The 576,716-nt window shown below is 36.5% G+C and overlaps 4 protein-coding genes and 2 pseudogenes across 6 annotated transcripts; 3 read left to right on the top strand and 3 right to left on the bottom strand.

Moving 5' to 3' along the window:
- Positions 1-5,905: 5,905 nt before the first annotated feature.
- PABPC5 (poly(A) binding protein cytoplasmic 5) lies at positions 5,906-7,054 on the top strand (the record flags this gene model as incomplete). The annotated part of the gene is made up of 1 exon (XM_084258310.1): positions 5,906-7,054. The coding sequence occupies one exon, from the start codon at positions 5,906-5,908 to the stop codon at positions 7,052-7,054; it is 1,149 nt and encodes a 382-aa protein (XP_084114436.1).
- A 96,724-nt stretch (positions 7,055-103,778) lies between these two features.
- On the top strand, positions 103,779-343,664 carry PCDH11X (protocadherin 11 X-linked; the record flags this gene model as incomplete). The annotated part of the gene is made up of 6 exons (XM_084258947.1): positions 103,779-104,318; positions 162,706-165,222; positions 208,109-208,189; positions 261,033-261,231; positions 343,057-343,309; positions 343,592-343,664. The coding sequence occupies 6 exons, from the start codon at positions 103,779-103,781 to the stop codon at positions 343,662-343,664; spliced, it is 3,663 nt and encodes a 1,220-aa protein (XP_084115073.1).
- On the bottom strand, positions 262,356-263,472 carry LOC311186949 (heterogeneous nuclear ribonucleoprotein A1-like 2; annotated as a pseudogene). Its single transcript has 2 exons — positions 263,334-263,472; positions 262,356-263,039 (listed from the first exon to the last, which is right to left on the bottom strand). The product of its transcript is annotated as a heterogeneous nuclear ribonucleoprotein A1-like 2 (transcript).
- A 21,754-nt stretch (positions 343,665-365,418) lies between the features above and the next one.
- NAP1L3 (nucleosome assembly protein 1 like 3) lies at positions 365,419-366,945 on the bottom strand (the record flags this gene model as incomplete). Its single annotated transcript, XM_084258775.1, has 1 exon — positions 365,419-366,945. The coding sequence occupies exon 1, from the start codon at positions 366,820-366,822 to the stop codon at positions 365,419-365,421; it is 1,404 nt and encodes a 467-aa protein (XP_084114901.1). The 5' UTR covers positions 366,823-366,945.
- Positions 366,946-403,929: 36,984 nt separating this feature from the next.
- Positions 403,930-404,746, top strand: FAM133A (family with sequence similarity 133 member A). Its single transcript, XM_084259086.1, has one exon. The coding sequence runs from the start codon at positions 403,945-403,947 to the stop codon at positions 404,689-404,691; it is 747 nt and encodes a 248-aa protein (XP_084115212.1). The 5' UTR covers positions 403,930-403,944; the 3' UTR covers positions 404,692-404,746.
- Positions 404,747-455,607: 50,861 nt separating this feature from the next.
- Positions 455,608-465,542, bottom strand: LOC311187592 (putative elongation factor 1-alpha-like 3; annotated as a pseudogene). Its single transcript has 3 exons — positions 465,505-465,542; positions 456,274-457,136; positions 455,608-455,962 (listed from the first exon to the last, which is right to left on the bottom strand). The product of its transcript is annotated as a putative elongation factor 1-alpha-like 3 (transcript).
- Between the last annotated feature and the right edge of the window lie 111,174 nt (positions 465,543-576,716).

The following is a 576,716-nucleotide window of genomic DNA, read 5'->3' on the forward strand; positions in this document are numbered from 1 at the left end:
TCTCTTCTGCCCATTTTGATAGTGTTATTTGTTTACTTTTTGTTGAGTTTATGAATTCTTTGATATTTGATACCAGAACCTTGTCAGATGTATGGTGTGCAAATATATTCCTCCATTCAGTAAGATGACTTTTCACTTTTCTTACAGCTCCATTTGCTGTGCATAAACTTTTAAGTTTTGTATAGTCCCAGTTTGTTTATATTCTCTTTTGTTGTCCTTATTTCTAGAGACAAATCCACACAGACATCACTGAAGCTTATGTTGTGAAGTGTTTTGCAAGTTTTCCTTTATGTGTTTTATGTTTCAGGTCTTACATCCAAGTCTTTTATTTTCCATTCAGGGGTGATATTTGTATATGATGTGAGATAGTGGTTTAAATTCATTCTTTTGCAGGTAGCTTTCCAGTATTCTAAAAGCACTTATTGAAGATGCTTTCCTTTTGCCAGTACTTATTTCTGGCTCCTTTGTCATATGTTCACTGTATATGTTGGTGTGGTTTTATTGCTGTTCTCTCAATTTATGTTTCTATTTCTGTTCCAGTACCATGGTGTTTAGTTATTATGGTTTTTTAGTATAGTTTCAGGTCTGAAAGTATATCACCACTGATATCACACTTGTTTGTCAAGATTTCTTTGCCTATTTGGGGTCTTTTGTGGATCCATATGGATATCAGTAATGTTTATTCTATTGATGTGAAGACTGTCATCGAAATTTTGGTGGGGATTGCATTGAGTCTGTATTTTGCTTTGTATGGGATGGTTAAATTGACAATTTGATTCTTCCCATTCCTGAGAAGGAAATAACTTTCCATTTCTTTGTGTTTCTTTAGAAACACTTTCATAATTTCTTCTTCTATTAGTTCATTATTTTCAATGACATGCAGGTGAATGTAAATTGATTTTGTAAGTTGTCACTTTGCTGAACTGATTTATTGTTTTAATTGGTTTTTCAGTGACATTTTTAGGGTTCTGTATGTATATTATCATGTTGTCTGAAAATAATGATAGCTTTACTTCTTTGAAAATTTGTATTTCTTTGTATCTTTCACTTGTCTCATTCTAGCTACTATTTCCAATTCTATATTAAATAGCAGTGGTGAGAGTGGGCATCCTTGTCCTCTACCATTTCTTAGTGCAAAATCTTTCAGTTTTTAACATGGAAAATGCTAGCTGTGGGCGTTTATTATGTTAAGATATACTCCACTTATCCCCAGTTTCTTGAGTTTTTTTTTTGTTGTTGTTTGTTTGTTTTTTTTGTTTTTTTTTTTTTTTTGTGGGACCTTTGCCGGCGGCCGGGGAATGAACCGGCACTACAGAGGCAGCGGGCAGCCTCGCAGCCCAGCGCTCAACCGCTGCACCATCAGGGGAGGCCCAGTTTTTTGAGGTTTTTATCATAAATTGATGTTGAATATTATCTAATGCTTTCTCAGTAGCTATTGATAAAAACATACAGATTGGTCAACACACAAAAGAAATACTCATTATCACTTATTATCAGTGAAATTAAAATAAAAATTACAATAGATCTGCAAAAAATTCATACTACTCAACAGAACTTACACAAAAGGATCCCAATTAAAAAATGGGCAGAAGAGATAGATACCTTTCCAACGAAGACATACAGATAGCCAACAGGCACATGAAAAAATGTTCACCATCACTTATCAGGGTAATGCAAGTCAAAGTTACAATGAGATACCTCCTAACTCCAGTGAGAATAGCCCGTATTAATAGTACCAGAAACAACAAATGCTGCACAGGTTTGGAGAAAAAAGAAACTTGGTATACTGTTGATGAAAATGTAGACTGGTCCAGTTCCTATGGAAAACAGTATGGAAGATCCTCGATATATTAAAAATATATCTACTGTATGATCCAATAATTCTACTTCTATGTATCTACCCAAAGAATACAAAATTAATAATTGTGATGTATATATGCACCCCTGTGTTCATTGCAATAGTACTTATCACAGCCAAGTCATGGAAGCAACCTAAAATCTCATTGACAGAGGAATGAATTAAAAAGATGTGGTATATATGTACATAGTAGAATATTACTCAACTATAAAAAAAAAGTGAACTCTTGCCATTTCTGACAACAGGGATGGAACTGGAGGGGATTATTCCAAACAACATGAGTTAGAAGAAAAATGACAAATACCTGGTGATTTCATGTATATGGAATATAGAGAAAACTATCCAAAAAGAACACACAAACCTAAACCAATACAAACCCTGGCAATATGACTGTGGAATTGAGGCTATTAGAGGTTGGGGTGGCAACAAATGATGGAAGAAATCTAATGGCCTAGATTTAATGCCTGTGGGTTTGTGGGTGGAGAGGATGGTGTGGTAACACACATCTGAGGCAGTATGAGCTTAGTCCCCTTAATAACATACAGTGTTTTAAACCCATGTTCCTTCAGTCAAGAAAAAAAAAAAAACATGAATATTCTCATTGTCCCTTAAAAACTGTTAAGGTGATAAATTTTGTTAGTGTATCTTACACAACTTAAAAATGAATTGTGAAATTTATAGTTATAAAAATTATTTTTTAATTGTCTAGGTCAAGATAAATAGATATTTAATCAGTGATTGTGGGGTTTGTGTATTTTCCCTGTATGAGACATACGTTCGGTAAACAGAAAGAAGAAAGACTTGTCTGAGACAATCTGCCAAGTACATTATACGTCTACCCTATTTCAAGGCACCATAACAGAAAATATGTTGCTTGCACGTTATATATGTTACATAGAACCCTAAATAGACTGGATTGTAAATATGTAAAACATGCATACATTCACATTTTATTGATTTATTATAAATTAATAAGATCCACATCAAAGGACACCCACCCTAAAGAGATATATCAACCAAAATACATATAAGGTTGTTATATTTGTTTTATTACTCTCATTTCTTCACAGTTGAATGTATGATTTTTTTACTTCAACAGTGATTTAGTTCATGAGACAAATAATGTTAAGATTTTTTAATAAAATTATTTTTCTTATTTTCTAACAAATCTCATAAAATATAGCCACAATCTTATTTAAATATATACATTACAACTTTATAGTTTAAAATACTAATTTTTTATTTAAGTATTGAAGAATAAGATAATGTGGTTTATTAACAATTTAGCAAATACCCATTCCAATTTATAAGCTGATTAAGCTTTTCCCACTCTGGTCACTTTCTCAGTTTAGGAAGTATAATCTAATCAACACAATTTAACCTTTCCTTGATAATTAATTTTATCAAAATACCTTCAGGATTATTATTCAGAACATAAGTAATCATGACTCGGGATACAAGATTTGGAAAGTGAGAAAAAGAATTGTTGCTGAACATGGATGGAGCTGGAAGGGATCATGCTCAGCGAAACAAGCCAGAAAGAAAAAGAAAAATACCGGATGGTCTCACTCATAGCCGAATCTAGAAAACTTAAATAAGGGACCAGGAAAAAGAATAACTATAAGAAAGAAAATATCAAAATCAACAAACAACTATGAACCAGAGACACTCTATGGGGGGTGGGGGGCGGGGAGGGGAGGGATTGGGGTCAAAATAAGGGGGTTGTAATTGTATGGGGAATATAAAAATAAAATTTAAATAAAAAATAAAATGTTATAATGAAAAAAACAAAGAAGGGACTAAAAAAAATGAATTGTTGCTGAATGAAAAAAATTACTGTAGAAATGCCATTTATACTGCACTCTTAAAGTCAAACTGTTTTCTTGACATTTTTTTCTTTGTCTAGGTAATAAAGTCTACAGTATTTTGATCAGTCATCCCAAATACCATTCAAGAGAGCAGCAAATTTACTTTTACAGTGAAGTACAAACAAATGTACAGCTGAGACTTAATTGGGAAGACTGAAACATGTGTCTGTGACAAGGCTGCAAATATAAATTCTCAATTCTCTTCTTCCACTCATGCCGACCGGTTACTATGAACTGTAACTAACAACGTGTGATAGAATGCACTTGGAATGCCAGTTGTCCTTGAATCTTTCTTCATGCAAAATGTTTCTCTGATTTAGAAATACTCAGATACGCTTCAACCAACTGCCTTAGGAATCTGACTGGAAATGTCTAATGGATTTTAATGTATGAATCAGAATCATGGACTATAAATGTACCATTAATATATATAATAAAATAACAGAGAAATATTTATTCTAAATATTTGGTGAATTTTAAATGTTGTTGGTTAAAATGTTCTCTTTTCCGCCATAAACTCTTACTTAGTAGAGGGAGCTCTACTAAAATTTATTTCAAAGCTGTTCAAAATTTCTGATTCTTGATGTGATAAAAAGGTCACTATGGTTTGGAATGATTATATTGCAATGGCCCCAATTTGGTTGTATGTATATAGAGTAAGAGTTCTTTAGAAAATAATTATTTTAACACTTCTACCCATAATCTTAAAGAAAATGAGTACACATTAATTGGAATAGGGACACTTAATATGTTTACATAAACCAATGAAATGTTGGTTTGATTCACTGTTAGTCAGATTCAGTCTTTCCTGGCCTCCCAGTCCAGTGCTAAATGATCACCAGGTGAAATAAAACACAGGATTCTGTTGTATTTGGTCCTTACTTCATTAAACTCCAACATAAAGATCAGATTCAGATATTATGGGATTTATTCTCTTTGATTTATGAATGTTATTTTAATGCAGTATTTCTAAATGAGAAAAATAAAGACAGTCCAGAGTTCTAGTCCACTAATTAAGCATAGACGAAAACAACTATAGATGTGTGTAAAACTTAAGTATTTTGGATCTCTGTCTCTCCCACACTCTCTCCTTCCCTCCCTCTCTCTCCCTCCCTCCCTCTCTCCCTCCCTCACCCCCTCTGCAACCAAGTCTCTCTCTCCCCCCCCACCTCCAACCAAGTCTCCCCCCCCCCCTCTCTTTCTCTCTCTCTCTCATCTTGGCGCTGAGCAAGTTCCGGGTTTCCTCTTCCTCGCGCCCCGCCCGCCCGCACGCCCTACCGCAGCTACATCCTTTTCCTCCCTGGGTCTGTCTGTCCTGCACAGAGTAAGCCCTGTCCATCTGTCCGCTCTCTGCCCGTCAGCGGCGCATCTGCCCTTCTCTTCTGGCTCCGCCCCGCATCTGTCCGGAACCACCTCGCGTCAGAGCTGGCCCAGTGCGCGTCTGCCACTCAGTCCCTCCGGACCTGCGGCGAATCTCAGGCTGCCGAAATCACCGCGCGTCATTCGGTCCGTACCCAGTGGGCATCTTGGGTATCTGGGCGGTCTCGGGGCCCCGCGCATGTGTCTGTATGTCTGTCTTTCTGTCCGATCTGCCGCCTCAGCCTGCCTGCCGGCCCTCATACACCAAGTCCCGCCTGCCCTTTAGCTGACGCTGAGTTTGTGTAACGGCCTTAGTTCGCTGCAAGCCCTCCTGAGACCGGCCGGGCAGCCGGCGGAGGAATACACGTTCGGGCCGACTGTCCGTGCTATAATTTTAGGTCAGCAGGAGCTGGAGGCCTATATTTGTACAGAAAACGGATCTCAAGGCCTCCGTCGGCAATGCTAGACCTGGGAAGCCAGTCAGCTGCTTCATGATTTCTTACAATTGAACGGGAAAAGGGAACTGTCTTTCCTACAACTGGCTTTGAAACTGATTTTAAATCTGAATGGGTGGAAATTTAAATCCCCTTAGGGTGAAAAGATTCGCTGTTGGGGTGCCTTTTTTCCTAATGCGTTTATTCTGTGCCTGCTGACCAGCTGTTTCTAAACTTCATTTTTTCAGCCTCAACGGTGATTCTGAGTCTGCTTTTAGCTTCTCTGGCCTTGGCTTTTTCTGTTCCTGAACAGCTGCTTGGCCCGTATCTTAGAGAAAGCAGTCTTTTTTCTCTCTCAAGAGAGGTTCTTTTCAGTGTTCAGAGAGATGGGGAGTGGGGAGCCTAATCCTGCTGGCAAGAAAAAGAAGTATCTCAAGGCTGCCCTTTACGTGGGTGACTTAGACCCAGATGTCACTGAGGACATGCTATATAAGAAGTTCAGGCCTGCTGGCCCTCTGCGCTTCACCCGAATCTGCCGTGACCCGGTGACCCGCAACCCCCTGGGTTATGGCTACGTTAACTTCCGCTTTCCTGCAGATGCTGAGTGGGCCTTGAATACTATGAACTTTGATTTGATTAATGGGAAACCGTTCCGCCTTATGTGGTCTCAGCCAGATGACCGTTTAAGAAAGTCTGGAGTTGGAAACATATTCATCAAAAACCTAGATAAGTCCATAGACAATAGAGCCCTTTTTTATTTATTTTCTGCTTTTGGTAACATTCTTTCCTGCAAAGTCGTATGCGATGACAATGGCTCAAAAGGTTATGCCTACGTGCACTTTGACAGCCTGGCCGCTGCCAATAGGGCCATCTGGCACATGAATGGAGTGCGACTCAACAACCGCCAAGTGTATGTTGGCCGATTCAAATTTCCAGAAGAGAGGGCAGCTGAAGTCAGAACCAGGGACAGAGCAACTTTCACTAATGTTTTCGTTAAAAACTTTGGAGAAGACATGGATGATGAAAAACTGAAGGAAATTTTCAATGAATATGGGCCAACTGAGAGTGTTAAGGTAGTAAGAGATGCCAGCGGAAAATCTAAAGGGTTTGGATTTGTGAGATATGAGACACATGAGGCCGCCCAAAAGGCTGTGCTAAACCTCCATGGAAAGTCCATGAATGGTAAAGTCCTGTATGTAGGGCGAGCACAAAAGAAAATTGAACGTTTGGCCGAGTTAAGGAAAAGATTTGAACGACTGAGATTGAAAGAAAAAAGTCGGCCTCCTGGGGTGCCTATCTATATTAAGAACCTGGATGAGACCATTGATGATGAAAAGCTGAAGGACGAATTTTCTTCCTTTGGATCAATTAGCAGGGCCAAAGTGATGGTGGAAGTGGGGCAAGGCAAAGGGTTTGGTGTCGTCTGCTTCTCCTCCTTTGAAGAGGCAACCAAAGCAGTAGATGAGATGAATGGTCGTATAGTGGGCTCCAAGCCCCTGCATGTCACCCTGGGCCAGGCCAGGCGCAGGTGGTGAAAATGAGAATACACAGTTTATTTCAGCCTTAAGCTGGTGCCTACTTAGTTTGGGCTACTTTGTGATAAGAGATTATTTTATGCCCATTCACAGGTTTTTTGTTGTTGTTGTTGTTGTTTTTGAAGGGAATACTTTCTTTTGAAGAAAGTGCAACTAGAAAACCTTGTTCATTTTGGTGAATAACATAATTTTTAATTGTGAAATTGTCATTTTTGTACTATTTTTTGATATGATATTCTTGGGGAAATGTGGAATAAATTTTATTCCTTCACATATTTTTTTCCTTAGACCAGTCAAGGTGAGGTAATAGATTGAGTATATTTACTTCTTTACTTCAGTAATAGTACTAAATTTAATTACTTCTATGAAAATAGTCTTATAATGCTTCTTACTTCTGAATCTATCACAGTGAAAACTTCTAACTTGATATTTGAAGAATCAATAGAATGGGGAGAAATATATGTGACACATTAACACGTGCATAATTTCACTTTAAATTATTATTTTAAATGAATATTCTTTTAAAAAAATGTGATCTTTCCTACTTCCCTTTATTTATTAATGTATTTTTCTCTATTAATATACTGTGTGTATATCACAGACTGGGTAATGGCTTTGACTAAGTGTTGGGAATTTTCTTTATAACTTCATATCCAGAGAAGTGAGCACATTGGTATTTTCTCAATCAGTACTTTAGAAAATTAACACTTTAGGCACTTTTCATTTAAATCATGTCACATCTTAAAAACCTTTCCTGAAAGATTTGATATTTGAGGAAAGTCTAAGGACACTATTGCCACTAATTTTTCTTAGATTCATGATACATCTATGTGGACCATATTAAGTTAACTAGATGTATACCTGCACTGAAATGCCTTCTCAAATAATTTGAAGATTTTACCTTCGGCCTTTTCTGACAAAATAAAAGGAAATCAAAATAACAGTGTTGAAAGACTGCTTTGAAGACCATCTTCTATTGAACTTGCCATTATATTTATTTTTTAAATAAGTCTGTGTGATAACATTCACAAATATTTCAGTTAAGAGAAAATTTGTCTCTCTTAATTAACTGACATCCCTCCATCTATTATATTAGAGCTATTAATCCAGTATGATTCTCTTTATGTCTGGCTGTTTGGAAGTTCTGACAAAATGTTATGTTCTATATTACAGTTATATTATTTAGCCTATAATTCCTAGATTACAGATTTTCTGTATTTCATTTACAGTTCCCTCTCCTCCCCAACCATCTACCTTCTATCCATATTATAATTATCTTTGTTTCCTTTGCAGTGCCTTTCTGTTAATAAATGCCAGTTCCAATCAATTTTGGAAGTAGAGAAATAAATAACTAATTGTTATAAGATTTAAATAATTACCTTTTAAAAATAGTATTCACTTATACCACAGATACAACCAGAACTGAATGTGTTATCTCTATTCTCAGCTGTTTTTTTTTTACCTTTTATAGAAACATTTGATTTAATTCATAACTCAATATAAAGATATAATTTTGTTAACACTTTTGTTAGCTATTTGCCCATAAAATAATGAGAATAACTCGTTTATAGGTAATTATTTACTACAGATTCCACGTATATTCATTATCAAATATTTTAAATGGAAATTGTTGTTCTATTGAAATAGACATAATTCATGTTCATTGTAAAGAGATGTACACGATGCAATATTTATAAAAAAGTAAAATTTCCACAGGTCAGAGATAACCACTATTAATATTTTCAGTGTATGTATAGCCTTCCATGCCTTTTGCCCCTGTAAGCACATTGTTTTACAAACAAAAAAGAAAACATACTATATATGTGTTATGAGTCATATTTGAATTTTAAAACAGAACAATCATCTTTCCATGTTAAAAAAAATATAAATCTATATCATCATTTAACATAGTACAGCATATTATGTGGATGTACTAAACTTATATAAGCAGTTCATTATTGAATAATATTTATGTTTTCCATTTGTAAACAATACTATGATGAACATCCTTGCTTCAAACAGTGTGTTATAACGAGCTTGAGAAAAAACATGAATAGCATGTAAAAGCTAAAATCTAGAAAAATTAAAATGCACATTAAACTGATATATCCATCAAAATTTTGGAAAATGTTCAAGAAAAATTCATTTAAAATGATAAAAAAAATGAAAGTTGAAACTAAGGTGAGATGACTTCGTATTTTGGAAGTTACTTGTTTTATATCATTGTGATCATGAAAATGATGCAACTTCACATAAAACTTAAAATAGTTTTGGCAATTATTTATAACATATACTCTCTTTTTCCATTTTACTTATTACCAGTTTAAATTTAAATTTATATGCCTGAATTGTTAGTTTTAACCTAAAACCTCTACACAGTTTTTGATTTAATTTAAATCTCTATTTCTAGATGATAAAAACTTCAAGCATAAGATTTTAATATATCTAGGGAAACTAAATATTAAAGTATTACCATATTACATTTTCAAAAGCTTAGACAATACAAAAAAAGAATACTTAAAATATAACTAGGTACAGGTAAAATATACGTGTTAGAACACCGCAAAACAGTCAAAGTTGGTAGAACTGGGAAAAATTAAAGGAAAGATAATTTATATTTAAAAACATATAGCTGTGTCATTTCTTATATTTTTACCTTTCATTTTTAGCTTAATTTAATTGAATTTTTTGACTGATATTTTTGTGATAATTTTTTTCATTAAGGTAACATTGATTTACAACACTATATATGATCCCACCTCTTCATATGTGTGTTACCACCACACCACACCCACCACAAAGGCACCCATTGTCATCCACAGTGAACATCTTGTTCATTGTGCTCCCTCCCACCTTTGCACTCCACCCTTCCTTCCCACACTTATAGCCTATTTTTTACAATCATATTTCTCAGGTTTTTGATTTTGTTTTGTCTTAGTGTTTTTTTTTCTTTATATTCCATTTATGAGCAGCACCATCCAGTATTTGTCCTTCTCCTCTTGCCTTATTTCCTTAGCATAATACCCTAAAGTTCTATACATATTGTCACAAATGGAAAGAGTTCAGTTTGATTGTGTGTATGTGTGTGTTTATGTGTATATATTTATGTGCGCATGTGTGTGTGTGTCCTTGGCCACTTAGGTGACTTCAATAACTTGGCTATTGTAAATAGAGCTGCAATGAACCCAGGAGTGCAAACATTCCTTCAAATTAGTGGTTTTGCTTTTTTCAGGTAGATACCCAGGAGCAGAAATAATGGATCATATGGTAGATCTATTTTAATATTTTGAGACACCTCCATGCTGTTTTCTATAAGGGCTGGACCAGTTATATATTCCCACCAACAATGTACAGGACTCCACATAATCCCAAACATGTTGTTAGTGTACTTCTTGATATAGGCCTTTTTCCATAGGGTTGAAATACTATCTCATTGTGGATTTGATTTGAATTTCCTGGATTATAAGTGATGATAAGCATTTTATCATGTGTCTGTTGGCCATGTGTATGTCTTCTTTGGTGAAGTATCTGTTTAGACTTCTGTCAATATTTTTGATTGGGTTATTAGTTTTCATTTTGGTGAGTTATGTGATTTATTGTTAGATCTTGGGTATTAGCCCTTTTCAGATGTAGAATGTGCAAATGTTTTCCCATTCAGGAGAGTGTCTTTTTTTTTAAGATTTATTTATTTATGCATACAAGAACTAGGGTACAGGTCAGAGGTGTGGGGTGTGAGATGATTCACCAGAGACAGAGTGGGAAACAGAACAGGCAGATTGACTGAAATACACTGCTGAGGGGAGCAGGAGGCAAACCAGGGGAGGTCTGCTGCACCATATGGGTAGATCCCTGGCAGGCCGGGGATTGAACTTGTGCTGCAGAGGCTGTGCATAGCTTCAAAGTTGTGTCTTAACCCCTTGTACCACCAGGGAGGCCCCTCTTTTTGTTTTAATGATAGTTCATTTCACTGTGCAGAAACTTTTTTAGTTTGATATAGTCCCATTTGTTTATTTTTGCTTATCTTTACCTTGCCATAGGCACCAAGTCCCAAAATACATCACTAAGTCCAAGGTTTGGAGTGTTTTGCTTTGCTGTTTTTTTCTATGTATTTTATGGTTTTAGGTCTTACATCTAAATCTTTATTTTGTATTAATTTTGTATAAAGTGTGAGGTAGTGATCTAGATTTATTCTTTTCCTTCTGACTGCCTAGTTTCCCCAACACCATTGGTTGAAGAGAATTTCCATTCTCCAATGTATAGATTAACTATCCATATAAGTATGGGTTTGTTCCTGGGATTTCAATTATAATCCATTGGACCATGTGTCTTTTTGTTCTAATAACATACTGTTTTGATTACTATAGCTTTGTAGGATAGTTTAATGTATGGGCATGTGATAGCTCCATTCTTAATCTTTTGTGACAATTTCTTTGACTACTGGGGTCTTTTGTGATTCCATACAAATTTCAGTAATATTTATTCTATGTCTTTGAAGACTACCATTGAAACTTTGATAGGGATTGCATTGAATTTTTATATTGCTCTGGGTAAGATTGCAATTTTGACAATATTATTTCTTCCAATTCGTGAAAACAAGATGTCTTTGCATTTGTTTTTGTCTTATTGTATTTCTTTTACAGTGTCGCAATTTTCATTGCAAAAGTCCTTCACTTCCTTTATTAAGTTTACTTCTAGGTATTTCATACTTTATTATGTGATAGTAACGAGGATTATTTTCTTGGTTTCTTTCTCTTCTAGTTCATATATTTTGCATATGAGAACTCAACTGATTATTATATATTGACTTTGTAACCTGCCACTTTAATGAACTGATTTATTCTTAATAGTTTTTTTTTTTGAGTCCTTAGGGTTTTCTATGTATATTAGCATGTTGTGTGCAACTAGTGATAGCTCTACTTCTTCTCTTCCATTCTAGAGTCCCTTTATATCTTTCTATTTCCTTATTGCTCTAGCTAAGACGTCCAATATTATGTTGCAATATTTCACCAATATTATGTGGTTAAAGCGACTTCCTGTAGTATACATGATATTGGAGGAAAAGCTTTCAGTTGAAATTAAGAATGTGGTTTTGTCAAATATAGCTTTTGTTATGTTTAGATATGTTCCTTCTAAGCCTGTTTATTGATGGTTTTTATCATAAATGAATGTTGAATCTTATCAATGCTATCTCTACGTTTGTTTGTTTTTATTCTTCAGGACTATGTTTTTCATTTAATTTTATTGAGACAACATTGATTTGCAATGCTGTATATGATTTAGAAGTAGAGGTCACACCCTTCAGGTATGTTTCCACACCTACCACCAAGGCACCCATAGTCCTCTACCATTGTTCATTGTGCCCCCTTCCCTTTCTGCTGTTCCCCAATCTGGTAATCTCAATTGTATAGTCAGATTTCTAGTGTTTATTTACTTTTGTTGTAATGAATTACATTAGCTAATTTTCAGATGTTAATCCATCCTTTCTTTACATCCTGGGAATAAATCTCACTTATGATCCTTTGAATGCATTTAAAATATTTTTTGTTTACTGTTACTATATTGAGGATTTTTGCATCTTTGTTCATCAGGGATGTTGGTATGCAGATTTCTTTTTTGTGATGTCCTTGGCTGATTTGGTATTAGGGTAATGAGGCCTCATAAAATGTATTGGAAATCATTCCTTCTTCTTGGTTTCTGAAATAATTTGAGAAGGATAATTTTAGTTTAGTTTTGATGGTTTGGGTGAACTCACTTACAAAACTATGTGGTACTGGCCTTTTATTTGGGGAAGACTTTTGATTACTACTGCAATTTCTTGCTTGTATTGGTCTGTTCAGGTTTTTTGTTTCCTCCTTATTCAGTCTTGAAAGGTTGCATACCTCTAAGAAATGATTATTTGTTTCAGGTTATTCAATATATTATCATATAATCTTCATAGTAATATATTATGATGCTCTTTATTTCTGAGATAGCTCTTGTAAGTACCCCTGCTCCATCTCTGATTCTATTTATTACAATTTTCTCCCTCTTTTTCTTTGTGAGCACAAGTTCAGGTTTGTCTTTTGTTTATTTTTTTTTCAAAGAGTCAATTTTGGCCATTGATATTTTGGATTGTCTTTTTGATTTCTATTTCATTTATTTCTTCTTTATATTTTGTTCTATTTTTTCTTTCCTCTGTTGACTTTTTGTTTTGTTTGTCCTTCTTTTTCTGTTTCCTTAAGGTGTAAGATTATATTGTTTAATTTTTTTCTTGTTTTTTGATGTGAACCTGTATCAGTTTGCATCCAAGGGCAAAACAACTGAGCACCTTAAACTATGGGGGGAAAAGGATTTTAAAAAGTCAGTGTTTATTTCCTAGCAGAATTTATTTAGTAAAAATTTGCAAAATTCTCATATTGATGGTCAATTTAAGAACCAACCTTTAATACAAGTTTTTTTTTCTGTATTTTATTTAAGCTTTTCAAAGCAGTTACATGTATGAACTTCAAAAATGTGCAGCGAGGAGAAAAATAAGAACATTGTTTTGGGATTATAAACCACAACATTTAAAGTTTGTTTTGGGAAGGTTTTCCCATACAAGAAGTGTTACCCATATTAGTGCCTCTCTCATATCTGTGGCTAAGGAGAAAGTGATTATTTTAACCTAGTAGAAACAAGAATTTAAAAAAAAAATTATTGAAGTATAAATGTCACATAACGTTACATTAGTTTCTGGTGTACAATATGGTGATACAATATTTGTCTATATTATGAAATGATCACCACAGTAAGTCCAGAATATACATTACATACGCAATTACAAGACCTGAAACCACAAAGTACATAGAAGAAAACATAGGCGAACACTCCACAACCCTGGGACTCAGTTAAGAACATGGGGACATCACCTACAACAAATGAACCAAAAACAAAAGTAAACAAAAAGAGTACATTAAACAAAAATAGTTCTTCAAAGCAATAGAAACTATCCTTAAAATGAAAATACACCCAACTGAATGGGAAAAAATATTTGCACATCACACATCTGAAAAGAGACTAATATCCTAGAACTAAACAGGACTGATAGACATGAACAACAACAACAACCACCCAAACTAAAAATGGGCAGAAAACCTAAATAGACACTTCTCCAAAGAAGATATACAGGTGGCCAATAGGCTCATGAAAAAGAAGCTCATCATCACTTATCATTAGAGAAATGCAAATCAAAACAAGAATAAGATACCATCTCACACCTGTGAGAATGACCCATATCAAAAATTACAGAAGTGGGGCCTCCCTGGTGATGCAAGGGGTTAAGTATAAGACTGTGAAGCAATCTGCAGCCTCTGCAGCACCAGTTCGATCCCAGGCTGGCCAGAGAGCAACTCACATGACGCAGCAGACCTCTCTTGTCTCTCCCACTGCTCCCCTCAGCAGTGTATTTCAGTCAATCTGCCTGTTCTGCTCCCTGCTCTGTCTCGGGTAAATCCTCTCACCACCACTCCTCTGGCCTGTACCTCAGCTCTTGTATGTATAAATAAATAAATCTTTAAAAAAGTTACTTAAAAAAAAAAAAACAAAAACAGAAGCGACAAGTATTGGTGAGCCTGTAGAGATAAATGAATCCACAAGCACTGTCAGTGAGACTCCATAGTGGCCCAGCTCTATGGAAAACAGTATGAACTGCCAAAATACCAAAAATCTCAAAATGTCAAAAATAAATTAACCTTATGATCCAGCAATTCCACTGTATCAACACAAAATGGGAAAAAAAACCCCACTAATTTGAAGATATATATGCATTTGTATGTTCATTACAGCACTATTTACAATAGCCAACTTATTGAAACAACCTAAGTCCTCAAGGACAGATAAGTGGATTAAGGTGTGGTCTGTATAGACAATGGACTACTACTCAGTATGGAAAGAGATTCACCTTTGCCCTTTGGACAATATGGATGTAACTGGATGGGATTATGCTAAGTGAAATAAGTTGGAATGAGAAAGACAAATACTGGATGGTTTTGCTCATATGTGGATAATAGAGAAACAAAAAAAGATCAGACAGCAGGAAACTAAAAACAGCCCCTAGAAATGTTACTGTCAAACTGAGGTTATGAGAGGTAGAGGGAGTGATTGAAGGTGAAAGGGAGGGAGTGGGCACACTGGACCATGTTGGAAGACTATCGGTGCCTTGGTGATGGTTGTGGCATGCTACCATACATCACAAGAGGTGGGACCCCATGTTTCTGAATCACATATAGTGTTGTAAACAAGCATCACCTTAAAAATATATAAAAAATAATATAACATAGAATTTTCTCCAAAAAGTCACAATATGCATTCAAGTATAAAATACACATAAAAGTGTGGAAATTTTAAGATAGGAAATTAGAAATTATAATTATCTTCTAAAATGGCAATTTTTGCATGCATCCATGTGTGAATGTGTGTGTGAACAGAGGAGTACAGAATAAACACAAAATAATTCATGCATTCAACATGATTTGCGTAGTTTAAACAAAATATCTATTGAATAAAGAATAAATACACGAATGAATAAATAAATGAGGTAAATTATTTACTAGCTATTCTTGTAAAAGATTAAAACATGCAAGACAAACCTAACAATTCTGATAAATAAATCAAATAATCTTAAAAACTCAGTATTTGAAATATTTTATTCAAAACTGACACTTCTCTACATGACAATATGGATTGAAAAAATTGAGAAAAATTAACTTGATGTAGTTACTTTGTTACTGGTAGAATTTGATTAAGTAAAGATTAAGAAAGATTACAGCTTTTCAAGTTCGAGTAAACAAACACCTTCACCTACCTGAGTGACTAATTTCAAGAGATCCACCAGATTCTCCAGTTTTTCCTTCTTTCTTCCCATTTCTTAACTTCAATTTGAAGGATATTTGCCTTAGCATGCACAAAGTGCTTGGCATGGCACTCAGCAAGAAGTAGTTACATTTACAGATCACAGAGGCATGCTCATTGTCCAGGAGCCTGATTATACCATTAAAGAACTTGTTGTCCAGCTATCAGTTCATGTGAAAATGGTTACTATAATATGTGTGTTCATTTGGGACTTTTGAGTCATGTTATTTTGAAATATAAAGCAGTTGGCTTCCAATTGGTTGCCGAAGGATTCTCTATATGGGAAAATTTCTAATTTACTTGAAAAATTAAATACTGATATTCAAAATTCTATGTAGAAAATTACACAATAACATAAAATAGGAAAAAAATCAGAAATTGTTAATCACTAACTCAGATTTAGAAAAGACCCCGAGTAATATAGGGACACATGTATAGAATCTTAAGAGGAAAAAAGTGTAAGGATAGTAAAAATTGATACAGCATTTATTACAATTCACAGTACACTTACAGTATTGTTGGGGAGTCAAGTAAAAAAAACAAGTAATGGTGCTAAATCACATGTATCTATATGACAAACTGTTCAGTGTGGGTTATATGTATTCTGTAAGACCAAAACAGTGAGTGCTTAATGTTGATGTCAAACTTTTAAAATCAAGGAAGGTTCATATTAAAATCAGGTTGCATTTGATTTTTCTCTTGTTTATCTACAATTCCAAATGATACCAAAGAAGAAACCTTGTTACTTCGTACTTTTCAACAAACAAAAACAAAAATGACAACCTTTTTATAGTGCATTCCTAACGGAACCATGCTCAAAAAATAGAACACAATGCATATCATTATTACTAAATGGCCAATAATTTTGATGATAAGAAAAATAAAGTCCAAATCTCTTAAAGTTCCTGTATATCTGTCCTCTCTCTCACATTAAAAAAAAAAAAAATTGAGGGCCTCCCTGGTGGCGCAGGTGGTTGAGCGCTGCATTGTGAAGCTGTCCGCAGCCTCTGCAGTGCGGGTTTGATCCAGGCCGGCAGGCTGGCGAGAATCCCACCTGGTGAAGCAGACCCCTCCTGTCTCGCCTGTTGCTTCCCTCAGCAGTGTGTTTCGTCAGTCTGCCTGTTCTGTTCCCCACTCTGTCTCTGGTGAATCCTCTCACCCTCCCGCACATTTGACCTGTACCCTGGTTCTTGTATAAATAAATAAAATCTTTAACAAAAAATTGAATTTCTTATTTGCTATTTGTTTCAGTTTGTGGTGTTACTGCACAGATGCTATTACTTTACAATAAAGAAAACTAGTGATACTGACATAAAGGTTAAGTCAAAAACTATACTGAGCTACTAAAATGGGGTTGTCAACTGTCCTCTGGCATTGACTCATAGAAGACAAAATGGCACCACAGCAGTCAGATCCTGAGGGGGAAAGTGTGAAACCATTCAGAAACTATTTTTTTTAACTTCTGACTTATTTCGCTTACCATAATCACCTCAAGTTCTATCCATATTGTTGCAAAAGACATAATTTCATCTCTTTATAGCTGATTAGCATTCCATTGAGTATGTGTCCCACAACTTCTTTATGCAATCATCCATTGATGGACATGGGTTGATTCCATGTCTTGGCCATTGTAAATAATGCTGTGAGTGCTGTGAATAGGGGTGCATAAATATCTTTATACTAATGCTTTCATATTCTTCAAATACCTAGAACTGGATCATATCGTATTTCCATATTTAGTCGTTTGAAGGATAGTAAGATTTCTCAGAGATCTATCACTATAATTAATGATCTGCAGAGTAGCCTGGGATGTAATAGCTCCTCTCAAAACAAGTAATCCCTTCTCTTTTGTATCAATATAAATTAGCAATTATTTAAATATTCAAGTCCTAAAAGATCACAACTGACCTTACTTAAAGTTTTGTATTTAATATATTTCAAAAACACATAAAATCTAGAGAATAACTTTTTCAAAACCTTCTTATCCACCACTCAGCTTTATTAAATCTGTATATTTTCTTCATATGTATTTTTAATAAATATATAACAAATATATTGATGCAGGCTGTGAAGTCTTTACTGGTCTACTTCCTCTCTTTCACCGACGGTAACTACTATACATCATTTTAGGCTTATCATTTACATACATGTTTTTCACATGAATAATTTTTTTTAAAGATTTGTTTATTTATTTATTTATACAAGCATTGGGTACAGTCAGAAGCGCGGGAGGGTGAGAGAATTCACCAGAGCCAGAGCGGGGAGCAGAGCAGGCAGAAGGACCAAAGTACACTGCTGAGGGGAGCAGCAGGCGGCAGGAGAGGTCTGTGCGCCATGTGGGACCCTCCTCTGGTAGCCGGGGAGCAGCCAGGGATCGAACTGGTGCTGCAGAGGCTGCGGGCAGCTTTGCAACCCAGCGCTCAACCGCTGCGCCACCGGGGAGGCCCTACATGAATAATTTTTATGTGGAAATTAAAATAATGTAATTTGTTACCTTCTTTTAAGCCTTTTATAAGACTGGCATCAGCAAAATAGTGGTATAGAAATTTCTACCTCCCATCTCTACCCAGAAACCTCAATTTGAAGTAACATCCATGTGCAAAATTACCTTCACAAGAACTAAAGGTTCCAGGTGAGGGGGTTATAGCACCTGGGTGAAGCACAAAAATAAGGAAAGAAGCATTGATAAGAACAAAGGTAGATTCACATTATTCTCATCATCTCTCCTTCAAGACCAGGCAGCCAAGCATGGAGACACTCTCCCCTTTGGGACTAGGAGAGTGACATGAGCACCTAACTTTACTACAGACCCCAGCACTGGCCTATCTCAGCACTAGGCCAATTTCCACTCCCTAGGTGGCTCCTGGCAAGCTCCCATGAACCTAGTCCCCCAACCCACCCCAGTGCCTGCCAGTTTTCATGACCCTAGTAAGTTCCCATAGCTCCTGTGTCCTGACAGGCACCATTAACACAGGCCCCTGACTTAGTCAGATGTCTGCCAGCCCCAGCAAGCTCAGGAAGCTCCCTGGCACCAGGTTTCTGGCATGATCTTGTGAATCTAAGCTCCTGGCTTCCCTCGGTGCCTGCTGGTTTTAGCAGATCCATGTGGCCCCTGCATGCCCAGGTGACTCCCATAGAGAAAGCAGCTCCCACCACCCCAAGCAGTTTTTAAGGCAACAGGTTCCTGATGGGATCCCCTGCAATTAGACCTCCAGTCCATTCCAGCTCCAACCAATTCCCATGGCCTCAAATAGCTCCTGTGCCACTATGTGCCATGTGATCTCCAGCAAACCCAGGCTCCAGGCCCATCCCAGTGTCTGCCCACTGGCATGACCCTGGGTGGCCCTAGTGGCCCCAGATTCCCAATAGTGTCTAATGAACTGAGCACCCCCAGCCCCTCATCCCAGGCACTCATAGACCAAGGCAGTTTCTGTATCAGGAGCCCTGTGGGGTCCTAAAACCTCAGGCCTGCAGTCAAACCCAACACCAGTCAGTTCCTGGGACCTCTGGTGGCTCCTGTGACACTTGGCTCCAGGTGAACACCAACAAATTTAGGCCCTCAGTGTACCACAACCTCTGCAGGTTCTGTAACCCTGTGTGGTTCCTGTGAACTGGACTCAAAACACACAGACTCTGAATGGCTCCTGTGAAATTTGGTGACTTGTGGGCTCCCATGAGCCCAGGCTCCCAGCACATCCCAGGCTCCAGTACAACCCTCTGGTCCCAGGTTCCCAACTAGACCCCACAAATCTCACAAAAGTTCCAGTGTCAATACATTATCACCTTACTCCCCCTTCCCATCATTCCTGTCCTCCCCACTCTGGTAAACACTAGATTTTCACAAAGTCTAGAGCTACTTTTGATGTGTTTTCCTAGTTTATTTATTTTGTTTATTTGTATTCCACAAATGAGTATAGCTATTCTGTAATTTCTGTAATGGTATTTCTCTTTCTTTCCTTCTTTTTCAATTGAAGTAACATCAATTTCCTCACTGTATATGACTTAGGGGAATCGGTACACACCTCTTCAGATATATATTACCACAACACATTCACCATCAAGGCACTCATAGTCATCAGTCATAAACCACTGGGCCCCATCACCACTTTTTTCACCAACCCCACCAACTCCCTCTAATCACCTCAATTCTGCAATCATATATCTGATTTTTCATTCCTCTATACTCCACATATGAAAGAAACCATCCCATATATGTATTCCTCATTCTGACTAATTTCTCTTACAATAACTCCTTCCAGTTACATCCATGTTCTTGCAAAAGGCAAAATTTTGTCTCTTTTTACAGCTGAGTAGTATTCCATTAAGTATATATACCACATCTTCTTTATCCACTATCTGTCCTTGGAAACTCAGGTTTTTTCTATAACTTGGTTATTTTAAATAGTGCTGCAATGAACACAAGAGTGCATATATCACTAAAAATGAGTGTTTTTTCCTTATTTAGATACATACCAAAGAGTGGAATTGTTGGATCATATGACATATCTATTTTAAATATTTTTGAGGAACCTCAATATGGTTTTCTACCGGGGCTGGTCCAGTCTACATTCCCACCAACATTGTGTGAGAATTCCATTATCTCCATGACTCCACAAATGTATTTTGTTTCTAGTCTTTTTGATATGGGCTATTCTCAAAGGAGTGAGATGGTATCACAATGTTTATTTTGATTTTCATTTCCCTTCTGATTAGTGATGAACTTCTTTTTTTTTTTCATGTTCCTGTTGGCTATTTGTATGTTACAGATAAAAAGGAACACTATTACACTGTTGGAGGGAAAGTAAACTGTGGTACAATCATTATGGAAAGCAATCTAGATTTACCTTTAAGAAATGGAAAGCCCAGCAATCCCATTCTTGGATATTTACCCAAAGAATGCGGAATGATCAAGGCAAAGAAATATATATAGTCTAAATGTTCATAGCAACATTATTTACAATAGCTAGAACATCAAAGGAGCCTAAATGTACAATGATGGATGATTGGATAAAGAAGATGTGGCATATCCACACCATGAAGCATTATATAGACATAAGAAAGGATGAAATGAACCATTTTCAACAAAATAGGGGGAACCTGAGAGAATTATGGACAGAAAAGTGAGTCTGAATGATAAAAACAAATATTGGACATTTACATAGTAGACAATCCAATAATATGGAACACTTTAAGAAACCTGTAGACATCAATAAGCATCCTGAGAGATTTGAGGTCAAGAAGGAAGGGTTGGGAAAGAGAAAAGGTGATACAAGAAATGATTGTGGGGAAATGAAAATACAGGTATATGGTGCTAAAAGAGTTATTGAATCGGAAAAAAAATTGTTGAGGATTTTTGCATCTCTGTTCTTCAGGGACATTGTTCTTTAGTTTTTTTTTTTTTTAATGTGGTGTTATTGTCTGCTTTTGCAATCAGAATAATGTTGGCCTTGTAAAACATGTTTAGGAACAGTCCATCTTCCTCAATTTGGGGGGAGAGTTTGAAAAGGATAGGTAGAACTCACTAGTGAAACTGTTAGAGCACTTTAAGTGCTGTAATGGAATGCTCTGGACTTTGTTTGATAGAATTAACTGGTGAAACTATTTCTTTTTTTGGGGAGGGAGACATGACTACATATTTTCAATTTTCTGGGTTGTAATTGGTCTGTTTAACTTTCCTATTCCTTCCCGATTCAGTCTTGGAAAGTTGTGTGCTCTACAAATTTATCATTTCTTCCAGATTTTCCAATTTGTTGGCATAGATGCATTCATTGTAGTCTTTTACGATGCTTTGCATTTCCTATGTGTCTGTAGTACCTTCCTTCTTTCATTCTGATTCTGTTGATTAGTTTTCTCCCATATTTTCTTTGTGAATCTAGCTAGAAGTTTGTCCATTGTGTTAATTTTTTAAAGAAACAGCTTTTTGTTTCATTGAACTTTTGGCCTGTTTTTTATTTCTATTTCATTTATTACTGCTCTAATTGTTATTATTTCCTTCCTTTTACTGGTTTTGTTTGTTCTCCTTTTCTAGCTCCTGAAATTGTAAGTTAGATTATTTAATTGAATTTGTTCTTGTTTCTTCGTGTAGACTATATTGTTCTACTGACATCTTAATACTGTTTTGACTGGTCACTTAGGTTCTGGTAAATACTATTTTTGTTTGTCTCCAGGCATTTTTAAATTTCTTCCTCTATTTCCTAATTAACACAATAATCGTTTAACACTGTGTTGTACAGTCTGCACATATTAAAGGGTTTTTTTCCTGTTTTTTTTATTTTTTTAAAAGAGGCATGTTTTATTTATTTGTTTGTTTGTTTGTTTTGTTTATACATACCTGGGTACAGTCAGAAGTGCGGGAGGGTGAGAGAATTCACCAGAGCCAGAGCAGGGAGCAGAGCAGGCAGAAAGACCGAAATACACACTGCTGAGGGGAGCAGCGGGCGGCAGGAGAGGTCTGCGCGCCATGTGGGACCCTCCTCTGGTGGCCGGGGAGCAGCCGGGGATCGAACCGGCACCGCAGAGGCCGCGGGCAGCTTCGCAACCCAGCGCTAAACCACTGCGCCACCGGGGAGGCCCCTCCTGTTTTGTTTTTGCGGGTTTTTTTTCCCCTAGTTGATACCATTGTGGTCAGAGAAGATACTTGACAACGTTTTAATCTTCATGATTTTTTTCTTTGTCTTGAACTCTTGCTAGTTTCACTTCTATTTTACACACTTCTTGGTGTAAATCTTGTTGCATTTAAGTAGCCAGGTAATCTTTTAGCTTCATGGACTTTTTTTTTTTTAATTTTCTAGAGGCATGTCTTATTTATTTATCTATTTGTTTGTTTGGTTTATACATGCACTGGGTACAGTCAGAAGCCGGGAGGGTGAGAGAATTCACCAGAGCCAGAGCAGGGAGCAGAGCAGGCAGAAGGACCGAAGTACACTGCTGAGGGGAGCAGCGGGCGGCAGGAGAGGTCTGCGCGCCATGTGGGACCCTCCTTCGGTGGCCGGGGAGCAGCCGGGGATCGAACCGGCGCCGCAGAGGCCGCGGGCAGCTTCGCAACCCAACGCTCAACCGCTGCGCCACCTGGAAGGCCCAGCTTCATGGACTTTTATATTTAATTCCTTCCACGGGTGTGGGAAGTTTTCCTCTATTTCATTGAGTAGGCTGTCTGTCCCCTTTCTCTCTATTTCTCTTATGTTGGCCCTCTAATAATGTGTGAAATATTTCATCAATTTTTTTTCTTTTTCTCCTTCTCCTTTCCTTTTGCATCTTATTTAGCTGTTTTTTCCAACTGGGGCCTTATTGCATTGCTATCATTGAGATTTCTGATTCAAACTTCCATTTAGTCTATTTTTCTTTTAGAGTTTTCTTTGGAGATCTTGGTCTCATTTTTCATTGAGTTCCTGATCTCCTGAATTTCTGTTATTTATTCTTATTTAAACCTTAATTTTCTAAATAATGTTGATTCACTTTTCTGAGTGCATTTATTTGTTTATATGAATTTGGTTTTTTCTCTTTGATTAACTTTTCTTAACTCCACTGTTTCTTTGATTTGTCTTTCATAGTTTTCTTCTGTTTTTGAGTTTCTTTATTATAGCCATTCTGAACTCTCTGATAGTGAGATATGAGCCTCTTTATTTTTGTATTTGGATTCTGAAAGTTATCAACTTGTAATACTATACTCTGTTGTGTATTAATCTTTCCATTCATTTGCCCATTTTGTTCCTTGAAGACTACTTTTTACTGTATTTTTTAAATCTGTAGCAGTATCATAGAGTTTAAGTATCTTACGTATCCCACAAGTGGTACTGTGTTTTTGTGTGATTTGATCTTTTTTTTGTTTGCCTTTGTCTTATTTCTTTATGTACTCAGATCTGTTTTTCAGTTTCTGAGTCAGCAGGTTTTAGGAAAGACCTGGAGACATACAGATGTTGGTGTGATGGGTTGGCCTATGGCTGGCTTGTGTTTGTGGTACTGCTAATATCTTTCTTTTCTGGTGTTCAGAAAGAATGATTTGGTATCCCATGAGTTCAGTGCACCATACAAGGTTAGCGCCACCCTCAGGAGGTGAGGAAGGGGAAGTGCAGGTCAAAATGTCTGCTCTGTTATTATTTTTTAATAGAGACCCACTCTGTGTAGAACACCCCAGTTCCTACACAAAGTTCCCTTCCTTCAAGGTCATGTGCCTCTTCAAAACTTCCACTCTGCCTTCCCCATGGCCACTGACTGAGTTTTCTGCCCTTCTACCAGTGCCTCCTGCTGCAGATCTCAAGTTCCAGGCTCCTTTCTCCACCCACCTCCTTTTTGATAAAGTGTGAGTCTCTTCAGTGTCAACTCTAAGTATGCACTGTTATTTGCTATCCAAAGGGTGGTCAAGTTCTAATTCTATCCATGGTTGGGTCTGTTTACTCATGCAATATTCTTGTGTCTCACTGCTCCAAGTGCCATAATATGTGGGAACAAGGACACTGTGTTGTCCCCTACCATCCCCCGCTCCTCCAGATGCTGAGGACCACTACATCTATGCTGCTTTTCAGATCCTGTTCTGCTGCTTGCTGTGATCTGCCAGGGCCTACCATGCCTGTGTTGCCACCTGAATCTTCTGCCACTTCTTGATACAACCTCCTGGAATCCATTGACTAACTTGCTTGCCTGGTTCCATTCATCTGCTTGCTAGTGTCTGTCAGTACCCACGACATCTGGGCTATTTGTGTCCCCTCTTGCTTACTATGGTCACTATATTTGAAATGTTTTTCCTGGAATGTACTGTACTTGTTTGTTTTTCCTTCAGGATTATTGGGTTTTTTTTTCTGTCACAGGCTGTGACATGTACTCCAAGTTGTGAGTATATGGAGGAGATGAGCCCAGCATCTTCACTCTGACACCATCTTCATGCTTCTTTATCACTGAATGTTTGAAACCCATTACTTAGAAAAGACCATAAGTCTTTCCATTATTAAATTGCCTAATATCAAGATTCTGAACATTATGTCACATAAATTAAATGGCAAAATTACATGCCAGAATATGATAGGCCAGATCAAACTAAATGAAAAATAATAGAAAAATACCCAAGTAGAAGAAGAGAGAAATATGATTTAGGAAAATTAAGAAACTCTATGAGACATATCAGACTACATTGGAAAAGGAAACATAAGGATAATGTTTATTCCAGAAAGTGAAAAAAGAAAGAAGGAACAGAGACCATATTAAATAAATAATAGCTGAAAACTTCCCAAACCCAAGGAAAGAAATAAATATAAATGTTCATGTAACTAAAGGAACACATGGCTTGCTAAATGAAAATTACCTACACCAAGATACATCATTGTTAAATTATCAAAAGTCAATAATAAGGGAAAAGTATATGAAAGACTGGTAGGAAAGTAAATAATATAAAATACAAATACACTTTGATCACATTTTAATCCAATTTCTCATAAGATACTCTCAAGTATTTCACAAGAATTCCAATACACCCTTCAGTTATTCAACTAGAAGAGTTGAATGCTATATATACAATTCTAAAACAAAAAAAAAAATGAGAGTCAATACCATCCAATCCTACAAAATTTTCATTTAAATATGACAGAGAAATTGTTTCCCAGAAAAACAAAAGCTAATGGACTTTACCACACTACCAAAAATTACTTAGAAGAAGTGTTGAAAGGAATTCTTCTAGCATGAAAAAAGGACACAAAATCTTGAGCAAAGTTATAAGTAGTAATATGAAATAAGAAGTATAAACAAGAAAAAAGTGAAGAAGAAAATGACAAATTTATAGAGTCAAATAACAACAGGCTGAAAACAGCACAAATGACTATTTTTAGATAGACAAAATTTGATGCAACCCTTAAAATGACTGAGACATTTAGAAGAAAAATGAACAATCTGCAAGGACTACCAGGAAAGCCAAGCAAATAAAAACACAGAAACATATACAAAAAGAAACAACAGAAAGACAAAAAAAATCAAAATACAGAATGGCAGTAAATAAGGTTCACATATCAATAATTACCCTAAACTTGAATGGCCTGAATTCATAAATTTAAAGACACATACTATGCAAACAACAGTCTCACATCAGATCTAAAGATGGTCATAAGACTTAAAGTGAAAAGTTAGAGTAAGGTATTTAAAGTCAATAACAAAGATAAAAAAGCACTAACAGTAGTTATTCTCATATCTGATAAATTAGACTTACAGTCAGAAAGGTAATTAGGGGCAAAAATGGCTAGACAAAAGGAACAAAGTGAACAATTCAAGAAGATATAACTGTCATTAATATGGGTGTACTCAGCACAGGTGCACCCAAATATATAAAAAAAATTAATAGACACAGAATAACATATTGTCAACAATGCAATAATAGTGGAATCTCAACATACCGTTTACATAAATGGATTGATCAACCAGACAGAATGTAACCAAGGAAATAATGGCCTTAAGGGAAAAAATCAGTTAGATGGACTTGATAGACATTTATACAGCCTTCCATCACCCAAATAAGTGAAAACATATTCTTCTCAAGTGCACATGCAGCATTTTCAAGGATAATCTTATACTAGGATACACACTATGTCTAAAAAAATATTGGGAAACTAAAATTATATCAAACATCTTTTCTGATCACAATGTTATAAAGCTAGAAATCATTATAAAAACAAGCCTGGAAAACACTAAAAAATACGGATATTAAATAAAGTGCTTTTGATTAATTCCTAGATCAAGGAATAATCAAAGGACAAGTGAAAAATTATTTGAGACTAACAAAAGTCAAGAGGCAAGTTTCCAGATCGTTAAGTGATGCACTGAAAGCGGAATGAAGAGGGCAGTACTTAGCAATACAGACTCACATCAATAAACAAGAAAAATCTCAAATGAATAATCTACCCTTACATATGAAAGAATGAGAAACTGAATAAATGAGACAAAAATTCCACAGAAGAAAGGGAAAAATAAAAAAAAAAATACAGCAGAAATAAATGTTCTAGAAACCAGAATTAAAAAAAAAGTGCAAAAGATCAAAGAAACCAAGGGATTGTTGTTTGAAAAGAAAAAACAAAGTTGATATAACCCTAGCTAAGCTTACTAAGAAAAAAAGGGAGAAAACCCTAATAAAAAGAATTAGAATTGAAGGAAGTAAAATTATAACATACACAGCAAAAATATGAAGGATCATAAAGACAACTACGAACAAACTGGGGCAAAGTAGAAAAAGTGAACAAATTTTAAGAATCATACAATCTTCAAAGACTGAATCAGAATGAAATAGAAAACTTGGACAGACCAATGACAAGCACAGAAGTTGAAAGAGTAATCAAAAGTCTCCTGAAGAACCAAAGGTCCAGAGCATCTTTTGATATTCATTGGTGAATCCCAGTAAAACTTCAAAAAAAAACTTAATAGCTACCTTTCTCAAATTTGTCGAGAGAAATGAAGAGGAAGGGAAAGTTCCCAAATACATATTGTCAGCAAAAATTACCTCACAGCCAAGACCAAACAAGTGCATTAATAAACAAAACTAGACTGATATCAATGATGACACTAGATGCAAATATACTCAACAAAATCTTCACAAAGTGAATCCAACAATATAGTAAGAAAATCATCCATGATGATCAAGTGAGATTAATTTCAGGGATTGAAAATTGTTTAAACACATGCAAATTAAGCAATGCCACTCACAACATCAGAAAATAGAAAAATTAAACTACGTGATCATGTCAATGGATGCTGACATTTGTCAAGATTCAACAGCAACTTGTGATAAAAATAATCACTAAAATGTATAAATGGAATATATCACAACATAATAAAGGCCATATATGACATACCCACAGCTAATATCATACTCATTGTTGCAAAACTGGAAACATTCCCCCTAATTATCAGGAAGAAGATATGGATGTGCACTTTTACCACTACTGTACAACAGTTTTGGAAGTGTTAGCCAAACCTATTTGGTATGAAAAAGACATAAAAGTTTCCCAATTGGAAAAGAAGCAATGAAACTATTACAATATGCAGATGACATGATAATATACATATAATATCCAAAAGACTACAAAACACTATTAGAAATAAGTGAATACAGGGCCTCCCCTGGTGGCACAGCAGTGGCGCAGCGCTTGAGCGCTGGGCTGCAGGGCTGCCCACAGCCTCTTCAGCGCCAGTTCGATCCCCAGCCGCTGGCAAGGGTCCCACATGGCACGCAGACCTCTCCTGCCGTTGCCCGCTGCTCCCCTCAGCAGTGTATTTCATCGGTCTGCCTGTTCTGCTCCTGCTCTGGCTCTGGTGAATTTTCTCACCCTCCCGTGCTTCTGAATGTACCCAGTGCTTGTATAAATAAATAAATAAATCTTAAAAAAAAAGTGAATACAGTAAAGTGGCAGGATACAATATCAGTCCAAAAATATCTGTTGAGTCCCTATAAGCAAACAATGTATTGGAATAAATAGAAATCAAGAAAACAATCTCATTTACAAAACATCTCATAAAAAGGGTGAAGTACCTGGGAGTAATAACGGTGGTGAAGTATCTGTATGCTGGAAAGTATAAGACACTGTCAGGTGAAATTAAAGTAGACAAAAAGAAATAGAAAGATAGCACGTTTATAAGAAGAATAAACATTATTAAAATGGCAATATTACTTAAAGCACTTTATAGATTCAAGACAACACCTCTCAAAATCCCAATGACATTTTCAATAAAATAGATGAAACTATTCCACATTTTGTATGAATTCACAAAAGACCCTGAATAATCAAAGCAATCCTGAAAGAAAAGAAGAAAAATGGAGGAATCACAGTCCCTGAATTCAAACTGTACTGCACAGCCTGTCACCAAAACAATATATCGCTGTAACAAATAGAGAAGTGCAGACATATGGAATACAATTGGGAGCCCAGAAATAAAGCATTGTGTTTGATACTGGCTGTAGGTTTGTCACATACAACTTTTACAATATTTATATAGGTTCCATTTATTCCTAATTTTTGGAGGGTTTTTTAACACAATTGGATGCTAGGTCTTGTCAAATACTTTTGCAGCATCTATTAAGCTGATCATGTAATTTTTGTTTTCCTTTTTGTTGATCTGAGAGATGATATTGATTGATATACATATGTTGAGCCAAACTTGCATCCCTGGGATAAAACCTACTTGATTGTGGTAGATGTTTCTCTTTATGTGTTGCTATATTTGGTTTGCTAGGCTTTTATTGAGAATTTTTGCATCTACATTCATCAGAGATATTCATTTATTATTATTTTTTTTTCACCATCCTTGTGTGGTTTGGGAATCAGGGAAATATTGGCTTCATAGACCATATTGGGGAGATTTTCTCCCTCTTCAATTTATTTGAAGTGTGTGTAAGATAGGTATTAGATCTTCTTTATAGGATTGGTAGATTTCACTGGTGAAGACATTTGGTCCTGGACTTTGTTCCTGGGGAGGCTTTTTGTTACTCTTAATTTCAGTACTTGTGCTTGGCCTGAATAACCTATCCATTTCATCCTGATTCAATCTTGACAGGTTATATGACTAAGGATTTGTCCATTTTATTCCCTAGGTTGTCCGATTTGTTTAAATAGAGATTTTTATAATAGGATTTTATGATCCTGTGTATTTCTGCAGGATCTGTTGTTATTTACACCTCTTTTATTTCTGATTATATTAATTTGGGTTTTCTCTCTTCTTTTCATTCGTGTAGCTATGGCTTGTCAATTTCGTTTTTTTTTTTTTTTCCAAAGAACCAACTCTTGGTTTCACTGATCTTTTTTACTGTCTTTTTAATTTTATATTTCATTTATTTCTGCTCTAATTTTTATTATTTCTTGCCTTTAACTGGATTTGGATGCTTTTCCCCCTAGTTTCATCAACTGAAGTGTTACACTGTTAAACTGAGATCTTTCTTGCTTTTTTTTTTTTTTTAAATGTCGCCTTTGGTTACTATATACTTCCATATAGTATTGCTTTTAAAGAATTCCATAGGATCTAATAGGTTGTCTCTTAATTTTCATTATTTTCTAGATATATTTTGATATCTACTTTGAATTCTTCATTGACCCAAGACTTCGGAAACATTTTGCTTAGTCTCCACATGTTTTGGTTTTTACAGTATTCCTGTCAAGGTTAATTTCCAGCTTTATAGCATCGTAGTCTGGGAAGATACTTGATATAATTTTTTATTTTTGTATATTGACTGAGACGTGTTTTATGTCCTAGTTTATGATTCATTCTTGAGAAGTTTCCACGTGCATTAGAAAAGAAAGTGTATTCATTGCCGTTAGGCTGGAAAGCACTATAAATGTCCAGTAAATCCATCTGTTCCAAAACTTCATATAAAGCCATAATTTCTTTGTTAATTTTCTGTCTGTATAATCTATCCTGTTAGGTCAATACCGTATTGAAGTCCCAGATAATGGTTGTAATGTTGCTGATGTGCTGATTTAGAACTGGTAATGATTGCTTTATAAAACTAGGTGTCCCTATATTTAGAGCATACATATTAATAAATTATGTCTTCTTGGTGTATTATTACCTTGATTAATACATAGTGTCCATCCTTGTCCCTGAATACCTTTTTTAGTGGGAAATCTACCTTATTGGATATGAGAACAGCAGTTCCTGATTTATTTTTTGAGTCATTAGCATGTATAAACACACTCCACCCTATTATTTTTGGTTTGTTTTTATCTTTTGGTTTTCAATGGGCCCCTTGTAAACAAAGTATTGATGACTGGAAATTTTTCAACCATATTGTTACCTAATTCTTTTTATTGGGAATTCAGACCATTCACATTTAATGTTATTATTGATATGAGCTGTTAATTATCAGTCACATTTTTAAAATTTATTTATTTTTCTCTTCTTTCTTTTTCTGTTTGTTTTTCTGTACTCTCGATTTTTTTTTTTTAGTATTCTATCAATTTCTTTGCTGTTGCTTCTGTGTTTCGTTTTTTTTTTTTTTTTTTGATAAGGGGATACCATGGGTATTTTACTTAAATTTCTGTTTTAGGTACCTTATGATAGATATGATGTCTGTTCTCAGATATAACTATACAGGTTCTGCCCATTTTTTTCTCCCCCTTAGATTTTGTTGTTGATTCATTGTATTCGTTCTCATGCTTCTAATGTATTGCTATTGACATTTTGCTCAGGAGTTTGTTTTTCAGCTTTTCTTTTCTTGTAGAACTAGTTTCAATATTACTTGCAGAGCAGGTCTGGTGGTGGCAAATACCATTGGCTTTGGTTTGTCTGAGAAAACCTTTATTGTACCTTCATATATAAATGATAATTTTGCAGGACAGAGAATTCTTGGATGGCTGTTCTTGTCTTTTAGGATTGGGAATATTTCCTTCCACTCTCTTCTTGCCTAGAGATTGTCTGCATTGAAATCTGGGGAAATCTGGGAGTCCTTGGAATTTGTCATTTTTTTCCTTCCTTTCTGCAATTTTTTTCTTTATCTTTGATTTCTGATAGTTAGCCAATGATGTGTCCTGTTTCCCAGACATCCATATTTATTTCATTTTGTATGTTTGGGATCCTCTCAAATATTATTTTTTTAAGTTTTCTGCTCCTATTTATTTTTCTTCCTATTCTGGGGTCCCTGTCATGTCTCTTCTAATTAAGTCTGATATTTCTTGTGGAGTTTCCTCACTTCCCCTTTGTCTTAATTCTCTCTTTTCTGAATGTGTAATTTTTTTTCTCTTGAGACTTCAACAATGGAAATTCTTCTTTTGCCAGTTCAATTCTTTTTAAAGCACTTTATAATTTGTCTGCATTTCATTAAGTATCTGTTTTTGTTATCTTTTTATATTTTCAATCTCTTTGTGAAGAATTCTGTTTGTTCCTGTATATCTTTTTTATTTATTTAAATATTTTATTTTATATAATTCTTACATCTTCTGTCATCTTTGCACAATGTATGCATTTTCATTTTGGTTATATTCCCCATACAATTGCACCTCCCCCCTTATTTTGACACTAGTCCTTTCTTTCCCGGCCCCTCACTCCTCTCCCTGCAGAAGTGTGTCTCTGGTTTATAGTTGCTTGTTGATTTTGATTTTTACTTTGCATTGATTAGTCTTTTTCCTGGTCTCTTATTTAGGTTTTCTAAATTCCTGCTATGAGTGAGATCATCCGGTATTTTTCTTTTTCTTTCTGACTTATTTCACTGGGTATGATCCCTTCTAGCTCCATCCATGTTGCTGCAAACTGCATGTGTTTTTTACTTTTGATTGCTGAGTAATATTCCACTGTGTATATGTACCAAATATTCTTGATCCAGTCATCTATTTTTGGGCATTTGGGTTGCTTCCATAGCTTAGCTATTGTAAATAGTGCTGCTATAAACATAGGGGTGCAGGTGTCCTTTGGAATTACTGTTTCTATGTCATTTGGGTAAATACCTAGGAGTAGAATTGCTGGATCATATGCAAGCTCTATGTTTAGTAGGTCAAGAAATCTCCACATAGCTCTCCATAATGGTTGGACCAGTTTTCACTCCCAACAACAGTGCAGGAGAGTTCCTTTTTCTCCACAACCTCGCCAACATTTGTTGTTGCTAGTTTTTTTCTTTTTTTTTAATATATGCCATTCTCACTGGTGTAAGATGGTATCTCAATGTAGTTTTGATTTGCATTTCCCTGATTACAAGTGATGTTGAACATTTTTTCATATGCCTGCTGGCCATTTGCATTTCTTTTTCAGAGAAGTTTCTTTTTAGCTCTTCTGCCCTCTTTTTGACTGGATTATTTTCTTTGTTTTCATTGAGTCTCATCAGCTCTTTGTAGATTTTTGTGATCAGTCCTTTATCACTAGTGTTGTGGGCAAAAATATTCTCCCAGTCGGTGGGGTTTCTCTTTGTTTTGGTTATTGTCTCTTTTGCTGTGCAGAAGCTCTTTAATTTGATGTAGTCCCAGATGTTTATCTTTGCCTTCACTATCACTGCTTTGGGTGATATGTCTGTAAAGATGTCCTTGATGTGCATGTCATGTCGTGTTTCACCTATATTTCCTTCTATGTATTTTATGGCTTCAAGTCTTATGTCTAGTTCTTTTTTTTTTTTAATAATAAATTTTATTTTTATATTCCCCATACAATTGCAGCCCCCCCCCCATTCTGACCCCAATCCCTCCCCTCCCGCCCCCGCCCCCCTAAAAGTGTCTCTGGTTCATAGTTTTTTGTTGATTTTGATTTTCACTTTCTTATAGTTATTCATTTTCCTGGTCCCTTATTTAAGTTTTCTAGATTCCTGCTATGAGTGAGACCATCCGGTATTTTTCTTTTTCTTTCTGGCTTATTTCGCTGAGCATGATCCCTTCCAGCGCCATCCATGTTGCTGCAAATTGCATGTGTTTATCTTTTTTGAATGCTGAGTAATATTCCATGGTGTATATGTACCACATCTTCTTGATCCAGTCATCTATTTTTGGGCATTTGGGTTGTTTCCAAAGCTTAGCTATTGTAAACAGTGCTGCTATAAACATAGGGGTGCAGGTGTTCTTTGGAATGGATGTTTCTGTGTCCTTTGGGTAAATACCTAGGAGTGGAATTGCTGGATCCTGTGGAAGCTCTATGTTTAGTAGGTCCAGAAATCTCCACACAGCTCTCCACAGTGGTTGGACCAGTTTGCACTCCCACCAACAGTGCAGAAGAGTTCCTTTTTCTCCACACCCTCGCCAACATTTGTTGTTGCTAGTTTTTTGATTATGTGCCATTCTCACTGGTGTAAGATGGTATCTCATGGTAGTTTTGATTTGCATTTCCCTGATGACAAGTGATGTTGAACATTTTTTCATATGCCTGTTGGCCATTTGCATTTCCTCTTCAGAGAAGTTTCTTTTTAGCTCTTCTGCCCATTTTTTGACTGGATAATTTTCTTTGTTGTTGTTGAGTCTCATCAGCTCTTTGCAGATTTTTGTGATCAGTCCTTTATCATTAGTGTTGGGTGCAAAAATGTTCTCCCAGTTGGTGGGGTTTCTCTTTGTTTTTGTTATTGTCTCTTTTGCTGTGCAGAAGCTCTTTAATTTGATGTAGTCCCAGCTGTTTATCTTTGCCTTCACTATCACTGCTTTCTTATGTCTAGTTCTTTAATCCATTTTGAGTTGGTTATTGTGCATGGTTTGAGATAGTGGTCAATCTTCATTCTTTTGCATGTAGCAACGAGTTTTCCCAGCACCATTTATTTAACAAACTTTCTTTGCTCCAGTGCTTATTCTTTGCTCCTTTGTCAAATATTAGTTGACGATAAATCTGTAGGTTTATTTCTGGATTTTCTATATGATTCCATTGGTCTGTGTGTCTGTTCTTGTTCCAATACCATGCAGTTTTGATGATTATGGCTTTGTAGTATAGTTTGAAGTTTGGGAGTGTGATGCCTACATTCCCTTCTTTTTTTTTTTTTTTTCAGAAGAGCTTTGGCTATTTAGAGTTTTTGGTGATTCCGTATGAATTTCATCAAAAATTGTTCTATTTCTTTGAAGAATGTAATTGAAATTTTTATTGGAATAGCATTGAATCTGTATATTGCTTTTGTATACCATGCAGTTTTGATGATTATGGCTTTGTAGTATAGTTTGAAGTCTGGGCGTGTGAAGCCTCCATTCCCTTCTTTTTTTTTTTTCAGAAGAGCTTTGGCTATTTAGAGTTTTTGGTGATTCTGTATGAATTTCATCAATAATTGTTCTATTTCTTTGAAGAATGTCATTGAAATTTTTATTGGAATAGCATTGAATCTGTATATTGCTTTTGGTAGGATGGCCATTTTGATAATGTTAATTCTTCCAATCCATGAGCAGAGGATGTCTTTCCATTTCTTTGTCTTCTTCTATTTCTTTTAACAGTGTTTTATAGTTTTCTTTGTATAGGTCATTTACCTCTTTTGTTAGATTTATTACCAAGTATTTGATTTTTTTTTGTTTCCATAATAAAAGGGATGGTTTTTTTGATTTCTTCTTCTTCAGATTTATTGTTTGTGTATAGGAAGGCTACTGATTTTTGCCACTTTACTGAATTGATTGAGTAGTTGAATTAGTTTTTCTGAGGAGTTTTTGGGTTTCTCTATGTATATTATCATGTCATCTGCAAATAGTGATAGTTTAACTTCTTCTTTTCCTATTTGGATTCCTTGTATGTCTTTCTCTTGTCTTATTGCTCTGGTTAGGACTTCCAGTATTGTATTGAAAAGCAGTGGTGAGAGTGGACATCCTTCTCTTGTTCCAGATCTTAATGGAAATGCTTTCAGCTTTTCACCATTGAGAATGATACTGGCTGTTGGCTTGTCATATATGGCCTTTATGATGTTGTGGTATGTTCCTTGTATCCCAAGAATTTCAAGGTTTTTTATCATGAATGGGTGTTGCACTTTGTCAAAAGCTTTCTCAGCATCTATGGATATTATCATATAGTGTTTATATTTCTTTTTTTTTAGATGTGTTGGATGACGTTGATTGATTTTTGGATGTTGAACCATCCTTATGTCCCTGGAATGAACCTTACTTGGTCGTGGTGAATTATCTTATGGATACATTGTTGGATTCTGATAGCTAAAATTTTATTGAGGATTTTTGCATCAGTGTTCATTAGAGAGATTGGCCTGTAGTTTTCTTTCTTTGTGTTGTCCTTGTTCGGTTTTGGTATTAGTGTAATGTTAGCTTCATAGAACGTGTTTGGTATTATCCCTTCCTTCTCAATTTTTTGGAAGAGTTTGTGAAGGATAGGCATTAATTCGTCTCTGAATGTTTGGTAGAATTCATTTGTAAATCCATCAGGTCCTGGGCTTTTGTTTTTGGGGAGGTTTTTGATTACCATTTCAATTTTGCTGCATGTAATTGATTTGTTTAGGTTTTCTATTTCTTCTTTATCTAGCTTTGGGTGATTGTAGAGTTGTAGGAATTTGTCCATCTCTTCTAGATTGTTGAACTTGTTTCCATATAACTGTTGATAGTAGTTTCTGATTATTCTTTTGATTTCTGCTGTGTCCGTTGTGATTTCTCATCTTTCATTTGTGATCCTGTTTATTTGTGCTTTCTCCCATTTTTCCTTTGTGAGCCTGGGTAGGGGTTTGTCTATTTTATTGATTTTTTTGAAGAACCAGCTTTTGGTTTCATTGATCTTTTGGATTTTTTTTTTAGTTTCAATTTCATTTATTTCTGCTTTGGTTTTAATTATTTCTTTTCTTCTACTGGTTTTAGGGTTTTTTTGTTGTTCTTTTTGTAGTTATTTGAGCTTTGAGATTAGGTTGTTTCTTTGAGTTCTTTCTTGTTTCTTGATGTGAGCCTCTATTGCTAGATATTTTCCTCTTATTACTCTTTTGCTGCATCCCATACATTTAGGAAATCGGTGTCCTCCTTGTCATTCAACTCAAAGAATTTTTTTAATTTCTTTTTTGCTCTCCTCATTAGTCCACTGGTCTTCGAGTAGTGTGGGTTTCAATCTCCATGAGGTAGGAGAGCTCCTTGCCTTCTTTTTATGGATTGTTTCTCGCTTGATACCTTCATGTTCAGAGAAGATGGTTGGTATGATTTCAGTCTTGGTGTATCTGTTGATGTTTGTCTTGTGTCCCAGTATGTGATCGATCCTGGAGAATGATCCATGTGTGCTTGAGAAAAATGTGAACTCAGATTTTTTTGGGCTTAGTGTTCTGTAGATGTCTGTTAAGCCCAAGCGCTCTAGATCCTTATTTAGAGCTTTATTGTCTTTACTTATTTTTTTGTCTCGTTGATCTATCCATTGTTGATAGTGGTGTGTTGAAGTCTCCTACTACATATGTGTTTTCTCTAATGGCTGTTTTCAAAAATGATAATAGTTGTCTGATATATTTTGGTGCTCCTTCATTTGGTGAGTATATGTTAATGAGTATTATTTCTTCTTGAATTATTATCCACTTGATCATAATGTAGTGACCATTGGGGTCTCTTTTTACATTTTTGAGTTTGAAATCTGTTTTATCTGATATAAGTATTGCTGTTCCTGCTTTCTTTTTTGGTCCATGTGCTTGTAGGATTGTTTTTCCATCCTTTAACTTTGAGTCTATTTTTATCTTTTGTAGCTAAATGTGTTTCCTGGAGACAGCAAAAGGTTGGGTCTTGTTTCTTAATCCAGCTTGTGACTCTGTATCTTTTTATTGAAGAGTTTAGTCCATTTACATTTAGAGTTAATATTGATATGTTAGCATCTGTATTTGCCATTGTATTTGTCTTTCCTCTTGTTTTATTTATTTATTCTTTTAATAACTTTTTTTTTTTTTGCCTTCTTTCGTTGTTATTCATCCCTCTGTTGGTTCTGGCTTCAGGACTCCTTTTAGTATTTTTTGGAGTGGGGGTTTAGTTGTAATGAAATTCCAGAGTTTCTGCTTGTCTGGGAAGGTCCTTATTCTTTCTTCATAGAGGAAAGAAAGCTTTGCGGGATAGAGTATTCTTGGTTGGCATTTGTTGTCTTGGAGTCTGTTGACTATGTCCCTCCACTCTCTCCTTGCCCGTAGTGTTTCTTCGGAAAAGCCTGATGTCAGTCTGATTGGTTTTCCTTTGAATGTTATCTGTTTCTTCCCTCTTGTCAGCTTCATTATTTTTTCCTTGTCTTGGATTCTTGGGAGCTTTACTATTATGTGTCTTGCTGTATTTTTCCTTTTGTCGTGGAAGTTTGGTGCTCTTCTTGCTTCTTGTATGTCTATTTTCAGCTCCTTCATGTTTGGGAAGTTCTCTTCAATTATTTCCCTGAATATTTTCTCTGTTCCTACCTCTCTCTCCTCTCCTTCTGGGATTCCTATAACTCTTATATTTCCTTTCCTCATGGAGTCAGATAGTTCCCAAAGTCTTTCTTCGGTCTTTTCCCTTTGTACTTCTCTTTCCTTTTCTGTTTTGGTTCTTTTTTATTTTTGTGTCTTCAAGTGTACTTATTCATTCTTCCATTTCATCTCTTTTGCTTTCATTGCTGTTCCCAGAGTTCTTTAGCGCCTCCATTAATTCTTTGATCTCCTGCATTTCTTTTACTTCCTTCTTTAGGGACTCAATTTCATTCTTCTGATCGTTGATTATTTTTCCCTTATCATTGTTTTCCTTTATGACTTCTGTCAGTTTTTTAATCATAGAAATTTTAAATTCTCTTTCTGGGAGGCTCAGAAGTTCTTCCAAGTCACTGCCGTTGCCATCTGGTGGGTGGTTTTCTTTTTGTGGTGTGTCTTTCTCCTGAGGAGTTGTTAGGTTGCATGTAGTTTTTCTTCTCCCTGCTGCCTGTTTTCTAATTTGCTGAATGCGTTGGGACACTGTGCTGCTGGTTATTGCTGGCATCTTTTTGGTGTGTTCTTTGTGGGGTTTCAGAAACTGGCGGTCCAAACGAGTCAAATACTGTTATGCTAGAAATCTAGTGAGGCATTGGTACTTTGAGTATGTTAATATTTTGTCACAGAATATTTCCTCCTTCTGTGTTTAATTACAAAGGTGTGTCTTGAAGGTGGAGGTGGGGCAGCTGGATTGCACTCTGGGTTCCAAAAAAAACTGGATCCCCCTCTGGGCTCCAACTTCCTGCCAGGCAGTGTGTCCAGGCTTGTGGGGCCCTTCAGCTCACCTCTGACTGCGCAGGGAACCTTCTCCCTCTTGCTCCCGGGGAGACTTCTGCCAGTTTCAAGCAGTCTTTGTGGAAACACACTCCCCTGCATGCCCAGTCTGCCCTGGCCATGGGTGCCCGCTCCCCCTCTGGACTCGGACTGCTGGCCAGAAGGGGCCTGGCATGGGTGAACTTCCCAGCTCATCTCTGGCTCTGCTGGGAGCCTTCTGCTGCTTTCAAGCAGTCTTTATTGAAGAAAGGTCCCTGTTCTAAAATGGTGATGAGGGGCCGCACTCCCCTGTGCACCGGGTCTACCCTGGCCTGCACATGAAATGGGTAAGAGGCTTCCAGGATCAGAAGAGCATGAGCGAAGTTGTAGTCTGGAGAGTTGAACTTGGGTTCCATGTACCTAAGGGACTTTCAGGCAAAGAATTCTTGCTTGAAGTCCAATTTTTTGAAGTCATCTCCATCAACATATGATCCAGCAATACCACTCCTTGCTCACCCCAGCTCTGGACTCCCGTTCCCACTGACCTGGAATACCAATGACCTGCCTGTTCCTATATATATTTTCTAAGACATTTTACCTATCTGACTTTGATTGACCTTCTAAAATCCCATTCAACAGTTTTAATATTGTTTTGAAATTGTAGTCAGATAGTTTCTCAATTTCTGTCTCCTTTATATTTATCCCAGTAATTCTATCCTCATTTTGCTTTTTCATCTGGTGTTGAAAGGTTCCTTGCTTCCTAGGAATGTATACTGGTTATTTATAGCTATTTATGTATATGTGTGTGGTTGGGGCACTGGGGATTTAGCTTTGTTTGCTTCTATTCTTAGTTTACCTTGGGGTGAAGTGGAGGTAGGAGAGGGATCTGGGGCTTTAATACTCAATCTCTGTTTAAAGAGTGATGTTAGTCACCTTTACCACTTATTTTATTTCAAATTGAGCTGTATTCTCTGCTTAGGTTGTCTTCACTTCCCACCCCACCCCGCTGCTGTTCTTTTCTGCTGAGTGATATGATTTGTGAAGCTTTGGTCTCTCAGCAGGAAGAGCAAGAACTAGATCACCAGGCTTATGCTCTGGGGTAAATTTGCAATTGGCCCAAAGGCAGCGATGTGTGCATGGTGGGCAGGCAAGTGGTGACTTAACACTATGGCCACCCACAATGACCATCACTGCCCATTCCCTACCTCAATTGCTGCTTCTGCTGGAGATTTGGTTACTCTCCCAATGGATCTGCGAGTTAACTCTAAAGTTCTTATTTCTGCTGTTGGGCTTTTGATGGAGTCTGGCCTGGCTTAGCCTAGCTTCTCTTTGATTTCTTCTGGGAAGGGAGAGTGGAAGGATATGCAGTGCCCATGCTGCCCCAAACACTGAGTTCTCTATTTCCAGGGTCTGAATCTGCAGAGTTCCCACTGCCCTGTGTTGGGTGTGAGCCCACTTGCATTTCAGCAGTCCCTCCAAGGAATTTCACAGTGTCCTGAGTTGTTGCCGTCATTGCTTGGGAACTCAATCCCCAGCCCAGTCATGCTTTCCTTCACTTTCTCTTGTTCTTTTCCCTCGGTGGTCATCAATCTTAGCTCTTAAAATCCTTGGGAAGGTTCTGGGGCTCTGTAGCCAGGATGAAGTATCTGATATTTCCTATGAGCAAATATTATTTTTTGTAGTTGTTTTAAAGGGAGAAGGTAATTTCAAACTCTATTCAGCCATGTTGCTGATAGAATCTGAATCCTTGCCTTTTTTTAAGTGAAAATGGCCTTAGAGATCTTTCTATCACTTCTGGAAATATTTGAAATGAAAAATTTTGTTTCTCTTTAGAATCTGCCCTCTAATGTATTCCTGCTATCCAGTTAGATAAGCCAGTGCAATTAAGGAAAACATGGATAAGCAAGATCAACAATAACAAGAAAATCATTTGGGAGAAGAAAATTCCTGTCAGGTAATTCAGACTTTGCTTTTTTTCTTTTAAAGATTTATTTATTTATGCATACAAGAGCAGGGGCACAGGCCAGAGGTGTGGGGGGTGAGAGGATTCACTAGAGACAGAGTGGGGAACAGAACAGGCAGAATGACAGAAATACACTGCTGAAGGGAGCAGCGGGGTGAGTCGGGAGAGGTCTACTGTGCCATGTGGATTTTGCTCTCTGGCTGGCGGGGGATCCAACTCATGCTGCAGAGGCTGCGGACAGCCTCACAGGCTGTGTCTTAAGCCCTTGCGCCACCAGGGAGACCCTGTTTCAGACATTGTATTGTGAAATAGTGATAAAGCTGCTGGTGAAATAGCCTGCAGGTATTTGGCCAAAGCAGTAAGATGGCATAGATATTTTTACATAAGCAGACAGACCATGTTGTTGTTTAAAGATTTCTGTAGCCATTAGCAGTAGCTCTGTACTCCTGAACAGTAATATGATGCTAATTATTTTTAAAAATTGATAAGTCCTGTAACAAAAGGAAGGAGAAATTTCTCTAATATAAATGTGTGATATTCATGGTGAGAAACATTAAGCTAGATATACCACAAATTAGGCATGGCTACTGTAGGGTAAATGGTTGGGTAAATGGTTTTTCAGGCTTTTCTGCCCTCCCACCATTAGGATTGCCCTGCCTCATGGGGCACCTGTAGTTGTTACATTGTTGCAAACTATCTTATTTACTTCTGTGGGCCATGGGAGGAGTATTGAGAGTGAGTCACCAAGAAAAGCAGAAGCAAGAAAAGCAGGAGAGAGAAGGGGGGAAAGAAGGCTAGAAAAGCACAGATTGAAGACTTGCTGGGGGCTTGGAGGCCTGCTGGCCTCCTGGCCCCCCAGCACCCCTGCCTGCATGTACCTGGTTGCTGCTCTATGTAACAGCTCAATAAAAGCCTGAGAAACCCACTGAGGGCTCCAGGACTCCTCCTTTACCCCATCTGCTGGATCAGAAAACCTGCACTGTGCCCAACCTGCCCCTACAGCTGACAATGTATTTTAGGCCCTTTAGGAAAGGCCTTTAATTCCTGTCCCTGCCTTTCGTTCTTTTCTGAGATTCTACCTGTACATGAATCACCTGCTTCCTCACTAAAAATTGTAATGAGTAGCAAAATTCATTTGAGTATTACTAGCATCTTAGCTAAATTAAGACAAAACTGTACCTATTCAGGATTCATAAGTATCAAAAGGAAAAAGTCTTTTTTTGGGAACTGAGAATCAGCTCCAATTGAGGGATGACAAAATGCTTCAAAGTGGCAAATGAGAACTGACAGGTAAAAGACTTTGCATAAGACTAATTTAGTGTAACTTGAGTGTGCACAGTCAATTTCCTGTTATCCATAGCAGTGAATGGAGGCAATCACAGAAAATTCACAGTAGTGGTTACTGAAAAAGCACATCAATGTTTGGTTTCATGTGCCTGGAGATAGACGGAATAGGAGTATATAGTTTTACATATACTTGTGATCTAGTGAAGAATCTGACTACTTACTCTTCTGGTAATCAAGGCTGGAATCCAAATTCTGCTTTCATCTTATTCAAACCATATGGGAATTTATTACTCAAATTAGTACAAAGTAGTCTTGGAAAATCAGTTATTCAAACTTGCTCTTTTTACAAACTTCTTTAGAAGCAAATGTTTTATCCAAAACGAAATTTATTGTAGGTTTCTATGCCTAGTGAGGGGAATTTTTTTATTTAAGTCATCATATTACTTAAAAAGAAACAGAAGGAAATAAGTAAGAAAGATTTTGAAAAGAATACTTTCTTACCCCAAACCACTTGGAAACAAAAATGACATACAAGTTCTAATTTCAAAATCAGGCAGACTAAGTTATGGTTAAACATATTATACAGCATTTCCATTTCTAGTTATCTACCCAAATAATTAAAAAAAACACTAATTTGAAAGGGATAAATGTAGTTCTTTGTTCATTGCAGCAATATTTACAATAGCCAAGTTAAGGAAACAACATAAATGTGCAAGGACAGATGATCAAGAAGATGTGGTACATAAACACAATAGAATACTAATGGGCCATAAAAAAAAACATAAGCTCATGCCATTTGTGAAAACATGGATAAAACTGGAAGGTTCATGCTAAGTGATATAAATCAGAAGGAGAAAGACAAATATCATATATTTTCACTTACATGTGGAATATAGAGGGAAAAACAAAGGGTCGGTCAAAACCAAACTAATTGAAAAAAAACCTACAAAACTTTCAATAAAATTAAGGCTACCAGAGGGAATGGGGGAGGGTAGAAAGCAATGTGTGGAGGGGGGGTCCAATGGACTGTGGTGAAGGGCAATGGGTGTCTTAGTGGTATGTGTGGTGTGGTTACATATCTGAAAAGGTGTGATCCTAGACCTCTGAATTACACACAGTTCTGTAAAGCAATATCACCTGAATAAAATGAAATTTAAGATTATTATGGTCAAAAGAGAACATACATTTATACAACCTGTTTATGTGTTTTATAATGGATAAAGTAATTGAAGATTAGTGAGCGTAAGTCCTTACTGTTCCAAGGGTGATCTGTGGATCAACAGCACCAACAATACCTAAGATATTTTTAGAAATGCAGTAATTTAGGCTTTCCCTCAGACTCTCAGAATCAAAATCTGCAAATGATTTTCATACACATTGAAATCTGAGAGTTCTTATTAAAAATAGTTCTCTAAATTGGGAACCCAATGGGAACAGTCCTAAAAATCTTACAAAAGACTTCCTCTCTGTCTCTTTTTTCTCTTCTTCTCTCCTCCACTCCCCCCCTCTCTTTTTCTCTCTTTCTCAGACATGATTCAAGAGTGATTCCTTCTTTCACAGTGAATAAACTATTCTCATAAATTAAATTATCTCTGAACTCTACAGGCTGCTTGAAATAAAGTTATTAAATTACCATTTTAGAGCAAATTGGCATTGTGGGGGAAGAGGGGGATTTGGCATAGGAAGAATTTGGTTTATTCCATGATAAATTCTAGAAATTTGTATTCCCATTCACACTCAGAAGCCATTACAGCTTCCTAGATACTTCTAATTAGTTTTTCCTCTACTCTAAATCCAGGAAGCAGAGTATATATTTATTCAATCAATTATTGGAAGACAAGCAAATAATCTAGTTTTTCTAATTGTTAATGCCTTCAGGTTGCAATTTATTTAGTTTACCATGAAAATATTCTGGGAACAGGATTTGTCTCCTGTTTTGTCTTTTTAATTTTTTATTGAGGTAACAGTTTACATCATTACTTGTGTTTTATTTTCATTTTTGACTACTTATTTTTAATTAAATAATTTATATGTATTTTACAACTTTTTTCATTTTTTTACTTGTATTTTAGAAGTATAGGATCCTGCCCTTCAGGATCTGTTATCATGGTGTACTCATAAACAAGCACACATAGTCCATCACCATAGTCCTTTGTGCTCCCCCTACTTAATTCTTACCATTTCCTCTCTGGACACCTCAGTTCTATAGTTTATAAAGGTTATGTTTTGAATTTGACTTTATTGGGATATTTGTTTGGTTTCTCTATATTCCACATACAAGTAGCAACATAAGTTATTTGTCTTTCTCCTTCTGACTTAGTATAATATTTTCTAGGTCCATCTATGCTGCCTCACATGGCATAAGTTTATTTTTTTCAATTGATAAGCAGTATTTCGTTGTGTATTTATACTATATGTTCTTGATCAACTCATCTGATTTTTGGCACTTAAGTTTTTCTCTATATATTATCAAGTCATCTGTAAATAATGATGACTTGACTTCTTTCCCAATTTGGATTCCTTTTATATCCTTCTCTTGCATAATATCTCTAGCTAAGATTGCTTTTTGGGGGCTATGGTGCTGCTGCTGTTACCACACAGGCTTCTGTTGGTGGTGGCTCTGTCCCCCACTCTTGTCTCAGGGGCTTACTGGTGGTTAACAGGGCTTCCACAGGTGCTCAGTTCCATCTCCTGTTTATTTTATTTTATTTTTTAAAGATTTATTTATTTATAAAAGAACTGGGGTACAGAGCAGATGTGCCGGAGGGTGAGAGGATTCACCAGAGACAGAGCAGGGAGCAGAACAGGCAACAGACTGAAAACACTGCTAAGGGGAGCAGCAGGTGAGACAGGAGAGGTCTGACATGCCATGTGGGTATCTCCCTGGCTGGCCAGGAATTGAACTGGCGCTGCAAAGGCTGTGGACAGCTTCACAGCACTGCATTCAACCCACTGTGCCACTGGGGAGTCCTCTCCTGTTTATTTTATATAATAGATGTGAAAGGACTCTGAAGGATAAAAATTGTCAAGCAAATACAATTATACTGGTCACTTAATAATATGTCAAATATAGAATCTTAAAATTTGAGAATTTTAAATATCTTAACTGTGATTGGACTGTATAGCTATTTCATCCTGGTTCAATCATAGTAGCAAAGTTATAGTTACAAGGGAATATTCTGCTCACCAATTAGAAACATAAATTTAAAACTAATTGAAAACCTATATGTATATCTGCGTCAGGTTAATTTTAGAAAAGAATATGTCTGATGGGTTTAAACAAGAATATAAATAGAAATGACAAAGTTGGTACTATTAATTCCTTCATTATTTTTTTAAAAAAGAGTCTGGTGAACAAAATGAAATTACAAATGCTTTTGATCTATTAAGTATATTATTTCCCACAGAGAGTTTATTAAAAGTACTAAAAATAAGTGTTTTATTTTCAATGTCTCCAATAGTGAACACTATTTTTAATCTGAAGCAAAAGAAAAAGTGATTTAAAGATGTGGCTTCAGTGTTCAATGTTTGATTCTAAACAACCAAAGTTATGTGTCACACCATAATTGTTTAGCCTGTCAATAATCTTTAAAGTGAAATTGGGGGGTCTCCACCCACACTATGGAGGAATAAAGAGGCTGATCACCCTTTCCCTTGAAATCAACTAGAAAAAAAACTGATACATGCTCCCAGAATAATCCAGACACTTTGAATCAGTTATATAACTCCAGGACATCTCCAGAGAGTTCAAGAACTAAAGTTGGTAGATGCTGAGGGCAAAGAATAGGAGGAGGCAAGGAGGAGAGTGTCAAAGCTGGGGGTAGATTTCCCAAGCCAAGCTTAGGGAAACCCAGGATGTTACGAGATCCTGTGGAGGCGTTTTATTGATATGAGAGTGGGCCTGGGCTCAACCGGGGGCATTGGGAGCCTGGCAGACTCAGGAAATTAGAAACAGTTGGGGTGGCATGTGCACTGAAAGCTCCCTCACCCATGCTTCCTGGAAGAGATCAAAGAAAAGCCAAGTGGAGCCAGGCTAGATTCCATATAAAGCTCTACCAGGAAGAAGGACTCTAGACTGAACTCACAAATCTTCTGGGAAGGCAAACCAAGGGTGCATATAATTCTTAGTCCTGAAGAAGTGAAAGCTGAGGCAAGGGCTGAGCAGAGATGGCCATTGTGTGCTGCCATAGTCATTAAGTGGGCACATGTGCACCCACTACAGACACAGTAACACCTTTGAGCCAAGTGCAAATTATTCCCAACATATGGATCTAGAGATCTGGATATTGCTTTTTGAACTGGGAGGTCCAGAATTCACAGATCCCAATCTCCAGAACAAAAGAACCAGCAGGTTAGGAGAAACTGTGGGGAAAAACAAAATGTAGAGGTGACTAATGTCACTTCTAAAACCAAGTTCGAGTATTGAAACCCTAGACCCCCCTCCTTCCTACATCTCGCACTGGGGTAAACTAAGAATAGTACAGAGATAAATCCCCAGTACCCCAACCATGTACACATAAGTCACTAGCAATGAATAAGGCAATGTATATGCCCAGGAAGCAAGGAACATCTCAAAATAAGATGGAATAGAAAATGGAAACAGAAGTCCTGGGACAAGTATAAAGAAATAGAGAAACTATCTGACAACAACTTCAAAGCAGCAATATAAAAAATGTTAAATGAGGGTATCCCTAGTGACACAAGGGTTTAAGAGGCAACCTACGAAGCTGTCCACAGACTTTGCAGCATGAGTTCGATCCCCGGGCAGGGGGCTACCCACATGGTGCAGCAGACCTCTCCTGACTCGCCCGCTGCTCCCCTCAGCAGTGTATTTCAGTCAGTCTGCCTATTCTGTTCCCCACTCTGTCTCTGGTGTATCCTCTTACCCCCCACACCTCTGGCTTATACCCCAGTTCTTGTATGCATAAATAAATCAATTTTTTAAAAAATGTTAAATGAGATACTCTAAGGCAAGTCAAAGGCAGTCAGCCAGACAGACATAAGACCTCAAAAAGGTGATCCAGGAACAAAGAGATTTTTTTCACTAAAGAGATTGAATATATAAAGATATCATAAAAAGAGATTTTAAATGAAATGCAGACAAACTTTGACAGTGCTTTAAATAGAATAAAAACAGCATAAGGAAGAATTTCAGCTATAGAAGACTCAAATGAACTACACAGTTAGAAAGAGTGAGCATCAGGAGAAAGGGAAAACAAGGAAACTCTATGAGAAATGTCAGATTCAACTAGATGAGGAAACCTATGTATGTTAAGACTCCCAGAAGGGGAAGACAAAGGAATAGAACTAGAAAACCTATACAAAAAAAAAAAAATAATAAATGAGAAATTCCCAAACCCACAAAATTAATTAAATATGGAAGTTCACCAAGCAGACAGGACACTTAAAAACTTATATGCAAAAAGATCTACATGCAGACACATTATTATCTAACTATCAAAAATGAAAGATTAAGAAATTTTTTTCAGCAAGAAAGGAAAAAATAATAACTTATGAGGGTCCACACATTAGCATTTCCAAGGATTTCACTCCACAATGCTAAAAGAAAAGAACTGTGAGCCAATAATTCTCTATTCTGTAAAATTATCAGTTAAGTTAGAAGGGGTAATAAAGGTTTTCTCAAACAAACTGAAGCTAATGGAGTTAGCCACCACCAGGCCTACTCTTCAAGTAATACTAAAAGAAGTTATTCCATAAGAAAAGTAAAACTGAAGTACAAGTGCCTTAACAAAATGGCCAGAACATTATAGCACCAATACCACAAGCAAGGAAACTATTAGTCTACAATTCTAAATATTAAGGGGGATGAATAAAAGGGTTGAAACAGTATAAATATGGCCTCCCCGGTGGCGCAGCGGTTGAGCTCAGGATTGCGAAGCTGCCCGCGGCCTCTGCAGCGCCAGTTCGATCCCCAGCTGCTCCCTGGCCACCAGAGGAGAGTCCCACATGGTGCGCAAACCTCTCCTGCTGCCATCTGCTCCCCTCAGCAGTGTACTTCGTTCCTTCTGCCTGCTCTGCTCCCTGCTCTGGCTCTGGTGAATTCTCTCACCCTCCCGCGCTTCTGACTGTACCTAGTGCTTGTATAAATAAATAAATCTTAAAAAAATAATTAAAAAAAGAAACAGTATAAATAAATGTCAGAGAGTGGACTCCAGCTCATAAAGGATACAAAACACAGGAATTCAAGTAAAATGCCCATTAGAACCACTAACCAAAAATCCAGAATAGACACCTGCAGTGAAGAAACAAAGAAATTGATAGAAATACTAAGAAAAACCATCCCAAAATAGTAGAAATGAATGGAAAAAAGAAACAATAGAAAAATAAAATAATCAAAATCAAAAACAAAATGACTGAAAATAAACAGGTCATATCAACATTCACCATATGTGTGAATGGTCTGAACTCATGAAAAAAATCGACATGGGTAAACAATGTGAGTGAAAAAAATCCAGTCATCAATACTTTGTTTACAAGAGACACACTGAAAATTAAAAGATAAAAATGAATTAAAATCAAAAGATTAAATTGAACTAAAAATAAAAGACTGGAATTAGGTCATGCATGCTAATAACCCAGAGAGTAAATCAGGAACTCCTATTCTTATATCCAGTAGGCAAAATTTTCAACAAAAAAAGTAATCAGTGAGAAAAATGGACACTTATATGAAGATTAAAATAACTATACACAAAGAAGATATCTTATTAATATTTATTCTCCAAATATCAGAACACTTAGTATTATACAGCAACTATTAACAGATATGAAACAACACATCAGCAAATTTAGAATCACTGTCAGAGACAGCAGTACACTACTGACATAATGGGATAGTTCATCCACACAGAAAATTAACAAAAAAATAAAGGTCTTAAAAGTATTAGATGAGAGGGATTTACTGGATATTTACAGTTTTCCATTCTAAAAGCATTAAATAGATTTTCTTCTGCAGTGTACATGCAACATTTTCAAGAATAGATCACATATTAGGGCATAAGTCTCAGAAAACATATAAAAACAGATATTATATTACAAACATCTTCACAGAAAACAATGTTGTAAAGCTATAAATGACCCATAAAAGGAATCCTGGAACAAACCAAAATATGTGGATAGTAAACAAACTGTTTTTGAACAACCTTTAGGTCCATACAATAATCAAAGAAGAGATTAAAAAAAAAATCTAGAGAATAATGAAAATGGAGAGACAAGCTATCTGACCCTATGGGATTCTTTAAAAGCAATACTATATGAGAAGTGTATAGTAATTAAGGGCCACATTAAAAAATATAAGAAAAAAAAACAAACAAGATCTCAATTGAACAATCTAACACTTCAGTTGAGGAAACTAGGAAAAAAAAACAATAAAAGTAGAAAGCAAGAAATAATAAAAATTAGAGCAGAAATAAATGAAACAGAAAACAAAAAAAAAAGGCAGTAAAAAAGATCAGTGAAACCATGAGTTGGTTCTTTGAAAAAATAAACAAAATTGATAAGCCATTAACTATGCTTAAAAAGAAAATAAGAGAACAAACCCAAATTAAAATAATCAGAAAAGAAAGAGGTGAAATTACAACAGATACTTCAGAAATACATGGGATCATAATAACCCACTACAAAAATCTCTACGCAAACAAATTGGACAAACAAAAAGAAATGGACAGATTTTTAGATACATCCAACTGCCCAAGATTGAAACAGGTTGAAAGAGGAGCTTAAACATTGCAATCACAAGTTCTGAAATTGAAAGAGTAATAAAAAGTCTCCCCAAGAATAAAAGCTCAGGATCAGATGGCTTCATCAGAGAATTCTACCAAACTATATAATACACACTCTTAAAAATAAATTGAAGATGGAGGAAATCTCCCCAATACATTCTATGAGGTCAATAATACCCTGATCCCAAAGCCAACAAAGACAGTTACAAAGAAGGAAAATTATAGACCAATATATTCAATGAACATAGATTCAAAAATTTTCAACAAAATCCTAGCAAACTGAAAAAAGCGTCATATCAAGAGACTCATCAACCACAATCAAGCAGTTTTCATGCCAGGGATGCAAGATTGGTTCAACATACATTAATTGATCAACAAAGGAAAAAGAAAATCACATGATAATTTCTATAGACGTTGCAAAAGTATTTGACAAGACCCTGCAACCAATTACGATAAAACCCTCCAAAAACTGGGAATAAATGGAACCTATCTAAATATTATAAAAGCTGTATATGACCAACCTACAGCCAATATCATACTTAGTGGTAAAAATGTGAAAGCATGTCCACTAAGATCAGGAACAAGCCAGAGATGTCCACTGCTGCCACCATTATTCAACATAGTCCTGGAAGTCCCAGCTGAAGCACCAGGCAAGAAAAAAAGGATAAAAGACCTCCAAACTGCAAAAGAAGTGAAACCATTGGTATTTGCAGATTACATTCTAATGTGCTTAGAGAAACCAAAGACCACAAAAAACTTCCAGAAATAATAAACGAATACAGTAAGGTGTCCGGATACAAAATGAAAACCAGTGGCATTTCTATAGGCAAGCAATGTGTCAGAAAAGAGGGAAATAAGGAATACAGTTCCATTCACGATCATGCCAAAAAGAATGAAATACCTGGGACCAAACCTAACAGAGTTGAATGATTTCTATTAAGAAAACTATAAAACTCTATTAAAGAAGGGCCTCCCCTGGTGGCGCAGCTGTTGAGCGCTGGGCTGCGAGGCTGCCCGCAGCCTCTGCAGCGCCGGTTCCTTCCCCTGCCGCTGGCAAGGGTGCCACCAAAAAAAAAAAGAAAAAAGAAAAAAACAAAAACAAAAAACCACAAAACGCAAAAAAACCTCTATTAAAGAAAATAAGACATAAAAATGGAAAGATATCCTAGCTCATTTAACATCATTAAAATGGCCATATTACCAAAAGCAATTCACAGATTTAATACAATACTTATCAAAATACCAACGACTTTTAAAAAGGAAATAGAACAAAAAATTATCAAATTTATATGGAACCACAAAAGGCCCTGAATAGCTAAAACAATATTGAGAGAAAAGAAGAAAAATGAGGCCTCATACTTCCTGACTTCAAACAATATTACACAGCAATAGTAATTTTGGTACTGGAACATAAACAGAAACATAGACTAATAGAACAGAATTGAAAGCAAAGAAATAAATTCATATAAATATGGACAATTAATTTTAAACAAAGGAATTAAGAAAGCACAGTGAAGAAAATACAGCCCTTTTAATAAATAGTGCTGGGAAAACATGAATAGCCACACACAAAAAAAAAAAAAAAAAAACAAGACCCTTATTTAACACCACATGTGAAAATTCACTCAAAATGGATAAAGATTTGGACATAAGAAGAACCATAACCATAAAGTATGTGAAATAAAATATAGGGGACACACTATAGGAAATCTACCACAAACATGTATTTGGGAATACAGCCCTAACAGCAAGGAAAACAAAAACAAACATAATTGAGGCTCCCCTGGTGGCGCTGGTGTTTGAGTGCAGTGCTGTGAAGCTGTCCGCAGCCTCTGTGGTGCAAGTTCGATTCCCGGCTGGCAAGGGAGATACCCACATGGCATGGCAGACCTCTCCTAGCTCACCAGTTGCTCCCCTCAGCAGTCTATTTTAGTCAGTCTGCCTGTTCTGTTCCCTGCTCTGTCTCTGGTGAATCCTTTCATCCTCCCGCGCATCTGGTCTCCACCCCTGTTCTTGTATGCATGCATGAAATAAATCTCTTTTTTTTTTTAAGATTTATTTATACAAGAACAGGGGTACAGGCCAGATTCGCAGGAGGGTAAGAGGATTCACCAGAGACAGAGCGGGGAACAGAACAGGCAGAGTGACGAAATACACTGCTGAGGGGAGCAGCGGGCGTGATAGAAGAAGTCTGTCGCGCCATGTGGGACCCTCACCAGCAGGCAGGGATTGAACCGGCACTGCAGAGGCTGAGGACAGCCTCACAGTGTTGCGCTAAACCACCTGCGCCACCAGGGGAGTCCCGATGAAATAAATCTTAAAAAAAAAAAAAGAAAAAATTAAAAAAAATCAGTTAAAAAAAAAGCAAACATAATCAAGTGGGACCATATCAAATTTAAAAGCTTTTTTATCTCAAAAGAAACAATCACAAAAACAAAAAGGCAACCTACAGAATGGGAGAAATATTTGCATACCATTTATCTGACAAGGAGTTTATCTCCAAAATTACAAAGTACTTACATAATCCAACAACAAATAAACAAATGACCCCATTGAAAAATGGGCAAGAGAACCCAACAGACACTCTAAAGAAAATATTCATATGGCCACTAGACATGTAAAAATTCAATGTCACTCTAAGAGAAATGCAAATTAAAACTACACTGACATAGCACCTCACCCCTGTGAGAATGGCCCATATAAAAAAAGAACACAGAATTAAAGTTGGTGACATTGTTGTGAAGAAGGAACTCTCATCCGCAGTTGGTGGGAATGCAAGCTGGAACAGCCCCTGTGGAAAACTATATGGATATGTCTCTAGAATGTAAAAAATTGAAATCCCATTTGACTCAGCAATACAATTATTAGGTGTTTATCCAAATAACATGAAAAATGTAACACGAAAACATTTATCTACACCTATGAACATAGAAGCACTGTTTATAATCCTCTAATCATGGAACCAATCCAAGTACCCTTCGACAGATGAATGGATTGAAAATCTGTGAGCATATATTTAATGGAATATTATACAGTTGTGAAGAAAGATGAAGTGGTGGCATTTAACACAAAATAGATGAACCTTGATGTGATTATGTTGAGCAAAATCATCCAAGAAGTGAAAGCAGATATTCGATGGTTTTACTCATTTGTGCATATAAATACCACAAAAAATTACATGTAAATGATAGAAGAAACAATGATTTGAGCTCAGCAAAAAAGAAGATAATGGTTACCAGAGGGAATAGGGGAAAGGGAAGAGTAGCTGCATGGAGGCAGTTAGGGTATAGACACAAGTAGTTTGGTGGAGGCAAGATTAAAGTGAAACTGCTCTATCAGAAATTATTGAGTTGATCTGCTAAATTACGCAATAGTTCTCCTTCATGTCTGTGAAAATAAAAGTAATGTCTTAATGAAACAAAGACAAAAGAAGGGCCTCCCCGGTGGCGCAGCGGTTGAGCGCTGGGTTGCGAAGCTGCCCGCGGCCTCTGCGACGCCGGTTCGATCCCCGGCTGCTCCCCGGCCACCAGAGGAGGGTCCCACATGGCGCGCAGACCTCTCCTGCCGCCTGCTGCTCCCCTTAGCAGTGTACTTCGGTCCTTCTGCCTGCTCTGCTCCTCGCTCTGGCTCTGGTGAATTCTCTCACCCTCCCGCACTTCTGACTGTACCCAGGGCATGTATAAACAAAACAAACAAACAAATAAAAAAAAATGCCTCTATAAAAAAATAAAATAAAATAAATTTTTAAAAAAGTGTAAAAAAAAAAAGCAAAGACAAAAGAAAATAAGAAAATTAAGGCCAAGTAAATGAGTTTCACTTATGCTGTGACTGTCATCTGAAGTCACTTTTCAATACAATGTGTCAGTCATCTCAGGAATGAAACTTAGCAACAAAATAGCAGAAGACAACATAACAGAAGTTTAAGGCAAGAAATAAAGAAAATGGCATGCAATGGATGCTGTTAGGAAAATTTTAATGGTAAGAATGTAATTTAATAGAAATTCAACTTTTATCGATTAAATATTCTGCTTCTTTTATATTCATGAAAGTTTTTTACTTATCAAAGACACTTTAGCAGAAGTGCCTAGAACTTACAGAATTGCAACTTAAATCTATTAATTTTATTTGAACCATTTAAATATTATATTGTGTAATTTCATACATTAAAACTTAAAAATGCAAAATTTAGGGACAAAAAGAATGTCAAACATAATTGGACCTCAGTTTCTTTCATTATATTTCTTCAATATACAAGTAATGTTCATCTGTTCTTTTATATATATTCCCAGTATGAATATAAATACCTTATAAATCACCATTTCTCAAAGTGGATTCAACAATATCAATAGTGGCCACTGAAAAAAGGAAAAGAATAAAGAATTCATAGGCAATTAACTTTGGCAAGCTTTGAGTTAGAAAGTGTTAAGTAAATTTCTTTGCTACAATACATTTCAGAGCCTTTAAAACTAATACAAATCCAAACACCATGATTTAAAAAACACCATTCTAAGTAACTATATCACTTAACAAATAAGTATTTGACAAGGACTATATGGTTGTTTCAATGAATCCTTAAGGCAGCTTAGTAAGCAAAGTGAATAAATTGCTTCCATCCTCTTGTACTGAATATTAGAGTCACTGAAGTGATCAGCAATGCCAACAAAATAATTACAAATTAATTGCCCAATTTAGATTGGGTGATCCCCCAATTCTAGATTTAGTGGTGCATGACCTTTGATTCGCACCAAATGTTTCCAAAGAGAAAATTTACTTGATTCCTCAGTTTTCCATTTTTTTTTTTTTTGGTGGGGGGATATGCATTCAGAGTATGTTAGGAATATCTAGCATTTCTGATTTCTATCTTACTTTTTTCAGTTTCACCTATCAACTTTTACATTTATTAGTATTGTCAGCATTTGACCAGTAAACTTTCTGAATGCAAATTTATGACATTCTCTGAATGCATGAGCAAGCACCAGGAGGAAAAGAAAAAAAGACAAATTTTCCTCCCTATTGTCATTGTGATTTCAGGAAATGTTAACTTATTTTTGGCGCCCTTGTTTAATAGTCTGCATCCATTATAACAAAGCAAGTTAAAGAATAACCTTATACTTTCAAACTTAGAATTTGTCATTATTTTGAGATTCATTAGTTTAATTAGTTAGAACACATAATGTGTTCAAGGCCATGGCTTTGAGTCACATATAGGCCAGTTAATTTTGTACAGAAAATAATTTTTGCTTCCACCAATACTAGAACCTTTGCCATTAATTAACTTTCTAAGGAATATCTTTTTTAATCAAAAAGAAAAACCATCACCATTACCATAAAAATGAAAAGGAAAAGAGATGATCATAAGCATTTGTGGTCACCACCCTTGTTCTCATTATTTTTTTTTTAAAGATTTATTTACCTACTTATACAAGCACTGGGTACAGTCAGAAGCGCAGGAGGGTGAGAGAATTCACCAGAGCCAGAGCGGGGAACAGAACAGGCAGACCAACGAAATACACTGCTGAGGGGAGTAGCGGGCATGGCAGGAGACGTCTGAATGCCATGTGGGACCCTCGCCAGCGGCCGGGGATCGAACTGGCGCTGCAGAGGCCGTGGGCAGCTTTGCAGCCCAGCACCCTACCACTGCACCACTGGGGAGGTCCCCTTGTTCTCATTATTAATAAGGTCTGTGGGGCCACAATTTAATAAGGTTAAAAACTAAGACCCTACTCCTTTCCCAACAGGCAGGTTTGGGAGGTTTGAATAGATAAGGGACTTGATAAGGTTATCTTGGGGACAAGGCCATGAGGCCTACCACCATGACCAGAAAACCAGCCCAGATCCAGGAATGCAGAAGTTGGCCAGGACACATTCTGTGTCAAAGGCCAGTGCCCTAGACCAAACAACCCAGCAGAAAACTGGTAGAAACTGGCACCCCAAGTTAGAAAGACTGCAAAAACAGTATACAAAGCAGCACCTCAAATTCTTATTTGTGCTATAAATCAGCCTTTTCTGCTCCCCACTCTGTCTCTGGTGAATTCTTTCACCCCAGGCTTTGGCCTCACCCCACTATTTTTCCCCACTACAAGATCTTCAGCTATATCTTTAAACAGAAACTTTACTTAAAGGGACTTAAAATTTAACTAGCAAATGCTCCATTTTAACTCATAAATTTCAATATGCTTTTTTTCTTTTATACAAGTATCAATATATTAATATATAACTGAAAAATACTATGCAGTGTTACAACAAACATAAAAACAGCTGTGAGAGGCATGGGCTAGTATTATCTGCTAAAATCTAATTAATCTGTATTCCCATGCAAGAATTTACTTCCCATTAAATTTTTCCCATTAATTTATGATTTTAATTTTTCTTCTCAGAGCAACTGGTCTGAATAAAAGTTTTAAAGTTTGACTAATGCACATTTTTGGGTAAAATGTATTCAGTAGTTCAAAGTGGAAAAAAGAATCCAAGGGATTGTCATCACAGAACTGAAAAGAAAGATTGAATTGAGTTTCCTATTTTAGGTTCAACACAAAATTCCATATAATTTCACTTCACAGGAATTTACTTTAAACATGACAGATGATTATCTGAGAAGAAATATGTCTTATTACCAAAAGTCAAAAGCCTGAACAAATTCTGTATTTCCAAGATGATGAGCCACTTTTAGTTTAAAGATCACCATATTATAACATTGTGTGGTTTTTGTCCTTTAGTTAAAAGATTAAAATCTCTTCCATAAGAGTATGAAAGTTTTGTTTTCTGTTTTCCCTTAATGGTTGATGTGGATAAGAATAATATTTCAGAAGGCTACAGAATAGATTGAAATATTTTCAAAATGAAAGCATTAAAGTTTTTGTAAGCCTAAATTAATGCACCCAGTAAAAAAAAAAAAGAAAAGCAGATGACTGAAATTCTATTTTTAAAGAATAAAAGGAATGTATTTTGACCTGGCTAAATAGGGGGTGAATTCTGATATTGTGGAGTCTGACGTTTATACTCAGGGGTTCTCTTTAACAAAGGCTACAAAATTACTAACACATAATTTGGAGTAAACAGAACATTAGTTTACTCAGAACAAAATCAGGACAAATGACCTATTTATAAAGCAGACTCACAGACATTGAATAATCCAAAGAACACTATACATTTTAAAAACTGCTTGACAGGGGCCTACCTGGTGGCATAGGCAATTGAGCACAGTGCTGTGAAGCTGTCCGAAGCCTCTGCAGTGCCGGTTTAATCCCCGCCGGCCTCAGAGCAACCCACATGGCGAACAGACCTCTTCGGTCTTGCCCACTGCTCCCCTCAGTAGTGTATTTCATCAGTCTGCCTGTTCTGTTCCCCACTCTGCCTCTGGTGAATCCTCTTACCCTCCAGCACATCTGGCCTGTACCCCAGCTCTTGTATAAATAAAATAAATCTTAAAAGAAAAAGAAAATAAATGAAAAAAAAATCAACCCTGCTTCACATATCCCTATAATACTTTTTTCAGTATTTTGGCTATTTATCATTTGATTGTCTTCATATGGCAATGATTAATCTAGTATCAGGCTTCTGATGTTTATGCAAGTGAGGGCCTTAAGCTTAAATTCCATTAGTTTTATCACTAATATGACTGTATCATGTGATCAATGTGTGACTGCTCGAAAAATCTAAACTAGGACAATCTGCTCTTTCAAAATAACTACAATATATCTAATCTGTATCTAGCCATACACATATATTTATACATACAAAGCACATACACAAAGCATTAGTTTTAATTATGTAATGTATTTCAGGGCAAATTGCTCCTCAAAGTAGGTGTAAATTGTGGGAATTAGGGTGAAAGGAGATATTTATTTTCTACAAATAATCCAAAGTTACCAAACCCTTCTCCCTGCCTGCCTCAATTAATGGGGTTTTATTCATCATCATATAATTTACCATCTAGATGAGGTAGAAAGTCTTTTTAAGGAACTGACATATCTAAAAATATGCTTTAAACATATTGTTATTCATTAAATATTTGGTTATGAATGAATAAATAAGCTAACAAATGAGTGGATTAATAGTATAGCTCTCTCCACCTCCCATTTTATTTTACCTCAATGACTGCTTTAGGTGTCTAATGAAGTCTAACTCTATTGGAGAGTTCGAATAATTAAACTGTGTCAGATACTCCATTAGCTGTGTTTATGTTCATTTTCTCATTTATTCCTCATAACAATTCTCAAGGTAATTATATTTCTCAATACAAGGTTGCTGAATTTGGAATTACCGAGTTTAAGTAACTTCTTAAATGTTCTATAGCAGATGCCATAGATTCACAGATTGAATCCAGATTTTCTAGGCTCCTAGAAAGCTTCTTCTGTTACCTTCACGTCATGCTGTAAAATCATAGCCAAAGGGGTTGGGTGAGGGGACCATAAGAAATTAAAATTGGGTTCTAGACAAATTCTAGACAAAATGTAATATAATAAAAATAGTTACAATGGAATCTCTGGCTGTTGCACTAAAATGTACAGATTCCATCAATTTATTTCCTTTCATTTCCATATTCATAAATTGCTCTTCCTGGAAGAAGATTTGAAACAGAATCTGGTGTGCTTTGGGCAGCAACACATCAAGGGCAGCATGGATATATTAATGAATAGAATGACATAGCTAATGTGTAATAATTAACCTCATTAAGATGGGGCAGCCAGGTTTGTAGAATCCAGAGGTCCTTTTAGAACTGCCCAGAATTATTTTTCATACTAGTTAACAGTTTCCCTGATTGATCAAACTCTCTGTATGCCCAGAACTGTAGAGTAGCAACATATGTTAGCATATTAGTGACACAGGAGGTCTTAAACTAAATAAACGTGTTTCCTCTTCTCTACACATTACCTCTGCCTCCCCCAAAGACAGCACGTTCCTCTGCTGCCCGCAGAGAGTGACAACCACAGCACCCACACAATAACTGTCCTCTCCCTGCCTAGTTCCTTTTGCTACTGCACACTGCACTGCCAGAACTAAGACCTGGAGAGCTCAAAATAAAGAAGTTAGGAGTCTGGGGACAGATACTGAGCATCGATTTGTATCTATACACCATTGCTGGTAACTTCTTTCCCTTCTTTTCATAGTCTGTAGTATGGAAGCCATTGTGAAGAGAATGGAGATTTTAATTCCTTCTTGCAGATCACTTTTACTTGTCCCCACACCAGTCACCATAGGAACATTTTAACCTGCTAGGGTTCTTGTTGAAAAGTTGAAAAAGAATTAGCATAGACTAAGTTGAAAAAGTGATGGTAGTTAAATTTGAAGAAGAAAACAAAGAAAGTTAAGTTGAAAAGGAAACCGGACATCTACTGCTTTCCCATCCGTAGGACTCTGAGATTACATATTCTTCACATCCCTCCTCCTATCCCTACATCTCCTGCCCTTCTCCTTCTGCCCTCCTTCTATTCCTTTTCTTCCCCTCCTTCTGGAGGCCAAATTCAGATTACTAGTTCCCCATACACGCCTTGGAGACAAAAATTGTATATAATCTGGTTTTTAATATTTTTACCTATTAGTTGAATAGAAATCTAAGCCAAGATAATTTTGTTAAGAGTCTATTGCACCATAATATATAGCTTCTTGGTAAAGAAACTATAATATAACAATAAAAATAATGTTTATCCAATAATTCTTTTGGTATAGGTACTACGTCATGTACCTAAAAAACAGGCAACACACATAGATGAATAACCTCATCTGGTACAATTTGAAACAATTTATCTATAGAAAAATAAGAGTATGTTAGGAAAAAACACATTCTTTAGTAGAAAACAGCAACCCGGAGGGCACTACCACATGTATATACTTATCTAACCGCATTAACCAGAGTTCAATGTTTCAGCAAAGTTCAGCTAAACCCATAAAGCTGTAGTCCTCAGGCTTCCATGAAAGAAATTCAGCTGCAATTTCTGTCTACTTCAAGTGTGAAGCTATTCAAGCCTAGCAAGAGGAAAAAATTATGTGGCATAATTAATAACTTAATTACGGAGGTTGTTAGAGTAGTCAGAAATTTCTGTGCAAATCTTCCCTTAATGAAACATCCCTTTTGGGTATTTTTTTTTTACCTTGTTCTCCCTTCCTTGAGCTTTGGCAAAATTTTCCTGAAAGCAGAGAAACATTTCAAATGTTGTCAATTATTTTTCCAAGCACTATATCAAACTTCTAATATTTTATTATTTTGAAAGTGTAAGGGAGTCCCAGCACTAAAAAACACTCTGCAAATAATGTCCAGGAGGGAAAAGAGGAGTATTCGTTTCCATTCACAGGTATGCTACTCTCAAATCCTTTTTTTCACATTTATAATACCATATATGCTTTAGGATAATAGGTTCACATCTCATCAGAGGTATGTTCTCACTACATCCCACCATCCAAGCACCAGCAGTCCTTTATCATAGCCCATCGTGCCCCATTCCAACTTTGTCCCCACCCATACCCTTCCTTCTCTTTGTGTACCATCAATACTGCAGTCATATAGCTAGGGTTTATTTTAGTTCAGTTTTGTCATTTCCTTTGTGTTTTTGTTGTTGTTATTTGTTTGCTCATTTTATCCATATTCCACACATGAGTGAGATCATCCAGTATTTGTCTTTCTCCTTCTGATTTATTTCACATAGTATTATCCAATCCAGTTTCATCCATGTTGTTGCAAATGATGAGAGTTCATCTTTCTTTATAACATAGTACTCCATTGTGTATACCTCACAATATCACTACACTGCTCTGTTGACAGGCATGTATGTTGTTTCCATAACATTGTAATAGTGCTGTAATGAATACAGGAGTGCATATATGCATTTGAGTTAGTGCTTTTGTATTCTTTGGGTAGATACCAAGAAATTCCTGGATCATAAGCAGACATATTTCCAAGAAACTCCATGCTGTTTTCTACAGTGGAAAGAATATTGGGTGAGGTCAGAGGCACAGGGGTGAAAGAATTCACCAGAGACAATACTAAAGAACAGAAAAAGTGGACTTATTGAAACATGCTACTAAGAGAAGTAACTGGCAAGACAGAAGTCTGCTCATGAAGGATTTGAAGCTCTCTTTTATACTATGTTTTCATGGGCTTTCAAACTTTGGGTGCATTTTGTACCAGTTTTCTTCTAGGATGCCTGGCCTCAGGCACTGGCCTTTGACACAGAAACATGTCCTGGCCCTGTTTCCACATTCCTGGATCTGGGCAGGTTTTCTCCTCATGGTAGTAGGTCTCATGGCCTGTTCCTAAGGCAACCTTATCAAGTCCGTTATCTATGGAAGCTTTCCAAACCCACCAGTTGGGAAAGGAGTGGAGGCAGCCTGACATTTCCCATAGAGGCTGGACCAGTCTACATTCCCACCAACAGTATATGAAGGTTCCTTTCTCTTTACATTCTCACAAACACTTATTGTTTCTGTTTTTTTTTATTATTATTTTTTAATGGATCATTCTCACAGGTGTAAGGTGGTATCTAACTATGGCTTTGATTTTTTGATTTGCACTTCCCTGATAATAAGTAATTTTGAAAAGATTTTCCTTTGTCTATTGGTCATCTTTATGTCTCCTTTGTAGAAGTGTCTATTTAGCTATTATGTCCTGTTTTTGATTGGGTTGTTTTCTTTGTGTTCAACTGTATGAGTTCTTCGTAGATCTTGGATTTTAGCTCCTTGTCAGATGTATGTTATGCAAATATTTTTTTTTTCCCATTCAGTAGACTGTCTTTTTTATTTTACCATAGTTACTTTCACTATAACAGATTTTTAACTTGATGCCATATCAGTTCCTTGTTTTTGTGTTTGTTTGCCTTGCTGTTGGAGCGGAGTCCCCAGTACATCCCTCAAGTCAATGTCATTGAGTGTTTTGCCTTTGTTTTCTTGAATGAATTTTATATTTTCTGGCCTACATCCAACACTTTAATCCATGTTAGTTAATTTTAGTGTATGGTGTGAAGGAATGGTTTAGTTTCATTTTTATGCATGTGGCTGTCCAGCTTTCCTAGTACCATTTGTTAAAGACACTTTTACTTCTCCATTGCATACTCTTGGCTCCTCTGGGGTAGACTAACTGTCCATATAAATGTAAGCTTACTTTTGGGCTCTTAATATTCTTTCATTTTTGTGTGTTTTTCTACTTTCATTGTAATAGCATAGTGTTTTGATAACTATAACCCTGCAGTATAGTTTGAAGTCTGGGAGCATGGTACCTTCATTCCTTTTCCTGTCAAGATTGCTTTGGCTATTTGGAGTCTTTCGTGGCTCCATATGAATTTCAATAATGTGTACTCTTGGGCCTCCATGGTGGTGCAAGGGGTTAAGATGCAACCTATGAGGCTGTCCACAGCTTATGCTGCACGAGTTTGATAACCCAGCCAGGGAGCCACCCACATGGCGCAGCAGACTTCTCCTGACGCTCCTGCTGCTCCCCTCAGCAGTGTACTTCAGTCAATCTGCCTGTTCTGTTCCCCACTCTGTCTCCGGTGAATCCTCTCACCCCCCATGCCTCTGGCCTGTACCCCAGCTCTTGTGTGCACAAATAAATAAATTAAAAAAAATAATGTTTAATCTCTCTTTAAAGAATACCATTGAGAATTTGAATGGGAGTGCATTGGTCTACATATTGCTTTGGGTAAAATGGACATTTTATTCCAATCCACAAGCATGGAATATTGTTTCATTTCCTTGTGTTTTCTTCTATTTCTTTTAACATTGTCATAATTTTCATTGAATAGATCACCCCCCTCCTTTGTTAGGTTTATTCATAGGTATTTAATATTTTTTAATGTTACTATAAATGGGGTTGCTTTTTTGTTTTCTTTTTCTTCTAGTTCACTGTTTGCATATAGGAATGCAACAGACTTCTGTGAGTTGATTTTGTAGCCTGCCACTTTACTATATACTGATTTATTATTTATAATAGATTTTAGTGGAGTCTTTAGGGTTTGCTATGTATATTTTATGTCATCTACAAATAGTGATATTTTTACTTCTTCTTTTCCAATTTGAATTCCTTTTATATTTTTCTTTTCCCTAATTGCTCTGGCTAAGATTTCTAATACTATGTTGAACAGTAGTGGTGAGAGTGGACATCCTTGTTGTGAACCTGATCTTAGAGGAAAATTTTCAATTCTCACCCAATATGACACTAACTGTGGGTTTGGCATGTATGGCCTTTATAATCTTGATATATGTTCCTTCTATACCCATTTTTTAAAAGATTTATTCATTCATGTATACAAGAGCTGGGGTACAGGCCAGAGATGTGGAGGGTGAGAGGATTCACCAGAGACTGAGTGGGAAACAGAACAGATGGACTGACTGAAATACACTGCTGTGGGGAGCAGCGGGCGAGACAAGGGAGGTCTGCTGCGCCTTGTGGTTGCTCCCTGGATGGCCCGGGGATTGAACTCATGCTGCATAGGCTGCAAATTGCTTCATAGTGCAGTGCTTAACCCCTTGCCCTTGCGCCACCAGGGAAGCCCCCCAAGTTGTTGTTGAATTCTTTTGCTAATAATATTTAAGGGTGTTTTTTTTTTTTTTTGAGGAGTTTGAGAACAATAGGTATTAATTCATCTTTTAAGATTTGGTAGAACTCCATCTAGCCCTTGGCTTTTCCTTTTTGGGAGATTTTGATTACCATTTCAATTTTCTTGCTTATATTTGGTTTGTTCAGGGTTTCCATTTCTTCCTGAGTCAGTCTTAGAAGGTGCTACACTCTAAGAATTTGTTTTCTTCCAATTTTTCCAATCTGTTGGCATAAAGACATTCACAGTAGTCTCTAGTGTTCTGTTGTATTATTTATATGTCTGTAGTTATATCCTCCTTTAATTTCTGATTCTATTTATTGGAGTTTTTTCCCTTTGTTAGTCTAGCTAGAAGATCTAGCTTTTGGTTTCATTTATCTTTTGAACTGCCTTTTTGATTTCTAGTTTGATACCATTGTGATCAGAGAACATATTTGATATGATTTCAACTTTCATGAAGTTATTGACATTTGATTTTTGACCCAACAGTCGTTCTATCCTGGAAAATGTTTTATGTGCATTTGAGAAGAACTTGGGATAGTTCCTTATAGAAATCTAGTAGGCAGACCTGATGTAATTCCTCATTTGATGCTTTTGTATTTTGTGTTTCTGCCTGGTTTATATGACTTTTGGCTTAAGTGTGTTGTTAATGTCCCCTAGTACTCTTGTGTTGTGGTCATTGTCTGTTTTCAGGTTTGTTAATAGTTGTCTTATGTATTTTGGTACACATACATTAATGAGTAGTCTATCTTCCAGGTTTATTGATCTCTAAATCTTCATATAATGTCTATCCCTGTCTCTTATTACCTTTAGTAACTGGAAGTTTACTTTATCTGAAGTAGTGTGGCTTTCCCTGTCCTTGTTTTTTTTTTTTTGGGGGGGGGTGTCCAGAGCATGCGCAGTGTTGTGCAACACGTGCCATCAATTAAGTTTCGCTTTACCGTTTTGCCTGCTGAGAAACCACAGGTTTTCCCTGTTAATCAAATGAGACTGCGAGGTACAATGGGAGGAGCTACCAGGATATAAGAAGAGAACCACGAGAAGGTCAGGGGTTACTGTGAGAGGAGCAGAGAGAAGGTCAGGGAAGGTAGAAAGACAGGGAAAAGTAAGAGAAGGTACAGAAAAAATAAAGAAGCAACCGCTAGTGTCAAGTTGTCTCAAGCCCCTCATTTCAATCCTCGGCCCTTCTCTTTTAGTGCCTACGAATCCCACGGGTGGGGGCGGGGGCGGGGGGTGGGTAGATGAGGGTTCTATTTGCTTGTAGGATGGTTTTCCTGCTATTTATTTTGAAACTAGTTTGTCTTTGGATCTTAGAGGGGCCTCTTGGAGACAGCACAAAGTTGGGTTTTGTTTTTAGACCCAACCACCCATCTGTGCCTTTTCATTGGCTAGTTCAATCCCCTTACATTTAGACTGATTTCTGATGTATAAGTATTTGCTACTGCCATTTTATCTTTAGTTTTCTCTTTCTATCTACTTGCTTATTTAATTTTTTGTGGATTTTCTTTGCTTTGGTTTAGATAAGAGTGTTCCTTTCAACATTTCTTATAGGAGAGGTCTACTGTGTGCAAACTCATTCAGCTTTTGTTTATCTGTGAATAAGCTCTCTGTACCTAATACCCCCTTCCACTTTTGGGATACCCATTATTCTTTTGTTGACTTTCTTAAGTGTCAGATCTTTCTTGAATTGTTTCATTTTTCGAAAAGCTCATTTCCCTCTTTTCCAACTGGGTTCATAGGACATTACAATCTTTCAGGTCACTGATTTGATCTTCCATTTCACCTTTTCTACTTCTGTAGCATTCTCTAAAGTTCTTTTTATATATTTTTTTTAAGAAGTGGGGTACAGGCCAGAGTCATGGGGGGGTGAGAAGATTCAACAGAGAGAGCGAGGAGCAGAACAGGCAGATGTACTGAAACATACTGCTGAGGGGAGCAGCGGGCAAGACAAGAGAGGTTGCTGCGCCATGTGGGTTGCTCCCGGCCGGCCGGGGATCCAACTTGCGCCACAAAGGCCGAGAACAGCTCCACAGTGCTGTGCTCAACCCCCTGTGCCACCAGGGACCCTGCATTCTCTAAAGCTCTTGATCTCATTTATTAAGCTCTTTAATGCCTGGATTTCTGAAACAGTTTTATTTAAAGCTTCAATTTCTAACTTCTGTTTATTGACATTACTTATGAGCTCATTTATTTTTCTGAGTTCTTTTGGTATCTCCTCTGTTAGCTTTTTCTGAGTTCTCTTGCATTTTGTTGTCTTGCTTTCTGAGTTCTCTTATATTACTTTAACTTCCTCCCTTTTCTTCTGTATCTTTGAGTTTCTTCATTATAGTCATTCCGAACCTATGTCCTATGTGCAGATATAATTTTAAATCATTTTGTGCTTGGATTCTGGAACGTTATTCTCTCCTTATGTTGCTGTACTCTTTTAAGGTCCCATATTTCTTTTTCTTTTTTTTTTAAGATTTTATTTATTTATGCATACAAGATCTGGGGTACAGACCAGAGATGCGGTGGGTGACAGGATCCATCAGAGACAGAGTGGGGAGCAGAACAGTCAGACTGATCAAAGTACACTGCTTAGGGGAGCAGCGGGTGAGTCAGGAGAGGTCTGCTGTGCCATGTGGGTTGCTCCCTGTTCGGCCTTTGATGGAACTCATGCTACAGAGGTTGCAGACTGTTTCATAGTATAGTGCTTAACCCCTTGTGCCACCAGGGAGGGCCCCTTAAGTTCCCGTATTTCTATTTACTTATATATTTTGAGTTTGGTGGCTTCTGTATCTACTCAGATCTATTTTGTAGTTGCTGAGACAGTAACGTGGGTAAGTACCTAGAAATAGCCAGACGTTGGTGTGTTCGAGTTAGATTGGGATTGACACCTGTTCATGACAACCCCAATCCCCCTCCTCTCTGGGGCTTGGGTTGACAGATTCAGTAGTCTCTGGGCTTTCAGTATACCTCACAGAACAGGTGTGGGGTGCCTTCACATAGACTCTTCTTCCCTCTACTCTGTGCCTGAATAAGCTGATCACCCTGTCACAGTGTCCCCTACTTCGGACCACAGCCATAGCCTACAGATTCCTCTCTCCACCGACCTCTTGTTCAGTGTAACATGAGACTCCTCACTGTGTACTTTATTGAATTCTGCGCTGGTATCTACTGACCAAGATATAATCAATCCTACTTCCTATCTCAGAGATTATCTGTCCAACTAGTATCCATCTAGCTCAATATTCCAAGAGCCACAGCCCATGGGGACCAGGCCCTGCAGTTTCCTCTGCCAGAGCCTGATTTGTCTACCCCCCTGACAGGCCTGCTTCACTGCTTTTTAGGACCTAACACACTGGTTTTCTCCTAGCACTCCCCCCAGGACTCACCTGGGGGCCTATTTCCTGGTCCTGTCCCTGGGCTTGCTGAGGTCTGCTGGAGACTACATTGGCAAAGGTTATATGCAGGCCCAGGAAAGCCAGGGCTTGCTGAGGTCTGCCAAAGCTTTCTCTTTAAGTAGTTTCTACTCAGCTTCAGTTATGTTTTTAAGTTTTGTTTAATATCTTTGTTGCCTAACACTTACAAAGTGATATTATTATATCTTAATATCAGACACTGTACTAAGCATTTTAGGTGCATTACCTTATTTAAACATTACACAAAAATTTGAGATTGATATGGTTATTAATTTTTAGATGAAGAAAGTAAAGCTTTTAAGGATAACCCTTTGCAAACAGTAGCCACATATGTAGTTTTTACTTTTCCAGCAGTCACATTAAAATATTGAAAATATACAGGGGAAATTACTTAATATGTTTCTTTAACCAGTTAGTCAAAATATTATCCTTTCATCATGTACTTCTACAACAATATTGATATATTTTATATACTTGTTTTTGGAGATGTGTAGTCTTGTTCTGTCTTCAAAAATAAGGTGTTTATTTTATACATATAGCATATCTCAATTTGGGTTAGCCACATTACAAGTGTTCAATAACCACTAGTGGTTGGTGGCTATTTTATTATAAAGGTCTATGAGATGAATTTTCCCTCAGCCACAATACCAGAGACAGAATTTCAAATTTGGTTTAAGATCAAAGTTCCTTTCTGAACCACTGAGTATTACTGCCTCCCACTAATTGCAATGGCTGCTGATAGTGTAGTATCAAATACTAAAATTATCGTGGAAGACGTAATTTATCCAGTCTTACAATTTCATGTCCTTTCATCTACTTACTATTTCAAAAATTATATTCTATTCACTATCATGTTTATGCACAATGCACAGTGCGAGTTGTTGTGGACAACGGGAAGATGAATGGAATTTGATGCAAAATAACTGTCACATGATACAAATTACTCATTCTCATCCATCTACATAAACTATACATTCTCTGTCTATCAGCCCTCTACATGTGAAGACAAATCACAGTCAGATGGCTGACTGCTTGCTAAGGGATATTGTGATGTAAGGGAATTTGAAATCTCAGAATATCTGATTGACTTTATCAATTTCATATTAAGGGTGGTTTTGCCAATGAAATGAAAATGTACATGGATAAGAGTTGCCAATGCTCATCTCTTTGAATCTTCTTTTACTAGGTTTCCATGAATGATCAACCCTTCTTCACATTGACACATCAATTTATCAGTTTTAATTGAATATTAAAGGCCTGAGAAACATAAATGTTCATTGAAGTATTTAAATATCTTTTCTGATTCATTCTATAATTGTAGTTAATCACAGAAAATAGGCATTTCTGTGTTTATAGGGTACACATCATTATAATTTCCCTTTTCTGATTATTAGCAGAACACTGGCTTAAATTACAAACTGGAACAGTGGATAAACAAAATGAGGTAAATATCACAGTTTCGTCATGACATTTCTTCCACAAAACAGATGCCTACAGTTCCCTTTTAATTTTGAAACTTTTTGTTAATGATAAAATTTTTGATGTAAAGCAAATTTTGAAAATGTGCAACCACAAAAATCTGAGGACCATATGCTAAGGGTCGGAATAGCAAAAAGGTAATAACATGGATTTGAATTTCCCAACTCCATAATTTATAGATATATAGCCTTGGGGGTTTTACTTAATCTTTGAGAATCCGTTTTCTCATTTGTTAAAAGAAATAAAACTAATAGCCACCTCACAGAAAGGTTCTGAGGATTAATAGGACAATGAATATCATGTAGATGGTGCAAAAAAGGCATTTCAGAGTTTTTCTCTAAGTTAGCAAGCAGAGAAGACTCCTCTTCAGTCCTTTTAGTGTTAAAGCAAAGAAAGCTTTTGCCAAGCGTCCTTTTTGATTATTCCATTGCTCACTGGTGCCACCATCAGACAGAATACAGGAGAAAAAGAAAATGGCCAAACATTTTCATAATTTTCAGATATTGGTTTCTATCAGTCTTAACAAACCGAATTTCTCAGATAATTTTCTAAGTTATTTAGTTGAACTAGTAGTCTCCTGGATCTACAAGTAACATTGTAATCTGCAGAGATCATTTTCTATTGGACTATATACTTTCAACTTAATTCTGGATAGTTAATCCATATTAACTATAAAGCAAGTATGAAGTTGAATTTATAACTTGCACATGTTGAAGGGAAATCTAGACTATCTGCAGGGTAAATGGTTTTCAGGCTTTTCTGCCCTCCCACCATTAGGAGTGGCCTGCCTGATGGGGCACCTGCAGTTGTTACATTGTTGTAAGCTGTGTTGTTTACTTCTGTGGGCCATGACTGCAGTATTGAGATAGTCACCACGAGAAGCAGAAGAGACAGGAGAGAGAAGGGGAGAGACAAGGCCAGGGAACCTAGAGTGCCCAAGTATGTTAAAGAAGGCCAGTGAGTCTCTTGAAATCACCTGTGGGTGATGCCCTGCTCATTATTGAGTGAGGATGAGGAGCTGAGGAACCCGTCCTTGGATGGGTGGGGAACGTGGTTTGTGGTGGAGCCCACAGCCAAAGAGGGGACCCAAGAGAGGCCCCATGTATAGCTTGTATCCATGGATCCCCGATCCATGTGCATGCACAATGGGTTGGCCTGAGTGCAGGGGTCTGTGTGTTGCATTGGTGGCTATGAAAGCCGAGTGCTGGAGTGACTGCAGACAGAAAACCCTGAAGATTGGGCGATTACCCCTAAAGTACAGAATCACCACTTCAAGAGTGAGTGCATCCTGGGGGCGGATGCAGTGTGCAGCCTGTGGCTGAGACTACAGCCAGAGAATCTGGTCAGGAAGCCTGATGGCTCCTGGTGTGTGACGGCAGATGCCTGAGTGGTTCCCTCGCTAGCATGAGCAGTGCCTTCGGCAGCATATTTAGTGGATCATCTGCTGGTACCAATAACCGTCTTTTTACTGCTAGGTTGGTGCCCTCCTTGACTTATTTGTGTTCTGTTGTATTGTTTCATTATTTAGTTGTATTCTATTTTCTTGTTTGGGCCATGATTTATTTCAGTGTTTATGTTTGTTAAAGGGAAAATGTATACAACATATATAGACTGTATAGCAGAAAACCCTGAGGGAGTGGATTGTAGGGTAAATGGTTTCCAGGCTTGTCTGCCCTCCCACCATTAGGAGTGGCCTGCCTGATGGGGCACCTGCAGTTGTTACATTGTTGTAAGCTGTGTTGTTTACTTCTGTGGGCCATGACTGCAGTATTGAGATAGTCACTAACAGAAGCAGAAGCAGAAGAGAGGCAGGAAAGAGAAGGGGAAAAAGGCGGCCAGGGAACCCAGAGTGAAGACTTGGGGGTGGAGCTTGGGGGCCTGCTGGCCTCCTGGTCCCCTGGTCCCCCTGGCTGCCTTGCTGTATACCTGGTTGCTGCACAACATGTAAAAGCTCAATAAAAGCCTGAGAAAGCCACGGAGGGCTCTAGGACTCTGCTTTACCCGTCTGCAGGATCAGAAAACCTGCTCTGTGCTCATCCTGCCATAACACTGTCATTCCATGGTCTTGTGCAAATTACTTATCCTCTCAGAGCTTCAGTTTCAGAAATTGTAAAATGTGGATAACCTCATGAGTGTCTAAACCCTGTCTTGGGTTTAGATGGAAATCTTAAGAAATCCACTAATTAGTTTCTAAAGTGGATGTTGTGGATGATTATTAGTGCACTGAGAGAATGTCCATGCTATGGCTTTGCCACACTGTCCTGGATCACTCAGTGATTTCATTTTCATTGAGTTCCTGCCATCTCCTATGACAGAATCTCATTTAGTAGTGCAAGCCTCAAGACTCAGAGCTGTAACCATTTGTCAGCTTCTGATTTTATCTCCAAGATATTTCCTAGCTATCAAGAAGAGGACAATCCAGTATGCTAGATAATGAAGGCAGAGTTACAGGAGAAATGAAATGTAATAGTAAATACTTCCTTTTGTCCACTTTATTGCAGACCACATTGATCTTCATTGCTAATGTCGCCCCTAGTAGTGGTTTCAGGTATAAAAATAAAAAGATGTGAGGATTACTTGAACAAAGGTTTAACCTTTCAAAATAACCAGAATCAGAATTTGAAAGAAGACATTTATGAAAATGGAAAGGGGTATGGGGCGGGGAGGGGGTGTGTGTGGGGTTGTGTCATAAAGATTAGCCTTTCAATAAAAAAAAAAAATATTTGAAGTTATTAGGGAAAAAGTAACTCTTTATAATTGGCAAAATTTTTCCTTCTTGATGTTCTATCCCTATGCAGATGCATTTCCTCTTCTATTCAGCGGACAAAAATATAAAGGAATACTGTTCTTTTAGGGAGACAATCTATATACACTTTTCTCCTTTTTATTTCAGGAAATAGAGCCTCCTACGATAAGCAAAGCAGAGCACTAGAAAGATAGGTTATTCTGTTTCATAATAATGAAAAATGGATCCCCTCCTCTCCCCCCACCAAACCCCACACCTTCTGGAAAGGTATTTAAAGAATTCACCTAGTTCATTCTACCACTGTGGATAAATTTAAAGACATGTTCTTTGGAGCAAGAATCAGAGTAAACCAGCTGGCAATGTTTTGGTTGCTGTTAATATTTGGTTTTGATCCCATGACAGGGACAGTGGGTTAGAGGAATTAGACCCTGCTTCTCAGTACCTACAATCCATTAGAGCCATAATCCAACCACAGGCCTCCCTTGTTGCTTTACTGATTGGTCTTTAGAGACCTGGCACCCCCAATGCCTGCCCGGGTATCCTTGACTAGGCAGCCCACTGGCAAGCACAAGTCTTGTGGTTCTGGACCGAATTCCTCCCTCTCTTGCATCCTTTCCTACCTTGGAAATGTCCACTCCCATGATACTTCCTGGTCCCTAGCAATGAAGTGACTGTAAGCTACTAAAGCAGCCAGAAGCCACCAACTTGCTTAATTAACTGATACTTGGTTTCTGGGGTAGGCAAATACTAGATTGCCCCCCTCTACCTCTTTCTTCACCAGCCCAGAGAATCAATCGTAAAGAAAGGCCAGCAAGGTACCAACCCAGGATCACAGTTGAGTATGACATATGCGCAGTCCCTTCCTCCAACTGAGACTTTGCAAGGGTTCTACTTCATTTTTACTAGTCTGCCTTAAGTATCCTTTGTATAAGAAAATGGTGCTGCAGGATGCTGGTTCTCTAGCTGTGGTCTGGGCGGCTAGCAGGATTGAGAGAAAAAGCACACATAACACGAAAAATAAAACTTCTGTAAGATAGTGTGAATGAGTTAAAGGGAAGCCTACGAGAGCCGCCAGCAGAGGACCAGGGGGAGCGATGCACGTGTTCGGTTTTTGTTCTGAAAAGCCAACAGCAGGAATGCGGCCGGTTTTCCCCAGAAGCAGGTCCCGCACGCAAGAGTACGGCCAGCAAGCTTTGTGCAGCCTTCTCAGGGCTGCGAGCGGTAACTTCCTAGGCTTACCTCCATCTCATCACCTCCTTTCCCCTCAGGTTCTTGGTCAGCCAGAAGGGCTGCCTCTGATGCAGGGTGAAAGGAGTGGGGACTGGAGGGGGGTAGCCAGTGGTGGCTGCTGCGACCCGGGCACAGGTTCACTTATCTCTTCCTCTCCCTCCCCGCCCTCCACTCGCTCACCCCCTTCCTTCCTCCTTCTCCTCCTCAGTCTAGTTCCTCCCCCTCGCCATTGAATAGGGCTGGCTCCGCACTGGCTCCTTGCAGTCAGCAAACTGTCAGGGCGGGAGGAGCCCCGCGTCCGAGCTGCACACAGTGGTCGACGCGGTAAAGCAGAAGGCAAGCTGAACAGAGTGAGCAGAGTGGCACTAGCGTTCGCGGCGACACCAGGCTGCCCGGGCTGCTCGAACTGCCTTCAAGGCAGCCGCTACGACTCCAGCGGCTCCGCGGACTGTGAGCTGTGGCGGTAGAGCCCGCTACAGCAATCGCAGTCTCCAAGAAGCAGGCAGAAGCCTTTTCTCTTTTTCACTTACCACCTCATTCCATTCTAGACGCTGCGTTCGCTGGGTAAGTAACTGGTCCCAGTGCCAGAACCGAGTGTGGGCTATAACGCGCGAGTCCTCCCTGCTGCCGGAGCCTGGGGTCTCGACTGGGACCACAGAGTGGTTTTAGACACACTGCTGGCGTCCGTGAGTCCCCCTCCCCCCCACTTCTTGTCAGTAGGTAAGAGAAAGAGCAAACCAGCCCCCGCCCCCGGAGGTGAGCGCAGATACTGAAACCCTTTTGGCACTGGCACTGCTGGGCTCCTCTTGGCTTGGTTACTTTGCAGAAACTCTCACTTCTGTTAGAAAAGTGTCCGCGCATGAATTTCCCTGATATTGACTGTGCAAGCGGTCATTCATTTTCATGAATACAGGCAGCTTCAGCAAGGCGAAAGAAACTCTAAGACTGGGCCAGGTGCTGAGAACAAATGACACCCTAGAGTCTCTGGCCAGCCTTGCGGAGCGATTCGAGCTGAAGGGAAATTCCCGGAAGCCCAGCATCCCCTCCGACCTCCCGTGGCCTGGCGCTGAGGCGCCCTCATCCGTGGGTGTTCCGGATTTGGATCCCTGCTAGTCTGAGTCCAGCCCTTGGGGGCCCCGAATTTAGAAGCAGATCGGAGAGCGCAGCCTGCAGCCAGCACGCATAGCCTCGGGCTGTTCCAGCGGGCGCTAGCCACCCCACCCCTCCTTTCCCACCCTACTTCTGGGGCTGCGCTCAGCCAGCGCTTGCTGCAAGTGGAGATGGTAAGTGTGGAAAATCATTTTGCTAGCTTTCAAAAACTGAACTTGTAATCTTGTAGCAAAAAAAAAAAAAAACCGCATCATTTTCTAATTAAAAAGATGACTTTTCATGAGTGTATCCGAACCGAATGCCGTTAACTAAGATGAAATTAAACAATTCATCTCTTTAAAGGTTTTTTTTTTTTCTTAATTGTGTAGTAAATAAAACAGCCCGTTTTTGTGAAAAGGAAAGGTGACTTCTAAAAAGCGCACAGCTACAGACGGTTCCTTTAGAAATGTAGAGGCGTCGTTCTCCTCCGGGTTGGAGACGCGACTTAGACTAGAGCGCTTAGCCACCAATCGACTACCTCCCCTCGAAAAAAGGGGGAAGGTCACATTCCTGGAGTGTGTAGCGTGAACCACTTCCATTCCTTTCCCAAGAAAAGGCTTTTAGAGCTCAGCTGCAAAAGGCCTCTTCGCTTCCAGGATAATTGATGCCGCGATATGCTGCTTTGGCGGCTTTTGCGGTTTGGGGTGCTGGGGTGTCTGTGTGTGCAGTGCTTGTGTGTGCGCGACTTCGGCGGACCCTGGGGTCTCCGAGCGAGGTGTCCTTCCAAAATGTGGACTTGGGGGCTAGGAATCGGAACTTGCGCCACTGCGGCACACACCCACAAAGCAAAGACAGGAGAGAAGCGGGGCCAGGACAAAAAGAATGAATAAAATTAAATAGCAAGACAAAAAACAAAAGCAGGTTCTTGTGTAGAAACATTGCCAGATGGAATTTAAACCTAACAGAGGAGCTGTTTCTGTACGACGGAAAGAGTGTTGAAGCAAGTGTTTAAATCTAGGGTTAGGTAGGGAAGGGGAGCAGAAAATATGGGAGGAGGCGATGGTGTCAGAGGAGCCTCTATCTTGCGTGTTCTTAGCGCCGCAACTAGGAGACAACCTGAGGAGTGTGCGGGGGGGGGGGGGGGGTAGAATTCAGGATACTAAGCATAACCCTGGGGAAGGTTAGCGGTGCTTTTCGAGTAAAGGGAACGCCTTCCCTAACTCCCTCAAAAAAGGCAAAACAGGTGTGACTGAAATAACAGGGCGAAAGGTTCTTGCGGACACCTTCTCAACTCGGTAAAGATGAAATGGTATTCCACCGACAATTTTGTTTGAAACAAACTCACAAGATGAGGACAGGAATCTCAGACTCAGAGTTGTCCTTTCGTGTGTGTTGGGGGGAGGGGAGCTGGGCATTTGGTGGGGGGAAGTCAGTATATGTACTTGTTTTCCCCATTTTCGCCTTTGTCTGGTTCCTTGGAGGAAGCGTGAACCATGTGCGGGAGCTTTTGACTCGCAAAGGTCTAAACATACCTTTCTCCATCCGCCAAATTAAGAATTGCACCGCGCTATTCACGTGGGCGAGTGTAGCCGCCACTGCACCGGCGCTGCGCTCGGCTCGCAGGGCGCCCAGGGAGCACCTTCGCCTGCGTGACCGGAGAACCTCGTTCTCCAGTCGGCTTTGCTCGGGGAGCCCCTCCTCTCAAAGATGTCAGCCGGAGAGAAGCTCTGCAGGCCACGAAGAGGCCTAGCGGCGAGCCGGGGCCGGGAACGCGAGCTGCCCTGCCCCACGCGCTCCCTGCGCGCAGCCGCCCTCGCCCTGCAAAGCCTCCCGCTTTAGCTCCTCTTTTTCCGCCCCTCCTTTCAGCGCCCCGGCTCTGCAGAGGCGCACTGAGGTTCCCTAGGCTCGCAGGGCCACCGCGGGTTTGGAACCGGGGTATCAAACACTGATAGGGTTCTTCCCGCACTCCTTACCTCCTTTTCTCAGCCCCCACTCTACTCCCCCCTTTCAGCTCGCACCTCCACGATTCACTATTCGTGTACTTATTTAGCGGCATTTTGGAGGTCAAGTTCTTCGGGGAAATAATAGTCGACTGTGCTAAATTTCCGATGATTTCTCTCTTTCCTCGGTGATAAGGAAGGGGGAGTGTGAAAACCGGCGTCCTTAAAAGCTGTTAAACAGAGCAAGGTCCCTAGAAGGCAGAGAGGATCCTGGACGATGCCCCTACCTACCCCCCCCCCCCCTAACCATGGTGCGCTGGGGGAGGGGAGCAGTTAAAGGCAAATGAGAAGGGTGGGGGTGTCCGCTTAATTGAAAGTAGGGATTGGAAATTGAGAGTTGTGTAGAGAAATGCTCCAGCAGCTGCTGCCAAAGGGGAGAGGCCACCGTGCTCTTCATTGTAAGGCTGCGCAGTCAGCCCTACAGACTGGCGCGCCAAATTAAGATTCAGGAATAGAATTTTACAAGACAGAAGCTCGCTTGTGGCTTCTCTCTTGGCTCTTCTGGTTCTAAGAAGCAACCCCCTGCTTTTCCGAATTTGAGACTAATCCGTTTCCCCTGATTGCAGACAAGTCTTTCTTCAGCTGTGGAAGAAGAACCGCGGTGCGCAATTGGAGAAGGTTGCTTTGGGCCAGGAGGGAGGAGGGGGTTGTGGAGGCTGGGTTTGTGGAGGCAACTGGGCCTCCGAACTGAGTTTTGAATTACATTCTGAAGGGATCTAAACTGCGTTTCTACTGTATTTTGCTTTGGAGGCAGGTGGGAAATTTGGTAGAAAAGGAGCAGAAGCAAAGAGTTATTTCTTTTTGTAAATTTAGAGTTTTATTTTCTTCTCTTCGAAGTAAGATTTCCCTTACAGGATGTATAAATGTATAGCTGGCAGCAAACTTAAAGTTGCTGTGCGTTTGAAATACACGAATGGGTAGGAAACTCAGACCAAGCGTGTATATTCATTGTATAGCGCTCAATCATTTGCTATGGATTGAACAGAGACTTTTTATTTAATCACCCCAGTGTGTTTGTGGTGGATGCCCAGGTAGTGTTGGATTTTGGCAGCTGAGATCAGCCAGAAGGGATTGCAGGTTTCAGATGACTTCTCTTGGTATTCAAATCTTTATGTTTTTTGCAAGATAGAAATTCTTGATAACTTCCAGACTGCTGGTGGTAAGAAATCTGGTAAGGAATTTAGAAAGTAGAAAATTCTCTTTTGTGTAAGCAGTTCACAACAGCCTTTAACCAGTAGCTACATTAACAGAAAGACTTTATATAAACACTAGTTTTAAGCTATATTGTTGAAATATGTGTGACTGCCACATTTTCAATTAGTGAGAAGGAAATTATTTGGAGGATGAAAATTTAAGAACAAATTTTCTCCTATTATCTTGCTTCACATATTTTAAAGGAGGTGTCATCTGTTTATTTATTAACCATAGAATCCACAAACATTAGTCACCTACTGGGCCAGACAATGTGCTATGCTCCAGGAATGCAAAGGAGAATGAAATGTGCAATGAAAGTGCAGCTTGGGCCTCTGTGAGACAGGAAACTCTCACAAATTTATTACACAATGTGATAAATCAGCTAATGGAACATAATGGAGGGAGGAATTAATTTTTGCTAAGAGGTTGAAAAAAGATTCATAAAGGTGTCTCTCTGGCTTTGAAAAATAGTCATTCTTAGGCAGTGGCTAGCTAAGAAGTAGACAAGGAAGAGCTAGAAACAGATGAAAGACGGTGTGGGGAACCCAATATCCAGTTAAGGAGTTAGAAGGTATGTAATTTGTTGACAAATAAATACACACATATTGTAGTTTTCATGCAGATACGTTAAAAATAACAACATAGGGGCCTCCCCGAAGGCCCAGCGGGTTGAGCGCAGCATGTTGAGCACAGTGCTCTGCAACCTCTGCAGTATGGGTTCGATTCCCGGCTGGCCAGGGAGATTCCCGTATGGCATGGCGGACCTCTCCTCTCTGCCACATTCCATTTTCCACACAACTCCTTGCATCACTTCTGGGCCCGATATCATCTTGCCCACCCTTACCTAATTCAGCTCTCTCTACCAACAATTAAAGTTCCTGAATCATAATTTTCCTCTCTAGCAGAGAGGCACTAGCAGGTGCTTCTGTCTCTGTTCATTTTCCTATTCCTCTTTCCTGACTGCTTCCCTGCTTTACATACCTAACTCATTCTCCCACTCATCCCCATTTTGCTTCCTCCTTCTCACTAGCCACTTTGTACTTTTCTTCCTTTCAGTGATGTCACAGAAGCTAAAAAAAACAAACAAACAAAAAAAGTAAACAAAACCACTACTTCAAAATCACAGAACTGACAAATTTTCCTCACCAATATAATTTCTTACTGTCTTTTTATGTGTCTTTTGCTGTTTTATTCCAAACAAGATTTATAGTGGAATTACTCAGATTTGTTATATTTTCATTCTGCCTACATACATATTTTTTTTCCTTTGGTTTCCAACTACGAATTCAGATATTGCACTTCAGAGGATATTTCCAGCTTTTCTGAATTTCTCGCCACACACTCCTAAAACTTTCTTTGCATTCCACTCTGTCTGGTATGTCTTGAACCCAGGAGTCATTCCTTTTATATTGTCGGTATAAGTTTATTCCTTTTGTTCCCCTCTCTTCTTTGCTTTATGGTATTATCATAGTGGCTCAAATTTAAATATTTAGAGAGGTCATCCCCCTCAGAAAGACACCCCACATAAAATCACAGGATTTAAGACATTTGGGAAAGTATGTTCCTACCACTATACACAGTTACCATGTCAATCTTCAGAGACAGTGGAACCCATTTTTTTTAATGCATTCTTAGAACTTATTTTGTGTATATGGAAAAGGGGCATTTCTCATATTATCCTTATCTCAACGTTCCATGGAGTTGGTTGGACATCAGTGGGAATTGGTGAGGGAAGAAAGAGTGTGCCAATAAAATAGATGTTACATTCTTAGCAGCAATGCAGATAAATTTTGCCTTTTGGAAAAATGAAACATGTAAGTGCATTTATTTTGATTGACTTTGTGACATTCTAAATGTCATTGTCTGAGCAGGGTTCTATTATATGAAGGCTTTATTAATTATTCAGCATCTAGAATGAAGAAAACTAGGTAAGATGCCTTGATATTCCAGAGTGACTTGCATTGTTTAAATTAATCTAATTCTATTTGAATATGGTGTTATTTTTCAGTAGAAGTTCATCACAAAGACATCATCTCTAAAATTTTGTTAGATGAAAACATCAAATTAACTATATGCCATGGTTCTTCAAGATTTATACCCTGTGCAACATTAATTGTAACACACAGATTTGTCACATGCAGAAAGCTATTTTAGGGTGAAAAGTGCCTTTTCAGATGGAGTTACATCTGTGAAAAGACTGCATTCTCATTATCAAACAGTAGAAAAAAATGAATAAAGAATCTTTTTCAATGAGTTTTTAAATTAAAAGAGTGACTTGGCAAAAATTATTAATGCTTCTGTTATCTTTTTGACTCAAAAAATTCTCAACTGATCAAGGATTTCAATTCCTCTTTTTATTGTCTTTAATGTGTTAATCATTGAGTCAGTGCAATAAATTTTGAAGCTAAATGACCATGGCTATAATTGTCATTTCCAGCCCAGATGTGAAAAAATGATTTTTCCTCCTAATCTACTCCTCATCTTGAGTGTGTAGATTTAGGAAAACATAAAGAGTATAGAAAGAAGAAAGAAGAGAATAAATGCTGGGAGAGAATTATCTATTCAATGAGAATTATTTTATTAATTTAACATATCTTTTAACATGGCATTATTAAAACTCGTTTATTGGTGTATTTAAAATCAGCTATAGGAAAATTCATTTCTTTTTTTGAGACTTTAAACTAGAATTTAAATTGAGATTTGCACTAATTTTACAATTTGCTATCATCATGTAAAATGAAAAAAAAAGTTTTCTCGCACACTTAGTTTGTTTTGTTGTTTATTTTAATTCATTAGCCTAGTTTAATATATTTAATTTGTATAGTATCCTACATTTATATAACAATTGTAAAATAAATATTTTTTTAAAAAAATAGTTTTAATTTTACTCTCAAAAACTGAGTAGAAAAAGAAACCATTGCTATCCCATTTTTTTTCAGTGATAAAACTGAAAAACAGAGCTGAAATCAGATCTCTAAGGCTTTCTAGTTACTAAGAGAGAAATCTTATCTAGGATTGTTGGTTTTCAATCTCCATAACAGAGCTTTTCCCAATACCTTGCCTTGCTTCATTTCTTTGAATGTATTTTTTTCAAAGTTCTATATGTAAAAAGCAAAAAAAAAAAAAAAACCCAAAATAACAAAAAATGAAAAATGAGAATCTCAAAGATGAGTATTTTCAAGTAACTTTGGCAATTACTTGATTATTTGTGTCTACTTCTCCTCCTATTTAGAGTCTTTGTGCACTAACCCTGTAAGAATTGTTTGCTGTAGTAGTAGGACTTTGGAAATTTGACAGTACATGCTCACAGATGTTCATACACTTTCTCCATTTCATTTGTAGGAATAATTCAAATTATTATCTATCATAATGTGGCAAATATTTAGTGTTAGAACCTAATTATTTTTCTTGTAGTGCATCTATATTTTTACATATGATTTATTTTAGGAATATTTGCTGATGATTTGTATTTTCTTCTGACACGCCATCCTTGAAGCAGTGTCCTTGGTAATCAATTATGTGTAGGTTTGTATCATACCAACCAACATAAGGGCATTAAGCTTCCCAAATGCAAATCATTGTTTGCTGTCTTTAGGATTATGGACTATTTTTCCCAATGGTTTGGGGTACAGGAGATGAGAACAGAATGTTTATTTGTGTGAACATGGTGTATTTTATTACTATCTACAGAGTGGTATTGGCAAATACCTTTATCTTCTTGGATAGAACAGTTTTCTCAAAAGTAAAATTAAGAAATCATAAATTACTTCGAGGTCCTTTCCAATGGAAAAAAAAATCTATGATGTTTTTCAAAAGCAGTAGACATGGAGCATTCTTTTCTTGTCCTTTGGATCTGTAGGTATTACTGGTTATACTGCATTGATCCATTAACCATCAATAACTAAAAACTTATTTTTTGTCCAGAATTGCAATATTTTAGATATGGGTGTTGGATTGAGTTGTTCCTTAAGGGTGATCATTAATGAAATATAAGAAAGTAATCACTTTGAGAAGCTTATATTCTGTTAGGGCAAAAATAATACACAACAGCAACAGAGTAATATATCCTTATTATATTCAATTAATATTGAGTGTCAGACTGTACATTATAGTACACCAGGTATGCATATGGTTTCATAGTGGACCATACTTCCACAGAAGTGGGAGGGACCAAAAGATCATTCAATTAATCCATTCATTTTACATCTAAGAAAATGAAGGCCAAGATGTGAAATCAGTGCTACAAGTATTAGGTAATTAGGCACAGATTTGTCACATGCTTGCTATACAACCTTATCTGTTATTTCCTTTCAAATGTGTTTGGACTTCCAAATGTCATCATGTATGCTTTTAAATTAAGAATTATTGCTCCCGCCTCCCCGGTGGCGCAGTGGTTGAGCGCTGGGTTGCAAAGCTGCCAGCAGTCTCCGCGGCGCTGGTTTAATCCCTGGCTGCTCCCGGGCCACCAGAGGAGGGTCCCACATGGCGCGCAGACCTCTCTTGCCGCCCTCTGCTCCCCTCAGCAGTGTACTTGGGTTCTTCTGCCTGCTGTGCTCCCCACTCTGGTTCTGGTGAACTCTCTCACCCTCCCGCGCTTCTGACTGTACCCAGTGTTTGTATGAATAAATAAATAAATAAATCTTAAAAAAAAAAAAGAATTATTGCTCAACTGCAATGATTATTTTGTACCTTATCAGAAATTGTACTTTTTTTTTATAATTGAGGTGATAATACTTTACAACATGGTATATGATTTAGATGTACAGGATCACAACTTCCACATATATGTTACTTTACCATATGCACTACCAAGACACGCACAGGCCTTCAACATAGTCCGTTGTATCCTCTCTCCACTTTGCTTTCCCTCCACCTCTCCCCCTCTGGTAACTTCAGTTTTATGTCGGATTTCTATGGTTTGTTATTAGTTTGTCTTTTTCTGACCCTTTGTTTTGTTCCTCTATATTCCACATATAAGTGACACCTTATCAGAAGATTTAATATACCCAAGTTTTTTTTAATGTCTTCGGTTTTATTAAATGGGACAATTTTCCACTTCAACTTAGATATAGAAAGCACTATGTTTTCTATGCTTTGTTTTTAATTTAGAATATCAAGAGCCCCTATACTGTTTACATTATGTTGTAAAGTATACACAATGAAGTCTTGACATGGAGATCAAGTCAATGGATTAAAGTATCAATGCATTAAATTATATAAATATTTTAACATTTAAAAAATGACTTGAAAAGCCCATTTACTTAGGATGGTAATGGATGCATTCATTGAAGGATGTTTTTATTTTTATAAATGCATTTTTACCTAAGGAATTAAATGTATATTTCCCTGAAGATTAAAAGCTATATGGGGGAAAATTTTAAGTGGATTTTCTAAACGTTGGTCTTTTTGCAATATGATCTTATTGCCCGTGTTGGGATATATAAATATATGTGTTAAGAAGTAAGAGTAAGACAAAGGATCACTGGCAAAATAAGCCAAAGCAAAGCTTTCTATTTTCTCTGAATAACTTTAGACTGATTTATTTTACTATGTTGCAGAGGAGAAGGGTGACGAAAGGAAATCCAGTGGAGAAGAGCACTGCCAGAGTGTTAGGTGACAGGGCTTGGATTTTAGTTTAGTGTGCAACATGCAACCTTTTGAAACTGCATAGGCTGGCATCTGTCTTTTCGATATAATATTGTATGTTTCTAATACATAAAGTGTTACTTAATAGTTGTCTTCTAGATTTCTAGGACCAAAATACTTCACAAATGTGAATTTGTACACATTTTAAAAGAGAGGCTTAAGAATGAATGGGTAATAAATACAAACAAACTAAAAGGGCAAAACTTTTACATGAGATCTAGCTCTATGTCCAGGCAAGATTTTCATTGTCTTACTCTACACAGGGAAAAAATGTGCTCAATTTAACATAGAAGAATGTGCCTCAATCAGATCCCACAATTCTTAAGCACTCTTTGCCTAAAACTTATTGTACTCCATTAATTCAGTTTTAACATCTAAAAGAAAAAGCAGTTGTATTATACGTTGGCCATTTTATAATGTGAATTATTTCAGTGCAGACCAGTATTATTTGATGAAGAGAGTTTGAATCCATTAGATGCCATGTGATTTCTGAATGTCTTAGAATTGCATACAAGTAAACAAATATCAGAATATAAGACTGATGCTCAAAAAAATATAACTGGGTAACAATTACAGAATCAAACTACTTTAGAAAGAGAGAGACAATGCATAATTTTCACTTTATTCATTTTTTTAAATAATTAAATTTATTTAATTTTTACATCGTTGTTCATTTTTGTACAATATTTAATTTCTTTCCCCATGTGTTGTCCCGGTAGTTCTCCCACCACCACATCAGCTGAGAACCATCATCATCGTGTCTTGTGCTCTTCCTTCTGCTGCTCTAAGCCTCAGATATATGGTCAGCTTGCAAGTTTTGTCTTTTTCCTGACCCTTTGTTCGTTTTCTGTATATTCCACATATAAGTGAAGCCATCCAATATTTCTTTTTCCTTCTGTCTTACTTCACTTAGCATAATTCCTCCTAGCTCCATACATATTGCCACAAATGGCATTAATTTATCTTTTTTTTGATTACTGAGAAGTATTCCATTTTGTATATATATATACCACATCTTCGTCTTCTTTATCCGTTATGTTTTGGGGCGTTTAGGTTGTTTCCATATCTTAGCTATTGTAATATTGCTGCAATAAACATCAGAGTGCTGGTTTCCTTTTGAATTAGTGTTTTTTTGTCTGTTTTTTTTTTGTTTTGTTTTGTTTTGTTTGTTCCTTGGCTAGATTCCTAGGAGTAGAATCACTGGATCAAATGGTAGCTTCATTTTTAGTGTTTTGAAGAATTTCCACACAATTTTCCATAGTGGGGGGCCAGTGGTGGGAGGGTGAGAAGACTCACCAGAGACAAAGTGGGGAGCAGAACAGGCAGATTGACTGAAATACGCTGCTGAGGGGAGTAGGGGATGAGACAGGACAGGTCTGCTGTGCCATGTGGGTTAGCTCCCTGGCTGGGGGTCAAACTCATGCTGCAGTGGCTGCAGAGAGCTTCATAGTGCTGTGACTTTAACCACTGTGCCACCAATGAGGCCAAGGTCCTCATTGGCCTAATTTGAAGATATTTTAATTTTTTATTAGTGTCTGCCATTTTGCAGGGCAACAACAATAACAAAGGAGTACTGGTAGAGATTATTTTAGATTTTCTGTCCCCCAAAAGTCCCCTGAAAGCAGTAATGGTAAATTAGACATCATGCTGTCTGCCTAATTGCTTTCTTTATACCTACACTTTAATCTTTGAGTACAACCGGAAAAACCATTTAATCTAAGTGAATTTCTCATTCATAATTAGTCTAGGAAATAAATCTGCATAGTTCAATTTCTTTATGTGCAGTGCATCACAGTATGGAATCTGTGTCAAATTAAAACAAACAACATTGAAGGCAGCTATTGAAATAAGTCAATGTCATGTTTAAATGGTGTTTGTTAGGAGGCATAAGGTGGTCCTGACAGTGTTATAGAAACAATTGAAAATGCTGTCATCTTAAAACTGGGATTCATGTCTTAATTGTGGCATTGAGATTCAGAAGCCACCACCTTCCAAGTGAAATTGTATCAGATTTTTCTAAACTCTGATGTTTTAATAGCTTATGTGGTGACAACTTGAAGATCCCAGTGAACTAAAGGGTCAATAGGATTAAAATGTTTTTTGTAAGTGCTATATGAACTTGGGTGGTTGCCAAAATTGCCTTGGATTTCATTACTTTCAACATTATTTAATAATGTTAAGCATAAACTATTTCCATGTGTGTGGAGGTATGTATAGCAGGCAAAATATCACAGATTATTTTAAGGGGGAAATTCCAAAATATACAAAAAAGAAAAGACATATGAAATAAAAAAGAAAAATAACAGAGTACTTCAAATTCTATTTTCAAAGACTAAAGCTGGAATTCACTTTATAGAAGGTAGAAATATCAACTCTTTGAAAATATACCATTTATAATTCTTTGAAAATATACCATTCAGACAGAAAAAGAAATAACAGTTAATTTACAATGTCATTAAAACTCAAAAAATATATAAAATTGAATACAATGTAAAAATCAGACTCAGAATTGTAATTATTGGAAGAAAAAAATGAGATATTTTGGACTAATGTAGCAAATATTTGAAGGCCTAAAAACCAAAAAAATGTTATTAATCAAATTCTGCTGCAAAACTTTCAGTCCTCCTTATTTCTGTTTTAGAGGCAAAATTAATGTATCTTAATAGAATGGAATTGATTTAATAATGAAAAAAAGTTTTTGTTCAGTTAACTTGAACAAAATTTTAATAACAAGTCATATACATTTACTAAACATTTAAAAGATAGGGCTGAATACATTTTAAACACATGACAATGAAGTTTGAGCAAACATTGCCACAAGATCTTCCATATCATGTGCATTAAATATTTAAGTACTAATAATTGCTGGTGATATGATAGGATAGCAAACTTATTAATCACATTACTAAGAACCTCTGTTGATTATATTTTAGAAAAAAATAGAATTCCAACTTAAGACTAGGTTTTAAGTTAGACTGACAGCTCAAATAAATATCATTGAAAGACCCTATTAAAACATATGTTTAATATTTCCCTTGGAAACTTCAGTATGCTATATATCTTCCTTATACTATATACCTATGATAACAACTAAATCACCCAAGAGCATGTTTTGGTGGTAACTTAAACAACTGAGCTATTAATGTCACCTTTAGGTAACTATGAAAGGCACTATTGCCAGGTAGTGAAAGGCACTACTGCCAGGCTTTATCTATATGTATGATTATATTATCTTTTTAACATTGTTTTCATTACATTTTAAGGGTATTGCATATTTTATCTCATTAGAATCCCACAATACCACCTAATATCTAGTTCTTCCAAGGGAAAACAGGTAATATACCTGTGAAACAGGTACTATACCTTCTTGACTTATGAGGAAAGAAACACAGGCAAGTTTTTTTTTTTTTAATAAGATTGTATACCTATTACATGCCAGAGACAATACTAGATCCTCATTTTTATGATCCCTATAATAATATTCATTATATCAGTCAGTACATGCAGTAAAATTTTAGGTCTAAATATGATTAAGGGTATATATCAAAGGAAAAAAATACTTAATATTTTAGGGTTTTTAATTTCTTAGGAAAAGCTGATTTAGGATAATATTTCTGACCTTAGTAAATTAAAACATGATAACATAAATATATGATGATATGATAGCCATAGTAGAAATAAGGAAGTTATCAAACTGAATGAGAAAGGAGTACTAAGATAAATAAATCTGATAAATCTTTTTAGGAGGAAAATGAGGATTTGATTCTAATTTAAAATAGGATTAGAAACCAGTCCCAAGTTACTAAAATTTTTCTTTATCTGTGAAGATAAAAATTTTGGAGAGAAGAGGTGGAGAAGGAGAATATTTGGGAGGAAAACGGAAAATCTATTATAGCTATAGGTTGATTAGCTATAGAATGCTAAGTACTAAATAATGAACTAAGTTATATTGCCCTAGTTAAATCCTGGCAGGTTAAATATAGAATACTAAATAATGAACTAAGGTGTATGGCTGTAACTCCTGGCAATGTTTGAAAGCCCAGAACTTTGGGAATTGTCAGGTTTCTCATTTTATTTGAATTACATTTAAGCATTTTTCATAAGATGGGTATTTGTAATAGTAATTAACTACATGAGGTGAAGAGTTTTACCCACTGGGAGATAATGCTTCGTTTTCCCTTGGAACAACTAGATTATTAGGTGGTATTACAAAAATATCTTTTGTTGTCAGAGAAGCAAACCCTGTTTAGTTTCCTTAATGAATCTCAGGAGATAATTAGTAGATTTAGAAGCATAAATGATGATACATAGTCTGCAGGAAAAAAAAATGCAAATAGTGATGAGAAAATCAGGCCTGACAGGATAAGCAGTATGCTGTAGTAACTCATGACTAGAAATGTGTGATAAATATACACTTAATTTGTTTGGTGTTTGGCATTTCCCTCTGTTCTAATTTTAGTAACTCCGTGTAGAGAAATTAGGGACGTTTCAGTGAAATGCATGTTTATCAATATTAAGTAACATTCTTAACTGTCACTATGGTAGTGATACCTGATGGGGAGAACCCTAATATTACCACAATTAAAATATTTTTTTCTGTTTCTATTTTTCCATTTTGTTTTTTACTTAGGTAATCCTTTGAGCTTTTTTTTGGTGTCTTTATGTGTAGCTTCAACTTTTTCTGAAATAACTTAATAAAATACAAATATTGTTTGTGTGAACTGTGATCAATCATATCTAAAGTTTGTTTTCCAGAAAGTTCCATTGTTTTTGAAGTGATTTTTCCCAAAGTCAGAAGAGTTAGTTTATTTGGAACAGAATTTGGGTCTCTTTGGCTACTGTGCTTTTCATTATAACATACTTTTCATTATAACATTCATTATCACATTAATAACCATAGTAAAAATAATTACATATAACACAATATTATATGTGTAGTGGTCATATAGTCTGAAATGTTCCAAAGTGCTATGAATAATTTTGGTCATAGATCTGGATAGTAAATACCAAACAAAAGTGCATTAAGCAAAAATGGTGACTTTTTGTCAAATTAAAGACTTGTTCGTACATCGACAAATTTCCTGAATAAAACCTAAATTCTGTAAGCCATTGTATATTTTATAATACTTTTTCATCTTTAATTAGATAAATCTATTACATGAAGTTTTTATGCTGCAATTTAAACTTTACTGAAATTTCACTATATTTTTGTATTGCAACTGAGATCTGTCATGGTTGTATGAATTTTGTTTTGAAGAGATGCTATAAAAGTTTTATAGTTATCTTAGCATTAGCGTATGCCCCTGTTACTTAGAATCCAAAAATATTTTGAAGTAAAGATTTAATGTTCCATAAACACTATGAATGATTCCATTTATGAAACTTACGTTTTATTTATTTACCACAAATTGAATATTTTCCCTGTTTATTTTAAAGGTTTTGTTCTTCTGTTAAAAATGTCCAACACTTTAGATTATAATAAATTAAATGGAATTGAGCTGCAAGCTTTTGCTCAGCTAACATACTTTCAAAGGTCATGCTGCTTTTCAGGATATAAATTAACTTTTTTAAAAAATGCCTGGAAATAGTCTGTCAACACCTCATAATATTGTATTTTCAACTCTTGTGTATTTGTTTCAATTAAAATATCTTTTGGATATTAATAATACCTCTCTTTTTTTCAGAATTTAAAGGTTTCATGTTGAACAAACAGAATTTTATCTGTCATAGTCATAGGCCTACATTTTCCCCCTTTTTACCGGTCCTATATTCCTTCTGAATAGAATACATTCTAAAATTCTCTTAAGAAATAAGCTCAATGTGTTTAACTTAATTTGATTTCCAGAGAAAATTTCTAGGTGCCTATTTTTTTAGCAGAATGTTTTGAAACCACTATACAGGTATGTTTGTTAGCTGTGTGGTAAAAAAAAAAAAGTCAACATAGAAAAAAATCCTCCATTTACAATTTACTGAAGGCAAACATGTGAAGTTGTTAGCTATTTAAATGACAAAAGGGGACAAAAATTGTCAATAACATTTCTTAGCTTTTCTCCTAGGAAACATTTACCTACTTGATAAGCTGATCCTCAAAACTAGCATTAACAATAACTGAAAAATACAGTTATTTAACTGAAGATTATGGTTAAAAATTAATGAACATTTCCCTACAATAATTATTTTTACACACTTGATTAAAGATCTATATCCTCTACCTATCTATATCTATATTGATCTATTTCTATATCTATCTATATCTACATTTCCAAAGAAAATATTGGTCCCATAACTTGCTTGATCTTTGTTTGCTTGGAGATGCCCAGGAGAATAAGACAGATTTTGAGATATCATTTGTATAGATGTCTCCTGATAAAGCAGCATATAGACATATATTTTTTGACTAAAATTTTGAACAAAGGTGATGCAAGATAGATTAATTTTTTGTAATTAAAATGATTTTCTGAATAAAATTATGTTTATATACCTTTCATTTTTCATCTGGCAGAGGACTCTGCAATAACTTTCCATTGAAAACTAAGATCCTTTCAGCTGGTATCACTGACTCCTGAAAATGACAAAATAAAAGAAACCAGTCCTAATAGAAATATATGCAGTTGATAATTCAATTTAAGTATATGATGCCTTATATTCAACTTTCAGGAATATTTAGTTTAATTAAAAAGTTATTCATTCTTTTTTTAAAAAACATAAATGCTTTTAAAAAAATCATCATCCCATCTGATATTCAAATAATGTGATCTTGATCAGTAGGACTATTATTTATACAACTCCGAAGAATTTAAAACCAGACTTTTAATCATTTATTTTATAACAAAACAGAATTTTGAAGATAATTTCAAACATTTGAAACAAAATGAACTTTTAAGGGTAATCATTTATTTTATAACTAGTCATGACAAGGCTATTGAGTTGCTCTGAGGGTTTTCTCATTTATAATGTATTAACAGAAAATAAGCTTAGCTGTATATTGTACTTGAATAATAGAAATTTCAACATGAACTAATTGAAAATTTTATATATAGAAATAGTAGATATATATAGAAATAATAAGTTTAAGCTTAATTATATTCAAAGGGAAGAAAATAGCTAAACATGATTTTGAGAATAAAATAAACATTCCTTTCATTCAGGAAAGTCATACTTTACTTTTATGTAGAGAGAAAACTACTTTAACACTTTATTTAAAATGTATTTTCATATTGATAAAATACATTTTAAAGCTAGACTATTTTAATTTTAAGAAAGGTAAAAGTATATGTGGTATTAACATAATGCATAACATTAAATACTAATTTTTTGTTTAATAAAAATAGTTTTCATTGTGTAAATAGAGTCACCGTAGTGTTTTCAAATATTGCACTCTCAGCCCATATTAAAAATGGCATCTGTTGGCAGCAGACCTCTCCTGTCTCAACCTGCTTCTCTTAGCAGTGTATTTCAGTAAATCCACCTGTTCTGTTCCCCACTCTGTCTCTGGTGAATGCTTTCACTCTCCGCACCTCTGGTCTACACCCCAGTTCTTCTATACAAAAAAACAAACAAAAAAAAAAAAAACAAGGTTTCTGTTATCAGTTCTCTTGGTGTTACATATGGCTAATAGGCTTAGACAACAAAATAAATGAAAGATGCTTACTATATGCAAGAATACAGGAGGCCAATGAAACAATAATATCCTGAATGAATTGAAAGCAGAATGATGTGTTACAATGTGCTTTCTTGACAAAGCGGTTATTAGAGAAAATACTTAATAGAGGGAATTCCGAAACCTGGTCCGCTTTGAAATGGGGCAGATGCTCTTTGTTATACATGATTAAAGGACAGTGATAGACATGTAAACGTTATCCTGCTTGCATACATTATAAGAGATGCAGCAACAGTGCTGCCTAAGTTGATTTTGACAGTGCCTGAAATACAACAAATTAGGGCCTCCCCGGTGGCGCAGCGGTTGAGCGCTGGGTTGCGAAGCTGCCCACAGTCTCTGCGGCGCCAGTTGGATCCCCAGCTGCTCCCCGGCCACCGGAGGAGGGTCCCACATGGCGCGCAGACCTTTTCTGCCGCCCGCTGCTCCCCTCAGCAGTGTATTTCGGTCCTTCTGCCTGCTCTGCTCCCTGCTCTGGCTCTGGTGAATTCTCTCACCCTCCCGTGCTTCTGACTGTACCCAGTGCTTGTATAAATAAATAAAAATAAATCTTTAAAAAAATACAATAAAATATAGACAATTTTCTTCCAGCTTGTCTTTGTTACCCATGTTACTTACCCATGTTATAGTTACCCATGTTAGTACTACATGTATACTATATAGATTGGATTAAAATAATCCTGTTGACTAAAACTTAACTTTTTTGATCCCTCTTATTTCTTGCCTTCTCACTTTCACACCTTTTATACTGTCTGATGTGCCTTCCTCAAATCTCAATGGGTAACTCTCCTACTTCTCACTCCACATAAAAAATACATTATTAAAAAGCTCATGCATTTCGATGATTTCCATTCATTTATTATTTCACATGCATGATATGGGTTTTATGCACATCCTGTGTGCACATTTCCCAGATATTTGGATTACTTTTTTCTGATTGATATAGTGAATTATATAGAGAATTGAATATTATTGGGAACTCTGATTAAATATTTAAGCATAAGCTGCTAAGTAGGATCATATGCAATTGTTATTTTGCATTGCATTGCAAAATTGGTTGAACATCAGCAATTTCATATGGTTCAACCTAATAACCAAAGGGCACAGTCCAGGAGATTTACTGAAAGGGAGTAATCATAGCTTTACTGTTAATAACTCCCAAGTTATAATAAGCTATCAGTGGGGAAATATATTCCTCACATATGTATATTTATCTGTTTCATTACATAAGGCTTAAGTAAAAATTAGTGTTGGAGAAACCTTTATGAATAATGCATATTTTGGAAAAATTGAAATTTGTAAAATTGAAACTTCTCATATAATTATCACAAGTTCCCCCAAATGAAACATAGTTCCAATAAATGTCCAGAGTACAAATTAGCCGATTATACTACATCAATTTCAAATGAGATAGTATCAAGTAAATCTATTTTCCAATTTAATTACTTATTGAATGGGTAGACAGTTTTCTAATAAGATAGGTATTTTGATCAAAAGATATATTTAGTTTTCTTCAGAAGAGTTACTGTGTTTACATGGATTATAGAAACACATGGAATGAGACCGCTATATAATTTTTAGACAATTATCAGAAAACAATAATGTGTTTCCTAAGAAAAAGTTTTGTTAGCAAAATTAGTTTTGTTAGCAAAACCGTTTGCCATCCAGTTTCTTTCCAATTTTTCCTAAAGTTATATTTCCGTATAGATCAGCTCTTTGCCTGGAGATCCTTTTGACAATCTTTATGTGTAGCTGTGTGTGTGTGTATAATTTTAAATTATTTTATTTTTAAATGAATTACTTTTTTCCTACATAGTTGTTAATTTTTGGATAGTATATGATTTCTCCCCTCAAGTGTAGGCCCTCTAGTTTTCCCACCACCACAGCACCCATAGTCCATCACCATGGTCCCTTGTGCTCTTCCCCCTACTCACACTCCTGTTTTCACCCATCTCTCCCAATTTTAACCCCTGCCCTTTCCCTTCACCTCCTGGGTCAAGTTGTGTCTTGGACCCTATGTTTGGTTTCTCTATATTCCACATGTAAATGAAACCATTCCATGTATTTACCTTTTTCATGCTTGCTTACTTTTGCATAATCCCTTCCAGTTCCATCCACATTCCCCCAAATGGCATGAATTGATCTTTTTTACTCTCTTGATACTATTGATTGAGATTCAAATTTAAGAAATTGTTTAGGGCCTCCCCGGTGACACAGTGGTTGAGCTCTGGGCTGTGAGGCTGCCCGCAGCCTTTGCCGGGCCGGTTCTATCCCTGGCGCTGGCAAGGGTCCCACATGGCACGCAGACCTCTCCTGCCGCCTGTCGCTCCCTTCAGCAGTGTACTTCGGTCCTTCTGCCTGTTCTGCTCCCCGCTCTGGCTCTGGTGAATTCTCTCACCCACCCTCGCTTCTGACTGTACCCACTGCTTGTATAAATAAATAAATAAATAAATCTTTAAAAAAAATAAAATCTTTAAAAAAAAAGAAATTGTTTAAGTGAACACATAAACATATTTTGTCTTGTTTAAAGTTTGTTTAATAGCTAAGAGCTTAAACTTTGGAGTCAAATACATTTACTTTCAACTCTAGCTGCACAGCTTAATAACTGTGACCTTGGATAAATTAATTTTTTAAAGTCTCATGTCCTCATATGTAAATAGAAGTAACAATAAGAGTACATATATCATAGGATTGCTGATTCAGATCTACTTAGTACAGTACTTGGTATGGAACAAATATTTAATAAAATAGTAGTTACCATTATTTCATTAATTTTTATATATCTAGAAAACCTATTAAGATTAATCAAGCTGCTGAAAGTATCAAGGTTTTTGCAGAAACATAGATCTTTATTTCCTTCATATTTTATTTAAATAGGGTTTTGACTATAGCAATTTACTAATATGTAAATAATCTTGGAAGTAGAAGTTCAAATAACCTGAGTGGAGACTAATTTGCTTTTTTCAATTGTATATGGATAGTGTGACTACTGATAAAGCCTATTACTATTTGCTAAACAGTGGACACTTTGTTTCTTAAAATGGCAATCCTGCGGCAAGAGTACAAATAAAGAATATTGGTTGACAGCCTAAGCGACATTAATATATCTTCTACATATTTACCAAATACAAGTTTTTTCACATTCTTTATAAAATTAACCTGAACTCTTTTAAAAAATTTATCAAAATTGTTTTAGATGATATTTTGATAAAATGTATCCATTTCAAATTTGGATTTCTGTGGTGATTCGTAATATTATTTATCTACAAAGGACACTATCAAACATGAAATAACAAAACTATAGTTTAAGTGATTTTCTTCATTTATATTAACCAGTGAGGAAGTAAGAAAAAATTAAAGGCTATTTAAAGATGTTAAAGTGTATATTAAAATTTATTTTAACAAATATTTTGTAAAATAATGCATTTATTGGTTTATCTGAAAAAAATCTATTTTAAATAAATATGTTTTCGTCATTCCCAAATGACTACTTACTTGGTCAATATGTATGTGGTTGCAGAATTTCTTTGTTTCATGACTGAAATGATATGTTTTCTTTTTTTTTAATATTTATTTATTTATACAAGCACTGGGTACAGTCAGAGTGCATGAGGGTGAGAGAATTTACCAGAGCCAGAGCGGGGAGCAGAGCAGGCAGAGGGACCCAGGTACACTGCTGAGGGGAGTAGTGGGTGCGGCAGGAGAGGTCTGCACGCCATGTGGGATCCTCCCCTGGCAGGGCGCTGCAGAGGCTGTGGGCAGCTGCACAATCCAGCGCTCAACCGCGCCACCACCAGGGAGGCCCTGAAATGATATTTTATTTCTAAACTAATTACTTTATCTGGTCAAAAAATATAGTTGAAAGTGTAATTATTTGTGTTAAACTGAATATTTCCATATAGTTTTAAATTGCCAGATTTTGCAATAACTTAGCAAGCATGCAACTTTTTAAAAGACCTATTTAAATAATAGTTGTACTATAAAATGCCATTATAAAAGACATTGTTTAAAGACATATTACTTGACCCAACTCAGAGACCAGTTTTCCTGAGGAACTAACTCAGTCCCAGAAAATGATGCAAGAATAACGATTTTTGAAAACTAGTAAATATAACTATAGAAAAATGACTAAGAAAAATAATCAATTTCCATGTATGAAAATCAAAGTGGCAAAAATACTGATTAATTCACTTTCTGACATTACTCCTTAGAATTTGCAGTTTCCTTTTGTGACAAATTAAATAGTGATAACTATCCTACCTTAGTCTAATGAATAGTTTTATGAATATAAAAAATAATAATTTTATTTAAATTACTCCACAGATTTAAATTTGTATTAACTTGACATGTTTAAAAATGCTAATAACAACATATTTAAATGTAGCAGTTATTTTGCAGAATTTAATTTCTACAAAATAAACAAGTATACAGAGAAGATGAATTTTGAGACACAAAATTCTGCTTCTCCCAAAATGTAGATTCTTTGTACATCCTTATGGAATTCTTTAAAGTATACACTTGGCTCTCTTGATAAAAATATTGCATATTTCACATATACATAGAATATTTAAGTATATGTATATACACACACCTGTAAGTATGTGTCTGCATTTTTAAAATTTAAATATTTCTTTCAGTTAATTTTTTATTTTTTTAATTGAGGAAACAGTAACTTACAATACTGCATTTGATTCAGAGGCATAAGATCAACTCTCCTCAGAAGTATGTCATCACACTACACCCATTAAAAAGCTACCCACACTCCTCCATTACAGTCCATAGGCCTCCTACCTACAGTACTTTCTCCACTACCTACCTTGTGGCATCAATTAATCAGTAAAATTTCTAGAGTTGTTATTGATTTTGTTTTGAATGATGTTTTATTTTGTTTATCTTTGTCCACATATAAGGGAAACCATCTGGCTGTCTTTCTCCTTCTGACTTATTTTGCTTAATATAATCACCTCCAGTTCCATCCATGTTGTTGTAAATAACCAAGAGTTTATCTTTTTTTATAGCTGAGTAGTATTCCATTGTGTATATATATCATGTTTTTCTACAACTCCTCTGTGCATGGGCATTTAGATTGTTTCTATAACTTGGCTACTGTAAGTAGTGCTGAAACAAACATAAGAATGCATATATCCTTTCAAATGGGTGTTTTCGCATTCTTTGGGTGGAATGCTGGACCATATGGTAGATTTTTAATATTTGGAGAAACCTCCATACTCTTTTACATAGAAACTAGAGCAGTCTAAATTCCCACCAACAGTGTTCAAGTGTTCCACACACTTGATGACTTTGCTATTTCTGGTCTTTTGGAGATGGGCTGTTCTCAAAAGGAGATAGTATGTCATTGTGGTTTTGATTTTCATTTCTCTTATGATAAATAATGATGACCATTTTTCATGTACCTGTTGGTCATCTGTATGTCTTAGGAGAAGTTCCTATCTAGTTGTATCCACTTTTTGATTGGGATATTCATTTTCTTTTTGTTAAGTTGTACAAGTTCTTTGTAGACTTTGGCTATCAACCCTTTGTCAGATGTACAATGTACAAATATATTCTCCTATTCAGTAGAGTGTCTCATTGTTTTACTGTTAGTTTCTTTTACTGTGTAGAAGCTTTGAAGAGTTATCTTACTGACTTACTTTGCTACAAATAATTCTCTCAAATCCCCTCCATTTTTTTTTAAAAAAATGGTTACATTTCATCCTTTCTCATGGATATATCATACTCCATGGTGTGGATATAAAACATCTTCCTGATCCAGTCATCCATCAATGGACATCTAGACTGATTCCATGTCCAAACTATCATAAATAAGGCTGCTATTAACACTGTAGAACAGGTTTTTGTGTTGATGGCTTCATATTCTTTGGATAGATGTCCATGAGTAGTATATTGTGTTGTATAGCATTTCCATTTTTAGTTGTGTAAGGTAAATTCAAATCCATATTGTTTTCCATAAAGGTTGCTTCCGTTTATATCCCCATAAACAGTGAAATACCATTTTCTTTTGCATCCTCTCCAACACCTATTGTTGGGGGGCTATTCAATATGTGCCATTCTCACAAACATTAGATGGTATTTCATTATGGTTTTAACCTGTATCTCTCATAGACATGACAATGAATGTTTATTTCATATGTCCTTTGGCCTTCTGGATATTTCTTAGGTGAATAGTCAGTTCATATCTGCTGCCCATCTATTAATTGAGCTTTCATCTTTGTAGTCTTGTAAGAAGCAGACAAGCTTGGGTGAGACATTTTGATATCCACCTTATAGATTTAGAAATTGCCTTCCAAGATAGTATGAATTGCAATGAAGAAGCATTGTAGTTATGATCAGTTTTGAAAAAGTACAACTGAAATTAATATATAGGTAATTATGAATCCTTAGTGATATGTAGTCAGTATTCAAGGTATGACTAGTCTCTTTAACATCAGGAAATAAATTCAACTAGCTAATGGTTAAGATCACATGTAATTCCTATTTGTAGTATCTGGAATTAAAATATCCCACTCTTTGATCTTCTGATACTGCAGATTCCCAATTCAATGTGTTAGTTTTGTGGAACTGATATAACAGTCTAATGTATAAAGCCCAATTAGTGCAGATGACATTTTGATTTAAGCTTCCCTTAGCAGATGGATTAGGATAGCAGAGATTTCACTACATTTTGAATTCCTGGAATATTTTGTTCCTATTTTTCAGAGTCCTAAAACATTTACTGATAACAGCACTCTGTTAGGGACTACAGAATTTTTGCATTTCTGAAACTAAAGAGACTTGAAGGTTCTGCTGTCAAACCTTCCACATAAAGTAGCATTTGGTTTGTTAAAGGCCAGTCTTTTTAGTGCATCTATATTATTTAAGTTTCAACAGATGACATTGCACTGGAGGCAAATACCTTTTTCTTCTTGTCACTTTCTTCACCCCCATGACACAGATGCTTGCAGAGCATTATGAGAACTGTAAGAAATTGCTTTTTAATTCAGATATTTATTTGGGATATTTCAGATATGTTAAATATATGTCACACTTCCATTGGGATTTTCATGAGTACAAATTTTATTTAAAATCCTATTTTTTAATGTTTGAACTTTTCTTTTTCTTTTTTTTAAAGGTTTATTTATTTATACAAGCACTGGGTACAGTCAGAAGTGCGGGAGGGTGAGAGAATTCACCAGAGTCAGAGGGGAGAGCAGAGCAGGCAGACTGACGAAGTACACTGCTGAGGGGAGCAGCGGGCAGCAGGAGAGGTCTGTCGCGCCATGTGGGACCCTTACCTGGTGGCCGGAGATGGAAGTGGTGCTGCAGAGGCTGCGGGCAGCTTCGCAACCCAGCGCTCAATCGCTGCGCCACCGGGGAGGCCAGGAACTTTTCTTTTTCTTAAAATATTTTCAGGCTTAAAATATTAACAGTGAAAATAAATGAGAGTAAAGTGTAGGCCATATTTCAATTGATACCATGTGGGGATAGCTATAAAACAACAAAAAAAAAATCCACAAATTGCGGTAAATATCTCTGTTGACTTGGATGACCACATGTGCCATCAATATATTGTCAGTTTCCAAAGGAACAATCATGAGAAAATATAGTAAAGTATAGCCCTCCCAATGGTAAGCTATGAAGACCTAAGGACCTTTTAGATCTTGCAGAGATATTATTAGTAACATGACGCATGTACAGATAAATTTCAGAAGTAACAATTTTCACAATAAGCACACCTTTTAAATACCCTTTGTGAAGGGACTGTTCCTCCATATTTTTGCCATTCCATTTCCTGCTACACAGAAGGCACTCAACAAATGTATACCAAACTAGCGAACAAGAGATTATTCTAGTGAATAGATACATGGAATTTCTTGCACTGGTAGGATGATAATTTGAGTAAGTAAACTAATAGTCCATCCCCTCAATTTCCACTTTAGTGAATAAAGGTTGTTTCAGATTCTGTTTTAGGAAATTAAATTTGATATTCAAAATGTCATGGATATTTTCATAAAATGATTTTCAGAAATCATTTTTTAGACTTTGTGATTAATGTAGCCTTCGGTACAAATGCTCAACCTTCTCACAATACTCATGATATGATAATGTATAGTATACTTTAAAATAATGTATATATTTTTTGTCTGAAATTCCCATTTTCACTTTCTCTCTTCTTCCATGTGACATGAGTGAACTATTCATTCCCACAGCAGCTCCCCTCCCCTCTGCATTGCTAAAAGAAGGAATATTTTAAAAGTTCTAGTCAATGTGAAATTTCTCACGAAATCTATCTTTAATAGGGAAAAAATATTTGAACGATATTCTTTTACTTTTTATGTGGTTATATTCATTGTTCCCTCTTATCTCCATTGCTCCTTTATCTCTTCACATCATGCTCTTCAGGTATTCAAATACACTCTCGATGATGCCAATACTTCCCAGACCATCAAATATTCTTACACCTTTACTGTCCTTTGCAGTCCTTCAGACCTTGAAGTCTTTCATTTATTTAAGTCATCTTCCGTTTCAATAAATTCCTCCTTGTACCTTTATATTTCTATAACTTCCAAAGGTCTGCCCATTAGCCTTTAGGTTCCCCATCTCTGTCAGCCTAATCCCTGCCTCACCCTATTGTTTTTCATCCATCCTTTTCCTGCCTAGACTCTATGAATACTCATTATCCTAGTTCCTCCTGATCCTCCAAATTATTCCTTGTGTCTCCTTGGTACCCCCATTCTTTTCAACTGTCCCTTTCATTCCTCAGTGACTCACAGTTTATCCTGATTTATTCAAGGCCATTACAGGTAGTTGGAACATAATTCATCACAATTCTGTATTTGCAAGAGGCTTGAGTTTGCAAAGTGTAACCATAATGTGAAAATTAGACACATAACAAAAGTAATACAATAAATGAGTCCTTTGTGGAATAAAATTGAATAAAAGACCAATTTTATAGAATTTAAGTATATAACGATGTCTTTCATATTGGCATTTGAAATTTCAAAACACAAGGAAATAGTCATGTCAAATAGGACAGGTTATGTACAGATCCCACTCTCCTTGTGGCCAAGCACTCTGAAAGTATTAGACTCATTTGTTTCTCCAGTTTGTCTTTCTCCAGATATGGTAACTTTTCTTACAATAGTCTACATTGTTTCCAGTAAACCTGAAGAACCACCTTATTGATTTCTTAGTCTGTGAAAGCAGCTTTGACTTTGCATGATAACAAGAACATAGAAGCAAATATATAATACATACTGATTACTGATATATTTTTTGAGTTCATAGTACATTAGAGTAAGCCAAGTGATGGGAGCCAAGTGGAGATAGAATTATGTACAGCATGATATTTTTTATGTTTGTATAATATCTAAATATGTAGTGGGTTTTATTTTTAGCAATTTGCTATTGTAGCATGTAAGTTATTCATATAGAATTAGTTTAAGCATATCACAAATTAAGCACATCACTACAATGAGGAAAATGTAACAAGTTTATCAAGGAAATTATGCCTTGAAATTCTTACGACAAAGCATTTCAACATCACTTTTGTAGTTTTAATTATCTAGACTTGCATATGTTAGAGGAGCCCCTGTGGCTCCTGGTTTGGAGATGCAGGGGAACTGTGACCCCAGCATGAGGCAACCAAACCCAGTGCAGGGCACAATTTCACAAAATAGCTATATTTGGGTTTTGAATCCCATGCCAGTTTTGAAGATGCACCAGTCAGGTTTGAATCCAACTGACTCCATTCAGATTTTGAAGCTGGCATAATATTGAAAACACACCAATCAGGGTTGAGTTCACACTGGCCCAATTCAATTTTGAAATTGGCACAGTTTGGAAAATAGGCCAATCAGGTTTGAGCTCACACTGGTGCCAATCAAGTCTTGGAAATGGGCCACATTTGAAAATGGGCCAATCATGTTTGAAAGATAGGCACCTTGAAAAGGATATAAATGGGGGCATCAAATGGATTCCAAAAATCTTGTTCGACACATTCATTAAGACCTTTATTTCAGACGTTCATTCATTGAGACTTTCACTTCAGAGACTAATTCATTGAGACCTTTACATCTGATCTCCATGTCAAACCACCACCTGACTGCTGGTGCCTTATCCTTCAACCCACTGGCACCACTGGCCTGTGCTTGGTGCCTCTAAGAGAACTGTCTGGTGTTGGCCTATACCCAGCATCTCTAAAGAGCTGTAACACTGGTGCCTGATCATCCATATTGCTGCCTGCCGGCCAGTGTTGACTAGCATTGGCCGGCACTGCTGGCCTGTGCCCAGCCACCTCTAAATGCTATCTACCACTTCTGATTCTCTGGAACATCACCTGACCACCACTCCTAACTCTGCATATGTAGTTCCACCTCTTACTGTTGCATCTGGCACTGCCTAGACCAGCATTTGGATTGCTGCTGCTGGCTCCTGTGGTGCAGTCTCAGCAGTGCCACCTGTGACCACCTCCAGCTGCCACCGTGAGTTGGGGCCTGATGCATCATTTATCAGTGTGTCACCTGTTCAAGGCTCTCATTGAAGGGACAACTCCATCATGTATGAGCAACTTTTGGTTTGGCCTACTGGACATTATGAACACTATCTGGGGAAGAATAGCCAGCCATTTGTGGCCAAAGAAACTCTTTCATGTGCCCCAATTTCCCTTTTGTCAATAAAACTTATTATTTGTTGCACTTTGAGCCTGAGTTAATTCTTGCAATTGTGAGTGTGTGTAAGGACCCATGAAACATGACTTCCCCCAAGTTTGCATGGTTTCACAGAGTAAATATTTAGTTGTCGTACCTATCTTTTTGGATCTAAGCTTCTCAGAAACTACAAAGTTAACTTGCATTTTTGCCTTACATATTTTAAAATTTTGGAGTTGCTTGTTTCTGTTTTGCTCAGATCACCTTGATTCTGTACCATTATGTAAAAAGACTATTGCCTACTCAGTCACTATGTATAGCCTATAAAAGGCATCGCTTAAATAATACCGGCACTACTGACAATTGTAGAAAATTTTGATGCTCTATATCCATTTCTACTGTGCTTCCCTCATCAATTTTTAAAAACAACCTTAGGCTAAAGCTGGAGTTCTGTTTGATGTGGATGAAAGGTAAATAAATTTAATGTTAGCTTATCATTTATTCATATGAGAGAGAGAGAGAGAGAGAGAGAGAGAGAGAATTGAAACCAAGTAAAGATAACGTATATAGGAATAGTTTCCCTGAATGTTTGAGTTAAATTCATCAGGTTTCCATAAACTAATCAGGGGCTGTTTATATGCCTATTTTAGTAACAAGATTACGGTATTGGTCATTCAAGGAATTAAACTTGGCATTTAAATAAAAATATTTTTAATATTACAGATAACTATAAATTTCTAAGTGGTAAAAATAAGGGTTGGAGTTGTAATTTGGAGATTTAAGTTTTTTAGCCATGCATGTTTACCACTTGATAGAAACACGTTTTTTTTTTTTTAATACATGTTTAACACTGAATTAAAGACATTCTGGATTATTTTTGTTACCAAATACAAACTCCACAAAAGCAAGGATTTGTATGATTTGTTCACTGATGTTATTCTCAGTACCTAGAACACTGCTTGGTGTATAAAAATTTCTTAATAAATATTTATTGTATAAATAAATTGATAAACTAGAGGGTAAACATTCCATGTAGGTTGCAATACATATATTCACTTAAGGTTGGAAATGGTACTCTCTTTCCTACTTTTTTTTCTGTTTTTTAAAATCCTCTGGAAGAATTTCAAGTTGTGAAAATATATTTAAAAATGTCTTATTTGATGAGATTACTAAAATTAGAGTAGAACAAATTTAAAATGGATTGAGAGAGGAAGACTGTTTGGAATTAGATCATTTTCTTAAATCCTTCTCTTGTGTAGCGATATTGCAACACGCATGCATTGTTTTTAAAAAATGGTCTGTAGTATTCTGCCAGTTGTAATATTGTGTAATACCTAAGGGTAATATAAGAATAGAGTGGTAGTTTCAATACCAGCTGCCACTGTCCTATTTCTATTTTTGCTTTTGTTTGCATGCTATTTATAAAACACACATATAGACAACCAATTTTTTAGAAATTCTAGATTCACAACGAATATGACACATATATATATATCTGCATATTGATTCATACAAGTATCAATGGGGTATATTTACCCTCATAAAGGAGTATATGGCTAGTAATTCACAAGAGAATGAATCTTGAGAAGGTTTCCTTATTATTTAATCCCAATGCTCATCATTTGAGAAAATGATGCTAAAAATACCACAGGCGCAATTCTTTTTGTGTTGTTTACTAGGATAGAGAATGTTTTCAGCATTAGAGTAACTCACTATTATACTTAAAGTATTTTATAAATACTAGCAACCATTCAATACAGGAAAGTGGTTGGGCCCATAATATACAACTTTTTAGTGCTGTGATAATAATTTATAAATTATGATATTTTAAATTTATTCATTTTATTTCTTGACTATACATGATATATATTATCTCAATTGTTGCAACAAATGCATTTATCAGTTATTGAAAAAAGAAGTATTCTTTCCACCCATTTTTGTGTCCTCTGACCTTCCATGTGAATAATTTTTAAAATGCAGATGTGGTAGGGGGAAAATTATTGAATGTAATACATATTTTATAGTTGGAGCATAATATCCACAGCAAGTTATTTATTTCAGTTCATGAGTCCTCCTGTTTTTAGAACTATTACCAATATTTTGTTATTATTACCAATAAATGTTAAAAACGCCTTAAGTAGATATTTATATGCATTTAAAGTTTTTTGTAATGGATTTTTAAATGGCCATCGTTAGCTCATCATTAAACCTTTTCTGAATATATGGATAGCTGGATTAATCCTTATTTAGTTATAAAAATATAACATTTGATAATGGTTAGTGCAGTGTGATACAAATTTCATCTCGTGTTTGTATAAAATTATCTAGACCTTACTTCCATAAGGACACTAAACTGTTTCATGTTAAAAGATATTTAATGTAACGTATTGAGCATATATAAAAAAAATCAAATCAAGATTAGAATTGCGAAGGAAACTAGAAGAAGAAATGCAAATAAAAAGGAAATATTCCTTATTGAATGTCATGAGAACTGGAGAACTACAACGATTTGGTAGTTCTCAGTGAGTGAAAAATAATAGCAGTGGGGGAAAAGGCATCCAGAAAAATTGTTGACACACCATTTTAATTTGATAAAGTAAATCTATTTGTCTTTCTTATTTTTTATGTGGGTAGTTCTTACATCAGTTTGCATATGTGAAAACCCATTTTTATATGGGCTACTTTCTGTAATATATATATACAAATTCTCAGATTTCGGATGTCTTCTAAGCCACTTCTCATACTGAATATTTGGAATGTGTATGAGAAATAGGTAGATATAAAGTGGTGGTCCAAGTTCTATGTTAGTACCTCCAAACATATGAAATTCACTAGCTTCTGAAAACTTTTTTTCCCTAGAATACTTTTGTAAGCAGTTGCTAATGTTGATCTAGAAGTTGCTCAATATAATTTTTACCTACTTCTGTTTCTGTTTTTACTGAGGTAACATTGGTTTACAACAGTCTATAAGTTTCACCCACCACTTTAAATGTGTGATAACACATCACACCCACCATCAAAAGTTCTAATAGCCCTTTGCCAACAACCAATGGATTATATTTATTATTTTTCCTCTCATCCAAAGACAGAAAACATTAATCCTTTTTTCACACAATATTTCTTCCTGTCATATAAACCCTCTCCCCTCTGAAAGAACTTTTCTTTAATCCACTCTTCCTGACGTCTTCATATGTCATAGTTCTTTTTCTTCTACTTATCTAAATAAACATTTACATTTTGATGCCCAGAATAGGAATATTGTATAAATCATTCATTAATAATAGAATAATTACACTTAAAAGCCCTAATAAACAACAAATCATTATAATTTTGTGATTGATAGTAAATAACTATTTTTCTTTAATTATTAAGTTAAATATTTTAAATTATACTTACTATCTTGGTGAATTATAATGTTATACATTTTATCAGTGGTGAACACTTTTACAAATATTCTGAGTTTCTTAAATACTGTAGGTATCTTGTTTCATTTTTTATCTTAATGTAAAAATGTGTAATATTCAAAACAAATTTGTCATTATTTTTGCTGATTGTGCCAACTATTCACTCAGTGATTTTTACTTAAAGCTGGACATTTAGTTAATATGCATTTAATGGCTTTATTAAGTTCTTCTTCCTCTTTCTCTTATTTCTCTCTCTCTCTTTTTTTTTCCATTTGACAGATTTCTGTGGGTTGATACAAAGAACTGTCAACAATTGTGCCTGGTATGGACTTGTTGTCTGGGACGTATATATTTGCGGTCCTGTTAGCATGCGTTGTGTTTCAGTCTGGCGCCCAGGAGAAGAACTACACTGTAAGAGAAGAAATGCCAGAAAACGTCCTGATAGGTGAGTTGCTGAAAGACCTCAACTTGTCGCTGATTCCAGACAAATCCTTAACATCTCCTATGCAGTTCAAGCTAGTGTACAAGACTGGGGATGTGCCACTGATTCGAATCGAAGAGGGCACTGGTGAAATCTTCACTACAGGAGCGCGCATAGATCGTGAGAAACTGTGTGCCACTACCTTGGTGGAAGCCCGTTGCTTTTATGAAGTGGAGGTTGCCATTTTACCGGATGAAATATTTAGACTGGTTAAGATACGTTTTATGATAGAAGATATAAATGATAATGCACCATTATTCCCAGCAACGGTTATCAACATATCAATTCCGGAGAACTCGGCTATAAACTCTCGATATGCTCTACCAGCGGCCATTGACCCTGATGTAGGAATAAACGGAGTTCAAAACTACCAGCTAATAAAGGTGCGTTTTTAAAACACTTCACTGAAGAAATCTCACTTTTTAAAGACAAAAAAAGGTGGGGGAGGGGTCTTAGTGTGCTTCAGATTTTGGTCAGCCATCACCTCAGTTTTTTAAAACTTTAAGCTAAACATAGTGGAAAGAATTCATCAATGCAATTGCATGTAGTCAAACACATCTTCATTTTATATATACACATTTCAAGCACATGTTTATGTTTCCCCAAACAGACTATTACAGGGGTCAAGGGAGGGTTTCAGCCCTGCCACTTATTAAATCTATTACATACTCAATATTGCAGTACTTTTAGTAAGATATGTGTTAATATCTTAAAATGTCAGTATCTTACTTTGAATCAATGTTTAATCATGTCTCTGCTGCCAACTTGACCTAAGCAAATAAATCTAAATGTGAGGAATGAATCTACAAACCTGACCATCAGTTTTTCCAGATGGTTATTTTACATAGAAAGCTTTATCTTGATTATGAAAAAAGATAATAAGTAAATTTATTTGAGGGATGACTAAAGCATTTATTTACCAGCATATATTTTTTCATGATTATTTCAAGTGAAGGCAAGAGCTTTAAGTACCTCTTGAGTTATCAAAATGAGATTAATTTTAGACAATATACAATTAATGTTAGATATTTTCATTTTTTCCCAAGTTTTTGGAAACAGACAGCATTAATTTTCTGTTAAAGGATAAGTAACCCTTTCAGTCAATAAGTTTTACTTAAACTGAAGAACATATATTTTGTCTTGATTTGGGTCTTGGTGAATATTTGTTATTCTTCAAAATATGTGTACAGGAACCACAGTTATCAATTCATTTCTAATTATCTATATGGTATATGGAGTGTTAGAAGACACAGTTTGGGGTGCAAGAAATATAGTACCTGCAAATTAATGACCTTAGAAAATGTGTTTGAGAACATATGTATGTGTTTTCTGTCAAGGGATTTTCAAAATGTTGTGGATATTTAACTGACTTCACTACCAGAGTATGATTAACATAATGACCAACATTAAAAATATATTCATAGAACAAATAAGATATTTCAGTGTATATCATCTGAAAGGTTTGGCCTGGAAGATAAAACTGCTCAGGTGATGCTGACATATTGTAAATATGTATTTGTTTATAAATATATCAAGGAATTAAAGGTTACAGATCTCAAGAAAATTCAAGTGAAATAAATATTTGTGAGTATAAAAAATAGAAGGAGATATGAAAGGTGATTTTTAAATGAGCAATTTTAGGTTAGGGCCCTGCAATGGTATCTCTGTTTTTAATCATTTGAGAAACACGCACTCTGCTTTCCCTAGGGGCTGGATAAATCTACATTTCCACCAACAGTGTAAAAAAAGTCCCATTTTCTCCACATCCTAGCCAATACTTACCGTTCTTGGTCTTTTTGATATGGGCCATTGTCAAAGGTGTGAGATGGAATCCAATTATGGTTTTGATTTGCATTTCCCTGTAATATATGATGATGAACATGTTTTCATGTGTCTATTGGCCATCCTCTTTGTCTTCTTTTGATGACTGCTTATTTAGGTCTTTTGTCTGACCCTTTTTTTAGTTTCTCTGTATTCCACATATCAACAAAACCATTTTGTATTTGTCTCTCCTTCTAATTTATTTCACTTAGCATAATTCCCTCCAGATGCTGTCCCAAATGACAGGAGTTAATAATGTTTTACAATTGAGTAGTATTCCATTGTGTATATGTCATGTTGTCTTAATCCACTCATTTGTCTTTGGGCACTTAGATTGCTTCCATAACAGGGCTCTTGTAAATAGTGCTGCATATAGACCTTCAAGTTAGTGTTTTTGCATTCTTTGGATAGACACCTAGAAGTAAAATTGTTGGATCATATGATGCATCCATTTTTAATATTTTGAGAAACCTTCATACTATATTCCATAGAGACTGGACCAGTCTACATTCCCATAAAGTGTATGAGTGTTCATTTTAATGCTCACCCTTGCCAACATGTGTGTGAGGTGGTTCTCATTGTGGTTTTGATTTGCATTTGTCTGATGATAAATGTTGATAAGCAGTTTTTTGTTTGCCTCTTAGTCATGTCATCTTTGGAAAAGTATCCATTTGGGACTTCCACCTATCTTTGATTAGGTTATTTGTTTTCTTAATATTGAGTTACGTGAGTTTATTCTAGATATTGGAAATTTGCCCTTTGTGGGGTATATGATGTGCAATTATATTCTGTCATTCAGTAGGGTATCTTTTGTTTTAGTCACAATACCTTTTATTGTGCAGAAACCTTTAATTTGATGTAGCCCTTTTGGTTTATTTTTCACTTTTGTTTCCCTTTTGTTTGGAGTAGAGTTCCCAAAGACATCACTGAAGCCAATATCATGGAGTGCTGTGCTTGTTTCCTTCTATGTATTGTATGGGTTCAGGTATTGGATTTAAGTCTTTGATCCATGTAGAGTTAATTTTTATATATGATGTGAAGTAGTGGTCCAGTTTCATTCTTTGGTATGTTCCTTTTCAGATTTTCCATTAACATTTTTTGAATTTTATTCATTCAAAATACTTATCTTAGTAATAGGGTTTTTTTGATCAAGGTAATAGTGGCTGTATAATAAGTAATGATGAATATTTTTTTCATGTTCATTGGCTACCTGTTTGTCTTCTTTGGTAAAGTGTTTATTTAGATGTTTCACCCATTTTTATTTTTTTTAAAGATTTATTTATTTATTTATACAAGCACTAGGTACAGTCAGAAGCGTGGGAGGATGAGAGAATACACCAGAACCAGAGCGGGGAGCAAAACAGGCAGAAGGACCGAAGTACACTGCTGAGGGTAGCAGTGTGCGTGGCAGGAAAGGTCTGCGTGCCACGTGGGACCCTCGCTGGTGGCCGGGGATCGAAACGGTGCTGCAAAGGCTGCAGGAAGATTTGCAGCCCAGTGCTCAACTGCTGCGCCACCGGGGAGGCACTGTTTCACCTATTTTTATTTTTATTTTATTTTTTTTAATTTTCTAGAGGCATGTCTTATTTATTTATTTATTTATTATTTCTTTGTTTGTTTGGTTTATACATGCACTGGGTACAGTCAGAAGCGCGGGCTGGTGAGAGAATTCACCAGAGCCAGAGCAGGGAGCAGAGCAGGCAGAAGGACTGAAGTACACTGCTGAGGGGAGCAGCGGGTGGCAGGAGAGGGCGCGCCATGTGGGACCCTCCTCTGGTGGCCGGGGAGCAGCCGGGGATCGAACCGGCACCTCAGAGGCCGCGGGCAGCTTCGCAACCCAGCGCTCAACCGCTGCGCCACCGGGGAGGCCCTGTTTCACCTATTTTTAAAAATGTATTTTTGGGGCTGGAGGGGGAGTTTTCTAGAGAAGAGTGAATGAGGCCAAGGGCCCAGTGGAACATGGTTGAGGATACTTGGGGGACTTGTAGGCAAGCTGTGAAATTATAGCATTTGTGGAGTTTTGAATCTATAACTCCTAGAGCAGATACGAAGATGTAAATGTACTTTACCTTAATAAACATAAATTGGGAAGAAAATGAAAAATATTTTTTTACTGAGGCAATATCTGTTTACAACTCTGTATATGATTAAAAAGTATAGGATCACACCATTTGGGGTTATGTTTCCATACCGCACTCACCATCAATGCAGGAATAGTTCTCCACCATAGTCAAATTTACCCTCATCCCATTTTGCTCTCCTTCTTTTCACTACCTACTCTGGTAGCTTCAATTCTACAGTCAGATTTCTAGGATTTATTATGACTTTTGTTTAATCTGACCCTGTGTTTCATTTTTCTGTATTCCACATATAAGTGACAACATCTGGTATTTGCCTTTCTCCTTCTGACCTGTTTTCCTTAACATAATCCCCTCCATTTTATTCACTCCAACGATGATTTTTGAAGTTGATTTCCTTTCTCCAATGTGTAGACTAGGTCATTTGTTTTAGATAAGCTGTCAATATACCTGTGGTTTATTTTTTGGCTCTCAATTGTATTCCATAGGTCTGTGTGTAATTTTATTCCAATACCATAATGTTTTGATTATTGTATCTTTGTAATATAATTTGAAGTCTGTGAGTATGGTACCTCTGTCCTTTCCCTTTATTATTAGGCTTGCTTTGTCTATTTGGGCTCTTTGTGGTTTCATACAAATTTCTGGAATATTCTATTTCTTTGAAGAATTTCATTGTAACAAGGATAGGTACTGCAGTGATCTGTATATTGCTTTGGAAAGATGACTATTTTAACAATGATAATTCTTTCAGTCCATAAGTAGGGAATAACTTTCCATTTTTTGTGTGTGTCATTTTCTTTTTCTTTTAAGAATGCCTTGAAGTTTTTGTTGTAAAGATACTCCCCCTGGGCCTCCCTTGGTGGCACAGCGGTTGAGTGCTGGGCTGCAAAGCTTCCTGCAGCCTTTGCTTTCCCGCCGTTTTGATCCCTGGCCACCGGCAAGGGTCCCACATGGCATGCAGACCTCTCCTGCCACGCCTTCTGCTCCCCTCAGCAGTGTGCTACATCAGTCTGCCTGTTCTGTTCCCTGCTCTGGCTCTGGTGAATTCTCTCACTCCCTAGCACTTCTGACTGTACCCAGTGCTTGTATAAATAAATAAATCTTAAAAAAAAAGATTTTCCCCTCTTTATTTAAATTTACACATAGTTATTTAATTTTTTCTCATGCTATAGTAAAGGAGGCTGTTTTCTGTCACTGTCTGCTAACCACATGTTAACATACATCGAAAACCCTAAAAATTCCACTGAAAAGTTATTACTTGCAATAAATCAGTATAGCTTATTGGCAGGTTACAAAATCAATTACAAAAAGTTTCATTTTTATATTGAAAAAAATAAATAAATAAGACAGAAAGAAAACAGTCCCAGTTACAATTACACCAAAAGAACTAGAAATCTAGGAGTAAACTTAACAGAAGATATGAAGGAACTGTACAATGGAAATTCTTAGATATAGCTGAAAGACACAAAATATGAATTTATCCCCTACTCATAAATTAGAAGAATTAAAATTGTTAAAATGACCATACCAAAAGCAATAAGTATACAATGCAATCTCTATCTATTTCAATGGCATTCTTCTAGAAATAGAATAAATATTACTAAAATTTAGATGGAACCATGAATAGTTATCAAAATAGATACACAAAAATAGTAAACACAAATAGTTATAACAATCATGAGAAAGAATGGTGGTATCACACTCCCAGACTTCAAATTATATTATAAAACTATAGTCATCAAATAGTGTGGTTTTGAAATAAAAATAGATACATAGAGTAGAATTGAGAGGTCAGAAATAAACCCATACTTAAATTGAGAGTTAATCTAAGAAGAAAGAGCCAAGAGTATACATTGGAGAAAGAAAAGTCTCTTCAACAAATGATGTGGAAAATCTGGACAACCACCTGCCAAAGATGAAACTACATCATTACCACACAACTTATACAAATATCAATTCAATATGGATTAAAGACTTGAAGTTATAAAATACATAGATGAAAACAGGCAAACAATCCACAACAATGGCATCAGGGATAGCTTTTGGGATTTCACTCCAACAGCAAGGGATGCAAAAGCAAAATAATCAAATGGAGCTACATCAAACTAAAAAGTTTACCACACTGAAAGAACTATTGTGGACAATCATTCCCTATGAAATAGAGGGAAATTTTTACACAATAAACATCTGGCAAGGAGTTAATATCCAATATCATCGAAGAACTCGTTCAACTCAACAACATCAAGAACAATAAAAAAGGATAGAATAAGTAAACATACATTTTTCTAAAGTGTAAATATGGATGGCCAACAGGCACATGAAAAAATGCTCATCATCAGTGATCATCAATGAAATACAAATCAAAATCACAATGTTATACCACCACTCACCTATAAAAATGGTTCATATCAAAAAGACCAGAAACAAGTGTTAGTGCGAATGTGGAGAAAAAGGAACTCTTGCACACTTTTGGGAGGAATATAGACTCATCCTGGCACTATGGAAACAGTATAGAGTTTTCCCAAAGTATTGAAAAGTAGATCTACCATATGACCCAGCAATTCACTCATAGGTATTTATCTTAGGATATTAAAATATAGAGAGTGAAAAATCAAATTAGAATAGATATATGCACTTCTTTGTTTGTGTAGCAGTATTTATAATGGTCATGCTGTGGATACAAATCAGATTCCCTAGGATAGATGATTGGATTAAGGAGATGTGGCATATATGCACAGTGCAATACTCTGCAGCTATAAGAAAAAAATGAACTATAGTTACTTGTGATAAGGATGGAATTGGAGGAGATTATGTTACAGAAAATAAGTCAGGAGAAAGGCAAATACTGGATGTTTACACATATATGTGGACTATAGACAATCAAGAAAAGGGTCAGACAAAAACCACACTAACACATACTCTTGAAATCTTATAGTGGATCTAAGGCTACCAGAGGGGAAAGTGGAGGGTGGAGAGTAGGGTGTGCATGGAGTCCAATGGACTATGTTGGAGATCATGGGTCCCTCATTGGTGGGTGTGTTGTGGTAACATACATCTGAGGAGTTGCAATCCAGTGCTTCCACATCAAATACAGCGTTGTAAACCAATGTTACCTGAGTAATAAAGAAACCGATAAATTAAAACAAATAACATATTATGAATACAAAAAGCAAGCAGACTTCATCTGTTCAAAGGAATTATTTTTGTTATATAATCATAGCTCAAAGTGATTTGTAGCATCAAAATTTTAATTCCTTCTCTCTATATGTTTGTTTTTAAGCATCCTTGTTTATTTTTTTCACAATATGGAACTTCTCTCACATGTGGTCACCATACTTTTCCCACCATCAAAGTGCCCATAGTCCCCATAACTCCCCCATGCGCTCTCCTCCTCTTACTCTTTATTATCCCCTTCTACCTAACCCTCTCCCTCACCTCCAGAGTCTCTCAGGTTTACAATCTGCTTTCAAGGGTCAGTCATGGAATTTGTCTTTGTCTGATCCTTTGTTTAATTTCTCTAGATTCCACATAGAATTAAAACCATCCAGCATTTATCTTTCTCTTTCTCCTTCTGGAATATTTCACTTAGAATAATCCCTTCCAGTTCCCTCCACGCTGTTGCAAATGGCATTGGTTTATCTTTTTGGATTACTGAGTAGTATTCCATTGTGTATATGTACCACATCTTCTTGATCCACTCATCTGTTCTGGGGCATTTAGCTTGTTTCCATATCTTAGCTATTGTAAATAGTGCTGCACTAAACATGGGAGTGCAGGTTTCCTCTTGAATTAGTATTTTATTTTTTTTTATTTAAAACGTTTTTAAATTAATTTTAAAAAGTTTTCACATCATTGTTCATTTTTAAACAATATTTGCTCCTTCCCCACACCCCCTCAGGAGTAGTTGCCATAGAATTTCCTCCTCCCCTGCAGGATGTCTCTGATTTATAATTGTCTGGTTTCGCTTTTTTGCACTGTTGTTATTTTTTTACACTGATGTCTTATTTGGTTCCCCCATATTCCTGCTATAAGTGAAACTATCCGATATTTTTCTTTATCTTTCTGGCTTATTTCACTGAGCATATTGAATTAGCATTTTTGAGCTCTTTGGATGGATACTTAGGAGTGGAATTCTTGGTCATATAGCGGATTCATCTGTAACCTATTGAGAAACCTCCAGACTGCTTTGCATGGGGGATGGACTAGTCTACATTCCCATCAGTAGTGTAAGAGGTTTCCTCTTCCTCTACACTCTCACTAGGTTTTTTTGATATGGGCCATGCTCACAGGTGTGAGGTGGTATCTCATTGTGTTTTTGATTTGCATTTCCCTGATGATAAGTAATGATGAGCATTTTTTCATATGTCTGTTGGCTCTCTGCATGTCGTCTTTGGAGGAGTTTCCATTTAGTTCTTCTGCCCATTTCTTTAATTAAGTTGTTTGTTTTCTTTGTGTTGAGTTATGCACTTTGTAGGTCTTATCGATATCAACCCCTTATCAGATGTATGATGTGTAAATATTTTCTCCCATTCAGTTGGGTGTCTCTTCATTTTGGTCACTGTAGCTTTCACTGTACAGAAGTGTTTTCGTTTGATATGGTCCCAGCTGTTTATTTTCTCTTTTGTTTTCCTTGCTGCTGGAGATGAGTCCACAAATGTTTCTGAGGTTTCTGTCATGAAATGTTTTGCCTGTTTTCTTTTATGTATATTATGGTTTCAATCTTCAAAGTCTTTTATCCATTTTGAGTTGATTTTCATGTATAGTGAGATAGTAGTCTAGTTTAATTTTTTTGCTTGTGGCAGTCCAGTTTTCCCAGTGCCATTTATTCAAGTCTTGCCTTCTTCCAGTGTATATACTTTGGTTCTTTGCCATATATTAGGTGTCCATATATTAGTTATCCATAAATGTCCTCAGTCCAAAAACTGAGGGCTCTCAGTTCTATTCCATTGGTCAATGTGTCTACTTTTGTTCTAGTACCAGGCTTTTTAAATTATTATGGCTTTATGGTATAGTTTGAAGTCCATAAGTGTGATTTTCACCCCTTTTTAGTCAGGAGAGCTTCGGCTGTTCAGGGTTTTTAGTGTTTCCATATGAATTTCAGTAATCGTTCTACTTCTTTGAAGAATGCCAATAGGATTTTTATTGAGATTACACTGAGACTTTTAATTGCTGCAGGTACATGGTCTTTTGCTACTTTTTTGAGCTCAAAGTATTTAATCTTATATACGTGTGGCTGTCCCTGTGCTTATAGAATTGTTTTCTTATTCTCCTACTTTCAGTCTATGTTTATCTTGGTATTTAGGTGTATTTCTTGGAAACAAATGAAACAGAAATAAAAAATACAGTCTAAAAGATCAATGAAGCCAAAAGCTGATTATTTGGAAAAAATAAACAAAACTGAAAAACCACTAGGTAGGCTCACTAAGAAAAGTAGAGAGAAAAATAAATAGTATCAAAAAGGAAAGAGCAGAAATTACAACAGACACTATAGAAATTCAGAGGATAATAAAAGATTAATATAAACATTTATATGCAAGCAAATTCAACAACTTAGATGAAATGGCCAAATTCTTAGAATTATACATCCAAGATTGAATAGGGAAGAAATGGAAAATCTGAACAAACCATTCACAAGCAGGGAAAATGAAACAGTAATCAAAACTCTCCCCCCCAAAAAAAAAATTCCAAGACCAGATGGCTGCACAAGTGAACTCTACTAAACATGCTCAGACTGCTTCAAAAAAATTGAGAAAGAAGGAATTCTTCAAAACACATTTTATGAAGCAAACATTACACTAATACCAAAACCAAACAAAGACAACACACACACACACACACAAAAAAAACCCATTACAGATTAATCTCGCTAATGAACACAGATGTAAAAGTCTTCAATAAAATCTTAGCAGACCAAATCCAACAATACATTAGAACATTAGAATGATTATACATCATGACCAAGTGGGATTTATACCAGGGAAGCAGGATGGTTCAACATGCGAAAATCAATCAATGTAATTCACCACCACAACAAAAAGTTAGATAAAAAACATATAATCATATGAATAGATACTGAAAAATATATGATAAGATTCAGCATATCTTTCCTTCTACTGACCTTTGTGGGTTTTTTTGTTGTTATTTTTCTAGTTCCTTGAGATGAGAAAAAAATTGTTTGTTAGGGCTCTTTCTAATTTTTTTACGTGGTCCTGTGTTGCTACATACTTCCCTTGTAGAATGCTTGCTGTGCTCCATACATTTTAAAAGGATTTGTCATCATTATCATTTGCCTTGAAGTATTTTATTTCTTTGATTTCCTCATTAACCCAGTGGCCATTCCTGGAGAATGACCCATGTGTACTTCAGAAAAAATATGTATTTGGTTTTTGGGGGGTGTACTGCCCTATAAGTGTCTCTTAAATTCATGCAGTTTAGTTCTTTGTTTAGGGCAACTGTGTCCTTATTGATTTTGTCTCATTGATCTGTCCATTGGTGAGTATATGAAATCCGCAACCACACATTGGAGAATGTATATTCTCCAATGTCTGTTTTGAAATTTGATGGTAATCGTATGATTTATTTTGGTACTCCTTCATTTGATGTGTATATAGTTATGAGTATATGATATATATATATATATATATATATATATAGTGTTATGTCTTCTTGTTGTGTTGTTCCCTTGATCATTATATTGTGTCAGTCACTCCATGTCTCGCTACTTTTTTAAGCTCGAAGTCTATTTTGTCTGACATATGTGTGGCTGTCCCTGTGTTTATAGAATTATTTTCCAATCCTTTACTTTCAGTCTGTGTTTATCTTGGTAATTAGGTGTATTTCTTGGAGGTGGCAGAAGGTTGGATCCTGCTTCCTAATCCAAATATATACTGTGTCTTTGTTTTTTTCGGGTCCAACCACGTGGTTTATTTAACAAACAGGATATTGGTGGGAAGGAAAGAGTTTCTAAGGCCACAAGTTGTTGGCTTCTTACCCTCTTAGTGTCCACAGTGTCCAGAAGCCCTAAACAAAGGCTGCTCATGGAATATGAGGTGACATTGCAGCAGCCCATAGAAGCAGTCTGAGGCTGGACCAGATGCTGTACCAGACAGCAATGGACTCAACAGCATCTGGAGACAGTGCCAGAGAACCAGAGGCTGTGGACCAGACAATGATGGATTCAACAGCACAAGGAGATGGTATCAGAGAACTAAAGGCCATGGACAACCCTTTGAAACATTGGGTTGAGTCTGACGGTGCTCCTTGTGAATCATCCTATGTCTGGCCTCGAAAGAAAGAAGACAGATTCTGCTTCCAGCCTTTTGAAGGGAGAAGGATTCATTGGCCCATCTTCAAAGTAGTCAGTCAGCAGTTGGCTTTTAAAGAGGAAGCATTCATTGGACCACCTTCAAAAGAGGATTCTGCTCCTGGCCTCCAAAGAAAGGAGGAAGATTCATCAGACCACCTTTGAAGGATTCATTCTGCTCCCAGCCTTTGTAGAGTAGATTTCTACGGGATGCGGTGAAACTCTGTAGACTTCTAGATGACTTCCAGTCCTCCAGATCTCTTTAGACCTCGCAGAGGCCCAGCCAGAGCACCTGCTCCAACTCTGCCTCTGATATATATGCTGTCTTTTTATTAGTGAGTTCAGACCTTTAACATTTGGAGTGATTATTGAGATGAAAATGTCTGTTACTGCCATTTTGTTCCTAGCTTTGTGATTCTATTTAATTTTTATTCAGTTATTTCTGCTCATGCCTTCCTCTAGTTTAGACCCTAAGATTTCTTTTAACATTTCATGGTGGGGGTATGGTGGGAGCAAACTCTCTAAGATTTTCCTTTTCTGAGAAGGTCCTTATCTTTTTATCTACAGGATAGAGGACTCTTGGCTGGTGTTATTTTCCTTGGAATATTTTGAATATGTCATTCCATTCTTTTCTCACCCTTAGTGTTTCATTAGATAGATTGATATTAATTAAATTGGTGTTCTTTTGTATGTTATCTGTTTCTTTTCCCTCACCAGCTTCATTATTTTTTCTTTGTCTTGGACCCTTGGGGGTTTTACTACTATATGTCTTGCTATAGTTTTCCTTTCAGCTAGATAACTATGTGTTGTTTTTGCTTCTTGTATTTTTATGTTCATTTACTTCTTCAAGTTTGGGAAGTTCTCCTCAACTATTTCCTTAATTAGATTCTCAGTTCCTGTCTCTCTCCCTTTCTCCTTCTGGAATTCCTATGATCATTATATTTCCTTTCCTCATGGTGTTAGATAATTCTCAGTGTTTCTTCATATTTTTCCTTTGTTTCTCTCTTTCCTTTTCTATCTTCCTTCTTGCCTCTTTTTCATCATTGAGTTCACTGATATATTCTCCCTTTTGATTAATTCACCTTTTAAGGCTTACTCCTGAATTTTTTGCTTCCCTTTGTAATTCCATTATTTTCCTGTTTAAAGTTTCAATTTCAATCTTCTGTTTGTTGACTGTGTTTCTCATAGTATTCATTTCCTTTTCTGAGTTTACTTTGTGCTAGTCCCATTATTTAGCTTTCTTAGTCTTGGCCATCTTGAATTCTGTGTCTGATTAGTAAAGATAATCTTCTGTGTCTTTGTGGTTTGGCTCTGGAGTTTTATTTTCTCTCTGTGGTGTATTGTTCCCCTGAGGGCTTACTTGGCTATTTGTATTTTTACTTCTCCTCATTGTTTACTTTGGGATTGCTCTGGTGTAATAGGGGCTTTTGTTTTATATGAGCCCTTCTCTGCTACTGTTCTGGACATTTTGGTTACTTGATGGTGAGCCCAGCTACCGGAGTCTTGTAGTTTCTGGAACTGTACTAGACCCTCCCCCAAGACAATTCCAGGCCATGTCCTGACACTTGGGAGGGCAGGAAGATGTTGCATCAAAAGGCTGAGTTATTAGGACTTCACTGTGCCCAGTAGTGGTAGCTTAGGACCTATTTCTGTTGGCCAAGAAGGCATAGGTTTGCTGAAGTTCCCTGATATAGAAGGAGGACCTACCTATATGGCCTAGGTTGGGGCCTGAGTCTGCACCCAAAGGTGCTGGTGACTGAACCATGAATAGGATGCACTTCCTGGGTGCAGCCGGGGGTGCACAGTGAAAATCTGGCCCTTCAAGTCTCCACCTATGGCTTGTGTCTGTTTCCAATGTGCTGATGGCTGAGCACTGAATGGGATGCACTTAAAAATTTAACATATATTTAACAAGTGTCCAGTGCACTAAGTTTTCAGGCATAAAAATACATTAGAAACGTTGTCACTGTCTTCAAGGAATTTGATAACAGATGCTATGGTGAGTACATTGTGTACTAGTCATAGCAAAAATGAACATGTTTATTAAAACAAAATTTATCTTAAATGGGTCATACTAACAAAAAGAATACAGAATTATTTTTTCTCCATAGTTTCAGAAAAGTTATAATTTTAAAATTTATTTTTATATATTTTCACCAACCAACTCCATTATTTTATATCTTAATTTTTCTAGGTCTGCAATTATGACAGTGATACATTTTGCCAACATGTATCTGCAAAACAGTTTTGAAACTGAAATTAAAACATTTTTGAAAAAATGGTAATCACTGTGCTAGTGGTGGTAATTATGTGAGATTTTCTATTATCTTAATTTTCAAACTTGCTATCTATGCCTTCAGTTCCTCTCCTTTGTAATGGAGAAATTAAAATTACCCTTATCTGATAGGCAGGGATATTATAAATATTAATGAAATAAGAAAAAAAGTGTGTGTGTGTATATATATATATAATTTTCTGAGTGCTTTGAAGAGAAGTATATTTTTTTCATTCTCACCTTTTGTTGTCATTATTACTGTTTTTATTTTTAATTTATATATATATATTTACATCATTATTCTTTTTTTTTTTATTTTAATTTATTTTATTTTTTATTATCTTTTTTTTTTACTTTTTTTTTTTTTATAAATTTTATTGTTATATTCCCCATACAATTGCAGCCCCCCATTCTGACCCCAATCCCTCCCCTCCCGTCCCCGCCCCCCTAAAAGTGTCTCTGGTTCATAGTTTTTTGTTGATTTTGATTTTCACTTTCTTATAGTTATTCATTTTCCTGGTCCCTTATTTAAGTTTTCTAGATTCCTGCTATGAGTGAGACCATCCGGTATTTTTCTTTTTCTTTTTGGCTTATTTCGCTGAGCATGATCCCTTCCAGCGCCATCCATGTTGCAGCAAATTGCATGTGTTTATCTTTTTTGAATGCTGAGTAATATTCCATGGTATATATGTACCACATCTTCTTGATCCAGTCATCTATTTTTGGGCATTTGGGTTGTTTCCAAAGCTTAGCTATTGTAAACAGTGCTGCTATAAACATAGGGGTGCAGGTGCTCTTTGGAATTGATGTTTCTGTGTCCTTTGGGTAAATACCTAGGAGTGGAATTGCTGGGTCATATGGAAGCTCTATGTTTAGTAGGTCCAGAAATCTCCACACAGCTTTCCACAGTGGTTGGACCAGTTTGCACTCCCACCAACAGTGCAGAAGAGTTCCTTTTTCTCCACACCCTCGCCAACATTTGTTATTGCTAGTTTTTTTAATATGTGCCATTCTCACTGGTGTAAGATGGTATCTCATGGTAGTTTTGATTTGCATTTCCCTGATGACAAGTGATGTTGAACATTTTTTCATATGCCTGTTGGCCATTTGCATTTCCTCTTCAGAGAAGTTTCTTTTAAGCTCTTCTGCCCATTTTTTGACTGGATTATTTTCTTTGTTGTTGTTGAGTCTCATCAGCTCTTTGCAGATTTTTGTGATCAGTCCTTTATCATTAGTGTTGGGTGCAAAGATGTTCTCCCAGTTGGTGGGGTTTCTCTTTGTTTTTGTTATTGTCTCTTTTGCTGTGCAAAAGCTCTTTAATTTGATATAGTCCCAGCTGTTTATCTTTGCCTTCACTATCACTGCTTTGGGTGATGTGTCTGTAAAGATGTCTTTGATGTGCAAATCACGTAGTGTTTCGCCTATATTTCCTTCTATATATTTTATGGTTTCAGGTCTTATGTCTAGTTCTTTAATCCATTTTGAGTTGATTTTTGTGTATGGTGTGAGGTGGTGGTCAAGCTTCATTCTTTTGCATGTAGCGACCCAGTTTTCCCAGCACCATTTATTGAACAAACTTTCTTTGCTCCAATGCATAGTCTTTGCTCCTTTGTCAAAGATTAGTTGACCATAAACCTGTGGGTTTATTTCTGGATTTTCTATTCGATTCCATTGGTCTGTATGTCTGTTCTTGTTCCAATACCATGCGGTTTTGATGATTATGGCTTTGTAGTATAGTTTGAAGTCTGGGAGTCTGATGCCTCCATTCCCTTCTTTTTTTTTCAGGAGAGCTTTGGCTATTCGGGGTTTTTTGTGATTCCATATGAATTTCATCAATAATTGTTCTATTTCTTTGAAGAATGACATTGAAATTTTGATTGGAATAGCATTGAATCTGTATATTGCTTTTGGAAGGATGGCCATTTTAATAATGTTTATTCTTCCAATCCATGAGCAGGGGATGTCTCTCCATTTCTTTGTGTCTTCTTCTATTTCTTTTAACAGTGTTTTATAGTTTTCTTTGTATAGGTCCTTTACCTCTTTTGTTAGATTTATTCCCAAATATTTGATTTTTTTTGTTTCAATAACAAAAGGGATGGTCTTTTTGATTTCTTCTTCTTCAGATTTATTGTTTGTGTATAGGAAGGCTACTGACTTTTGCGTGTTGATTTTGTATCCTGCCACTTTACTGAACTGATTGATGAGTTGAATTAGCTTTTCTGTGGAGTTTTTGGGGTTCTCTATGTATAATATCATATCGTCTGCAAATAGTGATAGTTTGACTTCTTCTTTTCCTATTTGGATTCCTTGGATGTCTTTCTCTTGTCTTATTGCCCTGGCTAGGACTTCCAGTATTATATTGAAAAGCAATGGTGAGAGTGGACATCCTTGTCTTGTTCCAGATCTTAATGGAATTGCTTTCAGCTTTTCACCATTGAGAATGATACTGGCTGTTGGCTTGTCATAGATGGCCTTTATGATGTTGAGGTATGTTCCTTGTATCCCAAGAATTTCAAGGGCTTTTATCATGAATGGGTGTTGCACTTTGTCGAAAGCTTTCTCAGCATCTATTGATATTATCATATGGTTTTTATATTTCTTTTTGTTGATGTGTTGGATAACGTTGATTGATTTTCGGATGTTAAACCATCCTTGTGCCCCTGGAATGAATCCAACTTGGTCGTGGTGAATTATCTTATGGATACATTGTTGGATTCTGATAGCTAAAATTTTATTGAGGATTTTTGCATCAGTGTTCATTAGGGAGATTGGCCTGTAGTTTTCCTTTTTTGTGTTGTCCTTGTTCGGTTTTGGTATTAGTGTAATGTTGGCTTCATAGAACGTGTTTGGTATTGTCCCTTCCTTCTCAATTTTTTGGAAGAGTTTGTGAAGGATAGGCACTAATTCGTCTCTGAATGTTTGGTAGAATTCATTTGTAAATCCATCAGGTCCTGGGCTTTTGTTTTTGGGGAGGTTTTTGATTACCATTTCAATTTCGCTAATTGTAATTGGTCTGTTTAGGTGTTCTATTTCTTCTTTATCTAGCTTTGGGTGATGGTAGAGTTGTAGGAATTTGTCCATCTCCTCTAGATTGTTAAACTTGTTTCCATATAACTGTTCATAGTAGTTACTGATTATTCTTTTGATTTCTGCTGTGTCCGTTGTGATTTCTCCTCTTTCATTGATGATCCTGTTTATTTGTGCTTTCTCCCTTTTTTCCTTTGTGAGCCTGGCTAGGGGTTTGTCTATTTTATTGATTTTTTCAAAGAACCAGCTCTTGGTTTCATTGATCTTTTGGATTGTTTTTTTAGTTTCAATTTCATTTATTTCTGCTTTGGTTTTTATTATTTCTTTTCTTCTACTGGTTTTGGGGTTTTTTTGTTGTTCTTTTTCTAGATCTTTGAGCTTCGAGATTAGGTTGTTTCTTTGCGTTCTTTCTTGTTTCTTGATGTGAGCTTCTATTGCTATATATTTTCCTCTTATTACTGCTTTTGCTGCATCCCATACATTTAGGATATTGGTGTCCTCCTTGTCGTTCAATTCAAAAAATTTTTTAATTTCTTCTTTGATCTCCTCATTAGTCCAATGGTCTTCCAGTAGTGTGGTTTTTAATCTCCATGAGGTAGGAAAGTTCCTTGCCTTCTTTTTATGGTTTATTTCTAGTTTGATGCCTTCATGGTCAGAAAAGATGGTTGATATGATTTCAATCTTGGTGTATCTGTTGATGTTTGTCTTGTGCCCCAGTATGTGATCGATCCTGGAGAATGATCCGTGTGCGCTTGAGAAAAATGTGTACTCCGTTTTTTTGGGGTTTAGTGTTCTATAGATGTCTGTTAAGCCCAATTGCTCTAGGTCTTTATTTAGAGCTTTGGTTTCTTTACTTATTTTTTGTCTTGTTGATCTATCCATTGTTGATAGTGGTGTGTTGAAGTCTCCCACTACGTATGTGTTTTCTCTGATGTCTGTTTTCAGAGAGGACAACAGTTGTCTGATATATTTTGGTGCTCCTTCGTTTGGTGAGTATATGTTAATGAGTGTTATTTCTTCTTGAAGTATTGTCCCCTTGATCATAATGTAGTGACCATTGGGGTCTCTTTTTATCTTTTTGAGTTTGAAATCTGTTTTATCTGATATAAGTATAGCTGTTCCTGCTTTCTTTTTTGGTCCATTTGCTTGTAGGATTGTTTTCCATCCTTTAACTTTGAGCCTATTTTTATCTTTTGTAGCTAAATGTGTTTCCTGGAGACAGCAAAAGGTTGGGTTTTGTTTCTTAATCCAGGCTGCAACTCTGTGTCTTTTTATTGAAGAGTTTAGTCCATTTACATTTAGAGTTAATATTGATATGTTAACATCTGTATTTGCCATTGTATTTGTCTTTCCTTTGATTTTATTTATTTATTCTTTTAATAACTTTTTTTTTTTTGGCCTTCTTTCATTGTTATTCGTCGCTCTGAGGTTCTGGCTTTAGGACTCCTTGTAGTATTTTTTGGAGTGGGGGTTTAGTTGCAATGAAATTCCGGAGTTTCTGTTTGTCTGGGAAGGTCCATATTCTTTCTTCAAAGAGGAAGGAGAGCTTTGCGGGATAGAGTATTCTTGGTTGGCATCTGTTTTCTTGGAGTCTGTTGACTATGTCCCTCCACTCTCTCCTTGCCCGTAGTGTTTCTTCGGAGAAGTCTGATGTCAGCCTGATTGGTTTTCCTTTGAATGTTATCTGTTTCTTCCCTCTTGCCAGCTTCATTATTTTTTCCTTGTCCTGGATTCTTGGGAGCTTTACTATTATGTGTCTTGCTGTATTTTTCCTTTCGTCGTGGAAGTTTGGTGTTCTTCTTGCTTCTTGTATATCAATTTTCAGCTCCTTCTTCACATTTGGGAAGTTCTCTTCAATTATCTCTTTGAATATTTTCTCTGTTCCTACATCTCTCTCCTCTCCTTCTGGTATTCCTATAACTCTTATATTTCCTTTCCTCATGGAGTCAGATAGTTCCCGAAGTCTTTCTTCGTTCTTTTTCCTTCGTACTTCTCTTTCCTTTTCTGTTTTGGTTCTTTTTATTTCTGTGTCTTCAAGATTACTTATTCGTTCTTCCATTTCATCTATTCTGCTTTCATTGCTTTTCCCAGAATTCTTTAGTTCTTCCATTAATTCTTTGATCTCCTGCATTTCTTTTACTTCCCTCTTTAGGGACTCAATTTCTTTCTTCTGACCATTGTTTTCCCTCTCTAGGGACTCAATTGCATTCTTCTGATCGTTGATTATTTTTCCCTTATCATTGTTTTCCTTTATGACTTCTGTCAGTTTTTTAATCACGGCAATTTTAAATTCTCTTTCTGGAAGGCTCAGAAATTCTTCCAAGTTATTGTCGTTGCAATCTGGGGGCTGGCTTTCTTTTTGTGGTGTGCTTTTTCTCTGGAGAGTTGCTAGGTTGCGTGTGGTTCTTCTCCTCCCTACTGTCTGTTTTCTAATTTGCCGTATGCGTTGGGACACTGTGTTGTTGGGACTGGCCGGCATCTTGGGTGGGCTTCTCTGTTCCCCTCTGGTTCTTCCAGGAGTCATCTGTCAGTTTCAAGCAGCCTTTACTGGAGAAAGGTCCCTGTTCTAAAATGCCGATGTGGGGACACACTCCCCTGTGCGCCTGGTCTGCCCCGGCGGTGGGTTCCTGCTCCCCTCTGGGCTTGGACTGCAGGCCAGAGGGGGTCTGGCGTGGGCGAACTTCCCCCGCTCACCTCTGGCTCCTGAGGAAGCCTTCTGCAGGTAGTCTTTACTGAAGAAATGTCCCTGTTCTAAAATGGTGAAGTGGGACACACTCCCTGCGCGTCCGGTCTCAGGCACACTCTTCTGCGCGCCTGGTCTGCCCCGGCTGTGGGTGCTCGCTCTCCCTGTGGGCTCAGACTACTTGTTCAGAAGGGGCCCGGTGTGGGCTAACTCCCCAGCTGGCCACTAGCTCCTTCAGTAGCCTGTGCTGGGGTCAAGTCGCTAGGTGGCACCAGAGATCTCTCCTAGAGCCCTTGGGGAGCTGATTTTCCACCCCGTGGGACAGGGAGCAGAGCGGGGATGGTAGGGTACACCTCAACGGCTTTGGGGTGCTGTGTCTGCCTTGTGCCCCACCGTCGTGGGGAACCCACGCCCCTAATTTCGTGCCCCGGGTCTCAGTTCCAAAGCCCTCAGTTCCAGGACGCGGGCTGTAGCCCAAATCAGTGGCGCGGGAATGGCGCCTTTTGAATCCCGCTCCCCTGCCTGGGCACCTTGTTCCAGCTCACTCAGGGAGGGCCTCCGCTGTCTCCCCGCAAGCCTAGGTCGCAGGCGCAGGGCCCTGGGCAGCTGCAATCCGAGTGCCGCTTTCGCGCAAGCTTACCGGGCGGCCGGGGCTGTGTGCTGGTGCTGGTCTCCTCCTGGTGGGCGGGGCTCTCTTTAATGGCGTGTAGAGCTCACCTCCGCGGCGGATCCTGCAGGGTTCGCCTCAGCTCCCGTTCATGGGGTGTGGTGGCTGAAATAGTTCCTTTCCACTCACAGTCCCGCTTGCTGCATCCGTTTTTCTTGTTGGGCGTTTTGGTTTGTTGTTTCCCTTGTCTCTGCCGGTCGGAGAGTGCGGCCTCTGTGGGCGGGGGAGGGGAGCAGGGTTCTGCGCTTCCCTCCCTTCTCGCCCTCTTTTATGGCAACTTTCTTCTTCGGGCAGTTTGCTGGAGTCGACCGTTTATCTTCCGTGTCCCAGTTCTCACTGGGACCTTCCGCTTTTCCTCCCTATTAACTTTTTTTAATGGGAGATCTTACTCGCAGTGTCTCCTCGCCGCCATGTTGCTCCGCCCCCTCCATCATTATTCATTTTTGTACAGTTTGCTTTTTCCTCTCAGGTGTAGTCCCCATGAAATTCCCACCGCCAAGTCATCTGTGAACTATCACCATAGTCTCTTATGTTCATTCCATCCCTGTTTTAATCCTTCTCCCTCTCCCTCCCCCTCCCCTGATGAATGCCTCTGATTTATAGTTGCCTGCTAGTTTTATCTTTTTTTTTCCCATGATCCCTTATTTGGTTCCCCTATATTCCTCCTGTAAGTGAAAGCATCCGATATTTTTCTTTTTCCTTCTGACTTATTTCATGGAGCATAATCCCCTGCAGCTCCGTCTGTGTTGCTGCAAATGGCATGAATTTATCTTTTTCGACTGCTGAATAGTATTCCGTTGGGTATATATACCACGTCTTCTTGATCCAGTCATCTGTTTTGGGGCATTTAGGTTGTTTCCAAATCTTGAATATTGTAAATAGTGCTGCAATAAACATAAGAGTGCAGGTTTCTTTCTGAATTAATGTTATTGTGTTCTTTGGGTAGATCCCTAGGAATGGAATTGTTGGTTCATAAGGTAGCTCCATTTTTCAGTAGTTTGAGAAACTGCCACACAGCTTTCATAGTGATTGGACCAGTTAGCATTCCCACCAATAGTGTAGGAGAGTTCCTTTTTCTCCACATCCTCGCCAACATTTGTTTTTGCCTGTTTTTTAAATATGTGACATTCTCACTGGTGTAAGGTGGTATCTCCTTGTGGTTTTGATTTGCATTTCCTGGATTATAAGTGATGCTGAGCATTTTCCATATACCTGTTGTCCATTTGCATTTCCTTAAGAGATGTATTCTAGAAAACATTAGTTATTGATTTTGCTCTATACATAAAATTAATTATATTCTTTCCCAATTTTAGTATAATTGTCATTTATAATCTTTTAAATCCTTATTTTATAGCTTGAACTAATTTTTCACACATAATTCTGTATACAGAGAAACTTATAATGGCATTATTTTCTTTTCAATCAATGCTATTGGCTGTATGGTAATTTCTGAACCTAATTCAACTTGAAAATTATCTTCCATTTGTACTCTCTAGCTTATCTGTTGAATTGAATGTTTCCTTTTGCTTCATTGTTTTTGCCTACTGCTGATCCTCCATATGACTATGATACTGATACTGTTAACACTTTCTCATGTACAGAATATATCATCTGGAATTGATTTCTTTACATATCATCTATACGCAATTTAAAAAACTAAACTTTTCCCTGTTGTCTTATTTGTATTGAAAATATTTCCTTTCACATATTTCTTTTCTTATAAGTCAATGACTATTGTCATTTTGCAGTGGATTCTGTTGGAGAGATATGTAGTAACAACTTTGAATTTTTATTTTAGTTATTTTAATTTAAAAAGGCTGTAAATGCCATTTTTCAGTGAGGATATTTGCTAGAATTAGCCTTTCATGGAGGTTAGTGTGTTTTCCTGGTTTATGAAGGGGCTGGGTTACAAGCTGATAGTATATTTGCTTAGAAGTCTACACTTACTTTTTTAATTTTTTAAATTGTCTCTTCATTTACTCCGGCCTCCCACTGTTTCCCTCTGGTACCTCAGTTCTGTAGTCAGATTTCCAGGTTTGTACTGTCTGTTCCTTTGTTTTGTTTAGTTATGTATTTCACATATAAATGAAAACATAAGGTATTTGTCTTTCTCCTAATTTATTTCATTTAGCAAAATTCCCTTCAGTTCCACCCATGTTGTTACAAACAAGATTTCATTTTTTACAGTTAAGTTAGTTAAGTAGTACACCAATATGTATATATACTATATCTTCTTAATTTACTCATCTGTCCTTGGGCACTGAGATTGTTTCCTAGGTATGACTTGGTTATTGCTTCCATAAATTGGCTAGTGAAATAGTGCTGTAATAAATATATGCGTGCATAGATTCCATGAGCTAGTGTTTTAGCATTCTTTTGCTGGACACCTAGGAGTGAAATCGTTTGGGCATACGGTGAATTTATTTTTAATATTTTGAGAAACGTCCATAGTAATTTCCATAAGTACTAGACCAGTCTACATTCCTATTTACGGTGTGTAAGGTTTCCTTTTTTCTCCACATACTTGCCAATAGTTGTTTTTTTCTTGTTATTTTAATGTGTGCCATTCTCACAGGTGTGAGTTGATAACTCATTGTGATTTCAATTTGCATTTTCCTGATAATAAGTGATGATGATCATCTCATTCATTTGTTGGCCATCTTTATGTCTTCTTTGGAGAAGTGTCTATTCAGATCTTCTGCCCATTTTTTACTGAATTTTTTGTTTTGTGCATTTCATGTGTTCTTCATAAATATTGGATATTAACCCTTTGTTGGATGTATTATCTGTAATTATCTTCTTCCATTCAGTAGGATGTCCTTATTTTCATTTTTCTCCTTTTAAAAATAAAAAAATGAGGGCCTTCCTGGTGGCGAAGGGGTTAAGCACCACACTATGAAGCAATCCTCAGTCTCTGCAGCACAAGTTTGATCCCCAGCCATCCAGGGAGCTACCCACATGGCGAGGCAGACCTCTCTTGTCTTGCCCCTGCTCCCCTCAGCAGTGTATTTCAGTCAGTCTGCCTGTTCTGTTCCTCACTCTGTCTCTAGTGGATCCTCTCACCCCCTGTATCTCTGGCCTGTATCCTAGCTCTAGTATGCATAAATAAATAAATCTTTAAAAAAATCAAAAAAGACAGATTTCTTTATTCATTTTAGTTGAGGTAACATTGGCTTACAACACTGTATATTATTTAGAAGTTTAGGACCCCACAATTTAGATGTATGTTACCACATCACACTTACTACCAAAGTACCCATAGTCCACCATAGTTTGTTGTGTGCCCTCTCCACTTTGCGCATCACCTTTTCCTCTTGTAGCCTCAATCATACAGTCAGATTTCTAGGTTGTTACTGATCTTTTTTAAAGATTTATTTATTTATACAAAAACTGGGGTACAGGCCAGAGGTGCGGAGGGTGAGAGGATTCACCAGGGACAGTGGGGAGAACAGGCAGACTGATTAGAAGCACTGCTGAGGGGAGCAGCGAGCAAGACAAAAGAGGTCTGCTGCGCCATGTGGGTAGCTCCCTGGCAGGCCGGGAATCAAACCTGTGCTGCAGAGACTTCGGACAGCTCCGCAGCACTGTGCTCAACCTGTCATGCCACCGGGGAGGCCCTATTACTGGTTTGTTTTTATCTGACACTTTGTTTTGTTTCTTTGTATTCCACATATAAATGACATCATCCAGAATTTGTCTTTCTCTTTCTAACTTATTTTACTTAGCATAATCTCCTCTAGCGCCGTCCATGTTGTCACTAATGGGAAAAGTTTATATTTTTCATTCTCTATATTATATATAAGTAACACTATCCACTTTTCTCTCATGACTTATTTCAATTAACGTTATGATCTTGAATTTGATCCATATTCCTGTATTCCAAAAACACAAGAAACAACAAGTTTTGGCAAGGATGAGGAGAAAAATGAACCTTTGTACAGTGTTGGTGGTGATGTACTCTGGCTTAGCCCCTGTAGAAAATAGTATGGTGTTTTCTCATAATAATAAAAATAGATCTACCATATTATTCAGCAATTCCTGTCCTGGATATCTACCCAAACAATGCAAAAAAACACTAACTTGAAGGGATATATGCACTATTATTTTCATTGCAAAACTATTTACAAGTAAGTTATGGAAACAACCTAAATTTTCACAGGCAGATGAGTGGTTTAGAAAAATATGGTAAACAGTGAAATACTAGTCAGCTATACAAAAGAGATAAACTACCTGCAATTTGCAACAAATTGCATGTCTTTTTGTTTTTATGAATGTTTATTTCTCTATGCAGAAGGGTTTAAGTTTGTAGTCTGATTTGTTTATTTTTGCCTCTATACTCTTTGCCTTGGAAATGGATTTCTGAAACATGTCTCTAATGCTGATGTCAAGGACAATATCACCCAAGTTTTCTTCTACATAGTTCATGGTTTCAAATTTTACATTCAAGCCTTTAATATACTGTGGATTAACCTTTGTGTATGGTACAAGATAGTGACCTAGTTTCATTCCTTTGCATGTGGATATACCTATATATATATCTCCAAATAAAGTGTGACGGCTAGGATATAATTCACTACAATTTGATTATTAGCTACTGAATAACAAAACACTGACTACAGCTTTAAATAAATAAGTTATACAGCTTATGTTAAACTAATTTCATGTACAAAATGGTAGGCACACTGAAGCCTAGATATTAAAGCATAGCTCACATGATACACTTTGATGTTATGTTTTGGTTATCATATTTTAATTCAATGAAATCACAACTTTTCAAAAATCCGGTAATAGCAAGATTTTATATATATATATATAAAATATATAAAAATATATATAAATAAATAATAAATATATAATATATAATAAATAATATATATTAATATATTAATACAATAATTATATTAATATAATTAATAATTAATAAATATAATTATTTTGATATAATAATTAATATAAAATATAATAATATATAATAAATAAATAAATATATAAAATATATGTGTGTGTATGTATATATATACATATATATGTATATATTTGGGAAGTAGTAAACTCCACCAATGACAGTAGATGGCTAAACAATTAGTAAATTCCAATTTTAATTTCTGAAAAAGACATTTTTCTCTAATCAAAATCAAGTTTGTGATTTGGTAAACTGCTAAGAAATGAAAGAAAAATAATGGTATAAAGTTAAAGAACCTACTAAGAAGCAATTTTCATTTCGTAGCATTAGTACTCTAAAATCAAATGTATACTATTAAACCATTGAATTGTTAAGCAAACTAAATGCCATACCACATTTTGTATTTATTACCAACAGAGTAATTTATGCTTGTAGCAATTGTTATTAACTATATCAACTAGATACTTCAATTTAATTCAATTGTTTTTATTAGTGACTATGCAATTGTTATTAACTATATCAACTTGATACTTCAATTTAATTCAATTGCTTTTATTAGGGACTATGCTAAATTATTCAAGCTCTTTCTAAGAATTAAATGAAACTTACTAAATAAGCTTTCTTATAGTGTGTTTATTACTTTACTTAATTGCTTCATTTTTCCTGAATAGTGTCAGAAATATCAGAGATCTTACTATGTACAATTGAATTTTAAACTAGAATTCTGCATCATATTTGTTTCAATAAGACAATTCACAAATCCAGATAGAATATTTTGGGGGCAAAATATACCTTCAGGAAAATGGTTACCTGTACTAGAATATGATGTGGACACTTAGGTCACCATCAGTGTATGTATGTATATGTACACACACATATGTAGATATGTCTGTGTGTATATATATATATATATATATATATATATACACACATACATATTTAACCCAATAATCATTCAGTAGTATGCTGTTCAGTATCAATGTTATGATTTTTTTTCCTACTTTATTTTTTGGTTGATTTCTACTTTGATACCATGGTGATCACAGAATATGCTTGACACAATTTCAATCTTCATGATTCTGAAGATTAACACTCCTTTTGTGACCCATCATGTGTTTTACCCTTGAGAATGTTCTATGTACACTTGAGAAGAATGTGTACTCAGCTTTTTTCAGAATTCAGTTGTAGCATTCTTGTTTTTTCCTTCTCTATCCACTTATCCATTATTATTCAGTGTGATGCAAATTGATTAAGATGAAGTAAACTGTGGAATATTTCCTACATTTTGTCAAAAATCCTGTTTACTGAGTATACATTTGTAAATCTCATAAAAAAATTTATGAAACTTTAAGATTTATATTAGAATATTATGAAATTGATCTATAAAATCTAGATTTTACAATAATAGAGTTTTGCATATTATCACAAACATATAAATTATTTCACGAGCCCTATCTAAGAAAAGATCAATAATATTCTACTTAAATTTACATAAATGTAAAAATGTTGGACATTTGTTCATATTAAATAGAAAAATGTCTTCCATGTATTCTCATTCTTTTCCATATTTTCAGCTTTTCTTTTTCATCTGTGTTTTAGCTCTGATTAGTTAAGAACCTGTCCTGGAATCTGAATCAAACCTTGATTTTAAAATTGTAATTGATAATAAAAGATTAGCTAAGGAAAACAAAATTTCTCCAGTAGTCAGAAGGTTTACTCATTAAACTGGCTAGATTCACTTAAATTCTGGTATCTTTAAATATGTATTGATTTTACCACCTCTATTTTCAAGTTACTATATGAATGTTGGAACTTGTATGTAATATTTCCATTGGTCACAAAAAGAAATTAGTCTGCTGCATTCTGGCCTAGCATACAAATAACTGATGTCAGAAGTTTCTCCTAGTTGGGCCTCCCTGGTGCCACAGGCAGTTGAGCGCAGTGCTGTGAAGCTGTCAGCAGCCTCCGCAGTGCCGGTTTGATCCCCGCCGGCCGTGTATCCACTCCCATGGCGAGGTAGACCTCTCCTGTCTCTCCTGCTGCTTCCCTTAGCAGTGTATTTCAGTCAGTTTGCCTGCTCTGTTCCCCGCTTTGTGTCTGGTGAATCCTCTTACCCTCCCGCATATCTGGCCTGTACCCTGGTTCTTTTATAAATCAATCAATCAATCTTTAAAAAAAAGTTTCTCCTAGAAATATCTAAATAATTTATACGTTCATAAAATAAGGTAATACTTATTGGCGATTTCAGGGATTTTAACAGTGCAAGTTAATCACAAGAAGGTTTAACAAAAAAATGTGTTTAGTTACAGTCAAATCACAGATCTACGAAAGTGATGTTTGAACAAATGATTCTATACTACAACCATTATTAGGTTCTTTCTAGTTACATTTTGCAGTATAACTTATAATTGGCTGAAACAATTATAACTGCAATAATACTGACTTCAGGATAAAAGTTTGCATTTGGATACAATTTAATCTATTTTAGTGTTGAGATTCTCAATGTGTTGGTCCAGAGTCTGTCAATCTCAACACTATTGACACCTGAGGCTGGATAATTCTTTCTTGTGGGATGATGTATGATGGAGGTTATCCTCTTCATTGTAGGAAATTTAGCATTATACCTGGCCTCTACCCATCAGATTCCAGTAGAATTCTTCTGCCCAGCTGTGACAGCCAAAAAAGTCTCCAGAGTTTGCTAAATATTCACTGGAGAGACAGAATTCTCAGGTAGAGAACGGCTGCTTTGACATCCTTACACATCCTACTGCATATTTTATCATTTATAGAGAGGCTTTATCAACTGCAGGATCAAGTTGGATAATTTTCAAACCTTCCTCAAACATTCAAATGATAAGCATTTCCATATAATAAAATGTTTCACTAATACTTAAAAAATAGAAATGCAATATGAGCATTTTCTCACACCTGGAGTTGATGGGTGGAATAATATTAGCACATCCAATTGCTTTGATAAGAGATTTTGTGAAGTAACAGTAATTTTTTTAACTTGTAAAAGTTGTGATAATTTTTTTGGTGATAATTAATTTTAAATGTAGAAGTTACTTTCTTATCTATGTAACTGAAGGAAGAACACAAAGCTAAATAAAATATTAGAATAATCTGAGTTTAAATTTTCTAATTTAAAGTGGAATAAATCATTACACACAATTACTTTACTATTTTTTTCTTTTACTATATATTCAGACAGCACATTTTTTAAAAAAAGATTTATTTATTTATTTATACAAGCAGTGGGTACAGTCAGAAGCGCGGGAGGGTGAGAGAATTCACCAGAGCCAGAGGGGAGAGCAGAGCAGGCAGAAGGACCGAGGTACACTGCTGAGGGGAGCAGCGGGCGGCAGGAGAGTTCTGCACGCCATGTGGAACCCTCGCCAGCTGGCGGGGAGCAAACTGGCGCTGCAGAGGCTGCGGGCAGCTTTGCAGCCCAACGCTCAACCACTGCGCCGCCAGGGGAGGACCGCAGACAGCACATTTATAAACATTAGCGAAATCTTCACTTGTGCAATGAATCCATCTGTTAATTATTTATTTTAACCAAAAGTGTGCCAAAGTAATCTACAATTTTAGAATAAAAATTAAGAGAATATTGATTTATATGAGCAATTTTATTTATAAAAGTGTGACCAGAGTTCAGCTAGTAAGGAGAGGTTTATCCTTTTGTTTGGTGAAATCATTATTTTCTAACTTGATTTCATGGTCCATTTCATGGTCCATAAGAATAAAGCAATGTTAAAGTAGTAAACTTTTGAAGAAACTATTTGTTATTTTAATAGAAAAAAAGGGTAAAAATTAACAGTTTAGTATTAGACAATTAAAAACTAATGAATACATAGTATATTAATGTAACATAAAAAGTTCGCATTGGGCCTTCCCGGGTGGCGAAGCGGTTGAGTGCTGTGCTGCGAAGCTGCCCGCAGCCTCTGCAGCACCGGTTCGATCCCAGGCCGCTGGGCGAGGGTCCCACATGGTGTGACAGACCTCCCCTGCCGCGCACGCCTGCTGCTCCCCTCAGCAGTGTGTTTCCTCAGTTTGCCTGTTCTGTTCCCCGCTCTGGCTCTGGTGAATTCTCTCACCCTCCTGTGCTTCTGACTGTACCCAGTGCTTGTATAAATAAATAAATAAATAAACAAACAAATACACAAATAAATAAATCTTTTTTAAAAAAAAGTTCGCATTGGTGTTTGAAAGTATTAAAATGAGTATCTTCTTACAGAAGAATTTATCAAACTAATTTTATTCATGGGTTTATTTATGATAAATTGTTTTTAATTTTTATAACGTTTCCTCTCAATACCATGGGCCATAAAAATGTTTTTGACTGCATGTTATTAATATTTTTTTTTCATTTAAAATGCTATTCATCATCCACAGTGTGTATACTAGTGAGCAAAATGGGAACCAATTTGGTTAGGTTTATCAGAATCTGAGTCTATCAAGAACTGATCAATTGGATAGGACTGGAAGCTTTAGTTATTAGATTGATCGACACAGTTGATGTATCTTGTATCATAAAAAAAAAAAATGGTCCTGCCTTTCAAGGCATCATCTTAATTAAGTTTTGGAGAACTTTCATAAATATTATTCTTTTCTGTGTATAGGGAGGTAAGATTTGATGCTATGATTAAAGAGCATAATTCAGTACAACGCAGTAAAAAAGTTTCTAGTGGTCTGAAAATATCATTATGTTTCCTAATTCAAATTTACCCCAAACAAAATATAAATCACTTCTACAATCAATGCATTGGAACATAGTATTTGCTGAGATGAAATATTTCAAGTAAATTTGAGTAGACTAGAACTTATCAAATATGTAAACGTAGTTATGCTCATAGAACAGTGATGGATTTTTTTTCTGTCAAGGAATTTGTTAAAGAGCATAACTATTTTAGTGGAATGTGGTGAAAAAACATTTTTACATTTTAAATATAAACAAAATTATAGGTGGTAGTAAATATACTATGCTGGTAATTCATTTAGGTAGTGATTACTTATGTATTTTAATTTTCAAAATGGAATAGATATTAAAAGTTATTTTATCTTTTTTAGTCTCATATGTTTTGGTCCTATCCCTTCTGGATGCCTCAGATCTGTGGTCAGCTTTCCAGGGTTAAAGCTCGTCTTTGTCAAATCCTTTGTTTGATTTCTCTATATTCCACATGTAAGTGAAATCATCTGGTATTTATTTTTCTCTTTCTGGCTTGTTTCACTTAGCATAATCCCTTCCAGTTCCATCCATGTTGCTGCAAATGGCATGAGTTTATCTTTTTTGACCACTAAGTAGTATTTCATTGTGTATAGGTACCACATCTTCTTGACCCAGTCATCTGTTCTGCATTTATGTTGTTTCCATATCTTGGCTATTGTAAATAGTGCTGCTCTAAACATGGGAGTGCAGATTTCCTTTCAAATTAGCGTTTTTGTGTTCTTTAGGTAGGTAACAAAGAGTGGAATTGTTGGGTCATATGGAAGATTCATTTTGAAGAACCTCCAGTCTTCTTTCTGTAGGGGTGGATCAGTCTACATTCCCATCAACAGGGGAAGAAGTTTCGTTTTTCTCCATACCCCCACCAACACTTTTGTGTCTGTTTATTTCTTTGACATGGAACGTTCTCACTGAAGTGAGGTGGTATTTCATTGTGGTTTTGATTTGCATTTCCCTGATGATAAGAGCTGGCGAATCTTTTTCATATGCTTGTTGATCATCTGCTTGTCATCTTTGGAAAATTGCCTATTTAGATCTTCTGCCCATTTTTTGATTGGTTTGTTTTCTTTTTGTTGAGTTGTATGAGTTGTTTATAGATCTTTGATATTAATCTCAGCCAATGTATTTGGTGTGCAAATATTTTTGACCATTCTGTAGGATATCTCTTCATTTTGGTTACTATAACTGTATGGAAGCTTTTTTATTTGCATGTGGTCCCAGTTCTTTATATTCTAATTTGTTTTCCTTGCTGCTGAAGATGAATATGTAAAGATGTTTCTGAAGTTTATGTCGTGGAGTGTTTTGTTTGTTTTCTTCTATGTAGTCTATAACGTCAGGTCTTCCAAGTCTTTTATCCATTTTGAGTTTGTTTCATGTATGGTGTGAGATAGTAATCTAGTTTCATTCTTCTGCATATAATTCATTTTTCATTATATTTTCATTGACAATACTGCAGCTGAATGGTGAAAGAAGTGTTCTAAAAATAGTGCGTTAAATCTAAATGACACCACACTATCATATATTTGAGAAAATGTTGTTGTTTTCTCCGATATTTCCAGGCAAACAATAGCAAACCAAGAAAATATTTAATGGAATGAAATTAAATGTATGATGTTACACAATATTTTTGTATTGAGAATATTAAATTTGTTCCTTTGCTGATTTGTAACACAGTCATATCACTGTGGTTTTTATCCATGTGAAACTATGTTCTTACATTTCTCTGACCCAAAGATATATTGGTAATGGGATGATAAACATTAAAAATTAAAAATGCATCCGGTTGCTTTTTGGTAAATCAAACAGTGGTAAAGCTCAAAAATATTTTTTAGAAGATTTATTTATTTATGCATATGAGAACTGGGGTACAGGTCAAAGGCATAGGGGGTGAGAGGACTCACCAGAGACAAAGTGGGGAACAGAACAGGCCGATTGACTGAAATATGCTGCTAAGGAGAGCATTGGGTAAATGAGAAGAGGTCTGCTGCGCCAGTGGGTAGCTCCCTGGCCGGGGATCCAACTCATGCTGCAGTGGCTGCAGATAGCTTAATAGGTTGAGTCTTAACCCCTTGTGCCACCAGGGATGCCCTCAAAAAAAAAATTTTAATATTTCTCCCACCATTCCTTGATATACAGCCAAACAGTTTTTATTTAATAAGTTTTGAATCCCATCTCTTTGGACTATTTTTAGTATTAACTGGCACTATATGCATTTGTTTTGGGCAACTGTACCAGAAGATATAGCTTTGGAAGTGCTGGGCTATTTCTTACCTCCAAATAGACAACGGAGTGATGCATTACATGGGCGTATCTCAAAAATGTTAAAAGTTGGGCCTCCCTGGTGGCGCAGGGTTTTAAAACGCAACCTATGAAGCTATCCGCAGCATCTGCAGCACGAGTTCATCCCCCAGCTGTCCAGGGAGCAACCCATATGGCAGACCTCTCCTGACTGGCCTGCTGCTCCTCTCAGCAGTGTACTTCAGTCAGTCTGTCTATTCTGCGTCCCACTCTGTCTCTGGTGAATCCTCTCACCCCCCCCACACCTCTGCCTTGTGCCCCAGCTCTTGTATGCATAAATACAATAAAATCTTAAAAACAAAATGTTAAAAGTTTAATACAGCAACTCAGTTAATTACTTTGCAGAGCAATAAGCAAAAATCTCACTTTAATTGGCAATGAATATTCTTTATTTCTCTTCACAAGCAAAATTAATTTTTCTGGAAATTTCATAGTTAGCATCAATTATTCTCTGCTTTGATTTTACAAATCTTACAAAGACGAAGTCTGAGATGATTTAAACAACTTACTTCCTGATCATTTTTTTTTTTTTGGTCCTGGGTTTATAAGCTCAAAGCTTAATTTTGAAATTAGGAAGACATATCACTGAAAATTGAAATGAAGTCTTTAACATTATGTAAGGTTATTAGAAAATCCATATTTATTTGAGATCAAGTCATTTAAGATAGCAGCATCTAAAATCATCAAATTGAATCCAAATAATATATGTTGTTTCATGTCTGAGTTTTTGTTTTCTCTATCATTTGTACAGAAATGTGTTTGAAAAAAATGAGATTTTGTATTATATATGTAATGCACTGGCCCTTTACTACACTTAGTAATTATCAAATTTCTTATGACCACAAAGGTTTATAACTACGAAGTAGTATTTGTTATGATGCAGTGATAATTTAGTTTATTATATATCTATAAAAAGTAGTTGTTTTATAAAATCATCTGCAATTGTTTTTTGTACAGTTTTATTAAAGTAAAAGGGGAAAAAATCCTAAGTGAATTGTAGTCTATGCCTATTCCTGAAAATTAAATTCAAGTACTTCAAAAATCTGTCCTTTCTCCTCTCATCTTTTAAAGTAGGAATTATCCTTTTAATTCATGCATTTATTCATCTAACAAATGCTTATTGAATGTTTCATATATGCTGTATGCTATGTCCTTGATGATTATACTTTTTTTTTTCTTTTTTAAAGATTTGTTCATCCACACAAGAACCGGGGTACAGGCCAGATGTGCAGGAGGGTGAGAGGATTCACCAGAGACAGAGTGGGGAGAAGAACAGGCAGACTGACTGAAGTACACTGCTGAGGGGAGCAGCGGGTGAGACAGGAGAGGTCTGCTGTGCCAAGTGGGTTTCTCCCTGGCCGGCTGGGATCAAACCCGTGCTTCAGTGCGGCACTCAACCACCTGCGCCATCAGGGAGGCCTTGAAGATTATACATTTAAAGGAAGCTTCAGGCCACTGTATCTTAAATTCACATCATCTGTACATTAATGCTTAAGCATATTACTGAGAAATGCACGAGAGAGAGCTAGTGCTCTCACTAAAGAAAGAACATTTTGGTAGATAGCCAAGGATTTCCTTAGGTAGAGTTTATCCCTATGAAGAAGAAGGAATAATTTTAAGTAGGTTTGGTCTTCGGGATATTAAAGATCAATTAGTTCAAACTCCTAAACTATTTCTGTATATAGGCCATATCTGTGCTATAGTTTGTGAAGCGATGAATTCAGGAGCAATACATCTTTATTAACCCTTTTCATTTTCCCCACTATTAGCATGCCATGGTCTAACATATGAATGAGACTTCAGTTTTTTTTTTTTTTCACTGCTTATGAAGATACAAATGTTAGTTGAACTAACTGCCATGGGGTTGAACTACTGTTATTCCATATATAGTCATTTATTATTAGTCCATGTATTAGTCATTTATTCCTGAAGAATACAAAGCTGAGGGACAGCCTAGGAATAATCGTTCAATAATGATAGTAAGCTGATGTTGGCACTACAGATAGTTGGCATCAAATTTAGAAATCTGGCCAAATTTTTGTTGAAAGTGATTTATGTGTTATATGTGGTAACGCCTCATAAAATCCTTGGACAATATAAAATTTAAAGATAAACACATGTAATTTGCAGCAACATGGATGGAGCTGGAAGGGATCATTCTCAGCGAAATAAGCCAGAAAGAAAAAGAAAAATACCAGATGGTCTCCCTCATAGCAGGAATCTAGAAAACTGAAATAAGGGACCAGGAAAAAGAATAAGTATAAGAAAGTAAAAATCAAAATCAACAAACAACTATGAACCGGAGACACTCTATGGGGAGTGGGGGGGCTGGGAAAGGAAGGATTGGGGTCAAAATAAGGGGGTTGCAATTGTATGGGGAATATAAAAATAAAATTAAAATTAAAAAAAATATCTAAACCAGCAAATTATTTAAGAGCTGTAAACATTTGTTGTGTGTATGAAAACATCACTTTTCTGAACATTAATATTTTAAGGAAAATATTATGTATGATATTCTAGAATAGTAAAGTCCAATAGAACTTTGTATAATAATGGAAATGTTTTTTTTATGTGCTACCAAACAGTTGTCACTTACCACAAGTAGCTATGAAAACATAAAATGTGACTAGTGAGACAAATTTTTAGATATTGGTGAAATTTAATTAATTAAAAGTTTATATATTTGTGGTCAATTTCTTTCGTATTACAGCAATGGTAGAATGCAAAATAGCAATAAGGACATTACCTGGCATGTATATTTCTTTTTTTTTTTTTATTGTGGCTGCTGATTTATTTTATTTTATTTTTATTTTTATTTTTTATTTTTTTTCTGAAGATTCATTTATTTATTTATACAAACACTGGGTACAGTCAGAAGTGCGGGAGGGTGTGAGCATTCACCAGAGTGGGGAGCAGAACAGGCAGAAGAACTGAAGTACACTGCTGAGGGGAGCAGCGGGTGCTGCAGGAGAGGTCTGCGCACCATGTGGGACCCTCGCCGGGGGGCCAGGTATTGAACCAGTGCTGCAGAGGCTGTGGGCAGCTTTGCAGCCCAGCGCTCAACTGCTGTGCCACCAGGGAAGGCCCTGCTGATTTATTTTAGAACCAAGTTTCAACTCATGAGAAGGGTGGAGAGTCTGGGTGCCTTGGTGTGGGTGTGAAACTATATCTCCAAGTCCTTTACAGCATTGTAAATCTTCAATAAAAATTGTTTTTCTATTTTTTCATCATTGTTCATTTTTTAGAAATATTTATTTATTTATGCATAAAAGAATTGGTGTACAGGCCATAGGTGTGGGGGGGTGAGAGGATTCACCAGAGACAGAGTGGGGAGCAGAACAGGCAGACTGACTGAAATACACTGCTGAGGGGAGCAGTGGGTGAGACAGGAGAGGCCTGCCGAGCTATGTGGTTATCTACCTGGCTGGGGATCGAACTCGTGCTGCAGTGATTGGGGGTAGTTTCATAGTGCCGTGCTTAACCCCTTGTGCCATCAGGAAAGCCCCACATCATTGTTCATTTTTAAACAATGTTTGCTCAGGTGTAGTCCCCATAGAATATCCTTCACTAGTGCACCTGTGCACTATCACCTCAGTCCCTTGTGCTCCTCTCTCCCTCCCTCTACTCCCTCTCCCTCCTCCTCCCCTGCAGGATGTCTCTGATTTATAATTGTTTGTTTTGTTTTACTGTGTTTTGTATTTTTTTAAAGATTTATTTGTTTGTTTATTTGTTTATTTATTTATACAAGCACTGGGTACAGTCAGAAGCGCGGGAGGGTGAGAAAATTCACCAGAGCCAGAGCTGGGAGCAGAGCAGGCAGAAGGACCGAAGTACACTGCTGAGGGGAGCAGCGGGCAGCAGGAGAGGTCTGCGTGCCATGCGGGACCCTCCCCCGGTGGCTGGGGAGCAGCTGGGGATCGAACCGGCTCCACAGAGGCTGCGGGCAGCTTCGCAACCCAGCGTTCAACAGCTGCACCACCTGGAAGGCCCTGTTGTGTTTTGTGTTATTATTTTTCCTCCTGATGTCCTATTTGGTTTCCCTATATTCCTCCTGTAAATGAAACCATCCGATATTTTTCTCTTTCCTTCTGACTTATTTTACTGAGCATATATCCTTCTGGCTCCATCCATGGTGCTGTGAATGGCATGAGTTTATCTTTTTTGATTGCTGAATAATACTCCATTGTGTATATATGCCACATCTTCTTGATCCAGTCATCTATTATTGGGCATTTGGGTTGTTTCCATAGCTTACCTGCTTTAAATAGTGCTGCAATAAACATTAAGATGCAGGTATCCTTTTGAATCAATGTTTTTGTGTCCTTTGGGTAGATCTCTAGGAGTGGAATTGCTGGGTCATATGGTAGCTCCATTTTTAGTAGATTGAGGAACCTCCAGACAGCTTTCCATAGTGGTTGGACCAGTTTGCGCTCCCACCAGCAATGTAGGAGAGTTCCTTTTTCACCACATCCTCGCCAACATATGTTGTTGCTAGTTTTTTTGATATGTGCCATTCTTACTGGTATAAGGTGGTATCTCATTGCATTTCTCTGATTATAAGAGATGTTGAACAATTTTTCATATGCCTGTTGGCCATTTGCATTTCCTCTTTGGAGAAGTGTCTTTTTTTTTTTTCAAGATTTATTTTTATTTATACAAGAGCCGGGGTACATGCCAGTTGTGCGGGAGGGTGAGGGGATTCACCAGAGATAGAGTGGGGAACAGAACAGGCAGACTGACGAAACACACTGCTGAGGGAAGCAACGGGCGAGACAGAAGTCTGCTCACCATGTGGGTTGCTCAGAGGCTAGGGGGATGGAACTGGCACTGCCCCTCGGGCCCGCCCCCCAGGCCACGCCCAGGGCTGCTCTTCGTGGGCCCGCCCCTTCTGGGCCACGCCCAGGGCCACCCCTCATGGACCCGCCCCTCTAAGCCACGCCCAGGGCCTCCTCTCATGGGCCCGCCCCTCTAGACCACGCCCAGGGCCGCCCGCATGACCCCGCCCCCTCTAGGCCACGCCCCAGACCCGCCCCCGCCGCACAGGGGGCCTTCTGGGCCTGGGGGAGGCCTTTGGCTGCCCGCCCGAAGCAGAAGTTGGGGTTTAGGCTCAGCCGGGGTACAAGGGCCTAGAGTCCGTGTAAAATCTTAGCCCAGCGAGGCAGCCACCGGGTTTTTCTCGCTTGGGAAGGAAAGCTCAACCTCCTGCGCCACCAGGGAGGCCCTGGAGAAGTGTCTTTTAACTTCTTCCTGGCTTGCATATTTCTCTATCACTTTGAAAATTTGAAAATTCTATCTTTTAAGATTACAGTCAATTCACAAAGAAGAAATAAATGATAATGAATGTACCATTTTGGGAATTTTAAAACCACATAAGTTTGCATTAATTTGATTGGGAAAACAAAGGTCAATTCACAAATAAGGCAAAAATAGGGGGCCTCCGTGGTGGCACAGGGGTTAGTCTCAGAGCTATCAAGCTATTGCCAGCTACTGCGGCGTGAGTTCGATCCCAGGCCTGTGAGCTAACACACATCACACAGCAGACCTCTCCTATATCTTCCGCTGCTCCCCTTAGCAGTGTATTTCAGTAGATCTGCCTGTTATGCTCCCCATTCTGTTTCTGGTGAATCCTCTCACCCCCTCACCCCTTCCGTGCCTCTGGCTTATAGCCCAGTTCTTGCATGCATAAATAAATGAAATAAATCTTAAAAAATTTCAGGTTGGCCTCCTTGGTGGCGCAAGGGGTTAAAACACAACCTTTGAAGCTATCTGCAGCCACTGCAGCACGAGTTTGATCCTTGCCGGCCAGGGAGCTACCCACATGGCACAGCAGACCTCTCCTGACTCAACCACTGCTCCCCTCAGCAGTGTATTTTGTCAGTCTGCCTGTTCTTTTCCCCAATCTGTCTCTGGTGAATCCTCTCACCACCCACCCACACCTCTGGCCTGTACCCCAGTTCTTGTATGCATACATAAAAAAATCTTTAAAAAATTCAGGCAAATGTATAAAAGCTAAGTTATAAATATAAAAATAAATACAAACAAATACATAAAATGAATAGTAGTATATTTTTGGTCAGCTATATTATATTCATAAATTGGATAATTGGAACTGAAATTCAATAATTTAAAGTATTTGCTTGTTATTTTTACACTATAATATATATGTGCTAGTTTTACCATATAAATAGTAGCATAATAATTTGTAATCTCCCTTAACATATCATATTAAAATGTAATTATTCTCTTAATATACATCTACTAGTATCAATACCACCATTAAATACTTATATTTGCATTGATTTTCTCTCAGCTAGAATTTCATTTCAGTTACATTTGTAAAATATGTTTGCTCAACACCATATCCCCAGTAGCTAGAAGAATGTTCTAACCATAAAAGACACTACATATTTGCATCAAAGTATTGACAGAATAATATTATCCTTCATGGATCTTTATAAAATGTAATTGACAAACTATTTTTTCTATCCATAAATGAAACATTCTAAATTTGAACCTTCCTAAAATGTCTCTTGAAATATAATTTCTGAAATAAAATAATAAGTAATAAATTTATTTAGACCAAAGCATAATAGTAAACACTCTATTTATATATCTATATTAAGTATTATTGGTAGGATTCCATTTTTCTAAATACTCATTTCAAGAATAGATTTAAATTTGTTAATTTTTATACTTATTGGGCCTCCCCTGGTGGCGCAGTGGTTGAGCGCTGGGCTGTGAAGCTGCCTGCAGTCTCTGCAGTGCCGGTTCGATCCCTGGCCACCAGCCAGGGTCCCACATATGGACCACAGGCCTCTCCTGCCGCGCCTGCTGCTCCTCTCAGCAGTGTACTTTGTCAGTCTGCCTGTTCTGTTCCGTGCTCTGGCTCTGGTGAATTCTCTCACCCTCCTGTGCTTCTGACTGTACCCAGTGCTTGTATAAATAAATAAATCTTTTTTTTAAATTTTATACTTATAAATGGATATTAGCAAGAAAATATGTCCTTTGTTATATGTACTGAATTCAATCAAAAAGGACATTATTTGTTATGAATAAAATGTTAGTATAATACTCATTTTAGTTGAATCAATTAAAAACAAGATAACCATGCACAATGGTTATGAAATATGAAGTTTTTAAAAGTCATTTTTGGGTTAACTGACTTTAATCAATACATCTGAAATACTACATTGAATTTCATAATAGACATCCAGTTCTTCCAACAAGACATATTGAAAGTTTTGGATTTGAATAAAAGTGTAAGTGAATCTCAGCACAAAAGAAAAATTTTTCAAAATTACAAAAATATCATTAAGTAATTTATTAGGAGGAAGATAGAAGTAGTTGAATATCATACAAGATAATATATAGGCAAGCATAACACTTTGGTAAATTAAAAAAATATATAACATCAACATAATCTCACCATGTTTTAGTGATCCTTGAAACCCTGATATCATTTAGTAGTTTCTAACTTTTGGAGTGTTGTTTTAGGCTCTGGCATGACAAAACTATGAAAAATAACCTCAGGTATTATCCTGTTCTTTTATTATGACAGAGTATATAAATGAGAGTTTAACAATTGATACCAGCCTCATGTCAGCAACTTTTATGTTATAAAGAGGCATTGGAAATTATATTATATATATTATATATTGAAATACATATAATATATATAATTATATATATATAGTGTATGTGTGTCTGCGTATCTATGTATGTATGTATATAAAGATTCATAAATCACCCAAGTACTAGAAATTTTGAGGTATTTCTGATCTTTTATTCACAACCTCCACTACCTTTCTATCTTACTCATTCCTGTCAGTGTTCCAAAGAACCCTGTCTGAGAACCAAGCAATATGATTCCTCAATCAACTAACAAGATCACTCTATTTCTGTATAGAGCTTATCTTATTGGGGATTAGAGATGGGAATTAAACTTTTTAATATTCTTTTTGAATGCATCTTTTTTATTCAGTGCAAATAATCACAATTATGTTTGTAGTTATTACATGTTTCATTTTATTTTTATGTTTTTTATTTTTAATTTATTTTTTAAATTAACATTGTTTTTCTTTTTTCTTTTTTATATTTTATTGTAAATATCTTTTACATCATTTTTTCATTTTTGCACAATGTATGCATTTTCATCTTGGTTATAGTCCCCATATAATTTCCACCCCCCTTGTTTTGATCCTACTCCCTTCTCCCACTCCCCCCACCCCACAGTGTGTCTCTGGTTTATGGTTGCTTGTTAATTTTGATTTTTACTTTATTATAATGAGTCTTTTTCCTGGTCCCTTATTTTGGTTTTCTAAATTCCTGCTATGAGTGAGAACATCCGGTATTTTTCTTTTTCTTTCCGACTTATTTTGCTGAGCATGATCCCTTCCAGCTCTATCCATGTTGCTGCAAATTGCATGAGTTTATCTTTTTAGATTGCTGAGTAATATTCAATTGTGTATATGTACCACATCTTCTTTTAACAGTATTTATTTTTTCCTCATAACCATCCTTTGTTTCGTCTTTTCCATTTCACTTTCCCCTCCATTTTAACTTCAAATCCCTCAGGATGTTTACTGATGTGTACTGATTTTTGAAAGTATTTTATGTTATCTAATTGTCTGCTATGTAAATGTCCAGTATTTGTTTGACTTATTTTGCTACATGTAATTCTCTCAAATACCCACCATTTTGTTGAAAATGGCTGTTTCATCCTTTCTTAAGGTTATACAATGCGCCATAAACAACATTTTCTTGATCCAGTCATCTATTAATGGAAATTTAGGGTATATCCATGTTGCAGCTAATGTAAATGAAGCTATTACAATTGTGGAGCATGTGAGTTTTTATGTTGATCATTTCATATTATTTGGATGGATGCCAAAGTGTCAGATTGTTGGTTCATACAGTATTTCCATTTTTAGTTTTTTAAGCTAAATACAGATTGCTTTCCAAAATAGTTGCATTGTTTTACAGTCCCACCAACAGTATAATCGTGTTCCTTTTTCTCTGCATTTTCTTCACTGCTAATTGTCAGAAGTCTTTTTAATATGTGCCAAACTCACAGGTGAGAAATGGTATCTAATGGTGGTTTTAACCTGCATCTTTCCTAAAAGCCACAAAAACCACATTTTTTTCATATGTTCTTTGGCATTCTAGATATCCTTTTTGGGAAGCTGCTCAAATTTGCTGCCCATTTATTTATATCTTTATCTTGCTAAATGTAATTTTTATTTTAATTTTTGGAGTTGTGATTTTGCTCTTCCATGTGTGTACGGATTCCACTCATACACCACCAATCACCAAACCACCCATTCCAGCGCCCATTCAGTCTCACTCCTCCATCTTTTCCCACTTTACCCTTGTTCTATCTAGTAACCATTAGATTCTTTCACTAAGTTCAAGATTTATTCTTGCTTATTTTGTCTGTGTATGTATTTTGGTTATTTATATTTCACAGATGGTTAAACCATCTGATATCTATCTTTAACTCTCTGACTTATTTTATATACTTAACATACTCACCATAAGACTCATCCATTATGTCCCCAAAGCCACTATTTCACCATTTTCACACCTGTGTAATACTCCATAGAGAATAAATTACAAAATTTCTGTATCCATTTATTGAAGGACACTTAGATTGTTTCCTTGACTTGGCAATTACGGACAATGCTACTATGAACATGGGTGTGCATAATTTTTTTCTTATTAACTTGCATATTTTAGGTAAGTACCTAATAGAGATTCTCTTGGACCTGACAAAATTTCCATTTTTTATTTTCTTAAGAAATCTCCATTCCATTTTCCAAAGAGGCAGCACAAACTTCCATTCCCACCAACAATGAAAGAGTGATCTTTTTTCACCATCCTTGCCAACATTTTTTTGTTTCCAGGGTTTTTAATATGGGATATTCACACTGGTGTGAGGTGGTATCTCATTGTGGTTTTGATTTGCATTCCCCTTATAGTATGTGATGTTGAACGATTTTCCATATGGCTGTAGGACATTTGAATGTCTTCTTTAGAAAAGTTTCTATTTAGGTCTTTTGCACACTTTTTGATTGTTTTTGTTGTTGTTGTTGAATTGTATGTGGATTTTGTATATTTAAAGATTAGTCCTTCATCAGATATGTGATGTGAAAATATTTTTTCCATTCTGTTTTTCCATGGTTTATTTTGAGGTACAAAAAATTTTTATTTGATGTAGTCCCACTCGTTTATGTTTGCTTTTGTTCCCCTTGCCACTGGAGCTGATTCTCTGTAGGAGAGATCTCAAAAGTGCCCCCTGGTCCTCTCTGTTGGTGCAGGTGTTGAAGTCTCAGCACTGTCAAGCTGTCTCCAGTCATTGTGGCTTGAGATCAATCCCCAGCTAGGGAGCTAACCCAAATGGCACAGCAGACCTCTCTTGTCTTCCTGCCTGCTCCCCTCAGCAGTGTATCTCAATACATCCACCTGTTCTCCTCCTCACTGTGTCTCTGGTGAATCCTCTCACCCCCCATACCTCTGGACTAGACCCCAGTTCTTATATGGATAAATAAATAAAAATAAAACTCTCTCCCTTTTTTTTAGAAAAAGTACCCTCTGTTTATTTTTCAAAAGTATGTTATGATTTTGATTCTTATAGCTAGATCTTAAACACATTTTGAATTTTTTTATTTAAATATTTTATTTTATATAATTCTTACATCTTTTTTCATCTTTGCACAATGTATGCCTTTTCATTTTGGTTATATTCCCCATACAATTGCACCCCCCTTATTTTGACACTGGTCCTTCCTTTTCCCGCCCCTTCCTCCCCCCCCCCATTGTGTCTCTGGTTTACAGTTGCTTGTTGATTTTGATTTTTACTTTGTACTGATTAGTCTTTTTCCTGGTCTCGTATTTAGGTTTTCTAAATTCTTGCTATGAGTGAGACCATCTGGTATTTTTCTTTTTTTTCCTGACTTATTTTGCTGAGCATGATCCCTTCTAGCTCCATCCATGTTGCTGCAAACTGCATGTGCTTATCTTTTTTGATTGCTGAGTAATATTCCATTGTGTCTATGTACCGCATCTTCTTGATCCAGTCATCTATTTTTGGGCATTTGGGTTGTTTCCATAGCTTAGCTATTGTAAACAGTGCTGCTATAAACATTGGCGTGCGGGTGCCCTTTGGAATTACTGTTTCTATGTCATTTGGGTAAATACCTAGGAGTGGAATTGCTGGATCATATATGGAAGCTCTATGTTTAGTAGGTCAAGAAATGTCTACACAGCTCTCCATAGTGGTTGGACCAGTTTGCACTCCCACCAGCAGTGCAGGAGAGTTCCTTTTTCTCCACAACCTCGCCAACATTTGTTGTTGCTAGTTTTTTAAATATGTGCCATTCTCACTGGTGTGAGATGGTATCTCATTGTAGTTTTAATTTGCATTTCCCTGATTACAAGTGATGTTGAACATTTTTTTCATATGTCCATTGGCCATTTGCATTTCTTCTTCAGAGAAGTTTCTTTTTAGCTCTTGTGCCCATTTTTTGACTGGATTATTTTCTTTTTTTGTTGAATCTCATCAGCTCTTTGTAGATTTTTGTGATCAGTCCTTTATTGTTAGTGTTGTGTGCAAAAATGTTCTCCCAGTCGGTGGGGTTTCTCTTTGTTTTGGTTATTGTCTCTTTTGCTGTGCAGAAGCTCTTTAATTTGATGTAATCCCAGCTGTTTATCTTTGCCTTCACTCTCACTGCTTTGGGTGATGTGTCTGTAAGGATGTCTTTGAGGTGCACGTCATGTAGTGTTTTGCCTATATTTCCTTCTATGTATTTTATGTTTTCAGGTCTTATGTCTAGTTCTTTAATCGATTTTGAGTTGGTTTTGTGCATGGTGTGAGGTAGTGGTCAAGCTTCATTCTTTTGCATGCAACGAACCAGTTTTCCCAGTACCATTTATTGAACAAACTTTCTTTGCTCCAGTGCATATTCTTTGCTCCTTTGTCAAATATTAGTTGACCATAAATATGTAGGTTTATTTCTGGATTTTCTATTTGATTCCATTGGTCTGTGTGTCTGTTCTTGTTCCAATACCATGCAGTTTTGATGATTATGGCTTTGTAGCATAGTTTGAAGTCTGGCCGTGTGATGCCTCCATTGCCTTCTTTTTTTTTTTTTTTTCAGAAGAGCTTTGGCTATTCAGGGTTTTGGTGATTCCATATGAATTTCATCAATAATTGTTCTATTTCTTTGAAGAATGACATTGAAATTTTGATTGGAATAGCATTGAATCTGTATATTGCTTTTGGTAGGATGGCCATTTTGATGATTTTAATTCTTCCAATCCATGAGCAGGGGATGTCTTTCCATTTCTTTGTGTCTTCTTCTATTTCTTTTAACAGTGTTTTATAGTTTTCTTTGTATAGGTCCTTTACCTCTTTTGTTAGATTTATTCCCAAATATTTGATTTTTTTGGTTTCGATCGTAAAAGGGATTTTTTTTTTAATTTCTTCTTCTTCAGATTTATTGTTAAAATATGGAATGCTTCACAAATTTGTGTGTCATCCTTGTGCAGGGTCCATGCTAGTCTTCTCTTTTTCATTCACAATTTTACTATATGTGCTGCCAAAGTGAGCACACATTTTGAATTTTTATGTGAGGAGTTAAGCATGCATCTTTTTTTAATTTTTTGCATGTGTTTATCCATGTTTCCTAATAGGCTTTATTTTCTCCACTGTGTGACACAAGATCCTTTATTGAAGATTGACTGTCCATATTTCAGTGGGTTTGTAGCTGTAATTTCTATTCTAGTTCATTGATCTGAGTTTCTGTTTGTGTCACAGTACCATACTGTTTTGGTTACTATTACTGTGTAATATAGTTTGAAGTCAGGAGGTATGACACCATTTTTCTTCTGTTCTATCAAGATTGCTTTAGTGATTTGGAGCCTTTTTTCATTCCATATAAATTTTATAGCTTTTCAGTTTCTTTGAAAAAAAGTCAGTGGTATTTTTATAGGTATTGCATTGAATCTACCAATTGCTTTGTATAATCTAGTGATTTTAAGGAAGTTTATTCTTCCAACCTATGAGCATGTGATATCTTTCCATTTATTTTTGTCCTCTTATTTCTTTTAACAGTGTTTTATAGTTCCCTTTGGAAGTTTACTCACAGGTATTTCATTAATTTGGTGTGATTGTAAATGGAATTGCTTATGTTATTTCCTTTTCTTCTGAAACCTTGTTTGTATATAGAAATGCAACTGACCTTTGCTTATTGATATTTTTTATGCCACTTTACTGTAATAACATATATTTCTAATAGATTTTTTATAGAGCTTTTGGGTTATCTGTCAGTGTTTCTCTAAGTATATTAACATGTCATCTACAAATAGTGAGATTCACTTATTCTTTTACATTTTGGATTCCTTTTACGTATTTTTTTTTAACAACAAAATTTAATTTAATAGAAAAATAAAGGTAAAAACGTAGATTGACAAATCTATAATTCTTTGATAAGCTAATAAGTAATCAAGTATTTTACAAACTTAATCAGGAACAAAAAGACAAACAAGGAATACTTGACTCAGATTTTAAAATCTTTCAAAAATATTACAATCTTACGCCAATAAAATTTCAAGTCCTCATAAAATAGACAACGTCCTAGAAAAATATTGGTTAAAACTTCCTTAATCAGGAGAAAATTTAAATAGACTTATAATATTGAATGGAATTGAACCAAACATTGAAAATTTCCAGCCCCTGCCCCTACATATGCATATAAACAGTCATAACCTATCAGGTCCAGTTAATATTTTTTTCTTGTCTAATTTCTTTGCCTAGGGCTTCCAATACTGTTGAACAACAGTGATGACGGTGGACATCCTTGTCTTGTTTCTGATATTAGTATAAATGTTTTCATATTTTCTTTATTATGATGTTTGCTGCAGATTTCTCATATATGAATTTTTATAATATTTAGATAAGTTCCATTTATTACTACTTCATTGAGTGCTTTCATCAGAAAAGTATGTTAAATCTTTCAAGCAATTTTGGGATCTAATGAAATTATCATGTAAGTTTTGTCTTGCTTTTATCAATCTGATGAATTACATTGATTGGTTTTCATATGTTGAACCAGCTTTGTACCACTTGGATGAAGGTTACTTGGTCATGGTGCATGATTCTCTTAATATGTTGCTGCATTCAGTTTGCTAGAAGTCTGTTGACAATTTTTGCATCTATGTTGATAAGTGATATTGGTCTATAATTTTCATTTTATCTTTTTGACTGTCCTTGCTTGTGTTTGGGATCAGGGTAGTGTTGGACTCATTGAAAGTGTGGCGGAATTTTCCTCTTTCCATATTTCTTAAAATTTTGGTTAGAGTACATATTTTGTCCTCTTTGAAGGTTTGGTAGAATTCACTGGATCAGAGCCTCATCTTGGTCTTTTGTTTTTAAGGAGACTTTTATTACTTTTTCAATTTCTGCTCTTGTGATTGTACTGTTCTGTCTGTCTGTATCATCCTGATTCCGTCTTGAGAGATTGTGTGGACCTAAAAATTTGTGCTTTTCTTTTACATTTTACAGTTTGTTTGCAGAGGGAAATTTATAAAAAAGCTCTTTTGAGCTTATGTATTTTTGTAGTATCTATTGTAATTTTACCTCTTTCACATCTGATTCTATTTATTTGGATTTTCTACCTTTTCTTTGTAAGCCTAGTCAGGGTCTTGTGAATTTCATCTGTTTTTTCCAATGAACCAGCTCTTGGTTTCACTAATACTTGGGACTATCATTTTATTTTCTATTTCATTTATTTCTGCTGTGAATTTTATTATTTCTTTCCTTCACCTGCAGAGTTAGATCCTTTATTTGAGATTCTTCTTTCTTTTTTAGTTTTTAAATTGAGTCTGTATTATTTTTGACTTCCAATATAGACAATTTGTATAGCATTCCAGAGGATCTGATAGACTGAATCTCTGTTTTCATTAGTCTCTAGATACTTTTTGATCATTTCTTTGATTTCACCATTGACTCAGGAATTGTTCATAAGCATTTTGTTTAGTTCTCAAACCTCTGGGTGTGTTCTGGAATTTTTTGTGTTTAATTTCTAGCTTTATACTCTTGTGATCTGTGGAGATGCTTGATATGATTTCTATTTGTGAATATTTTCTGGGATATTTTTGATGTCCCAGTATATTAAGCATTCTTGAGATTGTTCCACGCGCACTTGAGAAGAAACTGTATTCATTTCTTTTGGGATGGGAGACTCTAGAGATGTCCAAAAAATTCAACTATTCCAACATTTCATTTAAGATCTTTATTTCTTTGTTAATTTTCTGCCTGGGTGATCTATCATTTTGTCAGTGGTGTGTTGAGATCTCCAACAGTAATTGTATTTTTGTCAATATATTGTCTTAAGTATGTTAATTGTCTCTTTATAAACAGTTGTTTCTATTTTAGGTGCATAGATAATTATAACAATATATCCTCTTGCAGAATTGTGCCCTTGATCATTATGTAGTGTTCATCTTTGTCCCTGATTAACTTTTTTAGCTAAAAGTCTAGTTTATAAGATATTAAAATAGCATTTCCTCCTTTTCTCTATTAATTATTGGCATATACAACCTTATTCCAATCTTTCAGTTTGTTTTCATCTTCTGGTTTTAAATGGGTCTGTTTTACAGAAAGTATAGATGATTAAAACTATTCAACCTGCTTTGTCACTTCATACCTTTTTTTAAAAAAGATTTTTATTTATTTATACAAGCACTGGGTATAGTCAGAAGCGCAGGAGGGTGAGGGAATTCACCAGAGCCAGAGCTGGGAACAGAACAGTCAGACTAACGAAGTACACTGCTGAGGGGAGCAGTGGGCGCTGCAGAGGCTGCGGGCAGCTTTGCAGCCCAGCGCCCAACCGCTGCACCACTGGGGAGGCCCTTTGTCATTTCATACCTTTCAATTGTTGAGTTCAGACTATACATAATTGGGGTCATAATTGATATGTGCCTTATTTTCAGTGCTTTTTCTTGATTTTTGATTAATTTTCTATTGTTTCTTTTAACTTTTGTTTCTCTCTGCTCTTTTTTGTATGGCTTTCTCAAATGATTTTATTAATTTCTTGTTTCTTCCTCTGGGAGCCTCTATTCTGGATTTTGCTTAGTTGGATTGTTTTGAATCCATTCCACCACTCTGTATTTTTTAACTGATGAGGTCAGTTCATGTATGTTTAAGGTATTTATTAGGAAATTAGTGCACATTGACACTTGTTATGTTTTGTTTCTTTTTTTATTTTCAGGGGCATTATTTTTTTTGAGGGCTTCCTGTTATGTTTTGTTTAAATTCCATTCCCAAGATCCCACCTGACTAGTTCAGACCCTGGCCCTCATGTGGGATGGTGCCAGAGCAGCCATAAGACTTGGGAGACCCCACCAGTCATCACCCAGACCAGCAGAGAACTCATGACTACCTGCAGGAGCTAGCCAGTGCTTACTTAGACCAGCAGCACTCCAGACCATGTATGGGACTCCACAACACTTACCTGGACCTACTAAGCCCTTGTTACTTCTCACAAGATCCCCACCAGCATCCTCACAAACTGGTGAGACCCCAGACCCATGTGAAGCAGAGTGGACAGAGACCCCACGACATACCATGAGACCCTGCCAATGGCTTGCCCAGATAGGTGAGGATCCTGATCAGTGAGGGAAAAGAGACAAACCCAGAGGAAACTCCTCGTAAAACAACTGGGTTCCACATCTAATAATGGACAATAGGAAATACACAACAAATGGCAACATGAGTCTCCAAGTAAATAAATAGTACCATACATGGAGAGAACAAATCTCCAGAACCTTAATTGAGAACCTTAATATGTTCTCCCTATACCATACAGAATTTAGAATTTTAATGATAAACAAATTCAAAGAAATGGAAGAAAACTCAGAAAACAAATGAATGTCCTTAGAAATTAAACCAATGAACTGAAGACAGAAATTGAAGCTCTAAATAAGATTAAAAATGGAGTTTTGGGATTTCAAAAGAAAAAATGAAGAAACACTGAGAGCTACATGACTCCATGTGAAAAGACTACATCAGAATACTAGGAATAGCAGAGGAGGAAGAGAGAAAGGAACAGAAAATATATTTAAATAAAATAATGAAATAATCCTTCCCAAACCTAGAGAATAAATGTACAAATCCAGGAAGCTAAAAGACCCTTGCATAACTAAAGATAAATCAAAACACCAAGGCATTCCCAAAATTCAGGACAAGGAAAGAATACTGAAGCTGGCAAGCGGGAGAAAGCAGATAACTTCAAGGTACCTCATCAGGCTATCAGAATTCTCTGAAGAAACACTATGAGTGAGGAGAGAAAAGAACATATTCCAAATACGTACACAGAAAAACAATCAGCCAAGAATACTCTAACCTGCAAGACTCTTCTTCAGATATGAGGGAATAATAAAGGCCTTTTCAGACATAGAGGAGCCAAGGAGTTTGCAAATACAAAACCACCACCCCTTCAAGAAACATTTAAAGGTCTCACTCAAAGCAGGAGTTTAGAAAACCCAAATAAGGGATCAGGAAAAAGACTAATTATGATAAAGTAAAAATCAAAATCAACAGCAACTATAAATCAGAGACACACTATGGGGGGGGCAGGAGAGGGGAGGAAGGGAGTAGAATCAAAACAAGGGTGATGGGAATTTTACAGGGACAATAACCAAGATGAAAATTCATTCATTGTACAAAAATGAAAAATGATGTAAAAAAAATAAATAAAATAAAGGAGCTTATACATTGGAACCAAAAAGTGGAACATGCACAAAGGAGTAAATAAGGAAATAGATTGACCCAGAAAAATTAAGAATAAGATGGCAACAACGGACTATCATCTATCAATAATCATTTTGAAAATAAAGGAACTGAATGCACCAATTAAATGACACAGAGTATCTAGTTGGATCAGAAAACAGAATCCAACCCTATGCTGTCTTCAGGATACACACATATTCTCCAAAGACAAACATAAACTCCATATTAAGTGTTGTAAAATAATCCTGCAAGCAACTGGGACTCTGAAGAAGGCAGGAACAGTCACAACTTATATCAAACAAAAATACATTTCCGGGCCTCCCCAGTGGCGCAGCGGTTGAGCGCTGGGTTGTGAAGCTGCCCGCAGCCTCTGCAGCGCCGGTTCGATCCCCGGCCGCTGGCAAGGGTCTCACATGGCGCGCAGACCTCTCCTGCCGCCCGCTGCTCCCCTCAGCAGTGTACTTTGGTCCTTCTGCCTGCTCTGCTCCTCGTTCTGGCTCTGTTGAATTCTCTCACCCTCCCGCGCTTCTGACTGTACCCAGTGCTTGTATAAATAAATAAATAAATAAACAAACAAATAAATAAATCTTTAAAAAAATTTCCAATTAAAAAACGTAACAAGAGACAGGAAGGGACACTATATAATGATAAAGGCAACACTACATCTAGATGACATAACACCCATCAATGTTATGTACCAAATGAAGGAGCACCAAAATACATCAGGCGATTATTATCAACTCTGAAAACAAACATGGGAAAAAACACACTTGTTGTAGGAGACTTCAACAACCCACTCACCAATGGACAGATCTTCTGGACAGAAAATAAACAGAGATACAATAGACTTAATTACAGAATTAGACTTCTTGGACCTCACAAACATATACAGAGCACTGCATTCCCCAAAAGCAGAATGCACATTTTTCTAAAATGCACATGGGACATTCTCCAAAATATTCCACATTTTTGGACACAAAACAAATATCAATAATTTCACAAATACTGAAATCATACCCAGCAGCTTCTCAGTAGATAAAGGTATTAAACTAGAAATCTATTATCAAAGCAGGGAAATCTTTTAATACCTGGAAGCTGAATAACATACTATTGAAAGACCACTGAATTAATGAGAAAATCAAAGAAGAAATTAAAAAGTACCTTGAGACAATTGAAAATGAGCACACAACCATATAAAACTTAATGGGACATGGTGAAAGATATATATATATATATATATATATATACATATATATATGTATATATATGTATATATATATATATATCAGTACAAGCCCACTTCAAGAAACAAGGAAGATCTCAAATAAATAGCTGTCTCTCAACTTAAAGAATTATAAAAAGAACAAACTAATCCAGAAGCCAGTAAAACATGAATATTAAAAATCAATGCAGAAGTAAGTGCAATAGAAATAAAAAATACAGTTCAAACGATCAATGATACTAAATACTAGTTCTTTGCAAAAAATGAAATTGACAAACCTCCAGCAAGGCTGACCAAAAAAATAGGGGAGAAACCTCAGATAAATTGAATAAAAAACAAAAACAGAGAAATCACAACAAATTCAATAACCTTGAAGTGATGGACAAATATTAAAATTACACAGTCTTCCAAAACTGAATAGGGAAGAAATAGAAACCCTGAACAAACCAATCACATTTGCAATGGTGAAAAACTGAAAGCTTTACTGCTGTGATCTAGTACAAGATAAGGATGTTCATTCTCACCATTTCTAGTCAACATAATATTGGAAGTTCTAGTTAGAGCAGTTAGACAAGAGAAATATATGAAAGGAATCCAAATTGGGAAAGAAGCAAAGCTATCATTATTGCAGATGACATGATAATATACATAGTGAACCCTTGGGCCTCCCCTGGTGGCGCAGGCGGTTGAGTGCAACGCTGTGAAGCTGTCCAATCCCGGCCCAAAGGACTGCGAGGGTCCCACATGGCGCAGCAGACCCCTCCTGTCTCGCCCACTGCTCCCCTCAGCAGTGTATTTCGTCCTTCTGCCCGTTCTGTTCCCTGCTCTGTCTCTGGTGAATCCTCTCACCCTTCTGCGAATCGGGCCTGTACCCCAGTTCTTGTATAATAAATAAATAAATAAATAAATAAATCTTTAAAAAGATAAATAAATATATACATACATAGTGAACCCTCAAAATTCCATGGAAAGAATAATTAAAACAATCAGTTAAGCAAATTGGCAGGGTATAAAATCAACACAGATCAGTTGACTTCTTATACACAAACAATGAGAAGTGAAAGAAATTAAAAAGTGATTCCATTTATAATTACATTAAAAAAAAACAAACACAAAACAACCAAAAAACAAAAACCTGGGAGTAAACCTCATAGAGCAGGTAAAAGATCTATGCATAGTAAACTATAAGACACGATTAACGAAATAGAAGACACAAAGGAATGAAAAAATATTCTCTGCTCATGGATTGGAAGAACCAACATTGTCAAGGGCACCATTCTACACATAGAAATATAGTTTCAACACAATTCCAATAAAAATGTCAATGGCATATTTCAAAGGACTTGAGTAAATACAACTGAAATTCATATTGAATCACAAAAATCCCAAATAGCAAAATCAATGGAATACTATTAAGTGATCAAAAAGATAATTTCATGCCAATTGTGGCAACATGGATGGTGTGCTTAAAGGGCAATGCTAAGTGAAAAGCCAGCTGGTGTCAATAATATGTGAAATATAAAGTAACTAAATAGTCAGATAAAGACAAGCTGAAAAGTAACCCTTGATGGTGACTGCAGTGCTGAAGTGCCAACCTGGGTAGAGGTTGGGGATGAGATAAGAATTAAGAGACAAAGAAGCCTAATGGTCCATGTTGGTGGAATATAGGTGAGTTGCTGGTGGGTGCACTATGTTGTAATACCTGAAGTGGTTCCCCAACTCTGGTGGTCAGGAGCACGCCAGCACACTCCCGGGGACACGTTTGAGGGACCAGTCATGGAGCAGGTTTGCAAGGCAAGACTCTGCTGCTCAGTGAACAGCCCTCTTGCTATTTATTTCGTAATAATGAGCAAGCATGATTGATTAAGTGACAATGGCAGGAGAAACAGGGTCCAGGAAAACAAAGAACATTCATCTTTATGAGGAACAGGACTTCAAAGGGATCAAAGACCAATCAATTTTATGGGGAGCAGAAGGGGACATGTTGACCACATATAGAGGCAGTACTTCCCAGACAGGGACTTGGTGTAATTTCTGAGCTACTCCCAGACCATCTTGGACCCTGACCACATAGTCAACGGTCACCTAGGCGTCCCTGGCCACCTCGTGATGTGTCATTGTCTCAAGGCAGTCATGCAGGTGTGCCTTATCCAATTCTTTCACACATACATATGTGCAAAAGCCTTAGGTGAAAAAGGAGCCACACAAAATATTACCTCAGTTAAAAATAAATAAGTGAATTTAAAAATAAATTCCATTGCCATTGTTTTATGTATTATTTCTATTAATTTTTGTTTGAGGGTTCTACTGAGGTTAGTATTTGATGGGCTATTTGTGTGACCCATTGGACGGTCTAGTCTCTGGCTTATTCTGATTGGTCACATTGTTACTCTCCTACTCCATGTTAAGTGATTTAGGCGTCTTGTCTTGATATTGATGTTCTGTTGTTTTATAATAACCCCTTTTGTATTTCTTTTGTGCATGACTTTGTGATAATGTAGGGCAAATAATTGTCAGGCTTTTCTGCCCTCCCACCATTAGCGTTGATGATGGATCCCTTCGATCCTGAATGCATGCCTGGTGGCGGGCACCTGGCATGGGGTGCCGGCATACCATAGGTGGGATTCACCTGGGCTGAGACGGGGCCTGTAAGGGTGGCGCCAGAGGAAAGGAACAGAACCACAAGAAGGAGAACAAGCGAAAGAGCAGAACCACGGGAAATAGAACAAGTGAGAGACAACAAAAGCAGCACAAACAGAGAAGCCGAAGCCACGAGAGAACGGCAGGAAGCCCAGAAAGAGTGAAGATTCGCCAGGGGCTGGGAGGCCTGCCAGCCCTCCTGGCCCCTCTGCCTGCCGTGTACCTGGTAAAAGCTCAATAAAAGCCTGGAAAGCTACCAAGGGCTCCAGGACTCTCCTTTACCCATCTGCCAGAATCATAGAGAAACAGCTCTGTGACCGTCCTGCTGCTACAAATAACATTCATTTAGTTTTTGCTTTTCAGCAAAACTCCTTACTCTCCCTTCAGTCTTGGATGACAGTTTTTCCAGGTAAAGGATTCTGGGCTTAAAGTCTTTTTGTTTAAGTACTTTAATCAATCCCTACCAATCCTTTTGTGCCTGTAATGTTTCATAAAACCAGTTTACACTCTTTTATAGGTCACTTTTTTCTCTTATGTTTTTAATATTATGTTTTTGTCATTGGTTTTCAGCAGCTTTATATATGTCTTGGTATGTGTCTGTCTGCTATTATTTTGTTTGGGAGTCTTTGTACCTCTTGGATCACCATGCCTGGTTAGTTTCCCAGATTAAGGTGATTATCAGTAATTATTTATTTAAATGAATTTTCTAAGCTGTTTCCTTATTCTTCCCCTTCTGGAATCCCCACAGCAATGATGTTATTACTCTTTAAGTTGTCCCAATGAGTCTTACACTATTTTCAATTTTTTAACTCTTTTTTTCTCTACATTGTTCTACTTATGTGTTTCCCATCACTGAGTTTTCAAGTCCATTAATTCTCTTCATTTCTTCTGTTTGTCTGCCTTTGAGGTCCTTGATCGTATTTTTAAAATCAACAACAGTGTTTCTTAACTCGGTGTCCTCTAAGTGTAGCTCCCTCATATTTTCGTATCCTTTTTCTGTTGCTGTTTTATATCCTCCATTGTTTTGTTTTTGTTTTTGTTTTTTTTTTGTATCCCATAAATGTCTTTGGACTGTTACCTTGATTTTTCTTCTGTCATCTATAGTTCTGCTGAGTTGGGCCTCCCTCTGAGTTGTTCTTTTTGCTCAGCAATTGTGGTATGTTCTTCTGGCTCCTCATTGTTATTTTTTATGGGTCATAGTAGGGATAGTTCTTCAGACTGTTGTTTGGCACTTGTTGAAACAATCTGAGAACTGGCACCGGCAAAGGTCATTAGCTGTAAAAGAGGATCAGGACAGTAGGGTACCAAATAATCACCTCCTGTAAAGTCGGTTCTTCAAAATTCTTAATATGCCGTGGGTGCCAGTGATACCGGAATTGTCAGGCCTAGTCTCCCAGCCAGGAATGGATCCCAGGCTGCAGGGCAGCGCTGAGCCCCAGCCACTAGACCCCCACGGGTTGGTGTCTCACGAAGCTGCAGCAGGAACTTTGCAGATGCTCAGGCAAGCAAGCGAGAAGAGGCAGTTTGTTTAGAGAAAGAAAAAGTTTATTGAGGAGAAAAAGAACAGAAATAAAGTGGGACTCCCAGGCCAGGGAACCAGGCCTGGGAGGGGCAAGGAAGCCAAAGTGGAGATGTGTCTTAGGGAATATATACCTTCTTTCCCTCATTATTCTAAAGCTCCACCAGTCTCTCTGTGATTGGTTAGTTCTTGTCTGTCTCACTTAATTTGCTGCTGAGTGGGGGATCTTCACATTCCTTATCTAACAGCTTTCTCTTTCCCCATTTGTTGCATCTTTAAATTTATGGCCCAGTCCTCTGGATGGGCATCCCTGCATTGAAGTTAAACTGCTGCCCTTCTAATGTGTCCATAAATTAAACCACTCTCCATTTCTCCAATCTCCGCCTCCCTTTACCACCTGAAGGAAACCAGGACTAGCATTAACAATGTTGTCCTTGGTCCTGGGATGTTTGTTTTTCCTAGTGGAATGGGTTACTTTCCCTTGGTTGTCCTTATCTCTGAAGCCTCCCTAAATTCTTCAGAGGTCCCCTCCTGCACTGTCCCTAAAACTGCCTAATTTCTAGCTTGCCCTGTGTCTCACCAGGGTTGTGTGGTAGCAATTCATAGTGATTGCCTCCTCTAGACCAGCTCCTCTGCCTTACTGTGTCTTACAGTTTTCTGTCCACTTCTACTCTAGGCTATTTTTAAGCACTTAGATACATTGTGGGGCATGGATTGCAGTTGAAATAGGATGGCAAGGCAAATAAGAGATTTTTTTTTTTTTCCAGCAAGAGCATTATCCTGGGGTGTTTGCTTCTGTTATTGACAGGTTCTTGAGCTTTAGTTTGTACAAGGCTTTCTTTGATGGGCATTAGTCCAGGTATGGGGTGGAGTGGCAGGTGTTTTGGACAACTCAGTCTGACCTTCCAGTAGTATTTGGATTTCCAGGTGCTAAGACTTATTTCTTCCTGCAACTCAGGCTCCATCTTTTCTACATTCTGAGCCTCAAGCTGAGGGCAGTAATCTTTTCTCTGCAACACTGCACCTGTGCAACAGTGCACCCTCCGCCCTGGCTTCCAACTCATGTACTTCCTTATTCAGTATAGAGTCAGGTCTCACGAGTACCTGATTTTATGATGTGCCCAAGTCAACAGCTGTATTGGCACAGGAACCCCCTGTTCATTGTATTATCACTATAAAAATGTTCACTTAAAGTTTTACCAACATATTTCGGGCATACTTATGTTCCTCGTGTGTGTTGTGGTCCTTTCTTTTTTTGCCTTTGTTGTGATGCAAGTTAATTGTGAGATTCTTGAGGGGGCTATGAGACCAGTGTCTTCACTCTGTGGGCATCTACAATGTAAAGGGGAATTGTTTTGATAAATTAGATTTTATCAAGATTAAGATATCTGAGTTTTTAAAACACTTATAAAGAGTTGGAGACCCTTTGTGTGCTAATAAGTAACAGTACTTAAGACACACCATTGAGATTATAATGTATTTTAAAGTTTTTTTTTTTTTTTTTTTTTTTTTTTTGTTAACTGAACCACTCCTTGGGAGTTTTAGGGGAAACAAGAAACAGAGGAGATTGTGTTTTTATTTTTTTTAATATTTTATTTTATATAATTCTTACACCATTTTTCATTTTTCCACAACGTATGCATTTTCATTTTGGTTATATTCCCCATACAATTCCCAACCCCCTTATTTTGACCCTAATCCTTCCTCCCCAACAACCCCTTGCCCTATAGTGTGTTTCTGGTTTATAGAGACTGTGCCTTTAAACATTCCTATAAGCTGACTTCATGGCCATGAGAAGATAGATGTGGTTCCAAGATATATTTTACAATTTGGCATTTTGATGTATGAGTTTCAATCCATTGTGCTTGCTCATAGTAAAGAAAGAGCAAGAGCGAGAGAGAGGTTAATTAAATAAAGTTGTGTTGTTAATTTCCAAAATAAAGTTATATTTAACAGTATCTATAGGAAAAGTATAATTTTGTGTATTTTATATAAATTTATATTCTTATCAAACTTCGTATATTTTTCTTTCTTTCAAAGATTTTATTTGTATTTATTGGATCAGTTATATGTGCTATTGTCTCAGATGAATATTTCATACTTGAATATTTTTTGGTGGTTAAAATGCATCTTATGGGGCCTCCCCGGTGGTGCAGTGGTTGAGCGCTGGATTGCGAAGCTGCCCGCAGCTTCTGCAGCGCCAGTTCGATCCCCTGCAGCTGGGCGAGGGTCCCACATGGCGCGCAGACCTCTCCTGCCGCCCGCTGTTCCCCTCAGCAGTGTACTTCGGTCCTTCTGCCTGCTCTGCTCCCCGCTCTGGCTCTGGTGAATTCTCTCACCCTCCCGCACTTCTGACTGTACCCAGTGCTTGTATTAATAAATAAATAAATCTTTAAAAAATGCATCTTAGATCACTTACTATATATAAAAAAATATATATATATATACACAATATATATATATACAATATATACACACAATAAAGGATTTTAATTCATTTGGACTAAACACGAGTAATTCACTTACAACTTCATTATGTGAAACTTAGTGACAATTCTTTTAGAATTCTACATCTTCCCTTAGAATACTTGCTTTTATTTTATTTTTTAAGAGTATGTTTTAACCAATTGGCAAGTGCAACTATGTTGGGTGAGTACGTATGTGCATCCACTAAAGAGTTTTTCAGTCTGAGAACTTTTATTGTTTTTTTAATTTTTTGTGGGTTTAAGTACCATTTTTTTTATGTTTATTACCCCCCCCCCAACTAAAGCACTGGTGCCCATAGCAATCCCCTCTACCCTTTCTAACATTCCTTCTGTTAACCATCATTTTCTTTGTGCTGAGTTCAATTTTTTTCTGTTGTTTGTGTATAATTTTTTTGGTATTTATAATTCACAGATGAGTGACACCATCCAAAATGTTTCACTTTTTGACTTATTTCACTCAACATAATCACCTCAAGGTCCATCCATTTTGTCCCAAGTGACACCTTTTCATTTTTCTTCATAGACTATTCACAGTAATATTCCATGAATATATGCTTTGTGGTTTCTCTCTCCACTCATCTGTTGAAGGGTACTTGGGCTGGCTGAATGATTTGGCAATTGTTAACAATTTGCCATGTACGTAAGTGTGGATAGATCTTTTCATATTAGAGCTTTTGTTATTTGGATAAATACCTAATAGTGGTATTGCTGAGTTAAATGGAATTTCCATTTTTATTATCTTGAGAAATCTCCATTCTGTTTTCCACAGGGGCTCTACCAGTTTGCATTGCCACCAACAGTAGATGAAAATTATTTTTTCATAAAAACCTCACTAACATTAACTAAATTAACATTAGTTAATTTCTATTTTGTTTTTCAATATTGGTCATTTTCACAGGGATTAAGTTGTATTTCAGTGTGGTTTTAATTTGCATTTCTCTCAAAGTAAGTGATGTTGAACATTTTTTAAATATGCCTATAGGCCATCTGAATGTTTTTAGAGCAGTGTCTATTGAGGTCCTTTGCCTCACTTTTAATAGTTGATATATATGAGTTACATATAGTACCATAAAATGTTAGGACCTGAAAAATAACTAGATCATATTCTTTCCAAATTTTCTAATTTTACAGCTTCCTAGACCTGCTAAACAACTCACTGTACTCACAATATTAGTTATAATCAGAATTGGGACTTAGAACTCACCCATTTCTGACACCCATTTCTAAACGGATCCCTTTTATTGAGTCACACTATAGCATGTGACTTCTACAAATTGAAAACTGCTGTCATTACATAGTGGCATAAATTAAATATGTTTCATTTTGTTTTCCAGGGTCAAAGTATTTTTGGGATCGATGTTATTGAAACACCAGAAGGAGACAAGATGCCACAACTGATTGTTCAAAAGGAGTTAGATAGGGAAGAGAAGGATACATATGTAATGAAAGTAAAGGTCGAAGATGGTGGCTTTCCTCAAAGATCCAGTACTGCTATTTTGCAAGTAAGTGTTGCTGATACAAATGACAACCATCCAGTCTTCAAGGAGAATGAGATTGAAATCAGTATACCAGAAAATGTTCCTGTAGGTACTTCAGTGACACAACTCCATGCCACAGATGCAGACATTGGTGAAAATGCCAAGATTCATTTCTATTTCAGTAATCTAGTCTCCAGCATTGCCAAGAGGCTATTTCATCTCAACAGTACCACCGGACTTATCACAATCAAAGAACCACTGGATAGGGAGGAATCACCAAACCACAAGTTACTGGTTTTGGCAAGTGATGGTGGATTGATGCCAGCAAGAGCAATTGTTCTAGTAAATGTTACAGATGTCAATGATAATGTTCCATCAATTGATATAAGATACATCATCAATCCAGTCAATGGCACTGTGGTTCTTTCAGAAAATGCTCCACTCAACACCAAAATTGCTCTTATAACTGTGACAGATAAGGATGCTGACCATAACAGTAGAGTCACATGTTTCACAGATCATGAAGTCCCTTTCAGATTAAGGCCAGTATTCAGTAATCAGTTCCTTCTGGAGACCGCTGCATATCTTGACTATGAGTCTACAAGAGAATATGCCATTAAGATACTGGCTGCAGATGCTGGCAAACCTCCTTTGAATCAGTCATCCATGCTTCTTGTCAAAGTGAAAGATGAAAATGACAATGCTCCAGTTTTTACTCAGCCCTTCATAAGTCTCTCTGTTCCTGAGAATAACGCTCCTGGCACCCAGTTGACTAAAATAAGTGCAACAGATGCAGACAGTGGGCATAATGCTGAGATCAGTTACTTGCTAGGTGTTGATGCTCCATCTGAATTCAACCTGGATCATCAAACAGGCATTCTGACTGCAGTGAAGAAAATGGATAGAGAAAAACAAGAAAAATATTCTTTCACAGTTCTGGCAAAAGATAATGGGATGCCACCCTTAATGACCAATGCCACGGTCTTAGTAACTATTCTTGATCAGAATGACAACAGTCCAATTTTTACTCACAATGAGTACAACTTTTATGTCACAGAAAATCTTCCAAGACATGGCACGGTAGGTCTAATCACTGTAACTGATCCTGATTATGGGGAAAATTCTGCAGTCACGCTCTCCATTTTAGATGTGAATGATGAATTTACCATTGATCCACAGACTGGTGTCATCCGACCAAATATTTCATTTGATAGAGAAAAGCAAGAATCTTATACTTTCTATGTAAAGGCGGAAGATGGTGGTAGAATACCACATTCTTCAACTGCCAAAGTAACTATAAATGTGGTTGATGTAAATGATAACAAACCAGTTTTTGTTGTCCCTTCTTCTAACTACTCCTATGAATTAGTTCTACCATCCACTATTCCAGGCACAGTGGTCTTTACTGTAGTTGCTATTGACAATGATACTGGCATGAATGCAGAGCTACGTTACAGCATTGTAGGAGGAAACACAAAAGGTCTGTTTATAATTGACCAAACAACAGGCAACATTACTTTGAAGGAGAAATGTGTTGTTGCAGACCTTGGTTTACACAGGCTGGTAGTCAAAGTTAAGGACTTAGGACAACCTGATTCTCTCTTCAGTGTTGTGTTTGTTAATCTATACGTGAATGAGTCGGTGACCAATGCTTCATTGATTCATGAACTGGTGCACAAAAACATAAGAACACCAGTCACCCAAAATATTGAGACGGCTGATGCATCTTCACCAACCAGTGACTATGTCAAGATCATGGTTGCCATTGTTGCTGGTACCATAACTGTCATCCTTGTCATTTTCATAACGGCTGTAGTACGATGCCGGCAATCACCACACCTTAAGGCTGCTCAGAAAAACAAACAGAATTCTGAATGGGTTACTCCTAATCCAGAAAACAGACAGATGATAATGATGATGAAGAAGAAGAAAAAGAAGAAGAAGAAGAAAAAGAAGAAGAGGAAACATGTCCCTAAGAATTTGTTGCTTAATTTTGTCACTATTGAAGAGACTAAGACAGACGATATCGACAATGATGGAAACAGTGTCACACTAGACCTCCCCATTGAACTGAAAGAACAAACCATGGGCAAGTACAACTGGGACACTACACCTACTACTTTCAAGCCTGATAGTCCTGATTTGGCCCAGCACTACAAATCTGCCTCTCCACAGCCTACTTTCCAGATACAGCCTGAAACTCCCCTAAATTCAAAGCACCACATTATCCAGGAACTTCCTCTTGATAACACCTTTGTGGCTTGTGATTCTGTCTCTAAGTGTTCCTCCAGCAGTTCTGATCCCTACAGCATTTCTGAATGCAGCTATCCAGTGATAACTTTCAAGACCCCTGTGTCTGTACACACCAAACTGGTAGGTAATCCAAGTTTCCAACTAAACTTTCTAACTTTTTAAAAAATTATTTCTTGTTGAAGTAAAGTTTTACAGAATCTATTAAATTCATCAAATGATTAAAAGAATCAATCATATTCTGTAGATGTATCCAAAAATATATATATGGATTTGTTTAGAAAATAAAAAAAAAGTAACTCCTGATTGTAGGAAAATTGGATGTATAATGATGATTATAATAGAGGCAATTTTGTCTGTACATAGCATTATTACACTTCTTGTTAAAGATTATTCCAGAAAACTCCAAAATAAAGGGTCTTAGCACTGCCCTAAATACCACTGTGTGCATGAGAATCAGAGCAATTGGGGCTAGATGAATCACAGTAAAGTTTTTTTAGAATCTGATAAGCAGGCCTTAATACTTAATGGTGTTGGAAAAATTTTGTCTGCCCAAGATAACTAGTCAAGATAACCTCCACAACCATGATGTTCCCAAAACCCACCAAGAAAAGTGTCATTTGTAGATTAGAACTCACCATTATTCTGGTTCATAGAAGCTATATTCACACAATGTAACAAGAATGACTTTAGAAAAATGAAAGCGTACTACTCACCCGCATCTTCAAACCAGAGAATGAAATATATATGAGATCTCTATTTTAGACATCCATTTGAGAATTTGCATAGTTATGCAAGGTATTGTGTGCCCTTTGGGAGACATGCTTAAGAGAAAATAACTTGGAAAATGAAATATGTTTGCTTTCTCTAAAGGTCATAAAGGAAAACATGGGCATATTAATATCAAAGTAATCAGTGCACAATAATTAGAAACCCACTAGATTTATGTAAACAAGAGTTGATACAGTACTTTTAATCTTTATTCTGTCAAAAAGGAATTTTAAAATATCTAGACATTTATAAGTGAAATGACTTAAGTATGGCTCTTTCCTTAATAAAGTCAAGTGATAGAATTCATGTAAATTTTTTTCTTTTGATTCCATGACACATATTGACTTTATTATTTTATTTGTGTTCTTAAAAAAGCTTCTTCTCAATTTCAGTGAATACATTTTTTTATGGAAGCGTATTCAGGTTTAATCAAATGGAAGCAATGTGAAAGTAAAAAAAAGGTTTCTCACACCAAAGTTAGAACTATTGAAGTTTTTAAGGATTCTAAATAACACTGAAAATAAGTTACCATAATTTAGGAAATGGTTTTAAGAATTGAAGTCATTCAAGAATATTCATAGGTAAATTATACAAAAACATTAACATTTAATCACACAGTAAAGGTAAGCTACTAACTCAGTTGTGGTTGAATTTTGTTACAATATGTCGACAATTATGCTACTGCAAATAGTAAAATGGAATTATAGTCTATGCAAAGAGTGAGTTGCACTTTGAGTTTGGAAGGCAGTGGTTATTTCTAAAGTTTGAACGAGTTCCATGTTTGCCTATGGGCAAATCTTAGATAACTAACAGTTCCTTGGAGTGTGCTTGGGTTTATATTTAACCATTCAAAGGGTCTTTTCATTTTTTATTTTTATTGCTCTTATTCTGTTTATTGGGAAGATATCTCAATAGAAAAATATCCTTTAGGAATAATATTTTATGTTTTTGTGTATCCTACTAGCACTTCCTGAGCTAAATTTGTGACTCGAAAGTATACAAAGAGTAGGGTTTGTGAATTATATTTGTAGATCATCATTTTTAATAAATTGGCTTTAGAAGGTACTTAAAAGAACAAACCCTGGTTTTAACTCTTTCTGAAGGCATGGAAATATTTTATGAGCCTAGACTGCTTGAATATACAATAAGTAGGGGCTTGGATAATGGAAAAAATATTGAAATATTTTCCAAATAATATTTTCCTTTTCTTAAATTTATTTTTTATTTTGTAGTTCTTAAAAAAGTCAATAAAATAATTTCTCTATCATATCATTTTATTTTATTTAAATATCTTTTCCTAGGCTGGGCCTCCCCTGGTGGCTCAGCGGTTGAGGGCTGGGCTGCAAAGCTGCCTGCAGCATCTGCAGTGCCGGTTCGATCCCCAGTAACCGGTGAGGGTCCCACATGGCGCGCAGACCTCTCCTGCCGCCCACTGCTCCCCTCAGCAGTGTATTTCGTCCGTCTGCCTGCTCTGTTCCCCTCTCTGGCTCTGGTGAATTCTCTCACCCTCCCGCGCTTCTGACTGTACCCAATGCTTGTATAAATAAATAAATAAATCTTAAAAAAAAAAGATCTTTTCCTATGCATAGGAAATTGACATTCATGAAACAGACAACATATGAAAAGTAAATGTTAATGTGAATAAGTTATTGACTGTTATTATGGTTTTTATTAGCTGAAAAGGGTATTTTTTGCTTTAATTTTTGGGTTTAATATATTTTATATAATTCTTACATCATTTTTCATTTTTTGCACAATGTATGCATTTTCATTTTGGTTATATTCCCCATACAATTGCACGCCCCTTATTTTGACCCTAATCCCTCCTCTCCTTCCCCCTCCCCCCCGTAGTGTGTCCCTGGTTTATGGTTGCCTGTTGATTTTGATTTTTTCTTTATTATAATTGGTCTTTTTCCTGGTCCCTTATTTAGGTTTTCTAAATTCCTGCTATGAGTGAGACCATCTGGTATTTCTCTTTTTCTTTCTGCTTATTTCACTGAGCATGATGCCTTCCAGCTCCATCCATGTTGCTGCAAATTGCATGAATTTATCCTTTTTGATTGCTGAGTAATATTCCACCATGCGCAATATTCCATACCACATCTTTTTGATCCAGTCATCCATTTTTGGGCATTTCGGTTGTTTCCGTAGCTTAGTTATTGTAAATAGTGCTGCTATAAACATAGGGGTGCAGGTGCCCTTTTGAATTAATGTTTCTGTGTCTTTTGAGTAAATACCTAGGAGTGGAATTGCTGGATCACATGGAAGCTCTATCTTTAGTAGGTTGAGGAATCTGCATACAGCTTTCCATAGTGGTTGGACCAGTTTGCACTCCCACCAGCAGTGCAGGAGAGTTCCTTTTTTCTCCACATCCTCGCCAACATTTCTTGTTGCTAGTTTTTTTAATATGTGCCATTCTCACTGGTGTAAGATGGTATCTCACTGTAGTTTTAATTTGCAATTTCCTGATTACAAGTGATGTTGTACATTTTTTTCATATGCCTGTTGGCCATTTGCATGTCCTCTTTGGAGAAATTTCTTTTTTAGCTGTTCTGCCAATTTTTTGACTGGATTATTTTCTTTGCTTTTGTTGAGTCTCATCAACTCTTTGTAGATTTTTGTCATCAGTCCTTTATCATTAGTGTTGTGTGCAAAAATGTTCTCCCAGTTGGTGGGGTTTCTCTTTGTTTTTGTTATTGTCTCTTTTGCTGTGCAGAAGCTCTTTAATCTGATGTAGTCCCGGCTGTTTAATTTTGCCTTTACTATCACTGCTTTGGGTGATGTGTCTGTAAATATGTTTTTGAAGTGCATGCCACGTAGTGTTTCTCCTGTATTTCCTTCTATATATTTTATGGTTTCAGGTCTTATGTCTAGTTCTTTAATCAATTTTGAGTTGGTTTTTGTGCATGGTGTGAGGTAGTAGTCAAGCTTCTTTCTTTTGCATGTAGAGACCTAGTTTTCCCAGCACCATTTATTGAACAAACTGAAAAGAATATTTAGAATTGGTGAGTTCTCAAATGACTTGTTCTATTTTTTACATCTTAAAAAACAGGTAAATTTTATTTTTGTCATTTCATCACAATTCTTTCAGATTAGTTATTAAATATCTTCTGGATGAGAATTGGTGAACTCAGGCAGAATAATGATACTAAAAAATAATTAAAGTTTTACATTTTGTGCTGCATTTGTAATGATTGTCACCATTTTTATATATTCTTCAATTTCTTTTTTTTAAGATTTATTCATTTATTTATACAAGCACTGGGTACAGTCAGAAGCGCAGGAGGGTGAGAGAATTCACCAGAGCCAGAGCAGGGAGCAGAGCAGGCAGAAAGACCCAAGTACACTGCTGAGGGGAGCAGCGGGCAGCAGGAGAGGTCTGGGCACCAAGTGGGACCCTGCTCCGGTGGCCGGGGAGCAGCCGGGGATCGAAGCGGCGCTACAGAGGCTGCAAGCAGCTTCGCAACCCAGCGCTCAACCGCTGCGCCACGGGGGAGGCCCTCAATTTCTTATTAATGCTAGGAGAGACATCATATATTCACTGATGTTGCAGAATGCTAACAAGAAAAGGGAGCACTGAAAGATAATTCATGCATTTAAGAATTTATATACAGTTGGTGTCTCTCTAAAAACGATATATCAGGGCCTCCCCGGTGGCACAGTGGTTGAGTGATGGGTTGCGAAGCTTCCCGCAGCCTCTACAGCGCAGGTTCGATCCCCGGCTGCTCCCCGGACACCAGGGGAGGGTCCCGCATGGTGTGCAGACCTCTCCTGCCGCCCCCTGCTCCCCTCAGCAGTGTACTTCGGTCCTTCTGCCTGTTCTGCTTCCTGCTCTGGCTCTGGTGAATTCTCTCACCCTCCAGCGCTTCTGACTGTACCCAGTGCTTGCATAAATAAATAAATAGGGCCTCCCCGGTGGCGCAGCGGTTGAGCGCTGGGTTGTGAAGCTGCCCGCGGCCTCTGCAGCGCCAGTTCGATCCCCGGCTGCTCCCCGGCCACCGGAGCAGGGTCCCACATGGCGCGCAGACCTCTCCTGCCGCCCGCTGCTCCCCTCAGCAGTGTACTTGGGTCCTTCTGCCTGCTCTGCTCCCCGCTCTGGCTCTGGTGAATTCTCTCACCCTCCCGCGCCTCTGACTGTACCCAGTGCTTGTATAAATAAATAAATAAATCTTTTAAAAATTAATTAATTAATTAATTAATCTTTAAAAAATAAAATAAAATGAAACAAAAAAGACATATCACACAAAATGGAGAAAAATGCCAGTCAATGTAATAAAAATTCATTGTTCCTTAACAGTGGGATGAAATTTTACTTTTAGCAGAAGGCAGTAATATTCCAATTGAGTTCAAACACAGTGAGAAGTACATTTTCAAAAGGAAGTTTTAAGATTATATTTACATCTAATTCTTTACTCATTTGAATAAAAATATGAAAGAAATGGAATAGTTGTAGTAAGCTATAAGATATGCGTATCACAAGTTTCATGCTTTAAAAAAGGAATCAGATATTTTCTATAGATGTGTTCTGACTGGTGTTCTGGAAAAAATATGGAACATTCATTATATAGAAAAGTATATATGGCATAATGTAATTTATACCTGGGGAATATAATATCCCTCATTGTAGATTTTATGTGCAATCTGGAAGCCCTATCAGTGTATGTTTCAGTAGAAATTAAAAATATGAAATTCAAAAGATAATTATAGTGTTTATCTTTGTTACCATCTTTTAAAATGAACAGAACATTTGGTTGGTATGACTAAATAAACAATAAGTATATTTTGGAATAAGGTTTGATATTGTCACATATGAATCAAGTCTTGCTTAACACAGTTCTCATGTTATCATATTGTAAAGACTATACACTTTAATAGTAAAGACAATGAAAATGAGAGCCCTTTTTTTGAGGACCTTCTGTGTACCAATATGTGTAATATGTGTCTTACAACTGTATTTGTGGTACTTTATTTTCCTCTGCTAACCCCCAACAAGAAAAATCCTAATGAATTTCTGTGATTGGGTATGGCAGAGTCTTGTAGTTACAGAAAGAAGGTAAAAATAACTGTGAAAGTTTTCAACTGTTATTAAGATGAATCATGAATGTAACCATTTAGTAGGTATAATACATTAATTCAAAATATAACAGTAGTCTGAATTAGGTTATAATAGGTTTGATGCTCATTGTTAAATTCAGTAACTTTGATTTTGTAATATGAATTTCACTCATGTGGCATGCTTGGAACTGAGACTCTTAGAACACCACCATCTGATTTTGATAACATGTTATTTTTCTTGTCCTAGACTGATTCCAGGACAATCAACTAATGAAATCTGCAAAGAAATATAAAGCTGTCTAGGAACATCATAATCCCATTCCCCTTCCAAAAAAATTCCAATGATTTGTGATTTCCAAATTTGACTGCATTCATTAATTTTGTGATCTGGATTTCCATTATAAAGGCTAACAGATAAAAACCACTTCAAAAACGAAACCCACTGAACCTTTTGCCAATTTTAGTTGCAACGTTTAAAACTTATGGAAGAAAACATGCAGTATGATAAATGAATTTTATTATGCTGTTTCTCCATTTACTTGCTCCAAATATTAACAACTTGATATGTAATGTTTTCTTGGAGTATAAACTAATGATTAATAGATCAATTATGAAATATGTAAATATTTTTCCTGTCTGATTACTAAAGAGTTTAAACATCATCTCTGGGAGTTTGGAAGTGAACCTGAACTACCCAAATTATCCTGTTAAAAGTATCCAGGACAGAAAATTTTATTTAACAGACTAAGAAACAAACAATAAGAAAACTCACTTTAGTTCATTTTTGAGACTATTCATTAATACAGTATTACTGAGAAAATAAGAATTACCCATCACTCCGCTTAAGTTAGATGATATTAAAATAATTTTACTGTTTTTATGTTGACTGTAACCATGTTGTTCCAGTAATTTATTTATTCATTAATTTTTTATGTTTCCTTTTCCTATAAATGCTTTTTTGTCTGTCAAAATTGGAATGTAAAGTTCTTTATACTCCCTGATATTTTGAAAAAATATATGTATTGATACTTCTTATATTATTAACATAACTCATCCATATGAGAGTAGAACTAGCTGTTTAGATAGGATGTTTTTAGAAGATATTATCTTAACTCTGAAACTTCCTACGGAAATATAAGGTACTAATGTCATTTCTAAATAGATCTGTTTTATTTTTCTGGCATTAATTACTGAATGTATTTTATTGCTTTGGGTAGTTTACCATTTAAAATAAACTCATCTTTCACAATATGTTGATTAATTCAGTTCTTACACAAAAGTAAATGCCTCAAATTAGGTTTACATTATATTTTACCAAGGAAAAAATTTTTTGTCCCAGTTTTATAATATGTGTTTCAAGCTGCTTATGACTTATTAAGACTACTAACAATTTTCTTTAAAAAGCCTGATTCCTTGGGACAAAAAGGGAATGTAAAGAACCCTACAATCATGACATAATATGTGCTTTCTGAATTTTCATTCAAATGTTTCATTGTGTATAATTCATCTTGCAAAGTGTGAATGGGATTTGGTGAATTATGTATTGCATTAAATTAGTGTATTATTTGAAGTGTTCCTTGACGTAAGGATAGTTATGCTCTATTTAGTATGGAAAATTAGTATAATTCTTGGATATTTGCTTTATAGGTTAATATTTCAAGTAGGTTTCTTTTAAAATTTAATGTTCTTGTTTACTCAATACAAAATTCCTTATACCTACAATAATGCTAACCTGGTTCTTTAAGTTTTACTTAGTTAATTATAATGATAGTAAGAGTAACTATTTTGCTGGCAATGAGAAATGACATATAAATTAAAATATTATATTACATATTTATGAACAACTATTACAGAACACACTTAAAATTTACCTTGTGGATGTTACTTATTTAAAACAATTTTATAATAGGGCCTACCCGGTAGCACAAGGCTTAAAGTCTCAGTGCTTTCAAGCTATTGCCAGCTACTGCGACATAAGTTTGATCCCTCTTGAGGGAGCTAACCCACATGGCGCAGCAGACCCCTCCTGTCTTGCTCGGTGCTCCCCTCAGCAGTGTATTTCAGTAGATCTGCCTGTTCTGCTCCCCACTCTGTCTCTGGTGAATCCTCTCACCCCCCTCACCTCTGGCCTGTACCCCAGTTTTTGTATGCATAAATAAATCTTTTTTTAAAAAATAAAACAATTTTATAATTGCTCCAAACATTTCATTTTGATAAATTGAATACTTTTGGTTTCTTCATATCATTCCAAGGAACATGAAAATTGAACCAACTTATACTCCCAAAGTACCCTGTTGATACAAAGTGTAGGAGTTTCCAAACTCTAGTCTTGATTTAATCGTGAATGAAAGAATGAGCCCAAAAAAATGAATTACTGACACAATGTCCCATAATAAACTATTGTGAATTCATGACTATCCGCATATGTAATTATTACATAAATGCATTTTAGATGCTTGCAACATGACCATCTGTGTTTCTCCTTTCCTTCACACTACATGAGCTGAGGGAAAATATCTCATGTTTTTCCTAACATCAGTAATGTTTCCACCTGTGACTGAAATAAAATTCTAATCACTCCTTTGTATACATGAAGATTAAAATATCTCCAAATATTTATCCAGAATCTCTTTGAAGCACATTTTTCAATAGCTGTGAGTTTCATGTTTGGGAAAGATGAAAATGGATACATTATTTTTAAAGCTGTAACTCCGTAACTCAGAATTCACTTTCATGAGAAAGGTACCTCTAAATTGATTTCTTTCCTGTTCTTTGGGACTAAAATATTTTACTGTATAAACCATTCATGGTTGAGATTAAGCTGTATTTAAAATTAGGCCAGGAGTTATTATTGACAGTGCTTTTGATTATTAACACTCTTTGATCTGTCTTTTGCTTATGCTTGGGGGAATATTATAATTGAGAATGATATGGATGGCATTGACACTAGTGTTCTGCAAAAGCCAGAGAGAACAAAATTATGTACTTTCCTAATTGGTTCCTTCTTCTCAATTGATTTGGTGGCACTTTTAATTTAGTTAATTTTATTATTATAGGTTTGATTCACAGTGTCTCAGAAATCATCTCTTGCGTTGTGTTGTTACTAATGGACTTATGGAATATTTCTAAGGATATGTTCTTGATGGTCTCTCTGGTTCTTAGTCTAGTCAGTGAATCAAGAAAGATGGTAAGAAAGCAAATCTTAAGTCATCAGAAAAAAAAGCAGCTCTTAGGATCATTAAATTCGTTATCTAATTGATGAATTCCACTTTACTATTAAAAATACTATTTTTTTTTTGTTAGAATCCAAAGTATGTAAGTTTTAAAAAGTGGTGAAATAATTCTATCCACTAATTAATCTTTCATATATACATCTTCTATGTCTGTTTGCCACACTGCCCACATATCAATGATAATACACTTTTTATTTACTTTAGATATATACAAATATATACAAATGCATATACATTAGATTATTTTAAGTTAAATTTAGATTTAATCAATCAACTATGCTATTTATTAAGCTTTTTATTTTAACACAAAATAATACTGCCTCATTTTAATAATTTATGTTTGCACTTGTCACTGTTTAGATTTTATTAGTGTGTACCCAGCTAGGTGTGATATGAATCTGATTTCAAGAGAAATGCTACAGGACAAGCAAATACTAAGAAATTTTATATGAACTTACAGCCATTTTGTAATTGCTTCCTATAAGACCTCTTGTATAATAGCTGTTTCCTTAAATTGTGTGAAACTTAATTTAACATTTTAAATATTGTTTAAATTTAGCTTTGTATCCTATTCCAATGTGCTATGGTAATATAAAGTTTTATGTATTGCATAATTACTTTTTTTAAAAAGAACAATTTTGCTATTTTTTTAATACATTATGGGTGCTCATATATTGACATTCATGGTTTTATGTGGTATTTAAAATTAGAAGTAGGCTTACATTTTATTAATTTTGTCATAGGATTTTATTTATACTGGATATGTAGGAAACATTCAATACAGAAAAAAACAGGTAATTGTAGATAGATTTTATATTTTAGATTAATAGCACAAAAATTCAAACTACAGACCAATTTCCCTATTGACCACAGATGCAAAAACCCTCAATAAAATCTTAGCAAACTGAATCTCACAATTCATTAAAAGAATTATATATCACAACAAACTAGGATTTATTCCAGGAACACAGGATGGTTAAACATGTGAAATTCAATTAATGTATTAATGTGATTCACTATATCAATAAAAAGAAACAAAAAGCACATGATTATATCAATATATGCTGAGAAAGCATTGGATAAGATGCAGCATCCATTTGATTAAAGCCCTTGATGAACTGGGGATAAAAGGAATATATCTCAACATAGCAAAGGCCATTGTGACAAAACCACAGCTTTTATCATTGTCAATGGTGAAAAACTGGAAACTTTTCTGCTAAAATCTGATCTAAGATAAGAATGTCCACTCTCACCACTACTGTCCTAATTTTTTAATTGTTGTTGTTTCAAGCTTTAATAACAAGTTTTCTTTTAAATTTACTTAGTAATTCTGTTTAAAGACTCTATCATCTTTAAAAGTAATGTACTTTAAAATTAAATAATTACTCTGATCTTGTTATGTTATAAACTATACATGCAGGGTATTTTATACAGAGTGATATTTGACTTATTTATTATACATATTGTTTATTTTTATAGATATATGACTTGACAAGTTCATGTAATATATGGCTTGTTTCAGTGATAGTGAATTTTACAGAGGTATAGTATATATTTCCACCTTGCATCTAAGCTCCTCTCATAAACAAGAATTGATTAAAAAAAAACTTTTTAAACTAAAAAGACTACCATCAAAATTTCTGTTAAAAGATCTCTTTGATGGGCCTCCCCGGTGGCACAGCGGTTGAACGCTGGGTTATGAAGCTGCCCACAGCCTGTGCAGCGCCGGTTCGATCCCCGGCCGCTGGGCGCGGGTCCCACATGACGTGCAGACCTCTCCTGTTGCCTGCTGCTCCCCTCAGCAGTGTACTGGGTCAGTCTGCCTGATCTGCTCTCCGCTCTGGCTCTGGTGAATTCTCTCACCCTCCGGCGCTTCTGACTGTACACAGTGCTTGTATAAATAAATAAATCTTTAAAAACAAATCTCTTTGAATGAGAACCAACATGGGTGCACCTAGAGAGAAATAGCTTAGTGAAAATAAGCCAGAGAAAAGTAAACAATGTATGTTTGTTCGTGTCTGTTATTTAGAGAAAACAGGCAGATGAACTAAATAAAACAATAATAAACTTTTGCACCATAAAAACAATTAGTGATTATCAGAAGGGGAGGGGGAAAGGAAGTTGGTAAATAGAGAAAAGGGGGACAATAATATAGTGAAGGATAGATTTGAACTTTTGCTGATGGGCCTAATGTGGTGTAAACATGTCAATTCTCAATGACGCACACCTGAATGTTACACAATGTTATAATGCAATGTTACTTAAAAATAAAATACAAAACAAAAATTTTGAATATACAAAATTTTCATTCTTTTTTTCTTCATATTTGGCAAAGACATTAGATGACAAAATAATGTTTTTTTAGATACTCATTTATTGAAAAGTTTAGGTAATACATGCTACTCTACTATATAGTAGTTAGAAGTAAATGAATATGCAGCTTTTGTGGAAAATACTTTTTTTCAGAAATCTATAAAATAAAATTAATGTTAATTTACTTATTTTGTTGTAGACCAGTTCTAACCTTAATTTTAAAATGCATGCATATCATTTCAATATGTTATGATTAAAGATGTTTAATTTATCATGAACACCTCACACACAAAATATTTTCAGTAATTCAAACATGCTGCCCAAATAATTATTTAGTATCATAACCTTGAAGTGATTTTTAAAAATGGCCAAGTATTGTGTCATTTGAAAACAGACCTAGTTTCATATTCGAGGTGGGAAAAAACAAAAATGAAATTGCATGGACTCTGAAAAACTATGAGCTCATAATTGAGAGATTAAATTTCACTATTAATTTTATTCATCTGCTTGTGTTATTCAGAACTATGTATTGGGTGACTTTTAGCAGAAAATTGTATAAAGTATTTACGATGTTCATATTGAATAATTACATTTTTTCACACAAATAAAGTTATTCAAGGGAAGGTGCTGAGTTCTCTTTCAGATAGATATAATAGTTTTGTCTACACAATACCAAAAACATCTGGAGGGAAGATAGAATTTTCAAAAAGTACAGGAATGTTTTGTCTAGCTACATAATTGTTTGAATTTACAGAGATACATATTTTATTATTACAGAATAATACTAATTATTTCATTTTAGATAGAAAAAAAGTTTAACATGCTATATAAAGTTATTATCTGAACCTAGAATAAATGATGACATTTCGCAACAAAATTCCACACAGTGCTACAATTTTCAGCTTTCTTGTACATAAATTTTAATTATTTATAAGACTAAGTACAGATTTATTTCAAACCACACACAAATTACAGAAATGTGAAGGAGCAAACAATTGCCCTTTGACATGTCAGAATTGAAAGTTAAATGGTAGCAAACTCTAGAAATCAATGTACCTAGTTGTATGTCTAGAGAAAAATTCATTTCAATTTGATGTGTCATTAATTCTAATATAGTGGGATTAAAATGGATTACTGCATGTATAAAAACACATACGTTTGATAGATGTATATATTTGTTTTTCAAATTTTAGCTGAAAAAAATCATATACTTCAAACTAAAGACAATTTGTTTAAAGATTATACATCTAAACCCAATGTCATTTTCTCTTTTCAAACTCATATGCTTCGCTTCCAAATTATAATCTTCATCCCGTATCCCTTATATTATCCTATACATCACCATTCATTTAATAAAATACCTGTCATATTCCATGGATTCTGAATATATGCTCATATGTTTTTTCCTTCAATTGAATTAGTGTCCAATGTAACTGCATTACTTCTTTTCATAAGTGTCCTGTTTTTAATGAATGATTAACAACTCAGTATCATTAAATTACACTTAAAACAGTTAAATTGCTTTTCCTCTCTAATATCAGTGTAGGTTCTACTTTTTGCACAAAATAAAAGCTAAGTTAAATTTACCTTCAGTAGTAGTTAACTTCTGCACATTTGGTACAGTTTAAAACTTTCAAAAAGAAATTACAGTGATCGAGGGGGCGGAGCAACATGGCGGCGAGGAGACGCTGCGAGTAAGATCTCCCATTAAAAAAAGTTAATAGGGAGGAAAAGCGGCAGGTCCCAGTGAGAACTGGGACACGGAAGATAAACGGGTGACTCCAGCAAACTGCCCGAAGAAGAAAGTTGCCATAAAAGAGGACGAGAAGGGAGGGAAGCGCAGAACCCTGCTCCCCTCCCCCGCCCACAGAGGCGGCACTCTCCGACCAGCAGAGACGAGGGAAACAACAAACCAAAACGCCCAACAAGAAAAACGGACGCAGCAAGTGGGACTGTGAGTGGAAAGGAACTATTGCAGCCACCACACCCCGTGAACGGGAGAGGCGAACCCTGCAGGATCCGCCGCGGAGGTGAGCTCCAGGCGCCATTAAAGAGAGCCACGCCCCCCAGGAGGAGACCAGCACCAGCACACAGCCCCGGCCGCCCGGTAAGGTTGCGTGCGGAAAGCGGCGCGGATCCGGACCGGATCGCAGCTGCCCAGGTCCCCGCGCCTGTGACCTAGGCTTGCGGGGAGACGGCGGAGGCCCTCCCTGAGTGAGCAGGAACAAGGCGCCCAGGCAGGGGAGCGGGACTCAAAAGGCGCCATTCCCGCGCCACTGATCTGGGCTACAGCCCGCGTCCTGGAACTGAGGGCTTTGGAACTGAGACCCGGGCGAGGCCCTCCCTGAGTGAGCAGGAACAAGGCGCCCAGGCAGGGGAGCGGGATTCAAAAGGCGCCATTCCCGCGCCACTGATCTGGGCTACAGCCCGCGTCCTGGAACTGAGGGCTTTGGAACTGAGACCCTGGGCACGAAATTAGGGGGAGACGGCGGAGGCCCTCCCTGAGTGAGCAGGAACAAGGCGCCCAGGCAGGGGAGCGGGATTCAAAAGGCGCCATTCCCGCGCCACTGATCTGGGCTACAGCCCGCATCCTGGAACTGAGGGCTTTGGAACTGAGACCCGGGGCACGAAATTAGGGGGAGACTGCGGAGGCCCTCCCTGAGTGAGCAGGAACAAGGCGCCCAGGCAAGGGAGCTGGATTCAAAAGGCGCCATTCCCGCGCCACTGATCTGGGCTACAGCCTGCGTCCTGGAACTGAGGGCTTTGGAACTGAGACCCGGGGCACGAAATTAGGGGAAGACTGCGGAGGCCCTCCCTGAGTGAGCAGGAACAAGGCGCCCAGGCAAGGGAGCTGGACTCAAAAGGCGCCATTCCCGCGCCACTGATCTGGGCTACAGCCCGCATCCTGGAACTGAGGGCTTTGGAACTGAGACCCGGGCACGAAATTAGGGGGAGACGGCGGAGGCCCATCCTGAGTGAGCAGGAACAAGGCGCCCAGGCAGGGGAGCAGGATTCAAAAGGCGCCATTCCCGCCCCACTGATCTGGGCTACAGCCCGCGTCCTGGAACTGAGGGCTTTGGAACTGAGACCCGGGGCACGAAATTAGGGGCGTGGGTTCCCCACGACGGTGGGGCACAAGGCAGACACAGCACCCCAAAGCCGTTGAGGTGTACCCTACCATCCCCGCTCTGCTCCCTGTCCAACGGGGTGGAAAATCAGCTCCCCAAGGGCTCTAGGAGAGATCTCTGGCACCACCTAGCGACTTGAAGCCAGCAGAGGCTCCTGAAGGAGCTAGTGGCCAGCTGGGGAGTTTGCCCACACCGGGCCCCTTCCGAACAAGTAGTCTGAGCCCACAGGGAGAGCGAGCACCCACAGCCGGGGCAGACCAGGTGCGCAGAAGAGTGTGCCTGAGACCAGACACGCAGGGAGTGTGTCCCACATCACCATTTTAGAACAGGGACATTTCTTCAGTAAAGACTACCTGCAGAAGGCTTCCTCAGGAGCCAGAGGTGAGCGGGGGAAGTTCGCCCACACCAGACCCCCTCTGGCCTGCAGTCCAAGCCCAGAGGGGAGCAGGAACCCACCGCCGGGGCAGACCAGGCGCACAGGGGAGTGTGTCCCTACATTGGCATTTTAGAACAGGGACCTTTCTCCAGTAAAGACTGCTTGAAACTGACAGATGACTCCTGGAAGAACCAGAGGGGAACAGAGAAGCCCACCCAAGATGCCGGCCAGTCCCAACTACACAGTGTCCCAACGCATACGGCAAATTAGAAAACAGACAGTAGGGAAGAGAAGAACCACACGCAACCTAGCAACTCTCCAGAGAAAAAGCACACCACAAAAAGAAAGCCAGCCCCCAGATTGCAAAGACAATAACTTGGAAGAATTTCTGAGCCTTCCAGAAAGAGAATTTAAAATTGCCGTGATTAAAAAACTAACAGAAGTCATAAAGGAAAACAATGATAAGGGAAAAATAATCAACGATCAGAAGAATGCAATTGAGTCCCTAGAGAGGGAAAACAATGGTCAGAAGAAAGAAATTGAGTCCCTAAAGAGGGAAGTAAAAGAAATGCAGGAGATCAAAGAATTAATGGAAGAACTAAAGAATTCTGGGAAAAGCAATGAAAGCAGAATAGATGAAATGGAAGAACGAATAAGTAATCTTGAAGACATAGAAATAAAAAGAACCAAAACAGAAAAGGAAAGAGAAGTACGAAGGAAAAAGAACGAGGAAAGACTTCGGGAACTATCTGACTCCATGAGGAAAGGAAATATAAGAGTTATAGGAATACCAGAAGGAGAGGAGAGAGATGTAGGAACAGAGAAAATATTCAAAGAGATAATTGAAGAGAACTTCCCAAATGTGAAGAAGGAGCTGAAAATTGATATACAAGAAGCAAGAAGAACACCAAACTTCCACGACGAAAGGAAAAATACAGCAAGACACATAATAGTAAAGCTCCCAAGAATCCAGGACAAGGAAAAAATAATGAAGCTGGCAAGAGGGAAGAAACAGATAACATTCAAAGGAAAACCAATCAGGCTGACATCAGACTTCTCCGAAGAAACACTACGGGCAAGGAGAGAGTGGAGGGACATAGTCAACAGACTCCAAGAAAACAGATGCCAACCAAGAATACTCTATCCCGCAAAGCTCTCCTTCCTCTTTGAAGAAAGAATATGGACCTTTCCAGACAAACAGAAACTCCGGAATTTCATTGCAACTAAACCCCCACTCCAAAAAATACTACAAGGAGTCCTAAAGCCAGAACCTCAGAGGGACGAATAAAAATGAAAGAAGGCCAAAAAAAAAAAGTTATTAAAAGAATAAATAAATAAAATCAAAGGAAAGACAAACACAATGGCAAATACAGATGTTAACATATCAATAATAACTCTGAATGTAAATGGACTAAACTCTTCAATAAAAAGACACAGAGTTGCAGCCTGGATTAAGAAACAAAACCCAACCTTTTGCTGTCTCCAGGAAACACATTTAGCTACAAAAGATAAAAATAGGCTCAAAGTTAAAGGATGGAAAACAATCCTACAAGCAAATGGACCAAAAAAGAAAGCAGGAACAGCTATACTTATATCAGATAAAACAGATTTCAAACTCAAAAAGATAAAAAGAGACCCCAAGGGTCACTACATTATGATCAAGGGGACAATACTTCAAGAAGAAATAACACTCATTAACATATACTCACCAAACGAAGGAGCACCAAAATATGTCAGACAACTGTTGTCCTCTCTGAAAACAGACATCAGAGAAAACACATACGTAGTGGGAGACTTCAACACACCACTATCAACAATGGATAGATCAACAAGACAAAAAATAAGTAAAGAAACTAAAGCTCTAAATAAGGACCTAGAGCAATTGGGCTTAACAGACATCTATAGAACACTAAACCCCAAAAAAACGGAGTACACATTTTTCTCAAGCGCACACGGATCATTCTCCAGGATCGATCACATACTGGGGCACAAGACAAACATCAACAGATACACCAAGATTGAAATCATATCAACCATCTTTTCTGACCATGAAGGCATCAAACTAGAAATAAACCATAAAAAGAAGGCAAGGAACTTTCCTACCTCATGGAGATTAAAAACCACACTACTGGAAGACCATTGGACTAATGAGGAGATCAAAGAAGAAATTAAAAAATTTTTTGAATTGAACGACAAGGAGGACACCAATATCCTAAATGTATGGGATGCAGCAAAAGCAGTAATAAGAGGAAAATATATAGCAATAGAAGCTCACATCAAGAAACAAGAAAGAACGCAAAGAAACAACCTAATCTCGAAGCTCAAAGATCTAGAAAAAGAACAACAAAAAAACCCCAAAACCAGTAGAAGAAAAGAAATAATAAAAACCAAAGCAGAAATAAATGAAATTGAAACTAAAAAAACAATCCAAAAGATCAATGAAACCAAGAGCTGGTTCTTTGAAAAAATCAATAAAATAGACAAACCCCTAGCCAGGCTCACAAAGGAAAAAAGGGAGAAAGCACAAATAAACAGGATCATCAATGAAAGAGGAGAAATCACAACGGACACAGCAGAAATCAAAAGAATAATCAGTAACTACTATGAACAGTTATATGGAAACAAGTTCAACAATCTAGAGGAGATGGACAAATTCCTACAACTCTACAATCACCCAAAGCTAGATAAAGAAGAAATAGAACACCTAAACAGACCAATTACAATTAGCGAAATTGAAATGGTAATAAAAAACCTCCCCAAAAACAAAAGCCCAGGACCTGATGGATTTACAAATGAATTCTACCAAACATTCAGAGACGAATTAGTGCCTATCCTTCACAAACTCTTCCAAAAAATTGAGAAGGAAGGGACAATACCAAACACGTTTTATGAAGCCAACATTACACTAATACCAAAACCGAACAAGGACAACACAAAAAAGGAAAACTACAGGCCAATCTCCCTAATGAACACTGATGCAAAAATCCTCAATAAAATTTTAGCTATCAGAATCCAACAATGTATCCATAAGATAATTCACCACGACCAAGTTGGATTCATTCCAGGGGCACAAGGATGGTTTAACATCCGAAAATCAATCAATGTTATCCAACACATCAACAAAAAGAAATATAAAAACCATATGATAATATCAATAGATGCTGAGAAAGCTTTCGACAAAGTGCAACACCCATTCATGATAAAAGCCCTTGAAATTCTTGGGATACAAGGAACATACCTCAACATCATAAAGGCCATCTATGACAAGCCAACAGCCAGTATCATTCTCAATGGTGAAAAGCTGAAAGCAATTCCATTAAGATCTGGAACAAGACAAGGATGTCCACTCTCACCATTGCTTTTCAATATAATACTGGAAGTCCTAGCCAGGGCAATAAGACAAGAGAAAGACATCCAAGGAATCCAAATAGGAAAAGAAGAAGTCAAACTATCACTATTTGCAGACGATATGATATTATATATAGAGAACCCCAAAAACTCCACAGAAAAGCTAATTCAACTCATCAATCAGTTCAGTAAAGTGGCAGGATACAAAATCAACACGCAAAAGTCAGTAGCCTTCCTATACACAAACAATAAATCTGAAGAAGAAGAAATCAAAAAGACCATCCCTTTTGTTATTGAAACAAAAAAAATCAAATATTTGGGAATAAATCTAACAAAAGAGGTAAAGGACCTATACAAAGAAAACTATAAAACACTGTTAAAAGAAATAGAAGAAGACACAAAGAAATGGAGAGACATCCCCTGCTCATGGATTGGAAGAATAAACATTATTAAAATGGCCATCCTTCCAAAAGCAATATACAGATTCAATGCTATTCCAATCAAAATTTCAATGTCATTCTTCAAAGAAATAGAACAATTATTGATGAAATTCATATGGAATCACAAAAAACCCCGAATAGCCAAAGCTCTCCTGAAAAAAAAAGAAGGGAATGGAGGCATCAGACTCCCAGACTTCAAACTATACTACAAAGCCATAATCATCAAAACTGCATGGTATTGGAACAAGAACAGACATACAGACCAATGGAATCGAATAGAAAATCCAGAAATAAACCCACAGATTTATGGTCAACTAATCTTTGACAAAGGAGCAAAGAATATGCATTGGAGCAAAGAAAGTTTGTTCAATAAATGGTGCTGGGAAAACTGGGTCGCTACATGCAAAAGAATGAAGCTTGACCACCACCTCACACCATACACAAAAATCAACTCAAAATGGATTAAAGAACTAGACATAAGACCTGAAACCATAAAATATATAGAAGGAAATATAGGCGAAACACTACGTGATTTGCACATCAAAGACATCTTTACAGACACATCACCCAAAGCAGTGATAGTGAAGGCAAAGATAAACAGCTGGGACTACATCAAATTAAAGAGCTTTTGCACAGCAAAAGAGACAATAACAAAGACAAAGAGAAACCCCACCAACTGGGAGAACATTTTTGCACCCAACACTAATGATAAAGGACTGATCACAAAAATCTGCAAAGAGCTGATGAGACTCAACAACAACAAAGAAAATAATCCAGTCAAAAAATGGGCAGAAGAGCTTAAAAGAAACTTCTCTGAAGAGGAAATGCAAATGGCCAACAGGCATATGAAAAAATGTTCAACATCACTTGTCATCAGGGAAATGCAAATCAAAACTACCATGAGATACCATCTTACACCAGTGAGAATGGCACATATTAAAAAAACTAGCAACAACAAATGTTGGCGAGGGTGTGGAGAAAAAGGAACTCTTCTGCACTGTTGGTGGGAGTGCAAACTGGTCCAACCACTGTGGAAAGCTGTGTGGAGATTTCTGGACCTACTAAACATAGAGCTTCCATATGATCCAGCAATTCCACTCCTAGGTATTTACCCAAAGGACACAGAAACATCAACTCCAAAGAGCACCTGCACCCCTATGTTTATAGCAGCACTGTTTACAATAGCTAAGCTTTGGAAACAACCCAAATGCCCAAAAATAGATGACTGGATCAAGAAGATGTGGTACATATATACCATGGAATATTACTCAGCATTCAAAAAAGATAAACACATGCAATTTGCAGCAACATGGATGGCGCTGGAAGGGATCATGCTCAGCGAAATAAGCCAAAAAGAAAAAGAAAAATACCGGATGGTCTCACTCATAGCAAGAATCTAGAAAACTTAAATAAGGGACCAGGAAAATGAATAACTATAAGATAGTGAAAATCAAAATCAACAAAAAACTATGAACCAGAGACACTTTTAGGGGGGCGGGAGGGGAGGGATGGGGGTCAGAATGGGGGGGCTGCAATTGTATGGGGAATATAACAATAAAATTTATTTAAAAAAAAAAAAAAAAAAAAAAAAAAAAAAGAAATTACAGTGATCTTTATTTTTCATGAGTAGCATTTAATTTTAGTACCTATGAAATTCTTAAAAACAGACAATTATTTCTCTGTTAATGCTATATACAATGTCAGATTTTCAATTATATTTATCTCAAACCCTGGGTTTGTGTTTTTTATCAAAAGGTTAAGATAGAGATTTAGAACAATCATATACGTGCATACATACCAGTGTATGCATTTTAATAAGCATCTTAGTATAGACTATGGATTTATGTAAACTATAGGAATATTTATGAGGATAGGTTTGATCTTCAGATTGGGCAATATGTACAATTTATTATTTCTGCTTTTTAGTGGAGCTGCTAATAATAATGGCAATTAAAGAAAAGCTGTGTAACAGAATGTTAAGATTCAAAATACAAAAACATTCACGACACTTCTGAAATGTTTTTACTTTGTTATGTTAACTGTAATTTAAAAATAAATAAACGCATTTTCTTATGAATATATTGGAATGGATATTATAGAGCATCTTTCAACTAGGATATGTGGAGACACAACCACTGGTTATATATGATTTAATTTAAGTGCATAAATGTGTGTCAGCACGGGCTACTGATTTAACTGTCACCAAGGATCTTCAAATAATTTTAAGAACATTAACATCCTAACATTTGATGGTATAACTCATTGTCTGTGTTGTATTAACCAGAGCTTTATATATAGAGCTTTGTAGATTAGCATTCCTGTTCACTGACTGGTCTTTCTGAATAATGCAAAAAAATGAATTTGATAGAAATGATGATTCCTGTTTACTGAAGTGTTGGTTTTGTGCATTTTATTGTACTCAAATTATGTCAATATTGACAATATGGTGTTGTTTATTAACTTTATTTCATAGAATATGCAGATAATGGAGTTAACCATGAGTTCAAAAGAGATTATTCAAATATTTCTCAGACTCCTCCTATGAGCAAAGCAATGTAGAGAATGGCAGAGGATATGCTGAGGGTTAGGGTAAAAGGGGTTAAGCATGTGAAGCAATCAAGATCTCCCCTAACAGCTACTTTTGTAAAAAAAAAAAAAATCATCCCACTAGTTTAACTGAAAGTATATTATAAAAATCTTTCAATTTTTCCAATTCAGAAAATCCCCGATTATACTAGGTTTAGGGGGGAAAAAGAAAAGAAAAAATAGTACATAAAAGTGAGAAAGTGATGGTGTGTGTTTGTGTATACATCAATATTGCTAGTAAAGTATCTCACAAGTATGAATTATGTATTCATTTGAAATTTCTTGAAATATGAAATCACAAGCATGTACCTAACCCATTTCAGGAAACATCTTAATGAAAAATTTCCTCTTTTCAGTCAAATCCAAGTGTCAACCAATTCTGTTGATCTTGCCTCTAGATATTTCTGACTTTTATCCCATTGCCACACCACTTTTTTATTAAAGTCTTCATTCTGAGTTACCCACCCCACTGCTAATAGGTTTTACCGTCTTACTTTCATTTAATCTGTTTTCTAACTTGTATCAAAATATTATTTCTAAAACACAGATCTAATCAAATGAAGTATATGAAAAACAATCTTCTAAGTCTTTCCACACTGCACATAGAATAAATCTTTAATTACTGTATTTTAAAGAGATTTTAAAACATTAACAGGTCTACTTCTTCATATTTTCTTTCTACACTCCATGAACCCCTTATTTTTGTCACATACCCTGATCCTTTTTTCAATGACTATGCCTTGCCCTTTTACTCTTTATGGTTTCCTTTGATTTTTATTTATGGTCAGCCAGTATACATGATAGAGTAAATGGATGTCTCATGAAGTATGACTAATATAGCAAATATAGAGTAATAAAATATATTGCCAATTAGGGTTGAGGATGTGATTTTTTAAAACATCGTATATTTTAGAATTGAGGTGACATTAATTTGCAACACTTTATATGATTTAGAGGTATAGGTTCACACATATTCAGATATATGTTACCACACCATTCCCACCAGGAAAGCACCCATAATCCTCCATCATAGTTCAATGGGCACTCTGTCCTAGTTAATTCCCAGCGCTAAACAACCATCTGATAATCACAATTCTACAGTCAGATATCAATAGTTGTTTAGATTTACTTTTATCTATTCCTTTTGTTTCTCTATAGTCCACAAATGAGTGAAATCATCCAGTATTTTTTTTTTTGCCTTCTGACAATTCACTCAGCATAACACCTTCCAGTTCCATCCATATAGTTACAAAGTACTCCATTGTGTATAAGACATCTTTTTAATCCATTGCTCTGCTAATGGGCACTTTAGGCTTTTTCCATAACATGACTATTGTAAATAGTGCTACAATGAATATAGGAGTGCAATATCAATTCAATTTAGTGTTTTTGCATTCTTTGGGTAGATCCCTAGGATTGGAATTGCTATATCATGTGGTTGATCTTTTTTAATATTTCAAGGAAACTCCATGCTGTTTTCCATACAGGTTGGACCAGTCTACAATTCCTCCAACAGTGTATGACTGTTGGTTTTGGTCTTTTGGATAAGAGCCATTCTCAAGGTATGAGATTTGTTTGGTTTATTTGTTTTCTTTTTGTTGAGTTTTAAGAGTTCTTTGTAGATCTTGATTATGAGCCCCTTGTAGGATGTACGATGTGCATATATTTTCTTCATACAGTAGGGTGTCTTGTTTTAGTGGTAATTTCTTTTGTTCTGCAGCTTTTTATTTTGACATGACACCGCTTATTTATTTTTGTTTTTGTCTTCCTTACCATTGGTGTGGATTCCCCAAAGATAAGCTTAAAGCCAATGTCATAGAGTGTTTTTACTTTCTTCAATGTGTTTTATTATTTGAAATCTTACATCCAAGTCTTTAATCCAGTTAGAATTAACTTTTGTATATGGTGTGAGATAGTGGTGTAATTTCATTCTTTTACATGTGGCTGTCCAGTTTCCCCACATTGTTTGATGGACAGACTTTCCTTTCTTCATTGTATACTTTTGGCTCCTGTTGTAAATTAACTATCAATATAAGGGTGGGTTTATTTTGGGCTCTCAATTCTATTCATCTGATCTGTGTGTCTGTTTCCTCTCCCCCCAGTACCATACTGTCTTGATTACTATAGCTTTGTTGTATAGTTTGAAGTTTGGGAATGTGATACTTCCATTCTTATTTCTTCTGAATTGTTTTGACTATTCATGGTCTTTTGTGGTGCCATATGAAATTCAGTAATTTTTGTTCTATTTTTCTGAAAAATGTCATTGAAACTTTGATAGGTATTGCAATGAATCTATATGCTACTTTGGGTAAGATGGCTAATTGAACAATGGGAACTCCTGGAAATATTTTTTAAATACATGTGTCTTCTTCTATGTCTTTTAACATTGTTTCATAGTTTTTGTTGTATAGGTCTTTGACCTACTTTGTTAAATTTATTTGTGGTCATTTCTTTTGATGTGATTGCAGATGTGATTGCTTTATTGATTTCTTTTTCTTCTAATTCATTATTTGCATATAGGAACTCAACCAATTTTTATATATTGATTTTGTAGCCTTCCACTTACCTGTACTGATTTATTGTTTCTAATAATTTTTAGTGGAGTCTTTAGAGTATTCTATTTATGTTGTAGTGGCATCTGCAGATAATGATAGTTTTTCTTCTTTCCTAATTTGGATTACTTTTATATATTTCTCTTGACTAATTCCTCTTCCTTAGATTTACAATATTAAGGTTAATAGTAGTGGTGAAAGTGGAATCCTTATCTTGCATCTGATCTTAGATGAAAGATTTTCAGAATTTCACTAGTTAGAAATGGGTTTGTTACTAGAATATTACATTTTTAATGGTTGTGTATATATGTTCTATTTTATTTATCTTGGTGGTGGGTAAGGTGTGGTAACATATATCTGAAGAGTTGTGGGCCTTTACCTCTAAATCTTACACAATGTTATGAACCAATATTTCCTCAATAAAAAATAAACAGGAAAAAAATAGTAAAAAAAAAAGAAATGGGTTTATTATATATGGCTTTTATTATATTGTGATGTATTCCTTCTATTCACAGTTTTGGGAATTTTTATCAGAAATGGATGTTGAGACATTCATTCATTTATATTTTTAATGTTTTACATTCTGGTTAATATTTTGACTGCATAGGATTTCTCTCCACAGGTGTGATTACTATGGCTCTCCCACCACAAAAACATGGGTGTTGAATCTTACCAATAACTTTCTATTTAGTGTAACAACCATATGAATTTTATAAACTTCCTAGTTTTGATGTGGTGAATTACATTTTTCAACTTTTGGATTTTTGACCATCCTTATCCCTGGAATACATTCCACTTGCTCATGATATATGATCTTTTTAATGCATTGTTGAATTTGGCTTGATATAAATTTGGGGGAATCTTTCTTCTATGATCATTGTGATAATAAAAGTACCCATCATCACTTATCATAAAAGACCAGAAACAAAGAGATAGGTGAGAATGTAGAGAAAAAGTTACTCTTACACACTGTGCTTGAGAATATAGACTGTTCCAGCCTCTATGCAAAACAATATGGAGGTTTCTTAAAATATTAAAAATATAGCTACCACATAATCCAGCAGATTCACTTAGCTTTCTACTGAGGAATACAAGGTCACTAACTTGAAGGGGTAGATGCACTCTTGTGTTCACTGTAACACTATTTATAATAGCCAATTTATGGAAACAGCCTATGTCTCCAAGGACATAACAGTGGATTAAGAAATTGTGGTAAACATACAGAATTGAATACACTCAGATATAAAAAAGATGAAATCTTGCCTGTGTGACAACATAAGAACAATACAAAAAGCTATATATTATTGGTATTATACCCATTTTTTAGATTAAAAATGTGGGTCTAAGAGATCTTTAAAATATTTCCCAAGTCTAATTGAATCAAATTATATATTTCCCCCATACAACAGGTTTTTCATATCAGGGGTCTAGGAAACCTACTTTTATTAACTGCTTAATTCGAGCTGAGTCATATAATAGTCTTGACTCTTGAACCATATCATGTGTTCTTTATAATAGTCTAGAAATATTGAGTATTGCTCTAGACAACAATGCTAACTTTAAAACCCTTTCAGTTATGTGGCTGAATGTTTAAATATAGCAGGTGGAAATAAATTATTCTGAAAATTATTGACAAGGCTAACTTATTTTTAGAATCATAAAATGTCACATTAAGTTTAAATTCAAAATGTGAGGGTGATTTGTCCAAGGTGGTGCAGTTAGATTTTAAAAGAATAAGGTGAGGGCCTCCCTGATGGTGCAAGGGGTTAAGACACAACCTATGAAGCTAACCACAGCCACTGCAGCATGAGTTCGATCCCCGGCCAGGGAGCAACCTACATGGCACAGCAGACCTCTCCTGACTCGCCCGCTGCTCCCCTCAGCAGTGTGTTTTAGTCAAGCTGCCTGTTCTGTTCCCCACTCTGTCTCTGGTGAATCCTCTCACCCCCCAACCCCTGCACCTTTGGCTTGTACCTCCATTCTTGTATGCATAAATAAATCTTTAAAAAAAATAAAAGGATAAGGTGATAAATGTTAATTTCCTGACTTCCAGTTCAAGTTTCTGACTATTATTTACACAACCTGTTTAGCATGTGGTAACTTTATGTCCAGAATAGTAGTCATATAATGTGGCATTGAATAATATTAAATTTGTGAAACCAGCAAAAGTAAAAATATTGTAAGAATCAGACTATTGTTGGGATTTAGCTTACCTATACAATAAACACACAGTATGACCTTGGAAGGTCAATGTTTCTCTTTAAAATTCAGATACTTCCTATTAAGGTGGAGAGGATGGATTGTTCAGAACTTCAAACGAGATTTTTTTTCAGTAATTGTAAAGAGTTCTACATAAATGATAATTATTACCAATACTGTATAACTAAACAAAACCTTTAATACAGTTCTGCAGTCAAATCTCCTCTCTCACAAGCACTGAAAATAATGGATTCTTAATTATAAATACCATATTAATATGTCATGCAAACCCTCAAAATGATCCTTCTCTATCACTTTCATTGCTACCTATGTACACGTTCTGTTGTTTCCAACTTCGAAATAGATCGCTTATTTCCCTTACCAGTGTTGCCCCCTTAATTCAGGCCCTGATTTTTAAAATTTTGTTCTGATAATAACATCATCTACTCCAGACTTCTCATCACTTAATGAAAGTGTCCAGACATCCTTGTCTTGCATTTAAAATCTTCCATGATCTGGCTCAAACTTGAAATTTATAATTCATTTCTCAGTTTCACCCTACTTTCAATAACATACAACCAAATTGCTATAGATGTAATCTGTAGAGTATATTCAATCAGAGCTAATTAAAATTACTTACCAGAGCTTTGTACTATAGAAATTATGTATTTTAAAATTTTATTCTAGGACCACAATAACTTTTAAACTGAAGAATATGAAGAACTTTATAGGGAATCTTTAAATTTTATTACAAAATAACAATTGAAAGCAACATGTTTATAATCATTTTCTGCATTCATAAAGCTTCGTATATTACACAATGAAGGAACTAAGTCATTTAATTTAAATGTATGAGCTCTCATGAAGTATGTATTTTAATATATAAATCATGTTGTAATTTTACAAAAGTCTTTGAATTATATTGATCTTTAAAGTAGTTTATCGTTCTTAAAAAATGCTCTATGTATAAAACCTAAATTATTTTCTAGAAAACTTGAAGTTAATATATTTCTGTTAGAAAAAATATACACCTTTGCTAGTATCCTATTTTGTCACATAAAGAACTGATGTCCTCATCCCAATCATTGTAGCAAGTTAGATTTACTGTCTAGAATAAATCACATTGTATTGAATTTAAAGTTTTTGTTTAAACTGCTATCTTACTTTCACTGTAAGATTTTGCTATTATCCCTTAATAAATCAGCCAATGAAGTAACATAAAGAATCAAACACAATATTTGCTCCTAAATTTATCTACTGGAAACAAGGGGGTATCTGTGGAATATTATTGAGCATAGAACAATGCCTTAGAAATGTGGTTTTTTAATAAAAGGATAGTCCTTTTGAATATCTGGAATTACATGTTTTGCTGAGACTGTGTGCCTTCACATGTTTGATTAATTGACTCAGACATATTTTAAGCTAAATATGTTGATTCATTCATAGTATTTACTTATCATTTAGCTGTTGCCCAATTATTTTATTATGATAAATTATTACCATATTTTAGTCAGTTTTTTGGCTTTCCAAGGAAATTGCTACTTAGAAATAATCAATCTTAAGTCTACATTCAGTGGTGTGTGTGTATGTGTGTGTGTCTGTATGTGTTTATATTTGTGTGAATGCAATCACACTTATGCCTGAAGGGGTTGATATGGAGATTTAAGAAAGTTCCATAGTTATTGTTCTTATAATAATTTAGTAATACTTAAAATTTCAGTGTACCTACTCCATATTTGCCATTAATATAGAGGGTCATACACAAAATAGGGCATTAAATTTAGGCTTATATCACATAGAAGAGTAAGTGCAAGGGCAGTGGAACATAAAAATTTGTTGTGAGTCTGAGGACTGCACCAGGAATATATAAAACATGGGAGAGAAGGAAATAGGCAGGAGGTGAGAACAGAAAGAAAACTTGGACCAGACTGGAAAGGAATTTCCAGTCTAATGAAAGTGTTTGGGCTTTGTGTCAAGATTACTGGTTCTTGAGTATCAATCCACAGATTAGTGCTGATCTGGAAAAACAGAAGTCCCCCAGGTCTACAGTAAAATGGAAAAAAAAAAAAGACAATGAAGGATTTCTTTTCTTTTTTTTTAATTAATGTATAACTTTTAGTAAGTCACTAACTTCACGGTTTGATGAATTTTTATGTATGAATACACCCATGTATTCATATCCATCAGATCAAGATACAGAACATAACAGGCATCTCAAAAAAATTTCTCAAGATGTTTGTCACTTAATCCCTTAATGTTTCTTTTAAAAAATACATATTCAGGGCCTCCCTGGTGGCCCAGCGGTTGAGCGCTGGGTTGCGAAGCTGCCCGCAGCCTCTGCAGCGCTGGTTCGATCCCTCCCTGGCCACCGGAGGAGGGTCCCACATGGTGCGCAGACCTCTCCTGCCGCCCGCTGCTCCCCTCAGCAGTGTACTTCGGTCCTTCTGCCTGCTCTGCTCCCCGCTCTGGCTCTGGTGAATTCTCTCACCCTCCCGCGCTTCTGACTATACCCAGTGCTTGTATAAATAAATAAATAAATCTTTAAAAAATAAAAAAAAATAAAAAATACATATTCAGTTTTCATTCCAGTCATATTCATTCCGTTTCTTTGGGAAACATATATTTCCAAAGAAGACATACAAATACCCAACAAGTACAGGAAAATATTCTCAACAACACTAATCATCAGGAAAATTCAAGTCAAAACCATAATAATCTTTTCACCTTACAACTATAAAAATGGCTATCATAAAAAACACAAGAAATAGAAAGTGTGGTAAGGATATGGAGAAAGGGGGACCTTTCTACATTAGTGGTGGGAATGTAAATTGATACAGTCACTATGGAAAATGGTATAGAGGGTTCTCAAAAAATCAAAAATAGAGCTATTGTATGATGCATAATACCACTTCTGAGCATTTTTCCAAAAGAAATAAAGTCACTATTTGAAGTTATTTGTTCTCCTATTCATTACAACATTATTCACCATAGCCAAGATATGGAAACAACCTGAGTGTCCACTGACAGATGAATGGATAAAGAAAGTGTGAGATATGTAATGGGATATATATATACATATATATATAATATTTATGTTTTAAGAAGGAAGGAAATGCTAACATTTATGATAACATGTATCAAGCTGGAGATTATGCTAACAGAGGAAGACTTGAGTGGGTTTCACACATATATATGGAAATTTAAAAAGTCAAACTCATTGTAATAGAAGGTATAATGATGGTTACTAAGAACGAGAAGGTAGGAGAAATGGGAAGAAGTTGTCAAAGAATAGAATTGCCAGTTATAAGATGAATATATTCTAAAGACCTAATATACAGTGTAGTGACTATAATTAATAATTAATAATAAGGTATTGTGTACTTGAAATTTAACAGACAATATCCTCAGTGTTCTCATTATAAAAGATAATTATATGGGATGATGAATGTGATAATTAGTATGATTGTTGTAATCAATTCAAAGTCTATATAGGTATATCAAAACATCATACCGTATACCTGAAATGTCTACAATTTTTATTTGCCAGTCATAACTCAATATAAAGCTAGAAATATATATCTATTAACAAATAAATGTAGGTCCTATTAAAATTGATTTTAGTTATGGCTTTGCCACTACTAGCTCTGTGAATTTCATCAAGTCTTTTAATATCCTACACTGAATTTCCTTACTTGGGTTGAAAAGTTTTTTTTTTTTTCCATTACTTGTCATGATTTATCACTATATTGTTTTGATCTTGACTAGAGATCACGTATAAAAGTGTTTTGCATTTTCTGGTTGATACAGCTCAAACAAAATGCTTGAAATTTCTTTTCAAATGTCTAAGTTAGAAATAATTTTGCCAATACACAATGTATGTGCTAATTTTCCAAGATGAATATTATTTGGCACTGAAACATTGGAGGGTTAAAATTGGAACAAATCTAATATCAATAATAATAGATAATTATGAGTTTGATGTTGACCAAGACACATGTTACTGGGTCTGAAATCTGGGAAATTTGCTGTGGGGATATTAACTGCTAAAATGTGTTTCTTCACATTTTGAGCTAATGGTGAATTTTCCACTTTTAGTGAAGAAAGTTCATAATTACTTCAAGGAATCGTTGCTTTATTAAACCTGTGAAAGCAAATTGATTTTTATGGATTCTTGTATGAGATTTTCTTCTTAAATTTGCAACAACACAAATGTCTTCTTTAAAATAATGACTGATATTATAGCTTCTTCTTTTCAAATATAAAGAATTCTAATTCACAATACAAAATTCAAGATAACAGACTTAAGAGAAGTGCATGTGCCAAGCGTGTAGATTAAATATCATCCACAGGAGGCAATATATGCATTTCAGGGAGACCAAAAGAGTGTAAATCATAAAATTAGGGATGACAAGGGAGAATTTAGAAGGGGCCTGGAATTCTGCATTGCTGAGGTACAGTTTTTTTTTTTTAAGATTTATTTATTTATACAAGAACCGGGGTACAGGCCAGATGTGCAGGAGGGTGAGAGGATTTGCCAGAGACAGAGTTGGGAACAGAACAGGCAGACTGACGAAATACACTGCTGAGGGGAGCAGTGGGCGTGACAGGAGAGGTCTGCCAGCCATGTGGGATTCTTGCTGGCCGGCTGGGATTGAAGCTGCACTGCAGAGGCTGCTGACAGCTTCACAGTGGGGTGCTCAACCGCCTGCGCCACCAGGGAGGCCCGCTGAGGTACAGATTAAAACTACTCAGGTCAGAATCAAGATTGGTTCAGTAAAAGTTAGTACTGTATATGATGAACTATGCTCTGGTTAGTCAATCACAAAAAAATGCCTGTTTAAAATGTCAGAGTTGTAAAGGTCAGTTGGTGTTTAGCTAATGGCAGCACTGACCCCGTGTTACTTATACACAATCTTTAAATTAAATTTGAAGTCTCAAAAAAGAATTATCTTCATTTTTAGAGATTATAATTGAATCAATATTTAGGGCACTGCAGTGAGAGTGATGAGGTTGATTCGAGTTTACAAGCTGTAGAAAATTTATCCATTAAAGCAATTACATTAGCATATCAGGCTGGTTAGAAAATCAATATCGAGGCAGTGGCAGAATATTTGCATATGATTTCTCACAAAATCTTTTGGAAATTGTTGCTTTCAAAAACACATTATACTCCTCTACCAGGACATAGAAGAATGAGGTATTGAGGAAAAGAGAGCCCTATAAAGAAGAGAAACATATAAACATTAGAAAGAAAAAGAATGAAGCTTGGGTTTGATAAAAATAACTCTTAGTATAAGTATTAAAAGAACAAAGTATGTTTCCTCTGAAAGAAATTGATCACCCACTCTTTGAGACTTGTCTTAAATTAAGATAATTTTTACGCAGATAGCTGATGGAACTCAGATTGTTGGGAACTTGATTAGTCTGGCATTCAACAAGCCTGATGGGCTGTTTTGATTATTTTATCCTTTATAGAATAAGTATAAAGTAACACTAATTAAAACCTTTCCTACTGAATAATCTATGTGTATCACCTTCCAAAGTTTAGCTTCAGGGGCCTATCTTGGCAAAAACACATTTTCTTCCCTTCACTTATTTTCAATAGTGGGAATCCTCTTTGACTTTGTGTGAGCATTTAGATTTTCCTCCAGAGCAGGCTAGAACACAGAATGATTAGTAGAGCATTTGAAGTAACCACCGATCAGGGATAATGAGAATGAGTCCTATAGCACTGTGAAAGTACTGGGGCCATTTATAGATGTTCTGTGCAGTGGTGGATAAAATAGGGACACAGTGTATTGTGTCAAAGACATTTTCTCTGGAGCGCTCAATAAAATCCTTCTACGCTAAATAATTCATTTATATTTTGCATTCACTAAGCAATGGAAAACAAAAAACAGTGAAGTTTCTAAAAGGAGTGATCCTATAACTCTGGATCATATACAGGGCTATAAAATTATGTTGTCTCAATTAAAAATAATAAAAAATGAAACTGAAAAACTCATAGCAGGAATCTAGAAAACTTAAATAAGAGACAAGGAAAAAGAATAACTATAAGAAAGTAAAAATGAAAATCAACAAACAACTATGAACTAGAGACACTCAATGGGGGGTGAGGGTCAGGGAAAGGAGGGATTGGGGTCAAAATAAGGGGGTTGCAATTGTATGGAGAATATAAAAATAAAATTAAAATTGAAAAAAAGGAGAAAATGGACAAACTGAAAAAAAAGGAAATGACAAAATTATCTGTGGTAAAATTGTGCAACTCTGTAAATATACAAAAATGATTTGAATGGTAAAAAAAATAAAATAAAATTATTGGTTGGGATAAAAACAAAAAAAAATATGAAAAGTTTTCTTGCTCAGTCAGTATATTTCTTTCTATTTCAATTTAAAACAAATGTAAAAATAAAGGGCATATATAAAGTGATCCTGAATTGCTGGTAGTAGTAAGAGTAAAGGCAGAAAAACCTTGCATTCCAATAAATGAAGGATTTTTATGGATTTTATGAAACCAGGGCCCTGTGGCTGCTATTGCTTCAGTGCATAATAGGCTTTGCATAATAGGCCACTTCAGTGGCCAGGCTTGAAGCTTTGGCCCAGCACATGCAGCCTGTCGGTCAACACTAGGCTCCGACAGCAGTGGTGATGGTTTTCTCGCCCTGCCCCAGTGTGAGGTAGCCCTGTGGCTCCAGGGATGAGGCTTGCCCAGGCCCAGCACACAACATGGGAATGAAGCCCACAGTCTGTGTGCTGGACCAGCACGGTAGATTCCAAGTGACAGCCTGCACTCCTGCTGCTCAGACCTGTGTCCCATCTCTGCTGCAGGGTCTCCTGCACCTCCATACCCCACCCCTCTGAAGCATTTTGTGTGTAGCGAGTATCTGGTACCAGCTGAGTCAGCCACCTACAAGCCTTCCCTCAACTCAGTGTATGTTGGATCTGGATTCACTTTGAATATAGTGCTGAAATTGTAACAGTCTGATCATGTTTGGGCTCTGACTGGTGCCATTCAAGGGGTTTTAGACCACTGAGAAATAAAAATGGATTTATCTGATTGGTGCTGGGCCAGCAGCAATCAAACAGCTAGGATTGTAAATGGTCCAGTCTGGCTAGAAAGGCAGGGACCCTCAGGAGGATATAAGCTGGAAGAGTGGCTAACTTGTTTCATTGAGCAAACAGCTGCAGACCCGTTCATCAGACCCTTATGCAGACAGATTTGTCGGGATTTTGAGACCTCCATAGACCTTTATAGATACCTCCGAGATCCCCATAGACTTTGAGACCTCTGAGAACTCCATAGAGACTGGACCACTACACCTTCCACCAGCCCTGCCTCTATCACCACCTGCAAAGAGCACCATAGGCTGGCACCCAGTGTGTATAAAAGAGCTGTCTGCTTTTGGCATAAGCCAACAGCTCTCAAAGAGCTGTAACACTGTTGTATTTGGCACTATTGCCTGCTGACCAGTGCTGACGGCACTGCTGACTTGTGATTGACACTGTTGACCTTTGTCCAGCTAACTCTGAAAGCGCTCCACCCCTTCTGATCCTCTGTCACTGCTCTCTGGTACTACTGCATCTAGTGCTGTCTAGTCTGCTGTCCAGTGCTTTCCAGATGGACTGCTTTGGACTTTGGGCTGCTTCTGTGGGCTACTGTGGTATCACCTCAGCAATGAAATGGCCTGTTTTCTATACATTTAATAAAATTTTTTCAAGCATTTTTGATAATTGATGTGAATTATTTGGCTTATATTTAGTTAAGCTGAGATTTTACATTTATAGTATATCAAAAAAAGAGGATCTGCAAGTTTATTGAGTTATTGTTATATAGTAGGTACTAATTTAAGCACTCAAGCACCTAAATATATAAAAGGAACCCTCTTACACTGTTGGTGGGAATGTGGACTGGTCCAGCCCCTGTAGAAAAAATATGGATTTATTAAATCATTAATGTTAGATCCAGTAATTCTAACCTTATTCATTGAACCATAGGATGCATAAACATTAATTAGAAGGAATATGTGCACTCCTATGTTCTGTAGCATTACTTATAATAGCCAGGTTATGAAAACAACCTAAGTATCCAATAACAGATGGGTGTATTAAGATATGGCCTATATGTGCAAAGGGTGCCATTCAACCATAAAAAAGATGAACTCCTGTCATTTTAGACATCAATGATGCAAGTGGAGGAGGTTATATTTAACAAAACATGCCAGAAGTATAAAGAAATATAGACCAGATATCTTCATTCATGTTTGGAATATGAAGAAACAAAACACAAAGTCTGAAAGAAACAAACCAAAAACAAAACAAAAGAAATCTGGATGTTAAATTTAGAATGCCAGAGAAGGGGAGGGGCAAGGTAGAGCTTAAAGTGAGGAGGAAACCCAGTAGATTATTGTGAAGAATTACAGGTAGCTTGATCGTGGGTGTGGCATAGTAACATATGCGTGAAAAGTTGTGACCCTATAGCTATGAATCTTATACATTGTTGTAAACCAATATTTCCTCAAAAAATAAATACACGAATGCCCTAAAAGAATTTATTAAAAAATAACATGTAAAGAAAAGTGAAAAGATAACATCTTTAATAATTGTTGGGGGCCTCCCCAGTGGCGCCCCAGGTTGAGCGCAGCACTGTGAAGCTGTCCGCAGCCTCCTCCACAGCGTGGATTCATTGCTGGTCAGGGAGATTCCCACATAGTGTGGCAGACCTCTCCATTCACGCCCGCTGCTCCCCTCAGCAGTGTATTTCGGTCTCTGCCTATTCTATTCCCGGCTCTGTCTCTGGTAAATCCTCTCACCCTCCTGCGCCTCTGGCCTGTAACCCAGCTCTTGTATAAAAATAAATCAATCTTTATAAATAAATAAATAATTGTTGTTGGGAAACAAAGAGAGTAACTTTAAAAAAGTGAAACTAGACCCATACTTAACTCCATTAACAAAAACTAGTTCACAGAGGTTTGAAATAAAAATACAGGGGACACAATATATTACATTTACCACAAATATGTATTGGAGAACTCAACCCTAACAGCATGAGAAACAAAAGCAAAAGCAAGTAAGTGGGACTGCATCAAACTTAAAAGCTTTTCTACCTCAAAAGAAACCATCACAGAAACAAAAAGACAACCTACAGAATGGAAAGAAAACATATTTGTATACCACACATTTGACAAGAGACTAATCTCAAAAAAATTTAAAAATTTCTCAAACAATCCAACAACAAATAAAGAACCCAATCAAAAAATTGACAAAGGGGCCTCCCCGGTGGCGCAGTGGTTGAGCGCTGGGTTGCGAAGCTGCCCGCGGCCTCTGCGGTGCCGGTTCGATACCCGGCTGCTCCCCGGCCACCGGAGGAGGGTCCCACATGGCGCGCAGACCTCTCCTGCCGCCCACTGCTCCCCTCAGCAGTGTACTTCGGTCCTTCTGCCTGCTCTGCTCCCCGCTCTGGCTCTGGTGAATTCTCTCACCCTCCCGCGCTTCTGACTGTACCCAGTGCATGTATAAACAAACAAACAAACAAATAAATAAAGCATGCCTCTATTAAAAAAAAATTTTTAAAAATTGACAAAGGACCTAAATAGACAGTTTTCTAAGTAAAACATTCATATGTCCTGCAGACATGTGAAAAATTATTCAACATCACTTATTAAAAGGAAATGAAAAGCAAAACCACATTGAAATAGCACCTGACCCCTATGAGAATGGCCCATTTAAAAAAACAATAGAATCGACAAATATTGGTGAGTATGTGGAGTAAAATGAACTCCCATTTGTTTCTGGTGCAAGTGAATATATGTGCAGCTCCTGTGGGAAAAGGCATGATGAGTTCTTATTTTTTTTTTAAAGATTTATTTATTTATTTATACAAACACTGGGTACAGTCAGAAGCGCGGCAGGGAGAGAGAATTTACCAGAGCCAGAGCAGGGAACAGCACAGGCAGACTGACAAAATACACTGCTGAGGGGAGTAGTGGGCGTGGCAGGAGAGGTCTGTCGCACCATGTGGGGCCCTCGCTGGCGACCAGGGATGGAACCGGCCCTGCAGAGGCTGCGGGCAGCTTCGCAGCCCAGCGCCACCAGGGGAGGCCCTGATGAAATCTTCAAAAAATTAAAATGGAAGTTTTGTAGGACCCAGCAATAGCTCTATTAGGAATTTATGCAAATAATATGAAAACTCTAATACAAAAATTTTATCTGCACCTATGTGTATAGCATCACTGTCCACAATTGCCAAGTCATGAAACAACCCTAGTGCCCTTCAACAGACAAATGGATCAAGGAATTGTGGGATATATGCTCAATGGAGTGTTACACAGCTGCAAAAATCAATGAAATAGTGGCACTTGGGACAAATGGAACACCTCGAGGCGATCATATTAAGTGAAATAAAAAAAAAAAGACAGATATTAGATGGTTCCACTGATCTGTGGAATGTAAATACCACACCCCAAAATACACAAAGTATAGTAGAAATAAATCTTGAATTCAATGAAAGAATATAATGGTCACCAGAGAGAACGGAGTTAGGAGGGGAGGGAGAAGGATAGTGGAGGGAGCCATATGGGGTATGGGCACTGTTGGTTTAGTGGCAGTTGAGTAGAACATGCACATATGTAAGAACAACAACGTAACCCATATATTAAAGTAAAAAAAAAAATAAAAAGCTACTCATGAGAGACTCACTCAGGTTATAAGGAAAAATACAGGAATAGAAATTGGTATTCCAAGCTGATGAAAATTCAGAAAGACAGGAACCACATGACTTATATCAGATAAAATTTATTTCCAGCCATAAAAGATAACAAGAGACAGATTAATGCAATATAATGATAAAAAGATCACTTCAACGGGAAAACATAGCAATTATCATTATATATTTGCCTAATATAATAGCACAAAAATATATAAACCAAATATTAAGAGACCTAAAGCAAGGAATTTTAGCAACTCACTTAACAACAATTGACAAATTACACAGAAAATCGCCAAGGAAAAAATGGCCTTGAGTGACACATTGGATAAGATGTAACTAATAGATATTTACAGAATATCCTACTCCAAAACACCAGAAGAACCATTGTTTACAAGTGCCTTTGGAATATTCTCAAGAATAGACCATATGTTGGTACATATATATCAAGTCTAAAAAAATATGAATTTTAAAATCATATCATGCATCTTTTCAAATTATGATGGAATGAAAATAGAAGTCAAAGGAAGATGGGGAAAGCACACATTTGTGCAGAAAAAGTAACATGTTACTGAATAGCTAACGGGGTCAATAGGGAAATTAAATTAGAAAAAAACATATAACATATACGTAGAATAATGAAAATGAAGATGACTTATCAGAACATTGGGGATGTAGCAAAATTTGTGCAAAGAATGTTTATAGGAAAGCAGGTCAACTTCTGGAAACATGAAGAATCACAAATAAGAAACCTAAACTCCCAATCTACCCAGAAAAGGTAGAAAAATCAAAACAAAAAGTAGGTAGAAGGAAATAATAAAAAAGCAGAAATGAATGAAATGAAGATCAAAAAGACAACTCAAAATGTTAATTTAAGAAAAGAGCTGAGACACATGCAATTTGCAGCAACATGGATGGCGCTGGAAGGGATCATGCTCAGTGAAATAAGCCAGAAAGAAAAAGAAAAATAACGGATGGTCTCACTCATAGCAGGAATCTAGAAAACTTAAATAAGGGACCAGGAAAAAGAATAACTGTAAGAAAGAAAATATCAAAATCAACAAATGACTATGAACAAGAGACACACTAGGGGGGGTGGAGGGCGGGGAAAGGAGGGCTTGGGGTAAAAATAAGGGAGTTGTAATTGTATGGGGAATACAAAAATAAAATTTAAATTAAAATAAATAAATAAATAAAATTGTGGTTAAAAAAAAAAAAACTTGGTATATAATAGTGTTACAGTGGCAATTCTGAAGTTGACTTAAAATTCCAGTTCCAAGGGAAAACTAAGCTTAGTAATAAAAATTTGTTAACCATTTACATTTTGTTCCTTATTGTAAGGAAACTAAAGTTTAATGTCATCTCAACTAAAAAAAAATTTAAAAATGTGTCTAAGTTGTATAGTCTAAAGAGATGATAATGTAACAGCTATTATAGTGTCTTACAATGCAACAATTAAAAACTAGGATGTAATAATTCTGGATACAAGTAAAGTAAAGGTAGTGCCTTAAAAAAAATAAAGAGCTGAGTTTTTGAAAAGATTAATAAAATAAACCGGCTTTTATCCAGACTCACAAAGAAGACAGAAAACAAAATCAAATGCAAAGAGGATGTTATAACAGATACTAAAATAATGCAAAGGATCATAATAGAGTATTAGAATACTACAAAGATACTGAATGGCTATAGTTTGGACAACTCAGAAGAAATGAACAAATTCCTAGAAACAGAATTATAGTACTAAATCGGGAACAAATAGCAAACCTAAACAATTAACAAAGAAATTGAAACAGATATCAAAAACTTCTCCAAAAACAAAAGAACAGGACCAGATGACCCACCTAGTGAAATATACCAAATGGAGGAAAACTTTCAAACAAAACGAAGTCAAGATTATCCAAACTGTGAAAACAAAGACACCACAAATAACCAAAACTATAGAACAATATATGTCATGAACATAGATGCAAAAATCCTCAATAAAATCTTTGCCAATTAAATGCAGTAATGCATTAAGAGAACCATACATTATATTTAGGTGGGGTTTATTCCAGGTATGCCAGGACAGTTCAACATAATCAAATCAATAAACATGATTCACACATCAAAAAGAAAAAGACAACAATCATATGATCATCTAAATAAATATAGAAAAAGTATTTGAAAACATTAAACATTTTTTTTAAAAGATTTATTTATTTGTGCATACAAGAGCTGTGGCACAGACCAGATGTGGGGGGGTGAGTGGGGTGAGAGGATTCACCAGAGACAGAGTGGGGAGCAGAACAGACAAACTGACCGAAGTACACTGCTGAGGGGAGCAGCAGGAGAGACAGGAGAGGTCTGCTGAGCCATGTGGATTGCTCCCTGGCCAGCTGGGGATCGAACTTGTGCTGCAGTGGCTCGATAGTTTCATAGATTGCGTCTTAACCCCTTGCATCACCAGGGAGGCCCTGAACATTCTTTTTTAATAAAACCATCAACAGGACCTCCCCGGTGGCGCAGCGGTTGAGGGCTGGGTTGTGAAGCTTCCCGCAGCCTCTGCAGTGCCAGTTTGATGCCTGGCCACCGGGTGAGGGTCCCACATGACGTGCAGCCATCTCCTGCCGCCCACTGCTCCCCTCAGCAATGTACTTCCTCACTCTGCCTGTTCTGCTCCCTGCTCTGGCTCTGGTGAGTTCTCTCACCCTCCGGCGCTTCTGACTGTACCCAGTGCTTGTATAAATAAATAAATAAATAAATCTTTAAAAAAAAATAAGTGTTTAAAAAAATAAAATAAAACAATCAACAAAACGGGTAGAGGTAATGTACCTCAACATAATAAAAGCCAATTATGACAAATCACACCCAACATCATACTGAGTTGCAAAAAAACCGAAAGCCTTTCCTCTAAGATGTCCACTCTTACTACCATTGCTCAATATAGTGTTGGAAGTCCTAGAAAGAACAATTAAACCTGAAAAGTACATAAAAATTATCCAAATTGAAAAGGAGAAGTAAAATTATCATTATTTGCAGATGACATGATGATATACATGGAAAATCCAAGACAGTAGTAAAATGTTGTTAGAAATAAGAAGTCAATACAGTAAAGTAAAAGGCTACATATTAATATACAAAAGCTCTCTAGATTCGCCTTTCTAATCATAAAGCTCTCCTTTTTCCAAAAGAGACCATTGGCATAATTTTTGCAACAATCATCTCCTTGCTTTTTACTAATTAAATAATATCCTTAACATAGCATTTAAAAAAATTGTTGCATTTCTATATGTACAGTACACAATGAGCTAGCAGAAAGGGGAATCCCATTTACATTTGCAGTAAAAAGAATAAAATACCTAGGAATAAATTTAGCAAGAGAAGTACAGACAATGAGAATTACCAAATGTTGTCAAAGGAAGTAAAAGAAGATCCAGAGAAATGGAAAGGTATCCCCTGTCCATGAATTGGAAGAATTAACATTGTTAAAATGGTTATCTTATAAGCCATTCACTGATTCAGTGTAACGCCCATCTAAATCTCAATGACATTCTTTACAGAAATGGAAAAAAATATGAAATTTACTTGGAACAACACAATGAAAAGATTAACAAAATAGACAAGCCCTTATCCAGACTCACAGAGAGAGAGAAAAAAAAAACACAAATGAAATCAAATGCAAAAGAGATGTTATTCATACAAAAAGCAAAAACACTCCTGGGGGGGGGGGAAGAACAACAATGGATGTATCATGCGTCTGTACTTCAAACTCTTCTACAAAGTGATAGTAATTAAAGCAGGTTGGTATTAAAATAACAACTGACACATACCAATGGAATCAAATTGAGAGCCCAGAAATAACACCACATACATATGGACAACTGATTTATGATAAAGGAACCAATAGCTTACAGTGGAGCTAGGAAAGTCTCTTCAATAAATGATATTGGGAAAACTGAACCACTATCTTATAGCACATATAAAAATTAATTCAAAGTGGAGTTAAGGCTTGAATACAAAAACTGAAACCAGAAAATACATAGAAGGAAATATAGGCAATATGCTCCCAGACATTAGCTTACAGATGTGTTTGGGGACTCAAATCCACTGTCAAGTCAAATGAAAGCAAAATTAAATAATTGGGACTGCATCAACTAAAAACAGTCTGCACATCAGAAGAATCTTTCATCAAAAAAAAAGGACATCCAAGTGAATGGGAAAAGATATTTGCACAGTGTTTGTATGACAAAGGGTTAAGATCCAAAACATACAAAGAAGTTTAAATCTCAACAATGAGAGAACAAACAACCTGATCTAAAAAATATTGGTAGAGGATCTGGATAGACACTTCTCCAAAGAAGTCATATAGATGACCAGTAGGTACAGGAAAAGATGATCATCATTTTCTTTTTTAGAGAAAATTCAAATTAAAACAACAATGTGATTATTACCTCATGCTTGTGAAGATGGGTATTATCAAAAAGACAAGAAACAACAAATGTTAGAGAGGAAATAGAGAAAGGAAACTTCATACGTGTTGGTGGGAATGTAAAATGGTGCAGCCGTTATGGAAAAACAATATGGGATTTCTTAAAAATAATAATAATTCTTTATTATCCAGTATCCCCACTTGTGGATATTTATCAGAAAACACACAGATACTAATTTGAAGAAATGCATGCACTCTTGTGTTTATTGAAACACTCTTTACAATAGCCAGGAACTGAAAACAAAATAAGTGTCCATCAATTGATAAATGGATGAAGAAATTGTAGTATTTTTACACAGTCGAATACTATTCAGTTATAAAAACACAAAACCCTGCCATTTTGAACAACACAGATGGATGTAGTAGTGATTATGGTTAGTAAACTAGCCAAAAAGAAAAACAAGCACCGTGTGATTTTACTCATATGTGGCATGCAGAGAAAACAAACAGGTGAATTAAATTAATCAAAAATAAGCTATTGGAATATGAAACCAGTTAATGGCCACCAGAAGGGAAGGTGTGATGGGGATTTGTAATGATATGGTGAAGGATAGATTTGCAATTTTAGTAGTGAATTTAATGTAGCTATATTCCTGTTGATTCTCACTGATGCACAATGAACATTACACTATATGTCATAATGTAATGTCACATCAATAAAATTAACAAAGATGTAAGAAAATAAGAAATAAATGAAAATTTAAAATAAAATTAATGGATAGACAAATGAAACTAAAAATAAATATATTTAAAATTAATTAACTAAAACATGTACACATGCATTCAGTATTTAAAAATAGAGAGCTTACTCAGAAAAAGTAATGGATACAGACATCATCATTTCAAGACTGATAATTACTCTAGTTAAATTAGTATCTGTATATCTGTTCTTACATTTATTGACATTTACCATTTCTATTAAAGAAATTTGTATGGATAGCAAATTTATGTTATGGTGGCACACACAGGAATAGTTTTCACAAATACAACTTCTAGAAGTCACTGAGTTGTAAGTTTGGACTGAAGGAGAGTAGAATTTGTCACTCCAAAAGTAGCCCTTTGTATGAGGATTATTTTAGTCTGATTATTTTTAAGACAAAACAGACAAAGGAAATACCCTGAAAACCAAGAAGTTACCTTTTTTTTTAAGTATACTTATAAGGGAACTCTCCATTTGTGTGTCTTCTTCTCTAACAAAAAGTGGAGGATGAACAAATTTGTTGAAACATTTATCAAGGAAGAAAGAAAGAACTTAAATCTGTGTAACAACCTTACCTTAGTTTGCAGAACTTTGGTTGATAACCTCCAATAACTTGCTTCCTCCATCCTCGGCATCTTTTGTTTTTAGCCTGGGATAATATTTAAACTAATATTTAAGGTGGGAACTGGTACGTTTTATACAGTCACTTAGTTTTCCTGGGTTTCTCCTATGCCTGCAGGAGGTATACATATTATTAACATCTGTCTTTTATTGCAGAGATGTCTCACTGAAGAGTAGGGGGAAAATATTTTTCCTCCCCTACAGTATTGTCTTTCTATCTTAAATTTCAGCCATTTCAATATTTGCATTGTCCTTCAGAATTCCATTGTTTAATGGGAGGCTTAAATACAACACTGGGTGTATGGTATTTGCGGAAAGGAATTTTTGTTGATCTCCAAATATAAAGATGTTTCTGACACTTTATAAGTCCTCAATGACTATGATGTCTGGAAAGGTATAATTTACTAAAACACTATTCGATTTACCTGTGTTCAAAATATATTCTATTTACAATGTATGATGCTTTTTACTTTTAACAAACATCTTAAAAATGCTTCTTTTTTTTCCCCTTATGAAGCCAATGAAGGAAGTTTTGCAATCTTGTACCCCCAAGAAAGAGTCAACAACTGTGGAGATATGGACTCATTCCCAACCACAGGTATGAAGGGAAACATTGATAATTCATCTCAATTCTCTTTCTTTGATTTTCAAAAATGTGTAAGAAATATTCTGTTAAGAAAAATCCATCCAAGCTAATTTTAAAGACCTAATTGACTTTATTAAACAATTCATGAATTGGGAGAGTGTCCCAACAAGCAAATAAAAATGTGATTTTAAAAATTGTGCAAAATAAAAGGTTCTATAGGCAGAAATAGGGAAAGATAAGGGAAGAGGGAATTATTTCAGGCTTAGATAACCTACCTATAGGGAATGAATAAAGGTCTTGTGGGAGATTATCTCATCTTCCTTTGAGGAATTGCAAAGATTACCGCATTGATGCTGGCAAGAAAATTCTATACTGACTAGTTAAGACTATATTCACATGGAAGGTTGAAACTGCAGTCAGGTTATGTATTAAGTCTTGGTAGGCTTATCAAAATGCTTCCATTTTTGAACTTCAGCTTTCTTTTCAACAATTCGTGTTTGTCAGTATGTGTTGTATTAAGTTTTGTTAGGTGATTTTCTGATGAACTCTAGTGTGAAACTGTGTTAGTAAATACATGTTTTCTCTTGGTGTGATATAATACTAGTGGAGTTAATTTATTTGTAGGACCAGGTACAAGCATTTTTCAAAAAGAATTTTGTAAATAATTGTCTATTCCACTTATGTCAATGTCTAGTTCTGAGATCGTGGATTTAAAAAAAAATAGAACTGATGTTTTAATTACAACTTAAATTTGTGGTTTACTGTAATATAGAGCAGTTTGTTTTAAAATTAATTAGAATTTATTTTTAAAAAATCTAATTATAAGTTACTTTTAAATAATCTACTTTTAATTATTTTAAACCAGGGACGCTTAAAATATGACTAAAAATGAAATCAAATTTTTTATTGGTAAAGGCCCTAATTGAACTTTTAGAGTGGAGTGAGGACACCAGTGTCTAAACATTTGTAGACTATTTGTACTTCTATGTCTTGATAACTTGCTATTAATAAGTAAAAATCCTTAAACTGACCTGTGGGTGCCAAATAGCCATCAGTTGTCCTCTTTTGAGATATTTTCAATTTTTTTTATTTTTTATAAAAAATTTAAATTTAGAAAATGTAGATAAATGCGTATCTGTGGTGTTAGAAAAACAACAGAAATGGAATGAAAAGAGTATCACATTTGTCTGTTATTTATTATTTTATATGATTTTCTAAAATTTAAAGCCATCTGTTCTGTAATAACAGAATATTTTGTAGAGTTAATTTATGTACTTTGGAAGAGCTACAAAATTAATTGATGCACTGTTGGAAGAAATGATTAATTAAATAAAGGTACACTAAAGCTAGGAACTGTCAAAATTCTTACAAATTTTAAATTACACATGTCTGAATTAGTGGTTTTTGCCAAATTTCAAGCTGATTTTCAAACTTTACACCTGTGATTCATGGAGAAAATTGGTGAACTGTAAGGTGATATAATGTGCATTTGTATTATCGACAAGTTATTGCATGGATCGTACTAGAACTTTGGTCATGGTGTTGTTTGGTACATACACTTATAGAAACATGACTCTATACCCTAAATATACATTGAATTATAAACCAGTGGTCAGTCAGTAACAAATAATATATTTCAGTCTTCTTATAAGTCAGTTCTTCAACTAATTAACCTGTGAAACATGAAATCTTTTAGTGTATTTTTGAGTGAAGAATATTAAAATGAAAATATTAATCCCCAAATAAGAAATAGCCTATAAGTCTACTTCTTCTAGCTTTTTATTCAATTATTTAGCAAAGATTTATGTACACAACTGGGGTACATACCTTAATTTTTAAAAATTAACGTGATTCTTAAATGCTACTGTAAAATAAATCAAATCTCCCAGAACACCTTTGCAATATACAATAGAGTCATGAAAATTCGCTGTAACTAATATCCTAGTACCTTGTCGTAGTCAGGGGAAACAGCTACTTAAAAATGGTTGTTATCCAACACTGCACATGCTGTCTACATGTGCCAGTTGTATGGTATTCTAACTTTTTTGGTCATATAGTATTTTGTAATGACTCATATTTTCCCCTTCCATAACAGGAAGTTCTTTCTGGTGTTAAGCTAACATAATATTCTATTTAACTAGCACACCTGTATACACTTGCATGTGATAAAGTTAAGATGGCACCTTTATTATTCTGGAGTGAAAATAAAAAAGACGATAAAACATAGGGACCATAATGAATATGAGGTTTTGAAATGAGGCATTGAAACAGTCAGAAAACCAGCAACTTTTAGAAGTAATTAATCTACTATGTTTATCCTTCATGAAAATCTTTCTGTAGGATGAGGAAGGTGATAGACTTTAAGAATTTCCAGTTTTAAAGAATCGTCTGGTAATCTTGGAATAGTGGCTACCAGGATCACTAGTTCAGTATATTAACAGTAAATTCACTTGGAGGAATGCTACACTAATCTTATATAATACCATAGCCCAGAGAAGATATCTATAGGGGTTTAACTAATCAATTTTATAAAGTAAAACCAGTTCTCATAATGCTTTCATATTCTAGATAATGAACAATTACTCAAACAGTAAGTCATGCAAGTTTTATTTTCTTTCTTTCTTCTTAAATAAAACAACATCAAAAAGAAATGTAGGTTTTTAATTGAGGGTCAATAATAGTGATTTGCTTCTCTTGCAAGGAAAAAAAAAGTAGATTCTTCAAGAAAACTGCCTTCCTTGACTATGCATAATTCAATCATCATATATTAAACTATACTTAAGCAGCATTTTTTTATTTTTTATATATATATTTAAATATTTATTTATTTATACAAGAACTAGGATACAGTCAGAGGCGCTGGAGGGTGAGAGAATTCACCAGAGACAGAGTGGGGAGCACAGCAGGCAGATGGACCGAAGACACTGATGAGGGGAGCAGCGGGCGAGGCAGGAGAGGTCTGCTGCACCATGTGGGTTTCTCCCTGGTTGGCCGGGAATCGAGCCCGCAGCTGCAGAAGCTGTGGACAGCTTCACAGCGCAGCACTCAACCTGCTGCGCCACCGGGGAACATTTTTTAAATTAATTTCAATATGTGTCTACTTGGAAAGACCCCTTGGATATTTCTTCCTGAGAAGTAGAGCTATCTTGAGAACACATTCATTGGTGTCATGAAACTGAAAACAATTTCCATAGCACATGTATGATTAACTTCTTTAGTTACCAATTTCTGTCTCATGATAGATGATACTATTGATAAAACTTTTAAGATATACACTTGTCTTAAAAATCAAAAACAAAGTTTTTAATGTTTTATTTATCTTTTGAATCAAAATCTAGCTTATGATAAAATGAAAATAATTAAATCAAATTTTTTTTTTGTGTGTGTGTGCATGTGTCCTTGTTTTTGTACTCTTGGATAGATACACAGGAGTGGGAGTGGGATTGCTGGGCCATATAGTAGATCCATTTATAGTCTTTTTAGTAACCTCCATAGTTCTTTCCATATACTAATTCCATACTCTAATTTGAAAGAAAGCCTGTACTCCTATGTGTTTATGGTAGCACTAGTTACAATAGTCCAGATATGGAAGCAATATAAATGCCCCTAAGCAGATGAATAAATCAAAAGGATGTGGTATGTATATCGAATGGAATATTACTCAGTAATCAAAAAAAGATAAGCTCATGACATTTATGCCCACATGAATGGAGCTGGAAGGGATTATTCTAAATAAAGTGAGCCAGAAGGAGAAAAATTAATACTGGATGGTTTTACTTATATGTGTAAACTAGAGAAACCATACAAAGGATCAGACAAAGTCAGACTATGACTACTCTACCATAGATATAAGGAGAGTAAAATACAGTGGGAGAGGAGAGCACAGTAGAATATGGTGGAGGAATATGGGTGCTTTGGTGGTGGAAAAATTATGATGATCACGATTGAGGGGAGAAACCCTATATTGTGAGAAAATAAACAAGGATGCTTAAAAAATAAAATCAAGCTATTACCCTTATAACAATTTTTATTTCTTTTTTTATATTTACTATTACTTTTTTTAATTAGTATAGTATTGGATTACTACACTGCCACAGACTTCATAATTCATGTTTTCCTCAAAGTCTAAAGCAGTTATCTTTTGGTTAGAAATTCCGTATTTGTTCATGTTGTTTTGATTTCTCTATATTTTAGGGTAAAGTGCATATTCTATAAAATTTAAGTTAACTATTATCATGGAAAGATCTGAGGTCAAAACATTTCCAAAAAATTTTTGAAGATTATTTTTATATTGAAGTGTTATTTTGCAGAAGATCTTATAATATCAAACCAAGTTTAGACATACTCTTTACACACAGGCCACCTAATATTAAAAAATCAATATGTCCTGTTGTGGTATTATATATAAATACAGGGCTTTTAACTTTAGAAACAGAAAATACTCAACATTGTTCTCTGACTAAAGTCCTAAGATTTAGCCATTATCCTTGACCTTTAGTGGTGTACTTTACTTGTAATCATTAATAACTTTCATTTTTAAGTGATTACTAAAAACATCACACAAGGTAATTCACACAAGAATTCATACAGTAATTCTTTCCTTTTCCTCAGTCTTTATAATAATTTTCTTGAGGTATAGATATTATTATATCATTTTCTTAGTTGAGGAAACAGACTCAGAGAAGCTTAAATAATGCATTGCACACCTTGTAAATGTTAGATGGGAAGGTTTAAACATAAATATTTTTATTCTATAATCCTTGATATTTCTTCAACCATACACTGCCTTCCATTCTTATTTATTAATAAAGAATATTTCTTCAATGAAAACACATCCCAGGCATTGCTTGACATTCTAGTGATCCCCATGGCATGTTAGTGAATCTCAGCAGCATCGTAAATGGCTTCTATGTCCATGGCTGTAAGTTTAGTGAGCACTCACATTGGATAAATACAGACCATACTGGTGGGAGCCATCCTTCTAGAGCTCTTACACTATACATTATTGACAATTGATATTTTAAAAACTTGTTAACTATGATTTTAATATATATTACATAAGGATTTTATAGTAAAAATTATATATTGAATTTAAACACCACTGGGTTCAATGGTCATTCAAATGTATAAAAATACAGCTTCTCAGTTTATAAAATATAAGGAAGAAATAAATTTTGGATATATACTTTTACCTTATAAATCACTTCTTCACATAAAATGTGAATTTAAACTTGTCAGCCTGCATAGAAATCCTCTAGCAATGCCTAGCATTCAAGCCAAATAATTTGCTTTTGTAATCACAGATGAACCTTTATGGTGACACTGAAATCAAAGTGCTGAAATCTCATTACTTTTCATTACTTTTTTTTTTATGTGGGCTCATAAGTAAAGTTTATTGAGAATTATGTGTAGGCCACTGTAGAGAAGAATAAGCATCAGGAATAGGATAGGTGTAGTTAGAGATAGAGCAACTTCCAGGGTGGTGTGACATCCTCAAAAGAGAGTTGTCACCAGAGGTTAGAATGCCCAAGGGGGAGACATGATAAATTTGGACTAACTTTTAGAAGTCAAAGGTTTTGAACTTATGGAACTTATTCTGTAGGAAAGATATTTAAACAATTAAATACTCATATTCAGGCAACAATATTATTTGATTCTTTTTGTAGTAAGACTCAAACAAGTTAGTTGGTATCTCATTAACTATGTTTGAAGCTTGGAGCTGGTGATAAAGTATTTGAATTTGATTCCATATGTGTTACATGGAGATATTTATACAATATTCATAGAATTGCTATTAGTTTTAATACAAATAATTCTAAAGAAGTTATATATGTTCAATAAGCAGGCATCCAATCCCTTTAGTTGTGCTTTCTTAGATTCAATGTAAAATTGGAAGGTTCAAGAAGCAGGTATTTTATTCATAGTCATGACTGTCATGAAGAAACCAAGTTAATCCCATGATTTTATCTATGGGAAGCTCATATATTTTGAAAAATGCCTTTTCTACAATAAGTTAAACTTCCACATCTTTGGAAGAAAGCAAAGCTCAACCTAATTTTTATGTTTCTGAGATGTATGGAATGCTCTCACAATTTTAGGTTAGTCAAAATGTTAAAAATAGATTTACCATATGAACCAGCAATTCCACTACTAGGTATCTAACTGAGAATCCAAAAACACCAATTCAAGGAGATCCATGCACTCCTTTGTTCATTGCAGCACTATTTACAATAGCCAAGTTATGGAAATAACCTCAATACCCATCAGCATATCACTGGATAAAGAAAAATAGAATAGGGCCTCCCCGGTGACACAGCGGTTGAGCGCTGGGTTGCGAAGCTGCCTGCAGCCTCTGCAGCGTGGGTTCGATCCCCGGCTGCTCCCCGGCCACCAGAGGAGGGTCCCGCATGGCGCGCAGACCTCTCCTGCCGCCCGCTGCTCCCCTCAGCAGTATACTTCGGTCCTTCTGCCTGCTCTCCTCCCCGCTCTGGCTCTGGTGAATTCTCTCACTCTTCCGCGCTTCTGACTGTAACCAGTGCTTGTATAAATAAATAAAAATAAATAAATAAATCTTTTTTTTAAATAATAAATTTTATTTTTATATTCCCCATACAATTGTAGCCCCCCCATTCTGACCCCAATCTCTCCCCTCCCGCCCCTGCCCCCCTAAAAGTGTCTCTGGTTCATAGTTTTTTGTTGATTTTGATTTTCACTTTCTTATAGTTATTCATTTTCCTGGTCCCTTATTTAAGTTTTCTAGATTCCTGCTATGAGTGAGACCATCCGGTATTTTTCTTTTTCTTTTTGGCTTATTTCGCTGAGCATGATCCCTTCCAGTGCCATCCATGTTGCTGCAAATTGCATGTGTTTATCTTTTTTGAATGCTGAGTAATATTCCATGGTATATATGTACCACATATTCTTGATCCAGTCATCTATTTTTGGGCATTTGGGTTGTTTCCAAAGCTTAGCTATTGTAAACAGTGCTGCTATAAACATAGGGGTGCAGGTGTTGTTTGGATTGATGTTTCTGTGTCCTTTGGGTAAATACCTAGGAGTGGAATTGCTGGATCATATGGAAGCTCTATGTTTAGTAGGTCCAGAAATCTCCACACAGCTCTCCATAGTGGTTGGACCAGTTTGCACTCCCACCAACAGTGCAGAAGAGTTCCTTTTTCTCCACACCCTCGCCAACATTTGTTGTTGCTAGTATTTTTTAACATGTGCCATTCTCACTGGTGTAAGATGGTATCTCAATGTAGTTTTGATTTGCATTTCCCTGATGACAAGTGATGTTGAACATTTTTTCATATGCCTGTTGGCCATTTGCATTTCCTTTTCAGAGAAGTTTCTTTTTAGCTCTTCTGCTCATTTTTTGACTGGATTATTTTCTTTTTTTTTTTATAAATTTTATTGTTATATTCCAATACAATTGCATCCCCCCCATTGTGACCCCAATCCCTCCCCTCCCGCCCCCGCCCCCCTAAAAGTGTCTCTGGTTCATAGTTTTTTGTTGATTTTGATTTTCACTTTCTTATAGTTATTCATTTTCCTGGTCCCTTATTTAAGTTTTCTAGATTCCTGCTATGAGTGAGACCATCCGGTATTTTTCTTTTTCTTTTTGGCTTATTTCGCTGAGCATGATTCCTTCCAGCGCCATCCATGTTGCTGCAAATTGCATGTGTTTATCTTTTTTGAATGCTGAGTAATATTCCATGGTATATATGTACCACATATTCTTGATCCAGTCATCTATTTTTGGGCATTTGGGTTGTTTCCAAAGCTTAGCTATTGTAAACAGTGCTGCTATAAACATAGGGGTGCAGGTGTTCTTTGGAATTGATGTTTCTGTGTCCTTTGGGTAAATACCTAGGAGTGGAATTGCTGGATCATATGGAAGCTCTATGTTTAGTAGATCCAGAAATCTCCACACAGCTCTCCACAGTGGTTGGACCAGTTTGCACTCCCACCAACAGTGCAGAAGAGTTCCTATTTCTCCACACCCTCGCCAGCATTTGTTGTTGCTAGTTTTTTTAATATGTGCCATTCTCACTGGTGTAAGATGGTATCTCATGGTAGTTTTGATTTGCATTTCCCTGATGGCAAGTGATGTTGAACATTTTTTCATATGCCTGTTGGCCATTTGCATTTCCTCTTCAGAGAAGTTTCTTTTTAGCTCTTCTGCCCATTTTTTGACTGGATTATTTTCTTTGTTGTTGTTGAGTCTCATCAGCTCTTTGCAGATTTTTGTGATCAGTCCTTTATCATTAGTGTTGGGTGCAAAAATGTTCTCCCAGTTGGTGGGGTTTCTCTTTGTTTTTGTTATTGTCTCTTTTGCTGTGCAGAAGCTCTTTAATTTGATGTAGTCCCAGCTGTTTATCTTTGCCTTCACTATCACTGCTTTGGGTGATGTGTCTGTAAAGATGTCTTTGATGTGCAGATCACGTAGTGTTTTGCCTATATTTCCTTCTATATATTTTATGGTTTCAGGACTTATGTCTAGTTCTTTAATCCATTTGAGTTGATTTTTGTGTATGGTGTGAGGTAGTGGTCAAGCTTCATTCTTTTGCATGTAGAGACCTAGTTTTCCCAGCACCATTTATTGAACAAACTTTCTTTGCTCCAATGCATAGTCTTTGCTCCTTTGTCAAAGATTAGTTGTCCATAAATCTGTGGGTTTATTTCTGGATTTTCTATTAGATTCCATTGGTTTGTATGTCTGTTCTTGTTCCAATACCATGCAGTTTTGATGATTATGGCTTTGTAGTATAGTTTGAAGTCTGGGAGTGTAATGCCTCCATTCCCTTCTTTTTTTTCAGGAGAGCTTTGGCTATTCGGGGTTTTTTGTGATTCCATATGAATTTCATCAATAATTGTTCTATTTCTTTGAAGAATGACATTGAAATTTTGATTGGAATAGCATTGAATCTGTATATTGCTTTTGGTAGGATGGCCATTTTAATAATGTTTATTCTTCCAATCCATGAGCAGGGGATGTCTCTCCATTTCTTTGTGTCTTCTTCTATTTTTTTAACAGTGTTTTATAGTTTTCTTTGTATAGGTCCTTTACCTCTTTTGTTAGATTTATTCCCAAATATTTGATTTCTTTTGTTTCAATAACAAAAGGGATGGTTTTTTTGATTTCTTCTTCTTCAGATTTATTGTTTGTGTATAGGAAGGCTACTGACTTTTGCGTGTTGATTTTGTATCCTGCCACTTTACTGAACTGATTGATGAGTTGAATTAGCTTTTCTGTGGAGTTTTTGGGGTTCTCTATGTATAATATCATATCGTCTGCAAATAGTGATAGTTTGACTTCTTCTTTTCCTATTTGGATTCCTTGGATGTTTTTCTCTTGTCTTATTGCCCTGGCTAGGACTTCCAGTATTATATTGAAAAGCAGTGGTGAGAGTGGACATCCTTGTCTTGTTCCAGATCTTAATGGAATTGCTTTCAGCTTTTCACCATTGAGAATGATACTGGCTGTTGGCTTGTCATAGATGGCCTTTATGATGTTGAGGTATGTTCCTTTTATCCCAAGAATTTCAAGGGCTTTTATCATGAATGAGTGTTGCACTTTGTCGAAAGCTTTCTCAGCATCTATTGATATTATCATATGGTTTTTATATTTCTTTTTGTTGATGTGTTGGATAACGGTGATTGATTTTCCGATGTTAAACCATCCTTGTGTCCCTGGAATGAATCCTACTTGGTTGTGGTGAATTATCTTATGGATACATTGTTGGATTCTGATAGCTAAAATTTTATTGAGGATTTTTGCATCAGTGTTCATTAGGGAGATTGGCCTGTAGTTTTCCTTTTTTGTGTTGTCCTTGTTCGGTTTTGGTATTAGTGTAATGTTGGCTTCATAGAACGTGTTTGGTATTGTCCCTTCATTCTCAATTTTTTGGAAGAGTTTGTGAAGGATAGGCATTAATTCGTCTCTGAATGTTTGGTAGAATTCATTTGTAAATCCATCAGGTCCTGGGCTTTTGTTTTTGGGGAGGTTTTTGATTACCATTTCAATTTCGCTAATTGTAATTGGTCTGTTTAGTTGTTCTATTTCTTCTTTATCTAGCTTTGGGTGATTGTAGAGTTGTAGGAATTTGTCCATCTCCTCTAGATTATTAAACTTGTTTCCATATAACTGTTCATAGTAGTTACTGATTATTCTTTTGATTTCTGCTGTGTCCGTTGTGATTTCTCCTCTTTCATTGATGATCCTTGGATTATTTTCTTTGTTGTTGTTGAGTCTCATCAGCTCTTTGCAGATTTTTGTGATCAGTCCTTTATCATTAGTGTTGGGTGCAAAAATGTTCTCCCAGTTGGTGGGGTTTCTCTTTGTTTTTGTTATTGTCTCTTTAGCTGTGCAGGAGCTCTTTAATTTGATGTAGTCCCAGCTGTTTATCTTTGCCTTCACTATCACTGCTTGGGATGATGTGTCTGTAAAGATGTCTTTGATGTGCGAATCACGTAGTGTTTCACCTATATTTCCTTCTACGTATTTTATGGTTTCAGGTCTTATGTCTAGTTCTTTAATCCATTTTGAGTTGATTTTTGTGTATGGTGTGAGGTAGTGGTCAAGCTTCATTCTTTTGCATGTAGCGACCCAGTTTTCCCAGCACCATTTATTGAACAAACTTTCTTTGTTCCAATGCATATATCTTTGCTCCTTTGTCAAAGATTAGTTGACCATAAATCTGTGGGTTTATTTCTAGATTTTCTATTCGATTCCATTGGTCTGTATGTCTGCTCTTGTTCCAATACCATGCAGTTTTGATGATTATGGCTTTGTAGTATAGTTTGAAGTCTGGGACTGTGATGCCTCCATTCCCTTCTTTCCTTTCATTTTATTTATTTATTCTTTTAATAAATTTTTTTTTTGGCCTTCTTTCATTGTTATTCGTCCCTCTGAGGTTCTGGCTTTAGGACTCCTTGTAGTATTTTTTTGGAGTGGGGGTTTAGTTGTAATGAAATTCCGGAGTTTCTGTTTGTCTGGGAAGGTCAATATTCTTTCTTCAAAGAGGAAGGAGAACTTTGCGGGATAGAGTATTCTTGGTTGGCATCTGTTTTCTTGGAGTCTGTTGACTATGTCCCTCCACTCTCTCCTTGCCCGCAGTGTTTCTTCGGAGAAGTCTGATGTCAGCCTGATTGGCTTTCCTTTGAATGTTATCTGTTTCTTCCCTCTTGCCAGATTCATTATTTTTTCTTGTCCTGGATTCTTGGGAGCTTTACTATTATGTGTCTTGCTGTGTTTTTCCTTTCGTCGTGGAAGTTTGGTGTTCTTCTTGCTTCTTGTATATCAATTTTCAGCTCCTTCTTCACATTTGGGAAGTTCTCTTCAATTATCTCTTTGAATATTTTCTCTGTTCCTACTTCTCTCTCCTCTCCTTCTGGTATTCCTATAACTCTTATATTTCCTTTCCTCATGGAGTCAGATAGTTCCCGAAGTCTTTCTTCGTTCTTTTTCCTTCGTACTTCTCTTTCCTTTTCTGTTTTGGTTCTTTTTATTTCTGTATCTTCAAGAGTACTTATTCGTTCTTCCATTTCATCTATTCTGCTTTCATTGCTTTTCCCAGAGTTCTTTAGTTCTTCCATTAATTCTTTGATCTCCTGCATTTCTTTTACTTCCCTCTTTAGGGACTCAATTTAATTCTTCTGACCATTGTTTTCCCTCTTTAGGGACTCAATTTCATTCTTCTGATCGTTGATTATTTTTCCCTTATCATTGTTTTCCTTTATGACTTCTGTCAGTTTTTTAATCATGGCAATTTTAAATTCTCTTTCTGGAAGGCTCAGAAGTTCTTCCAAGTTACTGTCATTGCAATCTGGGGGCTGGTTTTCTTTTTGTGGTGTGCTTTTTCCCTGGGGAGTTGCTAGGTTGCGTGTGGTTCTTCTACTCCCTACTGTCTGTTTTCTAATTTGCCGTATGTGTTGGGACACTGTGTTGTTGGGACTGGCCGGCATCTTGGGTGAGCTTCTCTGCTCCCCTCTGGTTCCTCCAGGAGCCATATGTCAGTTTCAAGCAGTCTTTACTGTAGAAGGGTCCCTGTTCTAAAATGCCGATGTGGGGACATAGTCCCCTGTGCGCCTGGTCTGCCCCGGCGGTGCGTTCCTGTACCCCCTCTGGGCTTGGACTGCAGGCCAGAGGGGGTCTGGCGTGGGCGAACTTCCCCCGCTCACCTCTGGCTCCTGAGGAAGCCTTCTGCAGGTAGCCTTTACTGAAGAAATGTCCCTGTTCTAAAATGGTGATGTGGGACACACTCCCTGCGCGTCCGGTCTCAGGCACACTCTTCTGCGCGCCCGGTCTGCCCCGGCTGTGGGTGCTCGCTCCCCCTGTGGGCTCAGACTACTGGTTGGAAGGGGATGGCGTGGGCTAACTCCCCAGCTGGCCACTGGCTCCTCCAGGAGCCTCTGCTGGTTTCAAGTCGCTAGGTGGCGCCAGAGATCTCTCCTAGAGCCCTTGGGGAGCTGATTTTCCACCTCGTGGGACAGGGAACAGAGTGGGAATGTTAGGGTAAACCTCAACGGCTTTGGGGTGCTGTGTCTGCCTTGTGCCCCACCGTCGTGGGGAACCCACACCCCTAATTCGTGCCCCAGGTCTCAGTTCCAAAGCCCTCAGTTCCAGGACGCGGGCTGTAGCCCAGTTCAGTGGCGCGGGAATGGCGCCTTTTGAATCCCGCTCCTGTGCCTGGGCGCCTGGTTCCTGCTCACTCAGTGAGGGCCTCCGCGCGTCTCCCCGCAAGCCTAGGTAGCAGGCCCGGGGACCTGGGCAGCTGTGATCCGGATCCTCGTTTGCTTTTCAACCGCACTGCTTTTCCGCGCAATCCCGATTCCGATCCGCATTTGCTTGTCCAGCGTGCTGCTTTTCCGCGCAAGCTTACCGGGCGGCCCAGGGCTCTGTGCTGGTGCTGGTCTCCTCCTGGGTGGGGGGGGCTCTCTTTAATGGCGCCTGGAGCTCACCTCCACGGCGAATCCTGCAGGATTCTCCACAGCTCCCATTCACGGGGTGTGGTGGCTGAAATAGTTCCTTTCCACTCACAGTCCCGCTTGCTGAGTGCTGACTTTGGGGGCGGGGGAGGGGAGCAGGGTTCTGCGCTTTCCTCCCTTCTGGTCCTCTTTTACGGCAACTTTCTTCTTCGGGTAGTTTGCTGGAGTCACCCGTTTATCTTCCGTGTCCCAGTTCTCACTGGGACCTGCCGCTTTTCCTCCCTATTAACTTTTTTTAATGGGAGATCTTACTTGCAGCGTCTCCTCGCCGCCATGTTGCCATCTTAACTCCCTAAATCTTTTTTAAAAAAAAAAAATGGAATAGACTTTCCTATAAAAATAGAGATGAACTCTTGGCATCTGTGACAACATGGATGGAAGAGGAGGGGGATCATGCTAAGCATAATAAGACAGAAGGACAAAGACAAATAAGGGTGGTTTCAGGGCTCCCTGGTGGTGCAAGAGGTTAAGACGCAACCTATGAGGCTATCCACTGCCATTGCAGCCACGAGTTTGATCCCTGACCAGGGAGCTACCCACATGGCGCAGCAGGCTTCTCCTGACTCACCCACTGTTCCCTTCAGCATGTGTTTCTGTCAGTCTGCCTGTTCTGTTCCACACTCTGCTCTGGTGAATCCTCTCATCCCCTGCATCTCTGGCCTGTGCCCCAGTTCTTGTATGCATAAATAAATAAATCTTAAAAAAAAAAAGAGCGATGATTTTACTCAGAATTGGAACCCAGAGAAAGAAAACAAAGAGTCAGGGAAAACCAAACCAAAAACAAACCATGGAAATACGACTGCAAAACTGAGGCTATCAGTTGAGGAGGACAAGAATGGCAAATAAAATGTGGAGGAGGTACAATGAACTGTGGTTGAGAACTATGGGTGCTTTTGTGGTAGATGTGGTATGGTAACATACATCTGAAGAGGTGTGAACCTGTACCTCTGAATCATATAAAGTGTTGTAAAACAATGTTACTTTAATTAAAAATTCCAGTATTATTGAGTGCTGTATAGACTTTTTTTTTTTTTTGCCATGCTTCTAATTATAGAGGAATAACATTAGTCTTTCCTCATTAAGTATGATGTTAGGTACTGAATTCTTTTATAAATGCTCTTTAACTTGTAGATATAGTACTCTCCTATTCTTTTTTTTATGGATAGCAGTGATTTTTTTAAATTAATTAATTTATTTATACAAGCACTGGGTACAGTTAGAAGTGTGGGAGGGTGAGAGAATTCACCAGAGCCAGAGCGGGGAGCAGAGCAGGCAGAAGGACCGAGGTACACTGCTGAGGGGAGCAGCGGGCGGCAGGAGAGGTCTGCGCGCCATGTGGGACCCTCCTCCTGAGGCTGGGGAGCAGCCGGGGATCGAACCAGTGCTGCAGAGGCTGCGGGAAGTTTCGCAACCCAGCGGTCAACTGCTGCAGCACCGGGGAGGCCCCAGTACTCTCCTATTCTTAAGTTGATAGTATTATATGATTTTTCTCCCTGTTTTATTTATGTGGTGGATTATATTGTTTTTCCAACAGTGAACATGTATTGCATACCTAGAACACTCTTGGTCAGGATGTATAATTACTTTTATGTATTATTGAATTTGATTTGTTAGTATTTAGTTTAGAATATTATCTTCTATATTCATAAGAGATATTTGTCAGTTTTCTCTTTTTATTCTGTCGTTTTCTAATTTGTTTTCAGGACAAAAACAGCCTTATAAATGAAATGAGAAATGTTTCTCCTCTTTTTTATCTTTGGAATATAATTGGAATGAACTCTCCTTTAAATGTTTAGCAGAATATTCTAGAATTGTAATCATATCACATTAATTGTTATCTGACAGATCTTTCCAACCCTCATTTAACTCATATTTTGATGTAGTCACTTATTCCAAGGAAATGTGCTCACATTAAACTCTGAGTATTTTAATCATGACATTTGTAGAGAAACAGTGAGGCAGTCCTGCTCTATTGTTGTTGCTCTTCTACAACTTGGAAACATGTATTTGTGATCAGCTAGAAAATAAGAGTGGTAGCTTATATAGGAACACATTAAGACAAAACTTTTGGAGATTTTCAGGCAGGACTGACTGAAATTAATTTTCTGCACCTTCTTGGCATAAAAGAAAATATGTGAGACTACCATACTACTGAAGGAAGTGTTGATGCTTCGCAAAGATAAATTTGACCTTCAATTGAAATTAAACCAGTTTTTGTTAGAGCATTTCTTTTTTTTTTTTTTAAAGTTTTATTTATTTATTTATACATGCACTGGGTACAGTCAGAAGCGCGGGAGGGTGAGAGAATTCACCAGAGCTGGAGCGGGGAGCAGAACAGGCAGAAGGACCGAAGTACACTGCTGAGGGGAGCAGTGGGTGGCAGGAGAGGTCTGCGCACCATGTGGGACCCTCCTCCTGGCCGGGGAGCAGCCGGGGATCGAACTGGCGCTGCAGAGGCTGCAGGCAGCTTCGCAACCCAGCGCTCAACTGCTGCGCCACCAGGGGAGGCCCTTTGTTAGAGCATTTCTAATGACTTACAAATACCTTACTTTTGTTCCAGCTTAATGCATCAACTATTTACTATTTATGTAGCCAATTTTTAAGTTGTTCTATCTATACAATACCAGTTATAATATATTTTGCTTTCTGCTGTTCTTTGCTTACAATGATTAATTTTTAGCCAGGTGATGAAAGTGAATAAAATCTGGCAATTACATTTTCTTTAATAACTTCATTTCATGGGTTCATGGTTCAACTGGTTCTTTAGACATATATCTAAAGGAATTAAACTGAATTTTCTATTAATCTTTGTACCCTTAGTGTTGACAGGTCTCTTTCTAACAATAGATCTAATCATTTCAAGATGAGCCACAATTAGAATGACTATGAAAAAGAACCCATCATTTGGGCCAATATTCCTATCCCATGAGCCTAAGATAGAAACCTTTGTTTCACTACTGATTTAACATGAAGGGTCATTCATTAAGACATGTGACATTAAGACATGTCATTCATTAAGACATGTGATTTATAGTGTCTAAACCTCTTAATAAATTTAGCTTTTTACTTTTTGACTAAAGTCACTAGATGGATAAAATTATTTTTAAGCTGACTATATTGTAAACTTCAGGCAAACTAAATCAGTATTGTACAATTTTCTGTGATTCACTTTAATGAGGTGCTGATTTACCTGGGGCAACAAAGCAAAAGTTTTTCCTCTGTTACTTTTCCAAACACTTTCATATATATATGTGTGTGTGTGTGTGTGTGTATGTTTATGTAAATAATTAACAGATAAATTCTAAGATTTTATTTTAGTAGCTGACTTGATCAGTAGATTATAAAACCCTTCCTTGTTTATCACAGTGTTATCATGTTTTATACAGTGCATGGTTAATATAATAATGATGATGGTAATTGATAGTATTTGTTGAGAGCTTACTACATAACCCTGTGTTAAGTGCTTTAGTCTAGTATCTCAATAGCCCTCACAGAAATATTATTATATAGTTATTATTTATTGGTGCTTGATATAATGCAAAATCCAGCACCAACTAGTGTTAACCAATTTACCCAAGGTCACATAAATAAGTGGGAGAACTGGGTTTTGAACCAGGAAGTCTACTTTTAGAACATCTGATCTTAAGTACTATGATTGTCACATAGTGGATGTTCAATAAATATTTATTGAGTAATAAGATTCCATAGATAAAGCTTCAAATAGTTACACAACTCTCTCATTCTTCCAAAAATCCCAATGATATATAATCAAAATGAAAAGTAAAATGTCCTAAATGCAGAGCTCTGCTGAGAATAAACTCAGTCAGAGAGATAAATGGAACTCTCTTCTGTTTTATGTTGATTTGGAAGGTGAAAACAACATCAATATGGTAAGTTAGATGATAAAAATTAAAATCTTCACAATAAATTCACAAAGTAGTAAAAATGTATATGCTTAAAATATTTCAGATACATTAATAAAACAATACTGGGAGATATCTGAGGCAGATACACCTCTAGTGGAATGAAGTACTTTTGAAAATAAAATTCAGACCCTATCTCATGATAACTTAAGCCCTCATGGATCACTCAAGAGGAGTGATTTTATTGTACATTATAGAAATATGGCAGCAGCATAGCTAGTGAAGTTGAGCTGTGGTAAATGACTTAATAGTCATGACTTTAATTAATGTTTATATTATATATGTGCTGAAGTCATAGCTAAAGGATTAGAAATTATTCTCTGGGGATATAAATTATGCAAAGATAACTCCATTAATGAAAAAAATGCTGCCAAACTGATTTCATAACACAACAATTTTAATTATCTACACAATTTTTTTCTCTGTCCCCTTACAAAGGCTATAATATTTGTAAGGGCAAAAATGACTGTATCTTTAGTAACTAGACTGGCGAATGAATGTATGAATAAGTTAGAAATGAAGCGGGAAACAAAAATTTATTCTAGGCTATAATTTCCCAGTTTTGTCACAATGGGTAATTATTCTTACCCTGAAGGGGAACTAGATTGTAGATCCCTCAGCTTTACTACATACATAAGATGCTACTTTTACATATAATTAATCTGAATTAACCAGATGGAAACTGTGCACAGAATTGCAATCATTGAATTGGAAAATTGTTCAATTATGCAATTTGATAATTTGCCAACATAATAGAAAATAAACTGATACTCTAGGCTCCAAATTAAGGAATTACCCATGCTATTTGCATATGAGTAAACACTGAATTTTCTAATAATTAACATAAATCTAATTCCATTTTTGACAGAAAATTAACTTAAAGAAATCCAATAGGTAAATACAAATGCAATTGTCTAACTCTCTTCTCAACCTTGTTGGGTTGTGAAGCACACTGAGAGCATGCATAATCTAGAAAATCAGATCTGAAACCCTAAAGAGAAGGAATATTGGCAGTACCACAGACATGAGCCTGTCCCCTCCCAGTAATAACTGGACCCCTTGATTTCTAAGATTTTATTTTAGTAGCTGACTTGAATAGTAGATTGTAAAACCCTTCCTTGTTTAGCACAGTGTTATCATGTTTTATACAGTGCATGGTTAAAATAATAATGATGATGGTAATTGATAGTAATGGATAGTAATTGATAGTATTTGTTGAGTTGATGGTAATTGATAGTATTTGCTGAGAGCTTACTTCATGACCCTGTGTTAAGTGCCTTAGTAGAATTCAGCAGTGTAAGATCTTATCTCCAAATCTAGAGAAGATGGGAAAGGCACTGCTGGAAAAGTACCAATAGTAAAAAATCTCTAAGTTACTGCCAAAGATACTTTATAAAAATAATAGGGAAATATAAAGCAAAAAAAAAAATAGAAAATACAACACGTGCATTTTGAAACTTCAAGGACACATGTCATCATAAGAAAGAAAAATTTTCCAGAATTGAACCACAAAGACGCATTTGTTCTTCCTATGAGAGATGGAACACCAAATTGCCATGATGAAGAAATTCAAAGAAGTGGAAGAAAACACAGAAGTTAAAAGACAGATTTTAAAAAACTCATAAAAATGAATGACTTGAGAAATAAAATAATGAACAGAAAATAGAAATTGAAATTTCAAATAAAAATAGGATACATGCATGATGCAAAAATCAGTAGACAAGATTGAAAAACCTGGGAAAAGGTAGGAGAAATACTAACCTAACACAAAAAAAAAAATAACTAAAGCAAAATCTGGTTCTTTGAAAAAAATTGACAAAATTGACAAGATTCTAAGTATGCTCACAAAGAAAAAAAAAAGAAATCTCTTGCAAATAGAATAACAACTGTAAGAAAAATAAAAATAGTCATCTCAGAAATACAGAGTAGTAGAAATGACTACTATGAACATCTATATGATGATAAGATGGTTATCCTAGAAGAAATAGCAAATTCTTATAAGTATACAACCTTCCAAAAGTGAATCAGTAAAAATTAACAAACTTGAACAGACTATTTACAAGCAAGGAAATCTAAATAGTTATCTAAAATCTTCCTAAAAGCAAAATCCCAAGACTAGTTAATTCTACTAAATCTTCAAAGATGGACTAATACCTATCCACCTCACACTTCAAAAAAATTGAGAAAGATGGAATGAGCCCAGAGATAGTTTATAAGGCCAACGTTACCCTGATACTAGAAGCAGACAAAAAGTAAAACTACAGATCAATATCTGAGTAGAACCGTTCAACAGTACTGTAAAAGGATGATATATAATTACCAATTGGGATTGATTCAGGGCAAGCAAGGGTGGTTCAATACCCAAAAATCCATTGGTGTGATCCACCACATCAAAAAAAGGAAATTAAAAACTGCATGATCATATCAATAGATGCAGAGAAAGCATTTGATAAGATTCAACTTCTTTTTATGAGAAAAACCTGAAAAATATGTGCACAGGAGGAACATATCTAAACATAATAAAGGATGTATATGGCCAACCCACAGCTAATGTCATGAAAAACTGAAAGTTTTTCCTGTAACACCAAGAATAGGACAAGGATGTCCATTTTCACCACTACTATAGAAGATAGTTTTGGAAGTCCTAGCTATAACAATTAAGCAGAAGAAAGAAATAAAAGTAATTTAAATTGGGAAAGAAGTAGAACTATCACTATTTACAAGACATAGCATACATGGAAAATTCTAAGGACTCAATTTAAAAACTTAAAAACAATAAATGGATACAGAAAAGTGGCAGATTACAAAATCAATTTACAAAAGTCAATTGTATTTCTGTGTGCAAGCGATGAACTAGAGGAAGAAATCAAGATAAAATATCACATTAATGGGCCTCCCCTGGTGGCGCAGTGGTTGAGCGCTGGGCTGCAAAGCTGCCCACAGCCTCTGCAGCACCATTTCCATCCCCTGCCACCGGCGAGGGTCCCACATGGCCCAATAGACCTCTCCTGCTGCGCCCACTACTTCCCTCAGCAATATATTTCATCAGTCTGCCTGTTATGTTCCCGGCTCTGGCTCTGGTGAATTCTTTCACCCTCCCGTGCTTCTAACTGTATCCAGTGCTTGTATAAATAAATAAATAAATCTTTAAAAAAAATCACATTAACTATCCAATTAAAAAGTATTAAATACCTAGGAACAAACATAACAAAAGAAGCAAAGGATCTGTATAATGAAATGTATAAGACAATGCTAAAGGAATTAGATACAAAGAAATGGAGTGATAATCCCTGCTCATGGATTGGAAGAATTAAAATTATTTTTAAATGGCCATCTTACCCAAAGCAATATGCTGTTTCAATATAATTCCTATCAAGGTTTAAATGGTGTTTATCAAAGAAATAGAAAAAATTACTGAAATTTATTTGGAACCACAAAAGACCTAAATAACCAAAGCAATCCTGAAAAATAGAGGAGGGACAGAGGATTCACACCCCCAACTTCAAACTATAATATAAAGATATAGAAATTAAAAGAACATGGCTTTGGGCTAATAATGGACACATAGACCAAAGAAATAGAATTAAAAGCCCAGAAATAAGCCTATGTTCATATGAATAGTTAACCTATGAAAAAGAAACTAGAGTATGATTGCAGTGAGGAAACTCTCATTCAGAACTGATGTTGGATAAACACTGAAGAAAACTAATTCTTTCCTATGGAATAATATTGATATGTGCTCAGTGAAAAAAATTGTCTCTTTAGATCGTGGAAGAAAAGTCAATAATGTAATTTTCAACATCCAGTTTCACCACACACTCCACTGGGCACAAATTTTTATTTTTTCTTTAATTTATTTATTTATATGTATTTTACATCATTGTTCCTTTTTAAACAATGCTTGCTTTCTTTTCTCAGATGTAGTCCCCATAGAATTTCCTTCACCAATTCACCTGTGCACCATCACCACAGTCCCCTGTGTTCCTCCCTCCCTCCTTCGGATCCCTCTCCCTCCTCTTCCCCCTCAGGATGTCTTTGGTTTGTAATTGTCTGCTTGTTTTTGTTTTGTTTTGTATTTTTATTATTTCCCCCCGATGTCTTATTTGGTTCCCCTATATTTCTCCTATAGGTGAAACCAATATTTTTCTTTTTCTGTCTGACTTATTTCACTGAACATAATTGCTTCTACCTCCATCCATATTGCTACAAATGGCATTAGTTTATCTTTTTTGATTGCTGAATAGTATTCCATTGTGATATCACCTTACACCTTAAGATGGCACATATCCAAAAAACCAGCAGCAACAAATGTTGGTGAGGATGTGGTTAAAAAGGAATTCTCCTACGTTGCTGGTGGGAGTACAAACCGGTTCAACCACTATGGAAATATGTATGGAGGTTCCTTAGTCTACCAAAAATGGAGCTACCATATGCCCCAGCAATTCCACTCCTAGGAATCTACCCAAAGGACACAAAAAAGAATACCTGTACCCCTATGTTTATTGCAGCATTATTTATAATAGTTCTAAAACCTGGAAACAATCCAAATGCCCCAAAATAGATGACTGGATCAAGAAGATGAGGGCACAAATTTTTAAAAATAAGTTAAATCCCTCCTCCCAGGGGTTGCAATTGTATGGGGAATATAAAAATAAAATTTATTATTTAAAAAAATAAAAAATAAAATAAAAAAATTAGTTGTAGTAGTTTTCTTAAATACTTTACCAATGTTTTTATATTTCCAATTGAAAACAATTTTATAAATATTCAATATTTACAAGAGTAAGTGCTGAGGATACAAAGCTGAAAATTCAGTCAAAATGCACAGATATACTGAAATAAATTACAGTATATCTATATTTGTTTATTGAAAATATCAAATAATGTTTCATTTAATAAAGTTTTTCCTCTATTGATTACCGTGAGTTTCATTGTAAGCCTTTCTTTCATATACTATTTTCAAAGTAGCCAAAATTGGAAATAAAACTTAATCTGCACTGATTCCTTAAAATATAAACGATATAGTCCTCAAACTTAGTTCATGAATGTTTTAAATAATATAGTAATGGTTTTAACTTCCAATATTTTGAGATTTCCTGCAATAATCAGTTTCATGTATGTATATATGCAAACTACATCCAGGAATAAAAAAAATAAAAAAAGCTGCGAGTTGCAAAATATCATATATAGTATGATTCTATTTTTATAAATAAACAACAACCTAAGTTAAAAAAAAAAGAAATGGTGCTGTGTAACTGAACAGTCACATTGAAATAAATGAAATTAGATCACTGTTTCACTCCATATGCAAAAGTAAACTCCAAATGTACTAAAGAATTGGATGTAAGACCTAGAACCAAAACATTCATAGATGAAAACTGGGGAGAAACAATCCATGACATTGCCTTCAGTATGTCTTTGGGACTGGACACCAACAGCAATAAACAAATGGAACTACAACAAAATAAAAAGCTTCTACATAGTGAAAATAAGTATCATTAAAAGAAAAGACACCCTACTGAATGGGAGGAAAATTTTGCACATTATCCATCTGACATGGGTTAATATACAAGATTGACAAAAGATTCATACAACTGAACTACAACAACAGAAAAACTCAAGATTTTGTCAGACAAGCGAAACAGACAATTTTTCGAAGAAGATATATAGATGGCCAACTGGCTTGCGAAAAAAATCCTCATCACTTATCACTACTTATCACTACCACAGACATGCAAATCAAAGCCACAATGAGATACCACCTCTAACTTATGAGAACAGCCATATCAAAAAGATCAGAAATAACAAATGTTGGTGAGGGTGTGTAGAAAAAGTACTTTCATATACTGTTTATGTAAATGTGATTGGAGCAGTCCTATGGAAAACAATAAGTTTCCCAAAACTTAGATAGATAGATAAATAGATTGATTGATAGATAGATAGATCGATAGATAGATAAATAGACCATATGAAATAGCAATTGCACTCCTAGCTATCTACTTGAAGAATGGAAAAACACTAATTTGAAGGGATATGTATGTATATTACACATGTATATTATACATAATATACATATATACATATATAATAATAGTTGTATATAATAATATACATATATATGAGATTAAGTTTGTGTACGGTGACATTGTAGGTTTAATATTGGTCTTTTGAGAAAAGTTTTTAAGTAAGAGAATAAAAATGCATGTCTGTATTAAAATAGAAGTTGATCTTAGGTATGTTCATCTTCTTCTAGTTTTGTTTTTTTTAATTATTTCTAATATCAAATCTGGTATCAATTTGTCAACCTACTTACATGGGTGCCAACATATTTCTGTGCTTTCTTTTTATTATAATACTTGCCTAGTTGGCATGCAATTGAAAGCATTCATGGTGACAGATTGTGTTGGGTCTGTGTGTGTGGATAAATGCAGGGACTATAATTTTAGTTTTAATATTTTATGCATGATCTACTTGAAATTTTTTTAATAGAAACTATTAAATCAGGGAAAGTAGCACAGTGCAGGCAATGTTCTTAACTAAAATATATAATTTAGGAAAATAAATACATATCTTGGAGTTGTATGATTTTCATTGAAATGAAGAGATGCCCACCTCACAATGTTGACTAACCTTAAATATTGTCATTAATTTTTTCATAATTCAAGAAGTTATTCACAAAAATAGATAGTTAACATTTTCTTATTTTCACTTGAATTGGCTAAGGTTTTAATTCTTTTAGATTACTGAGTGGTAAATGATAAACAATGCATTAACATCTACTCTGTATTAAAAATAAATACCAATAGGGCATAAAAAGATAAAAAAAGAGTATACTTTTTAATATTATATTCTTAGGTATGCAAAAATTTGGGTTTTTTTGGTCCATGCCATTATTTTTGTTGGAAATTTGAATTTTAACATTATTATCATCATCCATAATAAAGAAGAGATATAAGTATCAATTGTTTAAAGTAATTAATATCCAAAAACACTTTCTTTTTTTAATTCTTCTTTTTATTATTTTTCAATTTTATATATTTTTACATCATTTTTCATTTTTGCACAATGTATGCATTTTCATCTTGGTTATAGTCCCCATACAATTCCCAATCCCCCTTGTTTTGATCCTACTCCCTCCCCTCCACCCATAGTTTGTCTCTGGTTTATAATTGCCTGTTGATTTTTACTTTATTGTAATTAGTCTTTTTCCTGGTCCCTTATTAAGGTTTTCTAAATTCCTGCTATGAGCGAGACCATCCAGTATTTTTCTTTTTCTTTCTGGCTATTTACACTGAGCATGTTCCCTTCCAGCTCCATCCATGTTGTAGCAAAAGCACTTTCTTATAAGAGATTACTCAAGACATTATCCAAAGGCTATGGTATCACAGACAAATAGAATTATATACTTGTGTCATTGATGGTTGAATTTGATCAATACATAAGGACATCATAAATATCTTAGACTAAAAATAGATACACAAATGGAAGAAGGAAAGCACACTTTAATTGTCTTGCATAACAGAATTGTGCCTATATCTGGATACTTGCCTCAATATCAATTTTGGAAATTCAAGTTATAGTAGGATGACAGGAAGAAAAATATTCCCTCTTGGCCTCAGAATAAGCCATTGGATAAAGTTCAGTAGAGCATCCAATCTCTTACTATATTGTATCTCTGTATTTATCTTATTTCAAAATCAGCACTACCACCTCAAATTTTTTGTGATTCTTTGTACAGAAGGTTCTCAGTGAAGCATCTGTATAGGGTTATAAATGACAAGAATTGTGACAAAATGTGAAGAGAAAGTGTTACTGAGGAAGAGCTTGCTACCTGACGTGCATGGAAAACAATATTATGACATCAGTTTTTGGGTAAAGAAATAGTTTTATTGTGATGTTGTCTAGCAAAGAGATAGGAGACAAGGCTAAAATTTGTCTCCTCAATCCTGGAGCGAAGATTAATTTTGTGGGAGAAGAAGATGAGGGGAAAGGCTAGGGATGAGAATGATAGGGTCTTTGCAAAGTCTGATTGGTTAGTCACAAATTGGTCCATGTTTGGAGAGGATTTTCCAGATAATCAGATCTTCCTTGTTGAATGTAGTCTTATGTTCCTTATGAGTGGTTTCTTATTTCCAGTCAGTTTGGAGTTCAGCTTAAACTCAAACACTTGTGCACATGCTTGTGTTATAACTTAAGAGATGAAAGTCAAGCTCTGTTGCTTCTGCGAAAACAAGGTCAAAAGGCAGGTAAATACACATATGTGGCTGATGGTGGACTGGCCATGGTTTCAAGAGGATTTGGCGGAGTATCATTAGCCAGAATAATAGACATTTGACTTATTTATTATGTGATGTATTAATCTTCTACAAAGAAGAATGAATGAATGAAAAGGAAAAATGACACAAATAGTTATGGAATCTTCAAAATTTAACATGTCTACTGAGATTGGACAAGAGGGGAAAGAAATTCTTAATAAAGAAATTCTTAATAAATTCTTAATAAAAACCCTTGGATGCCAGGGTTGCATCCAAAAGGACCTAGTTGAAAAAAATTAATTAAGGTGTTCCTAAGAATTTAAATTAACATTTAGTTAATATCTTTAAATGTTACTATTTCTCCTAACTTAATAAATTTCCAAAAGCCTTAGATTTTCTTTCCTTAATAAAGGTTTCCATGCTTGAGATAAAGGTTCATTCATATTAAAATGAAGGAAAATAAATGATATACAGGAATATCTTATTAGAACAAGGCCTTTTCTTGTCCAGTAACTATGTGAACTAAGCATGTGACTTAATAGTTAATGCTAATTAAAGTGTGTAATAATATGACTGTTCATAATGATGCATGAGATTTAAGATATTTTGCATCCCTTTACTGGAATTGCTGAAGAACACAGCAGATGAAAACAGTTTCAGAAGAACAAAACTGTGTAATAATGCACTTGGAATATTAATATTTTTAAAATGTATTTAAGTAACAAATTGAAGCTGATTTTTGTTTTTGTTTTGTTTTCCTTTGCTGTTTTGCTCCCATTATATTCTAAATCAGTGGAAATCTGAAGGGAAAAAAGCAGGAAAGGTAAGATTGCAAATTTCTAAAAAAATTGATTTCATCATTTGTTGTATTATTTTTGTCTTAAATTTTCAGCTCATGGAGTTTACACTAACTATTTAAGATGGGATATGTCATGGTTCTCCCTTAGGAGAGATTCAAATTTAAATGTCTCTCACTTTTGTATTACACAGTCCTGGAAGCAATTTTCATGTCTTATTTAATCTTATTTTTGACCAACACTTCTTTTCCGATTGTACCATAACAACATATTGCTGAGAGCATCACCTTGTGAATATTCTGGTAAAACAGGTGTTCTATGATAAATCTTAGCAATTTAGTGTCAATTCACAATTTAGTAGTGACAGCAAAATTTCAAAGATTATGAACCATGTTGACATTTGATAGATTCACAGGAAGGATCACTATAAGCACGATTAATCATCAAAATTATTTTCTCTGAGAAACTGGCTTTCAATGTGAAAATTTTAAATTCTCCTCAAATATATATGAATATTCTAGCTTTCCAGAAAAAGGTTGTTTTTTTTTTACTATTAGAACAATATGCAACCTCACATATATTGTTAAACTTTAGTTCATTATACATCATTAAAAGTAAAGGTGTTCACTGATATTTCTTTCCTAGAATTCATGCCCTAGTTTCCTCAACATGTTTGGGAGTAGAAAGAAATGAATTTCCCTTAAGCTCCTGATGGAAGATATTTCTGAAATCAAAGTTAGTTTTAAGTGTCATCCATATTAAATGAATGTTACCATAACTGTATGCTAGGTTAAATGTGAGTGTAATCCTTAAGGTTAACTGTATTCTAGTTGTGGAGACCAAGGTTTACATTTGAAAAATAACTTGACAAGAGGTGGTCAAGGCCACATAAATTTATTAGTTCTGGATGTCTTTTTTTTTTTTAAGTAATTTTTTTAATAGAGGCATGTTTTTATTTATTTATTTATTTGTTTGTTTGTTTATACATGCATTGGGTACAGTCAGAAGCGCGGGAGGGTGAGAGAATTCACCAGAGCCAGAGCGGGGAGCAGAGCAGGCAGGAGGACCCAAGTACACTGCTGAGGGGAGCAGCGGGCGGCAGAAGAGGTCTGCGCGCCATGTGGGACCCTCCTCTGGTGGCCGGGGAGCAGCCAGGGATCCAACAGGTGCCGCAGAGGCCGCGGGCAGCTTCGCAACCCAGCGCTCAACCGCTGCGCCACCGGGGAGGCCCAGTTCTGGATGTCTTTATCAAGTGTGCAAATTAGCTAAAAATGGATCCTGACTATGACATGAAAATGAATTTTTATTAATGTTTGAAAGATAAACTATAATAATAACACCAGGGAATTTTCATTCCATAAAAAATTATGAGACTTTTCACATGCCTTTATGAACTGTGTTACCACCACAAACTTAGAGTGATGAATTTTGGAGTTAGCTTCTCCCAGAAGGCAAAAGATCATAATATGATTCTCTAATTAAAAGAAGGGAAACACGGCCTTCCCCCACAGCCAGAGGTGAGCTAGGAAGCTACCACACACCAGGCCCATCTGGCCACCAGTTGGAGCCCAGAGGGGCCTCCAGCTGCCACTGGGGCAGACTGCAGCGCAAGGAAGTGCCCTTCCAACTCACCATTTTAGAATAGGGATTTTATTTGGTTCCCCTATATTCCTGTTATAAGTGAAACCATCCAATATTTTTCTTTTTCCTTCTGGCTTATTTCACTGAGCATAATTCCTTCTAGCTCCATCAGTGTTGCTGCGAATGACATGAGTTTATCTTTTTTGATTGCTGAATAGTATTCCATTGTGTATATATACCACATCTTCTTGATCCAGTCTTCTATTTTTTTTATTTAAATATTTTATTTTATATAATTCTTACATTTTTTTCATCTTTGCACAATGTATGCATTTTCATTTTGGTTATATTCCCCATACAATTGCACCCCCACCTTATTTTGACTGTAGTCCTTCCTTTCCCCACCCTTCCCTCACCCACCCCACAGTGTGTCTCTGGTTAATAGTTGCTTGTTGATTTTGATTTTTACTTTGTATTGATTAGTCTTTTTCCTGGTGTCTTATTTAGGTTTTCTAGATTCTTGCTATGAGTGATACCATCTGGTATTTTTCTTTTTCTTTCTGACTTACATCACTGAGCATGATCCCTTCTAGCTCCATCCATGTTGCTGCAAACTGCATGTGTTTATCTTTTTGATTGCTGAGTAATATTCCATGGTGTATATGTACCACATCTTCTTGATCCATTCATCTATTTTTGGGCATTTGGGTTGCTTCCATAGCTGAGCTATTATAAATAGTGCTAGACTAGACATAAGACCTGAAACCATAAAATACATAGGAGAAAATATAGGTGAAACACTACATGACATTCACCTCAAAGACATCTTTACAGACACATCACCCAAAGCAGTGAGAGTGAAGGCAAAGGTAAACAGCTGGGACTACATCAAATTAAAGAGATTCTGCACAGCAAAAGAGACAGTAACCAAAACAAAGAGAAACCCCACCGACTGGGAGAACATTTTTGCATACAACACTAATGATAAAGGACTGATCACAAAAATCTACAAAGAGCTGATGAGACTCAACAAAAACAAAGAAAATAATCCAGTCAAAAAATGGGCAGAAGAGCTAAAAAGAAACTTCTTTGAAGAAGAAATGCAAATGGCCAACAGGTATATGAAAAAAACATTCAACATCACTTGTAATCAGGGAAATGCAAATCAAAACTACAATGAGATACCATTTCACACCAGTGAGAATGGTACATATTAAAAAAACTAGCAACAACAAATGTTGGTGAGGTTGTGGAGAAAAAGGAACTCTCCTGCACTGCTGGTGGGAGTACAAACTGGTCCAACCACTATGGAGAGCTCTGTGGAGATTTCTTGACCTACTAAAGATAGAGCTTCCATATGATCCAGCAATTCCACTCCTAGGTATTTACCAGATGACACAGAAACAGCAATTCCAAAGGGCACCTGTACCCCTATATTTATAGCAGTCTTCTATTTTTGGTCATTTGGGTTGTTTCCAGATTTTACCTATTGTAAATAGTGCTACAATAAACATAGGTGTACAGGTGCTCTTTTGAATCACTGTTTCTGTGTCCTTTGGATAGATCCCTAGGAGTGGAATTGCTGGATCATATGGTAACTCCATTTTACTAGACTGAGGAACCTCCAGACAGCTTTGCACAATGGTTGGAACAATTTGCACTCCCACCAGACATCAGTGTAAAAATAATAATAATAATAACTGGTCCAACCACTATGGAGAGCTGTGTGGAGATTTCTGGACCTACTAAACATAGAGCTTCCATATGATCCAGCAATTCCACTCCTAGGTATTTACCCAAAGGACACAGAAACATCAATTCCAAAGAACACCTGCACCCCTATGTTTATAGCAGCACTGTTTACAATAGCTAAGCTTTGGAAACAGCCCAAATGCCCAAAAATAGATGACTGGATCAAGAAGATGTGGTACATATACACCATGGAATATTACTCAGCATTCAAAAAAGATAAACACATGCAATTTGCAGTAACATGGATGGCGCTGGAAGGGATCATGCTCAGCGAAATAAGCCAGAAAGAAAAAGAAAAATACCGGATGGTCTCACTCATAGCAGGAATCTAGAAAACTTAAATAAGGGACCAGGAAAATGAATAACTATAAGAAAGTGAAAATCAAAATCAACAAAAAACTATGAACCAGAGACACTTTTTGGGGGGTGGGGGGTGGGAGGGGAGGGATTGGGGTCAGAATGGGGGGGTTGCAATTGTGTGGGGAATATAAAAATAAAATTTATTATTTAAAAAAATAAAATATAAATAAAATATAATAACAGTACAAAACACAACAAAGCAAAACCAGACAATTATAAACCAGAGACATACTGCAGTGGAGGAGGAGGGAGGGGGTGAGAGGGAGGGAGGGAGGAGCACAGGGGACTGTGGTGATGGTGCATGGGTGCCTTGGGGAAGGAGATTCTATGGGGACTCAATCTGAGGGGTTGGGTGAAGCAAATATTGTCTAAAAAATGTAAAAAAAAGATAAATATTAAAAGAAAAAAATGAAAAATAAAAAAATAAAAATAAATAAAAAAATTGAATAGGGATCTTTGCATCAACTGCGACTGCCTGGAACTGGGAAAGGGCTGCTCCCACAGCCAGAGGTGAGCTGAAAAGCCCCCTCACACCAGGCCCTGTGTGGCAGGGAATTGGAGCCCAGAGAGGGATCCAGCAATTTGGAGCCCAGTGAGCAATACAGCCACACCACCTCCAGGGCAGCCTGTGGGACCTCAAGACACACCTTTGCAATTAAAAAAATACAGAAGGAGGAGATATTCTCTGACAGCGACCATTAACATATTCATAGTACCACTGCCCTACTGGACTTCTGCCATAACAGTATTTGACTCTATTGGACCAACATTTTCTGACATCCCAAAAAGAGCACACCAAAAAGATGCTGGCCAGTACCAGCAACACAGTGTCCCAACACATAGGACAAATCAGAAAACAAGCAGCAGGGAAAAGAAAAACTACAAGCAACCAAGCAAGTCCTCAGGGAAAAAACACACCACAAAAAGAAAATCACCCACCAGAATGCAACAATGCAACAACAGTGACTTGGAAGAACTTCTGAGCCTTCCAACAAGAAAATTTAAAATTGCCATGATTAAAAAACTGAAAGAAGTCAAAAATGATATGGGAAAAATAATCAATGATCAGAAGAATAAAACTGAGTCACTAAAGAGGAAAATTAAAGAAATGCAAGAGATCAAAGGATTAATGGAGGAGCTTAAGAACTCTGGGAAAAGTGAAAACAGAATAGATGAAATGGAAGAATGAATAAGTACTCTCAAAGACACAGATATGAAAAGAACCAAAACAGAAAAGGAAAGGGAGTATGAATGAAAAAGAATGAAGAAAGATTTCGGGAACTATCTGATTCCATGAGGAAAGGAAATATGAGAGTTATAGGAATCCCAGAAGGAGAGGAGAGAGACCAGAGAGACCAGGAGACCAGGAGAGGAGCAGAGAAATATTCAAGGAAATAATTGAAGAGAAATTCCCAAACATGAAGAAGGAGCTGAAAATAGACATACAAGAAGCAAGAAGAACAACAAAAATCCATGATGAAAGGAAAAATACAGCAAGACACATAATATTAAAGCTCCCAAGAATCTGAGACAAAGAAAAAATAATGAAGCTGACAAGACGGAAGAAACAGATAACATACAAAGGAAAACCAATCAGGCTGACATCAGACTTCTCCAAAGAAACACTGTAGGCAAGGAGAGAGTGGAGGGACATAGTCAACAGACTCCATGACGACAAATGCCAACCAAGAATATTCTATCCCACAAAGCTTTCCTTAATCTATGAAGAAAGAATAAGAACATTCCCAGACAAACAGAAACTCCAGAATATTTCATTATGACTAAACCCCCACTCCAAAAAAATACTATAAGGCATCCTAAAGCCAGAACCAACAAAGGGATGAATAAGAATGAAACAAGACAATCAATCAATCAATCATCAATCAATAAATAAATAAAACCGGAGAAAAGACAAACAAAATGGCAAATACAGACACTAACGTATCAATATTAACTCTAAATGTAAACGGACTAAACTCTTCAATAAAAAGACACAGAGTCACAGGCTGGATTAAGAAACAAAACCCAACCTTTTCCTTTCTTCAGGAAACTCACTTAACTACAAAAGATAAAAATAGATGAACGTAAAAGGATGGAAACCAATCTTAACAAGCAAATGGGCAAAAAAAAGAAAGAGGGAACTGCTATACTTATATCAGATAAAACAGATTTCAAATTCAAAAAGGTAAAGAGACCCAGACGGTCACTACATTATGATCCAGGGGACAATACTTCAAGAAGACATAACACTCATTAACATATACTCAGCAAATGAAGGAGCACCAAAATATATCAGATAACTATTATCATCTCTGAAAACAGACATCAGAGAAAACACATATGTAGTAGGAGACTTCAACACACCACTAACAGCAATGGATAGATAAATGAGACAAAAATAAGTAAGGACACTAAAGCTCTAAATAAGGATCTAGAACTCATGGATTTAACAGACATCTGTAGATCACCACACCCAAAAATATCTGAGTACACATTTTTCTCAAGCACACACGGCTCATTCTGCAGGATCGATCACATAGTGGGACAGAAGACAAACATCAACAGATACACCAAGACTGAAATCCTACCAACCATCTTCTCTGACCATGAAGGCATCAAACTAGAAATAAATCATAAAAAGAAGACAAGGAACCCTCCCACCTCATGGAGATTGAAACCCACACTACTGGAAGAACACTGAATTAATGAGGAGATCAAAGAAGAAATTAAAAATACCTTGAGTTGAATGACAAGGAGGACACCAATTTCATAAATGTATGGGAGACAGCAAAAGCAGTAATAAGGGGAAAATATATAGCAATACAGGCTCACATCAAGAAACAAGAAACTACTCAAAGAAATAACCTAATCTCACATCTCAAAGAACTAGAAAAAGAACAACAAAAAAACCCTAAAACCAGCACAATAAAGGAAGTAATAAAAATCAAAGCAGAAATAAATGAAATTGAAGCTAAAAAAATCCAAAATATCAACAAAATCAAAAGTTGGTTCTTTGAAAAAATAAATAAAATAGACAAACCCCTAGCCAGGCTCAAAAAGATGAATGGGAGAAAGCACAAATAAATAGGATCACAAATGAAAGAGAAGTCACAACAAACAGCAGAAATCAAAAGAATAATCAGAAACTACTATGAACAGTTTTATGCAAACAAGCTCAACAATCTAGAAGAGATGGACAAATTCCTACAACTTTACAATCACACAAAGCTAGATAAAGAAGATATAGAACACCTAAACAGACCAATTGCAAGCAGCAATCAAAACCCTCCCCAAAAACAAAAGCCCAGGACTAGATGGATTTACAAATGAATTCTGCTGAACATTGAGAAATGAATTAGTGCCTATCCTTCATAAACTCTTTCAAAAAATTTAGAAGGAAGGGATAATACCAAACACGTTCTATGACGCGAACATTATACTAATACCAACCCCGAACAAGGACAACACAAAAAAAGAAAACTACAGGCCGATCTCTCTAATGAACACTGATGCAAAAATACTCAACAAAATTTTAACTATCAGAATCCAACAGTGTATCCATAAGATAATTCACCATGACCAAGTAGGATTTATTCCAGGGACACAAGGATGGTTCAACATCCGAAAATCAATCAATGTAATCCAACACGCCAACAAAAAGAAATATAAAAACCATATGATAATATCAATAGACGCTGAGAAAGCTTTTGACAAAGTATAGCACCTATTTATGATAAAGGCCCTTGAAATCCTTGGAATACAAGGATCATTCCTCAACATCAGAAAGACCATATATGACAAACCCAAAGCCAATATCATTTTCAATGGTGAAAAGTTGAAAGCATTTCTATTAAGATCTGGAAGAAAGAGGAAATACAAGTGGCCAACATGCATATGAAAAAATGTTCAACACTGCTTATAATCAGGGAAATGCAAATCAAAACTACAATGAGATACCATCTTACACCAGTGAGAATGGCACATGTTAAAAAAAAAAAAAAAACTAGCAACAACAAATGTTGGCGAAGTTGTGGAGAAAAAGAAACTCTCCTGCACTGCTGGTGGGAGTGCAAACTGGTCCAACCACTATGGAGAGCTGTGTGGAGATTTCTGGACCTACTAAACATAGAGCTTCCATATGATCCAGCAATTCCACTCCTAGGTATTTACCCAAAGGACACAGAAACATTAATTCCAAAGAGCACCTGCACCCCTATGTTTATAGCAGCACTATTTACAATAGCTAAGCTATAGAAACAACCCAAATGCCCAAAAATAGATGACTGGATCAAGAAGATGTGGTACATATACACAATGGAATATTACTCAGCATTCAAAAAAGATAAACACATGCAATTTGCAGCAACATGGATGGAGCTGTAAGGGATCATGCCTAGCAAAATAAGCCAGAAAGAAAAAGAAAAATACCGGATGGTCTCTCTCATAGCAGGAATTTAGAAAATATAAATAAGGGACCAGGAGAAAGACTAATTATAATAAAGTGAAAATCAAAATCAACAAGCAACTATAAACAGGAGACACACTGGGGTGGGGGTAGGAAGAATTGTTCTACTTATCAGATATATAATTTGAAATTGCTATAATAAAGAAAAGTGAAGAGCAGAGAGAAAACAAGAAAAGAGAATCAAAGATACAAAAGAAAAACCCGAAAAACAAATGAATGTCCTGAGAAACTGTTTGATGCTATTTAAACTATACATATTTGACAATACATAGTAGAACCATCAAGATCTTTTTTTTTTCTGAAGATGTGAGTGGAAATTAACAGAAAATAGCTGGACTTTTTAAGCTACATCTATTAAAAGGGTTATATGATTTCTACATTTTGTCTTTTAAGGTAGTAAATTTACCTTTGTTCACTAGGAAGTTGTCACCAAGGTCTCCAGGATCCCAAGACTTTGCACTACTTTGGCATAATGATGAATCTACAAGTTCTCTATGAAGCATCTATTTTGTGCTTGCTCAAAATTGATTAAGTAAATGTGAGTTCTTATTCCCTTGGAAAGTTAAAACTTCTTATGATTTCAGTCATTAATTTTTCACAAAAAAAATTCTAAATTGTCATCACTAACTTCAATAGGGAAGGAAAAATAATTTTTCCTCTAGCTTCTTGGTGAAGACACACAGTATAATAATAAAAGACAGATTAACAAAAGGAAATTTCATTTAACTGAATTAAATTCTTGTAAGGACCCCAAAGATAAGTGGTGCAAAGAAATGACCAAAGCAGTGGTTTTATATATTTTGGACAAAGAAGCAATAAATTTGTGAACAATAACAAGAAAAAAAAATTTACTTGGAGCAGACTCCCTGATGGCACAGGGGTTAAAAACACAGTGTTGTCAAGCTATCACCAGCTACTGCAAACTGAGTTTGATTCCCCGACGGCCAGGGAGCTACCCACATGGTGCAACAGACCACTCCTGTCTCACCTGCTGCTCACCTCAGAAGCGTATTTCAATAGATCTGCCTGTTCTGCTCCCCACTCTGTCTCTGGTAAATCCTCTCACCCCCCACACCTCTGGCCTATACCCCAGCTCTTGTATGCATAAATAAATAAATCTTTTAAAAAATAAATAAATCATTCTAAAAAATTTACTTGGAGTAATAAATTAGTAAAGAAGTAGAAAGTTTTGTTTTTACAATCCTGTATTCTTTTTCTCTGATATAAGGCTGTTTGTCTACTTCCTGGTATAGGACAATAACTTTTATATAGAAGATTTATCTCCTGCTTGCAAGGACACAAAGGAGAGTCAGTGTTGTTCTTCATGCACTGGCTGTTTCTCAAGTAACTTTAATTCAAAATGATCAATATGCCAAAGTGGCATATTTCAGGGTGGCCTGCCCTGCATCCCATCCCATCACAGGAGAAAATACTGAGATCAATAAGTCATTCATTCTGCAAACATTTATTGAATGTCCTCAATGCACTCATTGTTCTCAGTTCAGGAGATACAGAAGTGAATATGACCAGTTTCCTGATGGAGTGAAATTCACAGCCATTCAAGAGAGAAAGGCATGGAAATTTAAAGATATTATGCAATGCAAATAAATTGTTTAAAGGAGATATTGCTGACATTAGAGTCTACCGAATAACAAAAGAAGCAGCAAGAAAATCTGAGTGATTAGATTTCAAGAGATTAATTGATATAACCATTCCTGATTTCAGAGATCATCTTGAGATTTTTAAAGTTGTTAACTATGGGTAAATGTCCGAAGGTGGTGAATTACAATGGGAAAAATGAGTAACTATATATATATCCACCATTTATAGTATTTAGTATGTTCTGGAAATCATACTAAGGAATATATACATAATTAAAAGTATACAAACAAAATTTCTTTGATTCAAAATATTGATATATAGATTTTAAAAATATATATGCCTAGATGCCTAGAGATGCAAATAGACTTTAAATCTGAAAACACTTCCGTACATGGTGACACAGCTAGTAAGTTATTGAGCCTCCAAGAGAGTTCTTTGATTGTAACCCAAATATATATTCTCAAACTCTGAATGATATTGCATATAATAATTACTATATATTTCAAGATCTAATAAAATAATTATTTTTGCCTGTGCACTTTGCTTAACAGGTTCATAAGTGAAAACCTGTATTCACACAAGACATGATTCAGTTTTCTCAGACCCTACTCAAATTCACATCACTTTTTCAAACAAAACAAGAAACCAGGTTGACATCTTTTTCACATAGAAACTTCTTATTCTATTAACTTACATAATTAACATATCATGAGAATTTCTTGCTTCTCAAGTAAATATTCTGTTTTAGAGAATTTAGGTTACAATTTGTATAGATTAGCTTAATCTATGTTTGCATGGCAGAGTGCAGGACTTGCAGCCGTGGAGCACCATTAACACTCTTTTTTCATTGGACTGAATGATTTGGAGATGGAGAAAGAAGTGTGTATGTATATTCAAGTGATTATGCTAAGGAAAGTAATTTAGTGAAAGATGGTTACCAAAAGGTTGCATTAATTTGTGGAATATAAATAAACAAATAAAACAAACTGTGAAAGACAGCAGAAATAATTCTTAGACTCTGTAAAATATGCTGGTTACCCACAGGAATAGGGGGTGAAGAAGGTAGGAATATAGGTATGAAGGGGACAGGACATAGGACATTGTTGCTGGAATTTGGTGGAGGATTGAAACAGGGTCCCTGCCACCTGAGTAGCCTGGCATGGTGACTTTGATGCCTGAGGACACTGTCTGAGGGCACTGCCTGTTGGCAGTCCCCAGGTTTCCCTCCCATCCCCCAACCTGGATGAGATAGCCCACCTGGGCTCTGGTAGAGAGGCTTGGCAGCTAGTCCCAGCACATGCAGTCTGCAGGCTAGCACCACACTCCAACAACAGTGTCGTGGGCTTGGTGGTTTCCTCCTCAGGCTGCTCCAGTGGTAGCAGTGGTGATTGCCCCACTGCAGAGCATGCCAGTGCCAGGCCTCCAGCAGTGGAGGCATCCCTTCACCCCTGTTCGGGGTCACTGAGAGGAGCATCGCGCCCCAGTGAGCCAGTTCTGGCCACGGTTCTCCTGAGTGCACTGCCAAGGAACCTGTCCTGACTTCAGTGTGGGTCAGGTCTGAGCAGGCACCGGGGATTTCAAAAGTGCATTGTGACTAAAAATGGACCAGTCGGGTTAGAGCTCAATGGATCAATCAGGTTCAAGCTCTCCAGTTCATTCAAGGTTTCGAGTACATTGAAGAATTGAAAACGGAACAAGCTGGTTGGTGCTTAACTGGCACCAAATTGTTTGCATTGAAAGTGGTCCAATCAGGCTTGAAAGGCGGGGATCATGAAGAGAATATAAAGCAAGGCGGGAGCCAGCTTGTTTCATTCAGCAGATGGTTTCAGAAGAGAATTCATGAGACAGCTTCAGAAGAGAAGTTTTAAGCAGACAATCTTTGTGGACATCAAGACCTGGCAGGTATCTTAGATCTTTGCAGACCTCCACAAACCTCTGAGACCTCTGCAAACATCAAGGCCTCCATAGACCTTCCCTCTGACCCTGCTCTGACATTACCTGCAAAGAGCATTGTTGTCGGCCTGGGTCCTGTGTCTATGGAAGAGTTGTTTGCTTGTTGAAGAGGAGGAAATTTCCCCTTACTTCTCTTGGTTGTTTTGGTTGTTCTAATAATCAAGTTTATACAAAACAAATTTATAGGAGAAAAAAAACAATTTAGTTTCATATGGCAGTTTCATGAATATAGGACTTGCAATATGAATCAGTCAATTTGTATATCTTTTAGGCAAAGAAACAATAGATTTGTGAAGAACTGACAAGAAAAATAAAACAATCTTTAGCTTTGAGTATTAATTAGCAAAGGTAAGACTTTGTATTTGGTGTACACATATTTCTCTTTCCTGAATTCACTTTGTCTGGTAATAAGGATGTCTTTCTACCTCCTAATGCATGGAAGGTACCTTTTACATGGGAAATTTACTCCGTGATTTCAAAATGGACAGAATATTCAGAATGGACAGAATAGACAGAGTATTATTTTTCCTGCACCAGCTGTTTCTCCAGCAACTTTTGTTCAAAATAATCAATATGCGGCCTCCCTGGTGGCGCAGCAGGTTGAGCACCTCACTGTGAAGCTGTCCGCAGCCTCTGCAGCGCAGGTTTGATTCTCGGCCGACCAGGGAGAATCCCACATGGTGACGCATACCTCTTCTGCCTCGCCAGCTGCTTTCCTCAGCAATGTCTGCCTGCTTTCCTCAGCAGGTTCGTCTGCCTGTTCTGCTCCCCACTCTGTCTCTGGTGAAATCTCTCACCCTCCCGCGCCTCTGGCCTGTACCCCAGTTTTTGTATAAATAAATAAATCTTTAAAAAAATCAATATGCCACTTTGGCATTTGGGGGTTAGTCTGCACTAAGTCCTAAGAAGCACAAATAGCTATTTCATTTTAAATGTGTATTCAGACAAGGTCAATTTTCAAGATGGTCTTGCATCAAGTACGTTGAAAGACCAGATGTTAAGATTGAATTCATTATAGAAATTCAGTTTGTCTTGTTGTAATGAGAAACCATCTCACACCAGTGAGAATGGCCCATATTAAAAAACAAACAACCAAAAAAAAAAAAAACCAAAAAAAAAAAAAAACCAAAAAAAAAAAACCAAACAATGTTGGCGAGGATGTGGAGGAAAAAGGAACCCAATGAAAATACTAGAATGGGATCTGTCTCGTTAACCAGCAATCACACTCCTAGGAATCTACCCAAAGAACACAAACACACTAATTTGAAAGGAAATCTGCACCCCTATATTTATAGAAGCACAATTTACAATAGCCAAGATATGGAAACAACTTAAATGCCCCAAAACAGGTGAATGGATCAAGAAGATGTGCTATAGATACACAATAGAATACTACTTAGCAACCAAAAAAGACAAACTGATGCCATTTCTGGCAACTTGGATGAAGCTGGGAGAGATTATGCTAAGTGAAATAAACTGGAAGTGAAAGATAAATACAAGGTGGTTTCACTTACATGTGGAATAGAGAGAAACCAAACAAAGGGTCAGAAAATGACAAACTTTAAGACCAATCCTTGAAAGCTGACCATAGAATGAGGCATTCAAGAGGACTGGATGAGGGCGATGAAGTAGGAGACAGTGGATAATGGAGGGGAGAAGTACAATGGATTTTGGTGAAGGACTATGATGATGGGAGAACTACGCTGAACACACCTGAGGGGAGAAATCCTGTATTGTCAAAAAAATAAAAAGGATGAGGCCTCCCTGTCGGGACAAGGGGTTAAGACGCAACCTATGAAGCTATCTGCAGCCACTGCAGCACAAGTTCGATCCCCGGCTGGGAAGTTACCCACATGGCGCAGCAGACATCTCCTAACTCACTGCTCCCCTGCAGTGTATTTCAGTCAGTCTGCCTGTTCTATTCCCCACTATGTCTCTGGTGAATCCTCTCACCCCCTGCACCTCTGGCCTATACCCCAGCTCTTGTATGCATAAATAAATAAATCTTTTATAAAAAAGTAACAAGTATGAAAAAAATAACATTTCATTAGATAAATAAATATTACAAGATAAAAAAATCAGTAAATCTTCTATATACATTTTTATCTTGAATGCTACTAATGTTATTTATAGTGTAATCAGGATTATATTACTTTCACATCTGGATAGATTATTCTGGGTTTAGGCTGAATTTCTAACAGTGATCAAACGTGCATGTTCATTTACTGCCAGTGCCATGTGAAGCATGTGTTCATTAGGTGATAGGCATTTTTCCTTAATTGCTGCCATAATTCTCCACTGTGGTTTCTCCCTTGTTCAGGGTAAATTTCACTGAAGCATAGTTTCGAAGAGATTCAGGGTGAGATTCATTCACCATTTTATATATATATATATATATATATATATATATATGCACATAATTACTGACTTACTAAGTAGATGTTATGATTCCTTAACATCATCATTCCTCACTTAGATGTTGCCTGTATAGCAACTCATAGACTATGAAGAAGAGCTATGTAGTACTTATGTGGAAACATCTGTTATTTTCAAACAGTGGAAAATTAGAAAGTGTAACTCAATTTAAGTATATGATCACCCCATTAACTAAACAGTTATATTCAGTTACCCTACAACTGACGGAGTAATTTTTATTGTCATCACGATCTTCTATTTATACAGTAAAAATATTAATTTTAAGGTACATATTTAATCTGATTGTACATCTTAAATTAATTGGGGTTGTGTCTAGAGTTAACCTATTTCTATGAAAGCTATAGAATTTTAGATAGGGAAAGGATATTCAGAAGGGATCATAGGCCAAACCAACTGTGTCATTTGATAGATGAAAAAGGTGAAGTGAAGTGAGTCTTAATTACCTAGATTGATATGAACTAGAACTAGAGCTGGAATGTGGATCACTCAATTCACAGTCTGGGGCTCTTTCTACTCCATTAAACTCCCCTTATTATGAACTATATCTTGTAAATTTTGCTAAAAATAAAGGATCACGTTTGTAAATCACTAAGACAAATATTGGAGTGAGCATATATATTAAAGAGAAAATAAAATGTTTGAAATTAGCTATAGCTTTAATATAGTCATCAAGGAAAATCATCAAATATATAGGTACTCAGTGAAAAACAAGAATTTGGTAGAGTTTTAAAAACCTGATAAATGTGTGGTCAATCAATCAGTAAAATAGTAACACTGGTCTTATAGATAGTTTACAAGCTAGGGCTAAAAATCAGTCTGAAAGAGAAACAGCAAGATGTTGTGAATAATAGCAGCATCACTGAAATAATAGTGCCTATTTATGCTAGCCCTGCAATTGGAGTTCTAATTAATTAGTAATTTTTATTGATTTTACCTTCTAAATGGAAATGTTATTCTTCTGATCTTTATCTTCTTTGGCATCCAATAAAATCTAGGCTGATTACTTTTCCAAATAAAAGTTATTAGCTTAGCTATTGTAAATAATGCTGCTATAAACATAGGGGTGCAGGTGCCCTTTTGAATTGATGTTTCTGTGTCATTTGGGTAAATACCTAGGAGTGGAATTGCTGGATCATATGGAATCTCTATCTTTAGTAGGTTGAGGAATCTCCAAACAGCTTTCCACAACCGAAATGCCCAAAAATAAATGACTGGATCAAGAAGATGTGGTATATATACACAATGGAATATTACTCAGCAATCAAAAAAGATAAACTCATGCAATTTGCAGCAACATGGATGGAGCTGTAAGGGATCATGCTCAGCAAAATAAGCCAGGAATAAAAAGAAAAATACTGGATTGTCTCACTCATAGCAGGAATCTAGAAAACCTAAATAAGGGAACAGGAAAAAGAATAACTATAAAAAAGAAAAAAATCAAAATCAACAAGCAACTATAAATCTGAGACACACTATGGGGGGGGCGGGGAGAGGAGGGATTGGGGTTAAAATAAGGGGGGTGCAATTATATGGGGAATATAAAAACTAAATCTTAAAAAAAGTTATTAAAGGGGAATATCCTCTATTAAAATACACAAAAGCAAAACATACAAACTAAAAACCTCTTTATTATATCTGAAGTTTACACATAAAAAACACATTTACAAACTTCATGGCAATAATATAGTAAAATACTACATTTCAAATGATTTCCTTGTTTTTTAACTGTAAACTGCTATTGTAAGTTCCTGGAAATCCTTGTATTTTTTGTGAATGTCATATGATCTTTTATATATATAGTCTGTATTCTGTATCTGGCTCATAAATGTCTAGTTTGGTAACGTCCAAGCTTTAGCTGGCTAAAGATCCATTTTAAATGATAGCAGGAGACAGTATAGATTCATACTGCAAATTCTTTTTGAATATGTGTTACTTGTGTTATTGATCACTGCCATCAGAGAAATGTGCTGCCTGATATTGAGGCTGAACAAATACACACTGTTTCACAATCTCCACATAATCATTGCGGGTTAAAAAAAAATAAAGGGAGGGCCTCCCTGGTGGCATAGCTGTTGAGTGCTGGGTTGTGAAGCTGCCCGCAGCCTCTGCAGCACTGGTTCGATCCCCAACCATCAGGTGAGGGTCCCACATGGCACACAGACCTCTCCTGCCACCTGCTGCTCCCCTCAACAGTGTACTTTATCAGTCTGCCTGCTCTGCTCTCTGCTCTGGCTCTGTTGAATTCTCTCGCCTTCCCGCGCTTCTGACTGTACCCAGTGCTTGTATAAAATAAATAAATAAATATTTAAAAAAAAAATTAAAGGGAGAGGGAAAGATGACATCAGAGGAGATTCCCTGGTTTCTCTTGGGAGGGTGATTTGAAGTAGGCCAGACAGACAATGGACTTAGAGGATCCAGTGACTTATGGTAAAACTACAGCATGTCCTCGATGTTGCAGACCAACACCAATCACACATAGCAAAAGAGACACTGAAGAACTTTGCTATACAAAGACAAAGGTGAGTGGCATGGTGAGTCACCTGGAGAATGTAGTTAGGGAGGGGACTATGTTTCAAACCCTAGCTCCTGCAATAGGGTGGTCTGGGGGAGGGCAGAGCTGCTTAGTGTGTACCTAATTCTGGGGAGATATATGTGAATGTGCTGGGGTAGGGAGGCCTCTAGTGAAGAAGACAAAACACAGAAAGGTACAACTCACTCCCCTATCTCCCTCTGGGCTCCTGCAGATTCAGTGAGACTGCTCTTTAAAGCACTGCTGAGAAGGTACATTGAAATCCCTGCCTGAAGACTGCAGTGACTTGGGTCTGAAAATCAGAGGAGCATTATGAGCGGTATCATAGGCACCAACCCAACCCCACACATCGCACCTGTGGAATTCTCCCCGACCTAAGAAAAAGCAACTGCAGATTAGTTCACCATGTCATATAGCACCATCTACTGGAAATGTGGAAGCTATGCACCCTTCCGTCACAAGTGTTACCATAGTGCACCCACCACCAAAGTACCTGCAGTGCACCACATTAGAAATTTCTGCTGCCTCTCCAGTTTGTTCTCGTTCCTTCCTCTCCCCTTCCAGAGTTCTATACTCAGATTTCAAGGGTTGTTTTATTTTTCAGATTCCAGTGTAATAATTTGTTTTTTTAATTTATTTTTTTAGTTTTTTATGGTTTATTTATTTTTTACAACATTGTTCATTTTTAAACAATATTTACTTCCCCCGCCCCCTGAGGTGCAGTCCCCATAGAGTTTCCTTTACCAATGCACCCGTGCACCATCACCTCAGTCCCCTGTGCTCCTTCCTCCCTCCCTCCATCTGACCCCTCTCCCTCCTCCTCTGCAGTATGTCTCTGATTTATAATTGTCCGTTTTTGCTTTGTTGTGTTTTGTACTGCTATTTTATTTTTACACTGATGTCTTATTTGGTTCTCTATATTCCTGCTATAAGTGAAACCATCCGATAGTTTTCTTTGGCTTTTGAATTTCGCTTTGCCTGCTTGTTTAGTTTCTCTATATTTCACTTACAAGTGAAACCATCTTAGGTTTGTCTTTCTCCTTCTGACTTATTTCACTTAGCATAACCATTTCCAGCTCCATCTGTGTTGCCAGAATGTTATAGGACAGCCTCGATATTGAACGGGTTGCCTGGCTGTGGGAACTCACCTGCGTGCTTACAAGGGACTTATTAATACTCCACTATAGGCATACACAAAAGGTTAATAAAAGGTTTATTTACAAGGGAAAAGGAAATAAGGAAACGGGTGAAGCTTGGAAACCACGTTGGGTGCCAGCTGTTATAGGGCAGCCCCGATATTGAACGGGTTGCCTGGCTGTGGGTCCTCACCTGCGCGCTTACAAGGGACTTATTAATACTCCACTACAGGCATACACAAAAGGTTAATAAAAGGTTTATTTACAAGGGAAAAGGAAATAAAGAAAATGTACAACTCAGGGAGAAAATAGGGAAATAAAGTCTTTAATGTGTCCTACCCGATCCGCCGACCTGGAAACCCAAAAAGCACTCTCTGAGCTGGCCAGATGCTGCGAGCTGGTGGAGAGCCAAAATGGGGGCCCCCTCCAAAGCCCACGTGTCTGGCTTTATACCAATTTGGCTGCTTAACCCCACCCTCAGGTCCCAGCCACCTTCCCTTTGGAGGTGATGGGATTTGGAGTTCCCAGTGTCTTTGGCTTTGGCCTGGGGTGGCTGTGGAGTCCACAAAGCCTGTATGGAATTAGCTTTAGGACATCCTTTTCCCCCTAACAAGAATAGTATGCATTTTTCCTTCTTGATTGCTGAAAAGTATTACATCGTGTGAAATATTTTTTTCAAATAAGTTGACCATTATGTCACAAAAAGTGAAGCATGACTTTTTGACATATACGAAAGAAATAATAGATATTTTAAACAATGTTTAAAATTTAAACATCTAAACAAAAATTGTTAATTTGGCCATATGCTTTGTCTAAGGATTAATATATTAGCACATAATGTTTTTAATCATTTAATATATACTCGTGTATATTTTAGAAAGGTGTAGGCAAAAAGTTACCATGTCTAAGATCTTATTATTTCTATAAGCTATAGTCATCTGGTCCTTTCCTTTTTCCTTCTGACTTATTTTGCTCATCATAACTTACCCTTCCAGCACCATATTGCCGCATAAAGCATGAGTTTGACTTTTTTGATCACTGAAAAGTATTCCATGATCATATATACACAGAGAGAGACACACATAAACACACATATGATATCTTCTTGACCTACTCATATATTTTTGGTCATTTAGGTTGATCAATATATTGTCTATGACAAACAGTGCTGCTGTGAACATGGGAGTGAAAGTTTCCTTTCAAATTAGTGTTTAGTTTAGGTGTCTTTTGGATTGATATCTAGGATATCTATGTGCTGGTTCACATGGGAGATCCATTTTTAGTCTTTTGAGGAATTTGCATAATTTTCCCATAAGGGATGAACCAGTCTACATTCCCACCAACAGCATAAGAGAGTTCCTTTATCTCCACATCCTCACTAGCACTTATTGTTTCTGACCTTTTTGATATGGCCCATTCTCACAGGAGTGAGGGTATATCTCATTGTGGTATTGATTTGCATTTCCCCACTGATAATTATAATGATGGATTTTTTTTTCATATGCCTGTTGGCCATTTGCATGTCTTCCTTGGAAAACTACTTAGCTCTTCTGCCCATTTTTTGATTAGGTTGTTTGTTTTCATTTTGTTGAGTTGTTTGTGTTCTTTGTAGATATTGAGTATCAGGCACTTGTCAGACGTATGGTGCGCAAATATTTTCTGCCATTCAGTAATGCATCTCTTTGTTTAAATTATATTTTCTTTTGCTATGTAGAAGCATTTCAGTTTGATGTAGTCCCAAATGTTTACATTCTCTTTTGCTTCCTTTGCCATTGGGGACAAATTTGCAAAAGACATAACTGAAGCTTATGCCATGAAACCATTTGCCTATTCTATGTATTTTAGGATTTCAGGTCTTCCAATTCTTTCATCCATTTTGAGTTGACTTTTGTGTGTGGTGTGAAATAGTGGTCTAGGATTATTCTTTTGCATGTTGCTGTCCAGTTTTCCCAGCACCATTTCTTGATCTACTATATACTCTTTGCTCCCTTTCAAAGATTAACTCTCTATATAGATGTGGGTTTATTTCAGGAGTCACAGTTCTGTTGCATTGGTCTGTGTGTTTGTTTTTCTTGCTGTACCATGCTGTTTTAATTATTATGGCTGCATATTGTATTTTGAAATCTGGAAGTGTGATGCTCCCTCTTTTTTGTTTGGAATGCTTTGGCAATTCATGGTCTTTTTTGGTTCATTATGAATTTCAATAATGTTTATTCCGTTTCTTTGAAGAATGCTATTTAAATTTTCTTATTTATTTATTTATCTATTTTTTATTTAAATTTTCATGGAGATTGCACTGAATTTCTATTGCTTTGGGTAGGATGGCCTCTTTTAGTGTTGTTGATTCCTCCAATTTTTTTTATGTGGTCTTCCATTTATTTTAACAGTCTTATAGTTTTCTTTATATAGGTCCTTCATTTCCTTAGTTAAAGTTTATTCCTAGGTGTTAATTTCTTTCTCTTCTAGCTCATTGTTTACATTAAGAAGGCAACTGCATTTTCTGAATTGATTTTATAACCTCCTACTTTGCTGAACTGATTTATTGTTTCAAATAGATTTTCAGTGGAGTCATTAGGGTTCTCTATGTGTATTATCATGTCATCTACAAATAATGATAGCTTTACTTATTTCTCAATGTGGATTTGTTTTAAATATGTATATCATTCTTTTGCCAAATTGCTCCAATTAGAAATTCCAATACCATATTCAGCAGTGATGGTGATAGTGAACATCTATGTATTATACCAGATCTTAGTGAAAGGTTTTCAGTTTTTCAACATTGAGAATGTTATCAGCTGTGGGTTTTTCATATGTGGCTTCCATTATGTTAAGATATATTCAGTTTATTCAAAGTTTTTCAAGGGTTTTCTTCATGAATTTATGTTTAATCTTATCAAATGTTTTCTTGGCATCTACTGATAGAATCATGTGGTTTTTATCTTTTTTTTGATGTGATGAATTACATTTATTGATTTTCAGATGTCAAACCACATCTGAGTACCTGTTATAAATCCCACTTGATCATGGTGTGTAATCTTTTTAATGCATCGTTGAATTCATTTTCCTGAAACTTAAATGACTGTTTTTGCCTCTGTGTTCATTAAGGAAGTGGATTTGTAGTTTTATTTATGTTTTATGTTGTCTTGGTTTCATTTTGGTATTAACATAATGTAGGCTTCAGAAAATATATTTTTTGGAACAGTTTGAGCAGGATGAGTATTAGTCCATCCTTGATGGTTTGATAGAACTCATTTGTGAACCTTTCTGGTCTTGGATTTCAGTTTTTTGGGGGGGATAGTTTGTTTACTTTTCAATTTTCTTGCTTGTAATTATTCTGTTTAGGATTTCTATTTATTACATATTGAGTCCTGGGTGATTATATGATTCTAGGAATTTGTCCGTCTCTTCTAGGTTATGGAACATGCAGGATGTAAAAAAGACCAATATCAGGGATTAAAAAAATTCTGGAGAGAACTAAGCAAGTAGAATAGACCAAATGGAAGAACAATCTGTGCCCTCAAAGATTATAATGCACAAATATTCCAGGTGGAAAAAGAAAGAGAAATACAAAGAAGATAATGAGGAATTGCTTTGAGAATTATCTGATTCTATGAGGAAAGGCAATATAAAAATAATGTGTATCCCATAAGGGAAAGAGAAAGAGAAAGAAACAGAGAAAGTATTTAAAGACATAGTAGAACAAAACTTACAAGACCTGTAAAGGAAGTAAACATGCAAATCCATGAAGTTAAAAGAACATCTAGTTATCTATATATAATGAGACTTAAAACAGGACATCAAGAGTTCAGGACAAAGGATATCAAGAGTTAAGGACAAAGACATAATAATGAAGTTATAAAGGAACCCCTGGCAGGATTACATCTGACTTTTCTGATGAATCACTATGGGCAAGGAGAGAATGGTATCCTAAGAACAAAATGTCTAAAGATGAAAACTAAAAATTAAATGGAACAATAAATCAGTAAAATGGCAGGTTATAAAATCAATGCACAGATGTCAACTGCCTTCCTTTACACAATGAGATAGAAGAGGAAGAAATTTTAAAAATTTTAAGAGACAATGGAATGGGAAAATATCCCCTGCTCATGGACTGAAATATCAATATTGTCAAAATGGCCATTCTACCCAAAGCATTATATAAATTCAACAAAATCCCTAACAAAAATTCAACTGCTTTCTTCAAAGACATGGAACAAACGTCACTGAATTTCACATGGAATCACAAAAGACCCCCAAAAAGCCAATATTGTTTAAAAATGAACAATGATGTAAAAAATTAAAAAAAATAAAATAAAAAATGGGGAAGAATGGTTGTATTATACTTCTAGACTTCAAACTATAATTCAAAGTGATAATAAATAAAACAGAATGGCACTGGAACAAAAACAGACACACAGAACAATGGAATAGAATAGAGCACCCAAGGATAAAACCACACCTATTTGGACAGTTGATCTATGTCAAAAGGGCCAAAACTATACACTGGAACAAAGAAAGCCTCTTCAATAAGTGGTGTTTAGAAAACTGGAAAGTAATATACAAAAGAATGAAAGTAGATTGCTATTTCATACTATACACAAAAATCATTATAAAATGGATAAAGATTTGGACATAAGATCTGAAATCAAAAAATATATAGAATAAAACACAAGCAAAACACTTCATAATGTATGCTTCAGGGACATCTTTATGGATTCATATCCAACAGCAAAGAAAACAAAGAACATAAACAAATGGGACTAATTTCAACTAAAAGCTTCTGCACAGTGAAAGAAACTACATACACCTAACAATGGGCTGATATCAAAGCTTTACAAGAACTCATACACCTCTACAAAAGGAGAAAAGTTTTGTAATGATACTATTTCATTTGCAAAGTTCATACAAAACTCTGGCACTTGCCAATTTAACCATTTGCAATCAGTAATATCCTAGAAAATCTACAAATAGATTATCTCTATTTTTATTGAGCAGAAATGAATCATGACTCAATGAAAGAGGTCCTCTTATAATGCTATCTAGTCTAACCACCAAAATAATATATTTAACTTGAAAAAAATTTAAATAAAATAAATTTGGAAAAATACCCAGTAACTTAAAGAAATGTAATGCAAAATGTAGTAAAGAGAAGATGTAAATATGGGATAGTTGAGCATCATAAAGAACTTACTGTACAAGCTAATAATGAATAAAATAATTGCCTTTTAAGTTAAAATTTTCAGGAACAGAATGTAAAATGAAAAGACCATTCAAATTTTATTCAATAAAATAGCCCAAAAAATTTAGGTGAACCAGTGTATCTTGCCATTGAATTGAGCTTGAAATGGAAATTTATGAGATTTTATAGCAACAACTTACAAGGTCAAACAGTAAAAGACTAGAATATATTACATTGATTTTTTTATACTAGAAATTATGAGTTACAAGTGGGATATATTTGCTGGTCAAATAAAGATGTGAAAATATCAAATTGACTTAAAACTAAGTTATTTTCACATTTTATGTCATAATATATTCATTGATTATATATACTTTCTCTAAGAACAGTACTCATGAAAAATGCAGACAGCCTCTGACATCCAGAATTAAGTTATTTTTATAGAATATGATAATTCAGAAACTTAATAGTTTAATATCCAGAATGTTTGATATATAAATGTAAAATAATAAATAATCCTTCATATAATAATCCTCAAAATATAACTAAACCTATGACTACCCTTTGTAATCAGTTACTGGTGATGAATCTAAGGTTGATTACATTAGGGCGTACTAGAATCAGAGTCAGGGATAGTACAAGATTCTCTAATTAGTTTGGAAACCTTGACACTAATGAGTCCTCTATAACATGATAGTCAAACTTATTCCATAATGATATTCACAGGATGTCTGATGCCAGATTTACATTTCTAAATGACATGTCATTTTATGGAAATATGATGATATTCACCTGATCTAGAGTATAAAATTATGCCTTCATAGAATATAGTGAACACAAGACTTTTGGGATTTTGATAAATTGTCTGTAAATGATTTATCTAAGTGACAGTATTATTTGAGTACTCATATGTTCTAGCATTTTGATTGATTTCTGCTAAAAACAAGGTATGTAGATTATAGGAATAGATACTCTGTGGACTTCACTTTTACTGGAAGAAAGATAGCTAACCATTCAGTACAGATATTTATTCATGAATAAGCCAAGATTTATTTTCATCCCATAAAGTCACCATTATAGTCAATAGATTTATTTTAATTTGAATGCCACAGCTTCATTGAAGGGCTGCAAACAACAAATTATGACATGGTCATTAATGTAATAGCTCTTTTATATTGCACACTAATCATCATCAACACTTTTGAAAAGGAAGTTATTCTTTTCTTTGAGGGACTTAACGAATGATCTTCATGAAAAGCTATTATTTCTAAATGTATCGTTAAATGTATCGGATAAGGAAAATTCCTATATTTTTAATACCTCTATATTATGAATTTGAGAAGAATTAAACAAAAATTAAGAGATTAAGGATTAATTCATTAAAAAGTTAAGGGCAAATGAGTTAAAGTCCATTTCCAAATTTACTAAAAGGATTCATATATTTTTAAGTTCACATAATTATTTTATATTCAGTTCTATCCAGAAATGTTAGATATTGAAAAATATAAGTTGAAGTAGAAATAATTAAAATAATACTAAGAAAAAAATTTAATGCTCTTTTTCCATTAAAGGTTAAATTTTCAGAGACCTTTTAAAATAATTCTTTAAAAATTTAATTCTAATAATTTCACTTAAGGAAATATTTTATGGAGATTTTATAACATGATAGACAATAATAAGGCATGTGCAAATGTCGAAATTCTTGTGAATTCACTAAATTAAAAAGGCACAGTATATTTAATTGATGATATTTGATTGCCTGGTATGAACTACAGAGATGTAAAAACTGTTTTATAATCTAAACTTTGAAACTGTGAATTGAGAAAAAATTCAAAACCCCAAATTGTAGTTCAACTTTAAACTTTTTTATCATAATACAGAATCACTAATGACCAAAAACACACCTTAATCTCCTTTTGAGGCATTCTGATGTCTTAGAACTAATCTAAACAATAGAGCTTATTATTATTATTACATGATTATATAACTGTTATTAATATAACTGTTCTACCTTATAAAACCTCAAAGATGTGTGTGTGATAATATCAGATATATGATCAGGATTTCAGTAATGGGGTGGTGGTGCTGGTGGTATTTTTATGAGCATTCAGAAAGGGACAAAAAGCAATGATATGTGTTCACTAAAAGGAATGCTTACAAATCCATCCATTCCCTTTTATTTACCCCTATGAGGGTTCAATTTATTAGTGTCTAGAGGACTGGTGGTGAGAACATGGCGAGACTAATTACAGGTTTATTTTAGGGGATGTCTTTTAAGTACTTTTAATTAACTTACTAGTATAGGTGTCCTAAAATGGGATTACATATATATATAATTTAATACATTTCATTATTTTTGCATACATAAGCAAGTGAACAGAAAACTCCATACACATACACATATGCATACATACGCATATAGGTATGTGTGTGCATGTGTGTGTGTTCTATAGATAGGAGTATATGTATCTATGCTATAGTTGTATATATATACATATATGTATATATTTTTATATAGCTCCTATTTCTAACATTTGATACAACCTTCTATTCACTGAAAATTCAATTCTATTAGCATTTTTGATTCCATGATTAATGAGCACATGTTAATGCAAGATCAATTCACTTTTTGTCAAAAATAAATGTTATTTTTTATTTATATATTCTATTATCTAGGTCTGATGCTTTAAAAAATGTAATATACACACAGTAGACACATACTATACATATAACAAACACATTATATATATATATGGAAAGAGAGGTGGGGGGAGGGCTCAAATGTCAGGAGCTGCCTAGGGTAAGGCCACTAGTTGTAATGTCCAGAATGGATTCTTCACATACATATATGACAACTGAACTGAAGTGGCTGAAACAGTAGACTCTTTGGGTATTGCACTTTCCTTCTGTGCATCCCTTTCACATGGATAGCTTGAACTTCCTAAAAGTATGGCAGTCTCCCAGTAATCAAACTTGCTTCAAGGCAATTAAGTTTCCACAGAGTGAGTATTCCAAAGGAGCAAGTCAGACGCTATAAGATTTGGTTATGCAAGATCTATGATACAAGATCTATGATATTCAAGATCTGTGTAGAGTACTAAATAAGGGCCCGAATATCAGAAATTGAGGTCCATTGGGGAGGCTCTCCTAGCACGTTTGCTAAACATAGCAAACAAAATATAACTGCAGACAACAATGTTGCTACATCTGATGGTGTTATCATCATTAATGTATGTTATTTTTATATGTGCATACTTTGACATGTATATATTTTCCATATTATGCTCTAACATTTGATAAGTATAGTTTATTTTTTACAAATTACCATTGTTGCTCATACTATATAACTTTTTATTTTTTGCAGTGTAGTGTAGATCTTAATAAATTCCAATTAAAAATATTGCCCCCAGGATTTTCTAAAAGTGACTTGTATTTTCAATTTTCTAAGTCTATATTATTGAATAAATGTATGCTATCATTCACTGTTTCTGTCCACCAGAAACTTATATAAGTATACAATGTTATTATATTTATTCATGTTTGTTATTCAAAAATGAATCATTGTCAAATAATGGTTAAATAAATCCATGTTCAAATTATGATGACAATTTCCAATGTGCTCAAATGTATATGAAGGCTGACAGCATCCTGCTTTAGAACAGGTTAACTTTCATTCTGAATGTGTCCTTTTAAAAAATATAATAGAAGCAAGTGCACTGCCTAGTGAGGAGGTTTATGCACATAACTGACTGTTCATGAAAGCCTGAAATTGTTCACAACTCAAGATCATGATAATGTGTCTTCAGTAGATAGCTGAAATAATACATTTCCTAAATTGGATGCATTAAGCATTTATACAGATGACAGATGAAACCCTGTAATTTCCTTTCTTTTAGTCTCAGCGGCGTGTCACATTTCACTTGCCTGAAGGCTCTCAGGAGAGCAGCAGTGATGGTGGACTTGGAGACCATGATACAGGCAGTCTTCCCAGCACATTTCATGCCTTACCACTTGGTTATCTTCAGGAAGAGTACTTTGATCATGCTGTACCCAACAACCGCACTGAAGGGGATGGAAACTCTGATCCTGAATCTAGTAAGTGATACCTACCTATAATTCGGACTCACTGTGTTTTCAAGTGAAACTACTGTAATAATAATAATAGCATTTAATTATCCTATTATAGGCACTAGCTTATTTTTAATGGCAAATATATAGAATTCGATGAGTGGTATATGTGCAGTAGTATATAATATTTGAAATATGTGGTCATAGCTACTCGAATAAAGTTTATTATAGTTATTTTTTAGGCATAGGTAATATTTCATATATGTGCATATATGTGTATATATATATATATATGCGTTTATGTATATATGTGTGTATGTGGGGGCCTCCCTGGTGGCACAGGAGTTAAAGTCTCAGAGCTATCATGCTATCACCAGCCACTGTGGCTCGATTTCAATCCTGGCCAAGGAGCTAACCCACATGGTGCAACAGACCTCTCCTGTCACTCCAGCTGCTCCCCTCAGCAGTGTATTTCAGTAGATCTGCCTGTTCTGCTCCCCACTCTGTTTCTGTTTATGGTGAATCCTCTCACCCTCCCCCTGACACCTCTGGCCTACACTCCGGTTCTTGTATGCATAAATAAACAAAAATAAACTATTAAAAATGTGTGCATGAATATACACGTGTATGTGTGCATATACATGTATACACATGTTTGTATTATATGGTTATGTGTATATATATAAATATATAGTAAACCAACCAATTTATTTTGGTCATCTAATTCATTTTTGTAGTTATAAATTGTTTTCATAAGTTCATATGAATTATTTTAATAATTCATATAAATTATTTTCCAGATTTTATTTGTAATGCTTTTTAAGACACATTTATTCAGCATGATGATCAGACTAGTACATTCATCAATTAATAGCATGAATACAGAAATTTTAAAATTGCATTAAAATGCTTTGTTGTAATGCTTTCCAAAGCACAGAAACTGAAATAACCTGTTAAACAATTAGTCATAAATACAGTCCTAGAGTTTCTTGCCCATACACACGAATATTGTTTAAAAAATATCTTCTTTATGGCAGCTAGTCCCTGCCACCATAATGTTTGACTGCTTTCACAAATCTGTTGTAAACTGTAGCTTCCTTGTAACTTCTCTGGCTCTGCTCTCCTGCCAAGCTCTGTTTCCTGGCAGTTTATTATAATCTTCTGCCATAACTGCTCCTGGGGAAACCACCATAGCCACTTTGATTTCTTAGTTTGGCAAAGTACTGGCCTACACAACCATAGGGACCAACCTTCTGTCTCCTAAGTTTCCTGCTTTCATGAATCCAAAATCTGAAGATTGATTGTTGTAATTGCCAAAATAATTATAGTTTCCACCTCCTCCAAAATTGCTCCCATCATTACCAAATCCATTATATCATCCCCACCACCACTATGGCTGCCACCAAAGCCACCTGGACCATTGAAGCTTCCCCCATGACCAAAGTTGTCATTCCCACCAAAACCACCTCCACAACTACCCCAAAAGTTTCCAGAACCACCCCTACCTCTTTGATGGGATGACACACTGGCTATCTCTTGTTTAAATAGGACTTTCCTTACTTCAGTGTTGAGACCATTCACTCCATGGTATTTCTGAATGACAGTTTTGTCTAAAGAATCATGGTTATCAAAGGTTGCAAAAGCAAAGCCTCTCTTCTTGCCACTGCCTCAATCAGCCATGATTTCAATCACTCCAATTTTCCCATACTGCTCAAAATAATCTCTTAGGTGATGTTTTTCAGTGTCTTCTTTAATGCCACCAACAAAAATCTTTTTCACAGTTAAGTGGGCACCATATCTTTGAGGATTGTCTCTTGACAAAGAGCTTTTTGGTTCTACAACTTTTTTCTTTATATTCAAAAGGATAGGTTCATTATATTGAAAAAGAAAGAAAAGGATGCTTGCACAGTCACAAGTGGACAGAAAGAGCTACAAAGGGGAAAGATTTGTGAAAAGAAACACCTGCATAGTACAGGTGGGCAGAGAGCTGCATTTTTGAAAGGGATAGTAACAAATAGGCACCCGCATACACACAGGCAAGCAATCTGGGGGGAAGAGCTACCTGGTTCCACAACTCTTTCATCAATCTTGTGTGGCCTTGCATTCATGGCTGCACCCACCTCTTGCACTGTGACATAATTGACCTGGTTCCACAACTCTTCCATCAATCTTGTGTGACCTTGCATTCATGGCTGTACCCACCTCTTCCACTGTGACATAAGTGACAAATCCAAAGTTTCTGGATTGCTTGGTGTTTGGATCTATCATTATCACACAGTCTGTGAGCAGTCCTTATTGCTCAGAATGGCTTCTCATACTCTCACAGGTTTTTTTTTTTACAAAGCTTAAACCTCTAATAAAGTTTTTCTGTAGCTGTTCTGGCTACTTGGGAGTTTTTTAAGTTAGACATAATGGCAGTGGAAGGAGAAACTTTTACAGTACTTATACAGTATATTCCATGGGCATCATACTATTTTTAATATTTAATAAAGATAAGGGTTTATACTAAGTGAAGTAAACCAAAAGGATAAAGATAAATACTGGGTAGTTGCACTTAAATGTAGACCACAGAGACCCAAACGAAGGGTCTGACAAAGACAAACTTTAAAACCAACTCTTGATAGTGGTGTGTTGAAGTCTCCTACTACATATGTGTTTTCTCTGATGTCTGTTTTCAGAGATGAAAATAGTTGTCTGATATATTTTGGTGCTCCTTCATTTGGTGAGTATATGTTAATGAGTGTTATTTCTTCTTAAAGTATTGTCTCCTTGCTCATAATGTAGTGACCATCTAGGTCTCTTTTTACCTTTTTGAGTTTGAAATCTGTTTTATCTGATATAAGTATAGCTGTTCCTGCCTTCATTTTTGGCCCATTTGCTTGTAGGATTGGTTTCCATCCTTTTACATTCATCTATTTTTATCTTTTGTAGTTAAATGTGTTACTTGGAGACAACAAAAGGTTGGGTTTTGTTTCTTAATCCAGCCTGCAACTCTGTGTCTTTTTATTGAAGAGTTTAGTCCGTTTACATTTAGAGTTAATATTGATATTAGTGTTAGTAAATATGATGTTAGTTATTACGTTAGTGTCTGTATTTGCCATTTTGTTTGTCTTTTCTCTGCTTTTATTTATTTATTTTTAAAATAATTTTTGTTAGTCTTGTTTCCTTCTTAGTCATCCCTCTGTTGGTTCTGGCTTTAGGACTTCTTGTAGTATTTTTTGGAGTGGTGGTTTAGTCGTAATGAAATTCTGGAGTTTCTGTTTGTCTGGGAAGATCCTTATTATTTCTTCATAGAGGAAGGAACACTTTGCAGTGTAGAGTATTCTTGGCTGGCATTGTCTTGGAATTTGTTGATTATGTCCCTCCACTCTCTCCTTGCCCATAGTGTTTCTTTGAAGAAGTCTGATGTCAGCCTGATTGGTTTTCCCTTGTATGTTATCTGTTTCTTCCCTCTTGTCAGCTTCATTACTTTTTCCTTGTCTTGGATTCTTGGGAGCTTTACTATTATGTGTCTTGCTGTGTTTTTCCTTTCATCATAGAAGTTTGTTGTTCTTGCTTCTTGTATGTCTATTTTCAGCTCCTTCTTCATGTTTGGGAAGTTCTCTTTAATTATTTCCTTGAATATTTCTCTGTTCTGATGTCTCCTCTCCTTCTGGGATTCTCATAACTCTTATATTTCCTTTCTTCTTGGAGTCAGTTAGTTCCCGAAGTCTTTCTTAATTCTTTTTCCTTCGTACTTCTCTTTCCTTTTCTGTTTTGCTTCTTTTTATTTGTGTGTCTTTGAGAGTTTCGTTCTTCTGTTTCATCTATTCTCCTTTCATTACTTTTCCCAGAGTTCTTCAGCTCCTCCATTATCCTTTGATCTCCTGCATTTCTTTCACATCCCTCTTTAGGCACTCAATTTCATTATTCTGGTCGTTGATATTTTTCCCACATCTTTGATTATTTTTCCCATATCATTTTTGACTTCTTTCAGTTTTTAATCATGGTGACTGTAAATTCTATATCGGGAAGACTCATAAGTTCCTCTAAGTCACTGTTGTTGCAGTCTGGTATTTGATTGTCTTTTTGTGGTGTGTCTTTTTCCTGGGGACATGCTTGGTTGCTTGTAGTTTTTCTTTTCCCTGCTGCTTGTTTTCTAATTTGGCCTATGCATTGGGACACTGTGTCACTGGTACTGGCCAGCATCTCTTTGGTGTGCTTTATCTGGGATGTCAGAAACTGATAGTCCAATTGAGTCCAATGCTGTTATGCCAGAAGTCCCATAGGTCAGTGGTATTATGGATATGTTAGTGGTCGCTGTCCCAGAAAATCTCCTCCTTTTGTATTTGTTTAATTCCAGAGGTGGGTCTTGAGGTCCCACAGAATGCCCTGGCAGTGGCTGGATCACCTGCTGGGCTCCAACTCTCTGCTAGGCAGGGCCTGCCTTGCCGGAGGCTTTTCAGCTCACCTCTGGCTGTGGGTTCAGCCCTTTCCCAGCTCCACAAAGTCTAGGTGGGTTCCGGATGCAGAGATCCCTATTCTGAAATGGTGAGTCAGGAGGGCAGTTCCTTAATGTTCTTTTTTAATTAGACAATATTTTAAAGTTTAGAAGATTATAGGAAATAGCAATGATACATGTAATACTTTTTGCTACTTGTTATTGTAATAGACTTATATAAAGGTTAGAGATCTTAAAAATGAATGTCCCATTCTGTATAAATCTAAAATACTGTGGGTCAATGTTTAAAACTTTTTTATTACAAGTAATATTAACTACTTACTACACTACCAAATATGAAAACTCCCTCTAAACCATGTTCCAAGGGAATCTTTTAGTTATATGTTCCATTTTGGACAATAAAGAACCATATCATAAGTGCAAGAAATACAATATTTCACTTTAACTGAAATCTCCTATTATTGTACTGTGGCATACTAGTGAGATTTTTAACATAGCACATGTATGAGTGTTACACATGTATGAGTGTTTTGTTTTGATTTAAAAAAAACTGATGCAAATTTTGCCATATCAAATTAATGTTTTTAGGCTAATACTGATGATAAGGTATTTTGAGTCTTTAAAGGCATTCTACGCCTCTAAAATAGTATATTATAATGGGTTTTGTGATGTGGAGCAGATGTCAATAACCTGCTCAGTGTTAGTCAATAGCACCACAAATGGCATTGTAAACCATTAAAAGAAATAACTGCTATCCTTAAGCAATGGAAATAATTTGTCATTTTGTTTTTTTTAAATATTTATTTGTTTATTTATACAAGAACTGGGGTATAGTCCAGATGTGTAGGAGGGTAAGAGGATTCACCAGAGACAGAGCAGGGAGCAAAACAGGCAGACTGATGAAATACACTGCTGAGGGAAGCAGCGGGTAAGACAGGAGAGGTCTGCATCTATTTCATATTTTGAAGTGCTTAGCACTCTAATATAATAGTAATTAATTCAAAAAATGAAGCAATTAATCTTTTATTTCCCTGGGAACACACATTGTGTGTAATCTAACAGTAATCTAATTCATTGGAATACAAAGTGAGGGATCAATTTGAATGACTATTCAGAGAAATGCCAATTTTTTTCTTGTTCTGCCGAGACTGTTGACATTAATAACACTAGATTACTTATTAGTTGACTATTTGAGTTGTTGGAGATCTAATTCTAAATGTAGATCACTGGTAAAATTAAAAAAAAAAAAGACCTATGGAACTTTAAAAGTATCAGTTAACAATGAATCATTCAAACCCAGCTGTTCCAATTCTATCCATGTTGTCACACATGTCAAGAGTTCATCTTTTTTATAGACGAATAATATTCTATTGTGTATATATTATATAATTATGATTTCTCTCATATGTGGAATGTGGAGAATAAAATCAAAGGAACAGTTAAACCTAAACCAAAACAAACCCTAGAAATCTGACCATAGAATTTTAGCTACCAGAGGCAGAGAGTGGGAAGTATTAAGCAAAGGAGGGAGGACACCCAATGGAATATGATGGAGGATTATGGGTGCCTTGGTGGTAGATGTGGCTTGCTAGTGTACATTTGAAGAGAGGTAAACCCATACTCCTAAATCATATACAGTGTTGTAAACTAATGTTACCTCAATTAAAAAAGTACCCAAAAAAGCTGTTCATAATGAAGAATGTTAAAGCTCCCCTGGTGGTGCAGCAGAAGCTGCCCGCGGCCTCTGCAGCGCCGGTTCGATCCCCGGCTGCTCCCCGGCCACCAGAGGAGGGTCCCACATGGCACGCAGACCTCTCCTGCCGCCCGCTGCTCCCCTCAGCAGTGTACTTTGGTCCTTCTGCCTGCTCTGCTCCCCTCTCTGGCTCTGGTGAATTCTCTCACCCTCCCGCGCTTCTGACTGTACCCAGTGCTGGAAGGAAGGAAGGAAGGGAGGGAGGGAGGGAGGGAACTTTAATAAAATTAGTGGACATGGCAGAGAAAGAAAGATGTGAGAAAGGATAAAAGTTTCCCACTGAAACACTCAGTTCCCCACCCTCTCATAGGTAAATGGCCAGTCAACAGGGCTGGCCCTAAGCAGGGCCTCTGGGGCCCAAAAACTTGCACCTTTTTAAGGGGAACCAGAGGAAAGAGCCAAAAGGGGCCAGGAAAGTCTGGAAGGAAGGGAGCAAAATCAAAGTGCAAGTCAAAGATAAACATTGCCATTTTCACCCCCCCCCACGTGTCTGTCACCCATGTCTATTCCAAGTGTCTTCTTCTATGTCCCCCAAGTCTCTGGTGCAAAGACAAGGACATGATACAAGCCGTGGCTTCCTATTCACTTGTCTCTCTGTTCAGTGTGCCTCCTCCAAGTGCTTTCCCTAAGTCTTCTCTCCCAAGTCCTTTTTGTCTTCCCCTCACTGCTCAACTCCACCCTTCATTAGGTGAGGCAGGCACATGGAACCTTCTGTTTTAGGTTACAGAGTTACAGTTTGGAGTAGCTAGACTTTGTGAAAGCAATGAAGGACTCATGTAAGAGATAATCTTAAAGTCACAAAGTTATGTATCAAAATCACAAGTAGGGTCTCCCTGGTGTCCTAGGGGTTAAGTCTCAGCACTATCACCACTATGGCCTGAGTTCCATCCTCAGCCAGGGAGCTTACCCACATGGCGCAGCAGACTCTTCTGTCTCACCCGCTGCTCCCGTTATCAATGTATATCAGTAGATCCGCCTGTTCTGCTCCCCACTCTGTCTCTGGTGAATCCTCTCACCCTCCCACACCTCTGGCCTACACCCCAGTTCTTCTACATGAAAATAAAGTAAATAAATATAAAAATAATAACAAAAAATGACAAGTATATCTAAAGTTGGAAACTTCAAGATATTACAAGTTTCAATTTGGGTGACAGTCTATAAGATGACCATGCATTTAGCGTTTTAAATCTCATATGGAATAGATAGAAGCTTGTACTAAAAAACAGGTCACTATAAGTAAAGCAATCTCTTCCTTTTCTATTTGAAAATAATAAGCATGGGAGGTTAGCACAAGCTGCCAATATAAATTCAGTATCTTTAGACCTGAATGTCAGTATCCTTGACTAACAGCCTTCCCTGAGAGAGAATAGGTGGCCTTCTCTGCACAATAAGCCTTTCTTTGCTTCTAAATTTTTATTAGACTACCAACACCATATAATAAAGCTCATTTGACATTTATGTTTCTATTATTTATGAGCCATGAGTCAGTTCTTTTTATGACCTTCTCCTGTCTTCTACTTCCTTTATTTTACTACTCACATTTCTTTGCCTATAAGAGAAAATAGTTTTCCATTTATTTTTCTTTTTTGTAGTTCTATCATTGTTAATATAAAGGTCATGGAAATGCACTTTAGGATAACTTGGAATGTTTAGTAATGCTAGCCACACACCCATTTCCTGTTTTAAAATAATTAGAAATTTATTTTTTTATATATTTTTAAAGATTTATTTATTTATACAAGCACTGGGTACAGTCGGAAGCGCGGGAGGGTGAGGGAATTCAGCAGAGCCAGAGCGGGGAGCAGAGCAGGCAGAAGGACCAAAGTACACTGCTGAGGGGAGCAGCAGCGGGCGGCAAGAGAAGTTTGCGCGCCATGTGGGACCCTCCTCCGGAGGCCAAGGAGCAGCCGGGGATCGAACCGGCGCTGCAGAGGCTGCGGGCAGCTTCGCAACCCAGCGCTCAATCGCTGCCAATTGGGCCACCGGGGAGGCCCAATAATTAGAAATTTAAATGAATTAGGAGCATTATAACAATACATTTTTCCTCTGACACTTTTATTTATTTTTTATTGTTGTTCAATGTCATTTAATTTATTATTTTATTTACAGGTTTACAACATTGTATGTATCAATAAGTTAGAGGTAAAGATTCAAAATCCCCAAGCTTTTGCCATCATACAGCACCCACCACCAAGGCAAGGTACTGAGAGGCCTCCACCATAATCCATTGTACCCCACTCTACTTTCTGTACTCCTCCTTACATCCCCCACTCTCAATTCTACAGTCAGCTATCTAGGATTTGTAATTGGTTTGGTTTTATCTGACCCTTTGTTTTGTTTTTCTATCTTCCACATATAAGTGACACCATCTGGTATCTGTCTTTCTCCTCCTGACTTACTTCTCTTAACACAATCCCCTCCAGTCCCATCCAGCTGAAACAAAGGTCAAGATTTTATCTTTTTTTAATAGCTGAGTAGCATTCTTTGGGTACTTAGGGTATTTCCATAGCTTTAGCTATTGTAAGTAATGCTGCAGTGAACATAGTAATGCATATATCCCTTCAAATTAGTGTTTTTGTATTCTTTTGGATAGATACCTAGGAGAGAAATTGCTTGATAATATGGTAAATCTATTTTTAATGTTTTGAAAAATGTCCATATGGGTTCCTTTTTCTCTGCATCTTTGCCAATACTTGTTTTTAGTCTTCCTCTCAGGTGTGAGGTGGTATCTCACAGTGGTTTCAATTTGCGTTTCCCTGACGATGAATGATGATGAACAATTTTTCAGGTCCTTATTAGCCATCTGCCTATCTTTGGACAAATGCTATTTATCACTTCTTCCCATTTTTTGATTTTTTTGATGAGTTTTATAATTCTCTGAAGATCTTGGATGTTTACTCATTGTCAGATGTATGTTGTGCATTTTCTCCCATTCAGTAGATTGTCTTTTTGATTGTGTGAATCTTTTATTGTGCAGGAGCTCTTTAGTTTGATGTAGTTTCAAGTATTTATATGCTTTTTTTGTTTCTATTTCTTCTGTAGATTAATCCACAAATATATCAATGAAGCCCATGTAGTGGAGGGGTTTGCTAATGTTTTCCTCCATTTATTGTGTGGTTTCAGGATGTACATCTGAGTCTTTTACCCAATTTGAGATTTTTTTTTATATGTTATGAGATATTGGTCTAGTTTCACTCTTTTCATGTGGCTGTCCAGTTTTCCCGGCACCATTTATTGAATTTAAATATTTACTATCCCTCAAAGGGAATATGTTGTTATATACACACACACATGTATATGGTGTAATATAACTATATGTTGTAATATAGCTATATCATCTATATGTATATATATATATATATATGAGGTCCTGTACTAAAAATAATAAAGGTTTCCATTTAGTATCTTCTATAATTGTATTTTTATCTATTTATTTCGGATGTTTAAATTGTATTATTTCTTATTGAGGTAACATTCATTTACAAACTGTATGTGATTCAAAGACATAAGTTAATGCCATTTGCAAGGACATAGAACTGGAGGATATTATGCTAAACAAAACAAGTCAGGAGAATGACAGGTAAGCAAAGGAACAGACAAAGCAAACATTGGATATCTGACCTTAGAATTAATAGTGGTATACATAAGTAAATTATCTATGTTAGATAACAACAATTAAGATTATCTAGCTTTCTTGTATGGAGGTTTCTCAAACTGCTAAAAATGGAGCTTCCATATCTACACAAAGGACACAAAAACATTAATTCAGAAGGGCACCTGCACTCCTATGTATATTCCAGCACTATTTACAATAGGTAAGCTATGGAAACAACACAAATGCCAAAAAAATAGATGACTGGATCAACAAGATGTGGTATATATACACAATGGAATATTACTCAGCAATCAAAAATAAACTCATGCCATTCTCAGCAACATGGTTGGAGCTGGAAGGGATCATGCTCAGTGAAATAAACCAGAAAGAAAAAGAAAAATACCGGATGGTTTCACTTATAGGAGGAATGTAGAGGATCCAAATAAAGGATCAGGAAAAAAAAGTAATTATAATAAAGAAAAAATGAAAATCAACAGGCAACTATAAACCAGAGACATTCTGCAGGGTGGGAGAAGGGAATTAGATCAAAATGGGAGGGAAAGGCACAAGAGACTATGGTGATGGCACACAAGTGAATTGGTGGTGGCAATTTCATGGGGACTACACCCAAGATGATAAAGCATACATTATATAAAAATGAAGAATGATGTAAAAAATAGGTAGCAATTTTAGACAGGCACATAAATATTTTTTAAGCCCTTTTGAAGAACACAGCAAATTGATCTGCTGATTTCAAACTAAGTAAAATACTAACAAGGAATTCAGGGATTATTTGTCTAACTCAGACTCCAGTAACAAGGATGCATATTCACCAGAGATATTTTTGAAATATGAATGTGCAAAAGGCCTTCATAGTTTTTGGATCACCATATGTTTTTATTCAACTATTTGAGTTTAATTGGTTTTATCCTGAGGCAATTTTTTTTAAAGATTTATTTATTCATACGTACAAGAACTGGCATACAGGCCAGAGTTGTGGGTGGTGAAAGGATTCACCAGAGACAGAGTGGGAAACAGAATAGGCAGATCTACTGAAATACATTGCTGAGGGGAACAGTGGGAGAGTCAGGAGAGGTCTGCTGCACTATGTAGGTATCTCCCTAGCCGGGGATCGAACTTGTGCTGCAGTGGCTGTGGCGAGCGTCATAGGTTGCGTCTTAACCCCTTCCTGAGGCAATTTTTCTATAAAAGTAAGTTTTACTGGTTTAGAATGATTGCAAATATTGTAATGCTAGTGGTTTTCTAATGTTTCATCTTCTCTTCCCAGTGTTTTATTTTGAATTGAACTGGATGGAACAGGGTATGTTGCAAAATGCTACACAAATATATGGGTTTTTACATTTCTTTTAATTGAGGAAAAAATGTTTTAAAACACTGTATGCTATTCAGAGGCATGGATCATACTGCCTCAGATGCATATCACCACACCACATCTACGACCAAGACATCCATAGTCCTCCACCATAGAAGCACCTGTGTTTATACAAGTAGAACATTTGAGAGTCAGCATTCAACCAGAATTCAGTTCAAATAATGAAGCTCCAATTAAAAGTGTCTTCATATTGAACAATTAAGCCTTCTGAAAGAACTAGCCATTATCTTTTTGCTGATCAGATTAGGTTCTAAAATATAATATCTAAAATCCAAATATTGTGGGGGGATATCTTAAGCACACAGAACCTGATTCAATACCATGTAACTGAAATATCCCCTCAGGGTTTCAAAGGATTTGACCTGTGGCTAAGTTAAAAAAAAAAAAAACACTTTCATCTAGAAAGATACCATAATGTACAACAGTCTGAAGTGAATCTGTGTATAAATTATCAATATAGGGTAAAAACAGACTGCTTTCAAAGTAGAGAATGAAAGGCCACTGTGTAGTTGAAATTAATAACACATTTTAAACTGAGTTCTCTGAGTTGTTTCAGTAATACTGTTTTTTCAAAAGAAGAAAGAAAATAATGTAGCAAATTCAAGCTAATACCTTTATTTTGAAGGGCATTGATTTTCATTTTTTCCCCACTTCAGAGAGATTTTTTTTTCTGAGTGAAGAATTTTAGCTCTCAAAAGATTGAAAAGATGCATTAAGATGCAAGAGATATGTTTTGTCCTCTTCTGTTTCTGTTTCCATTCTCACATCTGGTAGTGAGCCTATTTGCTGTTTTGATATATATGATTAAATTATTTATAAATAGAAAGATTTTGATGGGATGGTGCTAGATTAAAATCTCAGTTCTGCCACTTGTGATATATTTGGCAAGACATTTAAGTTCCCGATGCGTCAGTTTTCCTCATTGATAACAGCAGTTCTGTTATAACATTGTTGTATTGAAGGTGTATGTGTATGTTTACATATCTGGGTGTATGCATATATACACATATGCCATTTTAAAAACTTTTCTTGGTAAAATACATAGTCACACTCAGCCGTTTTGAAAGTTTCTCATGCATACAAACCACACAGAGATCTTGTTAAAATGTTGACTCAGTAGTCTGATGTGGGAACCTAATTTTCTGCATTTCTAATAAACCCCCAGATAATGTCTATGTTTCTATCCTGGGGACCACCTGTTCAGTACCAAAATTCTACCAAATGTGTTCAATGACTGACCAACACAGTGATGAACGATAACAGAACAACAAGTGGCCATGATGAATTAAGACATTAAAATGACTCATGATGATTTGTGATAAAGCCTCAAAGGACATTGTTATATGTTAAGATATATCAACAATTTACTGTACTGGAGTGTATATTATAGACACTTGGGGATAAATCTTTTACTGAAGTATGGAAAGATATTGAAATGTCAATGTGTACTCATTTGATTTTTCAACAAAAATATTCTTTCCTCTTTCAGCACATGCACACACACATAGAAATAAACACTTGTTAATTTTTTTGACAGTTCTTATTTGCAAAACAACACATTTCATTTATATGTTAGCATACAATCCAGATGAGTATATATGCAATTTTTATTCTAGGTGTTCAACTATATACAAGTTCTCCATTTCTAGAAAACTAATCAGGGCAGATAGAACATTAGCAGATTAGATTATTAGTTGCACTATCAACTAATTGAGTCAACAAATGTCTCATATGCACATAAAGTCATCATGCTTCTCATTACACACCAGCTTACTAAGGACCCTGGATCATTGCTAGCATTGATTTTCTGAATTCTGAAAACTATTATCAGGATGACAAAAGTAATAAAGGAAATGGACATTCATAGAGAGTAGATGCAAAAAGAAGTTTCCTATTGAATGGTGGGTGCTGGACAGCTTAATTTGACTACTTCTGTATGTATCACACTGCATTTTATGTATGCCTATTGATTCATAAAAATAAATGTTCTGTAGTTAAAGTTCTAATATTTTTGAGAAAATATATTTGGTTAGCAATTCAGTGTGGATGTATTCTATGATAGGAACTTTCATTGTGTAAGTGTTGATTATGTGTGTTTTCCTTCTTTATCTTATAACTTAATGATATAATGTAGTTTACTTCAAAAGAGTGAAGAACTATTGACTGCTTATTTGTTCTAGCATCTTGTCTTGTAATCATCATTCACTTTTTTACAAGTTTTCCCCTTAATCTTCCAGTATGTTTTAAGGGGCTCTGTGCCTTTAATCTATTGGGCATAAAAATGATAGGAAGTCTGTGTTTTTATTTTTTTACCAGATCTTATGGGAAATTTATTTTAATTAAATTTATTTATTTTCTTACATCATTGTTCATTTTTTTGTACACTTTGATTTCTCCCCTCAGGTGTAGAACCTGCAAATGTCCCACCACTATAACATCCGTGAACCATCACCACAGTCCCTTGTGCTCTTCCCTCCCCTGTTCTGACCCCTCTCCCTCTGCCTCCCTTGCTGTATGTCTCAGATCTATGGTCTGCTTGCAAGTTTGTCGTTTTCTTGAACTTTTGTTAGGTTTCTCTATATTCCACCTCTAAGTGAAACCATCTGATATTTTCCTTTTTCCTTGTGTCCTATTTTGCTTAGCATAATCCCTTCCAGGCCCATCCATGTTGCTACAAATGGCATAAGTTTATCTTTTTGATAACTGAATAGTATTCCATTTTGTATATATACCATGACTTTTTGATCTATTTATATATTTTCGTGATTTTAAGTTGTTTTCATAGCAACCTATTGTAAATAGGTTGAATTAATATTTTTGTGTTAATATTTTTGAATTAATATTTTTGTGTTCTTTGGGTAGATTCATAGGAATGGAACCACTGGATCACTTGGTAGACGGATTTTTAAAGTTTTGAGGACCCTCCACACAGGAGAAGTCTGTGGGTTTTTTTTTAATATATATATTTTTAAAGATTTATTTATTTACACAAGCACTGGGTACAGTCAGAAACACAGGAGGGTGAGAGAATTCACCAGAGCCAGAGCAGAGAGGAGAACAGCCAGACAGATTAGGAACCCTGCTGAGGGGAGCAGCGGGGTGGGCGCGCCATGTGGGACACTCGCGGGCAGTCAGGGATCGAAATGGCGTTACAGAGGCTGCAGGCAGCTTTGCAGCTCAGCGCTCAACTGCTGCGCCACTGGGGAGGCCCGGAAGTCTGTGTTTTTAGTATGTATCTTGTTGTCTGAATATAGAGACTTGGGGAAACTGTAGACAAATGTGTTTTCACCTCTCATGGTGTATGGTTTTTTCTATTTCATGGTATGGGATCAATGGCACTCCAGTACTATCCAATCTTGTCATATTTGAATTAAAACTTCACACAGTTCTGGCCTCCCTAGTGGCATAGGGGTTAAAGACTCAACACCGTTAAGCTATTGCCAGCCAATGTGGCATGAGTTCCATCCCAGCCAGGGAGCTAACCCACAGGGTACAGTAGACCTCTCCTATCTCTCCAGCTGCTTCCCTCAGCAGTGTATTTCAGTCTGCCTGTTCTGTTCCCCACTCTGTCTCTGGTGAATCCTCTCACCCTCCCACACATCTGGCCTGTACCCTGGTTCTTGTATGTATAAATACATAAATAAATCTTAAAAAAAGTTCTGGTAGACAAACAGGTATGATATATCTTCAAAAAAATAAAGGAAATATTTAAGATGATTACAAGCAACAATAAAACAAATTTTAAAAAATATCATTAGTATACTACTATAATGCTATACAAGTTGATTCAGTGTCAGTGATTCATAAGTACTGAATTAATCATGTATAAATTTGGATGGTAGAAAATTCCTAGAGAAAAATGACTAAACATAGAATGTTTGAAGTACAAGGGATTACCTATGGATAATCATAATTTGAGAAATATTTTTTTCATTTGAACATTTAAATGATCAAAACTTTTATTTTTCACGTACTATTTATTTACAAATAATTATGACATTATGTTTGGTGCTGCTTTAAAAATGGGGTGGGAGGAGAAGCTGATGGTGAAATGTTAAATAAATAAATATTCTACTTTTGTTGGGCCTCCCTGGTGGCGAGGGGTTAAGGTGTCAGCTATTGCTAGCCACTGAGGCATGAGTTCCATCCCCACCAGGGAGCTCACCAAACAATGGCAGAACAGACCTCTCCTGTCTGCCCTACTGCTCTCCTCAGTAGTGTATGTCAGTACCCCCTCATCTCTGACTTATATTCCAGTTCTTGTATGCATAAATATTTTTTTAAAAAATAAACAAATAAATAAATATTCTATTTTTGTCACCTGCCATAAAGTTGGCTCATGAAGCAAACCATTCCACCACTGTCCACTATCTAATCAGAAATGGCTAAGGCTTTTTTTTTTTAAAGATTTATTTACTTATGCATACAAGAACTAGAGGCCAGAGGTGTGGAAGGTGAGGGAATTCGTCAAAGACAGAGTGGGGAACAGAACAGGCAGAACTACTGAAATACACTGCAGAGGGGAGCAGCGGGCACGATGGGAGAGGTCTGCTGTGTCATGAGGGTAGCTCCCTGGCGTGGGATTGAACTTGTACTGCAGGGGCTGTGGATAGCTTCATCATGCTGAGACTTAACCCCTGCAACACTCGGGATGCCCTGCCTAGGGTTTTTTTTTTAATATTTTCCTATGCATATTTTGACCACATAGCTTTCCTTAGATCTTTCCTTAGTAATACAAATTTCACAATTGTTTGAGGCAAATGTGAGATGAATAGCACTATATTTTCATTTGATTCTACTGCATTTGTTCTTTTTCATATATTTGTAATTTTATACATTTGCCAAAAGTATATATAGACAATAAACATATCATTACATGGGATTTTATTAGTTGTAGAAAGTATCTATAAAATGTTGAAATAAAAATATATACTATTTGCTATAAACCTGCTGAGGGTATATGCTTTCTATGGGATAAACCTTACCACCCACACATGGATTGGTAAATATAGATGATTATTTCTTTAGATTTTGTGGGTGGTAGGAAAAGAAGACGTATGCAGTTAAAAACAAAGTTACTTATGTACTGATATCTTTCTTAATATACTATGACAAAACTTGCTTCGTTCAGCACAAGCCTAACAATAATGTTTAGTGATATTATTTTTGTTAGAGGATATACTACAAGTTAAGAGAAAGTAATGAATGAACATAGTTTCCCTTTGGAGCAATTAGATACACCATACAACACAAGCACAAATATGTTTTTCTTTCACTAATGTGTATTTTGGGTTATTTCTTGAATGATCCACAAAGGTATTAACAGTCCATGGAAATACATTAAAGACATCTATCTGGCATACCCCTGACACCAAATTTCTTTAATATATCTTAAAATCCAATGAAATAGATTCTCTAAAATGTAGCATATACGATAAGCTCCAATAACTCATATCTTCTCAGGCCATTTATACAATGATGATTTGGTGAATGTGTCAAGCCCAGCTTTTGGTACTTTTTATGCCTAACATACAGAGAAAATAATCCAGAGGTCACTCCCATTATCATGACCAAGGCTTAATATATTATTTGAAATTTACATACTTAAAGGCATTGGGGACTTTAATGCAACCCATGCTACTTATATTTAAACCTAAAGGCACTCTGAAATTTTCTATAGAAATAATAGTAGCTGTCATATGACATTAGGTTTTTTAAGTCTGTGAAGAAATTTTAGCCTCAGTAAAATCTCAATACCTTTTTATTTGTCCTGAAGAATGCTAGCTAAATCATCATTATTTATTGCTAACTAAATATTAAAAAGCAAATCACTTTTTTCTTTGGGAATCTGGCTTATTTCTGATGTCAATATTATTTATAAGGTTGACTACCAAATGGTGTTTCACAAGAGGTAAGCAATACCAATAATGCTTTAAATTCCATCATCTGTTAATTTTTTTTCTTCTACTTACTTTACAACTGAATAAAATACTAGTGGCAGTTTTGCATTTGAAACCTGATCTAACAAATATGTAAGTAACATAATAACTAAATACCATGGATAGTAAGCTTAGTTTACTTTTTAAAAATTCTTTTTAATTTATTTTTACTGGAGTAACATAACATTTAAGATTCAGGTGTTATTTATTGAGAATGATGGGCATCCCAGGTGTCACAAGGGATTAAGCACAGCACTATGAAGCAATTCGCAGCCTCTGCAGCATGAGTTTGATCCCCAGCCGGCCAGGGAGCAACCCACATGGCGCAGTAGACCTCTCCTGACTCGCCCGCTGCTCCCGTCAGCAGTGTATTTCAGTCAGTCTGCCTGTTCTGTTCCCCACTCTGTCTCTGGTGAATCCTCTCACCCCCCTGCAGCTCTGACCTGTACCCCAGCTCTTGTATGCATAAATAAAAATAAAAAAAGAGAGAATGAGCATGTGAATACATGTCATTAAAAATCTCTTTTCACTGCACAATGATCTCTGAATTATATCAGTTGTACACTCCAATAGTAATAATTTGAGTGACTTTCCCCAATTTATGTCTATGTTGATCAATTGCACACAAGTAGTACTTACATTTATCAAAAAGAAATAAAATGTTGAAAATTGAAAAAAATAAATATATGATTTAAATATCATTTTTCAAATTTCTTTTTTACCTTATTTTTACTGAGGTAACACTGGTTTACAACACTATATATGATTTAGAGGAACTGGTTCACACCTATTCAAATGTGAGTTATGACACCACACTTTCCATCAAGGCACTCATACTCCTGCACCATAGACTATTGAGACCCCTCCCTCCTTTGTCCAGGCTGACACTCAGCCTCTGATAGCCTCAATTTTCAATCACATTACTAAGGTGTGTTTGGTTTAGTTTTGTCTGTTCCTTTAGTTTGTTTTTCTATATTCTATGAGTGAAATCATTTAGTATTTGACTTTCTTCTTCTGACTAATTTCTTTGGGCATAATCTTATCCAACTCCACCCATAATGATTCAAATAGTGAGATTCCATGTATTTATATAATTTCATAAATATTTATAGCACTTCTTCTTAATCCTCTCATCTCTCATTGGTCACTTAGATTGTTGTTATAACTTCACTATTGTAAATAATGCTACAAAAACATAGGAGTGCATATATTCCTTCTATTTAGTGTTTTTGCAATCTTTGGGTAGATACCTAGGAGTGTTTTTGGTGGATGATATAATAGATCTATTTTTGTTATTTTGAAGCATTTCCATACTGTTTTTCATAGCGGCCAGACCAGCCTACATTTCCACCAACACTGGACAGGGTTCCTTTTCCTCTACATTCTCACCTTGGTTATTCTGGGCTTTTTGTGGTCCCATATAAATTTCATTACTGTTTATTTCTTTGAAGAATGACATTGAATTTTTAAAAATGTTTATTATGTTTTAATGGATAAAGAACTCCATACATTCAAAATACCCATGACATAAAAAAATTATAATTGGTCTGGATTCTGTGTTGTTCTATTTTTTATTAATATATAATTGAGGTATCATTAGTTTACAATATTGTTCGTGTTTCAGAAGTATAGAATCTCCCCCTTCAAGTGCTGTTAGCACTCCACACCCACCACTAAACACCCATACTCACCACCCGTAGTCTTTTTGTGCTTCCCCCCCTCTTTGCCCTCCCCCCACTCCTCACCTTTGGTAGCCTCAATTTTACAGCCAGATTTCTAAGGCTTGTTATTGTTTTGGCTTTGTGTGCCCTTTGTTTTGTTTCTCTGCATTCCACATATAAGTGACACCATCCAGTATTAGTCTTTCTCCCACTGACTTATCTTATTCAGCACTATCCCCCTCCCCCATCCCCATTTCCATCCATGTTATTGCAAATAGGAGGATTTATCTTATTTAATGGCTGAGTAGTTTTCCATAGTGTATGTGTGATTGTTTCCATAGCTTGGCTACTGTAAATAGTGTTGCAATTAACATAAGAATGCACATTTCCCTTAAAATTAGTGCTATATAACTTTGGATAAAATAGTCATTTTATCAATGTTAATTCTTCCAAACAAAAAGCAGAGGATATCTTTCCATTTCAAAACAATGCTTGTTGCTTCTACTGTTTTTCACATAAGTCATTCTCAACAGGCATGAGGTGGTATCTCATTGTGGTTTTGATTTGCACTTTTCTAATAAGAGATTATGGGAATTTTTTTTCTGTGCCTGCTGGCTATCTGTATGTCTGCTTTGAACTATTTAGCTCATCTACCCATAATTTGTTTGGGTTTCTTTTCTTTTTTTTTTTTTTTTTGAGTTGCATGGGTTATATGTAGATCATTTATTTTAGCCTTATGTCCTTTGTCTTATGTATAATGTGCAAATATGTTCTCCAATTTGATAAGGTCTCTTTTTTTTTTAAACTGTAACATAGGCTTACAACACCACATGATTCAAAAGTATGGGGTCTCACTGTTTATGGTGCATCTTGATAGTTTCTTACTCTGTAGAGAAGCTTATAAATTTGTTTACTTTTGCTTTGTTACTTCCTTCCCCTTGGAGCCAAATACCTAAAGACATAATGAAGCCAAATACATTGAGCATTTTGCTATGTTTTCTTATACATATTTTGTGGTGTCAGGTCCATTATCTAAGTCTTTAATACATTTTGAGTTAAATACTATGCATAGTGTGATAATAATGGTCTAGTTTAGTTCTTTTGCATATGATTATCCAGTTGTCCCAACACCATTTGTTGAAGAGAACTTTTTGTTTCTAATCATTTTTTATTTATATATTTTTAAGATTTATTTTAATTTTATGCATACAAGAGCTGGAGTACAGGCCAGAGCTGCAGCGGGGGGGGGGGGGGGGGGTTGAGAGGATTCACCAGAGACAGAGTGGGGAACGGAACAGGCAGATTGACTGAAATACACTGTTGAGGGGAGCAGTGGGCGAGTCAGGAGAGGTCTACTGCGCCATGTGGGTTGCTCCCTGGCCGGTCGGGGGGTTGAACTTGTGCTGCAGTGGCTGCGGATTGCTTCATAATGCAGTGCTTAATCCCTTGTGCCACCAGGGAGGCCCCCCTAATTAATTTTTAATTGAGGTAATATTTGGATAGCCCATCAAGTATTACCACCACAGTACCACCACCATAATGTCACCCATAGTCCATCACCATAATCCATTGTGCTCCCTTTCTCTTTGTTTTTACCCCTCTCCATCCCGTCCCTACTATAGATGCTTCAGTTCTGTAGCCAGTTTTCAAGGATTAATTTTTAAGTTTGTCTTTATCTGACTCTTGATTCAGTGACTCTACATTCCACTTATTAGTATCTGGTATTTATCTTTATCCTTCTAACTTATTTCACTTAACATTACCCCTTCTCACTCAATCTGTATTGCCACAAATGGCATGCATTTATCATTTTCATCACTGAGTTAGTATTCCATCATGTATATACACCAAATCTTCTTGATGCACTCATCTGTTTGGGGAACCTAAGTTGTTTCCATAATTTAGTTATAATAAGTAGTGCTGCAATAAACATGGGAATGTAAGTTTTCTTTTCAAATTAGGGTTTTTACATTTTGGGGGTAGACACTTTCCTAAGCTTCTAAGAGAAATTACTTAAGTGAAATTACCTAAGTGAAATTACTGGATCATGTGGCATATCCATTTTTCATGTTTTTAGATACCTCCATTCTAATTTCCATTAAGTACTGGACCAGTCTACATACCTACCAGTAGGAGAAGTTCCCTTTTTTCCACATCTTCACCAACACTTATTTCTGGTCTTTTCAATATGTTGTTTCTGTATGAGATGTTATCTCACTGTGGCCTTGGTTTGCATTTCCCTAATGACAAATGATGGTAAGCATTTCTTCATGTGCCTGTTTGCAGTCTATATATCATCTTTGGAGAAGTATCAGTTTAATTCTTTGCCCATTTTTTTAAGGATCTATTTATTTATGCATACAAGAGCTGGGGTACAGGCCAGAGATGCAGGGGGGTGGGTGCAAGGATTCACCAGAGACAGAGTGGGGAACAGAACAGGCAGGCTGACTGAAATACACTGCTGAGAGGAGCAGCAGGCGAGTCAGGAGAGGTCTGCTGTGCCATGTGGGTTGCTTCCTGGCCAGCCGGGGATTGAATTGGTGCTGCAGAGGCTGTGGATTGTTTCATAGTGTGGTGCTTAACCCCTTGCACCACCAGGGAGGCCCACTTTGCCCATTTTTTGATAGGGTTATTTGCTTTGTTTTTGTAGAGTTGTATGAGTTCTTTGTAGGTCTTTGACATCAGTCCCTTGTCAAATGTATGCTGTGCAATTATTCTCCTATTCAGTAGGATATCTTTTGTTTCAGTGACAGTTTATTTTACTGTGTAGAAGCTTTTTAGTTATGTGTAGCTCCAGTTGTTCTCTTTTGTTTTTCTTGCTGTTGGGGACAAATCCGTAAGACATCACTAAAGCTTATGATGGAAATGTTTTTTGTCTTTGTTTTCTTGTATTTGTTTATGGTTTCAGTTCGTATGTTCAAGTCTTTTTTCCTTTTTTAATTGATTTTTGTCTGTGGTGTGGGATAGTTCCATTCTTTTACATGTACTATCCATTCTTCCCAACATTTATTGAAGAGCTTATCTTTGTCCCAGTGTATGTTCTTGACTCCCCTGTCATAGATTAACTGTCAAGATAGGTTTGGCTTTATTTATGGGCTCTCAGTGCCCACAGCTTCTGGGCATTTCTCTCTACCCATCTCTTGTTCAACAAAACAGGAATCTCCTCCATGTCTTCCCTGGTGCAGTCTCTGATGGCCTGTGATGCACAAGTGATGTTCCAATTTCCCCCCAAGCCCACAAGACATTCTCTGTGTCATCCGTTTAGTTAAATACTAGATAATCCTCCCTGAAGAGATGCAAGGAATCTCCTCTAACACTATCTTGGCCCCTGTTATGAAAAAAGTATTTTTAAAAGTCCAACTAGTGATTGTCTTTGGAGACCACAATTTTGTAGCTCTCTCCAAACACCTATTAGAATCTTAAATTTTTATGTAGAGATCTTAAAAACACCTAGTGAGAAAATAGTCAGAAAGCTTATTTTATGGGCCTCCCCAGTGGCGCAGCGGTTGAGCACTGGGTTGCGAAGCTGCCCGCGGCCTCTGCGGCGCCGGTTCGATCCCCGGCTGCTCCCCGGCCACCGGAAGAGGGTCCCACATGGTGCGCAGACCTCTCCTGCCGCCCGCTGCTCCCCTCAGCAGTGTACTTCGGTCCTTCTGCCTGCTCTGCTCCCTGCTCTGGCTCTGGTGAATTCTCTCCCGTGCTTCTGACTGTACCCAGTGCATGTATAAACAAAACAAACAAACAAACAAACAAATAAATAAAACATGCCTCTATAAAAAAAATTAAAAAAAAATTAAAAAAAAGAAAGCTTATTTTAAGAAGAAAGAAAAATTATAATCAAAATATCATTTAAGAAGACCATGCAATGGTATTGACTTCTATTATTTAATCATGTGAGAACAAACTATACTTCTAGATTACCTATCCAATGTAAGCATTTATCAAAAGCAGAGATCTAGTATGATGAATGAGTTTAGTAACTCATTATATACCACATATAAAAATATTTTGATATATGATAGCATATTATAATTTATATAATATATATCTCAATACAAAAGTACTGCAAGGTTAGAGCTCAATATATACATATTTATAGGTTCTTATTAAAGGTGAATAGTACATATAAGTCCAGGAAAACTTACTACAGACCTCCATTATCAAATACTCTGATAACAGAGTATTTCCAGAACAAATTAATCCATTGAAGAAATGATAGCCATATATCACTAATAAAGTATGACATGCACATTTTTTCCAACTTAAGATAAAGAAGTCTTACTCAGACATTAGGCATTGAATTACTCTGTCTTGAGATAATGAAGCTTCTTCAAGCTTAGAAAGTTCTCTGTATTTCAAAGAACTCAACTCAGTCTAAATGTGGGTTTTCCACCAGATATTTAGCTTTAAAATTTGTAAATCTCCCATTATATTTGGTTCAAAACATCATTAGTTTTTGTGTATATGAATACCTGAATATGTTTAGGTGTGTGCAGAGATATATATATACAGATTATATATATAAACAGTAAAAATATATATATTTATGTATGTAAATAAATCAGTAAATTTATATAAATACAAATATATGTTTACTTTTTATATTGTGGAATGTGAATTTGTTTATTATTTTATGTATTTCTTTCATAATTTAAAAAATAATTTTCTTCTGGTTCCTAAATTAAATTGTAAATACCTCATTTGATTTGTTACAACAGTATCTCAAAAGAAGAGAAAGGCTGGGTTTGGCTTTTTTTTTTTTCATATTTTAGCTCTGGCTTCATTTTATGCCAGTGACTACTAATTATAAGTACTGTTAGTGAAACAGAAATCAGCGTGGGACACTCAAATTGCTTTTCAAATACACTTCTTATTTTAGCATTTAGTTTCCCAAAAGGCTTTTAATCATGGTTATAGGAATGTCCATAAACATTCTGCTGAATATTTTACAACCTAGAGGTCACTGCAAATATGTGTTATCAAGGGCAAAGGAAATGAGATTGGAAGCAGGAAAGTAGAAGACTCAATAATAAGCAAAGTTTTGTCTCCTAGATAAAATCTAAAAGATCAAAGTGACTCATATTTCCCCCATTATTTTAGGAGTTAACTTTCTTAGTTTAAGCTATAATTTTCAAAATGGTAAATAAGATAGAGTAATTCATTGATTCATATTACCAGCTTAACTGAGAATGATTGGAATTAATTCTGCACAATGTTGAAACTGCAAATTGGAAGAAAACTTCACTAAAGATTCACTGTTTAATATTAAAATCATAATTCATTTTGATAAAAAGAAATTTGCAAATGACATGTGATATTTATACATTTTCTAATTGACCTAACCTACATTTACAAATACTTTAATAAAATGTAACAAAATTATGTTTCTACTCTCAAAGCAATCAAAAGCTATGAAAGAAGATAGAAACAGATTTTAAAGCACATACTATACTATCATCCAAAATGTATGCATGCATGAATTAATTAATTAGTTTTCAATATACCTTAATTTATTTTGAAATTACATGTATAGAGAAGTTGTCTTTATCTGGATAACAAAGAAAAGTAGAATGAAATTTTCAATTAGATACAATGTCACTATTAATACAAAACTATGTAATAGCTTTAGCCCTCAAGTTTTAATCTATATTAAAAATACCCTACCATTTTTCATCTATCATAAAGTTGTATGTATGGATGGGAATCTTAATATTTTCTAAAGAGAAAGATTTTTTTTAAAAAATAGTAAATAGGGCCTCCCTGGGGGCTCAAGGGTTAAGCATTACACTGTGGAGCGATCCACAGCCTCTGCAGCCTCTTGGATCCCTGGCCGGCCAGGGAGCAACCCACATGGCACAGCAGACCTCTCCTGACTCACCCGCTGCTCCCCTCAGCAGTGTATTTCAGTATGTCTGCCTGTTCTGTTCCACACTCTGTCTCTGGTGAATCCTCTCACCACCCCTTCATCCCCCGCCACCCGCATCTCTGGCCTGTACCCCAGCTCTTGTATGCATAAATAAATAAATCTTTAAAAAATAGTAAATAGCAGAACTGCAAATATATTACAATTTACTGTCTACCTAATTACATACACTCGGAACTCTTCTCCTAGCAGAGTTTAACTGGAAATGTGAGTGGCTAGAAATTAGTTGGGTCTTTAAGACTAATCATTAAATTTTAGTAGTACTATTCCATCCTTACACATCTATTACTCCACCTAGTGGATGGGTAAGGAAGGCCGGTATTGGAGAATGGATTTCACTATATATAATACAGCCAGTTCTGCTCTGTCATTTTGTCTAAGCAAACACAAAATTGAAAATTATAAGGAACACAAATGATTTGTTGTGTCAGAGCAATTTTTAGTGCATACAAATAATATCCTGCTAGTGCCCTAACACTTCCAATGAAGAATAAAGATGCATTTTTTAAGATGGTTTGTTCCATGAAGTCCTTCCCATGTGTAAATGTGAATAATAATAGAATTTACCTCACTGGATTGTTTTGAGGATGAAATAACATAAGCAATGCAAAACACTATAACATCTGACACACCTTAAACAACTTAGAATTAAATTAATAATGAGCGATGAAACTTTTAATCAGATTCAAGCTATGAATCCAATACTTTCTCAATATGATGTAAATACATGCAAAGTATAATATGCAAAGTTTATTAACTTTCAAGAATAAGTTCTCTATTATTGTAACAAAAAAGGCCATAGATTTTATTCTACTAAAATAAAGCGCTATTGACCATTTTGTATTTTCAGACCAGTTCACTCTAGTAAATAGGTGCTTTTTTCTGTTTTTTTAAATGACAGTTGTTTAACTAAGTGAATGCGTTAATCAATTGGTTTGTTTTCACATAAACATAGCTTTAGTTATTTTTCTTCTTTCAAGTGGCTCTACATTACTTTGTACTACAAAGGAAATTATTTTAGGGTTTAGAAGAACAAAAAAGGCCCATGTTCTTAGCACCAGTAAAATACTAGCCACATTAAAAATAAAAAAGATAAAAGTATGTGTTAAAACATTTAAATATCAATGTAAATCTTGACATTTAAAGTCAGTGTCTCTCTTACCACTTTGCTTCACTATTGCAATGATCTCTTACTACAGGAACTTCTGTTAAAAGATATTTTTGCCAGATTTTTTCCTTCTCTCCAAATCCATATATGAGAAAATATGCATATTTGTATAAATGATTTTTAGTAGTAATATAAAATTAAGAAGTGCTAGACATGTGCATATGCCTTTTTTCACTTAAAATGTCTTGGAGAGGGGCCTCCCTGGTGGCGCAGGTGGTTGAGCGCAGCGCTGTGAAGCTGTCCGCAGCCTCTGCAGTGGCGGTTCAATCCCTGCTGGCCTTGGAGCAACCCACATGGCTAGCAGACCTTTCCTGTTTTGCCCGCTGCTCCCCTCAGTAGTGTATTTTGTCAGTCTGCCTGTTCTGTTCCCCTGCTCTGTCTCTGGTGAATCCTCTCACCCTCCACCATATCTGGCCTGTACCCCGGCTCTCGTATAAATAAAATACATTTTTTAAATAAATAAATAAATAAATAAATAAAATGTCTTGGAGAAATTTCTACATTAAAAAGAACCATCACATTATTTTTAATAATGGTATAGTATTCTAATGATTTGATGGACCATAATTTATTTCATCTGTAGGTAATGTACAGATTTTGGCTAAAACAATGATACAATAAATATCACCGAGTATATTTTAAAATGTTCTATCAATTGTATATCTGCCACAGAAAAAATGGAATCTTTGAATGAAAGAGTGTTGTGCAATTTTAATCAGTAGATATTTGAATCATTGAAAACCAAAAAGAATAAGACAATTCTATTCTCCCTGTCATTGTAATTTTAATTTTTCTGATATGATATATGTAAAATGGTCATTTTTTTGTGTCATTTGGTTTTTATGTATACTCTTTACTAATAAGGTTGAATAGCTTCAAAAATTCCTAAGTTATTATGTTTGTTTTCTTTTGTGGAATGCCTGTTCATTAACATTGTCAATTTGTCTACTGGGTAATATTTTTCTTATACATTTACGCATCATTTATATGCTCATAATAACAAAATTTGTGCATCTGTATCTTGCAGCAGATATCTTTCTCCTGTTAATATTCACTTAATGTACATACTTAAAAATATATAAATTGCTCGTTTTTGCAAAGTTGCCAACATAAAGGAAAACTAGTTTACAATCACACTAAGTATGAAGCAGTTTTTATCACCATGATACATGATGCATGAAAAACTATCTCAGTGATGTCTTGATATTATTTACTATATTAATGAGACAGACCACCTTACCATAATTTAACAGGTGTCCACAAGAATATTAAATTCTGCCATAAAAAATGTTCCCTTTAGAAACTACCAAAGCAACTGAAGTAGTAGCTATAGGCACACACAGGCCCTGGCAAGACCCCCTCCAGCCCAGCGTGGGTGTAAGGAGCCACACCCAGCATGGAAGCAGCTGAAGCCCCTGAGGCAGCAGCCAGAGGCACTAAGGGGCCCATTAAGACCAATCCCACTAGTTTACAATGGGCAGTAGAACAAAAAGGCACTTCTCCAAAGAAAACATACAGCTGGCCAAAAAATGTTTATCATCACTTATTGTCAAAACATCAATGAGATAACATGTCACTGTTGTGAGAATGTCATAGATGTATATGTATCTGTGCGTGTATACATATGTGTGTGTGTGTATCTATATAATCAGAACAAGTGCTGGTAAAGATGTGGAGATTAAGTTACTCTCTTATACTGTTGATGGGAATGTAGACTAGGCCAGTCCTTATGGAAAGCAGTCTGGAGGTTTCTCAAAAGATTAAAAATGATCTACCAGTCAACCAAGTAATTCCTCTCTTAGTTATCTGTGCAAAGGACACAAAAATATTAATTTGAAAGGAAACTTGCACTCCCATATTCATTGCAGCACTATTTTCAATAGCCAATATGTGAAACAACCTATATCTCCCCAAACAGATGAATGGATCATGAAGATGTGGAATATATACACATTTAGAATACCATTCAGTTATCATAAAAGGTAAATGCATGTCATTTATTAACAACATGGATGGAGTTGGAAGGGATTAATCTAAGCAAAATAAGTCAGGAGAAAGAAATACAAATATCCAATGACATCACTTATATGTGGAATATATTGAACCAGAGAAAAGGTCAGATAAAGCTAAACTGAAAAACTAACACTTGAAATCTGTCTATAGAACTGATGCTTTCAGATAGGGAGGGAAAGGGTGAGAGCAAAGTGGGGAGAGAGCACAATGGACTATGATGGTAGAATATGGTTTTTTGTTGGTGAGAGTGTCATGATAAGGACACCTGAAGGCCATGAGCTTATACTCCCAAAATACAAACAACAATGCAAAGCAATGTTACCTCAATAAAAAAAAAAAATTGTGAAAACATGAGAATCATTCAGAATTTGCTAAAAAAAAACAAATTATTTAAGAACAGTAGTTGATAAGGTTTTGAGTGTTAGGAAGAGTGGGAAATAATGTCTATATTAAGAAAAATGTATTTGGGGATTAACTGCAGATCAGGCTAGTGATTAAAAGGCACAATCTCTTTAAAAATCATGGTCAAAAAAAGTCCATTTTTACCAACATTGAGTTATCTGATGACTTACATTAAGAAAATAAATTATCAAAAATGTTCCCTTTATTATTGCTTTGTGATGATGAACTTTACCAGTTACTTCAGTTCTTTTTTTTTTTTTTATAAATTTTATTGTTATATTCCCCATACAATTGCAGCCCCCCCGTTCTGACCCCAATCCCTCCCCTCCCGCCCCCGCCTCCCTAAAAGTGTCTCTGGTTCATAGTTTTTTGTTGATTTTGATTTTCACTTTCTTATAGTTATTCATTTTCCTGGTCCCTTATTTAAGTTTTCTAGATTCCTGCTATGAGTGAGACCATCCGGTATTTTTCTTTTTCTTTTTGGCTTATTTCGCTGAGCATGATCCCTTCCAGCGCCATCCATGTTGCTGCAAATTGCATGTGTTTATCTTTTTTGAATGCTGAGTAATATTCCATGGTATATATGTACCACATCTTCTTGATCCAGTCATCTATTTTTGGGCATTTGGGTTGTTTCCAAAGCTTAGCTATTGTAAACAGTGCTGCTATAAACATAGGGGTGCAGGTGCTCTTTGGAATTGATGTTTCTGTGTCCTTTGGGTAAATACCTAGGAGTGGAATTGCTGGATCATATGGAAGCTCTATGTTTAGTAGGTCCAGAAATCTCCACACAGCTTTCCACAGTGGTTGGACCAGTTTGCACTCCCACCAACAGTGCAGAAGAGTTCCTTTTTCTCCACACCCTCGCCAACATTTGTTGTTGCTAGTTTTTTTAATATGTGCCATTCTCACTGGTGTAAGATGGTATCTCATGGTAGTTTTGATTTGCATTTCCCTGATGACAAGTGATGTTGAACATTTTTTCATATGCCAGTTGGACATTTGCATTTCCTCTTCAGAGAAGTTTCTTTTTAGCTCTTCTGCCCATTTTTTGACTGGATTATTTTCTTTGTTGTTGTTGAGTCTCATCAGCTCTTTGCAGATTTTTGTCATCAGTCCTTTATCATTAGTGTTGGGTGCAAAAATGTTCTCCCAGTTGGTAGGGTTTCTCTTTGTTTTTGTTATTGTCTCTTTTGCTGTGCAAAAGCTCTTTAATTTGATGTAGTCCCAGCTGTTTATCTTTGCCTTCACTATCACTGCTTTGGGTGATGTGTCTGTAAAGATGTCTTTGATGTGCAAATCACGTAGTGTTTCACCTATATTTCCTTCTATATATTTTATGGTTTCAGGTCTTATGTCTAGTTCTTTAAGCCATTTTGAGTTGATTTTTGTATATGGTGTGAGGTAGTGGTCAAGCTTCATTCTTTTGCATGTAGCGACCCAGTTTTCCCAGCACCATTTATTGAACAAACTTTCTTTGCTCCAATGCATATTCTTTGCTCCTTTGTCAAAGATTAGTTGACCATAAATCTGTGGGTTTATTTCTGGATTTTCTATTCGATTCCATTGGTCTGTATGTCTGTTCTTGTGCCAATACCATGCAGTTTTGATGATTATGGCTTTGTAGTATAGTTTGAAGTCTGGGAGTGTGATGCCTCCATTCCCTTCTTTTTTTTTCAGGAGAGCTTTGGCTATTGGGGGTTTTGTGATTCCATATGAATTTCATCAATAATTGTTCTATTTCTTTGAAGAATGACATTGAAATTTTGATTGGAATAGCATTGAATCTGTATATTGCTTTTGGAAGGATGGCCATTTTAATAATGTTTATTCTTCCAATCCATGAGCAGGGGATGTCTCTCCATTTCTTTGTGTCTTCTTCTATTTCTTTTAACAGTGTTTTATAGTTTTCTTTCTATAGGTCCTTTACCTCTTTTGTTAGATTTATTCCCAAATATTTGATTTCTTTTGTTTCAATAACAAAAGGGATGTTTTTTTTGATTTCTTCTTCTTCAGATTTATTATTTGTGTATAGGAAGGCTACTGACTTTTGTGTGTTGATTTTGTATCCTGCCACTTTACTGAACTGATTGATGAGTTGAATTAGCTTTTCTGTGGAGTTTTTGGGGTTCTCTATGTATAATATCATATCATCTGCAAATAGTGATAGCTTGACTTCTTCTTTTCCTATTTGGATTCCTTGGATGTCTTTCTCTTATCTTATTGCTCTGGCTAGGACTTCCAGTATTATATTGAAAAGCAGTGGTGAGAGTGGACATCCTTGTCTTGTTCCAGATCTTAATGGAATTGCTTTCAGCTTTTCACCATTGAGAATGATACTGGCTGTTGGCTTGTCATAGATGGCCTTTATGATGTTGAGGTATGTTCCTTGTATCCCAAGAATTTCAAGGGCTTTTATCATGAATGGGTGTTGCACTTTGTCGAAAGCTTTCTCAGCATCTATTGATATTATCATATGGTTTTTATATTTCTTTTTGTTGATGTGTTGGATAACGTTGATTGATTTTCGGATGTTAAACCATCCTTGTGTCCCTGGAATGAATCCTACTTGGTCGTGGTGAATTATCTTATGGATACATTGTTGGATTCTGATAGCTAAAATTTTATTGAGGATTTTTGCATCAGTGTTCATTAGGAAGATTGGCCTGTAGTTTTCCTTTTTTGTGTTGTCCTTGTTCAGTTTTGGTATTAGTGTAATGTTGGCTTCATAGAACGTGTTTGGTATTGTCCCTTCCTTCTCAATTTTTTGGAAGAGTTTGTGAAGGATAGGCACTAATTCGTCTCTGAATGTTTGGTAGAATTCATTTGTAAATCCATCAGGACCTGGGCTTTTGTTTTTGGGGAGGTTTTGATTACCATTTCAATTTCGCTAATTGTAATTGGTCTGTTTAGGTGTTCTATTTCTTCTTTATCTAGCTTTGGGTGATTGTAGAGTTGTAGGAATTTGTCCATCTCCTCTAGATTGTTAAACTTGTTTCCATATAACTGTTCATAGTAGTTACTGATTATTCTTTTGATTTCTGCTGTGTCCGTTGTGATTTCTCCTCTTTCATTGATGATCCTGTTTATTTGTGCTTTCTCCCTTTTTTCCTTTGTGAGCCTGGCTAGGGGTTTGTCTATTTTATTGATTTTTTCAAAGAACCAGCTCTTGGTTTCATTGATCTTTTGGATTGTTTTTTTAGTTTCAATTTCATTTATTTCTGCTTTGGTTTTTATTTCTTTTCTTCTACTGGTTTTGGGGTTTTTTTGTTGTTCTTTTTCTAAATCTTTGAGCTTCGAGATTAGGTTGTTTCTTTGCGTTCTTTCTTGTTTCTTGATGTGAGCTTCTATTGCTATATATTTTCCTCTTATTACTGCTTTTGCTGCATCCCATACATTTAGGATATTGGTGTCCTCCTTGTCGTTCAATTCAAAAAATTTTTTAATTTCTTCTTTGATCTCCTCATTAGTCCAATTTTCTTCCAGTAGTGTGGTTTTTAATCTCCATGAGGTAGGAAAGTTCCTTGCCTTCTTTTTATGCTTTATTTCTAGTTTGATGCCTTCATGGTCAGAAAAGATGGTTGATATGATTTCAATATTGGTGTATCTGTTGATGTTTGTCTTGTGCCCCAGTATGTGATCAATCCTGGAGAATGATCCGTGTGTGCTTGAGAAAAAGGTGTACTCCGTTTTTTGGGGGTTTAGTGTTCTATAGATGTCTGTTAAGCCCAATTGCTCTAGGTCCTTATTTAGAGCTTTGGTTTCTTTACTTATTTTTTGTCTTGTTGATCTATCCATTGTTGATAGTGGTGTGTTGAAGTCTCCCACTACGTATGTGTTTTCTCTGATGTCTGTTTTCAGAGAGGACAACAGTTGTCTGATATATTTTGGTGCTCCTTCGTTTGGTGAGTATATGTTAATGAGTGTTATTTCTTCTTGAAGTATTGTCCCCTTGATCATAATGTAGTGACCATTGGGGTCTCTTTTTATCTTTTTGAGTTTGAAATCTGTTTTATCTGATATAAGTATAGCTGTTCCTGCTTTCTTTTTTGGTCCATTTGCTTGTAGGATTGTTTTCCATCCTTTAACTTTGAGCCTATTTTTATCTTTTGTAGCTAAATGTGTTTCCTGGAGACAGCAAAAGGTTGGGTTTTGTTTCTTAATCCAGGCTGCAACTCTGTGTCTTTTTATTGAAGAGTTTAGTCCATTTACATTTAGAGTTAATATTGATATGTTAGCATCTGTATTTGCCATTGTGTTTGTCTTTCCTTTGATTTTATTTATTTATTCTTTTAATAACTTTTTTTTTGGCCTTCTTTCATTGTTATTCGTCCCTCTGAGGTTCTGGCTTTAGGACTCCTTGTAGTATTTTTTGGAGTGGGGGTTTAGTTGCAATGAAATTCCGGAGTTTCTGTTTGTCTGGGAAGGTCCATATTCTTTCTTCAAAGAGGAAGGAGAGCTTTGCGGGATAGAGTATTTTGGTTGGCATCTGTTTTCTTGGAGTCTGTTGACTATGTCCCTCCACTCTCTCCTTGCCCGTAGTGTTTCTTCGGAGAAGTCTGATGTCAGCCTGATTGGTTTTCCTTTGAATATTATCTGTTTCTTCCCTCTTGCCAGCTTCATTATTTTTTCCTTGTCCTGGATTCTTGGGAGCTTTACTATTATGTGTCTTGCTGTATTTTTCCTTTTGTCATGGAAGTTTGGTGTTCTTCTTGCTTCTTGTATATCAATTTTCAGCTCCTTCTTCACATTTGGGAAGTTCTCTTCAATTATCTCTTTGAATATTTTCTCTGTTCCTACATCTCTCTCCTCTCTTTCTTGTATTCCTATAACTCTTATATTTCCTTTCCTCATGGAGTCAGATAGTTCCCGAAGTCTTTCTTCGTTCTTTTTCCTTCGTACTTCTCTTTCCTTTTCTGTTTTGGTTCTTTTTATTTCTGTGTCTTCAAGATTACTTATTCGTTCTTCCATTTCATCTATTCTGCTTTCATTGCTTTTCCCAGAATTCTTTAGTTCTTCCATTAATTCTTTGATCTCCTGCATTTCTTTTACTTCCCTCTTTAGGGACTCAATTTCTTTCTTCTGACCATTGTTTTCCCTCTCTAGGGACTCAATTGCATTCTTCTGATCGTTGATTATTTTTCCCTTATCATTGTTTTCCTTTATGACTTCTATCAGTTTTTTAATCACGGCAATTTTAAATTCTCTTTCTGGAAGGCTCAGAAATTCTTCCAAGTTATTGTCGTTGCAATCTGGGGGCTGGTTTTCTTTTTGTGCTGTGCTTTTTCTCTGGAGAGTTGCTAGGTTGCGTGTGGTTCTTCTCCTCCCTACTGTCTGTTTTCTAATTTGCCGTATGCGTTGGGACACTGTGTTGTTGGGACTGGCCGGCATCTTGGGTGGGCTTCTCTGTTCCCCTCTAGTTCCTCCAGGAGTCATCTGTCAGTTTCAAGCAGTCTTTACTGTAAAAGGGTCTCTGTTCTAAAATGCCGATGTGGGGACACACTCCCCTGTGTGCCTGGTCTGCCCCGGCGGTGGGTTCCTGCTCCCCTCTGGGCTTGGACTGCAGGCCAGAGGGGGTCTGGCGTGGGCGAACTTCCCCCGCTCACCTCTGGCTCCTGAGGAAGCCTTCTGCAGGTAGTCTTTACTGAAGAAATGTCCCTGTTCTAAAATGGTGATGTGGGACACACTCCCTGCGTGTCTGGTCTCAGGCACACTCTTCTGCGCGCCTGGTCTGCCCCGGCTGTGGGTGCTCGCTCTCCCTGTGGGCTCAGACTACTTGTTCGGAAGGGGCCCGGTGTGGGCTAACTCCCAGCTGGCCACTAGCTCCTTCAGGGCCTCTGCTGGCTTCAAGTCGCTAGGTGGCGCCAGAGATCTCTCCTAGAGCCCTTGGGGAGCTGATTTTCCACCCCGTGGGACAGGGAGCAGAGCGGGGATGGTAGGGTACACCTCAACGGCTTTGGGGTGCTGTGTCTGCCTTGTGCCCCACTGTCGTGGGGAACCCACGCCCCTAATTTCGTGCCCCGGGTCTCAGTTACTTCAGTTCTTTTAAGCAAATTCTCAAATTGATTTCTATGAATCCACCTTTATGTTTGCCAGTTTACTAGAATATATATAATTATGACAAATTTCTGCTTAGTTCCATTCTTTTTATGATTACATTTTTATACAAATCAATATTGTTTAATCTCTATAAAATAGATGTTGAGCATTAAAATACTTTAAAAAAGATATTTGGCTAATTATATTAGAGATGCAATTTAGAATGGAAAGTGCCAACATTACATTAGTCGATGGCATAATATAAACATCCTGAGTCCTGGAGGTGGGGTGTTAAAGAAGACATTTGCCAATTTAAAATAATATTAAAAATATTTTTGTAGAATTTACATTGCTAGCGTGCTTTCAATAGATTGTAGCTATATTTATTTTAAAAATGCAGGGCCAATTTGTAAGATGCTATTTTGAAAACTAAATGGGCTTTTAGAATTAACATAACTTATGTGTCACCCAATAATATGCCTGATGTCATAGTTCAGCAGAGGACAGCAATAAATTGCAGCTTTCTCATAGAGATATAGGCATACCACACAATATTTTAGTGAGAACTTGGTTTGAACTTCTGTTTGAACACTGTAAAATGGTAAATTTCACCTGCCCTTAATTGCTTGTTAGAGTTCATGAGGTAAAAGAATTGCAAAGCAGTACTGCTTTTCTTGTTTCTACAACTATTTTATTTTATGAATAAACTATGTTGGTGAGTAACTCACTTAAATTATGTATATTAATATAAACATAGCAAAGATAATGGCAAATATATGATAATGAGAGAGAATGTCATTTGGTTAAAGTAATAGAGCTGTACAGTGTTTCCCCCTGAGCTATAGACTATGATGAAAATTCAAACTGTGGTCCAGAAGATTTCAAGAGATGCATTATACTGAAATCATACTTTGTTAAAAAAACATGGCTAAACCAAATGAAAGTTTGTCCTTAAATCTATTTGATTACATTACTCTTAGTTCATTGTTTTACCTGATTTTGCTTGTGTTTATTCTGTTTCAATTAGTGGACACTTAACATTTGTATTTGCTGAAAATCAATGCCAGGAAATTGCTTATTCAAAGCTTGTGCTTTGAACTGTAAAATATTTATCTTTCTCCAGCACTTTAAAAGCCTCTATTTTAAAATTTAAAAATAAACATTTACACATTGGACTAGTGATAGCAGAATCTAAACTAGAAACAAGACTGTAGTAATAGCTTTAATTACTTTGTAAGGAATTCAGAAGAATATGTTCATGTCGGAATAAAGGCCTTTTCTCTTTTCAATGGTATCATTAGGATTTATTTTTAAAGAAACATCCTTAATGAATTTCAATTTTCCCCTGTCATTGTTGGTATGAAAATTGGTAGGAATGAACTTAAGGGAGGAAAAATACACTTAGAAATTTCCAAACATGATTATATTTTCTTCCATTGATTTCTTCCAAACCTGTAGGCATCCCTCCAGGATTTTTGGCTACAGATAGAGTCACTTTCTTAGCACATATAGAGAGTGATTTTCCTGGCAACACACTGTCAATGTTGAGAATTAATTGTACCACAAGTAAAAATATATTCTTATATTTTCTTTCATTATTTTTTTATTTTTTATTTATTTATACAGGCAGTGGGTACAGTTAGAAGTGCGGGAGGGTGAGAGAATTCACCAGAGCCAGAGCGGGGAGCAGAGCAGGCAGAAGGACCTGAGCAAACTGCTGAGGGGAGCAGCGGGCGGCAGGAGAGGTCTGCGCGCCATGTGGGACCCTCCTCTGGTGGCCGTGGAGCAGCAGGGTATCGAACCGGCGCTGCAGAGGCTGCGGGCAGCTTCACAACCCAGCGCTCAACCGCTGCGCCACCGGGGAGGCCCTATTCTTATATTTTCAAGGTGAAATTGGTACTTAAGTACTACCCTTCACACAGAACTTCCCCTGTAAGATGATTTTATGTTATACTTACATGGAAGGGAATCTATAAGAGCAGGTGAAGAAAAGATCACTTTTGAAGAGAAACATTAGATTCCTTCAAATTATAAAACAAAATGTAATTTGTGACTCATTAGCTTTTGTCAAATTGACTTAGACTTAATATTAGCTTGCATATATAACAAACCAAGCATAAAGTTTATTATTATAAATTATAGTTCGAAATATTAGGTTTTTAGAAACTCATATTTTGAATCAAAAATGCTAATAAGTTATATGGGAAAATTAAGCAGTCAGAATAAGTAGTAAGCACTGGTTTTTTTTTTTTGTTTGTTTGTTTGTTTTAAGATTTTATTTATTTATTGTTATGTAGGAGCACTGGGGTATAGGCCAGAGTTGCAGGGGGTGAGAGGATTCATCAGAGACAGAATGGGGAGGAGTAGTGCTTTTTTGAGGAACCTCAGAAGAGTCATTTGGTGGTTGATGATATCAAATGAGACAGAGAAGGGGGGAGAGAGAGAGAGAGAGAGAGAGAGAGAGAGAGAGATTGAGAGAGAGAAACATGGCGGTTTTACAGATACGCAGGTCGGGTTTGAACCTGGCCAGCATCATTCAGATGCAGCGGCACTTACCTGCCCAGCTCCAGTACAAGATAGTGCAGAGCAGATTGCATGCACTACTGGGGTTTTGGTTTTGAATCCTGAACTGGTTTTGAAAATGGCCAGGTTCAAGCTCCCCCTAGCGCCAGTTAGGTTCAAGCATGCTCCAGCACAAATTAAGTTTTGGAAAAAGCTGGTTTGGAAAGTGGACCAATCAGATTTGAAAGGCAGATACCTGCAGGGAGGATATAAGTAGACGCTGCTGAGGAAGGCTTGGAGGGGACTTGAGAGGAGAGGTTTGAGCATGCTTGGGAAGACTTGAGTAGGTTGAGAAGTTCTGACTGCCCTTGGAGGAAGCTCCAGGAAGAGACTTGATTTCCGCTTCAGAAGAGATAGAGCTGTGGTATTGCCTTAGTAGCGCCTGTGACTACCCCAGCTGCCGTAGGTTAGCTGGATCCAGGTCCACCACTTACCAGTGTGCCACCACTTCCAGGCTCTTATCGGAGGGGCACCACTATCTTGCATGAGCAGCTTTTGATTTTGACTATTCACACTGTGGACACTGTCTGAGGTAGGACAACTGGCCATTTGTGGCCTAGGAGCTCTTTCCTTATCTCAAAATTTCCTTGGAAATAAACCCTGTTGTTTTTGTATCCTGAGTTTGAGCCATATCTTGCAATTGTCATCACATAGGTGACAACCCACAAACCATGATCAGATCCCAAGTTTTGCTCACTTTTAGTTTTGCTATAAGCCTACATTTGCAGATCCAAATCCACAAAACTCAGCCATTCCCAAAAATCCACATAATTGTCTTTGATTGCTGGGGACTTTGAGAGCTGAAAACACCCGTGTTATCTCTGTCATGAGGCTTAAGTTGCTTTTCTTAATTTCAAATGCCAGGTAAGCTACCTTTTTCTTGCATATCTGGGTTTTCTGGGGTGACACCTAGTAGCCAAACTCCACATAGCAGTTCAAAACCAATGCGGTATTCTCTAGATGAGAGTCATTGTCAGGGCTGGCAACTAACAGGTAATCCACATATTATAGAAGGTTGCCCTGTTTTAGTAGAATATTTCAAAGGTCCATAACCAATATTCCCCCCAAAAATTTGGTGAATTCGTAACCCTTGTGGAAACATGGTCCAGCAGTATTGCAGAGTACTCTTGGACACAGGTTTCTGCCATTTAAAGGAAAAATATTGTTGGTCCTGGGATTCTACTGGAATGCAGAAAAATGTATCTTTCAAGTAGATCACAGACAACCAGCCAAAATCCCCAGGTATTGCAATCATCAAGGTATAAGGATTTGGCACTGTTGAGTGCAAGTCTTGAAGAATTTCATTTATGGCCCTGATATACTTTACAGAAAGGTACTCATTTGTGTGGGGTTTCTTTACTTGTAAAATTGAAGTGTTGTATGGGGAGCAACAGGGCAAAATGAGGCCAAATTTAAGAAACTTTTTCAATACAGGCTAAATTCCCCTCAAAATCTCTTCTTTTAGAGGACATTGTTTTCTCCTTGGGGAAAGATAAAAAACGGGTAGTATCACTTATATGTGGAATACAGAGAAACCAAATTAAAGGTCAAATAAAGACAAGCTTAAAAACTAACCCTTGAAAGCTGACTATAGTACTGGAACATCCAGAGGAGGGAGGGTGAGAACAAAAAATGAAGGGAGGGACCTCCCTGGTGGCCGGGGTTAAAGTCTCAGCGCTATCAAGCACTATTTGCTTAGCCACTGTTAAGCTACTACTTTTTTCCCTTTTATGGGCTAAACAGGCCTCATTTCAGAATTAGGGAATTAGGTTCTACTGAGAGCAGAATGCCTACATAAATTATTTGGAGTTGTCTTTATGAGAGATTTGTTTTGTCTTATTGATTGATTTATAATCCTTTATATCAGCATGAAGTCATAGATATTTATTTTATACTATGAGTTTATTTTTTGCACAATTTATTCCATCGTTGGCCATAGGGAGCTCTCTCAAATTGGTTCTTGCATCACTTTTATATACATTCATCACTATCACTTTTTGAGCCACAAATTTCCTTAATTTGTGGTATTATAATATGCTCTTTAATTTCATTTTTTTTCTCTTTGCATTTCAGTTTAGAAAGTTTCTACTGGCATGTCTTCAAATTCACTGGTTCTCTTTTTCAGCCATATGCCGATTACCAATCAGATGGTAAAAGGCATTCCTTATTTCTGTTTTTTTATTTTTACTATTTCCTTTATTTTTCTTAGTTTGCATCTCTTTGTTTTCATTACTCACTTGTTTTTATTTATTGTCTACTTTTTCCTAATAGAATGATTGATATAATAATCAGGGTTATTTTTAATTCCCTGATTGATGTAATTCCAACATCCATGTAATATGAGGCTGATTCTGATTATTTCTTTTTCTCTGCAGACAATGATTTTGCTTGCTTTCTGGATTGTTTTCCTACTTGCTGTTAAAAGCTAGACATGCTAGTATTGAGTGATAGAAGTTAAGGAAAATAGGGCTTTATTGTAAGGTTTTATATTAATCTGGTTAGGATTTGGGTTGTGCTTAATATTGACTACATCTGTAAGTGCCATGGGCTTCAGATTCTCATAATGCCCTTGCATTCATCTCCTTTTTAGACATTGGGTTACTCTGTGTATCCCTCCCTAGAGAGTCTATGTCTTGCAACTCTCATTTGTGATCCCTACTCTTTTATGGACTTTGTTTGTATGGTGGTAAGATACTAGTGAGAAGGAATATGCCAAAATCTTATATTTTAATCTTGTACTTTTAAAAGCTCTCAGGATTGTGACCTTCACAAGTGTTTCTAAAGTGGCATAATTCCTCCCCACTAACCCTTATGTGAGACAGAGGACTAGAGGAGGCTGGAGGGGAAGAAATACTTTTCCCCCCATCTGTATCCACTCACAGAGACATTATGTTTTAAACAATCATAGTCCATTTCTGAAAGATGGTGTAGTATGCATTATATATAGAATGTAACAATAAACAAAAGGTAACAATAAACAAAAATTGTAATAGAATTAAATGCTATTAGTTGAACTGTAAATAGAATATATTAGTTTTTGCATTTTATATATGTTGGTATTTGCAAAGTACTAATCTCTTTTTAACCTGTGTTTTTGAACAAAGTGCTATTGTCTTATCAAGCACATAGTTCCAAAGTTGGTATTATTTCTTTAGTGTTTTATAAATTTAGAGAGTATTAGAACAAAAGATATGTGCTCTGCCTTGTTTATAGTTGGCGTGTCTCTCAAATGTTTTAGTATTTGAATTATGGGTCCTCTACCCTAGTCAGCAAACAAATCATTTTCTTATTGCATATAATATTAAAATAGAATGTTATTCTAATTTTCTTTCAAGAAAGACACTTGGGGAATACTCAGTGAATTTGGTTTTGATTTTGAAAAACATATTTCAATGACAAAGGATTTCTAATCTATACGTGCAATTTTTGTTAAATTTAATTTTTACTCCTTGCTAAGTCTGTAAAGACTATGGAATTGTTATAGGCCATGCGTATTGCTGAGCTATAGTTGGTTGTCTAATGTGTTTTATTAGTGATGACCAATTGCCAAAGCACTTTGGCTTATAGTCATGATCACGTACTTTTGCTTTTTTTCTACTATTTTTTTCTCTGTGTTCTCCCTTATGAAAAGCCTGTTCTTATTTCAAATACTAGCTTTAAATAACCCACTCTTAGTAGATTGCTTCACTGCCTTAGATGTGTTCCATTTGCTTATTTTTAATATAAATTACCTTCTGATCTAGCTTAAGGTTTTCATGTTTTCTATCTGATAAATAAAATTGAGCTAACCTTCCACTAACCAGGTGCATTTTTATACACCTGAATACTTGTCATCACCACTTTCACCATGCTTCTATTGCTTGAAGCCAGATCTCTTCCTTACCTACTAGCTATTTCTTTTGTTTGGTTGCTCTGTTTCGACATCCGTGGTATTGCAAGCAGCTTCAACATGTTTAGGAGTCAGGAATATTTACAATTATGTCTTGTTGCCTACTGGGACAAAAGTGTCAAAATACAGCAAATTCTTGATCACCCATAACATCAGATATTTTTAAAGTGTAAACAAAAGCTATCCTTAAAGTATTTTTTTTTCCAAATAATACTTTATTTAGGTTTGCTATGATAAGAAAATGATAGATTATCTATGTCTTGGGGCTTTGATAACAAAGTGTAGGTGTCTTCTATCTTTTAATAATCATGAAGTATTCATTCAGAAAAAAAGTGTTAATAAAGCAACTTTTAGGAATTTGTCACATATTTTGTACACATTTAGGGCACCATGAATAGTTTATTCTCATCTTCCTTCTTGCCCTAACACAACATAGTAGATATCATTTATTACTGGAAAAAGAAATTGTTTTTGTGACATAAAACTTGCATTCAAGTGACAGAATATTTACCTAAACAGACTTGTTGATTTAATACCAGTTTGTAAAATAATGATAAATACTAATTATGTTGTACCTACTAAGATCAAGGGGTTCCTTAGATACTTGGGACAATAAACCTTGGAAAGAAGGGAGAAAGGACTCCTTAATCTTGAATAAAACAAGATTAGTTCCCATGAACATTTTCATAAATTATTCATATTACCCCATGTAGGATGTCATCAAATTACTTTGTGCTGTCAGCATTAGGAATTACAACTGAAATGATAGCTAAGTAAATTTCATTTTTAGTGCAATATGACATGTTTAGAATAGTGAGAAAATGGCACCAGAGGACACAATTTTATGATTTAACAGTTGGTTCATAACTTTCAATTTGCTTTCTCAATGTCATTTCCCTGCATGCACTTGCTGTCATATTTCACTTAATAATTTGTTTAGTAGCAGAAAATTTGACAGACTAATGCTATTTCATGGACACAGGATCCTGGGACAAGAAGTCAGTCTAATCAATGCAAACATCCAACTTTCTAGAAAGCCTGATAATTTAAAGGGGCTCTGCTGTGGAAGTGTGAATATTCACAGATATGTCCAGAGAAAACATCAGTTTTAGAAAAAAGTTATATATGAGAAAAGGCACACATTGTAATCATGAGAAGTACATATAAATGAGCAAATATACTAAGAAAGGTAAATAAATTTAAAGTTTCATTTCTAAAAAAATTCTCTGATGAAGTAGATCTGGCATTACACTTTCCCCCATAAAATTTTGAGATTTTTATGGGATACCTCTATGGAAGGACAACATTATAATTAAGAAAAGGGTGTTTGAGTCCCCATAGAATTTCCTTCCCCAAGACACCCATGTACCATCACCACAGTCCCCTGTGTTCCTACCTCCTTCCCTCTCATCCCTCCCCCTCCATGTACCCGGCAGTATGTCTCTGATTTATAATTGTCTGTTTTTGCTTTCTTCTGTTTTGTACTGTTATTATTATTTTTTACACTGATGTCTTATTTGGTTTCCCTATATTCCTATTATAAGTGAAACTATCCGATATTTTTCTTTTTCCTTCTGCCTTATTTCACTGAGCATAACTCCTTCTAGCTCCATCCACGTTGCTGCTAATGGCATGAGTTTATCTTTTTTGATTGCTGAATAATATTCTATTGTGTATATATTTGAGCAGGTCATCTATTTTTGGGCATTTGGGTTGTTTTCAGGTTTTACCTATTGTAAATAGTGCTGCAATAAACATAGGTGCACAGGTGCTCTTTTGAATCACTGTTTTTGTGCCTTTTGGGTAGATCCCTAGTAGTGGAATTGCCGGGTCATATGGTAGCTCCATTTTTAGTAGACAGAGGAACGGGGAAGGAAATTCTAGGGGGACTCAGTCTGAGGGGGTTGGGGGAAGCAAATATTGTTTTAAAAAATCAAAAAAAATAATGCAAACATAAAAAATAGAAAAAATAATAATAATAAAGAAAAAAAGAAAAGGGTGTTTGATCATTTGTCTTCAAAGTATGTGTGACCAAGGATTTCACAGCTCTCATCTCTTTATTAAATCTCAAATCATATTTATTTACAGTGACAATTCAAATATTTTTAGAGCTTCACATCTATTTTAACTCATAACTACTGAGTTTCTAATATTTTTATTGTGGAAAAATTAAGATAAAATGTCATGTGTAGAGCTTCTGCAGGTGGGGATTTGTCCTTAACATATTTTGTCCTTAACATATTTTGTCCTTAACATATTTTGGAATTTTCAAGGGACTCAAAATGGGCATCTAACAATTTCCTCTACATGTTAAGAAGTTACCACTAACACTTGTTCTCCTATCAAATATCCTTTAATATATTTGAAAAACTCTATAGAGAATGATATCTTATAGTGCCCAAATTTTGTTTCTAATTCCCTGACACACAGAGCTAGATCACACAGTTTTGACAAACCAATAAAGATAGTTTCTATCATCATACCTCATCCATCCCTTGACTTAAAATTATTGTGTTTCTCATCAATTCTACAGAAGTAAATAAACTAAAATCAAATTGTCCATAAAAGTTAGCTCAAATTCCTTGTCCACAGACTTTCTTTATAGCAGAAAGAGTATTATTACAGTAAATGAAATATTTACTGATCTTGTATATTGATTTTTTAACATGTTCTCTCACCTTGGACTTTTCATTTCAGTGTTTTAATATTGTTATTTTCAAAATCACTGATTTCTATTTCTTAATTTTTTTTTCTGCTTGCTTTGTATGTAATTTGGTCTTCTCATTTCTAAAGATTAATTGAGTTTGGAGCTGCCTTATTTTCTAATTTTTAGTATTAAAGTTGCAATCTTCCTTTTAATCATTGCTTTAGCTGTGTCTTATGAATTGCATGGGTTGTAATTCTTTCATTCAGTTCAAAATATTTCTAATTTCCTTTGTGACTTCCTTTTTGGCCCATCTGTAAATTAGAAATGTTTTTGCTTACTTCTCTTTCGAGTACTATTAGTTTTTGCTTTATATATTGCAAAACTGTATTGTATGGAATATGTACGTGTAGGTTTTTAAAATTTTTTTAGTGAGCTTCTCCTTTCATTATTTTCAGTTCCTTTTTGTGCCTGGTTACATTCCTTGTTCTGAATCTCACAGGACAACTCCACGTGGAAATGGGGTGACGCAATTTTTGAGTCCTCACACACACTTAAGAACTCAGGGCAAAACCCAAAAGCAGACATACAGAGAGAAATTAATAAAAAGGCTTATTTACAAGGGGAATTATAAGAATAGGGAGAAGAGAGAGATTGCCCCATGTTCCCTACCAGTAATGCCCTCTGAATTGAGATATCAGTGTGCAAGACAAAGCCAGAAAAGCAAGAGAACATGCGTATATAAGCAACATAGCACCCATGTGTTCAGTTATATGCCAAGGATGGCCACTCAAATCTGCCCCTAGTTCCCAGGGGTCCCCTGTGTAGGTACTTGGGTTGATGGCATGCTACAATTTGTAGTCCTTAAATCCTGATATCTCATTGCCATAGAGATGGAGGTAGACACTTTAAGGACATCTAGGTATGAAGTTTGTTCCATACATCATTCAGTGTCTCAGAGTTTGGTCATTACACTTCCTACAACATGAATTATACTTTTTCTTGTATTAATATAGTCATTTCAACTTCCTTTTGAATATTGTTTGCATGATATATTTTTTGAGACTTCATCTTTTATTTATAACATTATAAAGTAAGATTGTTGTTGAAAGAACATAGTTGAACCATTTTTAAAATTTATTTCTTTATTTATTTCTTTCTTTCTTTATTTTTTCCTCTCAGTGCTCCTCAAGATTTTATTAAGAACATTGGATTTGGAAACAACAAAGTTTTTTTTTTTAATTTTTTTTAAATAATAAATTTAATTTTTATATTCCCCCATACAATTGCAAACCCCCCATTCTGACTCTAATCCCTCCCCTCCCGCCCCCCATCCCCAAAAAAGTGTCTCTGGTTCATAGTTTTTTGTTGATTTTGATTTTCACTTTCTTATAGTTATTCATTTTCCTGGTCCCTTATTTAAGTTTACTAGATTCCTGCTATAAGTGAGACCATCCGGTATTTTTCTTTTTCTTTTTGGCTTATTTCGCTGAGCATGATCCCTTCCAGCGCCATCCATGTTGCTGCAAATTGCATGTGTTTATCTTTTTTGAATGCTGAGTAATATTCCATGGTATATATGTACCACATCTTCTTGATCTAGTCATCTATTTTTGGGCATTTGGGCTGTTTCCAAAGCTTAGCTATTGTAAATAGTGCTGCTATAAACATAGGGGTGCAGGTGTTCTTTGGAATTGATGTTTCTGTGTCCTTTGGGTAAATACCTAGGAGTGGAATTGCTGGATCATATGGAAGCTCTATGTTTAGTAGGTCCAGAAATCTCCACACAGCTCTCCATAGTGGTTGGACTAGTTTGCACTCCCACCAACAGTGCAGGAGAGTTCCTTTTTCTCCACACCCTCGCCAACATTTGCTGTTGCTAGTTTTTTTAATATGTGCCATTCTCACTGGTGTAAGATGGTATCTCATGGTAGTTTTGATTTGCATTTCCCTGATTACAAGTGATGTTGAACATTTTTTCATATGTCTGTTGGCCATTTGCATTTCCTCTTCAGAGAAGTTTCTTTTTAGCTCTTCTGCCCATTTTTGACTGGATTATTTTCTTTGTTGTTGCTGAGTCTCATCAGCTCTTTGCAGATTTTTGTGATCAGTCCTTTATCATTAGTGTTGTGTGCAAAAATGTTCTCCCAGTTGGTGGGGTTTCTCTTTGTTTTTGTTATTGTCTCTTTAGCTGTGCAGAAGCTCTTTAATTTGATGTAGTCCCAGCTGTTTATCTTTGCCTTCACTATCACTGCTTGGGGTGATGTGTCTGTAAAGATGTCTTTGATGTGCGAATCACGTAGTGTTTCACCTATATTTCCTTCTACGTATTTTATGGTTTCAGGTCTTATATCTAGTTCTTTAATCCATTTTGAGTTGATTTTTGTGTATGGTGTGAGGTAGTGGTCAAGCTTCATTCTTGAATGTAGCAACCCAGTTTTCCCATCACCATTTATTGAACAAACTTTCTTTGCTCCATTTCATAGTCTTTGCTCCTTTGTCAAAGATTAGTTGACCATAAATTTTTGGGTTTATTTCTGGATTTTCAATTTGATTCCATTGGTCTATATGTCTGTTCTTGTTCCAATATCATGCAGTTTTGATGATTATGGCTTTGTAGTATAGTTTGAAGTCTGGGAGTGTGATGCCTCCATTTCCTTCTTTTTTTTTTTTTTAGTAGAGCTTTGGCTATTCGGGGTTTTTTGTGATTCCATATGAATTTCATCAATAATTGTTCTATTTCTTTGAAGAATGACATTGAAATTTTGATTGGAATAGCATTGAATCCGTATATTGCTTTTGGTAGGATGGCCATTTTAATAATGTTTATTCTTCCAATCCATGAGCAGGGGATGTCTTTCCATTTCTTTGTGTCTTCTTCTATTTCTTTTAACAGTGTTTTATAGTTTTCTTTATATAGGTCCTTTACCTCTTTTGTTAGATTTATTCCCAAATATTTGATTTTTTTGTTTTGATACTAAAAGGGATTGTTTTTTTTGATTTCTTCTTCTTCAGATTTATTATTTGTGTATAGGAAGGCTACTGACTTTTGCGTGTTGATTTTGTATCCTGCCACTTTACTGAATTGATTGATGAGTTGAATTAGTTTTTCTGTGGAGTTTTTGGGATTCTCTACGTATATTATCATATCATCTGCATATAGTGATAGTTTGACTTCTTCTTTTTCTATTTGGATTCCTTGAATGTCTTTCTCTTGTCTTATTGCTCTGGCTAGGACTTCCAGTATTATATTGAAAAGCAGTGGTGAGAGTGGACATCCTTGTCTTGTTCCAGATTTTAATGGAATTGCTTTCAGCTTTTCACCATTGAGAATGATACTGGCTGTTGGCTTGTCATAGATGGCCTTTATGATGTTGAGGTATGTTCCTTGTATCCCAAGAATTTCAAGGGCTTTTATCATGAATGGGTGTTGCACTTTGTCGAAAGCTTTCTCAGCATCTATTGATATTATCATATGGTTTTTATATTTCCTTTTGTTGATGTGTTGGATAACGTTGATTGATTTTCGGATGTTAAACCATCCTTGTGTCCCTGGAATGAATCCTACTTGGTTGTAGTGAATTATCTTATGGATACATTGTTGGATTCTGGTAGCTAAAATTCTATTGAGGATTTTTGCATCAGTGTTCATTAGAGAGATTGGCCTGTATTTTTCCTTTTTTGTGTTGTCCTTATTCAGTTTTGGTATTAGTGTAATGTTGGCTTCATAGAACGTGTTTGGTATTGTCCCTTCCTTCTCAATTTTTTGGAAGAGTTTGTGAAGGATAGGCACTAATTCATCTCTGAATCTTTGGTAGAATTCATTTGTAAATCCATCAGGTCCTGGGCTTTTGTTTTTGGGGAGGTTTTTGATTACCATTTCAATTTCGCTAATTGTAATTGGTCTGTTTAGGTGTTCTATTTCGTCTTTATCTATCTTTGGGTGATTGTAGAGTTGTAGGAATTTGTCCATCTCCTCTAGATTTTTGAACTTGTTTCCATATAACTGTTCATAGTAGTTACTGATTATTATTTTGATTTCTGCTGTGTCCGTTGTAATTTCTCCTCTTTCATTTATGATCCAATTTTTTGTGCTTTCTCCCTTTTTTCCTTTGTGAGCCTGGCTAGGGGTTTGTCTATTTTATTGATTTTTTCAAAGAACCAGCTCTTGGTTTCATTGATCTTTTGGATTGTTTTTTTTAGTTTCAATTTCATTTATTTCTGCTTTGGTTTTTATTATTTCTTTTCTTCTATTGGTTTTGGGGTTTTTTTGTTGTTCTTTTTCTAGATCTCTGAGCTTCGAGATTAGGTTGTTTCTTTGAGTTCTTTCTTGTTTCTTGATGTGAGCCTCTATTGCTATATATTTTCCTCTTATTACTGCTTTTGCTTATCCCATACATTTAGGATATTGGTGTCCTCCTTGTCATTCAATTCAAAGAATTTTTTTAATTTCTTCTTTGATCTCCTCGTTAGTCCAGTGGTCTTCCATTAGTGTGGTTTTTAATCTCCATGAGTTAGGAAAGTTCCTTGCCTTCTTTTTATGGTTTATTTCTAGTTTGATGCCTTCATGGTCAGAAAAGATGGTTGGTATGATTTCAATCTTGGTGTATCTGTTGATGTTTGTTTTGTGCCCCAGTATGTGATCGATCCTGGAGAATGATCCGTGTGCGCTTGAGAAAAATGTGTACTCCGTTTTTTTGAGGTTTAGTGTTCTATAGATGTCTGTTAAGCCCAATTGCTCTAGGTCCTTATTTAGAGCTTTGGTTTCTTTACTTATTTTTTGTCTTGTTGATCTATCCATTGTTGATAGTGGTGTGTTGAAGTCTCCCACTACGTATGTGTTTTCTCTGATGTCTGTTTTCAGAGAGGACAACAATTGTCTGATATATTTTGGTGCTCCTTCGTTTGGTGTGTATATGTTAATGAGTGTTATTTCTTCTTGAAGTATTGTCCCCTTGATCATAATGTAGTGACCATTGGGGTCTCTTTTTATTTTTTTGAGTTTGAAGTCTGTTTTATCTGATATAAGTATAGCTGTTCCTGCTTTCTTTTTTGGTCCATTCGCTTGTAGGATTGTTTTCTATCCTTTAACTTTGAGCCTATTTTTATCTTTTGTAGCTAAATGTGTTTCCTGGAGACAGCAAAAGGTTGGGTTTTGTTTCTTAATCCAGGCTGCAACTCCGTGTCTTTTTATTGAAGGGTTTAGTCCATTTACATTTAGAGTTAATATTGATATGTTAGCATCTGTATTTGCCATTGTGTTTGTCTTTCCTTTGATTTTATTTATTTATTCTTTTAATAACTTTTTTTTTTTTTTGGCCTTCTTTCATTGTTATTTGTCCCTCTGAGGTTCTGGCTTTAGGATTCCTTGTAGTATTTTTTGGAGTGGGGGTTTAGTCGTAATGAAATTCCGGAGTTTCTGTTTGTCTGGGAAGGTCCTTATTCTTTCTTCATAGAGGAAGGAGAGCTTTGTGGGATAGAGTATTCTTGGTTGGCATCTGTTTTCTTGGAGTCTGTTGACTATGTCCCTCCACTCTCTCCTTGCCCATAGTGTTTCTTCAGAGAAGTCTGATGTCAGCCTGATTGGTTTTCCTTTGAATGTTATCTGTTTCTTCCCTCTTGTCAGCTTCATTATTTTTTCCTTATCCTGGATTCTTGGGAGCTTTACTATTATGTGTCTTGCTGTATTTTTCCTTTTGTCGTGTACGTTTGGTGTTCTTCTTGCTTCTTGTATATCAATTTTCATCTCATTTCGCATTTGGGAAGTTCTCTTCAATTATCTCCTGGAATATTTTCTCTGTTCCTACATCTCTCTCCTCTCCTTCTGGAATTCCTATAACTCTTATATTTCCTTTCTTCATGGAGTCAGATAGTTCCCGAAGTCTTTCTTCGTTCTTTTTCCTTCGTACTTCTCTTTCCTTTTCTGTTTTGGTTCTTTTTATTTCTGTGTCTTCAAGAGTACTTTTCGTTCTTCCATTTCATCTATTCTGCTTTCATTGCTTTTCCCAGAGTTCTTTAGTTCCTCCATTAATTCTTTGATCTCTTGCATTTCTTTTACTTCTCTCTATAGGAACTCAATTTCATTCTTCTGACCATTGTTTTCCCTCTTTAGGGACTGAATTTCCTTCTTCTGATCATTGTTTTCCTTTATGACTTCTGTCACTTTTTTAATTATGGCAATTTTAAATTCTCTTTCTGGAAGGCTCAGAATTTCTTCCAAGTTACTCTCGTTGCAATCTGGGGGGTGGTTTTCTTTTTGTGGTGTGCTTCTTTCCTGAGGAGTTACTAGGTTTCGTGTGGTTCTTCTACTCCCTACTGTCTGTTTTCTAATTTGTCGTATGCATTGGGACACTGTGTTGCTCGGACTGGCCGGCATCTTGGGTGAACTTCTCCGCTCCCCTCTGGCTCCTCCAGGAGTCATCTCTGGCTTCTGGGGGAGCTTTCTGCTGGTTTTAGGCAGTCTTTACTGAAGAAATGTCCCTGATCTAAAATGGCGAAGCGGGATGCAGTCCTTGTGCATCCGGTCTCAGGTACACTCTTCTGCGCGCCCTGTCTGCCCCGGACGTGGGTGCCTTCTCCCTCTGTGGGCTCAGACTGCTGGTTGGAAGGGGCCTGGCGTGGGCTAACTTCCCAACTGGCCACTGGGTCCTCCAGAAGCCTTCTGCCCTTTTCAAGAAGTCTTTTCTTAAGAAATTTCCCTGTTCTGTGGGGTGTTAGTGACTTTATTTTCTGGTTGCTAGGTGGCGCCAGAGATCTCTCCTATTGTCCTTGGGGGGCTGCTTTTCGAGCCCCCCCCGTGGGACAGGGAACAGAGCGAGAATGGTAGGGTAAACCTCAATGGCTTTGGGGTGCTGTGTCTGCCTTGTGCCCCACCGTCGTGGAGAACCCACACCCCGAATTTCGTGCCCCGGGTCTCAGTTCCAAAGCCCTCAGGTCCAGGACGTGGGCTGTAGCCCAGTTCAGTGGCGGGGGAATGGCGCCTTTTGTACCCGCTCCCGTGCCTGTGCACCTGGTTCCTGCTTACTCAGTGAGGGACTTTCACCTCAGCGAGGGCCTCCGCGTGTCTCCCCGCAAGCCTAGGTCGCAGGCACGGGGACCTGGGCAGCAGCGATCCCGATCCGCGTTTGCTTTTCAAGCGCGCCAAGCGTGCCGCTTTTCCACACAAGCTTACCGGCCGGCCCGGGGCTAAGTGCAGGTCTCCTCCAGAGTCTCTTTGTTCTCTAATGGCGCCGGGAGCCGTTCGCTCACTGCAGCAGCAAATCCTGCAGGGTTCTCCACAGCTCCTGTTCACGGGGTGTGGTGGCTGCAATAGTTCCTTTCCACTCACAGTCCCACTTGATGCATAGTTTGTTCTTGTTGGTCGTTTTAGTTTGTTTTTTTCCTCCTCTCTGCTGGTCGGAGAGTGCCAACTCTGTGGGCGGGGGAGGAGAGCAGGGTTCTGTGCTTTCCTCCCTTCTGGTCCTCTTTTATGGCAACTTTGTTCTTCGGGCAGTTTGCTGGAGTCACCGTTTATCTTCCGTGTCCCAGTTCTCACTGGGACCTGCCACTTTTCCTCCCTATTAACTTTTTTTAATGGGAGATCTTACTCGCAGAGTCTCCTCACCGCCATATTGCTCCGCCCCCCAACCCCATTTTTAAAATTTAACCTGAATCTTAATGTATGTGTTGCAACTATATTTCAATGTATTTATTGATATAATTACATTTACTTGTATCAATTTATTATTTGTTTTCTGTTTATTATTACCCTTTTGAGTTCTACTCTCCATTTTCTAGCTTCTTTTGGATTATTTGAATATTTATGTTTCTTATTTCAGTTTCATTTATCTATTCATCTTAGGATATGTCTCTTGTATTATTTCTTAGTGCTTGTTTTAGGCTTTATAATATACATACTAACTTTTCATAGCTTATGCAGAGTTATATTTTATCACTTCAGTAAAGAAGCTTTACAACCATATGTTCCTTTTATTCCCCCCATTAACCTTTCTTTCATTGTTGTCATATAGGTTAAACCTAAATAAATCAATTTCAATAAGTGTGCATAGTTAAAGAATATATGAGGAGAAAATAAAGGTTTATGTTTGTACATATTCTCACTAAATTTCTAGCTCCTCTTTCATTCCTGAAAATACTCTATTACAACATATAATAATACAAAATAATATTTAGCTTTGAGAAAATGATTTCAAATACAAGTTTATATAATTTCCTCTTAACCTAAAAAATGCTTGTTTTAGCTTTTTTTTAGTACAGGTCTTACAGCAATAACTTCTCTGAGTTTTCCCTTATCTGAGAATATCTTTGTTTATTTTTGTCCATTTTCAAGGAAGAAAGGCAGCATGCAGATCAGAGGGCCATTGGGGAACTACAAGTGTAAGGGTAGAAAGACACTGAGAGTGAGGGAAAAGTACATAGATGCCAGAACATACAGATGTATACTAAAAGGTAGAAAATGGCATTCTGGGGCAGAGAGGGAAACATCTTGCATCCCTAAGGGAGGAGACTGAGGACAATGGGACTGAAAATGTAGCTTTTTAGCTTTCTGATGGTATAATTATGATGAACTAAATAAATTCAACTGTCAAGGCATCTGGGTCTTTATAGTGTCACCTTCTCTTCTGAGGCCAGAGAGCTGTCAGATGGTAGGGTGATTCTGGAGCAGATGGTCTCATACACTCTGACTTTCAGTAAGGCAAAAGGGGATAACACTGCGTAGATGCTGACACCTCTCTAGAGGGTACTGAATTAAATGTGTTCTGTACCCAACAATGAGTGGGTCCAACCAAATGCAATCTAAATGAATCAATGCCAGGGTGTTTGGTTCTGCATTTTTCAATAAAATTAAGATGTTAGCTTATGGGGAAATGGCAAATTTCCTTATCTTTGGCCAATGACTTGAACTAACATGTGCAACATTTTATACCCATACAGAAGAACACTCAGAATGTTAAATGGCTTTCCCCTTTCACCTTTATGAGAAAGTTTATAGTGACTTATAAGAATCCAAGAACATTTGAAAATAAACTGTTGTGGGCATAGGAAGCAAAATTAGACATGAACGTTACCATCGTTGCACTATCAGCTGCTTATATATCAAACCAATCATTGGGAAAGTACATATTATTTAAGAACTGAATTGTCTCACAGTGTATTATCTACATGGAGGTTAATTAGCTTATGTCTAGGAAACTGTTTTTCACTCCCTGAAAACTAGGTAAGATTAGAATTGCAAATAAACTGTATTTTTACAAGTGAGAAAATGGTTTGGAAACATTTTGTTATCATTTGATTCTTTTGATGTTTTTATGACCTGTTGTTCCTTTAAGCAGGTGTATATTTAAATCAATAACTTTCAAAAAAATGCCACTTAGACTGTTTCAAAAAATTCATGGATAATATTTTGCACATATACTTTTAGCATATTTAAAGAGAGTCTTCCATTTAAAGTCATGCCCCAGTATATAATATTACTAGATAAGAATGACATCCAAACCTCTTCCACAGAATTGGAAAATCCCATCACATGGGCAAATAAATGCAATATAGCCCCCAATACTTGCTAGTCTTTTATTTTTTTGCATTTCCTTTGGTAGTTAGTTCAGTGCTTGCTATTAGGCAAGAGTTGAGCAAATACTTACAGCATACACATGAAAAAACAGTTAGTAAATTCCTCATGGGCATTCCTCATTGAAATGGGGAGAAGGTATTTATCAACACAGAAATATGACAGTTAACTAGAGTTAAAATGTAATTAACAAAAATAGCTGCTTGGTACATTGAAGGCATCAATATAGTTGTTTCTGTACTACTCACTATACATTTTTATAATTAGAGTTCTGCAAATTAGAGAAATCAACAGGAAAACCTGGTGAGCTTTGTCAACTAAAACTTAATTTTGAAATAAATTATCTTCAACACAATTTCTGTTGAGATATATAAAGGCATGTAGTTATACTACAAAGAATGCTGTAGTACATTAGCAGACCATTGTAAAATGTAGTATTGTTTAGCAAAAACTAGACAATAAAACGAACTATATTAGTTTCTACAGCACAAAATGGTGGGACATATTTTGTAGCAGTGTTTTTTGTGGTTTACATGTTTGCCTGTTTTTAGAAACTCTCATTGTAAATTACTGCTAGGGAATAGAAACTAACAATAACATAAGTTATTCTGCAGGAAAGGGGGAGACAGAGGGATCAATTCAGGGAAGGGAAGTGCACAGGGGACTATAGTGATGGTTTACGGGTGAATTGGTGGTGGGAATTTTATGGGGACTACACCTGAGAGGAGAAAGCATACATTGTACAAAAATGAGCAGTATATATATAAAGACTTGGAACGACAAAAAAAAGGAAATGAAAGGTGCATGAATGAACTATCTTTTCTAAATGTCATGTATTTTTCAAAAATCATAGGAAGACTTCATAATTAGATATTCTTAATGGAGAGAAAAAGACGAAGCGTGTCAGCCTTTGTTAAAGTGTATTAAAAATCTTTACTCATGAACAAAATTTAAGTAGTAAAATAGAAGACTATTTTTAAAAACATATTTGATTAAAAGTTATCTTAAGTAATGGTATACAATTATAGTCAAAATTTAAACTTCTCATTTTTTTGAGTTTATCTAATGGCAATTTAGGAAAAAACAGATCAATCACTCTGATAACTTACCACATTCATGAGAAACTGATTACTTCTGGTTAGATATCCAGTTTTCTTCATGATTACATCTTCAAATCAACCCTCTTGCTTCCATAAACATTTGAGTATGCTATTCAGGGAATTAAAGTTGGCACTAAATCTGATAATTCATTGTTTTCTATAAGTATAAAAAATTCAATTAGCCAATCACTGTTGACTAATTTTGAAACAGAAATGATGGTGTGTTTGTCCAAAGTAGCACTTTACAGCTGTATCTTGTCACATGGCAATTACAGAGACACAAAATATGGGCATATAAACTGATATATTTCAAAATTGCACTTTGGCACATTTAATTATGGCTTATGTTATGGGAGTTATAGATGAGAATTTTCAAAGATGAACTTTGAAAAAATCATAATGCTGTTATTAATGAGGCACTAAGTAACTCAAAATTGCTTATTGTTCTAATTAAAGATAATCACATAATCATTTCAGCAAAATTTCATACCCTTTCTAAAAGTGTCAGTAAGCTTTTGCAGTTGAGCTTGGGTTGATTTCTTCTAAGAAAATCATCATATTTGAAAGTAAAAGTAAATTTGTTAAATCAGATATTGATGAAGGATAAATCACCTTAGTTAAAATAAACACATACTTGACCTTAATAATAGATGTCTGACTACAAATAACTTACTAATTGCCCATATGTACCCTCCCTTCTGTCTTTAAACTTAGCATCTTCTCATGACTTAATTTCACTGACTTTGCTAATTTTATCATGTACTCTTGGCAATGTTTTATTACTGCCTTCCATGCTTTTAAAGAGGCAGAAGGAATTTCTCACATGAAAAGGTCCCTAGAATGTTAAATGGAAACAAATTCTGCAACAGGTGCAGAATTTTTCTGAATGGTTTATAAAGTATGATTGTTGTATATATAAGACATCTTTTTTAAGAGAGAACTTGTCTGAAAGAATTAGTCTGAAAAAACTTGATGGTGAAAAAGGAATATGTTATAAGCCTTAACTAACATACAGCTTTCAGAAACAAGGACAAAAGTTAAAAAAAAGTACAAATAAGTAGTTGATTGGGAAAATGATTAGAAATATTCTAATAAGAACCACTGCTAAGTAATGGAAGAAATGATTGAAACAATAGTTTAGTGAATGGCAAGTTGCGTGGTTTGAATTTAATCTGATAATAAGACATACATGAGCAAAAGGCATTTTCTAGTATATAGAAACTAGTACTGTAAGGAAAATTAGAGGTTATATGACGTCAAGTAACCTGATCCACATATCATCCTTTCCATAATCTTACTCCAATGACAAAAATACTTGAATCAAAACATAGAAGATTCTTTGTATTGTCTTAAAAATTGTATGAGCACATCCTTCAGAAAACATAGTATATGTATTGTAAAAATTAAAAGCTACCTTGGCCCTCCCCTGGTGGCGCAGGTGGTTGAGCGCAGCGTTGTGAAGCTCTCTGCAGCCTCTGCAGCGCCTGTTTGATCCCAGCCAGCCGGCGAGGGTCCCACATGGTGCAGCAGACCTCTCCTGTCGCGCCCGCTGTTCCCCTCAGCAGTGTGTTTCGTCAGTCTGCCTGTTCTGTTCCCTGCTGTGTCTCTAGTGAATCCTCTCACCCTCCCGCGACTCTGGCCTGTACCACGGTTCTTGTATGTATGGATAAATAAATAAATCTTTACAATATAAATAAATAAATAAAAGCTACCTATATACTGCTGCTTTTACCCACTGCAGTTATTAAGAAAATTGATAATCTTGTACTTAATTTTTAAAAAGTGAATTATGCATCAAGCATTCATTGAAGTAAATGATGCATTTGCGCATATATGTCATAGCATTGCAATTGGACATATATAGGAATTTACTTAAGTTTCATTTGGACTTCTTTGGTGCTATTGGATTAATGGCATTTATATAATAAAACTGAGGTTATGAACTGTCCTAAAGATGAAGGAAAACAAAGTGTTTATAGGATTACACCTCAGAAAATAATACCAAGCAGATTTCAATAATGAAAATAATTTGTCTCTTATATTGTCTTGGTGATCACCTTGGATTGTAGTTATTTGTATTACATTGAAAATAATGTAACACACCTTAAATGAAGTATGACCCAAATGTGGAATGATATGGATATATTACATATTGAACCAAAGTCACAGGTTCTTCTTCCTCAAAAAAGCAGCTTTTTTGAATGGTTTTTGATCAAATCAGTTGGATCAGTACTAAAATATATAGTTAAGAAAAATTATAGTGCTAAAAATTATAGTTGAGAAGCAAATATTTGAAAGAGTTCCCTGATTTTAAAAGTTAAAAACTTGCTAAAAGATTTTAGTTGTTTGCATTTAAAGACACATGTGATTTAAACAATCATTCTTGAAGCATTTTTTATTTGATGTAACTACCTGGAAATTTTTATGTACAACATAAGTAAGAGCAACTAGTCATAATGATTCCTCAGTCAGCCATAATCGATTTGGCATTTCATTATGAAATAAAATGAACAAGTTTTATTTAAAATTATTTCAGTATCACCAAGTTACAAGACAGATTTGAATAATGCCCCAAAATAAATTTGTAACAAAATAGGATTACATATTTGGGCCAAGTTAAAATGGTATAAATCTTGATAGTAACAGGGTACATTAACAGGGTATAAATCTTGATAGTAAGAGGGTACAGCTTTGATATCATTCACTTCAAACTGGGATGCAAGTATGGTTATAGATACCAGCACTATGAATTATAAGGACTGTTTAACAACAAGAACAACAGCAAAATAAAACCATAGACCTGAAGCACTCAGGAAGGAAGGGAAGGGAGAAAACATGGGGAGAGAGCACAATGGACAAAGGTAGAAGTTTATAGGTGCTTTTTTTTCCAAGCTTTTTTTTTTAAGATTTATTTTATTTATACAAGAGCCGGGGTACAGGCCAGAAGTGTGGGAGGGTGAGAGGATTCACCAGAGACAGAACGGGGAACAAAACAGGCAGACTGACAAAACATACTGCTGAGGGGAGCAGCGGGCGAGACAGGAGAGGTCTGCCGCGCCATGTGGGATTCTCGCTAGCTGGTGCAAACCTGCACTGCTGCAGAGGCCATGGACAGCTCTATAGTCCGGTGCTCAATGGCCTGCACCACCAGGGAGGCTCTGGTTATGGGTGCTTTTGGTGGTGGGAGACCTATGGTGACCACACCTGAGAGGAGAAATTCTATATTATGAAAAAATTAACAAGGATGTAAAATAATAGTACTTTATTATAATATATGTAGATTAGTTTTAGAAGTCAAACTTTTTTTTAATTTAAATTTTATTTTTATATTCCCCATATAATTACAACCCCCATATTTTTACCCTAAGCCCTCCTTTCACCGCCCCCCATGCCCATAGAGTCTCTTGTTCATAGTTATTTGTTGATTTTGATATTTTTCTTTCTTATAGTTATTCTTTTTCCTGGTCCCTTATTTAAGTTTTCTAGATTCCTGCTATAAGTGAGACCATCCGGTATTTTTCTTTTTCTTTCTGGCTTATTTCACTGAGCATGATCCCTTCCAGCGCCATCCAGTTGCTGCAAATTGCATGTGTTTATCTTTTTTGAATGCTGAGTAATATTCCATGGTGTATATGTACCACATCTTCTTGATCCAGTCATCTATTTTTGGGCATTTGGGTTGTTTCCAAATCTTAGCTATTGTAAATAGTGCTGCTATAAACATAGGGGTGCAGGTACTTTTTGGAATTGATGTTTCTGTGTCCTTTGGGTAAATACCTAGGAGTGGAATTGCTGGATCATATGGAAGCTCTATGTTTAGTAGGTCCAGAAATCTCCACACAGCTCTCCATAGTGGTTGGACCAGTTTGCACTCCCACCAACAGTGCAGGAGAGTTCCTTTTTCTCTTTTCTCCACAATAGAAGAGGTCAATCTTTGCAGAGATTTTCTTAATACATTTTCACTTCCTTCATGCCATTGAGTATTGTTTAATTTTTTTAAGATATATGGATTACTTTTAAAACCAGAGAAACAGGGGCCTCCCTGGTGGTGCAAGGAGTTGAGCACCGCACTATGAGGTGGTCTGCAGCCTCTGCAGCATGAGTTCGAACCCCAGCCGGCCAGGGAGAAACCCACATGGCGCAGCAGACCTCTCCTGTCTCACCTGCTCCTCCCCTCAGCACTGTATTTCGTCAGTCTGCCTGTTCTGTTCCCCATTCTGCCTCTGGTGGATCCTCTCACTCCCCTACCCCCGCATCTCTGGCCCATGCCCCAGCTGTTGTATGCATAAATAAATAAATCTTTAAAAAAACGAGAGAGAGAGAAACATTAAAACAATATTTGTTTTGGAAAAGAAAAAGAAACTGTATTCGGAGTAGAGCAAGAAAACAATTCGAGTAAGAAAACGACCCATGAGAAAATTTTAAAACAATTACAAAAAGGAAAGTCTGAAAAGTAATTTTAAAACTGTTTTATTGGTTTTTCTTTAAAATCATGTATTTGAAGACAAGCGTTTCTTCATTTTCAATATAGAAGTGAATATTGAGTTAAATTATAATTAGAGATTATGCAAACTCTAAAGTACAGTTTCTTTTGAATGAGATAAACTGCTGGGTAAAGTTTCTCTGGGAAAATTTTGGAGTCAAACCTTTTCCATATTATTGAGTTGGGAAAATTATGAAGTCAAACATTTTCCATATTATTAAGAGTAAACCTTGAAATACTGTCACAAATGACACATGCAGTCTTGCCAATGAGGTAGCTCACTGGATTAGGAGAATTATTCTTTTATTGGTACTATTTGATTTCATGATAATGTTAAAAGAGTAACATTTGTTATAAGATGTCTTTAATTTCAGCAAATTCTTTTTTATTCAGCTCTTTCAGTATGATGTTGCAGTGTGAATCTACAACAGAAGTATATAGTTTGAAGCATGACATAGAAAGCTCTGACCATAGTCCCCATATTATTCATCATTCTTTCAGTTATTAAGTGATAAAAATACAGCTTTAATAAGAATAAATAAGAAAGGTAAATTGTTGATGCATCAAAACAAAAAGTCCAGGATGGTTGAATCTGGAAGCCTCAAATAATGTCACCAGTGCCTGTCTCCTTCCACCTATTGACTCAGATTTCCTGTATTGGCCTCATACTTATCAAGTTTATCTCTACATAATTGATTCTCCGGAGCTCCAGTATTACAATATGCTTATAGTTACAAATTTCACTTTGTAAAAATCTCTACTGGAGAGCAGAACTTATTTTAAGTGATTGTTTTGAAATGTAAAAGTATTTAAATTATAAATCTTTAAGCTGCAATGGTGATATTATAAAATGTAATTTCTGCCAGCCAAGAAGTTTTGATGAAAAAGGAATCTCATATTATTGCTCTGGTCATGAATCAAAATTTAACTAAAGCCAGATCAGATTTTTAAAATTCCTTACAATTACTTAATAACAATTATATATTAATATTAGAAAATCATCTTTAAGAGATCATGAAGTAAAATTAACATAGGAATGGACAAGGAATACTTTATTTCATCTGAATATCACCCCAATATCCAACTCAAAATCTATTTCTCTTTTCTTTGCAATACAGTGTGCAAATAATGATACTTTTAATAAGATTAGATAAACCCAGGTATGAGCACATAAACTATAGACTATTGAATATAATTGCCTTGAATTTATCACATGCAATTTCCCTTGTCTTTTCAAATGTAAACTAAAGACATGAGGTTAAGAAAGTAGGGGGGGGGAAGAAGGAGCAGAATTTAATTCAACATTACCAATTTAATAATTTTGAAATTTAAAATGTGCATAATATATGTAAATATGTGTTTAGGTACCTCATTTTCAGTAATTTCTTGTATCCTGAATTTTATTGTTCATTTGTTGACAGAAGAATTGTATTTAAAAATATATAGAAACATTTTCGTATCCTTTTAGACTGACTCTCACATATAAATATATTCATTTACAAATGCCTTTGATGTTCCTGTGTTAGACATTACTTGAATATGATGCAGAATATAGTGCTTTTCAAAGCTCCTTTTCAAATTAAACAAGTCATTATCCCTATTTGCCAAGTTTAACAAATAAAAATTTTATATTGATCAGCTAACCATATTTATTGAGATCAGAAAGATCAGCATATGTATATTCTGATATTTGCTCATTGGTGATGTATTACAGTCTTTGCCTATACTCTAACTAGAATATGGAATTTTACTTTTAGAGAAAAACAATAGCAAACAGCATAGGTATTGGCCTTAGACATCTCATGAATATACAATAAGAAAACTATAATCAGCTAAACAGAATCAATGCAAACAGGACATTTTAAAAATAAACTTTCTAATTAACTTCTATATAGCAGTTACAGTGTTCTCTACAACAGACTTTAGTAAACCAGGATTAAGTTAATCTTTGTTTGACTCCATACAATTCTCAAAGGTCTATTCCCAAGAACAGTAGACTCTAAGAAGAGACTTCAAGCAAAGGAAGAACTATCTCTAGTCATCATGCTAAATCAAAACTTAGTTCCTGGTAAGAGAGATTAAATATATGTCAAGTCTAAAGTGAGCATTTAAAATATACACAAACACTCCATTAAACAGATGTGAAATTGAGGCTGAGGAAGTACAGATTGCTTGCACAAAGTTACACAAAAATGTAATGGTAACACAATTTAAAAACCAAAATCTCAAAATTTTATTTAAAGCTTGCATGAAAACTCAATTTGCTTGTGCTCACCTTTCTGCCAGACACTACTATGAACACTTGCATGCTAATAAGTTCAGTAACCTGAAGGAGATGGACAAATTCTTAGAAGTATACAATCATCCAAGACTGAATAGGGAAGAAAAGTAAAACCTAAAGAGACCAATCACAAGCAAGGAAATTGAAATAGCAATAACTGTTTCAAGCAGTAATAAAAACTCCATTTTTTTTTTAATTCAGAACCAAACAGCTTCACAAATTCTACCAATCTTTAAAAGATGACCTAATCCTGGGCCTCCCTGGTGGTGCAAGGGGTTAAGCACCACACTATGAAGCAATCCACAGCACGAGTTCTATCCCTGGCTGGCCAGGGAGCAACCTACATGGCACAGCAGACCTCTCCTGTCTCACCCGCTGCTCCCCTCAGCAGTGTATTTCAGTCAGTCTGCCTGTTCAGTTCCCCACTCTGTCTCAGGTGAATCCTCTCACCCCCGCCCCCTCACATCTCTGGCCTGTACGCCAGTTCTTGTATGCATAAATAAAGAAATCTTAAAACAAAAAAGATAAAAAGATGACCTAATCCTATCCTTCTCAAGCACTTCAATTTGAGAAAGAATAACCAAAAAACATGAGGCTAAAATTAATCTAGTACTGAAACCAAATAGTGACAACCCCAAGAAAGAAAACTATAGTTTTGCTAATGATCACAAATACAAATAAGCTTAATAAAATCTAAGCTAATCCAATCCAAGAAAGCATTATAAGGATTATACACCATGACCAATTGGGATTTATACCAGGGACTCAGGTAGGTTCAACATCTGAAAATCAATCAATGTAATTCAACACATTAACAAAAAGAATGACCCCCCCCCAGAAAAAAACATACATCAAATATCAAGAAAGACTTCAAGATTCAACATCCATTTATGATGAAAATCCTCCAAACACTGGGGCTAAGTGGACCATATCTTTACATAATAAAAAACACATATAATAAAGTCACAGCTAACATTCTAAGTAGTGAAAAACTGAAAGCTATTTCACTAAGATCTGATACAAGACAGGGATATCCACTCTCAACACTATTCAACATAGTTTGGTAATCCTACCTAGAGCAATTAGGCAAGATAGGGATATAAAAGGAATCTACCTTGAAAAGAAGTAAAGTTATCATTATTGGCTGACCACAGGATAATACACATAGAAACCTGAAGACACCACTGAGAAATTAATTGAAATTGTAATTCAGGTCAAAAAGTTGACAGCTTATAAAAATCAATTCACTAGAATTAGTTGCCTTTCTATATGTCAATAACGAGTTAGCAGAGAAAGAAATTAAGAAAACAATCCCATTTGCAATAAAAAAAAATAGGAATCAACTTCACAAGAGGTGAAATACCTGTACAGAGAAAACTATAAAACACTCTAAAAAGGGCCTCCCTGGTGGCACAGCGGGTTGAGCGCAGTGCTGTGAAGCTGTCCACAGCCTTTTCAGTGCTGGTAGGATTCCTGGCCAGCCAGGGAGATACCTACATGGTGCAGCAGACCTCTCCTGTCTCACCCACTGCTCCCCTCAGCAGTGTTTTAGGTTCATCTGCCTGTTCTGCTCCCCGCTCTGTCTCTGTTGAATACTCTCACCCTCCCGCGCCTCTGGCCTATAGTCCACTCCTTGTATAAATAAAAATAAATAAAAATCTTTTTTTTTTAAAGACACTGTAAAAAGTAATAGAGACACAAAGAAATGGAAAGATATTCCATGCTCATGGATTGGAAGAATCAACATTGTCAAAGTGGCTGCCCTACCCAAACCAATATACAAACTCAATGCAGTCACCATCAAAATTTCAATGGTATTCTTCAAAGATATCGAATAAATATTACTGAAATGCATATGGAAATATAGAAGATCCTAAGTGACCAAAGCAATCCTGACAAAAAGTGGGAAAATGGTGGCATCACACATCAAACAATAAAGCTATAATTAAAATAGCTTGATACTAGAACAAAAAGAGACACACAGACCAATGGAATACAACTGAGACCACAGAAGTAAACTCACATAAGCATGACCAGTTAATCTTAGACAAAGGAGCCAAGAATAGAGTAGTAGCCCCTCCGGTAAATAGTGTTGGGAAAACTATAGTTGCATGCTACACAAAAAATCAACACACACAAGAATCAACTCAACAATTGATAGGGACCTATATTTAAGATCCACAACAATAAAATACATATATGAAAACAGAGATAAAACACATTATGACATAAACTTCGGTGATGTCTTTGTGAATCATTCCCAACAGTAAGGAAAACAAAAGAGAATATCAACAACTGGGACTATATCTAATCAAAAAACTTCTACACAGCAAAAATAACAATAACTAAAATTAAAAGACAACTGATTGAATGGGAGAGAATGTTTGCACACCAAACATTGATGAAAAAAACAATGAAGAAATCATTCAACTCAATCAATCAAGTGAAAAAATCCAATAAAAATTGTCAAAAGAGCTAAATAGGCACTTTCCTAAAGACATACAGGTGACCAACAGACACATAAAAAATGTTCATAATCACATTGTTAGGAAAATTCAAATCAAACACACAATGAAACACTGCCTCACTTCTATGAAAAGACCAGAAACAACAAACGATGGTGAGGATATGGAAAAAAGAAACCCTCTTACACATTTGAAGTAACTGACAATTATAAGTTGATGCATGATACCTGATTAATGAGTATTTTGCCAACACTATCAATTTTGTGATGAGTTTTAGTGATCCCTAAAATTATTCAAGCATTTGTACCAGTAATTCCTTCACATTTAGCTAAATGTTTCTAACCTACGTTGAGTTCTTAAATATTTGTGTTAGTATTTATTAGGAAGTATTAAAATATATTGGAATAGAAAAATATAACATATTTTGGTATTGTTCTCATGATAAATTTTAGTATTTTATATGATTTAAATTATATCTACATTATTACTTTAAATGTATGTTTCTGTAATGTAAGCATTTAGTACATGAATCCCAATTCTTATTGTCTTAATTTACTAATTGGGTTATTAATTCAGAAAATAATATAAAAACACAAGTATATCTCAAAATAGACTTATGTGCAATTTTTTATTATTGAATTTGTATAAGTTGAAATAATTATACCTGAGCTATTAATCATGTTTAAATTTACTGAGTAATAAAATTACTTTCAGAATACTTAATAATCTGACAATGGTCTTAGCAATTCAAATTTAACTTGTTTGAAATATTCATTTTGTATTCTAGTAAAATTGCATTTTAAGTTACACATAAATAATATATATAGTCATCCATAATATAACATTTAGTTGGATTATTTAGTAAGAAATTTTATTTTAGTCAGCTATTCAAATTGACTATAGTATATCAAATGACAAGGACTGTGCTTACTTTGATCTTGCAGAAATCTTGTGTGGGTTCCACAAAAATATCAGCAATAAACTTGTAAACTTTAAGAAGAAGCCTGACATTTAGGGACACATTTGATGATGGACATTAACTTATGCAGGAAAATGCTAAAATCTATAATGAGTATATTAATTTCTGTATTCACATACAATAGTATATATATATATATATTGCTTTAGAGGTTCCTTGTTTTGGTCAAGTTTCTTGGGATGAATCTGTGTCCTTTTTCAGAGTCACTCTGGAAAATATTGTATAGAATATGCTAAATTGTCCTGAAATTTAAAGAAAATTGATGAATATTTGACTTTGGTGGTTTATAAACCAATTTGCATTCTTCTGCATGGTATTAAAGTCTCCTAGAATAGGTTTTGAAAATTAGTTTTTCTTTTTTGTTATTATGATGTCATTTGCTTTGCTGTTTCTTTCTAATGTACTGCTATAGCCTTATAAATAAGTAGGGAATCATGACATTTATATTTTTTGGTCTTTTCAGTTACTAATTAGAAAGAATTTTGATCACTAATGGCTAGGCCTCACTGAAATTTTAGTCTTAAAAATAAAAGCACTGTATTACTTCTCTGTTTAAAGTAGTCTTCCTTTTTGCTACAGTATATTTGAAAACTCTCATTTAAATATTATAAGAGTTGATCACTCCAATAATAAATTAGTATATTTTGTATAAGAGAGAACTCATTAAATTAAAAAAAAACATTATTTGCATTGTGGGGGGGTTGCAAAATTCTATTTAGAAATTAATACTACCTATAGTAGCTTGTGTTAGCACTATCTTATTTACTTCAACTTAGTTTCCATTAAGTTATCTTACTAATAAATGAACGAACTTAGATGAAAAATGAATGTGCCATTATATGTCAATGACACTGTACTCTCATTAATACTTATCATTGCCTAGAAATATTAATTTTCTATTTCTGATTTAGCCCTTATAACTAAGCATGTCTTCAGTTTCATACATTATAATTCTGTTCAAATAGATTTTCTTTTGTAAAAATAATAATTTATTCTTTTTATTGTGGTAACATTAGAATTCTGCTATCAGGTGTTCCCACTGCAGGGTTCCCACCACCAAGTCACCCATAGTGCACCCCCATGGTTCTTTGTGCTTCCTTCCCTCTTTGTTTTATAGTCAGTTGTCAAAGGTTAGCTTTTAAGGTTGTCTTTGGTTCTTACTTTGGTTCCTCTACATTCCACGTATTAGTGACTTCATCCGGCATTTATTGTTTTCCCTCTGACTTATTTTACTAAGCATGACCTCTTCCAAATATATCCATGTTGCTGCAAATGGTTGCTGCAAATGGCATGCTATTATTTTTTGTGATTGTTGAGTAATATTCCACTGTGTATATGTACCACATTTTCTTTCCACTCATCTGTTTTGGTTGTTTGGGGGACACTTATTTTTTTTTTCCATATATTTGCTATTGTAAATAGTGCTGCTATGGACAAAGGGTGCAGGTTTCCTTTAGAATGGGTGTTTTTGTATTTTTTTGGTAGATATCAAGGAATGGAATTCCTGGGTCATATGGCAGATCCATCTTTAACCATTTGAGAAACCTCCATACTGCTTTCCATAGGGGTTGGACCAGTCTACATTCCCACCAACAGAGTTAGAGAGTTCCTTTTTCTCCACACCCTCACCAGCACTTAACTGTTTCTGTTCATTTTGATGTGAGACATTCTCACTGTTGTGAGATTGTATCTCATTGTGCTTTTAATTTGCATTTCCCTGGTGATATGTGATGATGAACATTTCTTCATGCGCACGTTGGCTATCTGTTTGTCTTTATTAGAGAAATTCTTTTTTAGGTCTTCTAGCCTTTTCTTGATTGTTTTCTTTTTGTTGAGTTGTATGAGCTCTTTATAGATCTTTGATATCAGTCCCTTGTTATATGTATGGTTTGCAGGTATTTTCTGCCATTCTCTGGGGTGTCTGCTTGTTTTAGCTCTGGTCTACTGCACTATGCAGAAACTTTTTAGTTCTATAGAGTCCCTGTTGTTTATATTCTCTTGTTTTCCTAGCTGCTGGGGATGTATCTGCAAAGATATCTGAAATGTGTGACATGGAGTGACTTTCAAATTCAAAATTGTTATTTTATGTTTTAACATTATATACATATTAATAAATTTTTCAGGAAATCATTTTAATTGTTTGCCTAAAAATTTTACAAAATATAAATCTGGGCATCATTTGGCCAGATAATATTCAATATAAGCATAAGTATTTTTAAAAGTAGACTTTGCTGTTTGTCCTACATCAATTTGATCTCAACAATGTTTTGAAGGAAGTCACTTTATAATGCAATGTCTTAATTTATTTATCTAGAAAATAATGATAATGATACCTAATCTCCCATATTCCAATTGTTATAAATAAATGAAATTTTATTTGTGAAAATAGCTGTATTGTAGAAAATGTGTGTTAAAAATGGTAAGAATGCTTCTGTTGGGCCATCATGTTAGTGTCTATTGAGTTGACATTTTATCCACAACTTTTTTCCATATCAGAAGAGTTACCTGTAATGTCAAAAATTTCTTCTCACATAGTGTGCATCTTGTAAGTGATTCCATGAGAAAAATTTTCAGTTCAATAGAGGACTATGTTTTCCTATCATAAGCAATGAATCTAGAAAATCTATGTAGTCTCTTCAGCAGGTGGAGTTCAACGATACATTGCCTTTAGGGCAAGCATGAAGCCAGCATATAACATTGGTGTGGTCTGATTTTAGAAAAGGTATATTACAGGTGACAGATTCCATGGGTTATCAGTTTTCTACTTTATCTTTGTCAGTTTTCACATACTTTGCAAGATAAAAGTGAAAATAGTGAAAATATATTTCATTAAATCGTAATTTTCATTTATTTGGGAATGAGGGAATAAATGAAAATATTTACTGTGTTTTAACTTTATAAAACTCTCTTTTTAGCTTTCACTCCTGGACTAAAGAAAGGTATAGTAGATATCTCTGCAAACCATAACCATGGCGCATGTTTCACTTTAAAATAAACTGCTGATTTATGTTTGTTTTAATGACCTTTGGCCTTTCACTTCTCATAAAACGTTATAAATTCAACTGCTTTAAGTACATTTTTAGTATATTTAAAATGAATGGGTATTTAGGAAACATATTAAATTAATTGGATATCTTGTACAGCTAGGTGCTTTTTCCAAGCTGTGCATAACCAATCTTTAGATAACAAAATTAACAAGACCCTATAGTCATTTATTTCACTTACAGTAGATACTTCCATGTTACATATGGAGTTAATCATTTGTCTCCTCTGATAATGTAAGCACATTCAGCATTTAGTCTGAGGAGGCATTAAAATATTTTTCTGTATTTGTATTCAAATTTGATCTGTACATTACATATGTTGTGTACAGGTCTAACAAAATGTACATTTAGGTTCTTTGTGAACTTTTAAATAAAATGTATGATGCATTTTCTTTGGCAAATTATAATGTATTGATTATATGTGAATCTATCCTAAGGTCAACATAAACTTCCTTAAAAATGGAATGTAAGAAATCAGTAAAAATGTATATAATTTTAGTGTGCTGATAAAGTTTTAAAATGTTACAGGATATTTTGAATGTTCCAAATATAATTTCACTGTGTATATGTACCCATTTTTTATTGGCCACTTCATATTTGGGGGATGGATCTGTCATATTTTGCCATTGCAATTTAAAACAATTTATTTTGCTTCATGCACTTTTATTTTAAACTACATTTTATAATCCATTGATATTTGACCAAGTGAATAGCACTCAATGAATAAATCTTTCTGAAATAAGTCATAAAAATCTAATTTTTATGTACAGTATCTCATCTTTGATCTTTAATATTAATGTCAATACTAATATAATGCATTATTACTTTTTTGCATTTTAAATGTTTTAATATAGGTTTTGTCTTTTATGTTACACTGGAGTAGTTCTTGTGTAAGCTTATGTTAATATAATTAGTTCCAATTTTTGAATGCCATCTAAATAGTGAGAATTTAATCCAAGAATCCCCCATGGAATTCTTGCATATTGATATTTATATTGGAATTTAGGTTAAAGTAGATACATTTGAAAGTGTTTTTCATTTATCTCTTCTTTTTTTCATTATTTTTAGGTATCCTTGATTAGAGACTGTTAAGGAATAACTTTGGGGATATATTTGTGGTTGTGATACAAGCAAAGTTGCTTTGATCATAATTATTAAAAGATATAGTAAAAAGTATATTTTTATACTTTTTATACAGGACACCTTGACTTCTAATGATAGTTCTGCACCTAAGTCATTTAAATTCAGGTTTCTACTTTCTTTTGTTCCTTCATTAAATTTACTTGGTAACAATGTTTATGTTTCAGCCATACAACAAATTAATGCTGCTAAAGCATTATAATATAATAACAGCAACATTTATATTTTAATGTGTACTCTGATGTAGAAACTATCCTTCATAATCTGTATTTTTTTATTCTGATATATACAACACATCTATGTGCAAGCTTTATTATTTTCTCCATATTTTGCAGAAGTGGAAATTGAGACAAAGAAAAGCTTAATACTATAAGAATTCATTTGACAATTTCTAAAGCACTATACTTACATAAGAAATTATTATTAGATCATTGAAATTAAACTCCTACCTTAAATATTACTATAAATCACCATATTTATTCAGTCAACTTATAATGTAGTTGGGCTATGACTCCAACTTGCACTGAAATAACATGTCATCTTTGTTTAAATTTTATACCACATGTTGTATGTAGTTAGAAAAGTATGGTTCTAACCATTATCTTAAACTCCTTATCAGGCAGATTCCACAGTTCTAATGCATTGAGAATCCCCTTGGAGACTTTGCTCCAACGTTTGTGATATATTCTTCTGTCTCCTTTTTAATTTATATAGGTCATAATAAGGAACTTTTCTTTCGTTGATAAATTGACTGTACTGCTCCTACAAAAAGCATGGTATAATCCTTGGTCTTTTTATCAGGATATTTATGTTTATTGTCTCATATACAAAAGCAGCTGCAATTGTTCAGATGACTGAACACTGTGCCAATAAAGGACAATGGGTAGGAATAAGAGCAGTAGGACATCAAATGTTCACCTCCATTGGCCACCAAGCTTCCCCAAAGTGTCATGGATACCCAAGTTTTGTACTGAGGATCCATAGTGACATGCTCCCTTAGACCAATTCCCCAACTTAATGTCTAGAGCAATCTTGTGCCAAATTCAGCCTTCAGACAGTTGTTGAGCAATAAGATATAGCACAGTAGGGGGACAGGATCACAAGCCAGGGATTGTTTTCTTGGCCATATTGTGTACAATCTTATACTGGTGTGCTTGCTCCTACATTTAAGATACAGGTGCTTCAAATCCTATTGGGGATTTGAACAAACCACTTGGTTGTTATTCCACCTTTGGGCCTGGACGGGGTAAGGCATATATTTCTCATAAGACAACCACAGCTTCCAAACAATAGCCTCCAAACAATAGGAGATAACATGTGATCCAATGTGGCCCACCCCAAAAGTTTGGGCTACTAATCTTTTCATTTGGGAACCACTTTCTCAAGCTGATAATCACCACTCTATACCTTTACTTCCATAGTTCTCCAATGGCTCATGTTCTGTTCTACATGACTGCTCTGTGCACCACTTCGCCAGTATGATCCCTGAGCTTTCAAGTCCCATTGAATTAGCAATAGAGAGATGCCTCCCTCTCATAGGTTATACTTTCCCAGTGCCAATCCAAACTCAGTTTAATTAAAAGATTTTCCTACCTCTTGCCACTTTGTTTTTACTCTTGATGAACAAAAGTAGTCATTTGGTCATTCTAGTTATTGTATTTATATTGGTGTAATTTGGTTGTAAATAAATATGTGTGAAGTGAGCCCAAGTCTTCTCTCTGCTGCTATCTCAAGGGGACCTGTTGGTTATTTTATAATTAGAGCACTGTAAGATATTCCATGTTTCTATATAACAATATAACACAATATTTTAACTTTCTATCTGGTACTATGCTATATGATTTGAATAATCCCATTTCCTGAATACATGGAAGATAATATTTTTAAAGTGTGCAGCAGTGTACATAAAGCATTTAATACAGGACCATATATTCTTAGCTATTCATTTTCATTCTATCAACCATATATAAGTGGTAAAAATATAACAACTGTATGACTTGAGATTATTGGCAATGATATTTGATAGCTAATTCTATTTTCTATTTGTCATAGGGATGTTACTTAATTCCTCTATACTTCCAGAATTGAAGTAGCAGTCTCAAAGTTCAAATTCAGTCAACTTTATTAGAGATCCATTTCCCACTCTACTATACCTTCTCCAAACGATAAAATAAATGAAAGAATTTATTACATTGCAATAATTTGCAATGTAATTTAAAAAATATATGCATAATTTTGAAATTATTTTATATAATTTTCATCATTTTGAAATTAAGAACTTCTGGATTATGTATTATATGACACAGGGTAAGAGCTATATTTGAGTAAGTTGAATAAAAATACAGTTGGTACTGATATTTTATAATTGTCTTTAGCTTGAGAAACAACAGATTGTTTTATTTTTACTTTTTCTATTTTATGGTTTCCTCTAAATTTATATGCCAAGTATCTATGGAAATTATGAGTCAGAGGTAGAAGAGTAGGTTAGATGACTCTATATTACATGAAACCATGAAAATGGGTGTCAACTTTGAACATGAATGTCTTAGATGAAAGTAGTACCATAGTTCTTTGGATATATAATGAGAATGTGTGAAACAAACATCTCTCAGGTACTACAATTGGAATCTATGGGTATGTCGAGGGAAAGGGAGGTGTGAAGGCAATTGGTAGGAAAACTGGTAATATAGTTAGAAATACTTTTTTGTCATCAAAAGTTATCCTTAACATTAAAATTTGCATTTCCTGTTTTATATATGACTGTGTTAGTGATTTCATGAGAACCTCAACTATGGATGATTTAGACAGAAATGCTTATAAGTTAAATGCTATTCACATTTTATAACAGCACATTTTTCACAATTATGCAAAAATATTTGGGTATTCTATTTCTATTTTAATGGAATATGAAATGATTATATTATTCATTTAATACTTCCTCAGTTGTATGATTTCAAAGAATAACCCTGAAATTTGTGTTTTGTTTTGAAATTTAACCTAGATGTAGCAATGGTGCTTTTATATTAAAAGATTTTCCTTCCATATACTGTTAATTTAATTGAGTGTTTAGAAGATGAAGTTTTCCCATTTCTTTGTTCCTACTTGTGTGATTTTTCTCAGGGTGATGTGGAATCTCAGAATGCCACTTAAGTACTTTCAAGAACGTAAGAAGCAAAAGTTTCTCTTTGCTTTTTGGGAAAATAATGTCTCTAAAAGTTTACTTATTTTGTAGATGATCAGTCATTTATGGTGTTTATTTTCAATTATGCCACTATATAAGTCATGATACATTTGAAAATTGTTCCATTTATATATCAGTTCTGTCAAAGATATTGACAACTATATATTTTCATGAAATCAGTAAGTGACTGTCAGTAAGGAGCTTTGTCTAGCTCCAATTATTCCTGTCAAAATCCAATAGATATGATAGTTAAAATCTAGGAAACTTGCAATTAGTTGGAAATTCAAAGTCCTTATTGCAACATCCTTGGCCCTGTCTACATACCATTGATATCTACAGGGAATTGTTCTAGAACCCCTGTGGATATCAAAATCTATAAATATTCAAGTCTCATATAAAATGGCATAGTTTTTTAAAAAAAACAAACCAAAACAAAACAGAGCTTCAATCTTACTGTTTTGCTTGCCAGTATGAATCGTGAGAAATAAATAAATTAAATTAAATGGCATAATATTTGTATATAATTTATGCACATCCCCCCAAGCACTTTTAGTCATCTCTAGTTTATTTATAATACACGGGGCCTCCATGGTGGCTCAAGGGGTTAAGCACCGCACTATGAAGCAATCCGCAGCCTCTGTAGCACGAGTTCGATCCCTGGCCGGCCACACATGGCGCAGCAGACCTCTCCTGTCTTGCCTGCTGCTCCCTCATCAGTGTATTTCAGTCAGTCTGCCTGTTCTGTTCCCCACTCTGTTTCTGGTGAATCCTCTCACCACTCACCCTGCATCTCTGGCCTGTACCCCAGTTCTTGTATGCATAAATAAATAAATCTTAAAAAAAAACCCAAAGTGCATGTTATGTAGTTGTGATATTGTATTGTTTAGAGAATTATGATAAGTTTAAAAAGTCTGTTCATATTTAGCACAGGCACAACTACCAGGTCTTACTACATAGCATGTATTTTCTATCCCAGATCATGGAATCTGCTGTTGGTTGAATCCATGCATATGAATATGGAAGGCCAACTGTATAAGCATCCTATACGTTTAAATCATTAACCTCAGAAAGAGAAACTATGTACATATTTATTTTTCTTAAAATAATCCACTCCATAAAAAAAATAACTTGTATGTATCAGGTTTGTTTATACATTTAAGCAATATTTTGTATTTGACAGGCTGCCCAGAAATCAAGCCTCCACTCCAATGTCGGGTTGTTTCTCGTTTTATCTTAATTCTTCTAGAGAATATGAATAGCCTAGAAAGCAGTGCAATTCAGTGTAATGTGTAACTTTATCTTCTGACTAGTACTTCTTATTTTATTTTATTTTTTTAAATAATTTTATTTTCTTTTAAATATTTTTATTTATTTATTTACACAAGAACCGGGGTACAGGCCAGATGTGCGGGAGGGTGAGAGCATTCACCAGAGACAGAGCGGGGAAGAGAGCAAGCAGACTGACGAAATACACTGCTGAGGGGAGCAGTGGGCGAGACAGGAGGTCTGCTGCGCCACGTGGGACCCTCCCCCGCCAGCTGGGATCGAATGGGCGCTGCAGAGGCTGCGGACAGCTTCACAGTGCTGCGCTCAACCGCCTGTACCACCAGGGGAGGCCCTACTTCTTTTTTTTTAATAAGTTATTTATTTTATATATTTTACATCATTGCTCTTTTTTTTTTTTTTTTTTTACAATGTTTGCTTTCTCCTCTCAGGTATAGTCCCCATAGAATTTCCACCACCAATTCACACGTGTGCCATCACCATAGTCCCTTGTGCTCTTCCCTCCCCTGCTTTGGTCTTTCACCCTCCTCCTCCCCAGCAGAATGTCTCCGATTTACAGTTGTCTATTTATTATTGTTTCGTTTTGTTGTGTTTTTTATTGTTAATATTTTTTTCCCTTGATCTCATCTATGGTTCCCTTATAGTCCCACTATAAGTGAAACCACCAGATATTTTTCTTTTTCCTTCTGGTTTATTTCACTGAGCATAATCTCTTCTAGCTCCATCCATGTTGCTGCAAATGGCATTAGTTTATCTTTCTTGACTGCTGAATAGTAAGTAGTCCATTGCATATATATACCACACCTTCTTGATCCAGTCCTATTTTTTTGGCATTTGGGTTGATTCCAAGTCTTACCTATTATAAATAGTGCTGCAATAAGCATAGGGGTGCAGGTATCCTTTTGAATTGATGTGTTTGTTTCTTTTGGGTCCGACAGCTTTCCATAGTGGTTGGACCAGTTTGCATCCCACCAGCAATGTAGGAGAGTTCCTTTTTCATCACAGCCTCACCAACATTTTTCTTTGCTAGCTTTTTTTAATATGTGCCATTCTTACTGGTGCTTCTAATTTGCATTTCCCTGATTATGAGGGATGTTGAACATTTTTTCATATGCCTGTTGGCCATTTGCATTTCCTCTTTGGAGAAATGTCTTTTAAGTTCTTCTGCCCATTTTTGACTGGATTGTTTACTTTTTGTTGAGTCCTGAGAGTCCTTTGTAGATCTTCGTGATCAGTCCCTTATTGATTTATGGAGTGCAACGATTTTCTCCCAGTCAGTAGGGTGACTCTTTGTTTTGGGTAATGTCTATTTTGCTGTACAGAACCTTTTTAGTTTGATGTAATCCCAGGTGTTTATCTTTTCCTTCACTTTCTTTGCTTTGGGGGATGAGTCTTTAAAGATGTTACTGAGATGTATGTCTTGTAGTGTTTTACTTACATTTTCTTCTATATGTTTTATGGTTTCAGCTCTTATGTTCAGTTATTTTATCCATTTTGAGTTAATTTTTGTGCATGGTGTGAGGTAGTGGTCTAGTTTCATTCTTTTGCTTATGGTGGTCCAGTTTCCCAGCATCATTTATTGAACAAACTGACCTTGTTCCACTGCAAATTCTTTGCTTCTTTAGCAAAGATTAGTTGTCCACGTGTGTGTGGCTTTATTTCTGGGCTTTCTATTCCATTCCATGGTCTGTGTCTGACTAGTACTTCTAATGGAAGGCGCATGGTTCAGTGGAAAGAATACTACCACAGACTTCACAGGTCATGGCTATTTGCAAAAGTAAGAAAACAATTGACCATTCTCTATTGAACTGAGGATGAGGATTCCAGAGGAGAAAGCAGAGGGGAGAGGACAAAGTGGGGAGGGAACACAATGGACAGTGGTAGTAGACTACAGAGACTTTGATGATGGGTGTGCTATTGTAATAACACCTAAAGGGGGATACTAAACTCCAAAAATATAGTGATGTAAACCAAAATGACTTCAATAAAAAAGAAAATAGGATAGAGACAAAGAAAGAAAACACTTGAATTACCTAAGTCAGCTTTTATACTTGTAAAAATTAATGTGGGAATAAAAACACATCATTAAAATACAAGGAATCAGGCCCTTTGTTTCATTTCTTTGTATTTCACATATAAGTGACATCCTCCAGTATCTCTCTATTCTCCTCTTGACTTAATTTGTTTAGTATAATCCCTTCCAGTACCACCTGTATTGTTGCAAAAGGCAAGAGTTTAATTTTTTTTTTTTTATAGCTGGATAGTATTCCGTTGTGCGTACATATCACATCTTCCTAATCCACTCACATGTCTTTGGTCACTTGGGTTGTTTCCATAGCTTGGCTATTGGAAATAGTGTTATAAAACATAGGAGTGCATATATCTCTTTGAATTAGTTTTTTCCTCAGATAGACACCTAGGAGTGGAGTTACTGGATGATTGGTAGATTCATTTTTAATATTTTGAGAAATCTCCATACTGATTTCCATAGTATTAGAGAAAACCAAACCAATGACAAGCCCTAGAAATCTGACTATATTATTGTGGTTAACAAAGTGGGAATGGAAAGGGGGAGGGCAAAGTGAGTAGGTGCACAATGGAATATGGTGGAGGACTACTGGGGCTTTGTTGGTGGATGTGGTGAGGTAAAATAAACATGAAGAGGGTGATCTTATACCTGTAAATCACATTTCTTTGATTCATTTTTATTGTCTTGAAGTCATTTTCCTTTATTTTTAATGTTTATTGAGGTAAAGTTGGTTTAAATCACTGTAAGCATTGGTAATATACTGATGTTACCTCAATAAAATAAAGGAAGTTGAGTATATAAAAAATACAAGGAATTAGAGATAACTTTTTATTTATTTATTTATTTATTTTTAAGAGGCATGTATTATTTATTTATTTGTTTGTTTGTTGTTTGTTTATTTGTTTGTTTATACATGCACTGGGTACAGTCAGAAGCGCGGGAGGGTGAGAGAATTCACCAGAGCCAGAGCAGGGAGCAGAGCAGGCAGAAGGACTGAAGTACACTGCTGAGGGGAGCAGCGGGCGGCAGGAGAGGTCTGTGCACCATGTGGGACCCTCGTCCGGTGGCCAGGGAGCAGCCAGGGATCAAACCAGTGCTGCAGATGCTTTGGGCAGCTTCGCAACCCAGAGCTCAACCGCTGCGCCACCGGGGAGGCCCCAAGAGATAACTTACTTAAAAATATTCATCTTTTGTTACACATATTTCCCTTGTGTCCAGATACCTAAAAAAATCTTGATATTAATATTTGTTTTGTTTATTTTCTTTGTGCACTGTATGGTGATGGCTTACCTTAGGTGAGAATTACTGGGTTTGTGGTGACACAGTAACTTATGCTGGGAAATTTTATCTTTATTTATCTATAGGTACTCTCTACATGATATCAAATTACTGTTTCAGACAGTCAGCAACTGAAGTTAAGATGATAAATCTTAATTTTAATTGGCTTGTCTCTTATCATGGGTATTACAGTCAAGTTCAGAGAGTAGTTTTAATATTATTGTGCAATTTATGTACTTTTTTTTCATTTATTAATAAAGTTCAGATTTGTGTACACTTAACAATAAAATATAATAGAAATATTAAAAAGGGATATTGTATAAAAGCTCAATAATAATTAAAGACATTTTAGATGAGCACCCTTGAATTATATAATTGTCTGATTTTCATCAAAGGGCAATATAAAATTACAACTTAAAAAATGTTTCATATTACAAAAAGGCAAATAAAAGTTTGAATTTTCATATGCCAAATGAATTCAAATACCACTCAGTTTATATTAATAAGATATATTTGATAAATAAGTGGCATAATCCTTCATATTTCTAGACATGGATTAACATTTTTGTTGGAATAATCAAAGTCATTTCTTCAGGGGTTCAGCAAGTTTTAGCAACTGGCTGGCATTACTGAAACAACACAAATTAGTATAAATTTTTAAAATTTTTATATATTTTTTGTCTTGAAGTCAGTTTCCTTTATTTTCTCCAATTATGTTTATTGAGGTAAAGTTATTTTATATAATTGTATTTATTTTAGAGTTTATAATGTCAAACATCCACAAATGTATGTTTTCATATGAGAGGTATATGTGAATTTAAAAACTAAAGGTTTTTCTTTTTATTATTATTACAAAAACAAGCATGTAACTTGGAAAAAATTCTAAAATAGAAATAAACAATGAGAAAACAACCATGATTATGTAATATATAAAGAAATGACTATGTTTCTGTTACCTCATTCCATGTTTACTCAGTGCTTATACATTTATGTATATGTGTATGTGACAAAAAGGGACTCGGGAGTCTAACCTTATATTTTGTTTTATAATCTCTTTTTTTCTGCCCTAAAATGGCTCATATTTATTTGAAAAATTATGTCTCACATATTTCAAATAAAAACTATTTTGTAGTTATTTTTAAATTGCTATAATAGTAAAAATCTTAAATATTGGCTATCATATTTGGACAGTTATTTTTCATTGTTCATATGCTTAAAATTGTTAAGACTATTTAAAAAGATAACTAGAATAAACATATAGTAGTATATTTACCCCAGAATTACTAGTGTTTAATGATAATGACAGAAAAAGATCAGGAAGTTTTCACTATTATCAAAAATGTTCATGTTTTTTAACATATCATAAAACGCACTTTCCTATGAAGAATCGTAACTTTAATAATAAGGAAAGGCTAATTATGTGACAAGGTGACACAATTAGCCTAACACAATTAGCCTAACTTTATAAAATTAATATGAAACTATTTTAAGGCCTGAATGAACATGAATCAATTTATTGTTTTTATAATCATTAAAGTTTGAATTACATGTGATGATAAAGCTTATATTATTAATTTCCCTAAGTTATAAACTTGCATAATAATAGAAAGACTGATTATATTTTCAATAATGTTAAATTTTGAAGAAAGTCTTAATAGTTCTCAAAACTCATTTTTTCTATCAACAGAACAATAATTTTAAATATGTAAAATGTCTGATTGTCCATTCAATTTATTTTTTTAAAGATTTATTTATGCATACAAGAACTGGGGTGTAAGCCAGAGGTATGGGGGTGAGAGGGTTCACCAGAGACAGAATGGGGAGCAGAACAGGCAGATCTACTAAAATACACTGCTGAGGGGAGCAGTAGGCGAGGCAGGAGAGGTCTGCTGCTATGTGGGTTGCTCCCTGGTGGGCTGCGGATCAAACTTGCGCTGCAATGGCTGGTGATAGCTTGATAGTGCTGTCCTTAACCCCTGTGCCACCTGCGAGGCCCCTTGCTTAAACTTCTAAGACCACATTTTCTAAGACAGACAGAGGAATTACACTGAAACAACTATATTCGTTTTGTAATGCTAAAGCTGTATTTCAAGATGTATTTGAGCACTATGTTTTCCTTAGTGCTCAACAATTGTACATGGCAACAGTTCACTTGTAAATGATCTCCAAAGAGATATTGGAGGAGTCTTCTCTGCAATATATTCTCTGTGCTTAGGCATTTTTGTTACCTTGCCATATGTTTTAATTTCCCAGTATGGTGGATTGATGATAGAATTTTTGACCAGTATATAAATCTTCAGTTTTGTTGTTTTTTCAATGTGGTAAAATGATCAAATATATAACACATCACATTTCCCCTAAAAAAGATTAGCATATTTGGTTATTCTTCAAGAATAATACATTTTTTCTAGGAGGAATATTTGTTTTTAATAGGTTAAACATTAATGATGAATTACAGAAGCCCTCCAAGAGTGTAGTTTTAAGTGTAATTAATTTGAATTCCACTAGTTAAAAATGTATACTATTTTGAACTTAGACCTAGTTAATCTGCCCTTGTGGCATACAATTCCTTTGAGAAATAGTTTGGTAAGCTAATTAAACAATATCAATAATATTAACAGATACTATAAATTCCACAAAGGATATATGCTTAAAAGAATGATTTAGCAGCATTTATCAAATTGAAACTCTTGGCTTATCTATTGCACTTCCACTTTCGGAATATCTTACTCTTTCTTTGTGCCATCTTCTGATTTTTTAACAATTTCTTATAGTTTTCATTGTTCAGGTCTTTGACCTTTTTTGTAACATTTACTCTTAGGTATTTCTTTTGATGTGATTGTAAATGAGATTGTCGATTTGATTCCTTTCTTTTCTAGTTGTTTGAGTATAAGAATGCAACAGATTTTCGTCTACTAACTTTGCAGCCTGCCACATGACTGCACTGATTTTATTTCCATGTCTCAGCTATCTTAAACAATGCTTCAATAAACATTGCAAACAATTTGTTTTTTTTTGTTTGTTTAATTGATAGTTTCATGTTCTTTGGATAGAACCCCAAGTATGGTATAGTTGGTTAATATGGTATTTCCTTTTTTAGTTTTTTATGGTAAATCTAGATCACTTTCCAAAAAAAGTCTGCATCAGTTTACATTGGCACAACTGTGAGATAGGGTTGCTCTTTATTCACACCTCTCCAACATTTGTGCAGTGGTCTTTTAATCTGTGCCATTTTTCCTGGTATGAGATGAAATCTCATTGTGATTTTGACCTGTGTCCCCTGCATTAAAAGCTATAATAAACAGTTTTCCATGTATCTTTTGGTCTTCTGGATATCCTCTTTGGTGAATTGTCTATTCAGATCTATTGTCCTTCAGTTATTTGGGTTGCTTGTTTTTTTTTTTTTTTATAGTCAAATTGAATATGTTTATGTAACATGGATATTAATGCCTTGTCAGTTATGTAATTTGTAAACATTTTCTCTAATAAGATGTCTTTAATCTACTTATATTTCTTTTCACTGCGTAAAAGCTTTTTAATTTGAGGTAGTCCCAATTGTTTCTTTATACTTTTATTTCCCTTAGTATAGGAGTAGATTCTCTAGCAAATATCTTTATTATAAATGTCATGAAACATATCGTCAATGTATTCTCCTGTGTATTTTATTGTTGCAGGTTTTATACATCTTTTTCCATTTTGAATTACTTTCTGTATTTTTGTTCATGGAGTTAGAAAGTGAAGCAACTTCATTCTTTTACATACGTCCATTCATTTTTCCCAGCACCTTTAAAGATATTCACTTTTCCCCCCCTGTATGGTAGTGAGTCTTTTACTGTGATTTAATATTGATGTATGCATGGATTTTTCTGGGCTTTTGATTTTGCTCCATTGATCCATGTGTCTATTTCTATGCCAATACCATATTGTTTTTATTGTACTTGATTTACAGTATAGTTCATAGTCAGGTAACATTATATCTTTATCTCTTTCCTATTCCTCAGGATTGCCTTTCCTATTTTAGTCGTTTTATGGTTCCATATAGATTTTAACAACATAGTTCAATTACTTTGAAGAGTAGTATTGGTATTTTGTCAGGTACTGAATTAAATTTATACAGCACTTTTAGTAGAAGAGTCATTTTGACTCTATTGATTCTCTTGATCCATAGTGTGGAATGTCTTTCCATCTCCTATGTTATGATCTAAATCCTTTAATAATGTCTTACAGTTTTCATTGTATAAGTCCTGTACTTCCTTATTTAAGTTGATCCCTAGGTTTTTAATTCATTTTGACGTGATCATGAATAGAACACTTTTCTTTATTTTCACTGTTTCATTGAATATAAAAAATAACAGATTTTTGTGTTTATTTTGTAAGCTGCCACTTTAGAGTCTTCATTTAGTATTTCTAATAGCTTTTTGGTGGAGTCTTCAGGGTTTTCAATATATAGTACATTGTAAATAATGATTTCCCTTATTTTCCAACTGGAATTTATTTTGTTTCCTATTGTCTAATTGCTCTAGCTAAAACATCTGTATAAAATATTTTAAATGTTAAACTCATAGGGATATTTTTAAATATCTTCCAAATGAAGATAAGCAGTTATCTTCTTGAGAAAAATAGTCTTCAGGGTCATTTCTTTAATGTCCTATATATTTTCTAATGTGATGGGATAATTATAGCACCTGGATTTTATATTTTGTTGAGGATTTATAGGAACTTGAATTTCTATTTTTAATTTTTATGATTGCTATGTCTTCTTAGAAAATTGATGTTATATCTTGATGCAATATCCATTATTCCATCTTATATACATTTCTTTTTATATAATCAGATTATATTGATACAGCTACACTATATTTTGCTAGTCTTTGTATAATACACATATGATATTTGATACCTATTGGCATCTGAAAATTTTACAGAAACCATATGAAGGAGTTTTAGAAAGTATTGTAGTTTAAAGCTAAGTACTTTGGATCTGTAGTTTATTATGTTGCTAAACTCTAATTTCTCTTATTAAACTCTAATTTATTATCAGAAAATGAGGAATCCAGAAATTAATTACCTTTGAGATAATTAGTTATATTTCATTCTTGAAACAAAGATATCTTAGATTTTAATAAACTGTTTCTAAAGTAATCTATTTTATTTTAGATTTATTCTCAAATTAGTTTCTTAACCAAATGGTTAACTATAATTGTTTTTTTATAATATGATTCTATGGTTTTCTCATTTATATTATTTGTGCTGCTCATCTCATGTGTTAGTAGCCACATTTCATTTGGCTTGAATGTATAGGTTAGTGATGATAGCCTTCGTTTATAGTTACAAATAAAATTAAAAACATCTAAATGTTTTTAGAGACTAGTTACCCTAATTACAAGCATCTATCTACTCATCTATCTACTCCTACTTACTTATGTTTCTCTAGTAATTATTTCTTTACAAATCAAATACCAATTTTGAAAATATTGGAAGTTTATGATGTATTTATGCTTAGATTATTTTTTCATGTAGCAATATGAATTGCATTAAGTAGCTAATAAAATATGTCTTTAAAATACAAATTGTTTTATTTTTTTCACATCCCAACAGCTACAGAAATAACTGTTCAACCAACTGTGGAAGAGATCTCTGACAACTGTACTCAAGAATGTCTCATCTTGGGTCATTCTGATGCCTGCTGGATGCCCACTTCTCTGACCCATTCTAGCTCTTCACAGGCACAGACTTTTGCTCTATGTCACAATCCATCCCTGATACAGGTCTCTGTTTGTTCCTGCAGTCCTCCGGTGACACAGTCCATAGCTCTTTGCCACAACCCTCTCGTGACCCAGGCTATCTCTCTGTGCCATAGCCTTCCAACAGGACAGGCTTCTGCTCTTCACCATAGTTCACCTCTAGCACAAGCTACAGCTCTTACCCACAGTCCCCTACCAGCACAGGCCTCAGCCCTCCATTACAGTCCTCCCTTAGCTTAGGTTGCTGTAATCCATTACAACCCTCTTCTGCCACAGGATGCTGCCTTCCATCACACTCTTACACAGCCACCAATGGGTTTGCAATAAGTTTGAGTGCACAGCTCTGGATCTGATGAACTGTTTACTCTAGATCTGAGAGTATAATGTAGTACAAGTTCTCAGATTTATATATTGTCTGAAAGACTTCATCCTAGTGATAATTCATTAAAGTCATTCCCTTGAGAACCTTTACTCTAGGCCAACAGACCAGACCCTCTGGAGGTGATACCTCCATTATGGAAGAAAAACCCCTAAAAAACTTAAGGTGGCCTTTTCACATTTTCCAACAGGATGTATATAATCAAAGCTTAAGATACAATTTCAATGAATATTCCAAATTGTTAGATTTGTAAATAGCTATATAAATATAAACAAATCAAAGTATAGAGCTAGACCCTTACTCAAAAGATAAAAATAAATTTATAATTTATTTAATTCACAAGGTGTATTAAAAATAAAAGTAATTGAAAAATTTATATCATTTTGTACAGAAAGGCTTGTGATGACAGAAATTATAATATAGTGTGTGTATACATATATATATATATATATATATAGAGAGAGAGAGAGAGAGAGAATATCTCTGGTTCACTATAATATTTTTATTTATTTTTACCAATTTGTATAACACTGCTGATTTTTTTCCATTCTGATATTTGTGGACCCAATTCATAGTAAATGAAAAATGTAAAACAAGTAAGTATTTGACTTTCTAAAAGTATCTTTAGTTTATATATAAATTTTTGTTCAGATAATATTAGAAGGTATAAGTAAGTAACATTTTTCTTCCTTTTTTGATATTTGATGTTTGTAACCAGTTTTTTTATTAGTGTTTCTATCTTCCAAAATGCACAGTAGGTCGTATAATATTCATATTCTTTACCTTTGCCTTCTTTATGTTTTCAGCCTTCATTTCAAGAATATATCATTGATACAATTTGTATATACATTTTCAGTAAAGAACTACATAAGCTGTATAGATTTATGTTTGTAACCTATTTCTCTACTCTTTAGTAGAGTTCGAGACACTGAAGTGCAATAACTATGCCCAAATTTAGACAAATATTGACTAAAAAGGGCCTCTTTTTAAAAAAAAAATTGTAATTTACTGTAAACTATACCAGAAATCATATTGTATCTGCTATTTTAAGCCTACATTCACTTATTAATTGTGTTTTCACTTTCTGTATATTATTACCTAGAAAATCACAAGGAAAATGGATGGATTCAATGCATGATTCATTTAAAATTCTACTAGTTTATATATAAATTCTAGTTTATATATAAACTTCTATTTTCTAGAGAATATTGGGGAAATTAAAATGTTGATTTGACAGCCAAATAGGCTAATACTGAGATCTTAAGCAAGGATAAACAAATAAAATAACCATAGATAAAACCACATACTAAACCTATAAGACTAAGATATATATTTTTTTTCATTCTAGCTCAGTTTACTATGGCAAACCACTGATAAAATGATAAAAGTTCCAAAGGAACTTTTCAAGAGAAGTAATTATAAATCTATGTGAAATGTGATTTAATACAGAATTTTGAGATGTGCAGAGGGAGAAATGAGGTTCTTGATTGCTTCTTGGGGTAGATAAACACCCCAATAACACACACACATACACACAAACCAGCAAAATATCATATAGGAAACAAAATATTGATTTTAGGGAAATAATAGGTAGTATTACTAGGGATCATTAGTTTCCTTCTTTGTCTTTCTGTCATCTGTTGTTTTCCTTTTGTACTCTTAACTGGCCATTATCTCTTCTGTGCCCATTTTATCAATTTACAGAAATACTACCAACTTAATTTTCCTCCATAGTGAAACTTAGAAATGACCTCTTTCAATATTACACTAAAGCAAGTTTAGTGTTGGGCACTGGGGAGTAATATTTCTTGTTGATTAAATTAAATGTAAAGTTTGTAATATGTAACTTGAAGATATATAATTTATGATTAAGCTGTGTGTAAATGTTGTAATATAAACTGTAGTAAATGTATAATTTCATTGATGAAGTTTTCCCTGAATGTTGAGAAAACCTCTTCACTTGCCCAGCAGGTTACTTAGCGTTTTGAGAATAAAATGTTCCCATTGTGAAGCTCGTTAAATCATATTTGACTTTGTGTTAGAAGAACATCTTAATTTGCACTACTAGATTTTAATTAGTGAACTTTTCAAATTAAGTAGTATTAATGCTTTTTTTCCTCCTTTATGTTTGTTAATGTTGTAACGGATTTGGAACATATTGGTATTCCAGAATCCTGAAGGACTGATGATATTTGAAAGTTTATTGAAATAATGGCCATGTATATGTGTCTATATTGTTCATACTGATGTTTATGATAAATATTTTAAACCTGGGGAAGATAAAGAAACCCGGAATGACAAAATCAGTGCTTTCATGTGAATTTAGAAATTTTTACATTCAAAAACTTGCAAAAGTTATATGAGTGAGAGTATTTTTTTTTAGTTAGTTTCACATTTTTTCTTTCCATGTGTTTAAGATAAACATACAGAAACTAAATGTAAAAAAAAGGAGATAGAAAAGAGAAACTGGAAAATTATCAAACAATATGACACAACTATGAACAGTTAATACGTTAATTGAAAATTAAAATGGGAACCAAAGTTAGACTTTTGTTCTGATAGTGATTTATTTAATTATAAGGATGGCTTTTAAATCCTCATCCTTCACTGGAAATTTTGTGAAGTTTTGGTACCTTTCCTAGAGAAATAGGAATGAAAAATATGCTTTTATTGCCCTTTCTAACTCTGATAATGTCATCAGACTTAGATGGTGTTATTGTATTTAAAATATTAAATGACTGGGAACTCTCTTCTGGGTTTGTATCAAAGAAGTTTTGAATGGAAGCAGGCTAATAGTCACTAAAGAGGCACAGGGTGTGAGCCCAGTTACTCTCCCTAAACATTCTCTTTCTAAGCTTCCATTAGGTCTCTCCTTGGCAACTTATAAATTCCAAGGCTTCAGGTCAGATGAGATCTTTCTCATCACAGTGTGTTTTTCACTTTGATTAGAAGAACAAAGCTATAGGATGACAAAGCTCACAGGTAGCTCTTCTGATGTGGAAAATAATTAATCTTGGAACTACAAAAAGCTCTTATTTTACCATCAATCAAAAAATATTTCTTTTGAGAAAAGAAAAATTTGATTTAGTTTGAAATTAGAACTTTAAATTGAATAAGTTTGAAAATAATGTGTTCAGTCAAACTCATTTTTCTATTTTGTGTCCATATTCAATTATATATGGTTATTAATTTACTAATTATAACATTTATATACCACATCTGTAAGTGTATTCAAACAGTGTGCACACTATATGCTAAGTCACACAATTATTCCTTGAACTTTTATCTTCAAATGTTAGCTAATAATTTGTCAATGTATTAAAAATTGACTTACATATGATAAAAACAATGTAACAAATTTAACAAGTACATTTTGTGCAATCTCATTTAGCTGTTTAACATTTATTTTCGTTATGTAAATTGGTTATAAAAATGGTTCTTATTGTGTTATTGTGACAGATATGAAGAGCCTCTGCCTTCCCAAATTAATATTAGCCACACATTTTCATTAAAATAGGGCAAATAGATATTGAAAACCACAAATTACGCAGTCTTTAAAAAGTAAACTCATATCCCACATTAAATATCCAGTGACATAAAAACTCCTTCCAGTCATGGGAAAATTAAATTTCTTTTTTTATAGTAAGTCTGAATGTGTCTCCTCATAAAATCCTGAAACATATTTCCAGAATGGTTAGCATTTCTTGTTTTCTTCTATGATCTTTGTTAAGAACCAAATTTATAGTCTAGATAAACTTTTTATCAAAATCTTTAGACATTATTTTATGTATTTTCTTTTTTATTTTTTTAATGGAGTGCCATGGTTTTATATCCTTGTTAATACTTTGAAAGTATGGGATTTCACCCCTCAGATGTGGTCACTATAATTCTCCCACCACCAAAGCACCCATAACCCTCCTACCATTCCATATTCCACTGTGCTGCATCCCCCCATCCCCCAGTCTCCCCACCTCTCCCTCTCGATGCTTTAGGGTTGGTTTTAATGTTTGTCTTTGACCCTTTATATATTTCGTTTCTTTGTATTCCACACATAAGTGGCACTATCCAGTATTTATTTTTCCCTTTCTTTATTTTGCCTGTTTTCAACTGGAACAATTTGCCTAGAAAACATGGGAACGAGAGGAACTGAACTATATTTAGACAAGAACATTTTGACATTATGTGCCAATTACCACACCAGAGCAATTTCATGCAGAGGCCTTAAAATATCCATTCACAGTAGCTTTCTTACACTAAGCATCTTTGTGATTTCAGTAAATGTAATTTTAAAAACAGTGCAAGTTGACAACAGCAGTGGCATTGAAAAAGCTACTCAGAAAAATGTGTGTGCACAAATGAAAAAAATGAGGGCAATTGTTTATTGATTGTGTATGCTACTTTTAGTAATAAATAGTGAAATTTATGTTATCCCTGCTTGAAATACTTGGAATTTTATGAAATATGAATTTATGTTTATATTTGCAGAAGATCCCTCCTCTGGGATATCATACAGCATCTAAAAGTGATCAGCATGCTTTGGAAGGGAGAAGGTTGGGTATTATTTGACCCAGGATAGCAGTATGTAGTCCAGTGGGGAATATGTATTAAATGTTCTATTTTGAGTTCTGCATTATGTGTTTTCTTATTTATTAGTATAGGTATTAATAAAATTATTATAAAAAAGATGTGTTTTTATTGCATGTGTTTGTCAATTTAAATATTAAAGATTTCACTTCATTTTAAGTTGGTTTTTAAATTTATATAGAGTGAAATATACCTTCATGGTCATACATTTCTATGAATTAGTTTACATTTTTGTTTACACTGAAAGTTCTTTGAGCTGGACACCATTTCAGTACTTTTCAAAATTGGTGAACAAAATTGTAACATTTTAGAACACTTATTTTGCATTTTCTAAGATAAATTTAGGAGATATTTATTTATTCCAGATAGGTCTGTTTTCTCATTTAATATAAAAGCTACCTAACTGTCTAAGTTCCAAGTGAAAGAAGTTTCTGGATTTTGCTGATAATAAAAGTTGTGTTGTTTATTTGATAGGGACTTTAAGGGTGATAAAGCTCTGACCAATATCTTTTTCCTGCTTTCCTAAATTTTCAACTTCCTTATTTAGTTATGTATTTATTTATTTACATTGAAGTAGCACTGCATTATAACATCACATAAGTTTCAAGTATGCATCATTAAAATATCAACATGTATATATACAACATTAAAAGTCCAATTTTATACTTCACTAGTCATCTACCCCTTATACCTAATAAATCCATCCCCTTCCCCCCCCCCACTTCCTTCTGGTAACTACTGATTAGTCTTATAGTTTCAAATATTATCTTTTTTAATTTTATTCTGTTGATCTGTTTGCTTGTTTTCTCAACATATCTCTCACAGTAATTTAACAAAATAAAATAAAGTAAAAAGTATAATCTATATGGGTGTATGCAGCAGATTAAATATGCTCACAGCTTCTTTGTTATTGCTTCCATTAAAAGGAGGTTTATGACGCTGCACCAAATTTGAATGGACTCCCTGACTGCTTTGTCTATTAGAGTATACTAGAAGCAACGCCATGCCAGAATCTAGGCACAATCATTAAAAGACTAAGCAGCCTCCACATATTGCATTGCAGAACACAAACACTTAGAGCCCTGACCATTATATTAGAAATACTTCATTTACTACCCAGCTCTAGAGGTGCTGTTCAGAAATTCTGAGATTATAGAGAGAACTTCAGATAAGTGCAGTATACTAGCCATAGCCTCCAAGGTGACAGACATGTGAGTGAAGTCATCTTGGACCCTTCAAACGGCACCAGCTCTTAGCTGAAGATCACTGAGTCAGCTCAGTTGGCATCAGATCTCCATAGTTGAATGCTGTGAAGAACTGCCCAGTTGACTACTATATCTGAGGGGGCTGCATAGCTGTTGAATTTAGTATGTAACAAAGTAGATAAGAAGCCTTTACAAATTTTGTTTTATTTGTAATATAAGAACTGCCATTTTTATTTTGGGAGAAATAATAGGATTTTCTCAATCAGTGACATTTCTGTCCATTTGCCCCATAATAATGTTTGAATAGAACTCTTGCCCCTTAACTTCTAGGTAGTCTGAAAGGCATGACCTCTGCAATTGCAGTAGTTTTACAGAAAATTTTAACCTAAAGGTAATCATAATGAAGCAAGCAGACATATCTAAATTGTAAATTCTAAAAATTGTAAAATGTAACTTCCTGGACACTTTCCAAATAAGTGTTAAATGTGGAAGAACTATGTCTGATAAAGTGAGCCAAAAGACAATCAAGTGCAATGCATGTTTCTTGTTTAGATTCTGCTTTGGGGGTGAAGACTGACAGGGACTCTCTTCTTGACCAAACTTACTCAGGCTCATGTCAGACATCTCATTTAAGAGGCTCATCCTTAGACTCCTGTACTAAGATTTGACAAAGAATTCTGTAAATCCCAGTGTTACCAAGAATTCTGCTAAAAAGACTTTAGTGAGAATACCTTCACCCTTGATATCTAATCAAATTTCTTAGTATATTTCTATTCCTTGACTTCTTGCCCATAGGACATCCTGGCCACATCTGACAGTACTGTATTTGGATCAGAGTTCAGTTCTGTACTTTAGTATCTTCACTATACTATTAGCTCAAATAAAGTCTTTTTTTTCTTTTTCTTTTTTTTTTGAGTTTGAGTGCTCTCATTCTTTTCTATTTTTTTAATATAAAGGATATCACTTTTTTTGAAGAATTATTTATTAATGCATACAAGAACTGGAGTACAGGCCAGATTCGCGGGAAGGTGAGAGGATTCACCAGAGACAGAGTGGGGAACAGAACAGGCAGACTGACTGAAATACACTGCTGAGGGGAGCAGCGGGCAAGACAGGAGAGGTCTGCCATGCCATTGTGGGATTCTCACCAGCCGGCTGGGATAGAATCAGCACTGCAGAGGCTGCGGCTCCATTCTTTTCTTTTTCAAGGTCATCAGTGTTCTTTCACTGTTTCCTTTATATTGAGGGAATATTTGCATACAACACTGTATAGGTTTCAGGTGTACAATTTCTCACTCAATCAGGGACTGTATATATCATCCCACATCCACTTGCAAATGTCCATTCATGGGAGCACTTTCTGAAGGGGTGGTGAGGGCCCCACCGAGTCCCTTCCTTCTCCTCACCCTCAGCCACCTTGCCTTGACCTTCACAGATTGGCTCTCTAGCTTCCCTGTTCAGCCAGGCTCCTTTGCTTGAAGATGACACTGAAGGCACCTTCAGGGTGGTGCCTTGGCACAAGGTCGAAGGAAGGGCATCATGCTCATGGCGCTCTCTGACCTCTTCCTGGAGCACTTGATGTGGAAGCCCAGCTGGCCAAAGACTGTTTTGCACTAGTTGAGAATTATTGTGAGGGGGCCTCCCAGGTGGTGCAAGGGGTTAAGCACTACACTATGAAGCAATCTGCAGCCTCTGCAGCGGACAGCCAGGGAACTGCCCACAAGGCCCAGCAGACCTCAGACCACCGCTGCTCCCCTCAGCAGTATATTCAGTCAGTCTGCCTGTTCTGTTCCCAGCTCTGTCTCTGGGGAATCCTCTCACCACCCTCACCCGCACCTCTGGCCTGTACCCCCAGTTCTTGTATGCATAAATAAATAAATCTAAAAAAAGAAAAGAAAATTATTGCGAGGACATGTATACCAGGGACCAAGGAACAGGAGGTGCAGAAGGTGAGATTCACAGAGTTCGAGAAGGTCACAGAGTAGCTGATGGGCATCACCCTGAAGCTGAACAAGAAGCAGTCCTGTATGATGGCCAGAATCCTGCATAGTGACATGATCCTCAGACAAGGCTCCCTGCAGGTGGGGGATGAGGTCCTAAAAACCAGCTGCACCATGACCGAAAACTCGGTAGACCAGATGCAGAAAACGATTAAAGAATCTAAAGGAATGATCTCTTTAAAAGTAATCCCCAACCAGCAAAACTGACTTCCTGCACTGCAGATGTCATAAAGGCAAATTTTGACTATGATCCCAAGAAGGACAATATGATCCCTTGCAAAGAGGTGGAATTGAAGTGTCACCAGGAATATCATCCATATGATCAACAAGGATGACAGCAACTGCTGGTAAGAGCTAGGGGAAGGCTTCCTTAAGGAGTCAGAGGCTTGGTCCCTTCTCTCCCAGTTGTAGGAATGGTGGTCCTGCTTGTGGCCAACCCTGTTTGGCTGGGCCTTTACCCACGAGGGGATGTATAATTTGGGATGTTTCATTGGAAACTATTTTAACTATATTCTTTCTCTTCATTGCACACTAATTGTATTAAATTTATTTTCTGTTGAAGGTCTCATGAACAGAGTATGTTTTGTTTCGATTCTGAAGATGGCAGAACCTATTTGGAGCAGGCAGGTTTGGGAGTCCCCGGGTACCCCTCCTTCTGCCTACTAACAGATTGACTCCAAAGCCATCCTCAGCCAGTATATGCACTACTTTGACATTTGCTGCTGAACAATGGCATTGTTAGAATGAAAAGAAGCCTTTGAGCAGGCATGCAGTTCTCCACAGTGGGTGTCTGTCTACTAGTTTTAAGGCTCACAGAATGGGGTTACAACGTCTGCTCCTCTCCAGCATCTGGAACTCCATTCCCTTTGCTTTAAGGCAAACAGGGTCACTCCAGCCTTTTCTTAGCTTTCAGCTCTCTGCAACTCTCCTTCCTGGGCCAGTGGGTATCTGTCTTGTTTACACCCTTGAGGAGTGGGCTCTCACTTTCTTGATAGATGCACCCATTGAGCAGGGTTTCAAAGGCACCAATGCCACTGCTGATCAAATACGGGGCACCCTGTCCTCCAAAAATCTGCTCTCCTCTTTTTCATTACACTGAGTGTTTCTTTTGTCTTTCCTTTGAAGAAAGCATTTTTAACTGCAATTTTCTGAATGCTGAAATGAAACCGCCCTGCGGTTTTTGGAGTTTGGGTTTGGCATTCACGGTTCCTGGGCTCACTCTGGGAAAGGTTTCACCAGAGTTCCCGTTTCAGCAGCACAGAGGCAAGTTTTCCAAGCAAGTTTCTACACGAGACAGAGATGGTAGTTATATTTAAAGGGCAGGATTATTAGGGAAAGGGACAGAAGAGTAGAAAACACTTGCATAGACACAATTGGGCAGGACGAATTGCCCAAAAGGGACAGGTTGCTGAGAGAGGCCTGCATGGTTGCAGATGGGGGGCCTTGAGGAGAGCTGCCTCTGCAGATGGAGGTCACTAAGAAGTCTACAGGTCATGGGCAGGCAGGAAGGCTGCTTTCCTGCAGAGGGACAGAGTTGGTGAAAAGAAGCACCTGCATAGTCACAGGTGGGCAGACAGACTGCTGCCCTGTGCCAGAGCAGAGACTGCACTGATATAGTCTTTTTCTCTTTGGGGAGGGGCTCACTCCTTTGTGGAGTGACCTGCTGATCTTGGATAACAATGAGAATCCCAAAGGGACTGGAGATTCCAGGATGGGCCAAATCTCTATATCTTTACCCTCAAGTCTGTGCTCCGGACACTCCCTACAGAATCTGATACCTGCTTGGGCCTCATGCCTTGTAATAAGGCACTGGCATCTAAGGACCTTGATTTCTTTTTCTTTTTTTTTAAGATTTATTTATTTATTTATACAAGCACTGGGTACAGTCAGAAGCGCTGGAGGGTGAGAGAATTCACCAGAGCCAGAGCAGGGAGCAGAGCAGGCAGAAGGACCGAAGTACACTGCTGAGGGGAGCAGCGGGCGGCAGGAGAGGTCTGCGCGCCATGTGGGACCCTCCTCCGATGGCCAGGGAGGGATCGAACCAGCGCTGCAGAGGCTGTGGGCAGCTTCGCAACCCAGCGCTCAACCGTTGCGCCACCGGGGAGGCCCGGGATCTTGATTTCTATAGCTGAGTTAATGGTCACGTTAATCCCCTCTACCCCCACCTCCTTGTGTGAGTCAGGTTTTAGTCTTGAATATATTTATTTATATATTTTAGTCATATATATATATATATATATATAGTTTTGAATATATAGTTTAGGTTTTCTACTCTCTCCTCCATCACATTCACCATCATCACCAACTGTCCATCTTTATCTACTCCCACCCCCTCCATTCCCTTTGGTAACCACCATTTTGTTGTCAGTCTAAGGGTTTGTTTTCATTTTCTTCAATTACTTTTTTTATATTACACAAATGAGTGAAAACATATGGCATTTTTCTTTCTCCTTCTGACTTATTTCATGAAAATAAAAATTCCCTCAAGAGCCATCCGTCTTGTCACAAATGCAAGGTTTCATCCTTTTTATGGCTGTATTTTTTTTTTTTGGATACACGCACACACAAACATACACACGAAATCCTAAAAATCTTAATCCATTCATCTGTTATCAGACCCTTGGATTGTTTCCATATCTTGGTGGATAGTCCTGCTATGAATGTATGTGTGATTGTATCTATTTGAATTTGTATTTTCATGTTTTGAGGGTAAATACCCAGAAGTGGGATTACTGGATCATAAGGTAGCTTTAGTTTTATTTTTATTTTATCAGAAACTTTATACTGTTTTCCATAAACATTGTACCAATTTACATTTCAACCAACAGTGTGAGAATTCCCTTTTTCCCCATATCCTACCTAACACTATCTCTTGACATTTTGTTAATAGGCATTTTAGCCAGTGTGATAATAAGTGATGAAGAACATCTTTTCATGTGTCTACTGGCCATTTGTTTCTCTTCTTTGGTGAAATTTCGCTTTAGATCCTCTGCCCATTTTTTTAATTAGGTTGTATTTTTTCTATAGTTGTATGTATATTTTGGACATTAACACCTTGTCTAACAAATGGCTTGCAACTATCTCTACTATTCCTAAGACTGCCTTTTCATTTCAAAGGTGGTTACTTTTTGCTGTAAAGAAGCTTTTTCGTTGTTCATATTCTCTTTTATTTCTCTTGTTGTTGGAGAGGAACCCACAAAGTTGTTACTAAGGATGATGCTAAAGAGCTTAATACCTATGTTTTCTTCAGTGTAATTGATGGTTTCAGGTCTTATATGAAAGCCTATAATTCATTTTAATTTGATTTTAGTGTATAGTACAAGACAGTGGCCTAGTTTCATTCCTTTACATGTGGCTATCTAGTTTTCTCAACACCATTTGTTAAAGAAACTTTTCTTCCCCCTCTATTGTATGTCCCTGGCTCTGTTGTCATATATTTGTTGTTTATATAGGTCTAATTTTATTTCTGGGCTCTCAATTCTAATCCATTGATCTATGTACCTTTTCTCCCCAAGCACCATATTGTGTTGATTACTACAAATTTGTAGTATAATTTGAAGTCAAGGAACATGTAAGCTCCATTTTTGTACTGTTTGTCAGTATTATTTCAACTACCCCAGGTATTTTGTGGTTTGATTAGAAAATTAGGATTTTTTGTTTTATTTCTGTGACTATACCATAGAAATCTTAATAGGGATTACATTGATTAGTATATTACTTTAGGCAAAATGTTTGTTTTGACAATATAGATTATTTCTGATCCATTAACTTAAATAGCTTTCCTTCTTTTTTACGTCTTCATAAATTTCTTTCAACAGTTAATTATAAAGTGCACACATCTTTCAGTACCTTGGTTAATCTTATTCATGAATTTTTGCTGTTATCATAAATGATATTGTTCTGATATTTCTCTTTCTGCTAGTTCATTGCTTACATATAGAAATGCAGCATATATATTGATTCTGTTGCCTGCTACTTTACAGAATAAATTTATTATTATAAATGTCTTTTGGTAGAGTCTTTGGAAATATATATATATATATATATATATGACATATAGATAACATAGTACAATGCTGTCTATTTAGTGACAGCTTTACTTTTCTCTTTCAAATCTGGATGCACTTTATTTCTCTTTCTTGTGTAATTGCACTAGCCAGGACTTTGAATATCATTACTAAATATTTGTGGTAGGAGTGGGCATCCTTATCTTGTTCCTGATCTTATAGAAAAAGTCATCAATTCCCCACACTGAGTATGATATTAGTTATGGATTTGTCATATATGGCCTTTATTACATTTAAGTATGTTCCTTCCATGTCCATTTTTGAGAGTTTTTATCATAAATGGATGATCAATATTATCAAATTTCTTTTCTGTAGCTACTATTATGATCTTATTATTTTTATCTTTCATTTTGTTGATTTAATGATTCTTATTGATGCATTTGTGTATGTTAAGTCATTTTTGCATCTCTGGAATGAATTCTACTTTTGGTATATGATCTTTTTAATATATTGTTTTTTTAAAGATTTATTTATTTATACAAGAGCTAGGGTACAGGCCAGAGGCGCAGGAGGGTGAGAGAATTAACCAGACACAAAGCAGGGAGCAGAACAGACAGACGGACTGAAAATACTGCTGAGGGGAGCAGCGGGTGAAACAGGAGAGGTCTACCATACCATAGGGGTATCTCCTTGACCGGACTGGAATCCAACCCATGCTGCAGAGGCTGCAGACAACTCCACAGCGCTGCACTCAACCAACTGTGTCACCGGGGATGCCCATTTTTAATATATTATAGAGATTTGTTTGCAAGTATTTTGCTGAGGATTTTTACATCTATGTTCATCATAGGATTTTTATATCTATGTTCATGTATTGGGCTGTAGTTTCTTTTATTTTTCTTGGTGTTGTCTTTATCTGTCTTTTCTCATCAAAGTTATAAAGGTCTACAAATAGGAATTTGGAAGTGTTCTCTCTTTTTAAAACATTTTTTAGAAGCGCTTCAGAAAGATGGTTATCAGATCTTTTAATTTTTGATAGAATTCACACATAATGATATCTGGTTCTGAATTTTTGTTTTGGGGAGGATGTTTTTGATTAGCATTTCAATTTCTTCACTTGTGATAGATATGTTCAAATTTTCCATTTCTTCACAACTCAGTCTTGGGAAGCTGTATGATATAAAAGCCATATGTGACAAAACCAAATCACAATAAGCATCATTCTCAATGGTGAAAAACTGAAATCCTATCCATTAAGATCCGGTACAAGAGAAGGTTGTCCACCCTCACTACTATTCAATGTATTACTGGAAGTCCTAGCAAATTAGGCAAGAGAAAGACATAATAGAAAATTAAATTGGAAAAGAAGTAAAGGTGTCACTATTTACAGATGTTATTATAATATATATGAAGAGCCCTAAGAAATCCACAGAATAACTAATTAATATAATAAACCAGTTCAGTAAAGTGGCAAATTACAAAATCAATACACAAAAATTAGTTGTCTTCGTATATGCATTCAATCAGCCTGAAGAGGAAGAAATTACAAAACCATCCCAGTTTCCATTGTACCAAAAAATCACAACAAAATTTCTCAGGTTTATAGCTGGGAATAAACCTAATAAAGGAAGTGAAAGACCTATATAAGGAAAATTATAAAACATTGTTAAAAGAAAGAGAAAGATATTTCATGCTCATGGATTGGAATAATCAACATTATCAAAATGGCCATCCTACCCAAAGTAATTTACAGTTAATGAAATTACAATAAAAAATGTCAGTGGCATTCTTCAAAGAAATGGAACAAATTCCTATGGAATCGCAAAAGACCCTGAATTGCCAAAGCTCTCCTGGCAAAAAAGGGGATGAATAGGAGCATTACACATCAAGAATTCAAACTAAAACTACAAAGCCACAGTAATCAAAAGAGCACAGTAATAGAACACAAATAGACACACAGATCAATGGAAAATATTTGAAAGTCCAGAAATAAAACCACACATATATGGTCTACTTTATTTATGATAAAGGAGCAAAGAACATATATTGGAACAAGTAAAGTCTTTTCAATAAATGGTGTTGGGAAAATTGGACTGCCACATGCAAAAGAATGAAACTAAACTACGATCTCTCACCATACACAAAAACAACTCAAAATAGATAAAAGACTTGGATTTAAGACCTGAAACCATAAAATATATATAAGAAAGCATACGCAAACACTCTCTGACATAAATTTCAAAAACATCTTTAAGGACTAGATCCAGAAGCAAGGAAAACAAATGAGAATATAAACAGGTATGACTACATCAAACTAAAAAGGTTCTGTAGAGCAAGAAAGACAGTAACCAAAACAAAGAGACACCCTACTGATTGTGGGAAAATTGTTGCACACAATACATCTGATAAGGTACAGATAGGGAAGATCTACCAAGAGCTCACACAACAAAAACAAACAATCAAATCAACAAATGGATAGAAGAGCTAAATAGACACTTCTCCAAAGAAGAAATGCAAATGACCTACAGGTATATAAAATAATGTTCCTAATCACTTATTATCTGGGAAATGCAAATCAATACTTCAGTGAGATACCACCTCACAATTGTGAGAATGGCTCATATTTAAAAAACAAACAAACAAGTGCTGGTGAGAGTGTGGAGAAAAAGTTACCCTCTTACATGGCTTGCAGGAATGTAAACTGGTCCAGCAACTATGGAAAGCTCTGTGGAGGTTACTTAAAACACTAATAATGGATCTGCCATATGACCCAGCTATTCCACTTCTAGGAATCTACCCAAGAACACAAAAACACTATTTTTTTTTAAATTTTTTACTTTTCATATATTTTTATATCATTGTTCATTTTTGAACATTGTTTACTACCAACCCCACCCCCAGGTGTAGTCCCCATAGACTTTTCTTCACCAATGCACCCATGCACCATCACCACAGAACCCTATGCTCCTCCATCCCTCCCTTCCATTCCTCTCCCTCCTCCTCCCCTGCAGGGTGTCTCTGATTTATAGTTGTCTGTTTGTTTTTGTTTTGTTGTGTTTTGTATTGTTATTGTTTTTTCCCCCGTAATGTCTTATTTGGTTCCCCTATATTCCTCTTATAAGTGAAACCACCTGATATTTTTTCTTTTTCCTTCTGACTTATTTCAGTAAGCATAATTCCTTCTAGCTCCATCCATGTTGCTGTGAATGGCATTAGTTTATCTTTTTTGATTGCTGAATAGTATTCCACCTTGCATATATACCACATCTTCTTGATCCAGTCATCTATTTTTGGGCATTTGGGTTGTTTCCAGGAAAAACACTAATTTGAAAGGAAATCTGCACTCCTGTTTATGGCAACACTGTTTTCAATAGCAAAGATATGGAAATGAACTAAATTCTCAAAGACAGATGGAAGAATCAAGAAGATGTATATATACACAATGGAGTACTACACAGCAATAAAAAAGATAAAGTCATGCCATTTGCATGTCATGGATGGAGTTGGAAGAGATTATTTTAAGAAAAATAAGTCAGAAGGTAAAAGATAAATATTGAGTGGTTTCACTTATATGTGGAATATAGAGGAACCAAACAAAGGGTCAGACAAAGAGAAACATAGCAAGGTGAACATAGATATGAGGCATCCAGGAAGGGTGGAAGAAGGGGAGGGATGAAAATAGGGTGAGAGGAAGAGCACAAGAGACTAAGGTAATGGACTTTGGTAGTAGAAGAATTACAGTGACCACACTTGAGGGAAGAAATCATGTACTATTCAAAACTTAACAACAACATTGTAAGAAAAAAGTACTTCATTTAAAAATAATATGACTTAAAGAAAATATATTAAAAGAAAAAATAAAAAAGAAAAGTGTTCTTTCCATTGAGTTAAAGACAAAAAAACAACAAAGCATCCAGACATTCAGAGTGGAGGCGGGTGGACGAAGGCTAAGAACAAAAAGAGAAGGAAGCACAATAGGCTATGGTGGTGGGATATGAGTGATTTGGTGGTGGATGCATGGCAGTGGCAATACCTGATGGTATCCAAATTGTATCTCAATTATAAATAAATAAATAAATATTAAATGAAACTACTTTACAAAAAGAAACAGATAAAGTTACAAAAAAATGGAAAAATATTCCTTGCTCATGAGTTGGAAGAATCAAAATTGTAAAAATGGTCATCCTACCCAAAGCATTATATAGATTCAATGCAATCCATATCAAAATTTCTTTTTTATAATTTCTTTTTTTATTTATATCTTTTACATCATTGTATATTCCCCGTAAAATTCCCACCACCAGTTCACCTGGAAACCATCACCATAGTACCTTGTTCTCTCCATATCAAAATTTCAATGGCATTCTTTAAAGAAACAGAACATACACACTGAAATTCATATGGAACAAAAAAAGACCTTGGATAACTAAAGCAATATTAATCAAATGGAGGAAAAATAGCAATATTACATTTTCAGATTCCAAGCTATACTATAAAATTACAATATTAAGACAAAATCATCCTTAAAATCAGACACACAGACCAATGGAAAAGTATCCATACCTCAGAAATAAACCCACAGGCCTATGGACAATAAACATACAACACTGGAGAAAATATACTGGAGCTTGGAATTCCTCTGCAATACACAGTATTGGGAAAAGTAGACACCACATGCAATAGAATGAAACTAGCTAAATATCTCATAGAAGACACAAAAAATCAACTCTGAATAGGCCAACAACTTGGATATAAGACCTGAAACCATAAAATTCTTAGAGAAATCATTAGGCAAACCACTTCACAATATAAGCTTCAGTGATCTCTTGGGAGAGAGAATCATCAACAACCAATAAAAAAGAAATCTCCTTTAAGAAAAACGGAATTAGAAACCCATTCATTAAAGCTTTGCATATATCCTTAATCTGAATAAACTACATTGAACTGGTTGTTTCAAATAAATTTTTCTTTTTCTTTTTTTTTTAAAGATTTGTTTATTTATACAAGAACTGGGGTACAGGCCAGATGCGCGGGAGGGTGAGAGGACTCACCAGAGACAGAGCAGGGAACAGAACAGGCAGACTGATGAAATACACTGCTGAGGGGAGTAGCAGGCACAACAGGAGAGGTCTGCCGCACCATGTGGGACCCTCGCTGGCTGGCCAGGATCAAACCTGCACTGCAGAGACTGCAGGCAGCTTCCCAGCCCTGTGCTCAACCCCCTGCGCCACCAGGGGAGGCCCATCAAATAAATTTTTCAACAATGTTTTAGGTTCAATGATGTAGTGGTCAAATGTTCTTTTTTTCTGTTTTGTATTTTTTTTTTCTTTTTAAAAAAAATTTTTTTAAGAAGTGGGGTACAGGCCAGAGTCAGGGGGGTTATGGGATGAGAAGACTCACCAGAGAGAATGGGGAGAAGAACAAGAAGATGTACCAAAACATACTGCTGAGGGGAACAGCGGACAAGACAGGAGAGGTCTGCCATGCCATGTGGGTTGCTCCTCGGCTGGCAGGCAATCGAACTCTCATTGCAAAGGCCGCGGACAGCTTCACAACGCTGCACTCAACCCCCTGCACCACCTGGGAGGCCCTGTTTTGTACTTTATTGTAAAAAAATTACTTAGGAATACAGTAGAAAGGACAAAATTAATGGTCCAATGCCTATCTTTTGAGTAAGGTTTGATTATGTGTCTGCAATTTTCAGTTGAAAATATAATTTTTTTGGCATCCAGAGAGGGAGAAGGAGGGGTGAATAGAAAGTGGAGAGGGAGCACAGTGGACTATGGTGGTAGACCATGGGTGCTTTTGTAGCCTGTGTGTTATGATAAATACACCTGAAGGGAGGTCCCTATACTTCCAAAATACTCAAAACAGTGTAAATCAACATTACCTCAATTGAAAATAATTCAGATGGTTTACATTGTTGTTTGTGTGTTAGAAGTAGTAAATGTCACATTTTGATAGCACAATAATGAAAACACACTTGGTGCAAATTGATTTAAACCCTTCCTACTTCTGAGTTGGAGATAGAGCACACACTGGATTGGCTTTTCAGTGTGTTTATTTCCCAAGTAAATATTAGTTTCAGTGAAGAGTTCTGATAGATTTCATTTACTCTCTACTAGCTATATGACAAAAGGACATCATAAGGATAAACTACACAGCAATAAATTAGGATGCTTTAGAGACTTTGTTGAGTTCTACATGCTTGAAGAAAAGTATACTTCTAAATGCTGTATATCAGTGCCTAAATATTTCAATTTTTGACATTTTAAAAATACAAACTACAAAAACACAAAACATTAAATTTAAAGTCATGCATAACTATGTTGAAATTATTAAATTATGAGTTTTCTTAATACATATGTCAGTGCACAGAAACGCCTCATCTAGCTAGGATTTAATTTTTTCCAAGGGTCTACAATTCCTTTTCAAATTGGGCTTCTGCCTTATACATGACCCCTGAAGCTTTTTTATTTATTTATTTATTTTGTTATTTTTTATTTTTATATTCCCCATACAATTGCAACCCCCTGATTTTGACCCCAATCCCTCCTTTCCCCGACCCCCCCAAAGTGTGTCTCTGGTTCATAGTTGTTTATTGATTTTGATTTTCACTTTCTTATAGTTATTCTTTTTCCTGGTCCCTTATTTAGGTTTTCTAGATTCCTGTTATGAGACAGACCATCCGGTATTTTTCTTTTTCTTTCTGGCTTATTTCACTGAGCATGATCCCTTCCAGCGCCATCCATGTTGCTGCAAATTGCATGTGTTTATCTTTTTTGAATGCTGAGTAATATTCCATGGTGTATATGTACCACATCTTCTTGACCCCTGATGCTTTTTAAGGGCAAGGACACCAGTATTTCTACACCTGGACAGAACTGAATATTTGCATCATCTGACTGCGTGTTCCTTTCTTCACTTACCTGGACAATTTCTTTCATTACCTCTTCAGGTGTCCCTGATGCTGCTTAGTAAAAATCCTTCGTTGTCTAGGTCTGTCATACTAAAGAAAAGAGAGAAGTCTAAGAGTGACTACCCTGGATGTTTAAGTCCCAAATGAGCTTGGGAAATAACTCACAAAGGAAGATGTGGAGTTGACTGCAGTGGAGGAGGAAGCAAAGACTTCCTAGGTCAGATTGGAGCAGCAAAGGGGTAAGCAGGTCTGGACTACAAATCACAGCAAAAGGAAACAGCCACCAAAAGGAGGCTCTTAAGAAGATACAGGGGAAAGTTCTCATTCCCCTGCCCTCTGTCCATGAGCTTCATTCCCCATTAACTGCTCCTTCTGGTATCATTCATTGGCATGTGATGGACAAACATTCAGCCCAAAGAATGTGCAAAACTCATGGTCTCTCTGCTCTATCCCCATGTTGGGGTGGCCGATTCCCTACCACAGACTACATTTCCAGAATCCTAGCTTTACCAAAGCAAAAATGGGTGAGCACCTCCCGCTCCCCAATGCACACTCACAGGCATAAATTGAAAAGGTGAAAAGAGCAGTAAGCTGTCTTTCCAGTTAACTTTTCTTTTACTTGAATTCACCAACTTGAATTCACCTTTTGATTTGAGTTGAGAACTCATGAAAAAAATACCAAGCGATGAATTGGGAGAAAATACACCAATCCACAAAGATGTAATGTACTTCTAAGTGATTTCAATTTTCCAAGTTTCTGCTTCTGTTTTGCAAATATTTTATAATGGCATGCATTCCTTTTATATTGGAGAAATGTCTAGAGGGAAGAGGTGAAATACTTTGGTGTTTTAAGATGCAATAAGGACGTTGCATTCCATGAAGATTCAAGTGTTTTGGCAATCTGTGCTGCCAAGCACAGTATATATCTGATTTGGGAAACTCTGCAACAATGGACCAAGTACTCATATTTTTTTTTTTTAATTTTTTTTAATAGAGGCATGTTTATTTATTTATTTATTTGTTTGTTTGTTTTGTTTATACATGCACTGGGTACAGTCAGAAGCGCGGGAGGGTGAGAGAATTCACCAGAGCCAGAGCGGGGAGCAGAGCAGGCAGAAGGACCGAAGTACACTGCTGAGGGGAGCAGCGGGCGGCAGGAGAGGTCTGCGCGCCATGTGGGACCCTCCTCCGGTAGCCAGGGAGCAGCCGGGGAACGAACCGGCGCCGCAGAGGCCGTGGGCATCTTCGCAACCCAGCGCTCAACCGCTGCGCCACCGGGGAGGCCCCCAAGTACTCATATTTTTAATAGTCTTCCTTTTGGACCTAGCATGTAAATAAATAAATCTGTTGCCATACCCATTTGTGACAGACCCAGAAACCTCAGAAATAAAGGTGCTCACCAAATAACAGTGGTGTTGCCAAAAACAATTTGTCTCCTGATAGTGAATGAATCATAACAACTTAAAAATCCAGGCATACTTGATTAGTTATAGTATGCCATGGGTTAGCCGACCACACTGTAACCAGCTGCATGGGGCAGAAAAGGTGAGAGCATGATGTCACCTCCATGAAAAAAAAAAGGAGTCAAAGTCAAAACGGAAGGTATGCCTGGGTCATTTACCCATTCTACTTTTGAAAGCTTATACAGATGTCTTTTCTGGGTGAGGCACCCCTGACCCCTCTTCTTCTCCACCCCACCCCTCCCATCTTATTCATTCCCTCCTACCCTCTTCACCTTTACCTCTTCCCTTTTCCTTCATTTTTCACTTCCACCCTCTTCTACTGTCCTTCCTCCTCTCCTCCTTTCTTCCTCTCTCCCTTCTCTTCCCCTCCCTCCTCCTCACCCTCTCCCCTACCTCCTCACCTTTTCTTCTATACTCCTCCCCTTTCCCTCCCCTTCCCTCCTCCCTTTCCCCTCACTCTCCTCCTTTGTCTTATTCCACCTCCTATTCCATTTCTCTTCAATGACTTTAATGTGTAGTCTCCATAGAAGAGCTAAGATCTGCAAAATAATCAAAGTATTAATAATGGCTTTATTTTTAAAAATTTTCCCTTTCTACTTTAGGTGCTTGGATGGTGGGATGTGAGTGTGGTGGGAACACTCACCATATGAGGATGTGTGAACCTGTTCCCATGAAATCATTTACAGTGTTGGAAACTAATGTTACCTCAGTAAAGGAAAATATTTAAAATTAAAAAAAAATTGAAAATACCCTTCCTCAATATTTTCTTTTCCTATAATAAGCACCACATCTTTATAGCACAATACATTTTATTTGACATTTATTTATTTTAGGTTGCAATAACAGAACATGAAAAAATACCAAATTATGTAAAGTGATGATTTTTAGTGACAGCAAAGTAGAACATATTACGAAGAAAATGTGATTAGTAATTTTAGCTTACAATTACACAGTAGAAGATAAGGAAACTTTTTTTTTTATAAAACACCATGTCATATTAACACCTCAGTGGTAAATAATAACTTCATTATGATTAAATTTATACACTATTATGTCACATAAACAAGCTCACAGTCATATCCTGTATAGTTTTGATGAACATTCTTAGATGTATACTAATCTTTTTTCAAGCAGCCAAATTTCACAATATACTGTGCTAGTTAATATAAGTGCTGTATTTCTATAGCAAAGTAATGAAGGCACAGCTAGTACAAGCAGATATAAATCCTAGTCTTCTGGTTTGGAAAAAGAAGAAAAAAAAACACTTGTGTTGGTACTTCAAGAACTTGTCTTTTTTCAAGCAAATATTTGTCACAGCTAACAATTCTAACAGTTTTTCACAGCTAAATTCTAATAGGAACATGACAAAAGGACTTCACAAAAATCAACACTGTATCATCAAACTAACATGCTAAGATAACTGAATAGCAGTTTACATATATGTTAGACTATTACACCACAACAGGCTACATTGATAAACTGATACTTATACACCTTTTAGGACAGTTTCATAGACTACCAAGAAATTACAAAAACACAATACAGTAAGCAGTATTAGTGGCAGAGTTATAGGACAGGTTATTTCCATGACTATATAAACCTGCTTCACTTCTGCTTGAATTCTGAGATCCTAGAAAATTCTTTCAAGAAGCCTCTTTTTTATTTTCGATTTTTCCTGTTTCCATAATAATCATAAGGACCATGGACTTCTCCTGTATAGTAGTAGATTGATTTCAGGATGACGTTATCGTGTAAAATTTGACCAATTTCAAAGTCCTCATCAAGGATCGCATCTTCTCTTGGTTCCAGCTTCCCAATCTTAGGAATCTCAGGAGGGCTAAAGAAATTGAAAAATGATGCATTAGGAACCACTCTTGGTTGGATTTCCATTTCTCCAGTAGCAGTTGTGCGGCTCTGGGTGGTTTTCACAGTAACATTCTTTCCTCTTCTCCAATCTATCTTACAGCCTTTGCAATCTTCAATTTCCCATCCCCAAGAGAAGAAGGGATCATTGTGATCTGGTTTTGACTTTATCATGTAAGTCTTTGTCAGCACCTCATTTCTGAAATACGGATTGGGCAGAAAATGGAATTCAAACATGTAACTTATTGGCTGGCCAGGTTTTGAAAACTTCAGGCTAACATCTGACAAGAACCTCAGGATGGGCTCATCATACTTCTGAATCATGGGACCAAGCTTGTCCACATTCTTTAAAACAATCAGCCAATAATTAGGAATGCCTTTAGGATCTTCTCTTTTAGGCTTTCCCTTATGAGCTCTTTTAAGATTCATTCTTTCTTTAGGCCTGACCTCTGGTGCTCTTTTAGGAGCCTTTTTAACTGCAGCCCTTGGCTCAGTCTCCTCTGATATAGGCTGTTCTTTATCTTCTGCCTTTGCTTGGGGGACTTGTTTAGGTTCTTCTGCTACATCAGGCTTTGCTTCCAGAAAATCTTTAGACTCTGATTGTTCTTCAGCCTTTGCCTCAGGGATTTCTTTAAGAACCTCATTTTCTTCAACTTTTACTGGAGGTTTTTCTTTAGGGTTGTCTTCTTCCTCACCCTCCAAGGCAGGCATTTCACTCGGGCTGTCTTCCTGCACCTCCTCGTCACTGCTGAACACCTCATCCTCTGAATTCCATTCATATTCTTCTTCTGTAGGTTCATATTCTGCATTGATGATTTTAAATCGCCGGTCATAGAGAGGCTTGTTGAGTTCAGCATATTTTCTTTCAAGATCATGAATTGCCTTTAAGAACAGGGTGTCTACCTTGTTGCATTCATCTTGAATATTTCTGAGCGCCTGCACGCGATTTCTAACTGCCTGAGGCAGTCGATCCACAAAATTTCTGCCCGATGGGGCACGCCGCGCCCTGCCGGAAGGCTCAGGTGCCCGCTTCTTTCTATATAAGCGGCTGCGGCTGCTGCTGCAACTGCTGCTGCTGCTGCTGCTAGAGCTACTGCTGTCAGATTCTTCCCCAGAATCACTAGATGAACTAGCCATCACCTCTTCAGCAACCCCCGGGGCCGCAGGTTCCGAGACCATATTAGTATCAGCTTCTGCCATTTTGCAAGCCTGCAAACCTCTTAAAGTGGTGACTACCGCAGAGACCGCGCGCCCAGAGAAGGGCAGAAAGACACTCACGGATGCTGCGGTGGCGGCGGCTGACGCCCGGGTTGTGGAGCTGGCAGCGGCGAAGGCAGCAGAAGCGGCAGGGCTGCGCGAGGATGGTTGCAGCGATCCCGCAGAGGTGCAAGTGGCAGCGGAGGCCTGGATGACAGTAGAGATGAGAGGCGTCTCCCAGATGCAGCTGCACCAGACTGATGCTTGCCGCAGCCGAATGGCGCAGTGAGAGACCCCAAAATCTCTCCGCCGTTCGCAAGCCCCCTCCCCTTTCAGTCAGATCCCCCGTTAATTTAGTTCCCAGTGTGCCTTTACCTCGTACTTCATTTGCTAGGAAAATTTGATTGACATCACCTAAACCCAATGACTATCCAAACTCAACAACCCTCCCCCCCCAGCTCCGCCTACCTTCCCAGACGTTCCTTGGTAGCTGAGACACGCATCCCTGGTAGACGTTATTTTTACCCTCAAAAGTCTTATCTTTGTAGTTTTATAATTCAAAAAAGCTTAGATATAAGGTAAAAATATTAGCCATAGTTCCTCACAAAGGACGAGAAGTATCCTTTACCCATCCGCTCATCCTGAATTCCCGTTTGATTTGTCAGGGGCCTCTTGACAAAAATCTGTTTAAAAAAAAATGGATGAAAATACTCCAAGTGGCATCATCGGGTAGTGTGATTATGGATGATTTTTTTTTTCAAAATCTCTTTATCTTATCTAAATATTCTATGAGCATGTATTTCTACACTGGAGAAAAGGGGGAGTCGTTTATTGGCTGGGGGGAGGGGCTAGAAAGCAGGCATATTGCACTCCACACTCCACGTAGCAGTTTTAATAAGAGCTGTCTGTGATGTTTGGCCACCCTGGTTTGTATTCAGCTACAAGGTATGCGATTCCATGTTGACGTGAGTCAGTTACACCTTTTTTTTTTTTTAACTAGATTTCTCTTTTTAAGCTAGCATACAATATACCCCAACCTTGCTGCTGACTTGCTACGTAGCCCTCACTGATTCTAACAACCTTGCAGATAAAAATAAAAGGGTACCCAAATATTAGGTGATATTATTTCACAGCAGACGGTTTGCTTTATACTTTTGTGGAGCAGTTTTCAATTCTTCGAACAGCAGCAATAGAGGGGAATTCGTGCTAATCAAAGTGCATCCTCTGCCAGGGTATACCTTATAACGTCATCTGGCACCAATTTATACTCATACTACAGTATGATTTACACGTCCAGTAATATGTGAATAACGTTTACAAAATGAAGTTTAAAAACAGGTATCTGCTATTTTTATTTGCAGGATTCTTTTCTGCTACAGAACAACTACCTTGGTACAACCAAAAAGACCAGTGTTTACTTTTCATTGAAAGGTAAGGAACATGTTTAGCCCATTTTTATGAAAAGAATTTATCTGTATTTAAATAAAAATTCACAGGATATAGTTTTTTAAAGACTTAATTGGAAGATACAGTGATATTTCTTTGGAAGCAGAAAAAAACACAGCAGTGATACTAATGTAGAAAAATAACCTAATTAATCACATTCACTATCTAAACCTGCTCATATAATATGGATAGTAAATTGAAATATAAAATATGATGACTTACTTCAAAATGAGGAAAAGTATTAAAGTTACATTGATCTTTTACTATAGGATTGGTTCCTTGTCAATTGGGTCACATAGTTTTTAAAAGTTAGGAAGTACTTTTATTTCTTTTTTGTAAATAAGTTTTTCTATTATTTTTTGATTGCCAAGGTATATAAGCATAGTCAACAAAAAATAAAATATAGAAAATTATAGTGATAGTAAAAATACACAATCTTAACAATGAAATGATAACCATTGTTAGCATTTCCTTCCAGAAATTTCTTTGTGCACATACACACCTGCCTGTTTATATCTACTCTATTATATATGTACCATCATAATGTTTTCTAATATGCTTATTTATCAGTTATGACTTTTAAAATAGTGAAATCACATATTCCATAAGGTGGATGATCAATATCTTATTTTAAAATAAATGCATAGTCCATAGAAATATTTGCCTTAATTTATTTAACCAAATATCTGTTGTATAGCAACTACTTCCCGCAGCATCTCTCCACTAACATACACATTTTTCACCTGTTATAAAAAATTAATCTTGGACACCTACTATATGCACCTGTGAAAATTAGTCATGGGATAAATTCCTAGAAATGGGAGTGCTGGAATAAATTGTATGCTTATTTTATTCTTTGATACATATTGTCAATCTTTCGCTGGAAAATTTATCACAAATTTACAGTCACACCAACACTGTGTAAGAATTCATTTCTTATGTCTTTCAACTAATATATTTGTGTGCCTGCCATGTGCTTGGTCCATGTGGTAGAGGATGGCAATAAAATGGTGAATGAAAACTTACTGTACTGGGTGTATATGCTTTCATTTCATAATTTAAATCAAAACAGATACTATGAAAGCAGTGATTTAAATCAGTGGGGTCATGTCTTAAATATTGTTCTGCAGCTTATTATTTTCATTCAAAATGATGGAAATCTTTTTTGAATGAATCATCTTACCTTTTATAGATCTCAATGGCTTCATATACACATTAAACTTTGTATCATCAGAAAATGATATTTTGGAGTAAGCAATTAGTTATGGATCCAGATATTTTGAATGTTTTTACTAGCTAGCTAATTTTTGTTGTACCATTATTTGATAATCTTTCTGCTCACATTTATTTGAAATAGCACCATTGTCTTGTATTAACTAAATTGATTAGGTCTCTTTCTGAAGTCTCTTCTGATCTGTTGACTGTATTTTTTTCTGCAAACAACTGAAACAGTTTTTAAATAACTTTATATTTTGTGTAAAATATATGTATTAATTGAAAAAAGTCAGATAGTATATTAAAACACAAATAACAAATTAAAAGTAACTCAAAAACCATGGAATATTACTCAGCATTCAAAAAAGATAAACACATGCAATTTGCAGCAACATGGATGGCGCTGGAAGGGATCATGCTCAGCGAAATAAGCCAAAAAGAAAAAGAAAAATACCGGATGGTCTCACTCATAGCAGGAATCTAGAAAACTTAAATAAGGGACCAGGAAAAAGACTAATTAATACAAAGTAAAAATCAAAATCAACAAGCAACTATAAACCAGAGACACTTTTAGGGGGGCGGAGGCGGGAGGGGAGGGATTGGGGTCAGAATGGGGGGGCTGCAATTGTATGGGGAATATAACAATAAAATTTATAAAAAAAAATAAAAAAAAAGTAACTCAAAAAAACACTGAAAGGCAATCACTAGTCTCATTTTTTAGTGAATATCTCCAAATTAATTTATTATTATGTATGTATTTGTTTCTCTTAGATTAGTGGTGAGATTGAATGTCTTTTCATATGTTTATTGTCCATTTGAGATTTGTCCATTCAGATCCTTGATTGGTTTTCCACCGAATTAAGGGGGAAATTAATTGGTGGTGAAATTCTAAAGGTAAAATAATATTGGATTTGATTTAAAACAACTATGACTCTTTTAAAACATATCTGTTTCAGCTTATGATATTGGATAAATGTGTCTCAATTACATCTTTCATTCTAAATTTATCTACTTGGGTTGTTGTTTAGATGCTTTTCAAGGATTAGTACTTAATCACTCACACTGATACTAGAAAAGTTTGGATTGAACCAGGGAGAATAAAAAGAAAAAAAATCTTCTGAAAACCTCAAACAGATAATATATTAATAAAGTATTCTGATTCTCAATTTTGACATAATTTTTCCCCTAAGCCATACACTATAGATAACTTCTTCTAACCAGTGGTCTACTTTTTATATATATGTACCATCATAGGTTTCTCATAACACACTTTTATTTTTGTACCTTTTTATCTGTTAGTTAATTTTATAATGTTAGATCCCTAAAATAAAATAACCTTTTTCTTCATATAATGGATTCAATTTATGCATCATGCCATCTATTTTCTACTGTAAGTATTTTATAAGTGTTAGTTCTAGGATGCAATATGTTTTCTTTTCTTCATAAGGCTATCGATACATTAATTGCATAATGATATGTACTCTGTTCCATTAGGTTATGGTATTCTGTTTGGGGTGAAATGTTCATACTTCTATGTGAGATGATTTTTAGCACAGAATATGTTGGTAAGCTCAGAATGAGCATGACTCTTGTATATCTGTTTACACCTTCTCTGATATGAATATATAACCTCCCCCACCACCCGTGCCACACAAACACACATACATAATATACAATGACAAGTGCTAAAGCATCATATTTTGTTGTAGGTATTTAAGAAGCCAATGTCGCAAGTTAATTTATTTTTGGACATATTTTTATTCTTATTTTCGTTAGTTCATATAGACAGGCTTTATCTGAACACGCAAGTTAATTCTTTTTAAAAATAATTTTAGTGAAGTATTATAGACAAAAAAGAGACAACTGTACATAAAGTGTATAATCTGATATTTTGATAATTCTCTATACCTGTGAAGTCATCACCATAGTCAAAATAATGAAAAATTTTATCATCCCCAAAGGTTTCTTCATGCCACTTTATGATCCTTTTGTGTCCTTAGGCAACCACTGATCTTCTCTCTGTTTATGTAGATTAGTTTGCCCTTCCTTAGATGTTTCATCGATAGAATCATGTAATCTGTCCCTCTTTTAGCTACTCTTATTTTACTTAGAATAATTATTCTGAGATTCATCCATGTCGTGTGCATCAAAAGTCATGTCTAGTTGATGAATCCATTATTTAGGTATACTATAATTTGTTAATGGGCATATGTTTTCAAGTTTTGTTTTGAGACTGCAGCTAGTCCAGTAATTTTTTATTCACCATTTGATTGCTCTCCTATACCACGTGTACCTGGCACATAGCAGGCACAAAAATATAGTTGACAGACAAAATAAATGAAGCTGCCATATTAATTTGTATTTCAGTCTTTGAAAGGACATGTGTTTTAATTCCCTTTAGAAAAATATCTATGAGTGGAATGACTGGATAAAATGGTATATGTATTTAACTTTTTAAGAAATTACCTGTTTTCCAAAGTGGTTTGTACAATTTTGTATTCCTGCCAAGAGTGCCTGTCAGTTTTTTCAAATTTAGCTATTCTAATAGGCATGTATCTCACTGTAGTTTTCCTTTCGATTTCCCTAATGACTAAAACTAATTGAACATCTTTTTGTGTATAGAGTTACCATCCACATCTATTCATATTTATAGTCATATTCATATTCATATTATACATATTTCATATTCATATGAAATATCTATTCATATTTTAAGTTGGGTTTACTATTGAGTTTTGAGAATTCTTTATATATTTGTATTCTGAATACAAGTCCTTTATCAAATAAAATTTCTGTTCAAAGATTTTCTTCCAATTGGTGGATTTTCTTTTCACCTAATTAATAATGCCTTTCACTTTTTTCCAAAGAGCAGAAGTTTGTAATTTTGATATGTTCATCTTATTTTTTTTGCATTATTTTATGGATGATGCTTCTGGTGTCATCTCTAGGAAATCTTTCCATAGCCTATGGTCACAAATATACTTTTCTGTGTGTTTTTAGAATTTTTGTATATCAGGTTTTAAATTTAGATGGATTGAAATTGAAATTATTTCTGTTTTACATATTGATATCTAATGGTTCCAGCATCATTTTTTGAAAAGACTATACTATCTCTACTGACTTAACTTTACACCATAATTAAAACAAACTGCCCATATATGTGTGGGTATATGTTGAACTCTATGTTGTTCCATTGTATACTTGTTTTAATAAGCTCATTGATTAATACAGCAATGATATTAGATAATGGGCAGTTTATGTCACTTTTTTAAATTAAATTTATTTATTTATTTTCTTACATCATTGTTCATTTTTGTAGAGTATTTGATTTCATATGTAGTCCTTAGTGTTACCCCATGACCACTGTACCCCTAGTCCATTACCATAGTCTCTTGTGCTCTTTTTCCCCATGTTTTGATGCCTCTCTCTCCTTCTCCCTCCTCCTCCCTTCTATCCCTCACATCTATGGTCAGATTGCAAGTTCTGTCTTTTTTCTGACCCTTTGTTCAATTTCTCTATATTTCACATATAAGTGAAACCATCTCATATATCTCTTTTCCTTCTGACTTATTTCCCTAGCATAAGCCCTTCCAGTTCCATCCATGTAGCTGCACTTTTATTATCTCTGTGCTCCCTCTCTAAAATGGAGCTAATAATGGCACATAGAACTTAAGTTCAGTATTATTTGCTATTTTCTAAATATTGTAATTTATTGATATTGTGTGTAAAGAAACCTTTCTTGTTATATAATTTAAGCCACTCAGCATTTCTTATGCTGCGACTTATGTTGTGGAAGCAGCATAAGAATGTACAAATTGAGATTCTTCCAACTCTAATATTCATAAAGGTGGAAATTTCATGGAACTTGGCAACTTTTTGATTAATAATAATATTAGGTCCTGATATTCTAAGTTCAAATAGCCACACATCCAACTTGTCTTTATCTCCCTATAAAATAGCTCCTGTAACCTCAAAGGAAAAATAATTATCACAGTTTTAAATGAAATCCAAAACCAGGTATTATTTTAATATTTTACACCACATACAGTGCTTTTCTTTCTTGAGAGCTTTCAAATTCCTGACTTATAAATTGTGCAGTCTTCATTACCTGAAACTAAAACTCACTGTATCTCATTTTCACCAATGTCAGTGATTTTGGTTTAGGGGCATATTAGTAAGTAGATAAAAATTGTTCAGGTCCTCTGATAATGGATATTTTTCCTAAGCATATGTAGTTCATAGCTGTTACTGACTAATAACTATTTATCACTTCCAATGTATTTATCACTTCACAAACCAGGTCCCTGATGATGAGCGAATGTATAAAAAAGATGTTTTATATATACATAATGAAATGCTATTCAGCTATAAAAAGCCATTTGTTACAACATGGATGGACTTTGAGAGGAGGACAATACATTTTTATGACCCCATTGAGGGCTTCATTATCATCTTCATACTATCCTTTATGATGTTATCATCATATCATTATTACTGTCCTCACTGAGGATGCTATGATTAAGCAAATAACTTCTTACCTAAGGTTACATTGCTTATAATTAAAAGAACTCATATGTAAAGCTAGTTGGTTGATTACAGACATTTTTTAATTATTCTACTATACCATCTTTAATGAAAAAAAGTTTATGAATGTACTGAACCAGAGGTGCTAGAACTAGTTTTATTTGACAGTCATGGTCACTGTTCCATTCCTCTGGTAGTAGTTATGTTCTCATGTGTTAGCATTTTTAGGGGCACCAGTCGTTGAGTTTCTCTGGCTTATACAATAATCTTAGCTTGAAAAAGTATAATAGAACAAACTAATTTAATGAAACTGATGGTTTTCATTAATTCTAAACATGCTTAATGACTTTATTTGGTTAACAGCCAAACACTGGGAGGTCAGAGCTTAAAGCAAATGCCAGTGGATCCAATCCACAATTAAATGAAAAGTATCCTAGGAATTTTTCCATTTAAGTATCCCTAGTGGCAATGGAACCTCTACTTTGAGGAGCTCTAAGGTATGACCTAACCTAACGGTACCCATTGAAAGCAGGGTACTCCCTTGAAATCTACACATTTTAAACATGAATTTTATTTGTATTCCAGAATTTATTGACATTAGTTTTTTTATAGAAGATTTCCTATCCCTGAATAAAATTGTTATCCAGAAAGAGCATAGACTCTGGGGTCAGACTGCCTGGATTTAAATCCTCCCACTTACTGTCTGTATGACCCTGAACAAGTCACATATCTCCAACCCTCACTCTATTAAAAAATATATATAATAATAGGAACTGGGGTAATCTATGTAAATTATTCATCAGGTTCATAAATGCTCAATAAGTGTTTTCTATTATTATACCAGTCACAGGACCTTATAAGGATTCCTTTCCCAGACAACTATACTCCAGGACTCAAGCTAATAAATTTAATCAGCTCAAGTTGCTGTGTTTTAACTTAAAAAAATAAGTTGAATTTACCTTTTTCATATTAAGTCACATTTTGTTGTTAAGGGGAGAATGAATGTCCTTAGTTATTTTTCACTGTTGCAGATTTTTCTATTAAATTATATGCTTACAATGTGGTAAAGATGTATGCTTCAGCAAATCTCATATTAATATTTCTAGGTGAAGCTAGCTAACATTTCACTGTTCTCTATCTCAGTAATGACAAAGAGGAAGCAAGGTAACTGTATAGTAACTGACCATAAGTGAGTAAATGAACAGGATGTCTAATGAACTCATTTTTTTTTAATTATCAAAATCTCCACTTACTACAGAATAATGAATAACGGAACCATACCTTCTCCAGATTCATTACTTTGTTTTAGTGACTCTTAAACTAGATATAAATAAAATTTCAAAATTGTTAAATTGAACAAATTAATCCATATTGCTCTTACAATTAATGTTTGTCTGTCTAAAAGACTAAGAATCACCCATTTAAAGGTAACCAAGTGCTCCAATTAACACAATTTCCTTATCTGACATCATAAGGATGTGTTCTGCCTTTTCTGGAAGAAAAAATTAAAATGATATAAAGATAGAATTCATAAATTATTAGAATAGCCAATCTGCTTGCAGGCGCCTCCAAGCTGTTCCTTAGCTTCTAATATATGCTATAAATAGTTCTTTGAAAAATTGTCCTGAAAACACTTTATAAAACCTCCTCTAATTGCAAAACTTTAGTGATACACCACTGTTTGTAGTCAGACCTGTGTCTTTTAACCTCTGGCGACCTTGGGAAAATTTCTCAACCTCCTTTGCTTCTGGTTCCTCATCTGTAAAACAAGTATATTACTGACATCTATCTTATAGAGCCATAGTGAATTTTTGATAGCTTATACATGTAAAATTAGAACATGGTGAATGCTCAGTGAATTCTAACTTCATTACTAGTCTTCTCCAGAAACACCCAATGTGGTGTCAGTCTTTAATTTCATTTCCTTCAGGGCTTATTTACTTGGGTAACATTACATTTTTTTATGCTCTTTGATAAATATTGTAATGAGCCACATAGACCCTTATCTGTACAAATACATGTTCTTTTCCTAGGTATTTTTAAAATTTCCCTAAGAAAAGGACTGAGATATTTCTGGTGTATAACTATTTTTGCACATAGTAGTGCACTGCGCAACACAATTATTGCTTATTAACATACTGAACTAATGAGCTGACTCTTGATAGGAATATTTTGCTTCTCACTGATGTAAATCCTTTAATTATATCTTACTTTTATTAATTATTTTTCCTTAAATATGCCAAATTTACTGGTACTTAACCTGACATGCAACAAATCATATTGTTTACTAAATTATTAGGATTTATAAGATTTAGTCTTTTAGTAACCAACTTCTAAATAATAGCACCTCACACAACTCTTTAATAGCTGGGAGATACAGAATCTTCAGAAGAAAAATATGGAATCTAATGAGGGTTGATATTTCATATTAAATTAAAATTTATATTCACATAACCCTGCTGTTTTGTTAGTGTTTTATTTCTTGTTTTTATGATGTTAATTTGAATTTTATTCGCTTTGCGGTTGTAGTTGTAATATTTTAATGTTATAGTTGAATAAAAGCTCTATGTAGAAGTTTAAACCTATATTAGTGTAACAATATAGTAAATATATATATATTTCATTGTACTTTATCGTTGTTATTGAAGTACCATTATTTTATATCCTTGCTAGTATTTTGATAGTATAAGATTCCCCGACCATTGTCCCGCCCCAGGAATGGTCACCGCAACCTTTCTGACACCAAAGCACCCATAGTCTTCTGCCACAGTCCACTGTGGTCTCTCTCAACCCCCATTCCCCTGTTTTCATCCTTCTCACTCCCCCTCTGAAAGCCTAAAGATCAATGGTGAGTTTTCAAGAAATGGTTTTAAATTTTGTCTTTGTCTGATCCTTTGTTTTTTCTATATTCCACTAATAAGTGATACCATCCGTTATTTATCTTTCTCCTTTTGGCTTATTTCACTTAATATAATCCCTTCTAGCTCCATCCATGTTGCTGCAAATGACATGAGTTTATCTTTTTTGAATGCTCAGTAGTTATTAGGAGTAAACAATATTCATATCCTTATTACCAGATTATCACATCGTCTTGATTCACTCATCTGTTTTGGGGCTATTGTAAATAGTGCTGCTATAAGCATGGGAATGGAGGTTTCCTTTTGAATATGTTTTTGTATTTTGGGGTAGATACTTGGGAGTGGGATTTCTGGGTCATATGGCAGATCAATTTTCAGTCTTTTGAGAAACATCTACACTGTTTTCTATAGGGGCTGAACCAGTTCACATGCTCACCAAGTGTAAGAAGCTTCCTTTTTTTTCTACATCCTCACCAGCATTTGTTGTTGCCAGTCTTTTTGATATGGGCCATTCTCACCAGTGTGAGATGGTATCTCATTAAACTTTTGATTTGCATTTCCCTGATTGTAGGTGATGTTGAGCATTTTTTTTTTCAAATACCTGTTGCATTTCATTTTTGCAGAAGTATCTTTTTAGTTCTACCCATTTCTTGACTAGGTTGTTTGCTTTGTTTTTGTTGAGACCTGTGAGCTCTGTAGACCTTTGATATCATCCTTTGTATGGTGGGAAAATATGTTTTCCCATTCAGTAGGGTGTCTCTTCCTTTTAGTTATAGTTTCTTTCACTGTGCAGAAGCTTTTTAGTTTGATGTAGTCCCAGATGTTTATCTTTCTTTTGTTTTCATTGCTGCTGGAGACATCAGTAAAGATACCTCTGAGGTTTCTGTCTTGGAGTATTTTGTCTGCTTTCTTCTATGTATTTTATGGCTTCAGGTCTTACATCCAAGTTTTTCATCCATTTGGAGTTTATTTTTGTGTATGGTGTCAAATAGTGGTCTAGTTTCATTATTTTGCATATTGCAGTCCAATCTTTACGTACCATTTATTGAAGAGCCTTCCATTGTTCCAGTGTATATTCTTCCTTCCTCTGTCATAGATTAGCTGCCCTAATATTGTTAGGGGGAAAAGGATGCACCTTCCCTTTGGTGGTGATGGGATTTGGAGTTCCCAGTGTCTTTGGCTTTGACCTGGGGTAGGGGTGGAGTCCACAAAGCCTGTATGGAATTAGCTTTGGGACATCCTTTTCCCCCTAACAATATGTCTGGGTTTATTTCTGTTTCTTAATTCTAATTCCATTAATCTATGTTTCTGTTTTTTTTTTTTTTTTCCCAGTACCATGCTGTTACAATTATTATGGGCTTCAGAGTATAAAGTCTGGAAGTGTAATGCCCCCTATTTTTTCTCCTTTTTACCATGACAACTTTGACTTTTGGGGGTCTTTTGTGATTCGATGTGAATTTCAGTTATGTTTCCTCCAATTATTTCAAGAATGCATTGAGGTTTTTACTGGAATTGCATTGAATCTGCATGTTACTTTTGGTAAAATGGTCATTTTAGAAATATTTATTCTTCCAATCCACGAGCAGAGGATATCTTTCCATTTCTTTGTTTCTTCATGTGTTTCTTTAACAGTTTTCCTTACATAGGCCCTTCATCTCCTTTGTTAGGTTTACTCCTAGGTATAGCTTTCTTCACTTTTTTTTTTTTTTGGGGGGGGGTTGATTTTAAATGAGATTGTTTTCTCAATTTCTTTCTTTTGTGCTAATTTTTTACATATAGGAAGACAACTTATTTTTGTTCATTGATTTTTGTATACAACCTACCACTTTACTAACTGGTTTATTGGTTTAATTAGTCTTTCTATGTATTGAGTTCTCTTATTTATATTACCATGTCATCTGCAAATAATGATAGCTTTACTTCCGTCTCTATTTGGATTCATTTTATATCTTTCTCTTGCCTAGTGGCTCTAGCTAGGACTGCCAATACTGTGTTGAGGAATAGTGGTGAGAGTGGACATTCTTGTCTTGCATTAGATCTTAATGGAAAGGCTTCCAGTTTTTCACCATTGAGAATGATGCTAGCCTTAGGTTTGTCATATATGGCTTTTATTATGTTAAGATGTGTTCCATTTACCCATTTATTTATTTATTTATTTATTTATTTATTTATTTCCTTTTCTTTTCTTTTTTCTTTTTTTTTTTTTGGTGGGACCCTTGCCCGCGGCGGGGGAATGAACCGGCGCTGCAGAGGCTGCGAGCAGCCTCGCAGCCCAGCGCTCAACCGCTGCACCACCAGGGGAGGCCCTACCCCTGTTTTTATAAGGGTTTTCATCATAAATGGATGTTGAATACTAGCAAATGCTTTCTTGGCATCTATTGATATGGTCTTATGGTTTTAGCTTTCTTTTTGTCGATGTGATTAATTACATTGATTAATCTTTGGATGTTGAACCATTCTTCTATCTCAGGTATAAGTCCCACTTGGTCATAATGTATAATCTTTCTAATGTATTGTTGGATTTCATTTGCTAAGATTTCATTGAGGATTTTAGTATCTGTGTTCCTTAGGGATATTGCTCTGTAGTGTTTTCTTTGTGTGTTGTTTTTGTTTGGTTTTGGTATTAGAGTGATGTTGGCCTCATAGAATGTTTTTGTAAGTATTCCTTTTGTCTTGAGTTTTTTTAAATATTTATTTATTTATGCATCAAGAACTGGGGTACAGGCCAGAGTTGTGGGGGGGTGTTTGTGAGAGGATTCACCGGAGACAGAGTGGGGAACAGAACAGCAGATTGACTGAAATACACTGCTGAGGGGAGTAGCGGGTGAGTCAGGAGAGGTCTGCTGCGCCATGTGGGTAGCTCCCTGGCCAGATCAAACTCGTGCTGCAGTGGCTGTGGATAGCTTCATAGGTTGCATCTTAATCCCTTGCAACACCAGGGAGGCCCTTGATATTTTCAAAGAGTTTTAGCAAGATAGGTGTCAGTTCATCTTTGATAATTTGGCAGAACTCACTTATGCAACCATTTAATCCTGGGCTTTTGTTTTTTGGAAAAGTTGATTACTTTTTCAATTTCCTTGCTTGTGATTGATTTGTTCAGGTTTTCTATGTCTTTCCTATTCTGGTTCGGATGACTATATAATTCTAAAAATTTGTATGTCTTGTCTAAGTTGTTGATCTTGTTTATACTTAATGTTCATAGTAATCTCTTATTATCCTCTGGATTTCAGCCTTATCTGTTGTAATTTCCCTTTCATTTTTGATCCTGTTTATTGATATTTCTCTGTCTTTTTCTTTAGCATTTTATTTTATAAAGCAATGTCTTGTGGTTTTCAGTATGTAAGCCCTAACTGAACCTTTGAGCTGAAAGAACTAGGGGTAAGGATTATTGGGAACCACTCCAGGTTCTAATTTCATGGAGTCCTGCTCTGTATACCCCAAATCAGTGATTTTTGAAGACAAACTTCTCGGATAAATGTCTGGTCAATGGACCAAATGTGTGGTAAATTTCAGGGTTTGAAATGGCTGTTTTTGTTAACTTTCTCCAGGTTTCTTTTATTAAGATTTATTTATTTATGTATGCATAGAAGAACTGGAGTGTAGGGCAGAGGTATGGGGGCTGAGAGGATTCATCAGAGACAGAGTGGGGAGCGGAACAAGTAGATCTACTGAAATACACTGCTGAGGGAAGCAGCAGGAAAGACAGGAGAGGTCTGCTGAGCTGTATGTGAGTTAGCTCCCTGGCTGGGGATTGGACTCAGGCCATAGAGGTGATAGTGCTGAGACATATTCCCTACGCCACCAAGGAGGCCCCATAATTTTCTCCAAGTTTACAATGTTTTTCAATGATAAAATTTCCTGATCTTCACCTTGCCATAGCCAGAAGTTCTACTATCCATGTATATATTTTTTAATAAGTGTATCTACTTTATTTTTATTTTTTTAAGATTTATTTATTTATTTATTTATTTGTTTGTTTGTTTGTTTATTTATTTATTTATTTATACAAGCACTGGGTACAGTCAGAAGCACAGGAGGATGAGAGAATTCACCAGAGCCAGAGCGGGGAGCAGAGCAGGCAGAAGGACCGAAGTACACTGCTGAGGGGAGCAGCGGGCGGCAGGAGAGGTCTGCGCACCATGTGGGACCCTCCTCCGGTGGCCGGGGAGCAGCCGGGGATCGAACCGGCGCTGCAGAGGCTGCTGGCAGGCAGCTTTGCAACCCAGCGCTCAACCGCTGTGCCACTGGGGAGGCCCTACTATCCATATATTTTTATGAGAATTTGTGTTCCAAACACTTCTAACTTCAGAAAGCCACTGACAGAATATCTATTGAGCTATGTCAATTCAGTCATAAAGCATGTTAAACTATAATTGTAAAGAAAAACATAAGGCTTACTGAATTTTTTCCATTGCATTAATTAGGTGTTTATATTGTGATAAAACAGTTAGTGAAATTGCCTGCATAATTTAATCCAAATAAATATATGTAGAACACATCTTATATTTTTGATACCACAGGAAATAATAGATAAATAAATCATTGTTACCCTGTTGTTTCTAAGTCTAGGAAAACTTTAGTATAAGATATTTCAGACAAGTAAGTACATTTTTTCATGCTTCAGACTTAACCAACTTCCTATTAAATTTTCTACTTGCATGTCTAACAGGCATCTAAAACTTAACATGTGCAAAAACAAAGTTGCCTACCTACCCTTCATCACTAATTTTTATTTAGCCACATCTACCTCTATCTGCAAAGTTCATCTTTGATTCATTTTTCTAACAACCCTCTGTCTAATCAGTCACGGAGTCCTCTTGGTTCTACCTCTAAAAGAGTATCTTATAGCTGTCCATTTGTCTCCTTCTCTAGAGTCAACATCCTAGTTCCAGAACTCATCTACTGCCACCAGCCCATTCCAAACTATCAAACGTGGACTAATGCATAAATTCATCACCTTGCATTCCTTCTTAGCCCACTAATATTCTCTCTCCATATAAGGATTAAAGTGATCTTTTAGAAATTAAAATCTGATCATATCACTTCCCTACTTAAAACTTCCAGTGGTTCCACATTTGTTGTTGAATATAAAGGTCAGTTAAGGATGGTTTTTGAGAATCATGGCTTTCTAGCCCCAACTAATCCAAGTTACCATCATCTATCACCTAGATTAAAATACCTTCTGCAACCAGTCTTATGTACCTCCTATTTTCCACATTTTTTTTTAAGATATGCATACAGGAGCTGGGATACAGGCCAGAGGTGCAGGGGGAGGGGAGAAGTGAGAGGATCACCAGAGACAGAGTAGGGAGCAGAACAGGCAGATTGACTGAAATACACTGCTGAAGGGAGCAGCGGGGGAGGCAGGAGAGGTCTGCTGCACCATGTGGGTTGCTCCCTGGCCAGGGATCCAACTAGTGCTGCAGTGGCTGTGGTTAGCTTCATGGATTGCATCTTAACCTCTTGTGCCACCAGGGAGGACCTATTTTCCACATATTATAGAGAGTGTTTTTTCTAAAATGTAAATAAGGGACCTCCCTGGTGGCCTAAGGATTAAGTCTCAGCACTCCCACCTCGACAGCCCACCACAACAGCCCTAGTTCCATCCCTGGCCAGGGAGCTAACCCACATGACACAGCAGACCTCCCCTGTCATGTCTGCTGCTCCCCACAGTAGTGTATTTCAGTGGATCCACCTGCTCTGCTCCCCACTCTGTCTCCTAGGGAATCCTATCAACAACCCACTCCTGCTGTATCTCTGGCCTACACCCCAATTCTTCTATGCAAGAATAAATCAAATCTCTTAAAAATGCAAATAAAAGCTTGTTTCTTTTTCATCTCTATTCAAAATTTCTGATGTTGTTTGGGACAAATTTAAAATATTTAATATTGCTTATAAGGTCTTTCATGATCATGCTTCTACCCATTTTCCAGCATCATCTTAGGACACCATCCTCATTGATTATTACCTTCCAGTCATGTTGGTCTATTGTCTTCCTCCCCCATCCATTCCCATTGTTTATTGAAGTAAAGTAGATTTACTTTGTTATATCTGTTTTGGGATACAAATGTATATAGTCATACTCTGCCTACCTACCACCAGTGTCCATTCTGCTGTCAGATATTATGAGTTTATTATTGGTTTTGTTTTGTCTACTTCTTTTGAAATGTTTCTCTGTATTCCACATATAAGTGAGGCCATCTGGTATTTGTCTTTCTCCTTTTGACTTAGTTCACTTAGCATTATCCTCCCAAAACTCATTGCTGTCTCAGTAACTCTACATATGTTTTTCATTCTGTTTTAATACCTTTCAGCTGACTAATGGCTATTTATTGCAGGTATTATTTTAAATCCCACTTTCAAACAGAGATCTTTCCTGATCCTGTACACCAAACACTAGTTATGTGCTTTCATCAAACCCCATACATTTTTTATAACACTATCATAGTTTAATTATGTAGTCATTGTGAATTTATTTAATATTACCATCCCTAAAATCAATCAGGTTATGGACCATGATTTTATTGTAATGTCACTAGCATTTTCTAGCAGACTGCTCAGTACATAGTAATCACTCAATAAATACTGGTTAAATGAATGAATGAACATGCTCTGAGAATTTAAGGGGGAAATAAATTATTTCCTACTAGGAGGATCTGGAAGTTCATGGATGAAACAAAAGTTATTGTGAGAATGAAAAAAATATCAGAAAGTAGAAAATCAAACATTAGAAAAGGTCCTGTAATATCTGAGGAATAGTAAGGTATTTTCTGTGTCTGAAGCATATTTATCTCAGTGTTATATGGAGAAAGAGAAGAGAATAAGAGGAAGTTCCTGCTTCTATGCCAGGTCTTTCTGCCAAACTGAGGAATTCAAATTCAATGAAACAATCTTAGGTGAATGACTAAATCGGGACTTTTTTTCTCCCCAAAGAAAGGTAACTAAATTTGGCAATGTAGAAGATGAACTGGAAAGAGAAAAAAAGTAAAGAATAATATATATGTAAGTAGGGCATACCTGGTGCACAATATTTGCATATAAATCTGTTATTTATGAGACCCTCCAAATTAAGTGTTCCTCTGTGTGTGTGTGTGTGTGTGTGTGTGTGTATAAAATGGTATAACATCACTGAGATATATATTATTTTACTTCAGAATTTGCTTTGAAACTTTTGTTCAGTGGGGTCATAAGTATGCCCTTTATACCTTTATGATATCAGGATAATTGTTAATACTAACAATTATAAAATATTAAATTATAGCAGTATGACACATTTATATTTTGAAATATGTATGCCTTATTTCATTTTCACCAAAACCCATAAAATAGATAATTATTTTCTTATTTTATTGCTCTGAAGACTAGATTCACAAAAGCTAAGAGACAAGGCCTTTCTTACTTCAGCACATAAATGTACATTTTAGTACTAATTTTATTGTTGTTGTTTTTTATAATTAATTTTTTAAAAGATTTATTTATTTATTTATGTAAGCACTGGGTACAGTCAGAGGTGCAGGAGGGTGAGAGAATTCACCAGAGCCAGAGCGGAGAGTAGAACAGGCAGAGTGACGAAGTACACTGCTCAGGGGAGCAGCGGGCAGCAGGAGAGGTCTGCGCGCCATGTGGGACCCTAGCCTGGTGGCTGGGAATCGAACCAGTGCTGAAGAGGCTGTGGGCAGCTTCGCAACCCAGTGCTCAACCGCTGCGCCACCGGGAAGCCCTATAATTAATGTTTTTATAATAAAAGTTTTATTACTAACTTTTATAACTTTGAGGCAACAACAAAGTTAGCATTTGCTTCCTTCGTTTGCTCTTTTAAAGTATTTCCACATGCTATAATATAAAGTTTGGACAAAGGCTGAGCAAAGAATTACCTAGATAAAATGATTCTAAATATAAATTCTTAATAAAAATCCAAATGCTGATTGTCATCTAGAGAAAAGCTCTATATTTTAGACCTTTTTAAAATTTAGGAATTATTTTTAAAAGGGGCAGAGTGGATATCCACACAGAAGAATCACATTGGATTGGCAGAACAGACACCATATTTTTATATGCGAAAGGTGAGGGAAAGAAAAAAAAACTGAAGCAGAAATGCAAAAATGATGAAAATGCCAACATGCCAATATCTCTGGGGAAAGATGTTATGACATGCTTATTATTTATAGTATTTCATTTGAAATTTATTTTTTAAATCCTTTAGTTTTTAGAGCAGTTTTAGGTTAACAACAAAATCTAGAAAAAGGTTCAGAGATTTCTCATATACCTTCTTCCCCTCCACATGCATAGCCTCCCCCATTAACAACATCACTTACCAGAATGGTATTTTTTTAAAGATTTATTTATTTATGCATACAAGATCTGGGGTACAGGCCAGAGGTGTGAGGGATGAGAGGATTCACCAGAGATAGAGTGGAGAGCAGAAAAGGCAGACTGACTGAAATACACTGCTGAGGGGAGCAGCAGGTGAGTCAGGAGAGGTCTGCTGCACCATGTGGTAGCTCCCTGGCTGGGGATCGAACTCATGCCACTGTGGCTGCGGATATCTTCATAGATTGTGTCTTAACCCCTTGCACCACCAGGGAGGCCACAGAATGGTATTTTTTAAATCAAGGATGACACTACAGTAAAAATCTGTTATTTATGAAACCCTCCCATAAGTTTATCTGTGTATATTTGTGTATGTGTGCGTTATTATTCTACCAGAGCAAGATAAACTACCTGCAAAATCAGCCCAAGAAGCTGTTTCTGAGTAGCCTCATCATAATTACCCAATGTCATAGTTTACCTGAGGGTTAACTCTTGATGTTATATATTCTGTGAGTTTGAACAAACGTATAATGATATGTTTCTATCAATATAGTATCACAAAGAGTATATCCAGTGTCTTAAAAATCCCCTATGTTCTCCCAATTCATCTCCCCTCTCATCTCCCCACCTCTTGCAACCACTGATCTTTATATTGCCTCCATAAATTTTACCTATTTCAGAATGTTGTGTAGTTAGAATATGGCTTCTTTCCCCTATTAATATGCATGTAAGTTTCTTCCACATCTTTCCATGACATGATAGCTCATATCTTTTTTTAGTGCTGAATAGCATTGCATTGTCCAGATGTATCAGTTTATACATACACATACTGAAGGATATTCAATTGCTTTTGCATTTTGGCAATTATGACTAAAAATATTATAAATGTGCAGGGTTTATTTTTTGTCGCATAAGTTTTCGACTTCTTTGGATAAATACCAAGGAACATGATTTATTGATAATATGGTAAAATATGTTTAATTTTCTAAGAAACCTTAAAAATGGCTTCCAAAGTGGTCAGACCATTTTGCATTCTTGCCAGCAATTTATGAGAATTTCTGTTGTTCCACATATTTGCTAACATTTGGTAATATCAGCATTCTGGATTTTAGCTATTGTAATAGATTGGTAAACGTATCGTTTAATTTTTGTTTCCCTGATAACATATCGTGTTGAGCATCTTTTTATATGTTTCTTTGCTGTCTTTATAAAATGTCTTCTAACACAGGAAAATGCTTTGAAAGTGTTCTCTAATTACTGCAATATAATGCTTATAATATAAAGCTTGGGCTATGGGCATTTTTACCATTGGGGTATGGTATAAATATCAGGTACTGAACATTAAGAGCTCTTTACAATTCTATTACAATATTTTCTAATCCCAAGTTTGTTGTAAAATCGGTACAATTGAGGTTAGAAATTCAAGTTGAAAATGAGAAAAATCAAAGGCCATAGCAAGATAAGCCCTTGGAAAATCAATCCCAAACTGCTCCTAAGTAGATAATTCAATTTAGAAAAGTTCAAGTTCTTCTTAAGTTTCAGAGATACATGGATAGAATGTGATCATAGGTTGAAAAGGTAAAAAATGATCAGTTAAGGAAAGACTGAATTGGGTCTCCTTGGTGGTGCAGGGGTTAAGTCTCAGCACTGTGAAGCAATTCGTAGGCACTGCAGCACAAGTTGGATCCCTGTCCAGGGAGCTAACCTACATGGCGCAGCAGACCTCTCCTGTCTAGCCTGCTGCTGCTCCCCTCAGCAGTGTATTTCAGTAGATCCACCCGTTCTGTTCCCCACTCTGTCTCTGGTGAATCCTCTCACCCCCTGCACATCTGGTCTATACCCCAGTTCTTATATGCATCAATGAATAAAATAAATCTTTAAAAAGAGAGAAAACTGAATTATCAGAAAGAAAATTACCACATTAGGAAAAATCAGAGAACCACCTATGAATTTCTAGCAATGTCTAGGAAAGACAGTGTCATAATTAGCAAATTGGAATACTCAAGTCTCCAACCCAGTGTTGGAGAAGGATAGGTAGATCAAATTAAATCCTGAGGCAGTAAACATTACGAGCATCTACTGACTTGTTTAATGATTCCAGATTCACCATGGAAATTTCTGATTATAATTTAGTTTTGTATGTGTGTTATCTAATAGAGTCAGAATACGGAATACAATGTTCAACAATCTGAACATTCCTGTGTTTACATTTCCCATTATAAACTTTTAGATTGCTTTTGATATCTTGTGACTTTAGTTAGTTTGAATTAATCACCCTAATCCTGGTTCTACTGACACATTGACAGAATAGTAGGTAGTATCTACATGGAAGTATCTATATCCTATCTCTAGGGAAATGCATGTGGGAGATAACATCCACCCATTTGCAATCAATAAAAGAACTAGGTAGTCATACAGATACATCATTAAAAGAGGAGTCAGTAGATGCTCTTACTGTTTACTGCCTCAAGATTTAATTTGATCTAACTTATTTTGCCTATTCTCTTTATTATTCTCGTTGAAATTTATTCTATGGCAGTGGTTTTCAGACTTTAGTTTATACTAAAATAACCTGAGGAATTATTTAAATTACAAATTCCCGGGTCTCACTCACAGAGATTCTGATGTAGTTGGTCTGGGATGTTGTTTATGAATCTGAATTAATTTTTTAAGCACCTATAAGACACTGACCCTGAGAAATAATGGATGATCAGCACTATTCTACAGAGGCCTTTCCCATCATCAATATGATTTTTATTCTTTTTTTTAAGATTTATTTATTTATGCATACAAGTACTGGGGTACAGGCCTGAGGTGTGGGGAGTGAGAGGATTCACCAGAGACAGAGTGGGGAACAGAACAGGCAGCCTGACTGAAATACACTTTTTTTTAAAGATTTATTTATTTATTTATTTATACAAGCACTGGGTACAGTCAGAAGCGCCGGAGGGTGAGAGAATTCACCAGAGCCAGACGCGGGTGGCAGAACAGGCAGAAGGACCAAAGTACACTGCTGAGGGGAGCAGCGGGCGGCAGAAGAGGTCTGCGCGCCATGTGGGACCCTCAACCAGTGGCCGGGGAGCAGCCGGGGATCGAACCAGGGCTGCAGAGGCTGCGGGCAGCTTCACAACCCAGCGCTCAACCACTGCGCCACCGGGGAGGCCCCTGAAATACACTGTTGAGGAGAGCAGTAGGCAAGACAGGAGAGGTCTGCTGCAACATGTGGGTAGCTCCCGGGCCGGCTGGGGATCAAACTCGTGCTGCAGAGGCTGCAGACAGCTTCAAAGTGCTGTGCTTAACCCCCGCCACCAAGGTGGCTCTGATTTTTATTCTTGAAGGATTCATTTGCTGGGCAAATTTTCATCCTATTTTTGTTAATTGGCTAAATTTGTGACATCATAACCAGTTCCAGGTGTCCAATTGGTAAGAATTATATATTCAAATCACAGGGAGCATTGAGGAAGTAAACAACAACTGTATGCAGAACTGATTTGGGGTTGGCCAGCTTCACTGTGTCATGTGTCCTAGGTGAAGAACATAAAATAAGATCTTTGAGAAGGTTTACCCTGTTCAGGAGAAGAAGCAGATAGGAGACCTATCACCCCCCAAAATCGCCATCATCTCTTTATAGCCAGCCCAAATAAAACTAAATAAAAGCAATGTGCTTCCTATAAAAACAAAGCTTAACTTCCTAACTTTTTAAAAAATCCAGTTTGATATACCTGTAAAAATGAGTAACTAACTGAGGATATGCAGTTGGAAAAGGATTCAGAAAATAGAACAGGGGAAAGTAAGAGTCACGAATTGGGCTAGAGGGTAGAGACTAGAGCTACAACCAGGAATTGGCAGTAGTAGGTTTGAGTTAACCAAACTCCAAAGTCCATATAACTGTTTATTAGATTTTTCCAACATCATTTATAAGAATCACCTGAGGGTCATGTTAAAAATGTGAATTCATTACCCGAGAAGTTATGATTCAGTAGGTGTTATGTGATGCCTAGAAATCTGTATTTTGAAAAAGTATCCCAGATGACTTTGATGCAGATGCCCAGTGGACTTACTTTAAGAAAAATTTCCTTAGAGGAATGGCTCATCTACTTTTTTTATTTCAGGATTCCTTTACACTATTATAAATTATTGAGGACTCCAGAGTGCATTTGTTTATGTGGTAAGTAATAGCTGATGAGTAATGAGTACAGATATTTATAGTATTCAAAATTAAAACTGAGAAATGTTTAAAATACTAACTCATTTGAAATAAGATAACATTTTAACTAGACAATATCTCTGTGAAAAGTAACTATATTTTCCAAACTATCAATAGCAAACCTTGATGTATTATTTTACATTTTTACAATAAATTACTTGAAAGCTGAGTTAGTAGTTTTCATATCTACTTCTACATTCAAACTCTTGTGATATGATATTTTGGTTGAAGTATTTGAAGAAAAACACAAAATAGCCTACTTGGAAAAAGGAGAACCATACAGAATCACAAAAAGGATCATGGAGACCCTCTGAAGTCCTGGGACCACACTTTGAATTACTATCTTAGAGTAATGTCTGTTAATGCTATCAGCAATGTCTGTGTTGGTCAGTATATGTTAATTATCAAATTTAAGGACACCAAGGAAAGTTGAAAAGTAACATACTCCTTACATTGTTTTGATTTGTTAAATTATTTCATATGATTTTCCCCAATATTATCTTTTCTTAATTTACTTTATAAATTTGAAGGAACTATAGGAATAGAAAATGGAAGTTTAGTTGTTAGGGCAGATTTTTTTTAAAAGAACTGGTTTTTAAAACAATGATTACATTGAGGATAGAGGATTTTCAGTAGGCAATCAGAAACGAATGTATTAGGTAACCAATTATAGGTTGGAAAACTGAAAACAGGCATCAATCTGTACTTACTTCGATAGTTAGTTACAATTGAATAAATAATTATAATGAAAATAACTATAATTATGAGAAAATGTTAATCATATATGACCTATTGAGGATTGTTATTTTGCCTGAATAAAAGAACGTTTTATTCTGATCAGCTTATCTTTTTAAATTTGGTTACTGTTTTTGTTCCTTTAAGCTTGAGCTCTAAAACCCATACTTACAGTCAATTTAGTACAAGTACTTTAACAAATAGTATCTTACTTCTCATTTATGTTTGGTCAAAGTGGAAGAACCTAGAAAGAAAAAGTAGAAAGGAGCACCTGGAAAGGTGAGTAGAAAACCAAGATTATGTGTAATCTTGGAAGCCTGTGGAGGAAGTGTTTCAAGGATGAAAGAATAATTCACTCTGTCACTTGATACTGATTGATGAAGTTAAAATAAAGAATGGGAATTGATTATTAGATTTAGCAGCATAGAGGTTATTAATGATTCTAATAACAAAAGTTGGCCCATTGGAGTGGTTGAGGAAAAAGCCCCATTGGTGTGTATTCAAGAGTGAATGGGAGGAAAAGAGTTTAAAACTGTATTTATAGCTATTTCTAGGAGTTTTGCTATTAAAAAGGGGGAAAACAGAGATATGGGGAAATTGCATTGAGAACTGTGATTTTTATTGGTTCAAATGGGAGAAACAATAACATTTATTGCTGAAGTTTCAAGAGGTTCGGTCATGAGCATAATACACACAGATGTTTTCCTATTAGAACCTATAATTTAGTGGAGAAAATGGTATTAAACAAATGATCACATGCATAGATAATTAGCATTACAGTATTAAAGGAAAAATAGTTTATCATTACGTAATTGTGAGATCTACCTTTTTCAAAGACATCAAGAAAGGCTCCTTAAATGTGGAATATAGAAAAACAAAACAAAGGGTTATATAAAGTAAACTGAAAACTAACCCTTGAAACTGACTGTGCTATGTGGGCAACCGGAGTGGGGGAGGGGAAAGGAGAGGGATGAGAACAGAGAGATGGAGGAGCACAAGGGTCTATGGTGGTGGACTAAGATTCTTTGGTGGTGGGTGCACTCTGGCAACAATGCCTGAAGGGGGGAATCACACACTCCTATAATGCAAACAACATGTAAATCAATATAATACAATAACAAATTTTTTACTAATAAATTTTATTTTTATATTCCCCATACAATTGCAACCCCCTTATTTTGAAACCAATCCCTCCCCTCCCGCCCTCTACCCCCCATAGAGTGTCTCTGGTTCATAGTTTTTTGTTGATTTTGATTTTCACTTTCTTATAGTTATTCATTTTCCTGGTCCCTTATTTAAGTTTTCTAGATTCCTGCTATGAGTGAGATCATCCGGTATTTTTTTTTTCTTTCTGGCTTATTTCGCTGAGCATGATCTCTTCCAGCTCCATCCATGTTGCTGCAAATTGCATGTGTTTATCTTTTTTGAATGCTGAGTAATATTCCATGGTATATATGTACCACATCTTGATCCAGTCATCTATTTTTGGGCATTTGGGTTGTTTCCAAAGCTTAGCTATTGTAAACAGTGCTGCTATAAACATAGGGGTGCAGGTGCTCTTTGGAATTGATGTTTCTGTGTCCTTTGGGTAAATACCTAGGAGTGGAATTGCTGGATCATATGGAAGCTCTATGATTAGTAGGTCCAGAAATCTCCACACAGCTCTCCACAGTGGTTGGACCTGTTTGCACTCCCACCAACAGTGCAGAAGAGTTCCTTTTTCTCCACACCCTCGCCAACATTTGTTGTTGCTAGTTTCTTTAATATGTGCCATTCTCACTGGTGTGAGATGGTATCTCATGGTAGTTTTGATTTGCATTTCCCTGATTACAAGTGATGTTGAACATTTTTTCATATGCCTGTTGGCCATTTGCATTTCCTCTTCAGAGAAGTATCTTTTTAGCTCTTCTGCCCATTTTTTGATTGGATTATTTTCTTTGTTGTTATTGAGTCTCATCAGCTCTTTGCAGATTTTTGTGATCAGTCCTTTATCATTAGTGTTGTGTGCAAAAGTATTCTCCCAGTTGGTGGGGTTTCTCTGTTTTTTTTTTATTGTCTCTTTTACTGTGCAGAAGCTCTTTAATTTGATGTAGTCCCAGCTGTTTATCTTTGCCTTCTCTATCACTGCTTTGGGTGATGTGTCTGTAAAGATGTCTTTGATGTGCATATCATGTAGTATTTCGCCTATATTTCCTTCTATGTATTTTATGGTTTCAGGTCTTATGTCTAGTTCTTTAATCCATTTTGAGTTGATTTTTGTGTATGGAGTGAGGTAGTGGTCAAGCTTCATTATTTTGCATGTAGCAACCCAGTTTTCCCAGCACCATTTATTGAACAAACTTTCTTTGCTCCAATGCAAAGTCTTTGCTCCTTTGTCAAAGAGTAGTTGAGCATAAATCTGCGGTTTTATTTCTGGATTTTCTATTTGATTCATTGGTCTGTATGTCTGTTCTTGTTCCAATACCATGCAGTTTTGATGATTATGGCTTTGTAGTATGGTTTGAAGTCTGGGAGTGTGATGCCTCCATTCCCTTCTTTTTTTTTTTTCAGGAGAGCTTTGGCTATTCGGGGTTTTTGGTGATTCCATATAAATTTCATCAATAATTGTTCTATTTCTTTGAGGAATGACATTGAAATTTTGATTGGAATAGCATTGAATCTGTATATTGCTTTTGGTAGGATGGCCATTTTAATAATGTTTATTCTTCCAATCCATGAGCAGGGGAAGTCTTTCCATTTCTTTGTGTCTTCTTCTATTTCTTTTAACAGTGTTTTATAGTTTTCTTTGTATAGGTGCTTTACCTCTTTTGTTAGATTTATTCCCAAATATTTGATTTTTTTTGTTTCGATAATAAAAGGGATGCTTTTTTTTTTATTTCTTCTTCTTCAGATTTATTGTTTGTGTATAGGAAGGCTACTGACTTTTGTGTGTTGATTTTGTATCCTGCCACTTTACTAAACTGATTGATGAGTTGAATTAGTTTTTCTGTGGAGTTTTTGGGGTTCTCTATGTATATTATCATATCATCTGCAAATAGTGATAGTTTGACTTCTTCTTTTTCTATTTGGATTCCTTGTATGTCTTTCTCTTGTCTTATTGCTCTGCCTAGGACTTCCAGTATTATATTGAAAAGCAGTGGTGAGAATGGACATCCTTGTCTTGTTCCAGATCTTCATGGAATTGCTTTCAGCTTTTCACCATTGAGAATGATACTGGCTGTTGGCTTGTCATAGATGGCCTTTATGATGCTGAGGTCTGTTCCTTGTATCCCAAGAATTTCAAGGGCATTTATCATGAATGGGTGGTGCACTTTGTCGAAAGCATTCTCAGCATCTATTGATATTATCATATGGTTTTTATATTTCTTTTTGTTGATGTGTTGGATAACGTTTATTGATTTTCAGATGTTGAACCATCCTTGTGTCCCTGGAATGAATCCTACTTGGTCATGGTGAATTATCTTATGGATACATAGTTGGATTCTCATAGCTAAAATTTTATTGAGGATTTTTGCATCAGTGTTCATTAGGGAGATTGGCCTATACTTTTCCTTTTTTATGTTGTCCTTGTTTGGTTTTGGTATTAGTGTAATGTTGGCTTCATAGAACGTGTTTGGTATTGTCACTTCCTTCTCAATTTTTTAGAAGAGTTTGTGAAGGTTAGGCACTAATTCATCTCTGAATGTTTGGTAGAATTCATTTGTAAATCCATCAGGTACTGGGCTTTTGTTTTTGGGGAGGTTTTTGATTACCATTTCAATTTTGTTGCTTGTAATTTGTCAGTTTAGGTGTTCTATTTCTTCTTTATCTAGCTTTGGGTGATTGTAGAGTTGTAGGGATTTGTCCATCTCCTCTAGATTGTTGAACTTGTTTCCATATAACTGTTCATAGTAGTTACTGATTATTCTTTTGATTTCTGCTGTGTCCATTGTGATTTCTCCTCTTTCATTAATGATCCTGTTTACTTGTGCTTTCTCCCATTTTTCCTTTGTGAGCCTGGCTAGGGGTTTGTCTATTATATTGATTTTTTCGAAGAACCAGCTCTTGGTTTCATTGATCTTTTGGATTGTTTTTTTAGTTTCAATTTCATTCATTTCTGCTTTGGTTTTTATTATTTCTTTTCTTCTACTGGTTTTGGGGATTTTTGTTGTTCTTTTTCTAGATCTCTGAGCTTCGAGATTAGGTTGTTTCTTTGAGTTCTTTCTTGTTTCTTGAATGAGCTTCTATTGCTATATATTTTCCTCTTATTACTGCTTTTGCTGCATCCCATACATCTAGGATATTGGTGTCTTCCTTGTCATTCAATTCAAATAATTTTTTAATTTCTTCTTTGATCTCCTCATTAGTCCAGTGGTCTTCCAGTAGTGTGGTTTTTAATCTCCATGAGGAAGGTTAGTTCCTTGCCTTCTTTTTATGGTTTATTTCTAGTTTGATGCCTTCATGGTCAGAGAAGATGGTTGATATGACTTCAATCTTGGTGTTTCTGTTGATGTTTGTCTTGTGCCCCAGTATGTGATCGATCCTGGAGAATGATCCGTGTGCGATTGAGAAAAATGTGTACTCCGTTTTTTGGGGGTTTAGTGTTCTATAGATGTCTGTTAACCCCAAATGCTCTGGGTCTTTATTTAGAACTTTAGTTTCTTTACTTATTTTTTGTCACGTTGATCTATCCATTGTTGATAGTGGTGTGTTGAAGTCTCCCACTACGTATGTGTTTTCTCTGATGTCTGTTTTCAGAGAGGACAACAGTTGTCTGATATATTTTGGTGCTCCTTCGTTTGGTGAGTATATGTTAATGAGTGTTATTTCTTCTTGAAGTATTGTCCCCTTGATCATAATGTAGTGACCATTGGGGTCTCTTTTTATCTTTTTGAGTTTGAAATCTGTTTTATCTGATATAAGTATAGCTGTTCCTGCTTTCTTTTTTGGTCCATTTGCTTGTAGGATTGTTTTCCATCCTTTAACTTTGAGCCTATTTTTATCTTTTGTAGCTAAATGTGTTTCCTGGAGACAGCAAAAGGTTGGGTTTTGTTTCTTAATCCAGGCTGCAACTCTGTGTCTTTTTATTGAAGAGTTTAGTCCATTTACATTTAGAGTTAATATTGATATGTTAGCATCTGTATTTGCCATTGTGTTTGTCTTTCCTTTGATTTTATTTATTTATTCTTTTAATAATTTCTTTTTTTTATTTTGGCCTTTGTTCGTTGTTATTCGTCCCTCTGAGGTTCTGTCTTTAGGATTCCTTGTAGTATTTTTTGGATTGGGTTTTAGTCGTAATGAAATTCTGGAGTTTCTGTTTGTCTGGGAAGGTACTTATTCTTTCTTCATAGAGGAATGTGAGCTTTGCTGGATAGAGTATTCTTGGTTGGCATCTGTTTTCTTGGAGTCTGTTGACTATGTCCCTCCACTCTCTCCTTGCCCGCAGTGTTTCTTCAGAGAAGTCTGATGTCAGCCTGATTGGCTTTCCTTTGAATGTTATCTGTTTCTTCCCTCTTATCAGTTTCATTATTTTTACCTTGTCCTGGATTCTTGGGAGCTTTACTATTATGTGTCTTGCTGCATTTTTCCTTTTGTCGTGGAAATTTGGTGTTCTTCTTGCTTCTTGTATATCAATTTTCAGCTCCTTCTTCACATTTGGAAAGTTCTCTTCAGTTATCTCTTTGAATATTTTCTCTGTTCCTACATCTCTCTCCTCTCCTTCTGGTATTCCTATAACTCTTATATTTCCTTTCCTCATGGAGTCAGATAGTTCCCGAAGTCTTTCTTCGGTCTTTTTCCTTTGTACTTCTCTTTCTTTTTCTGTTTTGGTTCTATTTATTTCTGTGTCTTCAAGAGTACTTATTCGTTCTTCCATTTCATCTATTCTGCTTTCATTGCTTTTCCCAGAGTTCTTTAGTTCCTCCATTAATTCTTTGATCTCCTGCGTTTCTTTTGCTTCCCCCTGTAAAGACTCAATTTCATTCTTCTGCTCGTTGATTATTTTTCTCATATCATTGTTTTCCTTTATGAGTTTTGTCACTTTTTTAATCATGGCAATTTTAAATTCTCTTTCTGGAAGGCTCAGAAGTTCTTCCAAGTTACTGTCGTTGCAATCTTGGGGGTGGTTTTCTTTTTGTGGTGTGCTTTTTTGCTGAGGAGTTGCTATGTTGCGTGTGGTTCTTCTACTCCCTACTGTCTGTTTTCTAATTTGTCGTATGCATTGGGACACTGTGTTGCTGGTACTGGCCGGCATCTTGGGTGAACTTCTCTGCTCCCCTCTGGCTCCTCCGGGAGCCATCTGTCAGTTTCAAGCAGTCTTTACTGAAGGAAGGTCCCTGTTCTAAAATGCCGATGTGGGGACACACTTCCCTGTGCTCCTGGTCTGCCCCGGCGGTGGGTTCCCGCTCCCCCTCTGGGCTTGGACTGCAGGCCAGAGGGGGCTTGGCATGGGCAAACTTCCCCGGCTCACCTCTGGCTCCTGAGGGAGCCTTCTGCAGGTAGTCTTTACTGAAGAAATGTCCCTGTTCTAAAATGGCGATGCGGGACACACTCCCTGCGTGTCCGGTCTCAGGCTCACTCTTCTGCGCGCCCGGTCTGCCTTGGCCGTGGGTGCCCGCTCCCCCTGTGGGCTCAGACTACTGGTCTGAAGGGGCCTGGCATGGGCTAACTCCCCAGCTGGCCACTGGCTCCTCCAGGAGCCTTCTGCTGGTTTCAAGTCGCTAGGTGGTGCCAGAGATCTCTCCTAGAGCCCTGGAGCTGTTTTTTTTTCACCCCGTGGGACAGGGAACAGAGCGGGAATGTTAAGGTAAACCTCAACATCTTTGGGGTGCTGTGTCTGCCTTGTGCCCACCTTCATGAAGAACCCACGCCCCGAATTTCGTGCCCCGGGTCTCAGTTCCAGGGCTGTAAAAGCCCTCAGGTCCAGGACGCTCGCTGTAGCCAAGTTCAGTGACCGCAAGAATGGCATCTTTTGTACCCCGCTTCCGTGCCTGGGTGCCTGGTTCCTGATTGCTCAGTGAGGGACTTTCACCTCAGTGAGGGTCCCCGCACATCTCCCCACAAGCCTAGGTCGCAGGCGCAGGGACCTGGGCTGCCGCTATCCTGATCCGCGTTTGCTTTTCAAGCGCACCGCTTTTCCACACAAGCTTACAGGTCAGCCAGGGGCTGTGTGCGGGTCTCCTCCGGGGGTCTCTGTTGTTCTCTAATGGCACCCGGAGCTGTTCGCTCACCTCCGTGGTGAATCCTGCAGGGTTCTCCACAGCTCCAGTTCACGGGGTGTGGTGGCTGAAATAGTTCCTTTCCACTCCCAGTCCCGCTTGATGCATAGTTTGTTCTTGTTGGTCGTTTTAGTTTGTTTTTTTCCTCCTTTCTGATGGTCGGAGAGTGCCGACTTTGTGGGCGGGGGAGGGTAGCAGGGTTCTGCGCTTTCTTCCCTTCTAGTCCTCTTTTATGGCAACTTTCTTCTTTGGGTAGTTTGCCGGAGTCGTCCATTTATCTTCCATGTCCCAGTTCTCACTGGGACCTGACGCTTTTCCTCCCTATTAACTTTTTTTTTAATGGGAGATCTTACTCGCAGCATCTCCTCGACGCCATGTTGCTCTGCCTTCTCTCTGCCTATTTCTAATAACAAATTTTTTTTTTAAACGAAGGCATATCTAAATAAGTAATAACAAGTTGTGCTTAGGAAAGGAAATGGTACATGCAAAGGTAGAAGGAATATGGCATATCAGAGATACTGAAACAAGGCCATTGAATTTGAAGTGCAGAGAGGGAGGAAGATGAGTGGGGGAGATGGTAAGGTTGAAGAGATAAGTAGTTGACCAGATTATTTAGGTCTTATTGTGAGCACATTGACTTAGTTCTAAGATCATTGGTTCCTATGCCCAGAGCATTATATGTTGATTTTATATGTTGGCCACAATAAAAGAGAGGGAATGGTAGGAAGCGGTATGAAGAGTAAAAAACAGGACCATTTTTTTTAATGACTTGATTTTTTTTAATTAATTAATTTATTTATACAAGCACTGGGTACAGTCAGAAGCGCGGGAAGCTGAGAGGATTCACCAGAGCCAGATCAGGGAACAGAACAGGGAGACTGACGAAACACAGTGCTGAGGGGAGTAAGGGTGTGGCAAGAGAGGTCTGCGTGCCATGTGGGACCCTCGCCTGTGGCTGGGGATCGAACCGGCGCTGCAGAGGCTGCGGGCAGCTTCGCAGCCCAGTCCTCAACTGCTGCGCCACTTGGGAGGCCTGCAGGACCATTATTTATACTCTGTAGTAGGACATTAGGCCAAGTGTATTTTGTTGCTACATAATCCGTTATTTTCCAATACATTAAATTTATTCAGTTTTTGGGAATTGGGAGATCTATCTAACTGATTAAATCATATAATAAACAAATTCAATTTATTTTTTAAGATAGACAAAAACAAAATGTCACTCTTTTCTTAACAACTCCATTGGATCTTTTTGCTTTCTCTTAAAGTTTAATAAAGTTTGCAACTTCTTCTTATAAAATTTCCAAACATGTAGAAAATTTGAAATACGTTTGTCATTAACACCTGTATACCCAAAGTCTAGTTTTAAGAGCTTTCATCATTTTGTTGTATTTGCTTTCTGTTTCATTGCATAGTTTGAAAGTAAGATCTCATAATGCTTCTATACAAATATCTCAGCATGTATCTCCTAAAAATAAGGGTGTTCTCTTTCACACTCTTAATATTGTATTATTTTTTGCAATTAATTCCCTTATAGTATCTAAAAAGCATCAGTAATAGATATCCGCTGAAAATCTTTTTAGCAATTTTATTAGGAAATCATCTTCTTCAAGGAATGTAAAATTCAGTGATTTACTGCAAATTTATAGAAGTTGTGTAACTATCACCATAATATAATTTGAGACCATTTCCAGTGTTCTAGAAAGAAACCTCATATACCTGTTTTTTATTGAACCAGGATAAAATCAAAGTTCATTTGTGGCATTTAACTCTTTTTAAATCTTTTTCTCTAGAACAATCTTCATTTTCCCCATATAAATTTCAGAAAAGATCAGTTTTTTTATTACTTATTTTTATTGAGGTAACATTGTTTTACAACACTGTGTATGATTTAGAGGTATAGGATCACATGTTTCAGGTATAGTTAGCACACCACAACCATCACCAAGGTTCCCATAGACGTCTACCATAGTCCATTGCCCCCACTCCCCCCACCTCCGCAGCCCCACGCTTTGCTCTTCCTCCAACAACTTCCCCTCTAGTAGTCTCAATTCTAGTTTCAGATTTTTAAGAGTTTTTTTTTATGACACTTTGTTTTGTTTCTCTCTGTTCCACATATAAGTGACACCCGTTGTTTGCTTTTTAAGAACACTTCCCTGACTTATCTGCATGTTTCCTCATTATGTGATTTAACTTTTTTGTCTTTCTCTCCCAACCCAGTATTTTCTAATTACTTCTTTACTTTCCTATTAAAACCTCAGTATCCATTTGATATATTTGAAGTAAAATCCAAATTCATTATCTCCCTTCTTTATAATGTAAGCCCCCAAGTCAATGACTATCTGTTTTAAACAAGCTCTCAGTAAATATTTGTTGACTAAATAAATTAATCATATATGTTCAGATTATATATATATATATATATATATATATATATAGTCATTCATATTCAACCTTAGGGTAAGTTTTTTTCCCCCCATTTTAGATTGTATGGTGCTCAAAATAAAATTATAGAGCCATGATTTTTTTTCTAATCCAGTAATTCAGACTGACAAAAAGTCAAGTTTTCTTCAATTTGAGCATGCAAGAAATATTTCAGGTCTTTGTCCAGTTTTCAGGATTTCAAATTTATTTCCATAATGAAGAATTAAATCCAATAGATTACAATGTTTCAATAGATCTGCTTATCAGAAGATTTAAAGGATTGCTTAAGTGATCTGTATACTCATATTCTGGGATATTGAGGAATTTCAGGTTATAATTCACTTCTTCCATAGAGGAAAAAAATTATCTACAGTTACTGAGTTTGGAGCAATTCAAACAAATGCACTGGAATTTACAGATTCCTGATACAGGCAGATTATTTCAGTGAAGAATGGAAAAGTTTAAGTGGGGGGATTAGGTGGAAACTTGATATTCCATCCAGTATTAAGCTTTCCTGTATTCCTGAATATTGTATGACAACTGCTACTGGTAATGATATAATTAGTAAGTAAAAATTACTGATAAGCTAGCTCTGTACAACATGTTTTTAGATGTCAGGTTAACAAATTCATTATTAATGAATATTTAAGTATTTCCCAAATTTTTTGGTATTTAAAAATTGCTCAAATGAAATTGATGAACATATGTCTTTGAGGATTATTGTCACCTTGAAACTTTATTCTTCCCCCTGTGTTTCTGTGACACATTTTTTTTTCTGATAATGGTCTAGTTCTTACCACTCTGGCTAATTTTCTGAAGTGTTCTTTGTGGACTTTACATCTTCTGCATGTTGCTATGAAATCAATCCAGTGTTCAAACCTCATTTCATTTGAAATCCCTCCAAGGAAATTTTTTTCCTCATGATTTCAGGTACCACTCAATAACTGCCAATCTTATAAGATATCAGATCACATGCTAGAGTGCCAATAACACACAAAATTTCCTATGTAGACACTCATTTAGCTGTCTTACAAGCAGCTACCTCAAATTTTATGAGTCCAAAACTGAACCTACTGCATTTCTCAAAGTCTGGTAATATCTTTTATTGCCTAGTCATTAGAATTGCCTTTTATCTTGTCTCTCAAGTCAGAAAATTGTCCTACATTCGTTTGTCTCCCTTGCCCTTTGTGTCCAATTAGTTATTAATTTCAGTAAATCTCCTCAATATGTTTCATATATTTCCCACTCCTTTCATTCACAGTGTCACTGTTTTTATTCATATTCTTTCATTTATTGACTGCATGAATACTTGTGTTCCAATTTCCTTTATTCTTACTAACCTTCACTTCATCTTTCATGCTGTAAAAGAACTGTCTCTTAAACACTCAGATATTACCATATCACACTCTACTTAAAGTAATCAATATCTCACTGTTAACCTTGACTGTAAATCCCATAGAATAAATTCCAAGCAACTTAGCTTCACACCAAAACCTTTGTGCACTGGGTTTTGTTTATCTTTCCAGCTGATGTCAGGGATAGATCTCAAGGAACTGAAGATAGAATAGAGTATACTATTCTAAGTAGTATAAAGAACCTGCAAGTTGAATAGGAACTAAAGTCTTTTAAGGGCTTTTGATGATCCAGTCAGAAAAACAATGATACTTGAAAGATCTTTAGAGTAGGGATAAGAATGGAAATGACAGAAAAACCTAGCAGAAGCTAGACAAATTGAATATTATGAAGAAAAAGATGAAGAACAAAGCAAATCAAGTGACAGAAACTATCACCAAGAGTCGCTGAAGCCTCCGTAACATTGTCCTTGTGTTAGGTTGACTTAAAGGGTCAGTGTCGAGATGGTGCCTAACAACAACGAAAATCTATGCTACATTTTGTCATCTTTCTTTTCTATTTAAAAGACTTTGTTAGCTTGCTAACAACTCTAGGACAAAATCTGAGATTTTAAATTGTCTTGGGCCTCTCTTGGTGGTTTGAGGGGTTAAGCATCAGCACTATGAAGCAATCAGCAGCCACTGCAGCATAAGTTCCATCCCAGGCCTGCCAGGGAGCTGACCTACATGGCACAGCAGACCTCTCTTGTCTCGCCCACTGCTCCCCTCAGCACTGTGTTTCAGTCATCCACCTGTTTTGCTGTTCTGCTCCCCACTCTGTCTCTGGTGAATCCTCTCACCCCTGCACCTCTGGCCGACACCCCAGCTCTTGTATGCATAAATAAATAAATCTTTTTAAAAAGATATAAAAAAATGTCCTATGAAGGCCTCCATGATTGGGCTATTTACTATCTGTAAATATCACCTCCTACTACTGCCCTAAGTCACATTAGGCTCTGTCAATATAAATACAAGGTGCCTTTTCATTTCCTTGTGTGTTTTAATATACTACTTCCTATGACAACAATGTCCTTCATTTCCTGGGTGAACTCCTGTTTATCATTCAGAGTCCTATACAGACATCACCAAATCCAGGAGGCTTCTCTGAATGCCCTCTCTCCCAGAGTTAGGCCCATCCATCTATTCCTTTGTTTCTTTATTATTAAGGAAATATTTATTGAGTACTTAGTGGGGCCAGATGCCATGTTAGGTACTGGGAACACCATGGTGAATAAGATAGATTAAACGTGGTGATTAAACTTCTTGGCTTTAAATTTAGTTTTGGAGACACACACACACACACAGAGACACACACATACACACACTACCCAAATAATCAAACAAATAAAATAATTATCCATTTGTTAAATGTTGCGAACAAAATAAAGAAATTGGATATAGAATGGTGAAAATACTACCTACAGAGGCAACCTACATTAGTATAAGGTTGAACCACATGAACTTGTCATGTTTTAGTTCAACCAAATCCTTGCCTCTCTGAGGAATTAACATTGAAATTGAGACTTGAATGATGAGATGGAACTGAGCATAATGGCTACACTTGAATTTTAGCAATTTCTGGAAAACCAAAGAAGACTGGAGAATATAAAATTGAGAAAAGAGATAAGTCAGTCTAAATAAAAGTAAGAGAGATAAGCAGGGCACATAATATAAGGTTTGTGTAGAAATTTATATTTGATTTTCGTTAAAATATAAAAACACTGAGTGTTTTAAGATCTTTCCGACTGCAATTTTGAACATAATGCAACAAGGTAAGGATAGAAATAAGGCCATCAACTAAGAGGTTGACATAAGGAATCAATATAGTGTTAAGTGTGAAGGGGTTTTGTAGTCAGGCTGCATTGCGTCTGACATTTATTAGCTCTAATTTTATGCAAGTTGCTCAGATTAAGTCTAAGTTTATCCATCTGTGAAATGGGAGGACAGAATTAGAACATTTACTCCAGAGATCAAATGTGAGCTATCCATTACTAAACAGATAGTCTTTTGCTGATAATAAACACTTAATATATACCACAAAGATTGATGTTCTAAGTGTGAGATGATGGTGCCTGAACTAAGTTGATGATAGTATACTCTGTGAGAAGTGAATGGTTATGAGCCCTGTGGATGTTTAAACATCAGGATTTAGTAATGGATAGAGGTTGAGAATTGAGGAAGTAGAAATTTTCAGGTATTACTTCTAGGTTTTCATCATAGAGAGGAGTAGATTTTGCTGCACTTTTCTTAATTGGAGGAGGTCTACCTGGGACACACTTTAGTTATAGAAATGTATCTCTTTATACCAAATAAGGCAAAATATAAAAAAAAAATCATGCAATATAAATGGAAATATTTATTTAAAATTTTAGATGACAGAACCTTACAAGAGGTATATAAAACACTTCATGTGGTGATGGTGCACAGGTGCATTGGTGAAAGAAACTCTATGGGGACCACACCTGAGGTGGGGGTAGCACATATTGTTTAAAAATGAACATTGATGTAAAAAATTAAAAAATAATAAAAAAGAAAAAAATAATAAAAAAAACCTTCATGTTATAGTCATACCACAAATGTCTAAAATACCCAAAGAACTTAAATGTTTATAATCTCCCCATGATCTAAGGTTTTGAAAATATCTACTATGTGATAGTCAATGAGTAAGCTTATAGTAAAGGTGTTTTATAACCATTCTTTCTGCTTCTCTCTCAGAATGGAGCCCACTCGGGATACCAGCAGATGAAGAATTTAAGGAGGGTTATCTTTCCTTATTATTCTTAGTAACTGATAGTCTACTTTGGCAATCACCAGATACAATGGGGAAGCGAGATAATCGAGTAGCCTATATGAATCCTATAGCAATGGCAAGATGGAGAGGCCCAACTCAATCTGCAGGTCCAACAATACAAGATTATCTGAATCGACCAAGGCCTACTTGGGAAGAAGTAAAGAAACAATTAGAAAATAAAAAGAAAGGCTCCAAGGCATTAGCTGCTTTTGAAGAGAAAATGAATGAGAATTGGAAGAAAGAGCTAGAAAAAAGCAGAGAGAAATTATTAAGTGGCAATGAGAGCTCATCCAAAAAAAAAGAAAGAAAGAAAAAGAAAAAGAAAAAATCTTGTCGATCTTCATCCTCTTCATCAAGCTTTGATTCTTCAAGCAGTTCTTCAGATGCTGTGGATGAGGAAAAGAAACAAGGAAAAAAGAGAAAGAAAAAGAAGAACCGGGCATGCAAATCATCAGAAAGTTCCGCATATGAAACTGAAATAGAGAGCAAGGAATCTGTAAAAAAGAAAAAGAAATCCAAGGATGAAACAGAAAAAGAGAAGTATATCAGAAGTCTCAGCAAAAAAAGAAAGAAGAGCTATCCTGAGGAAAAACCTTTATCATCTGAGCTCTCGTCAGAATCAGACTATGAAGAGGAGGTGCAAGCAAAAAAGAAGAGAAGATGTGAAGAGCGAGAAAAAGCAACAGAAAAAGCAAAGAAAAAGAAGAGGAAACAACACAAGAAGCATAGTAAGAAGAAGAAAAAGAAGTCAGGTTCAAGTCATAAGTCAGGATAATGAATGTCAAAAAACAAACAAACAAAAAAAAATGATTTCCTTCTTTAAAAAAGCAAGATCTTAAAGGAAACTTCAATTCTGAATGTTAGGGCATATTTACCAAAATGTGTAAGTTTCCCTGTTAGTAGAATCATTCCTGAACTTTGAGTTGCCAGTCAAATGCTACTGTGCCAGATGGGGACATAATTGTCCCCTGTAGCTTACATATAGAATTTTGGTTCTGTGTTTTTCCTTCCAGTGGTTAATTCCCCTGAGAGCTAAAACCCTATTCTCATACTAATGGTTAAAATTCTTGGAGTTAAAATGTTTTAGAGAGTAAAATAAATTTGATGGAAATAATGCATTGAATGTCAACAGTAATGAATTTGGATATATCTTTAAAATATAATCAGAAATCTAGATGACTAGCTTTTGAAGTAAGGTCTTAACATTGATGTTTCAAATCATTGCTTTTGAAGTTTTTTTTTTTTTTTCAGTAAACTTGTGTTTATATGGGGAAAGGACTTGTGTGGGAAAGTTTGCTATCACTTTGGCTAGCTGAATAGTGTGCCTTTGATCCTTAACATTCTATTTTTGCCAGTACAGTAGCCATTCCTTTTTTACTTTGTGAAATTCTGGGATGTTTTATGCTGTTTCAAGTGAACAAGAAAGACAGTAATTTACAGTATAATGAAACCCTCAATTTTATGAAATTTGCCTCTACAACAATATTGAATAATATTTAGTGTTAGAGTGTTACATGATTTGAATTAACTTTGATACCCTTTGGAAGGAAATAATTTTAAATAAGCCCTGGTATTTTTTGATTACTAAAGATTCTGAAATATTTTGCATGTTTTATACTTTTAAGTTTTGATTACCCAGAAATCTTCTATATAACCAGTAATCCTTTTTTTATATGATTTATGTGTAGTATACAACTTTCAAGTTTGTAATTTCTTAATTTTACTAAATTGATTTCATTATTGTGTTTAATTTCACACTTGTCAAATATTTAGTATTGAAAAGGTTTTCTAGAAAAAAAAATTAATGCCTTATATTGAAGCAGGTTTACTGTAAGCAAGTTGAATACCAGACCTCTAGAATGCTATGTGTCTTGTTAAATAAAACTGCCAAAATCTTAGTAAATATTTTGTTTATAACTGTGTTGTCTTAAGCATTAATGTTGAAGTGAAGTAGGAGTAAAATTTAGATCTTCCTGTGTCATATTTTACTAAGATTTGGTACCTCATGTCTGTTGCTGACTCATATTTTCCACTAATGCTGCAATATGTTAAAAATTATTTTTATTTTACATTTTTATATATCAGGGTTATATGAATTAAAATTTGATGTCTCCCAAAACAATTTTACAGAGAATGTGCATACTGTAAGGTCATATATACAAAGTATTTTGACATGAGAGAACCAATAGCTATTTTTTTAAATAGCTGATTTTGTTAGTGCCCTTGAATCATAAGTAAATTACTATAAAGATAGAAAGCATCTAGTACATAAATAGCATATTGGCTCTCCAAGTTTTTGCAGTGGAAAGATTCTTAGAACATTATAAATGTAATGCCAACTTAAGTTATATTGAAGCTTCATAACTTTAGCTGTTTCCTAATATATACATATATATGCTATTAAAAACTATAATAGTAAAGGGATATTTTGTGTCCATCTACAGTTTTTCAAAATTGTTGCTCATTAAAATATGAAAACAAGCTTCTATTATTTGTAGAATGTGGTAAATACATTACCAGCTTATCAGGAACTAAGTGCTCCCATTCACTTCCCAGCCTCTTGTAGGTAGGCAATGTCATTTGACTACTTCTAGCAGAGAGATCTTGAAGATGTGATGTGTCATTTCAATAATGGAGTGGCAAAAAGTCCTGCATGACCTTCCAAGCATTCTTTCTTTACCTGCCATGATGATCTGTAAGGAATGTGCTCCAAATGGGGAACCTGCAAGATAAATGCTCTCTGGATCTTTTGGTCACTGTTTGTAAGGATCTACACTAGAGAGCTGATGGACTTGCAGCAAACCTTTTAAGTGTAAGAAATAAACTGTTATGTGCTAAGAACTGAGATTTGAGGTCTTTTTTTTTTTTTAAACCACAGCATTAACTAATCTAATCTGACCAATAACACAAAACTCTAGAAAATTTATACTTCGTTATTTACATAACTCACATATCTTCTATCACATCTTCCTGTAGTCTGCCGATTGATTCAGAGGTGATCATTTATACCATAGTAGAAGGGAATGCTATTTTATTTGCATTGATATTTATGTTATGAGGAAGTGGGCAGTCTAGCATAATATTTCTTATCAGCACTGCTAACTGTCCAGGAACTACACTATTCATTATTCCTCTGATAATAATGAAAATAATCTTCTAAAAATGGATTGGAAAGGAAATTTCTTTTTTTTTTTAAAGATTTATTTATTTATACAAGCACTGGGTACAGTCATAAGTGTGGGAGAGTGAGAGAATTCACCAGAGCCAGAGCGGGTAACAGAACAGGCAGACTGATGAAATACACTGCTGAAGGGAGCAGCAGGCATGGCAGGAGAGGTCTGCGTGCCATGTGGGACCCTCACCAGCAGCCAGGGATCGAACCGGCTTTGCAGAGGCTTCGGACAGCTTCACAGCCCAGCGCTCAACCGCTGCGCCACCAGGGGAGGCCCAGGAAAGGAAATTTCAAAAGCATTCATGGAGACTTGATAAAGAAGAGAGATGCTTCTTTATAGACGTAAGTACAGAAGAAACAGTAGAGACAGGAGCGATGTGAACCTTCATGGTGGGTGTGGTATGATAACATACACCTGAAGAAGTGTGAACCTATTCATTCCCATAAATCATATACAGTGCTTAAACCAATTTTATCTTAATAAAAATAATATTTTGGGGAAAAGGTGCTATATAAATATGTAGAAAGACTAAGTAAGTTTAGGTAAACATTTAATATATAACTTCCAGATTTTAAGCAAAATAGATTATCCTTTGTGAAAAGCACTAAAGTTGTTGTTAGCAGTTTGCTTTGTGATTTATAAAAATATCTTTAACCACAATATTTAACTAACTTTGTGGGAAGAGATGAATTGGGAAAATCAATTAAAAAGTAGGTGAGAGACAGGAACAATCTGTACAATCTAGATTAGTAGTGTAATTGGAACACAAAAAGGAAGATCTCAGACTGAAGATAAAGAATTAGATTGGAGATAAAATGAATAAAGCTTGAGGTTCTGGTTTTAAGTATTTTTCCTTTATTATAAGTCTAGTAGGAGAAAGTTGTAACTTTGACATTGTGAGTATCTGTGGTCCTTTTCAGTTTTACTATGTTTATTTTACAAAAAAAAATATTTAATCTGTAAGGTAGATTTGTAGCTAAATTGTTGTCAAACATACCTAGTCTTTGCTAGCTGCAAATAGATGTGTTCTTTCTTCAGATGGCTCTATTGCCCCTGGCACTTTGCTTAATCTCCCTTGTATTATATGTTCTGTGTACTTATGAACTCTAGTCATTAAGGACATTGACTCTTGACTAAGAACTATGTTGAAATTCTCACGCTGCTATTTTTTGATACGTGGCCGTAAGAAAATCACTTAACCTTTGTATACCTCAATTTCCTCAGATACAAAATCAGAAAAATAATAGTATCTATAGAATCATTAGAAAAATAAGACAAAATAGTTTTTAAAGCTTTTGGCACAGCTACAGGTATGTACTACATGGTCAAAAAAGTTACAGTTTTTATTGTATCATCTCCCCTACTGCTTTTTTAATCTTCTTGACAGTCGAAGGCGTTTAATAATTTTTGCTGTTGTTTTTTGTTGTGCTCAGTAGTACCCCTGTGTAAAGATTCTGCACTTCATCAAGAACTGTAACCCTATAAATTCCATCAAACAGGCAACTTTCTTGCTACTTTTTTTTTAAAGAATTATTTATTTATTTATACAGGCACTGGGTACAGTCAGAAGTGCAGGAGGGTGAGAGAATTCACCAGAGCCAGAGTGGGAAGCAGAACAGGCAGACTGACGAAGTACACTGCTGAGGGGAGCAGCAGGCGTGGCAGGAGAGGTCTGCACTCCATGTTGGGACCCTTGCTTGGTGGCCAGGGATCGAACCAGTGCTGCACAGGCTGTGGGAAGCCTTGCAACCCAGCGTGCAACCGCTGTGCCACTGGGGAGGCCCACTCTCTTGCTACTTTTTAAAATTAATAACCATTTAATAGCCACAAAAATAAGTGCTGATATTCATTTTCACTTTGTTTACAATTTGTTTTTTCCTTTATTATTACCATATTTCCCACCACCATCCCTCGTGTTCCCTTGTCCCTTTCCCTCTCCCTTCCTCTTAACTTCAGAACACTCGGGCTATTTATTGATGTCCACTAGAATTTTTTAAGTGCTTTATATTATTGAACTCTCTGCTATGTTAGATGTCCAGTATTTGCTTTTATCACTATGACCTAATTTATTGCACATATTCTCTCAAATTCCCTCCGTTTTGTTTAAAATGACAGCATTTCATTCTTTCTCATGGCTATATAATACTCCATGCTATATATATATATATATATAGTATATATGTGGTGTATATATGTGTGTGTGTATATATATGTGTGTGTGTGTGTGGTATATGTGTGTGTGTCTATTTCACATACTGCAAAATGATCACCCATTCTGTTATCTCACCGTGGTATATATATAATCACACCATCTTAATCCGTTCATCCATTAATAGACATTCAGGCTGCTTTCATGTCCTAGCTATTATAAATAATGCTGCTATGAACATTGTGGAACATACAGATTTTTTGGTTGGAGGCTCTATTGTCTTTTACTTCATTCAACAATGGTACACAATGTTTTGCATATGACAGGTGCCTCATGATTTTAATTAGTTGGGCACTCCCTAGGAGGAAGAGACATCTGAATGAATTCAATGTATCAGATGCTGTGTATAAACTCCTTTCCTCATATTTAATAGCTTTAGCAAGATATAATTTACATATATGATTCATCATTTTAAAGTATACAATTCAATGTACTTTATTAGACTCATAGATATATGCAAACAGAACCACAATTGATGTTAGAACCTTGTAATCACCTTAAAATTAAACTCCCTATCTTATCTTCCCTGCCAATATTCAGCCTCCCTAGTCCTAAGCAGCTACTGACATGCTTTCTGTTTTTATAAATTTCCCTGTTTGGGGACATTTCATATAAATGAAATTATAAAATAGGTGGTCTTCTACACCTGTCATCTTCATCTGGCATAACATTTTTTAAGTTTCTCCATCTTGTAGTATGTGTCAGAAAAAATCTATGAAAATAAAATGAAAGAAACTCTAGGGCATCCTACCAAATTTCTGCTAAAACCAAGGGGAGAACAAGAGCACATTCCACACATAGATATGCTGGAAATCCTTAGTCTACCATGCACTGCTTTAAAAATCCTAATTATGCAGCAGGCTGTTTTTAGAGTTATTTGATAAATGTAAAAATTTGCAAATAAGGATTCTTAAGAGAGAAATTCAATCAATTTTTATGATAGAGGCTAATAACATTAACACAACCTGAGTATGATTTTGTGTTTAGAAACTTGGCAAAAGTAGAGCCTCCCTGGTTGTGTAAGGAGTTAAGTCACAGCACTATGAAGCTATCCCCAGCCACTGCAGCACCACATGAGTTCGATCCCCAGCCGGGCAGGGAGTTAACCCACATGGTGCAGCAGACCTCCCCTGTCTTGCCCACTGCTCCCCTCAGCAGTGTATTTCAGTAGATCCGCCTGTTCTGTTCCCCTCTGTCTCTGGTGAATTCTCTCACTCCCCGCACTTCTGGCCTGCACCCCAGTTCTTGTATGCATAAATAAATAAATCTTTTAAAAAAGGCTTAAAAAAAAAGGAAACTTGGACCTCCCCTGGTGGCACAGGCGGTTGAGAGCTGCACTGTGAAGCTGTACGCAGCCTCTGCAGTGCTGGTTCGATCCCAGCTGGCCAGCAAGGGTCCCACATGGCGCGGCAGACCTCTCCTGTCTCGCCCACTGCTCCCCTCAGCAGTGTATTTCTGTCAGTCTGCCTGTTCTCTTCCCCACTCTGTCTCTGGTGAATCCTCTCACCCTCCCGCACATCTGGCCTATACCCCGGTTCTTGTGTAAATAAATAAATAATTTAAAAAAAAATCAGCTTTAAAAAAATAAAAGGAAACTTGGCAAAAGTAGAACTAGTTTAAGGAGATGTATATGCTAATATTCCCTCCAATAAGGTACTAATTCAAATGGCATGTTTGACAGCCCAAATGCCCAAAAATAGATGACTGTATCAAGAAGATGTGGTACATATACACCATGGAATATTACTCAGCATTCAAAAAAGATAAACACATGCAATTTGCAGCAACATGGATGGCACTGGAAGGGATCATGCTCAGTGAAATAAGCCAGAAAGAAAAAGAAAAATACCGGATGGTCTCACTCATAGCAGGAATCTAGAAAACTTAAATAAGGGACCAGGAAAATGAATAACTACAAGAAAGTGAAAATAAAAATCAACAAAAAACTATGAACCAGAGGCACTTTTTGGGGGTGGGGGGTGGGAGGGGAGGGATTGGGGTCAAAATGGGGGGGTTGCAATTGTATGGGGAATATAAAAATAAAATCTATTATTTAAAAAAAAAAACCTAATTATATGTCAACCCAAGAGAAAGCCAAAGTAACACAACTTTACTTGTCAAAAAAAAAAAAAAACACAAATGGCATGTTTGAGAATTCTGTGTAGTGTTTTGATATGCATTTTCCCAAAAGCTATTTACTAAAATCAAATGACTATAATTAATAATGTTGCCATTATAACGTATCATATTACTAGTCATTTTTAACAGTTTGTTGCCCATGTGAGGGAAGTAACTATTTTTCCTTGAGTTTGAGGTGAAATGAATTTTATAGGGTTGTTTCACATAGTGCAAAATGATCACCCATTCTGTTATCTTACTGAGAACTCAAATTGCCATAACTCTATGGAAACTTATGAAATATAATTAGAAACCAATTTATTAACCATTACAATGACTATATCACTTAAAATGGATATATTGTCATCAAATATTTGCATTGGCTTTATTTTTCAAAAAGTCTCTATTAAATATTCTTAGAAACAATACTATCAAAGAATATCCATCTGAACTGTTTTTCATACAGTTCAGAACATTCCAAGACCCAGACCTCTTTTTTTTTAAAAGATTTATTTATTTATACAAGAACCAGGGTACAGGCCAGATGCGCAGGAGGATGAGAGGATTCTCCAGAGACAGAGTGGGGAACAGAACAGGCAGACTGAACAAATACACTGCTGAGGGGAGCAGCAGGCAAGACAGGAGAGGTCTGTTTCGCCATGTGGGATTCTCACGAGCCGGCTGGGATTGAACCTGCACTGCAGAGGCTGCGGACAGCTTCACAGCACGGCGCTCAACTGCCTACACCACCAGGGAGGACCCAGACCTCTTTTTTTAAATAACTTAAATGAGAAAGTTGAATCTTTTTAGAAAAAAAAAAGAAGAAGAAATACTAGGATTTTATTACTCTGTGATCATCTATAGACATAGAAATTATTTAGTCAAGATTGAATAAGATGATTATGCCCATAGACTGTGAACCCCGAAATAATTAACATTAAAATCAAATATGTTATTAGTGTAAAAAAAAAGAATATCCAGTGAAAATATGACCTTGCAAAAACTAGGTTATTCTTCACACAAGAAGAAAAATATGGATGGTTGGAGTCTCTCTGCATTTTGTTTCTACATCCTGCTCTGTGACAGGCCTGCAGAGTAGGTGATGAGTGGTTCCCGCCATTCAGACTATTCCCTGGTAGTCTTAGACTCTGTACAATTGGGTCAATGAGCCTTAGATGGTAAAGCTGACAACACAGCAAGACTTTTATTTTTAGTTAAGGAGTCTAAGAATTGCTTCCAAAATGTCTTCACTAAAAATTAGGTTTTGTACCTGTTGCATCTTCTTTCCTTTGATAGCATTGTGTCAGCTTAGAGGATCCATAAACATAGTGGGCCCAAAGGACCCCTTACTCTCTGAATGACTATTACAGATAATCATGTCTTACAACAAATGAAATTCGTATTATCTCCTTCCCAATCTCATAGCAAAATTTTTGTTGCATGTTTAAAATAGGTGTTTACATACTTTGTCTTTGGACTTGGATGTTTCTTCTTTATTTTTTTTATATTTAAAGAGCAGGTTTATTAGAAAAGGGATAGGACTGTGAAAGACACTTGCATAGACACCAGCAGGCAGGAAGAACTGCCCCAAAGGAACAGGTTTGCTGAGTGAGGCCTGCGTGGTTGCAGGTGGGCAGCCTTGAGGAGAGCAGCCTCTGCTGAGGGGGTCAGTGAGGAGAAGCCCTGGCAGGTACAGGTCATGGGCAGGCAGGAAGACTGCTGCCCTGCAGGAGAGAGTTGGTAAAAGGAAGCACCTGCATAGTCACAGGTGGGCAGACGGAGTGCTGCTGGATGTTTCTTCTTTAGATGGGCATTACTTGGCCTTTGCAATATGGAGAAGATTGCAACTGTCCATTTGTAGTCATGAGACTGCCTCTCTCCCATTCCAACTCAGAACTTATACCAAACCTTAGCTGACAATTAGTTTAACTACTCACAGTTATTATATAGTTGACATTAAATGTTGTGAAACAGGGGATTGATATAAGTTATTTGATTATTCCATGTTGCAGGTTTTGTGTCAAACTCAATTTTGAAACTTTGATGCAAAACCTAATGTCAAATTTAGAGGCAGTAGAGTGAAGAGATTAAGTGTACAAGACTTAAAGGTAGACTATCTTATAGCAACCCAATAATTAAATGAGATAATACATGGAGAACAGTTTAGACTTTAAAAATCTCCAACTTTTCAACCACTCCCTATATTCCATTTCAAAAGGGACAGATATCACTTTCACCCCGATATTACAGCCCCCATTATTAATATTCCCTTGAACATACATGTAGATGTATCTACATTGATCTATCACTACAGCACAAATAGTAAAATAAATTGGCTATATTTTTAAGGCTTTGTTTTCTCCTTTTTTCCTCCATGACACAGATCGTCTCCTTCTACAAAATTCATTGCAATCTTCTTTTTTTGTCTTTAGTGCTCCAAACCAAATAACAATCATTTAGTTATCAATATATCTCATTTTCAGTTTCATCCACCCCACATCCCAGTCATTATTCAATTACTTTACTTATTTGTGTTTAAGAAAGATTCCATTTACTACTTACCTTAGCCTTCACAGGACTCATTTATCTGGATCTCTTCAGATATAATCCACAGAAACATGTTTTCCTCTATTGCAGTCTCTTTACTCAGAGAGGAATTTTACCAGTACAACAAACTTAGTAGAAAGTGAATAATCATAGCTAAAACTTCATTACATCTATCACAAATGAATAGGATAAAAACCAGTGGATAAAATCCATGACCTAATACAACTCAAAATCATTTCAGAACAAGATAAGAGTAAAAAAATAAATATCAACCAGAAAATCTGAAACTTAAAAAAAGGTACATTATAGCCATTAAGTAGTCACTGCTTCTGCCTGGTTGTCTATATTTCTAGATCCAACCAAGAATTCCATATGAATGACTTCAACAAGCCCAATGGTCCTTTGTTAGATTGCATAGATCTTTAACAAATTATTTTTTTCTTTTTTTATTATAATACTTTTAATGAGGTAGTGGTTTACAACATTATGTATGATTTAAAGATATAGGGTTCATACTTCTTCAGATATGTGTCACCATATACTTACCACTAAATCACCCATAATCCACCACCATTGTACATTGCCCCTCCTTCATCTAACCCACTCTCCTTTCTGGTAGCCTCAATTCTAAAAGACAATTGCAATCAAACAAAAGGATAAAATTTTATTGCCCTCCGTGTTTCCACATATGTACATGTACAGATTAACCCTTTAGAAAATTGCCTGTGAATATCTGAATACACCCACTCAGTCATAGGTAGTAGGGTGTACCAAGAACACTGTACCCAGGGGGTTGTGTCAATCAGATATCCAATCATTTAAGAGATTACACACACAAATTAGTATAATTTGAAAAAGTTTATTTATTTATTTATTTTAAAGATTTATTTATTTATTTTATGCAAGAACCGGGGTACAGGCCAGACGCGCCGGAGGGTGAGAGGATTCACCAGAGACAGAGGGGGGAACAGAACAGGCAGACTGACGAAATACACAGCTGAGAGGAGCAGCGGGCGAGGCAGGAGAGGTCTGCCACGTGATGGGGGACCCTTGCCAGCTGGCTGGGATCAAACCGGCGCTGCAGGGGCTGCGGACAGCTTCACAGTGCAGTGCTTAACAGCCTGCACCACCAGGGGAGGCCCTGATTTATTTTTTTTTAAGATTTATTTATTCATGCATACAAGAATTGGGGCAAAGGACAGATTGCCGGAGGGTGAGAGGATTCACCAGAGATAGCGCGGGGAACAGAACAGGAGGATTGACTGAGATACACTGCTGAGGGGAGCAGCAGATGAGGCAGGAGAGGTCTGCGGCGCCATGTGGGATTCTCGCTGGCTGGCCTGGATGGAACCTGCGCTGCAGAGCTGCAGACAGCTTAACAGCGCTGCGCTCACCCACCTGTGCCGCCAGGGAAGGCCTTGAAAAAGGTTGATTTATTTAAGTTAAACCAGAAAAATGAATAACTATAAGAAAGTGAAAATCAAAATCAACAAAAAACTATGAACCAGAGACACTTTTTGGGGGGCGAGGGGCTGGAGGGGAGGGATTGGGGTCAGAATGGGGGGGTTGAAATTGTATGGGGAATATAAAAATAAAATTTATTATTTAAAAAAAATAAAATAAAATCAACCCCCTTTGGCAAAAAAAAAAAAAGAAAAAAAAAGAAAGAAAAAGGTTGATTTAAAAAAGAGATATTTACAAAATTGGGGGAGTGTAGTAGAAACAACCTAGAATAGAGAAGTAACCCGTGGTAACAATGAGCTGTTACTAATTCTAGGTCTGAATGGAGTGGAACTATAAAGGTAAGGGCTGTGTATAAAGGGCCACCTTGAGCTGAGCATGGTCTCAGTCAGCCTGAGCTAGCATTTAAGAGAACAATATCCTCATTTAACTTACCTCCTTTCTTCTGATCTCCTGTCTTTGTCTGGGTTCCTCAGTACCTGCACCTCAGTGGAAATCAAAAGGCATGGGATCTCATTGATACAGTCCATGCAGGAGCCTGAGCTTCTCTGTTCCCTGCCTATTTATTCCTCCCTCCACTCGAATGCCTAGCAACAACTGATGATTTTTACTCTCTCCATAGTTTTGCCTTTTCCAGAATGTGATATAGTTGAAATCATCTATTATATAGCCATTGCAGATTGGCTACTTTCATTTAAAAATATATATATTAACACCCTCCCTGACTTTTTATGACATAGAAGCTCATTTCTCTTTAAAACTGAATAATATTCCATTGTGTAGGTTACCACAGTTTATTTAGACACCTTGTAGCTTCCAAATTCTGACAATTATGAATAAAGTTGCTATAAATGTTGCATGCAAGTTTTTTGTAGATGTAATTTTCAGGTCATTTGGTTAAATGTCATGAAACATGATTACTGGATCATGTGCTGTTTTTTACAATTTTTTACTGAGTCTGTTTAGGCAGGCATATAAAAATTCCATTTCATAATGCTGTTATATATCTCCAACTTCATGATTGTGTGACTCAGCACTAATTTATGATCAAATACACAGTCTCTTTGAGGGCCTATTCATAAGAATCTGCTGCACCTCCCCCTGCAGCTGCTTTTAAAATGGATAAAAGAGTAAGATAAGACCTTTCTCCTAAACCAAAGGGATCTGTATTGTTATTTTTCCATTGGTATTTCTCTCTGGTTCTTTCTGCCACAGAAATTTTCCTTATCTTTTGGAACTCTGATTCCTAAAGTCTTAGTAATGAAGCATGTTGCACTGTAACCTGGAAATGATGAAGTCTTCTTTTCTCAAACCCACTTTTAAAATTAGAAGCTTCACACACCACCAGTACATCTGTCAAAGTAGCACTGCAAACGTGTTATATGTTACCTTCAAGCATTATGTCTATTTATCTGGTGGTGAGTGGAAAAGGTGAAACCACTGCTCCCTCATTTTGGAAGGAGGACCCTTAGAAGCTTCCTATGTGGCAGGTTCTGAACTTTTGCACCGTTTATATCCTACTTTCTGGAATCTATATGTCTTACTAAGATATTATAGGACTAGTAAAAAAAACAAAATTTCTCAGGGTCTTTTTGCCCTGGCCTTCCAGCACAGGTGGCTCAACTGATAGTATGTAACTTTGACTAGCAAATTATCAATAAGCATCCTGTAGCCACGATGTACACTTTGCATGTGCAGTTGATGCATCTCTTAATTTAACTGTAAAACACACACTCGGCTTTGTGCAGGCATTGTCTATAGATCATATAAAGGCTAACAGGGACTCTGGGGGGCGGGTGTTTTGCTTGGGGTGGGGGTGGGGAGGAGCAAAGAAACGCTGCCATTGTTGCTACCACTGCTGCCTAGGTGGGGGCCAAGAGGACCTGAGGGGGTCAAGGGGTCTGCCACCACCCAGGGGGGTCAGGGATGCTGCCAACCCAGGCGCTGTGTAGAGTTACACCTGCAGCTCCCTGCCCTATGGTCTGGCTGGCTGGATGCTGCAGTTGCTGCCTGTATCTTATCTCCAGCTGCTGCAGTAAAGACATGCTGTCCCACCTGCCCAGGTCTCCCTGACTTTTCTCCCATTTGTGGGCATCTAGAAAGAGCCTGGTGGGGCTTGGAGCCCTGGCCAAACATATTTCTTTGGCAGTGTTATTCTAAATATCATCCATTCACTTAGATCAGTTTCTAAACGGTCATTGTTCTATAGCAGTAATCTATAGAAATAGATAATAATGTTTCAAACTTTTATAACAATTTGACATACTTGCAACATTTAATCATGTAGTTTTCTACTAATTCATGTTAATTATATTTAACAAGAGTAATAATCTGATGAAATTGAAACATTAATTAAGCTTAAAACTGGATTTTGAAAGAAATTCCTTCTTTTGACTATCATTAGTATTTTGATGGGAATTTCATCAAATCTATATATGGCTTTTGGTAGAATAGTTATTTTACCTATATTGATTCTCCATATTCATTAGCATGGAATGCCTTTCTAACTCTTTCTATCTTGTTTTATATTCTTTAGTAGACTCTTGAAGTTTTCATTATGTAACTCCTTTATCTCCTTGGTTAAGTTAATTCCTAATCTCTTGATTCATTTTTAAATTAATTTAATTTTTTTAATTTAAATTTTATTTTTATATTCCCCATACAATTACAACCCCCTTATTTTGACCCCAATCCCTCGTTTCCCCACCCCCCACCCCCAATAGAGTGTCTCTGGTTCATAGTTGTTTGTTGATTTTGATATTTTCTTTCTTATTGTTATTCTTTTTTCCTGGTCCCTTATTTAAGTTTTCTAGATTCCTGCTATGAGTGAGACCATCCGGTATTTTTCTTTTTCTTTCTGGCTTATTTCGCTGAGCATGATCCCTTCCAGTGCCATCCATGTTGCTGCAAATTGCATGTGTTTATCTTTTTTGAATGCTGAGTAATATTCCATTGTGTGTATGTACCACATCTTCTTGATCCAGTCATCTATTTTTGGGCATTTGGGTTGTTTCCAAAGCTTAGCTATTGTAAATAGTGCTGCTATAAACATAGGGGTGCAGGTGCTCTTTGGAATTGATGTTTCTGTGTCCTTTGGGTAAATACCTAGGAGTGGAATTGCTGGATCATATGGAAACTCTATGTTTAGTAGGTTGAGGAATCTCCACACAGCTCTCCATAGTGGTTGAACCAGTTTGCACTCCCACCAACAGTGCAGGAGAGTTCCTTTTTCTCCACAATCTCCCCAACATTTGTTGTTGCTAGTTTTTTAATATGTGCCATTCTCACTGGTGTGAGATGGTATCTCATGGTAGTTTTGATTTGCATTTCCCTGATTACAAGTGATGTTGAACATTTTTTCATATGCCTGTTGGCCATTCACATTTCCTCTTCAGAGAAGTTTCTTTTTAGCTCTTCTGCCCATTTTTTGACTGGATTATTTTCTTTGTTTTTGTTGAGTCTCATCAGCTCTTTGTAGATTTTTGTGATCAGTCCTTTATCACTAGTGTTGTGGGCAAAAATGTTCTACCAGTTGGTCGGATTTCTCTTTGCTTTGGTTATTGTCTCTTTTGCTGTGCAGAAACTCTTTAATTTGATGTAGTCCCAGCTGTTTATCTTTGCCTTCACTATCACTGCTTTGAGTGATATATCTGTAAAGATGTCTTTGATGTGCATATCATGTAGTATTTCGCCTATATTTCCTTCTTTGTATTTTATGGTGTCAGGTCTTATGTCTAGTTCTTTAATCCATTTTGAGTTGGTTTTTGTGCATGGTGTTAGGTAGTAGTCAAGCTTCATTCTTTTGCATGTAGTGACCCAGTTTTCCCAGCACCATTTATTGAACAAACTTTCTTTGCTCCAATGCATAGTCTTTGCTCCTTTGTCAAAGATTAGTTGACTATAAATCTGTGGGTTTATTTCTGGATTTTCCATTCAATTCCATTGGTCTGTGTGTCTGTTCTTGTTCCAATACCATGCAGTTTTGTTGATTATGGCTTTGTAGTATAGTTTGAGGTCTGGGAGTGTGATGCCTCCATTCCCTTCTTTTTTTTTCAGGAGAGCTTTGGATATTCAGGGTTTTTTTGATTCCATATGAATTTCATCAATAATTGTTCTATTTCTTTGAAGAATGACATTGAAATTTTGATTGGAATAGCATTGAATCTGTATATTGCTTTTGGTAGGATGGCCATTTTAATAATGTTTATTCTTCCAATCCATGAGCAGGGGATGTCTTTCCATTTCTTTGTGTCTTCTTCTATTTCTTTTAACAGTGTTTTATAGTTTTCTTTGTATAGGTCCTTTACCTCTTTTCTTGGATTTATTCCCAAGTATTTGATATTTTTTGTTTCAATAATGAAAGGGATTTTTTTTTTATTTCTTCTTCTTCAGTCAGTGCCTTCCTATACACAAACAATTTAATTTTTTTAATTGAGGTAACATTAGGATTCCCCACTCCCCATCAAGTATTGCCACCCAAGTGCATTCACCATCAAATCACACATATCCCACCACCATAGTCCATTGTGCTTCCTTCCCTCTTTGTTTTTACCCCTTCCCTACCCCTCCTCCCTCTGGGTGCTTCAGTTCTATTGTTAGCTTTCCAGGGTGAGTTTTTAAGCTTGTCTTTATCTGACCCTAAGTTTGGAATCTATATTCCACTTATTAGTGATACCATCCTGTATTTAGTTTTCTCTTTCTGACTTTTTCTACATGTTTATATTATCTGTTAGTTTCTTGCTGCTGGGGAAAAATCTGGAAATATATGTCTAAAATTTGTTGTGTAGTATTTTGCCTATGTTTTCTTAGAATTTAGATTTCCCTAGTTTTTTAAATGTATCTCTAGTAGTAACTTAAAAAGTTGTACTACTTGTACTTTTCTAGCAAGTGGTGCTATGGTTTTGTTTGATTTGTGTGTGTGTGTGTGTGTGTTTTGTCTTTTATTGTTTTCCATGGAACAGAGACACGATCTTGCAGTTGCACAGCCTCAGGGAGGGGAAGACACTTGGAGGGTCCAGCTGCTATGTGAATATGCTGGGGGATGCTTGCTACTCTTGTGGCCACCAATAACCCTGCAGCTATTGTATGATGATTCTGCAGTCTACGAGCTGTCAGTATACTTCAAGAGTTGAGGACAAGTCCCCAAAGTGTGTGTGTTTTGGGAGTGGGGGATGGCTGCAGTCCAGTGCACATTCTTTGTTCTTTTTACCTGGGACCCAGATTTTGAGGAGCACATTAGCTCCTGCACATGTATTTCCCCTCATTCAAGGGTGTTGCCTCCACACTATTTAGCTCTCCCCTCTTCAGGTCTCTTTGCTGAGCTGGCATTCTTTTTTTTTAATCTAAATTTTTTTGCAAGTCAGTAATCTTTTTTTTAAAAAAGATTTATTTATTTATGCATACTAGAACTGGGGTATAGGCCATAGGTGTGGGAGTGAGAGGATTCACCAGAGACAGGGTGGGGAGCAGAATGGCAGATTGACCGAAATAAACTGCTGAGTGGAGGGGGTAGGAGGGATTATGGTCAAAATAAGGGGGGTGGGAGTTGTATGGGGACTATAACAAAGATAAAAATATGCACATTGTTCAAAAATGAAAAATGATGCAAAAATATATAAAATAAAAAAATGAAAGAAATACACTACTGAGGGGAGCAGCAGGTGAGACAGGTCTGCTGCGCCATGTGGGTATCTCCCTGGCCAGGGATCAAACTCGTGTTGCAGTGGCTGCGGATAGCTTCATAGGTTGCATCTTAACCCCTTGCGCCACCAGGGAGGCCTGAGCTGGCATTCTTGTCCTCTGTTGCCTAGCCCCAGAACATAGCCTCCAGGCATTTCTCTTTACCCATCTCCTATTACCTGAAGGGTGATGGGTGACTGCGCTCTGTCTTTTCAGTCACAGTCTGTCAGACCTCCAATGCCTGAGGGATTTTCTAGCTTTGCTCCAAGTCATAGGTCTTTCTGGGTGTAGTGTTAGATGATCCTCTCAGGACCTTAGCAAGAAACCTCCTCTGGTGCCATCTTGTGATTACTTATTTGGCTACCCTGTCTACTGGCCAACATGATATTCTGTTCCTCAATTTTTTGTTGACTCTTTTGATTTATCATTGGTTTATATACATCTTGATAAATGTGTATACTTCAACACACACCAGCAAACTTCTAGTACTATTCAGCCCTACCAAATTGACCCCCCTAACCTTCTTCCAACCTTCTCCTTCCCCTCCAGTAACTCCCTTCTTATGTCATAGCCTAAGAGTTGTTCTTGTCAGTTTAATTTGTTTCTTTATATTCCACATATGAGTGAATCCACATAATGTTTGTCTTTTTCTTTCTGACTTATTTCAGTTAGCATAACCATCTGAAAATTCATTCATGTTGTCATGAAGAACAATATATCTATTTTTATCCCTGAGTAGTACTCCATTGGAGATATATATATCCACATATACATACGTAGAAAGGTATCTATAAATAAATATTTTTTCTCTATATATCACATATTTGATAAATTGTTCTTATTGATGTACCCATCTGTAAGTAATTTCAAGATTACCTACTTCTCAGGTCCCATAATATTAAGCTACCTAAAACATGGCAACATGTTTTCCTAAAGTATAAGCTCCTTCAGGGCACCAAGTGGATTTAAAGTTTCACTGAATGCAACCTACTATGTGCATTGTCTAGCACACTAGAAGAGATCAAGAAATGTTTTTGAATTAACTGCTGTAACTCCTCTATATAAACTTATAGTCGGAGGAAGGGATGAGGGGGGATGATGCTGCCTAAAAAATGAATTCTTATCAGAGAGGCAGTGTATTGTGAAAACTGTCAGGGAAAAGGGGAATATTTTAATTTTTTATTTAAGAGAAAGAGAGACAGAGAATATATGGTTATTTTTTTTTTCATAAGGGCAACCAGAAGTCCTGGAACAAGATGCTGAAAAGGCACCCGTACCCTAATAAAAAGCAAATGCTGGGGTCATTCAACTGTGCTGCTTTCTCAAGTGAGCCCAGAGGACACACTGAAGTCTAAGGCTGCTGGTAATGACAGAGAGACACAGGCTGCTGCTGTTCTCTCTCTCTCTCTCTCTCTCTCTCTCTCTCTCTCTCTCTCTCTCTGTCTCTCTCTTTCTGTGTGTGTGTATGTATGTGTGTAGGCAGTCATGATGCTGGATGACTCACTCAGGGTGTGTGGACAGAAGTGCTGTGTGTGTGCACGTGCACGCACACATGTGCCTGCATTTCCTGTAAAATCATTATCACCCACGCACAGTGACTTAATATTGATGAGTTATACCTTTCTCCAAACTCATAAAGGCAGTTTGATTTCGCCCTTACCTTTCTCCAAGAACAGACAAATAGCAAAGAACCCCTTCCCCCATAACTACTAAAATAAGTCATTATGTCTGGACTTGTGCCTTCCAAGTTGTCTTGCAAAGTGATTGCTCAAAAAGATGAGTTCTCACTGTGAGGCTGCAGGTGAATGTGGTCTTGAATCCTAATGAGAAAGTACTGCAGTCCTTTTTCAGGCAAAACCTGCCCTGTATACAAAATGAGAATCAGCATCATTTTTCATTCAAGTTTACTGAAGAAAGACAATTGAGGGTCAGAGGAGAAAAGTGATCAAGATAGAGGCTTAGAAAGAAAATAACTCTTTCATGTCTCTGAACTCCTTAAAGTCTAATTTCTAGTAATAATAATCAAATAACTACATCTAATAATAGTAACTAACTCACAGGCATTTGTGAGTGCTCAACATAGTGACTTTAATCATAACTATTAGTAAATTTTTAAATGGAGAACAAAATTATGTAATCTTATTCCAGAATTCCAGATCTAAAGCCCCTTGCATATTGCCAGATACATAAATTTTGAGTTCAGAGAGCTCTGCATTGAAATACAGCATCTGTCAATTATCAGCCTTATTATTTTAAGCAAATAACCTCATTGGCAGCATTTCCTCATTTGTAAAAGAGGGGAAACCATACCAGGATGACAGAAATGTTGGAAAGTTTAAGTGAAATAAACCGCATACCTAGTATTTTGCACAGTGCCTAGCATCTGATCATTCCACTGTACGTGGTAAAACTTATGACAAGCAATAGAAAGCAGTAGATTGTATATGCATGTGCAACTCTTTACTAACCATTTGTGTATGACATTACATTGATAAGCAAATGGCCCAATTTGAAAGTATCTTGTCCATTCTGCTCCCAAAAAGGAACTTTATAAATATATTTGCCTTTTTAAAAAATGAATTCTGTAGCACATTATACGAAGACTGACATTTGAGGCAAAGAAAATTATAAAGTTAGGATATTACATTAAATAAGGACTTAATATAAGTGAGTAGTATTAAGGCAAAGATAAGAAAATAGATATTAAGTATTTTAGCTAAGTAATGTTGAAATGACCTCAGGTAAGATATGTGGAACAGAGATGGAATTGACAAGGATATCAACTATATTTATGGCTTGGACAGCTAGAGGAATAATTGATTTCACTGACTGAAATTGAGAATATAAGAATAGGAGATTTGTAAAGAAATGGCTGTATTTGGGTAATGATCAAAGTTATATTTTGGACATGTTCAAATAGAGCTATCTAGGACACATGGGGAAAAAAAAGCATCTAGTGGACATTTGAAAATATAAACCGTGTCCCTGAAAATAAAAAAAAAAAATGACCTGGAGAGAGAGATATATAGGATTTTTAACACATCATTTGTTTTAATGTATGTGACTGTGATTAAAATAAGGCCCACATTTTGAGTTAAATAGGCTGAAGGCAAAATCCTGGGACGTACCTATATGTAAACAAGATGAGGGAAAACAGTGGTAAGAAAATCAAGACAAGCAATTATGGAGATCAAAGGAAGGGGGAAAAAAGCATAAATCATTGCAAGGGAGAATTTTAACATGGTAAGGAGACTGCCAGAGTCAAATATTGCAGATAGCAAATAATTCAAAATTGCAAAGTGGTCACTGGATGTGGCAATATGCAGTCTGTCTTCTGTGGGTTGCTCCAGATTCACTATCAATTCTTTTCCACTCTACTCATCTGTGCCTCGGAAGTTAAAAAATTCAGAAACCCTTGTGTGATATTTGAGGGAAGAAGGACAATGAAGCTTAGATATTTATTCACTTACTCCCTCCATGTGATCAGCAAATTCATGATTTTTCCCGTGATACAACGTTCTGATTAGTGACCATCCCTAGACAGTTTTCTTATTTCTTGGTTCTAAGAACTGCTTCATTCTCTTGCCCCTTCAGGTTGAGGGGATGGTAAACCATCCCCTTTGTAACAAGTCCTAAGATTCTATAGTTATTTCCTTACACCCTGCCTATCTTTTTATAAATTACCCCTTTGTTAAGTTATAATAAAAATACCAAATTATTACTTTGTTATTTCTTTCCTCCTGGGGCCCTGATTGATAGATTGCAGATGTGGCAATTTTGATGTAGTAGTAGTTAAAAAATGTTACAACAGATGGAAATGTAAAAAAAAGAAAAGGTAAAATTCAAGGTACTAGAAATAGTGGAGTATAGCAAGCCCTTTAAAGGAAAGTGGAGAGAGGGACTAGTAGCTAGAAGAGAACAAAGAGGGGTCAAAGACTTAGTATGTTTAATGTGTGGGGGACATTAAAATATTTACAGGCCAAAGTAAGCCAGCCAGAATTAAAGAGGGAAAGATAAAGATATAATTGGTAAAATTAGTGTTAGACAAGAAACATTGTAACCCAGAGCATAGGCAGAAACATTCATCAAGGAAAGAGTCTGAACCAATAAACATAAGTTTATATAAAGATAGAGATAATTGTGTAGTTGGGAACAGTTGAAAACAGCTGCAGTAATTATTTTTTTATGTAATTTTTTTTAAATAATAAATTTTATTTTTATATTCCCCATACAATTGCAACGCCCCATTCTGACCCCAATCCCACCCCCCAAAAAGTGTCTCTGGTTCATAGTTTTTTGTTGATTTTGATTTTCACTTTCTTATAGTTATTCATTTTCCTGGTCCCTTATTTAAGTTTTCTAGATTCCTGCTATTAGTGAGACCATCCGGTATTTTTCTTTTTCTTTTTGGCTTATTTCGCTGAGCATGATCCCTTCCAGCGCCATCCATGTTGCTGCAAATTGCATGTGTTTATCTTTTTTGAATGCTGAGTAATATTCCATGGTATATATGTACCACATCTTCTTGATCCAGTCATCTATTTTTGGGCATTTGGGCTGTTTCCAAAGCTTAGCTATTGTAAATAGTGCTGCTATAAACATAGGGGTGCAGGTGCTCTTTGGAATTGATGTTTCTGTGTCCTTTGGGTAAATACCTAGGAGTGGAATTGCTGGATCATATGGAAGCTCTATGTTTAGTAGGTCCAGAAATCTCCACACAGCTCTCCATAGTGGTTGGACCAGTCTGCACTGCACTCCCACCAACAGTGCAGAAGAGTTCCTTTTTCTCCACAACCTCGCCAACATTTGTTGTTGCTAGTTTTTTTAATATGTGCCATTCTTACTGGTGTAACATGGTATCTCATGGTAGTTTTGATTTGCATTTCCCTGATTGCAAGTGATATTGAACATTTTTTCATATGCCTGTTGGCCATTTGCATTTCCTCTTCAGAGAAGTTTCTTTTTAGCTCTTCTGCCCATTTTTTGACTGGATTATTTTCTTTGTTGTTGTTGAGTCTCATCAGCTCTTTGCAGATTTTTGTGATCAGTCCTTTATCATTAGTGTTGTGTGCAAAAATGTTTTCCCAGTTGGTGGGGTTTCTCTTTGTTTTTGTTATTGTCTCTTTTACTGTGCAGAAGCTCTTTAATTTGATGTAGTCCCAGCTGTTGATCTTTGCCTTCACTATCACTGCTTTGGGTGATGTGTCTGTAAAGATGTCTTTGATGTGCATGTCATGTAGTGTTTTGCCTATATTTCCTTCTATGTATTTTATGGTTTCAGGTCTTATGTCTCGTTCTTTAATCTATTTTGAGTTGGTTTTTGTGTATGGTGTGAGGTAGTGGTCAAGCTTCATTCTTTTGCATGTAGCGACCCAGTTTTCCCAGCACCATTTATTGAACAAACTTTCTTTGCTCCAATGCATAGCCTTTGCTCCTTTGTCGAAGAGTAGTTGACCATAAATCTGCGGTTTTATTTCTGGATTTTCTATTTGATTCCATTTGTCTGTATGTCTGTTCTTGTTCCAATACCATGCAGTTTTGATGATTATGGTTTTGTAGTAGAGTTTGAAGTCTGGGAGTGTGATGCCTCCATTCCCTTCTTTTTTTTTTTTTTTTTTCAGGAGAGCTTTGGCTATTCGGGGTTTTTTGTGATTCCATATGAATTTCATCAATAATTGTTCTATTTCTTTGAAGAATGACATTGAAATTTTTATTGGAATAGCATTGAATCTGTATATTGCTTTTGGTAGGATGGCCATTTTAATAATGTTTATTCTCCCAATCCATGAGCAGGGGATGTTTTTCCATTTCTTTGTGTCTTCTTCTATTTCTTTTAACAGTGTTTTATAGTTTTCTTTGTATAGGTCCTTTACCTCTTTTGTTAGATTTATTCCCAAATATTTGATTTTTTTTCTTTCAATAATAAAAGGGATGGTTTTTTTGATTTCTTCTTCTTCAGATTTATTGTTTGTGTATAGGAAGGCTACTGACTTTTGCGTGTTGATTTTGTTTTTTTTTTTTTTTTTTTTTTTTTGTTATAAATTTTATTGTTATATTCCCCATACAATTGCAGCCCCCCATTCTGACCCCAATCCCTCCCTTCCCGCCCCCGCCCCCCTAAAAGTGTCTCTGGTTCATAGTTTTTTGTTGATTTTGATTTTCACTTTCTTATAGTTATTCATTTTCCTGGTCCATTATTTAAGTTTTCTAGATTCCTGCTATGAGTGAGACCATCCGGTATTTTTCTTTTTCTTTTTGGCTTATTTCGCTGAGCATGATCCCTTCCAGCGCCATCCATGTTGCAGCAAATTGCATGTGTTTATCTTTTTTGAATGCTGAGTAATATTCCATGGTATATATGTACCACATCTTCTTGATCCAGTCATCTATTTTTGGGCATTTGGGTTGTTTCCAAAGCTTAGCTATTGTAAACAGTGCTGCTATAAACATAGGGGTGCAGGTGTTCTTTGGAATTGATGTTTCTGTGTCCTTTGGGTAAATACCTAGGAGTGGAATTGCTGGGTCATATGGAAGCTCTATGTTTAGTAGGTCCAGAAATCTCCACACAGCTTTCCACAGTGGTTGGACCAGTTTGCACTCCCACCAACAGTGCAGAAGAGTTCCTTTTTCTCCACACCCTCGCCAACATTTGTTGTTGCTAGTTTTTTTAATATGTGCCATTCTCACTGGTGTAAGATGGTATCTCATGGTAGTTTTGATTTGCATTTCCCTGATGACAAGTGATGTTGAACATTTTTTCATATGCCTGTTGGCCATTTGCATTTCCTCTTCAGAGAAGTTTCTTTTAAGCTCTTCTGCCCATTTTTTGACTGGATTATTTTCTTTGTTGTTGTTGAGTCTCATCAGCTCTTTGCAGATTTTTGTGATCAGTCCTTTATCATTAGTGTTGGGTGCAAAAATGTTCTCCCAGTTGGTGGGGTTTCTCTTTGTTTTTGTTATTGTCTCTTTTGCTGTGCAAAAGCTCTTTAATTTGATATAGTCCCAGCTGTTTATCTTTGCCTTCACTATCACTGCTTTGGGTGATGTGTCTGTAAAGATGTCTTTGATGTGCAAATCACGTAGTGTTTCGCCTATATTTCCTTCTATATATTTTATGGTTTCAGGTCTTATGTCTAGTTCTTTAATCCATTTTGAGTTGATTTTTGTGTATGGTGTGAGGTTGTGGTCAAGCTTCATTCTTTTGCATGTAGCGACCCAGTTTTCCCAGCACCATTTATTGAACAAACTTTCTTTGCTCCAATGCATAGTCTTTGCTCCTTTGTCAAAGATTAGTTGACCATAAATCTGTGGGTTTATTTCTGGATTTTCTATTCGATTCCATTGGTCTGTATGTCTGTTCTTGTTCCAATACCATGCAGTTTTGATGATTATGGCTTTGTAGTATAGTTTGAAGTCTGGGAGTCTGATGCCTCCATTCCCTTCTTTTTTTTTCAGGAGAGCTTTGGCTATTCGGGGTTTTTTGTGATTCCATATGAATTTCATCAATAATTGTTCTATTTCTTTGAAGAATGACATTGAAATTTTGATTGGAATAGCATTGAATCTGTATATTGCTTTTGGAAGGATGGCCATTTTAATAATGTTTATTCTTCCAATCCATGAGCAGGGGATGTCTCTCCATTTCTTTGTGTCTTCTTCTATTTCTTTTAACAGTGTTTTATAGTTTTCTTTGTATAGGTCCTTTACCTCTTTTGTTAGATTTATTCCCAAATATTTGATTTTTTTTGTTTCAATAACAAAAGGGATGGTCTTTTTGATTTCTCCTTCTTCAGATTTATTGTTTGTGTATAGGAAGGCTACTGACTTTTGCATGTTGATTTTGTATCCTGCCACTTTACTGAACTGATTGATGAGTTGAATTAGCTTTTCTGTGGAGTTTTTGGGGTTCTCTATGTATAATATCATATCGTCTGCAAATAGTGATAGTTTGACTTCTTCTTTTCCTATTTGGATTCCTTGGATGTCTTTCTCTTGTCTTATTGCCCTGGCTAGGACTTCCAGTATTATATTGAAAAGCAATGGTGAGAGTGGACATCCTTGTCTTGTTCCAGATCTTAATGGAATTGCTTTCAGCTTTTCACCATTGAGAATGATACTGGCTGTTGGCTTGTCATAGATGGCCTTTATGATGTTGAGGTATGTTCCTTGTATCCCAAGAACTTCAAGGGCTTTTATCATGAATGGGTGTTGCACTTTGTCGAAAGCTTTCTCAGCATCTATTGATATTATCATATGGTTTTTATATTTCTTTTTGTTGATGTGTTGGATAACGTTGATTGATTTTCGGATGTTAAACCATCCTTGTGCCCCTGGAATGAATCCAACTTGGTCGTGGTGAATTATCTTATGGATACATTGTTGGATTCTGATAGCTAAAATTTTATTGAGGATTTTTGCATCAGTGTTCATTAGGGAGATTGGCCTGTAGTTTTCCTTTTTTGTGTTGTCCTTGTTCGGTTTTGGTATTAGTGTAATGTTGGCTTCATAGAACGTGTTTGGTATTGTCCCTTCCTTCTCAATTTTTTGGAAGAGTTTGTGAAGGATAGGCACTAATTCGTCTCTGAATGTTTGGTAGAATTCATTTGTAAATCCATCAGTTCCTGGGCTTTTGTTTTTGGGGAGGTTTTTGATTACCATTTCAATTTCGCTAATTGTAATTGGTCTGTTTAGGTGTTCTATTTCTTCTTTATCTAGCTTTGGGTGATTGTAGAGTTGTAGGAATTTGTCCATCTCCTCTAGATTGTTAAACTTGTTTCCATATAACTGTTCATAGTAGTTACTGATTATTCTTTTGATTTCTGCTGTGTCCGTTGTGATTTCTCCTCTTTCATTGATGATCCTGTTTATTTGTGCTTTCTCCCTTTTTTCCTTTGTGAGCCTGGCTAGGGGTTTGTCTATTTTATTGATTTTTTCAAAGAACCAGCTCTTGGTTTCATTGATCTTTTGGATTGTTTTTTTAGTTTCAATTTCATTTATTTCTGCTTTGGTTTTTATTATTTCTTTTCTTCTACTGGTTTTGGGGTTTTCTTGTTGTTCTTTTTCTAGATCTTTGAGCTTCGAGATTAGGTTGTTTCTTTGCGTTCTTTCTTGCTTCTTGATGTGAGCTTCTATTGCTATATATTTTCCTCTTATTACTGCTTTTGCTGCATCCCATACATTTAGGATATTGGTGTCCTCCTTGTCGTTCAATTCAAAAAATTTTTTAATTTCTTCTTTGATCTCCTCATTAGTCCAATGGTCTTCCAGTAGTGTGGTTTTTAATCTCCATGAGGTAGGAAATTTCCTTGCCTTCTTTTTATGGTTTATTTCTAGTTTGATGCCTTCATGGTCAGAAAAGATGGTTGATATGATTTCAATCTTGGTGTATCTGTTGATGTTTGTCTTGTGCCCCAGTATGTGATCGATCCTGGAGAATGATCCGTGTGCGCTTGAGAAAAATGTGTACTCCGTTTTTTTGGGGTTTAGTGTTCTATAGATGTCTGTTAAGCCCAATTGCTCTAGGTCTTTATTTAGAGCTTTGGTTTCTTTACTTATTTTTTGTCTTGTTGATCTATCCATTGTTGATAGTGGTGTGTTGAAGTCTCCCACTACGTATGTGTTTTCTCTGATGTCTGTTTTCAGAGAGGACAACAGTTGTCTGATATATTTTGGTGCTCCTTCGTTTGGTGAGTATATGTTAATGAGTGTTATTTCTTCTTGAAGTATTGTCCCCTTGATCATAATGTAGTGACCATTGGGGTCTCTTTTTATCTTTTTGAGTTTGAAATCTGTTTTATCTGATATAAGTATAGCTGTTCCTGCTTTCTTTTTTGGTCCATTTGCTTGTAGGATTGTTTTCCATCCTTTAACTTTGAGCCTATTTTTATCTTTTGTAGCTAAATGTGTTTCCTGGAGACAGCAAAAGGTTGGGTTTTGTTTCTTAATCCAGGCTGCAACTCTGTGTCTTTTTATTGAAGAGTTTAGTCCATTTACATTTAGAGTTAATATTGATATGTTAACATCTGTATTTGCCATTGTGTTTGTCTTTCCTTTGATTTTATTTATTTATTCTTTTAATAACTTTTTTTTTTTTTTTTGGCCTTCTTTCATTGTTATTCGTCGCTCTGAGGTTCTGGCTTTAGGACTCCTTGTAGTATTTTTTGGAGTGGGGGTTTAGTTGCAATGAAATTCCGGAGTTTCTGTTTGTCTGGGAAGGTCCATATTCTTTCTTCAAAGAGGAAGGAGAGCTTTGCGGGATAGAGTATTCTTGGTTGGCATCTGTTTTCTTGGAGTCTGTTGACTATGTCCCTCCACTCTCTCCTTGCCCGTAGTGTTTCTTCGGAGAAGTCTGATGTCAGCCTGATTGGTTTTCCTTTGAATGTTATCTGTTTCTTCCCTCTTGCCAGCTTCATTATTTTTTCCTTGTCCTGGATTCTTGGGAGCTTTACTATTATGTGTCTTGCTGTATTTTTCCTTTCGTCGTGGAAGTTTGGTGTTCTTCTTGCTTCTTGTATATCAATTTTCAGCTCCTTCTTCACATTTGGGAAGTTCTCTTCAATTATCTCTTTGAATATTTTCTCTGTTCCTACATCTCTCTCCTCTCCTTCTGGTATTCCTATAACTCTTATATTTCCTTTCCTCATGGAGTCAGATAGTTCCCGAAGTCTTTCTTCGTTCTTTTTCCTTCGTACTTCTCTTTCCTTCTCTGTTTTGGTTCTTTTTATTTCTGTGTCTTCAAGATTACTTATTCGTTCTTCCATTTCATCTATTCTGCTTTCATTGCTTTTCCCAGAATTCTTTAGTTCTTCCATTAATTCTTTGATCTCCTGCATTTCTTTTACTTCCCTCTTTAGGGACTCAATTTCTTTCTTCTGACCATTGTTTTCCCTCTCTAGGGACTCAATTGCATTCTTCTGATCGTTGATTATTTTTCCCTTATCATTGTTTTCCTTTATGACTTCTGTCAGTTTTTTAATCACGGCAATTTTAAATTCTCTTTCTGGAAGGCTCAGAAATTCTTCCAAGTTATTGTCGTTGCAATCTGGGGGCTGGATTTCTTTTTGTGGTGTGCTTTTTCTCTGGAGAGTTGCTAGGTTGCGTGTGGTTCTTCTCCTCCCTACTGTCTGTTTTCTAATTTGCCGTATGCGTTGGGACACTGTGTTGTTGGGACTTGCCGGCATCTTGGGTGGGCTTCTCTGTTCCCCTCTGGTTCTTCCAGGAGTCATCTGTCAGTTTCAAGCAGCCTTTACTGGAGAAAGGTCCCTGTTCTAAAATGCCGATGTGGGGACACACTCCCCTGTGCGCCTGGTCTGCCCCGGCGGTGGGTTCCTGCTCCCCTCTGGGCTTGGACTGCAGGCCAGAGGGGGTCTGGCGTGGGCGAACTTCCCCCGCTCACCTCTGGCTCCTGAGGAAGCCTTCTGCAGGTAGTCTTTACTGAAGAAATGTCCCTGTTCTAAAATGGTGATGTGGGACACACTCCCTGCGCTTCTGGTCTCAGGCACACTCTTCTGCGCGCCTGGTCTGCCCCGGCTGTGGGTGCTCGCTCTCCCTGTGGGCTCAGACTACTTGTTCAGAAGGGGCTCGGTGTGGGCTAACTCCCCAGCTGGCCACTAGCTCCTTCAGTAGCCTGTGCTGGGGTCAAGTCGCTAGGTGGCACCAGAGATCTCTCCTAGAGCCCTTGGGGAGCTGATTTTCCACCCCGTGGGACAGGGAGCAGAGCGGGGATGGTAGGGTACACCTCAACGGCTTTGGGGTGCTGTGTCTGCCTTGTGCCCCACCGTCGTGGGGAACCCACGCCCCTAATTTCGTGCCCCGGGTCTCAGTTCCACAGCCCTCAGTTCCAGGACGCGGGCTGTAGCCCAGATCAGTGGCGCGGGAATGGCGCCTTTTGAATCCCGCTCCCCTGCCTGGGCGCCTTGTTCCTGCTCACTCAGGGAGGGCCTCCGCCCGGGTCTCAGTTCCAAAGCCCTCAGTTCCAGGACGCGGGCTGTAGCCCAGATCAGTGGCGCGGGAATGGCGCCTTTTGAATCCCGCTCCCCTGCCTGGGCACCTTGTTCCTGCTCACTCAGGGAGGGCCTCTGCCGTCTCCCCGCAAGCCTAGGTCGCAGGCGCAGGGCCCTGGGCAGCTGCAATCCCAGCGCCGCTTTCGCGCAAGCTTACCGTGCGGCGGGGGCTGTGTGCTGGTGCTGGTCTCCTCCTGGTGGGCGGGGCTCTTTAATGGCGCCTGGAGCTCACCTCCGCAGCGGATCCTGCAGGGTTCGCCTCAGCTCCCGTTCACGGGGTGTGGTGGCTGAAATAGTTCCTTTCCACTCACAGTCCCACTTGCTGCATCCGTTTTTCTTGTTGGGCGTTTTGGTTTGTTGTTTCCCTCGTCTCTGCCGGTCGGAGAGTGCCGCCTCTGTGGGCGGGGGAGGGGAGCAGGGTTCTGCGCTTCCCTCCCTTCTCGTCCTCTTTTATGGCAACTTTCTTCTTCGGGCAGTTTGCTGGAGTCGTCCGTTTATCTTCCGTGTCCCAGTTCTCACTGGGACCTGCCGCTTTTCCTCCCTATTAACTTTTTTTTAATGGGAGATCTTACTCGCAGCGTCTCCTCGCCGCCATGTTGCTCCACCCCCTCTGCGTGTTGATTTTGTATCCTGCAACTTTACTGAACTGATTGATGAGTTGAATTAGTTTTTCTGTGGAGTTTTTGGGGTTCTCTATGTATATTATCATATCATCTGCAAATAGTGATAGTTTGACTTCTTCTTTTCCTATTTGGATGCCTTGTATGTCTTTCTCTTGTCTTATTGCTCTGGCTAGGACTTCCAGTATTATATTGAAAATCAGTGGTGAGAGTGGACATCCTTGTCTTATTCCAGATCTTAATGGAATTGCTTTCAGCTTTTCACCATCAAGAATGATACTGGCTGTTGGCTTGTCATAGATGGCCTTTATGATTTTGAGGTACGTTCCTTATATCCCAAGAATTTCAAGGGCTTTTATCATGAATGGGTGTTGCACTTTGTCGAAAGATTTCTCAGCATCTATTGATATTATCGTATGGTTTTTATATTTCTTTTTGTTGATGTGTTGGGTAACGTTGATTGATTTTCGGATGTTGAACCATCCTTGTGTCCCTGGAATGAATCCTACTTGGTCGTGTTGAATTATCTTATGGATACATTGTTGGATTCTGATAGCTAAAATTTTATTGAGGATTTTTGCATCCGTGTTCATTGGGGAGATTGGCCTGTAGTTTTCCTTTTTTGTGTTGTCCTTGTTCGGTTTTGGTATTAGTGTTTCTTGCCTGAAGACATCTATTCTCTTGTTAATGGGAAAGGTGAGGGGCACCCTGGGACCCCCAAACCTGCCTGTTCTATATGGGTTCTGGCATCTGCCTCATCAAGACAAAACATACTCTATTGCATGAGATCTTCAATGGAAAATAACTTTTTTTTCTTTTCTTTTTTTTTTTTTTGTGGGACCCTCACTAGCGGTGGGGGAACGAACCGGCGCTGCAGAAGTTGCGGGCAGCCTCGCAGCCCAGCGCTCAACCGCTGCGCCATCAGGGGAGGCTCAGAAAATAACTTTAATATAACTAGTGTGCCATAAAGAGAAGAGAAAGAAAATAGTTTTCAAATGAAACACCCAAGGTTACCCATCCCCTGATGGGTAAATGTCCAGCCAAAAAGGGTTGGACCAAAGCAGGGCTACTGAGGCCTGAAGGTCTGCCTCAAGTTTAAGGCACCTTCTGGTGGGGCCCTATAGGAAAAGGGCAGAAGGGACCAGGCAAGTCTGGAAGGAAAAGAGCAAAATCCAAATCCAAATCAAGATAAAGGCTGCCATTTTCATTCATGTCTCTGTCTCTTTCGATTGTCATCTTCTGTTGCAGGGTGAGGGGCACCTGAGTATCCCCAAATCTAAATGGCTTCTGTCATCTACAACATAAAGGCAAAGCATACTCTGATATTTAAGACCTTCGATGGAAAATAGCTTAAATACAATTCGTGTGCAATATAGAGAAAAGAGAAAAAATACAGTTCCAAGTAGTTTTCAAATGAATCACCCAAACTCACCCATCTCCTTGTAATTAAATGCCCAGCCAGGGCCTCCCCTGGTGGCGCAGAGGTTGAGCGCTGTGTTGCGAGGCTGCCCGCAGCCTCTGCAGTGCCAGTTCGATCCCCAGCTGCCGGCGAGGATCCCACAAAAAAAAAATGCCCAGCCAAACAGGATTGGCCCAAAACAGAGTAGCTGAGGTCCAAAAGCTTTCCAGAAGTCTAAGGCAACTTCTGGTGGGGACCCACATGAAAGGGGCAGAAGGGGCCGTGCAAGTCTGGATGGAAAAAGCAAAATCAAAACCAGGTCAACAGGCATATGAAAAAATGTTCAACATCACTTGTAATCAGGGAAATGCAAATCAAAACTTCCATGAGATACCATCTTACACCAGTGAGAATGGCACATATTAAAAAAAACTAGCAACAACAAATGCTGGCGAGGGTGTGGAGAAAAAGGAACTCTTCTACACTGTTGGTGGGAGTGCAAACTGGTCCAACCACTATGGAGAGCTGTGTGGAGATTTCTGGACCTACTAAACATAGAGCTTCCATATGATCCAGCAATTCCACTCCTAGGTATTTACCCAAAGGACACAGAAACATCAATTCCAAAGAGCACCTGCACCCCTATGTTTATAGCAGCACTGTTTACAATAGCTAAGCTTTGGAAACAGCCCAAATGCCCAAAAATAGATGACTGGATCAAGAAGATGTGGTACATATATACCATGGAATATTACTCAGCATTTAAAAAAGATAAACACATGCAATTTGCAGCAACATGGATGGCGCTGGAAGGGATCATGCTCAGCGAAATAAGCCAGAAAGAAAAAGAAAAATACCGGATGGTCTCACTCATAGCAGGAATCTAGAAAACTTAAATAATAGACTAGGAAAATGAATAACTGTAAGAAAGTGAAAATCAAAATCAACAAAAAACTATGAACCAGAGATACTTTTTGGGGTGTGGGGGGCAGGAGGGGTGGGACTGGGATCAGAATGGGGGGGTTGAAATTGTATGGGGAATAATAAAATAAAATTTATTATTAATTAAAAAAAATTTAAAAAAGGTTAAAAGAGAAAAAAGAAATATAAAAAAAAAACAAAACCAGGTCAAGATAAAGGCTGCCATTGTCTACCTCCCCCCAGTTCTTTCATCTTTATCTCTGTCTCTTTCAAGTGTCTCCTTCCATGCCTCCCAAGTCCCTGATTCAAGTCCATGGCCGAGAAGCAAGCACAGCTTCTTTACACATCTCTTCTCCATGTTCCTCCTCCAATTCTTCTTGATCTCTTTCCTTCTTTCCCTCTGTTTCCTCTAGCTTCCCTTGCCTACCCAGCTCCACCTTTCCTTAGGGTAGGACAGGAAACATGGAACCTCCTCATTCCTTGGGGATTACCTTGTTACATTTTCATGTCCCCCAAATCCCTGGTACAAATCCAAGGCTAAGAAGCAAGCACAGCTTCTTCTTCACATGTTTCTGTGCTCTATGTGCCGCCTCCTCCTCGTCTTCTTAATCTTCTGTCCAGTCTTTTTTAGCTTCTCCTCCCTGCTCAGCTCCACACTTTCTTGGGTGGGATAGGGAACCTGGAACCTCCCCTTTCTATGGATAACACAGTGTTACACTCTGAGCTTTACAGTGAATTGTAATGAACAGATGATGTGGTAAATATAAGGATGATCTTCCTAATCCAGGGCAACCCCAAAGGGAACAAGACCAAGGGCAGGCACAAAGGGAAAGGTTAATAAAAATTTTATTTTCAAGAGAAATGAGAAGAGGGGGAGGGGAGAGAGAGAAAAAAAAAATATATATATATATACACAGAGAGAGAGATTTAATTGGTCACTACATCCAACAGGTAATGCTGTTTGAGTCCTGGGTGCACACTGAAGGCAAGCAAAACCAAGAACCACGCAAGCCCACAGGTGTTCAGTTTTATACCAAGCATGGTTGCTTAACCCTACCCTAAGTTTCCAGCAATCCCCATTCAAGAAGTCAAGAGTCATGGCAGATTTATGGCATAATGGGAATTGTAATTCTCAGCACCTGAGATCTTTTTGGCTTGGATGTTGGGGTGGAGTCCAAAAAATGTTAGTGGATGGAATTCTTTCAAGACATACTGTTCTCCCAACATTCTCAGGGACACTTGAACAAATTACCCTGTTTTTATGAGAGCTCATCTGTGGTTGGAATCCAGAAATTTATGTTTGTACAAAATATTCATCTTTATGTCGAGATGAACAATCTGGGTGGCCTGAGATGTGAATAAGGATTGGATTGATCCAGGTTTTGGAATTTACATTTCCAGATCAGTGCAAAGATAACAAGGGAGTGGAATATAACATGAGAGTAATTGAAGAGATGGATTCCAGGTCATTTTTCAATAGAGAATAAAGTAAGATTAGATTATACCTGTGAGTTCAGGAAAAAGGAAAGAATGGAGAGAATAGAGAGCTAGATAAAGTAAAGAATAAGGCAGACCTGATAATGATATGGTCCAATGTATAGCAACCAATAATAAAACTTGATTTACAAAACTTACCATTTAATATTATGTTGCCTTACATTTTCTTGGTCTCCTCACATAGTTTTCCAACTCTTGTTGACCAATTACCATTTGCTAATTGTATAAATACGTATATGAATTCCATTAATAGATTTTTTTTCTCCAAGTCAGAATTAATTATAAAAACTTGGAAACATGTAGGAATGATAATTGATGATATCAAATGCCATTTTACTAATAGATCCTCCTTTCTGGATTTCAAAATTGAGTAGATCATTTAACTAAACATAGCATTAGATGGATTTATTTTCCAGCTTCTATTTTGTACCCTGATCAGGATCAGTAAGTAATCTCTGTTGAGATTACTTGAGATTATTCAAGATTAATGGCTGACTGATTGGTAACAGCAAAGAGTGTATGTAGCAAATCCCATCTGAGATTCTCAAATATTTGATAAGATAAATATGTAATTGTCAATTATGTGATTTTCACTTAGAAATTATATATTTACCTTACTGTTGATTTCCACAAATCTTACTGTTAGGGGAGAAAATATATTCTCTATTCTTTTTTTTTTTCCTTCCATATGAGTGAGTTCCATTACTGACTTGTCTGAATAAGTTTTGGAGAAGGAACTGAGTATTACGTGTAGCTCAATCACTACTTCACCTAGCCCCTTTGGGTTCTATGTATATTTGCTCTGCATCAAAGGAAATGCCCCTGTGTACAGGTCTAGGTGTTTCATGGACGTCCATAAACTTGGCAGACTTATCTGCCTAATGCAAGAGTTCAATGTTAAGAACCATGCTGATCCCCTCATGTGATCAGTTTTATAAGCTATGAAGTGGATTTTTGTTGTTGTTGTTCATCTGCTGTACCTTTCTACTTCTATTTTTTCTTATGCTGACAGCAGTCTACAAGGGAAAACGGGCATAGGAGTTAACAGTAGGTTATGGAGTTAAGCTGCCAGATTTTTTTTAAAGATTTATTTATTTATGCATACAAGAACTGGGGCACAGGCCAGAGGCATGGGGTATGAGAGGATTCACCAGAGACAGAGTAGGGAGCAGAACAGGCGGATCTATTGCAATACACTGCTGAGGGGAACAGCAGGCGAGTCAGGAGGGGTCTGCTGTGCCATGTGGGTCACCTCCATGGCCGGGGATCCAACTCGTGCTGCAGTGGCTGCGGATAGCTTCATAGGTTGCGGTTAGCTTCATAGGTTGCGTCTTAATCCCTGCGCCACCAGGGAGACCCCAAGCTGCCAGATTTTTAATACCATTTATACCACACATTAGCTTTGTGATTTTGAACAATTTATTTTACTTCTGTGTTTACTTTCCTAATCTATAAAGTGGAGATGATAATAGTGCTTACCTCATACAGTTATGAAGATGAACTGAAATAATAAAATGGAAACATGTAGATCTGTCCCTGGAACCTAGAAGCATTCATAGTTTGCTGCTATTATTATCTCCACTTCAGAGATAATAACCAGAGGTTCAGAAAACATGTAACTTTCCCAAGGCTACTTAGTTAATAACCACATCCAGAATTCTAACCCAAGTCATTCTGTTTCCAAAATTCCCACATGGCTTGCTATACCTGCACATAATCGTCTTGGGAAAACTTAGTTCATCCATCTTGGTTTGGATATGGTCTTTTATTACTCTCCTGGAAGAAAGGCATGAAACCAAAACATCTAATCCATTTGGCAGCACGTCCACCTCTGAGTTGCCTATGATGAGAAATTCAGCCAGTATATGAGTGATTATCTCACTTTTGGTCCAGAACTTGGGTGACGGCCTAAATCTGCATTCACAGCACTTAACAAAATAGGACACTCTATTGCCCCTCGAAGTATGCTCAGGTTCAGCAGTACTACATCACTTGGGAACTTGGTTTAAAATGAAGACTCCCTGGGCCTCCCCGGTGGCGCAGCGGTTGAGCACTGGGTTGCGAAGCTGCCCGCAGCCTCTGCGGCGCCGGTTCGATCCCCGGCTGCTCCCCGGCCACTGGAGGAGGGTCCCACATGGCGCGCAGACCTCTCCTGCCGCCCGCTGCTCCCCTCAGCAGTGTACTTCGGTCCTTCTGCCTGCTCTGCTCCCTGCTCTGGCTCTGGTGAATTCTCTCACCCTCCCGCGCTTCTGACTGTACCCAGTGCATGTATAAAAACAAGCAAACAAACAAATAAATAAATAAAGCATGCCTCTATTAAATAAATAAATAAATAAATAAATAAAATGAAGACTCCCAGGCCCCATCCCAGACTGAAACAAAATCTGTAATTTAACAGGATCCAGTTGATTCATATGTACATTACTGTATGAGATATACTGTTATGGTCACTCAGTGAAAATTAACTAAATAGGTTTTTGACATTACATTTTCTTTATATTTATAGCCAAATTTCAAGAAGTCTATTAATCTTATTTATATATTTAAGGATTTAGGAAGATTTCATATTGCCCAAGCAATTTGGGCATCTAATGAGTAAATAGATATTCTTAAGGGAAAGATTAAAAAAAGGAATAGAATTTCTTCATGACAAAATAATCTCAAAAACCAGTAAATTTCTTAATTTTTCCTGGACATTTGTGAAATATAATATAATTAAACATAGTATGAATACTAATTGTGGATGTCATTAAAGAATTGGAAAAAGCTTAATAATATGCAAAATCTTATTTAATAACTTTGCCAAATGTTTCAATCATTTATTTTAGATTTTTTAACTAAGGAAATTATTGCTAACAATTGAGTGTGTTTTACTTTCTCCGGCAAACTGGCAAATAACTCTATAATAAATCTGAAATAGGAAAGTAGGAAGGTAGAGATTTTGATTTTGAGCTGGTACTATGTGTCAGTTATTTTCAATAGTAAAATTGTTCCATAGATCCTTCATATATTTCTTAAAATCTCTTTGAAATCCAACTTATATTAATAGATCTTCATGAAATTACTTATGAGATTTTTATTCACTAAATTATAAAGATGTAGCAATATTGGCATAATTATTTCTCTGAAAAGGAAAGCCTTTAAATCAATATTTCAGATTCCTGTTTTTTTTGTTGTTGTTGTTCAAATACAGTTTTACAGTAAATCTCACTGATTAACAAATAAAATTTAGTAATTTACAGTGACTATAAAAATGACCGACCGAGAAACACACACAATTTAAATGAAAAGAAATGCCATTCTTGATAAATGTGAACTCACTAAATAAAGTGAAGTTAATTATTTATTTTTTAAAGATTTATTTATTTATTCATACAAGCACTGGGTACAGTCAGAAGCGCGGGAGGGTGAGAGAATTCACCAGAGCCAGACGCGGGGGGCAGAGCAGGCAGAAGGACTGAAGTACACTGCTGAGGGGAGCAGCGGGCGGCAGGAGAGGTCTGCGCGCCATGCGGGACCCTCCTCCAGTGGCCATGGAGCAGCCGGGGATCCAACCGGTGCCGCGTAGGCTTCGGGCAGCTTCGCAACCCAGCGCTCAACCGCTGCGCCACCGGGGAGGCCCGAAGTTAATTATTTTAAACTCTTGTAATTTTCCGTGTATCTGTTGATTTAAAAGTATGACTTTTAAATGATTTTATTGAAGCAACATTGGTTTATAACATTATGTAAGTTTCAGGTATACATAATTTTAAATCAACATCTGTATATATTACATTATAGTCACTATTTAGTTTCATTCCATCCTTCACCATACAATTGACCCCTTTTACCTGGTTCACCCAGCCCCTCTCCTCCTCTTTCTGGCAACCACTAATTTGGTCTTATAGTGTAAAAATTAATTTTGTTTTATTTAGTTCATTCATTGGTTTTGTTTCTTTATGTATCATATAGTATTTGTCTTTCTCCATCTAATTAAATATAATACCCTTTAGGTCAAATCCAATCCATGACCTTTTAATTTTTTAAATATTTGACAGATTTTGACCAAATTGCATATAATATGGGCATCAGGAAACACTGTTAAGTATATTATTTTTGTCCAAAACACAATGGAGTAAATATATTTTCAAATGGATAGTTTCTTCTATAGACTTCTATAGCATTTGCTTCTTTTTTATTTTTATTTTATTCTTTTATTTTATATATTTTATGTCATTTTTCATTTTTACACAATGTATGCATTTTCATCTTGGTTATATTCCCCATACAATTCCCAACCCCCCTTATTTTGACCCTAATCCCTCCTCCTCTCCCCCAACCCCCATAGTGTGTCTCTGGTTAATAGTTGCTTGTTGATTTTGATTTTTACTTTTTTATAATTAGAGGATGTGGTACATATACACAGTGAAATATTACTCACGAATCAAAAAAGATAAACTCATGCAATTTGCAGCAACATGGATGGAGCTGGAAAGGGTCATACTCAGCAAAATAAGCCAGAAAGAGAAAGAAAAATACTGGATGGCCTCACTCATAGCAGGAATTTTGAAAACCTAAATAAGGGACCAGGAAAAATACTAATTATAATAAAGCATTTGCTTCCTAATAGAGACTTTCTGATACATAAATGGTTCACAATTGTATCTTAAAATGTAGTATCTGTAGTTTTTGATAGAGAAAACTCCCGGAAACTTGCTTTAGTCAATCTTATCACTATATTAATAAATACAATATTAAAATATGTGTATATTGATACTTATATGAGTTTTAATATTCAAATGATTTGTTGATTAAATAATGTTCTTTTTAAAATATTCTTTACTCCATTGTTCATTTTTGTACAATATTCAATTTCTCCCCTCAGGTGTGATCCCTAAAAATCTCCCACCACCACATCACCCCCTGAACTGTACAATAGTCCCTTGTGTTCTTCCCTCCCCTGTTTTGACTCCTCTCCCTCACCCTCCCCTGCTGTACATCTCAGATCTACAATTTTCCTGCTAGTTTGTCTTTTTTATCTGACCCTTTGTTCAATTACCCTATATTCCTCCTATAAGTAAAACCATCTGATGGATTTCTTTTTCCATCTGACTTATTTCACTGAGCATAATCCTTTCCAACTCCATCCATGTTGCTGCAAATGACATGTTTATCTTTTTGATTGCTGCATAGTATTCTATTGCGTATATATTCCACATCTTCTTAATCCAGTCATGTTCTTTTGGACTTTTAAGTTGTTTCCTTACCTTGACTACTGTAAATATCATTGCTATAAACATAGGAATTCAGTTTTCCTTTCAAATTTATTTTTGTGTACTTTGGGTAAATACATAGGTGTTGAATTGCTGGTTGGTATGGAAGATACATTTTTAATCTTTTGAAGAACAGCCACACTCTTTTCCATAAGGACTGGTCTAGTCTAAATTCCTACCAACAGTGTAAGAATGTCCCCTTTTCTCCACATCCTCGCCAGCACTTGCTGTTTCAGGTCATTTTGATGTAGGTCATTCTCACCAGTGTGAGGTGATGATATCTCATTGTGGTTTTGATTTGCATTTACTTGATGATAAATGATGATGAACATTATTTCATGTTCCTATTGACCATCTGTATGTCTTCCTTGGAGCAGTGCCTATTTAGTTCTTCTGCCCATTTTTTGATTGGGTTGTTTTCTTTTTTTAAAAAAATATTTATTTATTTATACAAGAACCAGGGTACAGGCCAGAGTTGCAGGCGGGTGAGAGGATTCACCAGAGACAGAGCGGGGAAGAGAACAGGCAGACTGACGAAATATACTGCTGAGGGGAGCAGCGGGCGGCAGGAGAGATCTGCACGCCATGTGGGAATCTCCCTGGCTGGCCAGGAATCGAACCAGCGCTGTAGAGGCTGTTGACAGCCTCACAGCGCTGCATTCAACCCACTGCACCACCGGGGAGGCCCTGGTTGTTTTCTTTATGTTGAATTGTATGAGCTCTTTGAACATCTTTGATATAAAGTCCCTTGTCAGATATATGGTGTGCAAATATTTTCTTCCATTCAGTATGGTGTCTCTTCATATTTGTTACAGTCTCTTTCACTGTATAGAAGCCTTTTAGCTTGATGTAGTCCCAACTTTTGATATTCTCTTTTGCTTTCCTTGCTGTTCGATATGAATCTGTAAAGATATCTCTGAGATTTATGTCTTGGAACATTTTGCCTGTTTTCGTCTATGTATTTTATAATTTCAGATCTTACATTCAACTCTTTTATCCATTTTGAGTTGATTTTCATGTATGGTGTGAGATAGTGGTCTAGTATCATTCTTTTGCATGTTGCTGTCCAATTTTCCCAACACCATTTATTGAAAAGGCTCTCCTTGTTCCATTATATATTCTCTTTACTCCTTTTAGGCACCAGTATTTCTAATTTTCCTTTTGTTTGTCTCATTGGAATGCTTTTGTTTTCCCCCAACAGCTTTATTTAAGGCATTATTTCCATATCAAAAGTGCACTCATTCTTCATTAGATGCAGTGAGTTTTAGTGAACTTGTAGAGTTATGTAGTCGTCACCAAAATCTGTTTTAGAACATTACCATCGTTCCAACCTTTTTAAATCAAATTTTATTGGCTTGCCTTTCCATGTCATAACTCTATAATTTGGGGAGTGCAACTTCACTCCTTGCCCTGCACACATGATTCACTAACCTCTCAATGCCGATATGCTATCACATTACTCCCTCTATCCCATCCTCACTCTTCTCCTCTGGTAGCTACCAAAAAAAAAATTGCTCATATCTTTATGCCGTCAATCATACAAGATGAGCAAAATGCCTGCTCCAGTTCCAGGCTCAGACAATCGCTATTCTGATGTTTGCTTATATAGATTTACTTTTTCTGGCCATTTTATGGAAATATAATCATATGATAAAGAGTATGCTGTGCCAAGATTCTCTAGCTGACCAAGGTATTTTTTGAGGTTCCTTTATAGTGTGACATTTCTTGGAGGTTATAGTGTCATAATCATTTTGTTCAAACCAATTTATCAATCTTTTTTTTTAATTCCAATTTGGATGTGACCTGATTATCAAGAATAAGGAACCCTGAGTAGACAGGCGAGCTGAGTATTCTTTTTTTAAAGAATGGTAACAATTACGCCTTCTCAGTAAGTCTAAAGTGTTCAGGAAAATGAGGTGGGGAAAGGGATCAAATCTAGCTTTCTGTGGGCAAACTAATTTTAATTGAATTAATTTCCCAATTATAATTGGAAGATGAATTGAAGCTTCAGTAAGTATGTTGGCATTGTTGCCTAGCAAACGGGAGACTTAACATGTTGCTGCAAATGAATAGAAATTCCGTACACTCAGAGACCAATCATCACAGGAGTTACTGCTGCTGCTTCCTTTCTGCAGTAGCAACAGAGGCAGATGAGTAAGATAGATTAATAGTAACTACTGTTAAAAATTCCCAAGAGGGGAATTGAGCTAAATTTGTTAACTGACACATATTTTCAGATATCTATTTGTGAAATGGTAGATGAACAATATTTGTCACTGAAACAAACACTTGCTCTCTGATGATGATAAAGTGATGCTGGCAAAATACATTTGTTTTGTTATTACTTAGCTTGACTTCACAATCACCATCCCTTAAAAGAATACTAGAAAATCCCTTTCCTTGTCCTTCAGCCATAGTACCTATCTTTTCAAAATTTTCCAGTGAGAATTTTTCACTCCCTAATCAAGCATTCTGGTTGTGTACAGTGTCTGGAAGACTGTCTGCTCAGATTACGTGTTTGGGGCATTGAAAAGGCCCAGAAGGCAATATAATTCTCAAAAATCCTCTGTGAGCACGTTCTCCAAGGTCGTTTGTATTTGCCCCTGCTACCAAAATCTCCATCCCAGATAACAGGTTACAGCACACATAAAGTGAAATCTGAGATCAGTATGGTTCATTGTTTCTTGAATCAATTGTTTTTAACTTATAGTTCAGTTACTGAATAGTTCTATTAGGAAAGAATACCAGTAAACACAAACACACAAAAAGGAACCAAGATCTTTGGGGGAAAATTACTCACCTTACCACTAAACATTTAAAGCTTCCTATTATGGAATATTTTAAACATGTTTAAAAGTGGAAGGAATAGTACAGTAAACCTCCATACACACACACACACACACACACACATACATATGGTTCAACATCAGCCTCAATACCTCAATAACGATCATTTTATGGCCAAATGTATTCTTTGTATTTGCCCATGGAGTTTCCATGCCCTCTTTTAAAGTATTTGAAAATAATTCCTAGCTATTATCTAATTTCATCCATAAATATATCAGTATGCATCTCTAAAAGGAATCTTTCAAAGCAATGTCAATATCACAACTAAAAAAGGTTAATAGTGATTCTTAAAATTACCAATAATCATTTATATTACTTTGATTGTCTCACAGGTGAGTACTTCTCAAACATTCATGTACACAAGAATCTTTAGGGGATGTTCTTAAAAGACAAATTCTGATTAAGTATATCCAAGCTGAACTTTGAGATTTTTTTCCTTAGTGATTATAATTTTTATTTTATTCTTATTCTTTAAGATGTTATCCACATTTTAAAAAATATGAGCATACATTACTTTCTTGTTGATGTGTAATTGACATGCAGCATTTAGTTTCAGGCATATAACATGATAATTCAATGTTTGTATATATTGGGAAGTGATCATTATAATAAGTCTACTTAGCATTTTTTTTTTAATTTTCTTTTTTAATTTTTTTTACTTAGCATCTTTTCTTAGTAGCATTTGAATTCACAATATTATAATAGTCCAAATACTATACACTGTATGTCCTTTTTAATGTTATATATGGAAGTTTGTACCTCTTGATTCCCCATAACTCATTTTACCCACCGTGCTACATGCCAACCCTTGGTAATCATCAATCCATTTACTGTCTCTAGATTTTAATTGTGTTTATTTTATATTCCACATATAAATGAGAGTATACTATACTCATCTTTATCTGTCTAACTTATTTCACTTAATTTAATAACCTCATGGTCATCTATCCACATTGTGACAAATGGAGAAATTGCATTATTTTTCATGATTGAATAGTATTCCATTGTTTATGTGTTTGCACTTCTTTATTCACTTGTTCATTGCTGGCATGTAAGCTGCTTAATATAGGTTACTGTAAATAATGCTACAATTAACATAGGTGCACATATATCTTTACAAAATAGTGCTTTCATTTTCTTCAGCTGAATATCCTGTAGTGGAATTGTTAGATCATATGGTAGTCGTGTTTTCAGTTTTTTGAGGAATCTCTTCACTGTTTTCCAAAGTGTTTATACCAAATTATCCATTTGTTATTTTTTGTTGTTTTGACAATAGCCATTCTGACTGGAAAGATATGATATTTTATTGTGATTTTGATTTGCATTTCACTGATAATGACTACTGTTGAGTACCTTTTAATGTACCTGTTGACCATCTGTGTGTCTTCTTTAGAGAAATATCTACTCAGTTCCTCAGCCCATATTTTTATAACATTTATTTTAATGAGCCGTATCTGTTGTTTGCATATTTTGTATATTAACCCTAACTGGACACATTATTTGTGAATATATTTTCCCATGTATACACTAATACCAAACAAGGAAAACACAAAAATGAAAACTTTCCCCCATGAAGTAGATTACTCTTTCATTTTGTTAATGTACTCATTCACTGTGCAAAAGCCTTTTAATTTGATGTACTGTCATTTGTTAATTTCTGTTTTTTTGTTACCCTTACTTTTGGGCTAAATCCAGAAAAAAATCACTATGATTAATGTCAATGACCTTATCAGTTATATTTTTCTGTAGGCATTTTATGGTTTCAGGTCTTAGAGTCACATCTTAATCCAGTCTAAGTTATCTTTTATGTGCAGTATAAGACAGTGGTCCAGTTCTATTCTTTTGCATATGACTGTCCATTCACCATGACGTATTGAAGAGATTGTGTTTTCCTCATTGTATTTTCCTGCCTCCTTTGTTATAAATTAACTGATTCTATATAAGTGCAATTATTTTTTTGGCTCTCTATTCAATTACATTGACATATGTATCTGTTATTCTGCCATGCCATACTGTTTTGTTTCTGTGTACACTTTTTTTTAAAGATTTATTTATTTATTTATACAAGCACTGGGTACAGTCAGAAGCGCGGGAGGGTGAGAGAATTCACCAGAGCCAGAGCAGGGAGCAGAGCAGGCAGAAGGACCGAATACACTGCTGAGGGGAGCAGCGGGCGGCAGGAGAGGTCTGCGCGCCATGTGGGACCCTCCTCCTGTGGACGGGGAGCAGCCGGGGATTGAACCAGCGCTGCAGAGGCTGCGGGCAGCTTTGCAACCCAGTGCTCAACCGCTGCGCCACCGAGGAGGCCCTCTGTGTACACTTTTAATTAATTTAGTATTATATATTTTTTAATTTATCTATTATTTTTATTTGTTTTTAAGATTTATTTATTTATGCATACAAGAACTGGGGTGCAGGCCAGAGGTGCAGGAGGATGAGAGGATCCACCAGAGACAGAGTGGGGGACAGAACAGACAGATTGACTGAAATACACTCCTGAGGGAAGCAGTGGGCGAGTCAGGAGAGGTCTGCAGTGCCATGTGGGTAGCTCCCAGGTCGGGGATTCAACTCGTGCTGCAGCAGCTGCGGACAGCTTCATAGTGCTAACAATTAACCCCTTATGCCAACAGGGAGGCCCTGTCTATTATTTTTAATTGGGACAACACGCTTACATTATTGTTATCTTAGAAGTATCGCACCCCCACCCCAGCGATCAACACCAAGATGCTCCAGCAAGCACATCACCCATAGCCCATTGCCATAGTTCTCTGTGCTCATTTCCCTCTTTGTTCTCCTCCTTCCTCAACCTTCCCCGCCGCACTCTGCTTGCTTCAGTTCTATAGTCAGTTTTCAAGGGTTAGTTTTGAAGTTTGTCTTTATCTGACCCCTAGGCTGGTTTCTCTACATTCCACATACAAGGGGCACCACCTGGTATTTATCTTTCTCCTTTTTGGCTTATCTCACTTTCCATTATTCCTTCCAGTTCCATCCATGTTGCCAAAAATGGTATGAGTTTACCTTTTTGGATTGCTGCCTGATATTCTATTCCATCCTTTTGGTCCATTTGTCTGTTTTGGGGCACTTAGGTTGTTTCCATAGTTTGGCTGTTATCAATAGTCCTGCAGTGAACACGGTAATACAAATTTCCTTTTAAATTAGTATTTTTTAATTTTTCAGGTAAATGCCTGTGAGTGGAATTACCAGGTCGTATGGAAGACCCATTTTTAACCTGTGGAGATACCTCCACACAGCTTTCAGTAAAGGCCGGACCAGTCTGCATTCCCACCAACACAGCAGGACTGTTCCCTTCTCTCCATACCCTCAATACTTGTTGTTTCTGTTCTTTCCATTATAGACCATTCTCATAGGTGATAGGTGGTATCTCATCGTAATCTTGATTTTGCATTTCCCTTATAAAATTTCCCAATTTTCACATTTCCCTTATGAAATTTATGCATTTTCTAATTTTTCATGTGTCTGTTTTTCATGTGTATGTTTTCTTTGGAGAGTTTCTGTTTAGTTCTTTTGTCCATATTTTGATTGGGTTATTTGTTTTATTTTTATTGTGTAGTATAAGTTCTTTGTATGTCTTCTGTATATGATATGATATATGATGTCAGATATATGGTATGAAAATATTTTTTCTTGGGCCTCCCTGGTGATGCAGGCGGTTGAGCGCTGCACTGTGAAGATGTCCACAGCCTCTGCAGCACGGGTTCGATCCCGGCCTGCCGGGGAGAATCCCATGTGGCAAAGCAGACCTCTCCTGTCTCGCCTGCTGCTCTCCTCAGCAGCGTATTTCGTCAGTCTGCCTGTTCTGTTTCCCGCTCTGTCTCTGGTGAATCCTGTCACTCTCCCATGCATCTGGCCTGTACCCCAGTTCTTGTATAAATAAATAAATATTTAAAAAAATGTTTTTTTCTCTTTGAATCCAAATACTCTAGAAAATCCTTGGATCATTAACATGATATTCATTGGGCAAAACCCCCAAATATAGGGAGGAAGTTATTCAAGTTAGAAGGTGATTTAGAGATGAGCCCTTCCCAAATGATACACATAGCTTTAGTTTACATAGCCACAGAAGAAAAAAAGGCTAATCCTGTATCTGTCTTCCTAGAAAGAGAAGGCAAGACGAGGTTTAGGAAGAAGAAGAATGGATGTAGAGAGGAATTAGAAGTGAACATTTAAGGAAGAATCAGTGCTCTTGTTGCTAAGAAGGACATTGGAAGGACAGATTTTAAGGAAAAATAAGGGAGAAGGAATGAGGAGAAGAAAGAAAGGAATGGAAGGAGATGACAGAGACAGTGAAGATTCAGACAAGGGTTGCAGAAGGGAATGCATGATGAGTAGAAGGAATGAAGAAGCAAAGAGGGAAGAAAGGAGACAAATGGTAGTCTGGAGTGGGGGTTCCACATTGTATAGCCATCTAGCCACTCATTTCTACCCCTACTTGCCAGTAAATCCCTGCTCAGGAAGTCTAGTTCATAGCATACTGGGGCTTACATATAATCCAAGGTGACTGCATATATGTGGGGGCAGGAAAAATGGCACATCTTCTTTATAGACCTCAGTTGAGCTCCTGAGACACCCATAAATAGTCTCCCTGACCTTATGGGGAAAATATTGGACATATTTGGCCTATTTGTTATTTACCTGGTGAATTTGAACTGAAAGGAAACATATCTCTTGACAGAAATGGTTCACCTTAGCATACACATAAACACTAATACTGGTGCTCAAAAAATTGTGTGAAACTTAAGTGTCTTATATAATATTGCTCTTTAATTCTGGTTGTTGTTCCAAATTATAGTTATACTATTGAACAAATTTCCTTGTCTGTTGTTATTATCAGATATTCAATTTTAGTCATTTCAAAAGTTCTAACATTTGCAGTAGTTGTTTCTGGAGAAATTATCAGAAGGACTGCAACAGTATTTTAAGATGTCTGCTTATTGATGGGACACAAGATTCATGTTTTCTGCATAGTACTGAATGAAACATTGAAGATGGCAATCATTTAATTAAGTTTTCATTTAAAATGAGACTTTTTTCCTTGATTCAAGGATTTTTTTGCAGCAACATTAATTTCATTTTTTGTGCAGAACTAACTTGTACTTGCATTTTCTATGTCTTTGCTGCCAAGATATTATGGAAAAATAATAGCAAGCATTCTCATTACTCATAACAACCTGTCTGTTTTGCATAATTTTGATACTGTATTTTATTTGTCTTTCCTTAAAATAAAGAATTAGAAACATAATTCACTATCACAGTTTCTTTTTTATTTAAATTTTATTTTTATATTACCCATACAATTACAACCCCCTTATTTTTACCCCAAGCTCTCCTTTCCCCACCCCCCACCCCCCATAGAGTGTCTCTTGTTCATAGTTATTTGTTGATTTTGATATTTTCTTTCTTATAGTTATTCTTTTTCCTGGTCCCTTATTTAAGTTTTCTAGATTCCTGCTATGAGTGAGACCATCCGGTATTTTTCTTTTTCTTTCTGGCTTATTTCACTGAGCATGATCCCTTCCAGCGCCATCCATGTTGCTGCAAATTGCATGTGTTTATCTTTTTTAAATGCTGAGTAATATTCCATGGTATATATGTACCACATCTTCTTGATCCAGTCATCTATTTTTGGGCATTTGGGCTATTTCCAAAGCTTAGCTATTGTAAATAGTGCTGCTATAAACATAGAGGTTCAGGTGCTCTTTGGAATTGATGTTTCTGTGTCCTTTGGGTAAATACCTAGGAGTGGAATTGCTGGATCATATGGAAGCTCTATGTTTAGTAGGTCCAGAAATCTCCACACAGCTCTCCATAGTGGTTGGACCAGTTTGCACTCCCACCAACAGTGCAGGAGAGTTCCTTTTTCTCCACAACCTCGCCAACATTTGTTGTTGTTAATTTTTTAATATGTGCCATTCTCACTGGTGTGAGATGGCGCATCTCACTATCACAGTTTCAATTAGAATGTCTTTGGGGAGTTAAACATGATCACAGCTAAGAATAGATCCTGCCACATTGCCAATAGGGTTCTAGAGACTTCTAAGGAAGATAGGCAGGTAGAGACACTTACCACCATTGGCAGACCTTGAGACCCATACAGGAGACCCACAGAAACCTCTAGAAGAGTAAATCTATCCAAAGGTACAGATGTTGCAAGTGCATTCTGGTGGGACAATACTGTGCCCCTGCTCATGTAACCTGTACAGGCTAGATGTTGAGAGTTCAAGCTAAAATCGCTCATTGAAAGTTTCAACAAAACCAACAAAAATTCTACTTGGCTATTTTCCCTGTGAGTTTATGGAAAATTAGATCAAAGTCATTGAAATTAGATTTAATTTCAAAAACATTTTGCTGTATTATTTAAAAAATTGAGATGGAGAAAAAATATTACTAGTAACCTGTCTTAGCAATTTTTGAGCTTTTTTTCCATGGTTTTCTTCTGAATTTTTAAAAAAGATTTATTTATTTATTTATACAAGCACTGGGTACAGTCAGAAGCACGGGAGGGTGAGAGAATCCACCAAAGCCAGAGTAGGGAACAGAACAGGCAGACCGACGAAATACACTGCTGAGGGGAGCAGCGGGCGCAGCGGGAGAGGTCTACGCACCATGTGGGATCCTCGCCAGTGGCCGTGGATCAAACCAGCTCTGCAGAGGCTGAGGACAGCTTCGCAGCCCAGCGCTCAACCGCTGCGCCACCAGGGGAGGCCCTCTTCTGAATTTTTATAAATAAGTTACCTGTTTATTTAACTAGTATCTTTAGCTTTTTGTTTTGTTTTGTTATTGCGTGGACTGATTCACTGTTGGAATGAATGGAGGACTTGGCTACACTGATTTTGTATGGACGATGGGCTAGTGCCTGATTGTTATTTCCTCTGAATACACTGTAACCCTAGAGAAGACTATTTTCTGAGGCCACACTCCAATACCCACTCATTTGTTTTTCATCATCATAGAAATGGTCACAAAAATGGAATGGGGTGGGAGAATTGTTCAAGTGACAATGAAGAGCAAACAGAACCACTGAATGACATCCTGAATCGACTCCAGTCTCTGATATCTTTCTGGACTTCGACTTCATCTGCATGCTGATGAGATCTCAGGTGCCAAGATATACAACTCTCAGCATGCCATGAACCTGATTTTCTGAACAGGGAAGGCATAAAAGACTGAACATGCATGTGCTCACTCTCTTGGCTCACATTCCAGTCTCCACTCAGATGATGCTGCTGGCAGGGAAGATGGTGTTTGGCCACATGCTTGACTATTAATTCCCTCTCTCTCTCTCTCTCTCTCTCCTCTCTCTCCTCCCTCTGCAAATAATTCTTTTTTTATCATAATCAATAGTTATTTTATTTTATTTTTTTTGTTTGTTGATTTTTTAAAATAAATTTTATTTTTATATTCCCCATAAAATTGCAACCCCCTTATTTTGACCCCAATCCCTCCTCTCCATGCCCCCCAGCCCCATAGAGTGTCTCTGGTTCATAGTTTTTTGTTGATTTTGATTTTCACTTTCTTATAGTTATTCATTTTCCTGGTCCCTTATTTAAGTTTTCTATATTCCTGCTATAAGTGAGACCATCTGGTATTTTTCTTTTTCTTTCTGGCTTATTTTGCTGAGCATGATCCCTTCCACCTCCATCCATGTTGCTGCAAATTGCATGTGTTTATCTTTTTTGAATGCTGAGTAATATTCCATGGTGTATATGTACCACATCTTCTTGATCCAGTCATCTATTTTTGGGCATTTGGGTTGTTTCCAAAGTTTAACGATTGTAAACAGTGCTGCTATAAACATAGGGGTGCAGGTGCTCTTTGGAATTGGTGTTTCAAATCTCACTCTGCATGTCTTGTTTTGTGTCTTGTCCCAAGTTCTTAAGCATATGGGTGAGGACTCACTACCTAGGTCATCCCCATTTTCCCCAGAGTAGACTATGACATTTCCAATTCTTTTTCTTCTTTCAATAATGTCTTATAGGTTTCATCTACAGGCAACCTACAGAATGGGGGGGGGGGGCACAGAATTTACATACCATACATCTGACAAGGGGTGAATCTCCAAAATTTACAAAGGACCTACATAATCCAACAACAAAGAAACAAATGATCCAATTAAAATATGGGCAAAGGAACTCAATAGACAATTCTCTGAAGAAGGCATTCAGATGGCCTATAGACATAGCACAAATTTTCAATATCACTTATTATAAGGGAAATGCAAATTAAAACCACACTGACATGCCATCTCATCTTGTGAGAATGGCCCATATGAAAAGAACACAATATACACATGTTGGTGAGGTTGCATTGAAAAAGGAACTCTCATCCTCACAGTTGGTGGGAATGCAAACTGGAAAAGCTCCTGTGGGAAATGGTATGGAGATGTCTCAAGAAAATAAAAATGGATATCCCATTTGAGCCTGCAATACCACCATTAGGTGTCTATCCAAATAACATGAAAATTTTAACATAAAAACACGTACAACTATGTACGTAGCAACACTGCTCACAGTTGCCAAATCATGGACCCATCCCTAATTCCCTTCAACAGGGGAATGGATAGAGAAAGTGGAGTACATATTCGATGGTCTATCATACAGCTGAGAAGGATGAAGTGGTGGCATATGACATAAAATGGATGGACCTTGAGGTGATTATGTTGAGTGAAATAAGCCAAAAAGTGAAAGATGGATTTTGGATGGATTAACTCATCTGCAGAACATAAACACCCAACAATTTCATGACAACAACAAAAAATAAATAAAAATTTGAACATAGCAAAAAGAAGATAATGGTTACCAAAGGGAATAGGTGAAAGGGTGGGGGGGATGGGCATGGAGGAAGATGGGGTATGGGCAAGGGTGGCTTGGTGGAGGCCATAAAAGTAATGATTTATTCACCTATACATTAAAAGTTTGAATACTATCTATCAAGCCAAAAGAAAGAGAGAGACTCCTCATCCCATTTGCAGTCACTGAGCATGTTGATTGAGGAGGAATATTTTTGCATAGGATCTGAATTCTTATGTACAAATATCAATCAAACATCCATTGGGAAATTAAATAAATAGATAGATAGATAGATAGATAGATAAATAGATAGATAAATAAATTTGAAGTTTTCGCATCTTCGTTGCTGTTACTTTCTGGGGATGAAGGTAAGACCTCTCTAAACACCTCTGTAGTGACAAGATCATTTTTTATGTTCACCAATACTCAGATAATTCTGATATAAACAATATTAATTTGGAATTACAATTAGGATTTTATATCAAAATGAGTTCTTTGAGTATAATCCGGTATCATAGTATATTTTGCTATAACATTTCACACAAATTATATATATATGCGTGTGTGTGTGTGAGAGAGAATACATATATATGTAAAAATATAGGAAACAGAAATAGGCAATAAGAAAATGCTAAAATCACACAAAAAACCTCCTACAAGATGGCTGCTGGTTGCATATTGGAGAATACCGTTCCAGGAATTTTCTTTTTCTTTTTTGGACATGATATCAACAAATTTACTCAATATGATGTAACTACAAATACATTTTTATAAGGAACACATGGACTTTACCATTATGTCTGATGAGCTTACATATAAACTGTTACTCTACTAATATGTCCTAACATGTTCCCATCAAAAGCTTTCTTCCATAGCTTTTAACACTATACAGATGATTCTGTCCCTTAGGGTGGAGGAAAAAACAAACAAACAAAGAGAAATCCCCACCCAGAAAACAAAAACTAATAAAACTGCCACACAAAAGAAGCCAAATAGTCCACAAAACATACTCCTTTCCTTCTGAAGGTTTTAAGATGCATTGTTGTTTGTCATTAACCAGTCTTTTACTATTAGGCTTAAATGGCCAATTGCGATAAACATTTCTGAAACTTCTTACACCACTGATCAAGACTGGGGTGGCAGGTATTGGGGATAATATTCATTTAGCCTTCTGAGCTTTCTGGGGAGGCTTGGTGACTGCCAGCTCCAGCTGCCTACTTGCCCACTGCTTTGATGACACCCACAGCAACTGTCTGCCTCATGTCACGAACAGCAAAATGGCCCAGAAGAGGAGCGTTGGAGATGCTCTCAACACGCACAGGCTTGCCAGGAACCATATGAATTATGGCAGCATGACCAGATTTCAAGAATTTGGGGCCATCTTCCAGCTATTTCCCAGAATCACGATCAATCTCCTTTAGCTAAGCAAACTTGGCAAGCAAGATGAACCATGTGGCAATCCAGTACAGATGCATATCCAGTGCTGATTTGGCAGGATGGTTAAGAATAAGCACCTGAGCTCACAAGCCAGCAGCTTTTATTGGTGGGTCTTTTTTTAAAAGATTCATTTAATTTATCCATGCATATAAAAACTGGGGTGCAGGCCAGAGGTGCGGGGGATGAGAGGATTCACCAGAGATAAAGCGGGGAGCAGAACAGGCAGACCTACTGAAATACACTGCTGAGGGAAGCAGCGGGCAAGATAGGAGAGGTCTGCTGTACATGCGGATCACCTCCCTGGCCAGGGATCGAACTCATGTGACAGCGGCTGATGATAGCTTGATAGCTTGATAGTTTCATAGCTTGACAGTGCTGAAACCTAAACCCTGTGCCACGAGGGAGGCCCTGGTGGGTTATTTTTGCTGTCACCAGCCACATTCTGCCTTTGACGGAAACTTTCTTGACTTTGAAGCCCACATTGTTCCCAGGAAGAGCTTTACTCAGAGCTCCATGGTGCATTTCAACAGATTTTACTTCAGTGGTAAAATTGACTGGGGCAAAGGTGACCATCATAGCAGGTTTTACAACACCAGTCTCAACTTGAAGTCCAAATGCTACTGTGTCAGTCTTGTAGTCAATTTTCTTACTGTAGGCGTAGGCTTCCTTATTAATTTCCTTGTGTCTCTTCTGGCTGTAGGGTGGCTCAATCGAATCCATTTTATTAACACCAACAATTAGCTGTTTTATATCCAATGTATAAGGCAGAAGGAAATGCTCATAAGGAAATGCTCATACCTATTCTTTGAGATACCGATTTCAAATTCGCCAACACCAGCAGCCATACTCAGGACGGCACAGTCACCTGAGATGTGCCTGTAAGCATGATTTTGATAAAGTCTCTGTGTCCTGGGACATCTATGATAGTCATAACATTCACTGGCCTTGAATTTCCAAAGAGAGAGAGAGAGAGATGGTGATACCACACTCATGTTCAGTTTCCAGTTTATCCAAGACCCGGGCACACTTGAAGGAGCAATTCCCATCTCAGCAGCCTCCTTCTCAAAATTTTCAATCGTTCTTTTGTCGATACCACATTCATAGATCAGATGACCAGTAGTGTTAAACTTGCTGGAATCAACGTATGCAATGACATGTTGGCAAGAGGCAAGAGGAGTCTTGCCTCTCAATGTTGATAGGAGTTTTTGCCTTTCCCAACTTGATTTAATTGAGCTGTGGCTTTCATGATACCTGTGTTTTGGTGACAAATCCGTTGTGAAAAATTCCAGGCATTTCCTTATGAAAATAGAAAGAACTTTCTTTTATTTTTCTTTTTTAAAACTGACATCATTCTGTTTATACTGTTCTGAAAGATTTGTCTTTTAATTAAAAAAATAATGAAGTCATATATGTACATTATTTGAAATTCAAATCGTATAGTAAGAAATAAAATGAAAATTAGGAATCTCAGCATACTCTGTAGGTATAGTCATTGATATTTTTATTTTTTTAAAGATTTATTTATTTATGCATATAAGAACTGGGGTACAGGCCAGAGGTGTGGGGGTGAGAGGATTCACCAGAGACAGAGTGAGGGAACAGAACAGGCAGATTGAATGATACACACTGCTGAGGGGAGCAGCAGGCAAGGCAGGAGAGGTCTGCTGCTCCATGTGCATAGCTGCTTGGCTGGAGATTGAACTCTGCAGTGGTTGAACTGCTGCAGTGGCTGCTGATAGCTTCATAGGTTGCTCTTAACCCCTTGCACCACCAGGGAGGCCCCTCATTGGCATTTTTTAATGTATCCTTTAAAAATTACTTTAAGGGCCTCCCTGGTGGCAAAGGGGTTAAATTCCAAGTGCTATCACCAATAGCCTCACCTGCTGCTCCCCTCAACAGTATATTTCAGTCAATCTGCCTGTTCTGCTCCCCACTCTGTCTCTGGTGAATACTCTCACCCCCACACCTCTGTCCTGCACCCCAGTTCTTTTATGCAGAGATAAATTAATTTTTTTTTAAATTCTATACATATCCCAGGATATGCACCCGCATACATATATGTTATTCATGAGAATGGCATAATGGTAAACCTATTATTGTGTGCATTGCTTTTAAAAATAATAATATTTGTTATCAATATCTTGGAGATGTTTTCCTATCAGCATATACTTACTTCCCTTAGTCTCTCTTCCCCTTCACAAAGTATCAGTACTCACTGTTTTGAGTCATGAGACTTAGAAACTCATGGAAAAACAATTTAAATTCTATGTGACCAAATATAAATATCATTAAGAAGGAAAAATTATCATTAACAAAGAACGGACTCTGACTCTACATGAGAAAAAACAAACAGACATGATTTCGAGTTCTAGATTGTGCCAATAGGAAAACAGTCTTGTCTCTCATCGAGTTCTTTCCTATTATTGTTGCATTGTCAGGCTTATAAATCTGCCCTTTGCCAATGGAAAAAAAATGGTTATATGAGTATACATCAGTCACCTCTCTATTATTATAGTCTTGGGAATGAGCTTTCAATATAAATTATTTCTATAATAGAAATCTATTATCTATTAATTTTTATCTTTGATTGATCATTACCTATGCTCAAAATCACCTATATTCATTACTAAAACCTCTGTAATACCCTAAGCTAACAAATGAAAAGTAATGATAGTTTATGACATAAATTATTTGAAATATTGTTGAATAACAAAGTGTAGTTACTCTGAGAAGCTCTGCAGTGTTGAACCAAGTTTTTATATCAGTTACAGAAAAAGACCTTTGCTCTTTGTAATTTTCTTGCCAGAAAATCTTGAAGCTTGGGGGAATTATACCCTCATTAGACACTTAAGTTTGAATTTTTAATCATAAGTAGGTCATCTTGAGGTTAGCTTATGTAGAAAAAAATTATTTTGAAGAAAAACAATTGGTATGAAATTACAGTCAGATTATTATAAATTACATTTGGTTCATTGCTTTAATGGTTAAGAGACATTTGGATCAATAGGATTTATACTATAACTTTTCTTTCTTATTTAATTGGAAGTATCCATAATTCATGGATGTAGACATTACCAAGAATCCTTAGCAAAAGACAAAAAGATATACTCATAACTATCAAACACAACTGGGGACAATTACATTGTGTTGGTGACCTAGTTAAAATAGTGTCTGTGTATAAATAGGACGATAACTTGATAAAGCAAAAGAGTCTCAAGAACCTTTTCCGTTTTCATTAACTTGTAGTTGAATTGAACTGCAGCTATGTTATAGTTTGGGTAGAGTGCTATTTTTGTATTTCTACCATTGGCATTGAAAAACTGACTTTCCATTTCCCTTTCAAATACTCTTTGCTGAGCCTTCTTGGTGGCGCAAGGGGTTAAGTCGCAGCATTATGAAGCTATCTTCAGCCTCTGCAGCACAAGTTCAATCCCCAGCCAGGGAGTTGACCCTCATGGCACAGTAGACCTCTCCTGTCTAGCCCCTGCTCCTCTCAGCAGTGGATTTCAGTAGATCTGCCTGTTCTGCTCCCCACTCTGTCTCTGGTGAATCCTTTCACACACACACACACACACACACACACACACACACACACACACACACCCCTCTGGCCTGCACCCGGCTCTTGTATGCAAAAAGAAATAAATATTAAAAAAACAAATTATTTTTGCTGTGTCTTGGCTGCTTAGGGCCCATTTTAGGCCTCAGATGTATGTCTCCTCTCCTTTGCTCCTTCCCTCCTGCCTTGCTGCAAAGAAGGGGGGAGGGAGAGGGGTCAAAATGGGAGGGGGAGGAGCACAAGGGACTATGGTGATGTTTCCAGGTGCTGTGGTGGTAGGAGAACTACAGGGACTACACCTGAGAGAAGAAACAAATTACTGTACAAAAATGAACAATGATATAAGAAAATAAATAAATAAATGTAGAGGGGGGAAAATGAAATAAAAAAAAAATAATAAAGCCTCAAATGTTCAAATTAGAATATCATGTTCCTGACCATTTTACCCCAGCAAAATTTACCTAATCCTCTATTTCCTGTTTCTTCAAAAATTCATTAGAATCTTTCACTAAATGGCAATAGGTTGGAGTGTGTTAAACAGATATATTAGTCTCTGAAGATAATGAATGCCTCTACCAAATTGAAATGTACTCAGATACATGAAGAGTGCTTCTAATGGTGAAAATTTAGGGCCATGTGGTAGTCTGGTGAAGGTATTTTCAAAGTCCTCATGGCCTCCTCAATCATACCACACAGTCCTTCCTTGTTGTGAGACTGACTGTTCAACTGCTTGGTATCCTTCATTGCTAATACTGTCATTTAATTTTTGAATCCACCATAATCCTAGCTGAGGAAGATATGGTCTGCTTTACACAGTGGAATCAGTTCCAATTTGTTGCTACTAATGCAAAATGATTATTATATATGTCTAGATGCATCTAAAGAGGGTATTAAAGATATGACTGAGTGAAATCTTGACTGGATTTGAATATCAATAGCCAACTGAGACAATTTTTTTCAAGAAATTCTCAAATATTATGCTGGTTCTTCTTTTGAGAAAATGTAAATCTTTTCTAAAAATCACAATTACATTTCCATGTGATAAACAGCATGAAGTATTTTATAAACACTATTTATTTTGAAGTTCATAGTAAGTTTGTGAGTTAAACAAGATAGAAACTCTCATTCCCATATAACAGATTAAAGTGATTTGTTCAAACTCACCAGCCATTTAGTTGCAGAGACTATGTCTTCTGTCCATCCAGTATAATTTGACTTGTAAATAGTCAGAAGATGCAGGATCACTGAAATCTGACAGGTAAGGCATTTCTCAGGGGAGGGTGATGCTTACTTTCATTTATTCTTCCTTTCCTACACTCAAAGGAAGATGGTTCTTGTTAATTATGAAAGAGGGACCTCCCTGGTGGCACAAGGGGTTAAGCACAGCACTGTGAAGCTATCTGCAGCCTCTGCAGCACGAGTTTGATCCCTGGCCAGGCAGGAAAGTGACCCATATGGCACAACAGACCTCCCCTGTCTAGCCCACTGCTCCCCTCAGCAGTGTATTTCAGTCAGTCTGCCTGATCTTCTCCCCACTCTGTCTTGGGTGAATCCTCTCACCACCCCCACCTCTGGCCTGTACCCCAGCTCTTGCATGCATACATAAATAAATCTTAATGAAGAGTTTTTGTCATCAGAGCTATTGGATGTGAGTTTAAAAAACTAAGCTAGTGATCTGGATTATATTTCTCTTTGATATTATATATTCTGAAATTTAGGAGCATACAAATTATTGACTTTCCACTGTTCTTCTTAACCTAATGCACATTCTGCATTAATCTGAGGCCTCCACAGAGTAACCTGAAAGTGAAGGTATTTAGAGAATTAATATATGAAATATTCTTTTTTTAAAAAGATTTATTTATTTATTTATATAAGAACAGGGGTACAGGCCAGATGCACAGGAGAGTGAGAGGATTCACCAGAGACAGAGCGTCAGAACAGGCAGACTGACGAGAAATACACTGCTGAGGGGAGCAGCGGGCATGACAGGAGAGGTCTGCTGCGCCATGTGGGACCCTCGCTGGCCGGCAGGGATCGAACCAATGCTGCAGAGGCTGCGGACAGCTTCACAGTGTGGCACTCAGCTGCCTGCGCCACTAGGGGAGGCCCTGAAATATTCTTTTACCCCACAGTTATTTGGTAAGAATTTTAGAAATAGAAGTAAAATAATGGGGCAGACAATGAGATGGACATGAGATGGTGGTTATTTTAAACAACACTGTTAGGGATGGCTTTTTTGTAGAAGTGATATTTGACCTGAATTCTGAATGAGGAAAAGTGGGGTGAAAATTCCTGGTAAATGGAGCAGAAAGCACAAAGATTCTGAGGCAAGATCAGTTTGATGTGTTCTTGAAACAGAAGAGCAGTGTGAGTGGGACATAGTGGGCAAGGGATAAGTGGTTAAGATATAAAATGGAAAAGTAAGTAATGCATGGATTACATAAGAATGTCTTAAGATCTTACTTCAAATGAATAAGACCTTATTTTAAATGCAATGAGAACATGATGTAAAAGGAGTCATAATTTTGGAGGAAAATGTTGTATGGAAATTATTTATCTTCATCAACCATTTGTTCTTAAATGGAAATATTTTTCCAAAATTTGTGACATTACAAATGAAGACCAGAATGAGATACCATCTTACACTTGTGAGAATGGTCTCTGTCAAAAAGACCAGAAACAGCAAGTTTTGGTGATGCTGTGGGGAAAGGGAGCACTTCTACACTGTTGATGGGAATGCAAACTGGCCTAGCCTTATAGAAAGCAGTTTGGAGACATCTCACAGCATTAAACATGGATCTGCCATTTGACCCAGTAATTCCACTCCTAGTCATCTACCCGAAAAATTTGAAAACACTAATTTGAAAGGAACTTGCACTCCCATGTTTATTACAGTGCTATTTACAATAGCTAAACTATGGAAACAACCTAAGTGCCCCCAAATAGATGAGTGAATCAAGAAGATGTGGTTAAATTGTGGTTTGTGTGTGTGTGTGTGTATACACCATATACACACCATATATATATATATATATATATACACACACAATATACCATTGTATATATATATATATATATATATACAATAAAATATTACTCAGCAATCAAAAAAGATAAACTCATGCTGGGCCTCCCTGGTGGCTCAGACGGTTGAGCGCAGCACTGTGAAGCTCTCCACAGCCTCTGCAGAATGGGTTCTATCCCGCCGGCCTTGGAGCAACCCACATGGTGAGCAGACCTCTCCTGTCTCTCCTGCTGCTCCCCTCAGCAGTATATTTCATCAGTCTGCCTGTTCTGTTCCCCGCTCTGTCTCTGGTGAATCCTCTCACCCTCCTGCGCATCTGGCCTGTACCCGGTTCTTGTATAAATAAAATAAATCTTTAAAAAAAAAAAAGATAAACTCACGTCATTTATAGCAACATGGACGGAGCTTGAAAGGATAATTAAGTGAAATAAATCAAGAAAAAGCTAAATACTGGATGGTGTCACTAATATGTAGGATATAAAGTAACTAAATTCAAAATCAGATAAAGAAAAGCTTAAAAACTAACCCTTGACAGCTCACTGTAGAACTGGAACATAAGGAAGGGGTTAAGGGAAGGGATGAAGAAGGGGCTAGAACTAAGAGTGAAGGAAGCACAGTAACTGTGATGGTGGATTATGAGTGAATTGATGGCGGTTGCACTTATAGCGGCAATACCTGCTGAGGGTATCCAAATATTGACTCAATTATAAATAAACAAATATAATGGCATTATAGCTCAACTTGTAGAAACTTAGCCTACTTAATGTTAGGAATTTACCTCCCTACTGCCACCCATATTGGTGAACATAGAGTTGTTTTCCTATGAATGGGGGGCATTTCTTTCTGTATCCTTCTGGAATGCTTAATTTCAATCTAGTAATTTTTTTATTGTTATGATTATATTCTGAAAGGACAGTGAAGTCATTTAATTGTAGGAAGAGAGGGGGTGGAGAAGCTATGTTAGTAGCTATTTTATTCTTTGATTCTAGAATTTAAAATATCAATAAAGCAATAGTGTTTTGGAAAGCAGCAGAAATGTATCTTTGTAAAAAAATTCTATAGACACATTTTTTCTAGGTGATCAGACACAACTGCCTGCATAATGTAATATCAACTCCTGACCACATCACTCAGTTTCCATTAAACCTGTAGCTCAACTTTAACTTTATATTCCACTAGTTCAAAAGTTCTTTTGAGAAAAGGATAAAAGTGTCTAAATATCAGTTATAAAGGACAAAATGTTCTTTGACTATCTTTAGATAAAAAGGTATTCTTCTTTACCATAAAGGCAATATTTCTCCTTTCACATTTCTTTAAAGATTAAAAAAAAAGACTTGCTTTGTAGAACATGAAATCCTCCCCCTATAGAACCTAATGCCTAAAATGTAGTGAGATTCCAAACACACATACACACACAGACACAGACAATTTTTTCCAATGTGCTTTCAAATTGCTTTCTTCTTTTGATTAACATCATTAGCAATGACCATGAAGAAAATCTCTGATTGCTAGGGGGAAGTGCAGTAATTTAGATGAAACGTTTCCCTTTGGGTTTAACTCTATAGTTTGGTTTAATATTATTTGACATTTTTGTCCCTTGTATAAGTCTTTTTTAAAAATTTTCATAGAGTGAAAGAACAGTTTATTTCTTTTAGGCTACTGCCTGCTCCTTGCTGTTCAAAAGGACACAAGAGTTTTATTTTTATCCTTTTTTCTTAGCCTCTGAGTGGAATGCTTGCCAAGGTTGGGGAATTGATAACAGCAGGAGATTATGAAATGGCTTTAATTCACAAGCAGCTCTGGACTTGTAGTTTTTCAACTCTAATAATGAGATAGAGTTATGCTTTCCTGACTTCTTATGTGGGTAAAGAAATTATTCACTGATTTTCCACTTTCTGTTCAGTGGGCTAGGAAATATTGACAGTGAGGAAAGAAAAGAAGATATATGTCTTACAGAGTCAACAATCCTCACTTCTAGCTGGCTGGAGATGAAATATGTCAGTGGACAACTCCAGTTATGCAGGAAAGGAAGAAAAGTGATCAGACATTCCCTGAGCACCACTACAGGCTGAGCATGTAGTAGGTATTTAGCATATGTTGTATCGGGCTCACACTTTGTGGAAGTAGATATTACTCCCTTCCATTAACTGAAGCTTAAATAATTGAAATGATTTGTCAGCATCATATCAACCTGTGAGTTTCATAACTTGCATTTTAACATGAGTCTGCTTATGCTATTTTTCCACTACATTATGCTTTCTTTACAGATAATCAAGAATGCTGCAAACAGCCTCTTTGTATACTCCCCCATTCCTATTCACTGATGTATACATTTGGCACTGTGCATCTCCTTGAGGACACCATGTTATATCCCTTTGAGAACCATGGTGTATCTTCCCTAATGGGGTAAGAAGTCTGGGTCACCCTTGTGCGTATGTATGCAAACCATCCCTACCCACACATGATAGTAATAATTATAGTAACATTGATTGAGACTTTACTAGGCCAGGCTTCTGTTAAGGATTTTTGAAATATTATTTAATACTCACAACAACCCAGGGGATGAGAGTACTTTTGTCGTTCACATTTCAGGAAATGGAGACACAAATAAATAGCTTGTTCAAGAGCTGTTAAGAAGCATAGTCTGAATTTGAAGTTGGATAAACTGTGTCTTTGTCCTCTATATTATACTCTTGTTACATACATGATGGAAGAAGGAAAAAAGGGGAATCAACCAAGTATAATGGAATATACTAGGCTTAGGTGCTCTTCAAATATTGTCTGGAAAGCATACGTAACACTTTTGACCTTATTGGCCAACTGTGCTTTCCATTTCAGTGGTGTTTTCAAAATGAGAACAAAGTTTTGTAATCAAATATGCCAAATATCAGATTACTAACTGGTATTTGCTGAGCCCCCACTATATTTTTGGTATTGCAATCAGAATTTAGAAAATCATAAAGAAGATCCAGTCACCACCCTCACAAACTTTCCTAGACTCTGCTTTTAGTGTCAACATAATAAATCTATACCTGGAGATATTCTTGGGAGTATGCTTTTTAAAATCCATTCTAACGGGCAAATTGAAAATAAAGGACTTATTCTAGCATCTAAGAGAAAACACATGGTTTATTGAATCTGAAAAAGTGTGATTGGCAGCAGCAAACTGAGTGATGCATGCTCTCATATTTTCCAATGTAACTACTGATTCTAGGTGATGTATAATTGGGTTATGAATGGTATAAAATTCCATTAGGAAGAAGAGGATAAGGTTTAACCAAATAACAGCATGCTGAAGTCCAGAAATTGTTTTATATGTAATCTAAGTATCACATTTATAGCTAGACCAGTAATCATTGGGAATGCAGTTTCCACTCTTGGCTACCAGTCATATAGAAAAAAAATATCATTGGAGCATCTTCTAATTTCAGATGTAATTCAGTGATATAGAAAGATATAAAACAACATTTTTTTTCAATTAGTTATCTAGCCATACAGTGGGCGTGCAATATAATGGTCAACTGTGAAGATTGTAGCCATAATGTCTACATGAGACCCTGGTAAACTAACTTTCTGTGCATGTTTCTTCACTTCTAAAATAATATGTACCTCATCAACCTGTTGTAAAAATTAATCAATACATACAAAACATACAAAACACTGTTTGCCACATGGGAAGCATTGCAGCTATATTATTATGCAATTTCAATTTTAATAAATTATAATATTTCTGAAATCCATCTAAAAAATAATTGGTCTATTGAATTGTGTGTCTTTCTTAGTATGAGGGATTTTGTGCTCATTAGCTGTGCTTCTTTATTTTTAAAGATTTATTTATTTATGCATACAAGAGCCGGGGTATAGGCCAGAGGTGTGTGGGTGATGAGAGGACTCACCAGAGACAGAGTGGGGAACAGAACAGGCAGATCGAGCAAAGTACACTGCTGAGGGGAGCAGTAAGTGAGTCAGGAGAGGTCTGCTGTGCCATGTAGGTTGCTACCTGCAGGTCAGGGATCCAACTCATGCTGCAGAGGCTGCAGCCAGCCTCACATGCTGTGTCTTAACCCCTTACGCCACCAGGGAGGCCCAGTTGTGCTTCTTGTTCTTTACTATGTATAATAAAGATGCTCCAAAGTAATGAAATATTTTTGTATCATATCATTATGACCTTAAAAATGAATTTAGGTTGGTAATTTGTAAAAGTTTTTTTTTATTTTTCTGTATGTAACAAGTTGAATTTACCATTACTTGGTATCCTTCTGTCTAGGTGTTGATTATCATTTTTAATTTTATTTGATTCCATTTTTCTATAATTATGTTTAATAATCTTTAGTCTTATGGTCACATGATTTACAAATTTGTTCTGATGGCATATCTCCTTCACATTAATGAGCTGGCAAAAACAACATTACCAGTCTCACATATTCAGTAGTTCTACAGATTGTCTATTTTTAAATAGCTGCTGTAAAGATAATCCTGAATTATGTTAGTCTGACTTGCTAAAGAATTCACAAACTTTGCTACTATCTCTTTTCATGTTGAATTTTAAACGCATCTGACCTTATAGATATCTATAAGATGTAACATACATTGAATACTCATTTTTTTATATTATCACACTAAAATGTCTTTCATTAAGAAAAAGGCAATATTTTAGATACAGGAAATTTTAATTAAATTGAAAAACTTAAGACAAAAATGATAAAATGGACATTGTCAACTATCTTCAGCCTTTGTCTTTAACAAGCTAATCAACAGAACTGGAAACACAGATGAGTATTGTTCTGTTCTGTGAGACAGTGAAGGCATTTTCTCAGTATTTAAATATATTAATATAACCAATCATATAAGTCTAACAATAAAACCAATCTTCTAAATGTTTTGAGATGACATTTACCATCTCTGTGAATAGCTGAAGATTACTAATCAAGTCCAATTACATCTTTAGAAGGGAAAACAGTGATTGCACTTGCTGAACTGGAATTGCTATCAAAATTCAAAAAGCTAATAATCTTCATTTAACCACAAGGCAATCTTCCTTGAATCAAGACTGTTGAACAAAAGTATTCCAGGGGGCATTCAGGATCTGTATTCTGGTGAATGAGATCAATTTAAATATGGTGTACACAAAAAGTCATGAGACATTTTGTTTTGCAATAATTAACAGTGCCAACGTTATTCATTAGTAGCTTCTTTGAGATAAGCTATCAGCTCTGTTCTTTCTGATAACTTAGTACAAGTGACGATCATTTTGGTTCTAGGGATGTAGTTCTTGGGATTCACCAATACTTCATGAGTGTGGCCCCTTTCTAAGAGATGCCTTTGTTCTTGTTGACATCTGCATAAGAGAATCCAGAGGCATGACTTGTCTTTCACCCAGACAATAAAGATTTGGTCCAGCTTTGTGTTTGCCTTCTTTTTCCATGGTATGGCACTGGGTATACTCCTGAGAAAAAGACTTCTTGCCCTTCTCAACATCACTCATTTTTAAATTGCTCTTTCATGGCTCATCATATAGAGGTTCTCAACTGCAAGTGGAAACCCACCCTTTAATATGTTATATTTTTTGAATTTTAAAATATTTTAAGGTAACATTGGTTTATAATACTGCATATGATTCAGAAATATAGGCTCATATCCCTTAAGGTATGTGTTACCATGTCATACCCACCACCAAGGCACCCATATCTGTGCCCCATAGTAGGTTATACTCCTTCCTCACTTCCTTCTCAACCTTCCCCTTCCCCCACTGGCAGCAGCAGTTTTACAGTCAGATTTCTAGGGCTAGTTTTTGATTTCCTGTTGTTTTCTTTCTTTATACTCCATGAGTGAAATCAATCTGTATTTTTCTTTCTGCTTCTGTGTTATTTCACTTGATAAAATCTCCTCCAGGTCCACTCATGTTGTCACAAATGGCAAGAATTCACCACTTGTGATCACTGAGCAGCATTCCATCATACATATGTGTGTGCATGTATGCATGTATGTATATGTGTGCATATATGTATGTGTATATATATATATTTCACATCTTCTTAATACACTCTTCTATCCTTGCTTCCATGTAAATTTTATTCTGCCTTTGGAAACAGAATGACTACAATGTATACTACATTCTGGTCACCTTAAGCTGTATACACAGCCTGACTAAATTCATCAATAACATTCACATTCAGTTGGTTGTTTTTTTCTCCTTAAATATGGAAAGAATATCTGTTACAAATAATTGGCATTGGGGATCAGTTGATGTTGTCTCAGAGATGAAACCTTTTCATATTAAGAGCAAATGGACATAGAGTATTTGATATGAGGGAATAATACCAAAAAAAAAAAAAAACAGCAAAAATGATCACATGAAGAGTCAAAAAATGTTTTTGTAAAGAGGGAACATGTTGCTGTTAAGAAACAGTGGTCGGGCTTCCTGGTGGTGCAAGGGGTTAAGCACAGCACTGTGAAGCTATCTGCAGCCTCTGCAGCTTGCCAGGCTGCTACTCACATGGCAGGGCAGACCTCTCCTGTCTCACCTGCTGCTGCTCTCAGCAGTGTATTTCAGTCAGTCTGCCTGTTCTGTTCCTTGCTCTGTCTCTGGTGGATTCTCTCACCCTTGTGCACCTCTGGCCTGCACCTCGGTCTTGTATGCATAAATAAATAAATCTTTTTTTTAAAAAAGTGGTCAATGAAAAGCATACCAGTCCTTGATTATTTCTCTAATTCCACTTGATTAACTACTATGCAAAAATGAACTTTATTATTTTCAACTGACAAGAACATTAGTACTGCAGTTAATGTCCTGTTATCCATATGTGATTTACTAACCCTATAGTCCTTATCATTGGAACTAGAAGTATTAGAAGCAACCCAGTTAATCCTAAATTCTTTGACTTGACCTGGTGAATGGACTTTTAGTTTTTAAGTTTCTACTACACACATGGTCAAATCTTCATAAACATTCTCAGAAATATGCTATAATTGATATTCACATTCAGTTTTATTTGGAAAGGCTCATTATACAATCTAAATCCAGATCGATGTGTTTTGAAATATCTCTGTATTTTTGCTTTAGATACATAAACAGATTCATAACTAATCAGCTTCCCTTTTGGTAGTGGAACCATGCTTATGAGTCATAGATATACTTACTTGCAATCAGTCTCATTCCTGGACTATATGGCATAATGCTGCTATAAACAGAGGAGCACATAAATCTTTTCCTATTAAAGTTTTCATATTACTTGGATAAGTGCTTAGCAGCGGTATTGTTGGATCATAGGTTATTTCTACTTTTTATTTTTTAGTCTTTATACCATTTTGCATAGAGGTTGCATCAAATCACATTCCCACCAATAGAGGATGAGGTGATTATCCTAAGCAAAATAAATCAGAAAGTGACAGGCAGATACTGGATGGTTACACTTATTTGTGGAATATAAATAACCTAAGAGTACATACTTGCAAAGCACAGCAAAATTATTCTTACACTGTGAAAAATATACTGGTTACCTAAGGGAAGAGAAGGGAACAAGGAAGTTATAGGGGAAGGATGGGGATAGTACATTAGCACCGGAGATCTGGTGGGGAGTAAGTGAAACATTTACAGATGTGGAGGTGTGAGAATGTACCCCCAATGTTATATAGATATGATAAATTGATTTAAAAAATCAGATTGTTTATTTTTATTTAAAAAATGTTCTCAATGGTAATTTCAAGGATGAGTTTCAGCAGGTAAAAAGTATTTAGGGTGAATTGAGGGTCCCACTGCCAGCACTAGAAGTGGGTATATTAGATAGGTTAAATCCACATGATATTAAAAGAACAGCGGTAGTTTGATTTTAGAAAACATCTTCTCTTCTGTTGGTACATCAGTGCTATAGTCATCATAATAGTTGACATTTACAGCTATTTCTAGTTCGCCAAATGTTTTTACTTTTCTTTTCAACATTTTGAAGTATAATTCACACACCATACAACATACCCTTTTAAAGTACGTAATTCAATGCTTTTTAATTATATTCTTAGAGGTGTGCAGCCATCACCACTATATACTTCCAGAACATTTCCATCACTCAAAAACAAATCCTTTACCTCCCAATTCCCTCTCTTGACTATTTTTTTTTTTTTAGTACATGTTAGTTACTTTCTGTCTCTATGGACTTGCCTATTAAGGAAATTTTATAATCATGGAATCATGCAATATGTCCCCTTTTGTTTGTGCTCCTTTCCCTTAGTATATTTTCAACATTTTTCCATATTATAGCATGGGGCAATCCTTCATTCCTTTTTATTGCTGAATTGTATAAATCTATAAGTCATTGTTTATCAGTTTATTAACTGATGAGCATTTCAGGTGTTTTCACTTTTTGTCTATGAACATCCATGTGAACAACTCTGTGTAGATACATGTTTTCCTTTGCCTTGGAGATATATATATATATATATATATATATATATATATATGGATATAATATATGGAGGATTTAAATTTCTGGGTTATATGGTAACTCAGTATTTAAATTTTACTAAAGTTGGGCCTCCCCGGTGGCGCAGCGGTTGAGCGCTGGGTTGCGAAGCTGCCCGCAGCCTCTGCAGCGCCGGTTTGATCCCCGGCTGCTCCCTGGCCACCGGAGGAGGGTCCCGCATGGCGCGTAGACCTCTCCTGCCGCCCGCTGCTCCCCTCAGCAGTGTACTTAGGTCCTTCTGCCTGCTCTGCAACCTGCTCTGGCTCTGGTGAATTCTCTCACCCTCCCGCGCCTCTGACTGTACCCAGTGCTTGTATAAATAAATAAATAAATAAATACATCTTTAAAAAAAAAAAAAGCCAAGTTTAAACTTTACTAAAGTTGACTATTTTCTCAAATGTTTTCACTTTTCTAAGACAATGATTAAAGCAATTGTCCATGAATAATTATATATTATTATCCTTGCTTATAAAGAATGGTACCTAAAATATGGAGCCATTTTGTTACTTTCTCAAATTGGAGAGCTTGTAAATAGTAAGTTGGGACTGAGAACCAGTTTCTGACTATGCAGATAAGTGCCCACATTCTACCTGGAATCTCTTATTTTTTTCAAATAAATTTATATCTGCTGTTATATGGGACAATGGGTGCAGAGCATAGAACTCTAAGGTCAATTTTGACATTGACAAATGACTTCCAAAGTTTTTTGAAATTACAGCTCTGATAGTGTCCAAAATCTCAACTTCATAACTCTTTGGGCAGTGTGCGATCCTGAAAAGTGACAGATCTGAGTTTCAATATTAGGCCCACTATTTACTAGCTATCTCAGATAGACCTATTTTCTAGTCTCAACTCTACAAATAACCTGGCTATATGATTTTTGTAAACACAAACTCTGAGTTTCAGAACACAATATGTCATATTTAAAATAGGCATCATACCTATCTCACCAAGTTCCGTGAGGACTTATTGAGGTAAATTGTGTTTTGCATAGTGCTGGACACAAAAACTATAAAGGAAATACACTGTATATAATACTCGTAGGGATTTATACATCTATATATTTGCCCTGCTCATTTCATCCCTTCCTCCAAATATAGGGATTGTTTACCATGTTCGCATTTGCTTAAAATGGTTTGGAAATGAAACAAATATTGGAACTGGTGGATTTGATAATCAGCAACTCAGAATATTTTCATTAAAGATGAAATGATGTTCCCTGTAAAAATGGCCAATTTGATTACTTGTTTGCTAACTTGCATTCCCCTTTGTTCTGTACCAAGTACTCTGACATTGCTTGACTATATACTTAGGTCTTCACAATTTACAGTTCAGAAATAGCCACTAAATCAAACCTATTCACCATCTTGAAAGGTCTAAAAATTAATTCATTTCCTGTGAACACTTCCCTCAACTGAGCTAGTTGTTAATCCTGGTGTAAGGCCAAGTGATTAAATCAAAATCTCCATAGGAACACAAGCTGAAGCACAATATAAAGTGTTTTCCAAGCATGCTAGATTATTTATCTTATCTTCTACTACAGTTTATAATACTTACCACAGTAGGGGTTTGTACATAATGATTCTAAGATAAGTTAAAAATAAACAGAGATCTTCTGAATTTATTATTAGTTTTCACCTAAATCTTCCAGAACTATCTTATTTATTACATTGATTTTCAATGCATTTGGGTGTATAGATATTCACTTAGATGCAGTATCTTATGTTTGCAAAAATCTTAAGAACAATTAAAATGCAAATTTATTGTAATAAATACAAATAACCTGAATAAGAGGGAGTTTCATTTACTGAATGCCTACATTTTTCAGCAGTACTCCTATCATATATACATACATATATACAAACAAACATATGCCTGGATATTTTGAAATAAATATTTTCTGGTTGTATTTTCTATATAATCTAGAATTTCTAGAAAGTATTGCAAAGCCTTCACCCTGCATTATGAAATATTAAGAATTTGAGACCAAATTTAGACAATACTCACTTTTTAAAGAATGAGGTAAACTTAATATCCAAGGTCTGCAAATAACTCATATAATTCAACAAAAATTAAATAACCTAGTCAAAAAAGGGGCAGAACTAGACATTTCTCCAAACACATTCAGATGGCCAGAAAGCACCTGAGAAAATATTCATCACTGCTTATCATTAGGAACATACAAATCAAAACCACAATGAGATACTATCTCACACACATGAGAATGACCTATATCAAAAAGACCACAAGTGGGCCTCCCCTGTGGTGCAGCGGTTGAGTGCCGCGCTGCGAAGCTGTCCACAGCCTCTGCAGTGCCAGTTGGATACCCCGCCGGCCAGGGAGAACCCCACATGGCGCAGCAGACCTCTCCTGCCTTGCCCACTGCTCCCCTCAGCAGTGTCTTCGGTCTGTCTGCCTGTTCTGCTCCCTGCTCTGGCTCTGGTGAATTCTCTCACTCTCCCATGCTTCTGACTGTACCCCAGTTCCTGTATAAAATAAATCTTTAAAAAAAAAAAAAGACCACAAGCAATTAATGTTGGCAAGGGTGTGGATAAAAAGAAAACCTTGTGTAGTGTTGGTAGTAATGCAATCTGCTGCACCCCCTACAGAAAACATTATGGTGATTTCTCAAAACAATAAAAATAGATGTACCATGTGATCCAGCAATTTCACTCCTTGTTATTCACTGGAAGGATGCAAAAACAAAAATTCAAAGGAATATATTCATGGTCATTGTAGCACCATTTACAATTGCTAGGCTATAGAAACAACCTTATTGCCCAAATACAGATGAGTGGGTCAAGGAGGTATATATACACAATGGAATACTACTCAGCTGTCAGAAAAGGTAGACTCTTGCCATTTGCAGTAACATGGATGGATTGGAGGGGATTATAGTAAACGAGGTAAGTCAGAAGGAGAAAGACAAATACCAGATGATGTCACTTCTTTTTATTTAAAGATTGATTTATTTATGCATACAAGAACTGGGGTACAGGCCAGAAGTGAGGGGAGTGAGATGATTCACCAGAGACAGAGTGGGGAACAGAACAGGCAGATTGACTAAAGCACTCTCAGGGGAGTAACGGGTGAGTCAGGAGAGGTCTGCTGCGCCATGTGGGTCACCTCCCTGGCCAGGGACAGAACTCGTGCTGCAATTTCTGCAGATTGCTTCATAGTGCTGTGTCTTAACCCCGTGTGCCACCAGGGAGGCCCCAGATGTTGTCACTTTTATGTGAAAAATAGAGAACCCAAACAAAGGGTGAAATATAGCTAAACTAGTAACTAGCCCTAGAAAGCGGACTATAAAATTGAGGCTACTGGAGGGGGAGAGGTGAGAGCATTTGGGGAGAGAACACCATGGACTACAGAGGTGGACTATGGGTATCTCTCTTGAAGAGAGAGGTCCTTGTGGAATTCCCAGCCCCCTTGTCCTCAGGGATATTGTCTTGGTGCCCAGAGTTCCTGCTTGTCAGCTAGATGTAGGGTCATGCAGGGGGCCTTTCACCAAGGGCAAAGTCCTGGTATGAGAACATACTGGGAAACCAGTATCTGCTGAAAACAGCAGGCAGATATGGGATAAAAATAATGCCTTGACTAACAGGAACACACCATGTTGTAAACCAATGTTCCCTCAATAAAAATGTATATATACATCCATTTTATATCAGAAATAAATTATTACACAGACTCAAAAAGTAACTTACTTCCCAAGTGGGTACACTATTTTATGAAAAAAATATTATCAAAATGCTTTATGAAAATTCTTTGATTCTTCTGGGTTTGTCAGTTTGAAAGTAGCATGTCTCATAAGAGAATGTGCCTTTTTCTCCTAATTCTGATAGGTGTAAAATTATACCAAGGTAAGACTGTCTGAGGCAGCTGTGATGTAGCACCCACCAGTCACTACATTTTAGTGTAACTCTCATTTTCCTGTTCCACCTACTCATCATTGATTGCACCTAATCATCAAATGTGGGCAGAATAAAACTCTACAGTTCACATTAAAACAAATGATACAATGTACTAATCTTCAACAAAGGGACTTTCAAAATGTCCTTCCTTTGCAAGGATTTGACCCCTTTTACTTCTTATTTCAACAATTCAGAATGAAAATTATCCATAGATTTACACCAAAATAATTCAAACTATATGAAATTTCAATTACTCCTTTATGTGTGTCAAATATATCATCAGTAGTGTTGAAATCTCATTTCTGGATATTTACTTTAGAATTTAATTCATAAATGAAGATAAATAATTTAGGCTGAGTTTTAGTCACTCTTAAACTTTTAACTGGAAAAATATTTTATACCACTAAATGGCAGACAAAACAATATTTAGGATCAATAATATCAATGAAAAAAATGAGCAAAAATTAGGGTCATTTTAATGTTATCAGATCCTAACTGCACTGTAGCATTTATTAACAAGGTCTCTACCTTATACATCTTCACTTTTACTTTCAGTTGATTTTCCCCAATGTGGTCTCCCACAGCTTTTATATAACAAATCTGCTATATTTCAGATTTTCTCATTAAATGTGTGATTTGAATCCTGAAGTCAGGCAACAAACCCTGAAGTAAATTTCCTGGAGAGTTCTTTCAGATTGAATATTGATTTAAGGATTTTCAACTGCATGCATATATAATTTCCTTCTTGAGGCTCAAATATTTTTATGATAGTCTTTCGAATGCTCAATAGGAAACTAAATTCCATTCCAAATATGCATCAGGCACTATTTCTCAATTTTTTTTACTGATTTTTAATAAAAATTTTAATAGTTTTCACTTTTTCTTAATGCTTGCATGAGTCTGTTTAATCTCAAAGGAACAACAGTCTCAATATATTCAATGTCATTGCCTTTTTCTGTTTTGCTCCATCCCATGAGTAAATGAAATTTAATTTCATCAGATGTCACATGAACTCCTATTTCCTGTTGATATTAATGTATGCAGTAATTCTTTACCTATCCTTGAGGATAAATTATTTCATACTTAAATAGCTAATGCAAATACCTTACAATATAGATATAAAGTATACAGATAGGATAAAACACAAATACAGAGTCAAGAAATGACTGCTTCCTTTATTTATTTTAAAGATCCATTTATTTATGCATACAAGAACTGGCCCTACCTTCCTTTATTTTTAATAAGTTTTATTATCAATGGATCTGAAATGAGTTAATTTATGATATAAATACTTCCCTTAAAACAAAATTTAACCTGGGTCTCCCTGGTGGCGCAAGGGGTTAAGATGCAACCTATGAAGCTGTCTGCAGTCACTGCAGCACAAGTTCGATCCCCGGCAGGGGAGCAACCCACATGGTGCAGCAGACCTCTCCTGTCTCCTACTCCTCCCCTCAGCAGTGTATTTCAGTCAATCTGCCTATTCTGCTTCCCATTCTGTCTCTGGTGAATCTTCTCATCCCCCCTGCATCTCTGGCCTACACCCCAGCTCTTGTATGCATAAATAAATAAATCTTTAAAACAAAACAAAACAAAACATAACCTGGATTTATTGTGCAAAAAAATACTATAACAACAGTATATAATGTATTGTAAGAGAAAAACTGAAAATAAAGACATTTGGGTGACTTTAGAAAAAATATTTTACTTTTTAGATTTCAGTTTCCTAATCTGCAGAATTAGATGGTGAATTTCTATGTTCCGTCAGAATTTCTGTGTCCTGCTAATAACAACATTGTAAGCAAAATAATAATATGGCTATCAGTTAGCAAAACAATGGACTATTTTCATTACTGGCATTATGACTATAGTAACTTTAAGAAATATGTTAAATTAGATATTTTTTATTACTGGAGTTTAAGTAAAATTTTTCATAAATATTAAAAACAGTAATATCTCACTTTTTTCAGCCATTTCAAAGCAAAAGAGTAAGTAATTAGAAAATGGTCTTTATACACTTTAATCTTCAAAGGAAATACTGTGCTTTCTAAAATTTACTTATTTTTGACTACTTGTTTTTATATATCCCCCCCAATATTTTTTAGACTATTTGTTCATATAAACTAGATTTTTATATTATAAAAATATTCCTTAAGACATTTTGAGTTTGAAATATAAGATGTGTCACTTAGCACATGGTTTCCTAATCTCAAATATATGAGTTTCCAGTTTGTTAGTGATCATCACCTGGTGGGTTAAAGAGAAATCAGAATGTGATATTAGTATTATATTTGTCTTAAATATAGAGTTACCTATATATATATATGTATGTACATAAATATATACTATATTTTATTGGTTAAATCTGCCAACCCTCCTCTAATATAATTTCAAATGCTTTTATATGTTGGATAGACCAAAGACACTAGTAACTGATGGTATATGGTAAATTAACATAAGTCACTTGCTGCAGGAGTCAGTGATTTATCTTTCATTACTTTTATTTTTATTTTTTATTTTGCACCAAGACACCAAGATTAATGAGCCATTCCCTCGAGCCTTGCTCCCAGTTTCCAGTTCCCGATTTCTCACCAGAATGAGATGGAGTATGGGCACGGGTTGTTTGGTGGAGGGAAAAATAAAATAAAATAAATTAGAATAAATTAAAAAAAGGAAAAATCCAAACAAACAAAAATATCTTTCTGGTAGCTGAATGGAGATTGGGAGTTAGTTGTTTAGAAAGCAAAAGACTGATTAGGTTGTTGAGGTTTCTCATTCCCCAACTTTTTAATTTGAAAAAATCCAAACCCACAGAAAAGTTGAACTAAAATGATGAGTGCTCATATAATACCTCTAACCTAGACCCACCAACGGTTAATATTTTGCTATATTTACTTTCTCTTCTCTTTTTAAATAGACAGACACAAATACACACACACACACACACACAATTTTAGAACCCTTGCAAAAGAAGATGCTGATCTCATGACACTTTATCCCTGAATACTTGAGCTTCATATGTCCACTGAGAAGATGAACTTTCTCCTACATAGCTACAGGTATTACCACACCAATAAATTTAAACGTGTAACATATTTTATCTACTATACCAACCATATTCAAATATTCCTAAACAGTCTAGTAATGTTCTCTATAGTTATTCCTTTTAACTGAGTCACTATCCAAACCAAACATTAACACTTTCAACACTTCTGGCAAGTTATTTTATAAAATTAATACAAACTGTATGTTTGTTTCCTCATTATTAAATTCAAAGTAAACATTTTTGTTAAGATTACTATGTAGGTGATATCATGTACTTCTGTAATACCATAAAGTACACATTTACAAGTTGGCCGGTTATTGATAATGCTGAATTTGATTGATCACATAGATAATGTCTGCATTTAATGATAACTTTCTGCCCTGTAAAGGTATATTTCCCTTAGAAATTATTACATAAACTGTGGGGTGATGCTTTGAGCCTATATTAATTTATTGTTCCCTAATTCACCCCTGACTGAATTAATCATTATATTATGGTTGCAAAATTGTGATTATCTAATTCCATTATTCCTTAAACATTTATTAACTAATGTTTTTCTTTGAAAAAAGTTTCTTTTTAAAAAAATTTCTTAATAATAGCATTTCCAAAGATACACAAATTAGAATAATATAATGAACATCACCCAGTCTCAACAGTTACTAATATTTTGCCAATGCTCTTTTACTTAAACTTTTATGTCAGCGTGTTTGAGTTGCTGGAGTATTTTAAAACAAATTCCAGACATGATAACATTTTACCCTTATGTACTTCAGCCTACTTTAAGAAAAGCTATAATTTAAGTAAACTCTATTTCTGTTTCCCTACCAGATTAGAAGAAATCAATTTAGAATGTACAGAAAGACACTGGGAAGAGTGAAGAGGAGAGCAGTAAGTTTTAACAGCTCATCGTGAAACAGTGCAAACAATGAAAAAGTAGATACAGATTATGTTTTTTGTCCTACAGTAGGGTATAATACTGCAGATTTATAATGGTAACCCAGAGTTATCCAGAAGAAATTGTGTATAAAGTTTAAAAACTTTTGTATAAGAAGGCAAGGACATGCATAATGTATTTTATTATATTATATAAACAGACAATGATATAAATAATAAAATGTTTTTAAATGAATACAGGGTTTTGTACTTGAATGGATCATATTCAGTACCTGGAAAATTTATCCTTAAGGCCAGAAATGAATAAAACAGTATTGTGCATTTAAAAAATAATAAATGTAATATAGTTCCAGTTTAAGCCCTGGTGCCTAAAGTGAAGCGGAAATAAAATTTTTAAACAGGACTATAAAACACATGACTATTTGAATGACAAAAAATTATCAGTTAGTCAGATTTAGTTCCCCAGCATTAGTAGACAGTGTCAGAATAGATGGATTTAAGGATAAGTGAATGGTAGGTATGAATCATTTTGTAGTGTAATTAGATAAAACTTAGTCAAAGATCCTTTGAAATAGGAGCTCAACTACTCATGTACCACTTGTAAGAAGTAAAGATAAACCCACCTGCTGGGATCAGAATAAGCTAGGATCCATCAGACTAATCAAAATTATTCATTTGGTCTCTGTTTTAGGTTTAACTGAAAGCATTTTTTTTTTTAAATTATTAGTTCACGTGTCTGCTGAAAGGAGAAAACAAAGAAAGGCAATATTTTCTTTTGATTAAATTATGTTTCATGTAAATTGTTCTGTTAATATGTTAGGTCCTGTTTCAACTAGTCTCTTTGTTCCCTTTTCTTTTATATGCTGAGTTTGTGGCAGATAAATGGGTATTATAGTGAACATTGCTCTGAAAACTTTCAGTTTTGATACAGCTGGCAATTCACCATTTGGCATTCTAAGGATGTAGAATTTTCTTTTTTATTCTTAGGAACAAGATGCAGTCTTTACCCTACTTTCTTCATCTCTCTCTATAAATTCTTTATTTCTCATTGTTTTTAGATCACTGTAACTGTCACCTATTCCTTTCCATTCATTGAAAGATCTTCAGTGTGCGCAATATTTTAGGTATGTTTAGCATAGTGTGGAAGTGAAAAAGAAATTGAATGTGAAGAAAGTGAAATTGGATAATGTTTATAATGTAGATATATGTTTACCAAATTTAAAAAGTAAGAGCTGACAAGACAAGGGGGCAGAGCAAAGTCTGGAGGGGACACAATGGATTATGGTAAAGTGAGGGTTCCTTGGTGGTGGGAGTGGTGGTGACATGCATCTGAGGAGATGTGCTCTTTTGCCTTTGAATAACACAGTGTTGTAAACTAATATTACCTCAATAAAACAAACAAACAAAAAACAAATTAAAAGCTAGAGGTCTTCAAGGGCCAACAAAGGATTTTTGCAGATGGTTTTGGAGTGTTTTTTTTTGTTAGTGTTTTTGTTGTTATTGCTTCTTTAAATCTTAAGCTAAAGACAATCCCTTTGAAATATATTCAGGTAATTGTACAATGAAATCATTGACATGAGAATAATAATTAAGTAGACCTTTCCTTCTTTCCCTTATTCTAGGCTTATTTCTAGTGAGTAACATTTAACATTCACAACTAAAAACATCTTTTCAGGACCTTATCTTTAATATAAGTACAATAAAGATTAACATAATCAATCAGATAGTTGAAATGATGCCCAAGAGCAAATTTCAATGTTGGGACTTGTTTTCATTAGGTTTTAATGGGAAAATCATGCAAGAATGTGTTGTATAATGAGATTTAACCAAAATAAGGCTTGTAGGAACTTATACCTTAAATGTAAAAATCAATAACCTTGTGTTTTCTGCCCAGAGACTGATTCAGCAGTCCCTTCATATACATACTACCAGCACTGCATCTTCCCTATTGACTTATAGAGTTATTAAATGAGCATGCATCCATGTAAATGAAGGCTCCATATTAGCAAAGGACAGGGGAGAGACCTCTTTTGGTTACTAGATTACTCCTTTTGTTTCATCTGTCCCAAAGATAGATAGGTATTGTAACCATAGATTTTTTTTTTTTTGAGGTTACATTGGTTTATAATGTTATTAGTGTTTTAAATGTACGGGGTCTTCCTGAAAGGGTTGAGAACGTTTATTTTTGACCCATTTGCTATAGTTCCAAAAGACTATGCCAGTAACTAAATCCATCATCCTTCCCTCTAAAATTGGTCTTCCCTTGGGCCTCCCTAGTGGTCTAGGAGTTAAGTCTCAGCGCTACCACCACCATGGCCTGAGTTCGATCCCCTGAGTTCCATCCTCAGGCAGGGAGCTAACCCACATGGCCTTGCAGACCTCTCCTGTCTCACCTACTGCACCCCTCAGCAGTGGATTTCAGTAGATCAGCCTGTTCTTCTCCCCACTCTTTCTCTGGTGAATCCTGTCACAACCCACACCTCTGACCTACACCCAGTACTTATATGCATAAATACACAAAAATAAATCCAAAAAAAATAAAATAAAATTGCTCTTCCCTTGTTTCTGAATAGTCAAAACTTGTTTATGAATGATCAACTTGGGGTCAGTTCATACTTAAACAATGGATTAAAGAATAAGCTTGTCTCCCTGGATTTAACAGATTTCATAATCCCAAGAAAAGATGTAGGATGTCAATATATTTATTAATTTAAATATCAATTTTATTGAGGCATAAAAGGTATCCATTTTAAGGTGCAGGGGGGTGAGAGGATTCACCAGATATAGAGTGGGAAGCAAAACAGGCAAATCTACTGAAATACACTGCTAAAGGGAGCAGCGGGTGGGCCAGGATAGGTCTGCTGAGCCATGTGTGGGTTAGCTTCCTGGCCGGGATAGAACTCAGGCCATGGAGGTGGTGGTTGCACTGGGATTTAACCCCTAGGGCCCCAGGCAGGCCCTTAAAAAGATCAGGTTTATTATACTAAAGGAAGGGAGAAGATGCTTGCACAGACACAAGCAGATGGGCATAAAGAACTCTGAAATATTTTATTAACTGAAGTTTATACTTAATTCAGATTTCCTGTTTTTCACTAATGCCCTTATTTGGTTGTTGTTCCAGGATACCATCCAGATTACCATAGTACATATAGTCAGTGATTTCTCCTTAGATTGTTCTAAACTGTGAGTTTCGCAGACTTCCTTGTTTGACAGTTTGAGGAGTACTAATCGTATGTTTGTCTTAGGTGGTCTGATGTTTTTAATCACAATAAGAGAGACTTTGTAGAATCCTGGGAGGAAGCACACTGACATAAAGAGCCATTCTGATCACGTAATATTAAGGGTAAACATTGCCAGCATGACTATCAATTTTGATGTTAATCACCTGACTGAGGTGATATTTGTGAAGTTTTTCCACTGTAAACTATACTCTTTGCCCTTTGTCTCCCCATATTCCATTCTTTGGAAGGCAGTCACTTTGCAAAACTCACATTTAAGAATTAGAGTGTGATTAATTTTTGTATCTGCACCTTTGTCCAATATTTTATTTTTCCCCTTAAAAATCAGTTCCCAGAGGGCTTCCCCAGTGGCGCGCTGAGCGGTTGAGCGCTGGGTTGTGAAGCTGCTCACAGCCTCTGCAGCACCGGTTCATTCCCAGGCCACCCGGCAAGGGTCCCACATGGCGCGCAGACCTCTCCTGCCACCCGCTGCTCCCCTCAGCAGTGTATTTCAGTCTGCCTGTTCTGTTTCCCGCTCTGGCTCTGGTGAATTCTCTCACCCTCCCACGTTTCTGACTGTACCCAGTGCTTGTACAAATAAATAAATAAATAGATAGATAAATAAATAAATAAATAAATAAATCTTTAAAAAAAAAAATCAGTTCCCAGAAATGGAATTACTTGTTTTAAGATTTGGGGCAATAATATCAATTTGTAATTAATTAAATATCATTGTACATTTAATTACAAAATGTGGAAATAAGGGAAATATTTTCTCCTGTCATCCTGTCATTTTCATATCTAGCCTTCCAAATTCTATGTTCATATCATTTGTGCACATGCACACACATACTCACAGATCACTTCACTTCATATACCATACACACTCCACATTCTCTCTCCACATGTTGTAAAACCCTCCATATATTGCACACAAACATTTACAATTTTTTAAAACATGTTACTCTACAATTACTTTTTCACTTGCTATTTAAACAGTAGATTGTAGTACCTAAAATATAAGCTGTGAAGTTAGACTACCTGAATTTTAATCCAAATTCTGCTATTTGCTACCTGTGTGACCTTGGGCAATTTTCTTAGCCTCTGAGATTTCTTATAGAGCAGTTGAGAGCATATTAAATTATAATATACATGGAAAGCTTAGAAAAGTTATTGGAAAGTCATTCAATAAATAGTCCATAAATGTTTTAGCTATCTTTCATCATTGTTACTGTTATTTCCAGATAGGATCGTATCTCACTGTTACTAATGTCATCATAATAACTTGTTATATAAGCATACTAAATTCATATCTAAATAATCCTCTTTGCAAATGGCTATGTAGTTTTAAACTGTATTTTAAAAATTAAAATAATATTTCCACATTCTTAATATTAAATAGAAATTCAAATCATACTAAATATAAAGTGAAAAACTCCTTATACTTTCCCACTCTCCAGAAATAAACACTTTTAAATTGCAGCCATTATAAAATTAAATTATATAATTTAATTTTTATTTCTCAATACATCAGTTTTAAACACCTTATATTGACTGCCCACTGTGAAAGGTAACAATTTAAAACACTGGCACAACCTCTCACTTTGGATGTTGAGACCATGGATGGAGGAGGTACTGTGTACCTCGACCTTTAAATCTGTCTCTGCACAACAATGACTGACATGAACAGGGACCATAGATTTTCTTTTCTAATTTATATTCACATTTCTTTGTTTATTCTAGGTCATATTGAACCATTACTGTTTCCTTCACTGTTGTTACTTAGAGAACATTTTATGGAACCACCCTGGAAAAGTAGCATTTATTTATCTCCTAACAGGCAGTGTATCAGAGTGTACACCTCATCTCATCCCTGTCAATACTTGTATAATTTTTCTTTAAAATGCCTCTGTGGTAGGTGAGAGAATATACTAGGTGCTTATATTATTTGTAAAAACTAATTACTTGTGAGGGTGATCATGTTATTCTTCAACTGGAAATGCAATATATAATAGTAATTAAAAGCTACAACTCAAGATAAGAGAGATCTGGGCTCAGGTACCAACATTCTATGATCAAGAAAAGTAACCTTTCTGAGGCTCAGCTGATCACATGTCAAATATAGATAATCATATTGTGAGGACCCAGTGAGAAAATCCTTGTGAAGTTGTAAGCACAATACTTGGTATATTATAAGGATTAAATAGATACCAATTCTTGTTATTTTATGTATATTGTTTTTATTTTTTCATCATCTTTTGATACTTTATTGCCTTATATTGTTCATATATTTATTAAACCTTTGTAAAATATGCTGTAATTTTTTCCCCTGGTATTTAGTTGCCTTTGTTTATAATGCTTTAACAGACATGTTTAAAAATATTGTAACCATGGCTTTTACATGTTCTGTAGAAATTTTGCCTTTGATATTGTGCTTAGAATTATCTTTCCCATTCCAAGATGTAATATATTCTTATCCCTCTAACAATGTGGGGGATAGGCATGCTGAGTCACCGCACCCCACCGCCCTATGCAAGAGAAAATCCACTTATAACTCTGACTCTGGAAAAATTAAATACTAATAGTTTATTGTCCAGAAGACTTACCAATAATATCAACACATATTGTGGATGGTATATACTGTATTCTTAAGTATATAACATAAGTGTATTCTGAAATAAGCTAGAGAAAATAAAAATTAAGAAAATTATAAAGAAGAGAACATGCATTTATAGAATTTTACTGTATTTATTGATACCATAAATTTACATCATCTGCTGATAAGATGAATTGTATTTTTGCTCAGTACCTACATCAATATTATTTATAGTCTGCAACAAGCAATTCAATTTTTTTCTTGTAATGTCATGACTTTACTCTGTTTCTTGGGAGCACTTTACTAGTGGCACTTTGTATGAATTCTACAGTGTTGTTCAAGGTTGATGGTTTTTCAACAAATATGATTGTGAATATGTGAATTCTGCTAGGGATCATTTTGCTAGGATAGGCAGTACACTGAAGAGATAAATTGCTCACACAGATATGATTAACATTGCAAGGCATTTTAAGTGGATACTTGCAATATTTTCAACACTATAATAGCAACAGAGGTGACTACAAAATTATTGCAACAGTACTGCATACACCACAGCTAATTGTATGCAGACATGATGTACTACTGAATCTTTATGCTTAATTACATTTTTCTCTACTGAATGACCCCATGAATGGTCTCTGTTTTGTAAGTTTTGATAAAATTTTAATAAATTTTATAAAATTTATAAAAATTTCGTAATAGATTTGTTGGTATTTTATGGTACCAAATGATACAACAGACTATTATCTACATATGTTATGCATTCATGATATACTTAAGTTTTTCAAAATTTTCAATATTTCTAGACTATGCAATTTTTCAGCAAGTGTTTTTTTCAAATTGTGGCAAATTTTCGATGAGTTTGCCAATATATTTTTTGAAAAGAAAAATCCTCATATAAGTGAAACTGCACGGTTCAAATGCTTATTGTTCAAAGGTCAACTGTATATACACATATTTATACATATCTGTACATTTTCTGCCTTTTTAAAAAGATTTATTTTATTTATTTATGCATGCAATAGCTCAGGTACAGCCCAGAAGTGCAGGGGGTGAGAGGATTCACCAGAGACAGAGTGGGGAACAGGACAGGCAGATCTACTGAAATACATTGCTGAGGGGAGCAGCGGGAGAGACAGGAGAGGTCTGCTGTGCCCTGTGGGTCAGCTCCCTGGCCCGGATCCTCATGCTGCTGTGGCTGGTGAAAGCTTGATAGTGCTGAGACTTAACACCTTGTACCACCAGGGAGGCCCCCTTTTTATTTTTTAACATAATTTTAAATTCACATAGAATTTATGACTTTTCCTAACACTGTTTATTGATCTTTATCCTACTGATATCAAATACCAATATTTTATATATAAACTTTTAATAAGGATGTGGATCTTTTATTGATTTTTCTATGGTTCATTTTATGACTCTTTCTAACCATATCGATTCTATTTTAAATTAATGTTTTTTCTTGAAAGGCAAGTATACCTACCATTACTACCATTCTTTCTAATATTCACTTAGCAAATATTACTGTTTATTTTTCCAAATACATTTTAAAGTCATATATTAAATTCACCCAAAAAATCTCACTGGGATTTTGATTGTAATTGCATAATATGTACATGAACCAAGGAAGAATTTTCATAATTGTAAGTCAGTCTTCCTACACAGTGATATGTTTCTTTTTTTTTATCAGTTCTGCCTGATCTTCAGCTGAATCTAAATTAAATTTAAATACCCCATACCAACTGTCATATTATTCCAGACCCATTTCAAATTCTGTTCTCTTAATTAGGAATTTATTAATATCTCTGATTATGTGAATTACTGAAGATTAAGTGAAGTTCATGAGATAATAATAAGTAATCTAGAATACATAGACACTGTGTTGTTAATTTAGCAGGAGTCCCAGACATTTTAGTCTAGTCTACCGTACAATATATTACAATGTATCGTGTACTATACAAATCTGCTTTAAGTAAAATACTCTTTTTTAGAACCTTACACAAATTATCTACTGAAATATACATCTTGTATATATTGAACAAATACACAAACTATATTGAACAATATATACAAAATATATCTTCTATATATTGAACAACAAATAAAATCCAGAAAATGTGTGTATAAGTTATGGCAATGCTTCTGGCTACTTCTGTGAATTTTTTTTTTTAAAGATTTTTTGTGTGTTGATTTTTTATCCTGCCAGGGATTGAATTCGTGTTGTAGTGGCCACTGATAGCTTCATAGTGCTGCATCTTAACCCCTTGTGCCACCAGGGAGACCCCTAAACTGGTTTATTATTATTTTTTTTAAAGGTTTATTTATGTATACAAGAACTGGGGTACAGGACAGAGGTGTGGAGAGTGAGAGGATTCACCAGAGACAGAGCGAGGAACAGAACAGGCAGATTGACCGAATTACACTGCTGAGGGGAGCAGTGGGCAAGGCAGGAGAGGTCTGCTGCGCCATGTGGGTTGCTCCCTGGACTGCCAGGGATGGAATTCATGCTGCAGTGGCTGGAAATAACTTCATAGATTGCGTCTTAACCCCTTGCACCACCAGGGAGGCCCTACCTCTTTGATCCTGACAAGTTATTAAACTGCTCTGACTTTTAAATAAACAGCTAAGTGAAATAAGAGGAACATTTTTTAAAATACCTACATCATTGGTTTCTTTATGCTGTGATGTCCTATAAACATTTATTTTATTTTTCTTCCAAATTTTCAGACATCATATGTCATTATTCAACATCAGATTTTATTACCCATATCTTCTCTCAACCTACCTTCCACTTTTCATAGATATCCTTTCTATTGTAATTTGCCAACTAATATACCTAATCATTCATCATGGCTCAGCTGAAACTTCACCTCACCTGAGAGTCTTTTCTAGTGTTTTCCATGCTCATCTCATTTGTCTCTCTCTCTTTTTTGTTTTCCCATTTTCCCATTAGCATATCTCTTTAGTAATATTGCAATCACTGTAGTATCGCAGAAGTGTTTTTAGGAGCAGTTCTGTTCAGGACCTTTCTGTGGAAAATAGTGAACTTCATAAAGAATGGATCAACAACTGACCATGAAAATGAAATATATCCTTACTCATCCTACCAATGGAATATTCCTGTAGAAGATTTAGTTTCCTTTGGTTCCCAGTGGCAGCTACCATTTACTATTGTGACATAGAATAGGGTGTTATGTTTTACATTTTCTAATGAGATGAATTAATAGTAAGTTGTTAATGTTTCTTGAGACAGTGCAGTGAGCAGGACAATTTTATAGCCCTAATGATAACAACACTTTATTATGGCAATTACATATTTCTCTGGTCCCATTTATATTGTTTTTACCTTAAAACATACTTACACATGGGTACACATATACATTGTTTAAAAGTGAGAAATATCTAGAACCTTACTTATAAATTTCCTTTGTCCTATGCAGAGACTTCAATGTAACATGTATACAGACACAAATATAAAATACTACATGACAGTACATCAACTAAATGTAATTACCTTTTTAAATAAAAAAGAGTACATATATACACACCCTCAATTCATGATGAATAGATTTCCAAGGAAATTGGTTCAATTAAGGATATTTTTCTCAAAAATATATTCCAATAAATAAGTTTACATACAGTTTCCAGGTGAAAGGAATTGACATCAGAGCACCTTGTCTGGATCTCAGATGCAAAGAAAATCAATAGCTTAAATAATACCACTGTTCTACATTATTAAACCTTTAATATATAGAACTAGGACTATTTTCCATGCCTGGTGCTAAACAATTGACATTTACTATTTTACCACAGAATTAGGAGTGATGACCCCATTTAACTGGTGAATAAATAGAGCTCAAGTCCATTCTATTAGCTCTTATACTGTACCGTTTTTTTAATTTGGAAAACCTATTTGAATAAATTTGATTTTTATAGTCTCTATGTTCTCATTTTAAATCACAATTTTGAAAATATTGAAATACAGTTTTGGGGACTTTAATTTTTCCCCTCACTCTATTTCAGTTCTATATCTAAAGACATGGTTACTAATGTCTATGTCCTCACATACTCATAATAGACTAGTACCACTGTCACTGTAGATAAATGAGCTGATCTTGCTGTTGTTCCTTCCTGTCACCACGAATTGAAAACCCAGCTGAGAGCAATTATAAGTATATTACTATCTTGGCAGGAGCTGTCAAATATCACATCCTTGGTATGATGCTGGGCATGTGTACGCTGAGTGATAGTCACAGAAACAGGTCATTTCCGATAATTTCAGAAATGGAAGAAAGTCATGAAGTTCTGAAAACTTTTGTTTCCATGAAAATCTACAAACACTGCAAATAAAACGAATTTAGTGTGGGTGTGTGTTTATGTGTATTTTCTCAATGCCTGAATAATGTTATTCCCAAAGTGCAAGAGATTATAATAGATAGAAGCAATCTGATTAAGTAAAATTGAGTAAAATTCAAACTTAGCCAGAATCCAAGTAACCAAAATGATGTGATAACCTGAATTTAGTTTAAAACCACACAGAGCAATTGTTAGCATTCATAAAATACATCTTTAAGTATCTGGCTATGATCTAAAATAAAACTAACATGTACATTCTAATTTTAGTGGTAAGTATATTTTATGACATCAAAATATTTTTATATATTTATTGTTCATTAATGGTATGTAATGAAACTCAGTTAAAATTAGTTAACTAATTAGAATACTCCATTAATCAATATTTTCTATGAACTGTTTATTCCAAAAGAAACTTGATTTCTTTAACATTGACTTGTCTAACAATCTTCCAGAACAAAAGTGAATTTTTGCCAATTGTCTGGTGGGTTAAGAGCCTATTGTATAAATATGTATAACAATGATAACTTAAACAAAATGAGAGTTTACTATTTTCTTTCATGTTTACATAAGTGTATCATAGGTTATAAAGTGCAATTTCTTGTAAAAAAAATAGAGCATCCACACTTAATATACAGAACTATACAGAGGTTAATGTTTGAGCTTCAATGGTAAGCTTGGATCAGTATAGCAATCTGTTGGTATTTCCAAGTAGATTGGATAATCTAAAAGTATTGAATGATGTGTGTCCTTTTCACCAATTTGGGAGGTGCAAACTGTAACTCTTTCCAAAGAAGCTCTTTAGTTATTTCCTAATGGAAGTTTTGTGTGAGGGAACTATACGGCAGTCATAGCATAGCTTCCAGATATATTATTTGTATAATCAATATGATGCAGAATGCATGGTGATCTCAACCACTTTGGGAAAGGATATACATAGGAGTATGTAAAAATTATCTTTACCAAGAGTCACATTGCAAAAACAAAACAAAAATAATAACATGAAAATATTTCCTCAGCAACCTTTTAAAAGGTTGCTGCTTCAGTCATATTGGTATTACCCTCACCATAGATGTTCCTCTAGCTTCTTTCAAATGCTAATAAACATCATACTCCTTATAACATAAATGGCCATAGTTCTTTTGACAATTCCTTTGTTCCTTTACTTTTAATCATCAATTTGAACTTCCTCTGATTTTTTTTTTGTAAAATAGATGTTCACTGTTATATGCAATTATACTATATTACTTGACCAAAACATCATATACTGTATCATTTGATCAATACATTATATTTGTGCCAAAAAGATTTAAGATACATTATTAGACATCTGACCTCTATTGGTCTGTGACTGATCCAAAGAGGAAAACATAACAGAGATAGTTTTAATCCCAATATTATAGTATCTTCTACAGTCTCCATAAAAAGATACCACCATGGCCCATTATCTAAAAGAAGGAAATATGATTCATAGACCTGTCTTTTCCTTAAAAAAATTCCATGACTTTGGACAGTGAGAATTATCATCATCAAAATGGCGATTCTACCCAAACAACTTATAGATTCAATGCAATCCCAATAGAAATTTCAACAGTATTTTTCAAAGAAATAGAACAAACATTACTAAAATTCATGTGAAACCACAAAAGATCCCAAAAAGCTAAAGCTCTCCTGACTAGAAAGGGGGGAAATAGTGATATTACACTTTCAAACTTCAAACTGTGTAATAAAAGCCATAATAATAACAGCATGGTAATGGAACAGGAACAGACACACAGACCAATGGAAAACAATTGAGAGTCCAGAAATAAAACTACACATTTATGGACAGATAATTTATGACAATGGAGCAAAGTACACACACTGGAACAAAGAAATCTTCTTGGCGCTGGGAAAATTGGACTGCCACATGAAAAAGGATGAAATTAGGCCATTATCTCACACAATACATGAAAACCAACTCAAAATGAATGAAATATTTGGATGTAAGACCTGAAACCATAAGAGACATAGAAGAAAACATTGGCAAAACACTCCATGACACAAACTCCAGAAACATCTTTGAGGACTGGTTCCCAGCAGAGAATTTAAAAACTGGGAATACACCAAATTTAAAAGATTCTTTACAGCAAAAGAGACAGAAAGCAAAAGTAAAAGACATCTTACTGAATTGGAGAAAATATTTGTACACCATACATCTGACAAAGGAGTGATATTGAGTATCTATAAAGAGCTCATACAACTCAACAAAAAGAAACAACCCAGTCAAAATCTGGGGAGATGAGCTAAATATGCGCTTCTCCAAGCTGACATGCAGATGGCTGACATGCAGATGGCCATGAAAACAATGTTCATTATCACCTATCATCAGGGAAATGCAAATCAAAACCACACTGAAATACCACCTCACACCAGTAAGAATGGCCTATACTAAAGAATCCAGAAACAAGAAGCACTGGTGAGGGTGAGGAGAAAAAGGAACCCTCTTAACATATTAGACTTGTGAATGTGGACTTGTTCATCCCTGTGGAAAGAAGTGTGGAAATTCCTCTTTGATTAATAAGAATATAGCTGAAATGATGTTATTCCTGTTCCCATGCTAGGATTCGGGAGGCCACCTTTTGCTCTATCTTAAAACTCTCTCTTAAAACACTACCCAGGCACCAGATGAACAGTTTGTAGTAGCTTTTTGGATGATTGCAAGCATTTGACCTTGTTGCTAATCTTTCCTTCACTGCCAGCAAGCTAAATCTAAGGAAAATTACCTAGCTGTCCTGAAGCTGACTAAAATACATAAATTAGCTCAAGCAAGGCCAGACAAACTGTCTATTTTGAATTCATACAAAATTGTTGATCCACAAAGTTATGATCCAAATACAAAGTTGTTTTGAGCTGCTAATTCTTTGGGTGGTTTATTAGAGGCCGTTCAAGATGTTTTTAAGTTTTTTCTCTTTCATTGGAATAAACTGAGCTGACTCAGTTTTGACACAGTATTCTCATTACCTTGCTAGGAGACTGAAAGGAAACAAAAATGCAAACAGGAAGATCAGTAGGATGTTACTGCAATAATACAGGGCTGTAACCTGTGATGACGGTAGAAAGGGGGGATTACAGGTTCCCTGTACCATCCAAGGAAGAGTAGAAGAAGAGCAAAAAGACTGGGACAAGAATATTTATGTAGCAGATGGCTTTGAAGATAAAGACACTGATTCCCCCTAGAGCAAAGTACAGGCAGGTTTACCCTCAGTGTAATAAAGATCATAAAGACAACATTTCCTTCTAATGCAAAGAACTTGGAGAGAAAAGGAAAGATGAAGAGAAAACCTGGAGGAGGCACATGGAGCAGAGAGACATGTGAAGAAGCCATACCTGCTTCTCATCCTTGGATTTGTACCTGGGACTTGGGGGACATGGAAGAAGACACTTGAAAGAGACAGAGACGGGGGTGAGAGACCCATGGGGTGGTTAACAACAGGATTTTTTAATCTTGATTTTGATTTTGCTCTTTTCCACCCAGACTTGCCTGCGCCTCATGCCCGTTTCCTATTGGTCCCCACCATAAGGTGCCTTAGACTTGTGGCAAGCTTTTGGGCTTCAGTTGCCGAGCTTTGGGCCAATCTTGTTTGACTGGGCCTTTACCCACAAAGGGATGAATAACTTTGGGTGTTTCATAGACAAACTATTCTAACTATATCTTTTATTTTCTCTCTATTGCACACTAATTGTATTAAAGTTCTTTTTACTGAAGCTCTTATGCACTAGAGTATGTTTTGTCCTTATGCAGCAGATGGCAGAACCCATTTAGAGCATGTAGATTTGGGGTTCCAGAGGTGCCCCTCATTCTACCCTGTAATAAAACAGGGCTGTAACCCTGTGATGTCCATATAAAGGGGGTTTACAGGGCCAAAACTCAGGCAGTGGACGTAATGTTTTCTGGATAACTTAATATTTTAAAGGTAGAGCTGAGAGTTTTGTTTTCTGATATTTATGTATGCTATGTGAGATAGAAACAAGGGAGTAAAAGAAAACTCAAAAGATTTGCTCTAAGGAACTGGAAAAATGGCTCAATATAAACACAAATGGAAAGAAACTGGAAACCGATGGTACAGCTATCGCTTTTGAGGAATTATGTTGTAAAATGAAAGAGGAAAAAAAATAGGCATTGTTGGAGTAGGAATTGTTGGGGTATCATTTAATTAGGTTGAAATCTAAGCTCCCACTCCTTCCCAAATGGAAGGTTTGGGAGAGAGGAATAAAGGGAATTGATAAGGTTGCTATGGGAACCAGACCATAAGTCTGATCACTTTGACCCAGAATGAAGAAGCAGGGACAGGACACATTCTTTGTCAAAGGTCAAATGCCCAGGGCCAGACCCAGTGCTAACAGGCCAAACCCACTCCCCAATCATGAAAAGCACATGAAAACAGGTTTTAATAGGGAGTCCCAAATCCTTCTCATGCAGACCTCTTCTGTCTCCCCGCTGCTTCTCTTACCAGTGTTTCTCAATAAATCCCCCTTTTCTGTTCTCACTGTCTCTAGTGAATTCTTTTACCCTTGCATCTCCAGTCTCAACTTGATCTTCTCCCTATAATGGGTATGTCACCACATGGCTAAACACAATTCTTCCCAAGCACATTGAAACATATTTTTCTGAGGTATATTGATACTTACACCTCAATAAATTCCCTGTAAACCAGTGATAGAAAGGAAAAATCCTCAAGCCCAGCCTGAAAATGGAGCTATGGGACTTACCAGTCATTAAAAAAGATTGTTATAGAAAACACCCATAGGCATACACCAGAGATGGAAATAGAGTGATTGAGGGCCACTATAAAGAATAACTGGTCCTTACAGCCCTAGAATTAGTCTAACAATAGATAGCAATTCCCAGAGAAAGAAAATTATACCAGAACAAACCTGTCCCTTTCAAAGGCAGCCCTTTCGGCCTACTAGTGTCTGTGCAAGTGAAGCTGTTTTTGAAGTTGTTGGGTTCAGAAAGTGGAGTCCTTGCGTTCACTCTGTGAAAGGTTTCCCCAGAGCTCCTCTTTCAGCGGCATATGGCGAGTTTCCCAGGCGAGTTTCTCCACAGCACAGACGTTAGTTATGTTAGTTATGTCCAAAAGGGCAGATTTATTATAAAAGGGGACAGAAGAATAAAGGACACTTGCATAGATGCAAACGGGAAGAAAGAGCTGTCCCTAAAGGGACAGGTGGTTTTTTTTTTTTTTTTAAGATTTATTTATTTATGCATACAAGAACTGTGATGTAAGCGGGGGCGGGGGGTGGGCAGTGAGAGGATTCATCAGACAGAGCGGGAGCAGAACAGGGAGATCCATGAAATACACTGCTGAGGGGAGCAGTGGGCAAGACAGGAGAGGTCTGCTGCGCCATGTGGGCCAGCTCCCTGGCCAGCCAGGGATCAAACAAGTGCTACAGTGGCTGGCAATAGCTTGAGAGCGCTATCCTTAATCCCTGTGCCACCAGGGAGGCCCACAAAAGGGACAGGTTTGCCCCAAAAGGGGCAGGTGGCCATGAGGAGAGGTGCCTCTGTGGAGGGAGGTCAGTAAAGAGAATCCCTGGCATGGTACAGGTTATGGGCAGGCAGGAAGCTGCTGCCCTGCAGAGGGAGAGAGTTGGTGAAAAGAAGCACCTGCATAGTCACAGGTGGGCAGGACTGCTGCCCAGTGCCTGTGCAGAGACTGCACTGATAAAGTCTTATTCTCTTTGGGAGGAGCTCATTCCTTTGTGGAGTGGTTTGTTTTTGTTGATTTTTGAATATGTAGAATTTGAAAAGGACCTGAGATTCTACAATGGCCCTCAATCTCCAATCACCTCCAGTCTGCCCTTATGTATGACATTTTGCTTGGGTCTGTGCCTTGGCGCCTAAGGATTTTAGTTCCTATAGCTTGTTTATCGACTGCTAATCACTTCTACCCCCACCTCCAGCTCTTGGCATTGTGTGAGCCAAGTTTCTGATCTCCTGGCGCCCCCTTTCCAGTTTTTCTGTCCTTATCCTCCATCACAAGTATCTTCTCCCTTTCTTCTACTAAATCCAGCCTTCTTGGATATAACCAAACATCTTTGTCTCTTTGGGAAACTAGCCCTGAGTCGCTGAAAGGGAAACTCTGCTGAAACTTTTCTCAGAGATAACCTAAGTACACCTCTCAATGAACCCAAAATCTCAACCAAACATCATATTCTTTGTTGCTGCATCATATATAAGTAGCTCATTTTTTTTCCCTCTACCTTGGCCCACTTACATAACACCTCGCTGGAGTGACTTCTTCTCTGGGATAGCAATTCAATGGAGACCCCCAATAAAGCCCTCTTTTCACTTGCAGCTAAAGCTCTGGTTCATTGCTGAGCTAGTTTAAGGCACTCAAACACTGGCACTTCATGTTATATTGCAGTTACAGCATATATACTCCAGCTGTGTCCTGCCTTCAGAACTAGGGTACTCAAATGAGCTATAATCACCTGGCAAATGATTATGCAAATATGTGTCTGCATGACTTTATTCCACCTTCCCTTTGGCTAGATTCCAGTATTACTAATATGAATAATAGCAAATACATTGAGGCAGAAGAGGACCACCTGAGCGGCTACAATGCAGAATAATAATGCCATCTTATCCAGGCTGCCCTAACCCGTGCTGGATGACAGGAGATGAATTCATAAGGCTGGGCAGGAAAACTGACAGCCTGGTTAATTTGAAAACCAGGGCTTTGTTTCTGACTGGGAGGCTGACTTGCTGACTCACTTTTCCTTAGGCAAGTCAATTTGTCTCCCTAGGCATAATTATCATTGCAAAAGAGATAATGATTCTTGCCTCCTTGGATATACTGACAGTTAATACACATTCAAAAGCTAAAAATAAGTGAAAAGAAAATGCCTTGCAATTCAAGGTGTAACAAAGATTGTTTTTCTTGAAATAATGCCAGTTTTTCACTTTGTGCAGAATGCAAGTGGATGAAATTCTATTTTTTGCCATAATAGCATCAAGTCAAAATATAAACCTCTCAAGCTAATTTCAAATTGTTCTCTTCTAGTGTGTGATGCTGATGTTTATTGAGGGGAATGTTGGCCCAGAAAGCTTTCATCTTTTTACCTTTTGCCAAGGTAATGTCAGCCAAATACAATGAAAATTTATTCTCAACACAGGAAAGAACTTTGGCGTTTTATGTTTCTGATGAAAAGGAGAGAATTGTTAAGCAGCTCTAAATAACATTGCAAACTGTAAACATGATTTAAAATTTGGGGGGGGGATGTAGACCCTGGTCTGACAAGCAAAGGAACGAGCCTTTTTTACAGGCTCCATCTTGTGGAATCTGCTCCCTGAAGGTGTGTGTCAGTCTTTTCAGATAAAAAAAAAGATTTAACAATTGGCACCCAGCCTTTGCATCTCTGCAAGGCATTCTTCAGAAAGGGCGAGATTAAATTCTGCTTTGCTTTCCTCTGTCATCAGCATAATCTTTTGATCAGGACAATTGAGAACCAGAAGTCCCTTCTATCAAGAATAATTGCATTCTTAATGTCAATGACTCCCTGTTTCTAGCTATGTACAAAAACAAAAAACAAAACTATATTTAGTGGAAGGGCTCGCACAGAATAAAATCTGTTGGGCTGCTTCTGGTGTTCAAATCCTCGCTTTGATTATCTAATACTTTGCCTGCCTATTCTTGAGCCTTTTTTTTTTTTCAGTTAACAAAACCATAAGCTTCATTTTAATTGAATTGATTGTTCCACAGTTCTACAGAACATAGCCAAGTCAGCTGAAAGAAAAAAAAAGTTCCTTCAGGTCATTAAATCTGCTTCTGAGAACTACTTCAGCTTTATGGAGCTTTATGGAGCCTTACATCAGTTCAAGAGGACTGTCCTTATACCCTTCTTGTAAGCAGCAATCCCCCAATGCTCAGTTTGTGAGTCCAGAATGAAAGGATAAGTCCCCAAAACAGAGAAATAAAAGAAAAGATTATTTATTTGCAGAGAATGTGGGAAAAGAACGTGTATTGATGGAGGAGGAACACCAAGGGGGTTAGCCTGGAGGTTGACTTGAGCCCCAATCTAAGATACCTGCACTCCTAAGTCCCTGTTCTCCACTGCCCATGCTCCGCCATCTTGATGCCTCGTTAGCCACAGAAGCTGCTGGCCTACAGGGCAACAACTCTCCTTCCTACTGGTGTCATCAGAGCAGTGACAAGAGTAGACTTGGAGGTGTATGAATGATAAAGAAAAATCAAAAGCCTGTATAACCTCCCCAAATCCTCTCTCCCATGGCAATGGCTGCCTTGTTCCTTCATCCCAGAAACCTTAGTCATGAAGCCAGAAAAATTTCTTTAAAAAATGGTTCTCATATTAGGGTCCTCCCTGGTGGTGCAGTTGTTGAGCGCTGGGCTGTGAAGCTGCCCGCAGCCTCTGCAGCGCTGGTTCGATTCCCGGCCACTGGCGAGGGTCCCACATGGCACCGCAGAACTCTCCTGCCACTCCTGATGCTTCCCTCAGCAGTGTATTGCGTCAGTCCGCCTGTTCTGTTCCCCGCTCTGGCTCTGGGGAATTCTGTCACCCTCCCACACTTCTGACTGTACCCAGTGCTTGTATAAATAAAATGAATAAATCTTTAAAATAAATGGTTCTCACATTAAAATCATTTTCTCTTCATCACCACAATGCTATCGAATAATACATTGAAATACATTTATAAACCACATCTAATTTCAATTTATTTTATCTATTTTTGCATAAACTCACAGGGCAGGTAACCAAGCCATATTTTTGTTGAGTTTTTTTTTAAGATTTATTTTTTTATGCATACAAGATGTGAGGGGTGAGAGGATTCATCAGAGACAGAGTGGGGAGCAGAACAAGCAGATCCACTGAAATACACTGCTGAGGGGAGCAGTGGGTGAGACAGGAGAGGTCTGCTGCAACATATGGGTCACCTCCCTGGTGGGGATCAAACTCATGCTGCACTTGAAGCGGATAGCTTCATAGTGCTGCGTCTTAAAGCCTTGCACCACCAGGGAAGCCCTTATGTTTGTTGAGTTTAATGGAATTTTCCACAAGGGATTTTTTATTGAGCTCTACTTTGGAAACAAGGACACGGTCTTGCCAGGCTCCACCTGAGATTTTCTTTTTTTGAGGTTTCCAAGGTTTTTCTCTCTGTGGTCTCAAGTCCTACAATGGAGACAAGCTTCCTTGCCTTCCTTGGAGATCTCCCTTGGAGGCTTACCAGTGTCCCTTCTTATTTCTACTCAATTTCAATTCATAAAATCATTCCAATCAAAGTAATGCTTCAAATTATCTAATTTAAGGGGAAATAAATAAAATTCACTATTGAAATTATGCATATCACCATGAGTAATAATAATTATTACCATTTTTTCAATGTTGTGATGGTATCAAGGAGAGAGAAAATGCAAGCACAGTTTAGTTCTGCTCAAAGAAATTACAATTTAACCTTGCTATAGAGTTCATGGACAGCTGAAAGAAAAAGTTTTCCTTGAATCAAAATAAAAACATAACAACAACAAAAAACATTATTACTTCAAAACACGAATTTATTAAAATTATGTTACTCTCATTATGTTACTTCTCACTTCCTGGTTCCATCAATTATCACTGATCTTAAGACATTGTCAAGGTCTTTCTGCTGTTAATTTCTCCATAAACAATTTTTGCAAATGTCAAAACGCTGAAATAACCAAAATTCATTTGGTCCTCCTGTTGGGGGGAAAGGATGTCCTGAACAAACTACACAAATAGGTTTTATAGACCCCCCACTCCCACCCCAGACCTAAGAGACCCAGGACACCAAGGACTACAAATCCCATCGTGTCATCCCCACCAAAGGAAGGATCGCTGGGAACTGAGGGTGGATTTAAGCAGCCAGATTTGGTATATAACCAGACATGTGGGCCTTGGGGGCCCTTGGTTTTTCACAGACTTTCAGAATGCTATTGGAGTTCCAAACCAGCGAAACTGGTAGGAAGCATTCACCAATTTATCTCTCTCTCTTTCTCCCTGAGTTATTCATTTCGTCATTCCCCCTTTTTGTAAATAAGCCCTTTAATACCCTTTTTGTGTGTGCCTGCAGTTGAGTCTCATTGTAAGTCCCTTTAAGCTCAAGGGTAAAGATCCACAGTCAGGCCAACCCATTTCACATTGGAGTAGTCCTGTAATACCACCTATGTAGAAAATTCTCACTTCCTAGTTCCATCAATTATCACTGATCTTAAGACATTGTCAAGGTCTTTCTACTGTTAATTTCTCCATAAACAATTTTTAAAAATGTCTAAACTCTGAAATAACCAAAATTACAAATGTGATTATAACATAATTAACAAGGACATTTGTTCAACGTTTTAATTTAAAACATTCAAGAACAATAAAAATTGAGACACAATATTACATACTAACATATCAGGCACTTAAAAGGCTGCACATACATTTTAGAATACTGACATTGATATTCATATATATGTCAAAGTTAAATATTTTTCTTATGCAACATTGCTTCCCATTAAGTTTCAATTTACTACATAAACACAAAATAGGTCAAATTCATCTAATGTCTTTCCCATAATAAAAGGGAGAGATTTTATGAAGTGCCTTAGGAGTTGTATTGAAGTTCCATCAAATTCCCTCTGATCAAACAAAACATTACCAATTTTAAGAATTTAGACTTCTGGGAAACTTTGTCACAGCCGTTAGAAAAAAGCTAAAACAAAAAACATTTAATTACTCTGTGCTGACAATCATAAATCTGCCTAAACAGCATCATTTTTACAGCCAAATCTTAACCTATCATTTTTATTCCATGATTGGAATTATTAACCATCAAGAAAAAGAAACTTCATTTCCCAAACTTTAAATTTACCTGACATTTAAAAATTTAAACAGCCTCAGGTAACTGAGGTTAGCTCTTCTATGCAACATGTACCCAAACACAAATGATCTAACAGAAAGAAGAGGAAAAAAAATTACATTCAATAACATAACTTTATATACATCTATTTCAAACCAACCCATTAAATTCCAAATTAGATCCCGTTGATCAAAAATAAATGCATGGCATGCTTCCTGGAAGCACTTAAACTGGTTCCTGTTATATTTCTGAGCATAGATTTCTCTAGGCAAGTCTATACCAGTTTTTAACTTCTGTAGGCCAAAATAATTAGACACAAAAAGAGGAACACATACAGTATATAGACATGGCCCCCTTACTTTTCATTTAACCTACATGGAACACTTTATGAAACTGCAGTTTTACTCACATTGAAATAGTCTCTTTATTCACCTGAACCACACATGCACCTGCAAAAACAGTCTGCAAAGGGACAAAAGAGAATAAACAAGTCTCCCCTCCATTCCCAACAATCAAAAGAAAAATGTCAAAGTTGAAATCAAGTTATTTCCTTGGAGTGAAAATCAATTCCTAAAACTAGAGAATGACGCCAGCAGGTGTCACCTAGTTTCAGATGTCATTCTACTTACAATAAGCTTCGGAAGGCAATAAAAAATTTAGTTAGAGTCAATACCTAGGAAGAATCATATCCCATTGACCGTTCTGGGGTTTATCATTTTCATCTGAAAGTTAATCCTGGGATACCCTGCAACAGAAGCTGAAAGAGAAATTATATTTAAATTTTTGTATTTTAATTAAATATCTCAGCTCTTCCACAGGTTCACAAGACCAGGGGTTCTGTGGTCTACAGATGTGACAGCCACAGAAGTCACTGACCTACAGGCTAGCACTGTCCTTCTTATGAGTGCCAGCTCAGCAGTGTGTAAAGTACACAGGGAGATCTGTGAAAGAACGTAAAAATCAGATGCTGCTTTCACTTATAGTCTCCTGTTTTCTTCCCTTTCTACCTCAATGGACTTCCTGCTCTTTCCTCCTTTCCAGCAGCCCCACACAGAAGGTCGGATTCATGGCATGCTGGGAGTTTTAGCCAAAGTTTTCTGATTTTTGGTGGGAAAGTGGGGGCAGGGAAGATAGTGCACATTCTTGCACCCTATAACATTCTAAACAAAAAGGAAAAAGGCTATCTATTCATGCTATTTCAGGTCATGCAATAAGTAAACTTTTTTTTATTTTTTTTTTAAGCAGATACTGTTTCAAGCACAGTCTTGAGACTAGAACAGTACGAAAGACATTATTTTGTCCTCCTGGAGCTTAGCTATCTAACAATGAGAAACCATGAACTAGAAAATGAGTATAGTTTTCAAGTGGAAGGAAGATAAACATTTCTCACTCAGAGACCTGACAGTAGTAGCTGATATTATTGTCCCTAATTATTCCCTATCCCCTTCCTATAAGAGGAATGTATATCCCAGCTTATGTTGTTACAAGAACCCTTGGACCTAGACCTTGCTTCCCTAACCTTCCTGCTATTGAGCCCCAGGTCTACAAATATCACAATGCTCTGGCCCAGCCAACAACTGTGGGGACCATGTCCTCTACCTTGCTTTCAGGCAATGGCTCTAGAACCAGCTGAAACCTGATGGCTGCACAGATGTAGGTGGCAGGGGCTCTGACCAAAAATGACTGATGACTTGTTAGCATGCTACAGTGTACACAATGTGGAGACTTAAATGCTATTGAGAGGCCTCTCTGGTGGTGCAAAGGGTTAAGACGCAGCACTCTGAAGGTACCCACAGCCATTGTAGCACGAATTCTAGCCCTGCCAAGGAGGTGACCCACATGGCGCAGCAGACCTCTCCTGACTTTCCTGCTGCTCCCCTCAGCAGTGTATTTCAGTCAATCTTCCTGTTCTGTTCCCCACTCTGTCTCTGGTGAATCCTCTCACCCCTCCACACTTCTGGCCTGTACCCCAGCTCTTGCATGCATGCATGCATAAATCTTTTTAAAAAAGATACTATTGAGTAATATTGCATCGGATGGTCTCACTTATAGGAGGAATGTAGAGGATACAAATAAGGGATCAGAGGGGGGAAAAAAGTAACTATAATAATGTAAGAATAAAAATCAACAGGCAACTATAAACCAGAGACATTCTGCAGGGGGGGAGAAGGGAGTAGGATCAAAACAGAGGTGGGAAGAGCACAATGGTGATAGTTCACGGGTGAATGGGTGGTGGCAATTTTAGGGGACTATAACCGAGATGAAAATGCATACATTGTACAAAAATGAAAAAATGATGTAAAATGTATAAAATAAAACAATAATTTAAAAAGATGCTATTGAGATATGCACCATATAAAGAAACATGTAACTCATCTGTGTATGCACCAGTGTAGCCCAGCCTGAAACATACTATGATGCTGTTCCCTGACACATTGCCCTGTAACCTCCCCCAAAATACCAGAACCCTCTCCCTCCACATGCCATTGCTTTTAGGCTGAGATTTTGGCTCAGGGAAGTTGCTGTCCCTCTCCTATTATTTGATATGTAATAAATGTTCCCCGCTTGAAAATTTTTTAGTGGCTATTTCAAAATTTATATGAAATTGGTAGAAACCAGAAAGAAACCCTTTAGAATCAGTAAAAATTTTCATGTGCTATGCAATATCTTCCTATGGAAGAAGTGTACTTTCTTGGCCCCTTTACATCAACTTTGATCATGTGATATCCTTTGGCTAAAGAAATATGAGCAGACTGTATGCCAGTGTAGGGGTTCAGGGGGAAATTTCCCCCCAGCCCCCGCCGCTGCGTTCTTGTGCAAATAACTAATATCCAACAGATTAATGGTGGCAAAAGACCAGATTTAATTACATCTGTATGGTTCTAAATTCTGGAGTAAAAGGAAAGACTGAGGTTTTATAACCTGAGCTAATCAGTGAGCTAGCGGCCTGGAGCATGGAAAAAGAGGAAGGCCTCTCACCTGATGAGGAGATGATTTCCTGAGAAAACCTTGCCTATGTTTGCTCTGTCTTAAGGTAGATTTCTCTGATAAAGTGTTATTTCTAAAAATGACCTTAATCTGGGTAATATCATCCTTTAAAGTAATGGTAGAAGCTGGGTTTTATTGAAACCTCCAGGACTTCAATTAGCCTTAGTGCCACATGCCAAGTTAACACAGTGGAAAAGCTTGCTCTGGACATCTAGGGAAAAGCCTACCTGAACATTTTTGGAGAGGCAGATCCTACACCAGTCCATAGGATCATCTCTAAGAGACATCATGTGATTTTATCACCCTTTTTTCCCCCACCCCATCTGCCATGAGTAGTAGGTCCAGGTTAGGGACTGCTCCTCCGCTTGGATCTAGAAAGAAGTCACATGTAGCAGCAGAGTTGCCACCAACCTGCAGCTAACTTGTCGTACAAGCTAGAAGTAAATCTTTGTCATTTTAAACTTCTGAGATTCTTGGGCCATTTTTCATCACATAATAATCTAACCAAGGCAGTTTTACATTCTGAAAACTGACCAGTTAGTAATAGTTTGTGCATTACAGTCTATAGAGAAGAACATTCATTTTTCTCCCCATTTATGTCTCTAGTTTGATCTGATCCCTTTCGCTAAGTGAAATGGACAATGCTTCAGCCCAACTTTGGTTTCTTCCCAGACACGCAATATGCAGGAAATTTTTTATCCCCAAAACTCCTTTATTTGACTTTCAATTGTACCTTTTGAAATGAAATTATCTTTATAATTCAGAGAAAAATGAGTGGAACTGTTATCGTGCAGTGTGAGGGGGTGGTACAGCAGGCACCCCAAAATTGCCCACACTCTAAATGGGTTCTGCCATCCCATGCATCAAGACAAACATATTCTAGTGTGTAAAACCTTTCATGGAAAGGAACTTTAATACCATTAATGAGCAATAAAGAGAAGAGATGGGAAAGAATAGATAAAATAGTTTTCACACAAAACATCCAAAGTTATACATCCCCTTGTGGGTAAATGCCCAGCCAAACAGGGCTGACCCACAGCAGAGCCACTGAAGCCTGAAAGCTTGCCACAGGTCTTAAGGAACCTTCTGGTTTGGACCCTTAAGAAAGGGGCAGATGGGGCCAGGCAAGTTGAGGATGAAAGGAGCAAAATCAAAACACAAGTCAAAATTAAGTTTGTCATTGTCAGCCTCCCCACTGGTCTCTCACCCATGTTTATTTCAAATGTTTCCTTCCATGTTCCCCAAGTTCCTGGTACCAGTCTAAGGCCGAGAAGCAAGAGCAACTTCTTCATATATCTCTCTGCTCCATGTGCCTCCCTCCAGGTCTTCCTCTTGATCTCCTTCCCTTTTGCCAGGTTCTCTCCAGCTTCTCTCTGCTCAGCTCCACCTTTCCCTGAGTGGGGCAGAGAAGCTGGAACTTCTCCTTTCCCTGGGGACCACCCTGTGACAATCTTCCCTTTTCATGCTTCCCCACCATATATATGGTGTGGAAGATTTCAAGGTTCAGCCTTAGTTCACAGGGTTTTCCAAGGTTCTAGTGCGTGCAAAAGAAACAACAATCCATGAATGTCCGGTGTGTCAAAAGTCCTCTATTTCTGGAAAATAGTCCATCAGTCCAAGCCAAAATGATAAAAAAGAATCTATCTGGAGGCATTAGTCAAACAAATAGCAAACAAAATATCAGGAAATCACAGCAAGAAAAATGTTAAAAACTGGTTCACCTTCTTTAAAATCAAATTCTCCTGTCCTTGATCCCAATTCTACCCAATAATGAGAGCAAAATGCTTTTGCAAACTAAATCTATTTCTAATCTATTTAACTATATTTGCAGTCATAGTGGAGAAGACCAAACAGCAATTTAATTGGCTATGTTGGAATACTCCATATGGGCTTACAGTGAGCTCTCACCATCTGGGCCATGGAAGCTTTAGGATCAAGGACACAGTCTTACCAGACTCCACCTGGGTATCTCTTCTCAGAGAGTTTTCTCTCTGGGGTTGTCCAGTCCTGCCATTGAAGACAAGCTTTCCCTCCTTCATTGGAGTTCCCTGGATCCCTGCAAACAAGTAGTAGGTTCTCCTTTTCTTGGCTCAGCTTAAATTCAACTCCTGGTAGAATTTTTATCCAAGTTACATAATGAAACATGTTTTCAACTCTCTCATTCAAGGAGACAAAATTCCCTATTAATATTATGCAAAAACAGACCCAATGTCATGAGTAGTAAAATTACTACCACTTTTTTTTCATACTATGTTGGTATCAAGGAGAGAGAAAATGCAAACACAAATTAGACCTGCCTACAAAAAAAAAAATGCAATGTTGCTGCAGATCCTGGTCAGCCATAAACAAGAAAATTTTCTTTGAGTCAAAATAAAATCCAAAAAATGAGCAGTATTAATTCAAACAAAACTTACCAAAAATCATGTTCATCTTTAACAGTCCATTCAGACTTTCCTCACTGTCAAAAGTTCCATCATTGGAGTGAGTTGAGTTTTCTCTCCCATTAATTTCTCCAAAAACAATTTCTGCAGATGTCAAGTCATTGAAATAACCAACAATATTGCAGAACAATCAAATTAACAATTTACATATCAGATGCTTAAAGGTTTCATATAAAATTTAGAACACCAATATTAACATTTCTTTATATGCCAAAATTATACATCTCTCCCAAATAACAACGCTTCCCTTCCAGTTTCAATTCACCAGGTAAATATCAAATAGGTCAAATTCATCTAATGTCTCTCCCATGAGGAAAGTGAGAAAATTTTTGGAGTGTCTCAGGAGCGCTACTGAGGTTCCACAAAATTTCCTTTCATCAGCTGAATGAAAGTCTAGCAATATTTTTCTTGAGTTTAGATTTTGGGGAACCTTTGCCATAAACATGAGGAAACAGCAACATTGACAAAAAAAAATTCAATTTTTATGAAATCTCTGGCTAAGCTAAGTAACACAATGTTGATAATCAAACCATAACATTTAGTTTGATCTCACTGATGGAGGAAAAGAATAGAAAATTTGGAAAGGAGGCAACTGAAGACCAGAATCCTGGCTTACACAATGCTGGGAACTGGAGTGGGGTTAGAAGTAATTAGCATAGCTGCTAAACCAGCTATAGAGAACTAAAATCTTTAGGCTCTAAAGCACAGATCCAAGCAAAGTGTCAGACTACTGTTAAGAGTGTCATAGGGCACAGACCAGAGGTGACTGGAGATAGAGGGCCATTACAGAATCTCTCGTCCTTTTCAAATTCTACACAGTTATTAAAAATCAACATAAACAAACCACTCCACAAAGGATTGTGCCCCTCCCAAAGAGAATATGACTTTGTCAGGCCAACCTCTGCCCTGGCACAGGGCAGCAACACTTCTGCCCACCTGTGCCTGTGCAGGTGTTTCCTTTCACCAACTCTCTCCCTCTGCAGGCAAGCAGCCTCCTGCCTGCCTGTGACCTGTGACCTTGCCAGTGCTTCACTTCACTGATCTCCCTCAGCAGAGGTAGCTCTCCGCCCAAGGCTGCCTGCCTGCAACCATGCAGGCCTCTCTTTTAGCAAACCTGCCCCTTTCAAGGCAGCCCTTTCTACCCATTCATGTCAGTGCAAGTGCCCTTTATTCTTCTCCCTTTGGTAATAAACCTGACCTTTTAGATACAGCTAACGTCTTTGTGTTGTGGAGAAATTCACCTAGGAAACTCGCAGGTGCCACTAAAGGGGAACTCTGGTGAAATTTTACCCAGAGTTAATCCAAAGACCCCACTCTTGGAACCCAACATCTCCAAAATTGACTTCATCATAACTGGAGTCTTTTTATTAACCCAAAAAAACCCTTAAATTTTCCAAACTCCCACCCTTCCCGACATTTAAGACATCATGTATCCAACATCAATAACCCAGATAAAAGAGAAAAAATTATACCCAATACAACTTCTTAAAGCACATGTTTCAAAAACAACCCAATAAATCACAAGTTAGTTCCTAATAACCAAAAATTATCCCAGATCGTGTTTCCCAGAAGTACTTATAACAGTTCCCATTATATTTCTTAGCACAAAATGTCTATAGACACCATCTATACCAATTTTACTACATCTAGAGGCCAAGACAATTAGACACAAAGGGGAAGACATACATATATACATACAACATAGAAACACAGGCAGTTCTCTTAGTTATCATTTATCCCACGTGGACTATCTTATTCAACTGCAGTTTCATTCCATAGGCTCAGAAAAAAATCTCAAACTTCTGAAAAATGTGGAGTGTTGCTGAGGCATGGTGATCTAAGATAAGCAGCCTGGTGGTCTTGACTAACGACGTTTTGCTCAGTTCCTGGTATGCAACTTAGTTGCTGGTATGAATCTTGCTTCATGTTAGACCATGTACCACCAGGAGGCTGGATGGACCTGGGTGGGTCCCATGTCTATTGACCCTTTACTCACTCCTTGGTATGCACATATGCAACTTACTCCTTGGTATGTAGCCACATCATATCTGACCACGTACAGCTGCCAAAGCAAACCCACCTGGAACCCTGTAGAAACTCAAAGGATATATAAGCCCCTGACTTCCTACAAAGGCCACTCAGCCTTGGGATCTGCTGAGCCAACACAGTTGCCTGTTTCTTGTTAACCCTGGTGTCCAAGTTTCCTTTGTGCCATACAACATTGGTGGCAGAAATCACAGGTTTCAGTTGTCATTCTGTATCAGGGTGGTCCCCAGGAAAATGGGAGGTTCCAGGTTTCCTGTCCCACCCACAGGAGGGTGGAGTTGAGCAGAGGGGAAAAGAATCTGGAGAGGAGACTGAGGAAGGAAGGAAGCAGGATGGAGCCAGAAGGAGACCTGGAGGAGGCACATGGAGCTGAGAGACACATGAAGAAGCTGAACTTGCTTCTTGGTCCTGGACTGGTTGAAACTGATGTGAGTGAGAGACCGTGGGGAGATTAACAATGGCAGCTTTTATCTTGATTTTGCTCATTTTTTCACAGACTTGTTTGACTGCTTCTGACCCTTTTCTATGAGTCACCACTGGAAGGTGCTTTAAACTTGTGGAAAGCATTCGGGCCTTGATTTGGGCCAATCCTGTTTGGCTGGGCATTTACCCACAAGGGGATGGGTAACTTTGGGTGCTTGATTTGGAAACTCTAGTCTTTGTCTTTGTCTTTTTTGTATTGCACACTAATTATATTAAAGTTACTTTCCATTAAAGGTCTTATATGTTTTGTCTTGATGAGGCGGATGGCAGAGCCTATTTAGAGTGGGCAGGTTTCAGGGTTCTGGGGTGCCCCTCTCCTTGCTCTGTAACAAGTCTATATACCTAAGACTTTGGAAATAGGAAGATCAAATTTAGATAGAGCAATTATAAGAGTTTTATGGCCTTGTTTATCACTTGATGGATTTCAGTGTTCAACACTTCTCATTAGAAGTCAATCCTGGGATATCCTGTACAGCAGCAGCTCAAAGGGCAAAATCAAAATAACTTTCAGTCGAAAGGAGTAATCTCCCTATGTTAGTTACCAAACATGCAATCCCTAGGTTGCCTGGAACAGAAACTTAAGAGCAAAATCAAAACATCACCAGTAAGTTTTCAATTCAAAGGAGTCATCTCCTTACTTCTGTTAGCCACCCCAGAACAGAAGCCAAAGGAGCAACATCAACATCAAAGTACAAATCGTATCCCCCCACACTAGGGAGGAACAGCAACAACACAGGTATCAAAACCTGGTACAATTATCCCAAGCACCATATCAAGTACTTTCCATATAGACCTTCCTCAGTAGGAAGCAGAATCTTAGGATCTTGTCTTATACTAGCAATCAAACAAATTCAAGAGTTCAACTGGCAAATATGCCCAAAACAAATGGGGTAGACAAAAATTCCCAGCAGCAAACCCCTTCAAACTTAATCCAGGTAAAACTTTCTAATTTTTCTGACCTTGCAAAACTCAAGTATCCTCAGGAATCCATTAAGGTTACCAGCATTTACCAGTTAGCTGCTCAAGGCTTCTTCCACCTTAGCACCCAGGCATACATTTGCTAATTCAGATTTTCACTGTTCCATTGTTGGCTTGCAAAAAATTCTCTCAGGCAAAGATCTGGAAGTGGCCACAATAGAAAAAAAAAAAAAAAAAAGGCAAAGTCACAGCAACTCATCACTGAACTATTGCCTTTAGAATTGCTAATCAGGGCCTCCCTGGTGGTGCAAGGGGTTAAGACACAACCTCTGATGCTATCCTCAGCCACTGTAGCACTGTACCACTGTAGCTCCCTGGCTATCCTCCGGCCAGGGAGCTACCCACATGGCACACAGCAGACCTCTCCTGTCTTGCCCGCTGCTCCCCTCAGCAGTGTATTTCAGTCAATCTGCCTGTTCTGCTCCCCACTCTGTCTCTAGTGAATCCTCTCACTCCCCCTCACCCCCCCCCCCCGCACCTCTGGCCTACACCCCAGTTCTTGTATGCATAAATAAATAAATCTTAAATATAATAGAATGGCTAATCAGACCTATAAGCCAAAGGGAGATCAAAAACAAAATCCAAGACACAGCAACTTAATTTATACTAAGAAAGGCCGCCTGAAACAGCAAAGATCTTAGGAGACTAAAAGAATGAATACTTCTGAATTTCAGAATAGCCCTCCAGGTGGCTTCAAATGCCATCTTCAAACATAGGCATTAGAAGAAGCAGACACCATATTTGATCTGGCCACATGGTTCTAACTTACTACCATCTTTTCACTTGCTATCTGCTTGCTATCACACAGACAACTTCCACAAAATCAAATCTCTGAACTAATGACTGCAAACAAATTGGACACATACACACAAGTTTACACAAGATACAAGCCAATTTTTCTAATCTAAAGATCAAGAACTAATATACACGTATCTGAAGCACAAACACACTGGAGAAACAAAAACCACATTTGCACATATGGCAGCCAGTGCTACAGGGAAACCACCTTTCCCCATAGGGCTGACTAACTCACAGATGGCTTAACTACTGCCATGGCCACCAAATCTGTTATCAGGCAGGGTAAGGGGTACCCCAAGACCCTCCAAACCTGCCAACTCTAAATGAATTGTGCCATCCACTGCATCAAGACAAAACATAGTTTAGTGCACAAAGACCTTTAATAGAAAGTAACTTTAATACAATTAGTATGCAATAGAGAAAAGATAAAAGATATAGTTAAATAGCTTCTCCATGAAACACTCAAAGTTACCCATCCCCTCATGACCACCCAAACAGGGTTGACCCAAAGCAGGGCCATAGAGGCCAAAAGGCTTGCCACAAGTCTAAGGCACTTTTTGGTGGGTAACCATAGGAAAGGGACAGAAGGGACCAGGTAAGTCTGGAAGGAAAGAATAAAGTCAAAGTACAAATCAAGATAAAGGCTGCCATTGTCAGCTTCCCCACAGGACTCTCACCTAGGCCTGTTTCAAGTGTCACCTTCCATGTCCCCCAAGTCCTTAGTACATGTCCAAAGCTGAACAAACACAGCTTCTTCACATGCCTCTCTGCTCCATATGCCTCCTTGTTCTCCATCTGTCTCTGCTTCTCCTCAGCCAGATCTTCTCTTGCTTCTCCTCCCTGCTAAACATCACCTTCCAGGGGTGTGACAGTGAACCTAAAACTCCCCTCTCCCTAGGGACCACCCTGGGACACGTCTTCTCATTTTGTGAGTATTTGGAAAAAAAAAAACAAAACAGTTGGGCAGGAAGAGATTAAGTTATTTAACTTAAAGTTGCTGTGGTCTCTGGCAAACCTGGGTTTCTATAACCAGGCCTACTGATTCAAGTCTGTTTCTTCATGCTTTACTATATTAACTCTACAGAGTCATATTTGCAAAATATAAAAATAAGAGCTATATGCAGTATTATTACATACATTATCTCATTGATTCCCCTACTAACACATTTTATCACAAGTGAACAGGTAAATGAGATTAGCTAAAACGTAGTGTCAGGACTTGATTCTGAGTATTCTGGCTCTAGGGTTGGTTTTCTAAGTCACTATATTATAATGTTTGCACTACAGGGAAAAGAAAAAAAAACATATACAGTTAAAATAAGGGAAAAACTAAATAAAGAAATCATCACAAATAGCTATTTAAGAAAAATCAGCACTGCTATAAATATATCTGTAAATCTTAACTTCACCTGTAATATACAAAATGTGGAAACTCCTTAGGGACCTTGGGGCACAGATTAAAAGGTTCTGGCCTGTTTTATTCCCATCAGGTAATGAACAGACAATGGAAAATTCCGTGGAACTCTGAAGGGCAAATTCTCCTTGAGCCCATCAGCTGCACATCCCAGAAGTTGTATTATAAGCATATTCTTGAGTGCTACCATGCTCTACATTCTTTTACTAAGCAAGATAAAACATATAGCAGGCATTTGTAAGACAGCAGAATTACTAGGTTATAGTCATTCTGTGAAAACATTGTGAAATCTTTCGGCACTCTCTGCCCCTTAGGGAGCATTAGAAGTTGGAGTCCAATTGAAGAGAAGGTGCTGAGGTTAGTCTCAATTCACATTTTAACAAAGGTTTCCTCTTTTCCCAGGGCTCTTTTGCCCAGAGGACTCTGCCTAAACTCTCCTACCATGCCTTGGCATGAAACTCTAATGGATATTTACTTGTGAAATTACTTTGCAACTCAGGCAGTTGGAAATGTTTTATTTGACTTGCCTAAGTATCATTAACACAATTGTGCAGAATAAGTGAAGAAGAAAATGTAGGTTGATGGTAAAACCCTTCAAGTATGTCTTTTTCGCATTATCCAGATAAGGCTATATCAGAAACTGTCAACCTGAATGGCACCATTTTATCACCTTTGTGCTTTTCCAACTTTCTTGCTTTATTCTCTGGAGAGCTATATTCAAGTTCAATGACAACTGCTGATCTTGCTTCACAGCTGCCCTTATGGCTGAATAATATAAACCCAGGTTAGCATGGCCTGCACTACACTATAAAAGATGTGAGCTTGTTTAATGATTAAGACCATGACCTTTAGGGTCTGAAGGATCAGAGTTCAATTCCTGACCCTGCCTCTGATTAATTTTCTGACCTTGGGGCAAATAAATAAAATATGTATGAGCCTTTGTTTCCTGTTCTGTACAATGGGGGAAGACATAAAACAAACCATTCACAAATATTTGAGAGTCTGTTTTTTTACCACATGAATGAATAATAAACATAAATAGTGATCTTGTGTTAACACATAAAAAAGATATGGAAAATAGATTACAGAAATGGGTAAGATTGGTACTACTGAGGAGGGATTTGGGAAGAAAGTATTTTTCATTTAAATAGGATGGTCAGAGTAGAACTCAGATGAATGAATTTCTAAACAGTGGCCTTTACTTGGAATGAAAAAAGGGACCTGTGGTGGGGTAATGAGGAGTGATATGATCAGACTTAAATTTAAAAGGATAATTATAATACATCTGCTATGTTGGAAGGCAATTGTAAAGGGGCAAGTGGAGATATAAGGAACAATGAACAGATTAGTGTGGTAATCTATTTTGAGAAATAATGATAATACAGAATATCGGAACAGGTTGGCAGTGGATATGAAAAGTGATCAGATTGTACAAAGATTTATAAGTAGAGAATAAGATATACTGTGTGAAGGGAAGAGACAATTAAGGAGAGCTCTGAGTATTTTTGCCTGAGCAACTAGAAAGATGGAATTGTACCTAATGAGATGGAGAAAGCTGTGAATGGAGCAGGTATATGTATGGGAAGGAAGATCAAGAGTTCAGTTTTGGGGACGCTGAATTTGAAATGTCTATTAGGTATTCGAATAGAGAAATAGAGATGGTAGTCAGCTATATGAGCCTGGAATTCAGGAAAGAAGAATGGGCTGAAGTTACAAATTTTGGATGTTGTGAGGATTGAATTAAGCATGTAAAGCATTAAAAGCAGGAGGTGAACACATAATGAAAACTCAGTATATGCTAGATTAAAGGGTCTAATCATAGTGTTGTTTTTGGAGTCAGTGGATTTCACCAGAGCTCCCATTTCTGCGGCATGTGGCGAGTTTCTCGGGAGAATTTCTCCACGAGACAGAGACATTAGTTATATTTAAAGGGCAGGCTTATTAGGAAAAGGGATGGATAATAAAGGACACTTGTATAGACACAAGCGGGCAGGAAAAGCTGCCTCAAAGGGGACAGATTTGCTGACAGAGGCCTGCATGGTTGCAGGCGGGCAGCCTTGAAGGAGAGCTGCATCCACTGAGGGAGGTCAGTGAAGAGAAGTCCCGGCATGGTAGTACAGGTCACAGGCTGGCAGGAAGCTGATGCCCTGCAGAGGGAGAGAGTTGGTGAAAAGAAGCACCTGCATAGTCACAGGTGGGCAGATAGAGTGCTAATCCAAGCCTGTGCAGAGACTGCACTGATATAGTCCTATTCTGTTTGGGAGGGGCTCACACCTTGTGACTTTGGGCAGCTATGCAGAATCTGAAAGGGACCCAAGCTGAGATTCCACAATGGGCTCAATCTCCATATCTTTGCCTTTGGGGTCTGTTGGGCTCAATCTCCTTATCTTTACCCTTGGGCCTGTGCTCTAGACACTACCTACAGCAGTCTGATACCTGCTTGGGTTTTTTGCTTTGTAATCTAGGCATTGGCACCTAAGGATCCTGGTTTCTATAGCTGGGTCAATGGCTAGGCTAACCTTCTACCCCCACCTCCTTGTGTGAGTCAGGTTTCTGGTCTTGTGGCACCTCTCTTTCAGTTTTTTTCTATTCCTGTCCTCCATCAATAGCATCAAGGAATATAATTATCACTAACTGCCCAGCAGAGTGCCAGACACTTAACAGCATCATATGTGTGTATGAAGTGACTAAAGAACAACACTTCAGGCTATGGTGTATGTGGGTGGTTTTTGAAAGTGCAACACATGAAGTAGCCAAAAATTTTTTTTTTCATTTAAAAGTGAATTTACGAAATTGATTATTTTTTAAATTTCACAAATATTTAAGAATCAATAGGACTACTCCAAGCACACACACAGATCCCTGTTCGAGATTTATTACTGTTTCTTGCCCAGAAGATTCAAATAAAAGTTCTTTGATTTATTCTTTATTTTAATTTTATAAAAAGCATAACATTCATTCATAAATTCAAAAACAAAAGTGGTATAACAGAGTGTGTACATTGAGAAGTCTAGCTTCCACTTGTATCCCAATACATTCCCCCACCATAAACTTTAGAGGAACTGTCCAATTTTTTTCTGTTAAGCAAACATAAATATTTTAGGTTTGCAGGTCATGTAGTCCCTGTTACAATTACTCAATTCTGCCATGGAACTGAACAGTCAGGTATCAACAGTACACACACAAATGTATACAGCTATGTACCCAAAACCCCCTTTATTTATAAAAATAGAGTTTTGACCACAGTTCTCTATTCCTGTTATCAGTTATCACTTTTAATAGCTTATTTTGTTTATTTAGGCAAATACAAACAAATGTGACTAAAAAAATCTCATTCCTCCCTTTCTTACACAAAAGCACACCTCAGATATACTCCTGCAATATAACTTGAAAAAAGAATTTTTATTGTATATATTGGATGTCTTTCTGTATCAATATGAAGAGGACGTCTTTATATCTTCTATCTGCATTATAATTCATTGTATGGATATAACAGAGTTTATTTAATCAGTCCCGACTTGAGAGATTATTATATTTTTCTAATCCGTTGCAATCGCAAACTAGTGAAAAACCTTTCAAACTCATTATTTCATATGTGCGAGAATATATCTAAAGGATAGATTTTCAGGTTTGAGATTCTGGTTCAAAGGATGCACAAATTTGCAATTTTGAACAATATTGCCAGATTCACTGTTACAGAGATTTCACCACTTTCATTTTCAGCTACATAAGTGAAAGTTCCTGTTTCAAAACTATGAAATACTTTATGAATTGGCATGTCATCCACGTGCAGAGACCACGTAAATCTTCTCTGAATCATTACAATTAAAGTATATGTGCTGCTGAAGTGAGCACCATGAAGTTATTTTTTATTTCATAATAGATGGCTGTTTTTGTCTGGCATACAGTGTAAGACAGATAAAATTGTTTATCTTTATAGCAACAGATTTTTTCTCTTTTTCAGAATGCTGATTGGAGGGAAGACACATCACTATCTGAAGTGGCAGCATTAGGTGAATCCACGCAGCAGCTAATGAGGATATAAATGACCAGAATGGTAGAAAGCATTAATGAAGACCCTCTTTGAGCAACGGTGCATTAAGATAAAATTCTCTGCTGATTATAAATCATCCTTGATAGAAGGAATTGGATTGTTCACTATGAACCAACATGAATTGCAGTAGGATTGAGCAAAGGACAAGGAATGATGCAGGGTTGGTTGACAGACGAAAGAATATGAAGTAAAAATTTTAAAATAATAAAAATATGTAATAATTATTAAGCACCACTATATGGCATTTATCAATATATATATATACATGTGTATTTTTTTATTGTCACATATCCTTGTGAAGTAGGTATTGTTATTACATTAACTATAGAATTTCAAACACAGACCACTTGTCTAAAGTCATGTACCATATAAATGCAGAGTTGGGATAGGATCCCTGTAGCATGGAATCTTTTCTACTAGGCTATAATGACTTGCTGTCTGGGTTGGAGTATTGTTTTAGAACTAGTGAGTAAAGAAAGGTAGAATCTTAACTTAGGCATTTTAGGATGTAGACACAGGAAAATATATTTTTTCTTTATTTATGAAGTAGATTTTATATTGAGATTTCTAAAATGACAATTGCACTTAACATTCCAGTGCCCAAAATAATCAAAGCAGGCCTTTAGGAGTCTTGAATAATGGTCTTTTGTCAGTTGCAGGTGCTGCCATTATGCCTGTCTATAGAAATCTGGAACAAATAATTGAAAGTTCTACAGGAAAAAACTTCACGGTTGAAAGGGTTTTGCTGACATCTTGGATTATTACACAGAAAACTTCACTTTTTGACCTATGTTTGCCACATTGATTCATTCTCACTTGACTGCTGAGCAGAGGATATAGGCCGTCCTTAACCATCTGCTTCTCCTTATTTGAGGATGACCCACACTTTAATTTTTGGTCCTTGACATTCAGTAGCTGCTTTAGCAGCTGGCCAGAAATCTTACTTGCAGCTGTGGTAAACACAGGTAAAATGGTTTCAATTGCAATTATTTCTATTCTGTACTTACAAGGCCAACTGGGGAAGGAGTGCCTTTTAAATATCTTACATGGTAAATTAATAAACTGTGATATATAATCCACTAAGAATAATGCTAACTATCTTGTGCACAAAGAAAATTGTGTTCCCTAAATGCAATTTTGCCGTGGGAGATATTTCCTCTGCCCTATCATTCACCCTTTATTTCAGTTGACAGTGCAGTAACTGGGATTGAAGGACAAATTGAAGTATTGTCAAATAATCTCTAGGTTCCTTCATAAAGAATCTAGAGCAATGGCCAGAAAGAAAAAGAAAAATACCGGATGGTCTCACTCATAGCAGGAATCTAGAAAACTTAAATAAGGGACCAGGAAAATGAATAACCATAAGAAAGTGAAAATCAAAATCAACAAAAAACTATGAACCAGAGACACTCTTTGGGGGGTGGGGGGGGCGGGAGGGGAGGGATTGGGGTCAGAATGGGGGGTTGCAATTGTATGGGGAATATAAAAATAAAATTTATTATTAAAAAAAAAGAATCTAGAGCAATGTATTTTCTCTGCTACTTTATACCCAAAATTACAGAGTGATTCTGTAGTTCAAGAATAGGCTAAACAAATGAAAAATGATTTTTAACAACCTATAAGACTACTTATACTTGAAGATTTATTATGTATCTGTCTTTACTAAGTACAATTTTACATATGTTATCTCATTTAATTTTTTAAATAATTTTATAAGATAGGTCTCATACATACCCCTACTTTGCAGTTGAAGTCACTGACTCGGGATTTTTTTAAAGAATTTAAACTTGCAATACTCCAAAATTTGTATCAATAGTGGCTAAAATATACGGCAGCCTGTAAATATTAAATTTTGTGTAACAAATTTGATAAATGCAATTGATATCATGCAGAGGTCATGGGACATATATTGTAAATTTACACAGTTAAGGATTGGAAGTGTTCCCCCAAAATGACCAAGATACGTAGACCTTTCTTGAATAATATACAACTAAATACACTTTCCTCCCATCCTCTTTCCTTTTAGGATGGTCATATGGATAAGTGATATGATCAAAATATAGTGTAAAATTCTAACATTATTCTAAATGTATAGATGTTAGAAGAAATTTTATGCAGGTAAGCCAATAGGGTTACCACTGTCAGCTCATGATTCATTTGCAGCAACTACAATATGGGTGGTATTTGTATTGGTGCATTCAAAAAAAAGTTAGTTCAGGATATAGATATAGATGAATTATTTTTACAGTAATTTAAACTTTCTGTCATTTTTGGTTGGTTCAATATAAGAAATTTCACATAGTTCAATAAAGTGAATGTTCAGGCAGAATTTCTTGGTGATATTTCTGTGGATTACAGGACAGAAACTTTTTGGAAAGACACTATTTGACTAACATGTATGGTCTATTATGTAGACTCTAAGTCCATAAGGAACTTGATTGATTATAAGACATATAAATATATCTTAAGCTTGAATATTCCTTGTAGTTCAGTCCTTGACGTGTTCCTACTTGGGGGCGGTAAAGCTCTGCATATAAATTGATATCGATCTAGTTCCTTCTGTTATTATTTCCATCAAGTTCTTATTGCAAGTAACAATTACTTTGTTTTCTGTTCAATTTACTTTTGATATACACAGCAGCTATATGAGATAAATATATAGCCAATCTGTACTCCATTACATCTACATCTCTAGTACCAAATAATATCCCTGCCATTCAATAAATATTTGATGAATGGATGATTGAATGAATGAATTATTTTAATGGCTACATGGTATATTCATTATAAGGATATGCTAAAATTTATTTAACTGATCCATTGTATATGGTCATTTTAAATTACTTGCCCTTATAGAGAGTACTAAAATGAGCATTTTGTACATATATATTTGCATATTTGTCTCATTGTCCCATTATAGATATCTGAGGGGGAATTTTTTTGATCAAAAAATATGCATTATAAGACTTTTGATTAATTTTGTCAAAATGTCTTAACTTGATCTATTTTGTTTAATGAAGTATCATTGTTTTACATCTCTGCTCTTTTTTTTTTTTTTGACAGCATAGGATTTCTCCCCTCAGGTGTAGTCACTGTAGCTCTCCCACCATCAAAGCACTTGTAGTCCTCTAACATAGTCCACAGAGCTTCCATGTCATTCTTACCCTGCCCCCAACTTCCCACTCTAGATGCATTATCTCTATGATCAGCTTTCAAAGGTTGATTTTTAAAAGTAAGTCTTTTTTTTTACTTTTTGTTTGGTTTCTTTACATTCCACATACATGCAAAACTATCCAGTATTTATCACTGTTTCTGGTTTATTTCATTGAGCTGTATTCCTTCCAGCTCCATACATGCTGCTGCAAATGGCATGAGTTTATCTTTTTGATCATTCATGGAATACTGAATAGTCCTCCATTTTTTTTGTGTGTATAGTGTATATATTATATATATATATACTATATATATTATATATTATATATATACACTATATTATATATATATATATATATATATATATATGTATACCCCACAACTTCTTGATCCACTCATCTGTCATCTGTTCATCTGTTTTGGAGCATTTAGGTTGTTTCCATATCTTATCTATTGTGAATAGTTATGCAATAAATATAGTGCAGGTTTCCTTTCAAATTGGTGTTTTTGTGTTCTTTGCATAGATACTGAAGAGTGGAATTGCTGGGTCTTATGGCAGATCTATTAGTCTTTTGAGGAATCTCCACACTGCTTTCCATAGGGGAAGGAAAAGTCTACAATCCCAGAAACTGTGTAAGAGGGTTCCTTTTTCTCTACACCTTTGCCAGCATTTGTTTCTGATTTTATAAAATATGGGCTATTCTCAATGGTGTGAGGTGGTATTTCATTGTGGTTTTCATTTTCATTTCCCTGGTGATAAGTGATGATGGACATTTTTTCTTCTGCCTGTTGGCCATTGGCATGTTTTCTTTTGGAGAAGTGTTTATTTAGTTCTTCTGCCCATTTTTTGAATGAGTTGTCTTCTTTTTGTTGAGTTGTATGCATTCTTTTAATATCTTTGATATAAATCCCTTGTCAGATGTATGGTGTGCAAATATTTTCTACCACTCCATAGGGTGTCTCTTAATTTTGTTACTGTTTCTTTTGCTATAAAGCACCTTTTTAGTTTGCTGTAGTTTCAGTTGTTAAATTCTCCTTTGTTTTACTTGCTGCTGGGGATAAATCCACAAAGATATTTCTGAAGTTTATGTCGTGGAGTGTTTTACCTAAGTTTTCTTCCATATTGTGGTTTCAAGACTTACATCCAAGTCTTTTAACCACTTTGAGTTGATTTTTATGTATTATGTGAAATAGTGGTCTGGTTTCATTATTTTGCATGTGGGATATTCCAGTTTTCCCAATAACATGGTGTATGTACAAGAGGCCCTCTTTTCCATATAACACATCAATTCTAGGTGTTATAGAGCAACCCCGATATTAAACGGGTTCCTGGCTGTGGGTCCTCACCCGCGCGCTTTAAAGGGACTTATGAATACTCTACTACAGACACGCAAAAGGGTTAATAAAAGGTTTATTTACAAGAGAAAAAGAAATAAGGAAAATATACAACTCAGGGAGAAAATAGGGAAATAAAGTCTTTAATGCGTCCTACCCGATCCGACGACCTGGAAACCCAAAGTCACACTCAGAGCTGGCCGGACCTGGAAACCCAAAGTCACACTCAGAGCTGGCCGGACCGCTGTGAGCTGGCGGAGAGCCAAAATGGAGAGACCCCCCCCCAAAGCCCACGTGTCTGCCTTTTGTATCCACCTGGCTGCTTAACCCCACCCTCAGGTCCCAGCCACCTTCCCTTTGGTGGTGATGGGATTTGGAGTTCCCAGTGTCTTTGGCTTTGACCTGGGGTGGGGGTGGAGTCCACAAAGCCTATATGGAATTTGCTTTGGGACATCCTTTTCCCCCTAACAATTCCCCCCTTTCACTTGTTGCCACCATTTCCATGGTGATGAAAATCGAATATATGGAGGTTGGGATGCAGTCTCAGATGAACATTTTGTCAGGTTCCAGTGTGAAAGAAAACCAGTCTCTCCAGGTATTTGTCCATTGTGGAAAGCAAAAGTCCTCCACTCCAGGAAAAATAGTTCATCAGTTTAAGCCAAAAAAAAAAAAAAAAATCTGGAGGCGTTAGCCAAAACAAGACAGCAGATATGTAAAAATTACAGGAAAAAAAATCTTAAAATGGTTCAACTGATGTAAAAAAAACCACAAATTTTCTCAACCTTGATCCCAAACTTTTAACAGCAAAGCAAAAGTTTGCAAACTAAATCTACTTTTAAACCATTTTTCCTATTTTTGCATAAAATCACAGGGCAGAAATAACTAACAGCAATTTTTAGCTGGCTTTGTTGAAATATTCCATACAGGATCAGAGCGAACCGGTGGCATCCAGTTGATGTATGCTTCAGGTATAAAGTTGGTCTCATCAGACTCCACCTGGGCTTTCCTCTTCTCGAGGGTACCAGGGCATTTTCGTTGGCCGGGTTGTCCAGTCCTGCCAATGGAGGCAAGCCTCCTCACCTTCTTTGGAGGTCTCTGGAACCCTACAAACAAGGCAAACAGGTTCTCCTCTTCTTGGTTCAGCTCTTTTTCAACTTTTTGGAAGAACTCCACGCAAAGCCACACAATCAAACTCGCGTCCAATTTTTGTTAAAACAGACAAAATCCCTATGGAAGTTATGCAAAAACAGACTCTAAGATAAGTAGCAAAAATTACTACCACTATTTGTATGCTGTGTTGGTATCAAGGGGAGAGAAAATGTGACAAGTTAGTTTTGCTGGAAAAAAAATTACAACCTTTCTGCAGATCCTGGTTACTCAAAACAAAACAAAACAAAACAAAAACTTCATGGATTCAGGACAGAATGCATAAAAAAAATTCCAGTATGTCAAAGAAACTTTAGTAAATGTCAAGTGTATTTCCAGGTCTATTCAGTCCTTTGCAGGAAAGATTTTTTTACTCTCAACAGTTCCATCAATAGGAATCTGTTGAGACCTTTTCTCCCTATATTTCCGGAAACAATTTCTGTAGGTGTGAAACAATTGAATTATACAATATTACAAGGTGACAATCACCATTGACAATTTACATACATACCAGATACTACTGTTAACATTTTGTACATACCAAAGTTTTACCATTTTCCCAAGTGGCAATGCTTCCCTTCCAGTTTTACTTCATTAGGTAAAAGCCAAATAGAACAAATTCATGTAATGCCTTCCCAGGAGGAAAAGGAGAAACTTCGTGGAGTGTCTCAGGAGCTCTACTGAGGTTCCACAAAATTTCCTTGCATCAGTCAAATGACAGGCTACCAAATTTGTACTTGAATTTAGATTTCTGGGAAGCTTTGCCATAAATATCAGAAAAGTAACAGAAACAACAATATTCAATCTCTATGAAGGCACCGGCTTAGTTCAATAGCACAATGTTGACAATCAAACCATAACTGTTAGGTTTTCTCATAACTGGAGACTCCTTTTTTTTTTTTTTTCCAACGTCTATGGGCACCATGTATACCAATTTGTCGATCACTGGAGGTCAAGACGGTTAGACACAAGGACATACTGACAGACAACATATAGACACAAAGAGCTCTTTAGTTACCATTCATCACGCGTGGGATATCCCATACAACTGCAGTTTGTCTGATAGGCCAAAGGTTAACAATAAAAAAAAACAAGCAGGAAAAAAAAAAAAAAAACTTCAAAGTAAAAAAAAACAAGAGTTGATAGGGAATAACAATATCAAGATTAAAAACCTTTCTATGTAAAAAAAAATACTGTCAGCATATGCATGATCCTAGATGTTATTTCACATCTCCTAAACTTTGAAAGGAAGAGATTGGTTAGAGCATGTTAGATTTTTTTCTTCTCAGGGTTTCTTCAGAAAAAAAAAAAAACGAGTTCTTGGGTATCCTGCAACAATAACTGGAAAAGAAGTCAGTAACATTCAAGTTTCTTTCTGTTTCTTAAATAAATATCTCAAGTCTTCAATGGGTTCACAAGACCAATGGGACTTCGTCTCTGGGTCAGTTCCTTCTGGCGCTTTCTTAACTCTGGAATGATGTACCCAGGGTTTTATACCTGCAAGTTTTAGAGAAGTATGTGTGCTTAGCAAAACGTCATATGGACCAGTCCATTTTTCTGACAACTGGTTTTGGGCATCCCCACTCTGCCAGGTCTTCAGTAAGACCTGATCTCCAGGTTTGAAGGGATGCAATGGTTGATCAGGAGGCATAGAGATCCTCGAGGTTGCAAAGTTATGAATTACTGCCAGAACCTCCTGGATGTGTTTCACATATTGTGTGATCCGGCAATCTTGAGCTATTTCCGGACTGGCTTTTAGAACTGATGCCTGGAAGGGTCTTCCAAACACAATTTCAAAGGGGCTTAATTGTAGCCCACTTCTAGGTGCCACTCTTATGCGGAGGAGGGCATACCCAAAAATCCGCGCAACTGTCGCCGGTTACTGGGGATTCTAAGGGCTGAAATTACATGTTTTCTTTCCGTCATCAGGCTCCGTCTGCCTTTCTTGATTTCAAACCCCAAATACCTCACAGTTTGTTTGCATATCTGTGCCTTGTTAGGTGACACCTTGTAGCCACATTTTGCCAGGTGGTTCAGTACCACTATGGTATTTTCCTGGTCCCAACGAAGCTGTGTTTCTTGGCACAGTTTCGCCAAGGTTTTCTTTAAGGTGTGATTCATTTTCTCCGTTTGTCCAGAAGACTGTGGTCTCCATGCAGCATGCAATTTCCAGTTGATCTGTAACGCACTGCTTACTGCATGAGTAACATCAGAGACAAATGCTGGCCCATTATCACTCTGGATAGAATCCGGCAACCCAAAGCGAGGAATTATCTCCTTTAGCAGCTGTTTTGCAACCTCGGAAGCTTTTTCCGTCTTTGTGGGAAATGCTTCCACCCATCCCGAGAACGTATCCACAAAAACCAACAGGTATTTGAAGTTGCCTGTTGTTCTAGGCATTTGTGTAAAGTCCACCTGCCAGTCCTCGAAAGGGCACTTGCCTCGATATTGAACCCCAACGGCTTTGGGGTGGGAGTCAGTCTTGGGGTTATTCCTGGCACATAGTTGACAACCTCAGGTGATCCGTTGTGCTATTCTATGCAAATATGGTCCCTTCAAATATGGGCGCACAGTTTCTAATAAGGCATCTCTCCCATAGTGGGATCCTTCGTGAAGATGTTTTAGCACCGGATATACTAGGGCCTCCGGGAGGAGTATCATCCCATGGGAGTTTACTCTCCAAGTAGAGCTGGGGTCAAACTTAGTAAATCCCCATGCATGAGCTCTCTCCTCATCCCGCTCGGTGTATTCAGGAGCATACTGAGTCAGGTCCACAAGAGGGATGAGTGCACCCTGGAGGGCAGAACGGGCAGCGGCCTTAGCTGCCCGATCAGTTGCCCTGTTGCCCTTTGCCAAGTCAGACCCACCCTTTTGGTGGCCGGGACAGTGCATCACAGCGACAGCTGATGGTAAAGCTACTGCCTTTAACAAGGCCAGGATTTCTAATGGGTGTTTGACATCCTTGTTGCTAGCCGTAAGAAGTCCCCGCTCCTTCCAAATGGCCCCATGCATGTGGAGAATCATAAAAGAGTATTTTGAGTTGGTAAATATATTGACTCTTTTACCTTTTGAGAGTTCCAAGGCACGGGTCAGGGCTATTAATTCGGCTTTCTGTGCTGATGTACCTGCCGGAAGAGCCTTGGCCTCCACGGTGTTCTGGAGCGTCACCACTGCATATCCAGCACATCGACGGCCTTGATCCATAAAGCTGCTGCCATCTGTAAATAGCTCCCACTCTGGATCCGGCAGAGCCTGGTCCGTTAGATCTGGTCGGCTGGCATACACTGTGTCTATGGTTTCTAAACAGTTATGGATTAAAGTGTCATCCTCAAGTCCGTCTGCATTGCTTGGAAGCAGTGTGGCAGGATTCAGGGAATTAGAAACCTGCAGTTTCACATTAGGATTGTCCAACAGAGCTGCTTGATATTTTCCCATTCGCCCAGCGGTTAACCAAAGTCCACCCTTCTGCTCCAGCAACATCAAGACCTGATGTGGAACACACACAGTGATGGGCTGACCCAATGTAAACTTCTCTGCCTCATGTAGGAGGTCACAAGTGGCAGCCACAGCACGCAAGCATGAAGGCCATCCCTTAGTGGTGTGGTCCAGCTGTTTGGACAGATATGCAACGGGCTGCATTTCTGGTCCCAACAATTGGATCAGCACTCCTAGGGCAACCCCCTGTCTCTCATGTACATAAAGTCTGAATGGCTTCCTAAGATCCGGAAGTCCTAATGCTGGTGCTGAAATCAACTTTACTTTTATTTCATCAAAAGCCTTTTGACATTCCGGAGTCCAAGACAAAGGTTCAGAGTCCAGGCCTTTGAGAGCATCATATAAAGGTTTTGCTATTAGTCCAAAATTAGGAATCCAAATCCTACAAAACCCAGCCATACCCAAAAATCCGCGCAACTGTCGCCGGTTACTGGGGATTCTAAGGGCTGAAATTACATGTTTTCTTTCCGTCATCAGGCTCCGTCTGCCTTTCTTGATTTCAAACCCCAAATACCTCACAGTTTGTTTGCATATCTGTGCCTTGTTAGGTGACACCTTGTAGCCACATTTTGCCAGGTGGTTCAGTACCACTATGGTATTTTCCAGACAAGATTCGTAGTCTGGACTTGCAATCAATAAATCATCTACATATTGCAATAAGACACCCTGGTTTAGTTGAACCTTCCTGAGATCCCTGGCCAGTATTTCCCCCAAAATAGTTGGGGAGTTCTTTAATCCCTGTGGAAGCACAGTCCAGCAATACTGGAGAGTGCTCTTGGACTTAGGGTCCTGCCACTCAAAGGCAAAAAGCAGTTGATCCTGGACATCAATTGGAATACAGAAAAAGGCATCCTTCAGGTCTAATACTGAAAACCACCCATAGTCACCAGGTATGGCAGTTAATAGGGTGTACGGATTAGGCACAGTGGGATGTAAATCCTGAACAATGTCATTAATAGCCCTTAAATCTTGGACAAAACGGTACTCGAATGAGTTGTCTTCTTTTTGTTGAGTTGTATGCATTCTTTGAATATCTTTGATATAAATCCCTTGTCAGATGTATGGTGTGCAAATATTTTCTACCACTCCATAGGGTGTCTCTTAATTTTGTTACTGATTCTTTTGCTATAAAGCACCTTTTTAGTTTGCTGTAGTTTCAGTTGTTAAATTCTCCTTTGTTTTACTTGCTGCTGGGGATAAATCCACAAAGATATTTCTGAAGTTTATGTCGTGGAGTGTTTTACCTAAGTTTTCTTCCATATTGTGGTTTCAAGACTTACATCCAAGTCTTTTAACCACTTTGAGTTGATTTTTATATATTATGTGAAATAGTGGTCTGGTTTCATTATTTTGCATGTGGGATATTCCAGTTTTCCCAATAACATGGTGTATGTACAAGAGGCCCTCTTTTCCATATAACACATCAATTCTAGGTATTACTAATTTTGTTAATCATTGTCACTCTGCTTCAGGAAAATATGGTATTTTGTTTTATTTTGCATAATTTAGTCACTATGTGGAGCTGCAGGAACAGACAAGCTCCCCAAACTGAAAGGTTAATTTGAGTCTGAAGAACAATGCAACACAGCCATTTAGCACACTTATTGCTAATTCAGAGCAACTTAAATACAGGGATCTTCAATTCTAGAACCTGTGGCCAGGACTTCAGTTTTAGGCTGGATCCACACCATCTCTTTGACAGAAGTCTATGTGAAATCTTTATAGTGTGAAACTAATGACACCAAATATCCAATGGGACGTTACATGTGTATTTGTTCTGAGATTAATAGAGATATGTGTAGAACAAGATTGAAGGTTAATATACATGAAAGAGATGAAAGGAAAACTGGCTATCTTCCCAGGCAATTACCAGTGATGGAACTAAGATGGCATGGATACAAGATGGAGTCACCTTGGTTTTCCCATACACTATTAGAGAGATAAAATTTACTTACCTTTTTAGTCATTTGTGCTTCCTTTTTGAAGTGTTTATTAATATCCTTTGTCCATTTTTTATTATGGAATGTATCTGTTGCTATGAATTTTTGAGAGAGTTTATATATCTAGGTCATTAATCATTTCTCATCTGTGATGCAAACATTTTTTTTATTTATCCTTTTTTTTTCAAAATAACTTTGTTGTTCTATAAACCAGAGACACACTACAGGGAGGGGAGGAGGTTAACAGGATCAATACAAGAGGGGTGGGAATTTTATGGGGACTATAGCCAAGATGAAAATTCATACATTGTGCAAAAATGAAAAAAGGTGTAAAAAACATATAAAATAAGAAAAAATAAAAAAAGATGGTATCTGCCAGGCTCCTCCACTGTAAAATTAATTTCTCCCTTTGTAATTAATAACTGTGTGGGCAGGTACTTTGAGGCTGTGTAAATATCCCATTTCTCATTAAATTTTCAATTTATTCACTTATGTCAGTATGGAAAAAATAACTTTGTTGTTACTCTTTAGATAAGTTGTAAAGCTTTTTTTTTTTTAATTAATATAACATTGTTGCAGAGCCTGACCCAAATGAGTGGGTCCTTTGCCCTCTAGGGAAATAATACAACAGGAGTGCTAGGGTGTAGTTAAACCAGGCAAGACTTTATTAGAGAGATTCATGAATGAGGGAACCGGTGTGGGAAAGGAGAACATAGCCTAGTTCCTCAAAAGAGTTAGGAGGATATATTTAAAGAGTAAGTCCATAAGGCTAGGCTGAAGACAACAGCATCATACCTTGTTCTTGGCTGGGCTATACCTCGGCATGTGCAAAAGCTTATGTCCAACTGCACATGGAGACTCTCAGCCTTCTCTCTCCAGGAAATTGTGATCGGACCTCCAGAAGGCCAATAAGCATATGATAAAATGTTCATCAGGAAAATGTAAATCAAAACCACAATTAGGTGACACTGAAAACCTGTGAAAATGGCACATATTAAAAATATCAGAAACATCAAATGTTAGTAAGGCTATGGAAGAAAAAGAATCCTTGTAAACTGCTGTTGAGAATATAGACTGGTATAGTCCCTATGAAAAACAGTATGGAGGTTTCTGAAAATACTAACAATGGATCTACCATATGACCCAACAATTCTGCTCATAGATATCTACCCGAAGAATACAATAATACCAATGGTAAAGGAAATATGCACGGTTATGTTCATTGTAGCACTACTAAAAAAGCCAAAAATAAAAACAACCTAAGTGCACAAAAGTAGATGAGTAGACCAGGTAGATGTGGTATATATAAGAATGGAATACTACTCAACTATAAAACATATAAACTCTTGCCATTTGTGACAGTATGGATGGCGCTAGAGGAGATTATGTTAAGCAAAATAAGTCAGAAAGAAAAAGACATACACTGGATGGTGTCACTTATGTGTGAATATAGAGAAAAAAGCAAAGAGTCAAATAAAACAAAATCAATAATAAACCCTAGATATCTGACTGCGGAACTGAGGGTACCAGAGATAGAGTGAAAGGGGAATAAACAAAATGGGAAGGGAATAGAATGGACTATAGAGGAAGACTAGGTTTGGGTAGCGTGATAACCACACGTGAAGGAGGAGATCCTGTACATCTAAATCACAAACAACATTATAAATCAATGTTACTTTGATTAAAAAAGATAAACATTAAAATTTTTCTTTAGGGCCTCCTTGATGACGCAAGAGGTTAAGGTTCAGTGTTATCAAGCTATTGGCAGCCACTGAGGCATGAGATCAATCCTCAGCCAGGGAGCTGACCCACATGGCACAGCAGACCTCTCCTGTTTCACCCACTGCCTCCTTCAGCAGTGTATTTCAGTCAATCCACCTGTTCTACTGCCCTCTCTGTCTCTGGTGAATCGTCTCACCCCCCTCACCTCAGGCTTACACCCCAGTTTTTGTATGCATAACTAAATCTTAAAAAAAAATTCTTAATAAAAGTAAATATATAAATGCATTGTACTAATTAAAACAACCCCAAATAAACAATAAATAAAAAATGAATAAAATTGATTGTCAGCCACATTTCCAACTGGATTAGCTTATTTTTCTTTTTTTTCCCCCACTGGAATTTAATTAGATTAACCTTTGGTGCAGGAAGCCCTGGAATGACAGTGCTCTACATATTAATCTAAAATGTAATTAAATCATTTAAGCATGATTTCAGGTAGATTTCAAATATAGTAACCTCCATTATTTGAAATAAGGAGTTTCTGGCTCAGTGAATTATTCTACTATACCAAAATTACCAACAAATGTAGTTTTGTTGGTGTATCTAAATTGGAATGTGTCCACCTTTTTAAACATCCTTCCAATAAATCCAATTGATTCATTCTTTTCATACCTAATCAACTTTTATTCATTCAGTGAATGATATAATCAAAAAGCATGTGTTATTAATAAGTTCCTGCAAAGTAAAGTAAGCACAAATTTAATTTGGAGAAGGAAATAGTTAAATTCATATACAAAAAACCATCCTCTTTCAAATGTAATGGTCTTTTCTGCAAAATACATATTATTTCTATCCTATGTTTCCATCTACATTTTTCTGATAAATGCCAGAGGCTTCACTTGACATTTTACTTATATGAAATTCAAGGAATTTTGCAAATTATTTATTGTATGGATTTATGTTTTCAAGAACAAATGTTATTATGGAAGATATGTTGAAAGTTTTGTGACTAATCTGAGAAATATTATGGGTAAACACACAATGGGAAACAAAATTATTAAAACAGCCTTTCAAATACAAGAATTTTAAGAAGAAAATATGAGATACCTGAAAAGGATTAGTGAAATTCTGTCATTGGGGTTCTGATGGGGTCAAATAATTAAAAAGAAATTGATTTCACTGAAAAAATTATTTTTTTTTGTCCTACATTGCATTTCTTGTGCCATTACAATCCATCTTTGCCATGCACGCTCCATGCAAATTTTGGAACTTTATTTTGCAGAAGAGCCTAGTATATAGAATGTCATGAGACTCTTTTTTTGCCATAATAATAAATTTTGTGCAATAAGCATCATTTACTGAGACATATGAAAATTTAAAATATAGCAAACTTCAAATCCAGTACTATTTAATCATTTTAAGATAGAGTAATATTATGTGAACACACTGAGAAAATGTGTGCTTTCAAAAAATTTTGTCGTACTTCTTACCATAGTATTCTGAGAATGCCAAATCCTAACCACTAGACCACCAGGGAACTTTTCAAGCATTTTGAAAGAGATGTCTTCTTCTCACTGGTCAAGTCACAGTAATCTCACACAATCTTCGAATCTTTGTTGAACCACTGAGGTGGTTTAATTGTCTCAAATTTGTTCTCTCTCTACTTTCTTCTGTCACAGACATTTGATACTGTTCACTTTGCTGTCTTACAAAAACTTTCTTTCTTTGACTTCCATGAGTCCACTAGGTCTTGGTTTACCCCAAAGTTTTGTAAGGAATTCCTTGGTCTCCATTTTATTCTTTCTCTTACTGTCCCCTAAGGACAGCAATTCTCCAAGGATCTGTCTTCAGACCTCTTTTCTCCTAATTCTATAAATCTTTATGGGAGGGGCCTCCCTGGTGGCTTAGGGGTTAAATCCAAGTGCTACTACCACTAAGCCCTGAGTTCCATCCTGGCCAGGGAGGTGAATTACATGGCACAGCAGACCTTTCCTGTCTGCCCGCTGTTCCCCTCAGCAGTGTATTTCAGTAGATCCACCTGTTCTGCTCCCCATCTGTCTCTGGTGAATCCTCTCACCTCTCCTCACCTCTGGCCTGTACCCCAGTTCTCGTATGCATAAATAAAATCTTAAAAATAAATAAATAAATCATTCTAAGAATCTTTCATCCATGTATATTACAGGAATTGGGTGGGGGAGACAAATATTCATTTAATAAGAACAACGAGGGAAACATTTGTTAACAGAACATAATGTGCTTGGTTTTGGACTTAACTACTCTGAGGTGACTGCAAGAGAAGCAGAGAGGCCTGGCTTGTTATTGTTTAATAGTGTGATCCCCATAGAAAGGGGCCTTTACTAGTTTCCTGCCCCACCTAAGGAAGGGTAGAGCTCAGCAGCAAGAGGAAGCTAAAAAAAAAAAAAAACTTGGGAGAGAAGGCTGGAGGGCAGACCAGGAGAAGGAGACCTGGTGGAGGCACATGGAGCAGAGAGACATGTGAAGGAGCTGTTCTTGCTTCTCAGCCTTGGACTGGCACCAGGGACTTGGGGGACATGGGAGGAGACACTGAAAAAGACATGGGTGAGAGACCTGTGGGGAATCTGACAATGGCAGCCTTTAACTTGATTTGTAATTTGACTTTGCTCTTTTCCTTCCAGACTTGCCTGGTCCCTTCTGCCCCTTTCCTATAGTTCTGCACCAGGAGGTGCCTTAGACTTGTGACAAGCTTTTGGGACTCAGTGGCCCTGCTTTGGGCCAATCCTGTTTGGTTGGGCATTTACCCAAGAGGGGATGGGTAACTTTCAGTGTTTCATGAAGAAATTATTTTAACTATATTCTTTCTCTTTATTGAACACGAATTGTATTAAAGTTCTTTTTTACTGAGGGTCTTATACACTAACGGTTTGTTTTGTCTTTATGCAATGGGTGGCAGAACCCATTTAGAGCATGTAGTCTTCCATGAACAATTGGTTCATGCAGGTGAATAGTCTTGAGCTTTATAGAAAAATGAGGGTAAAGATTTAGGCCATTGATGATTTTATTCCCCTTGTAAACATCTTTCATCTGAGATTCTTTGAGTACTAAAAATTGAGATAAAAATTAAAAATGGATAATGAATATTAATTTTTATTCTAAGGAGTTCCTCTTTGAGTATATTAAAATATTAATAATCACTCTGTGTCTGAAGTTCCATTTTCTACCATTACAGTCTAATGTAAACTTACTGATGATTGTAGAGTACTGTTTAGCTTTAATAAAAAGAAACTGAAAAATAACTCCCATTCCCATGGCACCCTGTAAAGTTTCAACGTAAATAGAAATACAAAACTCAGAGAAATCTGCATGTGTTGTTATTTTAATTGGCAAATGAAAGAGAGTATATGGATATGTTCATAATTCTTGGTAAATCTTAAACAAAATTTGAATAGCAAGGCACTTTTTTATTATTAATCTTTGCCTGAAAAAAAAAAAAAACGGCTTGAAAGAATTTCTAGGGTTGGTAGGTTTAAAAATAGCCACTCTCAGATCTCCCTGGTGGTGCAGGGGTTAAAGTTTCAGCGCTATGAAGCTATCACCAGCCATAAGTTCCATCTGTCAGGGAGGTGACCTGCATGGCGCAGCAGACCTCTTCTGTCTCACCCGCTGCTCCCCTCAGCAGTGTATTTCAGCAGATCTGTCTGTTCTGCTCCCCACTCTGTCTCTGGTGAATCCTGTCATCCCCCACACCCGCACCTCTGGCCTACAGCCCAGTTCTTCAATGCATAAATAAATAAAAATAAATCTTAAAAAAAAGGCAACTGTGCTTTTATACAGTTCATTGCTGCTTGGGGATAATTGTGCAAGTAAAAATTCTGTGCCAGTGTACAAGTCTTTGCTGCCATCTGTTGGTTATATGAGAAATCCTAAACTGCCTTTTAATGGTAAAGGCAAAATATTGCTTGAATAGAATTGAAAAAAAATTTAGGGGTCATCTGGTCTAATAACATAAGATGCTGAAAGTACTTAGTAAGAAAAAAAAACTACCAGAAATACAGTTGTATGTGTGTAGAAATATCTGCATTTTCAGAATGGTTTTGATGATTTTGGCATCCATTTTAAAGTAAGAAAATGTTCAGGCAAATAGAGAATGAAGAAAATAGAACACATTATTTTTTCAAAATTTAATTGCTCTAAATACATTTAAATTGTCCCCGATAATATGTACAAAAATTAATAGCTCATGGGCCTCCCCAGTGGCGCAGCAGTTGAGCGCCGGGTTGCAAAGCTGCCCGCAGCCTCTGCAGCGCTGGTTCGATCCCTCCCTGGCCACCGGAGGAGGGTCCCACATGGCGCGCAGACCTCTCCTGCCGCCCGCTGCTCCCCTCAGCAGTGTACTTCAGTCCTTCTGCCTGCTCTGCTCCCCGCTCTGGCTCTGGTGAATTCTCTCACCCTCCTGCGCTTCTGAGTATACCCAGTGCTTGTATGTATAAATAAATAAATATATCTTTAAAAAAAAATAATAGCTCATAATTTAAAAAAAAATCTATCTTTTGTTGCTGAGGGAGTGAGGGAAAGCAAAGGAAATGAAAAATCCTTTTAAACTTGGCATATATTGAGAGAAGGGCAGGACTGCTCCTTTACAAATTGGTCTCTGTGTTCATTTTCTTCTCTTTATCTTACTTGCTCGTATATTTACTGTGAACAAGATAAGAAAATCTTCCTTGTCCGTTATAGGATAGCTGAATGTGCTCAGGAGAAAATGAGAGGTCAGAGAGGCAGCAGCAAGGGGCATTTTTTTTTTAATGGAGAATCTATATAGATGTATATTCATTTGTTTATTATTTATTTATTTATTTATATGTTTTTTACATCATTCTTCATTTTTGCACAATGTGTGTTTTCTCATCTCGGCTATAGTCCACATGAAATTCCCACCACCAATCCACCATGTACCATCATGGAGCAGCAAGGGGCATTTTTGATGTCTATTATTCCCACGTTGTGTTTTGTATTTGAAGTAAACACAGGCGACCCTCCTTCACTTTTGCCACCCTTCCCCAGTTCACCGCTGATTTACTTTTTTCTCTGTGACCATATATATTTTTTTAAATAATAAAGTTATTGGGCCTCCCTGGTGGAGCAAGGGGTTAAGATGCAACTACGAAGTTATCTGCAGCCGCTACAGCACAAGTTCGATCCCCAGTCAGGGAGCAACTCACATGGCCCAGCAGACCTCACCTGACTCGCCCACTGCTCCCCTCAGCAGTGTATTTCAGTCAACCTGCCTGTTCTGCTCCCCACTCTGTCTCTGGTGAATCCTCTCACCCCCTGCATCTCTGGCCTGTACCCCAGCTCTTGTATGCATAGATAAATAAATCTTTAAAAAGAAAACAAAAAGAAGTTATTTATTTATTCTTTAAAGATATATATTTTTATTTATGCAAATAGAAAAAAAACCTGAAAAGAAGGTGTGCCACAAGACCAGAAACCTGGCTCACACAAGGAGGTGAGGGTAGAAGAGATTAGCATAGCCATTGACCCAGTTATGGAAACTAAGATCCTTAGGTGCAGACTAGTATCCTTAGGCTTGGACCCTAGATTACAAAGCATAACATCCCAGCAGGTATCCATGGGAGCACCCAAAGGTAAAGATATGGAGATTGAGCCCACTGTAGAATCTCAGATCCCTTTCAAATTCTACACAGTTATCCAAAATTAGCAGCCAACTGACAGCACACAAGGAGTGACCCCTCCCAAACAGAAGAAGTCTGTATCAGTTCAGTCTCTGCACAGGCTTGGGGCAGCACTCCCACTGCCCACCTGTGACTATGCAGGTGTCTCTTTTCACCAACTGTCTCCCTCTGCAGGGCAGCAGCTTCCTGCCTGCCCGTGACCTGTCAAGGCCGCCTGCCTGCAACCATGCAGGCCTTTTTAAGCAAACCTGTCCCTTTTGGGGTGGCTCTTCCTGCCTGCTTGTGTCTATGCAACTGTCTCTAACTGTTTTATCCCTTCCCTAATAAACCTGCCCTTTAAATATAACTAATTTATCTGTCTCATGGAGAAACTCACCTGGGAAACTCGCCGCATGTCACTGAAAGGGGAGCTCTTGTGAAACCTTTCCCGGAGTGAACCCAAGGACCCCTCACTCCTAACCCATAGACTCCAAAAACGACAACACACAAGAGCTGGGGTGGAGGCCAGAGGTGGGGGGGGATGAGAGGGTTCACCAGAGACAGAGTGGGGAGCAGAACAGGCAGACTCGCTGAAATGCACTGCTGAGGGGAGCAGCGGGCAGAACAGGAGAGGTCTGCTGCGCCATGTGGGTAGCTCCCTGGCTGGTGAGCCAGTGATGCTGCAGTGGCTGCAGATAGCTTCATAGTGCTGTGACTTAACCCTTTGCACCACTAGGGAAGCCCAAGTTATTTATTTTTAACTGAGAAAATATTGGGAAACCCCCATCAGGTATAAGCACCATCATGCACCAATCATCAAGTCAACCATATTCCACCACCATAGAATACTGAGCTTGCTTCCCTCTTTGTTCTTACGGCTCCCTCATTCTTTCCCACCATGGGGTTTCAGTTCTGTAGTCAGCTATCACGAGTTAGATTTTCAGTTTGTCTTTACCTAACTATTAATTTAGTTACTTTATATTCCACATATTTCTATTTCTCCTCACTCATTTCACTTAGTGTTATTGCTTCAAGCTCTATGCATATTGCCTCAAATGTGTATATATAACATGTTTTCTTGATCCACTCATCCAGGGAACTTAGGTTGTCTTCATAGTTTAGCTATGGTAAATAGTGCTTCAATAAACATGGGAGTGCAGGTTTCCTTTCAAATTAATATTCTTGAATGTTTTGGGTAGATGCCTAGGAGTGGAATTACTGGATCAAATGGCAGATCAGTTTTGAATTTTTTTTAAAGATTTATTTATGCATGCAAGAACTGGGGTACAGGCCAGAGATATGGGGGGAGGTGAGAGGATTCACCAGAGACAGAGTGGGGAACAGAACAGGCAGGCTGACTGAAACACACTGCTGAGGGGAGCAGCAGGAGAGGCAGAAGAAGTCTGCCTAGCGATGTGGGTTGCTTCCTGGCCGGCCAGGGATAGAACTCATGCTGCAGAGGCTGTGGATTGTTTCATAGTACAGTGCTTAACCCCTTGAGCCACCACGGAGGCCCCAATTTTGAATGTTTTGAAACACCTCCACAAACCTTTCCATAAGGGCTGGAACAGTCTTCATTCCACCAGCAGTATAGGAGTATTCCCTTTTCTCCACATCCTAGCTAGTAATTAGTGTTTCTGGTCTTTTCATTGTGGTCTCGATATTCATTTCTCTAATAATAAGTCATTGTAAACATTTTTTATGTGCCTGCTGGCCATTTGAATGTCTTCTTTTGTTCTTTTGCCCATTTTTGATTAGGTTATTTGTCTTTTTTTTGTAGACTTGTATGAGTTCTTCGTATATCTTTGATATCAGTCCTTTGTCAGATATATGGTGTGCAAATATCTCCTCCCATTCAGTAGGGTGTCTTTGTTTTAGCTATGGTTTCTTATGCTGTACAGTATCTTTTTAGTATGATATAGTCCCAGTTGTTTATGTTCTCTGTTTTTTTCTTTGCCATTGGGGACAAAACTTTAAAGGTATCACTAGAGCTTATGTCATGAAATGTTTTGCCTATGTTTTCTTTTGTGCATTCATGGTTTCAGGTTATTTTTGCATCCACATCTTTGATCCATTTTGAGTTGATTTTGGTGTATGGTATGAGATTGTGGTCTAGTTTCATTCCTTTGCATGCAGCTGTCCAGTTTTCAAAACACCTTGTTCCAGTGTATGTTTTTGGATCCTTTGTCATAGATTAATGTTTCATATGTATGTGGGTGTGTTTCTGGGCACCAATTTCAATTCCATTGGTCTGTGTGTATTTTTTTGTTCCAGTTCCAGGCTGTTTTAATTAGTGTGGCTTTATAATATAGCTTGAGGCCTACAAGTGTGATATCTCCATTGTGTTTCTTCTTTGTCAAGATTGCTTTTGCTATTCAGAGTCTTTAGTGATTCCATATGAATTTCAGTAGCATTTACTTCAGTTCTTTGAAATATACCATTGATATTTTTTATTGTGGTTGTGTTGATTCTGCATATTGTTTTGGGTAGAATGGCCAATTTGACAATGTTGATTCTTCCAGTTCTTGAGCAAGGAATATTTTCCCATTTCTTTGTGTCTTCTATTTCTTTCAATGGTGTCTTAGAGTTTTCTTTGTATAAATCACTTACCCCTAATGATTTGCCCTTACTGATCTTCTACATCATCATTATTGTTTTAGAGCCTCTGAATAAAATGAAACCATCTATAGGCAAATGATTTTCAGACCAGAAATACTGCAACTCCTACTGTACTGTTATATGGATCTTCCATAAAACAGCTTAGATTATATTATAGTGCTTCAGCACAACAAACTCTTCCCAACTTAGCACAAAGAAAAGGTGATGATCAAACATTTACATGCCAATAAACAAATGGGTATGCCAAAGTTTTGCTTAATATTGAGCTGTCACATTGTATTTCTATACCTATTTCAATCTTGAAGAAAATAGAAAAAAAATAGTGATGCTCTTTATACTTGAATGATGATGACTATTTATACACTAGTTAAGCAGTTTTATTCCATAAAAGCAGTATTTTTGGGCCTCCCTGGTGGTGTAGCATGTTGAGCGCTGCACTGTGAAGCTGTCCATAGCCTCTGCAGCACGGGTTTGTTTCCTGGCTAGCCTGGGAGAAACCCACATTGCGTGGTAGACCTCTCCTGGCTCGCCCGCTGCTCCCCTTAGCAGTGCCCTCCACACGTCTGCCTGTTCTGCCCCCTGCTCTGTCTCTGGTGAATTCTCTCACCCTCCTGCACCTCTGACCTGTACCCCAGTTCTTGTTTAAATAAATAAATCTTTAAAAAAATAAATAAAAGCAGTATTTTCTTCTCTTATGTTATTTATCTTTTGGGTTTAAATATGCCTTCATTTGTATGCATAGTGGTTTCTACAGATAGGCATAAGTGACATGATATAAACAGGAAGAAAAGCTGAATAGCTGGGAGATCCAAGAAAGGCAGCAGTTTTTACTATTAGGAAAACCCAACTATCAAAAGAGATGATTGTAAGTCTTTGAATAAAAGTAAGTTGAATGTTGTTTTAAAAGAATGAATTTTAGAAATATGTTTAGATAAGTTTTGGAGGCAGAAACTAGGATAAAAAATGAAGTCTTGGGCCTCCCCTGGTGGCGCAGCAGTTGAGCGCTGGGCTGCGAAGCTGCCCGCAGCCTCTGCAGCGCCGGTTCACTCCCTGGCCGCCAGCGAGGGTCCCACATGGCACAACAGACCTCTCCTGCCATGCCTGCTGCTCCCCTCAGCAGTGTATTTCGTCGGTCTGCCTGTTCTGTTCCCCACTCTGGCTCTGGTGAATTCTCTCACCCCCCCGCGCTCTGACCGTACCCAGTGCTTGTATAAATAAATATATAAATCTAAAAAAAATGAAGTCTTACCTACCCTTAACGCATTTTGTTTCAATCAGTGCCTGTTGATACAAACATAGAGAGTAGATAACAAAGAATGCCACTGGCCTGTCCTTGTGGTACTTTCAATAAACACTAACTTTGCCCGGTACAGTATAGGAGTTGTAAATTGACATGGAAATTTAAAACAGGTTCATATTAGTGCAAAGCACAAATCAGTTCTATATGGGGCTGGTAGATGTTCATTGTCAGTTGTCTCTGACAAGGGTTATATCATGTAATTGTTCTGTTAACTGAATACCACTCAGTAATTGTCAAAAATTAAAAAAAAAAAATGTTGCAGCTGTTTTGTTGACATTCCGACTGCTTCTCAGTAAATACAAAATTTTTTATTAAAAATAATCTGTGCAAAATCTAATGCAATATCTATAATATTCAGACAAAAGTTAGCCTTGTGATGACAGAATCTGTAACGTTTACATTTTACTCTTTTTTGCCAGACCTGGGAATAAAAATCTTGTCTGTAATAGTCAACCATATACATGATTATATGCATACTAAACATGCATATTACTTTTTGAAGAAAGAAATGGTTTAGGGTCTCCCTGGTGGCCTAGGGGTTAAATGTCAGTGCTACCACCCAACCAGGGAGCTACCCACATGGTGCAGCAGACCTCTCCTGTCTGCCCTGCTGCTCCCCTCAGCAGTGTATTTCAGTTGATCCTCCTGTTCTTCTCCCCACTCTGTCTCTGATGAGTCCTCTCACACACACCCCCACCTCCTCTGGCCTACATCTCAGTTCTACGCAAAAATCAATAAAATCATTTTAAAAAATAATGGTTTCATTGAGTTTAGTTGTTTCTACGGATACTATATAGTTCTCGGTTATCTATACTAATACATATATTTATATGTATTTTTCTGAAGACAAAAAATATTTAATTGAGTTTAGTTTTCTTGTGCATACTGCTATTTACAGTTCTCACACTAAGTATTTTTTGGGGTATCGTAATCACTTGATGAGTGCAATAAGCTCTGCTCTGGCTATGTCTTTTCCAATGAACTGAATTTTTTACTCAGTTGGATCCATTCTTGTCACATTGGATTATTATTTCTTTGCATTGAGGTTTTTTATTTTAATTTCTACTTGTGAATTTTCATGATTTTTTAAAACAAAATCTTTATTCAATTATTTCTACTTAAGACTGTTTCTATCAAGTGTGCTGTATCCAATATGATCTTTCATTCTACTCATCCACCTGGGAATGGCAGTTCTGCTGTGACTCTAGCCAAGCACGCTGTATTGTGTCGATTGTATCTCATCAGCATTTTCATATTATGGAGACAGAGGGATTTTTTTTTGGGGGGAGGGATATTTTAAACATTTTTGGACTGAAGGTCTGAGGGGAATTAAGATGATTGAGGCCTGATCTGTGCAGCAGCACATTCTGTACAATACTGTTGACAACCTTCTCTATGTAGCCATCTGTCACCTTATCCCCATACATGTCACCAGGAATAGCACCACTATCTCATATCCATTATATCACATTGTGAGTACAATTTCTTACACATAATCGATACACAAATATTTGTTTAATAAATGAACTAATTAATTGGTCCAACTGACAGATTATTCTAAAAAGAAATTTCAAAAATGCTGGTTTGCCATATTGTCATTCCTCTTTGGAATGAACTGATACCGATCAAAAATACTTCTTCAAATACTAGTATTCTGGGGCCTCCCTGGTGGCGCAAGGGGTTAAGATGCAACCTATGAAGCTATCCACAGCTGCTGTAGCACAAGTTCGATCCCTGGTCAGGGAGCTAGGGAGCTATCCACATGGCACAGCAGACCTCTCCTGACTTGCCTGCTGCTCCCCTCAGCAGTGCACTTCAGTCAATAGGCCTGTTCTGCTCCCCACTCAGTCTCTGGTGAATCCTCTTACCAACCCCCTCCCAACACCTCTGCCCTGTACCCAATTCTTGTATGCCTAAGTAAATAAATCTTTAAAAAAAAACAACAACAAATACTAGTATTCTACAAATTGCCATGTAACCTTACATTTCACCCACAGGTGTGCAATGCTGGAGGCCATGATACACCAATGAGACAACATTAAGAGCACCCCTGCCAATATTTTGCATTTTGCTCTTGATATGATCTTAGTACTTTATTGTCAAAGAAATGAATTGTTCATATTTTAACATCATAGTCATAATCATCATTATTAGGTATTTAGCACTCATTACCTTAAATGTTCTATCAGACATGAAAACTAAGTGAGAATTATATTCTGTAAAAATAGCAACAATTGAAACATTGACCATTGAATGATCTACCATATCCATTCTACTTGTTTCTGAATGCCTACTCTAAGTAATCTTTGAGGAGCAGGTGAAATGACCAGTCATACAAAATGCAAAATATCTGAAAGGTCAGCTATAAAAATATTCAATTAATGAAGCATCACAAATTTTGATAAGCAGTGAGCACTAGTTATCAAGAAAGAATCCTCTTCAAATTAAAGAGAACAGAAAATGGAAAGGATGTAACTTCATTTCATATAGTCCATAAGATTTGTGCACTACCTCAAGTAGTATTGGAGTTATCAGTGGTACTTGCTACAGATGGATAATGGTTCTAAATTGGTGTGCGACATTTCTATGTTCTTCTCTATCACCGGATTCTTTGATTAAATATACAGCATTATTTGGTAAGAATGCTTAGAGTTCCATACATGTTGATATTAAAAACATTTTAAGGTGATCATGGCACAGAGGCATCCAGGAAGGTGGGAGGAGGGGTGAAAACTAGAGGAAGAAAGAGCACAATGGACTATGGTGGAGGACTATGGGTGCTTTGGTGGTGGGAAAACTATGATGACCACACCTTAGGAGAGAAATCCTATACTGTTAAAAATTAACAAGGATGTAAAGATAATGGTACTTCATATTAAAACTGTCAGACTGGGGGCATCCCTCGTGGCACAGGGGTTAAAGTCTCAATGCTATCAAGCTATCCCCAGCCACTGCAACATGAGTTCCATCTCTGGCCAAGGAGCTGACCCACATGGTGCAGCAGACCTCTTCTGTCTCACCTGCTGCTCCCCTCGGCAATGTTTTTCAGTCAATCTGCTTGTTCTGATCCCCACTCTGTCTCTGGTGAATCCTTTAACTCCCCACACCTCTGGCCTGTACCCCAGTTCTTGTATGCAGAAATAAATAAATCTTTAAAAAAAGCATGTAACATGTCTATCATAGCCAAATTTTAAAGAAAACGTTTGTATTATTTACAAATGTGCCATAAATTAAAATAAGCAACATAATATTCAGGGAACTATATTGAAAATGGGTAGTCCATCTCTTAGAGTTCACACTGTTAGTTATATTATCAGTGGCTTAGATATCCAAATTCTCAAGTTCAAAATGATTACATGCATGATTGCTATTTAGTCAACTAAATTGTTCTGAGTATTATATAACAAGAGTAGTGTAAGTCAATAGTTAGGGTTCTGAATATCAACCTTGTCTTCTCTTTTAATAAGCTAGAAGTTTGAGAATGTCTCTATCTGCTCAGCACATGACATAATTTGGCATCTTCCTCCCTTTGCCCCATAGTTTCTCCTTGAGTTTTTACTGCTTTTCCAGAGGTAGAATTAAAAAATCAAATAATGTGTGATTGTCTTCCCTAATAGCTATGATAATCTTCTAATTTCATGCTTCCTTGCACTGAATTTAACTTTGGTCTGCTAATTCAATCAAGGGCAGGGTCATCTAATCAGTATGTGATTGCATGAGAAGTATGGCGATGAAGGGAGAAGAGGAAGAAAATGATTAAAAAAAGAAGAGAGAATCAAGAAAAGAAAGTTTCCCTTATTCAGTCTCTTGTCAGTATGTATTCTTTCCTCAGTAGAAGTATTATTACATTGTTTGGTGAACCTCTTATGTGTTTTGGCAGTCGAAGTTATTTTTCTGTTTTGCCTATCCAATACCCATTCTACTTTTCTTCCACACTTACAGAGCCCTTATTTGGGAGGGATGGGTGTTATAGAAGTGGTATAGTGTCTTTTTCATTTTCACTAAGGAAAGCAGCAACATTTTCTTGACCCCCTTACCATATAACTTTGTTCTGACAGGTGAGATGCAAATAGAATTTTACTGTTAGGCTTCCAGCAGAATTTGTTTATATGTGGAAGTGAGGGTGTGATTTTTTAGGGTGTGATTTTTTCCTCAATTTTTAAAAATTTTGTCATTCATTTACATATCTATGTAACTTTGGAGTACATTTTCACACAACCATATGTGCATGCATTTACTCACAGGGTTTCACTCACAGGGTATTTGATTAAAAACTACTGTATTAAACTATTAAAAGTGAGTGATAGTTAACATAAGCAATAGAAATTATAATAGTTGAATTTGTTATTAGGTGTTTGGACAATTTCGTTCCTAATGAGTTTAAAGTGGCTGATTAAAAGTTAAGTCAAAGAGAAATAAACTGAATAACAACATATTGGGTAAAGGACAAAGAATGATATGAAAAAGATGACAAGAAAGGACAAAGATGGAATGGAAAGAAAATTATAAACATGACAATACTTAAAACTTTCAGTATAATGAAAGTCCAGATAGGTTCAAATTGTTTCAAATGAATGAAACAGTGTAAGGAGGAATGAACACATTTTGTACACGTAAGTACTCCAAAGTTATCAGTTATGCCAATCTAACATTCATTCTCAAGCAAGATTTTTTTGAGAATATTTGGCTTAGACTAAGGAAATAAATAGCAGTTTTATTGGTGAAATATCAATCTCAATGCATTTGTCATTTACCCCTTATTATTTTCAGTGAATAAAAATAAAACTTTAAACTACTGGAGAACTGTTATATGTACTACCTCTGAGAAAATTATTTATGATTTTTCTTTGCTTCACATCTTTAGAATAATCCCTAAATTATGGTTTTCTGGTATCTGGTTTATAATTTCCTTATTTCTGTTCAATGAGCCTGATTACCAGAGACAAAACTTGCCATTCTATGTGTAGAGGTATTAGATAGGAATCCATGAAGCAAATTCATCTTGTTACTGGGGACAGATGATTTTGCATTGTCAAGTTCTAGGACTATTTGTTTGGGTTTGAATGAAACTAGAAACTTAAACTGTCATGCTTAGTCTGCCAACATTCAGCTCCAGAGACCATGGGATGGAAACACTATCAGTTGAAGATAGATGAAAGAAAGGTTGTAATTTCTTCTCTGGGGATCCTGATGACAAGGATTAAGATCTGTTTTCCTGGGATTTTAAGAGCACGGTGCTGCATTGACACAATTAAAACAACTAAATTATTTCTTTTAAAAATTCTTAACATGATTTTGTGATTATGAAGGGGATAATTTTATCCATGGTTCATTCCTCATAAAACAGGGAAATAAGTTACTTATTTAGACCAGAGAAGGCATAGGTTTCTACTAATGAAACAGAATGCTGTGTATTTGTTAAGTATTTTTGGAGGCATGTGATAGCTCACTAGAACAAACAGAAAGGGGAATACATTAGTTCCCAACTAAAAAAAATCAGGGGGTTCATTGATATCAGTTATGGTATTATCCAGGTTTCTGTCAGCAGAAGTCTGTCTTGTTTATTTTCTTCAATACTGAATTTTTTTCTTAGCCAGCCTCGATGATGTAACCAAAGATAAAAACATACTTTTAGTCATCTATACTGCTCGAAATTAAAGTACAAAAATTCCTCTTCCTCCAATAATTTCAGCAAAAGTTCCATTGAGGGTTTGCCTTGTCCTAACCTAGTTCATGTGCCTATCACTGAGCCAATAACTGTGACCACAGAGATATGCTAACCCAATTGGTCAGACCTTGATCATACTGTAGGTCCACTAGTTTGAATGAGTCCCTAAACTCTGAAATGAATAGCAAACCACCCAATCGATGTGAATTCTAATAGTTAACAGAAGAGTGATAATTCAAAAGAGAATCAGGTGCCATTAGTAAAAGGAGGAAGGAGGAATGTTGGGCAGGCAAATTCAACAGGTGTTCATGATATACTACAATACAGCGCTAAGTGTAAGTAAACAAACAAAACCATTATAGGTGAGAAACATGGAATGATCTCCATTCTCATTTAACTGACACCAGATGGGTTTTCATTCCATAATAAAGTAAAATTTCATTCCTCATATGTGTGTATACTGCAGGTATCTTTTAATATAGTAGGTTCAGATTTCAGATTTACTCTATTTGATAATATATTTCAACATTTTAATATGCCCAGTCCTAAAACATTATAGAGATGGGCAGGGAACAAAATAGAGTCTTTAGAGTATCAGGTTTGACCATTTGATTTTCTTTTACATAATATTAAATGTTTTGTGTCTCATTTTCATATATGTTTTTTTAAAAAAATTAGAATCAGACTTTTGGAATGCATTAAATATGTAATCTTTGAGAAGAATTAGGATGTTTCACCAATAAAATAAGACATATACAGTCATCAAGTCCAACCCCATAAACATAATTGAAACTAGATGCCTTTCCTCTACACATGGTTTTATGTCAATATTATGCAAAATTCGGGCCTCCCCGGGTGGTGCAGCGGTTGAGTGCTGGGCTGTGAAGCTGCCCGCAGCTTCTGCAGCTCTGGTTCGATCCCTGGCCACTGGCAAGGGTCCCACATGGTGCGACAGACCTCTCCTGTCATGCCCGCTGCTCCCCTCAGCAGTGTATTTCATCAGTCTGCCTGTTCTGTTACTTGCTCTGGCTCTGGTGAATTCTCTCACCCTCCCGCACTTCTGACTATACCCAGTGCTTGTATAAATAAATAAATAAATCTTTAAGAAATATATTATGCAAAATTCAAAACAATAGCTTCTAACACATGGCAAAAATTATGGGTGTTTTCTGAAAACACTATAGTGGGAGACTCTTGTAGGTATTTCCCACACAAATGAACTACTCTGAGAAAAGTTCAATTTTTGGACACTTGCCTGTACTTGCAGAGTGCCTGTAATTTGCTGAAAAGTACCTTAGTGATCTGAATATTTTAACAATTATACCAAATAATATGACTAATATTAACCACCTAATGAATCCTGTTATATATTTTTCTAAATCTTTACAGAAAATGTGCATGAGGGGTTTGACAGAAATTCTTACTCCATTAAAGTCTATTAATACTCTAATTTTCATCACATTTCCATTTATAAATCTCCTTTAGGAGGCTTTCTGAATTTTAATCAATTGGTCTGTCTTTTATTTTAACAATTCTTTAATAAAGATCATTGGAAAGAATTATTGTCAAAGATAATTACTGTGCTAGAAATTTTGAGAATATCTTAATTTTGACATTTCAGGGAATATCAGGAGAATGTTGTTGCATGATGTGTTTAATACATTATGATTATGTGATACAAATGGTGTAAGTGATATATATGTACATGTGTGTATATATACATATCAACAAAGGTAAAGTTATTTTTGTGACTTGGCTCAAGGTAGGGCCAAAGTAAATGGATTCAGTAAAAAGTGAGGAAATCAGCAAATGAGCTATATGCTTCTAAATCATGTATAGTATTTTAAATCAACGTTACTTCAAAAAAAGAAGGAAGCAAAGCAACCAGGTTGTAAGTTTTAATATTTTATCTTTTGTTTTGTCAATACATATTTACTTTATAGACCAAAGTCAATAATGACCTCTTTTACTTAGATATCCTAATTTTAATGTATTTGTACATATAAATTTTGCACTTACAGATAATTTTGGAAGCTCATTTTATGAGTAGACAAATTAGCACTTATTCTAGCAATTATGTAATATCTCTATGTACATGGGAATTTTAATTACCTCAGTAATCTGTACTTTTACAGCAGAGTTCTACCCACAAGCAATGTCATAGATTAATTCCCTGTGAGTTATTCTATAGAGAAATTGGAAAATATCAAAATGAAAATATGATGCTAGATATTGTAACAGCAGGATGGCACAGAGCAGGATCTCTATGACCAGAGCAGTCGGGTGAAGGAGGAGTCCTGGAGCCCTCAGTGGCTTTTTCAGGCTTTTACTGGGTTTACCAGGTACATGGCAGGCAGGGATGCTGGGGGGCTGGGAGGCCCCCAGCAAGTCTTCACTCTTTCTGGGCTCTCCAGTGTTCTCTCATGGTCTCTGCTTCTCTTGCTCATCTCTCTTTCACTCCTTTCACTCTGCTCTTTTCGCTCTACTTTGCTCTGCTGTTCCGTTGGCATCTCCGTGATGCCGCCCTTATAAGTCCCATCTCAGCCCAGGTGAATCCCATCCATATATGCCCATACCCTACTCCAGGTGCTTGCCATTGGGCATGCATTCAGGACCACAGGGATCCATCAATTCTAATGGCGGGAGGGCAGAAAAGCGTGATATTTTACTTACCATACAATATTATAAAAAATAATCATGAAACCACTGCAAAACCTACAACACAACACACCTATATATATATATATATATTTGGTGTAGGCATATATAATATAGTTTAATCATAAGCTTATGCTCATTCTTGACAGAGTTCATGTATTATCAGACTGCTCTAATCTGGCTTTTAGCATTCAAATTGCTAAGGACTATCATTAACTAAAAATTACAGTTACCAGGTAAAGTGTACTACTAGATAACCCCAAAAATGTACATGTACTCATCACAGAAGCCATTGTAACTATGCTGTCCCAGCTATTTCTATGCTACAAATTTTCCTTTTTTGACCAAGTTGAGTGAATAAAAGCTATCCCTTTGAAAATAGATAAACTGTTTTTATTTGATTTCTAATATTAGATTTAGAAACATAAATTAGAAACCTAGATTTAGAACCTGTTTATCAATGATAAACAGGTTATCTGTCTTAATCTGTCGTCTCCAAAGTTGCATTATGCTACTCAAAAAAAAAAAAGAGACAAAACCAGCAAAAACACTAAAACGCAAGGATGTAGAACAATTCACTCATTTGCCAAGATATGGAAAGAATTCCTACATTTACACCACTCACTTGGCTTGATATATTTTCTGACTACATAGCATAACATCTGCAGTGATATGTGATTAAACATTCGCTTGCATTACAGAAGGTGGGTGTAAAGGCAGGACAGGACACAGTGCAGGTTTTCTGATCCCATGTAGACCGGGTAAAGGAGGAGTCAGAGTCCTCAGTTGTTTTGCAGGTTTTTTATTGGGGTTCACCAGGCATATGGCAGGCAGGGGTGCTGGCTGGGGGGCTGGGAGGCTGGCAGGCCTCCCAGCCCCCAGCAAGTCTTCACTCTATCAGAGCTCTCTGGAGTTCGTTCTGCTGCTTCTCAGCTTCTCTTTCGGCTTCGGCTTCGGCTTCGGCTTCGGCTTCGGCTTCGGCTTCTACTGCTGCTGCTGGCATCCCCGTGACGCCGCCCTTAAAAAGCAGTCTTAGCTCAGCTGAATCCCATCTATATGCCCACACCCTATTCTAGGTGCCCGCCATCAGGCATGCATTCAGGACAAGGATCCATCATCTATCCTGATGGTGGAAGGGCAGAAAAGCCTGATATTTTCTTTACCCTACAGTGGGTGACCAAAAACCCCAAGGTCTTTCAAAATCTGAATCTGGAAATGGAGGGAGGAACCACAAACACAGAAGCTTCAGAGCACACAGTCTCAGTGAGGCTGCCGTCATCATCAGTGGCCTTGCCAGAACAAGGAACAGGCATCGGAAGATAGGTATATTGTGGCACACAGAAATGTAAAGGACCCATGCCACCCCATCCCTGAAGTTGGGTGTAGTTGGATAGACTTGAAATCCTTGAAATTTTTCACTAGCTAGTATGGAGTTTGGAGGCCCCTCCCCCTACCTCTGGCTAAAGCAGGGAAGCTGGTTTCCAGTGGGCAAACAACAATCTACTAGCTAATAAAACTCACCCTACTTAAACTGGACTCAACTACAGTTGGGAAAATTTGTTTAACTACCTGGGGTTTGCTGGCAGCCATCCGGATATACCATAAAGTATCTGTCCTTCAATTACCTGAAACCCCAGGACTTCCTTGGGTTCCCTGACTGCTAAAGACAGGGGTGCGCCATCTACTAAAAATATACACTGACCTTTGCCTAGGTTTTGTGCCACATATCTAGTTAGGCTTGGTGGTAGCTAGCTTGATGTCCCCAAGAAACATCAGCTCTCCCACTTACCTGAATTTGGCAAGCATTAGGAAAGCTTAACTAGTTATTCACTAGGGAACTTCTGAAAGTTAAGTTCTTGTATACATAAATAATAAAATAAATCTTTTTTTAAAAAAGAAAAATCAGAAAAACAATTCCATTTACAATTACATTGAAAAGAATTAAATATTCTAGAACCAATTTAACCAAAGAAGTAAAAGACCTGTAAATATATCACCATAAGATATTGTTGGGGAAAAAAAAACAAAACAAAAGAAACAAACAACAATAAAAAACAAAACAAAACCAGGAGACACAGAGGTGGAAAGTTATCTCCTGCTCATGGATTAAAAAATATATATATTATTATAATAGCTGCATTATTTAAAACAATATATAGAAATTCAATTGAATCCCCAAAAATGTCCCAACAGCCTTCTTCAAAGAAATAGAACAAAAAATAGTGAAATTTATATGGAACTGTGAAAGACCTTGAATAACAAGTCTACTCCTCAGAAAAAAGAACAAAAATGGAATTAGTATCATGCTTCCTGACTTTAAACTATATTACAAAACAATAGTTATTGGGCCTCACTGGTGGCACAAGGGGTTAAAAGACAACCTCTGAAGCCACTGCAGCACGAGTTTGATACCTGACCAGGGACCTACCCACATGGCACAGCAGACCTCTCCTGTCTCTCCTGCTGCTCCCCTCAGCAGTGTATTTCAATCAATATGCCTGTTCTGCTCCCCACTCTGTCTCTGGTGAATCCTCTCACCTCCCCACATATCTTTGGCCTGTACCTCAGTTCTTGTATGCATAAATAAATCAATCTTAAAAAAACAACAATAGTTATTAAAGCACCTTGGTATTGGAATAGAAATACACACACTGATTAATGGACATGAAATGAGAGCCCAGAAACAAAATAACACACATATGGACAACTAATTTATGGCAAAGAGTTGAGATACAATGGAGCAATGATTGTCTCTCCAATATATGGTGTGGGGAAAATTGGACATTCACAAGTAAAAGTGTTCGCTGACTCAACTCCACTGGCAAGGGAAACAAAATAAAAAATAAATGGGATTATATCATACTAAAATATTTCCCAAAGCAAAAGAAATATGCATCAAAAGGAAAAGACATCCCACTGAATAGGAGAAGATATTTGCACAGCATGAGTCCCACTTAACAAAGAGTTAATAATTAAATATACAGATTGCTGTAAAACATATCAATAAAAACAAAGCAATTCTATTCAAACTGAGCAGAGGATATGAATAGACATTTCTCCAAAGAATACAAAGAGATGACCAATAGTCATGTGAAAAATGTTCATCAAAGGAACTTGAATTCCTGAATTTTCTGGAGGTGATCATTTGGTCCATTACTGCCCTGGTCCTTTTTTACACCCCCTACATCTCACTGTTACCAATTTTTGGATTACTTTAATAGAAGCGAAAAGAAGAAACTTTATCTGACCCTGTGATTACCCACGACACTTTGCCCTGTTCAGCCCTATGAGTCCACAAACCAGTGCTGGGATAGGAGCTGCTGCCCACCCGGACTCCACAATGTCCTGCATCTACTTGCCCCTGTAAGATGGTCAACTGCCCGGTGAGGCGGGAGGAACCGTGCTCAGCACTTTTATTGCACACATGTTAGCATATTTTTATGAGAAAAAAATTGCCAAATTAATAAATCAATAATACCCACTTTGCAACTATGATGACTAATGATGTCAAACCTGTTTTTTTCTTTATCCATTTGTAGTTTACATTCCATAAATTTTTTGTTGATCTGGGTCCTTAATACACATATAAACTTTTTATATATTAAAGATTTTTCATTCCTTGTTTTGTTTAACATATATTTTCATCCTGTGATATGGTAGCTTTATATTCCCTAAGAAGCAGAAATCTTAATTACTTTACAGTTCAATCTATTAAATTTTACTTTCTTGCCTTGCTTTGTTTTTTAATTTTAGAAAGAGGAAACCCTTCCTATTCAGAAGGTAGATTAATGTTTATAGTTTCTTTCCCTTTATGGCTTGTTTTTCTGTATGTTACACTTATTCCAACGATAGATGATTTATATTTACATGTTGAAGCCATCTGGATTTTTACTGTGCTACATAGCCGGCATGAAAATACAAAATCATTTGTCCTTATAGCTAACCAATCTTCACAGTACAATTGTGAAACAATTCTTTCTTAACCCCTAAATTTGTGACGCCTCATTTATCAAGAATTGAATCATATAGAATAATTTTTATTTCTCTGCTTCATTATAATTTTATTTTTTCTTTTTAAAATTATGTTTAGAAGTAATGTTGATTTACATGTATATGTGTGGGGTAAATTTTCACACTTCTGCAAATATATGTTATCATACCTCATCTACCACCAGAGCCTAAATAACCCTGTATAACATAATTTTATTGTATGCTGTGAAAGTTCCATTGCCTTGCTTTAATTTTATGTTATCTGATCACTCTTTATGTGAATTTTAGACTCATTTTGTGAAAATGTGAAATAAATCTCATTTAGATTTTAATTGAGATTGTTTTAATACTACAATTAATTTGGAAGGATGACATTTTCACAATATTCATTCCTCTTGAACCAGAAAATATTATTTTTCTCACAAAAGCTTCTAATATTTATCTGAGGCATGTTTTATATTTTCCTCACATAGATACTTTACATTTATTACTAAAGCTTTTCCTGAGAATTTCAATGATTCTATGCTGTAAGCTTCACTGCCACAGTGGAAGCTCCATGAGGAAAGAAACCAGATATACCTCATTAACATATGTATTCCCAGTATCTATGGTTGCCTAGTAAATAGTAGTCACTTACTAAATACATATTTATTGGGCCTCCCTGATGGTGCAAGGGGTTAGGACACAACCTGTGACGCTATCCATGGACACTACAGCAGGAGTTCGATCCCCTGCAAGGGAGCTACCCACATGGTGCAGCAGACCTCTCTTGACTCACCCGCTGCTCCCCTCAGCAGTGTATTTCAGTCAATCTGCCTGTTCTGTTCCCCACTCTGTCTCCGGTGAATCCTCTCACCCTCCTCACACCTCTGGCCTGTACCCCAGTTCTTGTATGCATAAATAAATAAATCTTAAAAAATAAATAAATACATATTTACTGACTACCTCATTAGCATTTGAGCTGTATCTGAAATTTGTTGTTACTCATAGAATCACATGGAAAAAGAACTTTGGGATATAGATTAATACTTTAGTAACCTAAATTCATAAGTCTTAGGTTTCCTGACAAAGATTATAGACAGAATTGATGGAGGAGGAAAGACTAGGATCCATATTTGATTCTTTTTTTTCTTTTTTTTAAGGTTTATTTATTTATGCATACAAGAGCTGGGGTACAGGCCAGAGATGCAGGGGGTGGGGCGTGGTGGTGAGAGGATCCACCAGAGACAGAGGGGGGAACAGAACAGGCAGATTGACTGAAACACACTGCTGAGGGGAGCAGCAGGCAAGACAGGAGAGGTCTGCCTTCCCTGTGGGTCTTTCCCTGGCTGGCCAGTGATGAACGTGCTGCAGAGGCCATGGATTGCGTCATAGTGCGGTGCTTAACACCTTGCACCACCAGGGAGGCCCCATATTTGATTCTTAAACAAATGTTCTTTACACTGTACCATGCTGGCTTTGACAAATGTTAAGCAGATAACTGCACTCCTAAAACAGAGTGTTGTAAATCAATGTTATTTCAATAAAAACTAAAATAAAAATTATTGCTATAAGAGAAAATAAAGTCTTTTTGAAGTGGAGTCTTTACAGAAAAGTTCTTAATCTATATGCTTAGGGCATAAATGTGAATTGGCAGAGATATGGACTGATGGAAATGTTATAAAAAAAGTCTCTTTCTGTACATGTGTATATATATATATATGTATATATAGGCATATATATATGCATATATGGAAAAAGTATGTAGCTCTCAAGTCATCAAAAGTGCCCCTGAGAAACAAAAAAAGATTAGAAACTACTGCTTTAGATGAGCAAGAATCCTCTGCACACCATCTGTGGATGAACCCCAGCGCCCACTTTATAACACATCTATCCATCACTACTAATTCCATAAGGTGTGCAGGACCCCTTAGGACCATTTTATATAAATGGTTTCACAACTCAGAGATGAAATAGAATCTTTATTTATTGATTGATTGTTTTTGCTCAACTCTAGCATGAAGGTGTCTTCCCAGATATAAAATAATGAGACTCAATTCTTTGGGTACATTCAAGGTTTTATGCATCCATTAGATCTGTTTTTTAAAACAATGTAATGACTACCTCATACCTGGGAAATGAATGAAACATGACTATGTCACATTTCAACTGTGTGAAAAAACATGCTTTTTTCAATTTAAGAAAATATGCATTACCACTGCAGTGAATTTGTTTTATGTAGATCATGTTTAATTAGAGTGCTACAGTTCCACAGTAGCACAATTTCAAAAGCAAAAGTTTTATATCAAAACGTGGATTCAATGTCCTGTCTTTTAATTACATATCCAGCATTGAAATTATAGGACTTTTCTTAGAATTTTAGAAATAAAATATGGAAAATGTATATACAGCATTGTGCCTGGCACATAGTGTATATTAGTTAGCACATATATTAGCACATAGCATATATTAGTTAGTTAGGAATAATTGTGTCCTAGATAGTAAGAATATTGTCCTTACGGATAAATTGTCACAGTAATTAGGTAAACTTTCAGTCACATATTTTATACAGCAATTACTTGAAATCCTCCACATAATGGCCCAAAGCAAATTAACTAATCTTCGAAATGGTTTATTTATAATTCCTATGTTAAGTGGCCAGAGATGAACATTTCAATGCTATAAGATTTCTAAAAATATTGAAATATACTTACTGAAATTCTGTAAAATTCATGAGATTCTATGTGTCTACATTTCATAAGTAGAGCTTAAGTTCTATAAGCCAATGTTTATGTGTTAAACACATTACCAGCAAACTTTACACTAAACTGTACTTTTTTTTAAAGATTTATTTTTATTTATTTATTTATACAAAAACTGGGTACAGTCAGAAGCACGGGAGGGTGAGAGAATTCACCAGAGCCAGAGCAGGGAGCAGAGCAGGTAGAAGGACCGAAGCGCACTGCTGAGGGGAGCAGCGGGCGGCAGGAGAGGTCTGCGCGCCATGTGGGACCCTCCTCCGGTGGCCGGGGAGCAGCGAGGGATCAAACGGCGCTGCAGAGGCTGCAGGCAGCCTCACAACCCAGCGCTCAACCGCTGCGCCACCGGGGAGGCCCTAAACTATATTTTTTAAGACAAATCAAAACATGAATTTTAAGTAGTGTTATAGGCCTGACAAATATAGTTATAAATATGCTACTTGTCACAAATGCATATTGCATGGATAGTAATTTCCTTACTTTTATGATATAACTTTTGGCCCATATAGTTCAATACCATGCTAGGATGAGCAGGGAATAAGATTTTGTATTGCAAGCTTAAAATTTTGGTTAACAATCTTTCATAGACAGAAACTTCTCATTATGTCATTCTCAATAATACACAAACTATAAGACAGGTGTCTGAAGTTATTATTGAGTGTACTATAGCAATTTTATTATATAGAAAGGTTATTTGAGATGTTGTAAACATTGAATGTTAGAAATATGGATATATTAGTTCATACAGAAAAAAATAGATTATTTTTGTTTAGAGCCTTGAAACTTGGAATGTAATAAAAAAACAAACTAACTGATTTATAACAAACACAAAAAAAGTCTAATTAATGATTGTAGTAACTATCAAGGCAACTCAATTTTTCCTTTACCATGCAGAATCTTCTTGCTGACCTAAATTGGAGATCATCAAAGTAACTTACAATATACTTATTGCCAAAACATGATAAAATCAGACTGTTACCACCAATCAGTGGAACTTAAAAAAAGCATTTAAATTATTTTTGTTTATTAACAATCCTTGAAGTTAATGACATGGTCTTTTATTTTGATTTAGTAGTAAAATAATACATTAAAAGAAAATTTTTTTCTCATTTGAAGACTAGGCTCCCTAACAAGTAAGTAATACATTATTTTCTGGAAAAAAAAAATCTAATCAAAAAACAAACAAAAACATTTTTTTAGCATTTGCTGTTAAATACATTGCCACCAATACATTTTATGTGTTAAATAATGTGGAAGTTCAAGGTATTTGTGACTGTGAATGAAATTTTTCTCTTTCTTTCTAGAGAGAACCTATAATAACAGCCACCTATAAAATGACCTATTGCTCCTTGCTTTTTTCTCTTACATTGAAAAAGTGATTATGTTAGTAAATATATTCTCTGCTTCTCAATTATATTTAAGAAAAAAGTTGTATTGGGTAATTGAGATGTTCCTATGAATAGTTAAGTGGATACATGACAGAGGTTTATAAAATGATTTCTATTTTGGTGAGTTAATCCCTGCCTAATTTCTGATTTCAGACTAGTGATTCCAAATTATTGATTAGCTAGTACACTAAAGTTGTGTACTCAAATTCTCAGTATTTAAATCAGAAAGCCACTATTGGTGATAACTTACAATTGCTACATAGACTTAATTGCTCCTATTGACCTGATGAGAATGTTCTGAAGAAACTCAAAAATCTGGAGTTAGTGCTGAAATTCAAACCTAAAGCCTGTTATACCCTATCTTTGATATCTCTGGAAAGTTAATCCTTATAATATGAGGTCAGCTTCTTCAATTGCAACTGAGAATAATTGTAGTGGCTTTGTAGGATTGCTATAAGGTTATATAGAATACCTTATGAAAAGAGAATAGCAAAGTTCATAGTATATGGTAAAAAAAGTTTTTTTATTCTTTCCCTATAATAAAACACAGACAAAATTATTAAATGATTACTGAACTATTACTTCAATGATTTTACACAATAATTTAAAATATTAAAATATGTTCTGTGAAAGAGTTCATTATTTGCATCTTAAAGAATGTAACTAAAAGTAATATTTAACAAAAATTTTATTTTCAAAATTTGAAAGAAGTATAAAATGTATGTCCACCAGTAACAGTGGCACAGTGGCCTAATGAATAGAACAAATTAGAAAACAAACAACAGGAAGAAGGAAAAAATACAAATAACCAAACAAGCCCTCTGGGGAAGGATACAGCACAAAAAAGAAAATCAGCCACAGGAACTCAACAACAATGACATGGAGGAACCTCTCTGCCTGCCAGATAGAGAATTTAGAATTGCCATGATTAAAAAACATAAACAAGATGAAAAGGATAGAAAATGGTATGAGAAATATAATTAATGAACTGAAGAATGAAATTGAGTCCTTAAAGAAGGAAATGAAGGAAACACAGGAGATTAAAAGATTAAAGGAGGAGCTAAAGAATCTGGGAGAAGTAATGGAAACAGAATTGATGAAATGGAAGAACAAATAAATACTCTTGAAGATACAGCTATAAAAAGAACCAAAAAAGAAAAGGAAAGAGAAGTACAAAGGGAAAAGAATGAAGAAACACTTTGAGGATTATCTGACCCAGAGGAAAGGAAATATAAGTTTTAAGTAATACCAGAAGGTGAGGGGAGAGATAAAGGGACTGAGAAATTATTCAAGGAGATAATTGAAAGAGAACTTCCAAAGCATAAAGAAGCAGATGAAATAGACATACATGAAGCTAGAAGAACACCAAATTACCACAATGAAAGGAAAACTACAGCAAGACACACAATAGTAAAGCTTGCCAGAGTCCAAAATAAGGAAAAAATAATGAAACTGATAAGGGGGGAAATTGATAACCTATAAAGGAAAACCAATCAGACTGACATCACCCTTCTCTGAAAAAACACTATAGGCAAGAAGAGAATGGAGTGACATATTCAACAACTACAAGTCAATAAATGCCAACCAAGAATACTATACCCTGAAAAGCCCTCCTTCCTCTATGAAGGAAAAATAAGGACCTTCTCTGACAAACAGACTTGCCAGAAATTCATTACTTCTAAAACCCACTCCAAAAAACACTATAAGAAGTCCTAAAGCCAAAACCAAGAGAGGAATGAGTAGGAAGAACAGAATAAGAGAAGGAATAAAATCACAAAAAGACAAACAAACTGGCAAATACAGATGCCAATGTATCGATATTAACTCTATATGGACTAAACTCATCAATAAAAATACACAGACTAGCAGATGGAATTAAAAAAACAAAATTCAACCTTCTGCTGTCTCCAAGAAACACATTTGAGTACAAAAAATAAACATAGACTGAAAGTAAAAGGTTGGAAAACAATTATACAAGCAAATGGGCCAAAAAACAAAGCAGGAATAGCTATACTTAGATGAAATATACTTCAAACTAAAAAAGGAAAAAAAGACATAGATGGACACTAAATTATGATTAAGAGGACACTAGATCAGAAAGATACAACACTCATCTACATATACTCACCAAATGAAGGAGCACAAAAATATATCAGACAATTGTTATCAGCCCCAAAAGCAAACATTAGAAAAACATACATTTATAGTAGGAATCTTCAACACCCCACTCTCAAAAATGGACAGATCAACAAGACAAAAAATAAACATGGACAGTAGATCTCTAAATAAAGACCTAGACATCATGGCCTTAACAGATATCTCTAAGATACTACACCCCAAAAAATACAAGTACATGTTTTTCTCAAGTGTGCACAGATCATTCGCAAGCATTGATCACATATTGGGCCACAAGACAAACATCAACAGATACGTTAAGATCAAAATCATTCCAAATTTCTTCTCTAATCAGAAAGGTATCAAACTATAAGGGCGTCCCTGGTGGCTCAGGGGTTGAGACACAACCTGTGAGACTGTCCACAATTGCTGCAGCATGAGTTTGATTCCTGGCCAGCTAGGGAACAACCCACATGGTGCAGCAGACCTCTCCTGACTCAACCCCTGCTCCCCTCAGCAGTGTACTTCAGTAAGTCTACCTGTTCTGTTCCCCACTCTGTCTCTGGTGAACCCTCTCACCCCCCCACACCTCTGGCCTATACCCCAGTTCTTGTATGCATAAATAAATAAATCTTTAAAAAAAAAGAAAGGTATCAAACTATAAATAAACCATGAAAAGAAAGCAAGGAACCCTCCTTCTTCATGGAGATTGAAACCCACACAACTGGACAACCATTGCATTAAAGAGGAGATCAAAGAAGAAATTAAAAAATACTTTGAGATAAATGACAATGAGTACACAACTTTCCAGAATGTATGGGACACAGCAAAAGCAATAATATGAGTAGAGTATATAACAACAAAGGAACACATAAAGAAATGAGAAAGAACTCAAAGAAATAACCTAATCTCCCATCTCAAAGAACTAAAAAAAGAACAACAACAAAAAAATCAAAAACCAGTAGCAAAGGAAATAATAAAAATAAAAGTAGGAATAAATGAAATAGAAATCAAAAAGACAATTCAAAATATCAATGAAACCAAAAGTTACTTCTTCAAAAAAATAAACAAAATAAACAAACCTCTAGCCAGGCTCATGAAGAAAAAATGGGAGAAACAAAAATAAATAGGATCATAAAAAAGAGGAGAAATTAAAGTAGAAATCAAGAATAACCAGAGATTACTATGAACATTTATATGCAAACAATTTCAACAATCTAGAAGAGATGGATAAAGTCCTAGAATGACATAATCATCTAAAACTAGATAAAGAAGAAATAGAACACTTAAACAGAGCAAGTACAAGCAGTGTAATTGAAACAGTTACCAAAACTCTGTCCAAAAACAAAAGCCCAGGACCAGAGTTCTTCACAAATGAATTCCATCAAATGTTCAGAAATGAACTAGTGCCTATCCTACACAAACTCATTCAAAAAATTGAGAAAGAAGGAATACTACCAAATACGTTTTATGAAGCCAACATTACACTAATACCAAAACCAAACAACAAAAACACACAAAAAAGAATACTACAGACCAATCTCCCTAAGGGACACTGTTGCAAAAATCCTCAATAAAATTCTTGCCAACAGAATCCAACAATGAGTCAAAAGGATAATACACCATGAGCAAGTGGGATTTATTTCAGGGACACAAGGATGGTTCAACATCTGAAAATTAATTAATGTAAATCAAAATATCAACAAAAAGAAAAAAATGATCATATCAATAGATGCTGTGAAAGCATTTGACAAAGTTCAACATCTGTTTATGATGAAGGCCCTTAAAATTCTTGGGACAGAAGAAACATACCTTAACATGATAGAAGCCATATATGACAAACACACAGCCAATATCATTCTCAAGGGTGAAAAGCTGAAAGCCTCTCCATTAAGATCAGGAACAAGACAAAGATGTCTACTCTCGCCACTGCTTTTCAATATAACACTGGTAGTCCTAGTCAGAACAATAAGACAAGAGAAAGACATACAAGGAATCTAAATAGGGAAAGAAGAAGTAAAACTATCACTATTTGTAGACAATATGACAATATACAGAGAACTCTAAAAACTCCACAGGAAAAATAATCAACCAGTTTAGTAAAGTAGCAGGATACAAAATCAACACACAAAAATCAGTAGTCTTCCTATATGCAAACAATCTGAAGAAGAAGAAATTAAGAGAACCGTCTCATTTACAATTGAAACACACAAAAAAAATCAAGCACCTGGAAATGAACTTAACCAAGGAGGTGAGTGATCTATGCAAAGAAATGTATAAAACATTGTTAAAAGAAATAGTAGAAGACACAAAGAGATGGAAAGACTTCCCCTGCTCATATACTGGAAGAATTAACATTATTAAAATGGCCATCCTACAAAAATCAATTTACAGATTCAATGCAATTCCGACAAAAATATTGACATTTTTCAAAGAAATAGTACAAATATTGATGGAATTCATATGGAGCCACAAAAAACCTCATCTAGCCAAGCTCTCCTGACTAAAAAGAAGAAGTATCACACTCCCAGATTTCAAACTACACTACCAAGCCATAATAGTTAAAACAGTATGATACTGGAACAAAAACAGACACAGAAACCAATGGAATTGAATAGAAAACCCAGAAATAAAGCCACACATATATGGATAACTAATCCTTGACAAAGGAGCAAAGAATATGCAATGGGACAAGGACAGCTTGTTCAATAAATGGTGCTGGAAAACTGGACCACCACATGCAAAAGAATGAAACTAGACCACTACCTCACACCATGCAAAAATAATCAACTCCAAATGGATAAAAGAATTGCACATAGGACCTGAAACCATAAAATATATAGAAGAAAATATAGGCAAAACACTACCTGACATATACCACCATATCATCTTTAAAGACACATTGATACAGGGCCTCCCCGGTGGCGCAGCGGTTGAGCGCTAGGTTGCGAAGCTGCCTGCAGCCTCTGCTGCACCGGTTCGATCCCCGGATGCTCCCCGGCCACCGGAGGAGGGTCCCACATGGCACGCAGACCTCCCCTGCCGCCCGCTGCTCCCCTCAGCAGTTACTTCGGTCCTTCTGCCTGCTCTGCTCCCGGCTCTGGCTCTGGTGAATTCTCTCACCCTCCCGCGCTTCTGACTATACCCAGTGCATGTGTAAACAATAAAAATAAATAAATCTTAAAAAAAAGACACATTGATACAATATCTTTTTAAAATCCCTTCAAATTAGAATATTTTGTGAAGACCAGAGTACAGATATTTTGCATAAGGGCAGAATCTGTCTTGGAGGATTCATTATTACAAAATGCATTGCTAGTGTTTCCATTTTAAGATTACATTTTACTTTATTTTAATAAAATATTATTAATTTGCCATTGGTTTAGAAAACTATTTAAATTTCAATTTTACAACTTCACACTTTGATATGTGCATATCTCACCACACTTACCATCAGAGTCTTCTAATGGCAAGTGCCATTTTTACTATCAAATTGATCCCCTCTTCCTTTTTTCCCAGCCCCCCTTCACTCCCTCGCTGGTAATCACCATGTATTTCACAGATTGTAACAATTATTTTGGGGGCCTCCCTGGCGGTGCAGGGGTTAAAATCTCAGTGCTATCAAGCTACTGCCAGCTGCTACAGCATGATTTCGATTTCCCAGCCAGGGAGCTAACCCACATGGCACAGCAGACCTCTCCTGTCTTGCCCACTGCTCCCCTCAGCAGTGTATTTCACTCAGTCTGCCTGTTCTGTCCCCCACTGTCTCTGGTGAATCTTCTCACCCCCACACCTCTGGTCTACACCCCAGTTCTTAAGTGCATAGTTAAATAAAAATAAATCTTTTTTAGATAAACACATGCAATTTGCAGCAACATGGATGGCGCTGGAAGGGATCATGCTCAGCGAAATAAGCCAGAAAGAAAAAGAAAAATACCGGATGGTCTCACTCATAGCAGGAATCTAGAAAACTTAAATAAGGGACCAGGAAAATGAATAACTATAAGAAAGTGAAAATCAAAATCAACAAAAAACTATGAACCAGAGACACTTTTTGGGGGGTGGGGGGGCGGGAGGGGAGGGATTGGGGTCAGAATGGGGGGGTTGCAATTGTATGGGGAATATAAAAATAAAATTTATTATTTAAAAAAATAATAAAAAAATTTAAAAAAAGAAATAAAACAGAAAAAAAAATAATGAAGGCCAAATTTCTATTCCTCTAAAATCTCCCAATGCCCATAAAGTACTAGATGATGATATTTTCACTGTGAACATAGAATTTTTAATATACTCATGATCATTTTTAAAAACTAACATTTTTCTATTTTTATCTGTTCCTTATAGTTCAGTTTTCTCTTTGTATACAACCTCATTTTGCTTTCACCTGCAAGGAGCTGAAATTAAATACTAACCAAATTAAAAACACAATATAGAAGCTCTAAGCATCATAACATCAAGTGAAATTATTCCTTTTGTTGTTGCCTTTTTCTGAGATATTCAGCTCAAGTGACTCTCCATTTATATAGTAAAAGTAATGACGGTTGTGTATAGCAGAGCAGAAAGGAAAACACAGTCTCTAAATGAGCACTAGAGTGAAGGTCTTTGCTCTGCGTCATGAGAACGTATTTGTCTTACTAACAGGTATCTGACTCTATGTGTGTCTCAGTTTTCTCTTTGTAAACTGGACACATCTAGTACTAACTGCATGGAGATGTTAATAATGTTCGATCTTTATTTGTCTGAAGGGGTTAATAAACAGAATCTGAAATCAAAATAAATAAATAAATAAATCTTTTTTAAAAAAGAATTTTTTTGTGTGTTTCTATTTCATTTCCTTTGGTTATTTATATTCCACATATGAGAGATACCATCCAGTAATTGTCTTTCACTTTCTGAATTATTTCACATAGTATAAATAATCCAAGTTCCATCTTTGTTGTAACAAAAGGAAATACTCCATATATTTAATCACTAACTAGTATTCCATTGAGTATGCATACCACATGTTCTTCATTCAGTCATTATTCACAATAGTCAAGGCATGGAGAAAACAGATGGATTTTTTTAAAGATTTATTTATTTATGCATACAAGAATTGGGGTACAGGCCAGAGGCATGGAGTGTGAGAGGATTCACCAGAGACAGAGTGGGGGAACAGAACAGGCGGATTGACTGAAATACACTGCTGAGGGGAGCAGCGGGGCGAGTCAGGAGAGGTCTGACGCAACATGTGGGTAGCTCCCTGGCCAGGGATCTAACTGGTGCTGCAGTGGCTGTGGCTAGCTTTATGGGTTGCATCTTAACCCCTTGCACCATCAGGGAGTCTCCCTAACAGATAAATTTTTAAACAGGCTTGACAAGTAGCCTGACCTACGAAATTTAGACATGGATCACGTGTAACCGTGGAAGGACTTAGTAAGACAACTGCCCACATAGAAATGTTTAAGAACCAGAACAGCTTGATAATGTAAAATGCAAACCTTTTTTGTCTGGCTAGTGCTTTCAACCTCTGGTTCGATAGGCAACAGAAAACTTGATGACAGTATAAAAGTCCCAATATAAGGTGCATTTGTTAAGCTGAAGAAAATAAGAATTAACTGTATTTAGTTGCTAGCTATTACAACTGACTTCTAGAATATGTTATTAATACCAGGAGTTTCATTATTATCAAAATGCTGCTAGAGATTGAAAAATTCTCCAAAAGTTAAAGTTAGAGTGCAACTTATCTTATCAGTTCTTAAAATGTACAGAAGTTGGATGCATCATTTCCCTGGTCACATGGTTGAGTCAGAATATCCTCTTATAAGTATTCTTCCTTTCCCTTAATAGCTTTGGCCTTTAATGTACATCTCACAAAAGTTTAACAAAAAAAAAAATACTTCTGTGACAAAGTCTTGCAATGAGATATTAAAATGACATGTCGATTCAATTTAATTGTTCAATATTTACTGAGTAACTACCATGTGTATGACATAGATTTTAATTAGTGGGGTTATAGAAGTCCACAGAATCCCATAAGACACATAGATAAATAACTAATGAAATCCAAGTGGCAAAGGTGTCAAAAACAATGGTAATTTTCAGTCCCTTTCTTATTCAATGCATCAGCATTTAACCATTGTTTCAGGTTTTCATAAATTTTGGAAGCACAAATTTAAACACTTTACCCACAGGACTTCTGAAAGGATTTAACATAACAATGAACACTGTGCTTTTCTAGGAAAGAAATGTAGAAAATAGTGAATTGCATACTTTTTGGCTGTAGAACAGCTAGCATATTCTAAAACAGCATTCCATGGAATTCCAATTTGGAAAGAAAATAGATATGCGTTGTTAATCTGTTTAGTTAAATAATAAACACCTGCATTATTATAGCTATTTTAAATTATTGACTGTACATACATGAAGTAGTCAGAGTGAAGTCCAAAGTCAAGAAAATGTCAGTATATTTGCTTTTATACTCTTTTCTGTGCTAAAATAAAGACTATAACTCATACAAATGTAAGTATCTCTTCATTTCATAAGAATGAAATACTTTTCTCACAAAAAGCTTTGTAGGGCCTCCCTGGTGGTGCAGCAATTGAACGATGGGTTGCAAAACTGCCCACAGCCTCTGCAGCTCCAGTTCGATCCCTGGCCACTTGCGAGGGTCCCACATGGCGCGCAGACCTCTCCTGCCGCCCGCTTCTCCCCTCAGCAGTGTATTTCGTCAGTCTGCCTGCTCTGCTCTCCCCTCTGGCTCTGGAGAATTCTCTCACCCTCCCAGGCTTCTGACTGTACCCAGTGCTTGTATAAATAAATAAATAATTTTTTTTTTTTTTAAAAAGGCTTTGTAAACCAATTTTCAAGATACTGTTGTGGAGCCAGTAGTTGTACTACAGGGCAAGACTGATGTTTTACAAAGCTTTGGAAAATGTGGTCAGCACCATGCTTGTGCCAAAGGCTGCTTCATATGGGTGTTTCTGCCCTGGGGCCATCTGGGGGACTGAAAAGAAAAGATAAGGAAGCCAGGGGCAAGCCCTGCAGGCTTGCTTTCTGCTGGAACTCCTACAATGATGGTACAGACTTGGACAAGGAGAGGCCCAGACTGCAGATACTCTGCTCTTGGCCTCTGAAGAAAGAAAAGCTTCCAGCAGCTGTCATCCGAGGAGCTTTGCAGGTGACCTGGGGGCTTAATCTGTCTTCCGGCTTGTTGATTTCCTCTGGAGTGAGAGTGAACAAAGGCTGGTGCCCAGTATCTCACTGAGCTGTTGTTGGTGTGGGCCAAAGGCTCATGAAGGATTGTTTATCAGTCTGGCTGCCGGGCATTCCAGGCCCTTGGCAGGATGATTTCATCTTGGAGGATCAGCCTTTTGTTTGGGACTCCTGGACACTCTGGACACCATCTAGAGTGACCTCGTCAGTCACCTGTGGCCTTAGTAACTCTTTGTTTGCCCTGTTTGTTAAATAAACCCTATTACTGTTTTTCCTTAAACTTGAGTAGTCTTGCTATTGTGCATATGGATGAAGAACTCCCAGACTGCGGCTTGTACCTTATTGGAATTTGAAGAATCCCCGAATGTCCTCTACACCAAAGATCTTAATACTTTCGTTCATGTAGATTTACACCTATATTTCCACAGCTAGACTATGAGTTTTTTGAGGGTAACAATTTTCTACCCATTAACATTTGATTCAGGGCCTAAGTAAATATTCTTCACTAATGTTGCCTCATTTATATATATATATCATTGATTCAACTTTTTTGATTTTCTTAAAGATAGAACAAATTAAGAATACCAGAGTGACACTTTTGGAACATGTCAGGTCATCTCACTTAATTGTTAAAACAAAATGAAAAATATGTAATATCTCCTCAGTTATCCAGAATAAAACCCAGAGTAACTTAAGGTGGTTTGTAACTCCTTTCATTGTCTATCCTTTCCACACCCACCTACCATTCTCCAGCACTCAAGTACAATCTTCCTTACCTCCTTTACTTTCCTTTCAATCATAGCATTTGCTACCTCCTAGCCCACAATAAAATATATTCAATTATTATGTTTACATTTTGTTTATATTTTCCCAGTAGATATAAGTGCTGTGAGATCAGGGATCTCTGTCTTTTTACTATAATGTTCCAACTTCATAGAAAGGTGCCTAAGCATATAGAAGATATTCAATAAATATTTGTTTAATTAATTTATTAATAAATGTGAAAGATAATAAGTATCCTATGCCTACCACCCTCTTTTCCTTCTCTATTTTTTCTCACAAGCTGCATTCTATGTTTCCAGTAATTTTGCTTGCTTTTTTAAAAATAATTTATTTAGATATATTTTACAGCATTATTCATTTTTTGACAATGTTTGCTTTCATTTCTCAGGTATAGTTCCCATAGAATTTCCACCACCAATTCACAGCTGCACCATCAGCATAGTCCCTTATGCTCTTCCCTCCCTCATTTTGCTTCCTCTCCCTCCCCTCCCCTGCAGAATCTCTCTGATTTATAGTTGTCTGTTTATTTTTGTTTTGCTTTGTTGCATTTCTCATTGTTATTGTTTTTTCCCTGGTCCCTTATTTGGTTCCCCTATATTCCTCCTGTAGGTGAAACTATCCTTTATTCTTCTTTTTCCCTCTGACTTATTTTACTGAGCATAATCCCTTCCAGCTCCATCCACGTTGCTGCAAATGGCATGAGTTTATCTTTTTTGATTGCTGAATAGTATTCCATTGTGTATATATACCACATCTTCTTGATCTAGTCATCTTTTTGGGCATTTTGGTTGTTTCCAAGTCTTTCCTATTATAAATAGTGATGCAATAAACATAGGGGTGCAGGTATTCTTTTGAATTAAAGTTTGTGTGTCCTTTGTCCTTGCTTTTTATCATATAACACCACATTAGAATGTCTATAACATGCTATAAAAATAAAAAAGCGAGAAAAATGAACATTTCATTTTCTATTCTTGACATCATGACTTCAAATAAAATAATCAAAGTACATTTACTTTGTCTCAAAATTTTAAAAGTGAATGAATGGAAATTCAGTTATTTTGAAGCCAGGAACTTCTCTACACATAAACACAATAAAAAGAAGCTCTATCAAAAATTTTGACTCAGCATTCTGTAACTCAGTTGTGTTTAAACTGGGTTTCAGCTGCCCTTGGAGTTATGTGAAGACTCTCCAAGATTTACTCTAGCATCAATAATAAAATTTCAGATCTGAGCCAACATTTTCTCTTTGTTAAAACTGTCAAGCCTAAAAGGAAATGTCATCAAAGCTTTTCTTTCTCACCAACCTTCTTGCTTTCCTATTTATAGAAGAAAAACATAGCTGTCTCCTGCCAGGGGTCCTACTTTGGAACACTGCTCAGGGCATGAAGTATTTGGGGTACCCAATAAAATAATCATTTTAAATATTTCTTTTGAGATGGTTAGTACTAGTATATAATAATAAATAAAAACCAAAAATAAATGTATCTTGATAATTCATTTTAATGAAATTTAATTTGGATGTAATCAAGTTACCCACTGATAGATTATTATAGATATTTAGTTGAAATAGCAATATTTAACATGAAAGAAATTTAAATAATTGAGTAAGTTCTATAATAAAACACCATCTACCATCTTGTTATATATGAACAAGGTTTCTCATTGCTTATATTTTTTAAAAAATGGGAAAATAATTTATTCTGAACCATATGTCATTTTTAACAATAAGTAATATGCATCAACAAATATATGTGCTCATTGAAAATATCCTCTATTTATTACTTTAAAGTTGGATTGGCACTTCCAATAAAATTTTTATGATTAATAATCATTTGAAAAAATTGATAGTTATTTGTTTTGGTCACTTTGTATTTCTAAAAAGTTTAATCATAAGTCAATCTAGAAGATAAATTTTAACATTTAGAACCTCATGATAATTTTAATTGAAGACAAAATTTAATTTATATTCACATATAATAGGTTAAAAAAAGACTTTCAAGCATAAAAAACATTTTATTAGTATAAAATCCAAGGAGTGAAATGGAAAGGAAAAAAGAATTCAGGAAGCAAAATAAATTATGTACTCTTTCTTTTTTTAAAGAACTTGTTCATGTCTTTTTAAAGTGGATTATGACAGCTTCAAATTGCTATGTAGTTAGGATCCATCAGATACATTTAAAAGAGGATTGTAATGATTTTATTTCAAAATTGTATTATTTACAAATGTTAGAAATTATATTTTTTGTGCTGCTCTTTAAACATATGTCAAAAATTGTAGATGCTGGGCCTCCCCGGTGGCGCAGCGGTTGAGCACTGGGTTGCGAAGCTGCCCGCGGCCTCTGCGGCGCCAGTTCGATCCCTGGCTGCTCCCCGGCTACTGGAGGAGGGTCCCGCATGGCACGCAGACCTCTCCTGCCGCCCGCTGCTCCCCTCAGCAGTGTACTTCGGTCCTTCTGCCTGCTCTGCTCCCCGCTCTGGCTCTGGTGAATTCTCTCACCCTCCCGCGCTTCTGACTGTACCCAGTGCATGTATAAACGAACAAGCAAACAAACAAATAAATAAATAAATAAAACATGCCTCTAAAAAAAAAAAAAATTGTAGATGCTAACTTAAAATATGCAAGGGGTTATGCTGATTTTCAAAAATCTCTTAGGGGATAGTAAGCAAATGAGGTAAAGTCATTTTGGTATAAAGAGTAGTGTATTTTCAGTTTGTGTTTTTTTGGCTTAGATAAAGACTAATAAGGCATCAATATCAATGATAACAGAACTAATGGTGTGCTCTGTTTATGTTTGCACAGAAATTAGCATGACCATTATAGCCAAATCCACTTAATTGGACATCATAAAGGTTGAGTGCTGATGAATAAAGATTGAGTTGGTGAATATTTGATTCAGCTGTGTCATTAAAATTACAGAAATGGTCAAACAGACCTGAGCTTTGGTCATTTTCAACCCTTTTAAGGAGCATGTTAATTGGATTGACAAACCACTCCCAATCCTTCTTGTAACAAAGCAGGAAATGAAATAATAATATAGTTTTCACTATCGAGATATGTGCTTCCATTTTTATTGAGTCAGGTCACAGATAATATTAAAACGAGTTTTTAAAATGCAACTTCTTCCGACTAATATAAAAGAAATGTCAATTTCAAAAATAGCATTCATCTTTTATTTTTATTTTTTATTTTTTTTAAGATTTATTTTTATACAAGAATTGGGATACAGGCCAGAGATGCGGGCAGCGAGAGGATTCACCAGAGCCAGAGCAGGGAACAGAACAGGCAGACAGACCGAAGTACACTGCTGAGGGGAGCACCTGACGAGGCAGGAGAGGTCTGCGTGCCATGTGGGTTTCTCCCTGGCCGACAGGGAATCGAACTCGTGCTGCAGTGGCTGAGGATTGCTTCGTAGGTTGTGTCTTAACCCCTGTGCCACCAGGGAGGCCCGAGTTCATCTTTTAATTCCAGGAGGAGAAATAACTTAGCGACTATCAGTTGTTCCTCCTTCTTTTCCTTAAATCTTTTTTGAACATTTTCCAAATTACTGTGTAAGTCAAATCAGAAATAGATATTTTTTTATTTTAAAACACTACTAAGAGTTGACAAAGAAACTTTATCCCATTTTAGATAAAAATTATTTGGTTGTTAAATATATTTATATCTAATAAATTATTGCATAAGCATACAATTATAACTAACATTGTTATGTAAGCATTATAATTGTTTTCATATGCTTTGGGTCATTTTCTTATTTTCCTTTGGTGAATTTTCTGTTCATATACTTTGTTAATTTAATATTTAATTGCTTTATGCATTTATTCAATACCAAGATTTATTGCTTATTCATTTTACAATTATTTTCTACAATTAATGTTTTCTCTATCACCTTTCCTCGTTATATGAATTTTTTAACATTTATTTATATTCATTACCCAAGAAAGCATATTATAAAGGATACAGATGAAGACATATAAATAAACATTTTAACTATAAGATCAATTAGTGGTTACCAGGAGACTAAGAGGTGAGTAAACTGAGAAAAGGGAAACAATGATATGGTGAAGGATATATTTGGGTCCTTCGTGGTGACCTAATTGTAGTGTATTGACTCCCCAATGAACACCTGGAACTTATATGATGCTATAATGTAATGTTAATTCAACAATTATAATAATGAAAACCTAAAGTATGAGATACAGAGAGTTTCCAAATAAGTGGTATACTCCAAATACACAGAAAAAGAAACTAGGAACTTTCTAGACCTCACCCAATATATACTTTCTCTTTTCTTTTTTTTTAAAGATTTACTTTTATTTATTTATGCATATAAGAACTGGGGTGTAGGCCAGAGGTGGGTGGGCGGTGAGAGGACTCACCAGAGACAAAATGGATCGCAGAATAGACAGATCTACTGAAATATACTGCTGAGGAGAGCAGCAGATGGCTGCTGTACCATATGGGTAAGCTCCCTGGCCAGGGATCGAACTCAAACTCATGCTGCAGTGGCTGGTGACAGCTTGATAGCACTGAGACTTTAACCACTGCACCACCAGGGAGGCCCCCAATAACATTTTCTTAAATCTTTTAACAAAGATTTGTTAAATATAAATTGTAGGTCAGGCATTTTGATAGATTGTAGGTATCAGTTTGAGGCCATGAGGACAAGATCAGAAGAGATACATACACAACGAGATAAAGGTACTGTACTCATAGAATTACTGTACTCAGATAGTAGGTGGGAATTAGGAATCACATACACATAAAAACCTAGGCTTTATTTTATTTATAAAATATAAAACTGATAATAAAGATAAAATAGGTTTTATGTTTACTGTTGACTTTTGAAAATTGTGATATGAACTAAACCAATGGTTCTCAAACTTAATTTTTTAATTTATTATTTGCTGACCTCGAACATGTCTGTTTTATCAAAATTATTTAATGTACTTAAAAATGTAGAGATCCCTAGACTCCACTACTATGAATTCATATGCTGTATGTTTACAGTGAGACTTTCAAATATGTGACTGTGATGCTCAGCCAAATTTGACAACTACAGCCCTCAGGATGATTGTTATTATTTTCTATAATACATTTGGCAACTATGTTACTTGATGCATTGGAAATAGGACCCAGTGAATTTATCTGTCAGGGAGATGGTATTAAATTAGTCATCTGAGAAGAAAATCACATGGTTTGGGACCATGAGGTAATAGCTACCACTACTCACTTAATTATATACCAAATGCTTTTCTTAGCATTCAACATTCATTTATTCATTTGAATTTAATTTCCTCATTGAGGAAATCAGAGTACAATGAGATTATTAACCTGTCCAAATTTACAAAGATAAAGTGGAGTTGGAATCTAAAACCAGATATCATGGGCCTCCCTGGTGGCACAAGGGGTTAAGCCACAACCTACGAAGCTATCCACAACCGCTGCAGTGCAAGTTCAATCCCAGCTAGGGAGCTACCCACATGGTGCAGCAGACCTCTCCCGACTCACCCACTGCTCCCCTCAGCAGTGTATTTCAGTCAATCTGCCTGTTCTGTTCTGTTCCCTGCTCTGTCTCTGGTGAATACTTTCACCCCCCCAACCCCCCACGCCTCTGACCTGTACCCCAGTTCTTGTATGCACAAATAAATCTTTAAAAAAAATAAAAAATAAAACCAGACATCATGACTCCAGAGTCCATGCAACTTTATTACATGGCCTTTCATTTATCAGTGCTTTTTAAATTCTTTCATTATTCTGAAAGACATTAAACAATAAAAAGCAAACACATTCATAAAAATCCTATGCATTTCCTCAGATTATTTCAATGTTCTCCTTTCTTAAGAATGTCTATCTCTAATTTATTAAACTGCTCTCTATTAGATAGTTGCTCCATTTGAAATGCATTGCTAACATCTTTTCTTCTTTTTAAAACCCACAACTGTAATGATTTAATTTTACTAGCTTTGCAAATTTCACATTCTAAAGCTCAAATCATATATAAAATTCATTGCTCAAAGTCATTTAATTATTCATCTATACCCACATCAACATTACCTTGACTTTTTGCAGCAGCAGCATTATATGTTCACAATTATAGTTCATCCCATGTCAGAAGGCCTCGACTGACAGTAGAGTAATAAGTTTTGAATTTCAATGTTATGTACACTGTGTAAACCCTGTGGCAGATTTTTGATTTCCTGTATAATATATAAGAAAACTGAAATTGCACAATTTTCTTATACTTTTTTTAAAGATTTATTTTGAGAAAATCATATTATTCACAAATGAGTTCTATTTATTTACAACTCATGTTATTTTTGGGTGACATGGCAATGTCACACTTCAAAATTACTTATGCATACAAAAACTGGGGTGTAGGCCAGAGGTGTGGGGGTGATGAGAGGATTCACCAAAGACAGAGGGGAGAACAGAACAGGAAGACTGACTGAAATACACTGCTGAGGGGAGCAGCAGGAGAGACAGGAGAGGTCTGCTGTGCCATATGTTGTCCCGACCCGCGGGATTCGTAGCACGAAAAGAGAAGGGCTTAGGATGAAATGAGGGACTTGAGACAACTTGACGCTAGTGCAGGCTTCTTTATTTTTCCTTTTCTTTCTCTTACTTTTCCATGTCTTTCTTTTCCCTGTCTTTCTTACTTCCCTGGCCTTCTCTCTGCTCCTCTCGCAGCACTCTCCTCTCTCGTGGTTCTCCTCTTAAATCTTTTCTTCTCCCCCTCTCTCCCGCATTCTCCTCTTATATCCTGGTAGCTCCTCCCCCCGTACCTCCCAGTCTGATGTGATTTACGGGAAAAACCTGTGGTTCTCCGAAAGCGAAACGGTAAAGCGAAACTTAACTCTTGGCACGCATTCGCAACCCGGCGCATGCTCCGGACGGCTCCGGACAATATGTGGGTCACCTCCCTGGCTGGGGATCAAACTCCTGCTGTAGAGGCTGGTGATAGCTTGATAGAGCTGAGACTTTAACCCCTACACCACCAGGGAGGCCACCAAATTGTGCAATTTTCAATGGAGAACTTCTCAGTACCAAAAGAGTTAGAAAAGATATCAATTTATATGGGAGTAATAAGTATAACTGAACTGTTATCATCAGTCAGTATTTGAAACATTGGTTTGATACTGTCATACACATAGAGACACAAACAATCGGAAGTTGAGTGTGGTATTCACTTGTCTTTATCTTTCCAATGTCTCTCAATTTGTGATTAATTTTGGGTAGAGAACTGTCTTCCCTGAACTGAAATTTTATGGTCAGTTCTTAGTTTTAACACATTTCTTCATTTTTCTCTCAGAGTAGAACAGCAAATTAGTTATGGGTTCTTAAAGCAAATGTTTCACACTTTCAGAAATACTAAAGAGCACTTTTAACTCTATGTGGTACATGAGAATGGAGCATGAGGATGCATATATGCATATAAAATATACTATCTCATCTGTCTCCACTACCTATGTATGTGGAAGATAGAGAAAAGGGATTTATTATGGATACCTGAGTACAGATTCCCATTGTAAGGGACAGGTATATGGCTCCATTGTGTTTTTGTGCTTATATGATGAATTTATTTTTTGTTTTGTTTTTTCTATGCCACTATAACTTGGAAAACTAATTTGAGAAAAACATATTATTCACAAATGAGTTCTATTTATTTACAACTCATGTATTTGTTATTTTTGGGTGACATAGCAATGTCACACTTCAGAAAATGCATAAAATTAGAGGGAGTAGCTACTGGCAGGAGGATGGCAAGTCTCCGTCTTGTAGATTTAGAAAAAAAGATTTAGTAGTAGCATTGGAAAGGAAAGTTACTCTCAAAATATGCTTATGTGAGTCAAGTTCACACACATACCAGAATTCTATTTCCTTAAATTACTATGAGAAATGATATATCAGGTAAAGTAAATGTTCATATTATCTGGCCACTGCATTCTATTCCTGTGGGAAAGATAGATAGGATGACAAATTATTCTTGGAAGTTTGCTTAATGAACACTGAATTAGAAAAGTTGAGGATTTGTAAATCTTCAGAAACACTGAAAATCCAAACCTGGGGAAATATGATTTGTGGGTCCTCCCCCATGTGCTTAAAACTGCAAGACATGGCGCAGACTCAGAGTGCAACAAGAATTTATTTACAAAAGGGAAATTGTGAAAGATAAGGAAAAAGAAAAGAGTTTCTGAACCACAAATGGTCATCTGTCCTACCCCATATAGTGTCCACAGTGTCCTGTAGTCCAAACCAAAAGCTGCTTGCACAAGATGGTGTCCCTTTGATGAGAGCATGGATGTGGTGGTGGACCAGGACCAGACTCATAGTGACAGCTGGAGGTAGTCACAGGTGGCACTGCTGATGTGGCACTGCAGCAGCCAGCAGCACATATCCAGAGCCTGGGCAGGTAGTGCCAGAGACATCAGCAACAAGGTACAGTGCTGGTTGTGCTGTAGATAGCATCAGCAGTCAGGCAGTGCTCAGAAGCAGTGTATAGCTCTTAGAAGTGGCAGGACAAAGGTCAGCAATGCCGGTCAGTGCCAGTCAGCAGGGGGTGATGTGGACAATCAAGTAGCATTGGAAAACTTTCAGAGGCAATGCCAGTGGATCTGGCACCAGAGTACATCTCAGACCGTGGTTGTGATAGAGCTGAGACTTAACCCTAGGCCACAAGGGAGGCCCTCAATATCTTGTGTTTAAAAGGAGATAGAAAATTTATCCACTTAATAAAAATTTTCCTTCTCAAATGTTAAAATAGTGAAGAGAGTTGTAGCATGAAGTTGTAACTTCAAGTAGATGAAAAGTTCATCTCTGTTCTTAACAATTGCAATCAAGATATAAATGCCTTTATAATGAATGTTAGTTCAAAGATACAAGGGGGTATGATCTAGTGTTGCCATGAAGAATTAGACACAAAATGTGAACTGTTCAAGTTACAATCAAAAATTAATTTTTGCAGGGTTCTGATATTATTACATCACAGATAGAAGTATTATTAAGCTAATTAGAATTAAGTTGTGAGTGATTGAAAGAACCCACTATAAACGTATTTCTAAAGTTAAGAATTGAGAATAAATGTTTTACTCAAAGGAATAAACTTCATTGTAACCAGATAGAAAGAAAAACTATTTTTCCTTAGAGACAGAGTAGATTAAATGACATCTTACAGTTAACTACCTGCTTATGTCATGAATCTAACACATCAAATGACACATCCCTATTATAGAAAATTCATTTATGTAGGGACAGGTAAAAGTAGTATCTTATTTTAGTGTACTAACATTGACAAATCTCTTTTGAATAATGTAGTAAATAGCCTTAGATTTTATTTATTATTATTATTTATTTATTTATATACATTTTACCTCATTGTTCATTTTTGTACAATGTTTGCTATCTTTTCTCAGGTGTAGTCCCATAGCATTCCCACCACCATTATACCCGTGTACCATCACCCCAGACCCTTGTGCTCTTCCCACCCTTGTTTTGATCCCTCTCCTCTCCCTTCCTGTAGAATGTCTCTCATTTATGGTTGCCTGTTTATTTTTGTTCTGTTTTTTATGATTATTTTCCCCTGATCCCTTATTTAGTTCCCTTATATTCCTCCTGTGAGTGAAACCATTCTTTTTCCCTCTGACTTATTTCACTGAGCATAATTCCTTCTAGTCCCATCCATGTTGCTGCAAATGGCATGAATTTATCTTTTATGATTGCTGAATAGTATTCCATTGTGTATATATACCACATCTTCTTGATCCAGTCATCTATTTTTGAGCATTTGGGTTGTTTCCACATCTTACCTATTGTGAATAGTGCTGCAATAAACACAGGGGTGCAGGTATCCTTTTGAATTAATGTTTTTGTGTCCTTTGTAAGCTTAGATTTTAATTTGGTTGAAGTTCTGTTTACAAAAATTAACAAAAAAGAATTATTCTATTCCACCCTCAATTTCTTTCTTTTTTTTTCTTTTTGTGGGACCCTCGCCGGCGTGGCCGGGGAATGAACCGGTGCTGCAGAGGCTGCTCAACCGCTGCACAACCAGGGGAGGCCCTCCACCCTCAATTTCTAAGAACAGTGGCTAAAAAACTTTGCTTGAATATGATTAGATGAAGTGGAAATTTAAGAAGTACTATTACGAAAGTAAACAACAATAGTACTTTAAGAAGTACTATTATGAAAGTAAGCAACAAGTATATTTTACTTCTATGAGTCAAAGATATTTTTCATAAAGGAATTGGGGATGGACAAGATAGTCTGGAACATGTATAAGGCATTGATTTTCTAGTTGAATGTGATGAACTAGAATTTTAAAATTTTGCTTTTTCTATAACTTTGATGGATAAAAATTACACCCAGGCCAAACTTTCATCACAAAATCAATAATACTAAGATACAATTGTATTCCATTAACTCTAAATAATTACTTAGATTGTTATAGGGCAACTATAAGGATTCAAACAATAAAAAAGGAATCTGATGGAGCAATTTTAATAGCTTACTTAATTTCATTTTTTCAATTTTAGCTCCTGATTCCAAAGTCTATTACAAATTACCAAAAGACTACATATTGATGATACAAAGAGTTGTATATTTTTAGAGAATATTTTATTGTATTTTTTAAATTTTATTTTATTATTTTATTTTTATCGAAGCAACATTGCATTGTATCATATAAATTTCAAGTTTTCAATTAATGAAAAATTGAACCTGGAAAAATGCAATATGCCACTACCATTAGAATAAAATACAGAATACAGTATAATGGTTATTTCACATTCATCTTTAATTATTACTTATCATTTCTTGTTCAGAATAGCTAATTACAAATTATAGATCCTAGCAATGGAAGAAAACGTGTGCTTTCATTTGTAAACACTCATTTTTTAAAACAGCTGTCTGTGTAATCATCATGAAAAATTATTTTTTTCTTGAAACACCTGTTGCTAGATTGATAAATTTCCAGAATTACACTGCATTATTTGTTCATTGTTATAGTAAAAACATTCAAATATTCTTCATATGTTTTAGGAGAGAAAGAAACGTTTTCTGGTAAATATGTTTCTCATTCTCTTATTTATTTGTTTGTTTGTTTGTTTATTTATTTATACAAGCACTGGGTACAGTCAGAAGCATGGGAGGGTGAGAGAATTCCCCAGAGCCAGACCAGGGAACAGAACAGGCAGACTGACGAAACACAGCTGAGGGGAGCAGTGGGCAGCAGGAGAGGTCTGCGCACCATGTGGGACCCTCGCAGGTGGCCGGGGATCGAACAGGCGCGGCAGAGGCTGTGGGTAGCTTCGCAACCCAGCGCTCAAACGCTGAGCCAGTAGGGAGGCCCTCATTCTCATATTTTTTAATGATTTTTTTTTATTTGCACTAACATTGGCTTACATTGTTGTTTGCGTTTTGTAAGTGTAGGATCACTCCCCGCTGAAACTGTTGCTAAAATGCTCCCAAAGTATCCATAGTTCACCACCATAGTCCATTGTGCACCCTCCCCACATAAGTGTAATGCTCCTTCTCCTTCCCAACCCACTTCTGAATGTCTCAGTTCTATAGTCTGTTTTCAAAGAAGAGTTTTTGAGTTTAGATTTTTCTGATCCTTTGTTTGTTTTTTGCTATTTTCTAAAGGTATGTGACACCATCCCATCTATGTTTATTTCCTTCTGACTCATTTTGCTTAGTTCCATCAATATTGCTGCAAATAGCATGAGTTTCTTTTTGATTGCTGTGTAGAATTCCATTATGTATATATACCACTTCTTTTGATCAACTTGTCTGATTTTGGGCACATAGGTTGTTTCCATAGTTAGATTATTGTAAATAATGCTGCAATGAGCATGGGCTGCAAGTTTCCCTTCAAATTAGTGTATTTGTACTCTTCGGGGAGATACCCAGGAGTAGAATTCCTGTTTCATGTGGTAGATGTTTTTTAATCTTCTGAGAAACTTCCATACTTCTTTGCAGAGGGGCTGGACTAGGCTGCATTCCACCAACAATGTAAAAGTGTTCATTTTTCTCCATGTCTTCAAGAGCACTTGTTGTTTTTCGGTCTCTTTCATATGGGCCATTCTCACAGGAGTGAGGGGGTATCTCATTGTGGTTGTGATTTGCATTTCCCTGATGATAAGTGATGATGAACATTTCTCGTGTCTGTTGGTCATCTGCATGTATTCTTTTGAGAACTGCTTATTTAGCTATTCTGCCAATTTATTTTGTTTTCTTTTCTTTTTTAAAAAAGTTATTTATTTATTTATTTGCTTGTTTGTTTGTTTGTTTTAAAAGATTTATTTATTTATTTATACAAGCAATGGGCAGAGTCAGAAGCGCGGGAGGGTGAGAGAATTCACCAGAGCCAGAGCAGGGAGTAAAGCAGGCAGAAGGACCAAAGTACACTGCTGAGGGGAGCAGCGGGCAGCAGGAGAGGTCTGCGCGTAGTGTGGGACCCTCCTCCGGTGCCTGGGGAGCAGCTGGGGATCAAACCCTTGCTGCAGAGGCTGCAGGCAGCTTCGCAACCCAGCGCCTACCCGCTGCGCCACCGGGGAGGCCCTGTTTTCTTTTCTGTTTAAAGATTTATTTATGCATACAAGAACTGGGGTACAGGCCAGAGGTGTGGGGAGTGAGAGGATTCACCAGAGACAGAGTGGGGAACAGAACAGACAGATTGACTGAAATACACCGCTGAAGGGCGAAGCGGGTGAGTCAGGAGAGGTCTGCTGCTCCATGTAGGTTAGCTCCCTGTCTGGCCAAGGATCCAACTTGTGCCATGCTGCAATGGCTGTGGATAGCTTCATAGTGCTGTGAC

Source organism: Talpa europaea, assembly GCF_964194135.1.
Source record: "Talpa europaea genome assembly, chromosome: X".
In the NCBI taxonomy this organism is placed as follows: domain Eukaryota; kingdom Metazoa; phylum Chordata; class Mammalia; order Eulipotyphla; family Talpidae; genus Talpa; species Talpa europaea.

Bases quoted from the DNA above. Each gene is read 5' to 3' on its own strand.
- FAM133A (XM_084259086.1), top strand. From the start codon at position 403,945: ATGGGGAAGCGAGATAATCGAGTAGCCTATATGAATCCTATAGCAATG.